The sequence below is a fragment of the Phasianus colchicus genome, chromosome 1 (genome assembly GCF_987193195.1).
Source record: "Phasianus colchicus chromosome 1, bPhaCol1.hap1.1, whole genome shotgun sequence".
Classification (NCBI taxonomy): Eukaryota; Metazoa; Chordata; class Aves; order Galliformes; family Phasianidae; genus Phasianus; species Phasianus colchicus.
Window position 1 is genome coordinate 187,661,854 of NC_143436.1, and position 576,716 is coordinate 188,238,569.

General features: G+C 42.0%; 2 protein-coding genes and 2 long non-coding RNA genes across 7 annotated transcripts; 1 reads left to right on the forward strand and 3 right to left on the reverse strand.

Moving 5' to 3' along the window:
• Window positions 1–21,988: 21,988 nt before the first annotated feature.
• LOC149920321 (uncharacterized) lies at window positions 21,989–31,508 on the reverse strand. Its single transcript, XR_016463433.1, has 4 exons — window positions 30,296–31,508; window positions 24,750–24,922; window positions 23,500–23,556; window positions 21,989–22,743 (listed from the first exon to the last, which is right to left on the reverse strand). It is a non-coding gene; the product is annotated as an uncharacterized LOC149920321 (long non-coding RNA).
• Window positions 31,509–33,474: 1,966 nt separating this feature from the next.
• FAT3 (FAT atypical cadherin 3) lies at window positions 33,475–435,177 on the reverse strand. Of its 4 annotated transcripts, XM_090134044.1 has the most exons (29): window positions 435,004–435,177; window positions 434,626–434,728; window positions 368,200–371,511; window positions 258,890–259,204; window positions 165,276–165,337; window positions 138,837–139,151; window positions 136,315–136,525; window positions 126,712–126,851; window positions 116,164–116,439; window positions 114,619–114,829; window positions 107,284–111,357; window positions 98,757–98,953; window positions 97,709–97,862; window positions 96,591–96,824; window positions 84,485–84,874; window positions 81,974–82,188; window positions 81,261–81,398; window positions 78,555–78,698; window positions 77,827–78,024; window positions 74,591–75,389; window positions 66,303–66,437; window positions 65,141–65,298; window positions 55,853–56,321; window positions 45,553–45,706; window positions 43,786–44,441; window positions 41,667–41,780; window positions 38,261–38,320; window positions 35,853–35,888; window positions 33,475–35,228 (listed from the first exon to the last, which is right to left on the reverse strand). In XM_090134044.1, the coding sequence occupies exons 3-29, from the start codon at window positions 371,492–371,494 to the stop codon at window positions 34,609–34,611; spliced, it is 13,770 nt and encodes a 4,589-aa protein (XP_089990170.1). In that variant the 5' UTR covers window positions 371,495–371,511; window positions 434,626–434,728; window positions 435,004–435,177; the 3' UTR covers window positions 33,475–34,608. The 4 variants fall into 4 exon arrangements, with proteins under 4 accessions (XP_089990170.1, XP_089990172.1, XP_089990171.1 ...); XM_090134046.1 differs by lacking the exons at window positions 35,853–35,888; window positions 38,261–38,320 and adding an exon at window positions 135,822–135,890 and having other exon boundaries at window positions 41,667–41,738; XM_090134045.1 differs by lacking the exons at window positions 35,853–35,888; window positions 38,261–38,320 and adding an exon at window positions 135,822–135,890.
• On the forward strand, window positions 96,055–98,741 carry LOC149920322 (uncharacterized). Its single transcript, XR_016463434.1, has 3 exons — window positions 96,055–96,530; window positions 98,405–98,473; window positions 98,629–98,741. It is a non-coding gene; the product is annotated as an uncharacterized LOC149920322 (long non-coding RNA).
• LOC149920323 (uncharacterized) lies at window positions 241,997–246,677 on the reverse strand. The gene is made up of 2 exons (XM_090134049.1): window positions 242,844–246,677; window positions 241,997–242,515 (listed from the first exon to the last, which is right to left on the reverse strand). The coding sequence occupies exon 1, from the start codon at window positions 244,740–244,742 to the stop codon at window positions 242,859–242,861; it is 1,884 nt and encodes a 627-aa protein (XP_089990175.1). The 5' UTR covers window positions 244,743–246,677; the 3' UTR covers window positions 241,997–242,515; window positions 242,844–242,858.
• Window positions 435,178–576,716: the final 141,539 nt, after the last annotated feature.

Genomic DNA, 576,716 nt, shown 5'->3' on the forward strand with positions numbered 1-576,716 from the left:
CTTTCACCACAACATACGAACCATTGCCAAAGAATTCTATTTACAGAGTTCCATCGTGTCTGGTGACTGGAGAGACTTTACCAAATTCCTGCCTTTTGCAGTGAGATCGTTCCATCCCTCAGTGATCCCATTTCTAAGTACTTTTCAAGGAAAACAGAATCTCATATGATTGTAGTGGATTTTCTTTTTAGACTATATGGCTTTTATACATCCCTGTTGTTTGTTTTGTTTTGTTTTTTAATTGCAAAGGGTCCTTCTATATATAGCAAATTTAAAATAATATGAATTAAAAGCATGAACTAGCTGCAGAAACATCTATGTTTAGTTACAGATGACTGTAGGTTGAAAATTTAGGATACCCAATTTTCTATCAATTTTTTCCCTCTACTCTTAAACACTGTCATTGTATTGCATGATCCCCAGTCTGAAAATACCGGGTGTTGCAGCTGAGTGGAACATCCATAAACAGATATTCCTTGCCCTTCTCTCAAACAAGAAAAGATAGTGAGTTCACCACTGAGTCACTGAAGTGAGCAGCTGTTATTTGATCTCTGAAGTCTCCACTCAACTCAGCACGGTAATACCTGAAGATAGCTCTTCCTGCACACAGAGCCTGAGCTGTGCACAAAGAAGCATGAAGAAGCCCAATAAGGGGAGTGTGGGCTCCTACCAGCAGACATTTACCTGGGATTTTAGGGGCATGCTAAACCTAGTTGGACAGTCTCATGTTGTACTCAGAGTGCTAATTTCTTCAGTTTGACTGTTCTTTCTCTCCAGTTCTCATTGAGGCACATCAGTCTGCCCTGTCCATACTGCTTGCCTCTTCACGAGTGCCTCGGGTAGTGAATTAATTCAAGATATAAAATGAGAGCAACAGTCATCCAACTTGACAGTCACGTGAATGATTACTCATAGTGCCAAATGGGATATAAATTAACTTGCTTTTCTGGAGTGTTTTGAGCTGCTTGAACTGCAAACCTAACCTTCTCATAAAATACAGAGCTGAAGTGCTGGCAGGGTACAACAGAGCTTCCACTTGTGGGAAGTTTCTGTTTTTCAAGGTGGAGCTGACAAGCAAGTACTTACAGTGCCTTTTGGAAAAGATAATGAGTTTAACTTAAGTCTCTGAGGTGATAAATGCAATTCTGATAATAGCTGATAATGAATCATCACACAAACAACCATTTTGTAGTTTGTCATATTGTTGAGCTGAGGGGTATTTTGCTGTCCCAAGTAAGAATCTTGCAGATCTCTTTCCTGCAGCAGTACCCAGGACTGGATGAGTCCTGGGCATGCTGAATACGAAATTTGAATGATCCTATTGTGTGTTAATCCTTTCAGCAAATACATTTCCACGTGTAATACTGCCCAGACTTAGACATACACCAGAATTCAGTAAAGTTCTCCATCACTAATCACTAGAGAGCAGAGCTCAGCGCTGCCCTCTGCTCCCTGTGAGGAGCTGCAGCCGCCATGAGGCCTCCCTTCAGCCTGCCCTGCTCTGGGCTGAACACACCACAGACCTCAGCCACTCCTCACACTCCATCCCCTCCAGACTCTCTACAGTCTTCCTGGCCTTCCACTGGACACTGTCTAATATATATGTCCTTCTTATGTTGTGGCACCTAGCACAGTGCAGGAGGTGAGGCTGCACGGTGCAGAGCAGAGGGGACAAGCCCCTTTCCTCAACTGCAGTGCTGGGCCTGATGCACCCCAGGGAACGGTTGGCCCTTTGGGCTGTCAGGGCACACTGCTTACACAGATTCAACTTGCTGTCAGCCAGAATTTTTAGTTTGCAGCATACGTGCCATGATTGCAGTGCACTGATTCAGACAGGACATGGGCTTCTCTCTGCTGACTCCAAAGCAGGCTGTAAGCACCAGCAGAAAGGTGGAGCAGGCAGCTGGAGTTATCAGCACTCCACACAGGGTACCCCACACAGCAAGATTTACCTAAAGCTGGATGAAAGCCTTAGACTATGTGAATATAAGATCTGGGGCTAATTTTGGTTTGAAGACATCTCTGCACGTCTTCTGCTCAAAGATCACCAGCATCAAGTATGGCTTTCCATAGCTGTCTTGAACACCTCCACAAATGGTGAATTTTCAGTACTGGACATATCATTTAGTTGGCATTGAACAAGAAAAATTCAATGATTTTCTGAAATTCTCGTCTGTTTTCATGAACTCAGGTCTCTATTTTCTCTAGAATTGCTCATCTCAATTGCATTGGTAGAGAGGGTGGAGTAACCGGGTAAAACACTGGCTAGTCTAACTTCCCCATCAGCATTTAAGGGTTACAAAATACTGGATACTTTGGCTTAATCCCAGTTTGCAATGTAATTTCTCCACAGTGCTGAGGATGAATGCAGTAGCCTTAAGTTCTGTAAATTCATTGAGGTTTATAGTCAAACCTCTATTGTATGTATGTGTAGCATCATGTCCAAAGGTACTTTACTCTCTAGTAAAGTGTCTTGAAGCAGAATTCTGATTATAAAAGGTAATAATTCATAATTAATTAAAGGAAAGGAATGCAGAAATGTGGAAGTTGCAGCTAGGGGATCTCTCTCTTGCTCTGTTACACCATTAGAAATAATTATCTGCAGTGCATATTTTTCAAGTGACAAAATCTAGAAGCATTCAGATAAAGAAACCCAAATAGTTAAGTGTAAGTTTTATATCTCCTCTGTTGAATGCTGGTGCCTTGCAAAACTCATTGATGCCTTGGGAGTTTCTGAAGGAGAGCTAATATCTTCTAAATGAAAAAGCTTTCATGCAAAAAGTGTTTTTTCTAGGACAGAAATGTTCACAAAATGCTTGAACTTGTTTTGAAACTGCCATGCTTTCTATACAGGAGTTAATCAGAGGGCAGTCTGTACCTTCATATTTTTCCAACTGCACAACAAATCCAACCAGCCTACAGTTACTGCACCAACATCGGTTAGCTGACTGCAGGTGAGTCAGTGCAAATGTTGTGCATTCACAACTGTGTAGGGCTAGGTAGTCACATGGGAATAGATGTTTCAGCATAACTTTCCTGAATAACTCTCTGCGTAATGTTTACTTGGGAATAAGTATTCAGGCATGAAATAGCTACTGTCCTTTGCCTTCATAGCATATATTAATCTGACTTAACTGCTAGATGTAGGTGTATGAATTACAGAAATCTCATTTCTCATTCAGAGGTTGAATATAAGGTAGAGAGACAGGAAAGGATTTAGTCAGAAAATCAAAGCTGTTCCTTAAACCAAGCTGAAGCATCAGGTATATCCAGTGGCTTATCCTTAGGTCAAATATAGGATGGTAGGTAAGCCTTTGATGTCCTTGCAGTCTTGCCTCTGTATTTAGGCAGTGTAAGTGTCCGGTCATTTCTGCTTTGACATATCTAGTGATCTGGCCAACAATATCCTCCATTCTGTGTTTTGTGCTGCAGTCATAGGGGAGTGCTCCAAAGCATTTTTACCCAGCTCCAGAGTTCCCAAGGAAAGAGTATTTTTCCTTGCTTTGTTTTAATCTCACATGAGACCATACCATATCCGGGCTGTTCCCTTCGTAAGTTGGCTGGCACAACAGGGAATGAAAGGGAATTTTGTTTGTTCTGGATACATCATGAATGAGAGGGGGTTCAAAATTAGTAGAAACACTTAATTTAGCACCTTAAATCTTTAAAAATCTTTCTTCAAGGAATTTCCTTGTTTCTTAGACTGCAGCTGCTGCAGAAGCATATGGATCATTGCTTTTTAGCTCAAGAAATGAAATGGGCAACATTAATAGAAACCAGGATTAATTTTAGTAGATTGTTATTCAAGAACATTAGAAAATATTAATGTATTTCAGTAGTGTTAGTTTTTTTATATGCTTTTTATTTTATGTAATAAGGATCATTACCATCAGTAGAACAGCTCTGTTTCCTTATACATACTTCAAATGAGTTATAATATTTCAGGTATATTGCATAGAATACACTGAAATGAAAAAACAACTCCACTTTTGAAAGCTTACAGTACCCTCATCGTTATAAATGTCAAAATTTTGATATTCTTGCAATAAATACAAGTATATTATTCTGGAAGCTGCACCATTAAGAAGAATGGAGTAGTTTACATAGTGAAGTACTACTTAACAATCATAAGGATAGCTGCACTGATCCCTGTATGTAGGTGATAAAATAAAATAGAATAAAATAGGATAGTAATATTAATAGGCCTATACTGAAACAACAGAATGTGCTAGCAGATATCTCCCTCATGGGAGATATGTTTGCTTTCAACTTTTTCATTCAGTTGTTAACATCATCTTCTGGGACAAACACATCTGTCCTCACGTTTTCTTGCATTTACTAGGAAGAGGTCGCACTCCATTGTACTGCTCACTGGAGCAAGAGTGGTAGAAATCAGCCTAGTATTTAGGGCTATGATGGGATCTAAACAGAGATAAGTGGACACTATGAGCAGAGACATCCTGCTCTAGGTACACACATACCTTCCTGTCACTGGTGTTTGCTCATAAAAGACCCAAAGCTGGCAGAACTAATGTTTTCCATTTTGTCTTCAACTTCAGAGAAACTAATTTCCTAACACAATGATGTGACAGACCTTTGTGCTCAGGTGAGGATGAAGCACTCCAGAGGCCAGGAACTCAAGGGAGAGAATTGTCCCTCTCCTTATGTTTTTCAAACATGCTGAAACCACGTGTGTATTATCGCAGTACTTTTGTTCCCTCCCCACCACTGACTTCTTTCCACACTGCCTGCAAGTTCATCCCAGCCATGCAGCAACTCTCTGCACTGCATGTCATCACCAGGAGACCCACCTTCCATTTGGAAAAGGCTGTGCATATTAGTAAACACTCAAAGAACAAGGTATTTTGTTTTTACTTTTGTTTGAATAGTACCCTAGGAACCTGTGAAGAGATATGTGGGTGGTTCTCAAACTTCAGAAAAACAGGAAACAGGAGGTTAAAGATCAACATTAATGGGGCAGACAGTCTCTCTGTGAAAATAGGAGTGGTCAGAAAGGAACTGCAGTGAGAAATCTGAGCTGATAGCATAGATAACTCTTAGCCCTTACTTTAGCCAAGACAAAAACTAATGCTTGATTCACCATGTGAATTATGAATAAGAGCTTTTCCCCCCTGATTCAATATCTCAGTTGAATTCAACATTGGAAGCTTAAACCCTATAGTTTCTCATCATTCCTTCCCTATTCCTGCTCAGTGCAATTGTCTCACTTGGGTAGTCCCAGCCCAGCAAGCATAGAAGCCCAGTACCCAATATGTATGATGTGTGCAATTGGAAAAATTGCAGGGAAAAATTCCCTGTTTAGAAGTTCTGATTTGTTCTGAAGTCCTCTAATAACGTTCCTGATATCTTTAAGTGCAAGTGTGTGCACAGTTGCCTCTTTTAATTTAAATGAGTTGGTATTCACCCAGAGTCAGGATGTTACTTGACCTTTGATAAAGAAATGTGAGTGCTTTGTTTACCATTGGGTCACAGAGAGACACAGTCTCTCTTTAGTTGGTATTATGCTTAATTTCACTCTGGCCATTGGTACATAAAATGGATTTGATTGATTTGCTTGAGCCTTCTTTTCAAACAGAGCTCTACAATGTAGATAAGCATTAAAACAAACATAACCCATATTTTTTTCTATTTGCTATTGTTATATATACCTCCATGTCAGCATTATCCCCACTGCCAAACTCCAGAGTTGCTAAGACATTATCAATCCATATAGAAGCAGGCATCAGATCCAGGCTTTCATTCATCACTACCTTATAGCTTCTTGATACCACCAGCAGATTCCCATGGTTTACTACTTTTGCATCACAGTTCTTTTAAGCACTGGAAACAACAGCAGCTTCTGCATATTGAAGAAATCAACAAACTTTCTAAGATTTTGATAAATATTTCCCTTGCAAAAAACATGCAAACACCCAAACAAAAATCTGGGCAATGTTTTGGAGATGACAGTGGTCCTTTTCAGAAAAGAGCACAGAATTCAGGCCATGCTGTGGACTGGATGCCAGAAGGGACTCTGAGAAGTCACAGAATTATAGAACTATTTAGGTTGGAAAAAACCCCTCAGATCATAAAGTCCAACTATCAACATAACACTACCAAGTCCACCACTAAATCATGTCCCTAAGTGCCATAGCCACACAGCTCTTCAAGGGTGAAGCAACCACTTCCTTGGGCAGTCTTTTCCAATGCCTAACTCTTTTTGTAAAGAAATTCTCCCTAATATGCAACCTACACCACTCCTGGTACAACTTGAGGCCATTCCCTCTTGTCCTTGTTGGGAAGTGCAGTACAGACTATACAAACCCCAGGACAGCCTGTCAAGCACCCCAGGTGCAGAACATTCTATATTGCTGTTGGATACCTCCAAATCTTAGGCCCAAAATGTAACAGACGCTCAGGGAGAACAGAGGGATAGCAGTCAGTGTGAAAGAAGGAGGCAAAGAAAGTAGAGGGTTGAACACAAAAAGAAGAGAAAAAATGCCACCCTTGAAAAGAAAGGATAGCGTAGAGAAAAGGAAGACAGTCATGTCCCCTTCTTCCTCCATTTCTTCCATCCTATACCCTCCTCTTTCCAACCTTTTGGCTCTTGAAAATGTGCTCAAAAGCTCTAGTTAGGAGATTAGCAAAACATTGTGAATCCATGAGTTCATGCCAGGTTTTCTCTGTACCTTTTTCACACTATTTTATATCAAAAGAAAACTTGTTCCAGTGGACAGGAGTCCTAGTTTAAGATGACAGACAAAGGAGTTCCTGCTGGAAAATAACAGTTGATAAGGGATTGATGCTCGAATAAGTTGGTGAGCTGCTGACAACAGTATTGCTCTGGCACTTCAACAAAGCATGAACTGTCCACAGCAGACAAGCTATTAGCAGATAAAATCCACTCTTGCCAGATGAGCTGGGCATTACAAATCTAATCCAGAAAGACAGGCTGCTAAGACTCTGCAATTAAAGGTTACTGTAATTATTCGCTTCTCAAATGACTATGGAAATGGAAATAAATAAAGCAGGACAAAGCAAAATTCAGAATTTATTCTTTGCTCTAGAGACTATAGTTTTCTGCCCCCAAATGTGGTGCTTTTAGAAGTCTGCTCACAAATGCACATTGGGATGTTGACTTCAAGCCATTTTTGGAAGCTCTTTGTAGTGCCACTGCCTTTATCAGAAATAAATGCTAAGGAACATGATGTTTCTACTCTGAGGTCCTCACAGCACCTGTCTCTTGGCCAAGGGAAGCAGCTTAGCTGCTCTATCCTGTTTAGAGTTCCCTCAGTGGGGATCCTTGTGCTTCGGAGCTCAGCCTTGGAGCTGGCAGGATTTCTTTCTTACTTCTTCATTCAAATGATACAAGGCTGATGCAAAAATATGCCAGCCTTACAAAACCTATCATTTAGCTCTTCACACTGGGAGATCTTCTGGTAGCTACAAGCTCTGGATGTCTCTAATTCTCCCATGTCCTACTGGGGAGCCCTCGGCCTCTGCTGTAACTCAAAACAACAGCTCTATCCTGTGACATGAATGAGGATCTAGCTGTCCATATGAAAATCACATCCTTTATATAGAATTCAAGATGGAAAACAAACGTATAAAGGACCTCATGATGACTAATTCATTTGCCTGTCCCAGATCAGACTCATCATTATGACGCTATCTGCCATGTGTTTACACAGATTGTTTTGGCAAAGATTGCAGTGATGGAGATCCACTGCTTGCTGTCCTTTCTCTGCTGAAGGGTTTTTTTAATATTTAACTCAAAATCTTTTGCAAACTCTAAATCTATGAGTCTTGTTTAGGATATAGGCTTATCTATCTATGACCACACACTGGTGGAAAAAGAGGTATATTACTGTAGGCAAAGCAAAAATATACAAATTAAGATACAAAATCTGAAGCACAGAGCACTATGATTGGTAGGAGCCTCCAGGCTCTGTGTCATAAGTGATGTAGTTTTCTTTTTTGAGGTGGAACGAGTAAAGTTTTCATTGTTTTACATTCCCCAAAGAAAGAAGAAAGACTAATGGCATTTATAACAAGAGTCAGAACTTCATACAGTATCCAACTAAATGTTGGGTTTTTTTTGAGAAGTCATTTCATCCCAGCAAAGTCTCTAAGCTGTTTTTCTGAGAGATCTTTTGTTTGTCAGTCATAATCAGCATTAAACTACACAAGTCTATGCCTTTCTGTCTGCTTTGAGTACTCCTGGCATTATGCACATCAGTGTAGTGTTATATCTTGAACTAAACGCCATTTTGAAGGTCCCTGGAGGAAGATTTTTTCTATTCAAGAATGCCATTGTGTCACTGCTGTAAATTTATTTTGTCTTCCACTATGTTCTCTAATAGATCTTCAGCAGTTCGAACAGCCAAGATTTACCATTTGACTGACCATGCTCCGGTAAAGATGAGATGTGGCTAAATGTCCATTTCCAAGGAAAATGCACAAAGTCATTCCAAACAAATTGAAATCTTCTCTCTGAAAATGGCACAGCTGGAGATACTGTGCTTGCTGAAACACTTTGCTGCCTTCTCTGCAGCGACCATTTAGATAGCCTACAGTAATTTCTGACTCCCATGACAATGAATATTGGTGCACAAACAAGATTTGTGCACTTTGTTGTGAAAATAAGGTCTAGTTTTCTTTTTCCTCTAGACCTACTGGAAATGCCAGTTCCCTGACAGGGCTATATTTACAATGGAGGTAACACAAGTGTTTTTGACCTTATCTTAGATGCTTTTAACAGGTCTAGACATGATTTCTGTCCCCATTTCTAAGGGAATGGAAGCTTGTATTCCTATTGCAACGACATCTCAATAGTACCATCTGTACTAGGTTAATGTCATCACTTCCCTGCAATGTAAAGTTGTTACGTGAGATAAAGTAATGGTGTGTGTCCTGCTTCCTCAGCTTGCCATTCTTGGGTTTATTTTCATAGAATCATAGAATTATTTGAATTGGAAGGGACACTTAAAGATCATATAGTCTACCTTCCCAGCAATGAACAGCTAGATCAGGTTGCTCAGAGCCAGGTCCAGCCTTTTATAAGTATCCAAGTGAATTTATTGGGGTTAGAGATGTGAATCCTCTGCCTTGCTTTTCCCTGGAAAACAGGTGAGATCACAGATCCCAGGAGAAAAGTTCACTGTTTCAGTGCTAGAATATAGGAATGCTTTGTGGTTCAGGAACTGGAAGCCCATCTCATCATTTAAGATTGAAACTAACTCACTATTGAACATTTTTCATTGGGAGTCCTTATTTTTTAAAAATGAGCAATTGCTGAACCTGATCAATTTCTGATCAGAGGAGGGTGAAGTAAGTCAAGAAACTCCATACAAATTTCTCATAAACAATCTTGAAAAAGAAATATTCTTTTCTTTTCTTTCGTTTTAAAACAAGCAAGATCCACTCACTGACACAAACTCTTCAAGTATTCTTGCATTTCAAAATACAGTGTACTGCCAAGAGAAAAAAAAAATCAAAGTGTACCTCTGCCTCCAGATACTCCCTTCATCTAATGAGTCATCTAGCCAAATGTCAAAGCAAATGCATGAAATCAGACTGCGGTTGAATGCAGAGGAGTGGCCTTCTTGACCATTCACCATTGTCACAGCGACTTAATACTGCACTTGTAGAGTCTAAACTCCCTTTAATTTAGTACAAAACAGCCAGGCATTGTTGAACGAAGTTCATTTTTTGTCTTTTCTGTCACCTGATCCATTCTCTTACTTCTTTCAATGTGGAATGTAAGGGACTTCTTAAAGAAGCAGCGTCATGCTACAACTTAAGTCATAAGCTTCCTGAAATGACATCACAAGTTAATTTTTTGATGTGTTGAACACACATTTTTAGGACAAGTTTAAAGTGAGATTATAGAAATCTGGCCCCATAAGTCATTGTTTTGTGGGTTTTTTTTAATTCATTTATTTTTAAGAAAGCTTCATGTTTATAGTAAATCTCTTTTCTTCCTGTTTCAAGGCTCTAGGAATTTGGTACTGCTGTCACATATATGAGATGTAAGACACAAATGTGAGGCTGCAATTCAGTTTTATCCTCTCAGCAGTAACATGGTTCTCCATAAATAACACTTATTTGGCTGTGTAATGAAAATTATCAGGAGAGCTCATTATGGAGCATAAACTTTTTAAGCAAATTGTAATGTTTTCCATCAAAACTTTTGTTATTTGAGATGAAAAAAAGCTTTTACTCACCATTACAAGTGGTTGAAGGCAAGAGATAGGAAATGTCTCAATATTTTAGGTGGTGAGCTAATGGAAATGAGCTTGTTCTCACTGGAAATAAAATAACATTGAAAACACTGATATTATCCTATGTCCAAGTTAAAGTAGCTCTTACTTTTCTAAAGCTTGAAGTGTTTCTATTTTGAAATTAAAGTTTTGTGTTGATGCTGGAACAGACTTTATCAAATGAGGCTCTCACTGCAGCTGTCAAGTCAACTCATTTCATACACTTCTCTGCATACCTAAAGTAAAATGCAAAAGAAAGTGTTGTAGTAGAAATGTCCATGGGCTTTACGATACTGTGATTAAAGAAGTTCTCAGGAAACAAATGACTTGATTCTAGCCATTCCCTGAAGGACTCATGCCATAAGCCTTCTATGAAGGGAATCGAACCTGGAGGATACTAAAATTCCAGGGATTTCACCTCAGCCAATGTTGGTCAGGCTTAAGCCCACTGAGATTCCTACAGTCCCTGCTCAGTAGATGCAGCTGCTGAGATACTGGCACTCATAGAAAAATAAACTTTACTGACATAAACATGGACAACAGAGATGGCCTGATCCTCTTTCTCCCTCTGACTACTGAGGGTATGCAGTTGGTAATGGTCTATCTCTCTCATAAACACACACCCATCCCTCCCTTCAGGAACTGTCACTAGTCACTCACCTTATTCAGTGGCTGCCCCTGTGCAAGCCTTGCAGTTGCTGGACTCCAGAACTGTATGACGTATGATTTGTGGTCTTATTTTCAGTTGCTGGACCTTAGACCTCTAATCCTGCTTACAGAATAGTCTACCTTAAAGTTCATAAGTAGCTACATATTCCTACACACATTCAGAGACTACAGAGTGGTCTCATACAGAAAATAAAGTCATAAATAGGGTTTAGCACGAAGAGAAAACCTGCAGATCTTGACCAAATAGGCATAAATACCAGCAGCCTTCTTTATGCCTCCTCCTTTCAGTTCTCCTGTAATTGCTCATTTCTGAGCCAGCTTTAACTCTCCCTTTCTCCTTCTTTGTCCCTTCCCTTGAATGTTCTATAATACATCTTGCACATTCCCACAGTCCCATTAAAACATTCCGTAATTAATTTTACATAACCCCACAGTTATATATAACCCCACAAGCTCCTCAGATATCCTCCTCGGATAGGACGTTTGGTTTTACAAATGAGACCCATGCTAATCTTATTCCTCCCACTCTTTCTTATCTATCCTGGTTGAACCACCTCAAGGCATGCCTTGAGCAGTTCCTTCAAGAACCCATAAATGAGGGATCTGAGGGTTCAGATCTGTGAGATTGTCTGTTATCTATACCTTTACATGGCTTGTGTAGTTAGATTTTTAAGTTATTACTTTTTTTGTTGTTGTTGTCTTTGACTCCTATCTTAAGTTGCAATTTAGCAGATATTCTTGCACCCAGATGAGAGAATGTGTTTTTGATATATTTCATGTGTCCTCACATTCATTCATGCACCCATGCACCAGTATATGCTAGAGGCCACTCAGATGGAAGGTAGTTTGGCAAAAAAGGGCCTATGAGTCCTGGTGAACCACAAGTTGAACAGAAGCCAGCAGTATGCCCTTGCAATATAAGAAGCTAGTGGTGTCCTGGGCTTTATTAGACAAACTGTTACCAACAGATCAAAAGAGTTAAATCTTCCTATCTACTCAGCACTGATGAGGCTGCACTTGGAGTGCTGTGCTCAGTTCTGGCTTCTCCAGTGCAAGAGAGACCTGGACATACTGTAGACAGCGCAATGAAGGGCCACAAAGATGCTTAAGAGACAGGAGTGTCTCCCATGCAGGGAACCTGAGAGACTGGGAGTCTTCAATCTAGAGAAGAGGGGAAGATCTTATCAATGTGATAAATACCTAAGGGTGGGCAGCAAAGAGGACAGAGTCAAGCTCTTTCCTCTGGTGCCCAAGACAAGTGGCAATGGTCATAAGCTGGGAAACAGGAAGTTCTTTACGTACAATAGAAATCAGTTTTTTACTGTGTAGGTGGCAGAATATTGGAACAAGTTGTCCAGAGAGGCTGTGAAATCTCAGTTCTTGCAGGTCTTCCAAAGCTTCTGGCTGTGACCCTGGGCACCCCACTCTGGATGTACTGATGGAGCGGGAATTGGACCAGATGACCTTCAGAGGTCCCTGCCAGCCTCTACCATTCTGTGATTTTGTGATAAAGCAGACATGCTGGGAAATGGGATTATGTCTACCTAAATGTATTTTTTTTGTTTCCACGTGAAGGTTAAGGATAACTGTCTTAGTAGATAAAACATCTGTGTCTGAAACAACAAGTATTTGGACAGGAATATATAGTATATATCAGTAATATATGTCCCCTTTAACAGTGAAATTAAAGACTTAGCAGATGATTTTTAGCACTTGAAAACTAAAGGACGTTCTTGCTTCCTCTTATGTAAAGCCTACAGGAAAGAGAATTTCACTGTTGTTTAGAAATATCTACATTGTATTTGAGATCCTCATTGCCAATAAATGATTCCATCAGCACAAAAATCCACAAGTTATTGTCCCAGCTTTAGTGAAAAGAATTTGGTCAAATCAGTGTTAACAGGCAATAGCACCCTGCTTTTGTGAGCCCCTGAGCTTCCTACTCTCTGTGGAAAATTCTTCCTGCTCTTCTTTGTAGGAGCTGCACATCTACATCTGCTCCAGTAAATAAAACAATTCTTCAGAACTATGGGTATGTGGCATAGCACAATTTGACTTCTGAGAAAAGTCCCTGGCTTGTGCTCTTCCTGTACCTCAGTATTGTTTGGTGAAATGGTGATTGGCATGGGCAAAATCATGATGCTTCATTGCAATAGCTCCTTGATGCCATGCTGAGGTTCTCTGGAGGGGTAAAATTGCCAGAGAAGGCAGAAAGGTCCTTTCAGTGACTGAACTTTATTTGTATCTGTGTATTTCATGTCCAGATATCATCCTGATAACTAGTCATTAGTATGTGTTCCTCTATGTACCTTCAAAAAGGTACCTGGTTGTCAACAGCTCCTGGTACTTTTACCAGCATTTCCTGTCTATGAAGCACAAAGCTCCCACTCCACATAGAAGTTCTTAGAAATTGAGAGTGCCACTCACAGCATAAAGGCTAGAATCACCATATTCCCAGTTTTTCTTTTCTTTTCTTTTTTTTTTTTTTTTTGTCACTGCTATGAATTATAAATATATGTTATTTATGGCCTCCAGACTAGTATGCTAACAAGCAAGCGCAATTTCACTCATTCATTTGCTGTAGGTGTTACTATAGAAAGACCTTTTTACACATTTAGCTACAAATACAGAGCTTAATAAGTAGAAAGCTTTAAAGTTCCTTACTATGTTCTAAGTGCTATTATGATGGCTTCAGTTTCAAAGAGAGTGATCATGCTGACCCTGTTTAGGTTGCCTCACTGTAAGTCCAATTTTTTCAGTTCTCAGCATGGGCTGAAAGCCTCTGTAATCACTCTGTGTCTCAGATAAAGCTTCAAAAAGCATGAAGACCACACACATTTACCTTTTTCCAGCTATACAAATGGGTGATGACAGCATACAACTCATCTGCTCAGCCACTAAGCTTGGCCTTTTGCATTGATGCTTCTTGCGTTTCATTTTAAAGAGTCTGTTCTCTAAAAGAATATGCAATTCCAAATCCAGATCTGTGCATGCATGTCTATGTGTGTAGGTGTAGATAGCACCTCCAGGCCATGTTCAAGGTAAGAATCCTATTTTGCTACCTGTTACAAAAATTATTACAGGGAGTGTTTTTCTTTCAATTTACTGCATAGGACAAAGATTTTGGAGTAAAAAAGTGCAAGCTGTTGAATATCTAAATATTTTGCCTGGAACACTCTCCTGATCCTTCACAGCTTGTTCTGTTCTCAACTAAAGTGGTTGCAGTGCTGTAAAACATTCCTATTGTCTTCGGTGACAGCAGCAGGGCCCAAGAGAATGGAGTTGTGTTGGGGAGGGTAAGGTGAGGGTTAAGGAAGGGTTCTTCACCAGAGGGCTGTGGGCATGGAGCAGGCTGCCCAGTGCAATGGGTATGGCCCCAAACCCCAAAGAGTTCAAGGAATGTTTGGACAATGCTATCAGACACCAAATATTGTCTGAACCTTGTTTGAACATTGTCCCTGTGTGGAGCCAGGAGTTGGGCTTGGTGATTCTTGTGGGTCCCTTCCAACTTGGGATGCTGTTCTTCTTACTTTTGAGAGCCTCCTGACTGATTCTTTCCTCCTTACATTGTCCCCTCTCCCCTCTGCTAGATGCTTCATTTTGCCACAGAATGTCACGCATACTTCTGCATGATTCACAAGGGGAAAACGGGCCTTCTGGGTGATTGAGGGGATGTATCTGCAACTGAATTTAAAACATTTTAGAAATAGTTGCACTTACGTTAATTAAACTTCCTCTGCCAATCTTGTTCAGTACTGTGATCATGTGGATCAGAAGACTGATCAGGTTACCACCTTGCTTGCTCACATTTGTGATGTACTGAGGAGTTACACTACTGTGGCAGACTCGGGGAATGGGACAACAGTTTTATTAAATACAGTCTAGAATGAATTAGTCCACACTAACAGAATAAAAAGTTGGGAAAAGACTTGAAGAGACAAGGTAATACAAATTTATGGATGTGGTTTATCATATCCAAATGAAGACGTCTAAAATATTTTGGATGCTTTTATGCCCTCAATGTGCTTATTTCTCTCTTCTCAATTAAAAAGGGGAAATTGACTTATCTAACTTAGATGGAAAAATACATTTACATGATATTCTTAAAGAGAAATTAATAGAAATTAGGTTAATAGTGCCAACTCACATTATAAGAGATCACTGGATTTTGTGCTCCATAGCATGTTAAAATATGAACACAGAATCAAACTAACAACCCACATGTCCTATGTACACTGATGACTAGTACAGGATGCTTTGATAAAGAATATAAAAATCAGGATAAGTCCCAGTATATAGTGATTCTTACTACAGGGGAGAGCTGAGGAAGTCTCTTCGGAAATCATAATCAATATCCAAAGTAGAGTTTTCATTCAAACAATTTCATGTAATAACCATCAGGGGATTCATGAAACGTTCCTTTTTTAAGTATCATTAGATTTTGTTCCTATTTTAAGTTTTGGACTTCATAACTATTATGGAAAAGAGTTTCACAAGTTAAATATGTCTAAAAAAATTAATGCCTTCATTTTGATTCAAACCCATTTCCTAATAATTTCACTGGGTTCCTTTGATTCTGTGTGAAGAAGTCTGAATTATAATTTCCTAGGCTTGCTGTCTATAAACACATTCAATATATTTCAGATATTTGTGAATCTTTATCATAGAATCTTTTAGTATTTCTTTATAAAACGGATTATCTTAAAGTACAGTATCTTACTGTGTGGAAAAATATCATTATTGATGTTCACTCCTGCAACTTCTACAGTTCAGCTATGTCCAATGTGAGATGGAATACCAACAATACACAGAAATAGAGATAAGGATGCATTGTGAATTTTGATTGAAGTAAAAATTATGTTTTTGCTTGTATTCTTAATTGCTTTCCTTATAATTCCTAACAAGTTTTCTTTTGAACAACTTCTAAGTATTAAGTTAAGTTTTCACAATGATTCCTCTATGGCTTTTCTCAATAAAATTACATAATTAGATATAGTTACAGCTATTTTCTGTGATGTGCAGCACCTGACATTTATCAACATAAAACTTCATCTGACATTTTACCATGCAGCTATCCAGAATTTTGACAACCTTCTTCAGCTGTTTGCTATCAGCTTCAATTTTGTCTACCCTGAGAATTTTCATATTATTTGCAAACTTAGGAACAACACCTCTGTGAATAATTTATGAATATGCAGAACTGCTCAAATTCTAGTACAGATTGTTGGGAAATTGTTTTCGTATCTTCTCTGTAATATTAAAACTCATTATCTTTTCTGGACTTTTTTTTTTTTTTTTTTTTTCTGATGTTTCAATCATTTTTCCCCAGATGGGTTTCCATCTTTACTTACCAGCTTAATTTCACTGAGGGAACTTCTGTTGAATGATCAAATTGAAAGCTTCTTAAATGCCCAGGTAAAGTATATTGACCAGACACTCAACACAGCATCCTTACTGATGTCTTCAAAGAACTTAAGTAGACTTGTGGTGATTACTTTTCTCCAACATATTAATGCTAGCTATCTTCTGATATGTTTATTTATGTGTGGACTAATTCTGTTCTCTGTTATACGTCTGACTTAATGCAGTGGTCAGTCTTATTAGCCTGTGGTCTCCTGGGGCTAATTAGGAAAGTAGGCTTCACAGTTGCTGCCTTTCATTCCCCTGGCACAATAATTAACTACAGCAGTAAGCTTATCTGTTAGAAATGCAAAGTTTTTTTTATCTTTTATAACTCTTGGCTAAGTCACTGCAATATTGTCTAACATATTGAATATTCAATAATAGCTGGGATGTGGGGGGGTTAGGGAAGTAAGAAAAAAGAATGCTTGAATTCTATTTTATTTTAGCATGTTTTATAGTACTAGACTTGTCAGTGCTGGATTCTGTTCCCAGTTTAACTACAGATTTCTACTGTAACTGAGTTCCTAAATTCCTGCTGTAAAAGATTGTTTTGGTTCATTGAGAGTTAAGTATTTCCATACCAAACAGAATTCTAATTATCCCTTATACTGTAAGCACCCAGTTTATTTTGGGAGACAATAGTATGTAGCAGCAAAAGGGCAGCAAAATTATTGCAATATTAATAAAAATGCATCACAACAGTCATGGAATAAACTACAGGACTTTAAATCAGAGAAGTAATTACAGGCCTATTATCCAATATGGCAACAGCTGCTCTGTGTATTTATACACAAAATTGCTTTCACGTACACACCGGGAGGATTAGAATGAAATAAAACCCATGAAAGTAAGTATTTATCCAGGGAGTTAGAGCAGAAGCAAAGATTTCCTTTCTGCACCAAGTAAAACACAGCCAAGCAGCTGCTCAGTTATTTTGGATTCTTTTCTTGCTTGATGATGATTAAAAAATGTTAAGAGCACCAAAATGACACATTGAGATAATAAATGAGGTTTTCTTTGTGATCAGCATCTGTCATCAGAATTTCTATTTGTCTCAGCAGTATTTGGCAACATATAAAAAATTTCTCCTTCCAATAAAGATTACACTGTATTTACTATTTAAAATGCTATCTTTTTTTTTTTTTTTTCCCTGAATATTAATGTATTTTTCATCTTAAAACTCTAGTGACCCAATGAGAGAAATTAGGAAGTCAGTTGCTAATAAGGGATCTCACTAATTGTAACAGAGAAAATATAAAGCCTATCTTGGCAAAAAGTTCATGAGTTTTGGGCTAGGGGAAATCACTAATGGTACGGCTATAATGTTCATTGAGATCTGGCATCCAGTTTCTTTATTTTTTCTGTTATGACCATTTCTCTTATGACCATCACAAATACTTCTATCACGCTTCTTTTCTCAAATGTGGTGCTTAGTTCCATTCTGACCTAATTCACAAATTACATTTCTGAATGCTGCCTATTTACTGATAGCAACGCACTTAAGAATAATAGAATCATTTCAGTTGGATGGAACCCTTAGCAGCCATCTAGTCCAAATCCCCTGCAATGAACAGGGTCTCCTACAGCTAGATAAGGGTGCTCAGAGCCCAGTATGGTGTAGTTTTTTGTGGGCACAGAAGAGTATTTTATAGCCTCTAATCTGCTTTCAGAGAAAGAAAAAACACACAAAAAATAGCTTCTTAGAGGACCAAAGTTTTTATGTTGTAGTCAGGAACTGAGAGAGGGCAAAAGATGAAAAGATGAAATGACGAGATTTAGAGGCAGTTTCGTAACTAAGTCCATTATAGAGCTACCTAGATTTTGCTTGCACTGTGTATGCAGGACAAATGATGCATTACCAACATGTGCTTCAAGAATCAATGAAATACATACGCCCAAAATAACAAACCATACAATCTCCTCAGATGGAAAGAGCACAGGGAGGAGGAATACCTCTTCTTATCACAGCCACTGCATGCATGCTGTCTCCTGACAGCACCATCTTATCACGTCCAGAGCAGCGGCTCTCAGGGAATTGGCTCCTTTCTGTCCTAAGCAATCAAAGAAGCTTGGCTTTGAAAGCAGTTTGCAGGACAAAAGCAAGTGTCCTGGGATCCTGCTGTAATTGTCACTATGAGCCCAGTCTGAGCACAAGGAGAACAACCAGGGTGTGAGGAGCAGAAATGATAAGCAATGGGGAGTGAAGGTGGGGAGGAGGTTGGTTACTTATAGGGGATAAAGCTGCACAGATGTGTGTATGGGAGGGAGCCAGGCACTGAATGTGAAGGAAAGGGCACTTGCAGGCAGTTGGCTGGTGAGCCTTCTCACATCTGTGCACTGGGACCACACCAGTGCCATCATCACTGCTGTGGTTTACACATAGTGGTTCACCTGATGACTCACCTGATAGTGACCATCTGAATAAGCTGCTGTAGAGCTCCTTCAGCTTACTGTCATTTCCTCCTTAAACTTTGTTTTTGTTATAATGATAGAATAAGGGGGAATGGTTATAAACTAAAAAAAAAAAAAAAAAAAAAAAGAGGAGATTTAAATTAGATGTTAGGCAGAAATTCCTTACTCAGAGGGTGGAGAGATTCTGGCATAGGTTGCCCAGAGAGCTGTTATGTCCCATCCCTGGAGGTGCTCAAGGTCAGAATCACAGAATGGCCAGGGTTGGAAGGGACCTCAAGGATCATAAATCTCCAACCCCCCTGCCACATGCAGGGCCACCAACCTCCACATTTAATACTAGACCAGGCTGCTCAGGGCCCCATCCAACCTGGCCTTGAACCTCCAGGGACGGAGCATCCACAACCTCTCTGGGCAGCCTGTTCAGCACCTCACCACTGTCTCTGTAAAGAATTTCCCCCAGTGTCCAACCTAAATCTCCCCTCCCTCAACTTAAAACCATTTCCCCTCGTCCTGCAATCAACCCTTTCAAAGAGTTGATTCCCATTCTGTTTGTAGGCTCCCTTTAGGTACTGAAAGGCTGCAATGAGGTCACCCCGCAGCCTTCTTTTCTCCAGGCTGAACAAGCCCAGCTCCCTCAGCCTGTCCTCATAGGGGAGGTGCTCCAGTCCCCTGATCATCTTCGTGGCCCTCCTCTGGACCCTCTCCAACAGCTCCATGACAGGTAGGATGGGCCCTGAGCAGCCTGAGCTGGTGTGTGGCAACCAGCCCGTGGTTGCATGAACCTTGAAGTCCTTTCCAATCCAAGCCGTTCTATGGTTTTATTATATGATTTGATAATGATTAAGACTGCCTTTTAATTTAGTTTCAATACAGTTTTCCTGGGATATTCTCTCCCTTCATCTCATTTTGTTTGTATGTTCTCTGCTTCTTCAACCAGACATGAAAGCAAAGGTTAGAAAGAGGACAAGAATTCAAGTAGGGCCTGATCCAAAGTCCAACCTTTCAGTTTAAAGGAGAAACATGTACTGAGATGGGAACAAACAAAAGACCCAGGTAAGCACGAAGATGTCTTGGTTCTGGACAGAACTGACAGTTTTTGCCTTGCTGCTTGCAGACTAGTGAAGGCTTGCTGTTTGCCTGTCAGATCATTCAGTGCCTTGGGCAGGAGGGCAGAAAACATGGCAGAGAAAAACATAAGCACAACTCAACGATTTGCAGCTTTCCTGGCAAATCAAGGAAAAAGGTCGAGGAGTATAGTTTCTTTGTCTTCAGCCTTTGACATGATTCCAAGATGTGAGGGAGAACTTAGAACAGCCCTAAATCAACAGGAGGAAACTCCATCACTGTTGGATCTTGCTGATAGAATAGAGCTTTGTGGGAGACATTGTTGGGCTTACGTAATCTTTGAGATGAGTAAATCAATGTAAATTATTTCAGTGCTGTCTATCACATACTAGGTTTGCAACTGCACATTCACAAGAGTTTTAAATTAGTGTGCATTATTTCACAGGGGGCTGCTGACAGCACGCTTACAGACAGGTCAGCAGGGACACGATAACTTTATAAGGCACTTTGACTTGGTTAAAGTCAATTATGCTGCCATAACATAAAATGGACAGTGTGGGTTTTGTAAAATTTCTCTAGGGTAATCATGGAACCTGAATGAGTAACTCTGCATTGCTTATCTGCAAGCCTTTAAGTGCTTACCATCCCATGCCTGCTGAATGGGAAGTTGATCTTCTCCCAGATCCTGAAAACCTGTGTTAACAGTGAGTTTTTCAACGGGGCCTAGCCATGAAATTCAGTGAGAAATATGCATTTGACTTGATTCAAAGCTGTGAACAAAACGCAGTAACTGGATCCTGCTGTTGAGGAAGATGAGACTGTGGCAGTCTTTGCGAGCGCTTACACAGCAGGTAGCACAGTAGTTCTGTGGGAGGCAGCAGTAACACCTGACACAACAGTTTCCCCTATAATAAATCTTGAGATGCCATTTGTCCTATCGCTCTGACACATATTCTAACTTGAGGACCTAGCTGAAAGCTCCTGTGCTGTCATCTTCTGTACTGCCAAGAGTGTAGCTGTTATCTTTGCTTACCTATCCATGTGTGGGAACACTACAGAGCATTTTTCTTACCTAAAGCATTCAAAGTCAGAGCTTCTATTGAGTGATTTGGACAATTTGAAGTTTTTTGTTCTTCCTTAGCTCCTGTAAGTGATGAGTAATTCTCCCCCACATGATAAACCCTCTTGCCCCCTGAAATTAATCTTCTGTGAAGAAACCACGTCAAAGCACTGATCTAATGTCAAAAACATCTCCAGCTCAAAATCCAGCACAAACAGGAGAGAGAAAAAAAAAAAGAAAAAAAATCACCTTCTCTGGCAACTTAGAGGAAAATTTATTTCTTCCTGAGGAGTACGTGATGAGTAATTTGTTTGCAGATGCTAAATCCCCTCAGAAAGTGTTCTGGAGTAATGCTGAAGTCTTTTGATTTCCATATTGCAGTCAGTATGATCAAACATCCCTTATGGGTAAAAATATGATTTTAGGAAGAAAAAAAAAAATAGGAAAGGGGTGGGAGGGGGGGGGGGGGCCTGTGAAATAGGAAAGAAATACTGCAAGTGATAAATTAGTGCTAATAAAGCAACTCACGCCCCCTCAATGGCTGCTGGCAAAGCCCAGGGCAGGAGGGCTTCAGTGGGGCCTACCAGGGCTACAGGCCCCAGGGCTCCTTGTGCAGGCACTGGGTGGGTTTGGGGTTTAATATCTGACAGACTTTTCATTTCCTCCCTATATGAACTAATTTTTTTTTTTTTTTAATTTTAATTTCCTTTTAATAATAGTGGGAGGAATTGATTTTGACCACACCGACTGCATCTTCTCTCCTATCAGAGAGGAGATCTTGTTCAAGATCAGACAGACTGAAGATCAGGGTGATCTAAAGATGTCCACGTAGATATTTTTTGGTTTTGTTTTCTGTGATAATTTTTAGCAATCTTTCGGTTGCTAAATAAATACATCTCCCATTGTCATTTGGTTCTTCCAGCCTTGTAGTGCCAAAGATTGCTTTTCAGACATGGATCAAATTCCTAGTGTCACACTTAAATAACTTATTCAATAATTATCTACTACACTATTTCTGAGTTCTATTTACTGGGATGCAGAGCTGTAACAGTTCCTAAACTCTGTGAAAGATGTGTATGTTTGTTCTTCAGCATTTATGACTGCAGGTATTGTAAAAACTGCATCCTTCTCAAATGGTCCTCTGTATAATCAACCGTTTCCATAATTATTTACCATTTAAACAATAGTTCTGTGTCACTGCACCATTAATTACACAAGCAAATTCTTTTATACATTTCTAGATTGTTCTTATGGGTAAGATTGGTCCTGGAATTGAATGCTGTTATGAAAACTTGTGTACAGAACGATGATTCACAGTTGTTTTGCTTAACACTACCAGTCTGGTATTTTAGCACTTAAGGTTACCTGAGTGTCTTCTTTTCCTTGTAACGATAATACTTTTGCACCAAGTTACATCAGCCATTGTGATTTGATTCTGTTCCAATACTGTACGTGTCTGCCCTACTCTGGCTTTTTGTTGAGACCTCAGCCAAGCTGTGTTCCACCTTTGCTTATGTTAGCTGCTGTACAGTCATTCAACTCCAAGTAAGCCTGATACACAGCAGCTATACGTTCAAAAATAATCGTACTAAGGAGCATCACAGCAACTGTACACAGGTCAAAAAATGTCAGACTCTGTGTGCTGTAAGGTTTGGAGCTCAGCCACATGACTGAACGAACAATCACTTCTTCCTGGTTGGACAAAGATTAATTCCTGAGTTTATGTGAATTATGGAAATTGCAGAGAAGATGGAAAGCAAAAAGATGATTGTGGTCTTCGATTCCATGCCCCTGCAACTGCAGCTCAGCAGCACTTCCATTTAAACAGTGACTATCATTCAATTTCTCTTCAAGGAGAGCAGTAGGAGGGATCTGGGAAAGAAGAATTTTCATGGAGTTAGGCTGGATCTATTACTTAAATACAGGAACTGAGCTTGCACTCTTCTAAGTCTAAGACAAATGTATGGGAGTGGCAAATTGTAGATGTCTGCCCTTCTACAACAGAGACCGGGTGGGATAACTGCCATCTGAGGCACCATTGTAGTGATATATGCAAGCAGTTAAATCCCACCATTCTATTAACATCATTGTTGGCTGTGGGTCAGTCAGGTGTCTAATCTTTCACTACAGTTAGTGGTGATTTAGTCAGGTCAATGACTCTAGACAAAGAATGAACCTGCCAGTTCTTCAGGCCAAAATAGTCAGAGCATTGAGTGAGTTCACTTCTCTTCCTTTTAGTTGAAACATGCAGTGCAACCCTAGTTATAGTCAGTAAAACTGCACAGGTCTGTAGTCTACTCTATGAAAGACTATGCATTCTGCAAGTTCCTTCTACTATCTTCTCAATAGAATGACTAATAAGAATTCAATATAGCATCTTCTGGGTTGGAATAAATCTACAGAGCTATTGAGGTTGTAATTCTCATGGAAGAGATATGTAGAGTACTAGCCAAGAAAACAATAAAAAGCAATTTCCTTTAAGGATTTACCAGGTAAATATGGAAGACAGTGTGACTTGGCAGAGTCCAGTGCAACCTGACAACACCAACCACAGCAGCTCAGATTGCGTTTCACTTAGCCTAGCCTGAAGGAAAGAAATGCTGGCATCAGAGGTACTAGTTTACTTACCAGAGCAGTGCATCTTCAGAAATGTTGTTCAGAGCAGCAAAGCACTCTTCAGGGCTGCTAAAGTTGATTCAGTGTTAGCCTTACCCAGGTATTTAAGGCAATACATAATGTGATTTTTGCAGAAGGTAGTGGGAAGCTTTCTTATCATGATAGAAAGTAGAATAAAACAGGATTTCAGGAGGAGGAGAAAGAGGAGCTGCTAAGGATTCATCCTGCAACTAAGAGATACTAAATAGATACTAAACTAGTATCTAAGGGAGCAAGAGGGTATGCAAGGAAATTAGATCACTCAGTTGGTCATAAATTGCAGGGTTCTGGTGGCATGGAGCTTTGGGGGTGATCTGTGTTTGAGAAGGTCAGGGACTGCCCCGTGCTGCTCACAGCCATTCCATTCAGCCCCAAAAATGCTACAAACCGCCTACGGGCTGCCAAAACATTGGGTTCAAACATATTGAAGGAAAAACTTTAGCTGCAAGGGTTAAGCAACATGTGAAGAGACACATGAGGAAATGTGGACATTGTTGGGAATATGGCTGACGATGCTCCTAGAAAGACACACTGTTCCAGAGAAGATCCTCTGAAGGAACTGCAGCTGTGGGTGTACTCTGAGTATAGAAACCCCTGAGGGACTGCAGCCCACACTGTGGCAAGGACATGCCTGCGGGTCTGCAGCATGGGAGAGGAGTTTCCCTGGCTTTATGTGTAATTGGCTGTGGTTTTCTCCCCCCTTTTTTTTCCCTTGCTACTCAAGCAATTAATCAAAATTTTCTGTTAATTAGCAGTGAATTAAGTGAAATGCTTTAAGAGGAGACTGTATTGCATATGACAGCCTCTTTCGTATCATCATCTGAAGCAATGCAGATCTTTGTGCTCTCCAGACTCTCATTTGCTCACCTAGCCTAGGGCAGTGTGAAGGAATAACCTGAGGAGGCTGCAGTGCAGTCACAAAGTTTCCTTTGAAGCAGACCAGACTGTATAATCCAACGCTCAGTGAGTGGTGTTGGAAGCAAAAACACCTTTGGGTACTTTTAAAGGTGAATGATTATGTTCCCCTGAATTTGTTTCAGTTTGCTATTACTCACAAGTTTTTTTTTTTTTTTTTTTTTTTTTCCATAAATGTTTATAATTAATTATCAACTGTTGATACTCAAAGAAATTTTACCATTCTTACATCTGGCCTGGGATGAGAGGTTTTTATAGCACAGATGAAGCCTGGCATTTGGCAATATTACAAAAATTATTGTATTTACCTGATATCCTACAACACTCCTGATACCTCCAGATGTGGTCCTGCTGTATTCTGAAGAAATTCTTCATCTTTGGAAAGGCAGAATAAGCTCACATCTTCTAGCCATGTCAAACTCATTCATTTTAGCTAGCATATGATCACAGGAAGGATAAAGAACATGGCCTCTACCTTGTCCTGAAAAAAAAAACCACACTTGGATGCCTCCAGCTGTATTTACTTATTTATTTGTAATTACATTCTTCACAAGTTAGAATCTATTGTATTGACCTAGGGCCTCCTGATCCAGGATCTCTGCTCCTTCTTATGTGAGTAGCACCAATAGCTCTGTGAGTATGTAAGCATCCCATTCCTTGCAGTTATATCAGCTGAGGTTTGTGCAGACATCCTTCCTCACAGAACGTTTGTTTTTTGCTCTAGGAATATAGATTTTTCTCATACAGTAATGTGATTTTGAAGTTTGTATTAATTACTACTATTAGAACTGAACAGTAAGCAGAGATAACACAATTTTTTCCAAGGACCTAATAAGTAAGATTTAGATTTACTGCAATTCATAAAAGGCATTTTATATTGTATATTATATAAAACTTTTATCTTTATGAATTCATAAAATCTTTTGTACATGGCAATGGATAATGGATGGATTTCAATAGAACAGAAAACACTTTGTTTTACGGCAGAAAGCACAGAAACAGGATCACAAAACCCAGTAAGTTGGCTTCCCTAAATCCTCCCCATGTGCCATGTACTCCAATTCTTGGACATCTTAATGGCTGTCCTGCCTTCTCTCTATTTTGCTAATCTCTCTCACTCCTATGAGTAAAGATGCTTAAAACAATTACATAAAACAATAATTTCCAGTAGCAAAACATACTGAAAGTGGAATACATAGGATTCAAGATTCATGGCTGAGATCAAGAAACGAAGGTTATCAGGAGTACTCAGCATGGGTTCACCAAAGAGAAGATACGCTTGACCAATCTGGTAGCCTTCCATGATGTCTTGACTGAGTAGATAGATGAGGGGAGAGCAATGAATGTTATGCACCTTAACTTCAGCGAGGTTTTTGACACTGTCTCCTGTAACATCCTCATAGATAAGCTTAGAAAGAGTGGGGTACAGGAATGGACAGCGAAGTGGGTTAAGAACTGACTGACTGACAGAACTCAGAGGCTTGTGATCAGTGGCACAGACTCTGGCTGGAGGTCTGTAACTAGAAGTATTCCCTTGGGGTCAGTGCTGGGTCCAGTCTTGTTCAACATCTTCATCAGTAACCTGGGTGAAGGAAGAGAATCCATCCTCAGCAAGTGATGATACAAAAGTGGGAAGGGTGGCTGACACACCAAAAGGCTGTGCTGCCATTCAGTGGCAACTGGACAGGCTAGATAGTTGGGCAGGGAGGAACCTGATGAGCTTTAACAAGTGCAAGTGCAGAGTTCTGCACCTGGAGAGGAATAACTGCATGCCTCAGTACAGGTTAGGGCTGACCTTCTGGAGAGGAGCTGTGAGGAGAAGGACCTGGGTGTCCTGTGGACCACAGGTTGGCCATGAGCCAGCAGTGTGCCCTGGTAGCCAAAAAGGCCATGGGATCCTGGGGTGCATTAAGAAGAGCGTGGCCAGCAGTTCAAGGGATGCGATCCTCCCCCTCTACTATGCCTGGTGAGGCCGCATCTGGAATATTGTGTCCAATTATGGGTTCCCCAGTTCAAGACAGAGATCTTCTACAGAGAGTCCAGTGGGGGGCCACAAAGAAGATGAGAAGCCTGGAACATACCTTGTAAAAGGAAAGGCTGAGATACTAGGGGCTGTTCATACTGGAAAATACCGAGGGGATCTGCAGACCCAGCACTGTGTGTCTTTGATCAAAAGATGAACATAAACTGTTAGCCCTGATTTGCTCAAAGTGGGATGGGGAATTGCAGGTATTTTGTCTCCTTGGAGCTTCTGAGTTCACACATAACTCAAAGAAGCCTGTTTAGGTTTCCCTAATAAACAATTTCACGGAGAAATTCTTCCTGGGTTGCAAAGATCCCATTCTCAGGGAGACCCAGCAGAGTCACAGGCATATTGAAGACAAGCTGAGAGATGTGGTGGGCTTAGTGAAAGCTGCACATCACTATTTAATGTATTGGGGCTGAATTACTAGCGCTGCCTTAATGCTCCCGTTTTTTGTTGTTCGTGTTTTTAAAACGTGATTCCCTTATAATACTGTCTTTAATTAATGTATTTATTTTTTCTATATTTTTAAAATAAAATACATCACCTGACATAAAGAAGTGACTAAAAAACAGTTTCTGTTCCCCACTTCTATTCTTTACTGTCTGTGTAAACATTCCTGCAAACACTCTCACATAACTGATCAATAGGTTGTAGCAGACAACTGCTTTCTCTGCTTGGCCAGTTTGCAGCAGCATTTGAGAACAATTCATGACACGTCCAAGTAAGCCAAGAACCAGCCAAGTGGGACAGTGTGAATGGGATTATCTGCAGCTTCTTTGTACCTTTCCTCTTCCCTGGGCAATAGCATTGGCTCAGCTGTCTCCACGGGGCATTTACTTTAGCTTGTACCTGAGCACATCTCATGCCATGTGGGAGATGCCTGATGCTGTTCACCAGCTCGAGCAGGGGCTCAGCTAAGGTGTGTTGTAGACAGTTATTTCAAAGATATATGGATGCTAAAGCTCCTATCAAACTGGCAACTATTCACATGCCTATGAATTAAGACTCCCCTAACTGGCTTGAATTTCATTTGATAGTCCTGGATGACCTTTAAGCAATATTCCATTGACCTCTAGCAGGCTGAAGGGTTTTCCCTACCCAGACTGGTTGCCACATGTCTACACATGGTTTACCAGGTCCTGTAAGAAGCCTCCTGGTGTGACTTCTCCTCCAACCCAGAACCAGAGACATGAGGGTTTCACGTGCTGAAGGGGAAACATTTAATTACTCTTTGGAAGTCTAGAAAAGTGAGTTTTACCAGGGATATGAACTAACTATATGTACAGAAGGACTCCTGTACTGCTGGGGAGAACACACTCCTGAAAGAGTTAAACTGAAAGAAGAAAAACTACTGCTACATTTTGCTTGCCTCCTTTTGTATGAAACCACATTATGTTTCTACCACCGGGATGCTGATTTGTATTTTGGAAAAGGCATGCATACATCTTCCTTGTGGCATGCATGTGGCTGCTTGCTGAACAGAGGTAGGGGCTTCTAAATTCTTTTCTCTGAACTTGAGATAAAGTCACAGTCACTGGAGTGATTTTCCCAATTGCATGAATGGAGGCAAGTAAGATAAAAAGGGGAAGTAGAAAAGCTGTTACCAGCAGGGAAAGGTCTCTGATCTGAAAATTGAGGTGCTCAGTAAGTTCACAGATGGATAAGACTCTCTCCTTCCCGTAACTCCCAGGTGACCAATTCCTATAGTACTGTGGCAGTACTCCAGCTGCTTCAGAAGGGGTGGAAGTGCTGTAGCTGGACCATCCAGCCCTGCTTTCCGTGCTGTTTACATTACCAATGTTTCTGTGGTGATAAAAGAACAAACTGTTTGACACAACTCTAAGCCCACTGAAATCATCAGAGACATGGTTTTAATGGGAAGGAAGTTGGTTCCATGATGCTGGCCTGGATACACTGCAAGTTTGCACAACCTGTTATTATAATACAGTGAATGAAGAAATAGCTTATGGTAGGCCCAAGTGAGGAGGGCACTTCCCTTTAGACTGGACACCTGAGTTTTGACCTGTTGCTGTCTCAATCTCATCTTGTCCATCCTGAAGGAAATACTGGTGCCATTCCCTGACTCCAGCTCAGGACACTAAACAGAGGCAGGAATTTTAAGTCATTTAGTCTTGAATGTTTTCCAAAATAGCCTTACATCTTTGTTTGCTGGTCTTCTTACTACACTGGTGAGCCCTGCTGATCTGTGGTGCCACTTTCTTACTGCCAGAAAAATTTCACTGAGTTTGAGGCAAAGGCTGCTAGGAAACGTGGTAAAGCAGAAAAGCTTTTCTTTAAGTAGGGGAAGTACAAATAGTAAAACAAAGAGGGTACAGGCTTTCTTTGCATTCTAGGAAAAAAAACAATTAGTATTCTTGGGGAAGAGAGATGCTTAATGTTGACTTGGTATTTTGTTTTGACACAGTTTAAGTCTTGTTTCAAGAATGTCAAAAAAGGGTATTCGTGGATGCCCCATCCATGGAGGTGCTGAAGGCCGGGCTGGATGGTGCCCTGGGCAGCCTGCTCTGGTGTAGAACAAGCAGCCCACAGGAGGGGATTGGAACTAGAAGATAGCTATGGTCCCTTCCAACCCAAGCCATTTTATGATTCGGTGGTCTCTGAATGTAACCTCTCAGCAGGCTGAGTATTGTGCCTAATTACAGCTCTGGCTGGCATAGTGTGTATGCATCTGAGACTTCCCACCTGAATTTGCCCCAGCTGTTAGAGATGCCCATGGCAGAAAGGAAATCTGCCTTACCACCCTACTGAGAGGGCTTCTGCTTTTGTACCTCCTCTGAGCACCCACCCCTTGTATCCTGCTCAGCAGCTAACCAGAACAGCTGAGCTGTCCTCTGAAACTAGCGCCGCTGGTGGAGCTTCATGTCTAGATGGTAAGGTGATATGTGATATGCTGATACTCTGCTTCATTTAAGGTTGTGGTTTTAATTAAACAACCACATTAGTGTACACACACCAGTCAGACAACCCTTGGCAAGAGCTTTGTGGTGTGAGTAGGGGCTCCTATGAAGGAAATGCCATGTAATAAAGAAATGAATTTGCAGTCCAAAAAAATAGCATTTTCTGCAATACTGTACAGAGCGAGGTAATGAAAAACTATATTTCTTGCAGAACTGATGTCTTGTCTTGTTCCCTCCTTTGAAAATAGGAGAAAAATCAAGAAATAGTCAACACAGCTAGGCTTTTCTTTTTGTTTACTTGGAAAATTTGTTTTAACCATCAACTTAGCAAATTTTGGCAGTTACAAACCTGTACACTTTTTTTGTTTGTTTGTTTGTTTTGTTTTTATAGCAAAAGAACACAAGACAATACTGCCAACAGCAATTATGAAGGAACAATTAGTTTCTGGATGAGGGACTATACCCACTCAAAATGATAAACCTTCCCTTTTGCATAAGGTTGAATTTGCTGTCATTGGAGAAATGACATCTCTTAATACCTACTTGAAATGGCATGGAAGTAATATTTCTCGGGTATTTTTGTGCAAAACACATTTCATTTAAAAAAAGTCAATAAAAAACGTCTTCTTAAAAACAGAAAAAGTTAAACAAAAAGAGCTGAAACAAGGAGTTACAGTACGTTGTGAAATGATTAAAAAGTACCACTTTTCAAATCTAAAACTTTTTGTTTTCTCTGTTACCTCAAAAGTTTAAACCAACTTTGATGACTCTTCAAAATGATATCAAACAAACAAACAAAGGAACAAAAATTAAAGCGACCTGATTGGCATCAAATATCTACAAAAGCCTGGTAATTTGAAACCATTATATACATTATTTTATAAACTTCTTTTTAAACACCAAAACATACATCTTTTACAAACCAGCCTGCTTGCAACAGGTAAAATTTACAAGACAATCTTTTCCGATACAGTGCTTTAAAGAGAACTGCTTTCATTCATAAACATCTTTGTCACCTCCTGAAAAGTGGCAGTATGGGCTCACTGCATTGTTAAACAACAGCCATTCAGGTATTCCTATGACAGAAGAATGCTACAGTTCCGAGGGCTCTGATCTCTTTCCTAGTACAGTTCAAATGCACTCTTAACACTGGTAAAGATTACTTATGGCCTTTGTGTAATACGACACATTTGTAGTTATTGCTTTTTATTATTACAGAATAAAATGAATTTAATTTCATTTCTTCCCCACCCGCCCATCCCTTGGATGATGCAGCTGATTTACTAACTGAATGCCCCTTCTGGTAATGGAGATGTTAAATGTCAAGTTCATGAAGCATGGGTTAATGGCCATGGACAATGGGCAACACTCTCAATTGCTAAGGCTCAATTCACAGTTTGGTGTATTGATGCAAAGAGGCAAAAAGCACAGTTTTACTACATGATGAATGGTGGTAAACCACCAGAGAATGAACCTGAAAATATAACTCTCTCTTTGGAAGCCTATAAAATGTCCATTATTACTCAGTTAATAGCTCCAAAAAACACCAACAGAGCACAGATGTACATTCACTACTGGCTTTGAATAGCTGTTTTTTTCCATTATTAAGCACACTACTTTTTCAAATGAAACTTAGCAAAACTGGTCCAGGGCACCTTCAACCCTCCCATGTTTGCATTTATTAAGGGCATACTATAGCATTCCTTTAGTTTTTCTAGCCGGAACTTGATGAGGAGTAAATCATGTTTTTAACCAATTGTCCTGTCCATATTTCTCTTCATAATTAATGCTTAATTGAGCCAACAGCAACAATTTTTATGCCACATTCTTGAAGCTTACCACTTGCCTGGCTCTCAGAGCGAACAGGCTACTGCCTCTCTATTAATCAGCATTTCAGTGGCACGCATTGTTTCCCTGTGCTGCATCCAGGCTGAGTTTCTGAGGGTACAGATGCATGAAAGCCAGCACTGCTTCAGACTCCGCTAGAGAAATCATTTAAGATTATGAAATCTCTCCTCATAGCTGATCCTGAAAGAAAATAGTGTGTAGTGGAGCCATCTACAGGAACACGAACTGAAATACAGAGATAGGACCAAGGCCAATCAGATCAGCAGAGATGGCAACGGAAGCTGCAACAAAAGTAGGGAGCTGGGAATGATACAATAGCAACATAAATTTGCTGCATATAGCAGAAAAATAAATATATATTGGATGGAACAATGTGGACACTAATTCTTATATTAGGTTGGGAGGGTTGTTATCTTCCAGAAATTTAGGACTTCTCCATGTAGAGCAGTAATAAAAAGGATAATAACATGGTTTGGATTAACAAGAGAGATGTTAATGCAAAAGTCTTACTCCCTAAGAAATATTTAACCTTGATCTCTGCATTCAGGTCTTATCACCATCAAAAAAAGCCAGAACAGAACCAGACAGGCCACAGAAGCACCAATATACACAGAGGGGCATTTGTTTGAAGATAGAACAATCAGGTTGGGACTACTTCATTCGGAGGGGAGGAGATATTGAGGTATAGAAAGCATGAGCGAGATAGAGAAGGACAAATGGGTGATCCTTGGCACCTTCCCCACAGCACTTTAATAAGTAGGTGTTCAGTGAAATGCAATGGCAACAACATCAAAACAGAAAAAGTACTATACATTGTATTTATGCATATTTTACTAGTAAAATTCACTACCAACAAGATATTACTGAGGCAACAAGCTTGGTAAGAAACATTGATCTTTTCTGTATGGCAGTTGCTAAGCTTCTGTGGTGCTCTCCCTTGGGACACTTTTGATATGTCCCAGCACAGTTTTGATATCAGTGTCTTGAGCTTACTACAGAAGAATGATGACAAGAACACTTCATAACTAACTGGAGGCTGAAAGAGAACTAACTGCATGACAGACAGAAATATCTCACACCAAAACTGAGTAGGAGCAAAACCTCATGTAAGCTATAAGCAAATGTCAAAAGAGTACCAAGCTCTCAAAACATTATGCCAGCTTTAAAATTATTTGGTGGCAACTAAACTTCCAGCTTTGCTTTTTCACTCAGTTGTTCCTAACCTTGAAGAGATATCAATCTAATTCTTGCATCTGCTTTTCTGCAACACTGACTTGATGAGCAGTGCGCATCATCCTCTGTCTGCGCTTTGAGGCTTGCCAAACCACTTCATAGCTCATTGGCAAATCATAGAATCCCTCAGTTCTTTGCAATTGTGATACAAATTTCCATTATTTTTTCTTGAAAACGAGAGGGAAAGGGAGGTGAAATGTACTGTGAGCACATTCAGAATGTAACAGTGCTACAGAAATATGTTTACTTTGAGAAGACCAAGTGACATTCATAAATTCAATGGACACGAACTATTGGCAGACAAGTACTTGACAATACTTGTATGTGCAGTATGTGGTCTTTCCAAAAGCTCACTCAATTTATTCATGTACCTGTATAATGAGCTGTCTCCTAACACAGAGTTACTGCATATCATATACCTGCTTCTGAGAATTTTAGAAATCCCTTTTTATTAGATGTGTTACAAGCTGTAATTACTTCAATTGTATTCTATTAACAATTTCTTTTTGCTGGGGGTGATTTGTGAATAAAAAGTTCCTGTATGACAAGAAATGACCCACAAGTTAATTCTGTGTAAAACTCTGCTCAGTCAAGAACACATCCAAGAACACAACCGCTGAAACTACTCCATTAACATGTTTGAACAAGAGGCAGGATATGGAAAGTGGCACAAGAAATCTGTTAATGAATCTGTTCATTAATAACAATGGCGTGTATTCAACAGCTTTTCAAAATGACTGAGTGATGCCATGGCAGGAATGGATGAAAGTCCAGCAGTAATGTAGACTACAGACTCACATTCGTTGTATAATGTATAGAGATGATGTAAAAAGCAGCGGTAAAACATTTTCTTAGCACTGAGCAATGGGTATGTATACACTGAGTGCAAATCCACATTTCCATATTGCACTGGGCTGTTCAGGCCAATCATTGCAAAAGGCCATTTACTCCAAGCAGGCTGAGGGAAGCGTAAGATCACAGTAATGCCGCCGCTGTCTTCGCTCCACAGTGACATCCTGCAGTCTGCAAACTACCTTTGGAAGTTCTCAAATCCTGTGAAATCACACGCACATCCAGCAGAAAATCTACAACCAGATTCCTTGTCACAACCGTGCAGTTCCACCGACTGATCAGTTTGCAGCAGCTGAGAGCTCTTCCCATAAACGCTACGGATGAACATTTGCCAAATGATGTTAAACTAACAATCTGAGATGATAGCAACGTTTTATGCAACTTAATTGCAACTAATTTTACTGCAATAATTTCAGCATGATGACTGCTGCTGAAGAGGAGATTGCCCAAACAAGGAATTAAAAAAAACCACCAACATCCGTGTTACACAGATACCTTTCAGATCCATGTTCACATGTCATGCAGAAGTCAAGGGAAGTTCTCACCGGTGAAGTTGTACACATACATCTGACACTGTGTTGAAAAATGGCAACCAAAGTGGACTGACTTATAGTGAATATATGCTGTACATGCGTTGCTGTGTATGTGCATGGAGTAGAATGAAATTATATGTAACAAAGGAAACCATAGACAAATATTTATGGACAAATGACTATCTTTGATATGTCAATTTGTAAATGCTGTTTTTTAAGCCATCTGATGTGATGTATATAGCAGCCTCAGCGATCAATTGTTTTCACTCTTTCACTGACAGCATTTCATGCAACATTGCCTCTTGGAATCATCCATACCAGTTCTTTAATACTGTAGGAAGAACATAACACTGTAACACTTTTAATAATACAACAACAACAACAAAAAAAACCAACCCCAAACCCTGGGTGGAGGTGGGAGGGAGAAAAAGAATTTATTCAGCAATGAGATCATTTTCCCCTTCCTCATAAGTTTTACTCTTGGTAATAAATAGAAGGTACACACTCTCCAGATTGTCTGTAACAATTTTGTAATGTGTAATACTTAACACAATTGGTCTCTTCATGTCTGCACATACAATATCATTTCTGAACAAGTTAATAATGGGTTATACTGCATTTTTGCATTGCCCAATATATATAGATACACCTTCAGCAAAATTTCTTCTCAATATTTATACTATTAATTGGACCAAATGACAAAAAAAAGAAAAAAAAAAAAAAAGAGGAAGAAGAGAAAGAAGAAGGGAGCTTCCTTTTACACTTGTGTCTGATGCTGGGTCTCCACAAATGGAATGTGAACATTTTCTAGTTTGAGTTCCTCCACGCTTTCAAAGTCACTCATGGCTACTTCGGAGTCATCAAAGCCGCAGCTGGCTGAGACGTCAGAGGAGGAGGCATCTAGAGAGTTGTGCAAGGTTAAGGGCATCTTACCTGCACTAACATTTTCTGTGTTCTGACTTGGGCCAACAGCAAAAGTACTAAATTCATTCCCAGTCTGAGCCCCTGCGGTGTCTGTCTCATGGGGGAACTGGTGAGGAGGGAGGTATTGGCTGGGGTGGAAGTGCGGCCGTCGCCGGCAGTCGGGGCTGAGCGTATTTGCCATCGAGACCGGCTGCGAGGGCGGGAGGGTTTCGTACTGGTCTGGGTAGTCCTCTGGAAGAGGGGGTGGTAACTGGTCCTGGCTCAGAAACTCCTCTTCGTGAGGGGGTGGGTAGTCGCTGTCGATGTCATAGCCACCAAGGTAGTAATCCGTCTCCAGCTCTCTGGTGCTGCCGTGATGAGCTGAGCCTCCGTCCGCCGTTTCAAAATTGGGCACTTCCTCAATGTCAGATAAACGAGCACTTGGCATCCAGTCTGAGGTATCCCAATGGTACGCTGGAAGGAGAATCACAGCAGTGAGGATGGGGCCGCTAATGACCAGGGGATGTCCGGCATGCACTCGCTAAAGAGCAAACTCTTAATCCTAAATACACATTTAGGTCACAGCATGCGTCAGAGGCCATTTGCATGGGTCAGCCATGCTCTGACCCAATGGATAGGACAGAAGGACTACACGGTATGGCGATGCAATTGCAAACAAGCAAAGAAACAAACCATGGCCACTCAAAGGCAGTTCACATTATAGGATGCTACTTGGTTGCATTAGAAACTATGAAGCTGAGAAATCAAAATGACAAAAATCTCTGAAACAGTGCTTTTCAAAGTTAATTGAAGAAATACATAAAGGAAATCAGCATGCTTGTGGTATCATATCTAAGCTCTCCTTCCACCTCCAATGGCTTTGTTTCAAGAAAGTGTGTAGGCAAACAATCTGATTGACTGAGACTAAGAGCTGGATCCTGAAATAAAGAAGTGGCTGGCCAGTCTCATGCAGCATTTGCAACCCAACAGAATTCAAACAAAAGAGGACACGTGAAGCAGTAAAAGAAAAACAGACCAAGTCAGTGCCCTCCCACCCTAGCACAGTCCAACAGGCAGAAAGGGTCCCCAAAAAATCACCTCTGTTGTAGTTCTGTCCTTGATCCATGACAGACACTGCCAGATACAAAGTGAAAAGTAAAAACTGGTAACTAGGAGCTTGTTACCAGCATGGACTTACATGTGAAAATACAAAGCTCTGCATGCATATTTCTAAAGTACAGCTGGCTCACTGTTGTTTTAATAGGATTTTAAATTGTTCCTTATTTTAACATACAAGATAAGCTTGCCCAGTCAAATGCAGACATACATAAAGAAATGATTATGTCATGTGCATTATATTCCTTTTCTATCATATCTTAACTATTTACTCTCACTGAACAGATATGAAATTACATTAGAGCTGGAATTCTTAATACAAAAAGGGTTATCCACCATCTACATGGTTTATAATTGCAAAGTACATTTCTCTCTCACTTGTTCACTTTGAAACAGAAAAATAAGAATCTACCATTCTCAGGGCCGGTTCAAACAAATCTGGGCCCACCTGGGCTCAGATACCATGGTGATGGGCACGGTATAAGAACCTGAATAGAATAGAATACAAAGCCATTTAATGGGGCCATCAACTACAATGCTCCGCAACCCCATACCCACCTCCCACCTGCACTGCCATGCTAGCTGGTGGGGAGGGAGGCATTCCAGTATGGAGAGGGTGCAGGGGTTGGGGACAGAGCAGGGGAAGAGGTTCTGTGTGAGAAAAGAGCAGGGAAAAAGCTGCAGCGCTTACTAGATGGGATGGTTCTTGTTCAACCATGTTATTTGGCTTCATGCAAGAACTGACTGGACGAGGTCTCTGGACTGCGTTGCTGGAGGAGGCCTGGCCAGAAGAACTGCCCTTTGTGGCACGACAGGGTTTCCTCTCTTGGGCTCGGCCACAAATGAGGGCAGAGCAGACAATTCTCCAGGCCTCCATCTATTAACACCACTCATGCCCTTGTTTATCATCACATAAGCCATGTGATGATGGTGATTTATTTGTTAGCTCATTAGCCAGATAGTGGCATTCTACCTGCTCTGCATTAGCCTGGGCTGAGTAGGGCTCCGGCTACTGCAGCTTTAGCAGCACTGTCTGAACCGGCCCTAACCGCTCTTCTCCTTCTTTCCTCTCATTTGTCAAAGTGGATACTGCTGTCTTTCAGAATAATGACATTGCACCTGAGATGCGCCTGGTCCCTCCGAGCTGCATGAATTCAGGATCCAGGAGAACCTCACTAATGCTGACCTGCAACACGTGCAGAGCTGCGTGGGGAAGGAGCTCTGTTCCCTCCTGCGGCAGCCACTCTGCACCCACTATGCTGCACAGCTTGTGAGAATAATGACTCTCAGGGAAGGGACTGAGAAGTGGGCAAAGCACTTTGAGTGACAGCCTCTTGAAATCACTGCCAAGCTGGCTTTTTCTGACCTGTGAAGCGTGATAGGAAGCCAATGTGTTTGCTTATGTTTTCCATTAGGAAGAAGGGGCCAATTACAGTGACTGTGCTTTCTTTTCAGGGATTTTTTTTTTTTTAAATGATTAGAACTAACTTTCTGAGTTAACCTTGGGTAGTTCTTTCTATCAAGTAGCAAGTAGAATGGCCATCTTACACTTCAGAAAATCGGTAAATATACTATACACTATATTTTGGACTTGGTGGTTAATTGGACTTGAGTCAACATTTTCCCAAAGATAGGACATATGTTGTATAAACAAATAAAACAAATATTTATCTTTGTTATTTCCTCAGTGCTTTGTTGGAGAACTAAATTGTAACATTCTTGTTTGACAGGTAAGGAAATTAGTTCACTTCTAGTGAAATGGGTCTAAGATTACACAGAGGTCAATGGCAGAGCTGAATAATGGGTCCTTGGACCCAATGCCACATTCTATTGAGTACACGCATGAACCCCAAGGGAAAAGCAGTGGTGGCCAGGCTGCCTTGCTTCATGGCATCAAGGGAGCTGTGTCTGTACATCATCCATTTGATGTATTACCTGGGAGAAACAAGCTACCTGCCCACCACCACTTTGTTGCTCTCCGTATAGTCCCAATGGAGTGTGTAATCCAGTTTAATCACAGTTTGGGATCTTTACAGATACCTTTTGGCATCTTCTGCTTCACATCCTCTGCAGATAGGATAGCCTCAATGATTTGGCTCCACTGTCAACCTCATCCTATGCTCTCTGAAGGCTATGGCAATAAGCAAGCAAAATCATTGACTGGAACAAAAGATGATGATGGCCTTGATACCTTTTCTACCACTTCCAGTTACCCAAAGATATCTTGTAGTACACCACTTCCAGATTTGCTGGTGAACATGCTGATTTGCAAATCCCAATCCCCACTGCAGGTTTGCTGGTTGGTTTAGATTAGTGAGGTTCTGCTGGAATGTTTCACAATGAAAACAAGAAGCATTGTTGCATAACAAGAAAGAAAAAAAATTAAATACCTTCATTTTCTATAGTGTCAACTACATTGTTGACAAGCTGTATGACAGTCACTATGGAAGCTTGCAGGGGAGGGAAAGCAGAAAATAAAGGGAGGGGAAGGACAGCTTCAGGTTAGTATTTAAAACACATGTCATATGTTACCACAATAAATTCTCTCAAACAGACAGAACTGGCATTGAAAAAAAAAAAAGGCTGCTGACCAATGCATGATTTATGCAGTGGATTGCAGGACACTTCATTTCAGATAATCCCATACATTTTCAGAGTGGTGATAAATTCCAAACCAACATTTCCAAAAAGGCGTATGGCATGATGTGTATCACCTCATAAATTCAAACAGACTGGCCAGCTGATTCAATTAACCACAGCAGTATCTTGTCTACCTGACACTAATTTCTAATTCATTCTTGCTTAAAGGTCTCCGGGGACCGTGATATGTGCTCCAAGGAATCATCATCCTCATACCACTGCACCCTCTGAAAGGTGCTGGGCTTCATCTATTTCCTAAGAGGAATGTTTTACTTATTTACTGTTTGTGCTGTGCAATGCAATATCTCTTGGACATTAAGAAGCACTGCTATAATTAGAAGGGCACAGTCAAGTAGGTTTGGTTCAAATTTTGATTTTTGTTTGACAGAATATTTTCACAATTGCCTAGTGTGTTCTCTGCAGCTATTTTACCAAAATATACTTTTCCCCTGAAATAATCAATATTGACCAAACAATCTTTTAACACGGAATAAAACAGTGGTACAGTGTATGATCTTGTAGGTGATTTTGGATAAAGTAACACCCTTGCCTTTGACTACTTGAGATAAAACCCACTCAAAACAGAAGGAGAGCTCCCTTTACATTCAGTTGGTATTGGCTTTTCTGCTGTCTTAATTACAAGAATACTCTGACTGCTTAGGAGCAGGCTGAGAAGGCGACCAGAAATGTTGGGCAGGAAATAACATTTTTGTTTCACACAGTCAATAGTCTTAGAGGTCACAGAAAAGCACGTTAACAGTGATAGCACTTTTCACTCTATGTTTAACATTCAGAGGCCTCTTGAATTTTGGGCACAGGATCAAGAATCTCATCCAATTTCCTCAGTCCTTGTGAAAGCTTGGCAAAAAGTCTTGATGAGCCAAAGGAACCATGTTCTGTCTTTGACTATGTTGACTATGTTTATGGCATCAGTGGCACTGGTAATTGTATAAACAAAGGAGGCTCATATTGGCTAATGCATAACAAACATTATGGAAAACTAAATGGCACCATGTAAGTAGTTCCTGTGTGGGTAGAAAAAGAGGTTGAGGGTGGCTGAAAAATGCAAGAGAAGCCTCATCAGAGCTAGGGGGAACCTGTGCCTTGGCAGTGGGTCTATAGTATGCAGCCCCATACTATTCCTGGCTTCTTCACATGCTACTGGTGTGAGTGAGACATGGCAGGGAAGGGCTGGAGACAAAAAGAACCCCACCAAGAAGGTCTGTCCATCCCTCCGCTACTGAGAATGTCAGCCAGATGGGAGTGGGTAATGAGAAAAGGAAGAACGGTGCTTCTGCCAGAGATCTGGGAGTCACGGGCAACACGGAGTGGAAACATGAGGTCAGAAACAGGGCCAGTATAAGTTTTCATGGCAGATATGGCTGTCTCTGGTGAGAGCTGTGCAGAGCATTTTCACAGAAGGGAGGGAAGCATCTACCCCAAGCAGTTCAGTGCAAGAGAACACCCAAATCCAGAACTGCCAGCGGTAGAAAATTGGTATCATAATCAGTATTCCGTTGGACTACCCAGCACAATCAGCAATTCACTGGCAGTGAAATGATAACTGAAATGTCTGCTTTTGCCACATCCCTTTGTTTTGAAATTCCTTAAGATGGAAACCTGCAACTTGTCTGTGAAGTGAGTTGGCAAGTACTATATTGCTGAGAGCAGGCGACTATTTATTTTTCAATTATTTCATTTTCTTTATAATCACTAAGAATTTGGGACTTTTTGATCACAAAGAATACCATTAACTACTTTTTATGGCTTCAGGAAGGATATCCCTTATCCCCTGTGTACAAGTAGGGTTGTGTGCAAACACTTACCTATGCCTGTATTTGTATTTTAGGCTCTGCCACTGCAAACCCACCCTGCTGTTGCAGAAAAACCAGAGCGTGCAGTCTTGCATTGCCCTCTGCAGAATGACTCAGATGATTTAAGTTACTGCATTCTCCCTGAAATTATTGATTTGTTTAGACCCTGAACTAGAATTGTTCTCTTTAAAGATCATATTTTAAATGTAGCTTTCATGAAAAAGGAGTGGCCACATCCAGCTTCAGTGGATATTGTGCCAGTGACTGAAATGAGATGAGAAGCCTAATTAGAATTTGAGGGATATAAAAAGTTACCATGTGCCACACAAGAACACATGAATAATTATTACGATAACAATAATATCACAAATCAATACAACAACAACAATAACACTTTTCTTTTTTTTTTTCAAAGGGGAGCACAGAAAAGCCCTGAGAAGTGTGACAAAAATCCTCACAGTGCTTCAGTCACAGCTGAACCAAAGGCATCTGTAAGTGCCCTTCCCTTTAAGTGCATTTTCCAACATTCAGAAGTACCTAAGGGAAAGCTGTGTGACATGACTGAGAAACTGAGCCTCCTGACAGTTCATTAACTGGTGTCTGAGGAACCTAAGTGCAATTTCTTTGTGCTAATCTTTTATGCGTATCTCAGTGAGGCTTCCCTGACAACCATCATCTCTCCCTGGCAGAAACATCTTGGCTTTTCTCAGCACCACTGCTCCACATGCACAGGCCTTGGAACAAGGGTTTGATCTGACTTTGTGTGCTGCTTTCTGGCTGTGTATGGCTCTGCCCACGTCACCTACTGAGATAATGATGTAGGACAACTAACATGCACAGAGCAAGGATTTAATGGTGCTCTATTGTTCGCTGAACTGTGATTGCCAGGGAGAGGCCAAGCCGCCAGGGACTGCCTCATCTGCTCATTGTTGCATGCTGAGAGCCTGCCGAGTTTTGCTGGGACTGTGAATGAGACCTGGCAAACTGTAGAGAAATTCCCTTTGATTTGACTGATGAAACATGAAAGTCATCCTCTTTCAAAAGGGAAGAGGATAGAAAATCTACAGCTTAACTTGCTACCTATTAGTCAGCTTCTATCTTGACAACGTGAGTCTGCTGTATCCTAACTCTAATTCAGTGTAAAGCTTGGTACTGATGTAATGGCTCCATCCATCAAGATTTCAACTGTGTTCCACTAATTTAAAAAGTGGCCACAAAATGAGGGTTTCAATACAGGACTTTCAGCATCATTAAAAGGGTTTCTAGATGTCACCTAATTGTTTTTATAAAGAGAGTTAAATCCCTTTGTCCCCATTATAATAAAGATAAAATCATTTCTTACCATTATCATCACCCGAGTCAGACTGGAAGGAGCTGAGGGACTGTACTTCAGAGTTGCTGCCTTTATTACTTCCTGCAAAACAGGTCACTTCTTCAGCGTCATCAACCCCTTTACCTTCATTGACAGCAAAAACAAAGCAAAATGGTACTCTATAGGTATGCATATTTGTCTACTTGTACCACAGAGCCAACAGACAACCTTCTCTTGTTACTGTCAGAATAAAAATATTTCCTCCAGACAGAGGAAACAAGCCACTGGCGATGAAGGCAGCTAATGAGTTTTGAAGTGTTTGAAGCCCAAACAGGGTCCTGGGCAGCTGACACCATTGCTATCGAGGAATAAACACCTGTAGTCAGTATTGCCTTTTGGACCCGGTGTAGTCTCAGTGGCAAGAAAATTAATGACTTTAAAAATCTGGTATAAACATCTTACACAAGACATTACAGATACATTTGTCTTTACTGTTCATTTCCTAATTTGAGAGTCTCATTAGAGGCTCATACAAAGCCCAGTGAGGTTACTGGGCATCTTTACATCAACAGCTGTTGGATCCAACACTGATGTAGAGTGGATTTATGCATTTCATCATGGACATTCAGTCTTGTCAATTTGTCTACAGTTTAAGCATGGAACTGCAGCCTGTGGTAAAAGTTCTCATGTGCTTAAACACACAAATTCAAACATTCTGTAAGCGATAATAAGGAAAACATATCATCCATAGCAAGAATTGAGATAGATGCCTTAGTTAATTATGAATGAACAAGCTCAGGTGCTGCAAACAGTCAATCCACCTAAGTACAGCTCTCCATCTGCTATCTGTAGATATTTCTACCCAGCATGGGGCACCTGCATATAGTAACAACTGATTTAGTCCTACTGAGAAGCAGGGTACACAGTAGATGAGTAAGTGCTGCAGTAACGAAGCTGCACTGCTTCCCACTCAGTGACAGCTGAGGCCCATCCCCATGGCGTGACCTCATGCTGTGCAGAAATGCATGCAGATACCAGTGTCTGTGGTAAGAACACCCAATAAATGACAGAACACACATAGTGGCTTACATGCTGATATTTTAAATCAGAAAGACTATATTTAATGGTTAAAGGTCAACCACAATGCAACACTGAAATACATCCCAAAGGAATAATAATTAATTCCTGTTTTTCACTAGAAGACCAATGTGCTGCCTTAGCTGAAAACGTGCATGTCAGATGTGAGGCACTGTGGGGAGTTCATCTCTCTGTTGCTCTGTTCTTATTCCCTAAAACAACAGTGCTAAAAAAATTCCGGAATCATGTATTTTTGTTGATAGATTTGATCAAAGTTGTGTTGCAATGGGGTTGAACACCCATTAGAAAATGTTACCCAAAAGAGATAACATGACTAAGGAAAGAAAGAAGCCCTGTGCTCTGCTAAAGCAAATATCTCAGTCCTTATGGAGCATTCTAACTAGCAAGGATGGACAGCACAGGGCCTTAACTCTGGCTCAGCAAACTGGTGTCTTGCTATAAGAGAATACTTGAGGCTTGCTGTATCTCCAGCAACTCGTTCAGGAATAAAAGGGACACTGCATTAAGCTGTTGAGAAACCATCAGAGCAAAAACAGCATGGCTGTGAGGATAAGGAAATTTGTGATCACTCTTATACAGAATGCAGATGAGAACGCAATGAACTGAAAGGGTGATCCTCTAAGTAGGGCTTGATTTCCTGCTTCATTTCACTGACACTGGAATTAGAGAATATATAGGCGAATGTCTCCCTTGCAAAATAGAATTTCTTCTTGTAGAAAGTTTTAAAATTTTAACTCCCCTGGGAGACAAAACGCCCAGACTGAGCCAAGTTTGAGAATTCTGCCTCAATCTTTTCTTCCCCAATAGAAAGATGACTGCATTGTATCACTTGAAGAACTAGTCCTCAGAGTGCTTATTTGTGCTTTTTGAACAAGTAAACAACGTGTTCAGTCATATTTAGTGCATGTAAGGAGATGTTTTGTGTGCCTAGTGTTAATCAAAATTTCAAATGCATTAGCCTTCGAGTTAGAGCACTAAGTATAGCCGTGCCTGTTGCAGCCTGAGAGGAACCTATGCCTATGGTAAGAAGAGAGCAGCACGCAGCACTTACTTTCTGTTCCAGCATCCCATGTGCTCTTCCTGATGGAGTCACAGTCGGAGCGGCAGGGAGACACTGCGGGCAAGTTGGGAGCCACGCTGCACACCACCACACCCCGCCTGGCTGTCAGGATCCGAGGGGACTCGGGATGAAATGTTGTCATCTCCTGGTGCTCCACGCCAAGCCCATCCACTATCTTGTCCAGGTTATTCCGCGAGTCACTCTGGAAGCACGGGGTGTAGGCCATTGGCCTCACAGGGACCTGTGGAGGCCCAACCTCCTGGTAGATGTTCCTGCTATCTCCGCTGTTCCTGATGTTCTTGAACTGGATGCCGTTGCTCTTGTTCAGCAGGGCGGCAGTGGCTGGATCCTGTACCAGCGTGATGTTGTTGCGGGAATAGTTCTTCCGGAATACTTTCTTGCGAAAAATTATAAAAAGGACGATCAACACAAATATGACAAACAGAACCACAGCTATTCCTATCAACTCTTCCTTGCCAACATACGAATGCCCCGCTTGTATATTGGGAACCACCACGGGGCGAAGACCGCAGTATTGCCCCACGTAGCCAGGCGTGCAGTTGCACAGAAATGAACCAAATACATTCACGCAGGAACCACCATTTTCACATTCTTCTCTTTCGCACTCGTTGATGTCTTCTTCACACCTTAAGAGAAGAAAAGGAGAACATGGAGTTTGGAGAATGCCAAGCAAACAGCCCAGCTTCCAAGTGATGACTTCTCAAAGTGTTACAGCTACAACGAGCACCTTGCTGGTGCTTGGCCAATTATCATGTTATTATCATATTATTATCATATTAATTAATGATATTTAATTTTTTTTTGCAGGTATTCCATAGCTTTTTAAAATAATAAAATGAAAATGTCACAAAGGAAATAAAAGTTTAAAGCATTTCATAGGTAAAGGCTCCTTGATCCTAAGATGGCTCACAGAACATAACAGAAGATCTAATCACTTTTACATCATTCTTGGACCAACACGTGGGATTCAATACAATTATCAAGAGGATTCACAGAAAAAAAGGAGCGGAAAATAAGTAATAAAAAATTCATAGCTTACTACTTTGAGAGAAAAGGGGAATATACTGACTTTTAAAATTGATTTAAGGCCAGAGATAAAATGAATAAATATCAGAGAAGTGGGAAAAACATAACCACAGGAACCCTAAACAGAGAGAACAGGGAAGAAAAGCAGGTGATAAAAAAAAGTGAAACAAAACAAAAAGTGCAAGCAGACAAGGCAAATGAGAAAAAAGCAGAGGGCAAGTTTCTATGCCAAGTATCTTATCAAGGTTTGAATTTTAAAACTGAATGCAATAAGTTAGGCTTTTAAGCTAGGCCTAAATAATTGATCCATTCTCAAAAAGAAAAGATTACAGATCAGCTTCCACAGGCTTTATGGAATGACTCAGGTGTCCGTATCTCAGCAAGATCATATCTTAGTGAGATCCATATTTCATTTGGAGATCATATCTGAAACAATAACTTCAGAGCTGGATTCAGAAAGCCTTATGGATTTCTCATCTTTCATTAGCTTGGACTTGATTCCAAGTGTTGGGTTGTTTTTTGCAAGGAAATCATAGAATTGTCTCTGTTGGAAAAGACCTTTGAGATCATCAAGCCCAACCGCCAACCTGACCTACGGCGTCCCATCACTAAATCATGTCCCTTAGCTGGATACAAAGCACCCAGTCAAAAAAATAATCTCCATCACTAAATTAAAATGCTTTGATTGTCCATGCAGAAAAGTTTACTTACGTTACTCCAGTCAGGCCATTTTTGCAGTTGCAGATGAAAGCATTGCCAATGGGATCGCATGAGCCTCCATTCCGGCACGGATTTGGGAAGCAGGCTGTGATCTCCGATTCACAATTTCTTCCAGTAAACTGTGAGAGGCAATTGCAGTGGTAGCCTGGGAGGTGAAGGACACAAAGAAATGCATCAGAAGCCATCCCCTGTTACCTAGAAGCAGGGGAATCTACTTGGCTAATTTATTACAAAAGATCTACTGTCCTGTAGGGGAAGAGGGATGCTTATGCTCATTCTAGTGTGGTCTACACTAACTCCAGTGAAGCATTTGCTTATCTGGAATGTGGGGTGATTGGAGCTCATGTAATACAACGAGGGACCAGTGGAATCTCTGCAGCTCCAACTATTCCAATCACTGTGATTCAGATAAGAATAAATGTCTCCTGTGGACTTGGCTGCAGTAAATATTCCAGATCAGTGATGCATCTCCCTCTTTTTTTGAGAAGAAGGACCACATCTTCCAATAGTGGCAGCCCACACCTCATCTGGGGCTTCATCAAAGATCAAATATATCACCTGAGATCTTAATAAAAAAACACTGGACAATGATATTTAACTCTTTCATAAAGTGCATCACCCAGGCATGAACCATGGGCTTCATAACACCAGCTGAATGGGGGACTGCCACCCCCTAATCAGAGCTCATTAAATGCAGTTTCTGCTATTAGGAGACCCATTAATTACTAGCTGCAATAAATCAGACATCACACTTCTTAAGTAGGGGACTGTAGGGGACCAAAGTACTTCCATGCTCCTTGCCAGCAAAGGACAACATGAGTCAGAAACATTTCCCGAAACCACCACTTCACTCCCCCAGGTAGCAAATGACAGTCTGTTTTATTCTCTTCTTGTGATTTGCCATTAATAAATCCTTTATTTAAGGTCATAAAGAAATCCAGTGAGACAGTGCATGTCTTCATACTGTGTTAGAACTAAGTGTTGAAATCTGAGTCCTTTTTCACTTGAAAAGAACAAGGAACAACTTACAAAATCAAAATGTCCCAATAGATGTGCAGGCAAGATTCGGGCTCCACTTATGTGGTTCCCATATCAAAGCAATGTACTAAATATGGCATCTTAATCAACTAGAACAAGGAATCTTCCTGCCATTAATACAGTTGAAATACTTATATCTATACTTCTGAAATGCATATATATATACACACAGATATATATGCATTTTAAAAGACACTGTTCCACTAACTGAGGCGGGAAATTTCAAGCACAGTTATGAGAAAGAGAATTTCACAGAAACAGTGCAGTGGTGGCATGAGGCAAAAGCAATTCTGCATTAGGACTGCCATGTTTTTTATGTTCTATCTGGTTCATTTTGCCTTGTTCAGTTACCCTAATTGAATTCTTTCATGAGAATTAATGAGAGTTCTTTGCTCTAGCAAAGAAACTTGGAAACAGACTTACTGGCTCATTCAGTCAAGATTTCAGACCCATCTAACTGAAGATAAATAAAATAGATAATCAAATACCATGCTGTTTGGTTGTCCTACTACAAAAAGGGGGATAAAAACACTCTATTTTAAGGTTACAGAATTAAGAAATGATTGCACTGCATGGGTTCCTAGAAAGCTTACTTGGTCAGCACCATTTTTGCTGTCTTACACATACTCACTCAGAATGGCTTTTTAGACCTGTAGAAAGCTGGGACTGAACTACAAAACAGCGACTGCACCAGGCATCACATTTTGATGCCATTCCTACAAAATATTTATTGTTACTTGGTAAAACACCTGATCTAGAAATCCTTGAAGTAGAAATCACTGCATGAATAAGAGAGGCTGTTTCATTGCTCCATTTTATGACTGAACAGTGACATCTATGGTTGAAAAATTTACAGTAATGTTTTTGTATACTTTTATGTTCTCACTGAGTTTAAATGAAATGAAAATTTTCAAGCATTTTATTCATAAACATATATGTTGCTTTATATAATAGCAGAATAGATCTGTTTTTTTCTAACTATCCAATAACTGGCATTTAAAAACGATATAGCTTTAAAATGATTTTTAAAACAAGCTTTCTGCACCTATGTTACTAATTGGCAATCACTGGAACACCAAAGTCTTCAAATAATTGTCTTTTCACCTCTTACATTTGTTTCAGCTGCACTGAGTTAAGCTCTAGATTGTTGTTGTGTAACACATTCTGTTACATTCATTCACTGTAGACAACCTGAGAAATACTTATTTCACTAATAAAATCCTTTTTCCAGTAAATATAAAAGGAGGATGGGCTTATTCATCATTATTATAGACAAATATTTATAATCAAGATGCACTAATTTCAATCAGCATTTTATATCACAAGGAGCTAAAACTGAACACTCCAGATGGGTCCAAGGTTTGCTGGGTGATGTATAAGCAAAACCAAAATGAGAAGTTACTAATGAAAGCCAACAATTTTGACTGAATTTGACTTAATGATGGTGGTGGAGTCACTGACCCTGTTTGTGTTCAAAGAACATTTAGACATTGTGTTGAGGGACCTGGTTGAGAAAGAACTATTGGTGATGGTTGGTCTGGATGATCTTGTAGGTCTTTTCCAACACTGCTGACTCTATGATTCTATGATTCTAGAGCACAATCAGATATTAGGCAGCTAAAATATTCAGTATAGTTTCTATAGTACAGTATTCAGTATAGTTTCTAAGTCTGAGGATCAAAGTTAATAATAAAAAAGGCAAAAAAGTTAGTAAAGAAAAAGGCAATAAAACAAGTCAGTGTTAAATTACAATATTTATCTCCTACTTCTCAATAGAAGCACTGCCATACACCTTCTTACTCTAAGCCACTGGCAAAAGACACGGAACTTTCCCGTGACACACAATCAGAGCTGCAAAACATTCACTTGGGAGAACTCCAGCACAGCAAAGCATATGTCAGAATTCATGGAGTAGAGCCGACATGAAGGCTCAGTTCACAGCATCTATTGACTAGGCCAGCAGACTTGCCAGACCTTTCATTCTTTTCCAAACCTCTCAACAGAGGCTATAATGTCACCTGGTGCTGCACATTGTGGCCACATGGCTGTAGACAAAGAGCATTCCTAAAGAAACCTTTTTGCTGGGGATGCATCCTAGGTCTAACAAAGAATTTTTATTACATATTTAATTTAATATGCAGGTAACGTATCATGCATTTCTTCCCATCTGTTTAATGCAAGAGTAATACGCAAAATTCCCATGCCCAAGGACAGTACAGATGAAGTACAAGGGGCCAAGTACCCTTGCCCTCTCAGTAGGATAAGAAAATTCCTTTTTCAAACTATCTAGGGTTTGTTCCTGTTCACAATGAAGACAATGGAAGTCTTGGAAATTCTTCAGCATTTAAGATCATACAGTCCATCTGCATTCCCTTCAAGAGATATGAATATTTCATTTTGCATATTGATCCTGAAAAATGTTGATACCAACGCAGCAGATCTTGTACTGTCACCGCTGTATGGCTTCAGAAGGAACCAGTGGAAAAAGACAGGAAGGTATGATAAACACATCTGCAGTGCTGTTGGGATGGGGCCAACGCACCCTTAGTCTGCGTCACAACAGTCTGTCCCAACAAAAGGAAGACACTGAGGCCCTGGAGTGTGTTCAGAGAAGGGCAGTGAAGCTGTGAAGGGTCTGGAGCACAAGTGTTATGGGGAGAGGCTGAGGGAACTGGGATTGTTCAGTGTGGAGAAGAGGAGGCTCAGGGGAGATCTGATCACTCTTTACAACTCCCTGACGGGAGGCTGTGGTGATGGGGGGTCAGTCTTTTCTCCCAGTTAACAGCACAGGCTGCCTGGGGAGGTAATGGGGTCACCATCCTTGGAGGTGTTCCAGAACCATGGAGCTGTGGCACTGAGGGACATGGTTTAGTGGGCAATACTGGTGGCAGGTGGATGGCTGGACTAAATTATTTTAGAAGTCTTTTCCAACCTTAATGATTCTAGGATTCTAGGATTCTACAATTCTTTGAACCATAAGCAATGAGTAGTGACACTGCCCAGTTAGGCCATATGTATATTAACAAGCCCTAAGGAGCAATTGGCAGTGGGTTTGTGGAGAGAAATGGTGCTGAGGACTCAACATCCTCAGTGCAAACGTTTCAGGGTATCTACACTCCTGATGTGTGCCTTCCAGCTCAACTCCACCCAAAGAAAGCCTGGCTCTCTAATGCCTCACCACTCACACTTACATAGACACGGCCCTCTAATGTCTATACACAGTCTTGGGTGATCTGATTAATTTATTAGGTTTCTCTCATGTTCTTTCACTCAATCCTCCTACACAGCTGTGCCATATTCTCTGATTCCAGAGGATGTCCTCATGTCTTTTTGACTTGATTTGACTTGACTCTTGCTTGTCCTCTTGACTTCTTGGTTTGTTTCTGCTCAGTTATATGAAGTGACAAGAAGAAAAGGGCTTTTTCAGCCCAGACCTTACCAAAAAGCAACATGCTGAAATTGAGGACACTGCACAGGCTTCCTGTCTGTACCTATGTTTGCTTGGCACTTAATAGCAGTGACAGTGGCAAAAGACAGGCGCTGTGCCATCAGCAGATGGGATGCTGTTATGCACTGAACATCCCTTTTGGTAGAATTCCCAGCCTGAGCACCTGAATGCCTGTCTATCCTCAGGTTTACTTGGCTTTATCGAAGAGGATGCTCCTAACTGCTGCCAATTCTTTTTTTGAACGTGTGTATGCTCCTGTTTCTATCCACCACATGCAAGAGGAGCTGGCTTTTATTTGCTATGTGCTAGGCTTTTGCATTTGATCTCCCCATGTAGTTTCTTTCCCCGCTGTGCCACTAGCCCTGACAAACTTGATGTCAAGGAACAGGCCTGCCCTTGGCCCTGCTCACACATCATCTCATGTTGAGTTTAGTGATGAGAAAGCTGCAGGTGGAAACCATCTATCCCAGCACTTATGTTTTGCTCTGTTTAGAGACATACCTGGCCAGCTTTAAGAGCTGTGTGTTCTTCAGCCATATGTATTCTTGCCACTTCAGATTCAACCTATCTGTCTTCAAAGAGATGATCACTGCCTTATGCTACAAGTTGGTAGGAAACTGGTGCTTTCTACAAAAGGGCTGGTGTGTATTTGCTTTGAAAATGTGAATCTAAATCCAAATCTCGAAAAAGCGTAGCTATAAGTAAGATTAAAAAAAACCAAAAAAATTCCTGAAAAACCTTTAAAAATGAACTGATGCACATTTGCTATGCTTGAGTTACAGCATGCTGGTTTGTGTGTATTTGTTTGAAAAAAATGACACCGAGAGTACACTTAAGACCTGGTCAGTTCACAGCCATAGCAGTAATACACCTGGTTTTTCCCTGTCACTCTTTCAAACTACCTAGACCTCAGAAACACCTGTGTGTTAATGTAGCCAACATGCTTTAAAGGGTGTATTAAAATCATCATCTAAGTGCCATGTTGCTTTTTTTTTTCTCTCCCACTGGGTAAAACCTTATAAAAAATAAAAAAGAGAAAAGAAAAATGAGAGGTGAAAGCAATGACTTTCTGTCCTTACTCCCTGCCCTCAGTCCTTGACTTGCTAGATACTTTTGCTGAAATGCCTCATATTCAAATAAAATTGCCCACTTATATAAGCCATTTACTTCAATCAAAGCCAGATACATATGGGACTGATCACATTAAAAGGAAGTAACTGCACTTCTAATTGCAGGATTTACAAGCATGAGGTTTCTCTCCGTGGCTGAAAAGCTTGGCAAAAGACTCAGATTTGATTATAGTAAAGCCTTCTATTGCTGTGATTGCTCACGTTGTTATTCAAGCAGATAAACATACATTTACTATTGGCAGAATTGGTAACATCACTCTATTATTAAGGTTGTGTGACATTTCCCGTTTTAAGACCTCACATTCAGCTGCTTATAGCTTAACCACACTTTAAACACTTGGTTGAGTTTTCTTCGGAAATTTTAGTCGAAAGAGGCAAGTCATTAAAGAACATGAGGTTGTTTGTCAGGCTTCGAAATACTAACAGCTTTCTTTAAAAATAACTTTATCGACCCACACTTGAGGATAAGGACTGAAAATCTGGAAGAATGTGGTCTATATTTCAGGACTGTGGTTTCCAATGTCTCCAAGAAAATTATCCTTAAGCTGAAGTCTCTTCCTGCTAGCAGTCTCCTGAGCTGTCAGGAGCAATTCTGGTGAGTGCTCTTCCCCCTTTCTCAGGCTCTTTTAACCATGCATGAGATGTCCCCATGGGCTCCCTGGGCACACTGTGCCCTGCCTCAGCTTTATAACCACTGACAGCACTGGCCATCTACTGCTGACATGGGATTTGATTCAGACTTGTGGAAACAAATGAGTGCAACTCATGTCATGGTAACTCTCTGCTGGTCCAGAAACCAAATTATGGAAGCAGAGAAGCTCTTACATGCTCTCACTGCATGGCTGTTTTTGGCAGGGACCTCTGAGTTCATGTGTTCCAACCCCACCTCCAGCAGGGACACTCACAGCAGGCTGCTCATGGCCATGCTCAGCTGACTTCTTAATATCTCCAAGAAGAAAACTCCACAGCCTCTCAGTGATGTTTCAGAGCATCTGAACTATCTGTGCATCCTCTTGCAGGCTGAGATCGCAGTTTTGTTCTCCTGTTACAACACGTTCATGCTCCTAGTGCATACAAAGCACCACTTTAACAATTCCCCGTACAGGGCCATAATGTTACCCTATTTCCATAGCTGCACAGTAAAAAGCACTCAGAGGCAGCTTTTTATTAATGGTGAACAGTAGGCATTTCCACTGAAAGGAAGATCTCACAACAGGAATGCTATTACCGAGATTGTATTTTAGATGATCAATTTATGTAAATTGTGTGTAAATTAGACATTGGCCCTTTGATTTCTGGCATGTAGCCAGCAACTTTAATGCTATAATGTTGGGTAACCTTTGTTTGACTGTTTTCTTTTAAAGTTAGCTACAAATCCGAGCTTTCTTTTTCTCTCTCTTAATTTCCTTGTAAAGCACAGTAGGGTTTTTTAAGAGAAAGGATGTTAACCGTATATGAAATCTGCTCTGTAAAATTCAAATTAAAGGACTGATTTATTAAAAGAAATCCTGCTATTATCCCAAACACTTGCTATTTAGGAAAAGAACCATAATTCTCCAGAAACTTTAACAGAAGGAAAATATCATATCAAAGGAAGGAATCGTAGGAAGAGGGGAAATTATTTCAGACTAAAAGAGAAGAGATTTAAATTGGAGATAAGGAAGAATTTTTTTTTTTCCTGTAAGGGTGTTGAGGCACTGGCACAGGCTGCCTAGAATGGTGGTGGATGCCCCATCCCTGGAGACAGTCAAGGTCAGGCTGGATAGGGCTCTGAGCATCTGATAGGAGCTGTACGTGGCCTTGCTCATTGTAGGGAGGTTGGACTTAGATGGTCTTTAAGGATTCCTTCAAACTCAAACCATTCTATGATTCTATGATTCTGTGAAAGTATTAGTAAAGAGACCTCGATCCTTTCAAATGCCCAGGGGCTAGGGATGAAATATCTGCTGGACATTTTAAATATCTATTTTCTTCCAGAAATCTGTCATTTCCTTTTTCTAAAATAAAAAATAAAGATTGATTAAATTTATTCTTTTTAAAATAAAATCCATCTGCTATGTCATCAAACACGTCTGGCGATTCTTAAATGCACACTGCAATTTGTGGCTCTGTAACCAGCATTTGCAATGCTGTTGGGCTCTATGGAATTTAATTACAGGATCTTTTTGTGCATGCAGGACACTATCAACAGAATTGTTTCGCTTGGTGGAAACAAAACTGCCCACAACTTCTGAGGGGCTGGGCTTCAGAACTGCCAACATATAGTCAGGGCCCATTGCGCTAGAATTATGGCTTTATAACAACCTTGTATTTACATACACTGCTGAGGCAGTAAAAACAGCAAACAGATTTTGGAGCGGCAGGCAGCCGAAACATCCCTGCAGGGCACATGCCCCTCGCCAAGGCAGGAAGGCAAGGCAAGTTAAATCAGCTCTGTGACTGCATTCCAGCAGCAAATTATGTTGACATGAGAACCATGCCTGCCCATTCCAGTAATGAAATGGGTCCATTTTCAAGAGTCCGCCCAACCTTCAGGTGGTTTCCCCATCCCACGGCTCCCTCCAGCATGAACTAGCATGCAGAGGGTGCTGGGAAAAATTCAATTGCTGTGAAACTGTGAAACAGTTCCTTAGAAAGGTTTCAATTTACTCATCATGAGATCACTGAGCAATATTGTAAATAGGCTCAAACAAATTCAACACAAGGAGCTGTTCTCATGCTTCCTCGGATGATGGCTTGAGGAATGGTTATCCTCCTTTATTAAGCATGGAGTCAATCAAAGCCACACTACGCCCATATACATGGAACAGATGTATTTTCGAGCAATTTACGTAATCTTTACGTAATGTTGCCATTGAAGAAGAGGTGACTGAATCAAAGCCAAGCATCCAGAAGAGAAGTGAGCTGAGATCTCCGCATCTGAAAATCCATAGTGTTGGGCCTTACTCTATAAAGACAAAAAATGTCTCACAGTTGGTTTTGCTCAGAATCTCACAAGATTTTGGCTCTGAAAACTAAATCAAAATGTTCTGAAGTTTAAGAATTTACTTAAGTTTAAGAAAATACAGTTCTGTGAAGTGTACCTTCATAAAAATATCCCAGTTAAAAGCACTGTGTAGGTTAGGCACCCAAAATCTCAGTTTAGTTGAAGGGTTGGAAGGATCTCTGAAGACCCTGGTACCAGCACGTGGCGGCATGAGGAGGACTGGGAATACATCCTGCAACTTCCTCCAGGACCACTGGATTCAAAGACATCACAGGTAACAGCCAAACTCTCAACTAAGAGGTAGAGCTAGAGAATGAGTGAGTGCAGAAAACCACCTGCCCCTGAGGAACCAGAAGAGAAATAAGAGAACTTTGGGGGAAGTTCTTTACAGAGAGAGTGGTGAGGTGCTGGAACAGGCTGCCCAGAGAGGTTGTGGATGCCCTGTCCTTGGAAGTGTTCAAGGCCAGATTGGATGGCGCCCTGGGGAGCCTGGTCTCGTATTAAATGTGGAGGTTGGTGGTCCTGCATGCAACAGGGGTGTTGGAGCTTCGTGATCCTTGAGGTCCCTTCCAACCCTGGCCATTCTATGATTCTTTGATTCTATGAAAACTGAAAACAATTGAAAAACAAATGAGGGAACTACATGGACACAGTTAAGCAGAAAGCCCTGGATAATAATTAAAACGTATTTTCCTTATGGAAACATGACCTAAACCACCAAAAGTAAGTGAATGGAAAGGTCTGTGCTTGCAGAAGATCTCCCTGTTGAGTATGCTACGTTTTTTTTGGACTGAAAAAATGTCCTAACCAGGACATGGCGAGTGTTGGACCTTGTCAGCTCACTAAGGCTAAATTTTAGCTTGCCAGAAAAGATGAACAATGCTTTCTGCTAATACAATGTAGGAAAGGGGGTAGAAATAGAACAGCCCTACAAGAAATGTATGTCATTTGTTTTTTTCCCACTAAGATGTTCTTATGGTTGGGGTATGCTGTGCACTAGATTATTTTACTATTGGTTCTACTACATTCAATTAGTTTACTAGTTTATTACATTAGGTTACTAGGCAGTAAGTCACTAAAACCAGATTACACATGCCATCCCTGGATAAGAAACTAGTGCCTTATTGACTTTGATATTAGACCTTGAAGCACCCAGGCTTCCAAGGAAGCTGTAAGTATATTTCAAGGGGGTTTATAATGGTGTAGACTCTCTCTTCTACATGCAGACGTGGAATCAAATTACTCACTCACTAAAGGACCAAGGTGTTTGTAGACAGCTCAGTAATTATTTGTGACAGCTTCAGAAACAGAGAAGGGCAACAGTACCACTGCATCAGTGGTGGATGTTCGAAATCACCAGCTTTGTGTATAACCTTCGCTGCTGTAAATGGGTCCCGTAAAATCTAGCTGAGAATTACAGTAATTCTAATTCTGTTGGTTTCTATAGAAATAGGATTATCCTAACAGTCAATGAATCAATTTCCTTTTGGAACATTAATGCAATGAGAAGAGGCATGGTTTCACCATTATTTATAGAGCAAACAGCTTTTACACAATTTGCAATACCTATCTGAGCTTTATAGAGTTCATGAGATTTTGTCAAGCAGGCTTCTGCATGAAACCATCTCCAACAATAAATTGTAGAGGAAAACGAGAGGGAAAACCCATAAAGCAATGCAAAACATTTACCACCAGATGGCACGCTGGTACAGGTGCCGCCGTTCTGGCAGGGATGCCGTTCGCACGCGTCGGGGTACAGCACGCAGCCGAGTTTCAGCTCCGTCAAGCCAACCACTTCTGCAAAGCTGCTGCGCTTGTTCTGCAGGGGCAGCTCGTTGTTGTTTAGGACGACTGAATCCAGGCAGCCCTGGAAGCCGCTCAAGACCTGCGTGGTTCTCTTGTCGGTCAGGCTGCGGACGTTATCCACTTGGACCTGTGCTCCAAAATAGACGGAGCTATCTGTGCTGAGGGTCTGGAAATAGAGGGGGGCTTTGCGGCGCTCCACGTAGCTGTCGTCCAGGGACAAGCTTGTGAAATTGCGATTCAGCTCCAGGAAAACTGAGTGCCAGCTGCCATCGTTGACAGCCCTGCCAGAAATTCCCAGGATCCCCGGGCCAGTCCCGCAGTCCAACTGGAACCACAGTTTGCCATCAACAATCTGTGGGAGGAAAATAGAAATCAAAGTGCTTCAGATTTCTCATCATAAGCTCTCACAGAGAATGAAAACACAGGGGACTTCCGGACTCTATGCAGCGCTAAAGATGGGCTTCTACATGATGCAGAAACAACAAAATGCTGCACTTTTATCACAAGAAATAAACACAAGGTAGTATCACTACTTAGAATGTACCCAAAGCCAGTTACTATAGGCAAACTAAACATATGGAAGAAAATAAATATGGATGTGTAACACACATCTCAGCATGGTGTGCACTTGGCCCTAACTTCAGTTCCTCTGAGGATAACAATATGATACATACAGAGGAAGGGAAAACCAGGAGGAACACTGAGGTTAAGCCAAGGGACGGTACAGCACCATTTAGGTGTGGCAAGGCTAATGAGAGCATCTGTGTTGCTCCAAGGAGCACTAAGGGTTAAGAAGCACATCTGAAATGCTTGTGTATGAACATACCCAGTATGAAGAACAGATAAGGCAAACTGGAAGCTTTTCCTTTCCCAGAGTTATATCATTGATATTAATGGCATTGCATGGGATGAGTCCCACAACTGGAGTGCTGGGATAGATGAGTTATTCTAAAGGTAATGAGGGGAAATCTCTGGTTCAGCTGCTCTCATTGCTATTGGGAGACTTCAGCTTCCCTGACATAAACTGGGAATATCATGCTGCTGTGATAAGCAAGTCTAGAGCTTGGTGAAAATCACAGAATGGTTTGGGTTGCAGGGAACCTTAAAAATAATCAAACTCCAAGTCCTCTGCTGTGGGTTGGTTGCCACCCACCAGATCACATTGCCCAGTGTCCCATCCAAACCTGCCTTGAGCACCTCCAGGGATGGGGCAACCATAACTTCTCTGGGCAGCCTGTGCCAATGCCTCACCACCCTTTGCGTAAAGTATTTCTTCCTAACTTCTTAAGTACTGAATGGGTTAATGAGGAAAAGTGCCCTCCCAGATCTGTTGTTTGCGAAAAGAGAAGGCTTCTAGATGCCCCATGCCTGCAGGAGTTCACAGCGCATTTCAACAACATCCTCAATCACATGCTTTAACTTTTTGTTTGCCCTGAAGTGGTCAAGCAATTGGACTTCATGGTCTTTGTAAGTCCTTTTTTACTAATTACTTTACTAGTTTACTATTTTAGTTCTAGTTCTGGAAATGTTCCAAGTCAGGTTGGGCAGGGCTTTGAACAATCTCTTCTAGTGAAAGATATTCCTGCCCATGGCAAAAGAGAGGGAACTTGATGATCTTTAAGATCCCCTCCAACACAACTATTCTATGATATTATGATTCCGTGGCTCCATGATTTCTCACTCTCCATAATGCCACTCACTGAAGAGAGTGGTTTTCAAGAGAAAGTGGCTGAGGGATGCTAGGTAAGAGGCAAAGTGGAGCACTGAGGGGAATGAAACATTGCTGTGCTTATCATTTAATCTGTTCATGCATCAACTGTAAAACAATACAGCCCTTCTCTTCCTGATAGCGAAGGTCTATAAGTAAAATCTGTCAAGAACTGCAGTGGGGATATAGTGATGAGAGCTGATGCAAATACTTATAGACAGATTATGAAACTCAGATTCCCTCTAATCTGAAATCCTTATCCAGGGAAAATCTGTACTAGCATGCTGGGGCAGGCCAAGTGCAGAGAGAGGGAAGAGGTCTGAAGTGCTGCTCTCTTGATTAGCAGTTTATCCAAAGATTTTTAGGTTCCTCTAATAGATGGCAGATAAGTTTAAAATGGCTGTCAGGGTTAGGAGATAATTTCTTATGACATGTTAATTGGATTCAAGATCTCTGAAAGCTCTTGCAATTATTTTACCTTTATGTCATGCTCTAGGAAGTATTTATTCCTGCAAATCCCATCTTAAGACAGTTCTGTCCCATTATTTATCCCCCTGAAAAGATCAGACGCTGTGTCCTTTAGAAGCCTTCCTTGCAGCATACCCTGCACCAGTTCATTCATGACACAATCCTATTGCTCTCACCTGGCAAAGCAAAGGTGCCAAAGATGTCAATGGATCATAGGCCAAAGACACAAGAACACACCAGTTTTGGTGGCCCACTAAGCTGGCATGGCTAGTGCAGATGTGGGAATGCTGCATGCTGTCCACGTCTTTGGACATTTTGGGCTATTTTTGCCATGGTTGACTGCGTAGTCATTTAAAACTGGGATAGCTGGTGACATCCTTTGGCATGTACCTAAAGTGGAGCTCAAACTCTTCTCTTGCAGCCACTCTGATGTGGCTTGATGGTAAAAGGAATGTTATTAATCTATAGGAATAGAGGGCACGGTTTCCAGCAAGTTAAAGTTTAAAATTATACTCTTTACCCAAGGAAAACAAATATTCCTTCAACTGCAGTGTGAGTACTGTTTGCCATTTGCCAGTGCTCCAGCCTGATTCCTCCATTGAGCTTGAGTCTATATCATACATTAAAGCAAAGGTTCCTCCTTGACAGTCATATTGTCAGCCCTTAGAGGTTCACAAAACTACCTGGAGAAAAAATATGGGTACAGTCTTGAGCTCTGATGTTCCCTGGACTTTGTGTCTCTCCTTTCTAGATCTCAGTCTCATGGCCAGCTGAATTTGAACTAGGCTGTAACCTCAAGGGAAGTGACATGAGCCAGATGGGGCACTCCCACAGTGCTCAGCTGCTTCACAAATGCTTAGGTAAGGTAGAAATAGAGATGCTAAGCACACAACAAGCTTCCTGAAAACATCCACAACCTAAAATATCCTACATAGCACCAGAGGTGACTAGAATGTAAAAAGAGCTTGAAAACATAGATTAGGTTCTCCTATGGACAGCTGGTTATTTTAAAGTCTATGACCAGTAAGATGTAATGAAATTGAGAAGAAATGAGTTCTATGATTGTAATACAATATGTTTGAGGGATGGATATTGCTTGGTACTCTCTCAGCTCAATCAAAAAAGGCTAATGGACGTGTAGAAAAATGTCTGGAACATTTTTCATCTAAAATCTTTTCTTATAGGATTCAAATCTCATCTGCCAACTATTTCTGAAGATTTAAACTGGCCCTGTTAAAGCATCTGCTCAGGAGGAATCTTAGTAAACAAGATGCTTTGATAAACTGAGATAGTTTTCTCAAGAGATGAAGCAATATTCTTTTCACCCAGTGCAGCAAAACAGTTCACAAACCTTGAAGATGCTACTCAGAAGGTCTATTCCTGTCTCAACAGGAATAAAAATTATGCGGAAAAATACATGCCAAGATACTACACTTTGAAAAATAGCCATCATTGGATAAGCAGTTAACTTTCTCCTTATTCTAAAGGCTCTTTCCTATGGAAACCATACTACTTGTGTGTAGTATACATATACCTCCCCTAAGACTACTTATACCCTGAAGGGCCTACTGCCTGCATGTCTATTACCCTGACTCACAGAACATGCTTTTCCAATTATCTTTATAAATACAACACCACATATGAGCACCTGGGATAAATATTACAGCATTTATATATGGGAAATGATGATCTAAAATATCTGTAGTGCAAATATGTTTTATACATCTTTCTCATTCATTTCTCTTTACCAGCAGATGATCTGACACACATCTGAAATGCTGTGCTTCCTCCTTTTATTAAAAAAGCACTAGTAACCCCAACCTTAGCCTAGAGTGAAAGATGGGAAGGATGGTCCAGCACTTGCAGTGCTAACCTAAGACATGATAGATATGCATGGGAATCTAGACTCTGCAGTGCTCTTCCTCTGGGAGCTCAAGCAAGTCAATAGCTTCAGGTCTCCATCAGTAAAACAAGGATAACGTCATTTCCCTACCTCACACCAGTGCTTTACGGATAAGCACATTAAAGACTCTGACATGCACAGATCCCCATAGCATTGGGACCATAAAATTACTCTCATTAAATGGATGGTCATAGACCTTGCTATAGCAGGGCAGGGAGGAAATGTTTGTTCTCTGCTGGCCCTGTGCCTCTAGCAGGAGTGAGGAACCCTAAAGAGCTCCTGTCCTGCCTGCTTAGTGGCCTGGCTGGTCAGGGAAGAGAAAGGTTCTCCACTCAAAAGGGCAAAATGATGTCTCTTCTCCTAAGCATGGAGAAGTTAACCACAGATCTTCGATTCAGCAGTTAATCTCTGGTGTTTCCATGATTCTGCATAACCACTGTGATGTTGCGGCACTGCTTCATCCTCAGAGGGGAGTCTTAGCTTAATAGCCTGGATCTTGGAACCAAGAAAAGCTGAACTTTAAGTTAACTTCTGATCAAATGAGGTACAGATTTTCATATGAAAATCCCATGAGAGGCCCACCAAGCTTTCAGCTGCCCACCTCTTTCTGAGCTTAGTTACACTGTCTCTCATTACATACATTACGAAACTGAGGTTAATACCCACTTAAACACGTACGTTATTATAGACACAGAGCTCCTCACCTACACAAAATGAGTGGAGAAGTACAAAGTACAAAGAGAAGGCTCCAAAAGGTGATGCAATCTGTTACATTTCAACAGTTTCATTCAATGAGCAAAATGGAGCCAAACACATATTGTAAATTATATTAGAATATTAGCCTGGCTAAGATGTTTGGCTAACATCCATGTTTGTGTATCAACATAGGTAATAAAACGATCAAATGGTTCTTCTGAGACCACGTTAGGCTCTCACAGTCCATCTGCAGTCACACACCATGGATACAGTGCGCTGCCTACTAATCTGTCTGGGGAAATATTTCGTTAGCTGAATTGCATTTTAGGTTTGTTTGTGTAAAACAGTATATTTAATTAAAACGTTACTTGTTTCAACTCCAGCCATAGCTGGGATCATATCCAAGCTTCAGCCTTACCCAGCATAAGCCATGCAGCGGTAATGCATTAAAATGTATAATACACACTTAACTAAACCATGCAAAGTTTCATATAACTATCTGGATGGGAGAACATATGCTTGCCTTTTACTATTAAATAGCTACATTTCTGGCATGAAGATAAACTCTTCCTTTACCCATTTTTAATTCTTTAAATTCTAAAAATCAAATTGAATCTCAATGATATTCCTTTAAAAAAAAAAATTAATTGTGTAATTTTCTCCTGGAAGGGCCTCACTGTGCTTTAAATTGTTAACTCTTATTTTTCCCAGACAGAAGCTCTGACTGGGAGCATCAAATATGGACTCTGGAAATGGTTATACTGTGTTATGCACATGAAATCCTTCCAGAGAAGAAAGAAAAAGCCATCCACCTACAACTCATTTTTCTCCAATTGTCTTAAAAGCAAGAGTGAACAATGAAAAAGTGGCTAGCCTCTCAAAATCAATGGATGAGTTCCTTTATTTGAAACAGCTGAATAAATAACACCCTTATTATATTGCATCAACACAGTGTAACTGGTAGGCTTTCAGCAAGCAGTTTGCTCTACAGAATTGATAATTCGTCCAAGGACACTGTGTTATGATTATGAAATATTTCCATCCCTAGAGTTATCATAAATGTATGAGATCCCCAAATTAAGCTGGTCATTTAAACAGTGAAAACCATATTGCAGCATTAAATTTTAAATAGACTGCAATGGAGGGGACTTGCTTGAAAAAATCAATGCCACTGCATTCCCCAGCAGTGCTGTTGTTTTCTGCCTGTTCTCCCATGGGTTCGTACCACACGGTGGGTCTAAACTTCCAGCTCTACCTTTGTTTGGGCTCAGTGTTGGTGCTAGGCCCTCTGGTGCTAAACCATCAAGACACTTAAGTACATGCTTAAAATTAAGTTATGTGAGTTGTTCCAATTGCCTTCAAATACAGGAAGTTAAGCAAGTGATTAAGTGCTTTGCTGGAGTGGTGCCAGGGTGCTCAAAAGAGCACAAGATCCCATTTTTTATCCTCTATTTGGAAAGCTTCTCCTCATGTTTAATTTAATTGAAAGCAATGCTCAAATGATAACAACTTCACATTTATAGACCTCTAATTAATCTACTTAATGGTCTCATTTCTGAGTGCCTCCCTATCTTGCAACATACGTATCTGTTTAAAAGAAAAAAAAAAAAAGCTCAACCTCTGGGTTACAAATGAAAATACATGCTTGGAAAGTTTAAGGCTAACTCACTTGAAACATCTCAGTAAGAGATCCCAAAGTGCAGTTCATGAGCCAGGTGATATCCCTGAAGAGCCCTGCTATGGCTACATCCCTTGAGCACAGCACCGGCTGTCTGTCACAATGAACCTTTATAAGACCTTAGTCTGATGTTACTTTGCTAAATGAGCTTCATGAACAAAAGTACCAATTCCTGACGAAGTGAAACCACATCTCCACAAACACATCAAATGTAATGCACTTCTTTAAACCTCATGCTTAAACAATCTAAGGGCCAGACCTGGGAAAAAGGACCTACCCACTACAACAGCAAGTCCTTCCCTAACCTAAAAGATGAAAAATAAAGTGCAAGGCTTTAAGCAGGGATTTTCTTGTGTCATTCCCTGCCTGATGCATTGGAGATAGTGGCACTCTTGCATCTATAGCACTGCATAGATAATCCTGGACCTTTCCTATCAAACGTGTGAGGTGTTCAAAGATCTTTGTTAAGTGCTACGAGGTGGGTTCAGATCTGGAAATCCTTCTTAGGAAGCAAAAAAGAGGTTAACTTGTGAGACAGGAGCAGAATATCAACTGCTCTTGTCATTGCTCTTTCAATTACCTTTCTTTCTTCCCAGTATCTTTGAAAGCAAAATGATTAACTGATTGTGGGAACCATGACCAAACCCACAACATTTCTAGCCAATAACTATGAATCCAACCCAGACAACTGCAATGACTGGCTCTCATTTATTTTTATATAATAGTACCAGAGATTTATCAATTTAGAGGAAAAATTCCCAACTTCAAATGGAAATTTCATTTGGTTGCCTACAAGCCAAACATTAGGGAACTTCTCCATGAGTTGAACAGCCTGAGCTCAGTCCATTAACATCAACATATCTCCCATTTTTAGCCTGAAGCACTATCCAGGTCATATGGGAATACAGGTGGCAGGAGAGGGAAGGACAATGCCAGTACTGAATCCTAGCAACTAGGTCTATTTCCAGCATACCATCAAATAAGCTTCATGTGATGTCTGGTTTCCAAACTGATGGAAACATATCCTATAGACTTAGGTGGTTGGCTTAACTGAAGCAACTATGATTCTCAGCATGCTTTCTCTTAAAGCCTGAATTACTTGGGGGCTCAGGACTACTTCCCTGAACAAAGCCCTGATAAATTGTGTATAGAATTTTGCTGTGGAAATCCTTTTACTTTTCACCACAACAAAGGTTAGTGCTCTTACATCCATCCACTCTTTCCCTAAAATTAGGTATAGTACTAATGGTAACAAAAATTGTAATAATTTAATCACTTGAAATAAACTAAATGGAAAGGTAGATGGTATGCTTGCACTGCAGAGTCCTCTCTTTTATAATATTTGAAATAAAATGTTATCTAGAACAGGCACAATTTTTACAACATCATTGTCCTGACCTTCTTGACTTCCTAATTAACGACAGTTTTATACAGTAAACTCTAACAAACTCTCCTATATTCACTCTAACACAATTTCAGTCTGCCTATGTATCATCTCCTATTATTTTCAAGTGGTACTTTTCAGCAGGGCCATTTGTTTTTTTTTTCCCAAGAGTTTTTCAAAACTAATCTGCAATGTTCTTTACTGATGTATAGCAAGAGCACCCACAATGAAGGCTTCAAAAAAGGTCTTCAAGCTTTGCCCAGATAGGTTGTGGATGCCCCATCCCTGGAGGCATTCAAGGCCAGGCTGGATGTGGCTCTGGGCAGCCTCGTCTAGGAGTTGGTGACCCTGCACATAGCAGGGGGGCTGAAACTAAATGATCTTTGAGGTCCTTTCAACCCAGGTCATTCTATGATTCTATGATAAGCATTGTCTTGTACAAATCTCAGCACTGCTGAGAATTCTCAGAGAATGAAAGACAGTATTCCTGTGCATGAAATAATTCAGTCCTACAGCTATAAAATCATTTGTTGCCCATTAATAACTCATCTAGCAATTTTAACATTACCTAAGCATTCAGCCAAAAGAAATTTGAAGATTACAAATACAGATACAAAAGGCATTGTGCTATTTCTCCCACTGTTGAATTACAGGTCATGGATGAATTATGAAAGTTAGCATCTTTGTTTTGTACCTTAGAGACTCTAGCAGTAATACTATACACAGGCTCTTGGATGAGCCCAGCACTCCCTTTCTATCCAGAAGATATTGTCATTCTACAAAAGCCCAACAAAGAATAGAAATCTTATCAATTAAACAATGATTGGCAATCAATCTTCAGCTACTTCATGCCTCTCTTGCCAATTTTAATTCGCAGAGTGTAGAAATCTACTTATTCAGTAGGAGAGATTCTCTAAGCAGTTGGGTTCTGGAATTAATTTGACAGCAGCATGGGCATATTCTCTAACCACAGACATGGACACAGGGGAAGAGAAGCTATTTCAGCATGTGTCATTTGGACTATATGGTCATATAAATGGACAAATCTTACATCTTGTGCAGACCAGCTGCTGCATGCAAACACATATAATATTCTTAAAATGAACAGCACCCAATTGAGCATTTTCCAGGTAAAGTACCACTAACAAGCTGGGTTTTGGTTGCAGTTGCAGACACTGTTGAAATTGGTGTTTTTCCCTGTTAGTATGAAACAGATCAGACTTCATGTTCTCAATCTACAGCTGAAATGAGAACAACATTCCCCAAATCAAGAGTCAACTGAAAATATGTAATCAAGAAAAACAACTGCAGAAAAGATATGTTATTTTAATTACCTTCAGAATTATACAGGGATTCGCTCTGGTGTACATTATAATCCCATTGCTTTGCAGGGTTCGCAGACGTAGAGCCAACTTGAATTCCTCTTTCTTGCTGTTTTCAGAAACGCGGTATTTAATGTAACTATTCCCAGCAAAGCTAAGGGAAGTGTGGCCTGAAATAACCATTTTGAAAAGACACATGTTCTTTTAGTGACACACAAAATATTCCTCAGCTGTCAAACTAATTAAAGAATTTAAAGAGCTAATGAGAATTTTTAGGAAGAAACTTGTAAATAACACCCAACTGTGATGGGAAAAAAGCTTGCACCTACTACAAATATATATTGCATTTTTTAGGAAATTATTTTTCACGGGAGAGGGATAGCTCTGTTTCTCCAAACTTAAAAAAAAAAAAAAAAAGTGATTACTTCCAAGCATTCAGCATTCTTAAGGCTATCTACCCCTGAGCGCACCTATCTCTCCTCTCTTGATAACAAAGAGAGTCCAAAATGGCCAAGATTATACATCAGGCAATTGAATTATAGGTAGAAGGCCAGGTCTGAGTGGATGCCAGTCAAAGCTGTACAGTCAGTTCCCTGCAAGCACTGCCCAGAATCACAATGAAACAACATAGTATTTCCTGCGTTTTCTTGGAGATAACACCCTATGTGCTGTCATACAGCTCTGGCACCACCGATGTCAATGGAAGGCTCTGCACCACACCTCTTTATATCCCAGGGAAAAAAACAGCTGCAGAGAACTAACAAATGTCCTGCAAGTTGTTTTTTGGAATGGTGCAGTGTTTTTATTAATAAAGACTGGAATTTTGGTAATCAAAATTACAAGCAGAAGAGTTATCTACAGAGCTCTGTCCATGGCAAGACAACATCAGGCATAACAGCCTCTAGAAACATCCCTTTATTTTTCTCAGCAGCCTGTTTTACTGATCAGGGATTCAACCAAGTCTGTTTCAACAAGAAACTGCACTATGCATTAAACGTCATACAGCCTTATATATAAAAAGCCAATTGCTATGAAGAGATACACTGAGTGCCAGTGCTGAGAAAGGTTAAACAGTACGTCTTCTGTTGACTTCAGTGGCACCTCTACCTACAAAAGAAGAATGACAACATCTTTTTTCTTCAAGTACATCCCCCATTCCTGCTGTGATGTGCACCTGAGCATTCGCCAAGCTTCCCTGGCGGGCACTGGCAGATGAAAGGTCTCCGGTTAGCTTCGTACCCCACACACTGCATGTCCCCCGGGCACGGCTTCTCCAGACAGGGATCGTTAGACCCTGGGCACAGTCCTCCTGCAATAAGTTAAAGTACTGTCAGGGACACAGTGTGAAACAGGATCTTTAGCAGCACAGATGTAATAAAAGAAAGACAATTATTGATCTCGAACTTCAGTACAAGCCAAGCATGGCTTAATAATGCTAATAACAATTAAGCAAAAGTAATCAGGGAAGAGATGCTCTTCAGACAATTACTTAGCAAAACACTGTTATGATTCCTAAAAAGATGCCCTAAAATCCATAGCAAAATATTATGAGAACCAGCTGTTCTGAATAGCAACCAGTTGTTGCTATTCATCGGTGCTGTGATGCTCAGGTCAGTCATTTACTCCCAAAGCCTCCCATACAGGGAGTTTAGGGATACCAGGAAACAAATTACTTGAAGCTGTGTGTTCCTTTAGTCTCAGCACACTCATGGGAAGTAAATTTTAGGGAGTTAGAGTTCCACAGGAGACTGAATAAGAAAAAAACACATTTCATAATATGGAATCAAACCTTGCCCAAGAAAGTGTGAATTCAGAACTACTAGTAACTTTAAAAAGGATTCAGATGGAGGAACAGCTGTATACAGTATTTTAAATTTGCTTAGAATAGTGTTTTTTTAATTGCATTAAGGATATTTGAAACCTCCTAAATTTTAACACGCAACATGCTGAACACATCATGGGTTTACCTGAATCCCCATCAATGTCAAATTTCTTGGATAAAACTTCTCTACAACTTTTCAGAATGCCTAAATGTTCCAACTGTCTGATCTTAAAATGTTTGCAAACACTTTGTACTATACTGCAAAACATAATACAACTACTGACGCTCAATATAGGAATTCTCCTATGAATTTCTCAACAGTTAACATTTGTCGACTGTAATAAAGAATTTAGTACATTTGGGGTCAGCTTCTACCTCTGGATGTCTGTATGCAACTGCTATGAACGTACACTCTTTCAACCACAGGAAAAGGCATCCATGCCATTGCTTCTACTGACTTGCAGTCAGGGCTTGAACTGAGAGAGAGTCAGCTGCTGGAATTGAATTTTTGCTTATCAAAGTCATTTATTTAAAGTAGCTCATGCAGGTGGTGATTTTAATGATAGAATTTCAGCCCCTTCCTACCCATCACTTTCTGAATATTGGCCATTCTTTTTTTATTGCAGAACCTCAAATCGTGTTCAAATACTATTTTATTTTTGGAGCATATGTATTTTATTTACAATTTATACAGGAAAAAATCAACCTGTCATAAAGTACACCTCCCAAAGTAATGGAGGAAGAACCTTGTTGCTTTAACACTAGCACAAGACAAGCAGGCCTCATTCAGAGCACAGCTGAAATTAGTTGTACTATAAGTATTTTCTGGAAAAAGAAAAATCACTGCTGCAGGTACAAAATGGACACAGGGTGACTACAAACAGGGGAAGGACTGTAAATGCCTTGCTTCATGTACAGCAGTCAATTTAATCTTCAACATCCTCCTCTCCTTTGTCAAACATTTGTTTGAGAGGTCTGTGCAGTAAACCATTTACAGTACTGCCTGTAGCACTGTTAGAAAATGGCAATCTTTATTAATCAGTTTAGTAGGTAACATTAGCAGGAAAAACAGCTCCAATATACAGCCACACCTTAAGTCTTATAAAATCAAGAAAAAAATACCATTTAATAGGATTTAACAGTGCAGAATTATATTCTATTCAAATTTACTTTACGGAATTTAAGCAAGAATACAATGTTTTCTATGGCTTATTTTTTTCACTGATTCTCTGATTCAATAGCAAGTAATTATTGTTCCTGAAATTATATTGTATGGTAAATATTCCACTGGCTGGCTTGTATGCTTTGCTTGGTTCTGTAGACTCTCTTAATTTATTGTTGTGCGATGAACACACCATACTATGCTGAGTGCATGGCATCTCTCTTCTCTGAATAGGCTTCCACCTTTTGTGAGGCTGCAATTCAAGCACGTTCAAAGCAGCTGGCAGACAGTCATTGGAGGAAAGCTGTACAGCACGTCAGTGAGGAGCAGAGAGGGACAGCGAGTTTCCTCAATGAAGCTCCACAAATTTTCATAACCCTTAACCTATGACTGCATCTTTGTCGCGAAGCAATAAAGCAGTAGGTTACATTGCTATCTATCTCTGTCAGTTTTTTAGCTGATTCAAGCTCTGATTTGTACTTCAGAGTCATCTTTCCACAGTCAAAAAATACACAGAAAGGATCTAACATATTTAGGATATCTGGAAATACACTAAAGAACTGCTTATCCTGGCAGGCTGAGAATAGTTCTGCTAAGCTACAAGCAAATCAACTTTTTATTCATCATACTGCAGCAGGATTTCATAGCTGTCAACAAAGTTTTAAAATATTCAGAGCTGGGAGAAGAAATGCTTTGTGTCTGTCTGTACGGTTATAAGTACAGAAGTTACAAATCTGCATTACTGCGTTGCTCGAGCTAACACGCATTTTCAGGCTTGATTTCACAACTGTACGAAGCAAAATTGTGAAATCGTTCAAGGGTGCGTTGTCCACATCAAAGATTTACAGCCTGAGGTTTAAAAACGTTTTTTTTCTAATGTTGCATTTCCACTCTGAAGAACAGTCTATTTACCATTCCATAGAGATCCAAGAAATATGGATTTGATCACTTTTTTTTTCCTAGGCAAGTCCAGAATATCCACAGAGATCCCCTTAAACTCACATTAGTATTAATAGAGCAGCTGTCTGCAAGGTATCCCAGAAATACATGGCATAGCTTCATCCAGAGCATGGCAGGGAAGGCAGAAGTGGCCTATTTGATCTTGACAAATCACCTTCAGTTTTACCTGTCTGAGTGAAGGTACAGAGCCATGCTGGAGCTTGAAGAGCTGCAGCCTGTGGGAAGCCCATGCAGGATCAGTTTGGGAATGATGGCATCCCTTGGGATGGATGGCATCCTGTGGGAGGGAGCCACATGGAGAAGAGAAGGACCATGGAGCAGTGGCAGAGGCCAAGCGTTATGGACTGAACAGAACTCCCATTGCCCATTGTCCTGCACTGTGCAGGGGGAGGAGGTAGGATGGGGGGGAAGGAATTTGCAGTTTGCTTTTAGTTCCCATTGCTCTAGTCTAGTAAATTACATTATTTCCTTATGCTAAGACTGTTTTGCCCTTGAAGATAATTGGTGAGTGATCTCCTTGTCCTTATCTCAACTCATGAACCTTTTTTTCAACGTATTTTCTCCCTCTATTCTTTTGAGGAGGGGGCATGAAAAAGTGGCGTGGTGGACTTCAGCTGGCCATGAGTGTGGGACCACCGCAAGTGCAGAGGGAAGACAATATCTATATTCCTGTTGAGCTCCAATTCGTATGGTATACATATAAATCTATATGCCACAAACATTGTTCTACACAAGTCAGCCACATGTTTCATTAAGCTCAAGGGCACTCAGTTGCACAGTGTGTCCTAATGAATCAGAGTTTCTCACAGTTTTAGAAGAATGGACAAGTTCGACCACTATTCAGTCACAGCTTTCCTTAAGACCCAGGTGATAGATAGCAGTTTCCATTCCTCTCAATTCTACAGGCATGGTGCCACTTCATTCTTTGGCTCCCGTGTGTTTCATACAAGATGGTATGTTCTCAGAGTAGGTCTTAAAATGGGGAATATTGTCAGGGAAAAAATCTCCTACACAAGTGCAATGTTAGAAGGGCCTGAAGACAAACTAACCAAAAGTATCAAATAAATCTGCAAAGGTCTTTGTTCCCAAACCATTTCTTTACTTTTCCTTGTTACCTTGCCAGGAGAACTCAAGAGTACAAGTGAGATTCCTGGAAACAGAGAAAGCAGAGGAAGGCCTACAAGGACAGCCTGAGAGTGCTGGGGCTGCTCAGCTGGAGAAGAGAAGGCTGCTAGGTGACATGAGGGTGGCTTTTCAGTATCTAAAGCAGAGCTATAGGAAAGAAGGGGACAGACTCTTTAGCAGGGTCTGTGGTGACAGAACAAGTGGAAATGGTTTCAAGATCAAAGAGGGTAGGTTTATGTTATAGATATAAGGAAAAAATCTTTTGCTATGAGGATGGTGAGGCACTGAAACAGGCTGCTAAGAGATGTGGTTGATGCCTCATCCCTGGAGACTTTCACGGCGAGGCCCTGGGCAACCTGACCTAGCTGTGGATGCTCCCGTTCATTGCAGGGGAGTTGGACTACATGGCTCTCAGAGGACCCTTCCAACTCTAAGGATACTATGATTCTAAGTTCAGAATCCTGGTATTAGGACAGGGGTTGGATTTCTTATCTCGGTACTGCAAAATACTCTGGTCTTCAAGAGCCAGTGTGTGCTTTGAAGACATAGACCACCTCTCAAGATTAGGTTCTATATTAATACCAGATCTTATAATGCATCACAGTTTATGATTTCTTCTTGTCAGAACATTCACAAAACGCTAGAAGTGGCTTCATAAAATCTGAATTGCCTGGTTTCACGATAAAGTGGTGCAAGACTGCTATTCACTTGATTAAATAACGTGAATGTCCGCACTTTTGTTGAACACTTCTGGGTCTATTAGAAAAATTCTTTCAAACTATTAAGCCAGAACCATATTAAACACTTGAAATGGAATTCATCTCCTCTAACTTTAGGGCATGATTCATCTGACTGATTTTAGACATTTGGGGAGAGATTTATCACATCATTAAAAAAACTTCATTCTTTCCACTGTCTGGAAATGGGGCCTGGAGTGACCAGCTCACATGTATATATATACCCACATTTGTCAAGATGATTTCAATCAAGTCTTCTCCCATAAACATATTAATGGAACCTCCATTTGTAAGACTGTAACACAGAATTGCACTATAGCAAAGCAGCCACAAGAAAACCTACTTTTTCCTGCATCCTTGTCTTAACACAAAAGAATTACCTTGCCACATGAAGAAATAAAGAATTGAAATAGATTTCTGCTTCTGAAAAATGAGAATGTCACGAGAGCTATTTATTATATATATTTACTCTGGTCCTCCTGTCTTTGCTTCCCACAAACACTGACAGATGTTTTCATACCTTATGTCATGTGATGGGGGATTGGCAAGATTGGCAATTGCATAGCCCCTGTAGCTACACTGAAATCCCAGTTTGTTATAATATTTTTCATATAAACACAAGCAGAAGAGCCAGAAATCTAAGGAGACAGTCTGTTACTGGAAAAAAATTATAGTTCAATTTTATTGATTTTAAAGGCTTAGATTGATACCCCTGAACTTTCGAACTTACCCTTCCAGAACGGAGCTGCTGATCCTCACAAGTTCACACACTGCATGCTTTACAGTCTCCCTGCATTTTTATGTTAGATAACTCTGTTTGCTCACAAAGGTAATCTAGGTAAGCTATGCACAGCTGGCACGCATAAATTGTGCATATCTATGACATCTGACAGTGGGAAAATCTCTCCAAGTATGATACATATTTCAAGAATGAGTGAATTAGCTCAAACTCAAGCTTCTCTGGGTTATAATTGAATCAGACCACTGAAAACATATGGAATATTTTTAATGGGTTTGTCATATTTCAAGCTATTAATATTTACTGGACTGGATCATTAAACTATCCTAGTAACAAAGAAAGTATAATGCTTTTATTATTTGATAATATCTTGCTAATGCATTCCTGTAAAAGGAAGCACAATAGGTGTATTCCACTATTCTGTGCTCTTTTTCTTGTTTTGCCACATTTATGTCCATGTACAAAGGATCAAAAGAAGCATTTGGATTTTTCTGATCAAAGGAAGTATTTGGATTTTCCTGACTCTTTCACTGGGCCTACTCTTCACAAAAGTAGTGCCATACCCAAGTTCTCTAATTAATATATCCTCAGAAGTCCGTGTTAACCTCCTAAGTGACAAAACACAGTATGTGTCTGTATTTATCTAAAGAGCAAGGCACTTCTCCTGGCTCCTTTGATTAAAAAAATTAAAGTGCACAAAGTATTAACTAATGTTGAGAAGGGCAAATCATGTTTGTTTTTTTTTTTTAACTTCCTAACAAGGTCTCTTATCTCTGTACGAGTAACAAGCACCAAGGCTTTCATCTGCCTAGTGAGCTATGTGTTTAGATCAGCAGCTCTGGACACATTTTTGTTGGACTCAAGGTGCACTAGGTCACCTCAAAGCATCAGCATCACCCACAGGAAATGGGCACAGAGCAGCTTCAGCTCTGTGGGACCCTTCCAGCCTCCCAGCTGGACCAGGGAATGCCTGCACCAATGGCTCCCAACTGCAGGCTTTATGGCCAGGATAGATGGTCCCAAGGCTATGGACCACAGGTGGTAATTTTGGCAGCCTGAAATATTTTTTGAGGATTGATTGGTACATAATAGAAAAAAATGGGAAATCGCTGTCCCAGCTGATTTTTTTTGTGCTTTCAGTGCAAGTGTGCTGAGCAGGGAGAAAGGAGAGAGCTGCTGGATCAGAACCGTACCACTCTGTAAAGCCAATTTTGGGAGCTAGGCTAACAGATTACGAGGCACATCCACTCACTACTAGTTTCTGAAGGGAATATACATCATTATTGACTTTAATAAGTAGTGAAATGAAATTATACACAGTGCAAATCCTGGCTGCCAGAAAAACAATTTCTGACACAGCGAGGGCCATAGCCATCCCTATGGAGATGAGGATTTGTGATTTCTGGGTACATAAATGAGACAAAGCTGTGATTTAGAGAATATAAAAAGTATTTTGCAGACAATGCTGTTGCACTGGCTCCAGGACTCAGGTTGGGGATACTGCAGCACTGTCCCTTTCCAACCTGTGAAAATCCCTTTTTATTTCAGAGCCTTTCATGTGTAACAAAAAGACAAGTACTGTTATAATAGAAATATCTGTTCAGAACATAGAATGCTATTACTTAAAAACTGATCAAATAGCCTGCTCTTCAATGTACATGAAAACAGCACAGAAAGAGAATTCTGACATTTTTACAGAACTGAACTCCTATGGCATTATTATTCATGTGCTGCAGGACACAATGATTTCTGGCTCAGCTTTATGCATTAAGGCCTATTTTCATTCCCACTGAAGATGATGGTATGACATGAAGTCCTGCTGACTGCCGCAGGGACAAAGGCTGGTCACTGAGACACAGCTACTGAATTCCTGTGCAGCTGTGTGTGTGTGTATGTCTGCATGTGTGTTTAAGATGAGTGAGACTTGGATGTATTTATTGATTTTACAGCAGCTTTTTTCTCTGCTCTTAAATGAAGTGGAATGAGGAGCAAATAGCTTGGCAAACAAAAGAAACAGAACTATTATTATAACTGCCTGAAGTGTTATTCTCCAAGCACAGAGCCACATGGAAGACTGGCTGCCAAGTCTGTTTGTCATATATACCCCATGAAATCGCTGATAAAATGTGAGGCAGCCATCAGGATATGAAATTTGAGGCAGAAACCAGGACAAAACCCTGCCCTGACACCCATCAGGAATAATGCTTGGTATCAGTTACAAAATAAAATATTTCATTGTTTTTCCACTCCTCCCTGTAAATATGGCCTGTGCCTTGCACCTGTGGTATTTAGGTCATGGGTCCTTTCCTTTGGGATTCCAGTGCACCACTGCAGACCTGGTGGCTCTGCCACAACCACGTGACTGGTTAAGTGTTGGTTAAGTTCTTTACTGTGAGAATGGTGAGGTGCTGGAACAGGCTGCCCAGAGAGGTTGTGGGTGCCCTGTCCTTGGAAGTGTTCAAGGCCAGACTGGATGGCGCCCTGGGGAGCCTGGTCTCGTATTAAATGTGGAGGTTGGAGACCCTGCATGTGGCAGGGGGGTTGCAGATTCATGATCCTTGAGGTCCCTTCCAACCCAAGCCATTCTGTGATTCTTTGATTCTATGGTGGAATGGTGGTGAACTGAATGGGAAACCACAAAGCTCCCTCCTCTCCTTTCTCCTCCCTTTCCTTTCCCTCCCTTGGAAGTTTGTTGATGGCTTGGAGCCTCCAGGAAAGCAGTCTTTGTCACACAAGGCCAAAGTTCACCAACTTCCATTTACATCAGTAAACACGAACAATTCTTCCTGAGCCTGAGAAATACATCAGCCAGTCGTGCTTTAACGGGCTGAATTGAAATGCCCCTTCTAATCTGCATCAGCAGCATAAAACCGATGCTATCGCATAATGTGTGAGGGTGGAGGGGAGCAGTACTCACCATTGCACATGCAGCGCACATTCCGGTAAAAGCGGGGGCACACAAAACTAATTCTTGCCGTGCTGTAGGTCATCAGGGAATGGGAATCAATAGATAGACTTTGTTCACAGTGTTGTTCCTGACAATCCAGTCCAGAGCAATTCTTCTCCAAGATAGCAGAAATACGAATCACATTTTCCAAGTGTCTCCTGGCATTGGTAAGCTTCTGAATCAAAAAGGCAGGCTTATAGAAACCGCCGCTGTGCATCTGAACTGCAAATAGCATGTCGAGCTGATTGCTGCCTGCCACTGGCTGAATGCTGATGATGTGCAGGCTGTCTTGTTTCTGAGACAGCACCGCGTTCCGCAAGGTGCGTCTGAAGCCGTGCATGTGAAGGCCCACAAAGTCTTCTGGGGAAACGTTCTCGAAGCGGATGGTGACGGTGTTCTGCAGCATTTCCTGAAGTAATTGCTCAACGTGGACCACAACATCGATGGGGACCTGGAAACGACCATCACTGACAGACACGTTGAGGATGTACTTGCCGTTATCGAGCCCTCCTAGGGCAATGATCTTTCCATCGTGGTTGTTAACCTTGAACAAACTTTTCTGCTCTGATTTTAGTGTGTAAGTGAGGACATCATACACATCCTGATCTGTGGCGTGAATTTTTCCAATAACTCCACCTGGAAAATCATCTTCCATGGTGACAATGAAAATCTCCAGTGGAATGGCAGTTGGCTTGTGGATGCTTTCTTCGATAACCCTCACCTGAATGTAGGTGTGGGAAACCTGCTGAGGCTTCCCAGAGTCTTTTGCCTAATATAATTAAAACAACAACCAAACAACAAAATATAATATAGATATATAATGCAGCTGACAAGCAAAACTTTTTGCTGTATTCTAGACTTCTTGCTATATGATTTTCACAGCAACAGCAATTCTGAAGACCTCTCAAAGAAACTTCCCAAACGCATTTGCAAAATACATACGTAAAGAAATGTGTCATCCTTTTTTAGCAGTGAAACTTAAAAACTCTTTAGGGAAGCACAGATATCTTATCTAAGTGAATTGCAGAGAGAAATGTGTCAGCACTGTGTCTCATTACTCAATGTGAAAAGTTCCCAGAATCCCACAGCTATCACTTGTCCCCTTCACAGCAGATCCATCTGAATGTGGTATATTCTACACCAAGTGGAGTTTGGGCTCTCTTCTACCCTGGAAAATAGGCTGCAGCCAGTGCAATACCAACAGCAGTTTCTGTGTTGCTTGTCATGCTCTGAAGTGCCTCAGACCTTGCTAAACCCGTGTGGATGCGAGGGAGTTGAGAGTTTTCCTCAAGCATTCTGTGTGATTTTCTCTGAAGCGTTCAAGAATCATGCTTGAAAATAAATAAAATTTATCACCCTCCAAAAGTGAAATAGGGTGCTTGTGCTGTTACTAACGATAAAATACGAGAGAAGCACTACACTTGGACAGATGACTGCATGACCCAGAGCACATATGATAGCATCTGCACTTTTTTATAGAGAGTAAAGAGCAAGTATGACAAAAAATCCAAGGCTATCTTGACAGAAAAGTGTGCAAACTTGAATCAGTGCTCTTTCCTGCAGTAAGGAAAATGCTTCATTGAAGTCAGTATGAAGATATACTACTGCACACATTCACTTGCTTCAGAGAAGAACATATGACCAGAAAATCACAGAGGCAGCACACGTTGAAAGATGTTTGCATTTGGATATGGAGAGGAAAATTTACTAACTGAAGAAAATTAACAGGCAGGATGGCAATACCAATATGGACATTACTAGGAAAGGATTAGTAACTCTGAGACACTGAAAATCATGGCTCCTACAAGGGCTTTGTAGAGAATTTTAGAAAATATTTTACATGCATGTGCACAGATACACATACATGCAGAGATTATTTCACATTCCACTTTCAATTTTAACACTACTTTTTTAATAAACAAAACACAGAGGAGGAATCTGATGGTGGAAAGGGGTAAGCAGCACTGCGGTACATATAAATGGAAAGGAAAAAATTCGATGCTCTATACACAACAGAAAACTGCAAAATATGTTTTCACTGAAGGAATCCCTAAAGAAAATAATACTGGGAGGAATTAGGCTTTTAATCCAACTGCGTGGTTTTGTGATTGTTTTGGTGCATCTCTGGTGCTTGTGGACTGGCTAATGCTTCATTTATATGACATACTTGGAGGTATGTAGCTGAGGATGCTGCTTGAATTTAATTCCAGTTTTGGTTATATTGGAAGTTTGGCTAGTAAACAGTCCTGAAAGCAGATATTTTTGGATGAGAACATAGTAGGAATGAAAAATGATTTTATTTTTCTTTTCCTACAAGGCTCAAAAAATAAGATTGCAAGAATATTAAATAGCAAACTTGTAAGCTGCCCCTTTGATTTGAACTGCTGATTGACATTAGAACTTGTATTTTTGAATTGTAACTCAGTGAGATTGTTATTGCTACAAACATCATTAAAAGTAGGTGTAAAAGAACAGTTAGGCTCCAATTAGATTAACCCCAGCACAGCCTGTTGAGGAAGGCTGTATTTTCAGACTTAGACTGTAGGACCACATTCCATTTCAATGGAATTGCATGGACTTGCATACTTACTGAACTCTACTACATTTTCCTACGCAAGCCTGAGAAATGGGCAAATTATTCCTGGATTTATAGCTACTCTGGTTAAAAAGTTCCTGAACAATGACTCTGGAGCTAAGTTTGAGCTACGCTTCTATTTCATGTCTTCCTTTTACACTCCCTAAGAGCTAAGCTGACCTTGGAAATGTGATTTCATGAATTCTTGGTCGGCTTCCAAAAATTTCTGATTAAATTTATGACTTAAAAGGAGAAGTGATTTTCCTTCCTAGAACAATATTTTGCTGTCACTCGTTCAGTGGTATATTTATATGTACATAATGCATTTTTGCTTATTTTCTTCTCTTAGCTACAAAAAAAAAAAGATGAAAATCTTAAATCATAACGGCTACTGCTCAGAAAATCCATTTCATGCGGAGAAGATTGGAAAGGTGGCTGGCTACCTATTTATATTTACATGAAATTGGGTTTAAGGACATCAAAGGAAATATACAATATTGTGCACATGTAAAATGGAATGCATGGTATTTGCTCACAGACTAAAGTCAATTAAAACCAACCCAGACAGCAACACATGACCTGACACTATGAGCTTTTTCTTTCTGTTCAGATGCAAAAAATAAAGGCATACCTGCACGCAAAGCACATATTCGGTTGCTACCATGTGTTTGAAGATGACTGCAGATCTCAAGACACCGTTAGGGTCCAGTGTAAACTCCTCCTCTTCATTGCCAGTGAGGATGGTGAAGGTAAAAGGAGGGCCATTGTGAAAAGAGTCTTTGTCTGTCACTACCAGCTGCAAAATGCTTGTGCCCACTGGTTTATTTTCCTTTACACATATACACAGCGTATAAAGAAAAGGATTAAAATGATACATCTCATCACAATGATAAAATACCATGTTTTGCTATCAAGAATATACAAGTAAAAGCTATTTGGCCGTTTCACTGTGGCACTGCTTTCGCATCGATTGCACCCCAAACACCAGTACCAGAGCCAGAAGCACACAGTGGAGCCTGTCTGGCCAGGACTGCCTAACCACTAGGACTCACATCCCAAACAAGCCACAGACAAGTGTGAACTCATTCCAGCTCAGAATTTTTGAGGCCAGAGAGCATTTCCTGGTGCAACATGGATACAGAGTAAAATGTGTGATGGATGCCGAAGTTAAGGAGTCTCAGCAAACAGAATCTGAGCAGACAGCTAGAAAAGAAGTGTTTATACTTTCTTTTGAATAAGATCAAATAAGATCATTTGATACGTCTTTGGCAGACAAATCATCAAAAACTGCTTAATGGAAACCAAATGCTTTTGTATTTTAAAAGTCAGAGAAGTTTTTGATGTGCAAGATAAACTTACTTGAATTACAGCTGTATAATTAGCTGGAGTAAACACAGGGCTGTTATCGTTCACATCAGAAATGTCCACGTTGACCGTCACAGATGAAGACAGAGGAGGAGTTCCACTGTCTCTTGCCTGAATAACCAATGAATAACCAGATATCTGCAAAAAGGTGAAAATATTAAATCATCATGAAAGCGGTCCTAAATTTTAAATGGTGTTCTTTGCATCCAATACACCACCAACCATATTCTAAGGAAAGCTGTCTGGCCTCATTACCTTTCCTGCCCTTTGTATAACATTATCCTGTTTACTGCCAGACTGTGTCCCAAACTCTGGTTTATAAGGCTATCAATAAACCTAACAGCTTCACTATATTAAAATAACTGTAACAGCTGAAAACAAAGGGATAGACAAAAGACGAATGATGAATAATATCAAAACTCAGCCTAGGTCAACTGGGGTATGCAAACTAATTCTATTTATTTATAGCTAATTTCCAGGACTTTGGAGAGGAAGCCTCAATTTGACACACGCTGTTTCGGATAATGAAGGAGCCCCCCAAAAAAAGTTAATGGGCAGTTGGATTAAGCATACTGGAAAACATTTGAGATCACTATGAACAACATATTCCCTGTAGCAAAAGGGTATTATCTACAGTATAGTAGAAGATAAGGGATTTTTTGAGTCTTCTTGTTTGCAACAGCCACAGACAGCTCAGCATGGTGTGGGCAGCTCAGTGCATCCCACCGGCTGTGGCACCCGCAGACCCTCTATGCACATATGGGCACGTGCACAAAGTGTGAGCGTGTGTGACAATTTGGAAAAGATCTGTCTATGTGCAGCTTATGGATGACAGTGTGATTTCACAAAGTGCGTCCTTATGTTGGCCTCCTTATGTCTTACGACTGTCTTTCACTGTATAGAACTCTTGGATTCCCAGGGAGAGCTGCTGATATGTCTGCCCATGAAGCTTTCAGCGCAGGGGGAACAAAGGATGAACCACATGTCAGATAAAACACCAGGAAGAAGTAAAACGTGGCCCCACAGAGTGAAATGAAGAAAAACCTACAGAGCTTTTTAGTGCGGGAGGAAATCGAAAGGGACAGAGAAGTAAAAGCTGCTGGGGTACGAGAGAGGAAGGCAGGCTAAGTGTATGAAACAAGGAAGCTCTTCTGAGCTGTGGGACCAAGTTAAAGAAAAGGAAAGATTCTTAGGTGGGTTACAGGATCAAAGAAGTGTGTGATTTGATGGGGATGTACTGATAGTGTCAGGAGGAAGAATCCTTAACCATAGAGGATCAAGAAACTGAAGCTGAGTGAGCTGAGTGTTGATCTTTTTTTTTTTTTCACTTTCAAGCTTTAGATTTTACTGCAAGAAATCAGAGGTTTCATGGGATCTTTCTCAAATTCTGTGTGAGTTTGTTTTCATTTCCACAGATCCCAGAAAGGTAAATGGCAGCAGTCATGGTTTCTAAGTGATTAGAGCTCTGGAAATAAGCTTCCTTATGCCACTATAACCTGGGAATCAGCACTGCCTTTAGGGATCTGCAGCAGATGAGGCATCATGTATCATTTCTGCTGAAGAGAACATTTGTGTCTAGGAAATGTGCAAAGGAATCAAAATAAAAGACAACACTACAGCTTACTTTATCTGAAGGAAACTTAGGAGAATGCAGATCTAGGAACTGGCCTTAAATGTACAATGACAGTGAGGGTAAAAGCATGTGTCTGAAAGCAGACGTATATATCTCAGCTAAATCAAATGGAGACACTAAATAAAATCATATTAATAAAGTAAGTCTACACCATGTACGAAATACAGCAAATCTGTCACATGTATAGCCTATTACATCCTTGTTCTGCGGGACAAGGAAGGTCCTTCTGCCACCAATCACTAGCAATTTAATCCTGCCTGTGTGATAATACAGAAAGGATTTTTGCCTGTTTTAAGCAGTAGCTCTGCTTCCAGCAGGGAGCTTTTCCAGCTGAGTCCATTTTCTGGGGATAGCAATCAGCTTTCCCAGCTTTGCAGATGCATTGCATGAGTGAAGGACCCTTGGGTCTTGCATGTGTTGCAGGACTTCTGAAGTCATGCAGCACATTCCTGCCCTGCTCGTAGCACAGGCAACTGTATTTGTTTCTTTTTCTCCAAAAGCTGCTAATTGCTAGCTATAGCAAAATGGTGATAAATCACCCTGAATCTAGGGAGCAAACAAAGCAGCAGCATCAGATTAATGAAGCACTCTTTCTTTTTTGGTACAGCCTGGCTACTCCATAACATCAGTTCCCTTGTGACATGTTTTGCAGAGTGCTAATTAATGGCTGAAGTCTCAGTTCTGTACTTGGTGCCACAATTCGCAGTTTGCTGTGGTCCCTCTGTTGCATACAATGCTGCAAGCTTGTGCTTGCAGGCACAGGAGAGAGGTAGCTCATTAATGCAACAACAGCTGCCACAGGAAAAATCCAGGGTTGCTTCTTTCCCCAATTTGGCCTTAGTAGTTGTGTTGGTGCAGAGTGAGAATGCTACTGTGATAGCTGGCCTGAAAATATGACTAGGGAAAAGTCTGAGGTGGGAAAAAGGGGAAGAATATTAGAAAGAGCTGTTGGAGTATCTTAGGCTGATTGCTGCAGAGTGAAAAGCAGCTTCACAACTGGCTAGCAGCAGAGTTGAAATTAACACACATCTGTAAGCCATTGTAAGTCAAGAAATCTCACACCTTACCCTTTCTCTATCCAATTTCTTTTTAACCTTCACGAGTCCTGAACCAGGATCGACTGAAAATTCATTGTCTTGATCACCACTCACTATGGAAAAATGCATTTGGCCGTTGGAAGGACTGTCCAGATCTTCCGCTATCAACTTTTTTGAGAGAAAAGTGAAAATTAGCAAAACAAATGTTAAACCATCAGTATGCTCCATTAATCACTCAACACCCCACAGAGTAAGCCTTCATATTCTATCAGGCTAGTCACATCTGAGCTGCACATCACTTGGCTTCTCTTTGTAGGAGGCTCTCCTTGGATCTGTTCAAAATTCTAGCCTTAAAACACATAAAATATTTTAATCTTATTATTTTATATAAGAAACAGAATATAATACAAATATCATGTATTTCCCTGAAAAGTTGAATTTTGCCTTTCCAGAAAAACCTACTTATTTCAAGCTGACTCCCAAAATACAATGTCTTAAACATAGCATTGCTCTTTGACAGCATATTGGAGAAATTAAAAACCATTTTGGTACTAATACTTCTTTCTTTCCTGGGGAAAACTGGCAGCTGTCTGGAAAGCCGTAGCAGACACAGAGTATTGGCTAGAGAACAGTTTGGTTGATTCAAGATGTATAATTTATTATTGTTAATAAGTGCAGCAGTATCTTAATAAATGCAACAGAGGTACTCACCCTGCCTAATCACGGCACATGGCCTCACTCACCATTATAACAGAATCACCAATTGCAGCATCTTCACTGATGACTGCACTGTAGACCACCTGGCTGAATTTTGGTGCGTTGTCATTGACATCCGTCACGTTGACGTTCACAGTTGTAACAGCGCTCAGGGCTGGAGTACCTCCATCCTTTGCTTCCACAACTAAGTAGAAATCCTTACACGATTCATAATCCAAAGATTCAGAAATGGAAATGGCTCCTTTGAAGGAAGGGAGGTAATGTCAACACTGAGTGAAAAGGAAATGCTGCTGCAGATTAAGGGATTTCACTGCAGCAAACAGTACAATATGCTATTTATCACCTCAGCACAAACACAAAATATGTTGTTCTAAACTTACTTAGTCCAATAAAAATATTTGGTCAGTTTTCTACCACTGTCATTTAATTAAAGAGAGATGACAATTGCACTTGGATTGTCTCTATGGAGAGATATGAAGCTATTAATGGTTTCTCACAGAAATTACTGTGGAAATATCAATACTACAGACAGAGAAGCGAAGGCCACATCCGTTCATTTGCCTGGGCTTGTGTACAGAGCCTGTGGGAGAACCAGATGCCAACTCTGGAAATCGACACTGACAAATCAACAGAAATTCACTCCTATGTAATTAACTTCTCATGAATTAAATACTAACAAATGGGGTATGAATACCTCTGAGAAATTAGTTTTCTACCATCTATGTGACTACACAGGGGGCTTCCAGAGTAAACTAGGTTTAAAAGTTTTTGGTTCTCACATCACATAATAAAAATTAAGATTATTTGTAACTTGACTCACTCTCTCTCAGATCGCTTCTAGGACAGAAATAGTTTTTATGCACGTTCTCTACTTGTCTCACATGTACCTATAACCTTATCAAGGAGAGGGGAGTGGGTTGCACACAGATTACCAGTGATGTCTTGAAGGAGGTGATGCTGGACATGGCAGGAAAAGCTTAAAAGCAAATCCCTAACCTTGGCAAGGCAAATCCTCTTTAGTATGAACTCATCAAGAGCTGGGATGATTGGAGCTTAGAGGTCATACAGTCCAACTGTTGCCCAGCGCAGGTCACTTAAACACAATCTTACTTGAAGCTACTCACTTCTAATGTCCTTAAAAAACCTCTAGACACATTACTTTCCTGTCCTTAGGAAATGTATTTGTGTACTTAATAATTACTACAGCAAGGAATTTCTTCCTGTCATTTAACTGAAATAATCCAAATGCAATTTAAGCTAATTCAAAACTTCTCTCATGAGTAGACACAAAGAATAGTTTATTCCCCCCTCTTCACAGGTACTTTACAAGCTTGAATATTATCAGCATGTCTTCTTTTTTCTAGTTTAAATAGCCTCATTTCCTTCAGTCTTTCCTCCTAAGCCTCATTTTGTAGACCTAAGATCATTCTTCTTAATCTTGTCTGGGCTCTCTTCAAATGAATCCTACCTTTCAGCATGACTTGCTGAAAGCAGGAGCCCTGAAGAGAAGCTTCCAAGTGGCTAGCAGGGAGTCCCCACTGATAAATGCTGTGATGAGCATTATTTCTCAAGCCCTGATCAGGCATGCTACATCAGCACCCGGCTGTCTGGATCTCAGCTCCTGCCTCTAAACCGATAATAATGGAGCTGTCACACATTAATGAATAATAAATAGTTTTGTTTTTTTTTTTTTCTTTCTTCCCTGTGTGATTAAGCTCCATTATAGGTTTTTATTGATTTATCTCCTTGGCTTCATTGTCAAATGCAAAGTTAAGTATTGCTGTCTAGGCATATTTATGTTTAAATTTTGTTAGCAGTAATCAACATTATGAAGATTGAAGACAACATACAATTATGCTATTTTAGGTCCTTTACATGTGAGGCAGTGGCCTTCACAAGGAGTGGAGAAAGATTTTTGCACACGGTAGTATAAATGACACAATGCATCATTCTGAGATTTTCCAGGTTACTGGTTATTACGGCTGCACTCAAACAAGTGTTAACTTCAGCTTTCAAAACCAAGACTGTTCTGCTCTGAAGCTCTGGTGGCAGATTTGTACCATCATCCTGAATGCTTGAAGAATAAGGGAATCCACTGCAGGAATCACAGAAGATTCATAGCTTACTATCTTCGTAGATTAAAGCCAAGCAAAGCAGAAGTTTCCTGCAGCCCAGTAGAGCCCACGATGGAGCAGGCTGTCCCACCACAGCCCATGGGCACTATGTGGAGCAGATCTCCATGTGCAGCCATAGAGGAGCCCATGGTGCAGCAGTGGATGTGCCCATTACACATCTACACTGACTTCAGTGGACATGCTAATGGAGAAAGGCATTCTCCACTCGAGTCAAGGCAGCTGAACGGTACCATAGTTTAGACCAAACTTCAGTATAACATTTGTTTTACTCTGTGCAACAGGACTGACAAGCTCTGAGTCTCTCTTCTTGGAACTTATGTGGTCCAAATGTTTTCCCCAAAGCATTCACATTTTTTTCTGAAACTTTCATTTAGTATTACAAGTAAGAACTAATTTACGAACCAGTTTTTGAGTTAATGTTGAACTTCCCCTTCTCGTTCCCAGATCTGATGAGATAGGTGATCTCAGCATTAGTGCCAATGTCCTGGCTTGTAGCAAAAACAGAGAGGACTTCAGTGCCAGGTGAAGTGTCTTCAGGTACTGTAACAAGATAATCTCTCCTTTCAAACACAGGGGGATTGTCATTAATATCTAGCACTGTAATGGTAACAGTAGCAAATGAGGACAAGGTCAGCACAATACTCTGATCTGAGGCCTTTACACTGATGTTATAGGAAGACTGAAGCTCTCTATCAAGTGGATGCTCCAAAATAATGATTCCCGATGACCGGTCAACTGAGAAGTAACCATCTGCAGAGTCTGCGAGGGAATAGGTAACTTTTCTGTTCACGCCTGAAAGAGAAGCAAAAAGATAAAGTGAATTTAAAAAAAGAGATACAAACCAACTCCCCCCTTTTCACCTAATAGAAACTCTAAGCAAAATCTGCTACTGCACTCATTTCTGACTGATGGGAGCACATGGAGGTAAGAGCACTGAAAGGAACAGAACTGCTGAAGGTCTGGGAAACCAGGATATGCTATTCTCACATGTCAGATCTCCATGGATAATTGAGTTCCCTCTCTCATCATGATAACTTTTAAAAAGATTTCTTTGCAGAATTGCTGCGGAATGGAACTTGAAAGCAGAATCCATGTATAGATCCTGCCCAGAAAAGCTTATAATTGAATGGAAAATTCTCAGTGCACATCTCGAAGGAATAGAAATGTACTTAAGGGAAAATAAACCCATAAAAACACATCAGGTGGCACAGAACGTACTTGCTCCCAGTGCTGCTTTGTTTCTTCTGTTGAGAAGCAAAATAAAATCATAAGACAGTAACTTAGACAAAAGCTTCATCAAACAACTTCTGCAAGAACGTGGACATCTTAGAAAGGGAAGTACCCTCCTTCACTTTGAGAGCAAAAATTGAACTATGCAAAGATCTCTCATGTTTTCAAATCCTGCTTGTATTTCCCAATATATATCACCTATCCACCTGGCTGCTGACTATGCAGATCTATGCTAAAGCTGTTAATAATGAGGGCTGAGGGGAAGTTACTAACTTGGTTGTTTGCTGCACTACAGAGGGATAGTCATTTCATATCTAATTAAATGTGAACACAGTTGAAAACTCACTCAAGTTCCCTTGATGCTCCTTGACTTTGTGCTTTGGTCCTGGGTGCTGTGCTAAGAGATTATAACACAAAGATCCACTAAATTGGAGTTTCTATGTTTTTAACATCTCTCAGATGAGCATTTGCTGTCCTTTTTACTGGAGAACAGATTTTACAAGCCTGACATTAATCAGATGAACAAGAGCTACCAATCCCTTCTAGGCATATTTTGTTAATTTAAAATTTGTGACAGTATTATTCTGCTTTCCAGCAGCAAAGCATTGCAGAAATGACTGATCAAAAGCAGCACAAATCACATTTGTTTTCTGCTTGACGTAGCAGGAGTAGAGCATCCACACGAGGGGGAGCTGGGAGACTCTTTTCTTCAGTCATGCTCACATAAAAGGTAGAGCAACTATAAAGTTCCAGACCCTAATGGGATAGCACTATGAGTTACCATTTGACCTCATCAGGGAATAAAATTTTTATGCAGTGCTTGAGACACCACATCTATTTCAAATGTCTTTAAAATAAAGAGAAGTTTAAATGCCAATATTGTAATGAACCAATTGTTTGTTTGTATTAATCACAGAACAACCTCTCTATTCAACACTGCATAACAAAAGGAAAAAGCACAGAAAAGCTCTTCTTCAGCAGAACATGCAAGGCAGACAAGGAGGTTGTTCCTGTCTTACACACAAGGAACAGAGAGCAGCCCAGGAGTTAGTCAGAAACTGTACTGTGTGTTGAAGCACCTAGACTCTGAACACCTTACAGCCTGCTGGAAACCATGCTCTGCTTTTCACTTAGCCTCTTAAATGTGTTCAAAGACTCTGTTACCTGACGGTCAACTAAGGGACCAGACTGAAGGAATAAAGCCCTCTGGGAATGTTTAAAGGGTCTGAATGGCTGGAGATATATCTACATTTCTGGTAAGATCTCCTGCCTGAAATCTTCCCCTAACCTCCACAAGACCACAACAGTTAATGAGCTATTAATTAGAGTAGATATCTGGGTATGTTGAAAAAACAGAGGAACACTCAACCTACACAGAAATTTCAACAGTAAAGCTACTCAGTGTTCTGTACTGGGATCTCCTGGTATCAGCCAGTCTCTGTATAGAATTGCATACATCCCTGAAGCTGGGACCCTAACTCACGTATTCCATGCCTATGTGTCTGTGACTACATGAGAGATGTGGTTTGGTCTGGGCTTGCTGTGACACAAAGACCCTGCTTCAAACTCACCACAGCATATGTGAGCATAACAGAATCAGGAAGCATGCTCCTTAATATAAAAAAGATGGCCTATCCATGACTTGTGTCTTAAATACCTCAAAACTGCAGCCAGATCTTACATGGGTTAAGCATGGAGAAATTTTGGTGCATAAGACACCACATGGGGTGACTTCACATTCAAGTGGTAACTCTACTGACTGCAATCTGATCGACATAAAATTAGACTACACTCCTGTATTGCCTCAAGGTAATAACAGTTAAATAATACAATATGAATAGTGTTTATTGATAAGTGATTGCTTTTGATCTCACAAAAGAGCTCTTTCAACTTCACATTACAGTGTTGTGATTGCTATCTTTTAAAGAAGGAATTTTTAGGCAGAAATGGAAAGAGTTACTTTTTGAAGATAGCGTTCTTCCTTTCTTGGAAAATAAGAGTGGAATACAGAAATTCCTGGAGTTGTAGGTTACTGCATACCGATCTATTCACATTAACAGGCTGATGATCAAAACTGTCTTATTTTGCCCAGAGGACCTGGAATAAAGTCTCTTACAGGTGAAACTGCCATTTTAAGCACAGGGAGACAGAAGATCAGGGCAGAGAATATATGCTGGGACACTCACAAGTTCGATTCCTGACAGTTTCCAGCCTGAACACAGAAGCAGAACACATGGAGAAATAAAGATCTCAGCTTCTTGCTACCCTTCTATAGTGCTTTATGGGGAAATCAGTTTAACTTTTGTTTTTTGGAAGGACAAATAATTCAACAAAAAGCACAGAAAATTCAACAAAAAGAAACAGCACTCTGAAGGAAGTGCTGTGTTACAGCAGTAGTGTTCTCCCCTCACCTTCTCAGTACGTGACAGGAAAGAGAACAAGCAGGAGATGGAAAGATGAAGTAGGGAGTTATTTCTACTCAAATCCAAAATACTGGAGTGCTTGGGGCTGCCATCCACAAAGAAAGAAGTGTCCACCAGTTTGTGTCAGTGGCAGCCCTGCAATGCAGATGACGGTAGGCCGCTGTAATACAGCAGATTTTCTGTGGAAAGGAAACAACTGCTCCAGCACCGTGGTTCCTGGATTGGTAAGGAAAGCAATCCTCCGAAACGGATTGCCCACAGCTGTAGGGGGATTAATGTTTGCAAACTGTGTTTTGTCTATTCACTTATTTACTTATACTTCTCAGATTTCTAAGGTGCCAATCACAACCATAAGCTACATGAACATGAAAAGCTTTGCAGGAATTATTGTTCCTCTAAGAGGATTGTAGTATATTTTTTTTAAATAAAGGTATAAGCTAGCACATTTTATATTCAGATCTGTATTAGCATACGATAGAAGACTGCACTTTGCCAGATCTCTGGTGTGAAAAGTTTGTACAACAAACAGCCATCTAGTACCTCAAATGTCATCCTTCACTAGGGATTTTTTTTCTTCTGTACAAAGGAGCATGTACTGAATGTCACAATGACATCTATGTCATTACTACTTCAAATAACACCAGGGAAATAAAACACTTTTCTTTATAATTAAGGAATATTAAAATTCTCCTTGTGTACGTCAATTGAAAATGGTGGAGGTACAACACAGAATGGGCCAAGCATTAATATAACAGACACAATTCCCATATGACAGTGAGATTCTGCAGTGAGCATTACCTGCTGACTGCACCACACGCAAATTTAAATTTATTTAAATTTACAGATATTAAAGACCTTACACAGTGTGTTTCTCCCCTCTGTTTTAATCTGTCACCTGGACTCATTATTTAATGTATTTCCCCAAGTATAGTTAGCCCACTCATTGTTAATCTGTGGAAAGCAGTACTTAACTTTGTCTTCTGCTCATTTTTATTTTGAAAACCTTGGGGAAAAAAAAAAAAGGCAAGCATTAAAAATAATCAATCAAAAAGTAAAATGGTAAAATGTCCAGAAAGACGGATGTAAAATAGTTTTTGCTTATCAATTTCAGATACTTGATTAGTGTGCTGCCTCTTTCCTCTGTCATGGTGTGATAACATAAACACTGGCATCTTTGGTGTTTGGTGATTAACTAAATATTAACTACGCCATCAATTACTGCTAGTTAAAAGTTCACAACTTCATTAACAGCAAACAAACAAAAAACAAATACGAAACCAGATTTTATAATTTCTACTCCATCATGTTGAGATGAAAGAGAGAGGTCTTGCTAGAATTACCTTGCTGAACTGTATAAAAATATATACCTCTATACAGTATGATATTTCAAGTGATTTTTACAACTTAAGCAGAAAAACTTGCCAAGTTCAATCCATAACACTGCTACCAAGGCATGCTTTCATTGTGTTGTCCCTTCTCTCTGGAGAAACAATAGCCTTAACCCCAAAACACCTTTACTCACATAAGTGCTTTGACAGAGTCATAGAACCATGGGACTGATGCAAGGCCACAGAAGACACAGATGAAGAGACCAGCCCCTTACTGAAGGAAAATACTGGACAGAAATATCAAACAAGATTTCAGTATATAGTATCTTCCACTGGCCCATTTTCTTGCTCATTGAGGTGAGTGTTTTCTTTGGTGGGAAGGTGAGGTATGGACGGCTGGCTCACTCTCCCTTTCTTTTCTAGCTGGGATTTACATAGCCCATGGTGTTGACACTGCATGAGTTGCTTTCACAAGTACTTGGGAGTGCTTGATTATTTCATGGATAAGCTTGATGCTTTTTTGAAGTGCAGGGAGGCTATGCAGGAATCACAGGTGTAAACACCATTTGTATACATTTACTTTATAGATTCACTGGCTGTATTAACACTGAATCTGTCAATACTGGGCAACACTGCTATACTAAAACAGGGGTCTGTTGCAAGGGAATGTGTATATATATATATATGAATGTAAGTATATATATATATATGTTTCAGTGTATGTATGTTTCAGTGACACAATTTAAATACAGGTTTTATCCAATCAAGATAATCCAGGAGATATAATTCTCCTTATTTGACATATTTCTAGTTCTCAGCTTCCATATTGTTAACAGCGTCTTAGAAATCTCAAAAATGAAATGGCAGTGTGTAAGGACAGCAGGAATATTACAAGATTATCTCATTTATCCCTGAACAAAGAAAGAAGGCATTAGATTTACCACTGAAGACAGGACTGTTCTTTGATTAGGAACTTGTATAACCTCGTTGGATATCACAACACAGTGTCTCACTTTCCTTACAACTATTATGTTCTTACTTTCTGCTGAGAAAAATAATGAAAGATGAGGTAAAGCTAGAACAAAAGTTGATATTCTTCACCAGAGCTACTTGACTCATATCTGATGCTTGCTACACTTTATCATCTTAACTCTGTTTTTCCATGGTACCCTCTTTATCCTCTTTCAACTATTTTAATACTGCCCATTAGCACATATTTTCCAGGCCTGTGACCAAGCTCCAGGTAGCCCATATCTCTCTAGAAGTAGTGTTTCTGAAACTAGACACAACCTTTCAAATCAGGGTTTTCCACCACCAAGTTAAACAGAAAAGATTACTTCTTTGCTTTCCAACATTACTCTTGTTTACCCAGCTGATTAAACTGTTTGCCTTTTCATACCACAATGGCAGTGTAAGCATACATTAACTTTGTGATTTGCTATAGTACACCTGCATCTCTGCAGGTCTGCTGCCCAGTCAGTCATTATCAAGGCAATAATGGTACCCTTGGCTATTCTTATCTAAACACAGGACTTCACATTTATCTCATGACTTGCATTGTATTTTTCCATACCACTCTTCCACCTGTTAAATCCCCCAGCTAAGACTTAGACACTGTCTAGGGTACTTACATCCCCATTCTGATTTCTGACACAAACCTTATGCCTACTTATTCAGGAATGAAAATAAGAATACTGCACTCAGTACCTTAACTTATTCCTCCAGTGTAAGAGCTCTTATATCACAAACTTGTCTGATAACAACTTCATGTAGACCATGCTTCTCCCAGTTTTCTTGTAAAAATGTCACATGGATATACATTCATGTTTCCTTCCTTTCTGTCTCTTTCTCTTAGGAAGTTACAGAAGGATATCCGAATGGTTTTGTCTTCTGCTTGCTGAACAGAGACTAGCTCTGAGTAATTTCAATATGCAAGTTGGGTGCTTAAGTTCCCCTGACGATCTATTTGAAGTTTGAAAAATCTGGCCCTTTGAACAATTCAACAATAGGGCCATACAGACTGACTGCTAACAGGATTAGGTCTCCTAAGCATCAAGACATGGGAAGCAAAACATGGAATATGAAGTAGGGCTTATTTAGGCAGAAACTGAAGTTTCTATCATAATCCCCAAACACCTTGTTTGTTTACTTCCTAACACTAAAGAAGTGTTAACTCCACTGCATCTATTATTTTTATTTGACAGTTTTTCAGGGGCCCAAAGTGCATTTCTAGAAGTGCTTTTGTTTTTATCAAAAAGCAAAAGCTAGGTTTTCTCCTTAACAGCTACAGTTGGACCTGTAGCTATCCTCAGGACTGGCTAGCCCACACTAAAAGTTTTGGGTTCTTTGTGTAATGCAAGAATAGCTAAAACTTTGTGTTTGTTGTGTTTCACTTTAGCTGGGGTCATGGGTTTTGATCTCCAATTCTCCTTGTAAGAAAATTCTAATGGTTGAGATACCTTATAGGAAGGAGGAGCAGTAGGGTACATTGCTACAGGCTATTACTTTTCACTGAATAAGCCCTGGGGAATGGAATCCAGAACCCAGTCACCCATCAGGCTACAGAGCAATGCTCACTCACGTTTATCTGATTCCTGAATCCTTTTTCAAAACAGCTTCAGTGATGGTGGAAAGTACCCCCTACTCCAACTGTAACCTGAGTCTGTATAACCACTAACTTGTACAATGTTGTTTTGAATAGCTGTAGAAAGAGGAATCAATAATTCAGGTATTACATATCCTGCATTAGTGTACTAACCTCTGACTATTTTATAAGGCAGTGAAGAAAAGATGAGAGTAAAGATGTAGGAGGCTTCATGTAAATTTAAAAAAAAAAAATGAAACACCCTTGTCATATTTTTATAAACACTCAGAAAACATCCAGAAATATCATCTAGTTAAGGCTGGCTTCACTGTCGAAACTATCTACCTAGCAGATGGGTTTTAGCAACTCTTCAGTCCTATTTCTGTGTTATTCTTCTTATGTATGTTTCAGTTCTCATTATCTTCTTTTTCAGATCTTGACTGCTTCAAAAATTTCTAGACTCATTTTAAGGGACCTGCCTAACATAAACAAACCATACATGAAGCAGAAGTTTGCTGTATGTGGCTTTGCCAGCAAACATCAAAATCAATGTCTCCTTCATCATTTTCAAGTGTTACTTGCCATTGTGCACAATACAGAAAATTCAATATGAATCAGGTTGTGGCCACCTTGTACTCCTCTCTGGCATCTCTGCAATCTTACCTGGTAGCACATAACTCTTCACCAGGCCTGGCTGTGTGGCCCAACAGGCTAGTTCCCCTAATTCCTTCAAGAGCTGGTATTGCTGAAATTTTGACTCACTGATTACATGCACATGCTGCTGGAAGCAGTCAATCAGTGAACCACCTAATGGAGCAATTTCTTCCTGTGCTGCGCTCACCAGCACTTTGATGCCACTTTCTGCAGGCAAGCGTTTTGTTTGATATACCCCAGATTGCTGCCTCTTAGTCATTACTTTGACAGATATTTCATTTTTATTCTTTTAATTGATTCTTCAGCTTCCTTGTTGACCCAAGGAAAGTAAAAGAAAAAATGGAAGATAAAACGTTCTTGCCTCACCACTCTCTTGGGAATAGATACACTTCAGACTGGACTGAAGTTTAAAGGAGAGTTTATATTACCATTCTTCCCTAGAAAAGACATTTCTTATTTCCTGTCCACCTGCTTTATGAATGTACATGGTAAGGGATTGTATTTTATTTTTTGTCAAACCTAGTCTTTATTGAAACATCAAAACTCATTGGGGTCAAACACTGCTGGGAAAAGTTTTGTAAGGGATTTCTTTCAAATCCAAGATAAAACTTTCCACCATGATGAGAAAACAAATGACACTCCTTCCCCCAGCTCACCCAATTCCACCCAGCTCAGCAAGCAGACAGTTTGCTCCCCTGCACTTCATGGAGGAGGTCAGGGTTAGAAAGCAGAGGTCTCACAGCATGAGGCCAAATGGATTCCCCACAAAGGCCACGTCCCCTCTGCCACTCTGCGTGAAGAGCTGAATAATTAGTTTCCCCAGAGCCAGGCTGATTAGAGACTTGATTGATTAAAACTCTCCACATTAAAGGCATTAATCAGAGGACCACTGAATTTGTCTCATAAATCTCGGCCCATATAGTCTTTAACTATACACAACTCTTAAGAACAACAGACAAACTCAACTACAATTGACCTGCATAACCTGGCTGCATAAACTTATCTGTGGGAGTCTCAAGAGCCACAAGCCTTATCGTGCTTCTCTGAATCAGGATTTCAACACCCATTTTCTCCCTCACATCCTAAGCGCTGCAGCTTCAAAAGCTGTTTCTGACCATTTGTGAAAACAAACAAACAAACAAACAAAAAAAACAAACAAAAAACCAAAATAAACCCACACCCACATAACTGCTTTTCCTTTATCTATTAAAAAGATACGGTAATTTTTGTTTTTGGCTTAACCTTTCTCCTTTCCTTAAGCCTGCCGAGTCCCTTGATACTTGTGCTACATCCTGAAGGCCTTCAGTTGCTCAGACGGCCAACATGGCCCCATGTGTCCTGGTCGCTGTACCCAGGTCCTTCATGTGAATTCTCAGTTGTCCAAACATAAAACTTTGCCCAGAAAACACTGCAACTTTTTTGCTTCCTGCTAGCACCACGATCTGCTTTAATTACAGCCCATGGAGAAATATCCATTGGCCATACAAAAGAAAGAAAAGCTTCAGCAATACAGCTTTAGGCTGAGGGGAGGCCTGATGGCGGCTGCAGCTCCTCACAGGGAGCGGAGGGCAGCGCTGAGCTCTGCTCTGTGTGACAGCGACAGGGCCGAGGGAACGGCATGGAGCTGTGTCAGGGGAGGGCAGCTGGGGGTGAGGGAAAGGGTCTGCACCACGGGGCGGTGGGCATGGAACAGCCTGCACAGGGCAGTGGGCACGGCCCAGAGCTGCTGGAGTTCAAGGAGCGTTTGGACAGTGCTCTCAGACATTGGGTTTGAATGTTGAGTGGTGCTGTGTGGAACCAGAAGTTGGACTCGATGACCCTTGTGAGTCCATTCCAACATGGGATTTTCTGTGATTCTATGAAATCCTCACCTCATATCAGGCTTCAACCCTGTATATATACATAAAACATGCATGAGACTGCAAATGACTATGAAGCTGCAGCTCAGATAGCAAACTAGGCTCCAGGTTTAGTTCTTTTTGTGTCCTAATCTGAACAAAATTGAGTAATTTGGCACTTTGATTTGAAGACAGTGGGAGATGGAAAATCCACCTGATCCCTGTGAACTCTTCTAACAAACTGTAAAATTAACATTTGTCCTTCCTTTCTTAGTCTGCACACATGCAAACCCTTTGGTGGTGAGCTAGTAGGAATAATTATCTCCTGGATATATTAAGATTTTCCAATAGAATGAAGATGGAAGAAAGAACTGCTTTATAACAATGTTTGTAACATTTTTTTTAGCAAAGGGATGTGTGTATATTCTTTCTCCTCCAAGCAATCATTAAAGATACCTTGCTACATGGAGAAGTTATGTGAAACAAACTTTTATGCCTCTGAGTTAAATGCTTAATAGCTCAACTCATTTCCTTTACTGAGTATTGTGAAGAAAAATCATATCTCTCCTTCAGTGCACCTGGCTGGTACAGGTTGTTCTGAGCATGTAACCAAATTACAAATATATATACATACATAAAGGATGTTCCTGTACTGAAGACTTCCAGAATGAGTTCAGGAGTTTCAAGAGACATCAAAAGCATACAGCAGATACAACGCTATTCACTCTTTATCTACAAATTGCCTTAATTATCCAGCAGTGTCTGACAATATTTTCAATTTTACATTAAATTATTTTTAGTGACTTCTCTCAAGTTTTATCTCAACAGCCTCTTTGTCCATATTCCTACCCTTACAGTACCTACTTCTTCAAATCCCAATGCAGAAGAATGGGAAAATTTTAAGACTGATTATAAAATAAATGTTCTTAATGCCAAAAATTGATTACTATGATGATTCTAGGCTGCACTCGTTTTCAGGAAAACTCTGCATAAAACTCTATAGGAATTTCATAGCTCATCAAGAATATCAATAATACATTTTTTCTCTGTGTCAGGAACATTACACTACCCGAATTTATTCATTATGTAGCAGCAGGAAATCGGTGATTTTAGTATTAGATTTAAATTTTAGTATGGACTAATAGAACAGTAATTAATATAAAGTCCTATTTTAGAGACTATAGTCACTTTCATACGATCTTGTTTGATTTCAGGTCTAATCATTAAACTCCATACCCCCTTCTCATTTATCACATACATCTCTCCCTTTAACTTGTTTCAGAAAGGAGATGTAGCAATTAGCTCATGTTTTTTTCAAAGCTAACCATCCTATTATGTAAAGTTGGTGCTAACAAGAACTTTTATTGACAACTTTCAATTTTAATCCCCTGTGTCTCCCTGCTCCTTGAAAGTCATCTCACCTATGAGAAAAATGGTAATTAAGACAACAGTGGAAAACAACACTTGGTGTTCAGACTGTTCAGTAGTTTACTACCAGTAATTGGCTCTTCACTGCAGGATGGTGTCATAAATTTTAATTGTGATTTTTCAACCAAGCGTATAATGCAGCTCTTCATAGATACTTTAATGAATGCTTGCTGCTCCTTTGCTGATTGCTGTATATTTACACTACTAACATCAGTAACAGAGAGTTCCGGCATGAACTATACTTAAAAAATATTTAAACTTAAATTTTTATCACTCAATGCAGGGCTTTTTATGTGAAGTTTTTATAAAGCACCTCCAAAACCACAAGAAGAAAAAGATAAACTGTGGTATTTATTTATTCCAAATAAAGTGAATGAGCTCAAAATAAAATATGATGTTTAGCAGGTTTAACCACCGTGCTACGCAAAATAAATAAAATCTTCAAATATTTATAATTGGGCCTCAATTTCAGTGTTAAGTTCCTCATGTTATAAACTATTCCACTTGAAAAGGACCTATGGTTCAACAGCCAGAACATTTACAATGTACATTCACAACATACAACAATAGTTTTATGCTAAGGTAACCAGCTGGAACAAATGGGAGTTATAGCAGTATAAAACTCTAGCAAAGCTGTGATTAAACACATATAGGTCCCTATGGCATGTAACTATAGTAGTTGCTAAAGTAAAGACATAAGGGTTCAAAACCAGAGCTCAAGAAAGGAGGTGAGGCCAGTGGAGAAAGAAAGCTGGAATTTACCCCCACTGATCAGAAGAGTGAAAGACTACATACCTCTTCAGCTGCTGTACTGCTTTTTCTGTTCGCAGCACTATCACACCAAGCTCAGCCATCAGTATTTGCAAGTTAGGAAACAGAAGACAGAAAAATGGGGAGGATGAAGAAACAAAAGGAGGAAAGAATGAAGAAAGGCAGCTATCGAAAAATCCAACAGTATTGAAGGTGCCCTAACCTAAAGAGTTTTCTTGAACGCTAGTTCTTGTTCACTTTTTAGTCACTTACCAACATCAGGATCAGTAGCTTGGACTCTTGTTAGCAATGCTTTAGTGGCTGTATTCTCATAGACACATGCAGTGTAGTGATCAGATGAAAACACTGGTGGATTATCATTAACATCTTCTAAAATAAGATGGATTTCTGACTGGCAAAACCTGCCACCACCATCTGTAGCTCGAGCAACCAAGTTGTACACAGGGATTTTCTCTCGGTCCAGTGGGGCCAAGGATTTCAGCTCACCTAAAATTGATTGAAAGCAGCAGTCACCATTACAGTTGTAGCAACATCACTAATTTCTGTTAGTGGGCATATCCCAAATACACATATTTCACTGGAATTTAAAAGAGGAAGAAACAGCCTTGCTTATTCCAATCAACAGATTAAAAACTCCCAGCTGTCTCACTTCTGCCTCCTCTCCACTCAACTAAATAGGCTGGCATTAATAGTGGGTGCAGGAATAAATAGTGGGTGCAGGAAGGGCAAGCCCTCATACTAGCCTTTGAAGGCATACAGAGTAACACGGTATGGTTTTCCCAGTCTGTTTTCATTACTCTCAAGATTAAAAGACTTCAAGATAAAGAGAAACACCCTAAATCTACTGATGACAGTAGCCATAATGAACTGCAAAGTTTTCTAATGCTACTGTTCAAAATAAAGCCAATAATGCCCTCTCTTTTCCACACATTTTAACCTCCAACCACCTCTGAATTTCTGATATCCTTTCTCTCACAAAATTTAGGTATAAAAAGAATGTTTTTCTCACATGCTATAAAAACCAAAAAGTCCAGACCAATGTGGAAGAAGTAAACTCTAAAAGCGAAGAAGGACTGTGCTGGCAGCTTCCCTTCTTCTGCACCAAAAGAGCCCCACACATCTCTGACCAAACTGTGCCTGGCTGGGAAACAGAAGGATCAGCCTCTATGACCCTGAATACAACATTCAACCTGGCCAACAGACACAGTCCTCCTGCTAGCAATCTAGCACTTCTGCTTCAGAAGTGCTCTTCCATGCCTTCCAAAACAGGAACAACTGACTGATAAATAAACATATCCTGACTCTGGCAAAGCAAACTGTTGCTGCTGGCATTGAGGGGATTATGTTAAAATATTTACTTGTCACCTTACCATTTTCTGGATCTAAGAAAAATTTATTGTTCCCAGGACCGTAAAGAGAGTAGCGAATTTCACCGTTAGACCCAATGTCAGCATCTTTAGCACTGATTTTTAGAATGACTTTGTTTGATGGAATGTCTTCAGGAAAAAGTGCTGTGTATGCAACCTAGAGATAAAAACAGAAGTGTAAATTATGCAATAACAGTATTTTATAGCCTCTGCAAACTTTGTTTTCTTTTTTTTAACTATCTGGTGTGCATTTTTCTGTAAAGGAAACAATTTTCCTTTTTGTAACATGTCCCTAGAAATTCAAATCAGTGTTAAGCTTCTAGGTGTCACAAAAACAGTGCCAAATTATGACTTTTAACAGGGTGAATGTTAGGCATAAAATACAGTCACATTTTCCGTCTTCCATTTCTTTCATTGACACCTGTGAAATGGAAACATCGTTAAGCGTGCTAATGAAGACAGCTGTTTTTATCACACCATCCAGCAATACTGAGAGAGAGAAAGACTAATTCTTCTGAGCGGTACTTGCAATGACAACGGTCCACTGATGATAATGTAATGATGATAATTACATACAGATATATATAAATAAGATTTTGTGAGCAGTACCATTAAGGAAATAGGGTTTTCATAGTGTCTTTTCTTTTGCACACACCTTTCTATTGCATTAATATTAGTTCTCACATTGTCTTTCCACAGAATAAGAGAAGGATGATGCTGTGAAAGCAGTGGTCAGGCCACACTGCCTGCATGACTGACAATGTGAAGGTAAGTTACATTCTTCTATCTCTTCTACTAGGTCTGGCTGCTAGCCACTTGGTATGATCAGAAAGGCTGGATTTAGCTTAGATTCTACTGCCTTTGTGAGGCCGTCATCCTTTCACCTTGGCTTCATCAGGCCCTTTCATCCTGCTTCTCTCTAGGATGCTCTAGATCCTTCACCTAAGACCTTCAGGCTGAAAATGGACACCTGCAAATCCAACTGTGGCATTCACTGGGAATCCATCACTTTCAGCACAGTATTCAATTGCAGTGGGTGTTGCTAACTCACCTGTTCACAAACTGGAGTGTTATCATTAACGTCAGTGACAGTCACTTCCACTGCAGCTTGGGTTACAAAGAGGCCATCTGTGGCAGTGATGTTCAGATAATAAACGTCTTGTTCTTCCCGATCTAGTGGCCTTTTTACGTAAACCTTCCACTCATTCTGAACCAGTCCCAGAGCAAACTTCCCTTTGGGATTCCCTCCTGCAATAAGACAATAAACATGCAACAGTCAAGGACATCCCTTCAAAGCTCCCATTTGATTTAAACAAAAACACAGATTCATCTTCGAGGATGTGGAATACACAGTCGTCATTTGTTTCACAGGGATAGGTGCATTTCAACTTGCAGACTCGAGAAGTCTGTAATGAGATTATGCTCTCAGTGTTTATTGCCCCCTGAACGCCGTGTATGAAAGTGAACCAATAACTTTCCACAGAAACAAAATCCATTTAGCAGAGCTGAAGATGATCTCTTGTTTAGTTCCCCTTAAGGGCAATCAAATTCAAACTGTGAACAATCAATAGTCCTCTCAGGCTGGTACAATTGTCTTTCCACTTAGTCTCGGGAGAGGATGTAATACACCACGGCTCTTGTTACCAAGACAATTTCATTAGCTGTTGATTATGCAATCAAGGACTGGAAGTAGGTTCTATTAAGGAATCCTCTAATGAAAGCTTTATCATACAGCTGTGCCATTCTTCTGCTCATTAAAATTCTAGTTTTAAAAAAAGTTTACATGACACAGGAAGACACATTAGTATTAAAATAGTCCTAACAAGAGGTCATTTGAGGAGCAGTCGGAAGATAAGCACTACAATTACATCAAATGTATCAGAGGGTGAGAGCACAGAGAGCCAGCAAGGACTGCAGCAATCGAAGCAGAACAGCTTTTTATTGTGCTGTACCACTGACACTGAGCCTTGCAGGGTTGCTCTTCCAAATCATTAAATTGCATGGGGACAACAACAGGCTGGAAGAAGGAACTATTGTGTCCTCATCATCCTCAGGAAGGAAGGATGGACATCTCACACACAGAAAGACATGGGGAATAAAAGCAGGCACAATTCTTTGTTAATGTTTCTGAGTATTTCCACTTATTTTTGAAATGGCACAGTCCTCTGCCTGCTCTGTGAATTAAAAACCACTGTCATTTTTGGCTGGATGGTTGCACTCAGAGAATCGCGATCAATGGCTCAATGTCCAAGTAGAAACCGGACAGGGATTGGTGTTGGGACCAGTGCTATTTAACATCTCAGGTGACACAGACAGTGGGATCAAGTGCTCCCTCAGCAAGTTTGCAGAAGACACCAAGCTGAGTGGTGCAGCTGATACACTAGAGGGAAGGGATGCTCTCCAGAGGGACCTGGACAGGCTTGAGAGGTGGGCCCATTCCAACCTCATGAAGTTCAAGGCCAAATACAAGGTCCTGAAACTGGGTTGGGGCAATCTCAAGTACAGATAGAGCTTGGGTGGAGAACGGCTTGAGAGCAGCCCTGAGGAGAAGGATTTGGGAGTGTTGATTGATGAAAGATTCAACATGAGCTGGCAATGTGTGTTTGCAGCCCAGAAGGCCAACTGTATCCTGGGTTGCATCAAGAAAAGCCCAACCAGCAGATCAAGAGAGGTGATTCTGCCCCGCTGCTCTGTTCTCATGAGACCCCACCTGGAGTACTGTGTCCAGTTCTGGGACCCCCAACGTAAGAATAGCATGGAGCTGTTGGAGAGGTAAGAGGAGGGCCATAAAGATGATCAGAGGGCTGGAGCACTTCTCCTATGAGAACACGCTAAGGGTGCTGGGGCTCTTCAGCCTGGAGAAGGCTGGTCTGGGGGGACCTTATAGTGGCCTTCCAGTACCTGAAGAGAACCTACAGGAGAGCTGGGGAGGGACATTTTATAAGGGCAGGTAGTGACAGGACCAGGAGAAATGGTTTTAAACTGGAAGAGGGCAGATGTAGACTGGATATTAGGAAAAAATTCTTTACTGTGAGGATGGTGAGACACTGGAACAGGTTGCCCAAAGAGGCTGAGGATGACCCATCCTAGAGGCATTCAAGGCCAGGTTGGACGGGGCTGTGAGCAACCTGGTCTAGCAACCTAGAGAGAGGTGTCCCTGCCTATAGCAGGGGGCTGGAACTAGATGATCTTCAAGGTCCCTTCCAACCCAAACCATTCTATGATTCTATGAATCACCGCTCTGTGAGCTTGTTCTCACCACCCCTGTCAGACAGGACAGGCAATCTTTTAAGCCAACCAGCCAGTCCTCTGTAAACAGAATCTAACCTAAGTCTGTAATGTAATTTATAACACAATGTAGCTTGTAACATATCTGTAAAAGTAGACCTGCACATTTAACAATTAGGACAGGGCACAAAATAATGATAGCAAACTCATTCGCTAGAGGAATTGCCTGTAAGAAAGAGACAGACTCTTTAGGAGGGTCCACTATGATAGGACAAGGGGAAATGTTTTCCAACTAAAATAGGAGAGATTTAGATTGGATATAAGGAAAATGTTTTTTACACTAAGGGTGGTGAGGCACTGGCACAGGTGACCAGAGAGGTGGTGAATGCCCATCCATGGAGACACTCAAGGTCTGGCTGGATGGGGCTCTGAGCACCTGGTGGAGCTGTAGGTGTCCCTGTTCATTGCAAAGTGGTTGGGCCTTTAAGGGTCCCATCCAACTCAAATGATTCTATGATGATTATATGATAAAAAACTATCATGAGTCTCCATTGGCTAACTTTAACTTCAGGTAACCCAATACTGTTTCCTCACAATATTAAGCCTTTTTTTTCTGTACAAAAATGCCATTTCATAACTATTTTCCATGTTTCTCACATATAAAAGTGGTATAGAAATATTAAGGACACGACACTTATTCTTTCTTGTGGCAGGATCAAGTATGTCAAACATGCCATGTTTGGTTTTGCTCACAAGTTATTCAAGGTCCTGACATGTGTCAGTGGATCTGTCCAAACTTAATGGCAAGATGAGGTTTTTAAACCTTCCTCTCTAGTGCTTATGTTCAATATTTGAGTAGGTAAGTATTAAAAAGAAAACACAAATCCAACATAGAAAAATGCATTTGGGGGGCTGAATTTATTTGAGCTGCCTCTGCTGTCAAGTGATTAGCTGTCACTGCTGCTGCTTCTGGTGTCACAATTCTGTCAGCTCCCTGGGATCTTCTTAGCAAAAATAAGAGAAGATCTGAACTTAAAACTGAGCTTAAAATGGAGCAAGAAAGTGTAATGCACGTTTCTTGCCTTCTTTGTACATCAAAAAGCAGAAAAGAGGTCACAGGCTGTAATCTGTGCCTTTTTCATTAGCTACCAATGACAAGATAGACTGGTTTCTGTTTGATATGAAAGCTGTTAAGTTGAGACAGGCTGAGCAAATCTTCCCTGTTAAGCATCGCCATTTGCACCAATTGCAATTGTGCAAAAAAACCAATGTTGTAATGAATAAGATTTCCAGAAAATTAGTCAGATACGCATTATAATTATAAAAGGCCCTGTAGTCATAAAAAGCACAAAACCAATTCATCAACCATGGATAACACGGATATTTTCTGTTGATAGAAAATCACCTTTTTAGGTCACAAAGCCAAGCACATTTCAATTTTCCCACTAATTTCTATGACAGTGTGGAATAATCATCATAGAACTTGGATAGACCTTGTTTAACCTGTTGTGTGGTACAAACCAATTTCTCCTAAAAAGGGTTACACAGTATGTTGATGTGCACTGATGGCCAGAGCTGAATGCAACCCAAGGCAATGAGAATCTGTCCACTGGCTTGTGTCTTAATGTGACTGTCTAAGAAGGTAGACCCCTGCTGATTAACATTAAATTCCCTCTATTCAGTTCAGCAGCAGCACAAAAAAGCGTAACTCTCCTTTAGAAAAGGCTGTAATCTTGTCACAGTGAGTTTTATGTTGTAAACCATTAATAAAAATGGCCTGAAGCACTCCTATTTAGCTTCATGATATCAATCAGTGCTTTCCTGCATATTATTTCTTTTGTAAAACGAAATGATTAACTGTCCTGAGCTACTGTGAAGCTCTATGCTCCAGGTACGGCTATCCCATGGCTAAGTAAGGAGGAAAGGTAAAATCTAATTAAAATCAGCTTGTGGCTTTATGGCTGGCATTTGCAATAGCTTGGAGCAATTTTAAAATCACTGTTGCTTTGTTGTTAATGAAATACTTTTAGAACCACACATAGGAATTTTGGGAATATGTATTAAAAAATGGCCCCTGAGATCCCTTTCTTTCCCTGTTTACTCTACTAGAAGAGTATTGCTCGGAATGAACTGTGCAACACACAGTACACATGCAAAACAGTTTATTTGCATGCTTTTTCACTGATGCTACCTTCATTTTTCGGTTCTCTGGACTGGTTATATAGTTTCTTGATAGGAGACAAAGGAAGCTGTACTATACAGGTAACAGAATTAACAAGCTGGAAAGACTAAAATAATGCCAAGGCAATATTCAAAAAACAGGAAAGGCAAAAAAATCCCCACTGTGGCTCAGGGAACCATTTCCCAATACTTCTGTGAGAGTACATATGTCTTGATGCAGATCTCATTCTGCAGTGATTAATTAACTTTTTCACTAATATATGTAAGCAGATTCAGTATCCTAGGGGTGTTCTAATTAATTAGTTTTTCGCTCTGAATAATGTAGCTTTTCTAAAGGGGAGCCTCCTGACTGCATGTATTAATGGATTCTTTAAAATCTGTTGGCAGTTTTCTTATGTTCTGCTTTGAATGTCACAACAGTGAAGTGCTAGCTACAAAAAACACTCCAGTAACTTTCCAGAATGGCTTTGAGGCTAAAAGAATCAGCATTATCTTTTATCTTTTGTTACATGAAGTTTAAATAATACTCTCCCTCCCTCCCTAGTCAGCAAATAGTACAAAGCCAAATCAAGCTCAAGTTTGGGAAAAGAAAGAAAACAGCTAGATACAAATGATATGCAGAGACACAGTGATCCAAAATAAACAGATCCTGACACACATCATTACTAAAGCACACACAGAGAGAATTATAACAGCCAAAAGGGAACTGAACACTAGAAGCCAACAGTGTCAGTTTTCACGATATCCTGATCTGGAAGGGAGAACTGAATATTTACTAACTTATTTATTTAGATTCTCTCTTACGTTCATGCATCTGTTTAGATACTTTCAAATCCTAATTAGAACTCCAGGCATTTGTGCAACAGAAAATCAATAGTTTTAACTTTAAGATGTTGCTGTCAAAATGACAAACTCAGTCCTCACATTTTACTGTGAAGTTGTGCACGTTGTTCTTCAGTCTGCAGTACAAGTCTTCCCCAAACCTTTAAGCACACGTTTCTCCAGAACGCCAGGATTTCAAATATCAAATTAACAAACAAACAAACAAACAAAACAAGTCTGTTTGCTCACAGTGGGCAACTGACCCAGCAAGGTAATTACTGCACATAACACTAGACCTTTCTCCTCCCCGAAGTAACAAATGCACTAAATTCTTTCTGTTTAGTTGAACCAATACAAACACTTGTCTCTTCTTACATTTACATGTCTGACAGCACCGAAATAAAAGCACTGGGGAACGTGAAACACTTTATAGGGTGAGAGTCCTAGCAACTGATGTTCTTCTGGTGGCTTTTCCTAGTTTAGAATCACAGAATCATGGAATCATTAAAGTTGAAAAGAACCACTAAGATCAACTAGTCCACCCATCAACCCATGCCTGTGACCGCTCTAGACCATCTCACTCACTGTGACATCTGCCCTTCCCTTCAACACCTCCAGGGATGGTGACTCCACCACCCCCTGGGCAGCCTGTGCCAGTGCCTCACCACTCTTTCTGAGAAGTAATTTTTCATATTATCCAATCACATCTCAGCCTCAGTAATATGAAGCAGGTTTTAGGATGGCTCAATATCCTACCTAAACATTGGCACAGCCCTGGTGCTTGTCAAACTGCCTCAAGTTACACAGGCAGTGAGTTCAAATGGGCCTTCAAAAGAAAAGTACTGTTCTCCCTAAACGCACTTGTATCACTTAAGCTTTCTGTTGATTTTAAGATTTTATTACACTTTTCCTTTGTGAAATCTCCACTTACTACGGAACCTCAAATAACAAACGGTAACTACAGAAATTTTTTCCACCATCAAATGCCGATGAAACTTGGTTTGAAAATGGCAAATTCCTGCTAGTAATTGTGGAAACCAATCCTACAAAGGAATTCAAAACAGAATAGTTATATCCACCAGAATGTATCTTCTTTTCAAAGCTGATCAGAAAGATGCAGTAAGGGTTTGTGATTCTTAAAAAAAGCACAAAGTGCTTGTTAATAATCACATCTGACCCAGAATGTCACTTTCTTTCATCCCCTACATCTTTCTTTTCCATCTCTTTTCTGTGCATTACTTTCCAAGCGATGCATTTGCACAAAGCTGGTTTTGATGGATCCAAATGTCATTCTCATAATTTGTCTTCTTTCCCCTTTTTGTCAGTGTCCTCTTTTACCTCAGTTTGTTTATTGTATTCATGGAAATTACAAGAGCCCCAAATGTCTCCAAAAGGACACCATTTGAATAATCACACAGTTAATCTGACTCCATGAAATATTCAAGTGCAGTTCCCAAGGTTCACTTGGAGTGAAGTGTGAATAGACTCATTAATTAAACTGCACTTAAATATGTTTTAATATTTTAATTAAGAAAAACTCTAATTTCTCTAAGTGCATCTTCTGAATTCAAAGGATGTATTCAGACAGAGGAGATTCTGAGCTTTAGAAATTGTGCAATGGGCACTGCAGAAAGTTTGGGGCTTTGCCATCAAATGTTTTCAAACAAAACCCAACAAAAACCCAAAATATCTGGCATTTTTAAGTGTGGTACCAATTAAGATACAGAAGGATATAGAACTGTAAATCATATGTTACTGTTACTATTCAGAAGTCCAATTTCTGCATAGGAATCTGAAGAAAACAGGTTAATACATAATTAAAAGCATCATTAATTAAAAGAGATGACTAAAAGTCTTTAGAACAAAGAGAAAAGAGTACCTTCAGCTACTTATCAGGATATAGTAAAATATTTTTGTTATAAATACGAAGGATTTGCATTTCCTGTAGCACCTCCTGTCTTGTCATCTCAAAATTCCTTCAAATATTACAAAATGACTAGAATGAAGCATTGCTTATTTAATTTTAGTTAAATGGAAACCAAGACACTGCCAGCTAACGCACCTTGTTCAGAGCCTCCAGATCCTGTGCTTAACACACAAGTCTGCTCTTTGCTTCTCCTTCTAATATCCTACCACACACTGCACCACAAACACAACAACCCTTAGGAAACTTAAAACTGAATCCAGGCTCTTAAATAGTCAGAATGGATTTCTGGCTGCACTGAGAATGAGACTACATGAGATGTGTAACAGGCACTCTACAGCTAACTGGAAGATCCCACCTGTCTCTACAAACCATCCCACTGTGATTTCCAGTTTGATAGCCAACACAGAAGCAGAAGTCTTATCCTCCAGAAAAAAATATACAAACTGTTATCCTGTGAGTTGTCAACCTTGTAATTTTTGCCCACTGCCTTCTATCCATATGTTGTCTTGCGTGATTCTAGTCCTATGAGGTGTGCTAAATGTGAATCTGGCCAATAATATGGTTATTACTGTGTAATTAGAAATAGCTCTTGGACAGTGAAGTTTAGGGGGAATGACAAAGTGGTTCCCTAAAAAAATCTATTGGACAATGCAAGCTGCAGGCAGAAAAATAACCGTAGCACCTCATCACTCATAATATGCTCACATAAAATCCAGCCTGAATCTAGGAGAAAAGAAAGATAATAAATACAGCACAATAGGAAAGAGCAGTGTTGCCACACTTTGAAAAATATGTTAGTAATGTAATTGAAATTGCCTCACGCTGTATATAACAATGCGTGGCAGCTAACCAGTATTTCAGAGTGGATTACCATTTCCCTAGCCAGAAATCTGTGCTGATAAGAAATGGTATTCCCTGCTTGCTCCAACGTGCACTGCATTTTTTTTAAATAAATAATATAATTTCAAAATGATTCGTATAGCACTTTCCTACCTTAAAAATAAAAATGCTATTTAAAAACATGTAGATGTTTGAAAGTGCAAATATTTTCTCCTTGCGAATTAAAATTTCTTCTCTTTGTCTGAAACCTTGTAACTTACAAGCTGGTACAGCAATTATGATGGGTTGACTGCACTGCAGCAAATCATGAAGAATTATTCTTGGAAATCAGAATCATCCGAACAAACACAGAAACACACAGATGCAAACACACATCCCCTTTTGCTATTTTCCCTTTCTAGTTTTACTAGTTGCTGCAAAAGTCTGTACAAATTAAGGATACAGAGGTTGAAGAGAGATGTGTCAGATTTACCTTGATAATTTAGCTGAAACCCTTCTAATCTTTCTCTGGAAACTGGACAAACACACAGTTCTTCAATAAAGCTGTTTGTGGGAAGAAAGCATGCTTGTTGTTTCTTACCTGTAATATGGTAGCTGACCTGCCGGTTGACATCAGATGTGTCTTCATCCCACGTGCTAAGGACAGCCACCACCTCCCCGGGGGGGTCACTCTCCTTCACAGACCCTCTGTACACCTCATGCTCAAAGACAGGTGCATTATCATTAATGTCCGTCACAGCAACTGAGACCAAGGTGGTTGATGACAGAGATAATGTTTCCCCCAGATCTGAGGCCACCACTGCAAAAGTGAAAGTGGGATCTTTCTCGTGGTCCAGATCCTTCAATGTGCTGATCCAGCCACTGTTGCTATCAATGGTGAAAGCTTCTGTGATCTTTTCCAGCTCTGATTCCACTGCAAGTGTATAGGTGACCTGCCCGTTTGCACTTGAGTCTACATCGACTGCTTTAACTTGCATAAGTTTTGTTCCTATAGGCATCCCTTCCATTATTATGGCATCATAGCTAGCTGTTTCAAACATAGGCTTGTTATCATTTACATCCAACACCTTAACCTCCACATCCACAGTCAGGACAATGTCTACTTTGTCTAACTGAATGGTGGCTGCAACTTTGAAGTGAAAAGCAGAATTTGTCTCATGGTCAAGTCTCTTATCCAGTTTTATTAGCCCTGTATCTTGTTCAATGATGAATATGCCATCTTTGTTGTTTTCCGTCAGCTCCCCATTAACTGTGCTATACAAAGCCCCCTGATTAGGCACAATATGCACAATGTCAATGGTGCTGCCTATGAGGGTGTCTTCTGCTAAGGTGAAGGAATACTGAGGTTGAGAAAAGGAAGGCAAAATAGTTTCTGGAGGTAAAACATGGATGTAGACAGGGATGAGAGAATGCTTCACAGGAATGCCACCATCAACTGCTTTGACAAAGAATGACAGAACTGTGTTTTTTAGTTGGTTAAAGCTACCCTTGGTGACCATCCATCCATTGTCTGGATCTATTTCAAGCAGATCAGCTACTGAAACTGAGGCCTCACTATACAGAGAATAGGTAATTCTAGAATTGGCTCCATCATCTGGATCTACTGCTTGCACTTGGGTCACCAAGTAACCCTTCCCAACATCTGCTTTGACACTTGCTCGGTATTCAACTGTCATAAATTGGGGAGCATTGTCATTCTCATCCACTACTATCACTCTCACAGTGCAAAACGTAGTCCTGCCACCTCCATCAAGTGCTCTCAGAAATATCCCGATATCACTTTCTAGCAAGTTCTCTCGGTCTAAGCGTTCAGTTGTCAGGATCTGCCCATTGCTATCAATCAAAAATCGGTCCTTGGCAAAGTCATTTATTATGGAGTAGCTTATCTGGCCATATACACCTGAATCTCCATCTGTGGCCTTCACATGGAGCACTTTAGTTCCAGGAGCTGCATTTTCTCTGACCTCTGCAACATAAACACTCTGTGAAAACACAGGGCTGTAGAGGTTGGCGCCAAGGATCTGAATATGCACCTGAGCTGTGCTGGTGAACAACCCATCTGAGACAGAGACATTTAGGCTGTACATAGGCTCCATCCTCTGCTTCCGATGGTTGGAAAGGGTGATTACACCACTTTTGCTATCCATAATGAAACTGGTCCGATCATTTCCTGATAGAATACTGTACTCCAATCTGTCAAAATCAGAGCTGTCAGCATCAGAGGCTTGGACACAAGTCACAAAGTGACCCCGAGGTGCCAGCTCGCTCACATACGATTCATATATCAGCTGGTTAAAAACAGGAGGGTTGTCATTCATATCTGTTATTGAAATACTAACAAGAACCTCACTGCTAAGTGGTGGGAATCCATTATCAGTTGCCCTGACTTTCAAGCTGCACTGCTGTATGAGTTCATGATCCAACATACGTGCTGTCAGAATTAGGCCACTTGTGCTGTCTATATGGAAATAATCCGTGCTGTTAAAGGTGTCTTGGACTATCTGATACTGCACAATTTTGTTATTGTCAGAGTCAGCATCAGTAGCAACAACCTGCAATACAGGAGTCCCAATCAAAGACGCTTCAGACAGAGTAGCATTGTAAGCTGACTGATCAAAAACTGGAGGATTATCGTTGACGTCATTAATGACCAAGTCCACAGTGACTTCAGCTCGAGCACCAGTGAGGGCATCGCTAGCTCGCACCATCAGCTTGAAAAGAGAATTTATTTCATAGTCCAATGGGCTGATGACACTCAGAACCCCAGTATCAAAATCAATATTAAACTGGTTATAAGGATCTCCTTCAACAATGATATAAATGATACCCTGGCCTTCTGGACTGGTTGCATTTATGCTTAAAATTGGTGTGTGGATTTCTACATCTTCATTCACGGAGGCTGTGTAGAAGGGCTTGTCAAACACAGGCATAGCTTTGTTAACAATAGTAATGGGGAGCTCCACTGAAGCAGATAGTGATGGGTTGCCACCATCTTTTGCAAGAATGACAACCAAATACTCTATATTAGACAAGTCAGAATTGAAAGCTTCTTTTAGAGTGACGCTACCAGTTCCCCTATCTATTTCAAAATGTCCGTAGTCTTCCTTCAGAAGATACGACACGTCACCATTTTCATCCTTATCTTTATCAATAGCCGTCACTCGATATATCAGGGTACCAGGCTCAGCATCGACTTGCACAGCAGCGTAGTATGGAAGCCCTACAAACACCGGTGCATTGTCATTTATATCCTCAATGTAAACTCTCACTACCACTCGAGCAACACGAAGGTGGTCCAGTTCACGGCTTGCTTCCACCACCAATTCATACAGCTCTTGTTCCTCTCGATCAAAGGATATACCAGTTGTCTCAATGACTCCTGATGTGGATTTGATTTTAAATTTGTTGCCTGGGTTCAATATGCTGTACTTCAAAGGCTCATTAAGACGGTTACCAACAGCATTTACCACAGCGATCTTTGTGATGTTGGTGGTGTTTTCTGAGATAGAAGTAGAATAAAAACTCTGTGTGAAATGTAGCCCGCTATCCATGGCTTCTTTCACCATTATTGTCACCATAGCAGTGCTATAAAATTTCCCGTCAGATACTCTTACTATAAGCATATAATGGTCTTTGGAGAGGCTACTGTTCTTAATGGTGAGTACGCCTGTGTTTGAATCAATCAAAAAATGATCCATATTGCCTTCAATTAGACTATATGTGAGTTCAGGAGGGATCTCTGAATCTGGGTCTGTAGCCTTGACTTTGAGAACCTCAACACCAACATATGTGGGCAGAAGCAAGACAGTCTCAAACATTGCTTGACTGAAGACTGGTGGGTTGTCATTGACATCAGTTACCTCAATGGTAACTTCGACAGGACTCTCTGCAGTAAGCTGGGGATTTCCACTGTCTCTAACATGCACATGGAAGTGAAAGTGAGCTATTGTTTCATGATCTAAATTTGCAATTGTTCTGATTGCACCCGTGCTGGAATCTACAGTGAAATACTTCTTTGCAGTAGATTCAACAATCTGGTAGACAAGCAAGGCATTCTGGTTACTGTCAGCATCAGTGGCACGAATCACAAGGGGACTGTTATTTGCACTCCGGACAATGCTGTTTATGGGAGCAGCTTCACTTATGCTGCCTGAGTATTGAGAGAAGATAAAAACTGGAGGGTTATCATTTTCATCAACGATCTGAATGTTCAGTGTGGCATTTGATGCCATACCTGCCATATTCGTTGCCTGTACAATGAGTTGATAGAAGGAAGCACGTTCATAATCAAGGGCCTTTTGACTGGTGATGACTCCAGAATATGGATTTATAGCAAAGATTCCATCCACATTCCCATCTTTAATCTCATAAACTAATGTGGACTGACTGATTGCAGAAAGAGAGATGACAGAAGTACCAATATCCACATTTTCATTAACCTCAGCTTGGTATTCTTTTAGGGTGAACTTAGGGTGGGAGTTATCTGCCATTGTCACAGATATCCGTACAATTGCTGTTGCAGACAGTGGTGGAGAACCCTGATCAGCCACTTTAACCGACAGAACAAACTGTCCCATTGTAGTTAGGTCTGGCTCCTTCAGTAATGTAATGATCCCTAAAACTGGTTCAATCTTGAATGTGTTTCCTGTATTTCCTAAAACATAAACATTGCAAGCAAGTTAGAAATGAAATACAATACACTCAAATGATAATTCTTACAGAGTGATTAGTGGCAATTTCTCAGACAGTTATTCTAAAAAAAGAACAACACACAACCAGTGTAAAATAATTCCAAAGGACATTCCAGTCTTCCTTTCTCAAAATCAGGCCACTTCAGTAACATTACAGATGCTCAAGTATTCAGAAAGTCGAGTGCTGGTATTTATTATTTTGATGCTGAGCTTTGCATCAGAGTATCTGGTGGATGTACACTACTCCCTCCAAACAAGGAAAAAGCATCTATAAATTACAGGAGTTAGTCATCTACATGTACACCTAAGGCAATGAAATTAGATCAGAGGCCAGCAAGCCAATTACATGACAAATGGATAACAACTCAGTCTCTTAATTGAAGGGGATATTAAGCAACCGTAGAGAAGATTACAGTAGTCAAGACTCAAAGAACTACATATAAAAAGGTTAAAGTGGCATTTAGAAAAATAAAATTGAACAAATAGCAAAGAAAAGAGATTAAAGTATCCAGTGGCACAAAGGTTTACTGTATGATCCCCGAGGAGGATGAATCTAGATGAATGAGACTTAGCAGAAAATGTCATGAAATGTCTGTTATAACATACAAGCACAGACACCACTGATTGCATAAAGGTGAAAAGAGTGAGATTGGACAGGGATCTTCTAAGAGCCTTTTTTTCACTTTTTACATAGCCATACTGCCTGCCTCTTCTTTAGCAAGGCAAAACTATTGCTATGATCTCTACCTGTTATTACAGACTGCTTTTATTAGACAACTGGTATTTTGTTGGCTCCTTGAGTGCCTGCTTAAAGGATAGGATGCTGTGTGTGCAGATGGCATGGATAGGCATTCAGACTCTTTTTCTGAATTTGATTCTAAAAGCAAACTGAGTTTGTACTGAGTTACAGTGATTCCAGTCATTATAACACATCCCTGCTGTTGTAATAATTTACACTTTAATATAGAGAATTGTTTGCAATCCATGAGGTGGAGAGGATCATGTTTCAGGTAACTGGTGATAAATACAGATTTGTTTCAGTGGTGATTGCTACAGGTGCTGTGCACAAAGAAATAAATATGAGGATTGTAGCTGAAATACCAAATATATAGAATCCTAAATAAAGATATTTAATCTGTATTATTTTAAATATGTGATTCACTATCTGTTGTAAATTTTGGTACTTGGAGGCTAATTTAAGCTACATACTACAGCACGTAGTTCAATGCTAGCAGTAGCTTTCTATTTATATCCATCCTTTCAGTTCTGTAAAGTTTACTTTGCTAGATAAAATAAAAATTGTGCTATTCACTGAGGAGCTGAGATTCTGCGAGAGCTACAAATTCTCATAAAGATCACAGTATTTGTCTCATTTGCAGATTGTCTCATTGCTACAAAAGCTGCTGTTGTTATTTTATCAGACTAGCAAACGCAAAAGATTTGTAGCCACTGATTGTCTTATGTAAGGCCAGAGCTGGTTCTTCTCCCTTAGGAATTTGTTTTGAAATTTCACAGAAATTACTTTCTTTACCAATTGCTCTCTTCACACATAAGTGATACAAGTAATTCACTGGAATGAAAGGGCTGTATACAATTTGAATGCTGCAGTTCAAATCAGTATCTTTAACTGCACTGATTTTATGGATCACACAGCAGCAAAAGGCTGAATTTGATGCATGTGGGATTTGAACATCTGGGGATAATGAATCTGTGGGAGGGCACGGCTTATAGCAAATGAAAGTTTGACATTGCAGAGAGAGCTCGTGATGAAACAGAAACAGGTTGTAGTAGGAGAGCTTCTAGCAAAGAGAAAAACAATGCAGACTGAAAAAGAACCATCTAATAGTGAAAGCATCCCTTCTGATCTTTGTATTTTTGTCTGCATTATGTATTCTCTATCTAGTGTAATACAGCCACAGTTTTAGCTTTTTATGGCTTTTTATGTTACGTTGGCACATAAGGTGATAGCATTGGAGCCCATCAGAATAAGGCACTCAGAAAAAACTGGGAGGAGTCTTGAGATACGTTGCCCCACAGAGCTGATCTGGTCTACTCAGGATTTGTTCTGTAGGGTACAGTGTTGTGCTGCCTGGGCATGTGTAAAATTTTCAAGACAACTGGAGAATACTGCAAAATCACTACTAAGACCAAAGCGCATCAAGGAAATATTAAGAGTTGGAATGCTAAGGTCTTTGTAGAATCACAAAGGTCTCAGTTCAGCACCTTTAGCTACAAAAAACGTCACCCTCTGATTTGCTTAAAGGACTCTGTTTCCGCAGAGCTACAGGATAATGACAGAAAGACTCCTTGGTTCTTCTCTGAGCTTAGGTTTATATCAGCTGAATTTACGGTTTGAGCTCAAACCATGTAAAGTTATATCAGCAAGAGATGCTGTAAATATTCTTATTTCAGTACATGTCTTTTGACCTGTTCCTAATTGACTCAAGCCATCCTAGTTAGTGAAAAGCTTTTGTAATAAGATCAGGATAAACAATGATTCTGGAGGATCAAAGTCAATGATGGGAAAGGCATGAAGTCTGATTAAAATGGGGACAACCTGCAGCATATGAAACCTCTGCTCAGGGCAATGTAGGCAAGTTTTCATAGCATCATAATGGGAAGATTCGTATTACCAAAAAGCATAAAATGGAAATGCAACACTAAAAACCCCAAAGGTTACAAATTTCCATTTCCTTGTCTATTTTACCCAGGCACCTCACTTGCATATATGCTAATTATTTAACTTAGAGATAATGCCTAACTTCAGATCCATGTAAACCAGAGAAAGTTACATTTGCTTGCATGAGTAACAGACATAATGCAAATTCCCCATTGCCTTTCTGTTACACCAGCAGGGACGATTTTGCTGTTTCAGTTTACATGATAAAGTATATAGATTAACAATGAAAGTAATTTCATTCTGATATCACTGTGGCCTCTCCTAGGTTTTTATAGACAGACATTCAAGAGCCATCATGTCACTAAATTACTATGGCTTTGATACCAATTTATAGTCTCCACGCTCCTCTTATCCAAATACTGGAAAAGATGGTGGATTGTACAAGCTGTTGAGTCAGTTGTTTGTGGAGGATCCACTGTGGACTACACTCAAGCCAGAAGCTTTCAATAACTATTTTCTGTGATGGCTTTGAATGAGTGACTTAAAGGTAAAAGGATCATGGAGTGAATGTCAATGAGATTCTGTGCCGACGCTCTGTCCTAACCTGCTTCAATAGTGTAGACAAGCTCTGCATTTTCTCCTTTGTCTTTGTCTAAAGCTGTGACCTGTAAGACCGCTGATCCCACAGCTGCTGATTCATATACTGAGGCTTCATACAGTGGGCTGGTGAAGTATGGGCTGTGGTCATTGGAGTCTTCCACGTTTATGATGACTCTGGCCAGGTTTCTTCTATAAGGGAATTCTTGATCTCGGACCTACAGAAAAAGTATGTAATGTACATCCCGGTATCCATTCATTAAAGCTTCACTAATATTAGTTATCTGAGTGCCCTGAGGTCTATTTAATACAAAGCAATGTAATTACATTTGTCCAAAGGAACTTGCAGTTTAAAACACAATCACACAAAAGAGACATATCAAAATTCAAGGAGTTCAGAGATTTTTCTTTTCATTTGTAAAAAATTCATGGTAACTAATTACTGTGATACGTTTTTGGATGACATCTTAAATTTAGTTTTAGGCTTCTTTTTTTGTAATACATGCTATACGATCATGCCCTTACCCTAACACTCCTTGTTTCACAGACAAACAAACCTTGCACATTGTTCCTTCTTTCAAAAAGCTACAGTGTGTAGAATTGTCTAGATATCAGTCTGACATGTGGATTTTCCAGTGGACTTTTTCAACACCATATACATACATACATACTTTTTTGAAGATGATATTTACAGTAATCAGAGTAGAAATAACTTTAAGAAGTGCCAAGTACTCCCAACATAAGTATCATTGAGAGAAAAGTCCCTCTTTCAACCTGATACTAAAAATCTCAGCAACTCCTGATTCCTGGGCTACCCACTCAAAGTTGGCCCGGTGCCTCATATGTTGTGAACTGTTCCTTTACAGAACTGTTTTCTGCAGGGCTCCTAAGTACTTAAATGAATAGTAATCTGCAATGTTTAAAGGAAGGCAGATATTTTGTTATTAACTCCCACTTCATAATATACAACACTCACTTGAAAAAGAGAGAATTAAATCCTGTAATCTATGCACACTAAGCAAAAAATGGTAGTAATTTTTTTTCTGTATATTCAAACTCTTGGAAAGAGAAGCTGAAAACTATTTTGTGTATCAACTGATTATCTACTAAAGTATGTCTGTAAGCAAACTATAAACGAGGTCTGTATCCAGAGGGGCTGTAGCATTCTGTATGGCAAAAAAAAATCATAGACTCATAGAAGAAAACAACACAGTTATCTCCCTGTGAGTAACTTCTCAAATAACTTTCAGCCTCACTACAGAAACACTGAAAATTACCTGGTGTGAGAAGACCAGATGCCAAGAGATTAAATAATTTCCTGCTTGCTCTCCTCTGAGATGGTAAATCATTTTGTATGAGGTGCAATGAATTCACAGTAAGTTTCACAGAAGTCCAAATAAAAAAGGTAAAATAAATACACAGCAGGGCAGGCAATATGAAATTAATGGCTACTTACTGCAGTGAAAGTACTTTACTCAAGCAAAGACCAAGGCATGTTTGCACTGAAACAGCAGTGGTTGCGTCCTGAGCCAAGTGAATATTGCATTCTTACCATGACATTAAGGATGTGCTTATCTTGAGCTTCATGGTCTAATCTCTCTGCAGTATAGAGCACCCCAGCACTGGGATCAATTCTGAATTTTCTCATGCTGATTGCATCGATGCTGCTGTGTATAGTGTAGCTCAGTTTATGTTTTTCATCTCTGTCTATAGCTTCAATCTGCAGAATTTCAGTATCGGGTAGGATATCCTCTGAGATGGTGACATCATAACTTGGCTGAGAAAATTCTGGGCCATTATCATTGTTATCCAACACTTTGATAAAGACCTACAGTTAATGAAAGAAAAAAACATTTGAAGTTACTGAAGTCTAGTCAGACTCCTGAACAGACACCTGAAGAAATGTAATTGACTTAAGACAGCTGACTTTATGTTGTTGTATAGTGGGACTAAGAAACATAATTTAATATTAAATAGCTCAGATCTAAAGAAACTGTAAGGACTTTGGTGGCAAGATGTTCTAATTACTGAACCTACTTGAACTCTAACAAAGAAGTGTACAGGAGAGTTTCAGTATTTGTAGGTTGGCAAATATTTCTGCAATGATAAACAGCATTGGTTCTGTTGTCCCTTACAGCTGTGCTGGTTACAAGGGCATTCTGCAGCTATTAAGGAATTTCCTTTTCCCCTCACTGTTAGTAAGGCTATGAAAGAATCCTTATCAAGTTACTTAAACCCTTCTTTTATATGATCAAATTACAAATCCTAAGAGTATAAATCTTACACTGTTTTCTGCTCCGAATGTTGTGTTGCAATCTACTAGCAATGTCAAATCATGCAAGTTGCTGCCACATCTCAGGCTATGAGGACAGTTCAGGAGACATGCTGACATGACAGTGCCAGCCATTCCCAGCTGGATCAGTACACACCAGCCAGACAGGTAACCTCCAGGCACTGGTGCCAAAAAGGACTACTTGTATGGCTTTGCTTGTCCTTCATCCGTGATGTTTGGCTTTATAGCTTACAAATTTTCCCTTGAACATTGACTTGCCTCCCTTTTCTTGCAGTTTATGAATGGTGAGGCCACTGCTAAAAATGTGAATGAAAGCTACACCATTTGCATCAAGTCTGTCTTTGACATTTGGATACCAAACCTTCAAGACCCGTGGAGAGGGAGAGGTCAGACAGAGTAACAAACTATGTGAGAAATGTTGTGCCCAGGACTGTTCCCTAAGACTAGAGGACTTGACTCATCCCTCATAATATTTTCTCGGTTGCTCTGGGAAGTACCTGGCCCTTTCTTAAGAAAGTACTTTATTACTTCACTTGATCAAACCTCATAAACCCATATATTCTTAACAGAATAAAAATACAGTTATGCTTTTACTACAGTATTGCAGAAACAGATGTTGGCCTCAGAGAGAAATGAAACTTTAGATTTCTCTGATCTTCGAAGAGCTTGCAGAATGCATTACCAGAAGGAATACGAGCAATTGTAAGCAGCAGTCATAATGAACTAGCCTGGGAACTGTTTAAAAGACAGCTGAAATAAAATACTTTGTAAGTTAAATGGCATAGGGCTTCAACTGCGCATTCCATGCTATTTAATTTTCAGCAGATTATGATACGCCAGAGTGAAGCAGGGAGAAGCCTTTATTAAGTTATGCTTCAGTCCTGGACAGATAGCAATAAAATTGGGGTGAAAACATACGTTGCTGGGGCTATAATAATGATGAAATGTTACAACACTTACATTCTTGCTGTAGCTATACAATATATCAAGGCATATTTCTGACCTGACTGAGGAAGAAACAAACAATCACAAGGATCTTCTGAAGAAGATGCAAATATATGTTTTTTAATATAGGAAAGAAATCCTGAGGAAAAAAAATAAGACTATCCTTACTCTTAATGGGACAGAGGCAACTTTTGCAAGTGTAAGGAAGAGACAATGAAACAATCTGAACTGAGGACAATATGATTACTGGTGTTTAGTATTTAAAAGCATCTTCTTGAGCTATTTTGATTCTCATAGAATCACAGAATCATAGAATGGCCTGGGTTGAAAAGGACCACAATGATCACCTAGTTTCAACCCCCCTGCTATGTGCAGGGTCACCAACCACCAGACCAGGCGGCCCAGAGCCTCATCCAGCCTGGCCTTGAGTGCCTCCAGGGATGGGGCATCCACAGCCTCTTTGGGCAGCCTGTTCCAGTGTGTCACCACCCTCTGTGTGAAAAACTTTCTCCTACTGTCTAACCTAAATGTCTCCCGTCTTAGTTTAAAACCATTCCCCCTTGTCCTATCACTATCCACCCTTGTGAAAAGTTGTTCTCTGTCCTGTTAATATGCTCACTTCAACTATTGGAAGGCCACAATGAGGTCTCTCTGGAGCCTTCTCCAAGATAAACAAGCCCAGTTCCCTCAACCTTTCCTCACAGCAGAGGTGCTCCAGCCCTCTGATCATCTTAGTGCCCTCCTCTGGACCTACTCCAAGAGCTCCATGTCCTTCCTGCACTGGGGGCCCCAGGCCTGGACGCAGTGCTGCAGATGGGGCCTCACAAGAACCAAGTAGAGGAGGACAATCACCTCCCTCTCCCTGCTGGCCACTCCTCTTTTAGTGGATCCCAGAACATAAATGGCCTTCTGGTCTGCAAGCGCTGGGTTCCACTGTAACATGGCTTTTTAACAAGGATTATTTTACTCCTGCATTGCAAACAGAGACAACAAAAAAACAACGTTTCATTTTACTTATAGCTGGTGGCCAGAAACTCTGTTCTAAATTGTTTTAGGTAGTCCAACAGAAAAGGAAAACCTTTTCAAGTGCATTTGCTGGAGAACACCAAGAGTATTTGGTTCAGCAGATGCTGAATCTCGGCCTACTTTGAGCAGGTAAGCTGCCATCTGGGGGTCAGCTCCTATGTGGGAGTGTGGTTTTAACACTGCTGTGTGAAGGCTCAAGCTGTTCTGTAAAAAAAAAAAAGAAAAAAAAAGGTAGAGATACACAGCAAAGTGTTGTAGAGCTACTGCCAGAGCAGAAACGTGCTGTATTGTGTGCAACCACACAGCAGTGGGGTTCCCTCCTACTATACCTAGTGCTTTTTGGGCTCATTCTGGCAAATTGAGAAAGTAGAGGAAGCCATAACACTTTAACCATCACAAAGCTTGCACTGTGACCGTGCAAGCTGAGGCTGTATGATTTATGCCTTCACCAGACTGCATAAGCAAACCAGGGCAGGGTGAGGTTAGGCACAGGGTAGGCTGTGCTGCCATTCAGCAAGACCTGGACAGGCTGGAGAGCTGGGCAGTAAGAAACCAGATGAGGTTTAACAAAAGCAAGTGTAGAATCTTGCACCTAGGGAGGAATAATTGCATGCACTGGTACAGGTTGGGGGATGACCTGCTGGAGAAGAGCTCTGCAGAGAGGGACCTGGGTGTCCTGGTGGACGACAGGTTGGCCATGAGCCAGCAGTGTGCCCTTGTGGCCAAAAAGGCCAATGGCATTCTGGGGTGCATTAAAAAGAGCGTGGCCAGCAGGTCGAGGGAGGTGATCCTCCCCCTTTACTCTGCCCTGGTAAGGCCTCATCTGGAGTACTGTGTCCAGTTCTGGGCTCCTCAGTACAAAAAAGACAGGGATCTCTTGGAAAGAGTCCAGTGGAGAGCCACAAAGATGGTGAAGGGCCTGGAGCATCTCCCCTATGAAGAAAGGCTAAGTGATCTGGGTCTGTTTAGCCTTGAGAAGAGAAGACTGAGAGGGGACCTGATCCAGGTCTATAAATATCTAAGATGTGGGGGGCAAAGTGGCGAGGCCAGACAGTTTTCAGCAGTGTGTGGAGACAGGACAAGGGGAAATGGCCAGAAGCTGGAGCATAGGAAGTTCCGCACCAATGTGCGCAAGAACTTCTTTACGGTGAGGGTGACGGAGCACTGGAACAGGCTGCCCAGGGAGGTGGTGGAGTCTCCTTCTCTGGAGATATTCAAGACCCGCCTGGACACCTACTTGTGCGACCTGGTGTAGGGAGCCTGTTTTGGCAGGGGGTTGGACTCGATGATCTCTGGAGGTCCCTTCCAACCCCTACGATTCTGTGATTCTGTGATTCTGTGAGACCAGCATCAGAAACCAGGCATAAGCCTTGAGGCTATGGGAAACATAGGATGGCTTTACAAAACATTTCTTCCAATTGAAAAAGACAAAAGGTAGTACCTTTTGTGACAGTGCTTGGAGAGCGAGAAGGATGGAAAAGGGAAAGTAAATACTGAGGCCACCAAACTGTGGTTGGCAAGCTCATGGGGAACTAGGCACAATATTATTTCAAGATAGAACTTCTATTTTTTCCTTTCTCCTACCTATTGTAAAACCAATTGAGTGCCTGTTTACATGGTAGGAATTTTATTACCTGGAGATGACAGCATTCTAGTGATTTATCAAATGATCCACACTGAAATATGCATTATTTACAATGTATTCTGTGTTTCAATAGCCACTTCCATCTGCAGGGGAAGACAATGGGCTAGTGATGTTAATGAATAAAGAAGTCATTACTGATTCATCATTTCTTATACCAGAGTTAGAGTAATTCTCATTTTTGTCAGCTGTCCCTCAAAATCCCCAAGGGTCATCTATGATTTTAAGGTTACAGTGTTTCCTCTTCTGGGGCAGGGAAGGGGCAAATTCTCCTTATCACAAAAGGAAATCAGAATATAAAGGAATACTGATTATACAGTCAAACCACTAAACTATGGAAAAATTGTAGCCTTATGTTCCTCAAAACCTAACCATTTTAGGAGTTACGGGAAACCAAATAATGTAAAATTATTTTACATTAACTTATGGAACTTAAGTGTCATTTGGAATAGATATAACTCCAGTCCTTATAACATTTCAGAGAAGCAAGTGACAGTTATCCTCATCCTCTGTACAGGAAGATACTGCCTGGCAGCACAGTGAAGTGACTTACCAAAGCAACATGAGAAGTAAAATGGGAAAGAAGTTCAGGACTACATTCGTAGGCTTATTTTTGAGCCATCTCCTTATTCAGTTGTCTTAAAATCCTACTTTCCTATGCAGAGATTTCCTGCTACAGCAGGATGACTTCTAGTAAGGTGATATTTAATAAGAGGGGAAAATATTTTCCTTTATTTAAAGGACAAACGTTACACTGACATGAACACTAGGCTCATAGAAAGTCTGATCCTACAAACATATGTGAAGCCAAGCAAGTGGAATTCCACCAGATTGTTAATATAAGGAAAGGTTACTCAAATTCATTTAATCGTTGCCAAGCTTGGGCATAACATCTTGGCACTACTGGCAAACTTCCCACTGACTTCACAAGGGCCACTGCTGCTCCTGGAAGCTTTAAGCAATAGTCACCCTGAAACAAGTCTTTCAAAAAAACACCTAAAACTGCATGTTACCCTACTGAAGGCACTCAGGTACTTGTGGTGTGCGTACTTTCACACTTAGTTCAGATTTACTTCCAAGTGGAAGATTCAACAAGAACGCGCCGTGTTGCACAAATATTGTTTATTATTCTACGAGTGCCCAAGTGCCCATTGTAAGCTAAAAAATAGGTTATAACAGGCTTCCAACACATCTCCAAAAAGTGATACACAGAAGTGGTTACTACTTGCTTTTAAAGCAGTGATTGCTCTATGCTGTGGACCATGCAAGATTACTGACTAAAACGCTTTCCAGGACAAACATGAGCTGCAAGTCCCTTTTTCCATGCTCATAAAGCAAACCAGCAGCAAAGCAGCCTCTGCCCAGCTCTCCTTGGAAGCTCGGAAACTTTCCAGCCCATCGTGGGCTCCAGGCTTGCTGTTGCTGCTCCCATTGTGAGGTGCCTTATTTGCAGTCTGATCAAGCGCCTCTCTATAAAAGATTTGCTTCTCCCTGCTCACTTCCTATTTCCCACAGTTAAAGCAAGTTTCAAATAAAGGATTCACAGGCCTCCAAGCTTACAAATTAGGCAAAGTAACACTCAGAGCATTTGCAAAGACTTTGTATTTAAAATGGCAAGTGAAAGGCCTAGAGAAATACAATCAAATCAAGGCAGAACAAAACCTAATGCAGGAAGTCTTCCCAAAGCTGTTTTTAATGTTGCCCATCACAAATACCTTTGGTTTAGGCACAAATATACTTGAGTGAAGACTGGATTTGTGCCAGAAGCTGCTTTACAGACATTTGAAGCTGGAGGAATCTGTTCGGTTAATTGCTTGGTCTGGGCACAGTGTTGTAATACAACCTATTAAGTGCCTGAATTGCTTAAACTCAGGTTATGCTTTTGTATGTTTTTTGAAAACCTATTTTGTTTTAATATTGCTTTCAGAAGAGTTAGCACACAGCTTTATTTGCTACTTCCTGACAAGTTTTTCTCCCCCCAAACCTTAACCTTAACATAAAAATGCAAACAGTTTATCTGCAAACTTCAATGGCCTGTTATTTATACTTCACCATGTTCCTTTATATTATGTTAAAAGAGGGGAAGAAGTCTTTGTTTCACAGGCAAAGCAGTGCTGAGATGGCTGGAAAGGGCAGAAAAAAAAGCACAGTATTGAGTCACAGAATCCACCACCTTTTTGGGCAACCTATTCCAGAGCCTCACCACATCTTACAAAGAAAACTTTCTCCAGCAGGTAAAACAGTGGGATGGCTTCAGAGTAAGTGCAGCTAACGCACTTTTTTCCTGCAAGCTTTGAAGCGTTAGGCTTCATGCTTTAAAGCATCTTTTTATGGCAGTTAGAATGATGAGAAACAAGGAGGAGGGAAGAAAATAAGTAAGAAAAAAAAAGCCTTTTTTTATATAATGCTATGACTCCAGGAGTTTGTTCTTCAAAAAATAATTGCCTGCTTGTACAAAATTATCCATTAAAGTGAAAAACATCATCACTTAGATGATTGTTTCCTGGTGTACTTCTGTAGGTAGTTTAGCAGTATACATTATAAAGAAATAAACATTACTACAATGCTGAGCTTGAAAGTAAAGGACTTGAGCTTCATTGAGTTCAGTGAATTAAAAAAAAAAAAAAAGATTTTGGTACAAACCTAAGCTATGACCCAGGGAATATCTGATGCTACCTAAAGTCAGACAATAGTCTGGCTGAGTTAGTCAATCTCATGGCTGCTCCAAGAGATGCTGTCCCCATTTTTACCAGTGCCTGGGAGAAGCCCCATCCCTTCCCCATGGCCAGCAGCTCGCCTGGCAGCTGTGGGAATCATGTATCTAAGGAATTTAAAGCCAACGTATGCATTCAGACTTTCATAAATAACCACGCAGCCTTGAGCAATGATGAATTAAGCTAAGGGGGAATAAAAACAAAAGCTCTCCTGGGCTTATTCCTGACTTAATTTATAATACATCTATATGTAAATATGTATAAATATGCTAATACTTAGATATAAAAATATGTATGTAAATCGTTACATATATAAATAATACAGAAATCAAGTGAGGCAACATTTCTGCCTGTTTTGCTCTCCATCCCTCCCTATCACTGCTGTGTTCCATTGGGCATGGTGAGTGGCAATGGCTCAGCACATCCTGGTGCTATGATTCTCACTTAGGAGTTCGCAATTCTACAATGCTCATCACTTCCAAACCAAAACCACCTTCAGTTACAAACGAAGTTTAGGATTTTTTTTCAAACATTCCTTATGTTCTTTTCACCTCTTTTCACAACAGCGAACTGTTAATACAACAGATGTAGCTTTTAAATCAAAATGATTTCCTTCCTCTAACGGCAGAGCAGCAAACCATGTGTGCAGTAAGGCATGAAGGAAGCCAACAGTTTATCAGGATTCGAGGCGTGCAGGAGCATTGCTGCAGAAACTTATGTGAGGCCGTGCCAGGGATCGTGTTACCCAAGCAAAAATCTTTGGCATTTTTACGCTGTATTTTACCACCTCCAACTGTGTACCAGACAAAAGGCCAGAAAGAGATAAAGGGGAACAGGTGGGGTGGAATAATAAGCAAGACTGTTCCGCTTGGCACACTGCTGATCGACTGTTTCACAATGAACCACATCACTTTGGAGGGACTTTTTATTATTTTATGGTTGTACAAGTGGATGAATTCACCCATTTGCCTTCATCTCCCTTCCTCTTCTATCACATTCATCAGGCGGGATGGGGCTCTGAGCACCTGCTCTAGCTGTAGGTGTCCCTGTTCATTGCAGGAGAGTTGGATTAGATGACCTTTAAGGATCACTTCTGACTCAATTCTCTGATTCTATATCTTTTTGCAGCTATAGTTCAAAATGCAGGTACTACTGCAAACAAGACAAAACACTTCCAATGTCATCTTACCAGAACTCAGCACAAGGCCACCAAAAGCCATGAGCAGATGCTTTTTATACACTTTCTACGACATTTATTACTTTTCAGTTTTTTATTATTGTTCTGAAATGAAATGAAGATGAACAAAGTCACCAAAGGCTCTGAAGAACAGTTAGAAGTAAAGTAGGAAAATTTAGTAGTGTGGAGAGATAATTAGGCAGGCCGTCATTCTGGCAGGCTTGAGATATTGACTGCTTTTGAAATCTCTGTTGTGAACAGCAAAAGAAACACGTTCTCAGATGTTGCTTGGGCCACAATTAAATCCACAAACAGTATCTACATAGAGAGAAGAAAATGGGGAGAAGGGTTTGGACCCATCACTGATAATCAAATGCTATGATACTGCAATCTTAAATCATTATCTTAAAGCTTTTAAGTAGGTCACATCACTGTTATGAAGAATGCTTAGGCTTCTTTTAGAATACAACAGCTTTACTAAAATATGTTTTTACCATATGTTTTAATTAAAAACAATGGGTTTTCATCAAAATAGGTTTTGAAGACTGTCACAGGGGTCATTTTATTAAATCATAAGCAACTAAAACAAGAAACATAATACCCATGCAAATACAAATCGTCTGCATCCAGCATGTTTGAAAGTCCTCCTGCTTTGTAACATTTGTTTGGCAGAAACGTTTGCACGAAGTGATGTTAGGGATTCAACGCCCCACTTCTGAAATGCGGACTGAGAATGTCGCCAAGATTGAAATAAACAAAGCAAAACAAAAGGTTACTCGGGGGCTGAAGAAAATGCCTTATGGAAAGAGAACGTAAGGAGGTCAGTCATTCTCCTTTGCCTGTCTGCCAGAAGACTGGGAGGTGAATTGACTGCTCTGAGTAAGTGCCTTCCCAGGGAGAAAATACGGGTTTTTAAAGAGCTCTTTAATCGAGTAGAGAAAGGCATAACAGGGAATACAGGTCAGATATAATCAAGTTAAAAAATAAGGAATGTTTTCAGTTGAGAGGCAATTAATTACTTAAACTAGCAGGGAAAATAGTAGATTTCCCACCACTTAACTTACCATCAACTGATGTTTCTTATCAAGAGTGGATTATCAAGAAAAGTTATAGGATAGAGATAATTAGATAGAGATTTTAAGTCTGGTTACAAACAAGAATTTGGATTCAGAAAGCAGTCAGTGATTTACCAGTCTCTTAGGAATGTTAGTGTTGTGATTCAGTGAATGCAGATTTATATCCAAACTGTTGAGCAAAAAGGCAAGGTAAAAAGAAGAATTCACGTGTGTATATATATATCTATATACAAAAATAAAAAACATTCAGGCCTTCCTTCTGCATTATCATGAAACAAGTAACATCACAAATCTATTCTTTTACTTCCTCTATAGGCCATATTTAATCTGGGATTTGATGCTGCACACAGGTGTCCTGTGCATTACTAAGTGTGCATTTTTTTCTGCGACAAATAATATTCAGGTTATAGCACACTTTACACTTGGACACTAATTTTGGTGTAGGATTGCAGGATCTAACCCCTGCTCCACAACTCACCGTGCATGGGTTCCATCACCCTCAACAGGTCCAGTGGGGCAAAATGAGCAAATGTGCCAACTACCTCCCCTAGATTGTTTCCCACCATACAGACACCCAGACTGTGCATCACGATCTCCCCAGCAGTGATGTGAAGAGCCAGTGTTACTCCAGCCCTTCATACTTACCTGATCAATCATATCAGTTCCTGAAAGGAACTGAACCTGATCAGCAAGTTTGGTTTGAAAGGGTTGACTGTGGCTGTCCCCAGAAAGACAATGTAATCACAGGCAGTGACACTAAAGGGATATCCTTCAAATTTTAAGTGTCCTCTCTGAGCAATTCTGTCTCTGAACAATTGATCTTGTGTCCCACATTTGGGTCTTGGGAGGATGAGAGGCATAAACTCCATTTAATACAATCAATAGCAATATTCCCCAACATCACAGAAGTACCGTTGTATTTTGGACAATTATGGGGTGATACAATTGTCAAAATCTATCAGTGCCGACAGAGATAGGGACTCCCTCAGCTGGAGAAAGGCAAATTACTTTCATGTGAACACGAAGAGGACAAAAGGAGAAATACCGCTTTGAAGCATTCACCAGCCCATTCTTTACAACCAGATGGAAAGGCTCTGAAAAATATCCCTCCATTAGTTAACAGTGGTCTCAAAGGATGAGGTTTTAGCTCAGTAGCAAAATTATTAATAGCATATATATTTCACTAACAAATGAAAAACTTGTCAGAAAAGGAAGGTGATATTCTACCTGGGTCGTGGCAACGTTTGTTCCATCGGTGACCTCCACAGTCATATTATATATTGACCGCTGCTCTGCATCCAAGGGCTTTGCAATGACAATAGTGCCCACTCCCTTCTCCGCGTCGAAAGAACTATCGTAATTCCCTCCTAATTGTTGCACAAAAATACAATTAAATTAGCCATCTCTGGAAAATTTCCATTGCAAATGTTCCTAAAAGTGGGCATATATATGTTTACTGGCATCCATCTTAATGGCTTGCCTTAGCATACACAATACATCTACTGATACGTCTTTGTTTGTAACTCATTTATATTTCAAAGCACAGTTTGTACATTGGAAAGCAGATATCATTAAAATGCACTGCAAGAAAAAAAAAAATCTAGCAGTATATTTAAGTGAACCATAACTGAGTCTATAAAAAGAATGCAATGGCTATAAGCCCATAAGATGTTGCCCTTGCAGTCTGTGTAATGAACAAGCACAATAATCTTTTTGAATAAAAACCATTTTAAGAGAGTTCTATTCCACAAATTTTATTTCCAGGGAATTCTCACTGATGCTCGTGGATATGAAGACTGAGCCTTTAAATATTACAATAAATTTACAAAATGCAAATAGAGATTTGTTATGTTAATTTCAAGGACAACGAAAATTACTGGCAGCAAAGGTCACATTCTACTGGTCTTTTAGGAATTATTTAAATAGATCTGACAGGATACACATCACGAATTCCTCTCCATTAAAAAAAAACCATCACAAAGCACTGTTCTGAAACTAATATCCCCTTATGCTGTCACACACTGACTGATGCAGCAATGAAAAAACCCTCCTGAGTCTTAGGTAAAAAATAAAAAAATAAAAAAATAAAGAAGAAAAAAAATCTATTAAAAAGTAAGACAGAGCCATAAGAAATTTGAGATTAAAGGGTTACAAGATTTCTCAGTCACAGCTATAGTTTACAGATTAGAACTGCTCATTATGTTCAGAAGTAAGGATCACGCACCCTACTGCTAAGCTGCTTCCTACCCACTCCACTCCAAAGTGGAATTTATTGTGAGTTTGAAATTTTGGGGGACTGGGGACAGGGAGAGGTGGAACGTAACACTGCTGACAAATGAACTCTTCAGGTGTATTCATCACATAGCAGTGCAGTGCTGAAAGCTACGGACTGACAGCTCAGTTCTGCAAAGTGCTTTCAGATCCCTGGCTAAGATCTTGTGTAGGAGCTGCTCGGATCTCGTGGCATTAGATCCACAGGTAGAAAGACATCCATTCCACTGACATAATCCTTCGACAGCATTTATATATATAAATAAATAAATACAATCTGTTCCTATATTATGACAAAATAGCTCTCATTTTAAGGCTGGAGACAAAGAAGCAGAGGGGATAGTTTTCCTTCCTCTGCCATCAAGTCCTGCACCTGCATGATGTGCTGATCCACAGCCAGAACATGCATGACACAGACACAGTCATGCATTTAGTGAGGGAAGAAAGGCGTGGGCTTTCCAAGAAGCTGCAGATATAGGGGGATCACTGCAGGTGAACAGGATGAATTCACCCTGAATTCCATAGCACAGAGAAATTCTCATTCCTCTTTCCCTCTGGCACAAGTTACTGCATAGAAAGTGCAAGATGGAAGCACTGTTTTGTCCTGGACTGCCTGGGAATGCACCCAAGGAAGGCAAGAAGAAAGAGGGAGAAGAAATATGAGAGCAAGTGATCTATGCAAAGGAAAGGAAGAACTGTTGAACTTCTGCCCTTTGAAAAAAATCTAAACATGATAATTTCAGACTCGACATCAGGCTTCCCTGTGCTGAATATATGTGCATGCATATTTATAGCTCTGAGCCTAACAGATGCTGTTGTGGTTCTCCAGGAAAACACTGACACTGGATCTGCTGTGATTTATGGGAGATAGAAACATTGCTTATTCCCTAACCTCCTCCTGCAAGCCCAAATTGCATTTTTTTTTTCAATTGATATATATGCTTAACACTATTTGACACTAGAAAGAAAATGTAATTGTTCTTGACATTTAAGCAATACCAAGGTATTTGGACATTGATCATACGTTCAGGTTTTCTTTCTTCTTCTTCTTTTTTTTTTTTTTAAGTTTGCAAGAAAAGGATGCCAGCTCCCAAGAAAAGTTTTAAATTGATTTACTTGAGAAAAACAGAACCATGAAAACCATCTCTGAAAAAAGCTTTCTTTGAAGAAGTGAATTTCAGATTCTTGCGAGGAAATCTCTGCTGAAACGAAGCTAGCCTTGGGACAGTAGGCACTTTACAAAGAGAATGTTTCATACTGATAACCATGAAAACAAAATGAAAGCCTTTACTTCAAGATGCTTAATAATCATCTTAATGAGCAGTCAAAAATTATATGCTATCAACTGGCATACACATCCAAAGAAACCCTGCCTTTAGAAATTCCAAGAAGTAAAAGAGAAGGATTAATAATCAATGTTATAAATTCCCTTCCTCTGCTGGCTTACTGCAGGTTGTGCAGGGCAGCACACATTTGTGTTGCAAATAACCCAACTTCTTCAAGATATTTTCACTAAATGCAGAATACTCTTCCCATAAATTATGAATTGAATACAGCATAAGAGCTTTTTATATGGCATAGACATCTCCCAGATCAGTCTAATGACAAGCAAATAAATCTTGGTCACAAGCCATACCACTCTGGACTATACTTGTAACAAACTAGCCTATGCACTTTAATTCATATTGATTCATCTTCTATTAAGTAATGCAGAAACTGCATCAAACACTGAGACAGAGAAGAGGCAAAGAACTCATCTGAGAGATTTGTGACTATGCTCTCTTCTGGAGTGAAATCCTGATTTATTCTTGATTTACCTGGTACATTTCAATGGACCGTGGTTAGCTGTTGACAATGAAGAAGTCAGTGCTTGAATTTCTGGGAATAAGTTCTCATGTTCCCTGGGATATTGGTTCTGATCCTTATCCTACTAAATGTGATCTGAAAATACTCTGTACTGCTTCTCAGCCTTCATATGCCCTCACAACAGCACCTCAGATAATGAATGCCTCTGAAGCACTGAGGAATAGTTACTGAATTTGGTATAAGTTTAGGCATATAGGCTAAAAGAAAAGATATGTAAAGCCTACATCAAGCCTGTCACCAAGTCCCCAACAGAGTTATCTTTGAAAGATGGGTGCTGGAAGGGTACAGAGGGAGAAGAGTCGTACAAAAACAAACAGGACTTTTCTGTTAAAAACTTGTGCAGCTGAACTGATCTGGGAATTCCACTTGAAGCGACTTCCTTCTAAGGGTGCTCACATGGAGAATGGAGGGCTGAGTCTGGAGCTAGTGAGAGCACTGCTACTACTGCTACTACTCAAGCAGTATTGGTTTCAATAACATTACTGCAGGCCATTTCACATTTTCTTTGATCACAGTCTTGGGATGGAAGCGAGCTAAGGATGACAAAATTTTGTTGATCTGTTCAGTACTATTAATGTGATTTTGTATTACTTATTCCATTTTGTAGTACATGATACATGCTTTCCTTTCCACTGTCTTGCAAAACCTGCTTTTGGATACAAGATATGTATAAGATGTCTTTGCTAATGTGCTCGCAATTGCATTAGGAAAGAAATAATTCAAATGAAGACGAAGTACTATAAGTTCCTCAGACACTTTGGGAAAGTCAGCGATAAAGAAGGCAAGTTAACTGAAATGGCAAAGTGGTATTGAGGTTGATCTGAGAAAGCATTTTGACACTGAATGACCTAAGAACAATATGAATTAGCTGTTGTTTGCAGTTGTTTGCCAGCTAAGATGTAATGTTGGTACATTATATTAAAGACTTCCCTTACAATACCCTGAAAAACTGAAACTCTCAGAGTGGGAGAAGTCCCCATATAGTTCCAGTGTCACCTTTGGTGAGAATACACGTTGTGTTTGGATGGCATAAATTAATCCGGAAAGTGTTCTGTCTCTCTAATTGACTGTTAAGATTCCCAAAGAGAGCTAGTGCAGATATTTATGTCTTCACTTTGGACATCTAAAGTGAAATGAAATGATTTCCACCCTTACTTTCTTGAGATTGGTCTTTATGCTCTTCAATAAACCGTGAAAGCATTAAATTTCCATAACCAGGAGATTTTTATGCTATCTGAAAGCATGCTGTCACTTATATAGCATTATCCAATATAACTCCAGCCAATTCCAGATGTTGTCAAACTTGGGATGGACGCAGAAACAGCCCCTGGTACAAAAGACCTATTTGTTGACCCTTGCTAAAGCTTCATTATTTTCACATCCCTGATTCTCAGTCTGGGAGATGCCACAGTGTGGGCAAAGAGGTGGTCTCAAGAAATGGAATCTGGACACTTCTGATTCAATAATCTATAGGTTGTGCTCTTAGTACAGAGTAGCATTGATTAGATTTTCTGAATGTGAAATGCCACCTTGGTTCTTAGCTCATTTCTTAGCTTCATAGTCACCATGAACTTTTCTTCTGAAAAAAAAAAATACTGAAAGATAGAAATAATTAATTTTCCTTTTATAAAAGGAGACGGCTAAGAAAAAAATGGTATAAAATCTTACATGACTAGCAAGAGAGGATCTGCTGATGTAAAGCCTACCACACATCTGGTGTAATGGCCAGGCCAAGAATAGCTTTCTGAGCTGTTGAAAAAGAGATTTCTTGACATCAACTGGCAAATCTGCCTACGGCAAGATACGGTGCAGATACATTTCTATCCTTTCTGAATTCCAGAATATGTTTAATTTTCATGCACAGTCTGCTTGTATTTTGATTATTGTATTTGCTGCAAGCAACAATGTTTTCTTGCAGTACTCTTCCTAGATGGAGTTCATTTCTGGTAGGACGCTGAGCCCATTTCTGTTCCTACTAGCTGCTGATATGCAGTTTTAGATAGCATTATCCTGCTGGGAGAAACCATTTTCTCCTCTGAGATGAAAACATATCCGCAAATCTGGAGGACTCGCAGGCACATGAGTCCCATTTAAAGGCCTTTTCCCCTCATTTCCAGCGGAATGATTCAGAAGAGTGGGATTGAATATACACCTAAGGAATGTCAGATGTCTGTGAACGTTCAGAATTGTTGGGTCGCAGATGCCAGGACTAATCAGACTGAATTCTGCAGGACATCTTGAAACCCAGACTCTTCCTTCACTGACAGATAGTAAAGAACATGGAAGCCATGTGTCCAAACTTAAAAAAGTCAGGATATATTGTGATCTTCACACAAGTGTCATTTGGCTTTCCATGATGGAAGAGTGGAGGCAAAGAGAGATACAGGAGACAATGTAATTTAGAGAACAATGATCCAGAACAGATTTTCTCAAAGCAGAACGAATTCTTACTTGTCTTGCCCCATAGTAAACTAACGTCACCAAGAATGGTGATGATAAACTGGACCAATTGCTACAATTCTTCTTTGCTGAGAGCAGAGAATCAGAGGAAAATACAGAAGGCAAATTCGTTCTGATTCTCAAGAATGTTTGAAGTACATTAAGGATTTCCAGGAAAGGAAACAAGGGTCAGATTTCAAATGTTTCTGTTTGCTAAAATACCAAACAAACTTATTGGTTGCCTCAAGAAATATTAATTCAACTACAGACTTTTCTAAATCATGGCATAATACATATTAGTAACATTACATGCAAGGATTTATTCTTTTATATAATGCATCACGCTCAGAAGAACAAAATACTGCAGAGTGCAAATTTTCAGAAAGATAAAGCTATTGCAAGGAGAGTCAAAGCTTTGGATTTGCTGCTAAGAAGCTGAAGGTACGGGCAAAAAAAAGCAGAAAAGAAATCAGAAGGTATTTTAGTTAGTTCTCAGACGATATAATTCAAAGGAGGCTAAGGACATACACAGCTTTGATATCAGTGAACATTTGCAGAACTGTGAATTATATGGACAATTAATTAAAATTATTAGCTCTTAAAATTATTGCCATTTAAGCACCCTTGATAAAAAAGTCTGGATTTATTTTTAACGTTTGGCTGGGGAAGAAAGAACAATAGAGGGAGGTGTTTTTGGAGAATCAGAAAGATGTTGTGCAACATGCTATGTAAGCAAAAACTAGCACCATGCAGCTTAGCTCCAATGGTCAAAGTAATCATCACACCATTCCCACCACTAACAAAGGAAGGAAAAGACAGAGGGCTCAATTTACCTGCGAGAAATAAATATCTTGTGACTTATATTTGGAGCTTCTTTTATCATTTTTTTATCTATCTCATAAATGAATGAATAAATTTAACACAATTGAAACAACCTGCTTTCATGTCTTCCACATTGTGTGATCTGCATGAACTGAGAATGGCGTTGAATGCATTCTGAAAACAGAAACCAAGTGTGACATCTCAACCATTCCCAATTAAACAAATAACAACTAGATCTCCATCCTCTCTAATCTATGGAGGGAAGATGATCTCTCTGCATGCAAGGCACTTTTCTCTATCTTAGATTAGCTCAGGAGCTGAAGCAGTTATTTTAGGCGCACACACTTTAGGTGCAACATGCTGAAGTTAGGCAGACAGCATCCTAGAAAGTCTTATCTTTGGGCTCCCTTTACACTTGAGCTCAAAGAAAGTGTATATTATGCATTAAAAAAAAGGTCCTCTCAAATTCCAATGCCCATTTAGTTTGAAAAGGTCATAAAAATAAAGGTCAACCTGCAAACTCTATATTAAACCATGCCTCTAGATAAGCCTTCATGGCTTCTGTTGACATTACTGTGAACTGTGCACTGAGGTCCAAAATCACAAAACACCAGATGTAGCAGGATCAAGTCTAGGTTTGACAGCAGCACTAAAATCCTCTGTTGCATCAGCAGTCCTGAATAGCTTTCCATTTTCTACAACTATCTTTTACTCCTAACCTACATCTTTCATGGGACTTTTTGGCACTAGACATCAGTATTACAATCAAAGAATCACAGAATGGTTTGGGTTGGAAGAGACCTCCAAGTCCATCCAGTTCCAACCCGCTGTCTTAGGCAGGGACACCACTTACCAGCTCAGGCTGCTCAGGGCCCCCTCCAACCTGGCCTTGGACACCTGCAGGGATGGGGCACCACAGCTCTCTGAGCAGCTGTGCCACGGCCTCACTGCCCTCACTGTGACAAATTCCTCATGTTCCCCCAAAAGGAAAGTATCAATATCTCTTTTCCTATACACTGATATTGAAGAACAAGAAGTGTTCTTAAAACTGACACTGATTGAAGGTAGCAAACATAACCTAAACATGCATCACTGTCTATAATCCTCTCAGGATGGACTTTGTCTTTGCAGCCTGTATGCCGAGTGCCTGAATAACAGTCTCCTGCATACCTGGCTGTTCCTATTGCAGAAATAGGAACTGTTGCTAATGCTGCTGGTAATAACAGCAGTGATATTTAATGACAACATCCATATGGTAACAGCACTGAACTGGATGGCTGGGGTCATCAACCTCTCATTAAGTCTAAAGGAGCAATGTCTCCTTGACGCTGTAAAGAAACCATTAGGATTGTCTGAGTAGCCAAAATCTTCTAGACCATTATGAACTATTTTCGCCATAAAGGTTACATTCAGTGACAAAATTAAAAGTCTTAAGTTAAGAATGTCCTCCCCATCATCTCTGTTTAGGAGGCAAACATGAAATGTTATTATAAGGTGTTGCTAGATTGCAAATGAGACTAACAACGTAAAAGAAGGCAGCTGAAGAATGGGGGCTTCTCCCGGTGCTTAACACAGGCAGCATTTTAATGAGAGTTGGTGAATTCACTGAGGAAAAGACCAAAAGGCTGTAGAGGGCAGCAAAAGGTTCAAATGGGAAAAAAATTGTCAATAATGTCAATAAACACAGACTTCTCCTGGGAGGAAAGCTGGGGTCAGCAAGGAAGAAAAAGGGAATGTAAACATTAGCTAATAAATTGCACGTAGCATACTGAAATAGCCAAGGGAGTGGAAGGGAAACAGTAGGAAACATATGCTGTCCTTCCCCAGAGGCTAGCAGGAACCCCGGAACATGGTAATAGCTTTGGGTTTAATTTTAATGCGGTTGGCACCTGAAACCTTGATACAAATTCAAAGAGGAAATGCAGCTGCTTCTGCCTTTCATCTGCACAAATTGGCAATAAAAGGTGGATGAAAATGACTCTGACAGAGCCTTTCTCTTGCGGCCCCTGCCCTTCCTGTTGGCTAAACCCATCCGCAAATAGCTTGCAGAAATGGAAGCTGGGCTCAATCCCTGTAAACAGAGACTGCTGATGCACCCTTTCCACTAAGTCTGTGGCAAAGGCTTTTGTCTCTCTAATCTTTCATACAGTGTTTGCTTTATAACCCTTCATTTAAATAACACCACTTTGAGCAGATGCAGTGTTTGACGTCCAAAGGCTCACAAACATTACCTACAAGTATCAGCAAATACTGAAATAGCGCAGCAACTTTGCAGGGCTGTTGTGCTGCTGGGGAAAACCTCAGTTTGGAGATGTCGAATGAGTTATTTTAAATGACATAACTGAACTAGCAGAAGTAGGGAAGCAATGTTTAGGATTATCGATTCCTGTTTCCCCGCTGCAACCAAGCGAGAACTTCTATTCCATGTTTTTGTGGCAGCTACATCCTTAACTGCGTTTCCCTGTGATTTTAATAACACTGCTTCTGTGGCTTCTCCTCCTCTTTGCTAAGTGTATTTCTCCCTCCCTGTTTCTGTAAGCAATTTTACGTGAGGCAATTTTGTGGTTGAAATCTCACATCAAAACACATTTCTCTTTTTCAGCTCGCATTCAAGACAAACTTTTGGTGGCTCCATTTGTAACCCATATGTCGATGCATCCCATTCTGTTTCACAGTTAAATGGATGGCACTGGACTGTGAAAAGTTGGAATTAATTATTTGTGATAAACTGCGGAAAATCCGTGAATAAGAATGATAATAATTGGACACAAATACGGTAAAAGCTGTCATAGAAAGAAACACAGCACATCCATGTGTCGCATTGCATCCTGTCACAGGCACTTATGAAAGATGTAATATAAATCGTCTCAAAGAACTTGCAAAAATAAAAGGCAGCCTGGATAGTTGTATTTTAGCAAATGTGTTTGCACTAAGGGTACCTTCTGTTGAACAGTTCTGCCCACAAGCTGTCTGTAGAATATAGAACATCTCTCGAGCATGCTTGCCACCTTGAAGCAGGGCAGTCGGAAGCAGAAAAAAAAGAACAGAATGCAGAAAAAAAGGTGAAGAAAGAGAGAAATGAGGGACAGCAAGTCTAAGTACCATAAATACATTTAGAAATGAGATTAGCAAAGTATGACAATAGAATTTAAATGACAGACAACATTAAGATTGCAGTAAATAACATACATTGAAAAAAAACAATTCAGCCATACAGCGCTTTTTTCAGCTTAGCTAAGGAGTCATAACAAAAGCAGGAATATTATTATTATTGTTATCACCATGTATAAATAGCATTTTCATATCAGCATTACAAAAGTGGTTTTAATTGGGGGGGGGACAGTTCACGGTTAGTCGTCTCACTCTCAACACCTCACATCCACACGCATTGCTTCTCAAGCTTCTCCCCTACACCACCGGTCCCCCACTTACCCACAATGTCAAACCAGAGAGGGATGTTGGATGGCTGCACAGAGACCACCCCAACGATTTCTGTCACTTTGTCGCTTTCCATGACGGTGAAGTTGTAGAAGGGTTCATCAAAAGTCAGGGGCACGGGTGAGGGCGTGGGCTTTTTGATCCACTCGATATGGAGGCGTGCAGTCGAAGATTTTTGGGGCCGGCCATTGTCCACTGCTTTTATCTGATGGGTGTAGAGAAAATAGGACTCAGACTGAGCATTCCAGCTTGGTATTTCAGACCTAATTCTATCACAAGAAGATGCCTAAAATGGCCTTTCCAATCCTTTATGTAAAACTCAGGTAAGAAAGAGGGAGAGAAATGCTTATTTCACAGTTCTCAAGTTTTTTCAATTACTTTTTGACTTTTCATTGAAAAGTCTTATTTCAAACTTCAATATTTTGACTTAGAACTGCTGATGTGAGGCCTTTGGGAGATGCACTCCATACAGAGATCCTCCCCTCCAAGATGACATCTTCCAACCAGTTTCCTCTTGCAGCGAATGAAGCCCTTGTGTTTTAAGCCATGTATTTAATGACACATGCTCACTCAGACCACGTTTGAATGCTTTAAGTGGTGTCTGTATTGCAGATCAGAGTCATAGAATCACAGAATCCTTAGAGTTGGAAGAGACCATCTAATCCAATTCCCCTGCAGTGCACAGGGACACCACAGCTAGATCAGGTTGCCCAAAGCCTGATCCAGCCTCATCTTGAAAGTCTCTAGTGATGGGGCATCAACCACATCTCTAGGCAACCTGTTCCATTGCCTCACCACCCCTACTGTAAAAGATTTTTTCCTAATATCTAACCTAAATCTACCCTCTTTGAGCGTGAAGCTATTTCCTCTTGTTCTATTTTAATAGACTCTGCTAAAGAGTCTGTCCCCTTCTTTCCTGTAACTCCCCTTTAGATACTGAAAGGCTGCTATCAAGTCACCTTGCTGCCTTCTCAACAGCCCCAACTCTCTCAACCTGTCCTCATAGGAGAGGTGTTCCATCCCTTGGACCATTTTGTGGCCCTCCTCTGGATGTGCTCCATCAGGTGTATGTCTATTCCTTTTCTTACTTTCATCAGTATTTTCCATACTCAGTCAAATATGCTCCAGATCCTTTCGTCCATTTTTCAAAACAAATATATAGTTTTGCTGTATCTATTGTCCTTGCTTTCTCTTCTCAGTTGTGTTTGCAAACATTGCCCAGCTTGGTTCTAATTCTTTATATTCCAGTGTATGCTAGAGAGATGGATAGAGAGACGTATTTGCCTGACATGCTTTATGGTTTCAAGCACAGAGACGACATGATGACCAGTGACAAACTGAGGGATAAGACAAGGCTGAAAGTAGGTTACAAAATGGGTGCTTCAGTGAATAACATCAATGCCCTAAGAGTGTGAAAGATTTTTCTTTTAAAACTAAAGTAAATGCTTCTGGCTATATGGGACCACTGGTGTATAAAAATGCTGTTACTACGCCTGTTAAAAATGGGAAATATTTTCCTGAAATACCATAGCCTATTTCTTTCTGTGGAAATGTGTTAAGTGGGCTTGGTGCTAATGCTTATCACCCTGCTTGCTCAGGAATGCCCTCAGGGGAAAGAAGCTGACCTGTGAGGTAGAAGATCTGCAGCTGTTACATTACAAAGAGGTCCACAACCCACACATCCAGCTCTGCACAGTGAAGCACTCATCCGATGGGTGCTGACCTCTGAGTATCTGAATATCCCTCAATATCTTGATACCTATGCCTTTATTTTCCTATCATAGTTTCCACCCCTATGAAGGTCCCCCGACAGACACCAGTGAATGACATTGTTTCCTTCACAATGGGTCTGACTGTGAACCTCTGACAACTTTCTGTCCCCTGTTTTCTACAGTTTTCATGGACTCTTTATATACCACTTCAGCTTACTTCTGTAGACAAAGAGTACACATGCAAGGCTGGTACTTCTTTATATTATCAACTTCATCTTCTTATTGTCTTTGACCTTGTCTACATAGTTTGAGAATTACTTTGAGTGCTGTTTCTTTTAAGTGAAATTGTTCTCACACTTAAACCCCAATGCACTATTTCATACAGAAGTCAGTACTCCTCCTCCCTGAAACTTCCAGACATGAACAATGTAAGGATCCTTGAGGACAAGCAGTTGGGTCTACACAAAAGCTGAATATCCAGTTGTAGCTTTATCAGCCCAGTTCAACATATCAGCACACAAGCTTTTGGTCTTCAGCTTAGTGTATCTGAGGGAATGACTCCGGCCAACAATCTGCAAGCTAATTCTGAACAGTCTGAGAATAATTCAGTGTGTGCAAGCGCCTGAACAATCTCAGAATCTACTTTTTGTCTGTAGTTTTACATGAATAAGAGATTTTGTAATACATTCAGATCTTACACATAAGTCACAGATTAAACACAGTCATGTATCACTCTACATACAACAACAGCTGTTTTTAAAGTCAGTCACATATGGATTTGCATGTTGATGGAAGCACACTTACCGTTAAGATGTCATAGCTCCCTGCTGTGAACTGCTTTCTGGAAGACACCATCCCTGTTTTGGGATCAATAAAAAATTTCCCATCATCATTTCCATCCACGATGCTGTATGAGATTTCTGCATTAGGGCCTTCATCTTTGTCAAAAGCAAAAGCTCTGTAGATTGGCTCCCCTCTTTTCTTACGGTCCCTCTCTGGCAACTTGATCTGGTAGACTTTTTCTGGAAACTGGGGTTTGTTGTCATTCTCATCCAGAACCTGGACCACCACCCAAACCGAGGACTGCTTGGGAGACGTGCCTCCATCTGAGACGGTCACCTGTAAAACAGCAGCAGCAAAGGCATTGCTCTGAGAAGGTAAAGCAGAACATTGTCAGCTGGTGCAGCAAAACTTAAGGAAACAGTCCTCCCTCTCCAAACCTACCTGTAGTTCACAAGGTCTTCTGTGTGATAAATAACATTCAACACATATCAGCTATAGGCATGCTGAGTGCAGAATTATAATGTGCCCGTAATGGAATGGTGAAAGTTTTTCCTTTTGAGATGAATGCAGAACATGAATGTTGTGGATGAGGAACCTATTCCAAGAGACTGTTGAGGTGCTGGAACAGGCTGCCCAGAGAGGTTGTGGATGCCCCGTCCCTGGAGGTGTTCAAGGCCAGGTTGGATGGGGTCCTGGGCAGCCTGGTCTAGCATTAAATGGGGAGGTTGGTGGCCCTGCCTGTGGAGGGGGTTGGAGCTTCATGATCCTTGAGGTCCTTTCCAACCCAAGTCCAAATGATTCCCCAAAAATGGAAATCCGTTAATTGCAAATCATGTACCTCAGAGGAAGACTGAACTGGAATTAAGCAACTAAGCGATATCCCTGCTTTTTTTGCAGACATATTTTAAAGTTTCTTCAGTCACACAATTAAGAATTTATTCTTAAATTATAGAAGAACTTCTGTCACTTCTTCCCATTAATTATTTGGGATTTCTTAAACAATGACAGGATTTTGTGCTGGTTCTTTTCATTCATTACCTGAGATTTGACAGCTCATTAATTCTAAAACTCCTTTGTATGGTTTTAAGGGGCATAGAGAGGCATGTGGTTAAAAAAAAAATAAATTGCTGCATTGTTAAAAAGTGCACTGTGCTGGTACAAATACACAAATAAAATCTCTGAGAGAAAAGTTAATTAGTAATTTAGCTGCAATGTAAACAGAATTACTAATAATTTTCAGTTGGAAACACTGAAAAAGAAAGGATCCAAGACCAGCAAGTGCTCAAGAGCTTCAATAATATGCCTTCAAAATGCAAGCAATTTCAAACTTCTCTCTAAAAAGTTTGATTGTACTTCTTAAAGAAATAAGGCAGAAAGTTATTTCTGTTTACACAAAAGAAGTTCAGATTTCACTTCCAGCTATGTATGTTAATGAGAAATCCCACAGTAGCCATTTTCTATGACAGCAAGCCAAGGTGTCCCATCCAGTTGCTTGGCTTGTATCTATCCCCACACACTGGGTGCGTTGCTGGTTAACTGCCCTGTGCCTTATTCCTCCTTAAATGTTAATGTGTAAAAAGCACAGTCCTGATGCCCAATCCTAAGGCAAAGTAAACATTTTCTGGGAATCCTGGCCCATGCTGTTGTTCTTGCCTTGGAACAAGAAATCTAAACTTAAGGTAACCCTGATTTAGTACTAACATCAGCAGAGAAACACACAACATCTTCTAAGAGAAAAGCAAAAGATTTTTGCAATTTCCTCTTTTTAACTATACTTGCCAAAACTGCTGCCTTGGGAGTGGTGGACTGACAGCCTTAGGGACTTAAATCCCTTATTTACAGAAAAATAAGTGGTATGACATGATGGAGTAGAAACATAAAATCCCCAAATCAGCCCATAACTCATTTGCAGAGCGCAGCCTGTTCTCCCATCACTGCGTAACGGCCTCTGGCCTCCGTCCCCTGAGATGCCGTCGGGGCTGGCAATTAGCAGCCCTTGGGATGGTGATGGTAAGGCTGTCTGCTGTCAGGGACCAGCCCCATGCCATGTGCCACCAGCACACCATCTGCCTGCAGTGGGCATGGGCACGTGGAGAGCCCCTGCAGTGCTGCCTGCTCTCAGCCATCCGTCCCCACTCGCTGTGCTCCCCAGTGCAGACATCTTCCATCGTTATGGGGCTACACACAGTGCTGCAGATCTGCCTTCCCCTGATGAGCTGGGAGCTCAGCCCCTCTGCCCCACCTCTCCCAGATATTCCCCCCTCCTATTAAATACTCTTGCCCCGCTTTTGAAGCTGATCCTCTCTGTTTTTGGTCTGCTGTGGCAGAATTGCCTGAGCCTGTAGCAGAAGTGCAGGTTAACAAAGAAAACCCTCATTCAGGATTTCTGCTGACTCCACAGATGAAATAACCCATGGTGCCCGGAGTACAGGAAGGCTGCAGTGCACAGAAACAAATGTAGACACATTTATTTAAATACTGGAAAAAAACACCCCCAAAAGCACCCAAAAGGGTTCTTACTGCATAAAAAAGAAAATCATGAATCAAGACGCTTTTGTCGTCTGAACAAAACAGGAGTAAACCTTTAAGAAAAAAAAACATTTCCTCAGGATATACAAAAAAAAAAAAAAAGGTGAAAAAGTTTACAAAAAGTAACAATAATAAAATCCCTGAAAAGCACAGTGGTATAAGCAGCCAAGCAACTGTGGCGAAAAACATGCTTAGCCCAAGATGCTGCTCAAGAAGCTAAGCCATCCTCCTGCCTTCACTGCACACAGTCTCACAGTTTGCTTGGTTACTGCTGAAAGTGTGACTACAGTGGTGTGGCAGCAAATAGGTGCAGGCAATGGGTTGTTCCTGCAAGCTGAAACTTGTGGGAAATCCTTTCTGCAGCAGAAAAATTGCACTGAAAATTGTTGCTGGTAGCTAATTGAAAATAGAATTACAGAATCATAGAATTGTTTGTGTTGATGGCCCTTTAAGGGCCATCGAGTCCAACTGCCCTGCAGAGAACAGGGAGACACACAGTTCGATCAGGTGCTCAGAGCCCTGCCAGCCTGACCTTGAGTGTCTCCAGGGATGGAGAATCCACCACTGGGCAACTTGTGCCAATGCCTCACCACCCTCAGTGTACAAACTTCTTTCTCCCCATTAGATACTGATATGCTGCTCTCAGGTCTCTCCAGAGCCTGTCCTAATAAAAAGACAAAATGTTGTCTGTTCAGAATTGTTCTGAGACAACGCAGCATAGTGCAAAACCAAACCGTAAGGGAATGGGGGAAGTGGAGCAGTTGCCTAACCAACTGCTGTGCCTCCATCAAGACATCACACAGCACTTCAGGGCCCTTCTAACCAACAAAATATCAATTCAAACACAGCTGGAGATCTCAGAAAATCCTTGAACAGCTGGAAATCATGGTGAAAAGCAACCAGGGAGGGAAGGGAGGTTGGGACGTTTATAGGACAAAGACACAAAAGCTAATTCACAGCTGTTATCTCTGGAAATGGGAAAGGCAGACGTGCAAGGCATCTGCTTGCCAGGAGAGAAACTGTAACTCAGGGCCAGTGAGGTTTCATTTAGAAACCTGCAGATGGCAGGGTGGGGAAAAAAAAACAAAAAAAAACAGGAAAAGAAAGGTGATACACACGAATGACAGAAAAGTCAGTCCCAGTGTACACTTATAGAGCATCACAAACCCCATAAAATACAATCCTCAGAGCAGTCGGGATGGGGAAACAGCAAGGACCAACACGACAGTTTTCCTGAAGGAGAGGAGGAACTGCTGCTCGGTCTGGATGTGCTTTGCTAAATGCTGAACACTTCAAGCCATGCTGATTGATAGACATTGGGGTGCAGACGTTTTGCTTCTGGCACAGGTACAACCTGAGATGAGGTTGATCAGCTGCACCCTCTGCTTTTCTGATTTGATACTACTACTACTAATGCCTTGTCAACACAGCCCAAAAGAAGATATCACCTCCCTGAGCTGGAACACAGCTGTGAGAGCAGCTGAGGTTTAACTCCCTGACCTATCACGTGAAGGGCTGGTCCATTTACCAAGGGTGAAATATCTTAAAAGGAGTATGGCAACATGTTTTAATGGGGTCTGACAGCCTCAGACAGCAAGAACATGAACTTTGTTTATCACTTTCACAGTGAACTCTTAAACATCACCGCTGTTCTCCCGTAGCCTAGACAGCTCTTCATGAAATTTTCTTCATAAAATGAGCAGTTTTTTTGGGAATCTGCATTCCCCCATTGGCTTTAATGTTTACACCTTTACTGAACTATGTCAACCAATACACATACAGGTTTTGGTTATCTGGAAATTTTGTGGCAGAGCAACAATAATGTAACTTCAACTTTCAGGACAAAACACAAAAGATGTCATCATGCAGATTCAATACAATAACAGAACCTTCAAAATCCAAGTAAGATAATTTCTATCTCTTCTGCTGGATACATTTCAGTATGTTTGGTATGTAGCCCTTAAAAGTACCCAAAATAAGTTTATATAAAATTATGTTTATGTTAAAGGCCACAGATCAACCACAAAGAGACTTCCATAGCAGTGGACGTTCACAGTGAAAATCAAGGTCAACAGTGGTAACATGAAATGGTTGGAATGTTAGATATGGAAACTCCTTATTTTTATGACCATGAGGAATGCATGGAGGAAACATCTCAAATTCAGCCAAATTACTGGCTAAAACGCAGCACAAGTCTAGCAGGCCTCAACACTGGTGACATTAACCATGTTATTTTGAGACAGTCGCTCCTCCTAGGAATTGGAGTGTCACACTTAATTGAAGAAGGAGTAGCCCTTAAATTTTCTCAGAATACATGTGCAACTGTGAGGACCACCTTCCTGACTTTAAAAGTACAGTATCGAATCTCATTAACAAAAGCTCATGACTTCCAAGGTAATTACTAACTCAGCCAGGGAGAGTAGCTAGCAGGGATTTTCCTTTAACAAGTCTAACAAGACAATCAGCAGGTGTTTAATACAAGTTATCAAGCTTCGAAATGAACAAGAATCTTCTTCCACATCACTCCTTGGCAGGAGGAAATACACAACCTACCCAATTTTTGAGTCAAGAGGAACTGTCACATTAGTATCATTAGCATTGCAAAATACTGAAGATGACATACTTGCTTGTTTATTTTCCTCGCGTTGATACTACTTAATGCAAAAAGGTTGAGCTGGGATGCCTGTATCTTGTCTGTGGCTTCCAGGTAAAAAGCTCTCCCTTCCCCCAGCCAGCAAGGCCAATTTTGCTTCATAAAACTTTAGAAAAGAGAATCTGGTTGAGTTATTCAGACAGAAAAAAATGATCAAAGGGAGCCTGAGAGCGGAGGCATACCCCCGCTGTTAGTGACTAATGGGTTTGTTTCTTCTGCCAATGCGAAAACGAGCTGCAATACCTATTGTAAGAGCCTCTGGAATTCAGCCCAAGTAACAGAAATAAAAGATTATGAAGCAGAGCTCCTTGAAGGATGAATGGAACTTTAAAGTCAAATACACTGAATTACTATCTATGCCTACTTCAGAGACAGACTAAGTTTGCAGCTAAATTCACACAAGGAATGTTTTATTGAAATACATTACATTACTGAACTACATGTTGGATCATTGGTACAAAGTGAAGGCGGCCTGGCTCAAAGACGTACAGAATAGGGAAGAAAAAAATACAAGTTACGCAAGAATCTGTTTTAGTCCAATGCATAAACAAGATTTAGATGTAGCAAACGATGTTGTTCTTCTTTAATTCTTTATTTGGCAGCTTTGGAAAAGAAGCAGATAGCTGTTTATTTCACTTACCCTCACAGAACTTAGTGCTGTCCCAAAAGACAAATTACTTAAACACTTCTTGTAGGAAAGAGTGTCAGTCATATTGATATGATCCATCCTTCTTGATTTCCTTTACAATGTGTTAATAAAGGGAATTCTCATTTTCGATCATAAAAAATTAATAGATTCACTCTGGCCAAGTAGGAGAAATAAATAATTTAGAGTACTTCTGAAATACAGATTATTACTGACACAAGCACTCTAGGTGGCTGATTAGAAAAGTCAATGGCTCCCAGCCACATCCAAGCTAGAAAACGATGCATAATGGTCTGTTACACCATCTGAGAACTAACAATGACATCAGGTAATTTCAACGTGGTATTGCCAAAAGTCAGGAAGGAAGGAAGGCTGGCTTTTTCATCTGGAGTTAAATGCTCCCTGCAGTATCTGCAAACCTAAATATTAGAGAACAGCACTGGCAGAAATCTTACAGGCTTCAAATAGTAACTTTTGTCAGACTCATTTACTGTTACCAGTAGGCAGTAAACAAATGGAAAGCAATGACCTGGCAGTACAAAATATCTGAATGAGTGATTCAGAAGTCCTGAAATACTCCTAATTAAAAAGAAGGGTCCCTTATTTTGTGCCAAACTTTATCCTATGAGCTTTTTGAAAATTTAGAAAATAAAAGAGCTATCAGCTCTGAAAACAAACTGAAGGCTTGTATTTTAGCTTTAGTTGTAGCAGAGGAAGGATCTGCATAGCTCTCAACAGTGGCTCTCAGAAAGAAAAATAGTCTTTTTCCATAGGCATTGCTTTTAAAGTTTGTTACACTGGCAACCTTAGTGCATGAAGCCATATTTAAGGTACTCTTGAATTGATGGGTGCCAGGGTAAGTGCAGAACCAGACATTGCTCCATTCAATTTCCACAATAGAAATTCTGCTCTATGTCAAAAGAAACTCCTTCAAGCAATCACAGAATAGGATTCTGCTCTTCTCCTTTTCACTAACTACTGCTCTCAGAAATACCAATCTCATCTAATTTTGTTTATGACAAACTACAGATAAAATGTTGCCTGGAAGTGACTCAAAGCCAACTGCTTCCCAAAACGTGCCTCCTCCTTCCACACGTGGGGTTAAATGATCTCCACCTCTCCTGCATAGCAGCAGTGTGTAGTCAGTTATGGTAAGAAAAGGCATTGCTCAACTAGGATTCTTCCTGACCTTGTAGGCTATATCACAACCAACTGAAGTGATGCTTGGAACTGCATGGATAATATCACATGAAGCAGTTTGCAAAGTTTGTAAATATGGGACTGGCAATTTTGAGATGGTGGCAGGAGAAACATCCACCTCTGTCTCACAACTGTAAAAGCCTTTTGAGTGCATAAAAAATTTCTTTGTTGAAAAGGCTACAGTAACACAGCATACAATAAGAAAGACCTGGAAAGCAGAAAAAAAACCATTAAAAATAGTCCTCTTATAATATCTGGACACATGAATGTTTAACCAGCTTCAAACTGACACTTTACAAACAAGATAAAGAACAATATGTGATTTCTTAAGAGCATTTTTAAGGGATTTGGAACGTCTTTCGAATTACCTATTAGTAAATAGAAGCATAACTACCCTCAGCCTCTGAGCAAGAGGGAAGATAAAAGTTGTGTATTGATCTTCACAGCAAACTTTGAAGAAGGTGTTTAGCTCCTGCTGATAGCAAAGATTAGAATCAAAGACTTTTGTGAACAGAAAATGATGAGTAGTCAAATCTGAGAATATTTCATTTCAAGCAGCTTTAAATAAAGTCAAGCTTGAAAATTAAGATACTTAGGCAGTTCAATGTTAGGAATAATCTCTATGTCGATTCTAATTCCCTTAATACCTGAATATCTACTTCAGCCATTTGTGGATTTTGCTTCTCTCATGATAAGAAACACTTGCGATCAAATATTGATATGTGAGACTGTTCACCCATACCATATTTACCTCTACAGATAATGCCCTTCTCCAAAAATCTTATCTCAGCACTCGGGTAATGCAATAGTTCTCCGTTTCTGTGCTTCAGAAGAGGTACGGATCAACTTCGAAGCTCACTGCACTCCCTTCTTCTCAAATATTCAACTACTTACTATTTTCCATCCACAGAACTCACTTGATTCTAATCTCTACTATAAGCAGGAGCTGAACTCCTACTTCAAGGTTGCCATGAAATTATGAAGATTGCTGCACATCTCCAGTTCTCCCTTATTCATACTAGACCAGTCAGTATGAATAATCATATACTAGAAAGAAAACAATTTTGGATATTAATAAAGACACAAGATTTTAGCAATGCTTCCAAGAATTTTTCCTACAACTAATATTAGTCATTTATTTTCTGTTTCAACTATGAGCGGAAAGGCTATATGCAAAAATACATGCTAATATATTTCTAGAATCTAATCAAGCTATAGTCATTGTGGAGTTTATTAATCAGGCAGCAAAACAAATTATACTTTACATCCCTGCTCTGGTGTGCTGTTGCACTGGTTTATAGTATAGGTCCCCAGATATTCAAAGTGATGAGAAATTAAAGTTGAGCAACTCTTTTAGTAGAAACACTCAAATACAGTGCAGTGATTGATTTCGTGGCAATACCCCTCTGTCTATTTTGCAATAAATCAGTAGCCTCACGCTAACATGATACATGATACACATTGTTCAATTTACTCCAAGACATGAGGGGAGGTTTAGGTTAGATACCAGGAGGAAGTTTTTCACACAGAGGGTGGTGACACACTGGAACAGGTTGCCCAAGGAGGCTGTGGATGCCCCATCCCTGGAGGCACTCAAGGCCAGGCTGGATGTGGCTCTGGGCAGCCTGGTCTGCTGGTTGGTGACCCTGCCTATGGCAGGGGGTTGAAGCTAGATGATCATTATGATCCTTTTCAACTCAGGCCATTCTATGAACTTTGTAACTATGAATTATGACATAGTATGAAGGAGCTTTCCCTGCTCTTGCTAAAATGTCTTTAGAGAGATTACATGGCATACAGTTCCTGGTACAACAAAGTAGAAACTTCAAAGAAAACTTTCCATATGCAAAGGAAATATTGCCTTCTATTCTGAACTATATTATCCAAACATACTTATAAACAATTTTAGGCATGCCAACAGCCAGTGCCTTCTGATGTTGGATGAAACCCTCTTAGGTAAGGCTCCGTGACAGTCTTGAAATGGTATTGCTATTATTTAGTAGGCAGTACATGTATTCAGCCACAAATTAGATGATAGATGTGTGCTGTAATTCCTTAATGTACTTTATAGGTACAAGGCATCCAAATTCGATGTCGCTGTATGAAGCAGAACCATGTATTTTTGAAGGAAAGATAACAGGTTTTTTTTTTTTGCTTTTTTTTTTTTTTTTTTAATTGCTCTAACAAACAGCCTTTGGTCGTGTTCCCAGAGGATGACATCGCCTTGTCCCTGTCAGAAAGGCAGATGAAGATCCATCCAGCCCCATCTCCAGCTCCTCCTCCAACCATTTGCTCTTCCCTTGTCAATGATCTGTAGCCACCTTTACCCGTCAATGCACTGTTTGTGCATCTGTGCTACAAACAGGATTACTGAAAATAATCAGGGCTTAAAATGCACTGCTGAAAGCAAACAAAATCCCCCCAAAGGCAGATGGTTAACTAGTGTTGGGGTGGCAGCAAGGGAGCAGAGCGAGGCGATGAATGGCAGGAGGGGGGAAATTTCAGAGAATGTTTTGGCCACTGAAGAAAAATGCAATGTGCAGCTATAGTTTTGGTGATGAATTCTGCTATTTCAGTACACCTAACCTCTTACTCACCTCCCCATTCCAAACCTCACTACAAAATTCATTGCTTATCAACACGCCTTTGATCAATATCAAAGTAGTCAAGGCCAGAACCAGGCGCTGCATCCCATCAGTAATTGCAGAACACATTCAATTTCCAGCTCAGCCTAGTTTTCCACAACAAGCAAGAAATAATGAATGCTCTCAATCCATACGCATATGCCGGGAAAATCCTGCACAGAATACCTCAAAGACAGTTTTATAGCCGATAGCATGATGAGCAGTCTCTGACTTTTATATGCATTTTATATTTTTCCATGCAGAAAGGAAGCTTCTAAAGTTTTATGTTCAAAATAAAACTTATCAGTAAAAGAACTGATTAATAAAAAATGGTTTTCTTACCCAGATAGAAAGTATTTAATATTAGACCCTCAAGGGGTATAGTTCATTTCCAATTTTTGATTCTGGGGAGACATTTTGAACTTGTAAAAGGCAAAATGAACTTTTTATACCTCAGAAATTTCAGTGGCTTTAGTAAACTGTCACCGAGAAGAGTGTTGTGACCTTGTTCATTGATCTAAACGGGAAAAAATTAAAGGTTTTTTTTTGTTGATATTCAAGTTAATTGCTATAAGTTTCTTTGCTTAGCAATGAAGTACGAAAGAAAGTTTTAATCAATTTAGATGACAGTTTATTAATGACAGTTTCATCTTGTTTTTGTCAGATCGGGTTAAAGTAAACTAATATTTTAGCAATAAAAATTCTACTTGACTTCTCGACGTCTACTTCACGACTTTCTGTGACGAATTCATTTTAGACAGATAATAAGCATTAATTGGGCCATATTTAATCACAGTTTCATCTAATACAAAACAAAGACAAGCCTTATTATCTTAATCTCCACTTGTCTCCAAAGTGTCTATAAATATCTACTATCCAGTTTATGTTGATGGAGGGTCAATTCTGCAAGCTGGTTGAGAATGATCATGGCACTGTGTGCAGGGGAGAAATTCAGACACCGACTTTGGAGCAAAACTTGTATTGATGGAGTACCTTTTTACTCCTATCATGTTTAGTTTCCTACTTTAAAAACTCAGCCTGGAAAACAGGTTCAGTAACGATACTCAGAGACAGAAGATGTGAAACTGAAATTCATTTAACCGTTCCACTGATAAAGATGGGAATCATCAGCATCTTCCTTGATGGGTACATTAGGTCTCTGAATTTCATCTAAATCTCCCTTCCTTTAGTTTAAAACCATTTCTCCTTGTCCTGTCAGTGTCTACCCATGTAAAAAGTTGATTCCCTCCTGCTTATAATCTCCCTTTAAATACTGGAAGGCCGTAATGAGGTCTGTTCAGAGCCTTCTCTTCTTCAGAATCATAGATGCCTGCTATACCTGTTTGGTAAAGGACCAATCCAGCTGTGGAATCCCCTGCCTTGAAGTCAATAGGTATTTTCCCGTTGGCTTTGGTGAGAACAAGGTTTCACTTGGAGCTCAACAACCTCAGCTGAACTTGTTTTCTCATTCAGGTTTTGCCCAGCCTTTGTCTCCAGCTGCATAACAAATAAATAGCTGGAAGTTGTACGCCTTCAGCTGAAGGGTAAGAGAAGAGATGCACCACTGCAGCAGCACAACGTGCATCATAATTCACCAGGAAGAATCCTACTTTTACACCACAACAGATTTTGGTTTAAGAAACAGTGATGTAATACATCATTCTTTTAACACGATTTTTCCTGTTGGTTCCATGTATAGCTAATGATCTTGCAAAGAGCAATGTATATGAATAATTTTCAGAACATCTAGAGACAGTACTGATGACATAACTAAATAGGTGTGAGTATGGGAACAGGGTTATCTTCGGGGTTAAGATGCAACATGAAACTCTGTCTCTCAGTTTTAATATTTCAAATGCATTGCAAAAAAAAAAAAAAAAAAAAAAAAAAATTGGCCAGAAAACTGAATTTCCCTGAGTAACACTCAGAACCCATTAAGAATGTTCAGGTTATTAATATTAATTAATCAATTAATACTGTTATAATTAATTAATTATACAGTTGCCTGGAGTCCTAGAGAGGGATCTTTGTGCGTCTGAATAATAAAAAGATGACATTCTACTCCCGCAATGCAGGAGGAATTTTAAAATAACACAACTTTTAGAATGTTCTTAGTGCTTCTGTTCTTCTGCAGCATTCATCTTTAACATGCATTTGATTTTTGCAGCCACAGGATGGCATTCACTGCTGTGCAAAGGGTCAGTGGAATGTAAGCAGACCGTAGGCAGTTTATTTTCTATCTGGGAAAGGGAGATATTTAATCAAAAAAGATTAATATAAACTCACTGTTTCCTACTGGCAGCCATTTATACAAGAACTTAATATCAAGACCTTACCATGCATAGCCCTTAAGGTTCATGGTCTTACTGTGTAGATATCCAGTCCTCAAAAGATTATTTGCTTGATTTCAGTACCCTGGGATATTCTAAAGCCAAAGTAGCAATTTCAACCTGGGACTCCAGCAACTGCATGAAGCACTGTATTTTCCCTTCCATGGTCTATGGAATCACCATAACTCTTAAATTTAGACTCATAATTTACTGCTTATTTTCCCATTAAGTCTATATACAGAGTATACACATGGTGTGGTAAGGGGAAGATAGCTGAACTGAAGGGCCAAGGTGACTGATGATTGGATTGCAAATGTCAAATTGTGCAGTAGAGAAGCTGGATATATCAACCCAAACATCCTTATTCTGGTTGTGAAATTAAAGAAATTAAAGGAGCAGGCACAATCACCTACAAGAAGTTCCGATTCATAGAGGTGAGTCTGAAGGCAGTGGTAAGCAGCATGCAATTAACTTCAGTAGGTATCCAAGGCTGCTGGTAAAATGAGTGGATTTAGAGTGATGAGTAAGAATGTCAGACCAAAAGACAACCCAGTAACACTATTAACCTTTGTGAGACTGCCCTGCCAATAATGTGATCTGGGGGACAATAAAACACGGTGTGAGACAACATGCCCAAGCTGGTAATGCAAGGCCAATGATATATGGGAGAAAAACGAGAATTTTCGTTGATACATGTTATGGGCCTCCAATTAGCCGTCACGATGTGAAGGGAGAGAAAGGAGGGAAGCAGAAGGAGTCCTTCTAATGAGTTGCTTTGTTGTTTTGCAGCAGAAGAGATTGAAAAAGAAAAGTTTCAGGAGCTGCTTTGCTTTTGAGATAGTCTCAGGGGGTGTTAAATGGGCTAGGCACTTGGCTGGAAATAGCCGTGAGAAAGCTCCTGATTTATGGGAGAGCCTGAACAGCACAAGTGTATCCCGTCGGGCTCAGCACCGGAGGCGTGATACCTCAGCAAGGGGACACTGGATATATCAGAGCCAGGCACTAATCCTGATGTTGAGATGCTGGGGTCATGACATGCTCATGCTGTGGAGCCACGGCCAACGCCATCCGTACCACCGCTGCTTCCTTCAAGGAACTGTATAGTAAGTATGCAGACACAGTGCTTGTTCTCTGTAGCTCTTTCTAGTTAGAAGGGGGAGATTAAGAGAGAGTCTAATCCACAGAATACTGATCTGACAAAATATCCAGATCTTATTTACAGGGTCACTGGGGCAAAGGCAGTTTGTCAATCAAGAGAAGTTTAAGATGCAGTTCCTGTTTTGCTGCATGAGCCTGGTGAATCTGTGTGTGTGAAGAACCTTTAAAAAATAGAGCGTGAATATATAATTGATTGAGCTGCTACTGTTCAGGCACCCAAGAGGATCCAGGGGGTCTGAAGTTGAAGAGCTCAGAGGTAGATCTGAGTTCATGCTGCAGAGAGGAGCAGACGAAGGGACACAAATTAGCCCTGCAAGAACTGATGGCAGTACTGAAAACACAGCCCACAGCTCTGAGCAGGATAATTTGCTCTGTGAAGAAGCAGGGCGAATGACAGCGTCATGCTGAGCACCGTGCTGCAGCAGAGAGGGGTTTTCTGGGAGCTCAGCAGCTTGAGGAAAGTTGGGTTCTGACGGCTGCAGAAAACACAAAATCCCCTGTACTCATCAGACTCCTTCTTACTAAAAAAGCCACAGCTCTGAATTGATACCTTCGCAGGCAGCGGGATGTTAGAATTAAATGCCTGAAGAGAAGACAAACCAAATATTAAAATGCCACTCCCTGGACAAGATGCTTGAGTTACGGCTTCGGTCAGGCTTGCCAAAAAAATGCTGAAATATCCCGAACTGAAGAGGTACTTGGTAAATGCCAGCACAAAAAGGATGGGAGCTGGGCTTCAGTAGTTGAGCTTCTTGCACAGACACATATCCAAAGCTGCAGCACACAGAGGGAGTTTGGGCAGGTCCATTTCAACAAAAGGGTGAGAACAGGGCGATATGCAAGCAAACCTCCTGTGTCAATTAATATTTTTATTCCTTCAGATATATGCTGTGGATTTCTTTTAGGACTAAGGCAATTAGCCCTTTATCTTACTTATCAACACGTATCCTGTTCCCTTCTGTTTCTCACTCAGCTGAGAGGCCAAACCGCTATGACACTGTCTGATAACAAGACATGGTCTCCGTTGAGACAAAGTGGGTTGTCTACATCTCAGGGCTTTCTGGATATTTCTTTTTCAGTATTTTTTTTTAAACCGTTGTCATGGTTAAAAAACAAAACCAACCAAACTAAGCAAACAAGTGCCCACAGAAAATGACAAGTTTAAAATCTCCATGCTTTTTCTCAATTAAGTCTTTAAAGTATCCGTTTGGCCTTGGAGGTTAAGAACACATTTTTATTCGTACAATGCCTTAAACATTTTCTGGAATGGAAGTGGAAAGAAACAAGATCCATAGGGAAAAACAAATAGATGTGAGTCTATGGCAGAAAGCATTAAGATTTTTATTGGTAGCTTGATTAAAGATAACATGCTGGTTGAAGCCATAAATTGACAGACCACTATTAGTAATATTTATATCTTTTACTTTCCCAGGGAATGTGAGAAAAAATAATTCATTATTTTGATTCTGACATTTTTGCTCTCAATTATCTACGCTAGTCCTTGCTTTTGAATATTTAGAACATTCCTTGCCAAAGAAAGCATTATTTTTTGCCAAAACATAAAATACTCTAAGAGCTGCTATGATAACATTTTCAACATCTCTGTATCATGAGATTAGCAAACAGCAATATTACATTTCAGAATGAGGAGATTAATCTGTTTTCTGACAACTTAAATTTGTTAGGCTGGGAAAAGAAAATTACTACTTTTGAGGGCAGATTTCATAGCACTTGATGCTTCAGGGCCTCTGTAAATTTGTTTTTTAAATCATATCTTCATAAAAAGGAAAAGAATTGTTTGGTCTCTGATTTTTATCAAGCTGCAGTCAGATAAGAAAAGCATTAGGATTCTTGTGTTCCATGGTAATATATTTAGAGAGAAAGAAGGTGTCAAATATGCTTATTAAACTGATGCTCAACCTGATTAGATGTTTTCTTATCTCTAGCTGTCTAGTAAATACATTAATTTGTGTCACGTTACAAATTATGCTAAATACTCCAATCTTATTTCATCACGTATCACACAATAATGTACTTTTGCCATAAGAAATTATTTTTCAAAATAAAAAAAAAAGTAAATACATTCTGCATATTTTTGCATGGTATTTTTTCACCCTTTTTGTGTATCTTTTCGCTTTAGCTGAATGCTGGAGGATGATGTGGGAAAGGGAGAAAGTGGTAATCTGGGAAAACAACAGAGTTGGCGAAGTATAAAATATCAAAAGACATTACAGGCTGTGGTGAGAAGACTGTAAGGGACACGGTGAATCCCCATCCTTGGAGACACTCAAGGAGGTGGCACTGAGCACCTGACAGAGCTGTAGGTGTCCCTGTTCACCGGGGGGGAGTTGGACTGGATGGCCTTTAAAGGTCCCTTCCAACTGAAACCATTCTGATTGTGTATGACAAAACTCAAAGAAAATGGCAATGTATTCAAGATATGATAAAAAGAGGTTCTCACCAAGTGCACTTCCTGGTGGGGCAGATTTTGGGCCATGAGTACCTGTCAGGGTATCACCAACACCGGAAATTATGAGACCCTGATAAGAGCAGGGTTTTCTCCGTGATGGAGAAAAGAGGATCATGGGAATACAGTAAAATATAACAGAACTTGCAAAAGGAAAGAGATATTCTATTTTTTCCTTCATAGAACCACAGAATTGATAGAGTTGGAAGGGAGCAACTCTTGCAAGGGGCTGCCTGGAAATCAAAGGGCCCATAAGTGAAAATGATCAGATCGGGCTGAAGGCATCCTAGGAACCACCTGCAGTCAGACCCCATGGACATTGTGACAGGCTGTGATCAAAGAACATGCCCCAAAGCATGCCATTATCCAAGCATATCAAAGGAACTGGAGACTTGGTGCCAGGATCCCTACAGCCGTACCACAGGGTGGCTGGGTTTTGTGTGTGTGGAAGGTGGAAGGAAATGAAGAGTCCCTGAAAACATAGGATAGATTGGAGAGATGTGAAAATATCCCAGAATTACCTTTTTGTTGAGATAACAAGCATGAATTCTGAGCAGCTGAGTACTGATCATCTGAGAAGAAAGGATGAATAGATACAAAACTTGTGGAAGGGAACATTTCTAAATGCTAGATTAATTAAAAGATATTTAAGGATTTTCTAAGCCCAGAAGGGATTTTAGTACAGATGCAATGTATTGCTGATGGGGAAAGAAGATGCCTTCTTGCCTTAAACCCAGTACTCAGCTGTCTTAGCCTGAGAGGCAGGAAACAGAGACCTCCTCAAAACATGTGTATGCGTGCATATGTGTGTGCTCACACTTACAGACATAAATTAACAGTCTGGCAGCTGATTAGTGCTGCAAATGCTACAGAACACATGATGCAGAGCTAAAGCAGACACGCTTCGGAAAGCATAGAGATTCTGCACATCTAAAATAGACTCAAATCATGTGAAAGAGCTCCTGCTGCTCCTGCAGAAGATTAAAACATTGGTACATTCATCACACAAAGGTGAAATTTAGCAAAGCAGTGCGCCCTTCACAATGACTCTCTATGTCACAAGCACAGAGCCTGGCCGTACAGATGTCCTGAAAGGGCACATCCGACCAATTTGTAACTGGTAGGTGGGCTCCATCCTGTAAAAAGAACGCTACAGATCTTAAGAAACATACAAAGAGGAAAAATCCTGAGCTAATCTGTGAGCTAATCTATCAGCAGGAAAGCAGCATTAGAGCAAACTCCTAAGTCCTGACAGAAAAGAACTGGGTATAGATTAACCACAGAATTTGCCTACACAACCTTAGCACAAGGAATGATTTATAATATGGGAAGACCATTAATATATCCCTCTCTGTTTCAACAGCATTTAACACATGGCTGCAGACCTAATTTTCAAACCACACAATAATGTTTGCTGTTTTAATAATACTTTTCCATCCCATTTACATTGATCTAATGCTCTGCCATCTCATAGTTCTGCAAACAGAGCAGAAAGAACAGGTGTTGGGTGTATTTTAAATTGCTTTTCTCTCATGTGTTAACTCACCCATTTTCAGACAAACCTGGGGAAATGCAGCCATGGGTGCCAATGCTTAACTCCTTCATTCTGGGTACTACCAGGGATAACCTCCAGTACTTGGAGGAAGCTTAGAAGCGGGAGTGGGACTGATTTTTACATAGTCTGTTAGTGATAGGACAAGGGGGAATGGCTTTAAGCTAAAAGAGGGGAAATTTAGGTTAGATGTTAGGAAGAAATTCTTTACTGAGAGGGCAGTGAGGCCCTGGCACAGTTGCCCAGAGAGCTGTGGGTGCCCCTTCCTTGGAGATGCCCAAGGCCAGCTTGGATGGGCCCTGGGCAGCCTGAGCTGGTGGGGCAACCAGCCCATGGCAGGGGTTGGGGCTGGGTAGGCTTTCAGGTCATTTCCAACCTAAGTCATTCCATGATTCTATGAATTTCAAGAAAATTAGTGCTTCTAAGACTGGACTAAGGGCTCTACTTAGGGTGAGCAAGAGAACCCACTGAGCACCCAGGATAATAAATAAGACTTTCCCCTCCCTGCACTGACATCATAGATACCTTAACATAATACTAGTAATCCAAAAGGTCACTTTCTTGTACTATTTGGCTTCACAGCTGCATGATGCTAAGTCTGGTGAGGTTTTAATTAGGTCCAGAGGGTTCAGAAAATGCTGATGCTCAGGACCTAGAAGGGTGGCAGCCTGCAGGCTGGATTTGCTCTCTGGCACAATTCCACCTTTTCTGTAATGCTGTTGAAGGAGGTGGGGAACGCCTGATAAGGCGGCACAAGAACCCTACAGGCTGAGTATCTGCTTCCATGCATGCACGTGACGAGGGGCTTAAAGCTGAGACCTGCTGCTGGATTGCTGTGGGTCCACAGGAAATCCCAGATGAGCATTTGATGCCCTGCACAAAAAAGCTGACAGCGCTATGCTTTATGGATTTTCATTTCTTCATTTCATGACCCAACAGTTCAGGTCAGTGATTCATGAAATCTGTAAAACAAGCTACCTCCCCTCTGCCAACTCCAGATACATGCAAATCATTGCTAACTAAGGCAAAACTCTGGGCAGTCAGAAATGAGATTTTTCTAATGAGGCAAAGCACCTGTGTTAGACAGCAGTGTGAACTGAAGCACTGCCCCGCGACATCTCTGATCTCGTTATGCATCTATGAACCTGAATTAGTACGTGCAAGATCATCTATATCTTCATACTGGATTTTTTGCAGGTTGGGTTTAGGAAAAACTTCTTTTTGGAAAGAGTGATGATACACAGCACAGGCTGCCCAGGGAGGTGGTACAGTCATCATCCTGGGAGGTTTCAAGAGAAGGGCAGATGTGGCAGTGAGGGACGTGGTGAGCGGGCATGGTGGGGGTAGGTTGATGGTTGGACTGGCTTAGTGGTCTTTTCCAACATTAATGATGCTATGGATCAACCTGCAACTTTTCATCTAAATGGCTAACAGGTTTTTAAACTTGTGTGGTTAGGAAATTTGGGATTTAAGTACTTTTTTTTTTTTAAATTGAAATGTACTTTGCTTTATTATAATAGTTTCCTCCCCATTTCTAGCCAGATTTGCTGTGCAGCAGAACATTATTTTGTGGAAGATATGCCCAGGGCAGTATTCCACTGCAGATTAAAGATCTATTGACAAACTGGAGGAAAAATCAAATCTGTTCCAAGAGCTGAGGAGTGACTAAATAATAAATGAGCTGTGCTTCTTTATTTTAATAACCAAATAAGTTAATGCAAGCTTACAATACATCTATAAAAGCTCTATAAATATTTGACTCATTGCCATAACTGTCAAACATTCCTAAGATGAAACAAAGTTTTGCATATAAAGTTATGAAGACCTTTGATTTAGGAAGTTCATTGACGACAGAAAAGAAGATTGCTTTTCTTCATTACTATCAGTATCCTGAATCAATGGAATAGACAAACCAGTGTGAGATGCCATGTAAGAACTTCAGTACGGCATCAGATTATCATTAGCTGGTTTAGGCTCTCTCCAAGAAAGGCCAGAATCAGATACTTGGATATAAGTGATCAGTAATTGAACTGCCTGTGGTATGTTTATCCGTTGCATCATCCTTCTGACAGCATGTGCAGAACATTTGTAAGAGAAACAACCTAATCTTGAGAGAGCTAGAAGAGTCAGATGAACAGTATCTTAGAAAAATAAAGACTGAAATCAACCATAAGCACAAGGCCAAGAGCAAACAAAGTGTCCTCAGGAGTGACTTAAAAGTCTACAAATTGTGCGGAAATGTCACAGCCATTCTTAGCGCATCCAGCCTCTCAAGGCCATTTGTATTTCATTCAGTAACTGAGATGAGCTGAGGGTCACAGCTATTGATATATAGAGACCCATTCCTGCCCCTTGCCTTCAATATATATTATGTCATCAGATCTGTGTGCACATTTCCCATTGTCAATCTGAATTTCACATGGGAGAGATTTAAATAGATATATATATTTTTAATTCAGACTTATTTTACCCTACTGTAATAATTTTATGGAGGTTTTTCTTTTCTTATTTAATAACAAAGCAAAATTAAAATTCCACATGCATGAAGAAAAACGCAGTTTTTCCAATGCTTAGGCTTTGTCATCTGTGTTACTTCTCAAGTTGCTATCTAAAATAAAAGGACATCTGGGAGCTATTTAAATTTGCAATAGTCAAGGAAAAGAGAAGAATCTGTAAAAACGCCGTCCCTTAATTATTTTGCAGTTTAAAATTCCTGTTCATATCTCTTGTACAGAGGCCACTAAGCAAGTAACATTTTCAGTGGTGCTCTTGATGATTCTTCATCTTATTGGATCCCATTAGCTAGAGATGATAGTCTGTGCAGGGAGACCACTTATCAGTGCAGACAGATGAATCACACCAGGACTTTCCCTGTGTTTTGCTGCATAAGACTTTATGCATGAGTACACATTGGAAGCAGAGTGCAATGTCATATGCAAATCTGTCTCTGAAAGAGAGTTTTAACCTCGGGTCACCTCCTGCCTTTGGAAAGTTGTTGGCTACTTCTGAAAATAGCAACTTGACGGAAGAAAAAATATTACTAATCAGGAGGAGAGAGGAGGGGGGTGAGAGCAGTATGTGCATTTCTAGAAGGCTGGTGCACAGACAGCTCCTGAGGAACAGAGTGTGTGGGATGGGGTCAGGAGCACGGGGTAAGTGAGCCCAGACTGTGTCCTCCTGTGCTAGGAACCGGGCTGGGCCAGAACCAGCACTGCAGAGCCTGTCCTGCAGGCAGCTCCACCTCTGGGACAGCATCCTCTGCTCATAAACCTGCTGGGACGAGATGAGCTCTCCTTTGTTGTTTTTAGAACTGTTTCATTACTCCCCTTTCTTCTTCTTTTTCTTTTCTTTTTTTCTTTCTTTCTTTTTTTTTTTTTTTTTGACATCATGACACTGCTTTCACTGTCTCTTTAGAAAGAAAGTTTTCCCTTTACATCAATTGTTCCTCTACAAATCCTTTCAGACATCCTTGAAATAATAATAAAAAAGCAGTTCTCATTTCTCCCAAGCACCAACATTCTGCAAAGCTTTAACTAGCCATTTTTAAAGTGGAGCTGAATAAGAAGCTGTTTACCTACACTCTGACTTCCCTTGCATCATCTGATAAGCTTCAGTGTTAAAATGAAGAGGCATGTGCCTTTGGAGCCATTAAAAACTCAGACAAAATGTTCAATCAGACACACTGCCTCATTTTTACCCCATTACCAGCATGTCACCAAGAAAAAATGCAGCTTTCTCTGCCAAACGTGGGCAGTGTTAAAGATCCATGAAACAAATGCTCACACAGATTCGTAATCCAGAGTTTAAGCAATCAGTGTTCTGTAGAGCACTATTCAGCTACATAAACCCAATGAACTTCAGCTTTTGTAATTCTGCTGTGAAAAATACACACGAGCATATTGCCATACTGCTGCCCGTGCGCTTCGGAAAACACGCCAACTTTTCACAAAGGACTCCTTGCTTCAGGCATCACCAGCAGTGAAGGGTACAGCCTAAATGAATAGGCTGTAAAGCAAAACAAGGTTAAATATATTAAGTTCTTGCGTGGGAGATCTTGGAGAAAAAGCGGAGGATGGTAGAGAACACAGCATTGGTTCAATGCTGGGCCACCAGCGCGGTGTTTGGGGGAAGATTGGAGAGGTTACACTATTTTAGAGTGCAGTTTTTTAGTATTCTAGGTCTCCTCCCCACAGAGGCCATGGCCATAAAGGTTCCAGCAAGTCTCTCCACTGCGCTATTGCTGACCAAATTCCAAATGGAAAACAATGTCAGTCCCTCCATCTAAACACTCCCCGCAATTACAACTTCTTATTAAATGAGTGGAAATTTGAAATCGTTTTGGAAGGCTGCAATTACAGCACATTATTACTCTTTCCTGTAATTACTGCACATAAATACATGTCATCTAATAGCTTATTGCACCTTGTTACTGTACTTACAGTAAACAGAAACCAATACGCACGCTTCATTCAGCCCATGTATTTTGACACCTGCTCAGATTTACCAATTTATCTTCATTACAACCCCTTGTGCTGTTACTGTCACTCTTCTCAGAGCTATGCTAAGGCATAGAAGAAGATGGATGAGGCTCATGTACATGGACTTGCTGCTGCAGCAAGGCACTTGAGAGGCACAGTCACCCTTTCCAATCATACCAAGTTGGCTAAAAATCAGCTGCATTAAGCCCATGCTCTGCTCTCATTTCTCCTCCTCATAAATTACCTGACTTGGACCTTGGAAGGTTCTGTTATAGGAGTAGTTTGAAACCTATTGTCTCCAGTTGCTTTGTCACCGTGGCAAAGATTTGACCATGCTACTACTTTTATTCCAAAAACAGTTTCAAAATAGGTGTGTTTTCCACTATGACAGATATTAGAAGATATTTCTGAATGAATCTACAACAATAAATCTAAACCTAGTTTGGAATAACGGAGATCTGCTATGGCTACAATTGTCATAACTGGCCAAATGAGTTAAAAGCCTATGTTCTGTGAGGTCATCAAGAGGTGGCTGAAAAGCCTCAGCACTCTAAAAGCACCAATACATTATATTCCTCTATAGAGAAAATGAAGAGGTCACGTCTCACTACAGATGATTTAGCTCTCCAATCATAACATTCTGGCATTTCGAAGGACTGCACGCTGAAGGCTGTAATAGTTTTGGCTCATTCTTTTGCTAAATGCAGATCCTGCACCCCAGCAAACCAAACTGTCCAGCAGTGGGTGTGTGTCGTAAAGATTTTCCCTGTTAGAGGCTCAGGTAAGCCAGCATCTCCTGTAGTGCATTCAGAAATCACTCAGACTCTGAAAGCATACACTCTGGGCTGAATGAGTAAGTCAATGAGCTGTAGCTTGGATTAAACAATCCTCTCCTATCAAGCTGCACATGTACATTGAAAAGCAGACCAGGAATTACTCATATTCTGGACATTTCCAAATCAGCTGACATAATACAAGGCTGTAGATCCTGCATTAAATGCTTATTGGTGAGCCTCCAATGCTCTAGTAGCTGTTTGAATATAATCCCATGGAAAAATCAGTGCAGGTAAAGCTATCACACCAGCACTAGAAGACATCTACAAAAAAGTGAGAAGAAAAAAGTGGCAGCCTATTTTCTGTGTTTTTCCATAGCTCAAGCTCCACTCACATTCCCCAGTTTCAGATTCTTGTCTTTAGTAAATTGATGTAATACATAATAGAAGATAGAATCATAGAATCATGGAATGACCTGGGTTGAGAAGGCCCACAGTGATCACCCAGTTCCAACCTCCTGCTATGTGCAGGTCACCAACCACCAGACCAGGCTGCCCAGAGCCTCATCCAGCCTGGCCTTGAGTGCCTCCAGGGATGGGGCATCCACAGCCTCCTTGGGCAGCCTGTTCTGGTGTGTCACCACCCTCTGTGTGAAAAACATCCTCCTAATATCTAACCTAAACCTCCCATCTTAGCTTAAAACCATTCCCCCTTGTCCTATCACTATCCACCCTTGTAAACAGTTGTTCTCTGTCCTGTTAATACACTCGCTTCAAGTATTGGAAGGCGACAATGGGCTCTCCCCAGAGCCTTCTCTTCTCCAAGCTAAACAAGCCCAGTTCCTTCAGACAACATCTATCCAGAAAAAAGAAAGAATTGAAAGTAAGAAAAGAAGGAAGCCTATAGCCATAGTGCTGATATGTTCATTTATTGAAAAAAAAAGACGTACAGATCACTTGAAAACTGCAATTCACCTCTCCTGGAAATACATTATTGCTTTCATTTCCTTGCAAAGTGAGCAGGTAACTATAAGAATTGACTTTCTTGTTTTGGATGAGTATTTACTTTATCCCAGTTACAGACTCTTCAAGATAGTCTGTAAAAACTCTAAACAAATGCTTCTGGTTTTCTTCATGTGGGACAGAAATGTAATGAAGTGGTCATTTTCCCCTGTTTCTGACAGAAGCATTCCATTAGTAAGAATCCACTAAAGAAGAGACCATCCTGTGTAAAATCCAGCGACATCCAATCTCCACCAAAGCATAAAAATGCTTCGTGATACCAAGCACTGAATAAAACCCTTTCAACACATTACAGATGTGTCAAAAAAAATTAAGCCTTCAACTCAGAAGCTGGAAAAAAATAGTGTTGGCAATGCCACAATCAATGACAGATGTGGCAGAAGAAATACATCTTTTTTCAAAGAAGGTAATTCAGGGAGGAAGGAGGAAGAGATAGATGGATAATCTGAGTTTAAATGCACAGTGAGCCCTTGCTGAGAACTTGTGTTTCCTCTCACACAGACAGGCATAGAAGAGACACTCTAAGCCATCACCTGGAGATAGCAATGGCATGCAAAGTTAGTAAGGGTTAACATCATCCACGTTTATAGAACTGTTGAATCACACAATATCCTGAGTTGGAAGGGACTCCTTAGGACTATTGAGTCCAGCTCCTGGCTCCACTACCCAAAATCCAAACCCAGTGTCTGACAGCACTGACATGTTAGCTCATCTTGCTTTCCAGATAATTTTTGCAATGATATAAAAATACTGCTGTTAATGGAATCAACTTGGTAAACAGTGGCCAACATGAAATAGCATCCCTGTCAAATTCAGGGGGAAAAAAAGACAGCTTATTAAGAATAATTAACAAGTTATATCTAGGAAAGGTCTGTCACTGCTTCACACATGTACTGGGCACAAGAGACCAAAGACTGTCAGGTCATTCCCTATCAGAGCTTTTCAAAGGGAGCCAAATTTGCTGTCTTTTATAGCAGACAGACTACTGGGAGAAAGGTATGACATGGAGCTGGAAGGGAAATACTGCACCATGGTAAGATTGTGGTTGTCTTGGCAATGAAGCCTTCCCAGGGGGTTATTAACACAGCAAGCCAAGCATTAAGTAAAACGCTTTCTGAGGGTGTCACAAGAATGTGCACACCTTGGCATGCCCGGCTCTGGAACTCTAGCAGCTTGTTTGTTTTGATCCAGGGAATTCACCTTCCAACAGGCAGTGCTGGTCAGTGCTTCTTAGCATCTCAAGAGGTTGATTTGGCCATCGAGCCAAATCCCACTCCTGGACAGCATCCCCAGCTGGGTTTTACAACATGGTCCTGCCCCCACTTCTTCATGAGATTGTCTCAAATCTCCACATTCAGGTGCTTTTTTTCTTTACAGCCTGCCCTCCATATGGTTTCATTGCTCCCCGTTCACAGAATCATAGAATCATTAAGGATGGAAAAGACCAACCCATCACCACCATGATGCTGGGAGCACCCTGTGATACTTTTCCTAAATTGTGCTTTCAGTCTTCAGAATCTTATAGACAGTTGTTTTCACAAATGAGACAAAAACCAGAGGAAGGAATACATTAACCTATATTGAATTGATAACTAAACCCTAATTTTTACAAGCAATTATATATATTTCTTGTTCTTTTTGCTGTAAAAATTCCCCATCACTATAGGAATCCTCTGGCAAGTGTAATTTTGGCATGTTTCACTGTGATCTGTTAGGGAAGCATATGAATTTGAAAAAGACTTATAGACCTAAGATTCTCATCAATATATATATTTCAAAATCAATGCCAATTTCATTCAGTTTACGACCTTCTCTGACCGTATAAACTGGAAAGCTTGCAGTTATTTGAACACATGATTACTTAACAGTTTCCAATTTAATAAATCTTAACAAGGGCAAAATCCTTTTATTCCCTTCCATTTATTTATGGCCTGGAATGTGTGGGAATCTACAGTGAATTATCAAGAAAAAAACCCACATAAAACCATGTACAGTAGTAAATTAACCCTTCATTTCTGTGTTCTGCACTAGGCAAGAACAATTTTGGATTTCTAGCAAAAAAATCCCTCAACAAATATGGAATATAAATAAGTGTATTTTACTGCGTTTTGCTCTGAAATAGTGACTGCACTGGGAACTATTTTATTCAGACGCTTTTTAATTTGTATGCATTTGAAAATAATTTCCTAAAATATATGGTTGCAATGATTGATGATGTGGGACAATATGGCCCTATTTCACTTGTACCAACATGAATCAAGAGCTCCTTATTTCACAAACTGACACGAGAACAGTCAAGCAAAGCATTACCATGGTGTACAGCAGTGCAAAAGAGACAGTAAAACAGTACACAAATATTTCAATCTGTATCCATTATACTGAAGCTGTTTATAAACATTCCACTACAATTAGATGAAGGAAGTGGGTGGTGCACACTCTTCAGAGGGCAATTTTTTTATTTGAAAAGTGTCATTGGTGGTCCTAATGAGCAAAAATTAAGGAATTAGTCATTGATTCTGAAGATGCAATGAAAGTGAATATGGTCAAAACTTGCTTTCATCAAACAGAATACTATGAATCTCAGATTTGGGATGAAAACTCTCAATATGTTTACCTTCAAAGACAGTAAATGTGCTCATAAACTTCAAGGTTCCTCAAGGTGCAAGAAGTTCTGTCCATACAAACCTTGGCAGGGTTGTGTTGATACCACTACTTTTAGAACAAGTATTTTCCTCTGGAATATTCTACAGTTCTCTTACAAATAAAATTTAAGGGCTACCATGAAAGATTTCACTGAAGCAGATTAGAGGTGGAAAACAAACGTTGAGCACATTTGTTTCATTTTTTTCCTGTGCTTGTGAATTGCAAAATGTATTTTTCCTCCATATAATCAGGCAATTCCCATCTTTGTGTGAGTCGGTATATATGGAGAGAAGGGAGAATTCCACTCTCTTGGCATAGGAAGAAGTGATTTTAAACTACAAAAATCAGTTAACCTTTTAACATATATTTTCCACTTAATCTTACCTCCAAAAAATGCTCTGCTTGCTGTTCTCGATCCAATTTTCTTGATGTTGTTGTAATCAGACCTGTGAACAGAGAATGATATTTGACTGTCAATACCAGTTGAAAAATATATATCTCTATCGACCAGAAGACCAAATTCATTTTTCAAACGCTCAAAGGGAAAAAATTTATTTGAAGCTATATCAGCCACAGATTTCTTGACATCTGTCAAGCCTTTTCTTTTGCAGCACAGCCATTATGACTTTCTGACTAACAATGAATCTTTACAGAAAAATGCTGTGAGAAGAGTAACTGAAAAACAGTGAGCTGTGCATCTCTCCTTAGCATGCTGCATTTATTATGTTGAATAAAACACCTCACTAAAGAATCACTATTTGTCTTATGATTAAGTGCTTCATTGAATCATTTGCATTTGACTGAGATCCTTCCATAAAAAAAACCTCATTAAATATTTCAGAGTTCTTAAACAATTAATGGGATAGGATGCTGATTACCTCCATGCCAAGAATACTTGACAAAGAAGAATATTTCTGTAATAACTACTTGTATACGTAATGATTTCCAAATGTAATCATTCTAAGGTATTAAAGATTTTGTACCAAAAATTTCATCAATTTGCTCCATGATCAAATTGAGTCTTTTGAATAAAGTATCCTGTTACATGAGCATGATCAAGATATCTTTTCTTCTAAAGCAATTTTATGACATCAAGTTGGGAGGTAGTGTTGATCTGCCTGAAGGTAGGGAGGCCCTTCAGAGGGATCTAGATAAGCTGGATCGCTGGGCTGAGGTGAATGGGATGAGGTTCAACAAGGCCAAGTGTCGGGTCCTGCCTTTTGGCCACATGTAGTGCTACAGGCTTGGGGATGAGTGGCTGGATGATTGCGAAGAGGAAAGGGACCTGGGGTGTTGGTTGATGCTCAGCTGAACATGAGCCGACAGTGTGCCCAGGTGGCCAAGAGGGCCAACAGCATCCTGGCCTGCATTACAAATAGTGTGGCCAGCAGGAGCAGGGAGGTGATCATCCCCTGTACTCAGCTCTGGTGAGGCTGCACCTCGAGTACTGTGTTCAGTTTGGGCCCCTCACTACAAGAAAGACATTGAGGCCCTGGAACGTGTTCAGAGAAGGGCAACGAAACTGGTGAGGGGTCTGGAGCACAGGTCTTATGAGGAGCAGTTGAGGGAGCTGGGATTGTTCAGTCTGGAGAAGAGGAGGCTCAGGGGAGACCTCATTGCACTCTGTAACTACATGAAGGGAGGTTGTCATGGGGGGGGGGTTGGCCTCTTCTCTCAAGCAACGAACAGGACCCAAGGAAATGGCCACAAATTGTATCAGAGGAGGTTTAGATTAGACATAAGGAAGAACTTTTTCTCTCAGAGTGGTCAGGCACTGGAATGGCCTGCCAAGGAGATGGTGGAGTCGCCGTCTGGATGAGGAGCTACGAGACAAGGTTTAGAGGCTTGTGGTAGCAATGGTAATGGAGGATGGTTGGACTAGATGATCTTGTAGGTCCTTTCCAACTTTATGACTATATGATTCTATGATTCTATAATGTGCTTTCACAAATGATTAACGTCTTGTAAGATGTATACTAAGGAAAGAAAATGAAGTACTTTACAAGTTCCCTCAAGAAAAGCGATGCACGCTGCTCTATGAACACTGCTTAGTTTTTACTTTTTCTCAATAGAGATTTAAAGGTCAGATTTGAGTTTCCTCCACACAAAACATTTCTTTGGATGGAGAAATTCCTTGTTTGAATGTTGTTTGATATATTCAGATGACAGTAAAGGGACTGATTTCCCCTAGAGGTAAAGATGTTTTCGGAAACAATGCCAGTGGACAAACTAGCTCTTAAGAACTCCTCCTCTGTAAGACTATCAACAAAGACAGGAAAAAAAGGACTCCCTGTAGTACTTATAATATCTACTTATTCAATCAGATAGTCAATCACCTAAACACAAATCCACAATGACTGCAAATTCTGCAGAAAACAATTGCAACATCTTGCATTTATATAGAGCCTCTAATTCCCCAAAATTTCTACAGCTGCAACTCCTCATACTCTGTTGCCTTCTACTTAGAGGCATCACTTATCTGTTTTGGTGAGAAGCGGGGGAAGAGGACACATTGTGGATAAAGAAGGGAAAACAGTACTTGAAGTAATGGACAGGAAAGTTCAGTCTGCCTCCCATATTTCAGGCTCATTATGAGATCTACCAGACCCCAGAAGTGACACCCAAGGGAATATTGCAGGCACCAGATTGGACCATTAGAGCCATCTTGGTAATATTATTACATGGAAGAACAACCAGGTGCTGGCAAAAGGCTGAAAAAGCAAAATAACTGGTATTTCCTGCGCCAAGCAATTGTAAGTCTTCAAAACAGTTACACCATATGGGAGACTTCTACTCGCTGCATGAGTTTAAACAGACATGACAGCATGGATGACAAATTGGTGTCATTCACACAAGATCCCCCACGTCTAGGGAAGACACAAGGAAGAAGTTCTAAGTTATGAAAGAAGCGTAGCTTCAATAAATTGATAAAACAAAAAATTCAGATTTGAAATATCCTTATTTGTTCTACACACAGTCTCTATGAAAATTAATTGTGCATGACCTAACTTCAGTAAGGAATACGATCATTTTTTATACTGTCTTTCACATTTATTCTTCTTGGGGTACTATGAATTACAAAGACCTTCCTCTTAAATAATAAATGTTGAGAGTATTTACTATGCTGAAATATTAGTCAGCTCCCCCCCCCCCCATACTGGGGAATGCTCAGGCAACACCGTAAATCAGACTTCTGTCCTTATCACCTACTTCAGGCAAAAGATTTCACTTCTGCTTTGAAGACCAAGAGCTAACATCTGACACTGAGCATCACTCACAGAATTTATAGAGCCTGTCTCTCACTAGTAAAACAAAAGCAGTCCCACACAATCGCTGTTCCACTTCAGGTTTGGGATTTTTCTTTTTTTCTTTTTTCAGTGTAGAGCCTTTTGGGCTGCCATAATGGTCAGAGTGCTTGCAGAACTAAATTTACTTCTAAAGGGGGTATATGAACACATGGCAAGAATCTACAACAAAAGTGCCTATATTTTAAAATGAACAGATCTTAACAGCTTTAGTACCAAGACAGCAGCTGCTCCTGAAGAACAGGTAACCAAGCAAACAGAATCAACAACTAAGTTCGAATACTAAAACGCAGCTGCCCTTAAAGAGTGCTACGAAATACTTCTATACAGAGTTCTACAACAAGAATGTATTTAATTATGGTTATGTATTGGTACAGATATGAACCTTGTTCTTTCAGATTATAAAACTGTATTTCAGGGAACTCTGTCTTAGATCTATCATTGACAGTGAAAAAGATTCCAGTTATGTTTAAAGCTCCCTTTGGCTTTACTACACCAGCTCCTTCATGAGTTTCATGAGAATCTTGCTGTGTTCCTCTTGTATTTAGTACAAATACATGATACTAGTAATTTTTAGCAGGATGTTTAACTTCCTTTTACAGATTCAGAGCCATTGAGAGAAAGTTGGTTTTGCACAAGAGAATACATCCCAACTGCAGTTCTTCTTTAACTGTACTGTATCATCATACTGTTATGTTAGAAAGGCATTGTCGAAAGAAAATAACTTGCAGGGAAATATATGCCCAAAGCAATGATGCTGGGCTGCACTGATATAAAATCTCAGGGGGACAATGATGAAAAATGACCATTTATTTCTTTCCCATCTTCAATATGTGCCATAGCTCTTGTAGACACAACCATCTGGTCAACTGTCCGAAGCCAGCTGGGAGATATAGCAGGCATTTTTCACAAAATAGCAAAAATGCTAACAAGATTCAGAAGTCGTACCACACCTCTCAGATGGTTTATCTGAAACTTCCAGGGAAACAACACAGTCCTGCTGGGTCCAGGAGATATTTCTAAGTGTGATGATTCTTAAAGAACAGCCAGGAAAGTGAAGAGAAAAACTGGGTGTGATAGAAAAGTTATTGTGATAAAATCATCATCAGTGTTATGTAATTCTGTTCCCTGAATTTCTTACTTTTACTTGAATTTCTGACTCAAAACATCTCAATGTATATCCTGGCACCTTTGCTCCTCAGGCCATAAGCAGACGTTCTGACAAAGTCAGGAACGTTGCTTGCTCCAGTGTTCCAGGTTGGAGACAACCACGTTCTTATATAACTTACTTTTCTACAAATTCTCTTACTTTTGAAATTGGAATACTCTTCCCATCCTGAATAAATTATTTTTCTCCTCGTGTTACAGAGTTTGGAAAAGATGGAAGGTGAGCTCACCCTGTGCAGTATGTCCCACAAACCTGCTCTGAATTTTGGCTGATCCTGTTTGGAGCCAGGAGCTGGACTCAATAATCCATACGGATCTCTTCCAACTTGGGTTCCTCTATGATTCTGTGATTCTAAGCCCCAGCTTAGACACAGAACTTAGAGTTAATGCCAGGTATGTGTGTGCCCATGGAGGCGTGCAAATGTATGCGTATATATCTACGCAAGATGACATAAAGTCAGGAATAGTTATGAATTCAATGCCTGATGCTTTACAATGGGTTTTACAGAAAACTATCTTTATTAATAACAAAGCCATTAAACCTGGCAGAGGAATAGCAACTTGTTGATCCTATCATCACCTAAGTTGTACTTTGTTATTCAGAACTGGGACAATGTTCTGTCTCAAATAGAGTCTTTTGTGATGCATTGCATTTTTTGAACAGTGTTCTGCTTGAACGCTTAGACATGTGGCTATGCCAGATGAACGTACCTGAGAAATACCTCAAAATGCCCACTGCTCTCTGATGATATGCAGGTAGTAGGCCCAATCTAGAGTAATTCCACTGCAATCAAGGCAGATCCACAAGTTTATGCTAGCAAAGAACTTTGTACAGTGCCTGTAATCCTTACATTTTTATTGTCAGTAACACACGAAAGTAAATTGTTAACTTATTAATGTAAAAAAGCAAACGAATTTATATTTCATGTAATTTGAAGCCAAAATCTTTCATTTCAGTATCTATATCTGCATTTTGATATACTTCCTCAGAAGCTTGTGATACTGCCATTTATTTCTACTGTAGCTCCAAAATTTAAACTGAAGTCTAACATTTTTGCCAATCTGTATCAAAGCATGTATTGTACAGTACAGAAAATGGAAATATATTTTATATGATGGCCTAAAGCTAACACGTATACTTAAGTTTATGGTTATTTTTATTATTAACTTGCCAAGAAACGTGGAGTAACGTGCAAGCAGGTGAGTCTTGAGAAAAACAGACAGATGACTAAAGGTAAGTAGTGACTTTCCACATACCATCAGAATCATCAAATGGTTTGGGTTGGAAGGGACCACACAGTCCTAGGATGGGCTGGTTGCCCCCACCAGATCAGGGCCCATCCAACCTGGCCTTAAGTACCTCCAGAGATGGGGCACCACAGCTCTCTGGGCAGCTGTGCCCAGAATTTCCCCCAAACATCTAACCTAAGTCTCCCCTCTTTTAATTTAAAACTGTTCCCTTTGTCCAATCACTACACTGTATGACAGAATCTATTCCCACCTTTCCTACAGGTGCCTTTTAGGTACTGGAAGGTCACCATAAGGTCTTCCCAGAGCCTTCTCTTCTCTGAGCTGAACAACTCAACTCCTTCAGCATATCTCCATTGGAGAGGTGCTCTAAACCTTTGAGCATCCTCCTGGCCTCTTCTGGACCTGCTCCAACAGCTCCGTGCCCTTGTGCTGGGGGACCAGACCTGGATGCAGTACCACAGTAGGGCCTCATGAGAAACCTCCATGTGTCTTGTGAGCTTAGGTGAAGAGACAACATTATAGAAATGCATACATATGTTCTGGATATACAGTCTAGTATTTGAATATGTGTAAGGCTTTTTATATATATGCCCAATGAACGAATGTTAAAAAGTATCCTAAAATACACTAATTTAGAGAGTTATACTAGTCCTGTTGTTCACCAGTGCTTATGTATTGTTTTAAACATTTGTGTTAGAAATAGATTGCACTTAAAGAGCCATGGAAGAAAAAATCACCCAGCTCTGTTGAACATAAAGCCTATGGTGGAGGTAACTTCTAAACACTTGAACAGTGCACAGGGAAACACTGCGGCATGTGTGCTTCTTCTGATGCTTATCTTCTGTGCATCCAGATCAGCCCACAGCTGCAGGTGTGATCCTGAACTGAACTGACCTTTGACTCAGAAGAAATTCACGTATTTTTCAATAGCATAGCACTTTGGGACCAAAAATCAGTTTGCTACAGGCTATTTTCTAGCACAGATTGAATTTCCCTAATATGGCTATGAAGCCAAGGAGAGTTCAACAGCCTTCTCCTTATGAAATTAAATTATTTTCTTTCAAACTGTAGATGGATAACCTTACCTGAGCTATGTTGTGAAGTCTCACTTAAAAGATAACAAAATCTGGTAGGGAGACACAGCATATTTTACTGCTGGCTCTGGAAATACTGCAAATTTTATGGGATAAAGCATTAATTTTTTGAAAATGAAATTTTAAAGAACTCCTTTATTAATATCTCATTTCTAAACTTGATTTAGATGAGATATGAAGAGAGTACTCAACAGGTAATACAGGCTAAAGTGAAAGAAGACAAATATATTCTTCTGTTTTAAGCTGAAGAGTGAATGTTTTCATAGGCATACAAAGATGAGTAGGAAAACAGCTCCTTCCCCCTCCCCAGAAATTTAACTGAATTCAATTTACTGCATGTTTTACTGTTCATCATTAAATCACTTTTTTTTTTTTTCTTCCAGCCACGCATACTCATAAAAACAATTTAATTCTTAAAATATAAGTGTGGATGGGAGAGAACCAAGACTAAGAACTTCAGGTTATGGCTCAAAGCTTTTCTAATATCTTACAGTTGGAGGAAACTTGCTCCTCATAAACGTATTGATCTTCATCTTATCAGAAATCAATTTTGAGATGGAAGCAAGAATACAGAATTTGAGAGGCTCTTCTGCAGAGGTACTGTGTCCCATTTGATGCTCAGCCCGCAACACAACAATTCCCAAACATCTTTCTCAACCATTATAAGGAATAAGGATACTGAAAGAAAACCACAGTAGGATATCAAAGGAAACTTTGTAGAGCTACCCTTGAAAGCTCCGCTTGGGGAGAAAAATGCCTTGGGACTGTTTGCTGAGAACATGGCTCTTTTAACCCAACAAGTTAAACAGGCAAAAGAACCTCTAAAGCAAACACTGCTTTTCCAAAAACGCTCCATGAATTCAGCAACTGGTTATACACACTGCCTGCTCCTGCAGGCTGATTGTGCAGAAATTCATGTGGGAGCACACGGGTTTACTGATGAGTTTATTAGAAATCTCAAATATTTATTAACAGCTGACACAAAGGTATGAATGCAGCCTACGTATTCTGAACACAGATAAGAGTACAGAGCTGCTCAGAAATACAGCCATCAGCTGTCAGCTGTCCCACTGCACTCTGATAGCATGGAACTAAATTTGGGGCTTTCAACGGGAAGGAAAAAAGGGAGCAGCCAAAACAAACAGCATTAGGATTTCCAACCTAATTCAGGAAAGTAAAACTATCAAGTATTCCTAACCACAGAAATGCAGAAATGAATAGCAATAACCAGGGTAATTTTATTACCCACAGGCAGTGAGAGGCGTTGTAAACACTCTAACAGCACATTCATCTCCTGCAATAAATTAGAGGTAGACAAAATGAAATTGAATTTCAAAGATAAATGATAGAAAATGATGTAAATTTTACTCGGAGATGTAAACAAACATATCATTTTATATAATTACACATGTAAACCTCTAATTTAAGAAGACTGTATTTTGATCTAAATGAATGATACTTTATTGAGGAAGAGAAAAAAAAAACAGCAGGCAAGACTGTGCAATTACATGAACGAGTGCTGCCTTATTGTTTTTCCAGAGGTGACAATGAGCAGAACGACCTCTTTGAAAATAGCTAGGTATCAAAAGTGATTGCTTTTAAAAACAGCTATGTTTTCTAATGTGTGGTTATGTCTGAGGAAACAAAAAAAGTAAAGAATAAGCAGAAGAAAACTCCTTTTTTTGGTTGGCCCTTCTGTTACTTGTGAGACTTTTCTTAGCTTTTTCTTTTTCTAGAATTTTTAGAAAATTCTGCACAAAATGCAAAGTGAACATTTATTTCAGTGGAGAATTTGGATTTTGCCTCTAAAGGTAGCTTTGGCTTGTTGTTGTTGTTCTTAAACTATGTTTAAAAGGCAATATGGTGTGACAGTCTGTTCTGCCTTGTGGAATGGAGGGCTCCATGGGACTTCCCCTTGTAATAGAATGGGGTGGGTTAGAAGGGACCACAAAGCCCCCCCAGCCCCAACCCCCTGCTGTGGGCTGGTTGCATCCACCAGATAAGGCTGCCCAGGGCCCATCCAAGCTGGCCTGGGAGCAAACCTGCGCTGTAGAACCTGATCACTCACAGCTTTCTGCCTGGCTCTGTCTTCTGCTGCAACACCATGACAAATCTCCTACCAAGGGGAGGTGACTTATGCTGTGGGGACACAAGCCAGCTAATGCCACGCTGCCTACCAGAGACCCATAATAAACCCGTCAGCCTTTCTTTCGGTGAACTAAATAGACCAAGCTCCTTTGGCTTCCTTTCCTTTCCATTTTCCATTCATCTTCCTGCACTGCAGTTCCAGAGTGCCGTCATCCACCCTGAGCCTGAGGAACGGAGACTGAATGCTGTGCTCCAGTAACATCTCCACAGACCCCATAAACCAGCCCAACCACTGCCTTAGTGCACTTTGAGCAGAGATGGGCACTCCTGTTATCAGTCCTCAAATGCACTGCTTTACATCACTAGCATATCTCATTCCATTTCTTCTCCTTGAACCCTCAGGTATTCTTTTTTTTTTTTCCTCCCTGGCACCTCCTCTGTGTAAGATGACTACTATTTCTGGATCAGAACCTCCCACCTTTGAAGCTGGCATCCTTGATGGGAACACCAAACAAGATCATTTGTCTAGCCAACACTTGAAACTGTTAATGTGCGCCTTTCAGTGTGTAAATTCCTCTTTCAAGACTCATCACTTCTATTTCCTCCTCAGCCAGACCCATATGCACATATCAATTATCCTATTAATCTCCATGTCCTCATGCCTCATAAATTCTGCAGTGCAACCATACCAAATGCATTACAGAAGTCCACGCAGATTACACATACAGCATTTCTTACAACATCATTTATCTTATCAATGACATCAAGGTAGGCTGCCACAATTTACCTCTGCTAAACACATGAGCACTTTTATCCCATTTTCAATCTATTTCCATGTCTTTAATTCTACTGTCCTTCAAAAAGCATTCAAAAGCCTTGAAGATGACGGAGGTCAGACAAAAAGAAGAGTGAACACAAGGTTTATTCTTCACACTGCCCTCCATGGACATTCCATTTGTTATCTCCCACTTATATGACTCCACTCCAAGATTTGATAATACTTTTCAATAAGTAACTGCCTACAGGAGTCCAATTTAGCTTTCCTAAAACACTTTGTATGGAAATTCACAGGTTGTGGGTTATGGAGTTTTCAAAGTTCAGATCCTTTATTTAAGCTTAAATGAGTACATAAGAACAGAAAGAACATTTGTATCTCCTTTTGTTCCCATCCCTGACAGAGTGCAGCGCTGCCTAAAAACCTCATTGCTAATACGATGCCTCAGCACAGATTTTAACGTCCCCCTGCATCGCTTTCATTTTCAACGAGAAATTGCAGAATTCTATTTGGGTTATAATTAGCATGTAATTGTTACTTACAGGAATAGCTATAAATATATCTAACTGGTGGCTAGCTTAGTAACCAGCGCACATAATCATTATACAATTTTCTTTAATTTTTTTTGTGCACAAAGGCCTCATCATTCTGCAGAAGTGACAACTGCGCCTAACTAGACTCTGGTTATAATTTATGCTAATGAATTTCACTGTTTGCAGGAGAGGAGAGTTATATAACACGGGTGATGGGGTGGGTGGTGACACCTTCAGTGAAAAGGGGACGTGCAAACGCTTCGCATCCCATCCTGCTTTGTTCCATCTCTTTCTTTGGCATATTATGATGTAACAACAAAGGCAGGAAAAAGTAATAATAACAAAGTCTCCAATGTACGCTTCTGTATAACACGTACCTAGGTTGCAGCAGGCTAAGTCCTGGTATTTTCTTTTCTCAATTGTGGGGGAGATGTGGAGGTGTGTGCAGGGTACAGCTGTCAGTGTTTTCTCCTCATCTGGACACCTTCATTATCTTCTAAAGACAAATGATTTTGCATCTTTTCATATACACCCTCAATGAGTGCTGCTCTTGACAACAGTAAAACAAGTCTGCTTTTCTCCAGCTGGGCTCAGAAGACTTTCACCCTTCATTACCAGTGATTGCCTCCACCAATTAGCACCCACTGGTGCTGAGAAAGCGGTGCCTTGTGCTAACAGCAGATTCCCCAGATCAAGTGAATCTCGTCTTCATCTCCAATAAAAAATGATTCATTGGTGATGTGACCTTCCTGATGCAGACACAGAATGCAGAGCTGCAGAAAGAGGCCTCATAGAAAAGATATATGGCCTTCTTTGGTGACAAACAACCTTCAAACAGACCTATGTATACCTCAGCTGCCCTTCCCAAGGTGGTCTCCTGCCTGGGAAGCAGCACTGAGATGCTCTGTTCGGTTTTCCTGCCCACCCCCTGACTTGTTCAGTAACCCTCCATCTGACATTTGATGTCTCAGTGCTTCAGTTTCCCCTCCCATAAAAACTGGGATAATTGATATCTTTCTCTGTAAAGTGCCTTGTGATCGATAAAGGAAAAAATCACTTGTGTAAGAGAAAGGTATTATTATTAACTAACAATCTCATAAAGCTCAGCCATAACAGCACTAAGCACTTTTCCAAAATTTATGGTTATATAGGTAAAGAAAATAATTTCTTTAAAGAATAAAATTCATCCCTTTGGTTTCTAAGGTTTGCTGCTTTTTCTTTGCTCCTCCATACTGAGATTTATTTTAATTCTTAGCAATGGATAAAGTGTAGTACTGGCTCTGACCCCTGACTTCAATGGCTTTGCACATAACAAATAGCAATAATGCACAGAAAAACTGGAACATAAGCAGGAACAGTTTTTCTCTGCAGAACGAGGCCAATACCCCAGTCTTGCTGTGCAATTCTCAGAGCAGACGGTCCCACCTACAAGAAAATCTTTAGCTGAGGAAAAGCAGGAGAATCAGCTGTTGGCACAGAGCACTCACCTAGGTACCAATGGTGAGATCCTCAGACTGAGCTTTTCCCATGTGTACAGGCAGAAGGACAGCAGACCCAAGTTCTGTCTCTCAATCTGGATTCTCATCAGCACCCCAAGCACTGCACACTGCTGGCTGCTCTTTAGAAATGCACTGATTTGTTGATAAACCCCATAGTTGGAGCACATCAATCCTCTGAGAATACCCTAAGCAAGGCTTTGCTACCCGTAAGGCTGATGCCAGAGGAGCAGGCACTGCCTAAAAAATGATGGAGTGGTACTGCTGCCTGGGCTGCTTTGGGGACAAAAAATGCAGGGGGAACCAGAGGCTGCAACATGCCTTTGCTGGAGATGCTACAGTACACAGAAAAGGCACCAGCATCTGAATTTCATTTCCTCCTGCCCAAAGTCCAGATCTATTATTTTTGTCTACCACCTTCCATATACAACTTTTACTGCTTCCTTTTTTCTCCCACCTGAAATCTCCCTTCTACCCTTGGCTAGTATGCATGTCCTCATATCTCACCTCCTCACCCTCTGAAGGCCCCAGATGATGATGTTCTCCCACTTGGACGAGGGATGCCTATGACCTGACCCACTTGTGCTTCTCTACGGGTCACATCAATGGGGCCCTGAGGTCCTCCTGGCACTACTCAAAAGAACTGTGAGTCCAAGGAGCAAATGAAGATACCTCTCCCTTCCAAAAGAGTAAATCAAGTTTCTTTTTTAGCTATTAAGATGGATATATGTGAAGTAGAAATGGAAACATACATGCGTGAAAGCACCAGAAGAAGCAACAGTCAGGTTTAAGAGAATAGTATGTTGATAAACCAAGGAAATAACTAACAGTAGGCAAACTGGCAAACTGGAGAGGTGCCAGTGTCTTAAGGTCCCAGCTCTGATGACCTATTAGACCTGTGGTCTGATAATTGAAGTACAGCAAGGTTATAGGACATCACACGTAGCATCATCCCAATAGAAAGACAGATGACAACCCTAAAGATATCCAAGGCGAGATGAAAACTTTGCTTTTGTGAGACACCATCTGGAGTGCTGTGTCCAGGTCTGGAGTCCCCAGTACAAGAAAGACAGAGAGCTGTTGGAGAGGGGCCAGAGGAGCCACAAAGATGATCAGAGGGCTGGAGCACCTCCTCTATGAAGACAGGCTGAGGGAGCTGGGCTTGTTCAGCCTGGAGAAAAGAAGGCTGCGGAGTGACCTCATTGCAGCCTTTCAGTACCTAAAGGGAGCCTACAGACAGGAGGGGAATCAGTTCTTTGAAAGGGGAGATAACTTCAGGAGAAGGGGAAATGGTTTTAAGTTGAAGGAGGGAAGATTTAGGTTGGATATCAGGGGGAAGTTCTTTACAGAGAGAGTGGAGAGGTGCTGGAACAGGCTGCCCAGAGAGGTTGTGGATGCCCCATCCCTGGAGGTGTTCAAGGCCAGATTGGATGGGGCCCTGGGCAGTCTGGGCTAGTATTAAATGTGGAGGTTGGTGGTCCTGCATGTGGCAGGGGGGCTGGAGCTTCATGATCCTTGAGGTCCCTTCCAACCCAAGCCAGACTGTGATTCTGTGAAAACAACAGGCACTGTTTTGTAGGGATGGAAAGAAGCAAGTTTATGATACAAGGGTAACTGTTAATTTCTGAGTATTTTGGAAGACCTGTCCAAACTCAGTTTATTGTAAGTCAAAGGAACCCAAGAGACACGGTGAAGACTTCAGTGTTACATGCAATCTATCTTGGCCACAGCAACTAGACACACACAAACTTGAGTAGAGTAGGGAAAACCAACTTAGAGAGTAATATAAATAATTTTTAAAAAAAGTTCTTCTCTTTTTAAAAGCTCTGCACTGAGTTCTGTTCCATTTAACTGCAACACTCTTATTTCAGCTAGTTTTAATCTAGACAACTTTTCTATCAGCTTCTCCATAAAATGGATGCCACGTTTAACTATCTTGCTGACCACAAGCTGAGAACTATGAGGATAACACATGCACACATTGTGAAATCTATTCTGTGCTAACCTATCATGACACAAAAGCCAGTTGTTATTGAACTACTGGATAAAAAGGCTCTGAAGCAGAGTGGGATGCTTAGTGTGCTCATTTGCATCTCATTACCCAGCATGCTCTTCCTCCTCAGAGCTATTTTCATAGTGGTATTGTTGTCCGAGCCCTGGGAACAAGTGGAAAGATTTGGGGGCTTTGGATGCTGGCAGTTCTTTTCTACTTGCTTTGCTCCCCTTTTACAATGAAAGGCTTTGCCAAGTACTGAAAATGAACCATTTTTCAATTTTTAAAGCTGTATGGGTGGTGATGGGGGGGTTCAGTAGTTTAAGCTACCAGGAACAAATGTTGAATAACAAATAAGACTTCAGAAATATGAGCCTAATGCTCCTCTGCACAAGGTGCTCAGGCATGAAGGTTTTGATCAGAGAGGAAGAAATGAGATAGAACTTCCTTCTGATTTAAGTTTTGTTTGTACAAAGAACCTATTCCAGTAAAATGTGATTGCAAGCTCCCTGTTCAATGAAGGGCAAATATCTTCAATTGCAATCCAGTATGATCAGCAGCTTTCTGTGTGTGTTACGAGCCTCAGCAAAGAGAACTGAACATGCTGGCTTCTGTCATTGTCTACATCTAAGACTGTGATGATTTCACCCTGTCCAATTCATTTCAAAAGCTGCAGCTTCCAATTAAAAGTACAAGTTGTCAGCCAGAATAAGTGTCTATCATTTGAGCCAGAGTAGTTTTAGTTTCTGGCAGATGTACTGCATCAAAGGGTTGATTTGTAGATCAGTTACAAATTTTAATCCAACAGCTAAGGGAATGAAACTGCCACAGACACAGCACTCAGAAGAACACAAAGTTACTTAAGCTTCCCATAGTTTGTGGTATGTTTTGTAAAGCTGGAAATAAAAACAAATTCCAAAATGACTTTATGTTTTTTTCAGAGGTACTTGAAAAATAATAAAAAAGAATAAAGTCCAGGAAACTTGTTGTGGTTTAACCCAGCAGGTGGCTGAGCACCACAGCTGTCCTCTCACTCCTTCCTTTCCAGTGGGACAGGAGAGAGAATAGAAAACAAAGTAGAACTTGTGGGTTGAGTAAAACTCTTCACTAAGATAGAGAAAAGGAAAAGGATAATAATCATAAATATAAATAAATGCATATGTATATAGTAAGTGATGCACAAGCAATTGCTCACCACCCACCAACTAATGCCCAGCTAGCCCCCTGAGCAGCAGAAGAGAGCGTGATGAACTCCCACCACCTTCAAAATTCCTTCTGTATGATGATATGGTATGGAATGTCCCTTTGGCCAATTTAAGTTCGCTGTCCTTGTTCTGTCCCCTCCCAGCTCCTTGCACCCTTGGGTGCAAATAGCCTTGGCTCTGTACAACGCTGCTTAGCAGCAGCTATAAACATCAGTGTGTTATCATCATTGTTCTTCTCCTGGAACCAAAACATAGCATCATACCAGACACACTGAAGAAAACAATTCCATCTCAGCTGTAACTGAGACAAAAGTCTACGAATCTCAACTTCATATTCATTAACACCATCTATCACACAAAAAATCACATTGTACTTCATAAATGTCAATGAATTCTGCATCAGAAGCCAGCGTGAGGTTGGGAGTTAACTCCTCCACAGGTTAAACAGATTTCTCTCATTTTACAGATACAGAAACTTAGCTATAAAATTAAAAATGTGTTGAAGACTGGTGCAAACCATAGCAGGAGTGCATTTTTAACTCTTTAGTCTCTCAGGTCTGTTTTTTAAGAATGGGATCAATTTTGAGACTTCTCTTTGGGATAAAATGTGATCAGAGTGGCCAAAGTCATACAAATAAAAACTAGAAAATCTTCAGATCAGAGGAAACCACGATTGATGGGCTAGGTTTCTTAGGCTAAGGCTCAATACCACTTTAAAACATCCCTCATGTGGCAGGAGGCTGAGTGGCATTTCACAGCAGGATGGTGTGACCATGCTTCTAGTTCTGTGCTGCACAAGCCTCGATGAAACAATCAGGCATTCTCCCTCACCCAAGTTACTCATTTTATTTTAGCATTGTTTTCACAGCAGTAGCACAACCCTATGTCTAGAAACTGCTCCTGTAGGATGCAAAAGGAACAGGTTACACCTGCTATGGGTCCTTGGGGGTGTACGTGGTGAATTTAAACCCAGAGAAATCACACAAATGGATTGGATATTGAAAATATAGTAAGATGGAGGAAACAACCACCAACTTCTTTATAGTCCAAATCTAACTCTTCTACAGTACACTGCAGTCAGCTGGGGTGTCGTGGAGATCTGCACGCATTGCAAGCAGAGACTGAAGAGCACTTGGCAGCTGGGAAAAAACTCCATCAGAGCCTGGACAAGCCCATACTTAACCACAAGTACAATAAAGCACATGCTATCAGCATTCCAAAGGGCCATGATATTTAGTATCATTACCCAGACAGCTCTGGCTGCTGCCGCACAAGGTGTGGTAATGGTGCACATACAGGAATGCACCATCACTGAATGTTTCTCTGCCATTGGCAATGCTTGTCTGACTACACAGAAATAGATCCAGGAAGAATGGCAACACAGAATCACAGAATCATTACGGTTGAAAAAGACCCCTAAGATCATCCAGTCCAACCAGCAGCCCATCCCCATCATGCCCACTGACCATGGCCCTCAGTGCCACATTTTCACGTTTCTTGAACACTTCCCTGAGCAGCCTGTGCCAGTGCCTCACCACTCTTTCTGAGAAGAAATTTTTCCTCATATCCAATCTGAACCTCTGCTGGTGCAACTTGAGGTAATCACCTCTCATGCTGTTGCTGTTACTTGGGAGAAGAGGCCGACCCCCACCTCACCACAACCCCACTGTTGCAGAAAGCAATGAGGTCTCCCCTAAGCCTCCTCTTCTCCACACTGAACAATCCCAGTTCCCTCAGCCACACCCCATAAGAGACCCATCACAGCTTCACTGCCCTTCTCTGGACACGCTTCAGTGTCTTTCTTGTAGTGAGGGGCCCAAAACTGAACGCAGTACTCAAGGTATGGCCTCACCAGCGCTGAGTACAGGGGGACAATCAATCCCTATGCTTTAGGCTTCATCACTCTCCCACCACTTCTGCCTCTGCCTGGCTGGACCGCTTCTGTATCTGTGTGCAAGGAGTAGTCAGGAGGGACTGCTCCCACCCTGCAGCTCCTGCAGCTTGTACATCCTCTGGCTGCTGGAGGTCAGCAGGGACATAACACCTGTGACCCCTATTTCTGCTGCAGAGATAATTTCAACTTCCTATTCAATTTTATTTCTAGGTCAAGATAAGAATGATAGATGAAAACCAAAAATAGCAGAGCACTCTGTCTATTTGTTGTGCTGCACCTCAGACAGCCGGCTGCCTCCAACTATGCCAGTTATTGATTTTTGTACCAAAACATTTACACTGGCACAACCCCCAGTGAGTGCAATTATGTGGGCATAAAGGTGCTTTATACTAGCATAGAATATGAGATAAATAAGGTCATTTATACTGCTCTAACTGCATTCATTTCAGGGTATTTGTATGACTTTAATGATATCAGGGTAGTTAAAGCAATACAACTTGTATCTACAGACAGAACCTTAGCCTAATGGTAATTAACACAGACACTTCCAGCCAGCCTGGTCTGCAAGGCTTATGCTAGAAGCAGCAACTGACCCGTGATGATCTGCAGCCCTAACAGAAACCTCTATAAAACAAGCTCCACCTCCGCTTGCTTTGGCCACATTTGCAGGAAGGATGTTGTAGCAAGGAGGCCCTGAGAATTGAAAGTTGCCAGCAGTTGCTTTTCTCTTGAGTCTGGACAGCGGAACAAAGAAGAAATAATCAATTCACCAATGACATCTTGCTGTGAAAGGGCTGTGCCAGCACAAAAACGCTGACAGAGCAGTGGTTAACCCTGCACTGCCCTCACTGTGCTTCATTCACAAGTGAGCGGTGTGTGGGAGAGGGGACTGTTGCTGCTACCAATCCTGCAGGGCTTTTTGAGGCCATGCAGGCACCATCCATCAGTAGGGACTCTGCTGTCAGCACTCTGCAAGGCAAAGGGACCTGCTTGGTGAGAGCTCTGGGTATGCATCAGGGTTGCTTTGGATGTTGCTTTGGAGTATAGTGTCAGGTCACCCTGGAAGCTGTGCCCTGCGTGCTGTGTGATGTGATGAAGGGAGGGAAACAGCCCCTGGAAACAGGACCCCCTCTCCCATAAAGTTCCCCAAGGGTTAAACTTCAACTCCCAAACACAGAAAACCAGCTTGTACTTTAGATGGAGAGCGGATTTGCCAAGAGACTGCTGAACCAATCACTGAGATAATGAGTAAACATTTTGCTGAGCTGCATACTCCCAGTCTCTTTTATCACTTTTCCCTAAATAGTAAGAGAACAATCTCAAGGGAAACAAGAAGAAATTTCTCGTGCAGCAGCCATGAGGTTCAATAGCCACAGGACTGATGTGTGGGAATGCTGCCATGCAGAAAGGACCTGAGGCATGGAGCAGCTCAGTGACATGCTCAGTCTCAATCCCAGATGTATGCATGGCCAGGGGAAGCTCTGCAGTCCTGCAATAGGACAGGGTCTGCTCAGCCTCATGGAGTACCAAATTCCAACCACATTCCACTCTGCCAGATGTGTGAGTGGCTCATGCAGTGTCAGAATGAAGAAAGGGCTTGTATCACCTGTAAAATATATATGGCATAGATATGGCATACAGTGTGTGGAATAATGGAACCTCTCACTGCAAGCAAGGTGTTGAGGCCCTGGAGCAATGGGGGGCCAATGAAGCTGTGAGGGGTCTGGAGCACAAGTGGTATGGAGAGTGGCTGAGGGAACTGGGATTGTTCAGTCTGGAGAGCTCAGGGGAGAACTTATTGCTCTCTTCAATGGTGAGGTTATGGTGAGGTGGGGGTCAGCCTCCTCTCCCAGGTTACAGTGATAGAATAAGGGGTGACGGCCTTATGAGGGAACAGGTGAGGCTCTGGTTTGATTGGAAAAAATTATCAGAAGAAGTGTTGAGGCCCTGGCACAGGCTGCCCAGGGAGGTGGTGCAGTCACCATCCCTGGAGGTGTTCAAGAAATATGAAGATGTGGCACTGAGGGCCATGGTTAGTGGGCATGGTGGGGATAGGTCTAGTGGTTGGCAACCCTGCACATAGCAGGGGGTTTGAAACTAGATGATCACTGTGGTCCTTTTCAACCCAGGACATTCTATGATTCTAGGATTCTATGATCTTAGTGGTCTTTTCCAGCCTTACTGCCTGTGATTCTGTGGGGGGTTCTATGAATAAAGGGTATGTATCCATGTTTAAAATACATATGGCATAACTATGGAAAATTCCTAACAAAATAAACACGTGTATTAAGAACCTTTGAGTGAAATACAGATAAATTCTATTTGGAGGAGTTGGAATGCAATAAGTCTGTCAATATGAAACATCAGGTGGGATTAATTCTGAAATTAAGACATTTAAATTTTGGTATCTACATGCAAGTAAGGGGAACAACACTACATGTTCAACTCAGTTGCCTACACTCAATCAGGCTTATGCTAAGGGTCTTTTTCTCAACCCTCACTGGAAGGAGGGGACTCTTCTGTAGGTCCTGGGCTTCTGTGCCATGCTCAGGTGTTTGAGGGCTCCTCATTTAGCACCACATGCCCTGGTTAGGCAAGCCACTACGCCATCAGCTTGAGAGAGAAAAGAAAACAGTCCCTTGCCAGCTGTGTCAAGTTCCTGGCCACACAAGGACATTGGCTAGAATGGAATGCCTCCCATTGATAAATGATTTAGGATCTTAAAAGTGATATTAATTTCATTTTTCTTCTACACGGTCTCTTCTCTGCATCTTATCTAACACAGAGCTGTGCTAATTCATACCTTCTTATACTGCACGCCACCACTGATAGCCTCCCTCCCTCACAAACGGTTTTGACAAAATTGGGCATCAAATGAAGTGCTTTTCTCACTGAATCTCAGCTTTCCAACACTTCTTATTTTTTTCCTCCTGAAAAACCCCACACCTCTTCATTACACTGTTTTTAATTTCCATATTTTTCTCTAAATTTAGGAGTTTGGATTCAAGGATCCCACTGTGATGCTGAATAGTCTCGCTTCATGCTTTGATAGAGCATTATGTTCCCACAGTTCTTATGTCCTGGTGTCCCAAGAGGACAAAATTTCATGCTGAGGGGAAACCACAGCTATCCATAGGAAAGAGGCAAAAGTTTACTTTGGAGTGCATGGGAGATGTTGAGTCCCCGATCTTTCTCTGTACTGCTTCATAGGAATGATGCTTAAATCAAGTTGTTTGACAATTCTATATTAAAATATCTTTTATTGGGGAAATAGACATACTGCTCCTGTAACTTTGCAGGAGCTACACCATGGCAACACCGTGCTGTCACAGGAAGAGAATTAATATTTCAACTGATATGAAGCCAAACACTGCATAGGACGGAAGTCATCTTGTCTAATTTTAGCTAAGTAAATCTCAGTGTACTGTCTAAGGCTGCAGTTTGGCTGTCTGCTGTGAGAAGCATAGGAAATGCCGAACAGCATCAGAATTGTGGCCTTTTCTCCACTGCTTCCAGACAAGTCAACACAGAGCCTAACACTGAAACAGTAACTGAAAGCAAAGTAATCCCACCCTCACCACTACTTGGCTCTGTTCCTCTCTTTTCTTTCACATGGGCAGACTGTGCTAGGACAAGGGAGAATGGCTTTAAAGTAAAAGAGATGAGATTTAGGTTAAATGTTGGGAGGAAATTCTTTACTCAGAAGGCAGTGAGGCCCTGGCACAGCTGCCCAGAGAGCTGTGGTGCCCCATCCCTGGAGCTGCTCAAAGCCAGGTTGGATGGGCCCTGGGCATCCTGAGCTGGTAGGGGCAACCAGCCCATGGCAGGGGTTGGGGCTGGCTGGGCTTTATGGTCCCTTCCAATCAAACCGTCCTGTGATTCTGTGATTCCTCCCTGGACCTCTCAGATACATGCAGCACGTTTATGGGCAGCAGTGTCCTGGTATTTAGAAGTTTTGGTGTCTTTTGGCAATTCAGCCCTGAGGTTTAACTGTTTATACAGGCAGACTTAGTGAATGCAGTCACTTGTGTGAAAACACAAGCATCTGTGCTTGCAATTATGGCTGAATTCAGACTGCAACCTCAACTGTCAATAGCTTATTATCCTTTTTTTTTTTTTTTTCTTCCAAATCATAATAAAACTCAATTGCATGCCCTAACTACAAGTTGTTCATTTTGATAAAGGTGCTGTGCACCTCACAGTCAGGACTGTGCTTTCTGTGTGCCCTCCCTGCCACCCTCAGCATAACACCGCAGCACTAATTGGGAAATTCCCTTCGATGTCAGCTCTCAGATGGCACTTGCCACTCCTGCAGCCTGTCATCGTGCTGCCTCCTGCTCTGGTGATGGCTGCTGGCACGGGCTGTGCTCGCAGCGCACTGCATTATTAGCAAGCTGTCAGACACCAGCAGCTCACTGCCCACGTGCCAGCACAGTTATAGGGGTAAGAATGCTGTGAGTTAGGTAAAAATAACTGAACTTTTCGAGTATAAAAAAATAAAGAAATTGTAAGCCTAGTCTTTGGCTAAATGCTGTTTTGTTGCCTTTCCCGTGCCAAGCTCAGAAGTGGGTTTATGAGGTGGATGCAGGCTGATGTTGAAGAGTGGTAATTTATTTGCAAAATTCTTACTGCCCTGCTTTGATTGCTTTTTATGGACTGGGCAGTACCTGCAAACCAAGCCCTGTCCCAAGGAGAGGAGCACCAGGGCTCTGGGGTTCAGACATCAGCTCCTGAGTCCCTGCCCCACACCGCAGTGGCCAACCTGCATGGCTCCTTCCTTGGCTTCCTGCACAGTCACAAGAAAGGAGAAGCTGCCAGCACGGTCTCCCTACACCTGCCTGGGGACAGTGTATAGGACAATGACTCCACTAGGGGACAATGACTCCACCTTATGCCCACATCTGTATTTCAAGCAGCCTGGAAACGAGGTGGTGATTCGTACTCTCCTGTGCAAATACCCATCCAAAGTGAAAGTCCAGCTGTCAAACAGCTCATTCCTCTATACCATCTTTCCCTACATAAGGAGCAGCCTCTAGGTTCAGCTTTCAGACTAACACCTCATTCAGATCTCTCCTGAGGACCATAAAAATGTGTGAAGAGCAGTAAATATTTCAAGAGTAACTCCACATTACTTCCCTCCTACCAGATCCTCTGCCTTTCTTGTTTCTCTTACAAACCCAGGATATGACAGTATCCTCAATTTGCAGCACTGATAATTGTTCAAGTATTACATAGAAGCACAGAATTGTTTGTGTTGGAAGGGACCCTTAGAGGTCACCTAGCCCATCTCCCCTTCAATGAACAGGGATACCCACAGCTCAATCAGCTCTCCAGGATAATAAAACAATTTACAAGCAAATTGAAGCACTTAGCAGCTAATCTGCTTGCTGTGTCTATGAAATCAATAGCCAAAATCTTCCCTCCTACAGCTTAGGAGTTTGTTTGGTTACTGTACTTCATTCATAGTCCCTAAATCCAAATGACCAAACGCGAGATTCATTTACAGACACAGCTCAGGAAACTGGACAAAATCTCAGTGTCAGTTCCAGTAACAGCCGAGAAATGCATTTCTGGAACATTTCTCACTTGCTTACACAAATGATCAATACTGGATTTGAAAGGACCATTTTAGCAACCACCAATTTTTTAAGCTGACACTTATGAGAATGCTTTTACAAATGATTCTCCCAGTACTGAAGATCTATTTCACTGAACCAAGCAAAGGTTGGGTAGATGCTGAACTCCTGGAAGACAAATGTGAATTCCTCTTGCCAAAACACCTCTAGAAAGAAGATAGTGAGCAATATACTGGATATGTGTGAGTCAAACTTTAATTTGAATTTTGGCTCTGCCATACCGACTCACTAGCCAGTTGGCAAAAGCATAAATGAGCAATCACCTGTGCTCATTTTGTCGGATCTCATTGTGTTTCTTAGTATAGGAGTAAGGCTTGATGTGCTGATGGGGCTCCCATCTCTGGAAATCAGAGCCAAATACAAGTGATCACAGAAAGCCAGGCTTGCATCTGCTGAGCTGCACAGGGCTCCATTGCCTTCCACTGCAAGGGGCATGCCAAAAACTGGGTCAAACTATTGCCAGAAACTCTAAAATACCGTGGCCTTCAATAGTGGCAGTGAGCATGCTGACAGTGTCTGCTTCTGAGCCAGCCTGCCAAGTGAACAAATCTGCACCTGAGGGAATCAGAGGTAATTGAAGTTAATGCTCAGCAGTACAATTTGTGTTTTTATTCTCCTAGCCATAAGGTACAAAGTCATATTTCAATATTTTATTTAGTTTTTTAGATGTAATAATTTGGGGTGCTTCAAAAAGAGGTATCTTTAAAAAGTCAGGTTTTTTAGAAGACTAAAGAGAAGCATCTGTCAAAATCACATCTGTGCTCATTATTTCATTCTGGGTGCCCTTATACCAAAATAACTATTTTACTTTTCATAATCTGCCTGAATTTAGTTAATGACTTCGAATTAGCATAGATAAGACCTATATTTAAATTTAGATCCCAAGAAAAACTCTTCAGAGCCAGTCCTATCAGTTAAATTCCTCCCTTCACAATGAAGTCAGGTGCAGATTTTACCTGCTACAGCATCCCTACCATAAATCAAGAGTTTGTGCTTTCTCTTTGACACTTTCCAACCACATGGTGACATCTCTGGGTACAGATCAAAGCCATGGGGAAGGTGGCTTCAGCTGGAGGCTATCTGACACAGAAGAACAGCCTTATTTCTAGAGCCACTTCTTCACATCATAGAATCATAGAATCATTTGAGCTGGAAGGGCCATTTAAAGGCCATCAAGCCCAACTCCCCTGCAGTAAGCAGGAACACCTACAGTTCCATCAGGTGCTCAGAGCCCCATACAGCCTGACCTTGAGTCTCTCCAGGGATGAAGCAGATACCACCTCCCTGGGCAACCTGTGCCAGTGCCTCACCATCCTTAGTGTAAAGAACTTTTACCTTAAATCCAGTCTAAATATCCCTCTTTTAGCTTGAAACCTTTTCCCCTTGTTGTTTCACAACAGTTCCTGCTAAAGAGTCTGTCCCCTTCAAAGCATATGCATTGCCTGTGACTTCAGCTGGAAGAGGTCAAGCCAAGTACACCCACCTCTGCAGGCAGTGGAAAAACTGCACAAAATCCAATGCTGTTGGAAGAAGAGGGGCTGGCTACAAAAGCTAAGTGATCTCTACAGATATGAGGTAATGGAAAAATTCAGCCACTTCTGCTCTCCAGAAAAACTGGGAAGAAGGTAAAATGGGGGAGAGTGGGATAAAACAGCTGTAATTAGTGTGAGTAAAAAAGAGAAAATCTGGAAAAGAAAAATAAGAACATGACTGCACATACATATAATACAAGAAATAACAGAGCTCTAAGGCTTTGTAGGCTTTGTAGGTCTTGTGGGGAATATGTGACTTCTCTGCTGAATAAGGATGGGAAGAAAGGAAGGGAATGCAATGAGGATGAGTGGCCTCTCCACACGAGGCAGCTGATGGATCAGATAGACGTGTATGACTCTCCCATGGAGTGGAAGTTAAGAAAATACTACAACCATCTGTACCTGATACAGCTGTCAGAACATGATGGGTCCGGTTAGTCAGTGATCAGGTTGACAACTGCATCAGCTTCTCCTTCGCTTGGGTAACTCTAAGGGGCAATCAAAGCTGCTGTCAACTAGAAGCCATCATTTCAATTCGGGGAACAGGCACATCTCTTCTCAGTGGTTTCACAGGCACCCTGTTCAGTGCCTGTTTGCAAATGAGATATTTTCTCAGCATAAGTTTATCTGAGATCGACACTTCTGCTTGCCCATCTGGTCTTATGAGATAATTCTTGGACATCTTTTGTTCTCCTTATTCCTAACGCTCTCTTTGCTTGTTTAGTTAAGCTGAAGAATAACTCAATTTATTCTGCTCTCAAAAAGGAATACTAAAGAAATCTACTTGTTCCTCTGAAGATGATAAGTTATCCCTTTGAAAATGATAAGCTATTTCTTTTTTAGACAGAAATTAAAAAGGCCATGAAAAATCCCCTAGGCATTAATACGTCTTCACATTTACATAGCTAACAGTAAAATAGGAGGTCCATGTCTCTGTATGGCAGTATGAGCTTTATTGGACAATATCTTTGCCTCCCATCAGTGTATTTTCTGCTAAAGAAAGGAGTGGTCAAAGGTCTAGCTAGCTCATTGAAAGCCACTTAGGGAATCTCTACCTGATGCTGTAATTATATTTGCATTCACCTGGAGAGCAGGGAAGAAGTGAAGAGAAGCAAAAAGATTTACACAGGGAACTCCCTGAGCCAAACAGCTGCCCTGAAGGTCTTTCATACAGTTTTGAGAACCTGCAAAGGCAGCTCCTGCAACCAGAGCCAATGAGCTCTTAAGAACTCAACCCATCTTTCCAAAGGAGACAGAACTGGGGCTTAGTAGATACTACTCTCTTCCTCTCTTTGGAGATATTCTAATCCTCATATAACACAGAATACAGCACAGGTAATCATTGCTGGTTCAGGACCAAATAGGAGAGAGAAGTTTGTGAAAAGCTGTAGGTGGGGCAGCATACCTCAAGGTTGGATTCCGGGAACAGAATATAAATCTAGGAATCCACGCAAGGAAAGGTGGTTGAATGTCAAAATGTATTTCCAAAATTGTTTGGTTTTGTAGGGAAAATCCTTGGTAAGATTTGCAGTATAATAACGTAGCTGAAGACAACAGCATTCAATCTACAGTTTTTTATTAGCTTAACTCCACTGCCACCGCTTCCCATTCATGCTACTGCATCTAGGATGAGAATTAGACCTGGCATCCTAATGAAAGTTTAATTAATCATTTGGCACAAAACCACAAGAACATTTTAAAAACTGCAGAAAGCGGAAGCAAGTGCACAGACCAACTGGTTGGGAATGCTGTGGAGCTGAGACAAAGAGACACTGTGTCAAGTGTGCTTCTGAAAGGCTGAAGCAGCCCCAAAGAACACATCACTGACAGAGAAAATTACTAAACATTTATAAATAATACAGTATGCTCAAACCTATCACACTGCAAGCAAAACAGATCAGCGAGCTCTCAGGCAGCTGATGAGAGGAAGATGTGAAGTCAGCCAGCAGCCAGCCAGCTGATGCCAAGAGATGCACGTGGGGGCAGGGCAGTGGGGCTGCAGTGGGGGCTGTGGCCATGGTCATATCCCCAGATGTTCCTATCACTGCCCTATGCCTCAGCTCCCACAGCCACTGCTGAACCTTTTCCATCAGCAGTAAGTTCTGCCAGGGAATCCTGATACAGGGAGCTGGATATGGGAGTGAAAGGGAAATTCCGATGCTGGAGATTACTTTCAGCAGCCAAGTAGAAGTGGTACTGAAAGTAAGCTTCATGGATAAAAGACAAATGCAGTCGAGAAATCCTAAGTACTACTACAAGGCTCTGCAAATGGATATGTCTATTTTGAGAAATGATATAATTGGCTCTCGTGAAGTTTGAATGTCACTCATAGAGTTTAGCAAGCCAAAGAAGTAATAAATTACATCTAGAAGGAGAGTATTTTAGCAAACCATTGCTGAACCATAATGCTAGATAATGTCATAATACTGTAATTCAGTGCTCCTGTCAGACAAATAAAAGTAAACCAGGACTGTGTTATTTATAGGATTTGACCAACAGGGTCAAGTCATCACTACATAAACAAAATTGGTAATGAAACATAGTAGATTGTAGCTATATAAACTACACTAAGACATAAAACTTCTTTCCCTTCTCTTTTTTACTGATGTTCAACTGCCAGAGACAGACTGATACTTCTTAACTTACCCTTAGTTTAGACTTCTTTTCTGAGATAAGGTGATGGCATGACTGTACTGCTTGATAAAAGCCCTCTACAGTTTCTATTAGGTAATTTCAACAAAATTTGACAGAGAGGTACAAGTCTCAATGATAGCAATTTGATGCATCTTGTTATATGTTTTGGAAATAGCAGGTGTATATAGAAGAGGAACAGCTATTTACGAGAGTGGATAGTGATAGGATAAGGGGCAATGGTTTTAAACTAAGATGGGAGAGGTTTAGGTTAGATACTAGGAGGAAGTTTTTCACACAGAGGGTGGTGACACACTGGAACAGGTTGCCCAAGGAGGCTGTGGATGCCCCATCCCTGGAGGCATTCAAGGCCAGGCTGGATGTGGCTCTGGGCAGCCTGGTCTGCTGGTTGGCGACCCTGCACATAGCAGGGGCTTGAAACTAGGTGATCATTGTGGTCCTTTTCAACCCAGGCCATTCTATGATTCTATGATTCTATGAAGAGACCCAGCAAGCTCAGGATGGTGCTGGAGGACGCGCTTATGTCAAGAGGTAAAAGCCTAAGAACTAGCAGGGACCAGAAGGGCCAGTACTCAGCTCCTGATTCTGGGCAAGGAATTCTCCCCTGCTGACCTACCTCCTCAGAAAACAGCCAAACCAAATCCAGGGCATGTGTGAAATCACATGGAAATCTTGTTCTTTCTATGGGCACTGTGCCACACAAAACAAAATACCTAAAGTAACTGTCTCTGAGAGAAAGAACAAACAGGAAGACAAAACAAGGAGCACATTATGGAGAAACTCACCTTGGAAATCCCCCAGTTCTACATTGGCTATTGGCAGTTTATTAAGGAACATCAAAGCATCCTCAGCCCTAACGTACAGAGTCTGGGCCATACCCTCCCAAGCAAATGCTTGAGATACTGTGATTGAAACCCTCATTTTCTCTTTGCTCTCTCTGCAATGCTTGCTTTGCTTCCCTGCTCTCCTTCCATTACAGAAAATGATGAATTATTTTTGCACCAAGAGTAAGTATAAAAGAAAGGGTACAGCAGTTATCAGTGCAGTGCATTGTATCTCTTACACTCTGCTTTTGAGCCTTTGGGGTGAGAGAACATTGGATTTCCTTTGTAAGTGCTCTAACCACAGCACTGATCCATCAGATAGAGGCCCTCCAACCTTCCCACAGCATTCTCAAAAAATAGCATGGCAACAGCAAGGAGCAGGGAGTTCGGCCCCATCAACAGGCACTCCTTATGTGCATAGAAAGCTTCCTGCATTAAGTTTATGCAGGTTTATGTGTGAATTACTGCACAGGCTGATGAGTCCTGCTAAGAGCACAGCCATCCAGGAAAGGTATCAGGATCCCAGGGTGGGGAGGAACATGCAGCATTAACACAAATTTAAGTGAAAAGTTGAAGTGGCCTCAGGGTTGCATGCAAGTAATTACGGTTTTTGGGAGAGCAGTCTTAGATCTGAGTATCTGAGTACCTACATCCTTGGTCTTATTTTAAGCAATCAAGGCATTATCTGGATCTAGCCCCTAGTGATTAGGCCATGGAAGTACGTTCCCTGCTGCCATGTGTTAAATAATTACTTTCTTCTGGAGTAACCACTTGGGCATCCATTCACAGCCAGTGGGCCCTGGCTCCAGAACTGCTGACATTGTAGACGCTGGTTGAACAATCTCACCCCAGGTGTTCATTTCATACAGAGAAACAAAACTAAGCCACACTTTCAGCCTCAGCAGCAGTTTAACTATCAGCCTGGAGGAGCACATGCAGGTACAGAAACATAGAATCGTCAAGGTTGGAAAGACCACTAAAGTGGAAAATACCACAAATGTCTTTTCCAAACTTGGTGATTCCAAGATCACCTAGTCCAACTGCCTGTGACTACTCTAGACAATGCCCCTCAGTGCCATGTCTACCCTTTTCTTGAACACCTCCAGGGACGGTGACTCCATCACCTCTTTGGGCAGCCTATGCCAATATCTCATCACCCTTTGTGAGAATAAATTCTTCCTGATACCCAGCCTGACCTTCCCCTGGGTTTATATGAGGAGGAAGCAAGGCAGTGGATGCTTGCCAGGAGAACTGGAACAACCACAGAAGGAAGGGGATAACCAAAGGGAAGGCTTTGCCATACAGTCTGAATGCTCTGTCACAGCAAACACACAGCAAGTGCTTTGATCACCTTTGCATACAGCAGGTCCATCCATTTCATGCACATACCACCACTTCCAAGACTAATCTCAAGCAATTTCCTACAGGGAGTTATAAAACTCTAACGAACAATTCCACAAAAATTCCCAAAGCAATTTTCATAGTAAAACACTGTTACTTCTTTTCCTGAAAATCTGTATCAGGAAGCAAACTCACCCACTGTAGCTCTCTGTAGAGCTTAACCTTTCGGGTTCCACGCATGGATGCAGGGCTGCATGCAGCCTTGCTTTGTGCAGTCAGTCACATCCTCTCATGCCATTAATGTGCTGCTCCCCCACCCGCTGTTCCCAGCCACAGCCCCCAGGTGACTTCCAGGAGCAAGCATCTGCTTTGTGCTCCATGCTTTACAATGACTTTTGGTCAGGTCACAGCACAGTGAGCAGGGTTCAAAAGTCAGGAGCTCCCAGTCATGGCTTTCCATGGTGAGGAGCTGGTTCTCGCATGGAAACACTGAGATTACACCCAGTGGCATTTACTTAAGGAACACTGTCTACTTCAAATCTGTAAGAAAGGATAAAAATGAAGGTATTTTGCAGCTGCTGTATAAAGTCATCAGTGCGCCTTCCATCAGCTTGTCTCAAAGCAATTAAAAAATAATTTTAAACAACACACCCACCTAAGACATTCTACAAAACCTACTCATTTTCCAGTCATGTTCTGTCATTTAAATACAGACGTGCTACTGTGCATATAAAGATTTTCAACTACTTTTTCCAAAGCCAGCTTTCACAGCATAGATTGCACAAAAGCTCCTTCACCTCCAGGCTAGGATGGGCTGAAGGGATGGCAATGGGACAGGCAAAGTGAAGAGAGGCAGAGAATGGTGCTGCAGTGAGGGGATGCACATCATCCTTGCAGGGTGGCAGGAGACTGACGCTACACCAAGTGTATAAGCCTGGGTACCAGGTTGGAAAGGGGTACAATGGGACATAGAATCATAGAATCATTTGAGTTGGAAGAGACCTTTAAAGGTCATCTAGTCCAACTCCGCTGTAATGAACAGCGATATCTGCAGCTAGAGCTCAGTCCAGCCTCGGCAGACAAATTACATCTTCCATAAAGATAATGAGATTATCAGTATCCATATGAGCCATGCTTCTCAGGAGAAAAGACCCCGTAGACATGGAAAAAACACAGAAACAATTACATATATATATATTTATATATAATCTATGTAAGCATAAAACAGTCTTGCACTCGCTGCTTGTACCACTGTGTCCTCCCTATTCAGTGTTTTCCAAACAGAAAGACAAAAGAGATCTGAGTCTCGTTAGAGACTCTGGGTAATGATGGCTATATGATAACAGGCTGAATGAAGATTAAAGCACAAGAGATCACTGAATCATAGAATCATAGAATCATACAATGGTTTGGGTTGGAAGGGACCCTTAACATCATACAGTTCCAACCCCCCTGCTATAGGCAGGGACACCTTCCTCTACACCAAGGATGGCTGCTTCTGCAACTTGTCCCAAAGCTCAGCACCACGACTGTCTGAGAGAGATCCTGCTCAGGTTCACTGAGCTTCTCAGCACAGAGGTACTTAGAGTTCTCCCTACACTAGAGAAGGCACAAAACTTTTATCTCTGTTGTATTCAAGTTTGACTTTCACAAGGCCACAGAAGAACTTTATGTTGGACAGAGAACACAGGCAGGCTGAGGTGGCAAACTAAATCCTGAACAAGGGCATCGGAATTAGCGTCTCTATTGCTGTGAAACAGCTTAGAGACTTGAAAAGTACTTCGCTTACTGATAAATCCAACTCTACATATTCATAAATTACTTTTGAACCTCCGAAAGCCGTAAAAAACAGATGGAACAATTTAGATTAAAAAAACCCAATCACAAACTCAATTCAAACACTGACCAATTTGTAAAAGATTCAACCACAGACTGCACACCTAGAGGCAGTCAATGCCTTTAAACCCAGCAAGAAACCTCAAACTCTGCAATAGCCAAAAAAGAGGTTTTTCAGCATTTACAGGTTATTCCCTAACCATGGCTAAATGTATTGCATCATAAAATGTCAACATCAAAACAATATAGAAAAAATAATTACAGACAGTGTTAGTGTTGTAAGCTGATAAGGACCAGATGGTCTTTTGTATTTATGGTTTGCCTCGTGCATACAAATGCTTTTGGGATCTAATTAGCCTTCTACAAAACTCAAACTGGGTAATTACTATCATTATCCCCTTTTCAAATAAATCTGAAGTCTAAACTGCAATTAAGTTTTTTATCTTACAATTCATATCTGTGCATTTTAAGAATTGTTCTTTGCTATCTTTTCACAAATCTTCTTCCCATGATTGACACAAATAAAATGCAGGAGCTGATAATTAGAGAAAAAAAAAAAAAAAAAAAGAAGAAGGGATGATTTGGTACAAAGGAGACTTTTTGGTTAACACACTGAAAGCATTTCTGAGAATCGCAGCGTTCACAGTGAACAGGTTGCTGATTTCCTAAGCACTGGATTTTGCCACCCTCATAGTGCATGGATGTCCCATGTTCCCATTGATTGGGATCACTAAAAAGAAGGAATGAGGCACAACCAGTAAGAGCTGCTGACAAACACGTATATGGAGACATACAACTTCTCCTGTACAGTGATCATTTTTTATATGACATGAAGTGGCATTCTAATTAACTTTTGACTTTATCCTCATAGGCAACACACAAGTTGATGATGGGCTATGAAAGGGTAGTGGTGCAAATAATAAGCAAGAATGTCATTTTTATTGGTTTCTTGCCCTCAGGGCAGCTAATCACATGACAAAGGTAGCACACTACAGAAGAGTATGACAGCATGATAATGTACACCAGTGAATTTGGTTAATGGAGAATTAATCAAAATCTGTCCAAAAGGAGATAGCGGACAAGATTACTGTGTTATAAGCTAATCATCTTCCATCCCCATCCTAGAAAAAAAATATTATAGGTTACAGACCTGTATTGCCATGTCCTCATTTCAAATAGTTACAGTACAGTTACAGCAGTTCCATGTTTTAGTATCAGCTGATACTGAAACAAGTAACACTTCTGGAGACTAAGATAAGCATATATTAAGAAGCCGAAGTTTTGATCTCAACATCTGTTTTCCTACTGATATATTTTCTTGTGAAGACCATTACTAAACTATCAAAATCAGCACGAAAATCAGACCAAAAGCTTTTATGTTTCAGCCTGGGCACACCCTCAAACAGTAACAACAGTATTTTTTAAACTAAAATTTTGCAAACATCTTTCTGATGTCAAATGCTTTCACTGGAAGCACATTTATACCAGATTGTTTCATGAACAAGGCTTTGAGGATTCTTAGAATCCCCAGCTACACATCAGACACTCCCACCCATAGGACCACAGCGTAATTCAGAGTCCAGTTTGCTGCATTCTCCACTGAATTTCTCATCCTTGTAAGTTCTGCACTTACATGAACATTTGTACATGTTTATGGACAGAAAAGGTTCACTACTGCACTTTCCACTAACATGTTTGGAATGCAAAACCTTAAAGCTTTGAACACAGGAAAGGAATGGATGTGGAGAGACTCTCCAACCCCCTGCTAGGTTTTCTCCTATCACTGCCTGCACTCCTGAGCCCACATCTGCTGTATTCTGAAGAAACAGTTTCATGCCTGGCTGAACCTTTGATGTGACTAAAATTAGGCACCCGCCTGCCTATCACCCACTTACTGAGGAAGTGTTGGTAAGTATACATAGGGCTCATTTAGTCACAGACAAGCAAAGGCCACCGTGGCCATCTTGCCTCTCCACCTCCTCACCCAGACACCAATTCCTTCTGCTGGGATGAGTGAAATCAGAATTCAGTTCTTCCCTTCTCCTGCCTGATAAGGAGTACCCATTTGAATCCAGTTCTGAAGGCACTCACGTAGCAGCAGTTTCCTGAGACATGCCCTCTTAGTGCACCTGCTTCATTAGAGTAAGAAATAATTATAAATTCACGGGAACAGGGGCAGAAAAGCAGAGTTCTTTTTTCCCAGTTGAGTGCCTCACCTGGCTACTGAGTCACTGTCACTCTCTCTGGCCTGATTCTGCAATGATTTCCATGACAACAGAGCGATTCCCTATTTGAATATTGTGGAGTCTGAAAAAAAAAAATCTTTACACATAATAATGCAATGAAATATCGCAGATAATGCGAAAAGTTAAAGAAAAAATGGTAACTGCAGCCACCACCCAGAAAGTAATCATCATCTCTGACTTCAGCAGGCAATTTCTCTGTGTTTGCAGGCTAGCAACAGAAACTGCTTATGTGCGTCAAAAGATCTTTTCTGCCGTAGTGAGATAAATACATGCTTAGTTGCTGATTTCCTAATCTTCCATTAAGAAGTGCAGCATGTCAAAACACAGCCTTGCTTGGCTCCTCAGATATCTGTCCACTGTGTTCTTTTTAGGGGGAGGGGTTTCACTTGTATATTTGATATTTGTGGTACACAAGTCAATCTCATTTTACATGAAAAAGGCTTCTTACAATTAGGAATTTATAGATGAAAATAGCAGCTTACTTCTCAGGAACTGGAGTTCTTTGCAGTGTGCTTGCATTGCATGCACACATGCACCCTACCAAGGGAGAGGACATGCCCCACTCATTCAGCTCCTACCAACTTGTTTCTTGCCCTGTGGTTTTCACACAGGGCACATCTGTCCCATCTTGCCATATGTTGTACATCGAAGGCAGAAAGCTTCTTTGTCTCCTCCCTCCCATGGCAGACTCCAGAGTGCTGTCCCAAGAAAAGAAAGAGACACATCAAGATGCAGAATGTATAGGAACCACTGTAAAAGATCTCCTAGTAGTTCCTCAGTCTCCTCCAGATGCACAGGCTGCAGAGCAGACCCCAGCTTGCTGAAAGTGAGCCCCAAAGCTCTGAGCTGGGAGCAGAGTACCTGGGTAAATGTGCTCCCCCAGTGCCACTGCTACAACATCACGTTAGGACTTCAGGAAGACATGAGCTTTGCAGAAGTCAGGAAAAAGCAGCTTTGTGAGATATAGAGAAATACACTGACCATCTAGGGCTGTGAGAACTCCTCCTGCTATTGATGGATAGCAGGCATGGTGGTGATGATCTTAGTGGTCTTTTCCAACCTTTGTGATTTCATGATTCTACTATCTAAGATCCATGATTGCAGCTGGGTTGAGGCTGGAGATGCAGCTGCACACCCGAGTGCATGCTGAGGTCAAGAGAAGAGGTGAACTCGGGTAAAGCTAAATTCTGGGTAATATCACTGTGACTGAGATCTTTATTAAGATGCACATCTATTGTAATGTGGGGAAAGATTCTGTTCCGTGAAGGTAAATAAACAACCAATATTTTTATGTTAAGCAAATACAGCGGATTATCAGAAGTGAAATTATTGTGCAAAAAGACAGAAGGCCTTGCATCCCCTTTTCTCAAATAAGTCTTGTCCAAATCATGTGAAGGGGCTTCAAGCAATACCTTTTTTCAGCAAAGATGTGCTTAATTTGATAAAACATGCATGGCTGTGAATGGCCCTCGTCCTAAGCAATACAGAGAAAAAAAACAGCCACGCAAAAAAACAACACATCAAAAACCTTTTAGTAGAACTTCATCTCTCCCTAAATGATACAGGCAGACTGTTTTGGCATGGCTCATGTCTTTCTATCAGTCACTGAGGAATCAGAGAAGCACAGTATAATTCACGTTGTAAGGAGTTTATGGAGGACATCTAGCTGAAACCACTGACTACATCAGTGCCAAAAAGACCGGATTGCTCAAGGATGGATACTCCGGGACTCTTCTGAGCACTCGTTCCAGAAGCAGACCAACCTTATGGTGGAAAACATTTCTTCTAAAGCTGTCACCTGTAAGCCTGGTGTGAGACACTCCATCGTGGACACACAGCCTGCAGGTGCCAGGTATAGGTGAGGAGAATACTATCCGGGCTGTGTGTCCACAGGTGGTGCACATGGCATTCCTCACCAACTGTCCTAACATGTCAACAGCAGTTGTCCGGAATGTGCAGCAGGTATAATCTCAAATGTCCAACAGAGTGATTTGGCATCTTGACATCAGAAAATAACTCAGGGTTGCAGGTTTTTTTTCTCCCCAGTTTTTCTAACCTACTCCTTACCTTTAAAGCTTTACACCACTGTCCCACATGTCTTTTGACCATGGAAGCAACTAAAAGAAATGATAAATGGTGAAAAAATAAAAAGAGGACCTTGTAAAGGACTTGCCAGCATCCTGTGTGGGCATGGTATGAACGGTGGACATCCACCATCCAGTTTTTGTCCACTCTTGTTCTCCATTGGGAGAATGGGACTAACTGACCAAAGCAAATACAACCCTCAGTGCACATGGGAACTGCTATAACTTCTCCACAGGAATCATTAAAGTTGGACTTCTCTTCATGTGTTCTTTCATGCCTCCAAAGATACGCATCTGTGATGTTGACAGAGTGATGAGTCCTCATCAAAGAAAAGGGATGAATCAATCAGACAATCTGGAGATCAAATCAGAAAACTCTTGTTCTACAGCAATGGAACATAAAATCCATGCAGGAGAGAGCTTATGATGTGAAAACAACATATTGTTCGTGGTGTGATCAGCTTACAGAGTCAACATGTAAGTGGAAGGAAGGTGCACAGCCAAAAGAGTCATTTTAAGTAGGCAGATATCTCCAGATCATGAAGCAAGGAGGGTGAGCTGAGAGCAGGAGGCTTAGCCTCAGGAACCTCTCTGAGGGTTCCAATGCCCCTGCAGGAGCTGCTCAGATCTGCTGCTATCAGAGAGAGCCAGCAAAGCCCATCTTGAAGGCAGTGCCAACAGAGCAGAAACTAAGAGCAGTTTCCAAAGGAGAGTTGGAAAGACGGCAAATTCATGGCTAGCACTTCTGGACCAGCATGAAATCTAAATGGTACAACTGCAGCTGCATCATTTGTGAGCACAGTGCTTTGCAATGAAATGACACCTCCAGATGCATCGCTACTGATGGAAAAATGTGCAAAGTCTACCAGTATAAGACACTGAAGTTCACAGTGCAAGGATACAAAGCCAGCGTCAGACATGCAGTTGCTAGCTGCCAGAGGAGAAACTAAGTACTAAGTAAGTGTTTCCACACTTCCCAGGAGCTGAGCAGAGCTCTGCAGAGTGCTGGGATAGCATCTGTGGGTTGTGTGTTATGTGGAGCTGCTCATGTTGATACAGCTGGGAAGAGTTTCTCAGAGAATCCTGCAGCCAACTTGTCTCTCTGAAATCAATCCCCAGGTTTCACTATGAGTTTGTGCCCACTGAAGTTAAAGCATGCAACTCAGTCAAAAGAATCACAGAATCATAGAATCCTTAGAGTTGGAACGGACCTCTGAAGACTATCTAGTCTAATTCCCCTGCAATGAACAGGGACATCCACAGCTAGATCAGGTTGCCCAGAGCCTGATCCAGCCTTGCCCTGAAAGTCTCCAAGAATGGGGCATCAACCACAACTCTGGACAACCTATTCCAGTGCTTCACTAATCTCACCATAAAAGACTACTTCTTTATATCTGACCTCAATCTACCCTCTTTAAGGGTAGACTGCTCTATCACAACAGACTTTGCTAAAGAGTCTGCTCCTTTCTTTCCTGTAGCTCCTCTTTAGATCCTCTCAGGTCTCCCTACAGCCTTCTCTTCTCCATGCTGAACAGCCCCAGCTCTCTCAGCCTGTCCTCATCGAAGAGGTGTTCCATCCCTTGGAGCATTTTTGTGACCCTCCTCTGGATGTGCTCCAACAGCTCCATGTCTCTCGTGTACTGAAGACTCCACATCTGGACACAGTGCTCCAAGGGAGGAGTGAGGAGGCCTCACCAGCACAGAATACAGTCCTCTGCACTGGGAACATGGGCTGACTCCAATCTGCAGTCAGCTCTCAATACACCAAAAAGTGGAAAGCATACAGCTAGCACAATTCCCATGCACACTGTGGAGATGGAATCATAAAGACCTGATTCTGTTGACCTCTAGAGATCCACATTGCTGACAGAAGGATAGTTCAGGTCAGTTAAGAGACGATGGCAGCATCCTTATTTACAGCAGCTACATGGTGCCCAGTGGGAGAACATCATGTCTGAACTGAAGCTGCCCCAAGTGACCCAGCTTTGACGCTGACGTTGGGCTAGATGACCTCCAGGGTCCCTTTCAATCTAAACTTTCCTATGATTCTGTAAATGAAAACATATCAAAAGAAAAAGGGAAGGGAAAGGAATACAGAGTAACTCATTTGTAGGATGTTTGCAGAGTGTGCATGTTCCCTTGAATAACAGCAGTCAAGTGAGTTTGCAATGTCATCCAGGGCCCGTTTGCATGGGTTACTTAAAGCACCTAGATATATAGACACAGCATACAGATACACTAAGCAGGAAGCCTTGGCATTTGTGTGCTGGAGGTGTGTGGAGGTCTGCAGTGCAGTGTGCATGCAGACGGCACTCTAAAGATAACTACATTTTATTCCCCAGCATAAAACTCAATTGTCCCAATAATGGCATGGCTTGCAGCCAACAGCACTGTTGTGTTTTGCTCCAAACAATAATTGAGTTGACAGTCCATTTTTTCACTGGGGGTTGAAATATCAAATTTGATCAGATATTAGTACTGATGCTGCTGCATTTTGCCAGCTTGCCAGTTTTTCTGGATGACAGGCGGATTTGTGATCACAGCACCATGACTGAGGACCACAGCTGTGGCAGGAGATTGCCTTGGTCATGGCTTCAGCAACTTGTGCTGCAGAAGATAATGCAGTTCAGGAGTGGGAAAACAGGTCAGAAAGACAGGAGTCAGACTCACAAGAGACAGAATATGTTGCTTCCAAAGCCAGGCTGCTGTGAAGCCATGAAGTCAGTGAAAATGCTGCGGTCTGCGATGTTTTTGCTGCAATTTCTCAAACAAACTCCTGTTCCCTCTGATCTTTGTTTGAATTAGTATTGGAGCAGGAGGGAAATGCTACACGGATAAGGAACATTACAGCGTGTCTCTTCTGTAGCTTTGTTATGCTTGAAGCTGGCAACTACATTTCCAGTCACCAAATCTCAGATTTTATTTAGGCTTTTATTCAGGGAAACACACCATGCATATGGTTTAGTCTCCTTGTTTTCAAGAACATGCTTAGCTTCGAGAGTGTGCTTAGATGCCTTCTCAAGCTGCTTTGCAACATGTGCTTTCAGGCAGGCTGGCAGAGCAGCTTAGCCATGTAGCAGCTCACCCAAAAACTTCTTCCTACCCAGATGGCTCATTACACCTCTCTTCTGCAATCTCTGCTGGATGCCAAGTGGCTCTGAAGTGAAGCTTGAGGGGCAGTACTTGACCTTCTAATGCCATGTACAGTTGATATACATAGGAAGCCATCTCTCTGTCCCTTAATAAAGGCCATGCAGTCACAGCTTCCTGATGCAATGGTGGTGAACGAAGCTGCTCTGTATAAAAGCTTCATGATTTGAAAAGCATGTGAGCAGGCATGGAGTTCCTAAATGCATACAGCTTGACAGTACCTCCTCAGCTGTGCAGTGCATCTTTCCCCTTCAGAAGCTGTACCTGCTGATGCACTGCAACCCTCACACAGTCCCTGCTTCCAAAGAGCTGAAAGTTAAGTGAATACATTACATGTGCCTGTCATTCTTCCCCAATAACATCTTTTCCTCTCTTATCCAATTTCAAGCTTGATTTGACAGAAAAGAGAATTTTCTATCCAAGTTCCTATGAATTTGATGAAAACAACAGCCAACTAAAGGATGGAGGCCCACTTACTGCTTCCCTGTGCTCTAACTGTAGCACAAATTCAGATGACTTAGTGGCAACCAGAGATTCCAAGGGGAAAAAAAATGCATTAGAAATGGAAGAGTCACAGAAAGTGGGTAACTCATCAATACCAGCCAGGAAAGGAGGCAGGACTCTGTGCACTGTAGGGTTGAAAGCACTACTGCTCTGAGACAGGAGTGAGAAAGGAGGGTGGAAGAAGTGCAGAGGTTAGTTTTTGTTTGACAAAAATAGGGACGGTTCAGTTCATTCTGGAATCAATATTTTCTTTTCTTGGAAGAACGTGGTAGGGACAATCAATCGCTGCATCCTTGATGCTCTTGGGATTTTTTTAATCTTTTTTTGGACACTATTGACCAATTATGACAGACAGACAGACAGCTAGAAAAAAGAAGAGAGAAATGCCCAAGCATTTCATTCAGTTTGCTTCTAAAATCCCATCAGCTAATCTCTGCAGTTGTATAGAGCCCATGTGCCACTACTAGAATTCTCTGAGAACAAGAAGGCAGAAGAAGGGAATTTGAGACATGTACAGAGAGAGAATTATTCACTTTTCTGAATTTTAAGAGTATTTTTGGTTGTTTTTAAGTATAATTTTGATTAGTGTTTTCCATAACGTGGAAAACTTGTAACAAGCATGGCTGCAAAAAGATACCAAATTGAAAATATCTATTATTAATAAATACCATCGGTACCATCGCTCTTAAAAAACACACCTCTCTTGCAAACTGTTGTCAGCTATTTTGACTGTAATTCAGATATTTCAATTTTGGGGTAATAGTGAGGAATATCAGCAGGTGTACCAAGGATGTAAAACCATCTGTCACCTTCACCCCAGCCCAGTAAAAGAACAGGGTAATTGCACCCAGCTGGCACCAATGAAGGAGGAGAAAATAACTTCTCTCAGCAGTGGGTCTCCCCTAGACCTAGCCTTCTTTGATGAAACATCTCCCAAGAAGCAAGTCCCCAGAAGATGCTTTCAGTCTTATAACCCTTTCTGGAAACTGTATGTAAACCTGCCAGCTTGAACAGGCTCCTATCTTCTCTTCTTTCTGGTATGAGCTGAACCAACTTCTCAAGATACTCAAAGACTCCCTATGTCTTGTTCCATTGCCTTTCTCATTCAAATACAGGATGGCAGTAAGGTGTGGTGTGCAACACTCCCTCAACCTCAAAACATTAGCACTCATTGCTAAGCAAATTATTCAAATATAAGCAGAACTTTAAACTGAATTTGAACAGATGAAATAAACACATGATCCTATTCCCTTCTACCAACACTAGATGCTAATATTTTTTTTTCTCTTGGCTAAATTGCTTTCACAAGGGACGAAGTTCATTCATGTCCTACTTGTTGTTGTACTTCTTAAAAAAAAACCAAAAAAACAAAAAAAACTTGAGTTTGCATTTCAAATAATGATATATTCACAAATATCAGCCCCAAGAGATCTCTTTGGAGGAGATATGATGGTGCAATTACTACAGATAATCTTACTTCATTTGCCAGGCTGATTTTCTTCAGAGGAATGGCAGCCATAAACTCAGTGGAGTTTCCATGGGACTGTGACCTAGAGAAAACTAGATTCCAAGCAGTGCATCAAAAAGGAGCACACTGCTGACCCCAAACTGATAGTGCTGGCTTCCAAGTTGCTCGGAGAATGGCTTCTCCTTAGCAAATTAGAAATGATAAATTTAGGGCAAGCTCAAAGGGAACAGAGTATTAATACAGGAGTTAGGGCACTGCATAAGCTCTTCTACTGCTACCAAAGCGTGGCTCAGCCCACTTCTCCTGGCTTTTCTATTCACATGTCAGTCTGCCACTTGCCTATTTACTCCGGTTTCTATTGGAATTCAAAACCAGTGCTCAGGTCAGAGCTCTAATGGGCAGGTATGAATCTGTACTGCTTCAGTGAAATCTTCAATCATTCCAAATTTTAAGAGAACAGATCTACACAACTCTGATCAGAAAGGGAACAACTCTAATCCTCCTCTTCAGTCACACCCTGCTTCCTCCCAGTTGTTGCAAGCTTAACAGCATCTGCTGCCACAGATCTGAGAGTACTTTTATTTCTCTTCTCTGGTTAAACTCTGTTTTAATATTTTATGACCATTTACACCCTGTCAACAACCACCTGCATTTCAGTCTTGGACCTGGAATGGGGACTGGAAGGCAGAGCTTGTCTGTGCTTCTTCTCTCGAGCAGGGGGTGTTTCTTTAGTCAAAGCCAAGTGGAAGAAAAAGGACTGAGACTATACAAACCCCTCCAAATGTTTTCTACTAAAAACGCCTTGCAATATGCGGCCAAGTCCAGAATGTAGAAGTAACACTGTGTGCTTCAAGCATGAAGAAATAACGTGAAAAGACTGAACAAGGAATTGTTTGAGACAGAACAAGGGGCTGTCAAAGAATTTAGGTTCCTAATGGTCCTACCACTCCATAATAGTGACATCTTGAATGAATGTCTATATTCGATTAAATTATACTGTAATTGGTGGGCAACAGCTTCAAGACAATTGATCTCTGTATTTGCAAGTACTCCAAGCCAGACCATATATGACAATGGGTAGCCTGCTTCTGAAAGCATGCTATCTGCACTCCAGCCTCAAGAGCTTTGAATATGTTAAAATACCGTGGAATGTATGTTAATATATCCATGGAAAAGGGCCATCCTACTGACTATTACCCTTTCTGTTCCATTGCCAAACTCTTTCGGAGCCAAGGAAGGACATTTCTTTGAGCATTTGTTTCTTTGAGCATTTCCCTGTGCCTTCACTCCCATCAAGCCACCCGTAACACATATTGCAGCCTCCTGCAGGCTTCTTTATACCCTGAGGGGAGAGAGAGGTGTGAACTGTTCAGTTCCAAATCCTCAAATCAACATGATGCAGCCTTTTATCTCTGCTTCTGCTGTAACTCAGTTCTCAAACTCATCATCCTGCAATCGTGAGAAAAGCAGGACTTGATACACCCAACACAGGTATATCAGCCACTGCCCTGGTGTCAAATGCTTGTGCTTTTGCTGTGCCTCCATTTACAAGTGGTAATTAGTCATGAGAGCTGTGCATGCCTCCAGGACTGTTAGGTTTGTCTGGTCTTCAACCTGTTTTAGGATGATTTTTACTGTACCTTCAGAAGTCAAGAAAATGCTACTATGCTTGTTCTGCAGTCAGATGCTTGGCCCAGAAGTGCAGTAAAATTACCCTGTGATTATTTGCCTGTTGTCTGATTTCAAACTAAAAGAGGAGAGATTCAAACTTGATATAAGGAGAAGGTTCTTTACAATAAGGGTGGTGAGGCACTGGCACAGGTTGCCCAGAGAGATGAGGGATGCTCCATCCCTGGAGACACTCAAAGTCAGGCTGGAAGGGGCTGTGAGCACCTGATAGAGCACTGTTCCCCCCTGTTCAGTGCAGGGGGGTTGGACCAGATGACTTTTAAAGGTTCGTCCAACTCAAATGATTCTGTGACTCTATGACTTCTCTATGGTACTAATGATTCTTTACAGAAATTGCTATGGATTATTGCTGGAATTGTTCTAACAAGAAGCAGTTGTTGCATTTTGATTAGGCTGTTAAAACATTAGGAATAAAAGTACATTCTGATTCTTGCATTCTCATATTAGATGCGTTCTTCTGGTTGCCTCTATTTTGTATGGAAACATTTGAAATTCTGCATGCAAAAATAAGCACATGTATATACATACAAAAAGAGATTTGCAGAAGACTTATTTCACAGCAGTGCAGCCGTGGAAACTATCACAAGGTTGATTCATGAATATAAAATAAATCAGACCAAGCCAGCTGCTGAATGACATCTACACACTGGTAAGAAAAGCAATAGACAGAGTGCATGAAATATCTGTGGAAGCAGTCCTCTGAATCCCAGAATTAATACACTTTTCTAAATCGACTATCAGGAATTATATTCTTTTCATTACTGTAAAATATTTAACTATAATTTGTGCAGCCAAGAACACTTCTCCTTGTTAGGAGAGATGAACCAGCACAAATTAAAGGCAAGAGCTGCTTTCATAGCAAAAAGGGACCCGAACAAGCAGTTCTATGTTGTTCTGAGTAACACCAAGCTCTGAATTCAGTCCACTTCACCCCAAGTCCCTAAACCAAAACAATCTTTTTTCTTTGTTTTACTTATAGGAGTTGCTGCTAAAAGAGATACTGTCTAAATAAATTCTCATGCAGATTTACAGCACTGGCCCTTTCAATGCTCTTAATTTTTAGTGTCACATCAACTTTACTCTCATTGTAAGTCTTACCATCAAGCACAGATGATCACCCTTTATAAGCAGGCAGAAGAGACTTCTGAGGGTTGCCAGCAAAGAACAATTAAGGGAAAACTTTCTGAACTAATAGACTGCTTTCCTTTTCCTTCTGAAGTTAGCAGGTTATCAAATCTTCTTAAAAATAGACCACTGATAAAAGAAGCCTTGGTGAATATGGGACAAATTGCATTTGAAAAGAGGTCAATGAGTGCATTTTCAATTCATTATCAGAGTTAGGAGCAGAGAACTGGTGGTCAGCCCCCAGCTCTCACCACGTTCATCTATCACAAGGCAAAATCCAATCCTTCATTTCCCCTGCTGTTTCATGTTGCTCAGAGGGCAACGTAACAACAGTACAATCCCTGCAGATCTGTTCTAGGCCACCTTTTGCCCCAGTGAGTGATTACTAAAAATATTGCAGAGATACTCTGCTGAAGGGTTCATTCAGGCTCACTAAGTGTGCCCATTTTACCAATGCTTTAATCACCAATTAGTACACATGCTGCTGCTACTAACTCGCTTTATCTAAAGTGAATAAAAACCATCAGCTGGCTTCTGCTGTAGGAATGGCAATTGGAATGGTGAGCACAGCAGTGGCTGAGCTGAGCAGTAGCTCTGCTTTTACGAAGATAACCATGTCACAGGTTAGACAGAAAGCAGCAGGCATTCCTGGTTTTCAGGGACTGGACAAATTGCTTTAAAATGCTTCAAGGTCAAAAATCTTTTAAAATACATTCCAGACAAGCTAAAGATTTGGCATGTCTTTTATCTTGTACTGTAGACAATTATGGAGCAATGCCAAAGTAATGCTATTCGCAGACATAATGATGACCTGAAATCCTAAACCACTGCAGGTGATTTAACAATATATGTGGTTTCATTGTACATTCTTTCTTTGTGCATTGGCCAATTCCTACTTTATATATACCTTGCTCACTATTTCACCTATGTTTTCAAGCGCACCTCTGACTTTCTGCTTCCAATCATACATCATCTCTCCTTATCCATTTTTCCTTGAAGGTAGGGGAATTAGTCCTCTATTGACTATTTAATAAAACTCTGCTCCACATAGGAATGTAATGTCCTGTATAGCAATGTGTATCACCATCATCATCTTCAAATTTGCAGTTTGTCCTGAGCAACTCCAAACTGTCCCACCTTCCCTTTAACAGTGATAAGTACCATGTATTGTTGAAGAAGTTGCAAAGGAGTCATCTAAATGTGTTCCTTCTGAACTGTGGAAGTTTCTTCATACCTCCCTGCCAATTAGTGGCTGGCTCTGAAGCACGAAGGTTTGTAATTCTTGGTTTTTCTCTTTATCCTTTCTAGTACAACCACAGCTATTCTCATTAGCTGGTTTCCTATTAGTTCCATACCTTGAGGCCACAAGCAGCACAGGTTCATTATCTGGCATTACTTTTAATTCTGATTGTTCGGGGCTTGAAAAAAATGAACAGTAAAAACTTCTAAATGCCTTAATGACATGAGATTCTCTAAGGGTGTTTCTAATGGGAAGTAAACCCACCTTTTCCACATAGAATAAAGCACTGGTGGTGGAATAAAGCTTACTATGTCTAATGATTGTTCCTCACAAGTCATACACGTTTCTTTTATGTTCCTAGGTTCTTTGCTGAACATTTGTTATATGGAAGCAACTTCTCATCCTACTCTTTGCTGAAGATATTTCAAAATCATTTGAAGCTCTAACAGCTTTAGTTTCTTCTTTTTTCTGTTTTTGCAAGCAAAGCAGCATTTTAAGTCCACATAACAGACCCGACAGATTCGCATTAAAAACATGTGACTTGAAAACAAAAACAAGGAGCCTTCTGACAAGCTCACTCTACAAACTGATGAATATAGTGTACCTAACTGTGATGAAATATTTAATACTACAGGCTATTTGCAGTTCTCTTATAAAAAGCCACTGACAACTCCGAGGAAACTGTGAAAAACATGCTAAAGCATTCTGCTGATGAGATACATTTTCAAAGGGAAGAGTCATTCTTCTATTTTCATAAGCAACAAGGTTCACATTAAGAAACTGCTTATTTTAAGTTTGACAATACCCTCCTGTGGTTTCTTCTTCACCTGCCTTCAGAGCCACGCACCTGTGAATGTGCAAACCCACGTGCTGTACCAGGGACAAAGAGTCACAGATGTCTGAGCATGAAGTCACAGAACGACTGGGGCAGAGCAGCTCGGCAAAGACTGAGTTTTTCAGAAGCTCATGCCAACAAGAGTGGCTTTATTGTGTATGTATCCACACACAAAGGTTCCTCTTAGTGTTAAAGCTCCAAATTAAAGTACAAATATGGGAGGCGTAGGCAGAAAGGAAGATCTCAGGATATATGGTGTGAAGAAAGCTCTCCCTTGGATAATATCCAAAGTGAGGAAGTACTGCCAGTGCATTTTAGAAAAGTAAAGGTAGAAAGGAAGCACGAATTTGATGCAGTGCTGCAAAGGCAAGAACTAAACCCAGAAATGATTCCAGAGAGGAGTCCTCTGAACCAACGCAGTAATGGACCATACAGACCTGTACAGCTTGTGTAGCTCCCTAGGACAAATTGGTTCATTCTAAAATCAAGGTCTGAGGTAGGTTTGCTTTCACTAATCATTCAGGGAACTGCAGGAGACTAGCCCAAAAGCAAATAGTCCACTACTGCTCTTATAGGTTAGGAGACATAAATTCTGCACATGTCTTAAACAAACAGCTCAGCAGTGCAGTTGTTTGGAAAACAGATGCCTGAGAAGCTGTTGGAAGCAACATTTCCAATTAGGAGCAATTTTTAGGAAATGTCAGTGAATTCTCAAATTTTAGACACCTCATAATGTAAGTGTTTGTTAGTACATGTGATCACAACTTAATAAAAAAAAAAAAACAACCCAAAACATTGCTGGGAATCATCAAAATGTTTACGTAAAGCAGGAAAGCTTAAAGCAGAACTTTCATTTGAGAGTAAAATGAGCCTAACTGCTATCACCTTAAGCAACCAGCTGCTAAGGAGTGCAACCTGAACACAAGCCATGATCAAATGATATGCAGATTTTATCCACTACTGTTATTGACCTGGACATACAGCCTGGATATAATGATTTGACTAATGGTAATGTCAGTGCCTTCAAAACATTAATCTGATTTACTTTGTCACATGTCTCCTTCCATAGAAGCTAAACTTAGAGCTGCGTACATATTCAGAGCAAACTTGTCATTCTCGACTATAGAAGAGTTATAATAAAAGGGTGCATCAAGTTTTCTCTTTAGCCCAAATTAATTTCATACCCAAACAAAGCCAATGAGCAGATGAAGACAGAGGTAACTTCTGGAACATGGCAGAGAAGAAAGTCTGCCCAACAGGACCTGGATGAACAAGACTTGCTGTCCTGACAACAGTATCACAGAATCACAGAATGGCCAGGTTTGGAAGGGATCTCAAGGATCATGAAGCTCCAACCCCCCTCCCACATGCAGGGCCATCAACCTCTACATTTAATACCAGACCAGGCTGCCCAGGGCCCCATCCAACCTGGCCTTGAACACCTCCAGGGACGGGGCATCCACAACCTCTCTGGGCAGCCTGTTCCAGCACCTCACCACTCTCATAGTAAAGAACTTCCCCCTGATATCCAACCTAAATCTTCCCTCCTTCCCTCAACTTAAAACCATTTCACCTGTCCTGCTGTTATCTATCCTTTCAAAGAGTTGATTCCCTTCCTGTTTGTAGGCTCCTTTTAGCTACTGAAATTAGGTCACCCCGCAGCCTTCTTTTCTCCAAGCTGAACAAGCCCAGCTCCCTCAGCCTAGCAGACAGAGGATCTGTCAGCCTAGCAGTCTGCCACTAGGAATCCAAAACAATTTCCAAGGGCAGTGTCTGCAGCAGGCAGATGGACTGATCCAGCTCTCTACAAAAGGGGCCAACCCTGCAGCATGACATTATGGGATGTAGAGGCACTCAGGCTATGAGCACGCTGGTGAAGTAGGGACTTCTCAAAAGCAAGCCAAAGTGCTTTACTCTTAATCAACCCTCTTACATGGCTTGTTGTCCTTCAAGTACCTTAAAGTAGACTCTGAGTGCAGGTAACTTGTTCACAAAGGGCTAGCCATCTCTCACCAGCTTTTTAGTGATTCTGAAATTACCTTTTTTTTTGGAGGAAAAAACCCACAAGTAAATGTACATCAGTTTTTAATCAATCTATCTGTACTACAGAACATCCATCCTTACAGAAGGATGGGCAGGGAACTTCTTCAGGCATCATGTAAAATGATCTTATTTATAACAGCAGCTTCCCAGATGAAACATTAGTACTGGGGAGGAAAAGGCATACTAAAGAGATAACAGCTTTATTCATATTTATGTAATTCCACTACAACCATGCAAAAACATAAAGTAACACTGAATAATGTTAAGAACTAACATTTCTGAACAATATTAAGTTACTGAAATAACATACCTGAACTAAACTATCACACCATTCTTCAATAGGGTCTGTAAATCTTAGCCATGTGCACTTAAGTACAGGCACAGAAGCATCCCCAATTATAAAACCAGAGAGGAATTCCCAGGAATAGAAGAAAATGCAGGAATGTTTGTGGGTATTCATTTGTATCACAAATAAAACAGCAGATTTAATACTTACACAGGATCAGTTACATGACTGCTGATATCCAGCTGCTTACAAATGCTCCATGCTTGAAAATATTCATTATTTGCCTGACTAATCTCTACATTTAACAAGAGAGTTTCACTTGCTGGCTAGGAGTTATTTTCTTATACATGCTGCATTTCTGAACAGCTTAACTCCTACCCCTTACAGCAGGAAGAACAACTAAAGATGCCTTATTTCCTGGGCCTGGTGGAAATCAAGAGAACATTTTCTGGAAGCAAGAAGGTCTGCAATGAGTCTTTCTTTCAGCCTCTTTTTGAGAGAGGCTGGCAAGGCTGAATCCCTTCTCTTTTAAGTTTTATCAGCAGCCTATTGACTTTGAAATGACCATTTCTCTTTGGAATTGACTCGTGTTGTTCCCAGAGTCTATCTATTTATATTGCCTTTACAGCCTCCTCACTGTAGTAATTTTGGTCTTTGAAAAGTTACAGATCCAAACTTCTGTGCAACCAGTAAATGTGAAAGCACACACCTTTAGGCACTGCTAAGCTAATGTCTCCATCATCCTAAAAAATCCTGCTGTAACAGTAACTACAGAAAAGTAAGATTAATGAAAAACTAATCACAAGTTTAATTAGCTGTATCTGAAAAGGCACAAACAGATTTACAGTTGGTGGCTTACTTATGTTGACTTTCTAAGCATGATGCAGAATAAAGATCCTTCCACCTGCATCATAACTTGGTGCTCAATTTGGGCACTTGCAGTTCTAAGTGGGTAGTATACAGTCCTGATACCATCAATGGAAAGTCACTGCTGCCTTTAAAAACTCACCTTACTATGCCATTCTTTTTATTACACATTTCATTGCTCAGACACCCATAAGCAGGGTGAACAGTGTGTTCAGAACAACCTATTAATCAACAGATTAAATACAAGAATGTGGAAGACAAGACCAGAAGGACTTCAACAGATTTTGTCCAGCACATGGCCTCAAAGCTGCATCACCAATAGCTAAACGATTCCCAACAGATATTCTTTGTACTCCTAACTATGTGAATGCAGATGTTTGAAGACCTTCCATGTTTCATTACTTCCGTGCTTATCCATCCTTACTGTTAACGATGTTTCCGACAAAGTTTAGCCCGAATCTCTCTCATTACCATGAAACTTAGAGAATGAGCCTGACTTTTTCTTTTGATCACCAGTCCAGAGAAAAAATGTCATGTAAAAAATTGATGTAAGAAAATCCTTTGGAAGCCTCCAGCCTGAATATCAAGGGAAGGAGAAGAGCAGGAGTGCTATGAGCAGCATCACCATCTGCTGGAAGGAGTGGATTCAGCTGATGTACCAGTTGCCACCAAAGGAAGAGTGAAAAATGCCTTTGGCACGTATGTGACATAATGAGAGGAACACGGAGAAGCCGTACACTGCCCAGTTCACAAGAAGCAAAAAGTTTAATAGCTTTCGCAGACTACAGAAGAGAATAAATCTACCCAGATTAATATCTCTTTACCATCAGTTAGCTAATGAGCCCAACATTTTTTAAATCCACCTTCTTCCTGGAAAAGGCCATCTGCCGTTGTGGAGGCCTCTCCATGCCATCAGATCCGGAGGGATCAGGACAGCAGACACGTGTGTGCTTCGCAACCTGCCCATCCGTGTGGGGCGAACAGGAGCAATGGTGGTGTGAAAGGCTGACAGTCGCCTTGGGAACAGATTGGGTTCCTGCTGAACAGGAATTTAGCACTTCTCCTCAGGCACCGCCTGGTCAGATGGTGCTCCTTGCTGCAGTTCTGTGTGTGGCACAACAGCTCACTTTCACTGTGCTTTCCTCATCTTTGTTCTCTTCTTTGTGACTGCTGCAGTAGCTTCAGGGGTCTGGTTAAGGGTAAGGGGTGGCCCTGGGCCTGGCCAGACACCCTGTGGGGGAGCATGGGGAGAGGCCTCAGGGAGCGTGCTGTGGGGGCATCCTGTTCTCCAGAAGGGCTTTTGACACCGCTGAAGACTTTGAAAACAACTAAGGGAGGGAGCAGTGCCTCAGAGCACGCAGTTATTAAATTTTGCAGCAGCAGCAGCCCGGCTCTCGGTGCTCTGAGCCCTTCTGAGAGCTCAGACTGACAGCACATTGGAGGCACGTTACTGCACACCAACTTCAGTCACCTGTGGTGTCAACTGCAGTGGGGACAGCCCCAAGAAGGGCTGGGGAGGATGAACACATCAACTAATGTCACCTTTCACCATGATGAACGGTGCTGTGAGGTGCTGGAGCAGGAGAGCGTGCAGATGGAGAGAACAACACCCATCAGGTCTCCGTCACATTTGCTGGCCCCAGCATTACAGAGGCTGAGAACTGAGACTGAGAATAGGATGTGAATCACCAAAAAGTCATTTCCTTCCATTAAACCTTTCTTTACCTAAGCCCCTGCACTAAGCACCAACAAAACCCAGCCAGGAAAGCACCTATAATTTATCCCAACGCAGAAACAAAGTGGTGACAAGGCCCTTTGGCCTCCACTGAGACACAGAAGATCCCTCCTGGTTAGGTTGCTAACCAGCAGCACAGGGAGGTTGTCACCACCACAGATTTTAGAGATACCAATTACTGTGTGATAGCTCTGGGGAAAAATAAAATAATGCATCTGTCTTTGTGTCACTGGAGATGGCCCCTGGGTCTCCTTCGTGCTGCATCTCATCTCTTCCCTCATGTCCCTGGCCAGGTGCCATGATCACAGTCCCACAGAGTTCCCCATTCAGCAAAGCACCTCCACATGCTCTTCTGATAACACATTTCCTATCATAGCTGTTTTTCTGCTTCTGCCAGGAAAGCATGTGTCAATTAGTTAATTCCAGTCTTTGAGACCTAACTATAACACTGAATTTTTCTTTTCATGGTATTCAATAGAAGTATGGTATCTGACAGTAACTACCTGCAACCCACGTTTTGCAGACTGCTGAGAGCTGGCTTTGCATTACAACACCAAAGCTTCCACCAGTATCTAATGGCAAGAGTTAAGATGTTTGTTTTTTGCTGTAAGAGAAGACCAGAAGCCCACTACTTAAAGCCTTCTTGGAGCCCACAAGGCTGAACAGCAAAAGTGATTATCACCATGTGCCTGAAATTGCTATGTTTTATTAAAGCTGGCATGTCACATCCAAGAAATTTGCAGCAAGCAGGCTGCCTCGTGGATGTTATTACTGTGGAATCACAAGTGCAAGCACGGCAGTACTCTGCAAGCTGCTAGGAAGGCTGATCAGATTTCAAGTCTAATACAAGATGGGACACTGAACCCCTCAGCCTGTACTGCTAATTGCAAAAAGCACCACTCTGCAGATTACAAATGGTTTGGAAGCAAATATCTTAGTTTCCAGCCCCCAGCTTGCTACAAACAACATGAGATAAACCCCTACTTATAGAAACAATGTCATGATCACCCTGCCGTGCTCAATTATTGTCCAAAAAAATAATGGTTAAGTATGGCAAAATGTACTCTGCACTATCTACATTTTAGGTGCTAGGTCTATTCCTGTATATTCAGTCACTAATGGTGTTACTGTTCTGCACCCTGCACAGTCACAGTCTCCTGTGTCAAACTGGACCCTACAGGTGCTCTGAAAGTGGAAATGAGATTTTAGTAGTGTACCACTAACTTAACTGAGCCATGTTCCCATGGCAGCTTTTTGCATGCTGAGCAGCTACCAGCTAGCTGCAGGAGTACCAGAGGTAAGTTTCCTCAGTTTTTATATCTTGTGGCAAATTGATGATGGTGTCCAAAATGGTAGAAACCTGCAAGAAATGTCACGTTACAATATCTCAAACTCCTGTTTCGTGTGCTTCCTTCAGAGCCCATCACACAGATTCTCCAGTGTTCATAGCACATGCTTCTCTTTCTTCTTTTCCTCCTGTAATTTCATATCCTTACATCATTTGAAAGAACTTCATCATCTTCAAGATGCCTTTCTTACTGCCAAGGTTGGAACTGGTCAATGAACTAAGTACACATACATACATATATATATATCTATCAGCAGTACACTCAGTCCCAGAGACAAAGGCACAAATCAGATGATCACAGAAGAAGGCAGGCTATGACAAATCCCCGTATGGTGGAAATATATTTGATTTATACCAGCAACGGTGTCCTTCCCATCAAACCTTTCTTCAAAAAGCAGACATAACTGATTTGAGAAATGAAGAGCATAAGGATCCCTTCTAAAAGTTACCACTATATTTCTTTAATATAGAGATCTGATGTTTTCCAGAGTAACACTTTGTATTTAAGCAGTGATCTTCAGAAGGTGTTAATTCTGAAAGCAAATATAACATTACAAGAGAAGCTACTTGGGATTCACAACAGCAACAGAATTAACACCATCTTCTTTATATATTTACATTCGCAGAGTAATAGCATTGCAGAAATATCCCTAGAAGCTTTCTGTTGTTCTCCACACTAGATAGTTACTCGAAACAGTGAGAAATGGGTGTTTATCACTGCAACCCCAAGTGAAGAGCATGCTGTATACTTTGCACAAAGACATCGCTCTGTGGCAAGTCAGGCTTAAACTGGTTATGCATTTAGGACACAGAAAGCTGATGCCAGTACTCTCAGCATGTTCTTTGCTGGTGAATAGCCAAACAGACACCTATGTCTGAAAATAACATAGTTAACTATTACTGAGTAATGAATACTCAGAACTGTTCTGTTATCTAGGTATGGCATTGATCAGTGCCAAGCACCAAAACTTGTGACAGCAATAGGAATTAGAAACAGATTAAAATAAGTAATTTAAGCGATATAGAAATCCAAATTTGTGCCTCAGTGGATATGCCACTTAAGATAAGACATGCGGAGGTATTTATGTGTCTGATATTCAAATGCACTAACCCAAAATCAGCAAAACTGTGTCCTGAAGCACCTGATTAACACCTCTGAAAAATGTGATCTCAGGCTTTCCTGAAATTTTTACTCACTATCCGTTCATTCAAATGTAGTACTGGTCTCCAAAACACAGATGTCTCCTAATTACTGTACAATTAGTTTTCTAATTAATATTCTTCCCTCTTCATATGGGCTCCTGATGGTCATCTGTAAGGGTGACAGTACCTTCCAATAATTATGATGCTCTGACACACAGAGTACTATATAGACAGAGCACTGTATAGACATGTTCTACTTTAAATGATTTTCAGTATGAATCTTGTCTGGTATCACTGCCACTGTGAAGCAGCTATGTTTTGTTACCCTAATCGTACCAAGGAGCCAAATAAGTGAGTTCAGTGTTCTCATACATCTGGGAAAGAGATACCAAGAGCAGAAAAAAAAGAATTGAATGATACATCAGCTGGAGATGAGATGAAAAAAAAAAAAATACGCAGCTGTTTATACATTTAAGTAATATCAAATTTCTGCTACAGAGGAAATGTCTTTACGTGTGGTAAGACTGATCCAGATTTTCAGGTGCAGGTCCCTAGGAAGTGGATGATTGCAGCAGGGCTGGGTAGCTGATGTTCCAGGCTCTGCAACAGCCATTTATGGGCTGCTCAGTGCTGCTGAGAACTGAACCTTGTGTCTGCAGACATATAGAAGGTCCTACCAGTGGGACTATAGGTTTCCCTATCATCTTTCTTGAAAATTAATAAAAGCCCAACCCCAAAACTTTGCCCAAGGAAGAAAAAGGAAGAGATGTCAAAGAATTTGCAAATTCCTCTTATGACTTTATGAAAAAATTACAAAAGAAACTATGATGATGGCACCTACAACAGTGTCAAACTTGGAGGCAGTGCTGAGTGACCAAGACCTGCTCTTGTCAAGTGGCCATCAGCAGGGTTAGCACTCAAACAAAGCTTGCAGAGCTGGGCTTGAAATAAAGCACTCAGCACAAACCCGACATCCTTGTGGAATCAACCCCTTGAATTTTTCATCACTTTCTTGAATTCAGACATCAGAGCAGGCAACTAAGTTTGACACAGTAAATCATCCGAACATGAGCTATGTAATTGCTTCTGATTTTACATGGAAAAAAATCTTGGACAACATAGAGAGGAGTATCAGAGACATTTGAATAATCTTGTATTAAAGCAAGTCAAGCTGATGAGCAACAGAAAGCACAACACGAGGAAAATCAAATTGTCTAATAGTGTTAGGAGGAACCTCTTCACCAGAGAGCTCACTGCGTACCATTTGATTCAGAAGCCATTACCCTGCATCTGTATGTTAACGAAGCAGCTGTTCCACTGCTAATTGCTCTTCCGACAAATTGCTTTTTTCCAATTAAGATTTTATTATAGAATTTATTATCGCAAACAGAAATAGATGTATTTCAATTTTAGAAAGACAACAGAATGGTGCAATTACCCACCAGTCTTCCAGCAGGGCATAAATCAGAATCCATAGTGTCAGGGTTTTACAAGTTCCTTAGAAGTTGAGCAGATAATTCTTTGGTCAATGTCTGTCTCCACAAGGATACTCATATTAACCTTCTCATAATGCACTGCCACAAGCCACATGCTTAAGTCCAAGTCCTTATCCAGGTATTTAGCTAAGTAGCTTGATTTTCAGAGATGCTGAACGCTTACAAACCCATCCCTACTACAGTTTGGTAGTCCTACACATCTGATACCACAAAATGAATTAAAGTAGTAATTGTATTTTTCTTAAAGAATCCTCTACTATAAGACTGCCTCATGAAACAGTAAATAGACTTTTAAATGATCTGAGAATGTGTAAAATGTAACTAAGCAACACTTCAGGAATAAAGGATCTGAAGAATTGGTTCAGAAGAGTACATCTCAAGGTTTCTGCAGTGGTCCATCGTGGCTGGAAATGCAGTCCTCTGCTCCCTGTTTCTAAGTGTAATACTTACAGAAAGTAATAGACCACTGAAGTGTTAACAGAGTTAACTGAGCCCTGGGACAATGATCTCAGAAAAACAATTTGAATTTTGGGTAGTCCTGTGTGGAGCCAGGGGTTGGATTTGATGATGCTTCTTTCAAAATACTGCTACCAAAGCCCTAAAGCTTTGTGCGCTCACTGGATTGGATGCATAAACTTATTTTCCATTCAGAGGAAAGTCAAGTAATTACCACAAAAATAAACTATGAGGCTGATCTGAAAGTAATGCCTCCTATTTTATTTTGCTCACCCACAATATCAGAGGCGGAGGTTGGTGGTACAACAATAGAGGCTGAACCTTCCCACTAATATCCCATAACATTTTATTGTCATGTGACAAATGGCAGCAGAGGGTCAGTCTGACAAAATGGAGTCTGACATGAAGTGTGTACGAAGCAAAGGTGTAGGACTGAATTCCGCCAGTGGCGCCAATTGATATTCACTGATGCTTGCTAAATGTTTATGGAGACCAAACGGTGGATGTGAGCACAGTGAGTGCATTTCAGCAGTGGCAACAGCAACATGAAAGACAAGCCATGTTCTGAACGGCCATACACATTTTTATGAGCGTGGCATGAAGGCTCTTGTCCATTGCTGATTAAAATGCACAGCTAATTGTAGCGACTGTATTGAAAAGAGCATAGCTGAGCATTTGCTCTGTCAAACAGTGTTACTGTGTTCTCTGCATGTATTGTAGTTTCCATGGAAATAAATAGGAGGCACTACTTTCAGAGAAACCAATGTATTTAGCATCCTTGCAGAAAACTCTGAACACCAATTACCTGTTCTTAACTAGGGTGCGCAGACAAACAAGAAGAATTTCAAGGGCACACCTGTTCACAGAAAATGTCTCAGAGAGGCCATGCAGCAACCAGCAATAACGCCCAAAGTAAATGACTACTATTGCAGCAAGGATGGGCAGTGAGTATTATACAATGGCTGATCCTGCAAGGAACTTCTGGGTCTATCTGGTCCAACTTCTGTTTGAGCATCAAGAGCAGGGTGTCAGGTGGCTGTGGAACATCTCCAAGGGAGGGACCCCACAACCTCTCCAGGTAACCTTTGCCATTGCTTTGGCACCTGCACAGAAGTTCCCGTGTTTCAGTTCATGCCCATTGCTCTTGTTTGGTTTATGAGCATAGAGCACTTTTTTTTTTCCTTTTTTTTTTTTTTTTTTTTTTTGTTAATTTCAAAACGCTACGTTCTCTAAAAACATTTCAGTGGCTTTTTAGACAGATGGAAACAACTCTGACAGCAAATTTATAGCTGGAGAAATAACTACTTTCAACACAAACATGGCAATAACCATCCATCTATCAAGAACCAGATTAGAGTAATGGATTACAGAGAAGAGCCACTTTAGTTAATCAGGTTGGACAATGTAATATTTTTGTGTTCCATAAATAATTTCTAACAGGAGCTTTATTGATAGAGACCACTCTGAGGGAAGGGTGAAAATAAGTCCATCCTTTGCTTTGTCAGAAGGTATCAAACAAAAAGACTCACTGATGTATACCTCTGCCCTTGGAAGCAAACTATTAGAAAATCAGTCTCGTTAAAGATGACCTGTATCAGCATCAAGAAAGACCTAGCAGCTTCAAAATCATATACTGACTGTCCAAAATAACAAGGCTAAAAGGACTAAGTCAGAAGGATGCAAATGTGGTTATTTTCTCTAACTTAAAAGGAAAAACCAACCAACAAAACAAACAAACAAAAAAACACTGAAAAACATTAAAACTTTCAAGGTCTCAGAACCAATGATTTGTGAATGCAACTTTCATCAAGGAGCTGTGATGAATACTGTACTAGGGGTATGATTAAGTGGTCATGTAAGAAAAGTAAGAGTATTTTTTGTATTGGTTCTCATCAAAAGTGCCTATAACACATCATATTGAGTTGAAGTGTGTAAGACCAACAAATTTATAGAGACTTTGGAAAGTGAGTTTCCCTAGTTATGCAAATACCTGGGTTCCTAGAAACATTCTTCTAGGCTCCCCTTACATTACATTTACTATTACATTAGTCAATAATGTAATAAAATCAATAAGTGAAAATGAGTAATCCACTTATGCCAGAAGAATCTAAAAAGCTTAGAAGCATGGTACTTTCATGATGCCTTCAAGTTCCACATGCCCTTCAAGAAGTGAGCCTGTTATGATGATCAGAAACTCAATGTCACTCAATGATATATGCACTGTCAAAGCATTCCCCTGGGATGAGTACTACAGTGTTGGAGGCTGCAGGTAATTAGTAATGCAATCATGCAAGACAAAATTCAGTCTGAAGTGATTTGGCAAATTTCTACTATTACCAAAAGTGGTAATGGAATGTAATGGCCACATATATCAGATGTGGTCTCAGTCATTAAGATCTCATCTAAAGAAGAAAATACAAAGTATTGGCTAGTTTTTAATCCTCGTAACAGGAAAGGATAAACACTGAGGTGATTTGGCTAAGATTTACAACTGTTGTTCCAGGAAATCAAGGTATTTTTGACTTGATGCTGCCGGTGAACAATCAATCTTATCTGTCTCTCAGTGTATCATCTTTCATCCCGAATCATTTAAAAAATAGTACACAAATCAGGATTTCTGTTCATAGGAGCATTCACTTCTACTCTTTAAGAGCTCATAGCATGTGCAACAGAAAAGTAATGGAGGCAACTTGATATTTTATGGCCCCCATTTTCATCTATCCTTAACATTAAATAAATATGCAGACATAGAAGCTCATCCACCAACAAGTAAACACTCAGTCTGGCACATGGGCTCCTGCTTGCTTTCTCTTGCTGCGACTGCAGGCCATAATCTAAATGGAGACGCACTGATGCTAGGCATAGGGCAAAAAAGCAATCCCTGATAAAAAGCAGAGTGAACACATCCCTGTTGTTCACTGTTTCAGTATTAGCCACTGCCCTGGCAGCATGATAGCTTCTCTGACAGATCTATAAGGAATGCAGCTTTGGTTCCGTGAAAGTGTATGCTGTAAGGTTACATCTTCTAAGAATAAAAAAGGATTAAAGAAAAAAATCTCTTCCACGGAATTGGTTCCTATTTCACAAACTGTGGCTTTTGTGAATTCTGTCTGAAGCTGGACACAAGGACTGCTAAATTTCCATGGCCAAAACAAATGAGGATGTACGAGTTTTACAAGAAACAAGTCTCACCTTCCAATGTTCACACATTGTTAATACATGTAAAACCATTTTTGCCCTTCATTAATCTCTTCTCGGTTTCTTTGCTTAGTTGGATGTTATCTCCTATGTATCATTAAAAGTCTTATTTGAAAGATCTGAGTGGTTCATTGAAAATAACCTTGTATTAGACTTCCCAGAATCCCAAATGCTGGATGCTTCCTACAGAGATGCAATATACCTATAACCTGCAGAACACTAGTGCACTCCATGGAGGAAAAGTCTTTTTAACTCTATGAAAAGCATACAGTTCTTTTCTATTTCTCCTTAAACCATAAAACTCAGTATCACTTATCATTTCTGTCGTACTAAATGTAACAGTGATTATAATAAAAAACTATTTTTTTTCTCCTGATACAGTTTTCATCACCAGAATTTCTTGAACACAGATCTGGGAAGCTATAGTACTATTACCTCAGCCTAAATGAAGTCAAAACTTTCAGGAACCTAAGAGTAAACTATGGTTTTTACATTGTACTCTGTCAAGCTTATCAACTTTCCCAACATGAGGAGAAGGACTGCTGGTATTAAATACATGGATTTGGAAAATCAAGCAACTGAGGCTCACCAGGAATCACTGTTGGTAAAAAATAAAACAGAAATTCTGGCTAGCACTTCCAAATAGGTTGCTCACAAGTCTCTTTCCAGGACAACGGAAGGAGGCTCTTGGACCCAGGAAGACACATTGCTCAGCAGGTCCTACAGTGAGTCCGGGTCTGGAATTCTTTACAGTGAAGGTCGTGAGACACTGGAACAGGTTGCCCAGTGAGGTTGTGGATGTCCCCTCCCTGGAAGCATTCAAGGCCAGGTTGGATGGGGCTGCGAGCAACCTGGTCTAGAAGGAGGAGTCCCTGTCTATAGCAGGGGGTTGGAACTACATGATCTTGAAGGTCCCCTCCAACCCAAACCATTCTATGATTCTATTCTATGGTTCTGTGAAATGTATCAGTCTGTCCTGTTTGCTTATACTCTAACCAGACTGAGAGCTCTGACAAAGACTGGAAGACTGGTTTGGGTGTTTGTTTTTTTTTTTTGTTGCTGTTGTTATTGTTTGTTTTGGCTTTTTATTGTTTAAGCAGCAGAGCCATCTTTGGTAGCACTAAGTAGCAGATAAAAGGATACCAGTCATGAAGTTTTCTAAATTTTTCAGAAAGAAAAAAAAGGAGCCAAGTGAACAGCAGACCACATGTATGCCCAGTTTCTAATGCTACTGAAAGATAATTCAGCTTCCCAATTTAAATATGTCAGGAAGAATTTGCCAGACACGGATGGACTACTTGACGGTGTGTCAGTTATAAATTATCTTGAATAAAGTGGCTAGACTTTCTGTCTCATTCCAACTTCACAGTGAAGGCAGCACCTGAGACTTTCCTCCCCTCTGCTGAGTCTCCAAGTAGAAGGGAAGAACTGAGCACCTCTGAAATAGAGCGTCTCTGTGCTGCTTCCCTTTGATGAAACAGAACAATTCTTGACCATCTCTGCACTTACCCCTCAATCTGATGGCTGCTCTTCAGAGACTAAATTAAATGCTGCAGCTAATCCATCATCTCATTGCAATAGACTTTCTAAGAAGCACACACAAACCTCAGACACAATAGTTGCCTGATTACGCTTCTGAGAAAAACCTATTTCTTTTTTTCCTTTGAAGATAAAGTGCTCTGTAGGCAAACCCAACAAATCCCACTCACGGCTGCGTAGGCAGACTGAGGTAAAAGCTCTCTTCCTTTGCCAAGACATTCTTCCTATACCTCGGCTAGATCTGTTACTGACTGGACACTGAACCACTGAATTAAGCACCCAAATGCTATCAGGGAAACCATTTTGGAGAAGGTGCGTAGGAGTTCTGTACTCCCATTAGCTTCTGTGAGATTGATTTCCGTTACTTACACTGCCTTGCATGACAAATTGTTCTTGATGCAGAGGCTGATGGAAACATGAATGGCCCCAATGAGGATTCTCTTTATTAAGGATGTATGAGAGGATACATGAGTTGCTTAGCTTCAGATAAAGAATGATTCAATCCCTTCTGACACTAATGCAAAAGTTCTTTAAAGTGTAGATCAGTCCCTCAGTTATTTTACGAACCCTGGAAGCATAACATTGGTTCGTAAGGCTGAAAATCCTTGGTCGTTGTTTTTTGTTTTGTTTTCTTTCTGGAATGCCCTCCCTTTCCTTTACAAAACTCCACTAAAGGGGCTGGATCTCAGTAAAGACTTTTTTCAGGACCAAATTACAGTCATCCTGTGGAACTGCCCCACAGACTTAAAGTATGTAATACAGTTACAACCTTCTGCTTGTCCTTAATCTTGGGAATACCATTATTGCTCTTTTGTAAATTTGAAATAGAAGTCTAAAGAAGAGAGGACAGAGCAGTTTATGTTCCCCTCTGCATTCCACATCATCACATTTACTTATCAGAAGAATTATGAATGTTCCAAAAGAGAAAAAAATAACGTTGGATGTCTGACTGAACAAAATCTGTACCTTTTCCACCTCTTTAAAGTCAGACAAGGAGCTTCTCATATTCATTCTTTCAGGCTTTAGGCAACTGATATTCAGGAAACCAAAGATTTCATTATGATTTCTTGCATTTTCTGTAATGGTTTGATGGAGATTAACCTCCAGGTTACACTGAAAGCTCTCATGTCTTCTGTTCACAGTGACTAAAAGAATTATCCAGCTGCATAAGATTATTCCCTTAAATGAAACTGAAAAGGTAACACAAAACTTTTATCGTACAACACCAGACAATGCCACATACTGCCATAAAGAACCGTGAGACAGGCAGAACGACAACTATCAGAGAGGTGAAGGCAATCAAGCAAATTACCACAGTTTGAAGACTTTCTGCTGAACAGCAGCACACTGTGTGCATGCTTTAACTGTTTCAAATGCAAAGAAAAGCATGTAAAACTCAACTGTCCTAATTTTTCCACTGGAATTAGTCAAGAGTATTCAACACCCATCGCCATGCTCTGCTGATGAGAGTGATTCATTAACCATAGCAGATGCAGTGTTTACATCTGTCAATACCCTCCTCCTGCACAGTGCTGAGAAGAGCCAACAAGGAAAGCATCATTACAGTGAGGAAGGACAAATAAAAAATATTTGAGACAAAAAAAAAAAAAATAAATCAGAATCAATACACAGGGTAAATAAAGAAGCTAAAGGAAGCAGTAATTAGATAACTTGTGCTATGAATGTACTTTGTTCAAGCAGAGGGATAAAAAGAAACATCCTTGAAAAATTAGTGAAGGAAATGGGATTTGAAATGTAATTGTGGTTAACTGGAGTGCATAAAATTTATATTAAACGAAGTTAGCTGAATCCATGAAGTACTATCCACCTATCAGTTTCATTGACTGCAAATAGTTTGGAATCATGCTGCTCATCAGTGCAACATTGTGCATAAGGCATTCTATGGCATGTACACAGATTTCTTCTTGCTTGCACTTGTATCTGAGTGCAGGCGCAGCCAAGATCAAGCTCACCAACAAAGCAGGGCAAGCATGCTTCTGCATCCCATGTCAGGCTGCAGCCAAGGGATCTCCAGTCTCCTCCATCAGCATCATCCTAACAGCATCCATGCTGCAGGCATTTAAAATGCAAATGTTAATTTCACTTGATGATGCACTGTACTCCTGTTTGAATATTTATCATTTGAGTTCAGAGGACGTAGTATTTTGTGCCCCTGCCCTAAGCACTCAGCAAATACAAGCAGTGAAACATGTTATGGAGCACAAGAGGCCATGCGGTCTTGCTTAATGTGTGCTGCTGAATGAATGGGGTATAATTGCTACCACCAAAGGAATTAGCTACTCTATCATGAAAAAGTGTGCCCGTTCTCTTCCATGTGTTATCTTTATGTTGGAAGTTTTAAGTAGTTTTTCTATGTATGCATAAGGTTTTTACTGGATTATGCAACCGGCGAAGAGTTGAAGCAACTTGAAAGCCATTAACAAGAGAAGACAGAACGGTGCCTTATCTTAAGCTGCTGCAGAGAAAATGACTGACGTGAGAACAACAACATAATAACAGGATGCAATTAGCATCATGAAGGACGAATTCTGCTCTAACTCTGCATCAGTGCTGTAAAACCCAACCAAATCTAATGAAGCACCTCAAAATGAAGATTTCATATAGCTCTCCGCCTATTAACCTATTAATTAAGTGTATGCAGAACCAGTGCACAAGCAGCTGCCTTTGGGTTTTTTAAACACAATCACAGGGTGTAAGGGCTCTTCGGAAAATGCCATGCATTATGTTCATCAACGCTGCTAATTACAATACTGGAATATCATGACTGTACTCATTCTGAAAGACAGTGGTAATTGCTGCCTCTCAATCTGGAGTGGGACTAGTTGACTTTTTAAGCTGAATCGGATCTAACTTCTGGGAGGACTGATGAGCACCAGACAACAGGGAAACAGCAGCTCTGCCTCTGCATTTAGCATCTGGAGCTCCAAGTGAGTCAGAGCTGGGTAAAATTAAAAGGATTAGTCCTGATGGTTTAAAAGTCACTCTCAGGATGACACTTCTGAGTTTTAATAATGCTTAAATATTTAAGTTACATTTATCTTGAGTTATTAACTACACTTATCAACGATCTCTTCCATCTGCACATTCTATAGAACCCTTTGCATTATTAATGAAACCAAAAATTGCATTTTTAATGTAAATTACTGGCAATATTGAGCTTTTCTTTGCACAAATTCAGAATTATACATCTTTAATTCCAAAATAGCAATGACAGAACTGTATCAGACAGAAATCTTCCTAAGCGTGTGCTATTCCCAATTGTATTCGAGCATTTTCATTTTTTTTCTTTAACTTACAAAACTGTGTAATGTCTACATACATAACTGTGTAACTGTAACTGTGTAATGTCTACATACATACATAACGCAGCCTCTTTCTTTTCATTTTTCCCCACTTTTGCTATTCAGTCATTAATAATGCAAGAGACCAATTCTGCACTGACCTTCAAGCCATATGATGCTAACTGAATCAACTGAATTACTCCAATTTGCAGTCAGTGAAGAAATCAGTTTTCAGGCACTGTGCTATACTCAACTTGCATTTATTGTACACTTTTCTCTTGCAATAATGAAATCAAATTTCTGTGCTCATGAGTAAAGCTGAAGAAATTGGAAACTCTCAGAGATCAGAATATACAAATCCCTTTCACACAGAAGTGTGACTTTTTCTATTTATTGATTTTTAAGGCATTCAGAGAGTAGATGCATTAGCCTCTTCTCTTCTGCTGGCTCTTCTATCTTACAGTGAGTTCAGCTTCAGCCATAAACTGGGGTGGCTCTGAAAAAAATTATTATGATTCCAGAAAGAAAGATTACTCTGTGGATTTCTGCTTTGGTGGGAAATTGTGTATTCAACTTCAAAGAACAAATCCTCTCCTGATATGAAAGGACAGTAAAACATGGGATCCCGAGAACCTTTCTTTCAGAACTTATTTTTGTTCATCCCAGCTTTCTGCAGGTGAAAAACATAACTTATATGGCTAATAGCTAATGACATATATATATGTCTGTATATATATGTGTGTGTATATATATATTTAAAACTCCCATATTACTATGAAGATAATAGTAATTATTTCCTTTTTCCTTAAAAACTCTTAGGTCCTGAGCAGGCCTTTCCCCATTTCTGTTCCTGGAGCCCAGCTTAATGGGTGAGATGGCTGGCCTGAGGTCACAGTTAAAACTCTTCAAGGAACTGCTTTCAGTATCAATTAATGCAACAGTAGTCTGGATGAGACATTACAGACCTCAGTGTCTACATCTGAGAAGCACACATCAGACTTTGCAGAGTAAGTGAATGAGAAAAAAAAAAAAAAAAAAAAAAAAATTCAGTGAAAAAGAATTTAAATCCTCCAGGCATCCTTACTCTAAACACTACCAGAGAAAACGTAGCCTGAAATTCCACCCACCTATCCACAATTACAAAAACATTGCTGTGTTGCAGAGACCCTTTCTGTGGACAAAATAAAACCTGATACAGAACACTTCACAACTTCACACTTCTAATAAACATCAGCATAAAACTTTTTAGAAACCCTTCCAGAAACTCAATATGCTTTGTCAGCTGGGCTACACAATTCACTTACAGAACTCCAGTCTTTCTGGAGATGCTGATATCCTCTATATATGCTGCACAACAAAAGTTGTGTTGGATTCACCGGCCTGAAATTTCTGGTGGCATCTTTTCAGATGTTTCTGCAGAGTGCTGCCAAACACTCCAGGCTATGGAAAACTGAATTCTGGGTTGGGAGAAGTAGAAAAAAAATAAAGTAAAATAAGATTTTGATATTGAAACTTGCAGAAAAGATTCCAGGTATCGCAGTGGGAAAAGCTATGAACAGCACTTCTGGTTGAGACTGCCTTTGAGAGGAAATGCATTAATAAAGCTTGAAATAGTCTAATAACGGTAGCAGAGAAAAAGATGCTGTAGGTGAAAAGACCTTTCTTAAATCAAAGCTCAAAGCAAATCTAAAATAATTCTACCTTTTAGCTCTCTTGTAAAAGTACATCTGAAAGATGTTACTGTATTGCACTGATACCTTCCTTTAAAGGAAAAAAAAAATGTTTTAACCTATATGTGAAACAGAAGGAATGAATAAAGTGTCTTAACATGCAAAATACATTGTCTATCTTGTCTGGTACTACAGAAGTGACTAGAATCTCTAATGAAGCCAAGCACACCTCTCTCTTTCATATGCTCAAAATGCCCTACTTTCCTAACAGCATCGCCTGCACTAGAAACATCACCCATGCAAAACTGCTTCTTGTACTACACTGCACTCTCTTCCAAAAAAACTTATCTACAAAAACAGACTGGTTTATTCACAGGAGTGTTTTTATTCAATCCTCCTCTCCTTTATCCTCGTACAAACTTGAGTTGAGAATAATGTGCATTTGCACTCTGCTTTCGCACCAGGAGCTGTTGGTACTCTCTATGTGCTGGCACCTGGGGAATATTTTTTGAAAGCCTCAGGCAAACTGTCTCTTAGATTTAGACATTCCTTTTATATTGAAGAGCTTGTGCTCTCCTTGAACAGTTCAAATACTGCAGTATAAGGTGTGTCTTTCGGTTGCTGCCTTGTAGCAGTTAATAAAAGTCAAATCTGAGAACCTTAAAATAAAAACAGGAAAAAGGATAAAAATAATAATAAATACCAAATGGTGCACGTAGATGTTTTAAAGTTGTATGGCAAGGAATGCAGGGTACCATGGCTATTTCTCCATATAAAAATAATGCATCATTATTCTGAGGTTCGGTTGAACAATGAATTCTACAAAGCTGTTTCTCACAAAGCACAACTACAAGAAGTGCTAAAGACTTTTCCCCAGTGACCTTTTGGGACCAGATTGCCAGGTTGACTTCATTGTAAAACAACTCTTATCTTTATATGCAGCAAAATACCAGAAGTGAACAAACTGAGTCTTTCCTCCCCCTCCCCCCCGCCATTAAGTTTATATTAAGTATTAGTTTAAAAAAAGACACAAATTCCAGGCAGGATACAGTTTATGCAGTGTATCTCATCTCTATCTGTACCCTCTGTTCTTGTGAACCTATAGCACTGGAAACAAAGCACAGATGGCTCTGTAAAAGAAATGACCTATAAAGAACTTGCTCTCAAAACCCAGATAGCCACAGAGCTACAGCATACATCACAAAGGCAGAAAATACAATTAATGTATATATTGTGACATCACTGACTTTTCTGTTCAATATCACAAAATCAATGCCGTTTAAATATGGAATGCCTCATTTTATCTCATTTACAGCCAGCCCTAAGTGGTTTGTTACAGAGTACTCTGAGTGATGGAAGATTGTCCAGGGGAAAAAAAAAAACAAAAAAACCCAACTTTTTATGACAAGAACCTACAGAACTAGAAACACAGAATGAATTAGGTTGGAAAAGACCTTCAAGATCACCAAGTCCAACCAGCAACATGACCTACTGAGTCCAATCATTAAATCATGTCCCTTACTGTCGTATCCACACAATTCTTAAATACTTCTGGGAATGGGGATTCAACCACTGCCTTGGCAGCCTATTCCAAGCTCTAATCGTGCTCCCTGTGAAGAAATACTTTCTAATGTCCCATTTAAATCTTCTCGTTCTATTATGAAGAAGAAATGAGACACGATGCTTTGAGCCCCATACACTGCCTGTTCTGCAACAAAGAGCACAGACTATCTGCCTTTTATGTCTGCTAATACAAATAAGTGAGCAGATTTACAGATTTCCCAGTGGAGAAAATTCTCAAACAAAAACTTTATGCAGAACAAAACAAGGTTGGCGAGCTCTTTGTGTCATGTGTGTGCGTGACAAGGTGTCATAATGACAGACTGACGAGCAGGCTCAGCCTCTGCTAGCCTCCTTCCCCTTGTCACAGAGACATTAATCAGGCTCTGCTCTTCTGCAAGGACTTCAGGATGTTTTGGTCAATGTCAACACAGGGAAAATGAGAAGTTTGCCCTTTTATTAAACTTGCCTTGAGAGACATCTTCACCAATTATATCTAGGGGCTGTTCAGAAAAAAATCTTCAACTGTACATGATTTGTACTAAGGCACTTGACAGCATAAAAAATGACCAGTGACTCACAGAGTTCCCCTTCCTGTGTTTTACTGTCTCTTTATATCTTGTTCAAAAATACTATGCAAAGCTGTATTGTTCATCATCAATCCACCTCCTAACAGGTTACCGTGGGGCTGAGAAAAGCTACTGAGAGCTCTCTGAAGCCACTCTTCTTGTTCTTCATAATCCCAGAAGTAATTTGGCTCAACCAAAGTACAATACTGGGACTCAGGTTCAAGACATTCATTCTTGAATGTCTTGGTTCTAGTGGTTCTAATACCATGAGAGGGTTGCTTTCTGCATCCAAACGCAACAAAAGGAGGAAATCATGATGAACAACACTGCCATTTAATCAGTACTGCCAACTGAAGAATTCAGAACCTATGAAGGTGCTGTAATCAGAATGATGTTTGTAAACAAATGCTAGCAATAAGATGCATAGGGTGAGCAGGCAATTTCTCCCCTTCAAGGATTTCTGTTACATTTCCCCAAATGTAACAAAATGAGGAAGGCCAGCAGATGTTCTCCACCTCCTTTCTTCAGGGTCTTCTCCATCAGTAACTTTTCTATAACATAATGGGAATGAACTGAATCCAGGGTGCATTTGGTCCTCCTGCACTGTGTCTGATACGAGTTCATAGTACAGAACACCAGAGGCAAGTTCTACCCAGCTGCTGGTGTATCGTATAGAAGATTATAAGTTTCTCCTCCAACACACACCTTCCCCAGCACCAGGCCTCTGTATGAAGGCAGGTGAGGAGTATCTGAGTTATGTGTTGTGCTCAGCCCAGAACTGAGCAGGCTGAGGGGGGGCCTGATGGCAGCTGCAGCTCCTCTCAGGGAGCGGATGGCAACGCTGAGCTCTGCTCTGTGTGACAGCAAGAGGGAACAGCATGGAGCTGCGTCTGGGGAGGGGCAGCTGGGGGTGAGGGAAAGGGTGTGCCTGATGCCTGCACCTTGGCAGCCTTTTCAGCCACACTGCAGTGGTCCTCTGTCACTAGTTAAGCACTACTATAAAAGCCGATCGGCTTTACAATTTCTTCTCCACAAATGAGGCTGCATGTATGTGCACAGGGTTGCCGCTCCTTTACCCGCTGGCTGCTGTGAGGGCTTCCTGCACCAGCACAGCTCCCGCTGCTTCCCGGGAAGCACTTCCAAATGCAGCAAGTCAAAAACAGCACAATCCGTGAGAGACTTCACAGCCAGACTCCTGCAGAAGCCCACACAGCCTATTTATACCTCAACAGCTGCAGAGAGGCAGAACAAGCTGAACACTTGCAGACTCAGGAAAATATCATGGCCTCATTTCGGAAGATCGTTATAATACAGAAAATGTAGACCCCTTTTGTTCATCCTTAAAGGAAAAGCTGAGACTGATCAATCTGCTCTTCGTGATTATGAAAACATGCTCCTTCTTAACAGCTGCTGATCAGTAACCTTTTGCTGGAGCCCTGAGCAACTGTGAAGCACAAGTTTTGAGCCCTCCATTTAAAAAACAACTGGCGATTTTATCTGCCTCCGCACCCAAGCAGCGCATGCTTGCAGGCAATTAGTCACTGCAGGTTGCTTTTCAGCCCACATGACCACAATTTTCTGTTTGCTTGTTTTTAACTGACAGCAAGGAAAATGAGGCTAGAGTGGTGACATTAAATTCTAATTCTTGCCCAGGTGGCCAAGAAGGTCAATGGCGTCTTGGCTTGCATCAGAAAAAGTGTTGCCAGCAGGAACGTGGAAGCGACTGTCCCTTGCACTCAGCTCTGGTGAGGCCACACCTGGAGTACTGTGTCCAGTTTTGGGCCCCTCACTGAAAGAAAGACATTGAGGCCCTGGAGCGTGTCCAAAGAAGGACAACAAAGCTGGTGAGGGTTTTGTTGAAGGCTGGAGGCCTTATGAGGAGCGGCTGAAGGAGCTGGGATTGTTCAGTCTGGAGAAGAGGAGGCTCAGGGGAGACCTCATTGTTCTCTATAACTGAAGGGAGCTTGTAGTGAGCTGGAGGTTGGCCTCTTCTCTTGTCTAACTGGTGATAGCACTAGAGGGCTTCAAGCTCTACCAGGGGAGATTCAGGCTGGACGTTAGGAAATACTACTTTTCTGAAAGAGTGGTCAGGCACTGGAATGGGCTGCCCAGGGAGGTGGTGGAGTCACCGACCCTGGAGGTGTTCAAGGAACATTTGGATTTTGTGTTGAGGGGTATGATTTAGTGAGAACTATTGGTGATGGGTGGATGGTTGGACTGGATGATCTTGTAGGTCTTTTCCAACATTGGTGTTTCTGTGATTCTGTAATTTTCTGATGTCCCTACAAGTAGAAAATTGCCTGCTTACCTGTAAAACTATAACTATGTATCTTAATGCTTTTACAGCCAAACATTAATTGGTGATTAAAACAGTACTTTTAATATTATATTAGAATTTGTTTTAACCAGACAAGAACAGAAGAAAAAGTCCACCAATGCCTACCACTGTACTCCCCTCAGCTTTGATATCTAATCAGTAAGTAATGTCAGAAGAATATTCTTCCTCTGCAAACTGCCTTCTGAAAAACAATTCAAGTAACAAGCAGATTTGCTATGTAAATTAAAACTTGATAGTTTCACTCAACATCTTTTTTCTTCTTCTGTGCAACATCTTCAGAGAGATGCACACTCCGTTTTACATTTACAAATCACAGGAGGTTAAAAAGGTTAAAGATCTTTAATTGTAACTAGATGATAATCAGCCAAAAAACTGTATTCTATCAAAGATTGTCAGATTCATTCCCCCTAATTCCTCCTTTCCCTTTGGAATTTATCGTTAAGCTGCATTTATGTGTACTGAATGACACATACAGTCAGGAATCAATCTGAAAAGCCAAATCTGAAAGCTTCTTGTCATTTCCCATTTTCTGTGACCAAGTAAGGGAAAAATGTACATGCTTTCTTTGGTGGAAAAGACCAGCTTTGCCATTTTCATCATTTATGCTATGACAGCCTACAGAGGTCCCAGATGTGGACCAAAATTAATTGTTCCAGACCCAAGATAAGCAAAATATAAAAACAGGCTGGATGCCAAAATACATATAAATGTGCATAATTTCCCACCTTTTTTTCCTCTTCCTTTACTGAATATGTTGCTGAACTGGAGCACGAAAGAGTAAAGATTTTGCATATTACCTGTTCTGTGGTGCCCAGTAGTGCTGTATGACAGGGAACAGGTAAGACAGAAGAAGCAAAGTCATGGAAATTCTCACCCCGAAGCATCCTTCTACCTTCTGGTTTTCTTATCTGGAGCCACATGTTCTGCCATACTTGTAAGACTCCAGAGGGCTACATTAAGGTACTGCTACTTGCTCTTTAGGACCATCAAAGAGACATTCGTCCCCATCTAAATAAAACCATAATGGGAAGATCTGCACTCTGGAGGTTTTTCTATCTGTGCTTTACCTACAGAAGGAAACTGAAGATGTTTTTTTTTTTAGTTACTTGCTTATATAAGCTCTAATGCAGCAGGGAGTTTGAAGAGTATATTAGTTTTATTCATTATTCAGAATAAGCCTGTTTTCCTGGTGATGTTAAATGGATTGGTTAATGATTTCTTGAAAGGCATTTAGATTCTGTGATGTTTAAGCATGATGCAAAGGTCTGAATAAAACACAGCCAAATGCAATTTAATATATACCTTAGTATATACACTATTTAAGGCACCAACTTAGGCTGCAAATTATATCTTTTAATGACCTTACATTTTCCTTTGATCAAAAAGCAAGAGATAGAAAAGGCACTAGAGCACAACAGTCTTGAAAGTTGCACAGTACTTACAAGATCGTAGAACTGGATGAAAAAAGGTCATTCCACTTACAGGATATTTTGAAATTTGCACGTCTCCAAACATCTGCTCACATCTGCTCCTTCCAGACTTGAAACCTATAACACCGTGCATTGATTTTGGCTCAGACGCTAGGAATAGAGCTGGCTCTAATGGATGGCGATCACCAAGAATTAAGCCACACAGAATTTTTTGCTAGAAATCACAAAAATCTGGACATGATAGACAAACCTCCCTGCCAGGGAGACCTAAATGCAGATAAAGATCTCAGTGAAGGTGTGGAACTGGGGTGAAGCTGTGCCTTGCAGCAGTACCAAGGCCTGAAGGTCACCACGCTGCACATTGAGCAGCTGCAGACAGAGCAGCAGCAATGCCATGTGTGACTTTGCAGGTTGACTTTGGTGATAGGGAGCATTTACACTGAATGCATATTGCATTTTAGTGAAATCCAGTGCCGCAGAATATTATATCCTTCTAAACAATATTATTAAACTACCATAATAATCACCCTGCTCTTCAATCCAAGGTCTCAAAGCACATTACAGGCGGTAATGAAATAACTCACACAAGACCACAGAAAGGAAGAGAGGGATCATTACTGCTAGTGCTTGCAGTCATAAAGCTGTGCTCAACACAGTTTCATTGCAAGAAGCCAGGCACAACCAAGTGGTCACCACATACTTCACTCCCTGGAAGTCTGTGATCAGTATGGGCCCTGTCAAGCATTTATCAACCCTTTCCTGGTGCTAAGTATTTTAGCTGAAGTTCCAGGCCTTGATACTCTTGTAATTACAAGAGACTCTCAGCTTCCAATTACAAAAAAGAAAATGAAAATAATCCCCAGAAACAAACAAACAAACACACCTGTATTTGTGGAATTAAAGGTGGAAAATCTGTTCAGTCTACCCTAAGACAGAAGGCAAATGAAGACAACAAAGATGTACTTTCTTTTTGTGCTTCAGATAGTCTCATCCTCTTAGTCAGTTGCAGCATTTTCTTGGGGGCTGAGTCACGATTTCCTTCTGTCTGTGTCTGTTAGCTCTGTGCAGCTGCATGGAACAAAGTCCCAAAACTCAACACTGAGGAAGCTGCCCCAGGAGATATTTCTAAATCATGCAGGATCCTTATGGCAGAGCAGAGGAAGGGATCCAAGTCTTAATTACACCACACTTTACACTAACGCAGAACTGTTAATACGAGAATGAGTTAACTGGCAATTTGCTACAGTGCAGCATCCTGTGGTTCGGACATTTAGCTGGAGCTCAGAGGAGTCGAGTTCAAACGTGTGACCCTGTCAGAGCTTTCCATCAGAACCTACGGCAAACCTCTTACCCCAAAAGCCCTGTTTCTCAAAAGCACTACTCACACTGATTTGCTGCATTATTTTCTGTGCCAGTAGCCACTTTTTGCTTGCAGTTAACAAAGCAAGTATCCTTCTGGCCAAGCAGCGGAGTCAGTGAATTGATGGGGAAGCAAGAACCAGTAGCCTGGATGCCAATGTTGGTGTTTTGGGGGACCAATGTGTCCCTGTGACTACGCAGTTGGATCAGACCGGACTACTCCTCTTCTGCACTACTGGTTGACTGTGACTGATGAACCTCATTGGTCAGGCTTGCAATGTGTGCAAACCTGAAGGCAGAGGCAACAAAGATGAAAACAATGGGAATTTCGATGAGTTTCTGCTGCACATTTCAGAAAATACATACTGGGAAGCATACAAACCTACCAGCTGGCTAAATTTTCAACCCCCAAAATGCTTTCTATGTGCTTAGATGTAGTACCAATTTTTCCAGCTTTGGACAGTAAATGAAACATTAATTGGGGTGAGGAAAAAAAAAAAAACAAACAAAACACACGGCAAAAGACAAAATACACTTAAAAAAAAAAAAAAAAATTCATCTTTAACCATAAACATAACTCAGCAATTTGCCCTTGGGGAGGGAGGCAATATACACAGTATATGACAAATGGCTAAGCCATATGCATTTACTTCCTATCTGTACTGAAAAGAAATTAAGCAGCTATCAGTTTACCATGGAAGCCAGAGCCATGACCAATAATTTTTGTGAATGATAACCTGGAACATCTCCTCTGCTGCAATGGCAGCTGCTGCTTCTCATGTCAGTAAGGTCCTTGGAGCTCAGCATTCAGTCTGACTTTGAACGTGAAGACTTGGAGAGGAAGGACTTTGGAGGTCACTGCTGGACTGTGACCATAGCTTTTTGGGGGCAGAGCCACCTGTGTTTTCCTACATGGAAGTCAATTAAATCTAGTGCTAATTAAATCAGTGCTTCTTCTGTCTGCATTAAAGAACTAAACTATATGTAATTAATTAATAATTGCATTAATGCACCTTAGTACCTGCACAGGGAGAAATTACTAGAAAGTAATGGGCTCTTTATTGCAGCACACAAAGGTACAACCAAAGTCAGCAGCTGGAAAGAAAAGGCAAACAGATTCAAATGAAAAATAAAGCAGACATTTCAAAGAATGAGGGAGATAAGCATCAGGAAAAAAAAAGGCCTTGTAGCCTTTGAGTCAGTAACTTCCTGGAATAGAAGCTTTGGTCAAATACCAGTTAGACATGTCAGTGCAGAAGTAATTAGGTGATTTTCTACAACCTGAACTATGTGTGGGGTCAGTGCAGGTGATCTAAAAACCCCTGTGACCTTATGGTGATGAATCTTTTCATTCACTATGCTATCACACTGCAAAACCTCTGCTTTCACCTCTAAACCAGACAATGCTATAAGCAGGAAAAATAGTGGGGCTTTCATGCACTGTGCTGGAAGGTCTTGAATAAAATCACTTCTATCAGCAAACAAATGGAGCACAGTATTAAAAATGGTAGTACAATAACATTACAAAAATAATGGGATTACAACCATAGCAACAGGAATATCATCTTCAACTTAGTAATTTTTTTCCTGAAGCTAAAATAATCCTTTAAATATAGTCAACTTTTGAGGGCAAAGAATTGAACGATTTGCATTTTTTCCCCATGTTTTGTTACAGTCCCCTTAAAGTGAGGAGCCAGATACAGCAGAAAGGGTTATTCCACACTAATAACAGAATTTATGGTCATTATGCTGGAAGGCCAGGGAAATTAGCTCCAGCAGTTATCTTGGACAAGAATTTGTATCTAATAGTCTCATAGGAGCCCAACTAAATATATTTTCTCTCTTCACACTCAGATGAATACTAAGGGTTCAGTCCCACACCCATCTGCAGCAATGGCAGAAATCCCACTGACTTCACTGAGAGCAGGAAAAAACTCACGTCTTGTAGGTGTTACAGCACGGTTCTAGTCCCTTCTTTACAAGCATCTATCTAACAAAAGAGCGGCATTTTTATTTTTTTATTCCTTTTTTCAAATTAAACCAGCAGAGAAAATGAAGTTGAGCTTCTTTTACACCAGCACTGAGTTAGATATAGAACACTGGAAGTGCCAACGCACCGCATCAAGACAGCCAAACCAGGGACTTCATTATAAGCTCATATGGGCAGTGCTATTTTAAAAAGCATCTAAAATGGCTTCTCAAAAGGCACTTTTAAAAATAATTGGCTGGCATTTTTGATGAGTTTACCACATTTGCTGTGCCACCTATCTTACAAATCAATCTTGACCAGACAGAATGAAAGATTGCAACAAAATTCAAGGTGGGAAAAGGATAAACTCTAAAGTAATAAGATCAGGCTGTTACTCATTTACGGTACATTCACATCCTGACAGTTCCACTATTTCTGGGAAAGATTTATCTTGTCTTAACAAAATCATTTCTCAAATGTCAGGACTCAAGCGGCCCCTGGAAGAGGCAGGGCTGAGGTGTGAGTGGGAGCCAGGGGCAGCACCATCAGCCCGGCCGATGGCGTGGGTGCACAATGAAGAGGGATGCTTCTGCTTGGATGGTGGCAAAGTAAACCCACAGTCATCCCAAGATGACACCAGTGCCAGAATTATCACCGAGTTGGAATGCGTTTGTCTTATCTTTAAAAAACAAAATGTGTACGCTACTTGCAGTTGCAATGCATTGAATATTTTATGGCAAGGACTCACTTATGAAGGACACTTCACAGGCTCTTGTTCCTATAAAGCATTTCTAAACCACTCTGAGCTACATTTCTACATTTTTTTTTCATTTTAAAAGCAACTGAATATTCAAATGCACTTTTGTATTTTAAGTGTAATTTCTAATTACATGCACAATTGCTAATCCATCTGTTTACTACATACTGTAAATGTCTGCAGTTGTATATGCTTGAATAATTATTGAAAATTAAATATTGTAAACAGTCAAATTAATTTCTTTCAGCATACTAAATTGCAGGAAGGCTGTGTGATGATAAAATATGACTTGCCCTTAGACATGGAAGAAGTCACTCTTATACCACACCTCACTGAATGTGCTTATTGCTGTGCAGAAACTGATAGGAAACTTTTTAATCCAAAAATTTCTTACAAGAAGTTTCTGAAAAGCTCCATTACACTCTGCTATCAGTGAAAGAGTGATTTAAAAAGAATGTGGTCTGCAAATGTTTCAGCTGTGTAGGAACAAGAAAATGATGCTCTGTATGTAAGGCAAGTTGCAGTTAACAACTTTTCATTTTTGTTTTATAAGAAGCACTATAAGAATACATACAATAAAATGAGTTAAATAAGTTTTTTCTTTCATTGATTTATTTATAAAGACGCATGGTAAAAATGCTATTTGAGAAAACCAGAGCAAGAAAATACTGGAACTCACAGATATGTATTTGAATATATATTACCTATTCCCAGAACAGACATGGCCTTTCCTCCCAGCTTTCTGTGCAAAACTGCTATGGTCATTTCGGGTTTAAATTTTGTTTGTTATGCATTTAAAGGTTTTCATTGCAGGTAAGACCATCTACTTTGAGCACCTGCATAACAGCACTTGTGGACTTTCACTGCTCAGACTGCTTCATGGATTGCAACTTCAGAACAGCCCCTTTACAGCTAGTATTATCTTGAGACAGAAAAATATGATTTTTTTTTTTTTTCTGTCTGAATTAATCTCACTTTACCTTCCGCTGACTTTTATGCCTTTTATCTTTTAGATGAAAGAAAACTTTTGTCAGAAGTCCTGTCCCTGTGTAAGCACCAACAAACTGTGAAAGCATCACCTCTTGAAGTTTTCTTGACAAATTAAACAGGCTGAATTTCTTCACCTTCTTAGCGAGGCAGTGCAAATTTTAGGTTTTCAAACAGGCAACTGAGAACCTTGGCAATGTGATCCTTTCAAGTGCATGGCTTGACACAGGATGCAGACATGCTTGAAAAGAGATGAGGATCTGACAAGAGACTTCGAACTTCTTCATTTAAAAGTGAGTCCTACTGCCTACACAGCGAGGAAGAAGATTTAGGATCATAACTCTAGGACAAATGGCTACAGCTGTCACACAATTGTAATGGGACATCAGGTACTCAGACACATTCCTAAATCTCACTTTGGCCGTACACAACGTGTCTTCCTCTAAATTTTCCCTATAAAAATAATCTTGAGCTACGGTATTGGAAGAGGGAACTGAGATACTGTTAGATATTGCATTTTTTAACTCTGTTAAGAAGACAGAGAAGACAGTTTTTTTCCTGAAAATAAAGGAATTTCACCTTCCAGGAGCACAGCTGGGCACCATGTTTGAAAAGCTCAGCCTTCCTAGGTGGCTCTACATACACAGTCCAGTGAACCTGCAACCAAGCACTTTTATTCTAAGACTGCTGCTGTCTTTCTTCTCTCATGTAAAAGAATGAGGAGAGGAGGAAAAAACATAGTGCGCTATGCATGCTATGAATGGAAAAATTCAAGAAAAAGATACACTTCATATGTTTATTTTGAAAAACCTTTCCTTTTACACAAAAGCAAAACAAAACAAAACAAAACAAATATTTTGCAACTTGGGCAAAAAATTGGCAGAAATATATAGATACATATCAATTAAATATATTTCTATAGAGAGACATCTGAGAGATGGGTAGGGGGATGTCTCTGTGGATGCTGATGCAGATGTACCCACTGTCAGCTCAGATGGAGGAGCAAGGAGCTGAGGAGCTGATACCTTTGAGACAGAGCGGGGAGGAGGCCAAGAGCTGCACCCACTGTACCCCTGCAATGCACGGAAATGCCAACCACATCCTGAAGCCCATTCATACAACAAGACTTGGGGAAGCCGGTTGGAGCCTGAGGCTCCAGCCCCCATGGAGCACCATGTGGGGTGCTCAAACACCAAGCCAGAGCATCCAAAACAGTCACCTGCATGGAGGGTCAGTCAGAATTTGCTGAGAGTGGCATATGTGATGAAATCTGTCGGCCACATGCTACAACACCACTGCTTCCCTCTCCCATTCCTGTAATAATTTAGGGCAAACCCATTCCAACATCTCCTTCCTGCTCTACCTGGTGCCAGGAGACACAGCCCCAGGACAATGTTGTGGGCACACACAGGCACACCAGGGAGGTGGTGGAGTCACTATCCATGGAGATGTTCAAGAAGAGGGTAGATAACACATTGGGTGACAAGGTTTAGCAGTATGATGGTGATGGGTTGACGGTTACACTGTATGATCTTTATGGTCTTTCCAGCCTTACTGATTCTATGATTCTGTGAGTCTGTTTTCACAGTGTAGTCTCCATGAAGGATGATCAATACCACCTTGGTTTTTCTTCTGGCATCTCCATCTGCTTTTTCCCATCTGTTGTCTCAGGCTCCCTTGAGACTGCAATTTTTTGGTGCAGCAAACATTTTTTACTCCACTTACACTGCCAAGCTCAGTGGGGTGCTGCTTCATGAATGCCGCTATGAAGGTACTACAAAACTGCAAATAAATACATTAAAAAGTCATATTTTCAGCTAACCAGGAGCACAGCACAGATTTTGCTTTTCCTCATAGAATTCTACTTAGTTCTGAATTATTTTTAAATACTACAGGAAGAGTACAAATGAAAAGAACTCTCTTTTTATCATGCAGCACCCTATAAAGAAAAATTAAGGAATCCTGAAGGCACTGTGTTTTTTGTTGTGTTTTGTTTTTAGGCAAAAGCATTCTCAGTGGTAAAGGTGAGAGTTCATGACAACAAAAGCCAAATAAATACACAGTCCGGATCTTTATGAATCTCTTTTCAATGTGGACGAATTATTCTATGAGAGAATGTCTCTATACAGTCATTTCAATGAAAAATATTCTCTTATTGAGGTTTCCATTTCTTGCCTTGTGTTTGTTGATAAGCAACAAAATGTGCTCTCTCCCCTGGGGCATGGCTGTCTCTGGACACTTCCCAGCCACCCATGCCTCTTTTATCCCCGTCCCAGCACCCTTCCTCCTCCCTAGGAACACGCCCCCAGTCCCCGTACAGCAGCACTCTCCTCCACCAAGGCCTTTAGTGCTGCCACTGTCCCGGACCCACTGCCACCACAATGACACAGGATGCAGCAATGATGATGTTATTAATTTATTGAGTGCTAGAAAATGGAGGTGATGATCTGGGAGAGGTTGGTGTCCACCCAGTAGGAGATGTTGTCATTGCAGGTGCCTTCAGTGCCAACTTTGGTCACCATTTGACCCACAGGCTGTCAGGTGGAGAGAAGTGCTTCATGGAAATCACTCTCTGTTCCTGTGGAAGCTGAGGCCGTTTGTCCCGTTCCCTGGAAATGACACGGCATGAGCGCAGAGAAAGGGATGCGGGCTTGTTTTGCAGAGCATCAGCCTGCAGGGCTCTGATTCTTGCGCCGCTTTTCCAGCCTCCCAGGACAGCTCGGGGCGACCCGTGGGGCTCACCGCACCTCCGGCAGGCCCTGTTTTGCATGGGAGTGTCCGGCTAGGTGTCAGCCCTACGGCCGGGCAAGTCTGTGGGGAGAGCTGATGGGCCTCTGGAGGTCTGCTTTTCTTGGAAGCCCTCCCAGACTAGACCTTTGCGGTTCTCTGCTCTCCACCCGCAGTCCCTTCTGTGCAGTATGAATCTTGGTCGCTTACCGGTGCCTCGTGTCTTCACCATGCTCTCCAGAGCCGGTAGGCAATCCACGGCAGCCGAAATATATACCAGTCTCTCGATAAATCTATTAAGAGGCAGATGAGCAGGATTTCCATACGGAAGCCCAAGAGGTGGCGCAGGATGTCAGGCACGCCGAAGGCCTTTTGCTCGGTGCGCGGGGACTGCTGCTTTGGGCCCTCTGGAACAAGAGACTCGCTGACCCTGTACGGGACCCATTTGGGGTGTGGAGAAAGGCCAAGCCAGAAGGGCCAGTTGGAGGCACGGCGCTCAGCATTAATGGGCAGCCTCTTCTCAGGATGCACAAGTTTTTTGTCTCCATTCCGCGGACAGGAGTTTAGTCCGATCCAGCAGAGCCAGTTGGAGGTCTGGCTGTTAGTGTCAGCCGGGCTCTGCTCCTCTTGAAAGACCTTGTTTTTCTTCCCATCCTGGATCTTGGTGGAGCTGGCGGTTTGTTCAAACCAGAAGAACCAGTTGGAGGGCTGCCACTTGGACTCAACTGGACGCTGCTCCTTGGGAAGGACCTGGCCTTTCTTTGCATCATCAGTCTTGGGTGAGCAGGTGTTCAGTCCAATCCAGCAGAGCCAGTTGGAGGGCTGGCTCTTGGATTCAACCGGGCTCTGCTCCTTGTGAAGGACCTGGTCTTTCTTGGCGTCCCCGACCTTTGTGGAGCAGGTGTTTAGTCCGAACCAGCAGAGCCAGTTGGAGGGCTTCCACTTGGACTCAATGGGACGCTGGTCCTCGTGAAGGACCTGGCCTTTCTTTGCGTCCTCGGTCTTGGTGGAGCAGGTGTTTAGTCCAAACCAGCAGAGCCAGTTGGAGGGATGGCTCTTGGACTCAACAAGATGCTGCTCCTTGGGAAGGACCTGGTCTTTCTTCACGTCCTCGGTCTTGGGGGAGCAGGATGTGAGTCCTAACCAGCAGAGCCAGTTGGAGGGCTTCCACTTGGACTCAACGGGACGCTGCTCCTTGGGAAGGACCTGGTCTTTCTTCGCATCCTCGGTCTTGGGGGAGCAGGATGTGAGTCCTAACCAGCAGAGCCAGTTGGAGGGCTTCCACTTGGACTCAGTGGGACGCTGCTCCTTGGGAAGGAGCTGGCCTTTCTTCGCGTCCTCGGTCTTGGGGGAGCAGGTGTTCAGTCCGAACCAGCAGAGCCAGTTGGAGGGCTGGCTCTTGGACTCAACGGGACGCTGCTCCTTGGGAAAGACCTGGTCTTTCTTCACATCCTCGGTCTTGGGGGAGCAGGTGTTCAGTCCGAACCAGCAAAGCCAGTTGGAGGGCTGGCTCTTGGACTCGACGGGATGCTGCTCCTCGTGAAGGACCTGGTCTTTCTTCGCATCCTCCGTCTTGGGGGAGCAGGATGTAAGTCCGGACCAGCAGAGCCAGTTGGAGGGCAGGCTCTCGGACTCAACGAGACGCTGCTCCTTGGGAAGGATGTGGTCTTTCTTCATGTCCTCGGTCTTGGAGGAGCAGGTGTTCAGTCTGAACCAGCAGAGCCAGTTGGAGGGCTGGCCCTTGGTCTCAACCGGCCTCTGCTCCTCGTGAAGGACCTGGCTTTTCTTCCTGTCCTCCATCTTGGTAGAGCAGATGGTTAGGCCAAGCCAGCAGAGCCAGCTGGTGGTCTGGATCTTGCTCTCAATCCATCTGTGCTCCTTGTGAAGGACGTGGCTTTTGTTCCCATCCTCAGTCGTGAGGGGGCAGGTGGTTAGACCAAGCCAGGAGAGCCAGCTGGAGGGCTGGCACTTGGTCTCTAAGGGATGCTGCTCCTCAGGAAGGAGCAGCTTTTCGTCCCAATTCCAGTCCCAGCTGAGACAGCTGGAAAGGTCAGGAATTGGAGACACAAAAGCAAGTATGATCAGGAAGAGAGTCAGGCTGAACTTCATCCTGTTCTCTCCCAAGGACCACTCTCAACACACAAGCGGCTGTCACTCAGAGGGAGCTCCAGCAGCGACTGCCAGGACGGAGCGACCGCCCCACGTGTCTGAGCTGGGGGAGGCTTCCAGCATGACTTAATAAAGGCTGATGTCACGCCCCGCCCTGTGATGTCACAATGCCTTTCCCCGGTGTGGGTGCACCCGTGCACCCAAGCTCGGGGCTGGGGACCCTACACCCAAATCCCACCGGCGTGTTCCACCTCCCCTTTCTTCCAGTCCGTCTGCACTCTGTAATTTTCATGAGCACACGAGGTCATAGAATCATAGAGTAGCCTGGGTTGAGAAGGCCCACAATGATCACCTAGTTTCAAGCCCCTGCTATGTGCAGGGTCGCCAACCACCAGACCAGGCGGCCCAGAGCCTCATCCAGCCTGGCCTTGAGTGCCTCCAGGGATGGGGCATCCACAGCCTCCTTGGGCAGCCTGTTCTGGTGTGTCACCAGCCTCTGTGTGAAAAACTTTCTCCTACTGTCTAACCTAAACGTCTCCCGTCTTAGTTTAAAACCATTCCCCCTTGTCCTATCAGTATCCACCCTCGTAAGCAGACGTAAACAGAGGTGAGGTGATCCTCTCCCATCCTTTTGACCCCTTCAGTCCAACGACAATGAATACTGGATTAATTTCCTTTGTTTATACGTGGGAAAGAAAATAAAAGAGTATATGATAGTACAGACCAAGAGATTTGAGCCTTTGCTTTTCCATTTCCCGTAGCAGTGCCTGTATTTGTCCTCTCCTCCTCAGCAACACAGTGTTCTCCCTGACGCAGAGTCACAGAAGTGTAGGGGCTGGAAGGGCCGTCTCGATCTAGATGATCGAGGCCAACCCCTCTGCCAAAGCAGGCTGCGTAGACCAGGTTGCACAGGTAGGCGTCCAGGCAGGTCTTGAACATCTCCAGACAAGGAGACTCCGCAGCCTACCTTGGCAGGAGTTCCAGTGCCCTGTCACCCTCACCGTGAAGACGTTCCTATGCACGTTTGTGCAGAACTTCCCATTTTGGCCGTTTCCCATTGTCCTGTCACCACGCACGGCTGAAAAGAGCTTGGCCTTGTTTCTTTGCCTCCGTCACCTTAGATACAGACATTGATCAGATCCCCTCTGAGTCTTCTTTTCTCAAGGCTGAACAGACCCGGGTCGCTCGGCCTTTCCTCATAAGAGAGGTGCTCCAGGCCCTTATCATGTTCATGGCCCTCCACCGGAGTCTTTCCGGGAGATCCCGGCCTTTCTTTGTACCGGGGAGCCCAGAACCAGACGCAGTACTCCAGGTGAGGCCTGACCAGGGCAGAGTAGAGGGAGCGGATCACCTCCCTTGACCTGCTGGCCACGCTCCTTTTAATGCCCTGCAGGATCCCATTGGCCTTCTTGGCCACCGGGGCACACTGCTGGCTCACGGCCAACCTGTTGTCCACCTGGACCCCGAGGTTCACAGAATCACAATATCACAGAATGGACAGGGTTGGAAGGGACCTCAAGGATCATGAATCTGGAACCCCCCTTCCACATGCAGGGCCACCAACCATCCCACCTAATGCTAGACCAGAGCTCCTCTCCAGCAGCTTGTGTCCCAGCCTGCACTGCCACTTGCGGCTGTTCTTTTTAGATCCTCCCTGCTCAACACCAGGTAAGTGGGAGGAGAGAACAAACTAGAGAGATGGGAGCTGAGCTCATGGGAGGGTGATGGAAACACTGTATCCAGTGTCAGTCAGTGGAGGACTCTCTCCTCATCAAATCAACACAACTCAAAGAGAGGGGCTTACGAGCATAAATTCAGATCATAGGCTTACTGACTCAATGTGGCAGTTTGTCCTTGCGGACTACTTTGCAGTTAAGTTTGGTAGTGTGACTTATTTTTTTTTCCTTTAATACATAACATTCCCTTAACCAATTTCTATTACATTAAGTATTACAAGAAAAAAAAAAAAAAGAAGAGGAAAAAGAAATAGGAAAAAAAAAAAAGAGATAAATCTCATAAGAAATTATAGATTCACTGAAAAAATATCTACTGCATCACGTTCATCTAAGCCGTTAATACTATCTGTCATTTTTCCATCCCTGTACCTATTTAGGGTAATCTTTTGTGTATTTATTCTCTCTGTTTAATCAATCTAATTCACACACATTCAATTGATTAAATTCAGTAGTAATTCCCAGTGTCATTTGTAATATGTTCCCAGATTCCATGTCAAGAATTGTCTGAGGAGAAACTTCTTCCTCAGTTGTCTCTCCCAGAGGATCTCTCCGAATAATGTGAAGTCATGGGCACACAACATTTCTTCAGAGATTTAAAAAATGCCCTGTTTTCACATTAGCAGAAATGACTTGAACATTTTTCCAGCAATGACAATATCCTCTTGTAATAATATCTGCTAAAGGATAAGATAGAGAAATTCTTGGGTGGTATAAGCTGCATCACTCAGCCAAAGTTTTAGTACTATAAACACCTGTGCTTCTCTCATAAACTCTTTTTTTTTTTTTTAATACCGCACATTTTATTATTACACAGTGATTCAACTGAAGGTCAGAAAATATGAGCATATGGTGAATGGAAGCAAATTAACTATAGCCAAAATAATCTCTTGCAGAGCAGACTTACATTTATCTTTTGGGTATTGTGGCTACTTTAAAAAAGAAGTGAATGTGCATTGATATTCATACACTGCTATTAAGTCGAAGTTCAGGAATTACGCAGTTTTAAAACCAAATCCCTTAAAGATCTGAAAAGCTACTTGTTGATTGCCAGACAAATAAATCACTGTAGCACAGATTCCTTGCATGTAAACTATCTGACAAGAACATGAGATTTCTCTTAAGATGGCAGCAAACCCAAAACAGATAATGACACTGACATACTCATAGGATGCAATGAATAAAAATGTTCTTGCAAAGACAATACAAAGAAATGTACTGCTGAGAAACAAAGGGCACAGTTGTGTGGGGGCAGCCGGGGATGTGAGAGCTCCAGTTTTGCCTCATCGCCCCACGACATTAGACATGCTGACAAGCTGCTGTGCAAGCATCAGGCTGATGGTGATGGGCTTCACTTTATCTTCCCAGGGGACATGAGTCAGCTCTGTCTCTACATGCCTTGGAGGCCTCATTAGAGCCACTCAGGTCCTGCACACGGACAAACTGGAATCCTTCTTTGCCCTTGGGCATCCCAAGCTTGCCTTTGGGCAAGAGAGGAGGAGTTGAAATGCAAGGATGGGAAATGGTGGGCTAATTAGAAATAGAGTAGGAAACAGGTGCTCCTACATGACCACCCAAAGCACTGTGCACATGTAGAGCAATCTCCGCAGCTGAGAGGGAGGAGGTGTGGGATCAGCATCTGAGGTTCAGTGAGGCAGTCTGGGCCCTCACCAGAAGGGCTTTATGTTATACATAGCCAGTGGTTCTGAAGGTAAATTAAATCTATATCTTCACTATTAGCATAGCTTATTAGCAACTCTCTTTGCCTCAGTTTCTGGTTTGCACAAAAGGGGCAGCACTGCTTCTGTCTCACCACATGGCATGAAGGACTCTGCTACCAAGGGAAGAGACACCTTGCAAGTACAACAGGTGAGAAAGTGCAGATATCGTAGAAGACATGGGATGATGAATGTGAAAATATAGCTAGGAGACCAGAGTCCCTTACAAGTAAACTTTTTACATATAACTTGGGGCTCTAAGATTTCTGCAGAAAGTTTTGTATAAGATGAAAACTGTGATTAGGGGGGTCTTCCAATATTTAACCCCACATACTGCTTTATTTTTATACATATATGTCTTCTGTTAAATTAAGCTCAGTGCATCTAGACATATGGCGATGCGATCTGTACAATTATACTGATAAGGTCACATACTTAACTGGCAAGAACTGGCAACAGCGTTACTAACTTCAAAGAAGTTGTGTCAATCTTACCAGTGAGAGAAAAGCACTCTCATTAACACAGAGGGAAGGGGGAAAGTGATGGGAGAATAATTTCACAGGAAATAATTAACGTTGGTTATAACAGAGTAATTCTAATGGAGACAGAGAGTCAGAGAGGGAAGAGGAAAAATAACATTAATCTGCTATTAACCTTAGCTGTGATCAGACCAGTTCAGCTTTATTGCAAGGTGATGAAGCTTTGCAAGTTTATTAGGTGCTGATGCAACTTCCTATGATGGAAGACAAAGAAAAATTAGCACTGCAATTACTGACATCATAATGGCTTATGCAAACACACCTGTCTTTACAGTTGCCCCCTCTTCTTCCCATTTCCAAGCTATTTTTTTTTTAATACTCACATACAGCATAGGTCAATCTCATTTTCTCAGGCTCGAAATGTCTCCATCCCTGTTTTTTAAGAGCTGAAGATGGCTGTTACCCTGGGAGCAAATATTGGCTGCAGGCTGTGCTTCTAACTTCCAGACCATAAAGAGATAAGAGAAAATGCTCATACAATAATGTGTGGATACACCATTCAAGTCAGGAAAAGTGCCTGACCTAAGATGACAATACGAGCATACTCACAGTAATGAAAGAAAAGATAAAAATGTTGATCCTAGCAATATCTGCTTTGATGTGTCTGCTAGTGATATCTGTTCTGATCCCAGCATGTCTACTTTGCCAAAATCACCGGCACAATTAGTACCTCTGACTGCTGGGCAACAGCAAGATGCAAATTACTTGATTGATTAAAAAGCAGTAGCAAATCAAAAGAAATCAAAAGTCATCATCCCCCCACCCCAAGCCTTCTCCTCACCTGGCCTAACATCATAGCTTTACTTTCCTCCCTGGCAGCTCCTGGCACACCCACAGGGTTCTACATGAACACCACACTCACAGGCTCCATGTCTCAGCATCCATAACTCACAAACCTAATTTCCCTTGCCAGAGTTCAGGCTTGGGCCACAAGCAATTACTGTAACATAAGGGCATTCACTGCTATTATCGTAATAATGTGTGGCGGGATATGACAAGTATCCTTAGACTTCGCATGTGTTTAACAGGGTTGTGACTCAATATTTACAGTGCAGAGATTCACCCAATAATCTCAGTTATGCTTGTCATTAATAATAGTTATATCAAAAGTATTTGTCTACCTGCAAGTGAATGCAATGGTCCAAATTACAAACTAGTGGAGGAACAGAACAACCTATGAAAAAGATAGATGGTTTCTTGACCAGTTCTGACTGGTTAAGGCTTCTGGAAATGTACGAACAGAGAAATCAGACTGACAGACAGAAGGTGACAGCCAGAGTTATGAATATGATAGAGGTCTGCTTTCCTGATGTTTTTGAAAATAACACAACAGTTGTAACATACAACAAGATCAATTTATGGGATTAGTAGCAAAATTCCTGCTGTCCTAGAATCTGTAATGAGGCAGGGCAGGAGGGAGTTATTTTCCATCAGGGAAATGTCGAAGAGGTTCAGCATGGGACTGCGACAGGTGATGGACCGAAGCTCTTAACATCTGTGGGAGATTCCTCCCCACTGGCATGACATTAACCCAAGATCTGTGCTTCCCTGCTTTGTTCTACTATCAGGCAGTAACCTTTTCCTTGAGCAAACACAGATTCATGAGCTCACGCCATGCTACTGCCCTTCGGACATATAAGTCTCTACTGAATCAAATAGGGAGCTCAGGTTAAAAAATGTTTATTGAGTAAGTGAGGACACAATAGACCAGTCAAGTCAATGGAAATTGTCACAAAGCTTCTTAATGTGAAAGAGGGAAAAAAGGTCATCATGGAGATCTAAAGAAAGGTTAAAATTTCTATATGCCATGTTTGAATCTGCTGATTATTAAAAAAACGGCATTTATGAGCAGTATTGTGTCTGTGAATGCAATTTTAAAAGAGGCACTTGATATCAGAGCCATCCAGCAAGCTCAACTGTATTCAGCTGTTCAGGAATCAAAACTGACTGCTAGCAGAAATCAAGTCTGTTCAGCAGAGGTGATAAAGCTGGATTTATTATTTTATTAATAGCAGCATTACTGTAGTCTCAACTAAGGTGACACAGCTCACACCTTCATCCCCTCCACAGATAACACAGAGCATGGAGGAAATCACAGCCATGGAAGAGGGAAGAGATAGGTGAGCTGAGCCCAAGCTTTCTCCTTTTTTAATGGAATCAATGGTGTGGCACTAGATTATAGACTTAATCTAAAAGAGTTTTTTATTCCTCTTTAACCTATGATTTTAGAAGTGATGTTGCTCTTTCTTCTTGTTTGCCTACGAATACATGAGTGCACATGGATGTCTGTGAATGCTGAGATGCCTGAAAAATCAATAGCTTGCATTTTCAGAGTCCATTTGATCTGCAGGCTTTATATGGTGGACAAATTTTGAGAACAATTGCATGAGGTCAGAAAATATTTCCAGTTGGGAAAAAAAAAAAAAAAGAAAAAAGAAGATCAGTGAGTTTAAATGACTCATTTGAAATCAAAAGAAGAGTCAGCGTCACTGCTGAGCTGCAGGAGTTAATTGAGAATGTGCTCTGGGGAGCAAATATGCACTGACAAGCAGATGGACTTGATGATTTACATCCTTTCCTCCCTGTTATTTTTTTTTTTTTCCTAATTATTATTATTATTACTATTACTATTGTTGTTATGACAAGTTCCTTGAGGCAGCACCTTTGTCAAATATGTTGTACGGTGCCCAGTAGGTTGCTTAGGTCCCACTGACTAATATATAACTGCAACATCCCCAGACCTTTGATTTGCGAGCTGCTAACCCCAAGCTCAAACCACCGGAAATACGGTGTCAAGTAAAGAATGAGCCATCCCAAAGTAGAAATTAAAGCTTTTAAAATACTTAGAAGCTTGATTTTTAATAGTTAGCATATAATAAAGAAGTCATTAAGAGTTATACTTTAAATAATATTGAGAGGTGAAAGAAAAGAGAGTAGATCGTTTAGTATGTGTTGATATAACATAAATTACAGAAAGTGGAAGCTAGCTAATGCGCTAGGGGAATTACATTTTAAAAATCTGTGTTACTTATGGATAGTTACAGATCAGTTATGATATATTGGGCTAGACTGTGCAACTGTTAGAGAACTGACTATTTGTATAAAGCTGGATGTAAAATAAAATAAAATGAAAGCCAACCGTATCCTGGGCTGCATCCAAAGCAGTGTGGCCAGCAGGGCAAGGAAGGTGATCCTGCCCCTCTGCTCTGTGCTGTTAGGCATCACCTGGAGCACTACGTCCAGGTGTGGAGTCCTCAGTACAGGAGAGACATGGAGCAGTTAGAGCACATACAGAGGAGGGCTACAAAAATGATCCAAAGGATGGAATACCTCTCCTATAAGGACAGGCTGAGAGAGCTGTGGCTGCTCAGCCTGGAGAAGAGAAGGCTGCAGGGAGACCTGAGAGTGGCCCTCCAGTATCTAAAGGGGAGCTGCAGGAATGAAGGGGATGGGCTCTTTAGCAGGGTCTGTTGTGGTAGGACAAGGGGAAATGGTTTCAAGATCAAAGAGGATAGATTTAGGGTGAATATAAGAAAAAAAGTTTTTTACAGTGAGGGTGGTGAGGCACTGGAACAGGTTGCCCAGAGATGTGGTTGATGCCTCATCCCTAGAAATTTTCAAGGTGAGGCTGGATCAGGCCCTGGGAAATCTGATCTAGCTGTGGATATCCCTGCTCATTGCAGGAGAGTTGGACTAGGTGACCTTTATATGTCCCTTCCAACTCACATGATTCTATGATTTCATAACAGAAGGGAGAATGAAGTCTTCAAATTCACCATTAATTTAAGAGATCTACAATCAATGGTTGCTTCCATCACAAAGTTTCACATGATATTGGACAGGTCAGCTGAATTTGAGAGGGTCTGGGGATAACTGATCAGGTCTAGTATGTAGCATCCCTGCTCATGGGAAAGAGGTTGGAATGAGATGATCTTTAAGGTTCTTTCCAAGCCAAGCCTTTCTACATTTCTGTGATTCTATGGTTCTATGAATGGCAATGAACATGACACAATCTGTGCAGCTGTTGCACAACACATGGAGCTGCTGAACATGGCACTACACCAGCTGTGTGCAGGAGATACCACCAGGCACACTGCAGAAGGACCTTCCAGCAGGGAGGGAGGTGATTTCCCAATTTGATCACAATAGCACCTAATGTGTCGTGGAGGGAGATGGCAGCTTAGAATACAATTAAACAAACAAACAAACAAGCAAATAGAACAATCCCCCCTAGACACAAAACTACAACCAAGCAACCCAAAAACTACTGGCCTTCATTTACAAGATGCCTTAAGATCTCATTTCATGGGATTTTTTAAAAGAGCTTATAGCATAAACACCATCAACTGCAATCTCAGGCAGGTCCTCCAATAATGCAGAAGAACTCTAAAATTACAGAGGAAGCAGAAAGAATAGATGCTCAAGAATGAATATCAAGTTGTCTATTCTTGAAGAACAGACCTCTTTAAAAAGTAGCATGAAATGCTTCTTACACAGTAAGAAACTACATTTAGTTTGACAGTGCTGCTCCAAAGTCCCCTGGAAATGTTATCAAAAAATTATTTTGTTTCATCTTCTCAAATGGTCTGGTGTTTTATATGGAGGAAGTTTTAAATGCCCCTTGCTTTATGGAACCAATAAATATTAGTCTTTCCATTGACCGAAGGCAGCTTGAGTTTAAAACCAAAAGATCTGAACGTCTGCATGCAGCAGGGACTAAGTTGCTTCAGCTTCCATTCATTATCCATATGGTCCTTGGCATAACTCAAAGTACAGCATGAATGTCAATAATTGGACTGACTGAAATGTTCTTCCCAGAGCAAGATGTGTCCCTCTGAAATGTTATCTACCACAAAAACCCAGCAGAACTTAAAAAAAAATCTGTAATATTTAACATTTTTTCTTCCTCTGCTGGAAAAAAAAGCAACAACATGGAATCACTTGGGCCTTGGAGAGCAAGCACTTATCGCAGAGTTCCAAGAATGTTCTCCTGAGTATAGAAGACAAAAGCAGATGTAAAAATCGGGAGGTATGAAGGAGGGTGAAGTCCAGGATTTATATGGCATGGCAAATGTGGCATTCACACTCAGCAGGATCTTATGCTGTTTCAGTAAGTGCAAAAAAAGAAAAGCCTCCAGAGGGGTGTTATCTTCCTTAGCATTCATATCAATTAAAACCTGACACTCACTACTCCCAAATTAGCTTATGTAAATATTAATATTACTTCAGTCCAAAAACATCCGGTCTCTGCCAAATCTTGGTGTGACAGTTCAGAGACAGCTTCCAGAAGCTGAGAATTGCTGCTCTGAAATGATATATTGACCTCCATGCATAGTTTCTAACCCCACTAGTTGAATGTGCTTTAAAGCCTGAGCAAATACTGTTTTGGGAATGCCAGGGGTCTGTCTTTGTTAAACGTGGCCAGCAAGAGCCAAAGCCAGGTAAACAACATTCTCAGACAGACCAGCATGAATGTAGAGTAAACTCATAAACATCAACAGAATCGCTGTGTGTGAGAGCTAAGTTTGATCTGCTGGAGTGTTAGTTAAAATATCATTTAATCAACATAAGGCTGAAGAGAACTTTATTGGATTTGTCCAATATATGGGAAAAAGAATGTAGTGGTTTGAATTAAAATTCATTATTTTCTTCAGAGCACAAAAACTAATAAATCAATGCAGTAAATTATCACTGTGCTGTTCTGTGAAATTAACACCCATATACATGAAATAAAAGAAGAATTTACAGCTCTAATCAATCATTTTTTTATAACTCCATCACACGTTTTATTTACCTTCTTCCACAAGCTTCTCATCCTGAAATAACTCAGCAGGCTGGGAACTGCCGTGGCATCCCATGGGCTCAGTCCCTCTGCTTGCCTGGTCCCTGGCTGCAGCCCCAAATCCCAGCCCCCACCAGTGCTGCTCCTCCAACTGCAGGAGCGAAATGCAGAGATCAAGTCCTCCCCTGCACAAAAGTCAAGGCAAGAAGGGAAAGCCCAAGCTTTCCATCAACCCTACCAGGTGTTAGCTTGACCCTGATGACAGGCAGGCAGTGTGCCAGACAGTGAGAACTCTTCCATCACTGCTGGGCACAAGATGTCACTGAGAAACAGAAGCACAGGAATCACTACCGCCTTTCCCTGCGGTAATGTAACCAAGAGAGTCATTCTCAGTTATTTGAAAAACAGTTTAACCACCCCCTCACAAAAATATGTACGGCAGTATCCCTTGCGCAGTAAAACTAAAGAAAAATCCTGATTTGCTGAATTGGACCCTGAGCTGTAGAAGTAGGCTCCACCAGGCTGCAGAACAAGGCTCCCTTTCAGGAGCGTGGGTGATTTATGGTTTCACACGTACTCATGTGCGACATTATTCACTTAGTGCTTGTACCTATGAATATCAGGTCACAAGATAAAAGCACGCTCTGAGACGCAGAATGATGCTTGGCCGTGTGCTAGGAAAGAAAATAGAGGTGAGAAAACAAAGACCTTCCCATGAGATGACAGCAGTTAGATGCATGGCAGGGCTGTGTGCATCCCCATTCTAACTCTAACCCCATCCACGTGGCTTAGACCCCAAACAACCTCTATAAACCACAGACATGATCTAGCAGAGCCCCAAAGGCCCATCTGCACCCACAGCAGAGGTGGTGTGCTGGCCTTGCTTTCACAGCTCTGTGGCAGACTCTGGCTCCTAGGGGAGCAACTCTTTCTCTCTGCTCTATGTGGGGCAGCCTCACCTCGAGCACTGGGTGCAGTTTTGGGCACCAAAATATAAAAGAGGCATAAAGCTATTAGAGAAAGTTCAAAGGAGGGCTGCAAAGTGTCGAGAGGGTAAAAGACATATAAGGAGTGGCTGAGGTCCCCTGGTTTGTGCAACTCCAAGCAGAGCAGGCTGAGGGGAGGCCTGATGGCGACTGCAGCTCCTCACAGGCAGTGCTGAGCTCTGCTCCCTGCTCCTGAGGGAACGGCACAGAGCTGCATCAGGTAGGGATGAGGGAAAGGTTCTGCACCAGAGGGCTGTGGGCACAGCCCCGAGCAGCTGGAGTTCAAGGAGCAATTGGACAATGCTCTTTGATGTGGAGCCAGGACTCAATGATCCTTCCAACTCAGGATATTCTATGATTCCATGATTTACCAAACAGGTCCAAATGCACGCTGTTTACTTGCATTCCCTCATATTTAAAATACCCATCCAGAGTTGGGCCAGTCTGTAACTGTGGAATGGTTTGGGTTGGAAGGCACCTTTCAGATCATCTAGTTTTAACCCCCTGCTATAGGCAGAGACACCTCCCTGTAGACCAGGTTGCTCACAACCCCATCCAGCCTGGCCTTGAACGCTTCCAGGGAGAGGACATCCACAACCACTGGGCAACCTGTTCCAGGGTCTCACCCCTCTCACAGTAAAGGATTTATTCCTGAAATCTAGTCTATATCTACCCTCTTCCTGTTTAAACCCATTTCCCTTTGTTCTGTCACTATCTGTCCTTATAAAAAGTCCCTCCTCAGCTTTCGTGTAGGCCCCCTTCAGGTACTGGAAGGCTGCTATAAGGTCTCCCCAGAGCCTTCTCTTCTCCAGGCTGATGAGTCCCAGCTCTTTCAGCCTGTCCCCATAGGAGAGGTGCTCCAGCTCTCTGATCATCTTTGTGGCCCTCCTCTGGACCTGCTCCAAAAGCTCCATGCCCTTCTTGTGTTGGGGCATGTGCAGTAATAATGTAGGAAGTTATAGGTTTTCTAACTAAAAGGTTTCTTGTACCTACAGACAAAGCATACAAGGAGTACTGGAGGAGAAATAGATCTGATTGCCATAAAAGCACCCACATCCTTCAGAACTTCCTCTCTCCAGTTGAGGCTAACTTCTCCTGCATCCCAGAAAAGGATGTAAAAATTTTGTGTCAGGGCCTTCATGCTGCCTGTAGACACAGTGAGTCACAGCAGAAAGTTGTCAGTTTGCTGGCACTGTTTGAACTCTCAAACCAACAAAGAAAATAAAAGATCCTTTCTAACAAATGACTGCTCTCACTCAACCCACACTCCCCTCCATCATCACATATTTGGGTTCACATTAAACCTTTTAATCTTGATTATACAGCACATTGCCACATTTACGGCTGCTGTGCAAAGTGCTCCATGAGTTATAATGTCACCAAGTCCCAGCAAGCACGCTGAGCCGGCACACTACAAATCTCTTCTGCATGTGCAAAGTCACCGATATAAATGACCAGAGCCTAAATCATTGCATTAGTGAAGGTAATGCCCTGCAGGAAAGTCTTGGCTGGAGATTTGGGGGACGTTTTCTAGGCAAACCCATCAGCCTTTTGTTCCTGGGACGCCAGCCTCCTGTCGGGAGGAAGGCTCTAAGCTGAGGGAGGGCAGAACTCGCCATGCTTCAGTACTTCACAAGGGAAGACAACATCCTTCTGTTCAAGAGAGAGAACTCTTTTTTGGGACAAGGGACTTCAGAATGCACACACTTCATCAGCCTGATCAAAGGGAAAATAAACAAGAGAGAAGGGGCAGCCTTGGCAGCTCGCACCGCTCTGCGTTTGGCACCAAGTAGGCTGGATGGAGGGGATGATTTATCCCCTCATGCAGTCAGGCACTGGCTGGGAGCCTCACTTATTGCAATGGGGGCCGGGTTACCCAAACAGTAAAATGTTAACCACGCTGATGCCTTTTAGTTTTCAGAAAGCAATTTTCTCAGCACAAAATGAAGATGAACCATCCTCAGGATTAACTGCAATTCAAGAGGGTGATGCTCTTGGTCTGGCACAATCTGCTCCAGCATGGGAAGGACCAACTCCACACCCTGTGCCACTGGAAACAGCCAGCATCGAGCACCCACCTCTGGTATGTGACACTGAAATCCAAAGCTGTGTGGATAAGTGGAGTTGTGCTGAGCAGGATGCTGTGCACTAGGAGCTGATGGCAGGGATGTGCATGCATTAAACATGGCAGAGTCCTAACTCTGCTATTTTGTCCATATGGGATTTCTGGGGCTGGGGGAGGAAAGGGAAAAGATGCAGATGGAAGAGCCATCTTTGACCATTTCAAGTGTTAAAAATAAGTGAGATTTGTGCCTTAGGGCTCACCAGATTGAACAAAGTGAATACACATGCTCTACGATTTCTTCACCTGGGCTTGTGCCTGAATGATCCCGACCCCTTCTTATGCTACGCACTGCATTGGGCTTGCCCAGCCAAATGGTGAAAAGTTGTTTCATGAATATAATTCTCTTATACCACAGTATAAGTATTCCCTTTCAGGTGTATTCCTTTTGTTTCTCTAGCCACTTAGAAATTTGCAGCAGACGTACATATAAACTTGGAAAAAAAGAAGTCAAAACCTCAGACCAAAACCAGGAGCATGAAAACTGCATCGATCCTCTGAGCTACTTTGACACAGATCAGCCTACTCCCCTTGGTTCTTCAGCTCCATCCCACACCATTAGGTCAGACAGCCTCCCCGTATAGACCACGAGCAAGGCAGATGGTGGAATGAGGCAAATGCTGGAATAGGACTGCTGGTGGTCAAACACAGGCAGGCATCCAATGGAGCACCCATGACATTGGGTGACATCTGCATCCTCACTGGAACAGCCCAAGGGTGGCAATGAGGGCACAGCGATGCTCAGGGTTGTTCCAGCATAGTGGGGCTGGGATAGCCAACCACAGCCCCATAGGTTCTTTTTAAGGTCAAAATAATTTTTAGATCATCTGCATTGTCTTTTTATATGAAACTACCTGTTCAGTTGCATCCAGCTGCTGTAACACACAGCCTAATTACAGGTGCTTGTGCTGCCACGCACTTCAGCAGAGCCACATCGCATTACAAAGTATGAGGCTCTGCTTCACGGCATACAACAGCTTGAATCTGCCTCCCAGCACTGCTCAGCAAAGTCTCATCCCTACAGACACAGAAAAGAGGCCACAGCCAGCAGCTATACAGTGACCTACAGAAGAGTGATCATTGCAGCAGCATCAGCTGCCATGTGCTCATTTACAAGCGCACGCGAAGATGCTTTAGGCACATCATAACTAAGAAGAAAACACAGCTTAAGAAAGCAATGCAACGCCAACAGATCCTGAAGGGGAGCAAACCCATAAACAAATAAATAGCATTTCTTGACCACCATAAAGCAGCAGAATTTTGTTACCTGTTTTGGAGTTGATTACAAAGAAATTCTGGGGATTTCCACTTGTAATCCGGTAAGCCAGTTTTTCATTAGTGCTGGAGTCAGGGTCCTGGGCTTGGATCTGAATGACAGATACATCCTTCGGGGAGTTTTCCATGACGGATGGGTAATAGATGGGTTCAGAGGTGAGCGGGGCATTGTCATTCACATCCTCCACCTCGATGTAGACTTCGATGGTAGCGTAGAGTGGGACGACCCCGTGGTCAGTGGCATACACTGTCAGCCAGTAGGATTTGGTTGTCTCCCGGTCAAGGACATCTGCTGTGTAGATAACTCCTGTGAAGAAACAGCAAGCAGAGGATCTCAGGAATAGGATCAATGAAAAACCACATCTATTTTGATGTGGCTGTTTGACAGAAATGTATGCAGATTTTTTAATGCTTCAACCTTACAAAAATAAATATGTGCATATAAAGAAAGTAAATACGTGCACATAAAGAATCTCAGCCATTGCTTCCTGCTCAACATCTCAGCCGTTTGCACCGAGAAAGATGGTTCTTCGTAAGTGTCCTAATGTCATAACCAGTTCCATGCTTGGGCTGCAACTGAGTAACAGAAGCAGTGCCTCCTGCCTTTTCTGCTGGCGATGCAAGCTTGTACAAACCTTGATAGGGAAGGAACTCACCGTTGGCTATGAATTGCACAAAGAAATATGAAGGAAACCAGAGTTCTACGATCAGTGCTAGCAATGAAGGTGTCTTTTTTTGCCTTATTTATTTATTTATTTATTAAGAATCAGACTGCTCTGCAATTTTCTATGAAGTCTTAGAGAGGCTTTAGGGACCCCATAATAGGCACAGATGACCCTTCAGAACCCCCAGCCTGCAGCAGCACCCAGCAGAGAGGGCTCTGAGAGCTGCTTAACAGTGCACGGTGCGGGATGCTGGGAACCTTTCTTAATGCACTATCTGCAGTTCAGCTGTAATTCATCTGCATTATTCCTCAGCTCTTGTCCAACAACTTATGCATCAAATTTGGCTTTTTAGAAACTAGCAATTATTCCATTTATGACCCTGGATGCAGCCATGACCTTTGGTTTAAAAGCCAACTGGAAAGTCTATTATGCTTCTTGAAGAGAAGCCATGAAAATGTCTGCCCTGCACTCATGAGCCATCAGGGGATAGAATGATAAAGCTGATAAAGCTTTGGACAACTAATGATCTAAACAGCCCTGGAGAAAACTTCTCTAGACAGCAGAACCCATCCTGTGGTCGAAGTTACTAGTGAAGTTACTGTATCACTGGTACGAGGGGCAGCAGCGAGAGGCAGAAAAGGTAACTTTCATCCTTGGGGAGTACCACTCCCATCATGAGACAGAAGATCCCTGAGCAGAAGGGATGCTGTCAGCTCCTAGGAGTCAGGCTCCAGCTCCTGGTGTCCCCACTGAGATCTGCTGAACAGGAGGCAGCACAGGGCCACTGAACAGTCTACTTGTGTTCTACTTCTAAGACACACCTTTCTTTTTCCTATATATATATATTTTTTTTCAAGTTTGGTTTGTTTTTACTAAGCTTTTAACACTAGTTTGAATTGGCAGGTATGTTTCTATAGCTTTATTAACTATACAGAAAGAAAGGAAGAAGGAACAGTGCCACATATGAGCTTAGGTCTTTTTCCAAAACATCAGGTGAGAGATATATTATTCACCCAACAAAGGTGAGCAACACAGCACTGTAGGATAAAGGCAGAGTATTCTAAATATTCTTGTCAGTAGCCGGCTGTGCTACATAATGACTTTCTGTAGAAACATGGGTGAAATATGTAGTGAAGTGTGATGAAAATGCCTACAAGTCCAGAAGAGAAATTACATCGCAGGGATGAGAAGAGCCTATAATAAACAACATCTTGTGAAAATAAATAAATAAATCCACGTGGGCAAAAAGAGAGGCCAAAAGAGATGAACACTGCTGCTTCTTGAGATGTTGATTTATTCAGACGACAAGAAGAATTATTTTAGATCTTTAAACACAAATTGAAATGAGTGGGGTTTTCCCCCAGTGAGAGCAAGGAAGGTTTTAGCAGATTAACCTCTGTTTATGAAGCTGAATTGCACCAAAATTGAGATGCTAATAAATCTATCTTCTGAGTTTCTCCTTCATTTTATGACTCCTGGCAACAATTCCTTTCCGTTTGTGTATTTCAGACAGATAGGATCATGAAACAAGTGTTAGCAGCTGCCAACAGGGCTGCTTACACTGATTCTTCGTTTTACTTTTGATTTATTAAAAGGTCTCAGATATAGATTAATTCCTTTTGCTCAATATGTCTTGTCATTTCAGCTGTCAACACACAGCAGCTTGACAAATAAAGAAGAAAGTCTTCTCTCCCTTTCAGGTTCTCCAGGCGGGGATCCTGTGTCACCCTTGGGAGCACCTTTCCCTTCCACTCGAATGACCCACACAGTTTGTCCATGCTGACTTCCTGGCTATGGGGCTGTAGTTCACACCCACAAGAATGCACACAAGAGTATTTAACCCATATATATGGCTGACACCTTCCAGACAGATGTCAAATTTTATCTTCAGATGAGGGTTGAACTCTGAAGACTAATGGCAACAATTAATTATTATTACTTTTTTCTTCATCAGTTTGGCATAAAAGGAAAAATGCTGATAGCGCTGGTGTGTGAGCTGCAAAACACCGCCTGGGGCTCTCCATGGGTTGGCCTTGGGGTACCTCAGGTTAGCTGAGTGAAAGTGTAAGAAAAGATGAGAATATCTCTGGGTAAGAGCACAAAATGAAGAAGCTCAGGGGAGACCTTATTGCTCTCTACAACTCCTTGAAAGGACGTTGTGGTGAGATAGGGGTCGGCCTCTTCTCTCAGGTAACAGCAATCAGGGGGCCTAAAGTTGTGCCAGAGGAGGTTCAGGTTGGGTATTAGGAAACATTTCTTCTCAGCAAGAGTGGTGAGGCACTGGCACAGACTGCCCAGGGAGGTGGTGCAGTCACCATCCCTGGAGGTGTTCAGGAGCCATGGAAATGTTGGCACTGAGGGACGTGGTATGTGGGCACGGGGAGGTGGGCTGACAGTTGGACTAGATGACCTTAGAGGTCATTTCTAACCTTAATGATTCTATGATTCTATGGTAGTCTAAGTAAATTTAAAAAAAAAATAAAAAATCCCTGTTTTAAAGGTTTTTTATATTAATAGATAAAAAAGAGAGGCTTTTTTTTTTTTTTTTTTTTTTTTTTCCCCAAGTAAAGAAGGGCAGAAAAGAAGAGAAGCTTTGAAAGGCTTTTTATGGACTGTTTTTTGATTCACTCATCCCAGCTGCCTGTTAGTTTTAAGAGAAACATGACTAAGGCAACAAGACCTGAGCTAAACAAAGCAAGAAGTAAGAGGCATCAGCAGAGATCCTGAAAATTTCGACGTGATTAAAAAAGAAGTTCACAATTTTGCAGACGCATTCATGAACCAGGCAGAAAAAAAGATGCTGCTGTCCACCTGAACACCACATCACAGAGGCAATACTGCCATTCTACACAGGGCAGCTGAGATCCAACTAAGCAGGCTCTATGCCAGCTCTTTACATTCCCCTCGGAGAGAACTGCCTCATTTTACAGCATCCCTGAAGGACCGAAGCCAGCACTTCCTCGGGCTCCTGGCAGCCTCGGAAATAAACCAGCAATCAGTCAGGCCAGCGGTGCCGTGGGTACGCTCTCTGTCGCATTCCTCACAATCCATTTGTCCTACACAATCTGCAAAGCACCACGTGCGTTATGAGCACTGTAAGTGAAAAATAACAACAGAGAGCACTAATCTCTGATTAAAATCCTGGGCACATTTATATGTAAATGAAGTGCAGCCCTAGGGCTCAGCAAAGCGCCAGCAACGCAAAGGTTGCGTGGTTGTTTCTCTTAAATGCTTGTTTTCCCTCTTTTCTCAGGAAAATAATGGGATAATGTTTCCTTCATGGCTCCTGCAAGTGGCATGCAGTGAGAGGCTGCATTGTGATGGGCAAGGGAAAAAATAAAAAAGGCAATGAGAAGCTAGTGCCTATTCAAGTGGCCCAAAATCAGCAAACCGGACTTCCTTCCTGCCTCTACCACTGACTTGATGCCCATCTTTCAGCAGGCCACTTCAACTGACACAGGTCACACAAAATTCACCTGAAAGTTATGCATTTACTACTACTACAAGAAACACAAGAGGCTCTTAAAGCAAAAGGGGATTAGAGAAAACCATTCTTTCTTTCCTCGCTTCTTTTTGCTCCCTGCTTGTTTGCCTTACACATCTGGCATGCTCTGTGTGCAGGCTGCATGATGAATGGAGCTGCCAAAGCCCTGCAAGGGAGTGCTTACGGGGCTGTCTGTGCAGGTGTTTACATAGGTGCCCACTACCATGGCTATCTGCTCCGTAAATAAATTCTTCCCAAGAGTCACATCATCCCTCAGGAATATCCTCACTAGTACAAGCACTGAAAGGGATTGAATTCTTTTTTTCTGAAGGCAAAATTAAAAGACAACTTGGTGATCCGTAATAAGTCAGGCAGGGAAAAGACAGAGGAGAGTAACGAGGTTCTTTAATCTAGCTGAAAAAAGCAAATTAAGGTCTGATGGTTGGAAGCTGATGTCAGAAAAAGGAGAGTGTGCAAATTTGCACTGGGCACCTGGCAGCAGCACCTGCATGCTGGAGGTAGGCCAGAGACTCCCACCATTCAGCACCTTTGTATGGGACAAGACGGTATCACCTACTTTCCTGCCCACATTATTGGCCTAGATGCAAAACATATTTTAGTGTATGATTTTGCTGACTTAAGTGCCTGTATCACAGAAGTTGTAAGTGTAAGTAAGTCATAATCTCACGGTTTCAGCAAATGATGGACAAGAAAAGCTTCAGAGCTGTTAAACAGGAAGATGGGAAGTATTAGCTACTCTTCTCAAAATGTTGCTGTATATTCAGCATTCTAAGAAAATGTTGGGGACAGTGGCAATGATAATGTTAATCATTCTGCTAATCAGGAAAGCTGAGAAAGGGCTCTTCATTGGAGAGTGTAATGATAAAACCAGGGCTAACAGTTTTAAAATATAAGAGGGCAGATGTAGGTTTGATATTAGGAAGAAATTCTTTACCCAGAAGGTGGTGAGGCCCTGGCACAGCTGCCCAGAGAGCTGTGGGTGCCCCATTCCTGGAAGTGCTCAAGGTCAGACTGGATGGGCCCTGGGCAGCCTGAGCTGGTGGGGCAACCAGCCCATGGCAGGGGTTGGGGCTGGGTGGGCTATAAGGTTGCTTCCAACCCAAGTCATTCAGTGATTCTGTAACTAAGAGTGATGCTCGATTCAGCTTGTGACACCTACAAACTCATCACCCCCATGTGCAAGACCACTCTAGCTTGTGCCATGTAAAGTGCATCCAAAAGTTATTTCCAGAGCTCCAAGCATGCATCTCCTTCCTTCAGCTTCAAAACAAAAGGGATGCAAAACATCCACAAAGTTTATCCTATCCCATCCCATCCCATCCCATCCCATCCCATCCCATCCCATCCCATCCCATCCTATCCTATCCTATCCTATCCTATCCTATCCTATCCTATCCTATCCTATCCTATCCTATCCTATCCTATCCTATCCTATCCTATCCTATCCTATCCTATCCTATCCTATCCACCAATTGAAATGATGAGAATGAGTTAGGAATGAATACTGATAACAAAGTGTTCAGGACTCTGTTTCATCACTCGAATTCAAAGGAAGAAAGGCAAAATCACTGATTTTGAAATACCACTAATTATTCACAACCTTCATCAAAGACTCTGCCAGTCTTCTGGCAGTAAAACAACACCTTGTTTGTCACTGAGCCACCACCCAATGCTCCTCACTTGCATTTTCATGTTGGCAAAGAAGCAAGCAAAGAAATGGAGCTCTGAAAGAAAAAAGTTCATAATGGCATCTTTTTCAAGCTTCCCAGAGGGGGAGAATGGGTTTACTGAGGTGCTCAGGCCTGCCCAAGATGTGCAGGAGTCTTGCATCAGTCTCTGAACGCCAGGTTCCTCACACTGAGCAAATATGTCATTTCTGAAGGACACTGAACAGAAAGCTAACGTTGACAGGAAAAGTTGTAAAATTATGCAAGCCCTTAATTCATCGAACTAACAAACATAAAATCAACCCAAATAGCATGATTTGTAGGCAAAAATTACACTTTCAATTAAGAAAGAAAATTTATGATTTAAAGAAGGCTAACATTACGCCTACCGCATAAGTCTTTTATTTAGGTACTTCAAATAAAATGAGTCAGACATACATAAAAGTCAAGTGTACCTCTTTTAGCAGATACTTATTTTGTTACTTCCAATGAGGATAAATTTAAAATATAGGCTGTAAGACCGAACAGCTTTAGCGTGACGAAGATGCATGGTGGACCTGAGCACCAGTGCCAGGCAGACCGAGCATGTTAGGGCACTGGAACCAGTGGGAACATGAACAAATCCTACATTATATTCGCCTCCTTTGAAGCCATGAATTGTCAGGACCCGATATGAATATGGCCATCATATGGCGGCATCACATCAGCCACGAACCTGGCGCAGCGTGGAGGCGGCCCATCGCCATGCCACCCACTGTTCCCAGCGGGCAGCTCTGAAAGCCAGCCTCTTTACACTGGTGATTAAATGCTATTTCTGTGCCTTCATTTAAGCCCCCCCCCTCCCCCCGCTGTGCAGAGCGTGTCCTCCTGTTTTTATTTTATTGCACACATTTTGCAAGCTTTAATGCACATTAAAACGCAAACCCAGCTACTATTGAAGCTAAAGGAAATATCCCCATTGATTTGAATGGAGATTAGATCATGCCAAGGAACAACTCCAAAAGCAATATTAACTCTGTAAGGTTATACATATGGAAAACTTTCCAGTATTCTTTTGTCTGGTTCAATTAGAAAACATATATAAAAGATCACATCCATCAAACAGTGCAAGTCAGGTTACAGTCCCGTCCAGAACTTAATTGTCAATTTTGTCTTTTTTTACTGATGTTTTTAATGTACAAATCTGCTGTTACCTCAACATGCAGTTTCTGCAGTGGATATTATATCAAAGTTCCCAGGGCAGTAAAAGGGAATTAATTAAAAATGCAATCCTCAGCAATGCTATTTCAAATGTCATTGGATTAGTCGGCAAATACAGCTTTTAACAAGTTATTGTTCATTGTCATGAATATCACAACCAGCCAGGATCGTGACAAGGACATTAACACTGCTGTTAATAAGTGTAATATATCAGCACGTAGTAAACAAATAGGTAGATAATATGAAGGTTTACAACTTCTACTCTGCATGAAGTGCCATGGTGCACAGAAGTGACACTCAAGTTGAGGTCTGGCCAGTGCTTACTCAAATAAAAATGACAAGGAAAGTAATCATACTGGGGCTTAGCATACCTTTCGTACCACTACCAGCTCTGGGTTTCCCATGGGGCTGACGGGAGCTCCCCAGGTCTCACAGGGCAACTTGAAGGCAGCAGTGCTGCCTGGCTCTGGAATAAAGGCATGTCATAGAGTGGATGCCTGACCTCCACACTGCTTAGATTTGGAAGAAAGATTCTTCCTTCTTTTTTCAGCCCCACGCGACACATTTTCTTTGCTTGCTGTGTTTGGGGAGGGAGAGGGAAAAAAAAAAAAAGCTTACAGCTTCAGATCAAAGTGAGCTATCACTTAAATACAACATCTTCAAGGTCACTTACACATCAATTTCAGAGCAATTTTCCAAACATATCATCAAGACACTGAACCAGACGCTTAGACAAATAAATTCTCTATCTTCTTCCATTTATGAATTAAATGAAATAAGATGTGCCAACATTTTAACCTGACTGGGCTTTACTGTAGTTTCTGCATCTTCCTTCACAACACTAATTATTTAAAGAAATATTCCTATTCTTTTTGCTGTGATGCTTTTCTGCTTGGGAAAAACAACAACAACAAAAATAAACTTATCTGGATAAGTGAAAAATATACAGTGGGCTCCTCTGGAAGAACCAAATCGCCTTCAAAAGCACAAATACTATAAAAATCCCTCTCATTTCTGAATAATCTCTGTCAAAGCCTAACACAGTCCCATCACAGCTGAACAGTGCAATAAAGCCCTGCAGTTAAACCACACTGAGAGGAGCTGGAAAGCTCCAGTGATGGCTGAATGCTGCCACGTGCTGCTTCCAACCCCACATGGTGCAGAGAGATGGGACCATAGGATCTCAGGATCATAGAATGGCTTGAATTGGAAGGGTCCACAAAGCCCAGCCAGCCCCAACCCCTGCCATGGGCTGGGTGCTCCCACCAGCTCCGGCTGCCCAGGGCCCATCCAGCCTGGCCTTGAGCAGCTCCAGGAATGCAGCACCACAGCTCTCTGGGCAGCTGTGCCAGGACCTCACTGCCCTCATAATGAATTTCTTTCTAACATCTAACCTGAATCTACCATCTTTTGGTTTGAAGCCATTACCTTTTGTCCTGTCACTATTAGATGGTGTAAAAATCAACTGGTGTGTAAGTTCCCCTCAAGTACCAGAAGATTGCAATGAGGTCTCCCTGAAGCCCTCTCATCTCCAAGCGGAACAAGCCCAACTCCCTCCTCTTTTCTTCACAGGAGAGGTGCTCCGGGCCTCTGATAATCTTCATGGCCCTCCTCTGACCCACTTCAACAGCTTTGCATCCTTCTTGTGCTGCGGGCCCCAGGCCTGGACTCAATGTAGACCAAGTGTAAAGTGACTGTGAGAAAGCAGGACGTCCTCGAGGCTGGTGGTTTCAACCAATCTCCTTCAACCTGTATGACTGAGGGCTTCTGTACTTTTGGCTGCTTGTGAATTGCAAACTGTGAATTCCTTTCAATATTGCAGCACCTCTGTAAGTATTTCTCTCCCTGTATCTGTTTGTCTCTACAGCAAACTGAGTTCTGCTTTGTTTTCTGAGCGCTGCTCAGGTTATACAGCTCACCTCTGCGGTCGTCCTGACCAAAGGCAACCCGCAGATGGCATCAGCACAATTTCTCATTGTTAGACCAACAATGGAAGTTGTTAAGCCTCACTAATAAACTGCTTGTGCAGAGGTACTTTTTCCACAAAGGTCCTAGCTAATGCCCACAGTAACCCAGATATTCTGTATGTCCTCTTTAGTAGATTAATAAAGAGATCACAGTCCGACCTGTGTGTTCTCCGCCTTGGGGACTGGGAAACTCTTTTAAAAAAGATTTGGTCCTGGTTATTTTAGAAATGAGATCAGAAGTGGAACAAAGCCAACGAAGAAAAAGGAGACAGCGAAAAAAAGGCAAGGGATGCTAAAAAGGATGTGGATACAAGTCCTGGCCTGAGCAACAGCAGAAAGGGACTTCTGTGCAGGTTTTTCTCATTGGCACAGAGCTGCGTATCTTTTGCATGGCCTAAGGGGTGAGGGATTGCTCTGGGAACCCTTCTGCTACATCCATGCTGAGCTGCTCCAATCACTGAGCACCTATGGGGAGAGACCGAAAGGCTGAGCTCTGCAGCTAGAGGAGGCTGTCCAGCAGCCTCCACCTCCCCCAGCCCACGAGAAGGCATGATGACTTGACTTAACATAATGGGCATCACTGCTCTGATGGATTTCAACAGAGAAAGGTCAGCCTGGGATGGTTGGCCAGAGCAAATAAGGGCCAACATGGAATATTGCTGAGTTACTTGAATCTTTTATTACACTGAAAACAGAATCTTTTCTATTTTCCTCTTTTGCCACTGCTTCTTTCAGCAGCCTGTCAGACCACAGCAAATGGGTAACCCTGCGAAAAGAGTAATAACATCAACCCTGAAATATGCCTGTGTTCGTCTGTCCAAAAATAAACCCAGAGGAGTAGTCAAAAAGGAGAAAAACAGTACCTCCGAATAGGGTTTAATAGTCACGCCGTGCTTGAACACAGACACTGCAGGGAAGAGGCAAAAATGAAGCACAACATAAGCACCAAAGCACTGTTTAACCACCGCGTGGCACAGCAGCATTCCCTCTATTTGAAGATAGTGTACATGACTCTGGAGTCTGCTTCGCAGAGTACATCAAAAATTGGAGAAGATGTAAAAAAGGAAGGACTCCACAAACAGTGCGAGGAGCAGAGAGAATGATTTACAGTAAGAGAGTTTAAGACTTCGATCTGCTAAGCTTATTAAAAAGAAGATGGAGAGGAAATTTGATTATAAAATCCATGTAAAGTTCACGGGGAAATATTATGGGGAACTAAAGGGCTCTTTAATCTAACAAAATAAGGCGGAGCATCATCTCATGATTGGAAACTGAAGCCAGAAAAAATAAAATTAGCAATCAGCTTGATATCCTTCTTTATTATTTATTTTTCTAAAGTGAGTGATTAATTTCTGCAATAATTTTTCCCATTTCTAGGTATCTGCAAATGAGATCTACAGTCTGCTGAAGGAGAAAGGCTTCATGGCAAATGTACATTATGTACTAAATAAAGAGGTATAAAGGTGAATTATGGAAGGCTCAGATTTAAGGCAGATGAAAACAGGCAACCTGGTCCATTCTGGCCTTCAGCACTTGCAATCTGCAAACACTGTACCCACCGAAGGAGCCCTGAGAGGGGAGGTTCCTTCTATGGTGATGGGTAGCTCCCACATTGCCCAACTTGATTTGATTCCCCTGGTCTCCACTCTTGTTGCAGAAGTCCCTGCACTGCCATTCCCACATAGGGCAAAAAACAGCTATGGTGAAAAAAACAGCTCTTTCCCCATCTTAAAATCCTTGTCATCAAAACAGTTATGGTTGTAGAAAAATATTATGTCCACTGGAAGGAAATTTGGGATTCCAAATGGAATCGCCACTAAGCACAGAAAACCCATTGTTCCAATGCAAGCAGGCTGACTGATGGGAGCCAGCACCCAACAGCCCAGTGGACATGCACTGAGCATGAGAATGAGCCCAGCTGCACAGAACATCACTTCTCTTTTTCATAGAGTCATAGAGTATTCTGAGTTGGAAGGAACCCACAAGGACCATCGAGACCAACTCCTGGCTTCCCAGAGGACCATCACCTCACCCACAGCCACATCCGTGGTTGCAAAAAGTGAAATAACAAGAACTGATTTCCTTGCTGGATTTTTTCCAGAACACTTCGACCAATCTTGCAGTAACTTTGTAGGAAAACACTGCATGTGATCATTAAGACAGTCAGAACTTTAATTTTCTACTTTGTGTAAAGCATGGAGGAAATGGACCTGGGGTTATAACATCAAACCTTGCATAGACCCCAAACAAGCAGACGGTAATGGTGTTTCCGTTTCACTCTCCATACAGTGTGTGATAATAAACCCAAGGGTTAAAGAGTATATGAGAATATGTCAGAGTGTATTAGTGCAAAGTACTATTCTTTTAATCTTCAGGTAGCTTTAGTCTGAAATTTATCATCTTCAAAAATATTCTACAGGTAGGCTACCCTTCTTCAGATAAGAAGACGGAAGGAAGCCGAGATACACAAGGGATGTGGCAAATCAAAGCAGTACAATAAAAAGCCTTAAAGCAGACAGCCCTACGGTGGTCCTTGGGAAAGGTGCCAGATACTCAGTGGGTGCTTCCTTTTGGCTCTGAACACAGTGAATCAAATAAATGGGCTGTGGCTGCATCTCTTCGAAGTACTGTCTTTCATGTCAGACAGAAAAGTCAGATCTTATCCCACCAGCATCCCCAGAAGTCACAATGCTTTCTGCCACCTCTCTGTGCCCGTTCATCCAGGAGATGATGTGGCTCTGCCCAAGAAGCCAGGAAGCAAAGCAGGCAGCCTGGCATCCATGGGTACCAAGACACTGTCATCTGCCCAGATGCCCACTTCCCATATGGGGAAAGGCCTCAACAGAAATAAGTTCTCTATTCCCCAGCTGACGTATAAACACAGGCACATAAACTACAGCAGCTCAGTTTTAAAGTGCTTTATGACTGAGCTCCCTAAATTACTGTGGAAAGTCAACATCCTGATAAAGCAAATAATGAAATGTTGCAGCACTGATACACACTGTGTGATCCCCTGAGGGAACCACAAGCATGAACTACAATGAAATAAGGCAGAAAACAAAGGCTTTATGTGGACACAAGCCTTATGGGCCCATTATACACTGCAGTGACTTCTATCGTTTTCTGACACCTATTCACCTTGGTGAAACACTGTATATACCTACAGACATATGATATGTGTAAAAGCACATACACATTCCCTTGAACATGCAAGAGGAAGAGGGCAAAGTAAAAATGATTTATTTTCATTTCTGGAAATGGCCAGATCACAAAAGTATAGCACGCTTCTCTGTATGGCTTGCCTTACAAATCCATCTTCAGATGCAGTTTAAAGCATTCACGAGCACTTAGCACTTGCATGTGTGAATATTTTTGCTTTAAAAATGCCTTTGTATTTTACGCCGTAAGTTCTTTAACACTTGGTAATGCCAATGAGGGCTTTGCCTAGGGCTGATCTATAGTCTTCAATTAAGACAGCAAAAATCTATTTATCTATTTACGCACAGTTTTGAAATGGATATTATTTTTTTCCATTTAAAATGCATTGATTTGAGTAAATCATGACATAGGGTTGAATTATTTATTTATAATGCAACTTTGCCAACTGTGGAAGCAATAAGACCAGCCAAACAAAAACCAGGAAATTATCCCAGATCCAAGAGCAGGAGCAAGCTTGCCTCCCTCTAATTGAGTTTCCTCCACTCTTATCTTCATAGATCCCTGAGATTGGTTTCCAATTTTCATTTCCATTTCTTCCATTAAATGCCCCTAACCTATGACCTCCATTTACTGGCACCCATTTATCTTCTGTTCTTAATTGAGATGTAGCTTGTCCACTTGTCCAGCACTGAGAGCTCAAACTCTGACAGCATTCTTGATAAACACCGTCTCCCTCAGCAACACCTATTTAGGAAAGTACAATGCAAAACTCTACTTTTGAACAAGTCTACACCTCTAAAATGGAATTCACCTTAAAAACACATGGCAGTGAAGGCCAAAATCCCAGCAACAAATAGTAATCTCCTTGGTTTGATTTGCTTTTTAAAACACCAGATGGAATTAACTTTGTTTTGACCCCGGCAGGACAAGGGGTGGCAGGGTCAACGAGAAGACAACAGATATGGCAAGCTCTCAGCAGTCCTTTGGAAGGACAGCAGTGTTCAAAAAGCAGGAAAGTTAGACCCTACGCTACATCTCTGAGGGAACTCCTGACAAGCATCAGTGACCTCCCAGCAGCCAGGTGCTTTTGCACCATCACTGGGGTAAGCCCAGTGTCATGGGGCAGAAATACAACAGGAGAAGGAAGCCCCAGCTGCTAAGCAGTTATTTAATCCCGTGGAGCACTTCTGAACTAAAGCAAGAGAGAAGTGAGCAGCATTATCTTAGCCACTTGGAGCAGTACAGCAAAATTAATACAGCACCCCAGGCTGCTATTAAATTGTAAAATTTAAGAAAACATACTGTGGTCAGGCATTCAACCTCTCAAAATAAATAAATGAATCACTCTCCGCTTATTCTAAAAGGCTTCGTGTTTGCACCAGTGATACCAAGGAAAACATGACTTTGCTGTAGACCTGAAGGCAAACATCCAAGAAGAACATTTTTCATTCAAAACCACAGGGCCTGGGCTGGAAAGCACCATGGCCAAAATGTCTGAACGCAGTGCTCTCCTACTTCATACTGCAGAGGTGTGATTGCAACCGGAGTTGATGTACCCCAGACAGCTTCAAATTAAGGGTAAGGCTTGGCACTGGCAGGCTGATGGTGGCAGCCCTAAGGCCCTGAGAAGGCCTCACAAATTGCACCATGGACACTGCATGCTGTGATCACCCATCGGAGTGATTCTGCTGAATCCCCAGACACAGCCAGGGGTTCATCCAGAGAGGAAAATGGTGGCAAGGGAGGGTGGAGCACTTTGAATGAAGTCCAGTAGCAGCCAGGAACAAGGAATATATGCTGTGCTATCTCGATTTCTGAAAGAAGGTGACAGGTAAACCTGTTTTTCTTCCTGTTTTGCAGCAGCCTCCAAAGACTGAGCTAGGGAGCATTTAGCTTTATATGGGTGCCATTTACAGAGATGGTGACAGATAGTCAGGTATCAGTGTGGCTTCCTGCAGAGAATATTAAACCTTACATTGCAGACATTTATAAACAACACTATGCTCAAATTACTTTTGCTGTTTTCCTGTGTCTGGTTACCCCCAGGAATCCCATGTGAAGATCACATTACCTATTGCCTGCATGCCCAAATCAACTCCCAAAGGATTCAGTCTGGATGGCTGTTGGTATTGGAACAAGGTGGTTGGGACCTCTCGCATCTATCATTGTGGCAAGGAATGGCAGCATGGACTTTGCCTTAATCCGAGTTTGCAATTCCAAGGAGAACTGGTCCCATAGAAAATCACTGCTTGGAGAACCTCATGTATGACAAGGAAGGGTAAAGTTCTGCTGATAATGCCAGAATGGGACCCATCAATGAGCTTTATGAATACACTTTCATCACAAAACTCCCTATCCTATACACAGCCAGAATTGGGAAAGCCCAGTGGAAAATACTCCATCTGGTGAGTAATTTTTAAGCAAAGCATTAGGCCATGCAAAGCAAGATTGGATGGGATGGTCCTTGTGAGGCACAAGAAAAAGGAATGCAGAGGCTGAGAGTGAGGAGAGATTGTCACCACAAAGAGCATCACTCTGAGAGCAAAACGAGAGGGGAGGTGGAAATGGCACTGCAAGGACATTGGCATTCCTGACACGAGCCTGCATTCCCGGCACGAGCCCTTTGTAACTTGCTTACCACCAAACAAACATCTGGTGCCACCTAATTAAAGCACCAGTTCCAGGAGGTGGCATCCAGCATCATGAATCAAATGAATCAAATGAAACATCTGCTAATTCTTACAACAGTGAGACAAAACAAGCCAAAAAAATAGCAGAACAAACACACACACAGACTTTGCTAACTTTGGCACTCACATCCCTACTGAACACAAGAAGCACATAAAATTCCCACATTATTAACCAGTGCACAGTCAGTTTAACTGATCAACTGTGCATATTTGCAGCAGCACGCATTCAGTGGTTCAATGGGCAAAAATAGATCCAGTTTTACAAAGGTGGGGAATGGCTCAGCACACAGCAATGCAGCATGGAGGGGAGCCTCCCTCAAGCTGATGGCACACACTACTAATGTGGTGATTGAAGGACTAGAGAAAGCAGGAATCTCAATCTGTGCACAGCCTCTAATAGAAAAATGCATGGTGTGTTTTCCCCAGTGACAAACAGATTGTTTATTTTTTTCTGCTATAAATAATTGTTGTTGGGTTTTAATAGGTATAGATAATCAAGCGTTTACATCGTTTCCAGCAGAGAAGCAATATTAAACTATCACGTTACATCCATTCATAAGCTGAATACATTGCTGGAATTACTTTTTAGTGTCATTATTATCCAACGATGTCTACAATATGTGTTGTTACCGCAGAAGTAGAGTGATTAGATTCTGAACGTCGCTGGAAACCTGTAAGTAACACCATGGTGGTGAGCCATCAGGCATTCAAAGAGAACTTCCTGTCATCATCTGTACAAATATTACACCAGCAACATTTCATTTACTTGGCTTAAACCTGCAAATGAGCCTACAGCACAGGTGGGCAATGGCACTTCTTTAAGTGCCTTATTTGAACACATAATCTCATTAGCACTTTATTAATTCTTATGTTCTTTCTCCCTTCTGCTCTTACACACACTTCTGGCCTATCTTGCTCTGAAGCTGGCTTTTCTCTTGTTCTACTATAAGACCTTGGAAGCAGAGGCTATGCTTAACCTGAATGAACCCTCTGGAATGTAACATCCCTGCCTTGCCCTGCTACAGATTTTTAAGCAGTATTTTATATAAAAAGTACAGTCAGAAACCGAGCAAAAGGACAAAAGATATCCTACAGCTACAGATGACTAGGTCAATCTGGCAGGAGGGGTGAAGGCACTTTGGAAGTCATCCGGAGAGCACAGTGGTCCCAAAAGAACCTCATGAGGTTCAACAAAGCCAAGTCTGCACCTGCATGGTAGCAATCCCTACTATCAGTAAAAACTGGGGGATGTATGGATTAAGCACAGCCCTGCTGAAAAAGACGTGGAGGTACTGGTGGATGAGAAGATGGACATGAGCCAGCAATGTGCTCTTGCAGCCCAGAGAGCCAATCATATCCTGAGGCGCAGTCAAAGGAACATTTGCATGTCCCTGGGCAGTGCAGGGGAGTTAGACTAGAAGACCTTTAAAGTTCCTTCCAACTCTAAGGATTCTATCATTTCAAAAGAGGGGAGATTTAGACTGAATAGAAGGTTAAAAAAAAAACAAAAAAAAACAGTGTTGTAGCACTGACAGGTGGTGGATGCCCCATCCCTGGAGATACTCCAGGTCAGGCTGGACGGGGCTCTGAGCACCTGATGGAGCTGTAGGTGTCCCAGTACACTGCAGGGGATTTGGACCAGGTGACCTTTTATGGGTCACTTCCATCTCAAACAATTCTATGATTCTATAATTATATGATTCTGTGTGCTGCAGAAGGAAAATCTAACAGTAACCTTTAATGACCTTTCCATGCTAAGTCAAAGATAAGATTTCAGGAAGGGATAATACACAAGCTGATTGCAGCAACTTGCAAATAACTAGTGGGGAGTATATGGGAATAGATAGTAATTTCCTTTGCAACAGGAGTGGAAGTTTCCTTATTAAAAGGTATTATTTCTGAGCAGTCAGCACGGAAGGAGAAGCTGGTGCAATAAAACACATTAAATTTCTAAGTGATCAGGAACAGAAAGAGAGCAGGAAAGTAAAGGAGGCTGCAGCCTGGCTACATATAAGATGGGGGGATATGGAGAAGGTGCAGCTGCCAAGGCAGTCACTGAACAACACACTTCAGAGATAAGAGGCACCAGCCATTCTGCGAAGCAATCATGGCTGCCAAGAGTTACAGAGAAAAGACTGAATTGAAGGGATAGAGGGGTCAGCTGCAGTGAATACAAAAACAAGTCAAGGCCAAGGACAGGCATGATGCTTTGGGATTTGGCCAGGAGGTGATAATTTGTGAGTTTAGTTAACTGCCATCTCAGTGGAGTATAGAGGAGAGAATCTCAATGAGAAAAGAGAGTTGGCAGTGGGAAAACGAAGGCAGCCAGCATAAAAAGCAGGAAAAAGGAGCTTGAGAGTAGGAGAGAAAAGGAGAAGGGCTGCCTGGCAGTAGCAGATATGTTTGGAGAATTGTGGGTTTTTCCCAGTCTAGGGAAACAATGGAGGCTCTGAAAGTTGAAGTGATGCCAAAGGAAGAAAACGAGTTAAGTGAGGTGACAAGAAAGCAAAGACTGAAGAAGGCCATGGGGGATCCAAGAAGCAGCTCAAGAGAGTAAGTCAGGAGTGGCAAGAGTGAGATTTATCTATCATGAACAAAGAAGAATTCCCATCCCAAATCACTACTAGCTGGTATTCCTCAGCCAGGCAAAAGCCATGTCTTCCCACTGCATCCTCCTCAATCAGCACCCACTCCCCCACGAAGACTACTTGCTTGCATTTCCAGTAGGACAATCACAGTAACCTCTACGCAAATGTTCCATGAAATCATAACTTCTCTGACACCAACACTCCTATGTACTCTAAAGGAATCTGGATCTCACTCTCTGGTTTTAAAAGTTTCTTATAAGAGAAGCCATAAACAACAGAACTTTTCCATAGCATATGGACATGGTTTCTTGTATATTTCAGCCAGACAACTTTTCTTACTTGATATATGTATTACTATCTTCAGGATATAGTTACTTATACTGTTTACAGAACACAAAAACATGTCCTAAGAGTGCACAGGGGAAAAAAGAATGCTCTAAATAGACAAGGACAACAGCATTACAACCACAATGACAACAAAGCTGCGCTCATTGACCCCAGCAACAAAGGAAGAGTTGGAGGAAAAATCTGTTTAATACTTTATATCCTGAGCTAATTAAAGATCTCATTCCCTGAACAGCCAGATAGCAAACATAAGCAGTGCCTCCAGAAGAAGAATTCCTATTTTGATGGTTATTGTAATGAGCACGCTCCCAAAGGAAAGAGCCAATAAAAAGCATCTCCTATCTGGAGGATGCTGAATGAAAGCTGACTTTTCTTCATTTCAAGCAATTCCTTATTGCATCATATCAGCCTCCACCAAAGGTCTCAGTTCAATTTTTCTGTAATGAATTTGGAGACTCCAAAGAAAAATTTTGTCCCAACTTTGCTAGCTAAACTTCTCTCCTTGACTTAGGGCTGTCTATGACTATGAGTAAAACATCATTTTTTACATTGTTTTCTACAGCTTTAATTAAAGTTTATTAACTTGAGAGAAGCTATCTTCTTATCACCAGCAGACACTATAAAAATGCCTTTTATTGTATGATTAAAGTCATTTTGGACAGAACCATCTCTAGCACCCAGTGGCAAGATCTTCCTTCCTCTCCCTTTCTTTTCATGTGTACTGTGCCTCTGGAAAAAAAAGATCCCATCAGTACCTTCTGCAAAGTGTTGCACCTACAGCTTATGTCTGTGATATCTTGTAAAGCTTTCCTTACTGAATTGCCAAAGGACAAAGGAACTATACACTTGTCCAACTCTTATCATAAAAAAAATAACATTCACCATAGGCCACGTTGTGATGCACTTCCAAGATCTATGTGCACAAGTCTTTGGAGTCACTACTGTCCAGGTGGCCAAGAGGGCCAGTGGCATCCTGGACTGCATTAGAAATAGTGTGGCCAGCAGGAGCAGGGAAGTAATCATCCCTCTGTACTCAGCACTGGTGAGGCCGCACCTCGAGTACTGTGCTCAGTTTTGGGCCCCTCACTACAAGAAAGACATTGAGGCTCTGGAGCGTGTCCAGAGAAGGGCAACGAAACTGGTGAGGGGTCTGGAGCACAAGTCTTATGAGGAGTGGTTGAGGGAGCTGGGATTGTTTAGTCTGGAGAAGAGGAGGCTCAGAGGAGACCTCACTGCACTCTACAACTTCCTGAAGGGAGGCTGTGATGAGGAGGGGTTTGGCCTCTTCTCCCAGGCAACAAACAGGACCTGGGGAAATGGCCACAAGTTGTACCAGAGGAGGTTTAGATTAGACATAAGGAAGAACTTCTTCTCTCTGAGTGGTCAGGCACTGGAATGGCCTCCCAGGGAGATGGTGGAGTCTCCATCCCTGGCAGTGTTCAAGGGGCATCTGGATGAGGAGCTACGAGATATGGTTTAGTGCTTGTGGTAGCAATGGTAATGGGAGGACGGTTGGATTAGATGATCTTGTAGGTCATCTCCAACCTTGTGATTCTATGATTCTACTGAAGAAGTGATAGATGGAGCTAAGAAAGCCAGAGAGAATACATAAAAGTAAGAAGAACTTTTAAAAATATTTTTAGAAAAGTAGTCATAGAATCACAGAATATCTGGAGTTGGAAGGGACCCACAAAGATCATCAGTCCAACTTTGTGCTCTACACAGAACCACCCTACATTCAAACCCAGTGTCTGAGTGCACTGTCCAAATGCTTCTTGAACTCTGTCACCTTGGTGCTGTGTCCACTGCCCAGAGGAGCCTATTCCATGCCCTCTGGTGAATAATCTTTTCCTATCACCCAGCCTGATTCTCCTCTGACATAACTTCATGCCATTCTTCCACATTCTGTCGTTGTCACCAGAGGAGAATACTCAGAATGCCAGTAATTATGATGGTTTGAGTTAGGCAATAGGGAATAATTCAGGGAGCTTGAAGAATGATCAGTAAACCAGGAGAACTCAGTATTCCAAACTGAAAGTTGATCTTTATAGATTGGGAAGATGGTGTTTAAGATGACAGTGACCAAGAAGAGATAGGAGTGACCTTGCCAGAGAGAAGGGGAACAGGGCCCATGAACAGAGATAAATATAATATCATGAACACAAATTATTTTTTTCTTATCTAGCAAAAATGAAATAAATTTGGAATGGCATGGTGAGGGGAAGATTCTTCTCCTTGGTGGAGGGGAGACAGGAAAAAGGACAGCAAGTACAAAGGGAGAGAATCCCCATGAGGGGAAGCTCACTGGCCTGAAGTGGTTAAAGAAGGAATAGGAAGATAAACAAGAAAAGCAGAGAGAAGAATCAAATTGCTTCAGTGATAAAGGACATTCAAGGTGACAGACAATGCAGTGGAATAGGTATTTACTGGAGCAGATTGAATTGAGCGGGATCATTTACGTGGCCTTTGAAAATCAGTACAAACCCAGCAAGCAATTACACTGCAATAAATAAACCAGTAGCACATGTGCAAATGAGGAAGCCTAAAAGAGTGCACACAAGAGATGGAGCAATTGCCAGGAGACTCAGTAATTGCTCCCTAGAGCCTTACCCTGAGGGGCCCTGTGGGTGGAACAGGGATGCTGTGTCCACCACTGACAGGAGGAAGCAGGCATGGTTCTGCATAACCCTTCCCTGCCCAGGCACAAATGCCTGAACTCAGGGAAAATCAGCATGTTCTCGCTCCCCTTCCTCACCTCCCTGAAGATGATGACCTGCATTGCAACACAAATGCGGAGCTAATTCAGGTTCCCGATCCTGAAAATCATTCCACTTCAGTTTTAATGAGCTTTCGCAATTTACCATGCCCAGGTTCCAGCACATGATTTAGGCCTCCTTTCCTTCCAGCTGTCAAAACCATTGACCCCTCCCCCCCCATAACATGGCACTTGTGTGACCATTCACAGTTAGTACAGACCTTAGAAGCTCTCTGCCCTCCCCGTGGATTCCTCACTGTGCTACCAGCAATGGTAAAATTTCTAAATAAGTCTCAAATCCCTTTTTCCTTTGGTACTTTTTAAATCATGTCTCCATACAGCGGCTCCTCCTTTGGCAGCTGGAGGACCAAGGGCAGAGCTTTATGCCCAGCTGAGAAGAGACCACTTTGGATGGCTGAGTTGAAGCCATTAGTTTGCGCTCCAGATTTTTGCAGGCATTTTCCCACTAGACATGCTCTGGAGATATGCAGAAGCTTTGTTTTCCCTGCCTCCTCCCCAGCAGCATCTCCTCCTAATAAGCTGCAATTTATATTTGCACTTACCCATACAGCACTTCTAGGACTCACTCCATTCATGTTGCACTGTGACGTGTTTCTAAAAATCCCACTGCCTGGGTTAATAGCAAAAATGAGCGACTGACATTAACAGGACATCTTCTACCTACTTTATGTCTATTTATGATGAGGCTGGAGGCAATACTCCCATCTCAGACGTAGAACCTACACGCAGTCCCACTTGCTGAGCTAAAGAAAAGCCTTTGTCATCTTTCTCACAGGCATCACGACTTTGTCAAACTGCCAGTCTCAACTGAAAACAATCCCAGTATTGATTGGCACTGGGGCGCATTTTAAAGCTGGCAGGGGAAAGTACTTTCCCACTTGCAAGCTCAGTGAATTTGACAAAGAAATGTACCTGGACAGCTACAAGTCTCTTTTTACAAAGTCAGTTTTTAGAATGAAATCACCCAGTAAAGGCTTTTCCCTGACAGTCACAAATAATTCCAGCAGCAAAGTTATAAAGTGTCTAGCAGATGTTTTAACCTGTCTTGAAGAACCTGTATGACATCTATGAATGGCTGCCAGGAGAAGGACAAGGATTAAAAACACAGTGGCAATAGGAGTTGCTCTTGGAAAAGCAGGTGCACCAAAAGTTTATAGAGAAAAGAAATAGAAAAAGGAAGAGACATAAGCAACTTTTTATGGAAGAGAGAAAGAAAGAAGCCATAGCAATACAGTTCTTCAAATTTAGATTGGATATAAGTAAAAAGTGTATTACAGTAAGGGTGGTGAGGCACTGGCATAGATTGCCCAGAGAGGTGGTGGATGCCCCATCTCTGGAGACACCCACGGTCAGGCTGGATCGGGCTGTGAACACTTGATGGAGTTGTAGGTGTCCCTGTTCACTGTAGGAGGGATGGACCAGATGACCTTTAAGATGGCCCTTCCAACTCAAGCGAGTCTATGATTCTATGATTTTCTGAATACAGCTGAGGAAAACCATGCTACAGAACAAACTAAAAACCAGTCAAACAGTCATAAAAACGGCTATTTCAATCTTTGATAATCAACTCCATCACTTCTCTAACTCCAGCTCCACGTGCCTGTGCTGACCACTGCCGTGTAACCACACACAGTCCGAAACAGCAAACACAAACATACAAATCACAAACATACAGAAAGCCTGTATTTGAGCTCATTATCATAATTACTTAATCACATGTTAAACGAGCTAAGAATTAACAGTTAACCATGAAAAAATTTGGCTTTCCATCAAAAGCAATTATAATTAATTCCTAAGAAATGTATTTCTGGATGCCAAATCAGATGGAGGAATCGACTGGGGGATAGATACGCTCCTTCCATGGCTCCACTCAAAATTCTAATTAAGACCAGAAATACAAAAGTAGTTGTGATGGAAAGGTTAATAGAAGAGGAGGAAATTTCAAGGGAAACCACACCAGTTATTCAGTCCCTGCTTTTGGCTCTCTGCACTTTTTTCCTTAATGGAAAGTCCCTAGAGACAAGGACATATGCATATACATGCTCTATCATATGGATATTTCAGTAAAAATAGAATGATTGTAAATTAATGCAACCTGCCATCCTAAACCAAAGGTCTTTGGATAAAGTGGCATTGAATTTTTTGTCTCTACTGTAGACAAAAATCAGCTGTGTCAGAAAAGTTCAACTCCTAGAGCTATGGAGGCATGAGGAGAAAGCGACTGTGATGGTGAAGATTCTGCATGCAATCTGCCCCTAAGCAGCAGTGATGCTGAACAACTGAAGTTCAGAAAACAGAGTAACAGTGCAGAAGAGCTAGGGAAGCATTTCAGTTAAAATGTTCCCTTGTATTGTACAGATTCTCTTGAAATATTCATAATGTGAATAGAAGCTGTAGAAAAGAAAGGAGCTTTCTAGGTGAACCCATCTCCAGGTAGGGAGAAAAAAGAGGTGAGTATTTATGGCAGCTTTTTGTGCTGGGCTCTCCCAGTGGTGTACAGAAAGGAAGCTCAACATACAGGAAAGCTTATGAAACCTTATGGAAACCTCCAAGTCCAGTCTGGGGGGCACCAATTTGCAGTTTCTGAGTAGCTTTGCCAAAAAACACTGAATGCAGTCCTTTGATACAAAACTTATCCCCTTCATTTTACCTGCAGGTATTGCAATAAAAGGAGCAACACCTACAACACTGTCACTGGGCAAAACAAGGCCACTGGGTGAGAAAAGCCTGGCTAAGAACCTTCCCAAGGACAACACAAGGGGTTTTGAGGAAAGCTATCAGAAAATATTTTTTAAACTTTCATCCTTTATTCCATGCATCATTGCTTGAAAAGACTGGGAGGAAGTGGAGTATACCAAAAAGCCTCTCTGCCACCTCCCAAATCCTCTTGCATACACTGCATAGAGGGGAATCCTGCAGAAGGGAAAAAATAGCTTCCAAAAACTCCAAAACATTTTCTGTTGGAAGTGATTTCACAAAGTATTACAGAATGGAGCTGTTTTTTTTTTATTTCCCCTTAAGATAATTTTCTTGGAGAAATAATCTCATTTGGATCCCCCCTGGCAGTCCCTGAAATGCTCCCAATGAGACGCCATCCTACCTCCATGCATCAAGACCTCCTCCTGCATTTCACATCAGTTCAGTGAGAAATGATAAATTGTCACGATGGGGGCCCTGTGCTATAAACTGTTCTCCTACAACACCTTTTTCTTTACCATTTCACTTTCAAAGCCTTCTGTCTCAAAGTAAAGCTCCAAACATCCCTACAGTCAGAAAATAACACTGATTATAGCCATAGTTATTTCAGGAGGTGCAGGACCTCCAGGTGCTATTCTCAGACAGAGAACCACTTCCCTGTCCCAGGCATATCTGTCTGGGCCTCCTCTACCTCCTCCTCCCCTAAAGGTATGAACAGAACCAAGTTACCAATTGAATCACATTAATGTGGTAAAAAACCCCACACCTTACTTCATGTGCTTTTTTAGATTCTCCAATGGCATTCGTCTGGAAACAAGCAGAAATTCTACTGCCTGTGATTTCAATAAATATTTAGGCTGTATAACCAAAGCACAGTGCATAAAGGCATCTTCAGGATTATTCTACACCTGCCATCTTATCAGCAGAAACACTTCCCTTCTTATTATTTATCTTGCATGAAGTGAGCCATCATGAGTTGTGGGTTGTTTTTTTTTTTTAATATAATTTATTGGAAATTCTCTGTCTGCATTAAGATTAATTTAAACCCACTAAAACTGATAAACCATTGTTATTGGCCTCAATCCACACTACCTTTCAAATCTTTGGATTTTCATTCCAAAGTTCTGATGAAAGATTCATTCCAAGTGCCTAAAATAATCTCTACTTTCTACTCCCTCTTCCACACTCTGCTCTCTTCCACTATAATCCATTTTATGCTTTCAGTTATAAATACACAGCTCTGCCTACCTGGCACTTCAGATAACAGAGGCCCCGTATAGCACCATCTGCCTTGGCCATCTTTAATGTCAATCACGGGAGCATTCTTATTCCTGATTCTGGTCACTGCATCCTTGGTGTAAAGGCAGAGGGCTGAAATATTGCCAAATTCAAGCTGGAAAGATGGAAATCATGGCTGTTCCCCAGGTCTCCATATCTCAGTAAAACAGCATACATAAAACATTCCCAGTGTATCAGTTTGGGGATCTAACCTAGGAAAAACCGACATCCTGAAGAGAGCGGATAAACTTTCCTTAAGCAGAGGTTAGGTCATGCAGCATTTCTGCTATTCTTTTAATTAACTGAAATGTAAAAGACAAGTGCTATGCACGGCACTTCCTGCCACTGAGAGCTACTAATCAAAGCAGGGGCTTTCTGTAAAACTATTTTTCCAACTATAAAATTTATTTTTTATTCTTAAATTAACAATCTCAGCACCCTGGAGAATTTCTGATGCCACAAGAGATAAGAAGCTGCAAACAAAGAAGCCAATGCACATCAGTGTGATTGCACCAACACAGTTACACACAGAGAGTTTTAACTTAGGGGAACTGAATCTATAGTTGAAACCCAGCATACACAGGTACATAATTTCATGCTAAACAGGCATTAAAGCTTAGGTAATAGTCAGCAATGAAGGGCAATAAAAACAAGGGCAGAAGTGTAGAAGCTTCCTAAAACAATGTTTCTATGAATCAGCTTGATTTTTCATGACACCTTGCAAGGCATAAAATGCTTTAGTGGATTAAATAATAAATGATAGGAGAGAAATGTGGAAGTTGTAAAGACTAAATTTTCTGTCATCTGATGAAATGTGTAATGACGTGGACTCACTGAGGGAGGAAGATACAAAGAAGCTGGCCCAGATAGCGAAATCTGCAGAGGTTCTTTAGTGTTAATAGTGCCTGCTTCTTCACTTTTATCTGAAATCTCGTTTTCATTCTAAGATAATACAGTATTCACAGGCTATCTTAGGAGTAAGAGCTTTGTCAAAGGACAACATGTATTAAGTTATTATCAAATATTCCCCTATTCATGTTCTGGGATGTTTTCAGACCTTAGATTTAATTCCATGTTTTTAAGCCAGCTCCGCAGCCTCTGGTCCCTTTGACTGCAGGTCAAGGAGGAGGGCAACTCACAGCCTATATGACATGGGTGCCCAGCCCTGTGGCTTGCCTGGGCTGCATTGAGTGAAGAGGAATTGTCTTGGGCCACATACAGAATATATAGTATAGTTAAGGTATATAAGAAACAAAACTTATTTTATTTATATATTTTTTATTTTAAAAAGAGAGCAACAGAAACATCAAACTAGTGGGATATTTGAGCTTGTTTTTGTGAAACTAGTGCATCAGTCTGGATCGATGGCAGTGGTTTCAATTCTTAGTGAGTTCACAACATGTTCAGCAGAAATTTTTTGAGGAAATTCTGCTCTTTTGCTTCATCCTTGAAAATGTGCATACTGCCACAAATCAATGACGTGACTAAGGCATGACAGTGAAGTGAGAGATATCCTTCTCTGGTAAGATATGGCTTATGAAAGTCTGGTGAAGTGACACTGTCACTAAGTACCACCTTGGTCAGCAACGCTGCCTGCTCCAACCACCCAAAACCCCCCTTGACAAGGCTCTACCAACTGGTGGTCACACTCCATGGAATATTCCTGCCAGATCCACTGAATGACATTCAATAACAAAGCTTCATGGGGAAGCTTTATTAATAACAGCATGCAGCAGTACAGGTCAGAGGATGACCTGCTGGAGAGGAGCAATGTGGAGAAGGTCCTGGGGGGGATCCCAGTGGACAACAGGTTGGCCATGAGCCAGCAGCGTGCCCTTGTGGCCAAAAAGGCCAATGGTATCCTGGGGGGCATTAAAAAAAGTGTGGCCCAGCACACTGAGGGAGGTGATCCTCCCCTGCTACTTTGACCTTGTGAGGCCACATTTAGACTGTGTCCAATTCTGGACTCCCCAGTTCAAAAAAGACGGGGATCTGCTAGAAGGAGTCCAGTGGAGGGCCACAAAGATGATAACAAGCCTGGAGCATCTCCCATATGAAGAAAGTAATCCATATGAGCCTGAATAACCTGGGTCTGTTCAGCCTGGGGAAAGGAAGACTGAGAGGGGAGCGGATAAATGTTTATAAATATCTGAAGGTAGGTGGGAGGCAAATGGATGATGCCAGGCTCTTCTGGTTTTGTGAAGTTATAGGACAAGGAGTAATGGCCTAAAATTTGAACATAGGAAGTTCTGTACTAACATGTGGAAGAACTTCTTTACAGTAAGGGTGACAGAGCACTGGGACAGGTTGCCCTGAGAGGTTGTGGAGTCTCTTTCTATGGAGATATTCAAGACCTGTCTGGATGCCTACCTGTGCAACCTATTGCAGGGAACCTGCTTTAGCAGTGGGTTGGACTCCATGATCTCTTGAGGTCCCTTCCAACTCCCATAATTCTGTGATTTGTACCTACAAGAGCAATACATTTCACTCTGAGGTTTCCGCAAGATGTTACAGGACTGGGAGGCTGCCGAACACAAAGCTCACAAGGTGATAGTGCAAAAATAACAAGCATTTTCTTAAATGCATCTTTCAATTATTTAGAGATACTTGGCAAATGCGCTGCTAACAGCTGTTTTATAACAGATTTCATGGTACCGTACACCTGGTGCTAATGCTTCAGCATGTCTAAATGGTTTTCTAAAGATTACACAATCAAACACTGTAAGATAAAATCACAGTAATTAGAGCCCTCATCAACGCAGAAATTACTGTTACACTTTACAAACCACATCTATTCCTTTCCAAAGCTGAACAAAAGGTAACGATCCCATACAATAGCCATAGTGTTAGATCTCTCCTGGCCGCTCCCCACGCACAGATAGCTCATTTCTGGTCGTGATCCTTCATCAGGTATACATGGTCCTTGTGATAATCTGGAACACTACACCCATTTCTGTTATACCTTCTCAATTTTAAGCAAAATAAAGATTCCGGCAGAAAATCTACAGCAGAAAAAAAGAAAAATCAGAAATATTGTGTCACAGACCCTTTTTACTTATCTGGTGGCATCTCTAAAGTCAAAATTTATTAGTGACCTTTGAGTCATGCCTTAAAAATTGATTTCCTCAGCAGTGATACCATGTTGAAAACCTTTATTCTGATCCCTAAACACCACATAAATAAGTGGATGTTTTTTTAGATGCTGAATGTCAAACCAGTGCCAGATAACTGTTAGCTTCACCCAGGTGTTTCCAATAAAAGGAGCTGGGTAAAAGTAATACAACACAGATTTGCTGAATCTGATGATGGCTTTAGGGAATTTGCTTGTAAAACAACACACAGGAAACACAGGCATATCTCCAGGTTTATAATCTGCCTCTGATTCCACAACCGGGAAGAGAACTTTTAACTATGTTAATTTTTGTGTCTGTTTAAATGCTGTAGAATTGCAGTGACTGATTTGCAGAGAAACGGCTCTGCAGATGGCTAGGTGTGCAGCCATCCTTAGGGGCTGAGATCCTACATTTATTGAAATTCATGCTAACCTCGCATCTAACTTCAGCAGGGATTTTGAGCACAAACAGATCATGTTAGATGAAATCACGTCAGTTCATAGCAGATCAAACAACTAATTCCTATGCAATACTGGCCAATAAATGAAGTATCCTCCTCCTGGCCCCCATGGGCCATTCCACAGGGCACACTTCAGCTTACAGAAGGAACCAGCAACTTCTTTCTCAGCACAAACCTTTCTGTCCCTGCCAAGTTTAAATGCTCGCTTCACTGACAGTGTGAATGAAGCCAAATGCCCACCTACTTCTTGGAGCAGCTCAACACGACCAAGCAAGTTAACATAAAAATTACTCCTATTAACCCCCTTCTGTTGTCTTCTCCTCAGAGAGTCTCACTCCCACTCCAAAAGGCTGGAAATAAACTGTTTTTATTAAATCACATTCAATTACAACAGTATTTATTAAAACCAATAACTGCAACTGGTAAGAATCCCCCTGTGCTTGTTTCTAGGTATTTAAATTAAGTTAAATGCACAATAAACTTTGCATTGTTTCAATTTACATGACCCCAGAGTCTTTAGACATCCCGTAGGCAAAATTCACAGACTTATAAACTGCTATTAAACATGAACATATGGTGGACTCGGCATTGTGCACCGTTCATGTTCTTAAAGGAGTGTTGTGAAGTGCCTTGCCGCCACTAAATCCACTAAAGCAGCCTTGCAGCAGGCCCAAATCCCCTTCAGCCCAAGGAAAGGGGCTTTATTTCCAAACACGCCTGGTGTAAAGCAGAGACGTGCCGGGTTGCAGCTGCATCTTTCACTGCAATGATGTCCTGGTCACCAAGGCTACTACAACCAGCCCTGGATCTTGGAGCCCAGCAGAAACATGGATCTGAATGACCTCAGTGACTAGCATGGCAAAGTCTTCTTAGTGAAGAGTACTCCTCTCCTAGGAGGCGCTTCTCCTCCTCTTTCAGCATCATCTCACCACCTGCTCTGAGGAGGAAGGCACCAAGGCTTCCTCATCCACCTCAAAAACCCAACTATTTCTTGTGATCAAGCACAGATTACCTGCTCTCAGTTACCATCTTTACACTTGTGTGGAGTATTGCTTGGTTTTTCATTCAGAATAGAAACAAATTACTGTGTTTCTTTTGCCAGTTCTTGATCTCCCTGCTTTTCAGTCCTCATTGCTTGATTTACTTCAGTATCACATTCAGGCAAATAGCTACTTTCATTCCACCCCCTTAGTAAATCTGCCCATAACATTTCTTCCAGGTTCAAAGTTTCCTGAGCCCTTTCTTGTGTCTTTCATTAAGGAAGTGCCACTCAGTTTCCCCAATAAAGACAACTTTGTGTCTTATACAAAAAATTACACACAATTCAACACATCTTCCCTGTATAAGAGAAAGTTCAGACAGCATTTGCTGAGAACTCTCCAATAGAGTCATTTGTCATTTCATGAGTTAAAATCAACAGAAAATGAGTTGGTAGCAACCTCCTCCAGGCCCTTCTCTAGCCATATCTTTATCCCACAGGCACAACTTAAGAGGAAAACATCATTTAAAAGACCAATTTAATCTGTTCCAGGACTTTAAAAAGAATAAAATCCTATTATTCACTCACAATAATTATAGAGATATTACATGACCTCAGTACATAACAGTTAAGATTTTTTGAGTGAATTGACCGTGCATTTCCATTCCTTAACATGTTTGATTTTTCATACAGTTAACCTTAACTCTAGATGTACTGCATTTATTAAATTTGTTTTGGAATAATTGCAATATCCCTGTAATATGCCTAGCCCCAAAATACTTACATATACTCCATACTCTCATGCTTAACTCCTTTTTAATAAAACTTTCATTTTTTGAACATGTTTTAAATTATCCCTTTGCAGAACACAAAGAAAATTTAAGTTACTTTGACTCTGTGACTCTAAGAAAACCCTTGTTTGAAGTTGCATCACCTTTTATTGTGTCTATTAATGTCTATTTTGCTTTGTGAAGTCCCTATCTCACTTCAAAGGCTACAGAGTGTCCAAGAAAACTCATTTTTTGCTCTGAAAATCCAGTCTGCACCATTCCCTACTTCTGACATCTGTTTCCTATATGGGTTCACTCTCATCATAATATACAAAACACAAAAGTTATTCTACTTCTAGTAACAAAACTCGACACCACAATATTTATGTAATACGCTGGTGCAGAAAGTACAGTACCTTTTATTCAGTCACCTATGTGTAATACTGGAGGTCTTTTCCTCAGGTCCCTCTCAAGTGTTTGTTAAGTCACATACTGCTTATTTTTCTACCGTAGGCATTACCGAGTGCAACTCAAAGAATGAAAAGAATAATCATAGCCTATTTCAAAACAATGTTAAAATGGCCTTAACATTTATCACAAGTCTCTTTTCAAAAACCTTTATCAGACAAATCACCAAAGCCTGAATCTGCATCTGAATTAAAAATAGAAGAAAATTCCCCAAAGAAATGTGGTACAAAGCCATAACACTCAGATACTACTTATTAATTTTGACATTTTTGTCCATCTAAACAGCATCATAACCATGACCTGTGTATAACAAATGTGGATTATCCATATGTGAAATTGATAATGGCACGTAATACCAGTCCACAAGGACCACTGAATGTCCTAAACTGACCTGAGTAACACAGCCTTCTGACCAAACATAACCTGGGCTATGCAGGTTATATACTTCCTTAAGGCTGTTCCAATGGCTGCTCCCACTTGGGAATGAAATGGAGCGCTGACATACAACCTCGAGTTATCTGCCCACAACTTTTCCTTCTTTGGCACTTTCTTTTCCTCCTCTTTCTCTACTGCAGTAAAGATTCCATGTGACACAATGCTGTCGCTGGGTGAAGGTTTTTGTCTCATTCAACCATCACCACTTATTTGCCTTAATGGGATACACAAAATAAAGTAGATGATTTTCAGATTTTTCACCATAAAGCATTTTCTTCAATACTTCCACCATTATTGTTCCCTCAACACTTCTAACTCAGTTGAGGACACACATACATACCTTCCAAGCTCTCATCTCCTCAATCACATTAGAAAACACTGATTATTCTTTTTCCCTTCTTTCCTTTCAGTGTCAGTGAAAGATGGGTTATTTCATCAAGGCATCATCCAACCCAAAATTTAAGCAGTCTATCTGTGCAATGATAAACTAGACATAATACAAGTTATGTCCAGAGAAATAATAAGTGCACCTAAGTGGATGTCACAGCCAAGATGTGGACATTTCCACACACCCAGTCCCATGCTGCATGCTATCAGCCTTCACGCCCATAAACTTTACTATCTGGTTTGAGCCTTAATCACCAACCAGCCTGGCAGGCTGCAGAGTCCAGCTGCAATGAAACGCACGGGAAAGCAAAGGATAAGTGCATGCCATCAACGAATCTAACTGGTCTCAAAAAGAATAAAATATAACAGATACTCATTGTTGTGTCCTACAGTAATATATGCCAACAGGGAAGGATCATGAAAAACAATGGTAATGCAGTTAAGGCACTTTGCTTCCTTGTAAACTACAACTGTAGCAATTGTACAAGCCCCTCATTTCATACAGTCTTGACAGTCCATGACTCTCACTTTCTCATCCTTTGCTACTGAACCACTTCTTGTTTCCATCTGCTTCCAAAAGTCCATCTCCCCCATTCCCTGGACTGCAAAATAGCCTACTGTTCCCACAGGCCTTTCTTTTCAGCCACAAACTTGGAGAAAAACTCAAAAACCTGGCTAGCTCTGCCACTGAGGTGAGGAAAAACCATCTGCAAGCTTTTAAAAGCACACACACACACTGATAAAACAAAGAAACCATTTCAAAGGGGAAGCTATAATAAGAAGGGTTTGTATTAGAGTCAGAACAACTTATGGCAGGAGGCCTGGAACAACCAACAGCAAAAGAAGAGGCATCTTATCCAATTTTATTTTTCTTCTGATAACTTAAACGCAGATTTCTCAAAATAAAACCTACTGTGGTTAGCAATTGCTCTCTGATGGGAAGAACCATTAATCCAAAGGACCATGGAGATGTTTCCTCTGTCACACTTCACGGAAGAGGAATGTATCACTACTCATTGAGGTTGCAGCTGTCAAAGGGAAAGACACTCAGCGAGCTGGGCCAAAGACAGAATTGCCTTGCGGATGTAGCAGGTGATATGCAGGTTTTTACCTTTTTATTGAATGCAAAATTGAAGCAATCTGCAAACTTGATTATGTGGATAGATCCCAGATCTATGAGGTGTCACACCCTTTGACTATCAAGAACTTTTATATTAAAGTTATAGTAATTACTCATGTCTGGTGCAGTCAACATGTACTGTACACCACTAGTTTGCATTTTCACACCGATAACACGGTATAACACAGCAGGAGGGGAGACTACAATTTGTGCAGTGATGTCCCAGGATGAGCACTGTCCCTTACCTTGCACCTGGCCTAACCTGACCTCATGATTTCCCAAAATCCAGTAGGCTGCACTGCAAACATCTCCTGCTGTCCTCAACCACTGCAGTGGGTACTTTTGCCAGGTGAAAACATTCTTCAGATCTGCTCACATTTGCAGAGGTCAGCATGAGCTTTTTATTTAAAATTTCCTACTGGAAAGGTTTTCCAGGTTTGAGAGCCACTATAAAAGATGATTCTGTATAGAGGACCCAGAAGCTTGGCCATGGGTAGTTGCCAATGCCTTATTTCACGTGAGAGAAATGATTAATATTAGCCCAATTATATCTTATAAATCCTATCTTCCGCTCCTCTGCTCTGCCAAGGGAAGGCAGATGGCAACTCAGCCCTCATCTAGAACATGAAAAAGGAAAAAAAAAACCTTCAAGACAAATAAGAGCAAAGTGACCTACTTCCAAACAAGAGTTTGAAAGAGTTCTGGGTTCTAATTACAGTTATATTAAAACAAGGTCTCTTCAAAACCTTCTAATAATATTTGCCAGGAGTAATTTAAAAGCTCAGCAAAGCAGCAGATCCCAGGACTGCTGAGCTGAACCCACGCAGGAGTGCAGTTGTGCTGCTGCTTGCAGCCAGACGTAAGGCTGTGGGGACACCTCCCCAGCCAGACCTTATCAGCTTCTGGAAACCTAAAATTAGAGGTTTCCTGAGCCATAAGAAACAACTGTTCCTTTGTAAGCAATGACACATGAAAGGCTTTTATCCCTGATTCTCTTCAGCCTGTTTGGGAATCTGTTTGGTCTCTGGGCAGAACAGCCCATGGGTGTGGAGCTCTACAGTGCTCACTCAAGGGGAACACTCTCCCCCTTGCTGGCTCTCACTTTGCTGCCTGGTTATCCCATTTGAAGCCCATAGACCTTTTAGCAAGCACAGCCATGAAAAATCACTCCTTCTCTTTTAGCCACTTTGGAGCCTTCCACCCTTCATTCCCTACCCATTCTGCTGTCTTCATCCATCTGTCCCCTCTGGCATGAAGCCACTCCACACACCTGATAGTCACCATTGCTATGCCTTATCCCCGTGGCCCACTGGCAGGCATATTTTTACAGGCCTGTTTTATTTTTTCAGCCTCAATTCCTTGGCAAAAGGGCAATACCAATGACTCAGCCTTGCACAGCATACACACAGACGTATGGATTGCGCACCCGCTATACAGGAGAATGTGCACTTCAAGTCTTGTTGCTGTTAGTGCACACGCTTACAGCTGCACTTTCAGGATCCTGCTCCTCAGCATCGTGCCAAACTTCAGTGATTCAGGATTTAAACTTTCATAATGGAGCTCTGCCTGACAGCAAATTAATTATCATCACTCTTTATTTCAGGCCAAAGAAGAAATAGTGACTACTTGTATGGATCAACTATTTTGCTTTGTAAATCTAGTGAGGAAAATCTCAATTTTCATGGGATGAATAGAGATGTATTTGTGTTGGCCTCATCAGGATGCTCTTGGGGTGTGAGCTGCAGATTCAGGGCATGATGCCTCTGTAACAGTGGCTGCAGCAGCTCCCATCACTGCATTCGGTGGCAGGGGAATTTTCACATTGTATATGAAATGATAAAGGAAAGGGGAAAACTGGGAGCCACTGGGCTGTGAATGCCCCATCCCTTGAGGTGATCAAGGACAGTCTGTATGGGCCCTGGGCAGCCTGAGCTGGTGGGGGGCAACCAGCCCATGGCAGAGGATTGGAGCTGGCTGGGCTTAAAGGTCCTTTCCAACCCAAACCTTTCTGTGATTCTCTGACAGAGGTGGACTAAGACAAACAGATGACATGGGGACAATGAAGGATGAAGGTATGTGATATCCCCTTTAACTACTCCCAGGACTGGAAATCTCACCACTTCAGGTGCCTGTGGATATCTATTAGCCCCTGCTCCCACTGCTGGGACTCTCTGAGCATCTAGGGGGAACATTAAAAACAGCAATAATAATAATAATAAAAAAGAAGAATCAACAGGAAGAATGATAAAGCTGCAAAGCCAAACATTCAGACTTGGAAAATGCCAGAAGTTCTGATCATCCAAGGCTTAATTCCTCCCTGTTCCACACACACATTTCCTTGAGCAGCTTGAGTAGAGTTTTAGGCAGCAGAACAAGTATCGGCTCATAGACATGGGTCACACAGTGTGATGCCACTGACTCCCACTATAACAAACAAATGACATGGTTAGTGGGAATCGGGGAGATGGCCTGACAGTTGGACTAGACAGTCTTAGTAGTCTTTTTTAACCTTAATGATTCTGTGATGCTAGGAAACACGTTCCCAGCTGCACGCAAACTTGGTTCAGGTTATCAGCGCATTAATTCACCCTGTTTATTGCCTAGTTCACAAAGACATCCTGGCTCCTATCCCTATACAAAGGAAAAAAATAATGGGGATAACAATAGAAAGACCCCTTAAGCCCCAGCATTTTAAATAGGGCCTTTGTGAGAGAAGACACCACGCTGGTACATAGTGCTGGTGTACAAGGATGTACAGAATGGGCTAACAGGGTGCATGCACACAGCTCCAGATAAAGGCTGACCCATCTGTGGATCAGGAAAGGAGGCCCAGAAAGCAGCTCCCTACAAAACAGAACCAGCAGCAGCACACTGCTTCTGCCACAGCTTTACAATGTTGTTACTCCCAAGTTTTGATTCTTTTCGTTTTTGTTTTGAAACTGGCAAAGAGATGAGGGTCTTCCATTGCTTTTGTGTATAGCATTAGAAAACCCATCTGCACTTTAAAAATTCTGGTACCATTACTGGTTTTGCATGAACTTTGTGTTGCAAAGCAAATGGGAGTCTCTGAACACTTCAAACATTCAAATATAATTCCATTAAGTTTTCAATTAGCAGTTTGCCCACGTACATGCAAAATAAATTGATTTAGCACCTTAGTCCTGAGATACTGAAATCTAAATGGAGGGTTTTTTCTTCCTCTATTGTATCCTGTCTGCAAATATTAGTTACCATAACGGAATATCACGTAAATCAAATAACCACCTCTCTTTCATAATCACACTGGCAGCTGCAGTGCCATGTTTCAATGGCTATCCACTGGAACTCATTAAGGAAGCATTATGTATAGTAAATTAAAATGCAGGGTCTCTGATCTGCAGACAAAAGGATGACAAAGCTTATCAAATGTGTGCTGTGGACTTCTCATTAACTTGGGGCTTTAAACGGCATTGTCCTCCCTGAGCAGGTTCCTGTGCTGGAGGATATTTCTGTGTAATGAGCAGCCTGTATCTGGCCTTGTGGAAATTGCTCTGAAGGGAAAGCTGTGTTCCTTAATCAAAATAAGAAGAAATGTTGATTGGGATGAGATTGTGCCCTGAGTCAGCTCCCAGAAATTTGGTTGCTGCGAAGAGCACCAGCAATAACTTACTCTCAGCCAAGCGGAGTTGCTCAGAGACAAATGGTGCCTGTGAGGATATACGGTCACATCATTTTTGCTGCTGTGACAGAAGCTGGTCTGCCCTGAGCTCTCCAGGACGTCAGAAGGATTCTCTGCCATACTCACTGGGAAACACAAGCAGAATCCTGTTGGCAGGACTCATGTTCTTGCCATCTCCTTCCCCTTTCACAGCCCTGCATGTGTTGTGGGTAAGTTCCACATTCTTTAACAGTCTTTTGTTGTTCACTTCAATGTTGTGTCTTGGGTGACTGTTCTTTACATTATAGATGATGCACAAGGCATCTACACCACTCAACACGCTAAGCTATTGGAAAAACAACCCAAGGTCCCAACAGCTGACACAAATTTTCACAAGTTCAATGCAGGGATGCACAGAGCATTTCTCAGTGCATCTGACAGATGCATAATTAGCTCTGCCCAAAAGTTTTGCAATAATACTGCTGGACTTGCACTGAACATGACAAAGCAGACAACACCAGTGTGCTTCAGTACATCTCTGATTTCCCCAGTGACAGCTCTCTTTGAGGAACATCATTCATTCACCAGAAAATTAAAAAACACATCAACAAACTGCCCACATCCAGACAAGGGCTTAATTAACTACAGCCTCTTTAATCCAACTGGGGGTATCAACGCCTACACCCTGTGCCTCACCTCTGAAAAAAGGAACCAAATCCACCTCTCAGAGATCATTTATTAAAAACTGCCATCAAACACTGCTCTGAGTTGCACAATCCACAAGCAGAAAAGTGCAGGGAAGGAGTAAGTGCTAGGGGCAGAAAAACTAATACCTGTTCTCTAAACACCAAGTCGTGATCAAGGTTTACACCTCAATAACTGAAGAAGAAAATTTTCCATTTCCAAAGCATTTTTTAATCTATTTTCAATGCATCTTGGTAATTACTTTTTGTTACTTCCCAGTGCTCAGCACGCTGACAAGTAGTGTACGTAAAATAAAGAACACCTGCAAAAGAAATAATGCATGGCAATGTCCCATGTTAACAACACTCAGAAGTTGTCTCTGAGCAGATGCCATCATAGAGGCCTCCCACGAGAGAGAACCCAAAGAAACAACCTCCAGAGTACCAGGTTTCAGCTCTGTCAGACTTTCCAAAACCAAATTATGATACTGGCAAGACTCCTATTCCTGTGGTCGATTCCTTTCTGTGTGCTATCGCCTCCCTCCTGCAGTACCCAGACCACAGGTACATCGCTGGCAGATTAATTAAACAAGGGTCCCATGTCAGAGCAACCTCATGAGGTCTCCCTATTTTCCATCAGTTCCTCCTGCAGAGGGCTAACTTTGCCAAACGTTCCACATCGTTTCAGCCTCTGCATCTCTGCACATGGACAATCCATCACCCATAGATGAACCACTTACGCCCAGAACTTCAGAAATGCAAAAAAGCTGGTTAAGATGGGAGTGAAGTCTTGATCCATTTAAACTTCCTCCTAGTCCCACAGTGTGGCTGTTTAGCAGTGTTCAATGTAGAGGTGTCAGAGGACACCAAGCAGGTGATCCCTTGCCCGAGCTTGGGCATCACATGTGTTGCTGCGAGCACCCAACTCTCCTACACCAAAGACAAATGTGGAATTAAAATCCAGAGTCCTCCTGGAGTCCAAATTTTGGAAAATTGCTGTGTCGCAAGAGGCCATGTCTGGGTCTGACAAAGCGAATCACCCACAGGAAAGCACTCTGTGGTCAGACCGCATCAGCTTTTCAAACTCCTGAGGTCCTGTTTCAAAGTCCCACAAACACCAGCTTTCTGGTACTGCCTAAAAGCCCCAACTGTGTGATTCATCCCTTCCTTCCTCTCCCCCTCTCTCCTACTGCAAGACTCAGAAGGTCTTTGTGTTTATTCATGTGTAACGAAGATAACAGGAAAAATAAAATGAAGATTGGAGCCCCTAAGCTCTGCCAAATGAGTGAACCTTATACAAGCATTACAGTTTTCTTCACTGCACACAGATGTGACAGAGTATTTGGAATAGTTACTGTTCTTAAATAGTCATATGAGATGATGCTTTATTGACAGACAGTGGAGGCTGTAAGACCCTACAGAAGCGAAAACAGGAGATGGGACCCTGCTCTTGCAGTTCAGTGCTTGCTGAACTACTCACATGCCACATAACTTGTCCTGGTTACCTCATTCCTCAACAGAGCCAGAAGATTTGAAAGACAACAGTCACAGAGATAGCTTTGATGCCAACAATACTGGGAAAACAGGAATTTTTTGATTCTGGGAATTCTTGACAGCTTGGAACTTCTAGGTAATAAGGACCAGGAATAGAGAAGGACACAAAAAAATATGAGATAGTTTTGACTGGATGGGTAAAACAAATGTTGGGATAAACCTACTGCAGCACTTAGGATTTTATAAACATCTGCCCTACACACAGGGATGTGCTCCCACCTCCATGGCCTCTGGAAGAAACCAAAGAGATGCATCTTGCAGTAAGGGTGGGATGAAATGAGAAACACTGTGAGAACAGTGCTTTGAGGTCTTACAAGCATTTCTCAAGAATGTGTGTGTTTAAGGCTTGGGTTGGGCTCATGTCTCCCTAGGGAAGGAGCATGGGCTTCCTGTGCTGCTCGCTTAAACTACAGAATGGGGTCAGATAGGGTTAATGCTGGGTGAGGGCCCAACCTTCCTGACAGAATAAATACACAAAACACCAAAAATAGTGAGTGGTTTTAATCTGTACTGATGTCCTTGAGGAGCTCAGAAAGCCAAAGTAAACTTGGAGTGAGCCATGCCACCAGGCAGTGGGCACACAGATGAGGCATTTGATCACTCGTGACCCCAGTTATAGCAAACAGACTGTAAAAATACTCAGATGTGGGGGTTGGTTTGGTTTTTTAAACATTTTCTTTTTCTTGTGGGTGTCACTAGATGGCAGAGCCAGTCATTGGGCTTCCTAGTGACACATTCCTGCAGCTTTCAATATTTGGATTTCAATTAAGGAGTAAATTCCTGAGGTTTTCAGTGGTGATCTCAGGGGTAATTACAAAATCAATGTCCTTTAAAACAAACAAAGAAAGCTTATAGGTTAATGACATGAGCGATTGATCCACCTTAATACACTATATTTATGGGACGATGACAGAAATTTAACCTTTGCTTTAAAAATTATTCAAAATACCATGCCATCATTTAAATCACCTGGGCTAAAAAGAGGCTTTAACACTCTGCTGTTTTATTGTTAAGATGCATCTACAATATAAATAACAGGGATTCCACTTAGCCAAGAGACTGAACTGCATCCTCAGCACGCCTGGGTGCACAGGGATGCAGGAGGAACATCGCTGCCACTCTCCTCGGGCTCTTAATTCAGTCTCCAACACAGGGCCACAACTGACAGTCACCAGAGTGTAAATGTGCACACACAAAGATGTGCACACAGGTATGTGCTGAACGGGAGAGCAGCTCAGTCATCGCTATAGCTGGGAAAAACAGATTGCTCAAAACAGCAGAATCCTGCTCTCTCTGGGCTGTTCTCTGTTTCTATGCATTTTCCAGTCAATACATCATACACTATATTATAATATAACATAATGTATTGTAGGAAATTCTACATCTACTGTTTGTTACAGGTCTTGGGAAGGAAGACAGAGGCAATCGTTGCAGGAGTCTGAAGGCAGCTGAAAAATTTTGCCTTTCCCCCCAAAAATTAAATAAATAAAAGCAGGGTTTACACAGCTTGTGGAAAATTAATATCCAGGAAATTAAATCTCTGTAACACCTTCATCTTATTAGCCTACTTTCCAATTACTTCCCTCCCCGTGATTACAAGGCACTCAAAAAGCAAAGCTCGTTGGGAGAGCAACATGTGCTGCTGTACGTGATAGCCCATCATTACTCCATCTGCGACAAGCAAAAGCCCTCATGTTTCAAGAACTGTTCTGCTGTGGTTTTTTTTGTTGGTGGTTGTGGGTTGTTTTTTTTCCATAGCCACAGCCTGATGACTTGATCTCTAGAAAACTGCAGTTCCAGACTATTTACTTTAGCACTATTTGTCCCTAAGTGCTTGCTTTCATTTCATTTGTCCCAGAATTTCCTTCACTGCCTGAGGAGGAGAGGTGGCTCTGGTCCCTGAGTGCAGCCACTTATCTGCAGGAAAGAATCTGGTCTCTAATCTTTCTCCTCTTTTATTTTCCTCTTCATCTCCTTCCCAAGGCTCATCAGAAAAGCCTGCTATTGTTACACAGGCGTGTAAATCTCTTTAACTAACCAAACTAAACCAGCTCCTTGAATATGCATGATGCACATCCATAAGAGCAGCTCTGAAGGACATGACAAGTGCTGACAGTAGTTTGTACTGTGGCCACTGAAAAAGACAAAAAAAAACTGGGTGCAAGTCCATGTTCATGGTTTAGTAATGGATCAAAACCAGTCAGAATGCCAAGGAGATGGCATTTGCTCACACATAGGTTTATGTATAGAAAAGATGTTCTATGATCTCAGGTGTCCTGTTCTCTTTTTAAACCTAAATCCGAAAAAGAAGGAAGCTGCCCATGTATAAAAAAATTCCCCCAACCCTGTGTGAGCTTCCACGCTTCTTCTTCGCCCACGTTTTGCTCAGTTGCAGGGAACACAATTCACCATCACCATTTCAAACACCCCAGGGAACAAGTTTCCACGTGACCCAAAGCTTCTCTGTACAACTTTCTCCCTTCTCCAGATCAGCCTGAAGAATGAGACTCCTAGATCCTTACAACAGATTTGTTCAGCTCTCACTACTCTCCAGGGTAAAAATAGTCTTTAAGTAAAAATAATACATTTACATGGTCTTGTTTTTAGTGTGGCATCCCCAGCAAGCAACAGCCCTCTGAGTTTGGACATGAGAATAACAGTACCACAGTGACTACCAGTAAGAAGGTTTGCCCTTCCAGTGAAGAGTAAGCCCTGAGAACAGAAGAAAGCTAAAACTGCAAGCTGCCATTCAAGCAATGTCCTGACTGCTCACCTGGCACAAGCAGATTCATAACTCTCCGTGGGATTACTAAAATGCAGTATTTAAATATGGTTGGCTTTTTTTTTTTTTTTTTTTTTTTTTTTTTCCCTTCAGTTTGCTCTGCTGCTTTAGTGGTCATGCCAGAATTGAAAGGCTTCACAGCCTTTTCTATGTTAAAAATCAAAAGATTTTTTACAGGAAGTTAAAAGGGCAGCGTTAGGATCACTCAAGAAGCATATAACTGGTGCACAAGCCGGGCTAAGAAGAGCAATCACCACCTATGGCCTTAGATATCACTATTTCCAAATCATTTTCCAATATAAGCATACAAATACATGGTTACTTCAAGGATTTCTTTCTCAGCAGCAAGAGGACTGCTGAGTGATGCTGAGGTATCTTTCAGTACCTATTTCAGCCTTTCCACTTGGCATCATAGCTGCAAACCAAAGACCTCTCCTACCCCCTCCCTCCCCACCATCCCACTGTGCCCTCAAAGCTACCTGACCTTGCTTGGCAGCCAAGAAAATCACCCAGATTGGAGCCACGCAAAGATAATTCAAAACATCAAATACGCCTCATAGAAAGCAGCCTTCTTGTTTGCAGCTTCAAGCAATCTTGAAATCGACATTAAACAAGAGCAGAAATGCTGGGAAGCAGCACATAGCAGTGAGGAAGCACAGGGCATTTACGAGCAGAAATATTTGCACAAACATCTGTACAATTTGCTTTGAACTGGAGCATGTAAATGAGTGAAATATGAAATCCTGCGTTTTAAAGCAAGAACAAAAGTATCAAACCAGAGTTTTCATTTTTAATCTTTTAAATGACGGGGTTTGTTGTTATTCACAGATAGAGAATGTATAAAGCCACATGCATGCAATTATACAGTGCTTTATTCTGGCTGTTTCCTAAATTATTTTCCCTTGGGATTGGATATGTACCGTTACTATATTTGTTCTCCGGTTATTTATATTTCTTCAGATTTATTGCAAAAATCCTGCAACAGATTATAAGTTTTTGGCTAGGACTGGAATCATCTGAGAGAGATGTTTTGTTACATTTTGTTAGAAGTGTAATTACAAAAATATAAACATTCAATTTACATACAATAGATATTTAAAAAGTCAGCGTGTAACCCACTTAAAATAGTTGGCAGGATATTTATCTGAACTGTTTCAATTTAATGCAGATGTGCCCTGACAAATAAAATGTGCTTTGAAATCTGTCATCGTTCCCAGCTAGATCACCAGTTGTCCATACCCTCTGGTTGGTGAATACTTTGCACTGTAATAAACTGCTGGAGACAGTGACAGTGGCACTATTAAACATTTTATTGATCGGGAAAGATTGGGAGGGGCTCTATCAGGTACTGTATAGATAGGACAAGGGCTAATGGATTTAAACTAAAAGGAGGGAGATTTAGATTAGATATAAGGAAGAATTTCTTCATGATGAAAGCAGTGAGGCCCTGGCACTGCTGCCCAGAGAGCTGTGCTGCCCCAAACCTTCAGGTGCTTAAGCCAGGTTGGATGGGCCCTGGGCAGCCTGAGCTGGTGGATGGGAGCAGTGCCCATGGGAGGGGGCTGGAACTGGATCTGCTTTAAGGTCCTCTCCAATCCAAACCCTTCCGTGATTCTTTATCTACCTCATACTCACTCCTGTGACAACAGACTAATGATACTCAGTAAAATTGTCATGTCTCTGCTAAACTTCACAAAATTCTAACTAAAATCAAGCCAAAATAAACAGTATCAACACACACACACACACACACAAAAAAAAAAAAAAAAGTAAAAGCAAACCAATATCTCATCCCACCAGAAGATCAACAAATCTTTGAGTTTTAAATGGGATTAACAACTGGAAAGTGATTAGAAGGCCCAGGATATATGGACTAACTTCATCACTGGAAGCACATGGAAAGAAGGCAGTGGTGGGGCTCCAAGTGAGCTCCTCCGCAGCACTCTCCTGCCTGTGTGAAAAGAGAAGGAACTGTGCTGCATTTAGATAGCAGCATATGGTCCCTTCTACCATTGTTTCAGTTTTCTGTTATCTCAGAAACACTGATGCTCACACACTCACAGCAGTTGTAGAGATTTTTGTTATTTGCATTTACCAAGAGCAAACTATTAAGAAATTTTACACAGTTCAGCTGTACCAGGGGCCTGAGCACAATGTGTGTGCCATGAACATTCGCCTCAGCTGCAGTGAGTGCATTTTTACAGATCAGCAGCAAATGCGTTTCACAAATTTCAGCTACCAGCATCATCAGCCAAGGACAGCTGGGCAGAAGGAGGAGAGGTCATTTCGAGGAATGAAAAACATTCCTGTGCATTCCTTTTTCATGTTTGTATGAAGTCTTGTGATGGACAGGTAAAAATATGGCAGATGAGCAAACTGTGCTTCCAGGAAACTGAGCCTGTTATCACTGCCAGTTGGGTGAGAAAAGGGATTGTCTCCTCTGCTCCCTCAGGGTGCTGTCTCATCCTGAGCACTCGATGCACATTTGGGATATATAAGAAAGGAATAAAATTATTAGAGAGGATCCAAGAGAGGACTAGGAAGATGGTGAAGGGCTTTGGGAACAAGTTGAATGAAAAGTGGCTGAAGTCCATGGTGTGCTCAGCCCAGAGCAGAGCAGGCTGAGGGGAGACCTGATGGTGGCTGCAGCTCCTCACAGGGAGCAGAGGAGCAGCTCATCCCTGCCAGGATTCTAGCAAGTTGCAGCATCTGCGAGCACAAGCCACCCCTAGGTGTCATAAACAGGACACTTTCCCAAAACAATGGCTTTGGAAGTGACTGACTTACTGAGGGTTTCACTTCAGTCAACGGTGATTTAAGGTTGGGGAGAAATTCCATCTGGCGTTGGACATTTCAGAGCAGTGCTTTTTGTCTCTGGGTAATGATTTACACGCAATGATTACCCATTTCTCATTACAACGAAAACTGAGATTAAAATGTTTTGGAGGCAACTGCTTGTATCAATCTTCCAGAGCGGGCTGAGAATGAGGCTGTCACTACAGTGATGGTGGCACACTGCTCCGGGTGAGGAATCATTAAAAGCAAATACCTTCTCATAAAGATGGACTGGAGATAGGGAGAATTACGGTCAGCTAAAGAGTGTTGCTGAATGCTGGCCAATACACACACAAAAGCAGCCAAAATGCACTGACCATCTTCTGCTGATTTCATCTCAGAATGGAAGGAAACAAGGTGAAATCTCTAAAACCATACCAACGCTGTGTATAGGAATAGTGCATCTATTTAAACTACCTATACTTAAATTATCTCTTAGAATCATAGAACTTGAGTTTGAGTTGAAATGGACCCTTAAAGGTCATCTAGTCCAAATCCCCTGCAATGAACAAGATCATCCACAGCGAGATCAGAGCCCCATCCAGCATGACCTTGAGTGTCACCTCTCTGAACAACCAGTGCCATTGCTTTAACACCCTTACTGTAAAAAACACCTTCCATCTATCCAATCTAAATCTTCCCTCCTTTAGTTTGAAACCATTTCCCTTGTCCTATCACAACAGACCCTGCTAAAGAATCCATCCCCTTCCTTCTTCAAGTGTGGCTTGGTGACTACACCATTCAGTTCCCTCAGGACTCTGGGATACATCTCATCAGGACCCACAGACTATGGAAGTTCAGGTTCCTCATGAAGTTGCAAACCTGTGCTTCACTTACAGGAGGAGGGGCATTGCTCTCCCAGCTCCCACCTTCTGAACCATCTGCTCAAGGGCTAGGTATAGCTGGCTGCCTGTCTTGCTCACTTGGGGGATGGATACACCCTCCTGGACTTTCCTTTTTTGGTCGGTGTGTCCTTTATGAGTAATAAATTAAAGTGCAGGAAGGTGGACAACAGCGACTGGTAGAGACAGCAGCCCTGGCCATGCACACAGCCCTAATGTCACAAGCTGTGGCCAGCAGGAAGAACTCTGATACTGCTAGAGCAAAGACGCAGGAAAAAAGAAACAGGGAGAAGACTCTCTTGTTATTCAACTTCAGATTGCACCACAATGTCTACTCAGTGTGGGAGAAAATTTTTGAAAATCCACAGAACACCACCTTGTTACTATCAATGAATTTAGCAAATACTTGAACAACTGCAGTTACCGTTTTCAAGGGATTTTGCAAACACCTGAACAATGGCAGTTGCTAACAGTAGCTACATCTGAGTGCCTGATCCAGTGCAGTAAGAAACGCAGCTTACAGGGATGTTTAGCATGCTGCACATCAGAACTAAATATATCATAATTACAGACTACTTCATTCTGTCACAGGGGGAGACAAACATTGCTCTCTCTGCCTGTCTGCCCACTCCCATGCCTGACACCATTTTTTTTTTTTCCTTCTAAAAATGAAAAATAAAAACAAAAGGCTTTACTGTAATACTTTACTGCTGGGGTCAAGAACATGCTCCGGGGGTGGTGGCGGCAAAGAGGAACTACAGTGGAAATACAAACAGATACCTTCCTCCTGAAGTGCTTTGATGTGCCATTCCTATGAAGGCTGGATTTCTTCCCTTTACAGCTTTGGGCCTGTAAAGACTTTACACTTTTTTTAAATTCTTTTTTTTCTCCCAGATATCCTTTACGTAGGACCCTTTTCTGACCCTGCAGTAATAACAAACAGAAGAAAAATCCATGTGCCTTCTTATCAAAGCCATCTGCAGAATTTAAGCTTTCATTTAAAAATCAAAATTAAGCTTCTAGCCTTTAAAGGTCGTAGAGATAACCTCCTCTACGTGAACTGATCCACAGCCATCTTCTATTCCTACAGATGGATAACTCCCGTGTCAGCTTTCCTTTGGGTTCACAACTGCTCCCTCTAGTCAAACTGACGACTGGGGGAAAGCAGCTTCAGAGATAATGGTGTCTTGTCTCTCCCACGGGAAATAGCATCGGTTGCTCCCTCAGGTGTGGACCTCTATAACAATCACGCATGTCTGTATCTGAACACTTGGTGAGAAACCACTTTTGGGAGGATTCATCTAACCAATGTCCGGTGTCTGCAGACGAGAGGCAGGGGCTTCCAGGTGGAACTCCTCAGACCCATTTTAGTTACTGACCTTAAGATGAACTGCTCTCAAGATGGTTGAGGTTCAAATTCAGAATGGCTTTGGTGCATATACTTCTACTGGAGACATAGCAGATTAGGGAAGATACAGCAAAAATGACTGCCCTAGGTGATGGATGAGCCTCACTGAGGAGATGAAATTTTCCCAAGTCCTCAGTTAATCACAACAATGAAAAACCTTCTCTTCCTTCAAACAATCATCACCATGATCCTTACCACAGAAACATGACTTGTTGGCCAAATTGGTAGCAGCAAGCATTCGTCCATCATGTTCAGTCTCTTATCTTCAAATGAGGTTTCTCTCTCCCCAGAGAGTAGAGAAGAAAAACCCAAATCAAATAAAAACAGACAGAGAGAGATCTGACACATGCCCACGTAATGATGTATTGAGGGGAAAAATATTGGCAGCCCGGAAAGCAAATGGGATCCTGGGCTCCATCAGGAGAGGGGTGGTCAGCAGGGATAGGGAGGTGATTGTCCCTCTCTACTCTGCTCTTGTGAGGCCCCATCTGGAGTACTGTGTTCAGGTGTGGAGCCCTCAGTACAAAAAAGACATGGAGATTTTGGAAAGGGTCCAGAGGAGGGCCACGAAGATGATCAGGGGGCTGGAGCACCTCCCCTATGAGGACAGGCTGAGGGAGTTGGGTTTGTTCAGCCTGGAGAAGAGAAGGTTGCGGGGCGACCTCATTGCAGCCTTTCAATATCTGAAGGGAACTTACTCCCAGGAGGGGAGTAAACTCTTCATAAGGGCTGATAATAGCAGGACACGGGGAAATGGTTTTAAGTTAAAAGAGGGAAGATTTAGGTTGGATGTTAGGGGGAAGTTTTTTACTAGGAGGGTGGTTAGGTCCTGGAACAGGCTGCCCAGGGATGTTGTGGATGCCCCGTCCTTGGAGGTGTTCAAGACCAGGTTGGACGAGGCTCTGGGCAACCTGATCTAGTAAAGGTGTATGTTTGGTGGCCCTGCTAGGCAGGGGGGTTGGAACTACATGATCCTTGAGGTCCCCTCCAACCCAGGTCATTCTGTGATTCTGTGATTCTGTGATCTGTGAAAAAAAAAAACATCCATTCTGATCCTGGTAAGTAACAAGTTCAAGAAGAGAAACAAGGAACTGATTTTATTTATCAGCAGCATGGAGAATCATGACTATTAAAAATTTCCTGAAGGCAACACAGGTAATCTTCATTCTACTCAAAGGCCATCAAGGGCCAGGATGAGCAGGTGGATGTATGACTTCTAGTTTTCAAGGGCAAAAGCACGAAGCACAGCTGTCCAGTAATACATTTTTTTTTTCCAGAAATAACTAAATCATTTGAAAGTCTCCAAGCCATGGATACATTACCTGTCTCTGTAACTATTCTGATATTTAATGACAGGAGTGAAGCCACTGACCAACATCCTCATTGATAAAAGTAAATACACTGAGATCCTTGCTGCCATGTCTTTTTGCAGTGATTAAAGTCTCCTCTGAACTCTGTTCAGTGTGTGCATAGCTGGTACTTGAATATGATAATGGGCTTTTTGGTTGTACTCATTTTGAAAACAAATTTTCTTCTTTGCTTCTCCTTTTATGCCTGAGAGGATTGAATTAGCCCTTTTTGCTACAGCACTACAATGAGAGGTAGCCTCCTCACTTTCAGTACCTTCAACTATCTTTATGTCATCTGTAAAGATTTCATACCTCTGTCTAGGTTGCTGCTAAAAATACTATGCAGTATAAGCTCAAGAACTGTTTCCAGAGGCACCTACAAAGAAACAATCTCCTCACTGTTACCTTCTTCCTACAAGCTTTATCAAAAGACTTGGTGTCACCAAGTCCAGCGCTTTGGAGAAATGCAACTATACTGTAACAGCAGACTTATTATTAAGCAGGTCTCTAAATCTTGGACTGGAGGAAAATATCTTTATAGATGTAATATTTTAGTAATGGAGCGATATCAAGGGAGCTTTTACTTTATCTAACAAAGCAGTGAAGTATGAAAGGAGATGCAGAAAAAGGACTGAAAAAAAATAATAATGCCAAAAAGGAGCAAATGTTGTATTCTAGCAGAAAGCTAAAAGAATCACTGAGCAATATATCATTTCCACTATTCAGAAAGATTAAGAATAGTCCTTCAGGGTCTTAAATTTTTTGACTTGATCAGAACAAGCAACTCTATGCCTATATTAACAGCAATAAAACGCATTTGGAGCAGGTCTGTAAGTGCTGAGGATCTCAAAGTTATGCTGTCTCCATTAGGGATCCCACTGCCATCATGGCTGCAATTGGGAGACTTATCATCAAGTCTGCTCTTACAGCTGCATGCCCAAACTGCTGGATTACACCAGGTGTACCTCTTTCAGATTAATGGAATGGAAGCCAGTTTGGGCACTGTGAGACCATTCCTCAGCCTGAAGAAAAATCCACTAAGTGGGGACAAGCAGAACAGCTACCCAAATCCCTCCTGGTCCCAACAGATCCATGTATGTGCCTACAGCCGGAAGAGTTAAAAGGAAGATTAAGAAGATGTGAAAGGTAAGCAGAGCTCGCAGAAATAACCAGATCATTTTATGAGTCAGGAAAAAACGTTCTCTACTAGGGTCATATTTTCACGCCTACTCTACTGACAAAATGCAAAGCTCTTAGTAACAGACCTAAGAGAATATTGTTAATACATTTACCAGTAAAAGAAGTACCTAGAGGACACAGCGGGAACTATGTCAGGCATTGCAGAAACAGTGGGATCACAGAATCATAGAATGGCTTGGGTTGGAAGGGCCCTTAAAAATCATTTAGCTACAACTGCCTGTCATGGGCTGCCCAGGGCCCACCCAACATGGCCTTGAGCACCTTCAGGGATGAGGCACCTACATATTCTCTGGGCCTGTGCCAGGGCCTCATCACCCTCTAAGTAAAGAATTTCTTCTTAATGTCTAACCTAATGATATCAAAGTACAAATACTTTTTCCTGAGCTTGTGGGCATTATGGCTGGTTGTGCCGTGCGCATGGCTCAGCACATGCCCAAGCGCTCAGTCCCACAGCTCAGAGCTTCCTGCAGCAAACATGCAGCAGAGGAATGTGGTCTCACCACAAAGCTCTCAGTGTAGATGAAAACCAAGGCACTTGGACTATAGCTCCCATGAAATAGCACAATATTTTTAAACAATTTTTCCCCAGCTTTAAGCCTTTTTTTTTTTTTTCCTTGTATTCTTTGTCTGAAATTGTTTGAGCTTTGGCCAGTGTATTTGATTATTTCTGTTTTTAACACAAACAAAAAAGGCATTATCCGTGGAGCAGGGCACACTACTCTTTCTTCTTTGACTTTCAAAACAACCATTTTATCCATTAGATCACATTTGTTTGCTTTAGATTTCAGAAATAAATAGCAGATGACATTATGCTACAGTTACTGTACGCGTCTGCTTTATCCATTTTTGTATTTACTGCAAGGAAAATTTCCTTGGTGAACATTTCCCCAAATGCTACTCTTCCCCTGGAAATGTACTACACCCCCTGGAAATGGTGCAGCACTCCTTATCATTGGAGATAATCCCAGACTGTTCTCAAACATTACAAGGAACCTTGCACACAGCCTTTACAGTACTAAGAGGTCTTTAATTTATATATTTTTTATTTTTATTGAAATGTTGGTGAATTTGTCAGCGTTCCTCTCACCCACTGCTTCTTAAGCAACTGGAAACAAACAGGCGTGGGTAGGTATAGAACAAAACACATTTAAACAATTCTCACAGGAACGCCGTTTGAAATCAGAAGAAAACAAAAAAACCCACAAGCAAGCACAAATCAGATTTGTCCTGCCGTTAGTGCTGTTTTGCTGCTCTGTGACACAGCACACTGTAGAAATCTTCATTAAATAAATCTGAAAAAATAACCCCCAAAACCCGCCACAAAAAGCAAAAAACAGCAACAGCCTCTGCTTCACAGAGAAAGGCGCTGGGAGCAGAGCTGGCACTGCCCACCACCCAGGCACAGCTTTCTGCCACAACAGCTCTGAAGGCTTTGACCTAAAACAGTCAAAAGCATAAAAAAACCCGTGGGTTTCGACTGATGGGCAAGGCTCTGGGCAACTGCACTGCAGCCAAACACCTGATTTCTTTCAGGCCAGCCTGCTTTGTCCTACAGCATAGGGTCTGCCCAGACAAGGACACTGTGAAGAGATCTCTGTGTGTTATGAGGTGATTGTGGTGCCTTCTCCCCACTCAGAACCAGGCTCCAAATCCTCAGCAGAATGACTCATCAGCCTTCTTTCCCTCAAGGTATGCAGCTTTCCACCCATTCTGCCCCAAAGAAGCCCAAGGTAGATGCTTCTCCTCAGCCCTCATCACCAACACAAGAGATTATGGGTTAAAAAACAAGGGCATGCATGACAGCCTCCTCAGGGTCCAGTCCAAGATTGCAAATGTAATTCCTCCAGGAATACAGGCACGCATATTTAAAAACAAAAAGCAAAAGCACTACCAAGCAAAACATTTCTGTGCACACACACACTGCTCCATGCGGGGAGGGAGAGAACCACACAAGACAAATTTTGGCCATCTCACTTAATGCCCAAGCTTATTGTTATGAAAGCAAAGAGACAGCTGGGCCAGATGATCAAAGAATACATTATTAGACCATCACCACTGATGTATAAAGCAAACACAATGGGACCACATCTTAGATTTAGATTGGAGGGAAAATGCCTTTACAACTGAAAACCTAAAGACAAACAGCGGGTGACTTCCCATGGATTTGTACTCCTTGCAGTATGTGTTTGCATACTATATGGTCATACTAATTTAATCATTTAGCCATTAAACAGGCTGAGGGTTTTGTGGGGAGAAATAAATAAATAAAAGGAGTGGGAAGGGTTCCATTCATTTTTGTTGGAATCAGCATGATATAGAAACTGGATCTAAAATATTCCTTGGAATGCAAAAAGCAGATTCTTACAAAGCTTTGGATTTACACATGTGGAATAAGGCCATTACTTCTCATGCTGCCCAAACAAGTGGTATTTGGTGGAGGAAAGGCTCATGACAGCGTTCCTCTATGAGACAGCAAAGACAACTCTCTACTCTTCAAGAAAAGAATATTACTATCTCATCTGGAGCAGAAGTTCTTTTTCTCTTTAATAACCAGCTGGAAAAGCAAATAGTTCATCCTTAAAAGTTTGCTTCTCTGTGTAATGAATATGAAACAAGCTTCACAGAAAAATGTTTTTGGTGGTGGTATTGGTTTGTGTGTTTATGTTTTGTTTTTTTTTCTTTTCTTAACAAATATCCTAAAGCTGTCAATATTCATTTTCTGTTAAGTGATCAGTGATCCATTTAATGTCATCTGGCACAAGGCAAAGCAGCCTTAGGATGCACTTGTTGACAGCTGCACTTAACACAGGTTTAGAATTAGAGTCTGCACTGATTCCTTCCTCTCCTTGTCCAGCATGCCCTAGAGCAGGGTAATCGACAAGCTATTATGCGCTTACACTGTTTTTTTCTGGAGTCATGGCTTACAGTAAATATGTAAATGGCAGGAGTATTCATTAACATTTTCATACACAATCTTAAAAAAAGATTCTTAATACCAATGTTAAGTCTCAAGAGTCACACATCTGCTCTCCCACCTCGCTTACAATGCAATGTCATCCCACAGTATGACGATGTCAAAACCTTACTCTTAGCAGCACACAGAACCTCAGCCAAACAGTGCTGTCAAACCTGTCACTCGCGCCTGGGAATAGGAGAGAACTGCAAGGCAGAGCCGAGCCTCAATAGCTGAATGTTTATAAAAGTGTGTATTAACTTTGCACTTCTGCGCGGGGAAAGAGCCTTGTGGTTGCTGACGTCTGCTGCTCTCCCTTCTTCTATCTGCTGATCCATGCAATGAGAGGGGACCAATTTTGAAAACTCATCAACCTCTACCATCACGACAAAAGTATATCCAGTGTCTCTGCAAGAAAGGTTAAATTTGCAACAGTATTTCCCACAGGAACTGGTGTTTCAGTGACCCAGCCAACTAACTACAATGGAAACACCATCATGCCTCAAATGTCCTTGTACCCACAGAGGGCTCTCATCTCCCTGGCACTGGAACACCTCACACCAGCTAATGATTTGAACCAGCAAGAGATAACTTTTATCCCTGCTGACAGACTAGAAGTACGTGGTATCAAATTCCCCCCAAGATCAAGAGAATCCTCCTCCATACTTTTCAGGACCTGGACCTACATGATTTGCTGTAAGTTTTCAATGTACCACTAGTAGAGTAGGAAATTGGGTGGTTTCTGTTTACTGAACACTGAATATGCACCATGCATGCTGCACAAATCTGCCCCAAATCAGCTCATGGATCCTCTCTACCATACCCATGAGCTGGGCAAAGGAGAGAGACATAAAAGAGCAAGAAGTTTTTCTAACCACCATAAGCAGGCATGTGTTAGGTGCCACAATTGGTCTATCCATGAGGTAAGCTAGAAACTGCCTTAATTAATTAGAGAATGATGACTTCATACTCCTTCCCCATGAGGATGCTACAGGACTTCATGCTAGACTAGAGCAATGTTTCTGTGTGGAGGAGCACAGAACTGTAGAGTCAACATGAAAAGCTTGCCGTATTTCCTGACCAGCATTGCCAATACAGCACTCATATTAGCATAACTAACAGATTTAAGCAGGAAATGAATTTATGGCATCATTCTATGATTCTGTGATCTGTAGGCTGTAAACTGTTTTTCCTTTTCCTTCAGCGTCCCAGCTCTAGGCAGTTGTAAAAAAGGATGCTGTAGAAGATGACTTTGCAAAGTCTTAATGCAGAACTCTCAATCTGTTCAGCAGGTCTCTATCTTGAATAAAATGAGATTTGGAATGAAAACTAAAAATATCATGTAGCACAACTTTATCTGTTTATTCATCATAATCAAGAACTTAAGATGAAAAACAGTCCATGAATAGATACTATAGAAACATGAATAGGCCATGAATAAATACTATATATGGGTACCAAAGCACCGAAGAGTACCATAAAGCTCATATGAATCATGCTAAATGCAAGTTCTTCATAATTAATCAAAATAAATCAGAAACAAATCTAAAATTAAGGTTATTATTTCATATCAGTGGTGAATATCTCAAATGTTCTTTATCTGGAAAAGGGCTCCACAAGGAAGAAATAACTATTCACAGTGCATCTCTGTATTGTTAGACCATAGGCTTCTAGAAAATGGAAAACACCGTATACAAACAGTACGTGGGGAAGTGAAATACCATCTATCAGCCATCCTGTATGATGCCCATGTAGGACACCAACACCTGCTAAGTGATCAGTTTATACTGTTCTCAAAGTATTCACTCCCAGTTGCCACGGGAGACCTTTCAAACAAGTGCAAACAAATGGAAAGAAAAAGTACATTACTTTTTATTTTGTAAATGAAATTATATGAAGTAGAATGATTGATGGAATCATTACAAAATCAACTCCAAAGAAATATAGCTGCTGCTCTGCATGGTTGTTTGTTTTTTTTTTTTTTTCTCTAAGCAAGCTTCAATAGATCATTTAGCGGGTTTCTCCCTACACTTTTCCTTTTTCCTTCTTTTTTTTTCTTTTTTAAATCCCTTGGGGCAGAGCCAAGAATCTCAATGTGCCACAATAATCACGGTTACTTATTTCCAACTTGTATCTGTAACATCATATCATATCAGCTCAACCTGGCATCAACATGGTGCTCCTCGACGATGAGCCTACTAAGGAATCCAATCTGTTCCTCATTATGTGATGCTGGGGAGATGCGGGAGGGTAAAAAATGGAAAGGAGAGAAGGGACAGTTAACCAGGCAACAGTGAGCAGAATGGGATATCAGGAATAAGAAGGTTTTGACGGACAGCAGTGTGAAGGAGAAATATATTTCAGGGACAGAAAGAGTGAAAAATAAAAATAAGGTGAAGCAATGATGAACTGGGTTGGCTGGGAAGGAGAAAAGCACGGCAGCCTGAGTCAGTGAAAGTGGAAGTGAGAAATCCTGCTGAAAACAAACCCTCTTGGAACAGAAACCCATTCCCCCATAAAGCGTAGGCTTTCTTAATACTTCTTTCCAGAGCTTAATTTGCTGTCAGAATTAAAAATAATAATAACAATTAAAAAAAAAAAAAATCAACAGAAAAGAAAAACTTTCAAGGCAGGTGAAAAGAACTCCCACACCACCTCACTCCCAATAGGCCATGATTTTCTCTAACTGCAAGTGAATAATCAGGTTCCCCCCAGGGCAAATTGTTAGTGAAAAACCAGAATTAAGGAAGGAAGGGAACACCTGCTTAATGAGTAGATTTGCTTTTCCAAAAAAGCTGGTATGTAGGTAACATTATGCAGAGCTGCAGCAGAGTTAAGGTGTAGGCGTGAGTTTGCACAGTCAATTAAGCGTAATTTAATTACATTTAAATAATTAATAACAAAGCATTTTAATTGCAGACAATCGTATGTTGTGTCATGTTGGGCACCTCACAAAGCCCAGCATGCAAACATTGGGCAGTCAACGTGCCCAGGCTATCTGTAGCTGCCTCTGCCTGTGCTTGGGACACAAAGTGCAATTAGTTTCATCCCTATCAGTACTTCATTTGCTCCCTGCCTCTTGCAGAGCACAGAATGGGTACAGTTCCTGAGATGACTGTTAAGGTCCCTTCCATCCCAAGCTATTCTTTGATTCTATAACAAAGGAGCTGTTCAATATCCTTTACATTGTGGGCCACCTATAATATCAAGGCAGAGGAAACAAGATGACGACTATCGAAAGGAAGCAGTCGGGAAAACGCACCCACATGATACCAAAAGTCTGGTCTTATCTAAGCTATGTGTGCCTCCCTGCAGGTATAGAGGTATTTCACATGTGGACATGGCACTAAGGGAGATGGTTTACGGATAGGACATTGTAGGTCAGATTGATGGCTGGACTTGATGAATTCGAAGGTCTTTTTCAATCTAAATGATTCTATGATCTTTTAAAGAGCCATCTCCAGAGGGCTCCTTGCACAGCACATGGATTCAAAGACTATTCATTCCTCAGCCACAAGCCTCTTTCTTTTTCCTCCTTTTTTTTTGTGATACACTAAGGAAATCCAGATGCTTCATTTCAATTGCCTGCTGGAGCACTACGCATACTGTGAAGGCTTTATTTAGCTATCAGAAGAATGTAAGTATGGCTCTGGTCTCTGTGCTTTCAAGTCTCTCAAAGATTTTTAAAGCAGTCACTGACTAGGCTTGCCATGTAATTCTTGCATTGGTGTGATTAATACAAGTTTCCTTAGAACTAGCTCAGGTGAGATCTACATCTCACAGCCAATTAATCAAGAAGCAGTACAAGCTCTTTTGGGCCGGAGGATGATACACACACAAGATTTTGAGCAGACTGCAAGATAAGGGCACTGAGAGATGCCTGTGGAAGTAGGATTGCAGAAGAGCAGTTATTTAACTCCTTTTGGACAACACTGACCTTCTTATGGCAGCTGTGCCTGGATGCAGTGAGATGCCAGGTCACCTAGATGTGTAAATATGTCAAAAATCACCAAACCCAAAATTTAAAGGTCATGTGCACCAATGTGCACAATAAGCAAGCTGGAAAGAAAGGAGAAGGATGTAATGGATATCTTGGGAAGCAGTATGGATAAGCAGTTGGTGTTAAGTATTTAAGTTCAGAAAACTATCAAACTATATGGGTTGATCTGTATATATGCATCTCCTAGTCACTACTGTACAGAGGAATCTGTCATTCACTGAGCCAGCAAGACAACCAGCCTAATTTGTTTACAGAGAGAAAAATCCAGTTTCAGTGATAATTTGTTCCAATGGACTGTAACTTAAAAATGCATCTCACTTTCTACACGAATTTGCTTGTCTACTGCTTTCAGCCCCCAGTTTGTGCTCTGCCTTTCTTCCCTAGATTGAAGAGCCCTTTAGTGCTTAATGTTTTCTCTTCTAGATGGTCCTTAATGCTCACAGTGAAGAACTAGCCATTTCAGACAATTTTCCTTTCAAAGCTTGTTATTTTAAAGTAACTGCATACCAAAGTTAAAAATCACAAAAAGTGTCTAGACTAGTGAATTCCCTGTGATAATGTGCTTACCAAGCAGGATTAATGGCTAAAGCTCAACTTAGCTGGTCAGCTGTGTAATAGTGTCTTGTTTATCTAACACTGTTACCAAAGGCTTTACAAATTGCCTGTATAAAGTCTGCCCATCACTGAAATCATCCACTTCTTCACTGCAGGCTGGTGGCTGTTTAACACGGCTGAGCAGCAATATGAATGTGAACGCAGGGCTGCAGCCTGCTCACAGCGCTGGGACCTTTTCCTGGCTACCTACTGACAGCTCTGTTCTGCTTTTCAGGGCTGCTCTTTGAACAATGTCAACTGTCACAGAGGATATTATATTCCAGTATAATAGCACTCTAAAACCAAGCTGATATTTTAACCTCTCTACATATCACTTGTGCACAGGAACAGACTGTTTTGATTGCCACCTACATTAAATGCTATATGGACAACAACTGGCTGTGCTATGGAGTTGCATGCACAAATCCATGCTTGTTGGAGCAGTGGTCAGTACCATTTCCTGTTGCTATGCTTGCCCTAAAAGCCCATACACAAATACTGTTCTCAGCAGCTTACTAGCTGCTAGTCCAACTGCAGCCACTCAGACTGAGATTTTCCAGGCCAGACTGTCTGCATCACGGTGAGTCCTTTCAAAATTTTTACTGCAGGCAGTACAATCACTTTATTACAACTGCTAGTAAATCAGACCTGTCTGAAAATTTCCACTGTCCTTCAGTTTGGGAAGATGAACTTGAATTTGGCAAGGGAGAAGCCTTTGTGTCACAGATATATTTGCTTTTCTCTGTCCAAATGCTGGCTGTTTTCTCTCCCAAATTATAAGTGCTCCAAAAGCTGATGCTCATAAATGCTTGAAGCTCATTTCCTAAAAGCAATACCACTCCACCCTGGGTGAAATGAACTCCGTCTCAAATAGGATCCTCACACTACTGCCTGTATTGCCTACGTCAAGCCTAAGCACCTTGTATTTGTTGTGTGTTCAGACAGGAAGGATATCCACATTAATTTACTGCAGAAAGAAGCTTTTGGGAATGCTAATTGTCCTCTGGTATGGGACAACTAAGGATCTATATACAGACAGGGGGATGAGAGGATGGAGAGATGTCCGTGGAAAGGAATATAGGGTTCTGATTGATGGCAAGTGGAGTGTGAGTCAGCAGCATGCCCTGGGAGACCATCACAGCCACCAGTATATAGGAGGGACGGTCCCCTCTGCTCTGCAATGTGTGGCCTCGCCTCAAGCACTGGGTGCAGTTCTGGGCATGACAACAAACAAAGGACAAAGAACTTTTAAAGAATATGCAAAGAAGGGCTACAAAGATGGTGTAAGGTCTGGAGGACAAGGTATATGAGGGGCAGCTAAGGTCTGTGGTGTGCTCAACCCAGAGCAGAGCAGGCTGAGGGGAGGCCTGATGGCGGCTGCAGCTCCTCACAGGGAGCGGAGGGCAGCGCTGAGCTCTGCTCTGTGTGACAGCGACAGGGCCCAAGGGAACGGCATGGAGCTGCGACAGGGGAGGGCAGCTGGGGGTGAGGGAAAGGGTCTGCACCAGAGAGTAGTGGGCATGGAACAGCCTGCACAGGGCAGTGGGCACGGCCCGAGCTGCCGGAGCTCAGGGGGCATTCGGAGAGTGCTCTGAGACACTGGGTTTGGATTTTGGTTGGAGATGTGTGGAGGTGGGAATTAGACTGATGATCCTTGTGGGTCCCTTCCAACTTGAGATATTCTGTTATTCTATTATTCAGTTCAAAATCTGCCCTATAAACTTTGATCAAATAAAGGCCATGCTCTGAACAGCTGAAGCCAAGAACCAGCCAGAGGGAACTGCACGAGGCTACAGCTCACAGCAGCTGTGATTCCACAGGTCTTCACAGCAAGGCCACACACAGTGCAGGGTGCAGAGAGGCAGGGTGCTGCTGACAGCTGTCATGATTTTGTCATTTTTTGTTGTTGGTATTCTACATCATAACATCATGTAAATCAGTGGGGCATTTGCCTCTTGGAGGAAAGGAGGACTTCTTGCCCAGAAGAGGAAAGATGGAGCTCCTGGTAGGTCAGCAGGCTCTCTCTGTTCCCCGCAGAGAAGTATGTGGTCCCTGGCTGCTTTCACCTGCAGTGGTACAGTAAGACCTTGCTTTTGGACACTTTAGATTTGTTGATCTCAGTTCCGATTGTATTGTGTTGTATTGTATTATCTTGCATTCTGAGATCATGTTTTAGAAAATTAATACTCCTCTCAGACCATAGCCACGGTTCTTAGACTCATCTACTATCTCCCTACCTGTCCTCCTTTTCCCCTCTCCCACGGTGCAGACCCATGAGTTCTCTGCCTCATTAGTCATGGGGTTCGGCCAGACTGGCTGTAAAACTTAACACTTTTTTTTCCTCCCTCTTTTTCTTTCTTTCTTTCTTTCTTTCTTTCTTTCTTTCTTTCTTTCTTTCTTTCTTTCTTTCTTTCTTTCTTTCTTTCTTTCTTTCTTTCTTTCTTTCTTATTTATTTGGGGATGGGGGGTCTATGTCCCCTGTCACGGACACAGATAACTCCGTCACAGCAGCCTTAGTACAACACAGCTCAGCTCCAAGCACTAGCCTTCCCTAGTTAATAAACTCCTTGTCCCATAACAGTTTGCAGAGGATAAACAAAGACACCATTTGTTCTCACAGTGATAGACAATTTGGCTCTTTTGTGACTGTGACAACTTTAAAAACAAAAACCAAAACCAACAATAACTCCATATTAATGTTTTTAACTTCATCTGCCTAAACCTATAAGCAAGTTGTGCTTGCCTTTTACAACAACACATTGTTTTCTAACAAGAAGGCAGAATTATCTGATAGGAAACACAGCTAATGTAGCACAAGCAAGTTTTTAAACTGGGCACATGATGAGCAATCCCAAAAACACAATTCAAGGGGTGAACCACCACCATGCAACTGAGCATAATAACCTGCTTGCAAGGTTTTGAGACTACATGCAACATAAATAATTTTAAATCAATTTAGTTACTGTCTCTTGCCAATTTGATAGAAAGGAGAAACAGAGTAATTGGCAATCAAGTACTCCTTTGGGAGCTTCCAACCAGCCAGCTGGATTTGTAAATGAATGGTAATCTGCTGGGACAAATCCTGCAGCTGCTTTAACAGTGGTGTAAATTGCACGTAGGGTGTAAATTGCTCCAAACATGGATGTAAGCAGCAAAGCACTACCACTGTCATGTCACAGAAATGGTACTCTTGTTCCTGGATGTAAATACAAACCTGCTGCCTCTCCCCTGCCAAAACAGGGCTGAATGCAATCAAGCTCAGACCTACTCACTCTTCACTTCCTAAGCAGCAACTAAATATAGCTCTGGGATAAAGACATGACTGCATGGTTAATTAGCTGGCTTCTTTATCTAACTTCAACCTTTACACACTTATCTATTTATTAAATCAATGGGCTTATGTATAAAAGCAAGTCTGTTATCTTACGTCACTATATATAGACACATTTTCATTGCAGAAGCAAATAGTATAGGCAAAGTTCTGCAGTCAGATGGAAAAAGAGTCTGGGAAAGTGAGGGGGACACATTCTCAGCTCAAAAGGACATGTACTGCTATGGTCTTTTAAGTACTGTTTCAGGGTTTTCTTTGAAAAGAATACCAGTTCAATTGAGTTAATAATGTTTGCATTCCTGGGAATAATTCTCTTCTAGTGTTGACTGCCTTTATTTAATAAACACAAAAGTTAGCTAATGTCCCATGCCATGATGGAAGAAGAACTGGAAGTGACCATTTTTTGCTTGCCAGTCAGACTATTTGGATGAAGTCCTATTCAAAGAGTGCTTCTTGCTCATGACTCCATCTCAAAACCATCCAACCAGCTATTTTAGGTACCTGATTGAGGAGGATGGCACTGTGTCCTGAGAGCTTCTCTCTCTTCTTTCTAGCAGAAGCCCAGACAAGTTCTTAAAATTATGCACTTCTCTTTCAAACAGATAAAGTTAAGTGAAATGAATCTCATTTCATGTGGTCTCTACAGGATGCTGATTCACAGCAACTCTGACAATAGGGCAAACTTTTCAGAGAGCATCTCCAATGTGCTTCACTGTGCTTCACTTTTGTGGATTCATCAACAGATCACAGAATGGCTCGGGTTGGAAGGGACCTCAAGGATCATGAACTCCAACCCCCCTGCCACAGGCAGGGCCACCAACCTCCACATTTAATACTAGACCAGGCTGCCCTAGGCCCCATTCAACCGAACACCTCCAGGGATGAAGCATCCACAACCTCTCTGGGCAGCCTGATCCAGCACCTCACCACTCTCACAGTAAAGAACTTCCTCATGACATCCAACCTAAATCTTCCCTCCTTCAACTTTAAACCATTTTCCCTTGTCCTGCTGTTATCTACCTGTTCAGAGTTTTACCTAAAATAGCAAAGGTGACTGCTGTCTCTGTTTACCCATTAGTCTTTTCTGAGTGGTTAGATAAGGAAACAAAGAATCCTAGTCTCACCACTGCTCAGCTATTTCTTGAGAAGTGTTTGAAGTCACTCAAAAATACAGACCTTGCAGCAGTCGAGACAGGTGTACTGCAAATAAATCTCCCAAGGCAGCTAGCAGAGCCTGTAGGATACGCAGTGGCCCAGCCAGGCCAGCATCTCCAGAATGCTCTCTGGTAGTCTGATATCCATTTAACACTGCATGGGGCATAAGATTTCAGAAAGCTTGCAAGCAAACAAGGGGTCAAATATGAGCAGTTTAGGGAATGTGCCCAGCTGAAAATTACTGTAAGGCGGGTACTTCATAAGCAACATGAATGGTAAGGAGGAAAAATCCTTCTAAGGTAAATGAAGAAAAAATATAACAATTAAACTTCATTACAACAATCCTACAACAAAGATGAGGAAGTGTGAAATTCATGATTGGACAGTGAGGTGGGTTAAGATCTGGCTGACTGGCAGAGCTCAAAGGGTTCTGATCGGCAGCACAGAGTCCAGTTGGAGACCTGTATCAACCAGTGTTCCCAAAGGATTGATGTTGGATCCGGTCTTCATCAACATCTTCAACAACGACATTGATGAGGGGATAGTGTCCACCCTCAGCAAGTTCACTGATGATACGAACTTGAAAGGAATAGCAGACACAACAGAATGCTATGCTACCAATAAGCAAGACCTGGATAGACTGGAAAATTCAGCAGACAGGAACCAGAAGAGGTTTAAAAACAGAAAGCATAGAGTCTTCCAACTGGGAAGGGACAATGACATGTATCACTACACCCCGGGATATGACCTGCTAAAGAAGAGTAAAGTGACGAAGCCAAGCTCTTTTCAGCCGTGCGTGGTGACAGGACAATGGGAAACGGCCAAAATGGGAAGTTCTGCACAAACGTGCATAGGAACGTCTTCACGGTGAGGGTGACAGGGCACTGGAACTCCTGCCAAGGTAGGCTGCGGAGTCTCCTTGTCTGGAGATGTTCAAGACCTGCCTGGACGCCTACCTGTGCAACCTGGTCTACGCAGCCTGCTTTGGCAGAGGGGTTGGCCTCGATCATCTAGATCGAGACGGCCCTTCCAGCCCCTACACTTCTGTGACTCTGCGTCAGGGAGAACACTGTGTTGCTGAGGAGGAGAGGACAAATACAGGCACTGCTACGGGAAATGGAAAAGCAAAGGCTCAAATCTCTTGGTCTGTACTATCATATATTCTTTTATTTTCTTTCCCACGTATAAACAAAGGAAATTAATCCAATATTCACTGTCGTTGGACTGAAGGGGTCAAAAGGATGGGAGAGGATCACCTCACCTCTGTTTACGTCTGCTTACGAGGCTGGATACTGATAGGACAAGGGGGAATGGTTTTAAACTAAGACGGGAGACATTTAGGTTAGACAGTAGGAGAAAGTTTTTCACACAGAGGCTGGTGACACACGAGAACAGGCTGCCCAAAGAGGCTGTGGATGCCCCATCCCTGGAGGCACTCAAGGCCAGGCTGGATGAGGCTCTGGGCCGCCTGGTCTGGTGGTTGGCGGCCCTGCACACAGCAGGGGGTTGAAACTAGGTGATCATTGTGGGCCTTCTCAACCCAGGCTACTCTATGATTCTATGACCTCGTGTGCTCATGAAAATTACAGAGTGCAGACGGACTGGAAGAAAGGGGAGGTGGAACACGCCGGTGGGATTTGGGTGTAGGGTCCCCAGCCCCAAGCTGGGTGCACGGGTGCACCCACACCGGGGAAAGGCATTGTGACATCACAGGGCGGGGCGTGACATCAGCCTTTATTTAGTCATGCTGGAAGCCTCCCCCAGCTCAGACACGTGGGGCGGTCGCTCCGTCCTGGCAGTCGCTGCTGGAGCTCCCTCTGAGTGACAGCCGCTTGTGTGTTGAGAGTGGTCCTTGGGAGAGAACAGGATGAAGTTCAGCCTGACTCTCTTCCTGATCTTACTTGCTTTCATGTCTCCAATTCCTGACCTTCCCAGCTGTCTCAGCTGGGACCGGAATTGGGACAAAAAGCTGCTCCTTCCCGAGGAGCAGCATCCCTTAGAGACCGAGTGCCAGCCCTCCAGCTGGCTCTCCTGGCTTGGTCTAACCACCTGCCCCCTCAAGATTGAGTATGGGAACAAAAACCAAGTCCTTCACGAGGAGCAGCGTCCGGTTGAAACCAAGATCCAGACCACCATCTGGCTCTGCTGGCTTGGCTTAACCACCTGCTCCACCAAGACGGAGGATGGGAAAGAAAACCATGTCCTTCATGAGGACGTCAGCCCGGTTCAGACCAAGAGCCAAACCTCCAACTGGCTCTGCTCGTTTGGCCTATCCACTTGCTCCACAAAGATGGCGGATGCGAAGAAAGACCAGGTCCTCCCCGGGGAGCAGCGCCAAGTTCAGACCAAGAGCCAGACCTCCAACTGGCTCTGCTCGTTTCCCCTATCCACCTGCTCCACCAAGATGGAGGATGGCAAGAAAAACCAGGTCCTCCCCGAGGAGCAGCACCCGGTTCAGACCAGGAGCAAGGCCTCTAACTGGATTTGCTTGTTTGGCCTATCCACCTGCTCCACCAAGATGGAGGATGGCAAGAAAAAACACATCTTTCATGAGAACAAGCCTACGATTGAGGCCAAGAGCCAGACCACCAACTGGCTCTGCTGGTTTGGAGTAACTGCCTGCCCAACCAAGATCGAGGATGGGAACACCAACCAGGTCCTTCCCAAGGAGCAGCATCCAGTTGAGTCCAAGAGCCAGCCCTCCAGCTGGCTCAGCTGGTTTAGACAAAACTCCTGCTACACCAAGATCGAGGACGGGAAGAAAAACAAGGTCTTTCAAGAGGAGCAGAGCCTGGCTGACACCAACAGCCAGACCTCCAACTGGCTCTGCTGGATTGGACTAAACACCTGTCCAGGAAATGAAGACAGAAAACTTGTACGTCCCGAAAAGAGGCTGCCCATTAATACTGAGCGCCGTGCCTCCAACTGGCCCTTCTGGCTTGGCCTTTCTCCACACCCCAAATGGGTCCCGAACAGGGTCAGCAAGTCTGTTGTTCCAGAGGGCCCAAAGCAGCAGTCCCCGCGCACCAAGCAAAAGGCCTTCAGCGTGCCTGACACCCTGCGCCACCTCTGCGACTTCCTCTTGCAACACCCGGCAGCATTGATCGTTCTGGATTTATTGGTAGACTGGTTTGCATTTTGGCTACTAAGGCATGCCTACCGGCTCTGGAGAGCAAATGGCCCTGCTGGTTTGAACTAACGTCCTGCTCCACCACGACCGCGGACGCAAAGAAAGGCCAGGTCCTTCACGAGGACCAGCGTCCCATTGAGTCCAAGTGGAAGCCCTCCAACTGGCTCTGCTGGTTTGGACTAAACACCTGCTCCACAAAGGTCGGGGACGCCAAGAAAGGCCAGGTCCTTCACAAGGAGCAGAGCCCGGTTGAATCCAAGAGCCAGCCCTCCAACTGGCTCTGCTGGATTGGACTGAACACCTGCTCACCCAAGACTGAGGACGCAAAGAAAGGCCAGGTCCTTCCCAAGGAGCAGCATCCAGTTGAGTCCAAGTGGCAGCCCTCCAACTGGTTCTTCTGGTTTGAACAAACCGCCAGCTCCACCAAGATCCAGGATGGGAAGAAAAACAAGGTCTTTCAAGAGGAGCAGAGCCCGGCTGACACTAACAGCCAGACCTCCAACTGGCTCTGCTGGATCGGACTAAACTCCTGTCCGCGGAATGGAGACAAAAAACTTGTGCATCCTGAGAAGAGGCTGCCCATTAATACTGAGCGCCGTGCCTCCAACTGGCCCTTCTGGCTTGGCCTTTCTCCACACCCCAAATGGGTCCCGTACAGAGTCAGCGAGTCTCTTGTTCCAGAGGGCCCAAAGCAGCAGTCCCCACGCACCGAGCAAAAGGCCTTCAGCGTGCCTGACATCCTGCGCCACCTCTGGGGCTTCCGTATGCAAATCCTGCTCATCTGCCTCTTAATAGATTTATCGAGAGACTGGTATATATTTCGGCTGCCGTGGATTGCCTACCGGCTCTGGAGAGCATGGTGAAGACATTAGGCACAGGTAAGCAACCGAGATTCATACTGCACAGAAGGGATTGTGGGTGGGGAGCAGGGAACCGCAAAGGTCTAGTCTGGGAGGGCTTCCAAGAAAAGCAGACCTCCAGAGGCCCATCAGCTCTCCCCACAGACTTGCCCGGCCGTAGGGCTGACACCTAGCCGGACACTCCCATGCAAAACAGGGCCTGCCGGAGGTGCGGTGAGCCCCACGGGTCGCCCCGAGCTGTCCTGGGAGGCTGGAAAAGCGGCGCAAGAATCAGAGCCCTGCAGGCTGACGCTTTGCAAAATGAGCCTGCGTCCCTTTCTCTGCGCTAATGCCGTGTCATTTCCAGGGAACGGGACAAACGGCCTCAGCTTCCACAGGAACAGAGAGTGATTTCCATGAAGCACTTCTCTCCACCTGACAGCCTGTGGGTCAAATGGTGACAGTCAGTCGGTGCGGCGGGACACGCCTCAACCCACCAAAGGTTGCTGCACTGAAGGCACCTGAGATGACAACAACATCTCCTACTGGGTGGACACCAACCTCTCCCAGATCATCACCTCCATTTTCTAGCACTCAATAAATTAATAACATCATCATTGCTGCATCCTGTGTCATTGTGGTGGCAGTGGGTCCGGGACAGTAGCAGCACTAAAGGCCTTGGTGCAGGAGAGTGCTGCTGTACGGGGACTGGGGGCGTGTTCCTAGGGAGGAGGAAGGGTGCTGGGACGGGGATAAAAGAGGCATGGGTGGCTGGGAAGTGTCCAGAGACAGCCATGCCCCAGGGGAGAGAGCACATTTTGAGCGGGAACCTACGTCCCAGGGAGGTAACGCAGCGTCCCCCCTGCAGAATACATGGGGAGGGCCTGTGAGTCCTGCAGCACGCTGGGAAGCATCCAGAGCACACTGGGAATCCTCAGCTGGGCCCGTTCTGAAAAGATCCCGTGCGCAGCACCTTCGTAGAGGAGGCTCGCACCAGCAGAGCCTTCCCAGAAAGAGAAAACGGCGGCAAAACACCACAGCAAGATCTGCTGGGGAAGGGAGGGAGGCCCTGACGTACGGCGGCTCAGACTCCCTGGTCTGTTTCGTCCCTCTCATTATTACTGCTGCCTGGTAGTTCAGGCCAGCAGCCATGAAGTCGCTGAGAGAAGCCTGTGGGCTGTCAAACGGGACTTTGGGCACTGGCGTGGTGTCACGGCTCCAGCCCGGTGCAGCCCGGTGCTGTGACTAATGGGGTGGAGGGACAAACGAGCCCATGAGCCAGGAAAGGGGGAAGAGAGGTAGTGAAAAGGTAGGGAGATGGGCCTAACGACAAAACAGCGGCAACGAGTAAGGGAGATAAAAATAATAATTTTCTGAGTATGCTAGCGGAATGCAAGATGAAGAAAACAGATGAGGTTTTCCAAAAGCAAGTGTAGAGTCTTGCACCTTGGAAGGAATAGCCTCAAGGCCAGGCTGGATGAGGCTCTGGGCCGCCTGGTCTGGTGGTTGGCGGCCCTGCACACAGCAGGGGGTTGAAACTAGGTGATCATTGTGGGCCTTCTCAACCCAGGCTACTCTATGATTCTATGACCTCGTGTGCTCATGAAAATTACAGAGTGCAGACGGACTGGAAGAAAGGGGAGGTGGAACACGCCGGTGGGATTTGGGTGTAGGGTCCCCAGCCCCAAGCTGGGTGCACGGGTGCACCCACACCGGGGAAAGGCATTGTGACATCACAGGGCGGGGCGTGACATCAGCCTTTATTTAGTCATGCTGGAAGCCTCCCCCAGCTCAGACACGTGGGGCGGTCGCTCCGTCCTGGCAGTCGCTGCTGGAGCTCCCTCTGAGTGACAGCCGCTTGTGTGTTGAGAGTGGTCCTTGGGAGAGAACAGGATGAAGTTCAGCCTGACTCTCTTCCTGATCTTACTTGCTTTCATGTCTCCAATTCCTGACCTTCCCAGCTGTCTCAGCTGGGACCGGAATTGACAAAAAGCTGCTCTTTCCCGAGGAGCAGCATCCCTTAGAGACCGAGTGCCAGCCCTCCAGCTGGCTCTCCTGGCTTGGTCTAACCACCTGCCCCCTCAAGATCGAAGATGGGAACAAAAGCCACGTCCTTCATGAGGAGCACAGATGGATTGAGACCAAGATCCAGACCATCAACTGGCTCTGCTGGCTTGGCCTAACCATCTGCTCCACCAAGATGGAGGACAGGAAGAAAAGCCAGGTCTTTCACGAGGAGCAGAGGCCAGTTGAGACCAAGGGCCAGCCCTCCAACTGGCTCTGCTGGTTCGGACTGAACACCTGCTCTACCAAGATGGAGGACGGGAAGAAAAGCCAGGTCTTTCACGAGGAGCAGAAGCCGGTTGAGACCAAGGGCCAGCCCTCCAACTGGCTCTGCTGGTTCGGACTGAACACCTGCTCTACCAAGATGGAGGACGGGAACAAAAGCCAGGTCCTTCACGAGGATCAGAGGCCAGGTGAGACTAAGGGCCAGCCCTCCAACTGGCTCTGCTGGCTCCGACTGAACCCCTGCTCCACCAAGACCAAGGACATGAAGAAAGACTACGTCCTTCACAAGGAGCAGCGTCCCGTTCAGTCCAAGAGCCAGCCCTCCAACTGGCTCTGCTGGTTTCGACTAACGTCCTGCTCCCCCACGACCGAGGACGCGAAGAAAGGCCAGCTCCTTCCCAAGGAGCAGCGTCCCATGGAGTCCAAGTGGCAGCCCTCCAACTGGCTCTGCTGGTTTGGACTCACATCCTGCTCCCCCAAGACCGGGGATGCGAAGAAAGACCACGTCCTTCCCAAGGAGCAGCGTCCCGTTGAGTCCAAGAGCCATCCCACCAACTGGCCCTGCTGGTTTGGACTAAACACCTGCTCCACCAAGACCGAGGACGCAAAGAAAGGCCAGCTCCTTCCCGAGGAGCAGCATCTCGTTGGGTCCAAGAGCCAGCCCTCCAACTGGCTCTGCTGGTTTCGACTAACGTCCTGCTCCCCCACGACCGAGGACGCGAAGAAAGGCCAGCTCCTTCCCAAGGAGCAGCATCTCGTTGGGTCCAAGAGCCAGCCCTCCAACTGGCTCTGCTGGTTTGGACTCACGTCCTGCTCCCCCACGACCGAGGACGCAAAGAAAGACCAGGTCCTTCACAAGGAGCAGCGTCCCGTTGAGTCCAAGAGCCAGCCCTCCAACTGGCCCTGCTGGTTTGGACTAAACACCTGCTCCACCAAGACTGAGAACGCAAAGAAAGGCCAGGTCCTTCACGAGGACCAGCGTCCCATTGAGTCCAAGTGGAAGCCCTCCAACTGGCTCTGCTGGTTTGGACTAAACACCTGCTCCACAAAGGTCGGGGACGCCAAGAAAGGCCAGGTCCTTCACAAGGAGCAGAGCCCGGTTGAATCCAAGAGCCAGCCCTCCAACTGGCTCTGCTGGATTGGACTGAACACCTGCTCACCCAAGACTGAGGACGCAAAGAAAGGCCAGGTCCTTCCCAAGGAGCAGCATCCAGTTGAGTCCAAGTGGCAGCCCTCCAACTGGTTCTTCTGGTTTGAACAAACCGCCAGCTCCACCAAGATCCAGGATGGGAAGAAAAACAAGGTCTTTCAAGAGGAGCAGAGCCCGGCTGACACTAACAGCCAGACCTCCAACTGGCTCTGCTGGATCGGACTAAACTCCTGTCCGCGGAATGGAGACAAAAAACTTGTGCATCCTGAGAAGAGGCTGCCCATTAATACTGAGCGCCGTGCCTCCAACTGGCCCTTCTGGCTTGGCCTTTCTCCACACCCCAAATGGGTCCCGTACAGAGTCAGCGAGTCTCTTGTTCCAGAGGGCCCAAAGCAGCAGTCCCCACGCACCGAGCAAAAGGCCTTCAGCGTGCCTGACATCCTGCGCCACCTCTGGGGCTTCCGTATGCAAATCCTGCTCATCTGCCTCTTAATAGATTTATCGAGAGACTGGTATATATTTCGGCTGCCGTGGATTGCCTACCGGCTCTGGAGAGCATGGTGAAGACATTAGGCACAGGTAAGCAACCGAGATTCATACTGCACAGAAGGGATTGTGGGTGGGGAGCAGGGAACCACAAAGGTCTAGTCTGGGAGGACTTCCAAGAAAAGCAGACCTCCAGAGGCCCATCAGCTCTCCCCACAGACTTGCCCGGCCGTAGGGCTGACACCTAGCCGGACACTCCCATGCAAAACAGGGCCTGCCGGAGGTGCGGTGAGCCCCACGGGTCGCCCCGAGCTGTCCTGGGAGGCTGGAAAAGCGGCGCAAGAATCAGAGCCCTGCAGGCTGACGCTTTGCAAAATGAGCCTGCGTCCCTTTCTCTGCGCTAATGCCGTGTCATTTCCAGGGAACGGGACAAACGGCCTCAGCTTCCACAGGAACAGAGAGTGATTTCCATGAAGCACTTCTCTCCACCTGACAGCCTGTGGGTCAAACGGTGACAGTCAGTCGGTGCGGCGGGACACGCCTCAACCCACCAAAGGTTGCTGCACTGAAGGCACCTGCGATGACAACAACATCTCCTACTGGGTGGACACCAACCTCTCCCAGATCATCACCTCCATTTTCCAGCACTCAATAAATTAATAACATCATCATTGCTGCATCCTGTGTCATTGTGGTGGCAGTGGGTCCGGGACAGTAGCAGCACTAAAGGCCTTGGTGCAGGAGAGTGCTGCTGTACGGGGACTGGGGGCGTGTTCCTAGGGAGGAGGAAGGGTGCTGGGACGGGGATAAAAGAGGCATGGGTGGCTGGGAAGTGTCCAGAGACAGCCATGCCCCAGGGGAGAGAGCACATTTTGAGCGGGAACCTACGTCCCAGGGAGGTAACGCAGCGTCCCCCCTGCAGAATACATGGGGAGGGCCTGTGAGTCCTGCAGCACGCTGGGAAGCATCCAGAGCACACTGGGAATCCTCAGCTGGGCCCGTTCTGAAAAGATCCCGTGCGCAGCACCTTCGTAGAGGAGGCTCGCACCAGCAGAGCCTTCCCAGAAAGAGAAAACGGCGGCAAAACACCACAGCAAGATCTGCTGGGGAAGGGAGGGAGGCCCTGACGTACGGCGGCTCAGACTCCCTGGTCTGTTTCGTCCCTCTCATTATTACTGCTGCCTGGTAGTTCAGGCCGGCAGCCATGAAGTCGCTGAGAGAAGCCTGTGGGCTGTCAAACGGGACTTTGGGCACTGGCGTGGTGTCACGGCTCCAGCCCGGTGCAGCCCGGTGCTGTGACTAATGGGGTGGAGGGACAAACGAGCCCATGAGCCAGGAAAGGGGGAAGAGAGGTAGTGAAAAGGTAGGGAGATGGGCCTAACAACAAAACAGCGGCAACGAGTAAGGGAGATAAAAATACTAATTTTCTGAGTATGCTAGCGGAATGCAAGATGAAGAAAACAGATGAGGTTTTCCAAAAGCAAGTGTAGAGTCTTGCACCTTGGAAGGAATAGCCGCAAGTGGCAGTGCAGGTTGGGACACGAGCTGCTGGAGAGGAGCTCTGCGGTGAGGAACCCGGGGGTCCAGGTGGACAACAGGTTGGCCGTGAGCCAGCAGTGTGCCCCGGTGGCCAAGAAGGCCAATGGGATCCTGCAGGGCATTAAAAGGAGCGTGGCCAGCAGGTCAAGGGAGGTGATCCGCTCCCTCTACTCTGCCCTGGTCAGGCCTCACCTGGAGTACTGCGTCTGGTTCTGGGCTCCCCGGTACAAAGAAAGGCCGGGATCTCCCGGAAAGACTCCGGTGGAGGGCCATGAACATGATAAGGGCCTGGAGCACCTCTCTTATGAGGAAAGGCCGAGCGACCCGGGTCTGTTCAGCCTTGAGAAAAGAAGACTCAGAGGGGATCTGATCAATGTCTGCATCTAAGGTGACGGAGGCAAAGAAACAAGGCCAAGCTCTTTTCAGCCGTGCGTGGTGATTGGACAATGGGAAACGGCCAAAATGGGAAGTTCTGCACAAACGTGCATAGGAACGTCTTCACGGTGAGGGTGACAGGGCACTGGAACTCCTGCCAAGGTAGGCTGCGGAGTCTCCTTGTCTGGAGATGTTCAAGACCTGCCTGGACGCCTACCTGTGCAACCTGGTCTACGCAGCCTGCTTTGGCATCATCTAGATCGAGACGGCCCTTCCAGCCCCTACACTTCTGTGACTCTGCGTCAGGGAGAACACTGTGTTGCTGAGGAGGAGAGGACAAATACAGGCACTGCTACGGGAAATGGAAAAGCAAAGGCTCAAATCTCTTGGTCTGTACTATCATATATTCTTTTATTTTCTTTCCCACGTATAAACAAAGGAAATTAATCCAATATTCACTGTCATTGGACTGAAGGGGTCAAAAGGATGGGAGAGGATCACCTCACCTCTGTTTACGTCTGCTTACGAGGCTGGATACTGATAGGACAAGGGGGAATGGTTTTAAACTAAGACGGGAGACATTTAGGTTAGACAGTAGGAGAAAGTTTTTCACACAGAGGCTGGTGACACACGAGAACAGGCTGCCCAAAGAGGCTGTGGATGCCCCATCCCTGGAGGCACTCAAGGCCAGGCTGGATGAGGCTCTGGGCCGCCTGGTCTGGTGGTTGGCGGCCCTGCACACAGCAGGGGGTTGAAACTAGGTGATCATTGTGGGCCTTCTCAACCCAGGCTACTCTATGATTCTATGACCTCGTGTGCTCATGAAAATTACAGAGTGCAGACGGACTGGAAGAAAGGGGAGGTGGAACACGCCGGTGGGATTTGGGTGTAGGGTCCCCAGCCCCGAGCTTGGGTGCACGGGTGCACCCACACCGGGGAAAGGCATTGTGACATCACAGGGCGGGGCGTGACATCAGCCTTTATTAAGTCACGCTGGAAGCCTCCCCCAGCTCAGACACGTGGGGCGGTCGCTCCGTCCTGGCAGTCGCTGCTGGAGCTCCCTCTGAGTGACAGCCGCTTGTGTGTTGAGAGTGGTCCTTGGGAGAGAACAGGATGAAGTTCAGCCTGACTCTCTTCCTGATCTTACTTGCTTTCATGTCTCCAATTCCTGACCTTTCCAGCTGTCTCAGCTGGGACCAGAATTGGGACAAAAAGCTGCTCTTTCCCGAGGAGCAGCATCCCTTAGAGACCGAGTGCCAGCCCTCCAGCTGGCTCTCCTGGCTTGGTCTAACCACCTGCCCCCTCAAGATCGAAGATGGGAACAAAAGCCACGTCCTTCATGAGGAGCACAGATGGATTGAGACCAAGATCCAGACCATCAACTGGCTCTGCTGGCTTGGCCTAACCATCTGCTCCACCAAGATGGAGGACAGGAAGAAAAGCCAGGTCTTTCACGAGGAGCAGAGGCCGGTTGAGACCAAGGGCCAGCCCTCCAACTGGCTCTGCTGGTTCGGACTGAACACCTGCTCTACCAAGATGGAGGACGGGAACAAAAGCCAGGTCTTTCACGAGGAGCAGAGGCCGGTTGAGACCAAGGGCCAGCCCTCCAACTGGCTCTGCTGGTTCGGACTGAACACCTGCTCTACCAAGATGGAGGACGGGAACAAAAGCCAGGTCCTTCACGAGGATCAGAGGCCAGGTGAGACTAAGGGCCAGCCCTCCAACTGGCTCTGCTGGCTCCGACTGAACCCCTGCTCCACCAAGACCAAGGACATGAAGAAAGACTACGTCCTTCACAAGGAGCAGCGTCCCGTTCAGTCCAAGAGCCAGCCCTCCAACTGGCTCTGCTGGTTTCGACTAACGTCCTGCTCCCCCACGACCGAGGACGCGAAGAAAGGCCAGCTCCTTCCCAAGGAGCAGCGTCCCATGGAGTCCAAGTGGCAGCCCTCCAACTGGCTCTGCTGGTTTGGACTCACATCCTGCTCCCCCAAGACCGGGGATGCGAAGAAAGACCACGTCCTTCCCAAGGAGCAGCGTCCCGTTGAGTCCAAGAGCCATCCCACCAACTGGCCCTGCTGGTTTGGACTAAACACCTGCTCCACCAAGACCGAGGACGCAAAGAAAGGCCAGCTCCTTCCCGAGGAGCAGCATCTCGTTGGGTCCAAGAGCCAGCCCTCCAACTGGCTCTGCTGGTTTCGACTAACGTCCTGCTCCCCCACGACCGAGGACGCGAAGAAAGGCCAGCTCCTTCCCAAGGAGCAGCATCTCGTTGGGTCCAAGAGCCAGCCCTCCAACTGGCTCTGCTGGTTTGGACTCACGTCCTGCTCCCCCACGACCGAGGACGCAAAGAAAGACCAGGTCCTTCACAAGGAGCAGCGTCCCGTTGAGTCCAAGAGCCAGCCCTCCAACTGGCCCTGCTGGTTTGGACTAAACACCTGCTCCACCAAGACTGAGAACGCAAAGAAAGGCCAGGTCCTTCACGAGGACCAGCGTCCCATTGAGTCCAAGTGGAAGCCCTCCAACTGGCTCTGCTGGTTTGGACTAAACACCTGCTCCACAAAGGTCGGGGACGCCAAGAAAGGCCAGGTCCTTCACAAGGAGCAGAGCCCGGTTGAATCCAAGAGCCAGCCCTCCAACTGGCTCTGCTGGATTGGACTGAACACCTGCTCACCCAAGACTGAGGACGCAAAGAAAGGCCAGGTCCTTCCCAAGGAGCAGCATCCAGTTGAGTCCAAGTGGCAGCCCTCCAACTGGTTCTTCTGGTTTGAACAAACCGCCAGCTCCACCAAGATCCAGGATGGGAAGAAAAACAAGGTCTTTCAAGAGGAGCAGAGCCCGGCTGACACTAACAGCCAGACCTCCAACTGGCTCTGCTGGATCGGACTAAACTCCTGTCCGCGGAATGGAGACAAAAAACTTGTGCATCCTGAGAAGAGGCTGCCCATTAATACTGAGCGCCGTGCCTCCAACTGGCCCTTCTGGCTTGGCCTTTCTCCACACCCCAAATGGGTCCCGTACAGAGTCAGCGAGTCTCTTGTTCCAGAGGGCCCAAAGCAGCAGTCCCCACGCACCGAGCAAAAGGCCTTCAGCGTGCCTGACATCCTGCGCCACCTCTGGGGCTTCCGTATGCAAATCCTGCTCATCTGCCTCTTAATAGATTTATCGAGAGACTGGTATATATTTCGGCTGCCGTGGATTGCCTACCGGCTCTGGAGAGCATGGTGAAGACATTAGGCACAGGTAAGCAACCGAGATTCATACTGCACAGAAGGGATTGTGGGTGGGGAGCAGGGAACCACAAAGGTCTAGTCTGGGAGGACTTCCAAGAAAAGCAGACCTCCAGAGGCCCATCAGCTCACCCCACAGACTTGCCCGGCCGTAGGGCTGACACCTAGCCGGACACTCCCATGCAAAACAGGGCCTGCCGGAGGTGCGGTGAGCCCCACGGGTCGCCCCGAGCTGTCCTGGGAGGCTGGAAAAGCGGCGCAAGAATCAGAGCCCTGCAGGCTGACGCTTTGCAAAATGAGCCTGCGTCCCTTTCTCTGCGCTAATGCCGTGTCATTTCCAGGGAACGGGACAAACGGCCTCAGCTTCCACAGGAACAGAGAGTGATTTCCATGAAGCACTTCTCTCCACCTGACAGCCTGTGGGTCAAACGGTGACAGTCAGTCGGTGCGGCGGGACATGCCTCAACCCACCAAAGGTTGCTGCACTGAAGGCACCTGCGATGACAACAACATCTCCTACTGGGTGGACACCAACCTCTCCCAGATCATCACCTCCATTTTCCAGCACTCAATAAATTAATAACATCATCATTGCTGCATCCTGTGTCATTGTGGTGGCAGTGGGTCCGGGACAGTAGCAGCACTAAAGGCCTTGGTGCAGGAGAGTGCTGCTGTACGGGGACTGGGGGCGTGTTCCTAGGGAGGAGGAAGGGTGCTGGGACGGGGATAAAAGAGGCATGGGTGGCTGGGAAGTGTCCAGAGACAGCCATGCCCCAGGGGAGAGAGCACATTTTGAGCGGGAACCTACGTCCCAGGGAGGTAACGCAGCGTCCCCCCTGCAGAATACATGGGGAGGGCCTGTGAGTCCTGCAGCACGCTGGGAAGCATCCAGAGCACACTGGGAATCCTCAGCTGGGCCCGTTCTGAAAAGATCCCGTGCGCAGCACCTTCGTAGAGGAGGTCGCACCAGCAGAGCCTTCCCAGAAAGAGAAAACGGCGGCAAAACACCACAGCAAGATCTGCTGGGGAAGGGAGGGAGGCCCTGACGTACGGCGGCTCAGACTCCCTGGTCTGTTTCGTCCCTCTCATTATTACTGCTGCCTGGTAGTTCAGGCCGGCAGCCATGAAGTCGCTGAGAGAAGCCTGTGGGCTGTCAAACGGGACTTTGGGCACTGGCGTGGTGTCACGGCTCCAGCCCGGTGCAGCCCGGTGCTGTGACTAATGGGGTGGAGGGACAAACGAGCCCATGAGCCAGGAAAGGGGGAAGAGAGGTAGTGAAAAGGTAGGGAGATGGGCCTAACAACAAAACAGCGGCAACGAGTAAGGGAGATAAAAATACTAATTTTCTGAGTATGCTAGCGGAATGCAAGATGAAGAAAACAGATGAGGTTTTCCAAAAGCAAGTGTAGAGTCTTGCACCTTGGAAGGAATAGCCGCAAGTGGCAGTGCAGGTTGGGACACGAGCTGCTGGAGAGGAGCTCTGCGGTGAGGAACCCGGGGGTCCAGGTGGACAACAGGTTGGCCGTGAGCCAGCAGTGTGCCCCGGTGGCCAAGAAGGCCAATGGGATCCTGCAGGGCATTAAAAGGAGCGTGGCCAGCAGGTCAAGGGAGGTGATCCGCTCCCTCTACTCTGCCCTGGTCAGGCCTCACCTGGAGTACTGCGTCTGGTTCTGGGCTCCCCGGTACAAAGAAAGGCCGGGATCTCCCGGAAAGACTCCGGTGGAGGGCCATGAACATGATAAGGGCCTGGAGCACCTCTCTTATGAGGAAAGGCCGAGCGACCCGGGTCTGTTCAGCCTTGAGAAAAGAAGACTCAGAGGGGATCTGATCAATGTCTGCATCTAAGGTGACGGAGGCAAAGAAACAAGGCCAAGCTCTTTTCAGCCGTGCGTGGTGATTGGACAATGGGAAACGGCCAAAATGGGAAGTTCTGCACAAACGTGCATAGGAACGTCTTCACGGTGAGGGTGACAGGGCACTGGAACTCCTGCCAAGGTAGGCTGCGGAGTCTCCTTGTCTGGAGATGTTCAAGACCTGCCTGGACGCCTACCTGTGCAACCTGGTCTACGCAGCCTGCTTTGGCATCATCTAGATCGAGACGGCCCTTCCAGCCCCTACACTTCTGTGACTCTGCGTCAGGGAGAACACTGTGTTGCTGAGGAGGAGAGGACAAATACAGGCACTGCTACGGGAAATGGAAAAGCAAAGGCTCAAATCTCTTGGTCTGTACTATCATATATTCTTTTATTTTCTTTCCCACGTATAAACAAAGGAAATTAATCCAATATTCACTGTCGTTGGACTGAAGGGGTCAAAAGGATGGGAGAGGATCACCTCACCTCTGTTTACGTCTGCTTACGAGGCTGGATACTGATAGGACAAGGGGGAATGGTTTTAAACTAAGACGGGAGACATTTAGGTTAGACAGTAGGAGAAAGTTTTTCACACAGAGGCTGGTGACACACGAGAACAGGCTGCCCAAAGAGGCTGTGGATGCCCCATCCCTGGAGGCACTCAAGGCCAGGCTGGATGAGGCTCTGGGCCGCCTGGTCTGGTGGTTGGCGGCCCTGCACACAGCAGGGGGTTGAAACTAGGTGATCATTGTGGGCCTTCTCAACCCAGGCTACTCTATGATTCTATGACCTCGTGTGCTCATGAAAATTACAGAGTGCAGACGGACTGGAAGAAAGGGGAGGTGGAACACGCCGGTGGGATTTGGGTGTAGGGTCCCCAGCCCCGAGCTGGGTGCACGGGTGCACCCACACCGGGGAAAGGCATTGTGACATCACAGGGCGGGGCGTGACATCAGCCTTTATTAAGTCACGCTGGAAGCCTCCCCCAGCTCAGACACGTGGGGCGGTCGCTCCGTCCTGGCAGTCGCTGCTGGAGCTCCCTCTGAGTGACAGCCGCTTGTGTGTTGAGAGTGGTCCTTGGGAGAGAACAGGATGAAGTTCAGCCTGACTCTCTTCCTGATCTTACTTGCTTTCATGTCTCCAATTCCTGACCTTTCCAGCTGTCTCAGCTGGGACCAGAATTGGGACAAAAAGCTGCTCTTTCCCGAGGAGCAGCATCCCTTAGAGACCGAGTGCCAGCCCTCCAGCTGGCTCTCCTGGCTTGGTCTAACCACCTGCCCCCTCAAGATCGAAGATGGGAACAAAAGCCACGTCCTTCATGAGGAGCACAGATGGATTGAGACCAAGATCCAGACCATCAACTGGCTCTGCTGGCTTGGCCTAACCATCTGCTCCACCAAGATGGAGGACAGGAAGAAAAGCCAGGTCTTTCACGAGGAGCAGAGGCCGGTTGAGACCAAGGGCCAGCCCTCCAACTGGCTCTGCTGGTTCGGACTGAACACCTGCTCTACCAAGATGGAGGACGGGAACAAAAGCCAGGTCCTTCACGAGGAGCAGAAGCCGGTTGAGACCAAGGGCCAGCCCTCCAACTGGCTCTGCTGGTTCGGACTGAACACCTGCTCTACCAAGATGGAGGACGGGAACAAAAGCCAGGTCCTTCACGAGGATCAGAGGCCAGGTGAGACTAAGGGCCAGCCCTCCAACTGGCTCTGCTGGCTCCGACTGAACCCCTGCTCCACCAAGACCAAGGACATGAAGAAAGACTACGTCCTTCACAAGGAGCAGCGTCCCGTTCAGTCCAAGAGCCAGCCCTCCAACTGGCTCTGCTGGTTTCGACTAACGTCCTGCTCCCCCAAGACCGAGGACGCGAAGAAAGGCCAGCTCCTTCCCAAGGAGCAGCGTCCCATGGAGTCCAAGTGGCAGCCCTCCAACTGGCTCTGCTGGTTTGGACTCACATCCTGCTCCCCCAAGACCGGGGATGCGAAGAAAGACCACGTCCTTCCCAAGGAGCAGCGTCCCGTTGAGTCCAAGAGCCATCCCACCAACTGGCCCTGCTGGTTTGGACTAAACACCTGCTCCACCAAGACCGAGGACGCAAAGAAAGGCCAGCTCCTTCCCGAGGAGCAGCATCTCGTTGGGTCCAAGAGCCAGCCCTCCAACTGGCTCTGCTGGTTTCGACTAACGTCCTGCTCCCCCACGACCGAGGACGCGAAGAAAGGCCAGCTCCTTCCCAAGGAGCAGCATCTCGTTGGGTCCAAGAGCCAGCCCTCCAACTGGCTCTGCTGGTTTGGACTCACGTCCTGCTCCCCCACGACCGAGGACGCAAAGAAAGACCAGGTCCTTCACAAGGAGCAGCGTCCCGTTGAGTCCAAGAGCCAGCCCTCCAACTGGCCCTGCTGGTTTGGACTAAACACCTGCTCCACCAAGACTGAGAACGCAAAGAAAGGCCAGGTCCTTCACGAGGACCAGCGTCCCATTGAGTCCAAGTGGAAGCCCTCCAACTGGCTCTGCTGGTTTGGACTAAACACCTGCTCCACAAAGGTCGGGGGCGCCAAGAAAGGCCAGGTCCTTCACAAGGAGCAGAGCCCAGTTGAATCCAAGAGCCAGCCCTCCAACTGGCTCTGCTGGATTGGACTGAACACCTGCTCACCCAAGACTGAGGACGCAAAGAAAGGCCAGGTCCTTCCCAAGGAGCAGCATCCAGTTGAGTCCAAGTGGCAGCCCTCCAACTGGTTCTTCTGGTTTGAACAAACCGCCAGCTCCACCAAGATCCAGGATGGGAAGAAAAACAAGGTCTTTCAAGAGGAGCAGAGCCCGGCTGACACTAACAGCCAGACCTCCAACTGGCTCTGCTGGATCGGACTAAACTCCTGTCCGCGGAATGGAGACAAAAAACTTGTGCATCCTGAGAAGAGGCTGCCCATTAATACTGAGCGCCGTGCCTCCAACTGGCCCTTCTGGCTTGGCCTTTCTCCACACCCCAAATGGGTCCCGTACAGAGTCAGCGAGTCTCTTGTTCCAGAGGGCCCAAAGCAGCAGTCCCCACGCACCGAGCAAAAGGCCTTCAGCGTGCCTGACATCCTGCGCCACCTCTGGGGCTTCCGTATGCAAATCCTGCTCATCTGCCTCTTAATAGATTTATCGAGAGACTGGTATATATTTCGGCTGCCGTGGATTGCCTACCGGCTCTGGAGAGCATGGTGAAGACATTAGGCACAGGTAAGCAACCGAGATTCATACTGCACAGAAGGGATTGTGGGTGGGGAGCAGGGAACCGCAAAGGTCTAGTCTGGGAGGGCTTCCAAGAAAAGCAGACCTCCAGAGGCCCATCAGCTCTCCCCACAGACTTGCCCGGCCGTAGGGCTGACACCTAGCCGGACACTCCCATGCAAAACAGGGCCTGCCGGAGGTGCGGTGAGCCCCACGGGTCGCCCCGAGCTGTCCTGGGAGGCTGGAAAAGCGGCGCAAGAATCAGAGCCCTGCAGGCTGACGCTTTGCAAAATGAGCCTGCGTCCCTTTCTCTGCGCTAATGCCGTGTCATTTCCAGGGAACGGGACAAACGGCCTCAGCTTCCACAGGAACAGAGAGTGATTTCCATGAAGCACTTCTCTCCACCTGACAGCCTGTGGGTCAAATGGTGACAGTCAGTCGGTGCGGCGGGACACGCCTCAACCCACCAAAGGTTGCTGCACTGAAGGCACCTGAGATGACAACAACATCTCCTACTGGGTGGACACCAACCTCTCCCAGATCATCACCTCCATTTTCTAGCACTCAATAAATTAATAACATCATCATTGCTGCATCCTGTGTCATTGTGGTGGCAGTGGGTCCGGGACAGTAGCAGCACTAAAGGCCTTGGTGCAGGAGAGTGCTGCTGTACGGGGACTGGGGGCGTGTTCCTAGGGAGGAGGAAGGGTGCTGGGACGGGGATAAAAGAGGCATGGGTGGCTGGGAAGTGTCCAGAGACAGCCATGCCCCAGGGGAGAGAGCACATTTTGAGCGGGAACCTACGTCCCAGGGAGGTAACGCAGCGTCCCCCCTGCAGAATACATGGGGAGGGCCTGTGAGTCCTGCAGCACGCTGGGAAGCATCCAGAGCACACTGGGAATCCTCAGCTGGGCCCGTTCTGAAAAGATCCCGTGCGCAGCACCTTCGTAGAGGAGGCTCGCACCAGCAGAGCCTTCCCAGAAAGGGAAAACGGCGGCAAAACACCACAGCAAGATCTGCTGGGGAAGGGAGGGAGGCCCTGACGTACGGCGGCTCAGACTCCCTGGTCTGTTTCGTCCCTCTCATTATTACTGCTGCCTGGTAGTTCAGGCCGGCAGCCATGAAGTCGCTGAGAGAAGCCTGTGGGCTGTCAAACGGGACTTTGGGCACTGGCGTGGTGTCACGGCTCCAGCCCGGTGCAGCCCGGTGCTGTGACTAATGGGGTGGAGGGACAAACGAGCCCATGAGCCAGGAAAGGGGGAAGAGAGGTAGTGAAAAGGTAGGGAGATGGGCCTAACAACAAAACAGCGGCAACGAGTAAGGGAGATAAAAATAATAATTTTCTGAGTATGCTAGCGGAATGCAAGATGAAGAAAACAGATGAGGTTTTCCAAAAGCAAGTGTAGAGTCTTGCACCTTGGAAGGAATAGCCGCAAGTGGCAGTGCAGGTTGGGACACGAGCTGCTGGAGAGGAGCTCTGCGGTGAGGAACCCGGGGGTCCAGGTGGACAACAGGTTGGCCGTGAGCCAGCAGTGTGCCCCGGTGGCCAAGAAGGCCAATGGGATCCTGCAGGGCATTAAAAGGAGCGTGGCCAGCAGGTCAAGGGAGGTGATCCGCTCCCTCTACTCTGCCCTGGTCAGGCCTCACCTGGAGTACTGCGTCTGGTTCTGGGCTCCCCGGTACAAAGAAAGGCCGGGATCTCCCGGAAAGACTCCGGCGGAGGGCCATGAACATGATAAGGGCCTGGAGCACCTCTCTTATGAGGAAAGGCCGAGCGACCCGGGTCTGTTCAGCCTTGAGAAAAGAAGACTCAGAGGGGATGTGATCAATGTCTGTTTCTAAGCTGTATTGTGTCCAGTTTAGGGTCCCCTGTACAAATAAGGATAGCTGTTCATTTTTTCAACTGTAACAAGGATTGATACTTTTCTAGATATTATTCCAGTGTTCCTCCATGAAGTAAGCTCTGGCATGGGCCAGCTGCACACAAACAGCAACCCAGGAGTCCTCTGAGGTAGGGAGCGAGGAAATTGTAGCCTCTGAAGACCTTGGAGGATAAGGGAGGGGGACAAGACACTTTATTTTTGTCTATGACTAATACAGACTCCAGAGTGCTTCACACCCAACTTGGAAGAGAATAAGAAAAAATAAATAAAGGATTCATCTGTCTCTATTATCAACCATTAATATAGTACTTAAGCCTTCTCTCTGACTAATGCTTCTATTAAAAGGTATATAAAAAGAGCTGTGTTTTCACATTTGAACCTGAACTGTAGGGATTGAAATTGTCAGCTGTTTAATGATTAAGAAGTCTACTGTAAGGTTACCATTTCAGTTCCTATTATATTTAGAAACAGACCTTTTATGTGTATCTTCAAAACAACTTCTTAACTTACAACATTAAAATGCTGTTCAGTGTTTCTGCTGACTTCAGAGGTGATAGGACGAACATTCCAGGACTCTCTGTATGGTGGTTATTTTCTAACCAGAGAATGTACGACATTTACTGGTAGGAAACGCATCAAGTGGAGAAACAAAGATTAATTTGGGATTTTTCTCCAAAACATGTTTTATGGTTTGATGTGTCTTATCTGTGTCACAGAGTTAACTAGATCAATCTATGCCCGTGACAGGGGGGCAGTAGGGCCCTACCCCTCACGCTCCCAGCACCACAAAATGGGAAGGAAGGAAGGAAGGGAGAGAAAAAAAACAGCGTCAACAATCTACGGAGGAGAACTTATGTTACTAACTATGTTATCAGAATGCAAGATAACACAATATAATACAATCTAATTGAAATTGAGACTAATAAATAAGATAGGAGAGAGAGAGTTCCTGAGACCGAATCAAACCTGAAAAGCTTGGAACAGCTAGGAAAGCACCCTCCAGCACCCACTGCCAGGCAGTAAGAGACCGCCCCACCTGGGAGGGTCAGAGCCCATGACTTCCGTAATGTATAGGGATAGGTACCTGGAATTGGAGCATTAACACTTTAACTCCCAGTACACTACATGATGTTATGATGCGGAAAACTGAAAACCAAAAAACATAAAACCATGACACTCTGTTTCCTTCCTCTCTTCCTTCTTTCCATTTTCTTTAACTAAAACTGCAACTTATGCAACAAATTTAGAGTTGGGAAGACAAAAAAAAAAAAAAAAAAAAAAAAAAAAAAAAAAAAACCAAGATTTTCCCATTTTACCAGTTTTAGAATGAAAAATCCAGTCTCTAAGGCCAGATGAAAAGTTCAGCTTAAAATGTAATTTCACCTTTCAACACACACACACAGAACAAAACAAAACAAAACAAAACAGAACAAAAAAAAAATTGAACTGAAATGCTCTACTTAACCATCCTCCAGATTTTCTGGATTCTTTCCTTATGAGAAGGCTCAGTTCTGTTTTTTTGGATCAATTCAAGAAAGAAAAACCCACAAAATACTAAAGATAGTACCTGACAAAACCAGTTCGTACCTTGAACATATTTCTGTGGATCCTAGCTGCTAAATATCTGAGGCTAGATTAAACATGGCCAACTAACATTCTTGTTAATCGGCTGCCTTTCAACTTCTAGAAACTTCAGTAGAGGGATAAAATAATAATTAAAAAATAAACTAGCAGAGGTCCCTTCTTGTCTGAGAGGATGAACCTGAACAATCTCTGAATTCAGTCTTTCATTGCACAATGCCAAATGGACTGTGAAACTGTTTACCTTAATGGACAGCACTAGTCTCTTTTAGAAAGAGAATGAAATTTATTGGGTAATCTAAACCAAAATCACTGGGTGTGATTCATTTTTAGTGAAATTTCTTTTGTCATTTTTTTTCTTCTCATGGGTGATAATTCACTAGGGAAAGGGAATCTTTAGTAAGCACACCTGCACCTCTGTGCAAGTCCCTACAGACATATATGGAGTAATCTCTTAAAAAAGGAACTGCATCTCGACAGTAGCAGTTACACTTTGGTCTGACCCAGAGCCTACAGACCACAAAGAGGGCTATGGCAGTGACAAATGGGGTTACAGGTCATCCAAAATTCAATCTCATTTGATTTTATTAAAGTAATATCGGGCCATAATAGAAAATGATTCAGAAACTACTGGACAAAATTCTAAAGCACAAGAACCAATATCCCTTCCGAAATTGTTAACATCAAAAATGATAAATCTTTGTAGTCTTAGAAATCCCCTTTAACATACAGGATACCATCAAATCGCTTCCTGCAAGTTATCAAGCTGATATCAGACGGCAACATTATCAGCCCAGGGCTATAAATGAAAAAGTCTGCTTCCACAAACAATGCCATAAGCCCTCATACATTTCTTCAGATCTTTCTTTGGAAAACACTGCCAGAATCAATCATGCAATACACGACAAGTACACAGCACGCGGGGAGAAATCCTCCTCCAGAAAACCCAGGCACTTCCCTCAAACGTCTAAAACAGACAGTTGCAGCATTTGGGTTCTTCTTTATTTTATTTTTTGAGGGAACATAAGAGGAAAAGAAACTTGAGATTACCAAAACTGCTATAAATACCAGATGGAGAAAATAAGGCGCATTGTAAAAGATACAGGGAAAAGACAGAAAACAGGAAAAACTCCAGGATAAATGACTGCCTCATTCTCCACCCATCCTGACTGTCCCACAGCATCACAATATGGGAACCCAGGAATCTCACAGTGTGAGGAAAAATGAAATAAGAGATCACTTGATTTGTAGTATTACACAAATGCCACAAACAATATTCTCCAACTCCTAAATAAACAAATCAAATCCAAGGAAAATTAGATGGGAAGTATTAATGCTCTCTGCTATTTATTCACACATAATTTATGCAAACAATTCATAGAAAATATCCGAGACGCTCTACAAGCTTTGCTTTTAAATCCATTTTCCTTTCAAATTAAAAGGAAATAACATAGTTTGACTTCAAATGCATCTATATTAGGGTCTTAATCTGAAATCCACTGCAGAAAAAAAATCAAGCCATGATCTTGAAATCTACTGTAATAGAATCTTCTTTTGCAGCTTATAGAATTCAGATACAATTCTGGGTGGGAAATGAGGAGAGAAAGAAGATCCCCCTTCTCCCATCCCAAGAGACAAAGCCATAGAACAAAGCTTTTTTTTTTTCAACAAAAGCACCGAAGTTCCTACAAAAGAGAGTAAAATTATCTGGATATCATTAAACTTCTCTGTACCAAAATTATCTTTTTTTATAATCTTAGAAGTATTAAACCACTGCCACATCTTACTGAGGCTAAAATAGTACAAAGAGTCAGTCCCAAATGCACTGAAATTCATGGCAAGCAGAAAATGAAAAAGTGAAAAAGAAGAGGTAAGGTCCATTCAGACCAGACAGGAGCAGATCGAGTAGCAGAATGGGAAAGCCTAATGGACCTAAGCATGGAGCTTGTGAAAAAAAGAGTTGTTCCTTGACAGCTCAGGGTCCCTACATCTCACCACATGTATCCATAAGGTTAAGAAATTTATGGATGTTGTTTCCATCATGTTGCCAACGCATGGGCTCCTCTGGTTGCCCTCATCCTGCCTCCATTCCGGAGCCCAGCTATGTTCCCTCTACAGACACGCTGTGTTTCCCCTGGTCAATGTGACTTCGGCATACTACAATGAAAAGAGATTAAGACTGCAGACAACAGAAAAGCCTCAAAGCACAAATCAAAAGGTTTCCTGGCCCAGCTTCCTAATGCAAGAGGCAAATGTTAAGAATGAAAATCAGTGACATTTTTTTGAAATTCTGGAAGTCAGTTTGAATTTGATACAAGGTTATGATTTCTCTCCAACTACCCCACGCATCTAAAATTTCAGTGTCTAGCCCAATCTGGTTTGATAGACTTGCTTTGCAGCCAGTATAAAGAGACAGCCACTTCCAGAGGGCAAATCACCTGCAGCACCTCAGCGGGGCCCATTACATAGGACATCAAAATGACTCGATGAGACACAGCACATCATTTCTACACCACCAATGTCAAGTGTGTGCTGCACCATCTGACAGGCAAAACACATCGCAAGGAAGTGTATCAAATGCACAGCACTGACTAGGCTGCAAATAGACCTTTTCTTGAAGCATTCTTCCTCACAAAGCCAGAATGAGTTTTGGTCCTTCCAGTTCCCTGGAGTTAGCCTACTCCAGCTCATAGTCAGAGAGAGAAATGTGTAAGAGAAATAAATACGAAGTGTGCTGACACTTATCCCCATAATACTGTGAAGAAATATTCTAGTGAATATGACAATTATTTCAGAGTAACTTCTAATAAACAGTAGTCCAGCTGCTAAATAACATACGCTGATTAACATTAGAACTATCATTATAGGCACCACATTTTCAGTTCAACTTTATAACTGTTTCTGCAGGTATGGAGACAACCCCATGTCTTTATAGGCCATGAGAGCTTGCTCCAATCTGCAGCTGCACAGTCTGGAGCCTGCTGCAGGAGTCAGATTAATCTTGTGTACCCTGTATTCAGAAAGCGAGCAAATTGGGCTCTGGAAGCAAAAAAACAAGAAAAAAATACTGTGAGATGACTAAACATGCTCAAGTAGGGCTTTCCACTCCACCAAGAGCACCACTGAGAGCCTGAGGTGCAGGACCAGCATGGAGATAACATGTGGAGCATCTACGATAGACTGTCCTGGGTAAAAAAGAGGTGGATGGAGCTCTCTTTCAACTGGAAGAAAGTTGCAGACGTTGATTGTGGTACTCATGGTGGATTTATCACAGCCAAACCAAAGCTTTACAGCAAAAAAAAATCTTGCTGGAGGTAAGTGAAAGCTCGCAGCCATAAGACTGGTGAGATGCCACACCAATTCCAACAGTGCTGAACTAACAATGAGTTTGGATCAGGTTGGAGTAAGAGGATAGACAAGAAGACATTCCAATCTGACAGTTTCTACAATTTTACAATGTTCTTTGAAATACAGACTGCTGTATTCCTTGAAAAATTAGACCTTAAAATTGCTGCATATTTTCTGTCTTCATATCTTTGGGCCCATGCTCCCCATCTACAATGTGGTAATAACATTAACATCAAGTACAAAATTCAACTTCAGTCCAACTCAGATTCCTATCGATTCAGGATATTCTCAAGGGACTGACAGATATGACAGAAATTGTGCACGGACCAATACTCCTGCGCAGCTGAAGCAGGACACCAGTTTTAGGCTATGCTAGGGCATATTAAATGAACTTTTGGGAAAGTTCAAGTGGGTTCAGCTGATCAAACACGAGTTCACATCCAGCAACGTGTCTATACTTTCAAGTCTGAACCTGGGGCTGATTCCTAACCATAATTTCCACATCCAATTAGAGTTGTGATGAAAAAAATTTAAGAGACAGTGAGGAGTGAAGAGCACCAAACGAATTCCAGTAAGCATAATGGAATTCATCCTGTTAGAGAAGACTCAAGAGTGTTAAAATATGGAGAACTGAGGTACAATAAATGAATGTTAAGGAAAAATGAACAGTCTCCAAGAAACTGTGCTTTGAATGAGCAAAGTGATGCAAAAATAACCCTACTACAACTAATGATGATAAAATTAATGAGTGTTTGATAACGCAGACACAGAATGGGCAGACTAGATTTGAGAAGGCATTTCAGCTCTGCTGAGTGCTTTAGCTTTGCCAACTTGATCACAATCTTTTTGTGCACTCTCAGTGTGCAGTATTCCAGGTACATGAATACTAAAATGTGAAGTTTTCAAAGGCACTCACCATTGGATTAACATTTCTCTCCCTGAAGACCAGGGTGATTTCTTTATGCTCCTTCTTACATCTTCCTACCCCTCCAGCCCGAGATTTATAATGTCATTTTATACAGCCTTACTTTTTCTTCTTGAAATAATTCCTGTAGCTTTATGAATTACGTCCATAACATCATGTTCTGAATACCTATTTTAAGGTGTTTCTTTTGTCCTACTGGTTCCAACGGAAAATCAGCTGAAGTTGGAAAAACTCCAGTAAAATCCATATACAGTTTCTCCATTAAGGCAAAAGGCTTTTGCATATGCACTACCCTACAATATAAACTAGCACATACATGTGAAATACTGTCATTATTTTACAGCACTGTCTGATTTCCCCTTAAATGCCCTAAAATGAAGGGTTTCTTCTACGTACAAAATGCAAGGACTGGAACTTAAAAATGATAATTCAGCGGCACTCAGGTCTTTTTATTATTATTATTTTATCTCCTATCATTTTAAATAACACAAACTGACAACAGCTCTACGTGTTGAACGAATCCAGATGCATTCGCTGACTGTAAAGAATCAGAGAGATGGAAAGTGGCAAGAGACTGGTATTGTGCTCATTAGATCACTAAGCAGCTGCTTTTATAAACAGAATATTTAACAAGGCTCTACAAAGATATTCAAATCTAGCTGCTAGAATGCACTTTGAAATTTTCCACCTAATACAAAAATGCAAGAGATGAGAAATTATCTCCCTTTAAAGTAAAGAGTTCAAGGTGAATGTTACCTGATTAACTCACTTTGTTATTAATTAAATTCAATAAAAATCCCAAATACGGCATGCCATCCTTTATTAGCATTTCTGCAGATATAAGAACCACGCTTACCATTCAGCGAACAAAATTTAGTTGGAATATATGAAAAATCAAAGAATAATAACATAGCAGAGAAAGGAGTTAAGTTCAAATCATGAGACTAAAGTGAAAAAAGAACTATCTCCTAGTGAGGTTTATTAAGACCCAGGAAAAAGTCATTATTATGTATTTTGAATGTATTTATCTACACATTTATGAAATGTGTATATATATTATATTATATACTATTACTCCTCTATATGCCTTTCATATTATTGAAATAGTCATTTATTTGAAGGTTAAGATATTTTGAGTGGAAAATGTTCATCTACAAGTGAGAACACATCAGAAAAGCAGTTCCCTCCCCTCCCCACCTCTCATCTGGACTTTTTCTGATTCGGTTATGTGGTTCTTATCTCTTACTATACGGTGCTAGTTTCATTTAGCTGTAATTTCGAATTGCCAAGAAATGGTCTGGACAGTATTTGTCTGTGATCTTGTTCCTGTCTCAGCATTCACATTAGCCACCTACTACCTTTTCAGTAGAGAAGAGAGATGAGTGGATATGCAAACTGAGCAGTACTGCCCTGCTAATTATGCATGTTATTGCTGAAGTGTTCTTATGAGCCCTGGGAACATCATTGCTATGCTTCTTCCCTAACTTCTGGGGTATAAGCAGACAACTGCAGTCTTTTAAATGTCTTCTTTGGGCAAAACAGACATGAGCATTATAAATATGTATACTCCATATAAATCTGTATTTCTACAGAAATGGAAAATTAAGTTCACTGAAAATCAAGACAGTTCCCAAGAAGATACATTTCTAGCAAAAGGAACTTTCTGTGGTACAGTCTGTTCCAGCACCAGGACAGAGAAGGATCTCTCCAGGTATTTGTGTAGGTGGGACAAGTAATACAGAAGACTCCTTTCACAATTCAGCAAGAATTAATGCCCATTTAATATAAAAGCATCGCCAAATATGTGACTTAACAGAAAGCTGTAACAGGTATTAATTGATGTCATCTGTACACAAGAAAGAATCCATTTGTGACCTAAGTGTCATGAAAATCAGCATAATTGCTCACTTTATCATTCGGGTGATTTTTTCATTAAATTAGGAGCTCAGAGTGTGACTACAGCTTCATTATTTGATTACCTTTATCTCATGGCTTGCATTTCCTTCTAGCTAAATCTGGAGCACGACTCCGAGCATTAAATACACATGTGCACACTATGAGACATATAAAGGACATTAAAACCTGAAATGCTCCATATTTCAAGTTTAGGAACTGATAGTCAACAGGAAAATACCAGGAAGTTGCCAAATTTCACCACATTGGTGAAATATAAGAAATAAGCAGCTCCAATGGAGAGAATGGCACCATCTCTACCAAGGAGACCATTAGGAGTAAGTCTAAGAAGCTCCACCCAATCTTTCCTTAAGGAATGAGACAGTGACTGCCTCTAAAAAAAAGAGAAACCTCCAAAAAATGTGAGATTTGATTCAAAACATAAATATGCCTCAAGCTAAAGGGTTATGAAGAATGTTCCCAGTGAATTTATCCGTGAGACAAATCCATCATTCCCATACAGCAAGAAACAGATTGTATTGAGGAGACAGAGAACTGCATTCCCTTATGGCACAAGCAATTTGGGAGGCACCATGGTATTTATTTAGGGAATGACTAATTAGGTATGAAGCCAAGGGAAAAAAAAAAAAAAGGACGGAGAGAGGCTCTAATGTGCTAAAAATATAATTATTAAGAAAATACATGAACTACAGCTAAAAACATGCTTTTAGGGAGAGCCCAGGGACACGTCAGGATTAAGCTTCAGCTCTCTGAACTAGCGACGCATGAAAGAGTTTATTTGTCACCATGCCAGACACCTGGACATCACTGAAGAAATGATGAGGCTCAGAAAGGAGAGACCTGAGGGGCAAATAGGAAATTCTCATTAATTATAGATTAGAATTGGTTCAGTATGTGCTGTGGGAAGGAGGGAAAGGTATGAGGACACAAAGTCACCCCAGACAGCTGCTGAGAAGGGAGAAGGAGACGGGTGTCTGCAATGGGGAGGGCGGGAGAACTCTGCACTCTGAATGAGCATCCAGAAGTATTTATACCATAGAACCACAGAATAGATTGGGCTTAAAGACCATCCATTTCTGACCCACTGCCACTCGCAGAGTTGCACCCACCAGCTCAGGCTGCCCAGGGCCCATCCAAGCTGGCCTTGATCTCCTCCAGGGATGGGGCACCACAGCTTTCTGGGCAGCTGTGCCAGTGCCTCACTGCCTTCTGAGTAAAGAATTTCCGCCTAGTACCTAACATAAATTTTCCCTCTTTTCACTTAAAACAATTCCCGCTTGTCCTATCATTATTAAACCATGTAAAAAAGAAGACTGCATATCTGTATGTCTAAAGGGGTAAGTATGAAGAATTTTTAGACCCCTCTAGAGCAGGGATATAACAGGGATCATTATATTCAAAAGTATAAAATTAAACTTCTTTTTTTTTTTAATGTAAGTGTATTGTGGGTTTTCACCACCTGCCCAAACAAAGCCACACGTCCCTATCCTAGTAAAAGTCTTGCATGGTGAAAGGAAGAAGTTCCCCACATTTGGAATGCTTAAAATGAAGGTCTGAGGAAATAATGCAGTGGATCAGCAAGTGCATAAAATAACCTGCAAGGTCATAAGAATTCCAATCACTGATTTTATGACTTTATCAGGTACTTTAAAAAGTCAAAGACTGATTTATTACTATTTAAAAAAAGAAAAGACATTCAACTGACTTATATACACCCACATATGCACTTATCCAATGTATTAGTCATGTACCACTACCAAAACAGAATTAAAATATATTTAACAAATCCTGCAGAAAGTCAAAATATTAATTCCTTGCAGACACGTTAGACAAAAAACCTTCTCTTGCATTCAGCTTAGGCTGTCAGAATCTCTTATGGACATCTATGACACAGATCTGCCAAATCGATAATTCACTTTTTGACAATAAGTAATAAATACACAATGCAGACACACATTTGTTCTTTTCAAGATTCAGCTGAAATCCATTTCCCTATAAAGAGCATGACCTGTTCAAGCTACCTTCCAAAATTTAGCAAATCTCTCTCTACTTAGGCATGCACTGATGCAGGATATCTTCATGTCCTGTCTACTACTTGGAAAAGAAGAGCTGTCCACATCCATGCATTTGACATGGAAATAGCAATTTGTTTCTGCTGTGCATGCCAATGACATCAAGAAATGCCATCCCTAAAGCAGAGCCTCGTGGCAGAGCTCCCTGTACAGACAGAACTGGAGAGCACAGGATTCATAATGAAAACATTCACAAGGAAAATGCTCAGTAGCCTTCTCCTGTGCTCAGGAAGTGCTTTATTTTAGGATCTTTAACCTTAGATTATGTATATTAGCCTGCAGGATGGAGGGTTAAACTAATAGTGAACTTTGCATTTTGCTAACAGTTGCACTTATATTGTCTCCTTAAATATGCTTTTAAAAAGTGAGGCTGATGTTGAGACAGAAATTCACATTTAAGTAAATGCCTTGCTCCTCATTGCTTAGAAATGTCAGCATTGCCTTTTCAGGGCTAATGCAGATAGAAAGGGATTTGCACTCTGTAACACTTACAAAACCTCCCGGATAGCAGCCCTGTTGATCAGTGCTTCCATTTCGTAGTCAAATGGAGGTCACTGCAGTAGATGTTTTTCAGAGGAAATGATTAGGATGGCGAAGGATGTAGGGAGGATTTGCAAGAGATGAAAACAAATGACACTGGCCTTGTAATAAAAATTCAGAGTGCAGCAAGGAGGGGAAGATGTATCATCATTAGCTCATTTACTGGTTGTGAACTACTGAGGACTCACAGCCATGAATCTTTCCATGCCGCATGCACATTTGTAAGAAGGCAGCGATCTCTAACACACATCCTTAAGATCAGACTCGATGATCACTAATAACGTGCACTCAGACTAGAAAACAAAAGAGTGGAGGTTTTCTAGGTGGAGCACTTCAGAGCCTGGGCACTTCAAATACTGCAGGAACCGGGGCCAGAATCTTCAAAAAACAAATCACAGTGGAACTCCTCAGCTTACAAGGGGAAAGCCCATTCTAGTCACTGCTTTGCAACACCAGGACTAAGCTTACCAAAACAGCAAGCCCTAGGAAATTTGAGCATTAACCTTCATCCATGAATGTGAAAAACTAGGCATGCAGGAAACAATGAGACACTGGAATTCTTCTGGATTACCACCTGTACAGAAACATGTCTGGTTTACAACATACCAAAAAAATTAGGGAATCTGACTTTCAATGACACTTATGCTGCTTTGCTGCATGGAGAAGAGGAGTACAATAAGGCTGATGGTGATAAAAGGAATTTAATACTCTGGTATATACAAGGTGAGACCTTTTCATGGGGAGCCACCATCCCATCTGCCACCCCTGCAAAGAAAAGCCAGCAGTCATTAGGAGAAGCAAGAAAGAGATCACTTCAAGAGCCAATTCAAGGGTCTGGCAGTAATTCAACATGAAGATTTATTGGTCTTGTTTTGTGAATAAAGGCAGAAGATGTCCTCATTCCACATAACTGACCCCCCCTATACAAGTAAAGACTTAAGGATCATGTAAATCAAAGAGAAGAAACAATCAGCAGCTGTGAAAGCAGGAGGAGATGACACAGGAAAGAGAAATCATCGTCATTTTCTTATCAAGTGATATAAATTAAAGCACTGAACCACAGAATCATAGAATCATTAAGGTTGGAAAAGACTTCCAAGATCATCTAGTCCAAACACCAGCCCATCCCCACTAACCACGTCCTTCCATGTACATGGCTCTTGAACACCTCCAGGGACAGTGACTGCACCCCCTTCCTGGCAGTGCCTCACCACTTTTTCAGAAAAGAAATGTCTCCCAATATCCAACCTGCCCTGAAGCAATTTAAGGCCTAAGCCACAGTGGTAGAAGGTTCTTAAATTTTCAGTGATCGCAAGATGACTCCAAGCAAATCTTCCTTCCCAGTGGTATCTTTTCCCTGGGCCTCAGCTTTCTATCTACACAACAGAGGCAACTATGCACTGCTCCACTTGGAGACTGAAACGTTAAATTCTCACAGGGCTGAGTTCAGAAAAGGGTGATGCTAATACCATTCCAAGGCATTCAGAGAGACACTGAAATCCCACTGGCTTCATTGGGTTAAAAGCACTTAGCTGAATCAGGCCCCAGTCTGGTGGCAGGGACAATAAGACAATCTGAGACAGATGGGCAGGTGGAGAGGATGCACACTGGGATATGTCTGAATTTGCTAGAGAAGGCTTTGGAAGGCAACAAGAGAATTAAAAGTGGGAGAAAGCTTTTTAGTTAATTGAAGATTAAGAAGTAGAAATAGAAAGTGTAACACAGCTGAAGGTATGAGAGGTTCACAGCAGAAGGCAGATTACTCAATATTCTTACACAATAAAATTAATTCCTTTTAATCTTTTTATACACATTGTAAACAAGATCTCTCTATCCTATGAAAATTACCTTCTAAAGGCTGGGTAAATACATTAACTAATCCTAAAATCCCAGAAATCCCAATTTATTTATTTATTTATTTTTAAAGACAGAAGCCAAGTAGGAAAGAGCTCTGTAAACAGTTTTGACCTTCAGAGAACTCAGCATTCTGTTTATTTATTCCTAAAATGAAATGCCACTAACAGGAGGGGAAAAAAAAAATCATTTAAATGGAAATGGCTACACCTCATTTTCAGTAACCAAGAGGATGAACTCCAAACATTTGCAATATTACAGAAAACCCACAGAGCAGATAACAGGTACCAGCAGCCAGGAGTGAAGTAGAAGATAAATCTCTCAGTTCTCTTTTTGTAGAACATTTTAAAAATCAGCTCAGAACCATGCAGCAGGATATGGCAAAGGAAGGAATCTTGACAATAGCTCTGAGTTTACTACTGAAATGACTTAATTGTTACTACCAATCATTTTTCCATTGGCAGATCATTTTAATTCTCGCTGTTACTGAGGCACACTCACAGCTGTGCACATTTTGGACAGAGGAACCCAGACTACACTCCAGGTCCAGCAATGTCACAGCCTGACCCCATGCTGCCATGCATGCAACCACATCGCTTCCCAACCACCACCACAGTGCAGCCCTCCGTACTGTCTCATCTTCCTGCACAGAATGTTCCTTCAGGGAGAAATACCTCAGTGAATAATAGGAATACATTTCCATTTCTCTGTAAATGTAATCAAGCAGTTGAAGGGAGAACTAAAACACGGCCACAGTGTAGTAATCTAATTCTGCACAACCACATCATGCACAGAAAAACAGAAAGAGAAATGAAGAGCCTGGAAGAAGTTTTATAGTTCTTTTTCCAAGTCTTAGTAAGTGGGGAGAATAAACATCAAGATAGCCAGTGTTAGATTTAAAAATATGGACAATATCATCGTGCAAAAAATATATAACATAATACAAAGGATACTGTACATGTTTCACTTTTGTCTAAACATGTAGACAAATGTGTATGTCTGTATAAAATGAGCAGGAACATTGCTTACGGCCCAAATAATTCCTGCTCCACCTTATCAGTGAGATCAGTCCCATCACACCCAGCAAAACACAAATCTAAATGAACACCAAAACAGAACCACAGAATCACAGAATCATTATGATTGATTTCTGATTATGATTGAAAAGACTTCTAAGACCATCTAGTCCAACCATCCCCCCGACCGCCAATGCTGCCCACTAAACCACGTCCCTAAGAAATGGCAATTTATCTGGGAGCTGCTTCCTGAGAGCAGCTACCAGCCCACTACTTGCTGTCCAGCTCTCATTCAAGAGAGAAAGCATTTAAATAAAGGGCTAAACATGGACATATTGATGTCTCCCAGGGTGAGCAGCTCTGAAGGCCAATCGCAGAACATCACAAGGCACAGATACTGCTGATGACAAGAAGCGTGGTTTGGAGTATTCAGAATTCAAGTTTCAAGACAAGAAAACTCAAGCTCAGCAGCTGCTGCCATAGTACAACAACTGGCAAGGCAGTCTTTCTTTTTTTTCTTCTATTTTTAGTTCTTCTGTGATACTGTACATACTGCTGCCATGACAACTAAACGTTTTTTGCCCATCTGTATGGTGACACAATAGATATATACATCTATTCGTGAATCTTCCTTTTAAAAGACAGATAATATTTTCCCAACTTTTGTATGTTTTTAAACTTCCCTTTCAAAGGAGGCAGAATATTGCAGCTTCTCGAAAACAGCGGCCCATAAATCACACCACACAGGCCGTGCATTGCCCAGGAGACACTCCAGCATTGCTTATCACTAACACAAATGAAAAAGTCAAACTGGAAGCTAGTGACAAAGACTGAGGAATGTATTCCCTCTCCTTGCTGCCTATGCTTATCACTGTTAGCAGTGTAACCACTGTCTGATTAGAAACACAAAGACATATTCACAGAAAAACAACACAGTATGAAGGATTAGGGACAGGGAAAGCTATTTTACTGCAAAGTAGTTTAATAACTCTTAAAAATATTTGTAAGGCTTTCCATTTCAAGGCTCCCACATCTTTAAAATACTGAATTAAATAAATAAATAAACTTTAGAGACATCAAGCAACTCAATTGAGGCTGCAGCATCACTAATCTATGGATTTGCCTTGTCCCAGGGCATTTCTATTCTCTTCCACACTACCAAGACCTGGTTCTACAGCCAGGCCAAGCTGTGGCATGAGGACATGGGATAACTTCCAACCATGATATGCAACACACTCCTGAAATCTTGAAAAAGATGCCCAGCCCTGTGCTTTAATTCCAAAGGAGGAATGAAAAAATGACTACGGATTGAAGCACTGCATCCTGAAGACAACAGGATTTTTTTCTATGGGGAATAATTTGACATTTAGATTGGCACTGAGAGGAGATTCTCACATACACTGATGTAAAGCAAAGAGAAGAAAACTGCAGCAAAACTAAAACTAAAACTATAAATAAATAAACTTAAAAAAAAAACCAGAGAAAGTCAAGTATCGCATGTAAGAAAGGAGCCATCTGCAGCTCTACCTGCAGAGCACATAGTGGACATCTCTGCCCTCGTTTCCACTCCTTGTGTGACCAAAGTCGATACAGTTATGAAAATTAAAAAAAAAAAAGAAAAAAAAAAAGGAGAAATATGAAGCATCCTTCCTTGAAAGAACTACTACTGTCTTTTAAGCCACATAACACAAGAAAGATTTTGGCAAGCCCCTGAAACTATGCTTGATTCATTCTTTCAGCACATTCTCGAGCCAAAACATTCCATGCTGCAGGCACTGCTGAAGTGCTCCCCTTTCGTGCTGCCTTGCATCGCCTGGCCCAAAGCCCAGCCACGGGAATGAGTTGCTCAGGTTAATTCCTGTCACCTCTCTGGTGAGCCTTGTGCTGTATTTAAAACAAGGACACCAAGGGTTTCTCACTGACATGGTAATCATTCCAAAAATGCAACACCAAAGGTTAGCTGGGAGCTGCCAAAACTATTTATCAAAGTAAATCAAGAGAGAAGTGGAGCTCCCAGTGTGCATTGCCCTCACCACTGCTTTCCCATGTGGCAACACTCATATTGCACACTTAAACCAAAGCATAGGGCAGAGGCTGCTCATTTTGGGGTGTTCATCTGCCGCCCCATAGAATCACAGAATCAACCACAGAATCATTAAGGTTGGAAAAAACCTCCAAGATCCTCTAGAACCACCAACCCGTCTCCACCCTGCCCACTATGACCCTCAGTGCCACATCTACACAGTTCTTGAACACCTCCAGGGATGATAACTCCACTACCCCCCTGGGCAGCCTGTGCCAGTGCCTCACCAGTCTCTTGGAAAAGAAATTTCTCCAATATCCAACCTGAACCGTCCTTGGAAGAACTTAAGGCCACTCCCTCTCATTCTGTCACTGCTATCTGCAAGAGAAGGCTGACCCCCACCTCCCCACAACCTCCTTTCAGGCAGTTGTAGAGAACAATAAGGTTTCTCCTGAGCTTCCTCTTCTCCAGATTGAACAACCCCAAGTTCAGACTTGTGCTCCAGACCTTTCACAGCTTTGATGCCCCAGGCTGGTGTCCAGGTTTCCTGGTTCCCCTCCGTCTGGAGACAGAATTCATCTTGAACCTTCTCCTTCTGCCAGAAGTGAAGCAGTGAAACCAGATCTCGATAGTTCGTCTATCACATCACAATAAGCACGACCTCTCAGTAACAGAAGCAACAACAGAAGCACTGCAGCCACAGCAGGCAGGGAACAAAAGCAAGGATTCATCTCACTTGATACTGAAATTAATCTTCCATTTTGTTTTCACTGTGCATTGAATCGAGCCATGTTTTGGAGTATTATTCAAGCCCAGAAGGCTGAATTGGGCAGCCTGACTGTGGGGCTGTTGGCTATGCCCAGTGCAGTCCATGGAACATTTCTACAATTAATTATTTGGAATAAATGTACGAGCTTAAGTAGGTCACTGAGATACTACAGTTTTTCTTGGAGTTTAGAATGGGAAAGATGTGAATCCTGAAGGGGCTTCTCCTTTAACATCCTTCAACTTCAAATAGCAAGTCACTGTATTTATGCAGTGCTCTTTGCTGTGTGTTTCCATCAAAATCACTTGTAGCATGTTAAAGCCATTAATCATGCAAACATCATAACTAGCACACAAATGCCTTTGACAACGTGATGGTCATTAGACTTATTGTACAGACAGGTAAAGTGAGGCATGAAAAGGTTAGCCGCGCCGCCAGAGGGATTTTGTATCTTCTGTAACATACAGTAAGCAGCTTTAGCCATCTGATAGCTGCTCTTACTCGTGTTATCAGCTCCAGGCTAAGGGGCCCAGACCATAACTACAGTGGAGCAAACAGCCACCTTAATCAGCTAACACACCAAATCCCATCTTAGCACACATCTTGCTAGCTCATTCACTACTGCTACTTCCACACCAAAGCCTGGACAAAGAAGCTCTGACCATGTATTATTTTCATTCTATTCCTCCAACCTGCTTGAATTCATTACTTGTTTATCTGAAAAACTTTCCACTGAACAACATCTGGAGAATAAACTATAAATTTCCTATATGGACAAAATGTGATTATATTTATCTTGGAATGAATTTCAACAGTGAGAGTTATTGCCTTGTAGCTACTTGCATGGATGCACTCAAACCCACAGGTCTCAGTCATGTTAATCCACCATAAGACCATCAACAGCCATCAAAAAAGCAACCCAACACTGAGCTCTGTAGCTGAGCTTTGTACATGCCAGGTTAAAGGGAGCTGGGAATCACAGCTTCAATTTACTGCAAAAATGGGATTCTTCAACTATAATAATGTTAAATATTAAATAATTGCTTTTTCTGTTTAGATGTTTCCTTCAGGAACCACAGTGGAGACAATGGCACCTTCCAGGAGTTGGACTCAATGATCCTTATGAAGCCCTTCCAAGTGGGGACATTCTGTTACTCTACGATTCCCAGATCCAGCTGAGCAGAGAAAGGGAATCATGGCTCCCTTGTCAAAGGTTCCCATTACCTCTGGGGACTCTCCAGGGAAACATGAATCTTCTCATCAAAGTGGACTGGATCACACCTGGCAGAGCAGAGCAGCACAGTTCTCCTCGCTGCAACCACCCAGTTAATTCTGGCCACACTCAGTGTCTAGATAGAGCTCTTAACCAGCATCAGAGTGGTTTTAATTTGTGGGTATGGACAAAGAGAAGCAGATTTTCTGAGAATTAGATGGATTTTATCTTTGCCGGTGACAGATTAATGTTCATTATGAAAGATTAAGCAATTAAAGGAAATCCCCACGAAATAGCTGTGCTATTAACAATATAGCAGTTCAGCACTTAGCCTTCCAGAATCAACTAATTCAAACTTTCTAGAATCAGAGAATCATAGAATCACTTGAGTTGGATGGGACCCTTAAAAGCCTTCTAGTCCAACCCTCCTGCAATGAACAGAGAAACATGGTTGCTCAGAGCCCCATCCAGCCTGATTCTGAATGTCTACAGGTACAGAGCACCCACAACTTCTCTGGACAACCTGTTCCAGTGCTTCACTAAACTCTTCATACAGCTTGTAATTCAGATATTGCCTTCCATATTTAGCGAGAAGCAGAACTGCTTTTTGACAAGTAATAAATGGTGAAGGGCAAATTCTACTGTCAGCAGTCCTAAAATCATTAGGTCTCAATTAAACAGACTTTGTCATTTACCCCTTGGACAGCACAGCTCAATGCCAGTTCTTTTCCATCCCCATTAACAGTCCTGATCTCCTCTCTAATCACAGAGTCATAAAACATACTTAATCGGAAGGGCCCCAGAAGGATCACTGAGTCCAACCTTAAGCCCGAATGTTCCTGTGGGTGCTCTCTCCCCTTCTGATCATTTTCCCTTCTCCAGAAGGACGCTCTGCACATCAGGAGTTGCTTGCTGCCCATGCCAAACCACACACTGTTCAAATGACGGTCTCTTGATAAAGGCAAACACACTCCAGATCTCATAAGCAAATGGCTGACCCGGCCATAGGTCTCACTCTGTGCTCTATGCCCAGGGCTCCTGTCGCCCTCTGACTGCATCTGGTTGCTGGTGCTCGTAGCTATAAGTGCTTTCCCTCACAGCAAAACGTAGGCTTATGGTCCCAGAGGGAACTGCCTTAATCATGGACTTGGACTGTGATCTGTCATCACCTCGGAGTTACTGCCTAATGATAATTAAGCAAGGTTAAAAAACAAACACTAAGAGAGGCAATTAGAAGTAACAGTGCAAATCAGTTTGTCCTTGCAGAGCATCTCAAGAAGAAACAAAAAAATCCTCTCCTTTTAACACCAGCTCCGGGATCCTGTGTAGCATTAGATGGGTGGCCTTCTATGGCAAGACACAATGGGAGTCAGAAAAATCCACCTCACTGTACGCTGTGGTAAAGTGCTGCCCTGTAACAGAGATGCTGAACACCCCAAGTTCCTGTTATTGTTTTGCATTTCTACACTGCCATTCCCAACCCCCTCAAAGAATCAAACTATTAACTTATCTGCACCTCTCACAACCTATCACTAAAATGGGAAACTACATAAACATTGCACATCAAAGAGCTTCCTTCATTAAAATGTGAAAAATAATTTGTGTACTTTAGATGAAAGGTATTTGGGGACTGTGAAGTATCCCGGCAAATTTAATTAAACCCCATAGTTATTCTCTCATAAAAAAATAAAGCTTTTGGGGAAAAAAAGTTATTAAAAATTTAACTGATTCATAGTGAGGGTTTGGTTTGTTCTTTTTTGCAAAATCTCACCTTATAAACTGAAGCAGTGGTGAGAAGCAAAACTATTTTTAACAATCTGTGTGCAGAGTCACATTTCCAGAACACTAATGATCAGCACAACTTTCAAATGAAATAAGAGGAAAAATGCCCAAATAAATAGGCAAATAAGTCATTTTGGGCTGCAATGATCTGCAAATCAGAAACAAATCTGCTATGCATATTTTGATAAAACGGAAAAAAAAAACTAGAACACTTTGATTGTGAAAAAAGGACCAATCTAGCCCTCACATTGTAGAAACAGATGGCTGTTTAAAACCACATACATTCAGATTACTTTTGGGCCAAGGTAAACACTTCTTAATAATTAGTCTTCTCATAAATTAGAGCAGGAAAGCTTAATTTTGTTCCTTACAGTTGCTAGGATGATTATCCATCAGTGTTAATGGCCACATGCATGCAGACACCCACATTTTGCCTTGGATAGAATTTACATTTCTGGCTCTAACTGAAAAATCTCATTAATTCACCTCAATTTCTCACCAGCCGCCCATCGGGCTGCATCTGGCATTGCTGCCATGTGCTGCTGGTGCTGCAGGCTCCCCTCCCAAGCCCAGTGCACAGCTCCTTTTGCCCCTGTTTGGCTTGGGCTGGTGACTGGGACTCTTCCAGTGTCCACAAACCTGTGCTTCTCAATAAGACAATTTTCTGTATGGGAAGTTCAGGTTGATAACCAAAATCTGTTATTTTCACTGCAATAAGCAGCCACCCAACTCAATCTCTAGACACAAATATCTGTATCTCTTGAGCCCAGAGCTAAATATAGAATCATGGAACGATTTGGGTTTGAAGGGACCCTTAAGATCATGTTCCTTACAGTTACATCCAACCCCTCTGCTATAGGCAGGGGACACCTCCCACTAGACCAGGTTACCAATACGTCTCAAGTCTGTCATTTCAGTGCACTTGTCAATCACACCTGCAACATGAGAACATTTTGCTCAACTACAAGAAAACGCCATCAAAGTAACTGAAAAGCATTATCTACAAGAAGAAATCTTAGGGATTGCATCCTACAGAGCATGCAGCTGCCTACCCCACACTCTGCCCCGTATGCAGCAGAACACTGGCAGCATGGATCCTGCAGAGGTGACCTCAAAACAACCACAGAAAAAGTAAAGGATGTGACAATCTGCTCGCTGCACGTGAACGGACTAGGCATTTTTTTCATACGAGGCGTGCAGAAAATGATCAGGTCAATGTCAGTGGACAACTCAAGTTTGAGAAACACAAAAACTTGTTAGTCTAAATGCCTAATGAAAACCAACTGTAATGAAATCTCCCCACCCACATGCACAGTTTGGCTTTCTCTCAGTTATTTCTTACTGGCAACACTTCAGTGCTAATAAGACACCATAAGTGTATAAAATGTAATAAAGATGTTTACATTAAACAGCAGACTACAAATCAAAAGAATCTGCTCTGTGAGCTGTAGAAACTCAACTCTGCTCATCCATTTTCAGGTAGGCCTGTATGTACAAAGAGAACTATCCAACAGAGGAAGGACTGTTTGAAAAAGTTTACCTTATTGACAAAGACCTAACAAGCTCCAAGACTTGAATGCTGAAATTAGCCAAACTAAGTCTTGAAATGTAATATAATTTTTAATTGTGAGAGCAGTGAAAAAGTGGAAGAGCTTTCCAATCCAGTGCCTAGTTCACCACTACGTGCAGTCTTTGGAGAAAGAACAACTTTGTACAAAGCATAATTTAAGCCAACTTCCAGGGTAAATTCTTGACACTGTGTATGTACTGAAGCAGGAGAAGAAATGTACAGACTTAGATTTTTTATCAATCCAGTGTTACCACCTCTCTGTACCACCAAACAAGTCCCAGAAATTCCTGACCTCCTCTGTCCAATTTTATTGCTTCCTAAAAAGCCTCACAACCTGCCGCACGGGTCAGATGGGAAGTGTGTCCTCAATATTATTGGTCACCAGGGAATCCTTTTTCTTGGACACATTTCAGAAGAGGATTAGGCAGTGCTGTGAAGTGGTTCCATGTAATCTCAGACAGTGCCTTAACATCCATTTTCCTCTTCCTCAGTACATCCCAGGAGGACTGGACTGCTTGCATTGCCCACAACACAATAAACATGCACTTTCGCATTGACAACATCACTTCTCCCAGCTATGGACTTCCATTGGTGCCTTGGAAGATTTAAAATGGATTTTCCTTCCCCAAAGCTTTCCTTTTTCTCTCAATTACCATGAATCACTCATATGTGAAGGTAGATCAGGGTCGGAAGTGATGCCAGGATAAAGCTGGTGCTCAGATGCTCAGACCAAATGGTAGACACAGGAAGGAAATTTTGTGTCTAAGAGGAGAGCGGGTGGCTTGGTCCCATGGCTTTATGCAGGAGCACCTGGGTGTAACTTAAGGGATTGTGATGCACAGGACAATGTAAGGATCACTTCAAAGCAAAAAAAAAGCTAAGGGAAAGAATAACAGAAAATAACGGTACAAAATACTCTTGTAAGCAAATCTCAAGGAGGATGAAGGTAAAGGAGGAAACAAAAACTGTATTTCTTTATTAATAAATAAATTGGTCTAAAGGGAGTTACCATGCCTACAGCAGGGGGGTTGCAACTCGATGATCCTAAAGGTTCCTTCCAATCTAAACCATTCTATGATTCTAATTTATTCAGAGAATAAGAAGTGTCCTATTATCAGGAGCATCCTTAATAATAAAGGAGTTTCTCCAAACACTTTCCAAAGAAGGAAAACCATGCAAATAACAGCTAGCTATGCAAGCTGTACATCATGAGCTGTTTCATGGGGTAGAAAGCCAAGAGGGCTGAACAGCTTGAATGGAACAAGTCTGCATGGCTGGTCTCACTTAGGAAACTTTCAAAATATGTCAAAATGATATAAAGGACTCTTTAAAGTAAATATTTTTGTAAGCTGAGGCATTATTTTAGGGTTTGTATTGTTAAATAAAAACTTAAACAAATTCACTCCAGTGAAACCAAGAATGGCCTTGTTCCTTTCCCAATTTATAGCTACAAGTGACAGGGAAATTATAAATACACAAAGCCAGAATTTATTAAAAAAAAAAAAAAAAAAAAAACTAACAACTTTCTTCTCTACCACAACTAATTTTAAAGAAAAAGAGAAGTGTTAACAATTACTTTCCTAAAGTTGGATATCATAAATGATGGGAAGATTGCCCTATTAAAAGTTGCCAGAGATAACTCAGAGAGTAACAGTAACACATTACAGCAGACTCCAAAATAGCTGCTGCTAGGAATGCTTTACTCATGCCTGACACAGACAGAGGCCGACAGATCAACTTTTGGCTAGAGTTGCAACCAGCATTCTCCTTCCCATAGAGAACTATGAAGGAGAGCTGGCTCAGCCCCAACCAGCGCCAGCCCTAGGGGACAGCTGCAACGAATCTTGCAAGCATCCGCACCCTCCCTTCCTGAGCCAGCACACAGCAGCACCCACTGGTTCTTCTCTTAACCTAAAGTTACTCTTAAAACTGCTTTTAGAAGCCTCTCCTAATTAAGTGGCTCAGAAACGCTTGCCCTCAGCAGTTAATTTTGCCTACACTCACCAGGAAAATGAACAACGTCTGTAACACTGATACCTCAATACTCCACGTTGAGTTCAAGTCTATGAGTGAGTCTTCACAGATTTAGTCACCGGCTCTTACATGCTTTGCTAAACAAGTCAGGAAAAAAGGAAGCGCGTATCACAAACCATTTTCATTTTTACTTGATTCTGTTTCAAGGAAACACTGGTAACGGTCCCACATAAATATTTATCAGACCACTCAGATTGTAATAAATGGAAGTATCCTTTAACTTGCACACACAATAACTGAAAACTGTTTTAGAAGACAGAATAATATGCAAGGAGTCTGAAGAAATACATTTATCCCCTTCTGCCAGACAGATGTAACAGAGCCGGCAGGTCTGTTTTATTGTAAACTATATAGTCTAGCATTTCTTGTTTCCATTATTACTCGTTTGAAGCCATGATTAGGGTTTTCCAACACTAACTGGCTTCTTTTTGGACTCCAGAAACAGTTTGTCAGGAATTTCAATCACTCCTGAGGCACCTTAAGAGGTCTCAAAATACATCAGACTGCTACACTTGGCAATGTAAATCCATGGAATTTATAATAATTTCAAATCCACTTCCATTTAACATTATCTTTAAGATTTCTATGCTGTGAAAGACAGACTTGGCTTACTCATTTGGAATTGTCAGGGCTGAAAACACCTAAGGATAGGAAGTTATCGGGGTCATCCTCCAGCTTGCCTTCTTATTAATGGGGGCTGTGCAAGCGTGGATATGACTGCCATCTAATGCCAAAATTTCAAGTCCCAGTAAAAATCAGGGTACTCAACCTGCTGGATAATCTCAGAAAATAGCACTATGAAGTTTTGAAAGTGTTGTTTAAATCCATGGTTATGGGCTTGGCTTTGCAATACAATTAAATATCCCAGAAGTATTTCTTTAACACCATTATTTTTTTCCCTACATGTTAAATTTCAGTACAATTTGAGATGTTACAGTGCTTTCCTGATTGGCAGCAGAAGATGGTGGCTTCAGTTTAACTGTCCATCAATGGGGTTAGTCATTACCTGAATCCTATGGTGCTGTAATGCCATACCGAAGGCTCAGCGGCAGAAAATGCTGAGTGTGCCTCATCTCTCTGCTCCTCTAGAACTCAGCTCATTCCCTTTCTATTGCTAGTACAACCACAAGTAAAGTAGGGGTAAATACAGAAACTCTTCTAATACAAGGCTGGTACATCAACTGTGCAAAGAGCAGGAACACATGCCAGACTAAAAAGTGGAGCTGGAGTACAAAATGTTGTTTAGCTGCACCACAAATGATGAAAAAATGAGGAGGATGTCATCATTTAGGCTAAAAGTGATCTCATCTAACACAACTTCTTGAAAAGTCAGGCAATCTCGATAGTTGTCAAAGTCCCTGCTCAGCTAGGACAGAAATGCTGTTGGCTTCCACCAAGGCAAGTGGCATCAAATGCCCATTCATATTTGCTAGAGTCCCCACGAGCTCCCGAGACAGCAAAAACGTACCACTTTGCTGTGGCATTAGCAGTGCAAATGTATATGTATGAGAGTGGAGAAAATCCAGCAATTTAAGATGGCAATAGAGGATTTCTGACAGAGATCACTTCTGAACATCAAATTGCATCCATCAGAGCCATCATTAGAATGAAATCTCAGAACATGCTGCCATCCCAAAAAACCTTTAACAGATCTATTAACAAATAATTTAGAATGAATATAAGGATTTTTTTATTACTATTTTTTACAATAAGGAGAGTAAAGCACTAGCAGAGAGGTGGTAAATACCTGTCCCTGGAGACACTCAAGGTCAGGCTGGTGGGGTTCCAAGCACTGGACTGAGCTTGTAGGTGTCCCTGTTCCTTGCAGGGGGATTGGATCAGATGACCTTTAAAGGTTTCTTTTAACTTCAACAATTCTATAATTATATGATCTCTGGTCATTTCATGTTACAGCACTCTGGAAATATGAGGATTTTTACACAATTCTTTTCTAAGGAACCAAAATTACAAGGCTGGTGGGTAGTGCAGAGAAATACACCCAGTGAGGAGTGGTATCAGGGATGAAGAAAAGCCTCAAGGTCCTCCATGGCCATGAGATACATATGGAAAAAGTTGTACTGAGAGACACGGCTTAGTGGGAAATATCAGTGATAGGTGGATGGTTAGACTGGATGATCCTAGAGGTCTTTTCCAACCTTGGTGGTTCTATGATTTTATGATATTCACCCACATTTGACAGTAAGAACAAAGAATGAGATTTTGTTCCCTTTCTATAGATGAAAAAAGAGGGTGGGATGCTCCTGTCCAGAGAATTCTTAGAGCATGACTCAACAAATTTATTTCATATTTTTACTTTGAATGTAGTAAATTACATTTCTCAGTCAACTGTTTTTCTCTGTTGCCCATAAGGAAAGCCTAGCTCTGTCTGCAGATGATCACATTTCATTATGTACATTACATCTCAAGTCCAAGAAAAAAGAGATGTAAAGAAAAATGATCCTGAAAGGAACACAGAAGGAAAAAGAGAATCCAAAAGTGGCGAGATCACATTGCACACCTCTCTGTATAGGTATTTTCAATGGCAAGCTTGTGACATTTATCCAAAAGCTGATGAATAGGCAGATGAAGACAGAAAATCAATGAGTTTGAACTGTACACCTAGGCTGGCAACAAACTGAATTCCTTTCTTTTTTTCCCTCTTTTTTTGCTGTGACTCATGAGCTGTTTTGTAAATCCAGCAATCATCATCACCCACTGCTGGCTAAGGGACGAGTGGGAAACTGAGGTTAGAGTTGGAGGAGGTCAGGAATTGCTGCCTTCTACAGATGGAGAGTTTCTGTTGATATAGAGATTTGTAATGGCTTCACCCCCTGGTAAGGGAAATTAGAATAAATCCAGAGAAACAAAGTGGGAAGTTACTCATGAGGTTGTGAGACCAAACACATGTAAAATTTTGCTTATGAACTGAAGTATTTAACAGCAAATGCTATAATGCAACAGCAACAATCCTCAAATCTGGTTCTCCACAACACAAGATGAAGAACCATAGTGAGTGAAGGCAAGCATCACAGTGGCCCATATCCTACAAAACAGCAACAATATCAGAATTTGCACATGTATCCTTTGCAGAATGACCCATATTGGCCTATGGACGGTTGGACTTGATGATCTTGGAAGTCTTTTCCAGCCTTGATGATTCTGTGGTTCTATGGTTCTATGTGGGCTAATCCCAAGCCTGCTCACCATGAACCACAGGCTCAGACCTGAAAGTAGAACTGCCAATAGAAATAACTGCCCCAGCATCCAGGTCAAACTCAGCTGGAGTTAAATGCACCCATATGTACTGTATCCATCTAGAGAGGATCAAGAACAAATCCATCCTGCCAAAAAGCACATGGCAGCATGGCTTGGTGAGGATCCACCATACATTAAAACTCATTCGTCTTCAGGCTCCTCCACAGCCTCTCTGGGTACCAGCACACCCCAGGGAATACAGGCACAGCTAACACCACTACACTGGAATATTGCAGAAGAATAAAAATAATGCATTCGAGCAGAATTCTGCTGAAAGCACAGACTTGCTTGGAGTCCAGCCTGCACATTTCAGGATGAATTTGGCCCAGTTTATATCCTAATGATTATAATGGATACTGCAGTCTTCTTTTCATTAAGGCATTAGCCAAAAATATTGATTTGTTGTACTTCACGCTCCTGCTTACCTTCACGAATTTCAAGAGGCCGGTGCATAAGCCAATTGAGTTGGTCAGTTTTAAAGTGACAAATTAACTGCACTGAAAGTAAATAAACAGCTATCTCTTTGCAAATTAATTCAATATGTGACTTGAGCTCTTTTCTACATCTAGGAAGCTGATTCATCACTCAGCAGCATTTAAGTTGCCACCAGTTTAAGAGCAGAGTGTTAATGTTTTGTCCTGTTTGACACAGAAGGTTGAATTCTGCACTCAAGTTACAAAAGCGTGACTTGGAGTAGCTCCTGAATCCCCCAAACTTGCTCCCACGCACCCAAGCTGCAGTCATGCATACAAGTGCTCTTTGAGTTGCTTTCAAGATGGCTTACTGAACACTGAACAACTGGGGAAAAACAGATACAAAAAGGATCCAAAAGAGAACTGTGAACTATTGTGGTATGGAATACCTTCTGGAATGGCTGATGGGGTTGGCTCTTTTTCATGAAAATACTCAGGAAAGACAAGGATTTCCAACTTATAAAGGTATTTTTTGTTGAGATTTTTTTTTTTTTTTTTTTTTTTTTTTTTTGCATTTCTGTTGTTGTTGTTTGTTTTTTGCTTTTTATTTTCACAAACCAGATTTCTAACTGAAGGGATGTTATACTGAGGTGGGGTCAGGTAACTAGTGATAGGATTTTAGTGAATTGTGTCAAGTTGTGCTGTGGGAGATTCAGGTTGGACATTAGGAAAAATTTCTTCTCAGAAACAGTGGTCAGGCACTAGAACGGGCTGCCCAGGGAAGTGATGGAGTCACTGACACTGGAGATGTTCAAGAAACGTTTAGATGTTGTACTGGGGGATGTGGTTTAGTGGGAAATATTGGTGACAGGTGGAGGTTGCACTGAATGACCTTAGAGGTCTTTTCCAACCTATGATTCTATGATTTCAATTCTAGGAATAAACTAATCCTGTTTCTGTCATCTCAACACGTAATTCATGTCTTAGTGAACAAGGGCCCTAACTCAGTTCTGGGTATTGCCTTGCTAATAAATTAACTCGGGTTAATTTATTAACAAAGAATACATGCTAACTTATCCTCCTGGAAGCCTATTTTCTAACAATCCTTTTCAGTTCAACAAATGTTGAACCCTGGGATTCAACAAGATAGAACAAAGCTAGAGCATTCAGACCAATATCTTATTGCTGAGCTTCATGCTACTCAAACATTTTCAAACAAAGGGGCTTAAGACTAAAATTCATGTTCAACTGCCTAAATAACATCACCCACGCATGTTCAACTTCTGTTAACACCGTCGCATATGTGAGTTCTTAAAATTTCTGGTAATTAGACGAGGTGTCCTCTGACTTCCGACATTCAACTTTAATGTTTCTTTGACTATCATCTGTGCACAGTTGCAGCTCAGAGGTTACAGCACAAATAGAATAAAAATATTTTTCACTGCTTATGTTCAGACAAGATCCATTTGCATTTGTAATGTCATCTGTTTTTCATAACGTTCAGTTTAGAAAGTTGTCATTCGATTAAACAGTTTGAATTTGTCAAAACATACATGTTAATCTTATGCTTTAATACAACATTCACAAGTAAAAGCTTCAGCAAAATAAGACATACAAAGTCTGCTTAAACCACAGTAAGCCCACAGACTCAACATATCTAATATAATTTTTGAAACTGTTGGCTAAAATTTTCTAATATTACTTCTTCTAGTATCACAGCTGCACCGTTGCTCTCAACAGCTATCAAACATTTAAACAGCCAGCTTGTTAGCTATGTTTTATTGGGTGGTCTTTTAAATCTTAAAATCTTCTTAAAAATCTTCGCTCTGTCAATGATACTGACACCAAGGAAAAGCTACCACAGGCTGAGCATATCTTACCCTGTATTTCTGCCTTTACACAAGCATGCCTACACTGACGAGGACCATGTGCTACAGTACAGTACATGATGCAGAATGGCATCTCATTCCAGTCTACTGAGTCCCATAAAAAATTACCCTCACCAAAAACAAGTCAATGAAGCCAGTCTTATTTCTTGCCTCTTCCTTCCTTCCACTGGATTTAACACTACATTCAAGGTCATGAGTGTTGTGACTCTGTTGAGGTGACCTGAGCACCTAAGAATGATCAACAGGTAATACCGTGTTGCAAAAAAGACCTTATGGAACTATCACTGTTTTTTAAATGGAGTCATTACACAGCTACTGAAAAGCAATGTACATTATTTCACACCCGCAGAATGATGAATGTAAGCAGATAATTAAATCATGTCATTGCTGTGCCTGGAATATTCTTATTTATAACTTTATCTTTCCTATTAAGAAGACATGAATTTCTTGTTCTGAGTAGAAAATAATTATGCCTAAGCTTTCCTTTTGCAAAAATCTCTATAAAGGGAAAATGATATTAGAAACAAAACTTACCAGTCTCTTCATCTATGCTGAATCTCCCCAGTCCACTGCCATCCCTGATGGAATACTGGATCTCCCCATCCCTTCCAGAGTCCTCATCTCGAGCAACAACTTGCAAAACACTTGTACCAATGCGGGAGTTTTCCTTTACAGATCCAGTGACAGCAAAGTCAGGAAAATAGGGAGCATAGAGATTTTCATTAACATCCACCACTTCCACTTCCACGAAAGAAACTGAAGAGAGAGAAACTGGGCGTCCCTTGTCCTTGGCGCGCACAGTCAGGTTGTAGAACTGCTGCTTTTCATAATCCAGCTCTTTGCTCAAGCGGATAGCTCCGCTGGCTTTGTCTATCTCAAAACGCCCGTTGTAATCATTCACCAGTGAGTATCGGACCTGACCTCCCAAGCCGAGATCTGGATCGTGGGTTTCCAACCAAGCTATGACAGTGCCAACTGGCAGGTCCTCAAGCACCTTCACATTGTAACTGGACGGGATGAAGGCTGGAGAACAATCATTCACGTCATCCAAAAACACCTTCAGAGGCACAACAGAAAACTGCTGATGGCCGCTCTCTGCTTTATCCCTAGCCTCAATTTTTAGGGTGTAGTTTGCTTTTGTTTCCCGATCTAGTTGATCAGCCACATACACCACTCCCGTAGAACTGTTGATGGCAAACTGCTGGGTGTCCGTCAGAACTGAGTAAGTCACTTCCCCGTTGGACCCAAGGTCTTTGTCTCTGGCTTCTACTTGTATAATTTCTGTACTAATACTTGTACTTTCTAAAATGTTAACTGAGTAACTGTCCTGTAAAAAAATAGGCTTGTTATCATTTGCATCCCCTACAGTGACAGTCAACAGCCTCCACGCTGATTTCTGTGGGTTACCTAAATCATAAACTGTAATGTTAAGGATATAGAGATCTGTTTTTTCACGGTCCAGCGGCATAAGAACTTTTAGTACCCCTGTCTCTATGTCAATGTTGAAACAACTATCTGCATTACCATCAGAAATTGTATAAACTACCCTTCCATTAAAGCCTGAGTCTGCATCATAGGCTTTTATCCTCAGGATGGTGGCACCAACTGGCAGATCCTCTGAAACCATCACATCAGTTGGGAAGGTTTTGTCAAAATGTGGTGCCTGCCTGTTCACCGAATAATAATCGAGAAAACCGTCTTCTAAATTCAACTTCACGTTTGCTTTTGCCTTTTTGAGCAATTTTTCTGCTAGCCTTTGTGCAACTCTTGTCTCTCTACAGCTAAATGTCTTTGATGATACTTTCCCGTGAACTACTGAAATATTAACAAACATTGCATCAGCAAAGTTCTCTCCATCAGTGGCTGTTATCTTAAGGCCAAAGTTGCTGTTCTTTATGCCAGAACTAATAAGCGATTTTTTAAGTTGCAGGACACCAGAATCAGGATTTAAATAAAAAATGCCAAGCTCATTTCCAGAGATTATTTTGTACTTTACAAGCTCTAACTCATCTATGTCTATAGCAGAAACAGCAGTAATGTGACCACCGACAGGGAAGTCAGATGAAATCACTCCCTGGCACGCCACTTTTTCAAAGAGGGGTTTGTTATCATTGACATTGCCTATGTATATGGTAACATTCACCTCGCTTTCATGCCGGTAGGGAGAACCCCAGTCGGAAGCCCTCACAATGAACCTGTAGCTTTCTGGTGAGGACTCAAAATCCAGTTCTTCAGATGTGCTGATGACACCTGTAAACTGATTTATAATAAATGGCAGTGAGTTCAGACTGGCAATGCTGTATGTTATGTATCCATTTTCTCCCCTGTCTTTATCGACTGCTGAAACTGCCAAAACACTAAACCCCACGGGGACACTTTCATTGACGAATGAGCTGTACGAAGGCTGCTGGAATTCCGGTGTGTGATCATTGGCATCTTCTAGCCTGATGGTAACCTGTGCTTTTAAATCATCCCCTTTGTTGGTATACACTTCTAACTCATAGAGGTCCTTCTCAATGATTTTTAAAGAACGAGCAGTAGTAATGAGGCCTGTGATGGGATTGATCTTAAAATTCTCAGCACCCTCACTAGGAGATATTCTATATTCCACACCCAGGGGCTCAGGCATCAGCTTAACAACTGCAACCACCACACCTGGAGGTGAAAATTCACTGATTGAAACATCATATGCTTCCTTTTCAAACTTCAAGGGGATACTTTCTTTCTTGGGACTAGCAATGTGGACCAGTTTGACTGCAGAAAATTTCTGAGGAGATCCTTTGTCTTTTGCTTGGAGAGTCAGATTGTAACCATAGGGGAAGCTGTCCCAGTCAATAGGCTTTCTTTCTTTGATTTTGTACTCATTCATCCATTTGCCTTCTTTAATCAGAAAGAACTGCTCTAGCGGATCTCCAGCCACAATTGAAACAGATTCAATTTCTCCATTGGCTCCTTCATCTAGATCATCAATGTTAATGACTGCATAGGTAGGCTCCTTGTCTGATGGGAAGGGAATATGCGTTACTACACTTATTGTTGGAGCGTGTTCATTTATACGTTCAATGTGAACATAAAGCTTAGCTGTACTGCTTACACCGTTATTTCCATAAAGCTTCATCCCACGGTCTACAGCCAAAATCTCAAGATCGTACCTGTTTTTTTCATCATAGTTTAACCGGCCACTTAAGGAGATAACACCACTCGTAGGATGTACCGAGAAGAGATCAACTTTGCTTTTGAAATAATAATAAAATTCACCATTGGACCCAATATCCGCATCTGTTGCAGTCACCTGTGCAATGCTAGTCCTCAATGGAGTGCTTTCTGCTATTGTGACAGAGTATGTGGTTGGTGAAAACAAAGGTCTTAAGTCATTCATATCCAAAACCTGGATGTTCACTTTTGTCCATGCTTCCAAGTCCTCCCCTCTGACAGATCCTTTCACTAGCAATAAATAGTTGTCCTGGATTTCTCTGTTTAATATAGCAGAATTTCCACCTTTAGTCCTTATTCTCAGGAAGCAAAAGTCAGCAATGACAACTTCCTCTGCTTTAAAAAAACCCTCATCATCACCAGACACTATCCTGTACTTGATATCCCAAGAAAGGTCGGACAGGGTAATGCCCATTCTCGTTTGACTGTTGACGTAGGTCCTGGCTGCCGAATTCTCATACACAGTTGCATTGTAAGTGGAATGTGTGAAGTGAAAGCCAAGCGGGGTGGCTCCATGTGCTACCTGGAAGAGAGAGGCCAGGAGCTTGGCAAGCAGAAGGGCAAGGCAAGGTGGAGGGGGCCGTGTGCCTGACCAGTGGCCCATGTTCATCTCCATCACATCATCCTTTCACACTGTAACAGAGAGAGAAAAAGGAAGGTGAGTGACTGAGAGGTAAAAACTGTACTGAAAAAAGAACTAGTTACCACAAATTTAACAAAACAGAAAGGGAGAACACTATACGCACACAAAAGCAACAATTTTTCATTATATTTTTTGTCTGTATATATGCATGTATATGCATGCACACATACATATACATATACATATACATATACATGTATATGTATATGTATATGTATATGTATATGTATATGTATATGTACACACTTTTTTAAGATAAAAAATCCCTATGTAATCCAACCACATCTGTATGTAGATGTAGACAATATAAAAGCCACAGTGGAAAAAGAATAAAATCAGACACACATTTGAATAAGTTCATATAAGATGATGAATCACATTCTGAAATTATTGTTTATATTTACCAATAGTTTCAATTAAATCTAAACTTGATTGCTTTTATAGCACATTGATAGACTTCTTTTTAGCCCCAAACTTTGGAAGGAACAGGATTCTCATTGTCTATGTAGCACCGAGATAGTCAAGGCTATCAGGTTTTATATGGGCAGCTAAACATCACATAATGAGATCTGAGAAATCAAGAAAAAGTAGTACATAAAAATAAGAGCCAACCATTACTGACACCTACAAAACTAACAAAAATCAAAATTAAGGAAAAACTGTGGCTATTTAAATGTAATTGAATACATATATGCACATGCATACCCAGATACTGAGAACAGGCAAAACACAGTGAAGAAAATATAACTGTTCAACAAAGTTTCCAGGTAGAGACTCAGGTCAATAAATGTCACAGCCAGATAGCACACCAGATTTAAGTCCACTCTTGCTTATGTACTACAAGGTATTTGTAATTACCATCACTACTATCCACCCAGTACATGTGGTAATGTGCAGAAAATGAAGAAAGGGCAGAACAGTTTTCAACTGGTGAATGCTGAATGCATTCCATAAACGCTCCATTAGTTATTTATTCCAGCCTCATCCCAACCTAGGAAAAAGGTTCTCCAATCTACTGTCTGTCCTGCTGCGAACTGAGCCTGAAGACATCCTTGCTCAGAGTGAATTCCTGCCTGCACCCATTTCACTCTGTAAGCTCTGTAAGCTCCAGGCAGAATTTTGCCACAAATCAGAAGTGGTTTCATTGCCAACAGCCTGTCTTAATCCACACATGGTCCAATTTCACCACCTCAAAGCAGCAAGAGCCCTTCCACTGCTTTCAAAAGGTGAATCATAAGCCAAAGTATAGCACTGCAGTCAAAGGCAGATATTTGAGGAAGATTTGGACATATAATCCAATTGCGTATTAGTCACAGTGCCTCACTTGGGTTATCTGTTTTTTACACAGAGGCTGGTGACACACCAGAACAGGCTGCCCAAGGAGGCTGTGGATGCCCCATCCCTGAAGGCATTCAAGGCCAGGCTGGATGTGGCTCTGGGCAGCCTGGTGGTTGGTGACCCTGCACATAGCAGGGGGGTTGAAACTAGGTGATCACTGTGGTTCTTTTCAACCCAGGCCATTCTATCATTCTATGATTTCCAGGCTATACAGAGATAGGGGAAGCAGAGACTGGCGGAGATTGCTGCAGATCTGAATGAGGTTCCCGCTGATGGCTTTCCACTGAAAGAAAGGGAAAGGAGCCTGAGGAGACCTGTCAGATGCTTAAAGTGAGGCAGTGTGAATAAGCTCCCTTGTTACAAAGTACTGTCACTCATGAAAATCACAGAAATCAATTGCAAAAGGCAATTATTAAAAGACCCACTGCACACATGCATGGTTCTCAGTGTTATTTAAAAGCTGCTTGAAAATACAGTTTTCTCCAAGCTAGAATATAGAGTGGAAAAGGATAGGAAAAGTTGTCAATAATGACAGGAGTTAAATTTCCAACATGATTTCTGCATCCCTTAGGAGATTAATAAATTGCAGGCAAGTTTTGGAGTAAGAATTTGTGTTAGTTATCACTTCCAATATAACTGAATGACTATTGCATTTTTAAGTACTAATGACAATCAGTTTATTGCACTGATGTTCAGACGTTCACACAAAACACTTAACTTCCTGATCCCACAGTCTATATCCCATTTCTTAGCATATTAATCAGTTTGATAGCTTTCCCAAATGTTTGTCAAGGCACACATCTTTCAACACACTTATTTGCACATGCAGCTCCCCCTGCCCTTGTTTCCTTTTTATTTTCTATTTTAAAAACCACAAGTAAAGAACTCTTCATCAAGAAAATAAACATCTAAGATTCTATCACCACTTGAACTTGCATTCCCAGCTAACAAGGCAAAACCCCATAGAAGCACAAGTGACACTTCCCTGTCTGAATACACCCAGAGTGTAATTGACTACGACTCAGCAGTTTCTCAGAAACAGGTCAATTTGGGGTACAGAAAGGTATAGTATTCCATTTGTATATCATTCAGTGGTATAGTTCTTCTGTCGACACCACAGCTCAGCCCAAGTTGGCTTCTTTTTTTCCTCTCACAGCAATCAACATCAGGTTTCCAGATTCTCTGTAATCCAAAATCATCTTTCCTGAAAAATACCACAAGCAAAAGAAAACTGCCACAAATAACTCTACCTTCAGATACAGACTCTGCAGTGGCAGACAGGCACCAGAATAGACATTTACAAAGCTACGCGTTATGAGAAAGCTGTGTTTATTCCAGGCAATATAATGGGACAACCTTATGCTCATTGCATTTATCTATTTCTTTTTAGAGAAAGCCAGGGCCAAAACCTAATCTCAAATGCACAACTGTAAATCCACTTATGTCAGCAGTCTGTAAGGTTTTAGTGGTTCAGTATAACCAAGATCCAGAAGCAGTAAGTTCCACATAGAAACAACATATGATACAAACAGACCTATGTATATGTGTATGTACACAGAGCGTGTGTGTTTGTGAATGTGTTTCAGTTCTGTACACATGTATGCAGAAACAGTTTGTATATTTTTAGGTATAACTTCAGGGTTGGCACTGGAAGAATTGGATTTTCCCATCAGGCAGCATTTTCAGAGTCTGATTTCCCTTCAGATGCAGTATGCAGTGTTGTTACAAGCTCCTCACTGAAGTTATTCATCTATCCATACATTTACATGGTCATCATTATTGTATTATTTGAAAGTCCCAACAGACAAGCTATTAAACTTCCACTTGGGCTACCCAAGAATGTTTTATTCATTTACTGAATTCCTTTCTTCTGGGGTATTTGTTTTTAAGAGCTCATAACACATACATACTTAACGCACAGGAAATGTAATGTGATAGGTTATAGAAACAAAGTACAAAGCAGCCCACCGTAAATTAAGAGGCATTTCTTTAAAGGCACCTCTTGTCAAAAAAATGTTATGGTTTTGACTGAAGAGAAAGGCTGTGATTACTTGTGCTTGATTTTGAAATGCTTGGGCAGGAGCTACTAAAAAAAAAAAAAAAGTCCCCCAATAGTGCAAAGCTGCAAGAAAAGAAACAGCTTTTTTTACAAGAACGGAGACTAAAACACAAAACTTTCTGAATACCCAAGGAGGCAACAAGATGACATAGAGTATGAGTCCAGCAACCTTCCGCTCCAGCTCACATTAAATTATCTGGTCTTGAAGTGGAAATAAAGGAATGGAGACACAGAAGGTGTGGTTTCATTTTTAATCTTGTAAAAAATGAATTTAACAGTGATAGAGAACTATGACTTCAAGTTTAGTTCTCCACTCAGCTGCTTGTCCTTCGCCTCTTGAACAAGGCATAACTATATAACTCAGCCCTTGCAGGGTAGCTCCAGGATCTGTGGGCGGATGGTGCACCTTAGAGGAACTATCAGAGGTATGAGACTCAATCCTTTTTTTTCTTCTTGGCTTTGACAGTCTGCAGCCTACCAGACTGGGAACAACTTCAGTCCCAAGAACTGCCAAGACTCCCACACACCAGAACTGTGGGTCTAATCTAATGTGCAGATGCTAAACAAGTGCTGTATGATCCTCCTTTTGGTTCTCTCTCCCAAGACTAATTCCTCCAATCCCAAAGATCTCCATACTGAAAAATACATTAAAGAGAAAACAATATATATACTCTTGGGTAAACTGTGACAATACTGAACAAGTGCCAAAAGAACTTTTAGAAAACATGAGGAATACAGCAGGTAAACTTCTTCAGCAGGCAAAAGGAATAAGCTTTTCACAATACACAATGGGGAAAAGAAAAATATTTTCCTTTCCCCCTGTTTATCCCCCATGTCCAAATATATCCTATAGGAGTATTTGCAGCTGACCATCAGATAAATCATAGAATCATAGAATGGTTTGGGTTGGAAGGGACCCTTAAAGTCATGTAGTTCCAACCCCCTGCTATAGGCAGAGACACTTCCCTCTAGACCAGGTTGCTCACAGCCCCATCCAGCCTGGCCTTGAATGCTTCCAGGGGGCATCCACAACCTCACTGGGCAGCCTGTTCCAGTGTCTCACCATTTTCACAGTAAAGAATTTCTTCCTAATATCTAATCTAAATCTATCCCCTTCCAGTTTACAACCATTTTCCCTCATCCTGTCACTACGTGCCCTTATAAAAAGTCCCTCCCCAGTTCTGTAGGCCCCCTTCATGTACTGGAAGGCCACTATAAGGTTCCCCTAGAGCCTTCTCTTCTCCGTGCTGAAAAGCCCCAGCTCCCTCAGCCTGTCTGTATAGGAGAGGTGCTCCAGCCCTCTGATCATCTTCATGGCCCCCCTCTGGACCTGCTCCAACAGTCAATGTCCTTCTTGTGCTGGGGGCTCCAGAACTGGGTGTGGTACACCTGGTGGGGTCTCATGAGAGCAGAGTAAAGGGGTAGAATCATCTTCCTCAACCTTCTAGTCATGCATTTCTAGAAAGATACGGCTGGCCTTCTGGGCTGCAAGTGCAAATGAACATAGAGAATGTCAGCATCTAATACTATGCAAATTTTTGAAGAATTTCTACAGGTCCTTTTGAAGAGAAGGGAAAATAAACCAATTTCACAGAATCATGTAATCTTAAGAATTGGAAGGGACCTTGAAAGATCATCTAGACCAACTCCCCTGCAACAAACAGGGACATACAGAATTTGCCCTTGGTGAAGATATTCTGGTTTTCCCATATCACCTCCCTGTCATTTTTTGGATTCCACCTCCCAACTTCACCACAAAGACTCACTGAAGCTCCTATCTAAAAGGCCTTCTGGACAGCAGCATGATGCAAGGAGAAAAAAAACAGCTTTTTAACTTGAGAAGACAATTTTATGAGAATCAAGGTATTTATGAACCTTTGTCCAAGAAGGAAAAGAAGAACATGAAAACAAGGTTTGGTCTTGCCTGGAAGTTTTTATCATTATTTTTATTATTCCCGTAGAACTTGTGAAAGTCAGGATGTCTCATCAGACAGAACAGATGTGATGAGTTCAAGGCGTGGAAAATACTGCAATTGGGAAATAGTAACCCCTTCTCAGAAAGGGTGTCATAATTCTCAGTCAAACAATACTGCTGTGGTTTGGTGATTTTTTTTTTGTCAGCATTCCACATCAGAACATCAAGTGGACGAGTGGGAGTTAACGAGTTAATGTTCTGGTTCCGCTTACTGCCTTTTGTGGACTCTTTGAGCATCCTGATGGGAAGGGGGAGGGGCGGCATCCCCGGAGGAGCTGGCGGGTAGAGGCAGTGGGGTGGAGCTGCGGACGGGACCCGGAGCGGCCGCTTCTCTCCGTCTGGCCCGGCTCAGCCGGCTCAGCTCGCCGCTGACTCCCATTTTTTGATACCCTCGTCTCTCTCGTTTTGTTTGATTTAGTGAAATTCAGTAAATTACCCTTCCTCCTCAGATCGTTGCCACTGTGTTTTCTCTTCGTTAAAACTACCGGCTAGCTCCCTGCCCTTCCCCCTCGCCCGGAGCGCAGGTGGCCCAGGGCCGGCGGGGTTGCGGCAAAGTTCGTACCCCCTTTTTTTTTTTTTAATCTTCTTCCCGGGGCCTGTGCCCCCCTGTCACGGACTTCTATCTAAGGATAACCCCGTGACAAATAGCTATTTACATTCTATTAAATAAGCAGCTTTACAGCAAGAAGGTAATATTTGAAAATGCGAAGGACTTTTTTTAGAAGGCAGGAAAACATCACTCGCACATGACATCTAAATAGTAGGTTGCAAAATGACGCAACTGCAGCAGGAACAGAAGGAGGTTTTGTTGGAAGTGACGTCTTGTCTTCCAAGTAATTCCTTCCTTTCACTCAAACAAGATCAACATCGGCAGTAGCCTTCTTTTAAAACTTAGCGCGTAGTCATGCAGGAAACTCTGCCTTGCATTTGTTACCTATTTAAGTCTTACATCAAGCTGCAACACTGATAGGAAAAACTGATTTTCACCAAGTCAATCATTTTGCAGTCAGGAGGTGGGACCCATGTACGTCACTGCCTTCTCCTGGAAAGAACCTCTTCCATAGTTCAGAGCTCCGGAAAACTCTTCAAAGCTCATAGAAATCCATATTTAAGGCATGTAGAAAACAGTCATCTAGGAGTATGAAGACAAGGATGTCTGTCTGCCAACATACTTTACACACGGTCTAGAGATAGCCATGGATTTTATACTCTGTACTCAATATGCAGGCACTATTATTGGCATTGTCAAATGAGAATACTCTGAAAAAAATAACATTTAAATGACACTTTTCTCTAATCAGGCATCTAAACTGTACCCAAACATACTCCAGCATAATTTACCCAGCTAGGAAATGCTTAGAATTTACTGACCAGGGAAAGAAATTAGAATCTACAATAAGAACTGAGAGTTAGCGCCATATGAAATGGATTGAAATGGAAATGAATTAGAAATGCACGTTCAACTCTAGGCAAGGGGGAAAAATCGCTCAACTGACACTGATAGTAGATTTATGGCAGAGAATATATTCATAGGGCTACCAGCTCTCTGATGAGTACAAAGATATGATTTTCCATATAGATTACTGTATCACGATGTGTTTATTCTAGAAAGAGAAGGTGAAGAGAAACCAACCATTCCCTTGCAACAGACAGTGCAATAAATCCCAGTCTTCCTTAGAGCTGCAAATCCTCCTGCTGCCAGCATATAATTCTGCACAGGAGAAAGGCCGCTCAGCATGCAGCAAGTGTAATTCCAGGCTGTCCCTAGGAAGTGAAGATTTAGCCACCCAGCCTTATGTTATGAATAACTTTGGCTTGCTAGCAGGTGCTGGGGATTTTTCCATGCAACACCAAATTTGCCCAGTATTAGTTCATCAGCAAAGACTTCCACTTGCAAGCAGGAGCGGGTGTTGTCTGTCTCCTTGGGGAGCTGCTGCAAAGCATCTTTGAAGCTCTCCCTCCCCTCAAAGGATGAAACATGGCCTGGAGAAAGGGCAGTGGGGGAGAGGGGAGGAATAATTTGCCGCCATGTGAGATTTGTCAAAAGGGAGTTCCAGGGAGCTATCTTACAAGGGATTTCAGCTTGTCCCTTGGTGGTCTGTCCCAGAGGAAACAAAGACCAATACCCAGTTTTTATGTTTTATCTCCAATCCCCCCAGGCTCCTGCTTCTTAATCACTGTAAAATGAGAAAGCTTTAGGGCAGTTTCAAAATGAGCAAGCTATCTTCATCGGGGCTGCATGCTTCCCCATGACACACACTCAGAGATGCAACTTTTAGCTTGTTCAGCTTTTCTGAAAGGAGCAGTTGGCTCATTGCAGACCTGCACTCTCAGCATCTGTCCCTGCAGGCAGCGGGCGAGGACAGGCAGCAGAACCACACTGCACCATGCAGCACTTCTACCCAGTGCTAAAACTGGGGCTTCAGTGACATTCAGGCAGAGGGACTCAACTGGGCTCCTTGGAGCAGTTATCCTTTATTATAAAGCAAATAAACTATTAACAATACACGAGCTCCAATCCACCAAGAGCTGTGGCACAGTGCTGATGCAAAAGTTCCTCTTCCAAAGATGAAAAAGCATCTCCCACCCTTCTCACGTAAGGTTCATTCCCACCCTATGAACATTATTGCATGGCAATTTTCTTTCAGATCCATTCCTGCCCTGCTGAGCTCTGCAGCTGCTCTGCTCTCTGTTTGGGATCCTGCACATGCTCCTCATGACAGCTTGTATGGTCTTGTATACACTATTTGGCTACAGTTTATAGCAAGAAAGAAAGCTGTGAGATTTACAACTACTGTTTCCAGGGCCATAATAGGTATGTAGGTATAAGGACTACAGTAGTTGTTACTCTCAAAGAGAAAAAATAACTATCTTCCTCAGCCTCTCCGCATGTTCAGGCCAAGCAACTCAAATGCTCCAAATCTTTGTAAAAAGGCAAAAGCCAGCTACTAGAAAGAGAGATGAATATACAAAAGTTCTTGCCAGTTGACAGCCATACATATAAAGAAACACAACATAAAATGGAGAGCATGGAAAAAGATAACAACATTGCAAGTCAAAATAATAGCACTCCAGTGAGGGTTATACAAACAGCTCTGTGAAATACGGGGATGGAATTGGATGATCTTTCCTCAACTCAAATGATTCTATTCTATTCTCAGATTCGATATTATGAAAAATTTCTACTGTCAGGCTCTGGAACGGGCTGAACAAGGAGGTGGTGGCATCACTGTCCCTGGACATGTTCAAAAAAAGTTTAGATGTTCTATATGGCTTAGTGGGAGAATATCAGGGGGACGCAGACAGTTGGACGAGATGATCTTGGAAGTCTTTCCCAAACTTAGTGATTCTATAACTCTAAGATAATCTGAGGGAAAATGGTTTCAAAATAACGGAGAGGAGATTTCAAAGGAAATAGGGAACAAAAGTTTTCACATTATGGATAGGGAGGCACAGGCAAAGAGAAGTGGCAAATGCCCCGTCCCTAGAGACAATCCGAGGTCAAGATGGACAGGGCTCTGAGCAACCAAATTGACTTGTAGGTGTCCCTATTCACTGCAGGACATTTGGACCAGAAAACATGAACAGACAATTTTCAACTCAAATGATCCTTTGATTCTATCAGTTCATAAAAACAAGAAAGGCAGGCAGGAGAGAGATGCATCCCAGTCCAGATAAGGGAAAAAAAAAAAAAAAAAAAAAAAAAGTAGTTAAATGTTATGGATGTTAAGGAGGAAAAAAAAATTCATTCTTAAGCCTAGAAGCAAAAAAAAACAAGTATAGAGTTTTGCAGGTTGGAAGGAATACCTGCAAGTAACATACAGACTGGGACATGACCTGCACAAATTCTACACAAACATGCATAAGAAAGTCCTCACACTGAGGATGACAGGGCACTGGAACTCCTGCCAAGGCAGGCTGTGGAGTCTCCTTGTCTGGAGATGTTCACAACCCTCCTGGACACAATGTGAGCAACCTGGTATAAGGAGCCTGCTTTGGCAGGGGGGTTGGACTCAATAATCTCAAGAGACCCCTTCCAGCCCCTGCAATTCTGTGATTCTGCGTCAGGGAGAACATTGTGTTCCTGAGGAGGAGAAGACAAATACTGACACTGCTATGGGAGGGGACACGATAGGGGCAGGGGAAAAGAGGCATTGGTGGTTGTGAAGTGTCCAGAGACAGCTGTGTCTCAGGGGGAGAGGGGACATTTTGAGCAGGAACCCACGTACCACTGAGGTAATGCAGTGTCCCCCAGAGTAGGTCAGATGATGACCAAAGGTGAAGCTGAAGGCACCTGCAGTGACAACAATGTCTTATACTGGCTGGACACCAACCTCTCCCAGACATCACCTCCATTTTCTAGCAGCCATAAAATTAATAAAATGGTTGCCCAAGAGGTTGTGGATGCCCCATCCCTGGAGGCACTCAAGGCCAGGCTGGATGAGGCTCTGGGCCGCCTGGTCTGGTGGTTGGTGACCCTGCACGTAGCAGGGGGTTGAAACTAGGTGATCGTTGTGGGCCTTCTCAACCCAGGCCTCTCTATGATTCTATGACCTCGTGTGCTCATGAATATTACAGAGTGCAGACGGACTGGAAGAAAGGGGAGGTGGAACACGCCGGTGGGATTTGGGTGTAGGGTCCCCAGCCCCGAGCTGGGCGCACGGGTCGCTCCGTCCTGGCAGTCACTGCTGGAGCTCCCTCTGAGTGACAGCCACTTGTGTGTTGAGAGTAGTCCTTGGGAGAGAACAGGATGAAGTTCAGCCTGACTCTCTTCCTGATCTTACTTGCTTTCATGTCTCCAATTCCTGACCTTTCCAGCTGTCTCAGCTGGAACCAGAATTGGGACAAAAAGCTGCTCCTTCCCGAGGAGCAGCATCCCTTAGAGACCGAGTGCCAGCCCTCCAGCTGGCTCTCCTGGCTTGGTCTAACCACTTGCCCCCTCAAGATCGAGGATGAGAAGAAAGACCAGGTCCTTCCCAAGGAGCAATGTCCCATTGAGTCCAAGAGGAAGCCCTCCAACTGGCTCTGCTGGTTTGGACTAAACACCTGCTCCACCAAGACTGAGGACGCAAAGAAAGGCCAGGTCCTTCCCAAGGAGCAGCATCCCATTGAGTCTAAGAGCAAGCCCTCCACCTGGCTCTGTTGGTTTGGACTGAGCACCTGCTCCACCAAGACCGAGGGTGGGAAGAAAAGACTGAGAGGGGATCTTATTAATGTATATAATTAGCTTAAGTGTGGTAGTCAAAGGAATGTGGTCACGCTCTCTTCTGCGGTCTGTGGGGGCAGGATAAGGGGAAATGGACATAATCATAGTAAGTCCCATACCAATATTCAAAGGAATTTCTTCACAGCGAAGGTGATGGAGCATTGGCACAAACTGCCCAGGGAGGTTGTGGATTTTCCTTGTCTGGAGATATTCAAGACCCACCTGTGCAGCCTGCTGTATGGGGCCTGCTTTGTAGGGGAATTGGACTCGATGATCTCTAGAGGTTCCTTCCAACCCCTACAATTACGCGTTTCTTGGATTCTGGGATAGCTGTGTCATACAGCAAAAAGAAATCATGCTCCAAACACAGGAATCAAAAATTTTGATTGGGATTCTCAGCAAGTTTGGGATTTGAGAACAAAACCTAGATTGAGCAGTGTTCTTTTTCCTTTCAGTATGGCAAGTATCTGCAGGGTACCGGCTCATGCCACAGATGTGCAGACATGACTCAAATCTGCCTCCATTTCTGGAGGTGTCTAAAGCCATCTCAAGATGCTTATACAGAGTTGAGGCAATGTTGAGCAACCATTCTGAAACACAACCTCTCAAAACTGCCTCCCATAAATCGGCCTCTGACAATTTGGAGCCAGTCTTCACCATCAGATGTTCACATAAAACAAACAGAAACAACCACTAATGCAAACAGTCACTAATTTCTGCATCTTCCTGCACACAAAAAAATCAAACAGGAAGCATTTAGAGAAAGGGCTGAAGCCATCACTTTTCAAAATTACACAGTTCAGATCATGCAAATTGATTAACGTGCCTAAGTAAGAAACAAAACATGGATACACTGGGTCAAAGACAACACAGTTTCTCTCAGATAAATGGAATCCACACTGCAGACTGAAATAGAAAATTGATGGGTGCGCCTTAAACTGAACAAAGCTAGCACAAAAACTCACTAATTCCCTTTCCAGGCTATGTGTTAAGGCCAAAGCACCACAAGGAACACAACTTTCCTTCAAAGCCCACCTTGGAATGATACCTGCATGAAAAATATCTGAATCCATGGAAGGTGTGGACTCCAGTTATTTTCAATGGGATACTGTAACATGCTGTTTCTGACACACAAGGAAGTGCATTTGCACAGACCTGCATTTGCAGCACAGGGGAATCACAGAATCACAGAATGGCCAGGGTTGGAAGGGACCCCAAGGATCATGAATCTCCAACCCCCCTGCCACATGCAGGGCCTCCAACTTCCACATTTAATACTAGACCAGGCTGCCCAGGGCCCCATCCAACCTGGCCTTGAACCTCCAGGGACGGGGCATCCACAACCTCTCTGGGCAGCCTAATCCAGAACCTCACCACTCTCTCTGTAAAGAACTTATCTATGGTACCATCAGCCATCAAAGGACAGGCAAAGCACTGAAAGTATTCTGCATGCTGAAATCCAAGCAAGTTCCCTATACTGAAATCACGCATGCTTCTATCCCGCTCCAGTCCTCCATCGGCCATTTCATGCACAGATATTTGAGATGATAATATTTTACCTAAAAAAACATTAACTCAAACCACTTCAGTTTCCCAACTTATCTGAGTCCAGTCACCACAGCAGGGATTCAGTGCCTGCTATATGTTTGGGAACGTCCCAGTTCCAAGCTCCAAAGAGCAGAGATCCCTATTCAGTGCCAAACTGTTTGCTTTTGTTTATTTATAGCAAAACCATTAACTGTCAATCGTTTATTTGTTTTCTGGAAAACTAACACTCCAGAATAAACACGAGTTGAAAGACCTTTCCCAGAACACTGAATGGTATCAGGCACAGTGCTAAGAATGTAAATCTGAAACATCAAAACACATAAGGAACAAACAATCCATTATTTTTGAGACAGAAAAGAGGTTACCCATAAGCTGCCAGCTAGCTGCATGGTTACCTACAATCCAGAAGTTATTTATGTCCTGGAGGGTGACACACACCTCGTACAGTATTTGAAAATATCTTCATGGCAATCAACATGTGCCCAGTTAAATGAGATATCTCTTAACTCAGAGTTTTGATAATCATCATGGAAAAGTGCCTTTAAAAAATATGGCATTACAGACAGACCCTAATAAAGAGTAATACTGTATTTATGAGCCCAAATCATATACCAAAATCATAACAAAAAGAAAAGAAAAAAAAAGCAATTTAAATTTTTAGTCCTCTTCACCTTGGGAGAAGGGTGATGTTTCTTCTAAAAGAAACAGGATTCCTGCATGGAAAGTGACTGAGACCAGCTTATAGAGCTAGGGTCCATCCCTTCCCCAAGAAAGGTGTTTAAAACAAGTGGGGCACTATGGGGTGCATGGGAAGCCCCACACATAGGCACATGGGGAAGTATGTGTAACTGCTCCAAAGCTGAATGCTATCCCCCTCCTGACATCATGACAGATCCAGGATTTTCCTAAAGCATTCACAGTGACTGTCAGTAAAGCTTCACTTCCCAAGTGTCTGTATCTACTTCAAAAATGCTCCCACTGAACTCCATGATTTTCACGTACATCTGACAGACAGATCAGTGCAGTGCATACACTCATCCCATTTCCAGTTCAGGAAACAGGCACTGATGTTGCAAGCCTCCTGCTCCAACCCACATAGGAAAATCCCAAACACACTCCTGCTGCTGGCCCTCACAGCCTGCCTGCGCTGCCCATTGTACCTGCATGAGTCTGGGAAGGAAGGTTTCCTTACAAAGCAGCACTCACCAGCATTACATGGCTACATTTTCAAAACCAGAGGTCAAATAATTATTCCTCTAGTCCTGTTGCTGTGGCATAGCTCTGCAAATCCATGATTTATTCACAGCTGAGCAGTCTGGCTTTAGTTTGACAAATCATACTTAAATCTTCAAAAGTTAACTAGAGACATTATAAAATGGAAACAAGTAATATTAAAAATAAATAACAAGAAGAATAACAATATCATAACTCCATCATGACTGTGAGTCCATGACTCCATTATGCTGCTAAAACTGGTCACCACTAGGAATCATACAATTATAGAATCACTTAGGTTGAAAAAGACCACTAAGACCATTTGGTTCAACCATCAGCCTCACCATGCCAACACACCACTGCTGTGTCCCTCAGTGCCACATCTCCATGGTTCCTGAACACCTCCAGGGACAGTGACTGGACCACCTCCCTGGCAGCCTGTGCCAGTGCCTCGCCACTCTTTCTGAGAAGATATTCTGCCTGACATCCAACCTGAACCTCCCCTGGTGCAATTAGAGGTTATTACGTCCCACAGAAGAAGGTCATGAAGAAGAGGATCGTCTCCTAATGCCTTACCCTACTTCATTTGCTCTCCCAGAGCCAGAATCATCTGCAACCTGAAGTCAAGCTGTGATGCCTGTACTCAAATCCTGAAACTCCACGCGTGCCACAGGCACACTGGGCACTGGTTAGGGTAAATCACCCTAACACATGCAGCAGGGTCAGGCTTGGTCCCTCTGCCCTTGCCTTCCTCATGCCTCCCCCTTTAACCTCAGCATGCTGTCAGTTTGCTGGAGCACGTCACTCATCTCAAAGTGCCCAAAATGAAAGGATTCCAGCCTAAATTATAGCTGTTAGCTCACGTCCAGTGAGACTCTTTGCTGTTGAATTTAGAACCTCAACTGACAATGAAGTTTTGCTTATCAAGGTACTTAATGCATATAGCTCATCCTCATCCTGCTCCGTGCACTGATTGGAAGTCAGCTGCCATTTCAATCTGATGCCTGAAAATCTCCAGAAAGGTAAAAAAAAAAAATCTTTGTCACACAGCTTCAGGTCACAAATCAAAGTCATCAGGAATGATTTAGAATGAGTTGAGACTGCACTATCTGTTTCCTCTGTACTTTTAAGATGAAAGTAAAGAACAAAAAAGTAAAAGTTATAAAACAGCAATGTAGCTGCTTGCTAAAACAAATCTAGCAATATCACAAATCCATACAGAAAGGAAAAAAATAGAATGCATGTCACACTTGTGAAACTAACTATTATGAATAAAGAGAAAATGTGTTTGGATATAATAAAAGAAGACTCTCAATAGCTCTTGGCATATGAAAGTCACTATGAGGACTACAATAAAACTGAGAATACTGTAAAAGAGCCATCTCACATACGTCCCTAGAATTTATGTTCCAATGCTAGTGTATTAAATTCTGTAATCTTTGGCTTTGGGAAAACATGATTTTATTTTATAAAATGAACTACCATATATACTGTTTCTCTGAGAAAAAGTATTGGTAGGAACATAAAGTAGCTTTTTTAACACTAAAAATAACTGGCTCAAACTTTCAAAGTGCTTTCAGAAAGTGAGCACACTTGCAATATAAGCAGGGCTATGCACACACATCGAGCCCATCTCACCATGCCCAGCTGCCCTTGTTTTCCATTAACTACCCATCCTGAGACTCATTTGCTGTTATCGTTGCAGTTGTGCCCAGGAGATGTTCTAATGCCAGCTACCACAGCCTGACGCCTGCCAACTCCTTCACAAGAATTGCAGGCACAGCTGAACTTGAGACTTGTTATACTTAGGCATCCACATCCATTGCTTCGTGCTACAGCTTGGAAACCACAGCAGGATAAGCCACCATCACCACCGAAGCAGCTTCCAGATTCACCTCTTTCTTCCCTTTTTCCATTTTTTTTTTTTCCTGCTGTTGGGTTTGTTTTGCTTTGCTTTTATAGATTTTCTCTTCCCTGAGCTCCCCGATCACAAACACAGCCACAAAGGGAGACAGAGCAGGTCCTGGGGCATCCTCCTCCTCATGTCTGTGGCAGCCCAAACTGTTTGTCAATAACAGCCGGAATTAAAGCAACCAAGGTGGTGTGTACAAAGAAGAAAGTACCTTCAGGAAACATACTGAACACTATCGAAATATCAGAGTCTGAAATAGACACATGAAGTATTTAAATGCTTTCACGCTCAAAACAAATTATGCTTACTACCCAGTATTTGAACAGCTTTTCTTTGCTATTGTAAGATTGTTCCCAAACAGTCTGAATTTGATGCTGTACTGAATAGTAGCACTTTGACTCCTATTTGAAGTCCATTCAGCAACACAACTCCACAAATAACATTTGTAGGATTTCCACACTTTATGAAAAAAAAAACATTTTTGGCTCAAAAGAAGTTGTGCAAATTAGCTGACAAAATCATTCCCTTCTGTTTTCTCTCCTTAACATAAAAACTTAAAGGAAAAGGAGGACCATTAATCAAGAAATAGAAAAAACTTTATTAAAAGCATGACAGCCACCAAGCATTGTTAATGTCACTGTCGTAATGACATGCACAACGCTCAGTATCCAGGGAAACGGCACCGTAATGAAGTTGGAGACTACTGTATAAATGCACCTTCTAAATCACCCCCGAGAATGTAGATTGCTCAGGGACTGGCCAGTTTATTAGTGTGACACCCTGATAGCTTTGACATGCTGCAGCTTCAAAACAAAAAGCTAACAAGCTACTTTGGCATAAAGAGCCCTTTTGTCCTCAGTGCACAGACAGACCCTTCTTAGCATCTGCATATGGAGTTGATGCGTGGAGGTTTCTCTAAGCTTCCAAGCCATTCATCTTCATGAGACTTATTCAAAAATCTGTAATGATGGGCATTAATTAAATGGCATAACCAGCAACGAACAGAGCAGAGATGTTGTCATTCCTTCCCACTTCTCAATGAACCGAAACGTGCAACAAGAGAAATACCACAACCTTCCACACTTCTCAGGAGCCCAGTGGCCTGAAACCCACTCCAACAAGCATTCATTTATTCTTCTGATTTCTGTGGCAGCTTATTTCACCCAACAAACAATTGAATATAAAGCAGTTCTGGTCAGGTTCAACCACTCCATCACTATGTGGCTGAACTTTGGTATTCTTCCCTTCCAGTACATGTCAGGGTTTTATAAAGGCACACACTTTAACATGCCCCTGTAAGCCTTCTCCCTAACCTTTTCCCCCTGACAGAACTGAATTCCCTTCGGTTCACACTTTTCCACAACTGTAACACCCTTTATGAGAACAAAGTACATAACCTAACCTATCTACAGTATTTCCAACTGTGCCCCCAGGAACAGAAGCCAAGTGTTAAGTAACCCAACTCCCAGCTGCTACTCCAAGGCACGCACAGAGTCACACAACTCCATGCTCTATTTGATGCTGTCAAGCGTTAAGCTGTATCACAAAAAAAAGGTTCCATCATCCTTGTGCTGCTACTTCTTTAGAGCTCTGTCTCTTTGGTTTTCAGAATCTGTTCTCCTTCTCTGTTGCAATCCCCACTGCCTCTGTACTCAGACCTGAAGACAACTTGTTTACCTCTCTCTTTTCTACCCACGCTGCTTTGGGGATGGTCTCATATCATTCTAGAGATGTTTACATCCCCAATAAGTTCTGCTGCCTTTCTCACACCTCCCCTCTCGTAGACCTTGGTGGGGCTGAACCTCATTCTTCACCTCCACAAACAGCCCCATCTCATGAGCTGCCTCATAGCAGTCTGATGCTTCTTCATCCTCTCAAGCTCTGAAGCTCATTTACAAATACCACACAAAATGATCTTGCCCAATTAATCTTTATAGCTGGTTCTATTGCCTAAGACATCTTCTTAAATGGCCATATAAATTAGGGCTGTAGCTTTCTCTCACTACTCATTTTTGACACAAGGAATGGAACAGCTCCCCTTCAAGGACAGGCTCAGAAAGTAGGGCTTGTTCAGCCTGGAGAAGAGAAGGCTGCGGGATGACTGCACTGCAGCCTTGCAGTACCTCAAGGGAGACTACAAACAGGAGGGGAGTCAACTCTTCGAAAGGGTAGATAATGGCAGGACAAGGAGAAATGGTTTTAAGTTCAGGGAGGAAAGATTTTGGTTGGATAACAGGGGGAAGTTCCTTACTACGAGAGTGTGAGGTGCTGGAACAGGCTGCCCAGAGAGGCTGTAGGTGCCCTATCCCTGGAAGTGTTCAAGGCCAAGCTGGATGGGGCCCTTCCAAAATGAAGCTACTTGTGCTGATTCACCAAGAACTCACTAGCAAGAAGAGTTTAAGTAAGGAGATTTGAACTCTTTTGCATCTCTGAAAGGCAGGTGCTAGATGCAGGACTGCAAATTTAACTGCTTCCATTAAGCTTGTCTCCAAAGCAACCTCACTTCCAGCGTACAAGGCACCTATAGCTCCTCTTCATTCAGTGGGAATATCACTGGTCTCTATCATGAGAAAGTTGAGCTCTTCACCACACTGCATCTTAGCTTGTTTACTTGTCGTTCACGCTTATCTGCCTGCAGTGAATGCTGTAAGGTTTAATTAGTTTTGGTCTGTAAAACACACCAAGATCCCCCGGAAAAGCTCTCTATACGCTCACAGTACAATGTCTGCAGAACCATTTTCTTGGCACCCCTGGAGTAATGAGCAGGAGCAGCTAGAGCACAACTCCAAAGATGAGGCACTGTAAGCACAAAGCTGTCTGCAATCCCCATCTGTATCTGGAAGATCAAAAGTTTTGGGGGCAGCATTTTCCCTCAACATGTGCTGAAACTGATCTGGGAGTTAACAGAGGTTTTACAGTACAGCACTGGCAGGAAAAAAAAAAAAATCTCATCAGCATCTTTCAGCAAAAATAAAGAAGGTTTTAAAAAAACAACAGCATGCACACCTGGAATAAAATAGAGATCTACAACACTAACGAAAGCACCATATGTTTTTTTTTTTTAATATCCCAAACAGCTTCAAGTTGCCCAGGCTTCAGCATTCATTAATTGCTCAGGACACAGATTTATTTATCTATGGCTCAGAAAAGAATTCCCAGCTCAGAGGCTTTCCAAAGAACAACCCTCCCCAGTTCTGCATGGCCACCTCGGCCAGCTCACCCCGCCGTTTCTCATTCTGATGCTAATGCAGTTCAAACAACCCAGCCTTGCATTTTTTATGTATGCAATAAGCCTATCTTTAGGTCACTTAGTTGTGTCAGTTTAAATCACAACATTCCCATAGAGAAAAATCTGATCGTTTTATTTATTTCTGGAGAAAGAGAAGGGAGAAGAAAAAAAAAAAAAGTTCATTACAAAAATGCTGTTTCTGTTTGTGGTGCCTTCAAGTCCCACTGAAATCTGCATGAATTAACAGTGGTTGAACCCACGAGAAACAACGCATTCTAATTAAGATTTGCATAGCTGCCCTCAAGTCAGGATACCCTGAAAATATCTGTCCAGGCATAGGTATATCATATTATGTAATTTCACATGTTATTAGGTCTTACCCAGAGACTGCTGGAATACAGGCTGAGATCCCATTGGTCTCAGTGGGCCTCAGATCTCTCTCCTTTGTAAATAACCTTGGATTCTATCACTCCGGCTCTCACAAGCATCCACACGGGGATATTCTCAGGGCTTCTCACGAGAGGAAGAAAAGATGAAGTTGAAGCCATCCATGAAAGGTACTGGATTTTTTCCAGATGTGGAGCTGTTTTTAATTAATTTGGAAACATCTGAGGTATTTGTTCATTAAATATGCTTTGCATTTCACACATATACAGAAGAGAGTAAAGAAATCCAAAACTGAAGCCAAAATCATAACATCTTTCTTAAAAAGACTCTTGACATCACTTTTAGCAAAATTAGGCTTACAAGAAAATTGCAGTGAGAGCTCTGCTGTAGCACAACATAGTGGTATTCAAGGCATGTGCTTCCCAACCCTAGGAAAGCTCACCTTGACCTGGAGGACCTACTGATGCAGAGTTCTCCCACCCTACTCAGCCCTGCAGTTCTGAGTGCAGGATACATCCTGCTGTGCCCACCATAAAGTCATAGAATCATAGAATCATTAAGGGTTGGAAAAGACCACTAAGATCACCAAGTCCAACTGTCAGCCCACCCCCACCATGCCCACTCACCATGGCCCTCAGTGCCACATCTCCACAGTTTCTGAACACCTCCAGGGACAGTTGAACTAGATGATCTTCCAACCTTAATGATCTTATGACAGTGTCTCCTCCACCTCCTGCGGCAGCCCGTGCCAATGCCTCACCACTATTTTTGAGAAGAGATTTTCCTAATATCCAACTCGAACCTCCCCTGGCACAACTTGAAGCCAGTTCCTCTTGCCTTATCACTGTAATAGGAGAGAAAATGCCTATCCTCCCCTCAGCACAACTTCCTGTCAGGCAGTTGCAGAGAGCAATAAGGTCTCCCCTGAGCCTCCTCTTCTCCAAACTGAACAATCCCAGCTCCCTCAGCCACTCTCCATAAGATTTGTGCTCCAGACCCTTCACTTCTTTGTTGCCCTTCTCTGGACACGCTCCAGGCCTCGATGTCTTTCTTGTACTGTTGCTCATTCCACTGTACAACTGTAATAAGTAAAAAATTATTTCTTCCCAGAAACTACCTTCTCTGACATACAATCCGATGGCAATGCTTTAAGTTACAGACTGAAAGGGATGAAACTTACAGCAAATTGTGACCTGGTAGGAGTTCTGAAGTATGAGCATACAGAAAGTTCAAACAGATAAGAAGGGAAAGAGAGGCATTTCCAAGATTTCAAGCCAATGCCTATGGACCACTCACTGCCAGTCAACCTCTGTTAGAGCAACCAGGAATGTACCATCTAGAGATGCAAGACGCAAAGAAAAAACTCCCAAACTTCTGCTTTTTGCCACATTCATAGCAAGAAGTTCCACCACCAAACTCAAAGGTGAATCTGCACTCCCACCCAACCCAGGCAGGAGGAGGTTGCATGCAGCAGCACCCAGGCAGCTCCCAACATAGAAAACCAAGGGACTTTCAGCACAAAGAGTAGACGTATTTCTGCAATATCTAACTTTGTAACAGATGTCATTTACCCCAGAAGCACGGAGATCCTCGAAGAAGGGCTGCACCAGCCCATACGCCTCTCATTGCCATCGCTGACTGCTCCCAGCATCTGGAGCATCCAAGTTAGCTCAGCCGTTCGGCGCTGCAAAGCTCTCTGTAGGCATCACCCTCCCGACGCTGACACACTCCGCATTACCACAGCGCAGCTCTCGCCTCCCCTCTAGCGGCGGAGCCATCCGCTGCGCGCTGCCGTCGGAGCGGTCCCCGGGCAGAGGCAGCCAAATCCCGGCCCCACGGCACGCTGAGATCAGCCGGCAGCAGCACGGCCCTCCTGCCGCCCGGGGAGCTCCCAGCCGGGCCGGGAGATGAGCAGAACCTGCAGTCAGCGCGGGGAACCGCGGCTGAGTTCGGAACGAAATTACTGGCTTCTCAGAGACCTGAAAGATTCGGATATTTTGTGGCAAAGATACGCTCCAACTTTTCCTGACCAAAGGCAAAGTTATGTATCTGATAGCTCTGGCTGAGGGTCAAAATCAATCTAGTGATCACCAGGCAAGCCAATGTCTCAATGATCTGTAATCAATTTCACCACGAGCTGCGCTGCATGTGATGCTCTCTCCCATTCCGACAACAGCACACAAAGATAAAAACCTAAAAAACTTCACGTTTCTTCACAAGCACTCAAGTTTCCTTCCTTTGGTTGCCAGTGCTAAAATATGCTAACAGTATTAAGGCAAAGGGACGACTTGCAGAGCTTGCAATCTGTATTCAGCATAATTAGCAGATGCCAATTTAACTTATTACTGCTTCTTCCTTTCCATATTATAAAAAGGATGTCAATGAAAACGTGTTATCTAAATGAGTGTTTTCTCAGTGCTGATATAAAGCAACAATCATGGGAAAATACAGTCCCAGAGTATGTGTTAGGAAATAGCTGACTTGGAAATGACATTATAAACAGCTACAGTAAAGACAGAAATTAATGCCTTCAGACAGGACTTCTCTCTCCTCCTTCATACTTTGGATTTTTGGACTGTTTTTAAGCCAAACTAGTTACATGTCTGGTGGCATTCCTGGTGAGTTGATAAGCAATACAGCACTCAAGGTAAGGCAGTGTTAGCAAAGGAGGCTGCTCAGCCGTCTCCACCGCTGTTCATTTTAAAGTACGAGAAACAAACACCCTTAAAACGCATTTCCTCAGCACAGAACCAGCAGCCAGCAAGTCAGACAGAAGGCAAACACCTAAGAAAGAAACCAAAGTCTTCCAAATGAGCCTCTCCCAAAATGGTCAGTAATGCACCGTGTCACAGCTGAGGGGACAGTTACAGAGTGCGCTTCCCCTGCCTACCAGCCTAAAACACATTTCATAAAACAAAGCCCTCTTGAACCAAGAGGCTGCAGCATACACACATGCAGAAAAGCAGCGCACACCAACGTTAGGGATGACACATAAAAGATATAAAGATGCAGTCTAGGCAACGTTTGCAGCTACTTCTGGGTGAAGATGCCCTCCCACCAACATTTCTGCATATTACAGTGCAGTGCAAAAAAAATATTTCAGTCAACTCTCTCCTGACTCTTGGGGCTGAGTTGAAGAGCCTTGTAAGGCTATGCTCCTCTGCAGCTTTACTCCATTTCTGCTCTAACTTCATTTGTTATGCTGAGCAGAAAGTGTAAACTTCACTCCTTGCAAGAAGTAAGGAAAAAAATACTATTTCAGGCTGTGTGTAAAGCACAGAACAGAACCGCAGCACACATACCCCCAATTAAACTGGTCTCTGTGGAAACTAATAACTTTCCACAGTGTGCACTGTAATCCAAGTAATAATTTTAAACAGGCATAAGCTGCAGCGTGCTGAACTAAGGCATTCTTACCTTGCAAAGAGTGCTTGAAGACGTTTAGTTACAGTAAAGGAGAAGAATGTGCACGCTGCCAGGCATTCCCATGTATGAGGGGACATGCCTTGCCCCACACATGCGCACGCACACCAGCGCCTTGTGTGCTTCTAGGTGGGGAAAGGAGCAGTGAAGATGAGCAGCAGTGATAATGTCCCAGCTTTATAGCTCTATTAGGGACAGTCAACCGGAAAGAAGCGTTTCAGGTGAAAAAAGAAAAAAAAAATCCCCCCCCAAAACCGATTTTTTTTTTTCCTCTGGATGTCAGGAGCTCTACAGCTCTTGGATAAACCGTATGTAATACCTTAACGCAGAAATCCTCCTAGCCCGCCTCCCTCACCAGCCAATTAGTTGCACATGTCAAATGACACTGCACAAACAATGCACAAAGACTTAGCAAGAAAAACCAAAATATTAAAGAATCCCTTACCTTTTAGTCAGAATAAGTGACAGATAACAGGCACGAGAAACTCAGTTGGCACAGTTGCTGTACATATTTCTCTGCGGACTGCTCCTTAGTGGTCCCAAAAGCACTGAACATAAAAAAACTCCAGCCTGCCTGCTTCATTCTTCAGCAACAGAGATACATGCTGTCACGGTAACAAGAAAAAGCAAAAAGAACTACAGATCTTAGGGTTTAAAAGCCTTTGTGCTTACAGGGAAGAAAAAGAGGGAGCAAGGGAAAGAAGGAACAGAGCAAACACTTTCTGTAAGAGAAATCTGGTCCTGGCTACAGAACTAACCACAGCACAGGATCGTGCAGTTTGAATTTCCCTGTTTGCAAGCTCCTTGGGAAAAAAAAAATCAGTCTTTAGGAGGAAAAAAAAATTCAAATGCATGGATTGGGGGAAGGGAGAGAGGAGGAGGACGAGGAGGAGGGTACTGCTCCTATGTGACATACATATGGAATGAGCATTAGAACAATGCTGACAGGACAGCTAAGCAACTGCACTCTGGGGCAGCAGTTTTCAAAGCAGAGCTTTTGCAGCTTTGCAGAAAGGAGAAGAAAAACAATAAAATATTTTTTTTAAAAAAAGCTCTGCAAAGGGGAAAAAAAAAAAAGAAAGAAAAAAGAAGAAAAATAATGGGAAAGAGCTGTTAATTCCAAATGAACTGCCCGACGGGGGAAAAAAAGAATAGAAATGAAATGAGTTGCCTAATTTCTGAGAAGGGGGCGGGTGGGAAATGCCGCGACTGCTTTGCAGCGCAGGCAGCAGAAGCCCTGTGTCTGTGCACTCACATCTCATGCGGTGCGCAGCGGGTCCCCTCCTCCCCACGCCTCCCTCCGCCTCCTGCCTAGGAAGCTCTTGGTCCCATGGGCTGGGATTCCAGTGGACCCAATTAACACCGTACTTTGCAGGCTCCTCGGTATGATCGATATTAAATAAGCTGAGTTTTAGCAGCACTGAGAAAGAAAGCTGCCGTGTAATTGGTGGCTGATGGAGGCAGCGGGATTGGGTGGGTTTTTTTCCTACTTCCCTACTCCCCAGCTCTCAAAACGATCCAAGGTAGGGAGGGGGGAAATAAAGCGAGTACGTGCGAGCGCCAGTGCCACAAGCTGCATCAGATATTTGTTTGAAACTTGATAGAAGCAGAACATCAGTTGCTCATTTCACTAGCTTCGCCAGTACTTTATTAAAGTGGATTTACAAATCAATGGAAGGAATCCAAAGGTTCACAAATGCGCTCTTTCATCAGGCCGGCCGCCTGGCCCTACAGGAAGTTTGTTGAAGGGGTCTGGGGGCTGTTTTGCCAGCACACTTGTTTTAAATGGGTCCCAACAACACGACTGGTTTGGTTTGGTGAAAGAAATACAGTAAGAGGTTTGCTGCTGGAAGGGAATGCAGCCTAGTGTGTTTACTGCTTCATTGCCACAGCACGTGCTGCAGGCACCCTACAAATTGCAAATTATTTTAATCTGAAGGGGAAAGTGGTTGGGAGGCAGTAACCTTCTTTGGTCATGTTTTCCCTGATCTATCAATCACAGATTGCCACGTAAAAACAATCTACTACAGGCTCTCTCTATAGAGGAAACGCAATTACTAGCATTAACTCTTGCCACTGCAAATTAATACAATACAGTCCACAATTGATAGAGCCTGCCTGCAAGCCATTAATCTAAGAATGAATGGCTTGTTTGCTTAAATCCAACCTGTCTGAAATTCTCAGGTCAAAATGTCCATTTCCAGATTTCTACTTGTTTGGGAGAGGAAAAGAAAAGCTTTTCCTTTTTTTTTTTTTTTTTTTTTTTTGTACTGGGGCAAGGACAAATTCAACCTAACAACACCCAGCAGTGAACCTGCTTACAAATACAACATTTCTCTACCAGCAGTCGCTTTTGCATTTTTTTGTTTCTAGGGTGGCCATAATCCTCAACCCAAACCTAATAAATAGCACTGAGCAACACCCTTGAGTGAGCAGCTGGGTTGACCAGTGACTTGTATCCATCTTCTTAAATTAAAGCGAGATTGCATTTCCATACGAGTAAGATCAATTAAAAATACTCATAAAACCATACTACTGAAGGCAGTGAAGAGTTAAATTAATTAACCCACAAAGCTTCCAATTAAATAATGTTAAGGTTATTGCTTCTAGCTGAGGGAGAAAAAAAAAACAACAAAAAACAAGAGAAGGACAAAATCCTGATAGTTAGTGACTACTGGTAGCCACACCATGTGCCGCACTGTTTGTCACAAATTCTTTATGATTCTTAGTAAGATGTTCCTCACAGGGAGCGGAGGGCAGTGCTGAGCTCTGCTCTGTGTGACAGCGACAGGCCCGAGGGAACGGCATGGAGCTGTGACAGGGGAGGGCAGCTGGGGGTGAGGGAAAGGGTCTGCACCAGAGGGCGGTGGGCATGGAACAGCCTGCACAGGGCAGTGGGCACGGCCCAGAGCTGCCGGAGCTCAGGGGACATTTAGACACAGCTCTCAGACATTGGGTTTGATTTTGGATGGTACTGTGTGGAGCCAGGAGTTGGACTTGATGATCCTTGTGAGTCCCTTCCAACTCAGGATATTCTGTGATTCTGTGATCCCACCAGGCAAGGAGAAGACCCAAAAGAGAGCCAGTAAATTGCTTATGTACACTGTCAGTGCTTTTTGAGCTACAGTAACTCTAGGCTTCTGTACACTTGAGGAAGATGCTATATTTTACATTTATTGACTTCACAAGTTTAATCTAGCTGACATAGGGATTCTGGTGCAAGAAGGGTAAGGAAGGAAATATCCCCAGGTAACACAGCACTAAGCAGGGCAGTGCTGGGTCAGAATCTGAAGGAGGGGAAAACACAGAAACATCCACAGGACATCACAGAAAATGCTGCAGGTACTCTCCACAGTTGATATTGATCCAACACTACAGCACAGCAAACATGGTCCACAAGATGATGGATTTGAAATGATCACTGGTAACACCAACCTGACTGTCCAGAGTCTGCACAACTACATTTGCCTTCAGTCCCCTACTCTAAATTAGGAGACAGTGTGAAATGGTTCTGAGTGATCCCAAAGCAACTTCATTCAGCCTTGTGTAGAATGCCTCCCATCACAACAGGACCAAAGGTAGGGGAAGCTCATCCCAGCAAATTATTTTCACAGAAGAACAGTGCAATAAGAGTATAATCACTCAGTACATCCAGGCTGAAGACATCCAGTGGGTAGCTGCATTTTGGGAAGGGCTGATGTTTACAGCTGCAGAGGGGATCGTAAGTGCTTTTGGAACCCATAAGCGATCCATCAGTCGATCTGTCATCTCAACACTCCTCGGCACCAGGAAAGTCTTATTATCCCCATTTAAGAGATGATGATTTGAACACTGAAAGCCTAAACTGCCTCCCCAAGGAGATGCAAGAAGTGCTGGAGAATAGCAAGGAACTGATTCCAGGCTTTTCAAGTCCTTTAACTGCAAAGACAGTTCTTGTTTCAAACACAAGCAACTAAATTTGACATATTTTGAAAGTCAAACAATTTGTTCCCTAAAAAAATCACTGTCATCCTAGTCTACTCTAACACATAAGCCAAAGCACAGTCTATGGTATTTAAGGAGTTCCTATTTAAAAAATACACATGTGTGTATGCTGACAGGTTTTATTACAAACAAAAAAAATCACAATCCACATTACTAGAAAATAAGTCAAATATCATTCCATGATTAGAATCACGGTCCCATTTTGGTAGGATGTTTCAAGCCAGTGGAGAATTGCACAGAAGGATAACTTACAGGTGTGAAGTAAACCCAACAGGAAACATTTCTCTTATTTTTACTTCTCAAAATAAGCATTAGACCACATTATTGGCTAAGATGTGGTAAAGATAAGACTTGTGAGTATACCACAGTGCAGGCCCCAGCTCCCTGCTCCCAGCAGAGGAGGCCATGCTGGTGCTGCTGGCGTTACTGGAGGTGGGAGTAGGCCATGAGCATCTCTCAGCACACAGCCTCACCACAGCTGCCATCCAGTGGCCTCCAATGACAGCAAAACGATGAGCCACGGGGCAGCTCAATGGAATTTGGAGGAAGAATGTGTCTCTTTCCTAGAATTTGTTTCTATCCACAGGAAAGCCAATGCTACAGAAGGTGCAAAGAGCACTTAACAGAAATCCAAGCCAAAAAGATCTAGCAAAGAAAAAGAGCCATTACCAGAAGAGAAAGAAGTCAGTATTTACTGCTCAAGGGCAGGAACTAATGACTGTTAATGGGGCTGTACCATAGGACCCAGAGCAAAAGCAATAGAGATTTTCCTCTTTTCTCTATCAAAATCTATACGAAGTGTCAGCATTGACAACACTCTTTGGAGAAGTACAGTCTAGCCGGATGCTGCTCAAGAACCTGTGACAGAAATTGCAAACATGAGAGATTAGCTATGTAAAGATACATGGTGTAAAACAATTTGTAACAGCTTATCCACTTTATTACAAGTATCGTCAACTCTGTCCATTATCCAGACCTTCTAATTCAACTGCTCATGCTCTCAAAGACTACAGCCTTTGGCAATATTTAAAGTTGCTTAGGTTTTCTTTTTCATATACTCATCTGGATTATTAAAAAGCAAATAAATTGGTAGGCTTCTCTTTCTTCCTTTAATATTGGTTTTCGTACAGAATGACAAACACTAAAAATTAAAAAAGAAAAAAAAAAGTAACTAAATAAACCACAGCTTCAAAACATTGGTACTCAGAAACAATAGTGAATACACAGCGATGTGGTCTTTGTCCAGCAATGTGAAAAAATGTCAGTGGATATTTTAAATATTTACCAAATGACTGGGAGATGTATCAGGTTGCAGAGATTGGATTACACACACTTTCAAGAGATGATGATTCATTTTAATCTACATCAGCAGGCTTCAAGGTTTGCTTTGTTCTTTTTAATTTCTAATTACATTTTACAACTGGAATAAACAGTGAACACAAAAATGTAGAAAAAAAATAAAGGACAAACAACCATTTAAGGCATTTAACATCAGAGAACGTTAGTCAGATAATTAGGATTTACAACTATACAATAAACCATGGTGAGGTTCAGCTGACTAATACTCTGCACTATTATGTAGTGAATACCAGTGATAAAAGGGCAATTTCCCATCTGAAAACAGGGTTTCAGTGACTTGCAGCTGTTAGGTAGAAGGGCCTGGTTAGTGCCTTCTCAATGGCATTCATCACAGAGGCCCAGCACTCCTGAATGGAGTCATGGCACCCGTTCCACCTGCTCCTGCAGGGAACCCAACAGGGAGCCCAGGCCATGCACCATCCCAGAGGCCTCCAGGATGACCACATTACCACCCAGGCAAGCTTGGTTAAAGCTAGTGGGACACTCACACTGTAAATGCAGGGGAGGAAGGAGCTCCTTCCTTTTAGAATGAACTGAAAGAAAAGAAGAAATGCTGGAAGAAATTCCTACTCCTAGCTTTAAGTGTCCGGCTGTGGTTCTCAGAGCAGGCAGTGCAGAGCTCCTGCATGTCCAGCCCTGGATAATTCCATGGTCAGCAGGACGTAGTCCATTCCACTGCATGTTTATGGTTACATGACACAGATTTCATTCACGATACTGCTTAAAGATGCAGGGTAATGTTCGTGGGAAGCAATAACAGATCTCCTTAAACTGTTTTTCTACACACCTTTCCCTGTAAAGAGTTACTGAGCTTCAGTTCCTCCTCTGCAGCAAGGAAACCTTTCCCCACTGTTCTGGCAATAGGGCAGCTTTGGGATGAAGCTCAGATGTAGACAGAAGGGCATCCTAACACACAGCCAAAAGGGCCCTTACTTGGTCAGGACACATCAGCACCTCCCTGCTGAAAAACCACCAACATGGGTCCAGATACTGGAGTGGGAAAATAAGTATGAATAAAAGCATTATAAGTACCTAAGTAAATTGCTATGTAGTGGTCTGTTATTCCACAGGAAAAAAAAAAAAAAAAAAAAAAAAAAACAGAAAAGAAAAGAAAAGAAAACCTAACATACGATGATATGGCTCCACAGCTAATTTTGGTTACTGATCCATCAGATCTTTCTATAAGATGCCGACATATAACATGGAATGTATTTTAAGTGTCACTTTGCTTGAATATATACCTCCAACACATGCTAATAACAGTTTATATGTAAAACCTTGCCACGTCACAGCTGCTCACATCTATTACTTCTGAAGACAGAAAGTAACTGCTAAGCATCATTCTTCAGAAATGGAGAGAGAATGTGGGAAAAGAGATGGATGGATTTGGCAAGAGATCGCAAATGCCTAGGATTTCTGTCTCCTGCTCACGGCAAGCCTGCATACTTTTTCCTTCTCCAGTTTTATTTTAGCACCAACTTTTCTGAGTGCCTTTTGCAAGCCAGCTCAGCCCAGCATGAAGCGTGCTGGCACATTCCACCACCACAACCCCGTCACTGTGGTCAAGCAGTCAAAATCCTCATCAGCTCCCATTTTCAGTTTTTATGTTCCACAAGAGTAGTTGAAAGCTTTCCTGCTATATGTATATGCCTCCTTGAGAGCCTTCACATGGATAGTACAGCTTGCAGGAGGACTCCGAGCACACCGAAGTTGAGGGCTTCCCATACCACCAAGCTCAGCTCCTAAATTTCAAGGGGCATCTCTGTGGGTCACTGGTCAACCTGTAGCTCAAATGTATTGGTTGCAGACTGAATAGGCAAAATGACAAATCTCTCTTCTGAAGCCTTATTTTCCACTGTTCTGGCATCAACTTTCTCATTACATTCTTTTTTTTTTTTTTCCTTCCAGACAAATACTTCATCTATGATTTGCCTATAGACGCCTCAGTTACCTCTTACAGAGTATGGCTGAGAAAATATATATACACTTCTTTAAAAGACTGCCCCTTTCTAGCAGGTTTCCAGCATGGCCAGACTGAGGGTCCTTTTACTGGGAGAAGGTAGATTAGCATAACTGCCTTATAGTTTCGACAGTTTCTGTCATCTCCAGAAAAGATGTTCTCCAAGTTCTGCCTTATTTGCTAAATGGTATCAAGTGACAATTCACACCCACTTTGTGGAGGGCTCCTGAAGTCAACTGTATGGATGTTTAAAGAGACTTGTGCTTAGGACTATGCTTCAGTTGCCATGACTGCTCAAGGCTAAACCTTCAGGGCTGATGTCTTCATCTGGGCCCTGAAGGCTGAGGATCATCCACAAACAGACATCAAGGCTGGAGGTCAGGGCACAGGGAGCTGGAAAGGAGCAGGTGATAAACTGCAGTACCCAATTATTAAATGGTAACTGGGATGTTCTCATCACGGTGCAGTGGTGGGAGGAAGGAACTGCCCAGTAACAGGAGGAGAAAACAAAGATTCAAGCATTTTCCTTCAAATGGATTTCAATGGAGACAGCTCCAAGTTTGGCACAACAGCAGACAAGTATCTCCATCAAAGGCATGAAACCAAAAGCCACGAGGATCCGTTATCATTAGACAATCCCACTTATATTTTTATGACATCATTCTAAGAAGAGATGGAAAACTATGGCTTAATACATTTCCTTAGCACTACTTTACCTCCCTAAACTGTCACAAGGAAGCGTGGATGAGAGAAAGGAGGATGATAAATATATGTTGCACTCGCTGTTCCTTAGAAAAGACTGTTGCTGTTGTCATAAGCCATTGTGAACCCATCGTTTGTCAGCAAGCAGGACGCCAGGGTTAAGCCAGGCACTACAAGACAGCTCCAAGGAGCTGCTCCATCTCCACCATGTGTGGCATGTCTTGAGTGTGTCTGGACTCAATGGGCTCTTCTCCACTATTCAGGTTTGGACTGCTTTTACAGCACAAAGCAAGACCTTATGGTTTCTTAGCACCATACTGCTCTTTTTCCCCAGAAGAAAAACTTCACAGAGCAAAAAGCACCCAGGCCACTAATTGTACCTGCAGTCAGCTTACATCTCATCTGAAGACCTAGTGGAAATATAGCAATAAGAAGAACTGCTGCAGACTGTATGTAGCACTACACAAACACAAACACATGAGCAGACTCACCTTATAGAAAGCACAGAACTCATTTTGTTTTTCCCTTGTGTGCTACGTGAGTAATTTGGTCTATGGATGTTCCTAGAAGAGGCAGTGGGGAAGCCATCCTCTCAGGGTAGCTAAGTGCTTGACTTCTGTGTATTTTTATGCGTTTGTCAAACACTTAGACACCACATGCACTTAGGATGCTTTAAATAAATGAAGTGCATCGGGGTTGTTTAGTGCAAAAGGCACTGTACCAATGTACCTTAGCCACCTCCAGTGGAAATTATAACAGGATATGAGCATAGTAAGTGCAATCAAAAAAAAAGCCTAATAAAAATAGGGCAGCAGGGTGAGAGAGGAAGAAATTTAAGACTGGCAGCATTGCTGCCTGAAAGAAATCAGGACAGTAGATCTGAGAATAGCTCAGATCATAAGATAGAAAGGGAGCAAAAGCACCTCCCGTTTTACAACGACTGAGCCTGCTTACATTTCATTACAGGCAATCCAGGATAGGCAATTGTGTAATCAAGAGCCAGACGGCTTTACTCATTTATAATTAATTCAGAGTACTTTGAAAGTGAGCTTAGAAAACAGCCAAGTGTTTCCCTTTAAGGGAACCTCTCATAATGCTTCTGCAGGGCACCGCAAGCAGAGCAGTTGTTCAGCTGAAGACAAAAGGTTTTCTCCTGACATAAATGAATAAAATGTTACCACAGGCAGTGAAACAGAGAGCATGGCCCATCTTGAAGGGAGGCTCTAATCCAAACACTGGAGTTTTACAGTGAGAAACACCATTCTGGACATTTTTACACCATTTTAAGGGTCGAGAGAAGTCTCAGTACATTATAGACTGAGATGGAAACAACTCATCGTCCAACTCACGGTTGGACTACATGATCTTGTAGGTCCTTTCCAACCTTGTGATTCCATGATTCTATGATTCATTCTTCTATTTATTGTGTATAGACATCTGCTCCCTTAAAAGCACTGATGCTAGAGCAAGCACAGTTCTTGGCTACAAAACCACAACATCCCTTTGCATCTACTCACTACACTTGCCAGGAGAGTAAGTGTTAAAATTTTTTATGGTTGCATTGGCCCCATACAGTCGCCATTCTCCCGAGCCATCCCACTGTGAATTGCCTCAACAGCATTGCCCTGCATCCCATAACTGCTTGTTTGTTCAGATCCTCAGGTATTCATTAGCTGTCCTATGCCCACACAAGTAATTCGGAACATTAAATGCTGCCTTCCGTTTTGCGTGGTTGCTAATTTATCTACACTTTGCTTTTCGTCTGTAATTCACATTGACATTAATGGATAGACAAATATGTGCGAACAGAGGCAGACCAAAATAAATGAGAAAAAATGTGGTCACCAGAAACCAATTATACATTCAAAACTGCATAGTGGAAACCACCAGAGTGTTGAAATCAAGCGAAGAGGAAAATGTACCAAAAACATACTTGGGCTGGGGGAAGAAGGAGGGTGCAGAGATTCAATCAGTCTCAGCCTCATGGAAAATAATATAAATGTTTAGACATGAACAAATCTCTTAAAATACAGTTGCAGTTTGCTGGCAGATGGACAAACATACAATAAGCTCACCAATGTGGAGACATATCAGGTAAGTCAGACATGAAATTGGCAGGCAACACGTGCAAGATGTGTCTTGTAAGGGCAAAATGTATTCCCACCAAATACAAAGATGAATTCTCCAAAATAATCTGAAGTTGTTCTGTAAGAGAAGTAAACATAAAATATTTAAAGCTGCTCGCCTAAATGCTATCACTTGAAGCACATGGTGGTTTTGTTTCCATCGGCATTCTTCTCACTACAACAAAAACCTAAGTCTTTAAGGAGAAATACTCCAATAGTCTTGCTACTTTGAAAGCTGAACATCTGCCCAGATGGCCCTGAAAGAGTTAAGTGCTTCAGAGCTCAGATATTCTCCTTCCTATGTCTCACCATAAGCACCAGAAGATTTATGTGCAATGTATTTCCAATTACAGATCTCCACCAGCTGGGCTGTCAATCAACCTGCCTATCCATTGCATGTCTTCACCTTCCTATGTTCTTACTGCACTTCGAGGCTCCCTCTCTCCCCCTACAAGCACACAGAAAAGCATGACATCCCCACATTCCTATCAACAGGAGTAGGTGAAATGTTGCTTTAGATTTGTTTCTCCAGTTCAAGACAGACATTACTGTCTCGCCACAGCATCCAGGAGAACTACTGCAGCGATTAATCTGATACAGCAAACCTATTTTAAAAGCAGAATGACATTTCCTCCAAGGCTTTTCCCATTAGCAGCCGTTGGCAAGGAATGCAGAGTATGAAGGAAATCTGGGAGGAAAGCCCTTGGATTAGGACACAAAATCCTCCCACACTGGTACCAAAAGTCCAGATGCGAGGTTTAAAGAGGAAAGAAAATCCACTGCCCTATCAAAGTCATTCATTATGTTTTTGCCAGGTGAAAAAAGTGTGCAGATATGGCAACTCTGAGATCTTCAGAAAGCTCCTCAGATTCGCCTGAAAGAGGTTTATCTCCACAGTAATTGTGAAGCCACGTCCTGAGTCTCAACTACTTTCTGCTCAGCAGACATAAAGAGTTCATGGAAACAGGTGCTCTGCTCAGGGTCACCATCCATCCCATTTTAATGGATTATCTTTTATTTCTTCAATGCTCCGACTCGCTCTGAGCACCACACATCCTTTACTCAATTTCTCAGCCATGTGACTAAGGGAAATGCTGAATCAATAAACCTTTGCAGAGCAACACTAAACAATATAACCAGTGATTAAATCTTGTTTTCAGCATGGAATTCAACCAGGAGAAACATAATTTAGAAAAGCTAACCACAAAGCTCTGAAAAAATATTTTCCTCTCCTGTTTGCTAAGATCTCCCTAAGCCATAGTCCTGAATTGGAAAAAAAACAGCCAACAGACATGGCATCATCCTTGAGACTTCACCTGTTACAACACGATATAACCCCAGGCTGTTGTTTTTGCACCTGCATCTCACTTCCTAATCTCAGTTACAGAGAGGATGATTCTTGAAAGGTTAATTAGCAGCTATGTAAATAGAAAATCCTTGCTGCGTATTGGAGTGAACGTGTTCTACTGTAAGGGCTGAGCACTGTGCAAAGGCCAGGGCTTAGAGATACAGTTACCAAGCCAGGTGCTCTAGCAGGACCCATAAGGTGTTGTTTTTTTTTTTTCCTTCAGAGGCCTTATCAGAGCTCTCTGGAAATTTTCACCCAGCCTCGACTGCCTATAAATAGCGAAGTGCAGCCCCCGGGGCCGCATGGCTCTGTGCTGCTGGTTGCTCCGAGTTGCTAAGGAGATGGCAGAGCAAAGGCTTGCAAACCATGTGGGGAAAGCGGCACTGCGCTGGGATTAGGCCCCAAGCCAGGTAGGTGTCCTCCAGATCAGAAACCTCCCTCGGAAAATAAAAAATGAACATTTGGATGGAGATTCCCTTCAGTTTACAGAAAGACTGAAAAATGAGCCTGAGAGAGGCCAGGAGCAGGGAATGTCAGGACAGACATCCCCACCAACAGACTCTTGGATAATTGTTACAAACCACCAACCATCTGCGTTCTTGCAGCGTCCCTGTTTCCTGAATGCAGACCTGGGTTCTTTATCGCAGAGGAAAGTAATTATAGTTTATACTACACAGCACCATCCCAAAGCAAAAGGAATTTCTGAATCCTTTTAAGTCACTTCTGTGCAGACTTTATAAACATGACTGATATGCAAAAAGTCAAGCTTTGAACTGCAGCGCTGGAATAAACTCCCTAAAGGAACCGAGACTAGGATGATCGCTTCTGTGCAATCTTTTTCACATCTGAGCATGCACCCAATTCATTTATCTCAGGCTAGATGCTGCCTGAATGGAGACAGTCTGCTCAAGACAGGGAAGAAAAACAAGGGTCATCATGAATTAAGGTTATATGTAGATGTGGCTGTCTACCTCCTATGGTCAAATTACGTCCCTAAATAGATGATGACTCACAATGGCTGTGATGGTAGCAAACATCAGCCAGATTGAGAGCACAGTCTGACAAGAGGAGGTTCCGCATTTCCAGGATGAATGGAGATGTGATTTTACAGGGATATATAAGGCTTGTTTAAAGTTTATGCGGGAGCAACTTCGCAATTGCTCCTGGTGGACTGGAAAACAGCCTGAAGATAAACACATCTATAAAGCAATGAAATTCTGCAGTACTTTCTAAGAACAAAACCCACAGGAAAACAACAACAAAAAGGTGTAGGAATCCCTCAAAGAAAGATGCAAATAGAAAAAAGCCAAGGTAGTTCCTACAGACAGAAGCAGAAAGGCAGTTCCTATGAGCAGAATGGCCTGTGCTCTTATCCAGTTTCTCACCCAGATTACTTTCTTGCGGTAGAAAATTAAATGCTTTTGTTTTCCAAGACTCAATCACAACTAAAATGATACATCTTAGCAGAACAAAGGCAGTCCCTCCTGACAGCATTGTATTAGCTCATCTCTCATTGAAAAACAAAGGAGCAGAAAAAGGTGCATTTTTCTCTGTGGCCAACAATGTTCCAAGCCACAGAAGTATCAAAGCATATCCATAGCTGACAGGTACTTAGTGTTACACAGGTGAAAGAGAAAACAACTTTTTTTTCTGTTCCCCAAGACAGCAATGAAACCACATTAGGAATATTTGAGACAAAAAAGCACAAAGAACAAGTGAGTGATCTGAACGTTCTGCCTTCCATCTTCCATAGATGATAACGCTCACATGAACTCACTGGCGACAAATCAACAAAAAAAGAAAGCATATGATCACAGCTTATCTCTCAACGCATATATTTCTTAATATAGGAAAGTGTATGACGGATCTGCCACCATCTGATCTTGATTGTTGTAAAACCAGTCATTCTCCCTTCATTTGCCAGAAGAGTGTTGGAGTGATGGGGGGGTATTTCTGGCAGCCTTACGGAGTGCTGAGGCATATTCCCAGAGGACAGCTGAAAGTTTCTTAGTGATTTCCATCTATTAGATGCCACTTCTGCACATTACTTGAGGATTTTCCAGTGTGATTTTGAGTTAATTAAGGATGATGAGGATGGGAAAAGAGTCCTCAGGTCTTATGGCTGCTACTGCATTTCATTTTTCTCCACAGCAGTTTTTTTTATGATGGTCTTAAAAACTCAGAGATCTGATCTTGTAGCTACTGAATTTTATGACATAACACATTCACTGAAGATCTGATAAAATATTCTTTAGTCATAAATACAAATCTTAACTGGAAAAAAAAAATCAGAAAAAAAACAACCACTCCCTTGCATATTAAGCAGAAGAAAAAAAAGGTAAGAGTTCTTATTCAGTGCTATAGTGACAGACTCTTTAGCAGGGTCTATTGTGATAGGACTAGGGGACATGGTTTCAGACTACAAGGGGAGATTTAGATAGATATAAGGAAAAGTTTTTTACAATGAGAGTGGTGAGGCACTGAACAGATTGCCCAGAGAGGTGCTGGATGTTCCTGGAGACACTCCAGGTCAGGCTGGACAGGGCTCTGAGCTGATCTGATGGAGCTATCAGTGTCCCTGCTCACTGCAGGGCAGTTGGACTCTATGGCTTTTAAAGGTCCCTTCCAACTCAAACGATTCTATGACTCTGTAACCTTATATACTACTTTGTAAAGCCCCAGTCTCTCACTGAGATTTCTGCAAACAAAATTATTTCTAACTTGATTCAGCCACTTTCCATTTGGAAAACACCTTAATTTTTCAAGAAATTACAAGCACTGTGGAACCAATGTAATTTGACAAGAGGTTGAATACAAATTATTCTTACGAGAATAATTATTCTTATGAGAATATGACAGCCATGAGGCAATGGGCATAAACTGAAATATAGGAAATTATCTTTGAATATTAAAAATATATATATTTTCCACCATGAGAGTGGTCAGGCACTGGAAGAGTTTGTTCAGTGGGTTTGTGAAGTCTTTATCCTCAGAGATAGCCAAAGCCTGACTAGACATGGCCTTGAGCAACCTGCATGTGCTGCCCTTGCTCTGAGCTGAGGCTTGGGCCACTCTCCAGCCACTCTCTCACTCCAAGTATTAATCACAAAAATTCAAACATAACAGTTTGTTAAGGCTGAAACTCTGCTCATAAGATGCATTGAAATATGTATCATATAAAATGCACTGAAATTTTAATGGATGGTATTCCATATTTGTGAGCAAGAAGAATACAACTAAAAGAAAAATAGCTTTTTTTTTTTTTAATATAACATATTTTGTATCTCCAATAAATTAAGTGCTTTGTCAAGCAATACTCCTTTTCCATCGGAGAAACAGGTCTTCAATGCAGATCCTGGTTTTCTGTCCTCACATTGCTATTCACTTGATGGCTAGGACTACATTTCTCGTCAATCTTCATTTCCCTATGTCATGCAATTGACTATCACATTTCCCATATTTCCCCATATATTTCCTCTATGTCTTAAGCTGGAGAAACTACCGTGATTCTGTGATTTAAAGTTACTAAAAAATAACACAGTGAAACAAATAAATGATGCAGCCCTTTATAGGTGTGGGAGTGCTGGCTATGGAAGCCTCTTCAGCTCCAGCTGAGTTTGAAAATGCCTCTCATTACTGTGTGATACACGGTCCAGCACTGACTGTGCAATTCTACAGCTCTTACTTAGCCATCACTGCTAATGAAGAAGGGAGTTAGAACTGAGCAGCATTATTAGCAGCTTTGTCATCAGTGGCATCTATTCAGAACAGATCTGTAAGTGTCTTGGACAGGTCGAAGACGTGCAGGGAAGACTGCACAAGCTCAGCTTCTGCCATGAGCACAGGGCTGAAGCACAGACAGGCAACCAGAATGTGAAAAACTCCAAACTATGCTGAACAACAGCAGCTGAATAAGCAGTATCTGAGCACACACAAACCTGGAAGATAAGAGCACATGCAGCAAGTACAATGGTGCAAGTCACCAGAGTGCAAAGTCAGAGAAGTCAAGCATTTGAGGGCCAGCAAATTCAATTCATAATCCTCTGAATTCAGCTATTTCCACAACATGAAGTAAAGAAACCTTTCAGACAACAGGCAGTTTTCCTTTAATACACATGTTAAAAATAGTTTTTAAAAAGTGAGGGAAAAATTAAAAACGAATCAAGCATATGAATCAATATATTCCAGATAATAGCATCCCTACATATTCTGTATGAATGATTTTCACACTCCTCATGCTGATTTACTTCACATATTTATCAACCAGGATATTGGCAGACTCATTGCAACTCTCAGATTTGCATGCATTAGAATTGTTGTGATTTCCAACCTGCTGAGGAGCAAAGGTTTGTTTCTGTGCTGAAACTAAACCTTTCCCTGGGTGAAAAGAGAACAAAATTTCAGTAAGTGTGAGGATTCATGCAGACATGTTTGTGAAACACTCTGCACTGAGAACTCTGTGCTCCTCTTGAGCATCCACAGAAGTTCAAGTCCTCAGCACTGCCTTGCCAAAGACACTGGGAAAAGCATGCTCAGCAAACACCATAGTGCTGAAAATGAGCTCAAAACATCAAGAGGTTTGCTGCTGAGACTGCAAAGAGTTAAACACCAGAAGGCATTGCTCTGATCTCGCACATCAGTGAAAGACCAGCGGCAAATCTACCCAAAGCAATGCTACAAAATAAACACGGAGCTCAATCAGACCTGAAAACTCCTACAGAGAACAGTGAGCTAGATATGGATACACATTTCCAAGGTGAATTCCGTTTGTACCAGTGCAACCTCTAAATATTATCATTTAACCTTACTCAGGAGTTAGGCTTGATTTCCAACTGACAGCAGCCGTTCAGATCAGCCGTGCAAAGTAAACCAAGAGAGATTCCAGGATCCAAAAAGGGAAGGGAGCATCCACTTGAAACACTTCGCCAAACATCAGCTGGGCTGAAAAATACAGCAACTGTTTGCAAAGTGGGACCCACTTTAACTATGTCCTTAATAAGATCAAGTGATCCATTTGCCACCTGAAGCTGAGTTCCTAAGAAACTAAATGATGAGACCCTAAAGGCAAATTTTCCCCTGTATGCAGTGACAGCCTTTCTATTCAAGGTATGGATAGAATTCTTATGCTCTCTCAGCATTATCACTGTCCATATGCAGTCCATACAGGGTTAACATTTTAAAATCCAACTCTGGAGTTTTTTGCCACTGTGACCAGCTGTAAAAGCTTAGGCGTATCATCAGGAATTCAGTGACACAGCAAAGGTCTGAATGTACACATACATTTCTGACTCCCAGGACGCAGAAGGCAGACCAAAAAACTGTGCCCGTGACTAACACGTCCCATAATGCCTCATAAGCCTCTTCAGTATAAACTGATTCGGGAATGTAACAGTGGTCATAAACATTGCATGCATGGAGAACTTTTTTTCCGAGGGGCTTTAATCCATGGGGCTTGTAAGAGGGCACGGTGAGGCCTGGCCATGGCGGCAAGGAAGCCTTACAGGAGCTGACAGGAGATCCTTGCGGAAACGGGCCAGGCCCAGATGCTGTCCCACAACTGACAAACAAAATCGGGTTTTGCACGTGAAAAGTGGGTCACGGCTATGGAGAGGAGGCCGAACCGAACGCCAGCAGGGACCCTCGGGCCTCTATTAGCGGTGCTATTATGCAAATGTAGCAGTGTCCATCAGCATGTCAGTCCTGCAGCGGGAGCTGCCCTAGGTGAATCTCATTAAAAGCCCCTTCCCCAGCCTACACTTGTTCATAATGCTGTAACCCTCTAAGCCCTGCTGAGCTGCCCGTCTTGCCCCTTTGCTGATCCCTTGCGGGCCATCTTTTCCTCCCATTAAGATCCATGTGCAGTGCAACATCCCCATACATCCCAGCACAGTTTGGGATGGAGACACCAAGACAGCCTTTGCTTGCCCCCAACCACCTCTACCCTCCACTTTTCTTGCAAAGCCAAGTGATGGTCACACACTGAAAAGCCCAGAATCTTTTTTAAACATTCACATCTTTGCCCCCAAAGTCTGAGCCCCTACAGGCATGGGGCTCCCAAGGAGAGGACATGACCCAGTGCACACCTGGGACACATGCAAGAAAGACAGAAGCACCAAAAGCCCGCTGTCCCACACACAGCAACCTCGGCCAAATCCTGAGCTTTCCCAGTCATCCCCTTGGCAATCATTATTATCATCTTCGCACAAAAAAACTGGACTTTTTAAACAGTGCTTAAATGATTCTCTCCCCCAAAGAATTAAATTACCATTTATAGTCTATTCTTCCTATTAAAAATTTATCAATTTATTCATCGCTTCTAGGACTGAGACCTTTCATTTGTTTTACAATGAAGAAACCTTTGATCCACAATTCTCCAAGGCTACCATTTTTTATTCTTTAGTTCTTCTCATTAAAAATAAAATACCTCTATTCTCCAAAACGCCTTGATGGCACACTCAAAATGCACACTGTAACAACGAGAAACTTATTTTAGCCTTACCTTGTGATAGGGACTTCAGAAGTTTAAAAGGGTTTGGGGGTGGGTTTTTTGTTGATTGTTTTTCCTTTTCAGTACAGGACTGTTATGATTTAATAAAACCAAAGGAGTTCTACATGCAAGAATCATCTGGTTAGGAGACTGCAACCAGATAATATTTACAAAGTGAGCCAGAAGAACGCCTTACTCGCAAAGACACAAATGCAAACAGCAGAAATAGCGTTTCCCAGAACTTCCCTCCCTGCATGCTGAATCAGGTCGACCTGAAGTGTGTGCGCTCCCTGACAATCCCCAAGTCACCCCTTAAATACCCCCCACCCAGGCTGCTTTTGAGGAGCAGCTCTTCAGCTGAGCCCAAACCAGTCCATGCGCTAAGGCTCACAGAAACAACTTGCAAAACATTTGGAAACCACATTTCAGCAATTCCTCCCCCCCATCCCCAGTATCTCCTGTTCTCAACAGCTGGACACACAAAGACCCCTCTCAGCAAAACAACCCTTTGCATCTGGGTGTGACAATGACCACAGAAAGCAGATTTGCCCCCACTCAAACTACTAAACGTGCCTTTCACACCAGCAGCTTTGGGCTGCTCCTACAAAGAAGACAAAATGTCCAACTGGATTTACCACTCTGTGTTCCTGGTACAAGTCACATCTCACGCACTGTGAGGACTTTTGCGCTAGTTTGCTCTGTACGATCTTCTCCATTTATATTATTATAGGCACATGTGCTACACCTTACCCATTAACAGAAAGAACTGAGGGCATTTGCTTTAGTTTACTCTATGATGTTCTCCTTAGAGGCACACATGCTTCTCCTTCCCCATCAATAACAGCTATGGATCATTTGCCCAATCTCAGGTTACATGGTACAGCCTGGCCACATCCACCTACCTTGGACCCATATGAAGCACTAGGGCATAAACATTACCTGTCACATTTCCAGAAGTTTGAGGAGAGCTGAGGGCTGTCACCATCGCTTAGCAGAGTGGCACCTTCGTGGCCTGCTGCAGGAAAGCACCGGGGCGCAAAGTCAGCAGAAGAGATTCTGCCATGATGCTGACACCCCATCACCTATGGGTCAGATAGCATGCTAACACACCTACAACCTTGTTCTCCCCAACATGAGGAGGAAATACAGTGAGAAATGACATTTATTTGCTGCTGATCCAGTGTAAGGTCACTATGTGTGGCATCAAGTGATTCTCCAGCACAAGAGCATCTCGTGGGCTTGTGCTGCACACACAGCTGTGCATCAGCAGGGCTTCTTCTGAGCAAAGGTTTCTGATCTTTCAGTACATCTTGCTAAAAATTTTCCTTTAAATTCATTTTTATCCCAAATACACATTTCCCCCTGTTTTGATCTCCACAGAAACTCTGATGTCTGTCAAAGAGAATTCTGCCTGAAGAGCAGAATGTGCTCTTTGCAGTTCTGTTTTTTAAGACAGAAACATTTTCTATGCACTGAAATGTTACTTTCTACTCACCTCTGTCACAGAAAGCTGAGAAACAAACTAAAACTGAACTCTGAAAAGTGACCAGACCCTGTTCAAAGCCTGAATTCAGCTCAATGCTGTGCTTAATCACACCACAGTCATTTTGTGAGAGGTCAAGGAAAAAAAAAAAATCTAAGCCACCCAATTCCCAACGCTTACATTCAGCAACACCAAAGCAGACAAATGACCACATAACTTGGTAAAGAAACAATATTCTCCACTACCGGAGCAAGAGCGTATCAGAGGACCAAAAACCACTTTGTGTCCAAGCCTCTATTTAGTGCAAAGTAAGCCCTCCAGCTGCTACAGGGAGGAGAACAGAAAACCTTTGCCAGGAGACACAGTTGTGCAGGAGCCCCCGCTATGACCAACAAACATTACCAAAGGTACCTGCGGTCCCTCCTCACCCTCAGCAGTCAGCAGCTACAAGCAGCAGGAGGAGTACAGTCAGCAGAAAGCACAGGAATCCAAAACGCAGCTCCGTAAGATAGCACGTGGCTAAGTGTAGCTAATTACACTTTTGTCACCAAATACAAGATGGACTGAAAATATTACTGCCTTGTAAGTTGCTTGCCCTTGCCAGAATATTTCCACTCTGTATAAATGGATTCCTTTCAAATATTGTGAAAATGAATTCATCCCACAGAAACACAACAGGCCTAACGGCATGTCACCAGATGTCACCCAGGCTATGATACAGCCACTTGAGTATGCTCTTCACCAGCATCGCAGAGGAGCCGCGAATGTCTGATGAGCCCCAGGAACACAGGCTTGCCAAGCACTTGTCAATCTCCAGTGCATGTTATTCCTCTTCAGCAATCTCACATCGGCATCTTGTTCCTGTGTATATAAAAGCTTGCTCAGCATGTTCAAATTGCTATAATTCTGACAGCCTAATCATTTGGCGAAATGCTGCCATATTAGCAGATAGCAGCTTGGCCCCTCTGCTAACAGGAGGCTTCTAGTCTGCATCACTCATTCCAGGAGCAGGATGGACGAAGGGCCTTCACCTCCTGCTCCTGTTGGCTTGGTAATACTAATGATAGTTAAATGCCCGCTGCCCCCACAGCAGTGCTGCCACACATAATGGGGGCTGGCTTACTTAGGCAAGACAAAGCACACAGACAGAAAAGAGGCACTATTCCCATTTTACAGTGCTTCGTGGAGACAGAAAAGAACTTTCTGTGATAAAGGAAATACGTGGGCTCAAAAGGCAAACTATATTCATCCCACCCAGTCTTAGTCCAAATAACCACAATATTATTGAATTTGTGCTCCGCTTAAAATGAGTGGAGATCAGAGGTTCTCCAAGTGTGGTTTGTAGTTAACCTTTGCTCCATGAGTCACAGGAATGACTGACAGAGGTCAGGCCAAAGGTTTCCCTAGCCCAGTATCCTGCCTGATAGTGGCCCACAACAGATGCATATGGAGAAGGAAAAAAACAACTGGCAAAATAAATTGTAATAACTCTACACCATCATCTAATTATCTGCAGCTTCCACATTTCAAGAATCAGAGAGGATTTCTTTCTTCTTAAGAGCATTTGATGGATTTCTCTTCCAGGAATGAGTACAGATGCTGTCTGTTGGCATGCAAACTTCTGGCATCAGCAAGGTCCAGTGGCAGTGAATTGCATGGATTCACTACAGACTTCCATCAGGTCATTGCAAGTTCCATGTCTCAGACTTGAAACAGCTGGGAAGCCTGGTTATGTGACAGAATAACTAATCCTTCCCTTTCCAGTCAAGCAGTTTTTCCTTAGTGGTACCAGCTATTTTAGATACCATTACCATGCACATAAGGTTATACTTTGCACTACTTCAAGTCTGTCCTGCAGACAACACTAGGTCCTTGTCAAAAAATGCAGTGAAGTATGAAGACAAATAATATATTTAAATTTTGCAGCATGCCCTCCCAGTACAGTAACAGCAAGTAAAGTCCTTGACTTTTAGGCCAATGCTTCCCAAATGCTCTTCTATAGAATATGAACTACCTTCATCCAATAGTGCATTTTTATATATAAACTCCTTCCACCCTCTCTTCCATAAACAGCGGATCAAGTTACTATTAACTCTGTCTTCTTGTTTCTTTTTGCTTTTTCTCCACAACTTTGATAATCATGTTAATGCTCACAATATTGTTGTCAAGTCCTAGTTTAGACATGAGATGTAGAAATATCTGGCATTTTCAAAACTTAGAAGTCCAACACAGACTTCTCTCAAAGAGACCAGTAAAGGGAATACCTTCACTGTATCAACAATTCATTGATCAACGTACAAGCTCGTTTGTACAGGAAATAAACAACCTCCATCCTGATCAAAGGTCCTGAACATGTTGCTTGACAGACTATAAGGAAGTGTTTTAAACACTGCAGGGCACTATGTTTGCATTTAATCTTTTCTTTTTTTATTACTTTGTTGTTTTTTTTTTTAAACATTTTTCCCCAACCTGTCAGTGTTTGCTTTCCAAGATTTGTTTATGCTATATAAGCTATAGGTTATTTCTGTTAGAGACCCTAATTTCCTCCTCTGCTGGGACTATGGCGATAGCCCCAAGGAAGTTTACACTGAAAGAGAAGAGCATGACAGGCAGTGAATTAAGTGGTTTAGAAAGAGATTCAATTAGCTTTCTTGGTGGTGGAAAATGAAGATTTTTTTAAAAAAGGAAATTCTTGGCTGTTCCACTCTCCTGTCAAATGGACACCAGTGAACAGTCAAAGAAAATAATAATCAAAATATGAAATCTAATAAGAAGTTATTTATCAGTGCAAGAAAAGCACCAAAATCTGTCTTTGTTTTTCTTCAGGTATCATGTAAGATGAAAAATGTCTCTAATACCTCCCACTGAGTATCCCAGGACAACTATAGCAATGAATCTGCAGGAGCTGACTGCCAGCACTCCCCCATGGATGTCACAATTTTCAGTATGAAGCACATCCCTCACCTTTCCCAGCCCTCCTGTGGTGAGGACCACTGCCAGGTACAGAGAGGAAGGAACCATGAATAGATACAACACAGAAAATAAAAAAAGAAAATGTAGTGGGAAAACAGCCAGTTACCTGCAAATGAAGTTATACACTTGCTGTCATCACCAGACCCACCATATGGCTGGAGCAGCCTATGGCAGACCCATTAGAGGCAGCAAAACTCCTGGGTCCCTGCAGCACCTGGCATTCCTCCTGCCCTGAGTCTCCAGTAGCCATCCTGTGGGCAGGAGCTTTCCACCATTCAGAATCTTCTTACACAAAGCACTGAGTTCTCCTGACAGTCCTTGGCCTTTCTCCCATCCTGCAAAAAACGTCTTTAAATCCCAGTTCTTTCCTTGGCAGCTCTCTAAAAAGACAAAAGTGTAAGGGAGGCGCTTTCCACCCTCCACACACACCCTATTTTTTATTTGGTAGCCTATTCACCGGCTGGCTGAGTTCAATTCATTTGTTTCTACTGGATGTTTGCTTTTTGGGCTGCTGTAAAATTAAATGGCAAGAAGCCTAGAGCTCCTGCACAGGCATCTTCCTTACCGTCTCCTAAGCCGCGAAACACAGAGATGGTGCATTCACTCCAGTGAAGAAAGGCCGGCCAAATTCTCCCCAAGCCTTAAAAATGCTTTGAAACCCAGTGTTGAAATGTCTCAGGACCGATCAGAACTCACGTCCTTTTGGAGAAGTCCCAGCTGAACGAAATAATAATGCCAGAACTGAGAGAAGCCAGACCCTGAGAGGTGTTGGACTTCTAAGTTTTGAAAATGCCAGATATTTCTACATCTCATGTCTAAACTACTAAGCTGTTCCACCGTACGCTAGTGGAAGTATTTATTATTTTTAATGCATGCCTGCAGGCATAGGCAAACAAAGTAGAAGAGAAAGATAACTGCCCTTTCAAAGGCATTGCCAGCTGAAACAAGAAAGCAGCATGTATAGTTTATTAGACTTTGTACTTTTGAATGTATGTACACCTACAAAAGAAGACAAAGCATTACAATCATAACATTCCTAACTCCAACCACTTCTTTGCATTTAAAAATACATTATTCTTTAATGGCACACTTTGGTCAACAGAACCAAAGGCAGGAAAATGAAAGACCTGGTTTCCTACTGAAAACTAAAGGCTTCTCATTAAAAGTTTTAAAAAAGAAAAGTGCAATAGTAAGAAGATGGTGTCTACTTTTAACTCCTTTCTCTTGTCCCTCCCCAGCTGTGTTCCGGGCCATGAAGAGTAAGAACGTATTAAGAAAGAATGTTTAAGGAAACTTAAAGAAAGGTGGCCTTTTCTTAAGAGCAGATTGTAATAACTGTAAGAGAAGCCTAATCTGATTAAAATAACAATGACATTTTCCAAACCAGAAACCTGGTATTTAATAAGGAAGTCTACATACATAACAATAATTTTCACATTTTTGTGAACAGAAGACTATTTTATGATATACTATAAAAGGCAATGTTCAGCTGTCTTTGGGATTTACAAGATGCTAATAACTGGTCTCCTGTACATTGTTTACCACACCAGAAATACATTTAGATAAATGTCACTGTGGTGGATGACTGACATTACCCCACATGGATGCCAAGTACCCTTGAGTCAACACACAACCTCTTCACAGTCTTCCCTGGTAATCACAGAAGAATAATTTATGATGGAAATGACCTTTAATGGTCATCTAGACCAAGTCTCTTGCAATCAATAGAGACACCTACAGCTCAATCAGGTACTCAGAGCCCCTTCCAGTCTGACCTGGAGTGTCTCCAGGGACCGGCATCTACCACATCTCTAGGCAACCTGTGCCAGTACTTCACAACCCTCATAGCAAAAAGTCTCTTCCTTATATCCAGTCTAAATCCCTCCTCTTTTAATCTGAAACCATTTCCCCTTGTTCTGTCATGACAGACCCTGCTGAAGAGTCTGTCCCCTTCTTTCCTGTATCCACTTAAGATATTTATGTCTTATCTGAAATAAGACTGACGCAAAAGTCAAATTATGTTAGTAACCACCAAGGACATGATACACGGTCCAACAGTTCATGAAGGCTAATCCTCGGAGAGACAGAAAATTGCTCCCTAGTCAACCTGTTTTGTGCACCACAGAATCTTACACAAGCAAAGCTGGTAGTACACAGCAAAACCTCCAACAACTCAGTGATGGCAAAGGCTGGACCTCTGCAGCATCTGAGGGATTCTGCAAAAGGCATCAGCTCTTAGCTTCCACTCAATTTCTACTGGTACATGTAACCTCTAATTTAGGAAAAAAAGGTTACAGGATGGCATATCCTTTTTGAATAAGTGCCAACACTTGCTTTACAGTAGCCCTTTTAAATTCTAGGATCTCTTCCAGCCAGTTTCGTCTAACTTCCATTTCATTTCATTTCTACAGTCTACAGCCTCTTCACTCACATACCTTTTAAGTCATTATTTCCAGAAGTGAAAGATAATGTACTGTTATTATCCTATATCTTAAGAAAACGGGATACAATACTAGATCAATATCCCAGCCTACTATTAAATGGCTACACAGCCAGCCCAAATCTTCCTGTCCTTATCATCAAATAATGAAATACCTAAGGTTCTTCTCTCCTACAAAAAGCTCTTGAATTATCCTATTTTCCACTTAACAGCTTTATTTCTTCTTAAAGTCAGTTGCACATATTCTAATGATGCATTTCCTCTATTAGTTTTCCATCTGCAACTTATGCATTTGAATGAATCTAACTCCAGTGAACAATAAATTCAGACGCAGAAGAAAGAGACAGCAAGCAGTCATCATACAAGCTTCTTCAAATTCATCTGCTTTAGTTCTGGTACAAGAGCAATCAAACATCTAGTGTTCAGCAGGGAACCATCCTCTATTTCAGCTGACATATCACAAAGTCTCTGACAAGGCCAAAGAGAATAAAATGCGCATCCTTCTTGTAAGAAAAGCACCTTGAACCTTTGTCCGCTCCACACATTTCATGTGGGCCAGAACAGCCATCCTATGGTATAATAACCTTGACCCAGTACTCTTCTCAGTAAGATTTGAACTAGCCGCCAAGGAGTGAGCTACCCTATACAGGTGGCTTCATTAAACACGAAATCACAAACTGGCTGGGGAAACACCTAAGTCATGTCCCTCCTTTTATATATAGCTTGCTTTGAGAATGCAGCTCCTTCAGAGAAGAAAGGAATGGAGGGTATTTCCTATTATAATGCTATTATAAGAAATGTCATAAATATTAAAAACAGTGGGTATGAGGGATGACTGCTTTCCAAGTCAACAACAAACTAATCTCTGTCACTCATTAAAAACAATTCCTCTAGAAAAACTGTTTTTTGTTGCTGTTGCTGCTGCTGCTATCTTAGTTAAAAATAAAGAAAACAAAAGAAAACAAAGCAAAAAACAAACAAACAAAAACAACCACTTTGACTTCCAAACACATTCATTTCAACATTAGAAGAGTTTGTCCAGTCCTGGTCTTATATTTCTTTCCTTCATTTTTGTTTGGCATTTGACAAAATGGTAGAAACACAGAGGAGGGCTAGCAAAGAATAAAAGTGGCAATTCAAGAACTCAGTTTACAGACATTCCCACTACACAGTCCTAGCAAAATATCCTAGCACGTTTCTAGCAAGCCTTCCTGATTTCTTTATGGCCAACAACGGACAACTACTCATAAAGAGTTTATAGCCAAAAAATGAAAAGAGGAAAAAAACAACACACTACAATTAGACAAAATTATAAGATTTCTAGGAGAATTGCACTATGTTCTTAAATGTGAAAAAAAATCAAGAAACCCCTTATGGAGGAGCAGATGGAGGGACCACAGCTGGGGACCCAGCCCCAAAATGCCAAGTTAGCATCCATATCTCTGCAGCACTTTCAGATGCGTCAAGAGGAAGGGTTCCAGCTATGCTTACTGTTAATATGCAGGAAATGCTCTGAGGCTCCTCTCAGTCTGCAGGATTGTGTGTGGGATCCTATTGTCAAGGTCAGACAGGGCTTAGGGAAGAGGAAAGGAGAACAAGAGATTTCCATTCCTGGCTGATGGGTGTCCATCATGTAGAGGAGAACTCATACCACCACCATGTTTGCTCCCTTCAGCAAGGCTGGGTTTGCAGGGAGCCCTCTGCCAACTTCCTTGCTCCAAGCAAAACAACAAAACCTCAACTTGTACCTCAGAGAAACATCACTGTTCTGCATTAATTTGTTCTAGTCCGTGTCCCCTGTCATTCAGAAAGTAGGGTGGGATGACAAGTCTCAGGGAGCAGACCAGGCGGGGCCCACACTGCCAACATGGCTGCCACAGCCCCAGTCATGCCCCCCTGGCCTGGTAAACGCCAATATTTTTGTTTCCTCACCCAGGAGCATCCATGTGGGCACCAAAGGGTGGTGAGGAGGTCTGCAGTCCTCCAACTCTCTGCTCCCAGCCATCTCTCAGCAAGCCAGGCACCGCCAGCAACAGAGCACGAAAACGGCACTGTCCCAGACAGAAAACCTTCAATTTGGTTTCAATTAGGAGAAACTATTTTGAAGACAACTCAGTTCCAGTTCCAGGCACTGCAATTTTCCAGCTCCCCGTTTTAGAAAACTCCTTTCCAAATACCACTAGTCCTTGGCCACTGTACAAGTTGTGCTCTTTTTAGGCTGCGGACGTTAATCAAACTGCTCTTGATTTTTAGATTTTCTTCATACGACTCTATGCCACAAACTCTATTAATGTTATGTCTTGGAACATCAAAGTTATTCACAGATCAATCAAATTGACAGAAAACGTTCCTCTTGCTTTGGAAGAACTGAACTCAGCTGGCTTTTTAATAGGAGAATCTGACAGTGAAAAAAAATAAATAAATAAAAATAAATCTAAAAAATACCCCACACACTATAAATCAATGGATCAGATATACTGACTGTGAATGAAATTTCTCCGAGGAGGTGGGGAGGGAGCTGAGTAGCAGTTTTTCCCCACAAGTGCCTCTATGCATAGGTCTCCTCCATCAAGGAGGATTAAAAGAAACTGAATATAAAAAATAAAATTACTTCAAATCCTGTCTTTTCTGTTTACTGTACTGGAGCCTGCTGAAAATAGCTCCAATCCCTCACGCACATCGGGAATGAGACCTGGAGCCCTGCAGTGAAGCTTCAGCTTCTGTCACCATCAGTCAGCTGCTGCAGTACCATTGGAGGTGTGAGAAGGGAGATGTGCAGGGAGGTGTGAGCAGCTCAGAACAAGCAACACAAAAGTAGGATGGCAGTAAGGAGATGTCTTCCCCCTCTCCTCCTTCAAACCAAAAATCTGATGCTCGCTGACTATTTGGGCTATCCAAATCTCTCTGTTTCACAATTAGGTTAGTCTTAAGATTGCAAAAATGTAAATGGCAACTTACTGAAAAAGCTGTAAACTCTGGGAATAATTCTGTCAGCAGCCAAAGCAAGGTGATATTCCTCAACACTTCTCCATCCTCATGCTTAAAATGAAGGGGATCATCCTCAAATTTGTAAGTATGAACAACTTGAAATCTGCAGCCCATAAAAATGCATTTCTATTTGAAAGGTGCTACAGCAGATTTTTGAGTTATGCTCTAACTCAGGGAAACAAAGCAAAAAGCACTGGACAGGGCTCTGAGCATCTGAGCTGTAGTTGCTCCTGTTCATTGCAGGGGATTCGGATTAGATGACCTTTAAGGGTTCCTTCCAACTCAAACTACTCAATGTTTCTATGGTTTTATGGTTCCATATTCACAGGGTGCTCTTAGCAAAACCCCAGGTGAGCACAAGCTGCCCCAGGCTCTGTAGAGACCAGCCTAGCCAGATGAATGGCAGCATCCTGCACACAAACCAGCATCACAGCGCTCAGCGATGCCACACACCTGGATCCCAGGCATAGCATCTCATTTCAGTTCCCATCATCCACAAAGCAAAGGTGGTGTGTTGGTTGGCAGATATGGAACTTCTACTGACAAAACACCACAGCTACAGATGGGATGGAGAGAAAAAAAAGTCTAACTAAAGGTGGGCTTATGATTTAAGGACTAGAGGAAGCAAGTTTAATCTGTGAATGTTTTCTGCCCCGTTACCAGTCAAGAATTACTGGTTCTGCCATGTCAAAGCACACAGGGCTTTTGTTAACCTTTTCTGAAATGTTATATTTACACACCGTGGCTATATTTTTTCTGGCTGCTGCTCAGATGCTTAAGGAATGATAAGGATTCCTTACCGCATTAAAGGGGTTTAAAATGCAATGCACAGCCAAGCAATTTGGGAAGCAATCGCTATGTTTCTAAAGTGAACTTTAATCTAGAATTGCTCATAAAAATCATATTATGGCATACAGAAACAATAATGTTAATTAAATAATTTGCATTTACATAGCAATCGGTCCCAAGGGCCAAGCATATACTAACACAATTCACATGAAGTACACCGTGTGCTCAGCAGCAACAGATCTACAAGGTTTAACCTGAAGAAACCTAAAACCCGTGTACCTTCAGCCTTCTGCCTGTATGTCCAAAGGCACTTTTAGGCCACCTCACATAACGGAGCAGGATTTTTATTCTTAGTTATTAGCTGAGTGAGAAGCAGCCACACTTCCGGTACATTTTATTTTCCATTTTAGTAAGCTGTACCCAAGGAACAGCAGGATCTTCGTGCAGCAAGGAGATGCTTCACCCAAGCACAAGTCCCCTGCTGAGACTTCCTGGGTGCAGTCCTCTCAAGGAAAATGAAGCATGCTGGAGTGTCCATCCTTGAGCCTCTTTTCATTTGTTTGGTACAAGCAAAGATAACTGTGAAGATAATTAACACCCACAACCCAGCTCTAATTCAGTATTCTTGGTCAGACAGGATTTGTGCATGACAGAAATAGAACTAACCGCATTACAGGAGGAATGAACTCTTTCCAAGTTCCTGCCCATTTTAAGAGCAGTGCCAAGCTCCTTATATTTATGTAGGTCTCTTGACAATTTACTAAAGAATTAGTAGTGGCAAGAACCAGAAACACTAAAAGCACACTATTGTTTTTTAAATGAGGACACTGTCTCTTTCTATATACATGTATATAGATATATATATATACAAACAAAGACGCTTAAAAGTATAGACAACCCCATCTTCATTTGTGTTTTTTTGTTAGATTTTCTGCCCCATTTATTAGCTTTGTTGGGGAAGCAGCAGTAGCTAATTTCATATTTGTTCTCAGCCAATTTGACTTTCTGGCTCCCTTCCTATGCCCTAACAGAGTTGCTCTGTTTCCAAAGAAGGGAAAGCTACCATTGCCTTGCTGGAGATGGGGCAGTCTTCCTAAGTCTGCTCTGGATCCATGGCATCTCATCAGCAGCAGACATTGCCACCTCCAATGCCACCACCAGGAGGAAGGAGAGCAGGCGATACTACAGGACAGCTTGCTGGTGAGTTGGAGCTGTTGGATGAGCAAAGCCCTCAGACCTTCCCCTAAGACTTCAGCTAAACACCCAATTCAACATAATTAGATCAAAAGTATGTTTCAAGTAACACAGATCTTCATAAGCTTGGAGATCGCAATCTTTTCGTAAAACACTGATTTATCTTTCTTTCTGGGGAAAAAAAAAAGAGCCCCCAAATCTCAAAAGCAAAATAAAGAGTAAAGAATTAATAAAAGGTAGGTCTAATCTAAGTCCCATCAGTTTCAAAAGGATTTGCATATGGCCCGGTGCTGCCATGGCATTTTTCACATCTGTGGGGCATTAAAGGAAATAACCAAATCTTGAAATTAAAGTTAGATGTCTCTTGTGGCAGTGCAGAGGAACTAAGCCTTTTTCCTTGCTCCTTCATTTTCTTTTCATCTTCAGTTTTGTTTGCCACTGCTAACTTAATATACAGGAGTTAATTTCTTTCTTGACTTCAGGTATCTCTAGGGGAATATTGGGTGTTACTGTGGCAGCTGGAAGTCATTACATCTATATAAAAATTAACCTGTGGCACTACTCTTAATCTTTTTTTTTTTTCTTTCTTCTTTTATAATTTATACAAAAGCACCTGCCTTATTAATACTAAAGTTGAAGCAATTGCCAATGCAAATAACTGCCATCCTAACTACATTAAATATGCAAATATAAATCACTAAGCATTTCCCTCAGTCAATACAAATATGATCCCAGTCCTTGAGCTGCAGAAATACAAGGTATCCTGAAGCCATACAGCATGCACCAAGCAGAGATCAGTTTTCCATCCCACTCACCTTCACGATAAACCTTTTGTACGAAATCAGCCCTCCTATTTTAGCCAATTTCACAAGCGAAAAGAGATACTAATATTTATATTTCAAGAACAGATTTGAGAATAAGGCCTTAAGGAAACAAGTAAATCAGACTGCAAAAGAAGAAACAGTAGACAGAAAACAACCGGAGCTGTTGAACACCTTGAATATCATGGTTATATAAATTCAGACATTCAAACCACTAATCCTTAAACTCATTTCTAAAATGGACTCTTCCAAGCTGAAATACTTACCAGGTCTAAATTTAGGGAGGGGAATCACCATATCTCCAAAGCTAACTAATTGGGATGTTTGAATGTGTAACCTTCTTCTTCCAGAAGTATTCTGAGCATGTCTATACCATTTTCCTGGTTGTTCAGTGCACACAAGCAGCAGAGAAAATTAACCTGTGTCGAGCTCCATGTTGCTATCACTAGATTGCAGCTGGTACCCAACGTATCATTTAAGGCAAGTTTGGGCTGTCTGTAAACTGCAGTACATTTTCAGGAGTACTACAGTCATACGTATGAGAGGTAAGCCAGTAATGAAACAAAACTTTCAGGCTTATGCTCATCCTAGAAATGTGTAAAAATCTATCCAGTCCTTGTCCATTTGAAACCACTTCATTCAGTCTAGGGACATAAGAAAACACATTTTTTAAGATTTAATACACAGACAAGACCATACCGTGAAGCCCAGCATGAACTGATGCTGTGCATTTCCACCTTCCCTGATAGAATAAAAATGTAATGAAAATGCCAGAGCATGGACAGCAAAAGTATAACAGGAGAAATCCAGAAATCCTTCAAACGCTGAAAACAAAACATGTTCGATAGGTTAATAAGTTATAAATTGTACCAACCCAAAGGACTACAGCAAATGTTTCCATATATGGCAGACCACAGTTTCCACAAAAGTGCATTCCCACCCATGCCAAGGAACTGAAGAGTTTTTAGTCAGAAAGGGAGATCAGTCTCACTTAAAACTGACCCATCTGAAGACGACTCATAGAAACATATAATAGAACTATAGAATGGCCTGGGTTGAACAGGACCTCAAAGACCATCTAGTTTCAACCCCTCTGCTGTGGTCCTGGGTAAGTCTCCCACTTTTGTCAGTGCAAAGCAACCAGCACCTTATCAAGGCAAGGTGCCCCATCCCAGAAGAGGTGCCTCAAAAGACAGGTACCCACTGCTGGGTGCCGACCTTCTCTCTTCACACTCGCAACACTCCTAGCTAATAAATATGGACACTCAGCATGAGGAACCCTTCCTCCTAGTGGACACTGCACTCGCTCCACCGGCACCATGATGGTAGCACTCCCCATAGGGCTACTATTGACTCATGCTAGAAAAATTGAGTTCTGGGTCGCCTGGGGGCACCCAAATGTTTTCCAAAAATGGAGCAATTAGGAGACTGGCTGTACAAGAATGTGAGATAAGCAAAGGTGGGAAATTACAGTGTATTTCTGACTGCTTTTGTGCATTTTGCTACACTGAGATTAAAGGGCATGCCAGGTCTCAGAGAGAGGGATGTGTATTTACCAAGATGCTTATGCAGAACAAGTTACAGCTGGGAATGTAATGCACTACCAGTCACCACCTTGGTTTACCCTCTGACAATCTGAAAAGTTACCTGACACTCAGAAACTACAATGCACATTTGGCAATCCCTTTTGCATCCCTCCTTAACTGTGCTCTCTGCTACGGACTCATACTCCATCTGAGAACTGCACACATCCCTTCACTTAGAGAGCAATGGGACTAACACAACCCCTAAACAAAATGTTAAGTGTAACCCAAAGCACATCTTCACACCAGACCTGCAGAGAGATAGGAGACAGCATTCCAAGACTGCAGGACAGTCCTCACAGCTCCTCATGAAAGCGAAGCAGAAATGCTTCTGATGCCCCTGCATTTAGGTCAGGACTACAAACCATGCTTCAGACCCAGTCCACCTCCCAGTTTGGAATTTAGGTAACAGGGAGCTTGCTGCAGCTAGAAGCCTGCAAGCCAACATGTTGTCTAAAATGTATCCTTGCTGTTCTCCTCTAACACAGTAGTGTTATTATTGTTATCATCCATTAATGAAAACCATCAAGCAGCAGTTCAATACTATAGATTTTTTATACATATAATATCACCGGACCAAGATTTTACATATTCTATTTCAGCCAAAGCTCTGACTCATCCTCTGTCCCAGGCATCTGCACAGCAGCAGATGAGAAATCAAACACAGCAGCACCTAAGCACCTTGAGGCTAAAGGCTGAACTTGAACCCAGCTCCTTTCTTCTCCTAAAACCATTTCCAAAGCAGCTTAACAAATGGGAACCTTTTAATGTATTTAATTTTTGCATCCTTCTCGACTAAACCTCCCTTCAGAAATATGATCCTTTACAGAAACCTCCAGGGATCCCATCTTTTGATTTATTGGAATAATATTCTAGTGCAAAAGTACAGTGCCAGAGTTTGGGGATATGAAAAATGATACAACTTCTGTTCCACTGACTCTCCCTTTCCTGTAATAAACTACTACTGCACTACGCAAGAATAATAGGACAATTTTTCTCCTGCTACTGTAACTGTTTAGTATCCACCAAAAAAACCCAAACTGAATGACACACCTCTTTTTGCTATTGTTGCTTGACATCTTTCACACTAGCATAAAACCTGATTAATTCCAAAGCATTTTAATGAGATTTAGGTTTCATTGTTCAAGGTGATGTACATATGGTTATGATCATTCCTTTGTAATTTTTTTTGTAAGATAGGATCCAGTCATTGCGCTCATTATAGTCTAAGCAGCAAGGCTGCTACTAAGCAGGAGGGAAATCAACTTTTTACAAAGGTAGATAATGATAGGACAAGGGGAAATGGTTTTAAAATAAAAGAGGGGAGATTTAGGTTAGAAGTTAGGAGGAAATTCTTTACTCAAAGTGGTGAGGCCCTGGCACTGCTGCCCAGAGAGCTGTGGTGCCCCATCCCTGGAGCTGCTCAAAGCCAGGTTGAATGAGCCCTGGGCAGCCTGATCTAGGTGTGGTGTCCCTGTTTGTTGTATGGCAGTTGGACACAATGGCCTACAGAGGTCCCTTCCAACTCTAAGTATTCTGTGATTCCATGACTCAGTGACAGTTTTGATTTATTACCTGACAGCACTACGTTTGCTTAGGGACGATGTTTAACCAGCTTACACTCATAACCCTAATTTTCAAAAATACAGAAATTCAACTTCTGTGCAACCTGTGGTTCTTTTCATCAAGTCTACTAAAAACAGCGGTATTTGCATTCACCCCTTTCTCAGTGTAAAAAGTTGCAAAACAGGAAAAAATCACAGAATGGCTTGGGTTGCAAGGGACCCCAAGGATCATCAAGTTCCAACCCTCTGCCGCATGCAGGGCCACCAAGCTCCAGATCTGGTACTAGATCAGGCTGCCCAGAGCCCCATCCAACCTGGTCTTGAACACTTCCAGAGACAGGGAATCCACAGCCTCTTTGGACAGCCTGTTCCATTTTACAAAATAAAATAAAATAAGACACAGCAGATTGCCCTTCTTTTTTCACTCACAAAGCTGTGGGCTCCGGAGACAACAGGCAGTGCAGCCAGCTAAGGTGCTCCTGGCCCATGGTACACATGGGATGTGATGCTCCTTCTGCAAGAGAAAGCCAACCTAAGCAGTACCTGGGGTAGGAGAGAAGGAGAGCCATGCTGCTCACAAGGTGCTGTGCAAAGGGCAGGGAAGGCTGGGATCCTGGCTTTGTTTCCCTGCAGACACAGGAAGCTTTTATCATGTTAACACTGAAGTTTTACAAAGGAATCAACTGGAAAACAGTGACAGCTTCAAAATTAGAGACCTCACAGTCTACATTTCAGATCTAATCCCACAGACCCTATCAGCACAAAATTACTACTGGCTTTGACAAGTCATGCATAAACTGCAGGAGCGGGCGGTGGGAACAGAAAGCACTGTGCTCAAAGCAGAGATCTTGGGAGATCGTCACCCAGCGGTTTACGCTCCTCTCTTTTGTTGGGTGATTTTGGCTCCAAACATTACTTCTGTGGGGAAAGGTCATTGCCAAGCGGTAGCTAAGCAACAGCTGAAGAGTTGTGGCAGTCAGAAAAAGCCACAGTGTTTTGTTTTGTTTAAGTTAACTTTTTAAAAAGTGATGGACAGTCCTCCAAGCAGCCAGCGGAGGCCCCCACAGGAAGCCACTTAAGGTGATTTTCTTTTTATTTCTTAAGTAGTTCGCATATAGTTTCTTAAGGAGCCAAATGAAGCTAGGAACTAATCTGGAAAAAAATACTGTATAAACACAGAAAAGCTGTTTGAATTTCTGCCTGGTCATGTTTTGTGCCACACCAAAACTCCAGCTTGCAAAAGATAATGCTGAGAGGATACCGGTGGGAGGACTCGCTGGGGATCATCCTCCCTGCTCATCTCCATCTGCTGATGCACAGATGCAGACCACAAACCCAGCTGCATGTTCAGGGAACCTAAGGGTCTGCCAAATATCCCTCCAATTATCTGGTTAACAGCTGCACCAACCCAGGGACTTCAGATATGCAAAAGCTTCAAGCTGTACTTGTTGGTAATGCTGCCATGTGCTTTCTTAATCATTTTCATTCCTTTTTACCCCCTCTTTCAATGAACACCTGAAATCTCTGTGCAACAGGATTGAGTTCCCAATGTCTGTTTTCACCATACCCCAATGATTTCTGGCTACAGCAACTTTAAAAGTAGGATCAAATTGGAGTGTAGGTCCATACTAAAATCAAAGCACTACTGAAATGCAGGTGCTGCAGGGCTAGAAGGCCTTAAGTCTGTGTACTGAAGTGCCTTCTGCAATTCAAGCAGATACTCATTCAGCACACATTTCAGCAGCCAAAAACTTAAGCACTCCTTTGCCTCATCTGTGCTTTGATTCATCTACCTGAAGTATTTAATAGTGAAGAGAGCAAGGAAGTCAAAAAAGCCTTCCAGCATCTCATTCCCAGTCAACTCCTAACTCAGAAACAGGGACACTAAGCAAAGGGGTGAGCAATGCGTTCTGACTGGCTGGATCCTTGGTACCTTCAGCTCTCAACACACCCCTTATAAGCACACAAATGCGAGCAGGGCCAGACTGTGACCTATTTTCATTCCTTTGCACCCTTCCCTTTACACAGAGCATGGTGCCATTGTGAAACTGCCACTGAATTTCAGTTTCATAACAATGACTAGAGGATTGCAAGTGGCCACACACTGCGCGACTAATGGTGCAACCCTAAGTTGCTTCTCCCTCTCCATCCCATCATGATCTGCCTTGACAGCTATCCCTAAGTGACTGCACAGAAGTTTATTCCACATCCTCTCTGCCTTTGAAGATCTTTACACTACCAGGACCTTTCCAGCTGCCTGGCACAGATGCACCACAGCCAGGCAGAGTCCAACAGTGGCCATTGGTTTGTGCTGGTGACAACAGCAACCCTTGCACCAGGCATAAGCTCAGATGTAAATGACTACTTGAGTAATTTAATATACATTGGAAAGGCTGGAGCTTACCTGTTAGGTAACTTTAACTATTTTTCAAATGATGGACTATTATGTCAACTGCAAAGCAAGCCTCACCAACTGCTTCTATGTAATACTAAATGGCAGGAAAATAGGGATAGAAGTCCTCTCAGTATTATTGCAAGAATAGACTGATTCCCAGCTATTTCTCATCACCATCCTATGAGGAGAGAGTAAGCCTTAACTCCTACCAAACTCTGCATCTAAGTCCTGGTCCAGAAACACTGAAAGCTGTTTCAGTGTTTTGATGGTTTGATACCCACTGGGGCTAGCATAGCTCCCCAGAGCACTCCTTCTTTTGTTGCAAAGAAGCTTGTTGTGCAATACCAGGCCGGTATTGCACAGTCCTAAAAAACACTTTGCTATTAACCTAATTAAATCTTTTCAGCCCCGTTTAGCATTAAGTAAGCACCTGGATGCAGAATGCTTTCTCCTGAAACTAAGTGCAATTCAAGTGTTTATCTAGCACATTAACACAAGGGATACCACTAATGGTCCAACTGGCTGTCAAGACAAATCAAAAAATAATGCTGGGCACACTGGGGACAAGCAGGTCATGAGAAACACATCACAACAAAACACATAAAACTCATCCTTTCACAAATATCTGAATGAGACAAATATTTTTCTCCTTAGAATGAGACAATTACCATTTTCTTAACTACAGAAGAACTTTAAAGGAATAAATTGATAATCCACACACAAGAGTGATTCACACAAGAGTCTCACAGAATTTCAGGCCAGTGCTTGACCCAACAGCTTAGTTCTCCCATACAGCCACATATTTCCCCAAATATCTGCTGGATAGAGTCTACCATTTCATGAACCTCAGCACATCTTCCAGAGAAGCCCTGGACTGTGAAGGGAGGCTATAGTCAGGCACTATGTTTCTGGCTTCCCTACAGCTAATTGACCCCACTGTGAAAAGAAAAACTCAAGTGTGCCTTCCTTCTTGTAGTACCACTTTCCAGAACACTGGGGCTCATAACACCTCCACCTGATAGACTGAAGTATCACCTCATCTTAGCAATCTTCTCCCTATGCAGGTACAAACAGATTATGATCAAATGCCTTTTTCATTACTACTTTCACTTCCATCTGAGTGTGGGCTGCGGGGCTTTTTGGTTTCTCTGAGAAACAACGCCTACTTTCCAGCTTGTAAAATTACAGGGTTTGGTCATCAGGTGAAATTTCCTTAAGCTCCCATTTTTTATTCACGTTGCCTCCTCCAAAGCTTTTGTTTTCAAATCACTTGCTTATAAATAGTGTAAAATACATGAGATGCCATGATCCTCCTCCCATTTTCCTTGCATCACAGACAATAGGGACATGCACAGTGACCCAAAAGATATGGTACAGCACACAAACAAGTGAGCAATGCCTGTTTCTCAGCTTTTTAATAAAATGCTGTTTTACTTTGTGTCCTCAGAGAGGTGAAACCTGTTACCTCCACTTAAAGACTGGCCATGGCACTGAGTTGCCAGAGTTCAAGGAGTGTCTGGACAATGCTCTCAGACATCAGATCTGATTTTGGGGTAGTCCTGTGTGGAGCCAGGAGTTGGACTCCATGATTCCCGTGGATTCCTTCCAACTCAAGATATTCTGTGCATCTATAAAATCAGTACTGAAGATGAGGCCTTGCTGCTTTAAAACTTTAAAGCTTTAAAACTTACTGTCAAACCATTAAAATAAATAAATAAGCCACAAGAACATAGACAGAGAAAGCTTTCGTGTTCATTTTGCAAACTTAGAATCATGCAGAAATGCTTAGGTTGGAAAAGACCTTAAAGATCATCAAGTCCAACCACAACCTAACCATACTACCCTAACTAACAATCCTTCACTAAATCATGTCCCTGAGCACCACATCCAAATGGTTTTTAAACACATCTAGGGATGGTGACTCAACCACCTCCCTGGGGAGCGTATTCCAGTGCTTAACAAACCTTTCTGTAAAGGAGTTTTTCCTGATATCCAACCTAAACTTCCCTGGCATAATTTGTGGCCATTTCCCCTATCCTGCCACCTATCACCAATGAGAAGAGATCAGCCCTGCTCTCGCTGCAATCACCTTTCAGGTATTGGAAGAGACCAATAAGGTCCCTCCTCAGCCTCCTCGTCCCCAGACTAAACAGCCCCAGTTCCTTCAGTCACTCCTCATAGGGGATATTCTTCAAGACCTTCACCAGTCTTCTTGCCCTTCTTTGGACTTGCTCCAGCACCTCAATGTCCTTTCTGTATTGAGGTGCCCAAAAACTGAACACAGTACTCGAGATGAGACCTCACCAGTGTCAAGTATAGGGGCAGGATTACTTCCTACTCCTGCTCACCACACCATTCCTGATACAAGCCAGGATGCTATTGGCTTTCTTGGCCACCTGGGCACACTGCTGGCTCATATTCACCTGACTGTCCCTCAGTACACCAAGGTCCCTTTCCATCAGGCTGCTTTTGAACCACTCCTTCCCAAGCCTACAGGGTTGCCTGGAGTCATTATGACCAAAATGCAGGGTCCAACACTTGGCTCTATTGAAATTCACAGTTTACCGTGGCCCATCAATCCAGTCTATCCAGGTCCCTCTGTAGTGCCTTTCTCCCCTCTGGCAGACCAACACTCCCTCCCAGTTTGGTGTCATCTGCAAACTTACTGAGGGTACACTCAATCCCCTCGTCAAGGTCATTAATAAAGATGTCAAATAGAAACGGCCCCAGTCCTGAGCCCTGGGAGACACCACTCATGACTGGACGCCAACTGGATTTAATTCCATTGACCACAATGCTTTGGGCCCGACCATCCAGCCAGTGCTTCACCCAGCAGAGCATACACCCATCCAAATTGTGGGAAGCCAGCTTCTCCATGAGAATGTTGTGGGGGACAGTGTCAAAGGCTTTACTGACGTCTAGGTAGACCACACTGACAGCCTTACCTTCATCCGCTAAGCGGGTCACCTTGTCACAGAATCAAATCAGGTTTGTCAAACAGGATCTACCACACATAAACCCATGCTGACTGGGCCTGATCCACTGGTTGACCTTTAACTGCTCCATGATGGCTTCCAAGATTATCTGTTCCATAATGTTCCCCAACACCAAAATGACACTGATAGGTCTGTAGCTACCAGGATCATCTTTCCAGCCCTTTTTGAAGATAGGCATCACATTTGTCAGTCTCCAGTCCACTGGGACATCCCCAGTGAGCCAGGACTGCCAAAGGATGATGGAGAATGGCTTGGAAACCACACCCACCAACTCCCTCAGCACTCTGGGGTGCAATCCATCTGGCCCCATGCACTTCCAAGCATGAGCTTCCAGGTTTTGGATCTGCTCCAAAAGCATCTCATCGTGGATTATACAGGGTCTATTCTGTTCCCCATCCCTATCTACCAGCACAAAGGGCTGTGTGCTCAGAGAGTAACAAGTCTTACTATTGAAGACTGAGGCAAAGAAGGCATTAAGTACTTATTCTGACCCATAAGTTCTCAACCCTACCATCACCATCATTAATTTCCATACGTTCACAGTCTTTCTTAACATTCTTTCTACACAACGACCTTTCCTGCCTTGCCTATCCCTTCTAAAAAGTAAAGAGCCATCCATCACAGCACCCCAATTGCATGAGCCATTCCACCACACTTCTGTGATGGTGACTATATCATAGCTTTCTGACCGCACAACAGCCTCCAGCTCCTCCAGTTTATTATTCATGCTGCGTGCATTAATGTAAAAGCACCTGAGCTGGGCCTCCTTTTGAGTGGGAGTAGCCTTAATACCCTCTTGACCATACTCAGGTATTTCTGTAGCACCAACCTCACATCAACCCCTGTATTCTTCCTACAAAAAGGCGAGTCGTCCTCTTCCTTCACCAAGACACAAGACTGTGGGATCTTACCAGCACATCCCTCTCCCACAAGCACTGTCATGTTACATACAGGCTCTGACCCCAGTTACACCCCCACCCAAATCCATACCTAGTTTAAAGCTCTATCAATGAACCTTCCCAACTCCCATTGTAAGACCCCTTCCCATCAGTGGGATAAGCTATTCCTATTGGTTGCCAGCAGGCCTGGTCTCGTGTAAATCAAGCAGAGGTCAAAAAACCCAAACCTCTGCTGGGCACACCAGGCTCAGAACCCAGTATTAATCCACGGGCCCATCATATTTACTTCCTTATCATTCCCTATAAGTGGAGGCATGGAGGAGAACATGCCTTGTGCTCCCAAACCCTTGACCTGTCTCCCCAAGGCTCTGAAGTCCTTTTTCATAGGCTTTAGGGAAGTTCTTCATACATCATCACTGCCTACCTGAAACAACGATAGGGGATAGTAATCTGAGGGCCAAACAATGGAAGTAAGTTTCTTCCTTACATCTTTAACCCGGGCCCCCAGGAGTCAACAGATCTCCCTGTGAGAGGGTCTGGTCTACATATTGGTCCTTCTGCTCCCTCCAGCAGACACCAATGACAATGGCCCTTTGTTTTTTCTTTGCTGAGGAGGTTCTAATGCTAAGCGTGGTCTGGCTAGACTTCAGTGACACCTGCAAGTGGGGAGAACCATCATCATCACCACCACTGTCCAGTTGTCCCTGCAGAGCACTGTACCTGTTCCGCAGGGGCAGCTGGGAAGGCAGGGGAATCTCTGGGCGGACATGCTGAGCAGGGGCCTTTTGCCATTGCCCCACAGCCTTCTTCTTCACCGTTGTTCCTGGAGGGAGGAGAGGACAGGGGGTCACTGCAGCAGGAACACTGCCTGCCGGTTCCCCTCTATCACCTGTTTGCAAGGCAGCAGGGGGTGAGGTGCTCCATGTGGAGCCTCAGCTGGCTGCCTAGATCTCAGGGCTGATAGGGACTAATGCTCCTCAGCCTCTCCACCTCCTCTTTCAAGTCAACCACGAGGCTGAGTGAGTCATTTAGCTGGTTACATCTCACAAGTGCTGCCTTCATCGCCCAGCACTGCAAAGGCCAGGCTCTGGCACTCACCACAGCCAGAGATCCACGCACTAGCACGTTGTTTCAGGACATCTGTCTGGGTCTCCCCATTTTTCCTGCAGTAGCCTTCTGTCAGAGCGCAGCTACACATCACTGCCCTCCCCGAGGCTTTTACTGGGCAGGGAGTGCGGATGCAGAGCCGTTGCCCCGGCAACGCCCACTTCACGTCAGCAGCTCTCGCGAGAGCTGCTGGGCTGCTGTGTTTTGTTACCTCGGGGTTCCCTGGTCGAAGTCGCCGAGCGAAACCTCCCCGTACCTCAGACCAGTCGCTGCAGTTCTGGCCGGGGCAGCTCCGAAGCAGAGAACCTCGGCGATCAACTTCATTAAGAAAGGACAGCTGAAGGCGATTACTAAAGGTAGTTAGTACACTACCACTCTTCTATTCTCCACTCCTGGGTGATGCAGCAATTATGATTTTGACAATGATGTCAGAATGGCTCTTGTAACTTTAAAACAAGCTGGCTTTCCACTTATAAAGGGCTCTTAACAAAAGACTTAACAAAATGTTTCAGAGGGAAAAGCGCATCTTGCATTCCTTTTTGCTTCCACCAAGCCTCAAGGAACAAGATGAAGTGGACATTAAGTACCCTGCCTCCATGACAAGGCACCACACAACATCCAGAGCCTTTCCCCAGGCACTCAGAACACAACATTGTCAAGTACCAGCATTACATTGAGCTTGTGCAATTAGTTCAGCTACACAGTAACAGGCCAGTAACCAGGTCTTCAGAACAGAATTTCCCTGTCATTCATATGGAGAAGAAAAATAACAATTTTATTATTGCACATACAAAGTAGCACACGCCATAACCAAGCAAAGATTTGGCTCCCCACTTCCAGCACTTCACACAAAACAAACACAATTCACATTCTCCATCTTGTCTCCTGCTTTTGTTGTTAAGTTTCAGCAAAATCCCTCCAGGCACATTACAATGTTGCAAGGGCATAATTAAACCCTCAACGACCCTGAAGGATATCACCTTTCCCAACAAGAATGGGAAAGAAAACTCCTATCCTCCTCTAAGGACCAGATCTGCTAAGTGTAACACTTAGCAGCCCCTGACTTAAGCCTTCTTAACTTATGTGTGTAAGTAATAGTGATTAATACTAAACATCCGAGATATAACAGAAACCTTCATATGCTTGTAACTCTAGGATAACAGCGATCCCAAAAGGATCACCAAGGTGTGCTACCATGCATATATTCCTCCCATTTTCCCTGTAGAAATTGCCCTAGGTTGGCCAAAGTTCCCTACCCTTCTCCCGTGCTGTGAAATGCTCAAAGATGCTACCACAATCTAGGCGTTTTGGTGAGTGCAGTTAGCACACAGCTAGGCAAGTGCACAACATAACAGGTGAGCAATTGTCTGAAGGATCAGGCTCCGAGGGTTACAGTAAATGAAACTATATCAACCTAGTGAGGTTCCACATTTTGAAGTCAGCCCTCTTCAGTGTTTTTGTAAATGGTCTCAACACACGACTCAAAGGTATGCTAGGTGAGTTTATGGGTAACATTAAATTAGAAGGAGATGCTGACTCCCTAGATAGTGAGGAGAGGCCTTGAAGAGAGAACTAGGCAAATTAGAGGGCTTGGTAGTTATCACAAACATGAAACTTTACAGGAGCCAGGTGCTAGATTCAGCAGCTGGCACTAGGCAATCCTAGCTTTTATAGACAGACTGGAGAACAAGTAGCTTCAACTAGGACAGAATCACAGAATCATAGAATCATTAATGTTGGAAAGGATCTTTAAAAGCGATAGAGTCCAAATCCCCTACAGTGAACAGGGACACCTACAGCTCCATCAAGTGCTCAGAGCCCCGTCCAGCCTGACCTGGAGTATCTCCAGGGATGGGGCATCCACCACCCCTGGGCAACCAGTGCCAGTGCCTCACCACCCTGTGAATAAAATTAGGAGGCTAAGGTGGCAACTTTTAGAAATATTTAATCACCACAGTTCAGCTGGCTGGTGGCTTACACTAGAGTATTTCAGACTCTGAAGGCACATGTGCTCTGCAGAAGGAACCCCAAATACCAGCCCACCAGCAGTTGGCTGTGCGTGGTGCGGGGCAGATATTGGGCAGATGTGTCCCTGCCTCTCCTCTGAGCACATACTTTTATCATCTCTGAGGTGAGGCAAGGAGGGATTCAGAGCAGCAGATGCTGCTCACCTTCACTTGAACAGAGGCATTCAGCCTCGCTGCACACACACCAAAGCATGTTGTAAGTTCAGCCATTTCTGACGGCACGCCAGTACACGTCAGGACTCAGATATGCACACAAGCTGTCCAATAAAACTGATCTAAAAAACTGCAGTATCTTTTGTCTGTAAAGACAATTGCCAAATGTGGAAAAAAAAAAAAAGAAAAAAAAAAAAAGAAAGTCTCGATCTTAAAAAAGAAACATAATCTTGCTTGGAAATGTTTTTAACACAGCATTTAGAAGAACGTGCATTCTTGTTGAAGGGAGAAATGTGTAGGTTCTACAAGCTGCAAGACTTCAGTGCAACTCAGGAAAACATATTCATAAAAATAATTAGACTTTTCTTCTCTCACATTGGGTATGCAGGATGAATAGTGAAAACAAGTTACTTCTTTATTGCCCTACCCCACCTGTTCAGAAGGATCTGTTCATGTAGGGCCAGATGCAAACTGCCTGCTTGTATTGGTTTTACATGACAAGGCGTCAGTAGTGGGGGCTGAGAGGTGTCCTCTGTGAGCAGCGCCCAGCAGTGCCCCATTTAAGAGCAGAGCAGCTCCAGCTGCTCCCACAGGGACCCACTGCTGGGCAGAGCTGAGCTGTGAGCAACACTGGGTGTGCATCTGGGAAAGCAGATTGAAGGGAGGAAGCAGTAGAGTGCAACTGCAGCTCAAAGAGAGGGGTGAGAGGAGCTCTAGTCAGTTATCAGTAGGGAATAAATTGCATTAATCTCCTTTATGCTGTGTCTGTTTCACCCGTGACAGTAACTGGTGAGTGATCTCTCTGTTCCTATCTCATTCCAAGAGTTTTTTGTTTCTTTCCCCCCTCCCTATTTTCTCCCCCTGCCTTTTCAACGGGGTGAAATGAGACAGTGGTACGGTGGGGTTGAGCCACTCATCAGTTGTTAAACCACCCCACTGACACAGTGCTGGATTAAGATAGGGAAGAAACTTAGAAGCTTGGATTCTTCTTCTCTCTCATTTACTGCTACATCTCCTTTCATTTATTTTCCTGGCTTCCTTTTGCTAAGATTTATTTTAACAATATCCAGTTATTAAATGTACCAGATAGCATGAAACTAGAGATAAGTTTGCAATACATGACAGCAAAACAAATTAAAATAATGGAAAATGTCAATGTTCACCTAACTCCTCCTGTGTAATGCCAAACTCCTGTCTTGCAGCAGCAGTACTCTACTGAACAGTTAGATATAGGCTCACCTCAACAGATTTATCACAGCGAACTTGTTTTAATACATTGCTACCTTCCAACTCATCTGTATTGCACTTTCCTCACCCCCAAAAAAGAAAATTCCAACTTCCTGAACAAGGACTGTATTGAATTAGAATAAACAGATAGTATCAAATACACTTCTGTTTTGCCAGGAAATAAAAAAAATTCAAAGTGCCACACCACAATAAGATACAGACTGATTTTCCTCCTTGCATAGCAAGCTACCACCTAATTAACAAACACACAACAAGAGTTTCATGTGCCCAAGGATGGGGTCATGTTGACATTTCAAATGCATCCTGGAAGCTCTACAAGATCCATGCCCTTCTGCAACAACAATGATACTGCTACAATTATTACCTTACAGTTCTGAACACGTCCATAGATATCTGTGTTTAGGCAACCCAATTCCAGACTTCATGCCTATTTAAGCATTGCAACGGTCAGTGAGCATTGCACCAGTTGGCTTTAGGCCTTTGTCATTTGCGTGCTCTCCAAAAGGAACCTGTGAACACTGCCAGGACAATGGGAACCAGTCAGATGCTTTTAAAAAGGAGTTGAGATGGAAGAGGAATACAGACTACATCTCTCAAAAAGACAGACAGCTGATCAGATAATTCCTTAACCCAAAGGAAAACAAAACACTCATGAATTTTCATACTGCATAAAGTTATTACAAAGAACAAGGTTAGGAGTATGTGCCAGCTTGGGCGTACTGTTTGGGACTCTGTATTTGGCATCATCTACTGCAGCCATCAGTTGTCTTCTAGGAAGAGATTAAAAGCTGAAGCACAGAGGAGAGGCTTTCACTAAATTAGCTCACAAACTTCTATTTTGCTTGCGGATCACATCCGTTCAGCACAGGGCAAAGAGGGCCAGAAATGCACCAGATTGGGATGTACCTGAGCCAAGGGAATGCCCCTGCACCACTGAATTCAAAGGAACTGGGATGACAAAATGTGCTGCAGCTGAAGAAGGCACTGGTAACTGCAGTACCCTAACAGTGATCTCATGGAAAGGTGGGAGAAGGGGGAGTGCAAGCCTGCCACAGCCAAGGCAGATTGCAACCCCTACAAGTAACTGAAAGCATGACTGCATTTCTGTGGGCAGCTCAGGTAAGAACATGTGGGACTAACCCAGCCATGCAAAGCTGCCAATCACAGAATTGCAAGGGCTGGAAGGAACCTCAAGAGATCATCAAGTCCAATCCCCTGCTAAAGCAGGTTTCCTGTAATAGGTCACACAGGTAGGTGTCCAGACAGGTATTGAATATCTCCACAGAAGGAGACTCCACAACCTCTCTGGGCAACCTGTTCCCATGCTCTGTCATCCTTGTCATAAAGAAGTTCTTTTGCATGTTTGTATGGAATTTCCTATGATCAAGTTTTAGGCCATTACTCCTTGTCCTATCACTGCATACCACTGAGAAGAACCTTGCCTCATCCATTTTGCCTTCCACCTCCTTTCAGATATTTATAAATATTTACCAGATCAGTCTTTACTGAGTCTTCTTTTCCCCAGGCTGAACAGACCCAGGTCTCTCAGCCTTTCCTCATACAGGAGATGCTCCAAGCTCTTTATCATCTTTGTGGTCTTCCACTGGACTCCTTCTAGGAGATCCCTGTCTTTTTTTAACTGGGGAGCACAGAACTGGACAGTGTATTCCATGTGTGGCCTCACCAGGGCCAGTAGAGGACAGTGATCACCTCCCTCAACCTGCTGGCCACACTCTTTTTGATGTACCCCAGGATACCATTGGCCTTCTTGGCCACAAGGGCATACTGCTGGCTCATGGCCAGCTTGCTGTCCACTAGGACCACTAGGTCCTTCTCTGCAGAATTCATCTCCAGCAGGTCATCCCCTAACCTGTATTGCACAGTTATGTCTCCCAAAGAGCAAGACTATACTCTCGCTCTTGTTAAACCTCATCAGGTTCCTCCCTGCCCAACTCTCCAGTCTGTCTAGGTCTTGCTGAATGGAAACACAGCCTTCCACTGTGTCAGCCACTCCTCCCAATAGTCATATTGCCCATATGTCTATATAACCCTCTTAAGCATCCCTTGCTTTTTACAGTCCCCAAATGAGCAATCACAAGAACTTCTTCATTGCTGGGTCAAGCTCTTCTCTGGTTCTTTGCCAGCAAATTAGGGACTTCATCCATCCCTTAAGCTACCTGAGTAAAAATGCAGGAAAGCTTTGGATTGCTTATCAGTACTGCCAGAAGAAATATGAACGCTGCAGCACAGCATGTTTGCAACAATGCTGCATCACAGCACCGATTATGGAGAAGCTTAGTCAGTACAAGCAGCAATGCTGTGTGGACAGCTACAGCCTGAGCTCACATTTCAGGACTCTACCTCAAAGCCAGAAAATCCAATTCCAGCCCATCTGTGCAGCCGTAACAGCTTAATCACAGCAGCCCTCACCTGCAGGAAAGTAATAAATCAGCACAGGTAACATATCAGCAACACTCATCATCAGAAAGCCACTGGCAGGAGACCACCACCATCAGCCTGTGCTGTCTGTTCATAGGCAGATCCTCAAGTAAAGTACCATTTAAATCTCATTTAAAGAATGAAAACAACAAGAAGCATTTTTTTCCCTTTATTTTTTTGTCTCTGTAAGATATCAGGCCAATATGAGGTCTCCCCAGCCTGCTTTCTCACCTCCAGTGATATTCCAGTGATATTAGGCACTGGAATGGGCTGCCCTGGGAGGTGGTGGAGTCACTGACTTTGGAGGTGTTCAAGGAACATTTGAATTTTGTGTTGAGGGATATGGTTTAATGAGAACTATTGGTGATGGGTGGATGGTTGGACTTGGTGATCTTGTAGATCTTTTCCAACCTTGGTGTTTCTGTGATTCTGTGATTCTCTCAGGTGGTGGTAATCCTGCTTAAGAGCGAGGAATTAGGGTCACAGTGCCAATGTATAATGCTTTGGCAGCAGACCAAGCACTGTAGCAGACAATGCATAACATGAAATGAAGAAAAGACTTTCTTTTTGCATTACATTTTCTCTGATTTAAAAATCTGAGGCTTTATTCTTAACAGGTCCATGAGCAAAGCGATTTGTCTCCACGGTCTGTGTATGGCATCCCTTTGCATGGGGGCTCCCAGCATGCTGCTGCTCTGCTCCATTACCCAGAATGCTCCAAAATAAAGAAATATTTCTGAAATAAGAACTATCAGCAAAGTCATACAGAGAGTATGTTCACAATAATGGGGAGGAGAGGAAAATGTATCACAGCACACTTTCAGAGTTCGCATTCCTCCAAAACCCATCTCCTGTCAATCCAAGCGCAGTGATAACCCAGCTGCTCTCTGTATCTCAGTAGTTCCAGAACTGCGTGTTTTAACTACACGTCACACATGGACTAACAAAGTTCAAGTGGATCTGGTACTTTAGTGTGCCTCACACAAAAAGGAGCAAGCGCTTAACCATGTAAAGGCAATACACCACAAAAGTATTCATTTGTCTTTGGCAAAGACAAAATTCATCCCGTCCCTATCTGCTACAGTCTTCTCTGCTGCCCTCAGATTCTCTCACAGAAAAGCAACAGTTAACTCTCTTGCATGCGTTCCTGACCAGCATTCTGCAATACATTCTGCCACTACACACAACAGCCAACCTCTCCTCATCTCATTAAGGCCATACTGATGAACAACATGGGCACAAAACACAACGGCACTCCTGAGTCTTGCCTTATTTTCATTCAGCACTATGCCAAGCTCCAATTTAAGAAGGGCACCAAGCTTTCTCCTGCATAAACAGAAGTGAAGAATAACTTAAAAACAAATTACAAACCCAAAACGTTATTGCACTTTCCTTCTCTCGAGTCTAGCACTGTGCAGTTCAAAAAAAAAAAAAAAGTCTGGAACATTTCCACAATGAAAATATGTAAATTAATTACTCTCTTATGTTGATTGATGAAAGTTATTTTGGTTGAGAACAATGCAAGTCACCCGCAGTTTACAAAACAATATGTCAATAAAATGAGTTAGACCTGCTGAAGAAAATATTTGTTGTAGCCTACAGCTATTTTTGCACATGCATAACCTTGAATTACAGTTCTTAGGAAAAAAAATACCACTTCCACATTCAGATTAGCAACTAGTAAGTTGAGACTTGCATTTCCTCGAGTACTAAGGAATCTATTAACGTAGCAGACAAAAATATACCAAAGAAGGTTAGAGAGCATATTATCATCCTTCATGATCCCAGCAAACGAGAAGTGACAAAACTTAAAAATTTACAGCAAAGGCTTTTTATCATGAAAATAAAAATGCTTCAAGGCGTTAAGTGTTACTCTCTCAGCGTGTATTCCTCCCCTACCCCTCCTCACAACCCGGGAAGATTTGCATAAAGAAAAGAAAAAAAACCAAAACAGTACAAAGTATCACTACAAATAGCATCTCAACCTTCACAACACTTGCAGGATTTTCTGCTAGGGCTAACAGTAACTACTGCTCCATGACCAAAAATCAGGATTACAAGTCAAGACAGGGAGAGCAAAGGGCCCCTCAAACAAGCTTATACAAAAGGGACTGACAGGTTGGGGACCATCACAGAGAAGTGGATCAAGTTCCTTCACAACATTTTAGGTGTGACATCTCCATAATTATCCACAGGATGCCAAGTGAGACCTCACAGTTACAACAGCCCCAAGATGTGGAGAAAATCAGTTGGACCTTCACATTGGTGAGGCCCTGGCACAGGATGCCCAGAGAGCTGTGGTGCCCCATCACTGGAGGTGCTCAAGGCCAGGTTGGATGGGCCCTCGGCTGCCTGAGCTGGTGGGGGGCAGCCCTGTTACATGGCAAAGGGTTGGGACTGGGTGGCTTTGAGACCCCTTCCAACCCAAGCCATTCTGTGATTCTGTGACTGAGGAGCTCAGCTTGGGGCATACAGGTCTTGAACCCAAGGTTCCCATAAAAATTAAAGGGCTTGCTTGTTTGCTCTTTTTCAGACTTGAGCAAACTAAAATGAGTCACAAGTATCAGAAAGCTTAAAATATGCAAATATGCACAGCAAAGAATCAAAACATTTACCCGACACCTGCTTGCTGGAGGATTCGATTCCTTCAACAAAATTCTCGGGTAACTCCCGGCTGAGCACCCAGCTTCTTGTCACCATCTCGGCTTCTGGGAATGAAGGTTCTGGGATTTCTGTCAGAAAACTGTCTCCAAGGCCTATCTATTTCTTGTGTTAACTTTCAAGAGCGAGATGGTAGAAAACTGTGAAGTTTCACATTCCTCTCCAATCCAAGTTACTGCAGAAAGCTCACTTTCTCACTTCCTCCCCCCCCTTTCTAAGCTTTTCCCTGAGATGGTGATGGTGATATAGGAAATCAGTCTGTGCTCTCCAAAACCTGCAGCATCCCGTGTTACAGCCTCTCTGGAGGACAACCCTGCATCACTCTGCACTGCTACCAAGGGGAGCAGGGGGACATGTGCCAGCTCCCAGCCACAAAGCTCCCAGCATCAGCTGCAGAACAGACCGCGGGTCTTGCTAACTTCACTCTGCAGCTGCTAGGAAAAGTATTTCAGCTGCTGATCTGCATTACATTAAGTTGTTTCCCTAGAAACATAAGTGATATTATAAATTCGAGTCTGAAAAAAAAAAAAATAAATTACATTTTGCAAAAGAAACTTAGCACCTTTCTCTATGCCTTCCCCCCTTCCACAACTTCTTAAAAAGCTTAAAACCCAATAACTGCAAAAAGAACCACAGAAACAGCCTTCCAATTATACACAAGCAGCAATTTCCAAGCACTAACAATACCTGTATCATATTGGACATCATACTGAGACCTAGCAAACTAACGCAGATTTTGAAATGAGGCTATATTATTCAGGTCCAATTAACAGTAGATGCAAAACTGAAATGAGATAAACACCACTTTATGCTAGCAGTCTTACTGAGCCTGTGACATTACCAAAGATCAAAAGAAGCATCTTAAGCAAGCTATTCTCGCCACAAAATAAATAAATACATTTTAATGAGAAGGAAAATATCCTGTGTGTCAAGACTTTGCAACCTGAATGTGGAGCAAGTCTGCCTGCCTGTAATGGAAAGGACACCTTAAAAACATGACATTACTTAGAAATTTGCAACAATAGCATCTTAAAACTGGAGATGCAGGAAGAAAAGTAAACTAATATATATTCCGTTTCTGCAGGATACATATTTTTCTTACTCATCTCCTCAAAGACGGATATTACTTTAGCATAGGTGTATTATCTCTCCGTATTTCTATTTCCAGACAGGAATATTAAAAAATTGTATTAATCCAAGTCTGACTCAGAAACAGGAAAAAAGGGTTCCGAAAGTCACCTCCCTCTCCTCCAAACTTAGACCAAGGCAGTATTTACTTGCTGCACTGTCAGAATGAGGACACCAAATCAGAAGATCCAATATTTTTAAATGGCACATGTGATGTGATGGTTTTTTTTCATGGCTTTTATAAAGATAAGGAAAGCACAGAGAAAAACTGTCAATCTCTTAAAAAAATGATAATAAAATAAAAACTTGGAAAGCTTACTCCAAAAATGAGTAAGACCACAACTTATGACATACATTTCTACTATACAGAAACTAGGACAGAAAAACAACCAAACTGTATTTCAGAGTTCACTCTGCACGCTGACTCGTTGAAGCCGCAAAAGACAAAACCAGGAATGTGTGTTTGTGAACTACCACCTAAAGCCTATGCTTTTGCACAAACACATTTCCATGCTTACAACAGTGAAAATAAAAGAATAATTTAAAAAAAAAAAAAGAAACTGATACAGGAGTATCCAGCCTGAAGAAGTTAATGCTGTGTGAGAGCAGTGATGGCTAATGCCCTACCCCAGGCTGAAAACATAGCATTGATGAAAAGATGGAGGAAAAAGAAAAAGGAAGAGGCACATCCTTCTTACTGTGAATTAATTTCAACCAACCAAGCCAGTAAGACACAAAAATAAGAGACTTAAAAACATCAAGTTTATTTTGAGAGTCAGCTGTGCAGAATTAGAACCCAGCGGTAAATAAGCCATATCTACTCCTCTACTCATTTCTGTAATTTACAACTTGTATTAATTTATCTTACCACTCCTATGAATTCACTTAGTAACTTAAAGAACGCTGAACTTGTCTTTTAGTCCTAGTCATGTGCTGGCCTAACTGTGATTATCCCTACACAGAATCACAGAATCATTAACATTGGAAAAGACCACTGAGATCACCCAGTCCTACCATCAGCCCATCCCCACCATGCCCACTCACCATGGCCCTCAATGCCACATCTACACGTTCCTCAAACACCTCCATGGACAGTAGGTGACTCCACCACCTCTCTGGGCAGCCTGAGCAGGTATCTGGTCACTCTTTTGGAGAAGAAATCTTTCCTAGCACTCAACCTGAGCCTCCCCTGATGCAACTTAAGGCCATCCCCTCTTGTCCTATCGCTGTTACCTGGGAGAAGAGGCCAACCCCCACCTCACCACAGCTTCCTCTGAGGGCACTGTAGAGAGTATTAAGGTCTCCCCTGAGCCTTCTCTTCTAAAGACTGAAAATCCCAGTTCCCTCAGCCGCTCCCCCTGAGACTTGTGCTCCAAATCCTTCACAGCTTCATCGTACTTCTCTGGACACGTTCCAGCACCTCAATGCCTTTCTTGTAGTGCAGCTGATTCCACCATACAACTGTAATAAATGAAAAATGATTTCTTACCTCAAACGATCTGCTCCAAAAACATAATCTTGTAATGCAATAAGAAAATATTTTACTATGCCACTTTATTTCTGCATCACTATTTTTACATTCCTCTAGAAGACTCTAGAAATTGTTTGCTTAACTTAGTTAGCCCAGGAAATAACAGGTGTCTCAGTTAATTTATTTAGAGTTCTTGTAATTTGGCATCTGAGCCCACAGAGACATTACTTTGTTGTCATCCTCATTCACTTTCCGCTTTGTTAGCATCTAAAGAAATCAACGCCATGCAGCACTTCATTTTTATAACTTCATCTTCTTTCAACCTAGATCTTCCTAAATGTAGAAACTGAACAGGCACATAGGTTGCTGTCTCCCTAGGCTTTAATTATATTTATAAATAAACAAACTCATGAGGATGCTTGTTAATTCAGTGCATGAATACAAACCTTATTAAAGTATCCCATTCAAGTTTATCAAAGTTTTTTTAAGCTTTATGAACAGCTGCAGGTTTTGATGAGCAGACTACTCTCTCCTTGTTATTCCTTCTCCATTTTGTGCCCTAAAGAATAGGAAAAAATGTCCAAAGGAGTTGGAAAATGGAAGAATTGCACTCTCCATTTTTTACATGGTTGTGCTTAGGATTTTCACCAAAGCAACCAAACAAAAATAAGTAAAACCTTAGTGCTTCCACAGCATTTTCAAAACAACAGCTGGCTCAGGTTTTCTCAAGCAGTGCTGCTCAGACTCTCCAGGATGCTGCAGCTTTGCAGCCAACATGTATCTCATCCTGAGCTGTGCTTCCTGCAGCATCCCGCCCTCTTGCAATAGCAGCCCAGTTTCATGGTATTTCCCCAGGTTGAAATATTACTGTTTTAATTCCTCACTTAACAGCAGTCTGCATAAAGATAAGTTTAAAAAAATTCTTCCTGTAAAAGGACTGTTAACACTAATAGATTTGATTATTTTTTCATATTGACATGTCCATATTCTGAACCATGCATTGTTTTCCTCTTCCATTATCCCAGGATGTTCCCAGAAAAGCTTGGCTATGCAGTTACTCCCCCAGAAATCTTTCTGACAATACCCTGCATGATCCCCAGACACCCCATGATGATCACTGACTCCTTTCAAGTCCTTAAAACCTCATGAGCCAGAACTTCGCTCATAACCACGTAACCAAATAATGAGGTTCTCCTTGCAAAACAGAAGCATGAGAATGCTCCCATTCCACCCTGCCAAACTCCAGCCTCTTTCAGCGACCTCCTCATTACGTGCAAAATAATTGGACTCCAACCCTTGTGTTCACAGGAGAAAGGCAATGGGTGCTTTACTCGCCCAGCACACAGATGGCTTTCTGAGAGTGGGGCACCCAAGTGCCTGCCCTGGGACCACAGCTCCCACCAAACACACAGCAGCACCCTGGATCTACACGGAACACACACACAGATGCTGTCTTGTGCCAAGGTCAGCAATCACATGCACTACACAGAGCAATCGTGTACGGCCTCAATTCATCTGCTCTAGCTCCTCCATCCATGAAACCCAAAGACAACAGGTTTGGCAAGCTCTGCGTGGGAATGCAGGACTGACACCAGCTCAAAATCAGAGTGTAAGATGCTTTCTGCAGTTTTGATTATGTATCCACATGAGCAGCTCCTGACTGAATCACTGCCTGTGCTTCAGCATCTTTGCAGCGTCACTGGGTGAGAACTACAAGTCTGTCTGTGGTCTCTCTCAGCTCACTGACCTACTTACTACTACAAAGGCAGACATTAAGGGACTTCTCTTTTAACTTCCACTAATTCTTCCTTTCTAACCACTGCTTCCCAAATACAGACCACCTGGAAGTTAAATGTGCTTAGCACTGTCAAGATCTTTGGTCCAAAAACTACTTTCCCAAAAAACTACCCAATAACAGATACCTTCAGCAAGGTGCATTAGCAGCTACTGACCACCTGTGAATTGTATCTCTCCAGATCAGGCCTGAAGTTCACAGAGGATTCCAGACTACCTTAGAGTCTAAACCAAGTTTCTATTTTCTCTGTAGAAAGAATGGGAGGGAAATCTTGAGTTAAATCAGCACGTGCACTTTGCTAACCAGCATGATCTTCATTTTACTACTGTGATGGAGCTGGGCCTGGATTGCACGAAGCACAGCTGAGGACAGAGCTAAGGCACACCCCATGTAGGGACTCAGGAGCTACAAGGCAATAAACTGAGATTTCTTCTTCTTTTCCATCTTCCTTTACACATTCCTTTTTTCCCTTATGTATTCCCTGCTACACACCCTGCACAATGAAAAGACAGAGCTGAACAAATAGCATATAGCACTGGAACAGGTTGCCTAAGTGGATGCCCTATCGCTGGAGACGCTCAAGGTCAGGCTGGATGGGACTCTGAGCCCCTGACCAAGTTGTAGGTGTCCCTGTAGGTGTGCACCCTGCAGGGGAGTTGGACAAGATGACCCTTAGTGGTCCCTTCCAACTCAAATGATTCTCTGATTCTATGAAATATATAAAAAAGACAAGAGGAAGAAGAAACACAAAAGGCTGAAATCACAGAGATGGCAGCTAATTCTCAATTCCAGCAGAGCTGGGTTGGCAGAAGAAAATGGTGGCAGCAGAAAAAAAGGGAGCCAAAAATATCCATCACCTATCCCTAAGCCCTTCTTATCCTATGCAAAACCAATGAGCATGTTAGACGTTGGTAAGCGTGTTATATAAGGAAGTGGTACATCAATTATTTTACATTTACTAAAATGGGAGCATATGAAGATATTGTTCTTCATTTTTTCTTTGGATGCGAAACCATGAACCTGATTTTAATATCACATATTTGATCAAATGCCATGCCACAGGCAGCTCTGGTTCTAGAAGGCTGTTTTGATAGACCTACAGATGAATATTACTGCAGAAAAAACTACTCTAAAATCCAGAAATCAGCTGCCACTCCTGTTACAATCAGAAGCGTAGAACAACAGAGGCCTTAAATTACAGCCCAGACTTACATTTTTATATATTTGTTATAGTTACCCCTGGATACTTTGCTGTGAAACTTGATCAGTGTGTTGATATATGCAGAGATTAAGTCATCCAGTCTCCACTGGCAGAGAAACGTGCACTCACAAGAAGAAGTCACTATTCCTTTTGTCCAAAATCCAAAGAACTCTAATCTCAGCTTTACTGCGGTGGATTGAAAACGACTCCACGAATGCCAAGAACAACTTAGCTGAGAGGACAGTACAGACCGGGACTTCTGCTAACCTCCAGCAACACGTGTCAATACAATAAAAACAGCCCACGCACCAAATGCACCCTGAAGGTGGCCAGCCCTGTTACGGATAACTTTACAATCACGTAAGAGCAGCATTATTTGAATTCTGCAAGGATACACTACAAGAACAGCCACAATCCTCAGCACACACACGCTGCAAATGAACTCCCACTCCACACAGAGTAATGATCTACATAATTTCTGTTTAATGATTCCTAGTAAAGCCAGTGCATGTCTCCATAGAGCCCCTGAAAGGCATTTACAAGAGCAGTTGTGAGCATAGCGAGCATAGCATGCTTCATGGCCGTGGCAAGAGCCATGCATGTCCTGTCTTCTGCACATAGTGAGCCCCCAGCTGCCCCAGGGGACCAGCAACCAACAAATATATTCAAGTTCACAAGCTCCTCATTCAGTGGAGGGCTGACCTCTGCCTGATAGATGGCAGTTTTTGTCCTGATGGCAGCGTCAGAGCAACCCTGAAGATGCAGGTTTGACATACACAGCAGAGCTACTCAAATGAGTAATGCTCCTAAGACTCCAAGCAAAGCAACGGTCAGGTGACAAACAACTTCTCCTGTAAAAGGCTTTTCTACACCCCCACGTAGATGGGGAAAGCCTCACTGTAGCTGGGCACTGGGAGAAAAGAACATATAGGAGATGAAAAGCAACAGAAGTGAAAAAGGTGAATAACACACACAAGAGGTGATCATCCCAGGATTCTTCAGATTCCCCCTCTCCTGCCAGTGACCATCTCCACGCAGGTGTGACCCAAGCCTGCACACTGGGCAGCCTAACACCTTGCAGGGTGTACACTGCGAGCTGACTGAGATAGATCTGTTACATCTGCAGGGTGAAGGAACGCCACATTCACTCCATAAACACTTTGGCTAAAAAATATTTACACAACAGAGAAATTATGAAGCCAAAAGGATATATCTTAACAGAGTTACTGTGAGAAGTGATGTGAATTTCTGCAATAAACATGCTCCTTTGGCCTTTGTCTGCCTATCACAATAATACTTATTCAAAGCTTCTGGGAATAGGCAGTAAAATTCCTTTTATTGTTATTATTACCCTCTTCATTTCTGCAGAGAAAACAATAAAACAGTAACACAAAGGAAGAGACGTGCACAAAGTTACTGACACTTTTATAAAAGTGAGAAATTAAAATCTGGTTTGCTCTCAGCAAGGTCCTTTGCACATCACTGTTTCCCAGAATCTCTGTGCAGACAGTTTCTGCTTGCATATACAGTCAGCTGATGAAAAGCTAAGTATGAAAGCACACTAAGGACTTCCCTCCTAAGCACAGCAAATAAAACCATTTACTATGTCATTTTAGCCATGCTAAAAATGTCAAGTATTTAAGAGAGCTTAAAAATAAATAAATACATCTTTAAAGACTTATAGGGGCAAAACTCTTTCTGCATCTTCCCCTCTCTCACCATTCACCATCCAGTTACCTGGTGAGGCACTGGCACAGGCTGCCCAGAGAGGTGGTGGATGGCCCATCCTTGGAATCGCTCAGGGTCAGACAGAACAAGGCTCCGAGCACCTTTTGAAGCTTTAGGTGTCCCTGTTCATTACAGTGGGGTTGGACTAGATGGCTTTCAAGAGTCCCTTCCAAATAAAACAATTCTAAGATTCTATACATAGCATAGTCTAAGATCCCAAAAATTCCAGGTTCCTTTCCTCAGTCACTACCACCAGGAACCAGCATCCTCCCACCACCCCTCTGCTCAGCCTTTGCACCTTAAAGCTTTTAACCCATGCCAGGGGACATGGAAGTACCATCTATGCAGTCCTTATTCAACTTGAAATCCTCTCTCCCCCTTCCACTTTCTCCCTTGTCTTCCCACACCCCCATCACACTTGAAAAAGTAAACATTGGGACAACCGATACTTGGTGATGCTCAAGAACCATTTTAGCTGTCACCAGTCAGCTCCAAACTGAGGGGAACAGCATAGGAAAAGATGTCTGTAGATGAAGACTGTGAGATATCTGAGGAATAAGACAGAAAGGGAAAAACTGCACATCCTGGTGTCTTAAGATAGACTGCAGGCCTTTCCTGGTGTAAACTGGCTCAAAGACAAACCACAGCCAAAAGCACACATTGGAGAGAGCCACCCCAAGGCCCTTCAGCAGCATTTATCCCCAATCTCATAATACGTCTGCAAAAAGCATGCAGGGTATTTGCTCATACTCCTAACAATCTGTGTCATAATGCTTCTTAGTAACACAATAAACCACACCAAAGGAGCCTTGTGGGCATCTTTAAATATTCCCTGCACCACTCATGTGAGGTAACAGTCTCCCAGCCAGACGTGGATGTGGGCCAGCAGACATCCATGAGGCAGCACCGTCCCAAGCACCAGAGGTGATCCAAAGCTCACACATCATTTGGAGAGAGTTTTATCTCCACATCACAGGTCAAGAGCAAGATTTTAGAACAGGCTTGCTCCATGAAAATTCACATGACACTAGTGTCCAAAAACACCAAAAGAATCCCAAAGCCAGGTCCATCTGAAAAGGACAGCAGGACCCTGCACAAGTTGCAAATGAGAGCAGAAACTAAAATGCTAGAAATCCCTCTCTCTGTGTACAGAGCAACAGCTAAACCTTGCCGAAATCCAGGATCCTCGATCCAAAACCAGCCTTCAGGATCTGTGATGCCTTTGTAGCTGCTCCTCATCTCCACTTTATGCCAATTACACTGAAGCCAGGCTGGATGTGGCTCTGGGCAGCCTGGTCTGGTGACCCTGCACATGGCAAGGGGGTTGAAAATAGATGATCACTGTGGTCCATTACAACCCAGGCCATTCTATGATTCTATGATTCCATGATTAAGCCTCTTGGCCACTGTGAAGTAGCAGCTGCTTTTTCACTCCGTTTGCATCCAGGCCCTGAAAACCTCCAGCTTAAGATAATAATAGTAATAATTATTGTTTTCTTTCCCATCTTGTTGTTCTGTCCTGGCTTCTCTGCCAGAGGAACATTTCCTTCTGGGTGGCACGCACACTTTATCTAGACCAGAGCACTACAATACTATGGACACCCACCACCAAGGGCAAAGCAAGAACAGAAAGTGACGTTTTATCCAAGGAACAAAGGAAAAGGCTGGACTTTTCCAAAAGAAACCAGCAATTAGGTACCCCAGAAGATGCTAACTGTGAAAAGTGATGCTTGAATTTTGGCTAAAAAAATATCATAGCAAGCCTCAGGGAAAAAAAAAACAAGCCCATGTAAACTTTCGGCTCTGGATTTATTGACTGCAAGCATATCCGTCATATGCATTGCACTGCAGTGAAAATCCATAAAGATAGGTCATCCCAATGAAACACATGCTTGCAATCCCACACTGCATTTGATCACACCACAGTGATGCATCAATGCAAGTGGTCACTTAACTCATCTGACCACTGCATGAGCTGCTGCTACTTAATGCCACTTGGAGGATACAAGCAGAATTTTAAACACCATATTTCTAAAAATATAAACACAACAACAACACCCCAGACATGTAAATGTCAAAATTATTAACCAATTATTTAAGAATGAAGTCAACAAATGACTTCAGCCTGTGGCAGAACATAAAGGCATCCTCTTAAGACTCCCGGATGCCATGATTTGTTTAAGCAATATGGGACATAATCACTTCTAATACTGAAAAGAACGTAACGTGTCTGATAGCAAAACTGACATTTATACCGTCATTATATGCACTTGTCACTAAATTTAAACTGCATTATCATGTGAAGTGCTCAGATGGTTTGAAGGCAGAAGAGTGATGTATGATCAATGTTATTTAGGAATATTAATAAGCTCCTTTATTTTAAAAGGGGAAACATTAATAGTTGTTCTGAAGAGGGCTCACTTTTAACCTTCAACAACACTCAAGTGGTTGCAATTTTTATCAGACTGCTTGGATTTTGATTTAGTTCAAGTCCTGAAGCCACAATTAAACTTGCAGCTACCTTCTCTCACTAGGCTTCCTCCAACAGCTGGAATAAGCTTTGAAGTCTGCAGAGACACAAGAGAAATGTTATTTACAGCCCATATGCACAGTACAAGCAGAGACAAGTCATGTTGTGCACTTCCGAGGCTGGTGACAGACCATTTCTCACTAGCTCTACAGGAAGTCACTGAAACTATTTTCCCCTGCTCAGAAGCTCCACAGGCTTAAAAGGTGAAAATGCTGCAAGGCTGAATCTTAAGAAGCATCCAGAATGTCCAAAAAAACAATTCTCATCATCAGCATTTAACCCACCACTGGCTCCTCTTGAGATAGAAGTGATCCAGCTCCATCTGTTGAAATCCAACAGCCTGGAAAGCCTGATGTATATCCAGATAAGACACAAAACCTATCTAATAAATAAATAAATCATCTCAAAGATGCACTTTCAATAAGAGGGAAACTCCCTCTGACACCCAGGAAGAGAGGGAGGAGGACTGCGGCCCACAGGAGATGGGGACATGACTTACTTAGGGATATGGTTTAGTGGGCAACATTGGTGATAGGTGGATGGTTGGACTTGATGATCTTAGAGGTCTATTCCAACCTTAATGATTCTGTGACTCTATGAGATAGACCACATGATGTCACTCCTCTGCAGGCAGCTCTCCAGTCAAGGGATGCTGCTGTGGTCTCCAAAGAAGCACACAATGACCAAGGCAACACTCCGTGATGTCAAAGGGAGTCATGCTCACGGACTGACAGCCAAACAATTAGTATAGGCGGCATCTGGAGGAAAGAAATAAAATACTGTGTTCTCCCAGGCGAAGCCACTGGTGTTTTCTGTTTGTGTTAACTTGCTGTCAGTGCCTGCGGGGTCTGAACTTTGATTAACTGTGGATGACTGGTAGTGCAGACACAGACATGTTTAGGTAGAATTATCGTAGTAACCAGGCTCATACACCAAGAATGACAGAAAAATCAACAACAGCTCAATAAGACAACAGAGAATTTTCCAACACAAACCGCTACACCATTCACACCAAGGTCTGCTCTTGGTGCAGGGAAAGACCAGTGTTAATGTTGCTACAAACACCTTTTCAACCAAAATGACTCTTTATTTGACCAGTTTAGTGTGCAGTGAAACAAAAGTCAAGCTAAGGACACTGCATCTCTCAAACCACCACACAATGCATCTGCTGGCCCAGGGCTCAGCCAGCCCTGCCTCCAGCTCCCAGCTCAGCCCTGCAGACCGAGCACTGCACAGAATACGGTCCTTACAGCTTAGACAACATGAAGGGGAAAGGATATTAGTGGTTATGTTCAAGTCTTTGATCTGCACTTAAAAAAAAATCACAAAGCAGCCCAGCAGAGTTCTTCTGTTCCTTTTTCACAGCACTGTCCTCTTTTGCATCCTGACAGTCCCAACTGTGCCCAAACCTAATAGCTCATCCGCATTTCAGCACTACTGGGTCTGATTTGATGCCCATTACAGTATCAATACAACTATCTGAAAGGTTGTAGCAAGGTGGGGATCGGCCTCTTCTCCCAGGTAGCAGCAATAGGATAAGAGGGAATGGCCTCAAGTTGCACCATGGGAGGTTCAGGTTGCGTATGAGGAAAAATTTCTTCTCAGAAAGAGTGTTGAGGCATTGGCACGGGCTGCCCAGGGAGGTGGTGCAGTCACCGTCCCTGGAGATGTTCAAGAACTCTGGAGATGTGGCACTGAAGGATGTGGTGAGTGGGCATGGTGGGGATGGACTGATGGTTGGACATGGCGATCTTAGTGGTCTTTTCCAACCTTAATGATTCTACGATTCTAAATGTGCTCATCTAAATGAAATGAGAATTGGGAGTGTTTTAGTTAAGATCTGTAAATTCTCAAAGAAAACAAGCTGAGAGACACTAATGAGCTGTACTTTATAACTGTTCAATATATCCTCTTTACGTAAGTCTCTTTCACTAAGGACAAAGATGCATATGGAACACAAGCTTCTTGTTGTCATGTTTGTTTATTATTGTTATATTTTATTTTATTTTGTCATCCTACATGAACAAAACGCCTGTAAGTCTGGGGATGAATGCATGGTTGAAGATGGCAAAGCCCCCCAAAATCATCCACACTGGAACTATGGACACCAAAGTGTCTCACAGTAAACTATTTTGTTTGAAAAATAAATAAATAAAGACAGATCCAAGTACCCCCATCCGAGTCAATATCTTTGTTGTACATCATCAAATCTGTATGCCACTGAAAATAATGAACTGAAAGAACGCATTCTGTTTGATTCAGTTGTTCTGTTCCTGCTGAAAAAAACATTTTTACCACACAGACCCAACACTTTCAGCCAACACTGATTAAACACAAACTCTGATATGCTGCACCACACGTCTTCCACGTAGTGAAAGAAGTATCAAACACCTCTCATTTGTCACTGTCATTTAATACAAAACATTGATCTGGATGCAGGGTATACGAAGTGTCTCAGAATAGCTCTCCACCTGCACAGAAAAAGCTCCATCTGCATGGGCTAAGTAGGGTTGAATTAATGATTGCACCGCTGCTGCACAGACTGAATGCCCATCACTAAGCTGATGATTTGCAGATGCAGAAGTGAGAATGCTCCAAATGCAACCACCGCTGCTCTCCCTGCATAGTCCTATCAACTGGATCTTGCTGGGTTCTGACTGCAACCTGGGTCATAGGCAAAGGGACAGTCAATGTGTGTCAATGTTTACTTCCACTCCTATTTGCTCAAAAACACCATGCTTGTGCAAGGCACAGAGTGACACTTGAAGAGACTGACACCACCACACAAACAGCAACAGGCTGAGAGACAATCAAAAGGCAAAAGCTTCCCTAGAGCACTCCAGGATTTCCAAGGAGAAGAGAGGACTGCTTCTGGATGGAAGTTCTGCCCATTTTCATCTATGGCAAAATTCCCACAGAAGCCGACATAGACAGGATTCCACCTCTCCACAGCAGTGCTGACTCCCTGCCCTGGAACGCCCAACCAGAACTGTCAGAGTGGCACCAGTGCCAGCAGCTTTCGTGCTAGGAGCACCAGGAGCAATCATGGCACATGAGAAATCGTGGAACCCTTGGAACCCTTCATATAAGCAACCAAAGGCTTCACCAGGCAGTGGGAACCTAAGGGCATTCCCAAACCACACAAGATTCCAACCTGCAGCCAGAAGTAGGACATTAAGCAATGGCATATCTTGTTAAAAGAAGTAGGTCCTGGTGCTTCACAGGCTGGGTGAATTGGGTAGCTGTGGAATGGGTTGATTTGGTCTAGTACACATACATGACAATCCCTGGTTGGGTATTTTCTGGAGGTAGAATGGCCAATATGGTTTGAGTGCAGGAAAACAGGAATGAGCTGCCCAGGGAGGTGATGGGGTCACTGTCTCTGAAGGTGTTCAAGAACCATAGAGATGTGGCACTGAGAGATGTGGTGAGTGGGTATGGTGGGGATGGGCTGATGACTCGATGATCTTAACGGTCTTTTCAAACCTTAATGACTCTATGACTTCCTATGATACTAAAACAAACCTTCTCCATACCAGCTTTCTGTCCTTCAGAACCTTACAGTAAACACAAACATTATGAGTGCAGCTGGCATGTGTCAGAAGGCATTCAAGAATTCAGCACAGAAATACATCTGTAAGGGAACAGCAGTTATAAACTGCTCTGAACAAGCGGCTGCTGAAAACCCCAACTCAGTCCTAATTGCTCACTTTATTGTTTTGGACAGAATCCATCAGCCAGGATACATCAGGTCAGCAAAGAACAACTTCATAACTTCATGGTAACAGCATAACCTGATGCCTTCATGTCAGGCACTGCAGGAAGCAGGGAGAATGGGGTTAACACCATATAGAGATCCATGCATGATAACCACCAGGTAACATTGCATGCAGTTCACAGAGCATCCCATGTACTGCCAACACACAGTTATGGGGTGCATTCATTACAAGCAAACAAGATGCTGCATTAAGAATCAACCTTAAAAAGAAGAAAAAAAAACCAAAAGGGCAGAAGTGAGGAAGCAAAGAACGAGCATGACTGCTGCACTGCCAACTGCACAACAACGTGCATTTTCTACAGCACGAGCACCACCCAAGGACCAGGCAGAGGATGTCCCCGCTCCCAGCCCTGCAATGCCTGCTCCTACCTGGCTCTCAGTGGGACTCCGGAGTTTTCTGGGTGCAGAGCTCACAGCCGTGAGCCCTTTCCCAGGCAGGCTGACTCCAGAGGGATCGTTCCTCCTCTCCCCGTGTTTGCCACCAAGTCCTTTCCAAGCCACAAAAGTAACTTTTCATTCAGCTGGAGGATGAGCTCTCTGTGTGTCAGCAGGAAAGGAGGGAAAGAGCAGCCGGGACCTGGCCAGGCTGTTTGCCAGGCTCTGCTCTCCCAGATAACCCTCTGCACAACAGCTCCAGACCAGGAGCAAGCACTCAGCACAGGAGCCTGCATCGGTGGTTAGGGAACAGTGTGCTACTCCATATCGCTCACATCGCCCTCTCTTGCTTCCTTTGCTGAGAACTCAGAGCAGATTTCCTTAAGAAAAGCATCTGCTACACAAGTGACAAGTTAAAACACCTCTATGTGGGAAAAGGATGGGTTTTACTTTCTGTCTGCTGGACAGAGATTGGTTAAGGACTCACAATCCAAACTGCACACCTCTCTCAGCCTGTCAGAGGAGATCACCAGTCAGAGGAGAGCATCCATCCCCATCAGACCCTTCTTTGAACCAACACCAATGCTGTGGTGCCTCTGCCGGGATGCCAGCGCCGACTTTCCATTATGTCCCATTTACTGGCGTTTATTTTAATTGGATCTGGGACTACGGACACTCGGCAACCCTTAATCCTCCCAACCACAACACAAGGGCACGAACAATAACACCACACAAACACACAATCGCACACACAATAAAAAGGAATGAGACGATAAGACGCTCACTGACACATTTCTCAGGGCAGCGCGGCTCTCTTTTTTCCTCCCGCAAATAATCCGGTGGGGTTCCAGAAGTGACCGAGGAGCGGAGTTCCTTCCATAGAACAACTCAAGCGCGAGAGACGCGTTCAGCCCATCCCCGGCAGCAGCCCGGTCCTCCCCGGCTGTCCCCACACACCCACACTCGCTGAGTGTCCCCGAGCTGCTCCCGGGACGGGGACGCTCCCGGCTCTGCCCCGCACAGCCGAGGGCACGGAGAGCTGAGAGCCCTCGGGGAGGAACGATGCGAGCAAAACGCGAGCGGGGGAACATCCCTCTCCTTCCCCAACCCCAGCAGCAGCTGCCACAATCCCCCGGGCTCGGCCGGGAGCAACTGCAGCTGAAGAGCAGCGACAGGCACACACGCACACACAAATCTATCTATCTAAATAAATAAACCAAGCAGAAAGAAGGTAAAAATTAAAAAGCGACGACGGGGGAAAGAAAAAAAAAAAAAAAAAAGTAATACAATTACATTAACACACATTAATATCTTCATCATAACACGGAAAAATTTAAAATAATAATAATAAAAGAAGTCCCGCCCGCACGGAAGCAAAGCGCGGGGGCAGCGGCCGCACCTTACGAGCGGAGCGGGGCCGCAGCCGCCCCTCCCCGCGGCCGGACCTCCCCCGCTCCGCGGCCCCGCGCCCGCTGCCCCCGCGCCGAAAGTTTGGCCGCGCTCCGCCCGCCGCTCCCGCAGCCCCGCGCTACGCACCGTGCGGCTCAGCTGCCCCGCGGCGTGCCGCTGCCGGGATCCATGCGAGAGGCTGCAGCGGCAACTCCGTGCCGGAGGGTTGCGGCGGGAGGAAGAAGACGACGACGACGAGGAGGAGGTGGTGGAGGAGGAGGAGGAGGGGGCCGAGCCCGACCGGGCGCGGCGTGGTTCACAGCGCAGCGCTGCCTGCCGGGAGCGCAGCCCGGCCCGCGGGGAGGGACTGTGCCCACCTCCGCCCGCCCATCCATCCACCCACCCGTGGAGCCGACGGGTCTCCCCCCCTTCCCCGAGGGATGGGAGCGCGGTGTTTCCCCCCCCCCTTCCCGGTGCTCCCACCCGGGGCACGGCTGCAACTTGCCTGCGAGTCCCGGTGCCTGAGTGGTGCGTGTGCTGCTGGAGGTGCACCTGTCCGAAGGGCTGCTCGCTTCGCTTTCCCAACGAGGCAATACAACGACTGTCTTCTTGTGTCGAAGTTACAGTTCTTCCTCTCTTATCAGAATGTTGTGATAAGCGCCTGTGTCATCACCAGCTCTTTCCTTCTGGAGTCCAGACTCCGGTTTACAGGAGCTTCACTGAGGAGAGAAATACAGACAGTGCAGCTGCATCCTTTCCCTTTTCCTCTTCTTCCCCCCCCTCCCCCCCACCTTCCCCCCTTTTTCTCTTCTCCTTTTCCTTTCTCTTCTCCTTTTCCTTTTCCTTTTTTTCCCTCTCCCTTTCCCTCCCCATTTTCTTTTCCCTCTCCCTTTCCTTTTCCCTTTCCTTCACCCTTTCCCTTTCCTTTTCTCTTCCCTTTTTCCCTCCCTTTTCTCCTCTCACTTTTCCTCTCCCTTTACCTTTCCCTTCCTCCTCTTTTCCTTCTGCCTCCCCTTCCACAGTGGGCTCAGCTCTCCCCTCCTCTGCAAGAGCTCTGAATTGCTGCTGATTCCTTTGGCTCTCCAATCTGCTGCTCTCATGTCCATGCCTCCCACCGGGTCACAGCCATGAAACCCACGTACAGGTGAGCAGTCCTCTTGAGCAGTGCCTCATCCCTTAGCATGCCCATTTAGTGTGTAAGTTACAAAATAACTGAGCAAAAGCTGACCAACCAGCCCCCCTGTGCTCACTGCAGCAAGTAGATGATAGTCTCAGAACAGGGCATGGTCTGCACCAGAAAAAAAAAAAAAAAAAAAGAGAAAAATAACAACAAAAAAATAAATGCGAAAACCATTCATAAAATTTACCAGCTGAAATTAAAAGTGCTGATGTTCTGCAATGGAAGAGTGAGACAAATTCCAGCTTTGTCCAAAACATACAGAAGAGTTAATGATTTGACATTATTGCTCTCTACAACTCCCTGACAGGAGGTTGTGGTGAGGTGGGGGTCGGCCTCTTCTCCCAGGTAGCAGCAATAGGATGAGAGGGAATGGCCTCAAGTTGGACCAGAGGGGGTTCAGGTTGGGTATGAGGAAAAATTTCTTCTCAGAAAGAGTCTTGAGGCATTGGCACAGACTGCCCAGGAAGGTGGTGCAGTCACTGTCCCTGGAGATGTTCAAGAACTGTGGAGATGTGGCACTGAGCAACGTGGTGTGTGGGCATGGTGGAGGTGGGTTGGGGTTGAACATGGTGATCTTAGTGGTCTTTTCCAACCTTAATGATTCCATGATTCTGTGATTCTATTTTATATCCACCACTCCAGCTCATGGAAGTCTCCTTTTGGTGGGTTCCTCCCAGTTGCAGATACAAACTACCTGGAAGTTATAAGAAAGCATCAGTGCCTCATCATGTTGGCTGCTAACAGAACGCAGTAAGGAAATGTCCTGCTCCAAAAAGCTCCCAATCCACATTGGTGAGACAAATTCAGAGTGGGAGGAAAATGTATAATGCTGCAGATGGTGCTGAGAAAGAAGCTGATTTGCCCAAGGTCATGTAGGAAGTCTGTGGCAGAGCCAAGAGCTGAACACAGCTCTCCTGAATCCAGGCTAAAAATAATGCTCAGTAATTGCACACAGAGTCCAGCAAACACAGATTACACAGAGAATCATCTTTGGAGCAGTATTTTGGGGGTGTTGGGTGCTATGAATGGTCACATCCAAAATGTAAACCATGTTACTTGGAAAGCCCCCTAGCACCAATCCTTATCATCCTTATCATGGGACAAAAGGCACTCTCAGCATTAATGGTGCCTTCCTGAGGTCCTCCTCCTATCCTGATTCCCTCCAACTGTTTTTCTTACCCAGTGCAGAGATTGTTCTTGCAATACAAAACCCACACAAGCAGAAAACAACGCTAACATCACGTTGCATCCTTCAGGCACCCTTCTCTGTCACTTAGGAGCACTATTTACACATGCATTTAGTGAATGTTACGATGTGTAATTGCTAATGGGTATTAGTAGAAGTAGTTAATGCAGTTTTCCTTATTAATCAATCCTACCAGTGTGGTAATGATGTCTGTTGTTCTGCTTACGCTTCTTCCAGTAGGGAGCAAGCTCTGTTGATTAGCAAGACCATTTCACACGCGTTGCTCTGGATCAATCCCATTACCATATTTTTTCTCAAGGAGTGAGTGGTTCCCAGCTTATGCTTGAGGAATAACGGAGGCAGAAGGAATGGTGTTGGCTCCTATGCCACCATTTTGTATTTCCTTATCTGTAAGGTTCAGTGGAGTTACACCACCGTGGAGCAGGATGGCTGAGATGCCCCAAATCAGTTAACAAGTTGAGGTCAAACTTCAAAATCTGCTTTATTTTTTAAATGATAAAGAGATTTAAATGACTGTTGGAAGCATATCACTATCATGTCTGATTAATAATGCCATCATGCTCTTCAGAACCAGTCCAGGAAGCAGCTTTTAGGTTCCCACATCCTGAGTCACAAGAAGAATCTCTCCTCATTTCTACGCCAAGATGATCAGATTCAAAAGGATGTGAGTAAACCACAATGACAACGGAGTGTTTCACTTTTTCTTAACTCAGTAATTTACGTTGAAATGGTCATAAATAATTCAGTTAATGTAAATAAGAATAAATCCAAGCAGAAAGAAAAAGTTCCCCCAAAGACTCAAGGTTTAGGAGACAGGAGGGCAGGCTTTAGACCTGATGCTAACTGAACCCGTAGTGAGCTATTGAAGCTGAATCTCAGCATACTATCATAAATTATGAAACACTGACATTTCACTTTGAATTAATGCAAAGGACTATTTATACACTGTTTTAGAGTCAGTTGCCTGGGCAAATTAATGCACTTTTTCCTTCACCAGGCCAAATGTTAGCAACACTGCTATTTTTCAAGGTATCAAACTATTTGCATATTGAAAATGTTGTCCTAATGCAAGCTTTCCCCCAGGGCTGTTGTACTGTTGTTACTGAAAAGGTAATCAGCTATAACTCACTGGCTCCTTGATCCAAAACTTGATTCAAGATACTGGATGAGAGGATGCTCAGTATCTGGGAATTGCTTTCTTCTCATAGGGCTACAACTATCAACAAGGAACAACTGTTCTATGGGCTATGATTGCTGTTCTGGTCCTGCCACCAGCAAAAGCTCTGGGTAGCAAAAGAAGTCCTCTTGGGAGTGAAAGAACTACATGTGAGCACGTCATAGAAATATTCACTGCGCTGAACTGAAATTTGAACTTTGGATGTGACTGTTTATTGAAATAATCAAAAGGAGGGGGAAAAGAGAACCTTCCAAAGTGACTTTTTGTGAAACTACTCTTCACGGACTGATGTTTTACATATCATTTCAGCAAAGCACTGGTGATGAAATACTGAATGTTAGCCTTAGAAATGTGCTTAACTGCTTCACTGAACTGTGTTTTACCATAATTAAAATAATTATTCGAAATGTCATCCCAGTGGTATAAAAATAAGTTACTTTTAGCAAACTCCATGGTCTGCAGGTCCGTCATTAGGAACAAGATACCGTGGTGTCTCTTGCTCGGAGTCCTTAGTTTATCTCAGAGAAGGAATCTCCCAAATCAGAAGTGCCTCTGGGCTGATGTGAACACAAACACAGTCAGGAACCTATCTTGTGTACTGCAGATGGGTTTTTATCTGATTATCTGATTCTCCTGGTCATACCAAGGGCTTCTGTACAAATTCCTTGCATCATTTTTTCTCTTCTTATGTCCCGTGGTTGTGAATAACGCTGGCGCAGACCTAAGGAAGATAACAGGTTGTGACAGTGCTTATGCACTTCTGCAGAAACGTGATGTGGCAGCGCATGAAGGCTTGGTGGTGACAAAGCCAGAAATTTGCTTGGAGGCCATTCCTCATGTTTCCTCAATTCCTACACAAATGTTATTCAAGGGCGTTGCATGGCCCAGCTCTGCAGGAGGATCTGTAGTCCTGAGCGAGGAGGATGGGTATGGCATACAGCTCAGCTCTAGCTGGTGATGCTGCTCAACAGGACCTCCTGTTTGTGCAGAAAACATCACAGTTAGCTGTTACAGGGTCTCTCCATCTCATTCAGAGACTGCAGTGAGATCACACATCACCAAATCTATGTTGACAGGTTGTGCTGAAGCATTTCTCTCCTATTATGCCAGATGATGCCTTACAGCATCACACTATTAGCACTTCCAGCAGATGCATGTTAGAGTTTTGACTCAAGCCCACACAAGTGAGGTCATTCCGCATAGTGGGAAGCAGCTGAGCTGCACTGCCTACAGTCCCTCCCATCTCAAGGATGCAATGAGTTTGTGGAGGTTGAGCTCAGATTGTGGTAGTAACTTTCATTATTAAGAGCAAGATTTTGTGGTTTATTTATTTATTTATTTTTTATCTGAGAGACTGCCTTAATATCAGCCAGAAGTTTCACGTTCCTTTCACTGCTCTGCCACTGAGCTTCCAGGTGATCTGCACCTTAGAATGTAATGCAGAATGCACCCCCTAGAATGTAATTTCACATTTTGAAAAACTAGATTTAGAGATAGTTGTTAGGGAACATAAGAAATTATTTTTTTTCATCGAGTTATTGGCTGAATTGTAGTTTAATTCCTTATTCTGCCATCTGTATCTTGTGAGACTATTGAAATCACGAGTAAATCATCTGTGATACAAAAAACAGAAATACTTTTGGCCTGTCTCCTGCCTTTAGACAAATAAAAATACATATTGTTATATATTTTACGTTAAATTACATTGTAAGTATTTGGCTGAGATCCTATATTTTTAATAACAAGATGAGCTAAATAGCTGTGAGGCTCCTCCTTGGAACCTCTGAGGTAAGTGGGAAGATGCGGCAGAAACATACTATAGAAGCAGAATCATTAAGGTTGGAGAAGACCTTCAAAATCATCTGGTCCAACCATCAGCCCATCCTCACCATGCCCACACACTACATCCCTCAGTGCCACATCTCCATGGCTCTTGAACACCTCCATGGATGGTGATTCCACCACCTCCCCGGGCAGCCTGTGCCAGTGCCTCACCACTCTTCTGAGAAGAAATTTTTCCTAATATCCAACCTCAACCTCCCCTGATGCAACTTGAGGCCATTTCCTCTTGTGCTATAGCTGTTACCTGATGGAAGAGGCCAACCCCCACCTCACAGCCTCCTGTCAGGCAATTGCAGAGATTGATAAGGTCTCCCCTGAGCCTCCTCTTCTCCAGACTGAACAATCCCAGTTCTCTCAGCCACTCCCCATAAGACTTGTGCTCCAGATCCCTTACAGCCTTGTTGCCCTTCTCTGGACACAGTCCAGTGCCTCAACAGTGTAGTGATGGGCCCAAAATTGAACACAGTGCTCAAAGTGCTCTTACTTTATACACAAGGAAGAATAAAATGAAAGCAACTTGATGGTATAAAAATCTTGAACAGTCCTTCAAACATACAATGGAGATCCCTGAGGATTCAAGATATTGTACAACATAAGGAAAGGACTGATCATACCCACAACAGTTTTACATAGCTTTTTCTATTTGTTGTACCAAGCACTGGCTCCAAGAAACATTTAAGCACATGCTTAACTTGATAGACATGAGGGGCTTTTCATTTAATGCACATCTAAGCTGAGGCATGGCTGTTTGTGGGATGGGGATTTAGCCCGGGATTCCCTGCTCCTTTACACCACATGATTTCATTAGGTGTTGTCTGTTTCTGTAGCACTGCCGTAGGGCATGAGCCAAGCCCAGCTGAAGTCAGTGGGAATCTCTACAGATTTGATGGCAGTTGGATTGGACCCTTTATAGGAAACAAAAACAGATCTTGTGGAACATGAAAGCCAAAAAAAAAATCCTCTTACATTTATGGGGATGAAATACTAATTTCCTGTTTTAGGATGAGAGACTTTATAAATCAAGTTTCTATCCAGAGAAAAATTTTACCAGCTGTACAATAAGCCACGGAAAATAGGGGGAAAGCATAATACTCTTAGCAACCCCTGAATTTTAGCCGAGTGGAAGGCATTGCTTGGCTGCACGTAACAGTGCAGCAGGAAGGAATGATCATGTTTATTTGAGGTTGCAGGTTCCTCTGCTGTTGTATGCTTTCATGGCAACTGGTTTTCAAAAACAAACAAATAAATAAATAAATAAATTTGTGAATGCTTACATGTCTGTGGTTTCATGCCATAGCTGTCATCTTACACGAGGTGAGATGATTTTCAGTTGCCATGCCAAGCCATTCTAGCTCAACTTTTATCACAGCTCCACTTTCTGCTGTTGGCATCAGCTCTGAATTTTGTTGCAGGATTAAAAGCTTGTCATTTCTGAAAGACTTCTTGGGAATAAACAGTTTGAGACACAAAGTTGGGTCCGATTTGATAGCACTGTTATTTCTCCTCTTTAATGAAGGCCACATTAATGACAGGTTGGCAGCTGCTGATTCTGCTGTTGGCTTTGCATGCTGTGTGCTCTGCTTCCAGCTGAGTTTTTCCCAAACCACAATCCCTGGTACTTCCACTCAATGAGATGAAGTAACAAATAGCAGTGTTGGAAAGTGAGAATCACAGAATCATGGAATCCTTAAGGTTGGAAAGGATGTCTGTGATCAAACTCTGATCAAATAAAAATCTCCAGTGTGCCAGTGGTGATTGGCTTCAGTAAAGACAGATGAGAATGATCAACTATCTAATGGGACAAAGATGGGGGTACAAAAGACCATGCAGGATGAAAGGACAAAAAATGACGAAAGTCTAAGATGATTGTACTGAATCTGGACATTGGTGGCCCTGCCTGTGGCAAGAGGCTGGAACTTAATGATCCTCAGGGTCCCTTCCAACCCAAGCTATTCTATGGTTCTATGATTCGTTCTAAGATACTTACAGCTCAGTCAGATTGGTGTGTCACTGTGCTGTGAGTTGTGTACCTGTTGTGTGCCTGCTGCCTTGTAGCTCCTCAGTGCACCAGATGGACCCGAGAAATCAAAAGGTCCAGGTTTAGAAAGCATATATTTATTGCTACCCTTTCTGCATTTTCCTGGAGATAGCTACAAATGTTACCATCTTTGCCAATTACATACCCAGATTAGTCTCTGTGTAGGGGCTAAAGGGAGATTCAAGGAACAACAGGGGCAGAGGATGTTGATAAATGCCTATTTACAGATGGTGCAAGCTTTGCGGGGGCAATTTGCAACAACTAGGGAAAGATCTGATTAATTTTTGTCTGTTCTATACCAACTGAAAATCAAGAAGCTGTATCATTTCCTTCCATCTGTGCAACTAAGCCTCAGTTACAGCACTTATCCTGGGGCCACAAGAGCAGAAATGGGTTCTCTAGTTTCTATTAAGATGCAAATTGTGATGTTTTCCATTTTAGAGAAGTGATAGTATCTCTTTGTAGACTGAATTTCATTGGTAACTAGTAGTTTCATAGAATCATAACAGAATCGTTTGAGTTGAAAGGGACCATTAAAAGCCATCTATTCCATCTCCCCTGCAAAGAACAGGGACACCTACATCTCCATCAGGTGCTCAGAGACCCATCCAACCTGACCTTGAGTGTCTCCAAAGACAGGGCATCCACCATATATTTTTAAGTCTTATAGGAATTTAACATCTTTGAGATCCCTGGACTTCTGAACAGAGATTCGAAAGTTTTGAAACCAGGCTGACTGACAGAGACTCACATGCAGTGTGACTGAACAAGTCATTTCCTTAGCAAACCAAGCTGCAAACTTGGAGGGAGCACTGCATTAAAACCCAGAGACTCTCAGTAGGTTGATGTGCATGATTTAAACCTAGTGAAAGATAGGCTGAAAAGGTTTTGCTTTCACACCTACCCTAGTAGTCTCCAGTGGGATCAATCTTTTGTCTCTGAATTCCCTTGGAAAATAATCTTCACCCGAACATACATCAAAAGCAAGATCACAAGATGATCTGTATCACAAACCACTCAAAGCAAAAGCTCTTTTTTTTCCATACCTAAATATACCTCAACCACACAACCTCCAACACACACATAACTCATCCCTCTAGAGACATCACAAATCAAGGCTCTTTCACTCCATCCAGCAGAGACACCAGCTCTTCTCTCACCAGCCCCTTCTCAGACAGGAAGGTGTTTCAGTATCCAAATGGGAACTGTAAGAAAGAAGAGGACATACGCTTTAGCAGCATCTGCTGTGAAAGGACAAGGGAAAATGATTTCAAATTAAAAGAGGGGAGATTTAGATTGGATATAAGGAAAACATTTTTTACACTAAGGGTGGTGAGGCAGTGGAACGGGTGACCCAGAGAGGTGGTGGATGCCCCAGCCATGGAGACACTCAAGGTTAGGTTGGATGGGGCTCTGAACAACCTGCTCTAGTTGTAGGTGTTCATGTTCATTGCAGGGGGATTGGACTAGATGGTCCTAAAGGGTTCCTTCCAACTCAAATGTCTCTATGATTCTATTATTCGGTTTGAGCAGACTGTGAAGAGATCGTGGCTATTGTTGACTGGTGAAAGGGGCAGCAACCCATGGCAAAGACATTCCCTGAAAGTAGAAGTGGTTTCTGTGTTATGTCCAAGAGGCCACTTCACAAAGTGAAATGAAAGGCTTAGTGAAAGACTTCATTCTAAGGCAAAATGCAATTATTTTCCTAGTAGCAAAATTTCAAGCCTTTTTAAGGCTTTTCTTACATTCCACTGTTGCTCTATAAATTCCACAGGGTTTCTGGGGACACAAGGGTGTGATATAAATGCAATAAGGTTGACAAATTATGCTTGTTTCATATACATCAATTAACTTCATTAGGGTGAAATAGCAAGGGCAAGCGGAAAGAACCAACTAAAAGCAAGCTTAAGAAAACAGGAGAACAAGTGTAGAGATGCAGGAGCTGAGATTTAAGAGGCATGCTTAAGAGAGCTGGAGAAAGTAAGAGCTTGAGGAACTCAGGTTAGGGACTGCCTGGGGAATGATGCTTCTGCGAGGGACTAGAAGAAAGTAAAACCAGAGAAGAGTGGTAGTTGAGGCACACACTGCAAGAGGAGACCTCAGTGGGTTGTTAGAAAAACTGAAGGCTATTTGAAGGAATGTGTGCCTCCCAAAGATGAGAACTGCAATAATGTGATACAAGGAAGAACAAGGAATACCCAACAGGTTTTATTAGACTCCCAAGGCAAAATATGAGACTGTAACTCTCTACATGACTGGACTCATACTGGGATTAAATTTTTTATAGTGAGGGTGATGAGACACTAGAACAAGTTCCCCAGAGGAATTATGGATGCCCCATCATTGGAAGTGTTCAAAGTCATGTTGGAATAGAACTTTAGGCAATCTGGTCTAGGGAGACATATCCCTCCCCATGGCAGAAGGTTGTATGAGAATGATTTTAAGGTCCTCTCCAACAAAAAACATTCTGTGATTCTGCAATTCATCACACTGTCAGGGTCCTCCTCACCATCTGAGAAACAGGAGCTTGTTGCTATCGCATTTTGCAACTTGAAAGATTTGGGTATAGCAAGGAAATAACTTGAACTAAACTCATTCAATGTTAAAAAAAAAAAAAAAAGAAATCTGTAGAGTTGTTTTGGTAAGCATAAATTTTGTGGAAAAATCCCTGGATTGATCTTCATTGGAGATCAATTATTTGATCTAGCAAAGTGTCACACATCATTTATTCAGTGCAATAGGAACAGAGGAATTGCTAGACTTTGACCCAACCGGACACCAGTGGGATGCATCAGCCTGGACTGGAGCATGAGCTTCTTCATATTTTGCAGAGAAAAGCAAGAAATGCCCTAGTACATGATAAGGGAATAACTTGTGAACAGAAAGTTTCTTCTGGATAATTCCACACAGTCATTGATTGGCTTCTGCCCTGAGGCATTACAGTTTATATCCCCATTATCTTTTTATATTGCCTAATAAAACTGTTGGCTGTTGCCATTACATGGGTAATGGACATTTATATAAAACTCTTTATGAGCTGTAGATGGAGATCATCCTCTTCTCCACACACATGGAGCCACCTCTGAAGTAAAATGCAACAGCTGCTTAATAGCCAGGCTTTATTAATAAACCCCAGTAATACTGGAGAGGAAACACGACTCCACATCAAGTGGAGATTGAATGGGAAATTTGGAAAAAAACAGATTTCCCTTCTAACAGAAGAAATTACCCCTTTCTGTCCTTGCTGGAATTCACTGACTCCAGGCAGTTCAGGTTTCACTTATGTATTGCCTTTTGAAAGAGAGAAAATCATGGCACTTCCAGTGCACCACAGCATGGGTAACGGGTTGATTTAGGAAACAGTCTCTTGGCCCCTCAGGCTGTTTCAGTTTGGAGGAGCTCCTCTCTGAGGGCCACCTGCTGCTGTCTGGGAGGGACAAGAGATTCCAACACTTAGATTCCAGTGAATTGCTCCAAATAGGTTTCTTCGGTGAGATTTGATGTAGAGAAACTTCTCTATTTGAACACTTTTCCTTTTTTGTCATTTATTGCTTTGTGCTCTTCATCACCTGTAACCATTTTCTTTGTTTTCCTTTTAATTCTGTTTCTGCAGATGGCAAGAAATTATTCCTTTGGGAATGAAGAAAAGTCATCACTGAAACTCAAAGTGATAACCGATTACCACTTCCTTTCACAGCAGCATTGTTCAAGAGACAGAGTGAAAAATGACTCCTGGACTTATGAAGTCCTTGGTCCTGTCAAGGGAAAGGACTGTCTAAAACAGACGAAAATGTTTGTTTTTCTTTTTAAAGTACAAGCAGTGTTTGCAAGTCTACATTGCATTTCAAGACCGAGAGAGAATAATTATTTATAATTTCTGTTTGTTTTATATAGCATTTGATGCAATAATCTGTTTCAAAAATAAACTGATTTTTTTTCCACTCTTTTTTGCTTTTGTATACTTAATAATATCCAGCACTCGTGTAAAGATTTCTATCTTCAAAAGATGAGAATTAGTTAAAAGCATTAACGGATTAATCTCCATAATCTCCCAAGGATAAACATTCCCTTCATCTGGCATTTGGGGAAACTGAGAACAGATCTTAAGTGGATTGCAGACGGTTTCATGTACCTGAGCCTGAATTACCACAGTGGAGCCCTTGTTTCCCAGATTTTCCTCCTAAAAATGCAGAGGGAGGTGGTACCCACCCCATCCATTTCCCTGTCTTTCTTAAATACATGCCGTCATTATCACATATCTCACCCACTCGAGTTAATCGGATATAAAACATTAACTTTTGCAGAGGTATTACAGCTTCACAAAGGTGCACTCACAGATATTACAGAGAAACATCAAATTTAACTTGGAAGAAACATAGTCCTGTGGTTTAGATGCCTTCAGCAAAGGATTAAGGTTTTCCTGTCACCACTCACGCACTGCCTTACATGCACCCTGCTTATCACGTTCCCTCTTCTTACTGGGCTTTTTTAACATAAATGCATTGTGGGAATCTGTCCTTCAGCCCCTGATGGTTTCATCATTCAGTCAAATAAATAAAAACACATAAATAAATAAATAAATAAATAAATAAACAAGGAGAAAAAAAAACAACAAGAATGTGCTGGTGTTCTTATCAATGTGTGGCTTATGCTTTCCTATAGATATTACCTGTAACATCCCAATGTCTTAACATTTGTGAAGCTTCTCCTCCTCAGGGCAAAGACTGAAAATAAATGCTGATATGAGAAGGATTACTGGATGGGAAAGGCAGCATTCGTTAATACATCCCAATCATACCTGATGAGAAGGCTTTGCATATCGATGTTGTGGATTAGCAGTGAAATAGGATAAAGCAAACATTTTCCTGCTGGTAGAAGCGATAGGGCTGTGAAGGTTGAGGACATTTTTGCTTGTAGCAAATAACTCCCTCTCTTCTTGTGATGTACCAAAGGAAAGGAAAGTTTTCCCCTGGCAGATTACAAGAGATAAAGTAAGTGGAGGTGAATTTCAAATGTACCCATCAGCACATTTCAACCAGAGTGGCAATCAACACAAGCTTGTGCATCCATGCCCCATTAGATACCAGAACATGCAGTTTTTAAATCCTTGCAGGTGACCTTTTCTGTGATATACTGATATAGTTTGCCTGCCCATTTCAATAACCCACTGCTAGGTCTCCCTTTTTAAGCAACACTGCTTGTGTGGTGAGTTTATGATGCGAAAGAAAGATGCATCTCTTGCTGATGGGAAGAAGTGAAAATGAAGTGAGCATGAGAAGGAAGGGTGCCCTGGGCTGGAATTCAAGAGCTCTTTTTGTTCAGAGGGGCTCCAGGCAGCCTGACCTAGTGGTTGTCAACCCTGCCCATGGCAGGAGGTTGGAGCTCAATGACCTTTAAGGTTCCTCCCAACTTAAGCCATTCTATGAGTCTATGATTCAGAGGGACTCAGGGTACACGCTAAGGCTCTCACTAAGGAGAGAGAATCAACAGCCTCTTGGTGTTTCTTTCTCCTGGGAACACTTTAGATTAGATCACTGTAGGTATAGAGTTAGTAAATGGAGATGACAAGTATATCAGAGATATGTAGAGACTGAATTAGGACAAGTAATAGGGATGATGCAGTCAGAAGAACAGTTCTACATGGCAGAAGAGATGAGATAGAGGCATCATGGAAGGAAGGGAGGTTGTCAGGGAATGGCTGCAGGAAGGCTGGAGCCTACCTCAGGCAGAAACTAACCATATAGAATAAGAAGGGAGGTCTAGCTTGCCAGGACAGTCATATTTGTGAGGAGTCTCATCACCTGATTGAACTGGATATCATCTACACCTACAAATATCTCTTGCCATTTAGACATTTGAATTTTAAACTGAATTTGATCCACCATGTTCCTGAGCTCAGAGCAGGAGCACAGGGCTGTTAGATGAAGAGGGAAGATTTCCTCTCTTCCAGAAAGGGAAATTCACATGGTGGATGGTCTAAACTGGTGGTTCTCAGTGATGAGGCAAACGCACATCTCTGAACCTCACGTAGTCTCAGCCACACAGGGAGTGAACAAAGTGGCTCCATGCCATGGCTGGAGCAGTTTGCTGTAGTTGGGAATATGCCTTTGGCAACTGGGAAGAGGCCTGGAGTTTGGATCTAACTATTGGTGAGGTGCGAGGAGAGGGGAAACAGACTGGGAAGAAGATGCTGTGTCAGAGCTTGGAGAGTTTGTGCTGTCCTCTCTTCCAAAATTCTCCCTCCTTTGAAACAAAATGTGTGTAGAAGTTGGAGTCCTTTTTCCAATAAAGCCCTGGTGTTGTTGCCAGTGTTGAGGCTGATGGATCAGGCTATTGGCTTGTCCCAGAATATGAAATTGCAGATTGCTAATGCTATAAATGACTTGGGGCTACGGGACACTCAAAGAGTGCTCAGCACATAGCTAGGGTTCCTTCCAGGATACACTTTGGCATAGTCTGGGATATCCAGCAGGACCTGTGGTCTTCTTGGGGGAGCTCTAAAGATCAATGAAACAGAAGAGCAAGGGGCTGTATGTGAATACCTCTTCCCATTCCTCCTCCCACAGTCTTGCCCCATGCTGCACAGATTCTCTCCAAGGCAGTTGTACTCCTTTTGCTGTGCAGCTGGCATCGATGGGTGCTGCAGAAATACCTCTCCATCTCCATGTGGGTATTCTGTCAGCTTGAGATGTCTCCATGCTGCTAAACCCTTTTTTTTTTTTTTTTTTTTTATCCTTATAAAACTGGGAGGCTGCTGCCAAGCTGCCTCTTGGCCTTTAGTCCATGCTAACATCTGCTCCACAGCTGAGAAAAGGGACTTGGCCTGGGATGAGTGATGTCAGGGACTCCCAACCAGTCAGCAGTGTAGAGGACTGATTTCCAGCTCTTGGGAATATTCCTGGCGCTGTTTGTAAGCAGAAGTGTATATAAGTTTATAAGCATATGTGTAAGCATACTCTCTAACTACTGTTTCCCCACAAACCCTGTCATCTTTCAATGATCCTTCATTTATTCGATCCAGATAGAAGCTGGTTCCTCCAATTTACATTTTTTACACTCTTTCATGCTTCTGCATATTTTAAATCTGGAAGGAGTGTTTGTGATCTCCCAGTCTGATTGCCCACGTAGCACTGCATTTCCCCATCAGTCGACAAAACTGAGAGCTAAATGGTTAAGGCGTTCCCTTCATAAGCAAACAACCTGTTCTTTTGGCGCTGATTGGTGCACTTGGAAATGCTCACTGGTAGATTTAAATTAGCAGGATACCACTCTGAATGCAACTACACCAGCTTTCAGCCTGCTTTCAGTTTGAAACAAGGCTTCTGGGCTCGTACTCTATGTGCATCTATCTATCTGTCACTCTCTCCCCCAGGGTTTTTTGACTCGTGCAGCTTCAATCACATTTAGCAGTGGCCCCAAGGAGATTATTTTTTGACAAATTCCAATAGAGCAGAGGGTGGATTGATGAGAGAGACACTTATCCCTGGGATAAGGGCACAAAAGAGAGCACACTGCAAGCTGTAGATCCATAGGAGACCGGGCTTCCTCAGTTAACGCTGCTGATGTCCATGTTGTACTGTGTCCATATTTACCAATTTTTATATGTCATTGGGATTTTCTTCAGTTTCATTTTCAAATTGGTTCCCATTGGAAGTCCTGGGTCAATGAGCTCCCCGCTGAATCATAGAATCACGGAATCACTAGGGTTAGAAAAAATGTCTAAGATCATCTCGTCCAACTGTCCACCTACTGCCAATAATAACCACTACACCATGTCCCTAAATACTACATCTCCATGTTTCTCAAAGTCCTCCAGGGACACTGACTCCATATCCTCCCTGGGCAGCCTGTGCCAATGTCTCACCACTCATTCTGAGCAATTTTTCCTAGTACCCAACCTGAACCTCCCCTGGTGCAAACTGAGACTTTTCCTTCTCAACCTATGAAGATATTCCTGGATTAGATCTCAAGTGACCATTTGCTTTGAGAAATGACTGCTACCATAATATAAGTCAGGAAAGCTCAGCACTTGGTTTGTCATGAAAATGAATAAGAATCTTTTGATATTTTTCAGCTTGAATATGTATTCTGTTTATGAATCACAGCAGAGGGAAAAGAGGGGAGTAAAAACTTATTTTTGGAGTTGAATTAGAAATGGAAAAGCTGTCACCTCTGTATCAGTGTTGGTCTCTAGTGCCTCCTGACTTGCTATTGGGATTTGAAACAAAGGTTGCCAACTGGAAAAAAATGAAGCAGGTTGGGATCCCATTCTACAGCATCTCTGCACTGAACAGTTTTCTTCCATAGCAAGTGGTAGAATACGCAGCAGCTGGTAGTACAGAAAAAAAAAAAAAAAAAGGCAGGAAAAAATCTAGCAAGAAAGAAGAAGGAATTAAAAAATCTCATGCAAACACTAGTGACTCATTTCCACAGGCTTTCAGCTTGCCCAGCATGCTATCTGGGCACCAAGACTTGGGAAAATCACACCACTTCATTAAGGTAAGCTGCTTTCCAAAGGCCAGCCTGGTATCTGCATGCTGTGACCGAGGGAGGCTGTCACAGTCCTAGCCCAGCACAGAAAGGTCCAGATGATGGCTTGAGATTATTTCAGATGAATGAGCCCCAGCATGCAGGCAAGCCTTCTTCCCCAGATCTGTGTTTTCACTGTATAAATGTGCAACAGATACTATGCAATTTCATCCAGGTAATGGTTCACTTCCACCTGTAGCCACGAGTTCCATTGTTGGCACACAGTTGCACTTGTGGACTTCTGAGTGCTATTTCATCCCTTTTGTGGATGAGAAGAAGAAAAGGGTTCGTCTAATAGAAGAAAATAGGGTGGAATCCCTTGCCATAGGGCTGCTTTGGAAGCTATGGGTGATGATACCTAAATCAACTGCATTTCTGTGCTGTGCCAATGTCGAAACACTGGCACAGTTTGCCCAGAAAGGCTGTAGGATCTTCTTGGAGATCTTCCAAAGCTGCCTGGACATGGCCCTAGGCACCCTGCTATGGGGTGTACCTTCTGGAGCAAGGGTTGGAGCAGATGGACCCACAGTGTTCCTGCCAACATCAGCCAGTCTGTGATTCCTCATCTGGCCAGTGCTGGGATCAGCATTGCTTGTTTAAAATCAAGAATAATTAATAATTTTGACTCAAGTGCCAACTGTGGGAGCTTTGGTGAAACATTCATTGGGTCGGCGCAGGCTGGGACAAGTAACACTTATCTGGCATATAGAAGAGAGGGGTTGCATTACCACTCTTCAGAGCTATTTCGTGTAAGAGGAAGTACAAAGCCTGGTTAAGCATTGACTTAGAAAGACACTCCTTTTTTGAAAGGCATCATAGCTAGTTAAAAATGTTCTGCCTGTGCTGCTTGTAAGGATTGTTTATGCTGCTTGCACGCAACCATGATTGCTGCAGAGTTCAAGCGTATCAAGATTCCCCATGCAGAATAAATGCTGAGAAAATTAAGTTCACATTTTGGGACACCCAGCATCAACAAAGCCTATTCCAGGCACCAGAAACAAGTCCTGATGAGGACTGCTGATACACTAAAGTGAGCAGAGGGTGAAAGAAATAGCTCTCCCTTTGATACCACTGCAGTCTTTCAGTAAATAGATTCTCTCTTTCTGGAAATCAGTAGCTAATTATCCTGAAAAATCATGATCCTTTAAGAGTATAAATATATCTAAACACCAATTAAAAAATCATTATAACCCAAAAGCAATCAACAAATTTGAGAAAAATAAAGTTATCCTGGCTGGTAGAATACATGCTGTAGCTCAAGGAAAAAATTCTGTTTCAGATTTTTTTGTTTTCGTACCAATTTTACCTGCTGCTATTTGTTGCCTCTTCACTGCCTGACCCTTGGCCATAGTTGTATCCCGACCTTTGGAGTATGGTAGGAAACACATCCCACTTTCTGGGATTCACACCCCTATTTTGGTCACAGCCACTCCAGCAGGTTTTGTCTATGTCATTGCTTTTCAGGGAAGTTGTGGTTCTTTTGAAAAAAGCATGGTTTTTTTTTTCTGCCTGTCAGATTTACTGTAGTATTTTTTTAAGAGCTAGACAAGCTTGAAATTAAAGCAACAAGCAATGTGTTAGCAGGATTAACTGCTTAATTATGAAATTGGAAGCAAGAAAAAGAAGCCTGTGGAAAGAGGTCCTTGTTTAAACTAAAACCCACACTCTTCCTTAGCTCTTCTAATACCTCAACTGCTGAATGAAGCTGCAACAGCACTGAGTTGTGCCCACTATTGGTATGGCTTGGCTTAGAAAACTGAAACTCCATTGGATTCCTTAAGGAAAGATTCTTCTTTGCTTCTGTTACTTGCAGCATTTCTCCACCTATTTCTTTTATTATTGGATTTTTTTTTTTTTTGTAAGTGTGGTTATTTTTTTACTCAACCTCATAGTGAAAGCATACATGAAGAGCAAGGAGGAGCCAAGCACTGCAGAGAACTGAGATGAATTATATTTTATTCTTTAAGAGTCTTGACAATGGCTGCTGTCCTCTTTCTCACAAGCTGGAGGTGAAAGAGTTTTCACGAGGCACTTGAGATCCTTTCTAGCTCTATTTCCTACAATTTCTATAATCTTATTAATCTTGTTCTATAATCTTGTTATAATTTCTCACTTTACCCTTAGTTTTTCCTTGAAAAGATATATGCTCTATTAATAATATAGATGGCAGATAAAGTATTTTGAATAGTTTGATTTCTAAGTTTTCTCCTTTCTATGACAAGCACCTTCTGTCAGATTTGAGGTCCTGCCATATAAGCTACATCCTTCAAACAAGACAAAAAGAATTGGCACCAGTTTTAACCATGAGTCCCCTAAAAATATCTCTGAAGCCCAGATTGTAGATCTCTGATGCCAAATTTGCTTTTGTGTCTGCTTTAGTTCAGGCTCTGAGGTTCATCAGTATGGGCTAGGTTTGGCCCTAACATCTCTGTTTAGAGGAGAGATGGGTTCATTTGGTTAAGCTGTTGGGTACTGAGCAGGTAAAAGGTAACCTGATTAAGTAAAATGCAGAGAGTGCCTGCTGAGCCCTCAGGTAGGTTGGAGCAAAGCAGTTCTGACAGCAGGCAAGGACCAAGATTTTCCAAATGACTGGGAAAGGACATGAACCTGAACACTGATGTGAAAATAAAAAAATGTGTGTAGCAACAGCAGAAAACAAGAAGACCCGAGTGAAAGAAAGCAGTGCATCAAAAGGGACTGATGAGAAAGCCTAGAGACAATAGAATAAGGCCCAAAGACAGCTCTGTATGGATGAAAGATTCTTACGTCAGGATGAAGCACAGCAGGCTGATTTCATCATCACAGCTCACTGAGGAAAGCTTTGGCATAGAAGAGTGACTTTATTTTGGTCATTGTGTTGGTCAACCAATGTGCTGACCCTACTGGATTTGCCTTAATGCCAGATTTGCCATTTAGAGCTGTACTGCTTCTTGCATTGGAGGAGCTTCACTGAGTTTAACATCAGCATCCTAATCAGGGTACTCTGCCTTTCACAAAAAAGAATGGTAAAGTGCTGGCACAGGTTGCCCCATCCCTGTAGGTTTTCAAGGCCAGTTTGGATGGGGCCTGATCTGGTGCTTGATCTAGCAGTTGACAACCCTGGATTGGAACTATGTATCTTTGAGGTCTCTTTCAATTCAAGCCATTCTATGAGCAGAGAGGCTTAAAAACCTTAGAATCATGGGATTATGTGAGTTGGAAGGGACCACTAAAAATCATTTCATCCAACTCTGCTGCAATGAACAGAGACACCTATAGCTTGATCAGATCACTCAGAGCCCCATTCAGCCTTACCTTGAGTGTCTACAGGGAAGAAATTCAATGAGAGCATCTGGTGTGTAGAGGAATCTCTATCCAAGGGAATCTTGTGCTTCTGAAGAAAATTCGATGGCTCAGGATGATGCTGAAAGTGTGCTCTAGAATGGACCTAGAGCCTGTGAAGTTGGCCTATTTTATGCTCTATTTTATGTTGAAAAGAGGTAACACAATACAACATGGAAAATCACATTTCTGTAGACTGTACATTCATGTGTGCATACACAAAGGCAAGAAAGAACAGGATACATTTCACCATGGTGTTGGCCCTTAGTTATGAACAGCTAAACGCAGAGAGCCGAAGGGAAGAAGGGACCTATAAATCACCAAACTTCCTGTACATAACAGCATATTGCATTTCATTCACTTACCCTGCACTGAGCCCAAACCCTGTGTTTTTCTGAGGCAGTTTCCAGAAAGGTGCAGTGTGGCTCTGAAGGCACTGAATGATGGGTAATTCACCACTTCCTTGGGTAGTTTATTTAGGAGGTTAAGCACTCTCAGAGTACTCAAAACATTTGTTTTACTATGTTTTTAATTTGTATTTCTTCTCTTTAGTTTCCATGGGTTCATGTTTTGCCTGTTTCCATAGGGGTGAAGAGTTTTTTCTGGCTCATTTGGGTATCCTTGCAGAGGTGGACTGCCTTTGGGTCACTTTCCAGTTCTTCTTTCTGATTAGCAGATTCAACTCTGCCAATCTTTTTCCACCAGGCATTTTCTCTGTTCCTCACATAGTTTTGTGTGTCCCTTTCCAATTCACAGCATCATTTTGATTCCTGAGCACTTGACCAAGCTGCCAGTGTTGCCTTACTGATGCAGTAGATGGGAAGAAAAATGTCTCATCGCATCTCCTGTGTTTATGTATATCAAGACTGTTAGATGGATTCCCTGTGGCACAGAAGCATGGGGTATAGAGTGATACGTGTGTACTCAATTCAGTGCTATGCCATCTAGAGAGGCCACATTCTTTCTTCATAATGGTTGGTCTGGGTCTTGACTCTTGACATTTTTTTGTTATTCTCCTGACTACACTGTAGAGAAATTGGATGAAAAAATAAAGAGTTAACAACTTTATTATAAAGAAGTAAGAAGTATTTAAAAAAAATAGTGGTGGAGCAAACTTGGTTTAAAGTCAGATTAGATCACCCGTATCTGATTATCAGGAACTTATAAAATAAGATATAAAAAATATTAAGCTTTGCTGCAAGAAAAGTCAAAGTGATAAAAAAAAGGCATTTGCCCTCAAGTTCTAATTTTTGTAAAATTAAAAGTATGGTATCTTTGTGGCTTTTATATAGATTTTGGTCTGACTAGTAGTAGCTTAGCTCCATCTTGCCTAGAGGCAACTCATCATAAGTATTAATCTTTTCAGATACTGCCTTCTCTGTGTTAAAAGTTAACTTTTCTCTAAGCTTCTGCCATTGCAATATCAGATCATAATAGCTGCTGATGCAAGAGAGTGGGCTATCTCTCTTGTTGCTGCTTTTTGGGAATAGTTGTAGCCCAATTTTCCTATTCTTTCACTGTATTAGAAAGACCTATACCACTGACAGTGGTAGAGGATGGGGATGTTTAACAGAGAACCTCACAAATAAACGAAAAAATGAGTGAATCGCACTGAAAACAAAGCAGATACCACCCAGCCTCTTTTTTGGCCAAATGCCTCTATATCTTTGGGTGTGGTAGACTCCATTTTCATGTAATGAAAGAGAGATTGACCTCATGAAGATCCAGAGCTTGTAGCAGGGCCATCGACCAGGGCTTTTACGGAGATCATCAATCACGCAGCTGCAATACCAAGTTGTCTCAGTCTATAGCCTGGATGCTGAGAAGCAGTTTAGCCACCAGTGTGCAGATTTGGGATGAAGTTTTCAGTGCTGCTTTGCTGTGGATGTGTAAAGATGCTGTGCTGATGTATCTGAGCTGCTTCTGGAAGTGGTTCAGGTGTTTCCATCCAATTTAGCTTCATCCCATGGCAAAACATCTGGATTACCACCAGTATATACACTGGAAAACCAAACTGTTTCTTTGCACAGTCTTCTGGGCATCTCTGAAGGATGATGCAAAAGAGAAAGACACTCAGCACCAAGCTCATGTGTTTCCTGATATGTTTTGATGGGCCATGAACAGTTAACAGTGTTAGCATTCAAGCATCTCAGTTAGTATCTTTGCTGTGACGAGTAAAGCAGTTTATATTTCTTGGAGCAATTGTTTCAGGCTCCTCTTCTGCTACAAGCCCACACTGCTGCTTTAGAGAAGCTCAGCTTGGGATTTCTTCACAGTTGTGACAGCCAGACACATCTAAAAATACAGAGCTGAGATTCCTCCAAACAGTTGTGACTTCCATCTCTGCTCTCTCCCCACCTATTCCTTCTGTTTCCCTGAGGAAAAAAAAGTTGTTTAATTTTTTTTTTTTTTTTTTTTTTTTGGGGGGGGGGGGAAGGGAGGAGATAGGGAAGGGGTCAATTTCAAACTTTTGTTTGTTATATTCTTTTTTTTTTTTTGAGGTGGGGGGTATCATAAGGGGTGCTTTTAAGTTAAGGCACAAAGTGAAGCAAATCAAGGTACTGGTGGATGCACCATCTATAAATACACGGCAAATGCATCAACAGTTTTGGATTTGCATTAATATGTTGTGTTGATGTGACGTATAATACATAAATGCACAGCAATAAATCAGAAAGTGCATGCTAAAATTTTACAGGTTCAATATATTCTCTACTTAGGAGAGAAAAGAGGCAGTTTTTCTTCTGAGCAATCCCTGCTTCCAGAGCTGTAATGGCTTCCTGGGCATGGAAAGATTTTTCTTCCAATTCTGTACACACCTTTTTTTTTTTTTTTCTTTTCTTTTTTTTTTCTGGGAACTGCATTACCATAAGCTGTGAGCTTTGGTTTGCTGCTTGAGAACGGCATATGGTTCCTTCCTTCAAGGAATGTCATGAGCATATCACTTGATCTTTCACGTTTAGTAGGAACTCAGGAAACAAAAGAGATGCCAAAGATGCTAGTTTGTAAGAGGCCCTATCACTGAAACGTTGCCGTTAGTTTATAACCAGTTTTACCATGTAAATTGCTCCTGAGGGAAAAGCAGAAGGGAAACAGGGGCACCACATCAGCAAAAAGCACTGCCCAGGTGGGCAGGGGGAGGTAAGTGTGTCCCCACAGTGCTTTGTCCAAGCACACTGATGTTCCTGTTCTGTCATCATCCCTTAATGTTAATTTTCTTACTTCTTTAGTGCAATTGTTACTTTATACATTACTGAGCTAGAAGAAGAGACATGCTTTTAAAAATGCCCACCTCCAAGCAAAAAATGAGCACTTGTTTGCATTTAATAATCACTGAAAACTTGAAATTCTAAATTGGATTAATTGTGTCTATTATAAATTGAAGGGGGAATAGCTATGCATTAGCCCTGAATTCTGATTACCTGAGAGGTTCCACTTTGGTATAATTAAGAGCAACTTCATAATAGTGGTAGGTGTATGATTGAATAATACATGCATCCCCTGCTGATGAAATTCAAGGCAAAGTGTTCGCGAAGAACGAAAGCTTTTCTTTCTCTTGTTCCTGCTCTTAAAATATCGAAAGATTATTGCAATTACAGCCCATGTTTACACTATTAGCAGAGACATGCCTAAGCCCTAGATGCAAACACCTTCAGACCTAAGAGGGCTTGGTGAAAGAATCTGAATCTTGTGGCTCAGCCCTTGTTCTGCATAGTGTCATGTTCCCAGGTGCCTGTGGTGGCTGCTTTAATTAGGAACATAGCTCAGACCATGGAAGAGGCATGTTACAGCATTACAGGGGACACCACTTTGTTGATGGCTCTTTGCTTAATGCATATGCCCACTAGATGGCTGTAATTGGCGTGGTCATTTTTTACTTACAAGATATTGTGCTCATTCCAGCTTTTGAGGCCTTGTTTAGTCCTGTCCTTTGGTGGCTTCTTATGCTTTTCGATCTTGCTGCATTAAACCCAACCGAACAAAAAAAACAAAAAAAAAAAACAAAAAAAACCCCAAACCACAAAACAACATCTTAAAACACACACACACACAAAATTAAACAAACAAACAAACAAAAAAAACCCTGCTAGTTTCCAGCCACTTATCAGATTCTGCCTGAATATTTGCAGGCTGCAAGGCTGGAGGGGCCCCACAGATGCTGCAGTCTGACCTCTTCTTCAGCACGACGTTTCACAGCCCTGTACACACAAAGAGATGTGCCTGATTCCACTCCTCTGAGGAAAGATGCAGCCCAGCCACATGTGCACTACACTTGTGGGGACCAAATAACATCATGCTCAGTGAAATTGCTCCTTGAAATTTCCCAAGCTAGACATTATGGAGTCACAGACTCATTAAGGTTGGAAAAGAGCACTAAGAGCTCCTAGTCCAACTGTTGACCCACCCCCACCATGCCCATACACCACGTCCCTCAATGCCACATCTGCCCTCCTCATGAGCTCCTCCAGGGTTGGTGCCTTCACCTCCTCCTGGGCAGCCTGTGCCAGTGCCTCACCACTCTTTCTGAAAAGAAATGTTTCCTAATATCAAACCTGAACCTCCCCTAGGGCAATGTAAAAGCCATTCCCTCACATCCTAAAGAAGTAAGCAGAGATGAAGGGATTCAGTAGCAGGGTCCTGAAAGGATGGTAGAGGGGAAAACTCGGCAATGAGACACACACATAAATGTGCAATGGCACCCAAAAGCTGTGCCTATGGTACACCCAAAACACTGGACTCTTTCCCTCCATGCCATGCCCCAGGCAGTGATTCCAGCTCTCCCTTTGCTGCTGCTCTGCCCGATAGATGTTTAATTCTGAAATGATGCATTTATCATCCTTGTCAGCACAAAGGCTAGCCGCTTAGCTAATCTCTTCATTCATCATATATCATTGTGGTGAAGGGCTTATCATTAGTGTGAAGGCACATCTAATCATGTTTTGCTGATATCAAAGTGGGGGGAGCTGGAGTAATGCTTAGCAGTTTGAAGCCTTGCTGACGAATTCCAGATGGCACACCATGGATATGATCCCTTCATGTTGCCACTTCAACTTCTAGTCTTGTTGCTAGTACCTGTGTCTGGCACTGATGCTGCAGGATATTGTGGTGATTTACGAATTCCAAACCTGTGGTTTGGTGACCCAAGGAAAATGATTCACTCATAGTTTTGGCCATCATTTTGAGTAGGGTTTTCCACCATGCCTTCAGCTGGAAGCTGAATATAATGGGATATATTACCTCTAAGAGCTTTGAAGCACAGCTGGCCTAGAAAGTTTTAGAACCACCACCAGTGTTTATAAATATATATTTTCAAAAGCAAGGTATGACAAGTGATCACACAAGTCCACTCAGATATTAGTGAATGCAATAGGCAGAAATTTTACTCTTAAGCCACCACATGTACAGTTTAAAGCAGTGCTATCACCTAAACTTTCTGGCATTTGGTAGTGCTGCAGTCCTGTCCACACTGCCATGTAAATAGTCTCGAGGTACAACACTGATGAGGCTATACCACCAAGTACCTACACATCCAGTCCCCAGTCCCACTGCAAACTAACAACCACAGTTTAATACAGGGTACTGCTATTTTCTTTAGTGTGGGTAAGGGAATATCTCAGAAGACTCTGATCAGTACGCAAGCACTGACTGACCCTGCTGAAGACAGCACACTTCTATTTCAGAGGGGATTGGTTGTATGATCTTTGCTCCTTCAGCACCTTTTGCAGAGCAGCATCAAGAAATGCCAGACTTTCTGATGCACTCTTCTCAGACACACCTCTGCTTAGTCTCTGCAGGCTAAAAGTTTAGTTGAACTGATGGCCTCAGCTCTAACACTCACCCTGGGCTCAACCATGACCACAGTTCCTAATTTTTTTTTCTGTACACAATGTCTATTTTTCAAAGGTATCATTTTCATTGTAAAATTTGTACAATTTTATCTAAAAGCTCCAAGTGAGATGTGCCAAGATGTTACCTTTTAACTACTTATCCCTTACTTTGCTGGCCATTATTTCACATGCACAATTAATAGAAAATAAACTAGAAACAAAACCCTCTAATTTGAAACATTTCCAGAGGCTAATTATATTATGGCAAAAGCTTTCACTTTGTTTTAATGGGCGTTAGAATTTATTCCTTATTATTTCCTTTTTTTTTTTTTTTTTTGGCTGAAAACGTGTAATGTGCCTATCATGGATACTGTGACAGAAAGAGCCAGCCAGCACATTTTCTTCAAACTGACTAGTTCATAACCCAAAGTTACATCTTCAGTGTTTTTGTCTGAGCAGTGAAAGTTGAAATTTGCAAACAAGACTCTTTATATCTTCAGCTTATGAGGATGGGAAACAGTAGAACAAGTCAACAGCAAATTGTCTGTGAGAGACAACATGCCATCAAAAAGTGCTTACCGTCTGTTTGCCTGCAAAATGTTGCTTTGTCTTTACAATCTTTTCTGCTACAATAGTGGTGTATCGTGCACTGAAAATGTGGTCTTAGTTTTCTAGTGTGAAGGAATAGTGTCTGTTCCAAAGATGTGATTAAAAAGAAGCGATAACTTTTTCTTAGACATGAAAGAAATTAAGTCCAAACTGATTGTTTTGCTTACCTTTACAGAAGAAAACATGCACAAAAAGTTGGAATTATATATCTTAAGCAGTAACCACAATTTTGGTCCTGGTTCTCCTACCTTGCATAGCACCTGTGCATTGCTCTCCTGCTCTATGAGGGGAAGCTTTGTATCACCACTTGACTGGGATCTCTTTAGAAACACAGTGAAATCTCACCCGTTCCATAGCCAGAACTCTGTCCTCCTTCTCTGAAAAAAAATGGTTTTTCCAGACCAGCCTAGGTTCACTTCATTTTGACCCAATACATACTATATTTCATAGCCAAAACCATATTTTCTTGTTTTCCTTATAAGCTTGATTGGAAGCTGGTTGTTTGATTGTGGACAGCCAACTGTGCAGAGTTCAGGGATCCTGTTTGTTGTATTGAACTGGTGCATCTTCTGCAACTTTTTTCCCTAACAATTTCTTATAGCAGTATTACTGTCAAAGTTTTTCCTTATCCCTAAAGTGGGAAGCCTCAAGCAAACTCCTTCTTGCAGCATCTGCTATGGCCAAGGCAATGGAGACTGCAGGTGGGATCACAATTCCCCAAGAGTCATTTGTTTGATCTGGGGGCAACACCCTGACATTTAACATATTCCTGTCCACTTCAAGTATACCACTACATACGGAAAGGATTCACCTCATGGTAAGGCAGAGGGACAAAAAGGGAGGATTGCTTCTTCCTAAACACAGCTGATCTGTTTAGAGTACATGTACCTTGGTCTGTTTTCCATTCTCCAACTTCAGTGCTGCAGAAAGACTGCACAGCTATTTCTTTTCTTTAAACCATATGCTCAGTTTTTGACCAAGCTAGGAAAAGGCCATGGAGCAGTCCTCTGTCAATTAGTGCCATTCTGCAAATACAAAATCTGGCATTCATAGAGCCCTCCAAATGAACGAGATAAAAAGCATAAGACTGTCAGAAAACTGAAAACCCAGTTAATTCATCCTCCCACCTTCCACAGTATTCTTGGCTTCCTTTTTTTATTTGTCTTCATATTTTTCAAGCTTCAAGCTTTCTTCTTCAACCATGAAAAGATAGAAAGATTCTTGAGAAATGAAAATAAAACTGATGTATAGTCACCAGACTCGGGGAACTGTGACTTTAAGGAAATAAGTAAATATCACAAGCCTCAATAAAACAGAAAAGTTGGCAGCCCTGGAGCACTGACTATGCAACCTTATTTATTTTCTGTTATTTCTTTTCTATGCAAGTCTCCAGAAAACAGTACAGCATACTAGAAACACTGAAAAATTCTTGTTTCTCCACCACTCTTAGTGTGACCCACTGTAACCCCATTTTCTTAATATGTGTATGGAGAGAGAACCACGTCATTGACTAGGTCAAAAGCTCAGCAGTTGGGGTACCTGAGTTAGAAAGAGAGCCCTATTAAGCTTCTGCTGCCATCAGCAGTGAAGTAGGACCATTTCTCAAAAGTGGTTCAGAACTTAGGTGGTGAAAGCTGGAGCTTTATTTTTCCTGTTTCTTGTACAGAGACATTGCCTTTAAGCAGAATATATTTACTGCCTTGTTTACCATAGTTTTTACATACAACGTTCCCAATTTCACTTCTCTGGACACCCACTTGGGGGGGCTCAAATCACCATACTTTGTAGGATCTACAGATTGACAGCCCTTCTTCTTATTCTAAATGTGACACAAGTGCATGGAGAAGTTACGACATCAGCTTCTTAGTGATATTTAAGATGAAATGATTTTCATACAGATCAGGTCAAGGCATTCATTTGGACCAGCAAAATACAGATGTATGTTTTCTTTGCTCTGTCTCCATGATGCTTCCACACAGTGTTGGATATCAGATTTCAAAGCATATGCTTTTCTTTTTTTCTTTCTTTCTTTTTTTCTTTTTTCTTTTTTTTTTCTCTCTAGCACGGACAGAGTTGAAGACAGTTTTGTATTCATAGTTCTTCCCGAACTTGTGCATAAGCATTCAATTCCTCTGGGAGAGGGAAAATATCAGAAGCTACTTTAATACTCTCTCTGCTTTGGAGACATGAGGATTTTCAAAGTTGCACATGCCAAAAGGTGATGTATCGATGTTAGAAAATGTTGCATCCCTTGACATTTGAATAAGCTAATGGTAGTTTCCCTTGGGCTGTCTAGTGTTGGAAAAACCCCAGGTATTCTGACATTCAACTTGCTAGATGTGAAAATACAGATGGTCACTGAACTCATTTCAGGGAGAATGAAAATTGAGGGCAGAGGTTAAGAAGGAGGCTGGCACAGCAGCCCCGTATTTCCTAGTGATAAAATGGAAGTCAGATCTGAATGCTGTTAAATATAGAAGTCTCATACAGTGTGGAGTGGAATAGTCTTCCTACTCTTTCCCCCAAAATATATTAAGGTAGAGTGATTTTGGAGGTAAAGAGAACAGGTAAAGGGATATATTTTTATGACAGAAAAAAAAACAACCACCAAAAAAAAGGGATAATTTCTTGCTAAACAGGGACAGCTGGACTGTGCTGTACCATATTTAAAGGATAAGGACCCAGTCAGGCTTTCTTCTGGGGAAAAAATACCGGTTTATTTGAGGATACTGCCAAACTTCAATGGAATAGATTGAAGTAATCAAAAATACAGTTCCTAATTGTTTATATAAATCTTGCTGCAGTTTCCTTCCCTGGGGTACCCAAATAGAATCATATAAACTGATGACTCTGATTGCAAGTTGAACTGTATAGTTCCATTCTTGAGGGATTCATTTTATTTCCTTCAATTTCTACAAATCATCCCTGACCTTCAACCTCTAATGCATGCCTCTGTGAGAAAAAAAAAAAAAAAAAAAAAAAAGATGAAAAAACAGACATTTGCTCTAAAACGGCTTGTTATAAAAATGTTTATATCACTTTGTAAAGTTTGGGGAAATTGTACTAGGTAAAACATCCATTTCCCATTGTCTCCTGAAAGATGTGCTAACTTCTGCAGTTAGTTGGTCCAGTATTAAATTAGGAGGTTGGTGGCCCTGTATGTGGCAGAGGGGTTGGAGATTCATGATCATTGAGGTCCCTTCCAACCCTGGTCATTCTGTGATTCTGCAGTTCTGAAAGTAGTAGGATGATCTTGGCAGCCATGCTGGCCCTTCTACATCTTGGGCAATAGGCACTGATTCATAGTGCAAAATCTGTTTCTGATAATGTCACTGGGTTCTGTGGGGTTGAGAAGATGCCTCAGATGGTGTTGCTCTGCAATGTGCAGAGCATGTTGGCCCTGATCCAGCACAGCACGTGAAAACCATGTTTCTATAAATACAAGTTTAATCCCCATTTTCAGTGGAGCTGTAAAGCCCTCATCTCTCAGCATTGAAATTTGAGGGAACAATCCCATTGTTGTTAAGGACAGTAGCAAAATGAAAGAGAACTAATGGTGAGAAAATGGTCCAGGGTCTAACCTTGTTATCTAGAACATAACCTCAGATGTCGTCAGCATGAAATAGTATAACTTTCAGTTAAGAACTTTGCATGAGTCTGTTCTTTGCATGAGTTTGTTCTTGTAGCACAAGGCCTATGAGGAGCAGCTGGGGGAACTGGAACTGTTCAGTCTGGAGAAGAGGAGGCTCAGGGGAGGCCTCATCGCTCTCTATAACACCCTGAAAGGAGATTGCGGTGAGATGGGCATGGATCCCTCCTCCCAGGTAACAACAACAGGAATAGAGCATAGTTGTCAACATTTTAGCTTGGCTGCGTTGAGCAAACAGGAATTGTCATGGGCTGCATATAAAATAAACAATAAACTTAATGTATATAAGTAACAAAGATAACTTTAAATGTATTTTTATTAAAGTATAAAACAACGGAGTAAAAAAACCCATAAAAGTAGTGGGATGTTTGACCTTGTTTTTGTGAATCTAATACACCAGGCTGGTTTGATGGCAGTGGTTGCCATTCCTAGTGAGTTCTCAAAGTATCCGTCAGAGATTTTTATGAAATATTACTTTTCCTGTGCTTCATCCTTGACAATAATTATTCACAAATGTATGTACTGCCAAAAAGTGATGACAAGAATAAGACATGACTGTGAAGCAAGGGATATTTTTCTCTAGTAAGATAGAGCTTATGGAAGTCTGGTAAAGAGACACAATCAATTTTTCCTTTGAGCTGAATGTTTGATTGTAACTCCGTACGTTCCATGTGAAAATTTGCAAGTAATGATTTTATGTTGACTGAAAGTGGAATCATAGAATCACCAAGGTTGGAAAAGACCCACAGGATCACCAAGTCCAGCCATCCACCCATCACCAATAGTTCTCACTAAACCATATCCCTCAACACAAAATCCAAACGTTCCTTGAACACCTTCAAGGTCGGTGACTCCACCACCTCCCTGGGCAGCCCATTCCAGTGCCTGACCACTCTTTCAGAAAAGTAGTATTTCCTAATGTCCAGCCTGAATCTCCCTTGGTGCAGCTTGAAGCCGTTCCCTCTGGTCCTATCACCAGTTACACGAGAGAAGAGGCCGACCCCCAGCTCGCTACAACCTCCCTTCAGGTAGTTATAGAGAGCAATAAGGTCTCCCCTGAGCCTCCTCTTCTCCACACTGAACAATCCCAGCTCCTTCAGCTGCTCCTCATAAGGCCTGTGCTCCAGACTCCTCACCAGCTTTCTTGCCCTTCTTTGAACAAGTCACAAGTATACAAAAAAAGATTATTTCTTTGGACGTCTTGAAATCTATTCTCATATTTCTTTATCAAAATTGAAAGCACAACTGCATGTTTTTCACTGTTCACAGAGCTGCATTTAGCCAATGTATCAAAATGCATGAAATTATTTGCCATAACTTGAGCTTGCCATAATTTAGGTTTAATTGCTTGAAACATAGCACAGATAAGGTGATTTTCACATTGAAGATGCATGTGTAACTCATTTCAATGAGCGGTCAAATCCACCAAAACTGCTAAATCTGTGAGCCATTCTTAATCTTCATGTTCTAGCACAAATTTTCCTTTTGATTCCATGAAGGACTTGATTTCACTTTGCTAAGTCTTTTTAGCATTTCACCCTCACTTAGCCACCACCCTTCAGAAAAGTAAATGATGACACCATAACCAACATCCAGACTTTTAATAATTGGTGATGATTCAGGCCCTTGGAATTTATGAAATTCATAGCGGTGATGACAATTTAAATGACATTATCCATTTTTAAAACTTTTGCACATAAATTTCCTTGATGTCTGATGCAAAGATAACTGGTGGTAACTGCATCATCTTCTATTAATTTATAAGGCTCTGTTTTTAACCAGTCATCACTGGGGTGCCATAGGTAGCTATACCAGATATGTCGACAATGGTTAAAGAAAATAATGTGGTTTTTTTTTATCACTTCATACCAATCAAGAGATTTAGTTGTGTCTTTCAATGGTACCAAAAAAGCCATTTCTTCAGTGAAATTTCTTCATATTACATTTGTTATTAATATCTCTAATAAAAATGTCAAGTTGAGCCATATCTGTAGCATCATTATTTTCATCTACTGTAAAAGCTTAAAATATGAAATTAGCAGCTTTATTCTCCAAATTATTTTTGATACATTTTCCTATTTCTTCAGTTCACCTGACTATAGTCGGGTGAGACAAACTAATTTTAGAAAAATCTGGTGGTTGTTTTTTTTTTTAATCAAGACACATTTGATCTGTCATACTTTCCACACATTGCTTAAAAAACTCACCATGAGGAAATGATTTTGATCAGATTTGCTATCAAATAACTAACCGTTATAATAGGGTCCATTTAAGTTTTAACTATTTAAAATATTTTGTTGAGGTGAACAGACTTTTTTCAGTTCCTCTGTTTTGTCTTTACGAGGCATTCCTTGGTATGCATCAAAATTGGCAGCATGTTTCGGCATATTGTATCTTCTCAGATAGTAATCTTTGAAAACCAACATGATTTCCTTGCAAATTAAGCATAGTGCCATATAATACATCAGCACTGCACTGTGCCCCAGGGCTGGGTTGGAACACTCGATGAGGCAGAGCTGCTGCTGCCATGATGGCACAGCAGCAGGGCACACTGTGAGCTGAGTTGCACCACATGCAGACTGCAGGCCTTGGATTGGACATGCCTTCACTAAAGGGAATGGCCTCAAGTTGCACCAGGGGAGATTCAGGTTGGAAATTCCTTTGAAAGAGCGGTGAGGTATTGGAACAAGCAGCTCAGGGAGGTGATGGGAGTCACTGGCTCTGGAGGCATTCAAGAAACATGGAGATGTGGCACTAAGGGACATGAGTGAGTGAGCAATATGTAGATAGGTGGATGGTTCTTTTCCAGTCTTGATGATTTTATGATTGTTTCCAGTATTTATCTAGAAGAGGTTTATACTTTCCTATTTAATCCAGAGATACCATGGGTACATTATGCTGTAAGGACTCTTCTTATATACATGGAAGGTAACTGCAGATAATTTGGTACTTTTTTTTTTTTTTTTTCCCAGTGGGCGCTTTTCTTTCTGATGCCCTCACCATATCTTCCTGATATCTGTGGCACTGGGGAAACTTCATCTGGTTAGAGCACGTCCAGATGTGAGCTTTGTTTTGCACTGCCAAGTCACTCTACAATCATTAGTTTAAAGTCCAAGAAGAGAAAACAAGTTGGACCTCCTTTGAATTACATGTTAGTTTTAATCTCAGGGTAAATGTGAATTGTGTGTGTGGGCTGTGTAATTGATATCTCTTGAGTGAAGAACTCGTATTGTAGACAGGAACGATCATTTTGTGGTGAAATGAATGGGTAAATTCTCTGGAGACTTGCTGTCTATTCTTGCTTCAACAGCAGATGTCAAGAATGGTTTGAGATATGTTACTTAATATCTCTCACCAGTCTGTAATATCTGAAATCCAAGATGGTGGTGAAAGTTTTTGAAGAGCAGTGATTATTTAAATTGCTTGTGTCAAGTGCGTTAGATGTGCAAAGGGGTGTTACTATTACTGAATTTATTTTGATACCTTGCTCTAGAGTAAGCTTGTGCAGAAGGAAACGACGTCATAAACTGAAAAGAAGATATGGACATTTCCTTTTCTTAGTTACCAAATATCTGCCATGTTAGGTTCAAGCTACAAATCTTCAATGTAAATGTTATTTCTAACAGTGTATGAATGATAGCTGGGTATTCATAAAAGTTACAACTTATGCCTAAATGCCTTTGAAAGCTGCAGAAAAATATTAGGTAGCAAATGAATTTATAAAGATATTGAGATTCATCAAAGAGATCATTGACCTCTTTATTTTTAAGGTTATCCCCCAAAAAACTGGAACACATTAAAAGTGAATCCAGAATCTCTGCTGTGGGAGCAATGCCTTTGCACAGCTGAGAAACAGTAAAAATGTTGCAGAACCAAATTTGAGCCCTTCAGGAGAGGAATATAACAACAGGGGTGACTTGCAAGAAGCATCTTAGAAATGACTGGTTTGACAGTATTTCTGTCCCTTGCAAACAGACTCTTAGTGAAATGCTTCTGGGCATGAGAAATCTCCTTTCCCTCCTCACCCTCCCATAGCTAATCCTATGTCCTCCATTTATCTTTCTGCATATCAGGTGCCAGCAGCTTCTTCCAGCTTCTACCACAGGCCTGATGTCTCTTCTTCTGGGTGTTAGCAAAAATGTTCAAAGAACTTGGGTGTATTTATTGCTATGAATCACCTCTTTTGTTCACCATTTTCACACTTCTGTAAACAATACCTGTCAGGCAGAAATTTAGAATCATAGCATCATTAAGGTTAGAAAACACCTCCAAGATCATCTAATCCAACTAATATTGCCCATTATCATCAATATTGCCCACTAAACCATGTCCCTAAGTACCATATCTTCATGCTTCTTGAGCACTTCCAAAAACAGTGACCCCACCATTTCCCTGGGCAGCCTGTTCCAGTACCTGACCACTTCTTTGGAGAGGAAGTTTTACTCTGGAAAAATAAGTTGTGATGGTCTTACTGAATCCAACTGGAGCCATGCAGTGACCTAAGTAAAACCATTTTTTTTTTCACCCATAAGTAGGAAGACACAGTGGCATTTAAAACATGCTTTAGCATATGTCATATATTCATGAAATCTGATATAAAAAGGAACCTGTGTAATAATCTCTTCTGACATCCTTACAAGACAAATCACAGATTTTCTCTGACATAATTCGTGTTGAAACCAGAGGAGATATTTCAAAAATCAGAAAATCACCAGTGGGAGAGAGCCACAGCTAAGCCATATAAGCAAGAAATTATCCTTAGTAACACAAAGACATGCTCCTGTGTTTGAATTCGTCTACCTTTAATTTTCAGCCAGTGGTGTTCATTGCATCACTGTCTATGGATCTGAGAACTTGTTAACAGTGTGTTGTGCAGGTATATATAAACTGTGACAACTCACTGCCTGGTCTTCTGTCACACTACGGTGAGTAGAGACAGTCCAAGTTTCCTTTCATTAGAATCATCAGCTAACAGCTTGAAAAAACTATTTTCAGATACAGCAAAATTATCAATCTGATCACTTGACAGATTAGTCACTTATTTTCTGCTTCAGTCAAGTTTTTTCACCAATTTTTATAGTAGCATTTCTTAACCGTAAGGTACTGAACCTCAGTATCAGAAGAATCTTATGATTTAGTAAGTATTTTTTTAATCTTTTATTTTTAATAAATTATACAGTTCTGGTGCCATTTGCAGTGAGTTATGTCTGAAAATGACTGAAAGTTTCATGTTAGGAAAAACTTTACAGGAAATCAGCTTTTAACTAAGTAGATGTTTTTATGAGTGCTATCTGCTTCCCATAAAAATCATGCATTCGTACCAGCACTGAACACTTGAAGACAAGCTCTGAAAAACCGAGAATCTCATTGCCTCTGCAGTTCAGACATCTCCTGATCTCCTATTATGTGTGTGCCGTGCTCCTGGGCTGGACTTCATTCTCCAGTATCCAAAAGAGTCACTTTGTTCTTAGTCAGATACTATACCATTTGAAAAAGATAATGATGTTATGAGGTGAGAGACATTTTCTGAGCAGCTCAGAGGAGCATGGGGAGGTGAGGGAGGTGGACAAAACCATGCAAAGTGCCTCCAGGGTTTGATTATCAAAGCACTGCTTTGCACCCAAATGCAACATGAGGTCAATGGGGTGTGACCAACTCTCCTCCGTGCTTCTGTCTTCCTATCTTGTTCTACAAAGCAACTGGTGGCTGACTTCATTTTCTCCCCGGTCCAACAGGATGATGTCTCAGATGATTTTTATTTGAACTGAAGTAAACAAACAGATGAACAAAAATCTAGACTTGTCTTCAAAGCTACCAATGGGAGGAACTCAGCCACCCCCTGCAAATTATCTGATAAAATCATAGAATCACAGAATGGTTTGGGTTGGAAGGGACCTTTAAGATCATCCAGTTCCAACCCCCTGCTATAGACAGGGACTCCTCCATCCAGACCAGCTTGCTCTAAGCCCCATACAGCCACTTCCTTCACCCATGAAAATTTACATCTTGCTTTTAACTTTAATTAATCAGCGTTCAATATTCATTCAGTGATGGCCAGTTTGTGGCACTACGTATCTGTCACATAGTCTGTATTCCGTCAGGACTTGTTTATAAGTGTCATTTCCCTCCTTTCTCTGTTGAAAGCAGCTCTGGCGACCCAGCCACTTAAAGCACCATGGAAGAAAGATTTCAGCCACAGCACTGGCAATTGGACCAAGGCTGTTCCCAGAAGTTGTTATGTGAATGAGCTGCAGAAATTTGAAGCTCCAGCATAAGACAATCCAAGTGACAGTGCAGCTTGGTCACTCAGTGGTATTCAGGTGAGATGGAGAAAGCGTAGTGAGTTCTTCGGAAAACTGGAGCTGTGACATTATAAGGGAAGCAGTTATCTTAGGGGAGTGGAGAAAAGAAATGTTGCAGAACTATTATTAGCTCATTTCAAATCCGAGAATGAGAAAAGAACAGCAAAGGCACACACCTAGTACAGATAATTGTTAAATTCATTTAAGTGGAATTCCTTGCTCAAAGCATAGTTATGTGGGAAATGCACTTGCAGACAGAAGTGGAGAATACCCAGATAAAAACAAAGGGAAGTATTGGAGTGTGACATAAAAGGACAACTGAGGTCTTTGATTCATTCTGGCAATTAAACACCTTCCTAACCATGACCAACCATATGAAGACAGTGAGACTACTCATGCATTTGAAAACAGCAGTCAGCTGGAGGTTAAACCCCAAGCCAGTCAAGAGAAATGGTGGTATATTACATGTATTAAATATAGGATTTTCTATACATGACATATGCATTTTCTGCTTCTCATTCCAGTATGAGATTTCCTTCATCCTGTGATTGTTCATGTCTCCAAATCTAACATCTGGTTTGTAGTAAAACATAGATTTTCTCTCTTTTGGACACCTTTCCCCCTGTAGCAATACTCTGGTTTTGAATGGCTTTGGATTGAACTCTGTTGTCATCTGTTACTCTCATGCTTCCCTTTGGCTCATTAATTCCCTTGTTGTGTTTTGTATTCTGCAGTTCCAGTTTGTATCGTGTCTTAAATCACTTCTCACAAAACTAGAAAACAGAATTTAAGATTTTTTTTCCTCCCCATTATTTAAAGAGTGTAGTAAATAAACAAGTAGATAAAAAGGTTTTTTTTTAAGTGCTTTGGAATCAAACTCAGCCTCCTTCATATTTTCCTGCCTAACCTTTTTCAGCGTGAAGAGGAAAGTGCACTTGTGGCTCTTTTCTGTGTGTTTAGTGCTTTGTGCAGGCAGTTTTTGATACAGCAAGAACCAGAAAGTTCCCCTGAAATATTCATTAGACATTAACCTCACAAGAAGAACTTTTCTGCGTACATACTTGAAGCTGAAAGGCTACAATGGCTATTGCAGCCCTTTTGTATGTTTTTAACTGGGGTAGTGACAGTTAATACGTTTCTGTATTGAACTGGGGTGGGAAATGTACTCCCTTGTTTGCCTTGGAGGAGTGATAGATTTCTTTCCTAATGGTATTTCTTGCTATGTTTCTGCTATGTTTGCAGAGATTAGGGGATTTCTTGAGTTGATTTTCGGAATGGTAGTCCCAGTCTTCTTCCCAGTGAAAGCCAATCACTGGAAAAAAAAGCTCAGTGTACAACTGGATGTAACTTGATGTACAGTGTTTATTATTTTTAAGCCCTTTGCAAAAGGAAGGTATAGTATATCCTTACGTACATTTCTTACACGTTTTCTAGATTGGAATTGTGTTTTTTTTCTGTATAAACTGTCCTATCTTGTTTGGTCTATGCTGTTTGCATGCAGTTATTATAGTTCGATGTTGAAGGAGGCTAAAGATAAAATATTCCATACTTGTTTCAGTGAAATTCTTTTTTTTTCTTCTTTTCTTCTTTTTATCTTTTTTTTTTTTTTTTTTCCCAGGAACAGGAAGAACAGAAGATATATTCCAATTAACACAAGGTTTCCATTTTGAGCTCAGAGGTAAAATGTACATTTCATGCATAATACAGAGTTGAAAAAGAAAACATTAACTATCAGTCACAAAATAAATGAAACACTCCCTTATAGTATGCAACATTCTTTATATTAAGTGACCCCCTGCTTTCTGACAGGGATATCTATATTGTACGTGTGGTCTCCTAACACTAAAATGAATCTGTCTCTAAGGGAGAGCTTCTTAAATATTTACTAACAGGATCTAAGACACTCACAGAATGATGTTTTAAATATGAAATACAATTGGTTGAGAATGTGATAGAACATCAAGATGAAGGCTTCATTCTTAGGTAGAGCATCTGAGTATTTTCAGTGATATTTGCCAGAGATATAATTTTATTTTATATATGAAGAATTGGATGTTTCACATAAATGTCTTATTTTGTGCTCTCCTGGTTATTTCAAGTTTACTTTAGAAATGCAAAGAAAATCAATTCACACAAAACTTCACAGCTGATAAAGGAAAGCCACAAAGCTTGTCCTGCTTTATGCCCATTTATCTTATAGCTTCATTTACACTTGTGCAGGACAATTGCACCTAACCCCATTGTTCTGATATAAAGTTTGCATTGAGACACTTTGTGGTTGCGTGGACAAGATGCAGGGCAGAGGAAACAGAGCTTTTCTCTTCCAAGACCACCCAGATCTCTGGAGAAGTCAATTTAGAGCACAAACAGCCCATTTCTCTGGTCTGTGAGATCAGGTGCCCTGCATCCTTCCATCCTTCTGGGAGATTCAGATGTCTAAAAACCCACACAGTCTTATCTGGGGCAAGTGGCAATTTCAGCTGATGTAACCTGGCAGCTAATATAAATAAGTAAGAAAGAACAAACTATTCTCCATATTTGAGATTCTCCTTCAAAGTCCCAGATAACCTCAGGAGATATGTAGCGTAAGTGCAAATCAGAGTCTTAATGTGATTTCCCAGTCCTCTATGCAGATATGTAAGTGCAAAGGAGTAAAGGAGAAAGTTAATCTGATAAAAAATTCAGGAGTCCCTGAGCATTTAGACATTTCCCTTTTGGGAAGAGAGAAAGAAGCTGTGTGCCTCTCAGAGCTGCAGCGAGAGTCCTTGTCCATACATGAAAGACAGCCACAAAGAAGATGAGCAGAGGAAACCCAGAGCTCAGAGAAGGTGTTAGTTTCTATTTGCTGTAGGTAATGAGGAGACAATGGGAATGAAGAGTTTTTTGTTGTGGCTTGAATGAAACTTATTTTTTGATTAGAAGAGAGATTTCCTTCCTTCTTTTCCCCCCAAATATCTGTGGATGTGACTCACAGGGGTGTGGGTGATTTATGGATCCCGTCTCATGACTGATCTCTGTCTCAAGAGCAGCTCAAACTCATCTCTCAGATCATAGAAGCCACTGTGCTGCATGCATGCATGGCTATGCATATGTGCAGTGTGAAATCCAAATTTAAATCCAAGTTCATCCCATCTGTGGTTTTAACTTATTTGGATGCTGTTCAAACCCTACAGAAATGAAAGTTTCAAGTAGCTGTAGGATTGGCTCTGCCCCAATCTGAGCAAATCACTTCCAGAGTTTCAGCCCTGTGGATCACCATCATCCCAGAACAGGAGAAGTACAACAGTACCAGCACCTCTAGCTATCTGGTAGAGCTTCTACAGCTGGCTAATGATACCTACACAGAAGAAGAATTTGTCCACAGCACACTTTTTCAAAGCATGCTGCATCTGCTGTCAGGGTACTGTTCAGTGATCCCTCTGGGTCTCCCTCTAAGTCACGCTTCCCAGCCCAAACATGCACAGTGCTTTACTTGTAAGAAGGACAGAACAGCTGGTGTTTTCACTTGGATCACTTAATTTCAAAATAAGATAGATTTTTTCCCCTTTCATCACAGATGAACAAGAGCTTCAAACAAGAATGTTATCTGTGGGACATGCAGAGCTCTCAAGTGAAGTGACCTTTATCTCAGTATGTGAAGAACTTCACTTGAATCAAGTGACTGAGCTGTACATCTATGGATGAAATGGAGTGTAGGTGGTACCCTTTCTTCAAGGGCTGCTATGAAGATGGAGATGTTCTCTGGGAGGGTTTTTCTGCCAGCTTCTGCAATGTGATCATCAAGAGTAGTACTTGGTGACAATTATTCTGTTTCCATAAAATAATAGAATATCTCAAGCTAGAAGGAGCCACACGGATCATGGAGTCCAATTTCTGACTCCATACAGCACTACTGTGCATTCAAACCATACATTCAAGCTTGCTATCAATCAACCACCCAAGATTTTACTCTGCAGGATTGCACTTGAACCACTTGTGTCCCAGTCCATTCAAACATCCAGGATGACAAGGTCAGAGGTGCGTAATCTGTCATTTACTCTTATTAAATTTTGTATGGTTGGTGACTGTTCAGCACTCAAATCTATCAAGACTTCTCTGTGAGGCCTCTCTGTCCTCATGGGAACAAATGGCTCCAGTCAATTTAGTAGCAAATCTACTTAGCATGGACTCAAGTCCTGCACCCAGGTCTCTGACAGAAACAGTGAAGGGAGCTGGCTATAAAACTGATCCCTGGAACAACACTAGTAACTAGCAATCATTGTGATATTAGTCCATTTACTACTGAACCTGACCCTTTAAACTGTTCACTCATTGTACTGTGTGTGTGCACAGCTGTGTGTTCTGAGTCCTGTAGACTTATAGGTACAAAGATGCAGTAGCAAATCCCACACAAGTCTAGTGTCAGCTGAAAACTTATGCGTCCCCCCTTTGCAGTCCTCCAACACAGGGTTCCAAGAATTACAGACTCACTTCTGGTTCTAAAGACGAAAGCAAAAAAGTCATTAAATATCTCTGCTTTATCTTCATTTTTAAATCAAGTAAAGGCCTAATGTTTTCATTTGACTAACTTTTGCTGTTAACAGGTAAAAAGAAATCCCTTGTAATTCACCATAACACAGAAATGCTTCAACTCAAACAAGCGTTCAGATTTCCTCTATACAATGGTGAACACCACCTCTAAAATCTAATTTGAGAGTTAAGAGCGTCTGAGACGTCTTGATAGAGCAGACCAGTGCAAGGTGCATTTGTACCAGGTCTACATTACTCTAGTGTAACAGCTCCAGGTCAAAACTTGAAGTGACACTGCAGAGCTTGTCTTCAGCATGAAGTGAGTCAACTGTTCACAGATGAATAAAAATATATTGGAATTTGGGATACCCTAGCATCAGCCAATCCTCATGGGCTTGAGGTGTTTGTTTAATCTGCAAACACTGCACTTCAGAAAATCGCCAGAGTTCAAGCTATTAATGCAAAGGCATTAACAGAATGGGCCTACCATCATCTCCTGGCAATCAGCCAGGTCATGGAGGGGACATGGAAGGGAGGCAGGGGTGACTGTGATGCAACAGATTATGCATCATACTATCCTATACTGCTCAGATAGAGAGATGTCCCACAACCTACAAGTAAATAGATACAAAGATAAGTAACCAAACAAACTTCAGGCTGGCAGTATTTTGGGCATCAGTTGCAAGCAACTGCTTTGGTGATGCAGTGAATACGTCACAACAGAAAGAATGCGGACAGTTCCATGAGCCAAAAAGGCATTGGCAAACAGGCTGGCCTACAGTGATCAGAAGAGATGTACCTCTCTCATAGCCCAGAGGAGAGGAGAGCAAGATGGAAAGAAGATACTGTGGTGAGATGGCAGGAAAGAGGAAACAAAAGGGAAGAGATTGGTACTAGGTAAGGAGGTAGGGGTGGCTGCCCTCCTACCGGGTCTGTGAGGGCCATAGACATACAGGAATATATGAAATGAACATGGAAGCCTCCTCTCTATGCTGCTCAGATTTGGACAGGAGTTCCACCTTGTACAGGGACATCATTACCATGACAAAAAATGAAATTAACATCAGGCTGGCTGTGATGTGGGCATGAGCTGATTGCAGGTTGTTTTATGATGCCCTGGCCATGCCAAGGCAGGCATAACATTGGCAGTTCCCTGCGTCACACAGACTTTGGCATCGTGGTGGGCATAAGGCCCAGCCCAGGCCAGAGGAGATAAGGTGGGTGAGCAAAGGTGGGGGATTGATGGCCAGAGGAGAGAAGGTGGGTGAGCAGGGGAAGGGGTTTGAGGACATGGATGGGAAGGGCTGGGTCTCAGGCATGGAGGCCGGAGTGGCTGTGGTATGACAGAACGTGTATCCTCCTCCTTTGCCTTTGAGAGCCGCAGGCCAGAGGAGGATATGACCAGAGCTTGGAACCCTCCTGTCCTCTGTAGCTCAGTTTTGTAGCGAAGTTCCACCTTGCACATGGACATCGATACTGAGATAAGTAATGAAATGAACACCGGGCTGGCTGTGATGTGGGCATGAGCTGATTGCAGGTTGTTTTGTGATGCCCTGGGCATGCCAAAGCAGGCATAACATTGGCAGTTCCCTGTGTCACACAGGCTTTGGCATCGTGCTGGGCATAAGGCGATAATAAGAAGAGCTCCTGTGGTCAGCCATCCCAGTCCAGAGGAGAGAAGGTGGGTGAGCACAGGCGGGTGTTTGAGGGCCAGAGGAGAGAAGGTGGGTGAGCAGGGGAAGGGGTTTGAGGACATGGATGGGAAGGGCTCGGTCTCAGGCATGGAGGTCAGAGTGGCTGTGGTATGACAGAACGTGTATCCTCCTCCTTTGCCTTTGAGAGCCGCAGGCCAGAGGAGGATATGACCAGAGCATGGAACCCTCCCGTCCTCTGTTGCCAGTTTTGGACAGGAGTTCTACTTTGCACATGGACATCGATACTGAGATAAGTAATGAAATGAACACCAGGCTGGCTGTTATGTGGGGATGAGCTGATTGCAGGTTGTTTTGTGATGCCCTGGGCATGCCAAAGCAGGCATAACATTGGCAGTTCCCTGTGTCACACAGGCTTTGGCATCGTGCTGGGCTTATGGTGAATACAAGAAGAGGTCCTGTGGTCAGCCATTCCAGTCCAGAGGAGAGAAGGTGGGTGTGCAGAGGAGGAAGTTGGAGGGAAAGACAGAGGACATGGTTGGGAAGGGCTGGGTCTCAGGCATGGGGGCAGGAGTGGCTGTGATATAACAGAACGTGTATCCTCCTCCTTTGCCTTTGAGAGCTGCAGGGCACAGGAGGATATGACCAGAGCTTGGAACCCTCCTGTCCTCATCTGCTCAGTTTTGGACAGGAGTTCCACCTTGCACAAGGACATCGATACCAAGATAAGTAATGAAATTAACACCATGATGGCTGTGATGAGGGCATAAGCTGATTGCAGGTTGTTTTATGATGCCCTGGGCATGCCAAAGCAGGCATAACATTGGCAGTTCTCTGTGTCACACAGGCTTTGGCATTGTGGTGGGCATAAGGCCCTGCCCAGGCAAGAGGAAATAAGGTGGGTGAGCACAGGCGGGTGTTTGAGGGCCAGAGGAGAGAAGGTGGGTGAGTAGAGGAATGGGTTTGAGGACATGGATGGGAAGGGCTGGGTCTCAGGCACGGAGGCCGGAGTGGCTATGGTATGACAGAACGTGTATCCTCCTCCTTTGCCTTTGAGAGCCGCAGGCCAGAGGAGGATATGACCAGAGCTTGGAACCCTCCTGTCCTCTGTAGCTCAGTTTTGTAGCGAAGTTCCACCTTGCACATGGACATCGATACTGAGATAAGTAATGAAATGAACACCGGGCTGGCTGTGATGTGGGCATGAGCTGATTGCAGGTTGTTTTGTGATGCCCTGGGCATGCCAAAGCAGGCATAACATTGGCAGTTCCCTGTGTCACACAGGCTTTGGCATCGTGCTGGGCATAAGGCGATAATAAGAAGAGCTCCTGTGGTCAGCCATCCCAGTCCAGAGGAGAGAAGGTGGGTGAGCACAGGCGGGTGTTTGAGGGCCAGAGGAGAGAAGGTGGGTGAGCAGGGGAAGCGGTTTGAGGACATGAATGGGAAGGGCTCGGTCTCAGGCATGGAGGCCGGAGTGGCTGTGGTATGACAGAACGTGTATCCTCCTCCTTTGCCTTTGAGAGCCGCAGGCCAGAGGAGGATATGACCAGAGCATGGAACCCTCCCGTCCTCTGTTGCCAGTTTTGGACAGGAGTTCTACTTTGCACATGGACATCAATACCAAGATAAGTAATGAAATTAACACCATGATGGCTGTGATGAGGGCATAAGCTGATTGCAGGTTGTTTTATGCTGCCCTGGGCATGCCAAAGCAGGCATAACATTGGCAGTTCCCTGTGTCACAGAGGCTTTGGCATTGTGCTGGGCATAAGGCGATAATAAGAAGAGCTCCTGTGGTCAGCTATCCCAGTCCAGAGGAGAGAAGGTGGGTGAGCACAGGCGGGTGTTTGAGGGCCAGAGGAGAGAAGGTGGGTGAGCAGGGGAAGGGGTTTGAGGACATGGATGGGAAGGGCTCGGTCTCAGGCATGGAGGTCAGAGTGGCTGTGGTATGACAGAACGTGTATCCTCCTCCTTTGCCTTTGAGAGCCGCAGGCCAGAGGAGGATATGACCAGAGCATGGAACCCTCCCGTCCTCTGTTGCCAGTTTTGGACAGGAGTTCTACTTTGCACATGGACATCGATACTGAGATAAGTAATGAAATGAACACCAGGCTGGCTGTTATGTGGGGATGAGCTGATTGCAGGTTGTTTTGTGATGCCCTGGGCATGCCAAAGCAGGCATAACATTGGCAGTTCCCTGTGTCACACAGGCTTTGGCATCGTGCTGGGCTTATGGTGAATACAAGAAGAGGTCCTGTGGTCAGCCATTCCAGTCCAGAGGAGAGAAGGTGGGTGTGCAGAGGAGGAAGTTGGAGGGAAAGACAGAGGACATGGTTGGGAAGGGCTGGGTCTCAGGCATGGGGGCAGGAGTGGCTGTGATATAACAGAACGTGTATCCTCCTCCTTTGCCTTTGAGAGCTGCAGGGCACAGGAGGATATGACCAGAGCTTGGAACCCTCCTGTCCTCATCTGCTCAGTTTTGGACAGGAGTTCCACCTTGCACAAGGACATCGATACCAAGATAAGTAATGAAATTAACACCATGATGGCTGTGATGAGGGCATAAGCTGATTGCAGGTTGTTTTATGATGCCCTGGGCATGCCAAAGCAGGCATAACATTGGCAGTTCTCTGTGTCACACAGGCTTTGGCATTGTGGTGGGCATAAGGCCCTGCCCAGGCAAGAGGAAATAAGGTGGGTGAGCACAGGCGGGTGTTTGAGGGCCAGAGGAGAGAAGGTGGGTGAGTAGAGGAATGGGTTTGAGGACATGGATGGGAAGGGCTGGGTCTCAGGCACGGAGGCCGGAGTGGCTATGGTATGACAGAACGTGTATCCTCCTCCTTTGCCTTTGAGAGCCGCAGGCCAGAGGAGGATATGACCAGAGCTTGGAACCCTCCTGTCCTCTGTAGCTCAGTTTTGTAGCGAAGTTCCACCTTGCACATGGACATCGATACTGAGATAAGTAATGAAATGAACACCGGGCTGGCTGTGATGTGGGCATGAGCTGATTGCAGGTTGTTTTGTGATGCCCTGGGCATGCCAAAGCAGGCATAACATTGGCAGTTCCCTGTGTCACACAGGCTTTGGCATCGTGCTGGGCATAAGGCGATAATAAGAAGAGCTCCTGTGGTCAGCCATCCCAGTCCAGAGGAGAGAAGGTGGGTGAGCACAGGCGGGTGTTTGAGGGCCAGAGGAGAGAAGGTGGGTGAGCAGGGGAAGCGGTTTGAGGACATGAATGGGAAGGGCTCGGTCTCAGGCATGGAGGCCGGAGTGGCTGTGGTATGACAGAACGTGTATCCTCCTCCTTTGCCTTTGAGAGCCGCAGGCCAGAGGAGGATATGACCAGAGCATGGAACCCTCCCGTCCTCTGTTGCCAGTTTTGGACAGGAGTTCTACTTTGCACATGGACATCAATACCAAGATAAGTAATGAAATTAACACCATGATGGCTGTGATGAGGGCATAAGCTGATTGCAGGTTGTTTTATGCTGCCCTGGGCATGCCAAAGCAGGCATAACATTGGCAGTTCCCTGTGTCACAGAGGCTTTGGCATTGTGCTGGGCATAAGGCGATAATAAGAAGAGCTCCTGTGGTCAGCTATCCCAGTCCAGAGGAGAGAAGGTGGGTGAGCACAGGCGGGTGTTTGAGGGCCAGAGGAGAGAAGGTGGGTGAGCAGGGGAAGGGGTTTGAGGACATGGATGGGAAGGGCTCGGTCTCAGGCATGGAGGTCAGAGTGGCTGTGGTATGACAGAACGTGTATCCTCCTCCTTTGCCTTTGAGAGCCGCAGGCCAGAGGAGGATATGACCAGAGCATGGAACCCTCCCGTCCTCTGTTGCCAGTTTTGGACAGGAGTTCTACTTTGCACATGGACATCGATACTGAGATAAGTAATGAAATGAACACCAGGCTGGCTGTTATGTGGGGATGAGCTGATTGCAGGTTGTTTTGTGATGCCCTGGGCATGCCAAAGCAGGCATAACATTGGCAGTTCCCTGTGTCACACAGGCTTTGGCATCGTGCTGGGCTTATGGTGAATACAAGAAGAGGTCCTGTGGTCAGCCATTCCAGTCCAGAGGAGAGAAGGTGGGTGTGCAGAGGAGGAAGTTGGAGGGAAAGACAGAGGACATGGTTGGGAAGGGCTGGGTCTCAGGCATGGGGGCAGGAGTGGCTGTGATATAACAGAACGTGTATCCTCCTCCTTTGCCTTTGAGAGCTGCAGGGCACAGGAGGATATGACCAGAGCTTGGAACCCTCCTGTCCTCATCTGCTCAGTTTTGGACAGGAGTTCCACCTTGCACAAGGACATCGATACCAAGATAAGTAATGAAATTAACACCATGATGGCTGTGATGAGGGCATAAGCTGATTGCAGGTTGTTTTATGATGCCCTGGGCATGCCAAAGCAGGCATAACATTGGCAGTTCTCTGTGTCACACAGGCTTTGGCATTGTGGTGGGCATAAGGCCCTGCCCAGGCAAGAGGAAATAAGGTGGGTGAGCACAGGCGGGTGTTTGAGGGCCAGAGGAGAGAAGGTGGGTGAGTAGAGGAATGGGTTTGAGGACATGGATGGGAAGGGCTGGGTCTCAGGCACGGAGGCCGGAGTGGCTATGGTATGACAGAACGTGTATCCTCCTCCTTTGCCTTTGAGAGCCGCAGGCCAGAGGAGGATATGACCAGAGCTTGGAACCCTCCTGTCCTCTGTAGCTCAGTTTTGTAGCGAAGTTCCACCTTGCACATGGACATCGATACTGAGATAAGTAATGAAATGAACACCGGGCTGGCTGTGATGTGGGCATGAGCTGATTGCAGGTTGTTTTGTGATGCCCTGGGCATGCCAAAGCAGGCATAACATTGGCAGTTCCCTGTGTCACACAGGCTTTGGCATCGTGCTGGGCATAAGGCGATAATAAGAAGAGCTCCTGTGGTCAGCTATCCCAGTCCAGAGGAGAGAAGGTGGGTGAGCACAGGCGGGTGTTTGAGGGCCAGAGGAGAGAAGGTGGGTGAGCAGGGGAAGGGGTTTGAGGACATGGATGGGAAGGGCTCGGTCTCAGGCATGGAGGTCAGAGTGGCTGTGGTATGACAGAACGTGTATCCTCCTCCTTTGCCTTTGAGAGCCGCAGGCCAGAGGAGGATATGACCAGAGCATGGAACCCTCCCGTCCTCTGTTGCTCAGTTTTGTAGCGAAGTTCCACCTTACACATGGACATCGATACCGAGATAAGTAATGAAATGAACACCACGCTGGCTGTGATGTGGGCATGAGCTGATTGCAGGTTGTTTTGTGATGCCCTGGCCATGCCAAAGCAGGCATAACGTTGGCAGTTCCCTGTGTCACACAGGCTTTGGCATTGTGGTGGGCATAAGGCCCAGCCCAGGCAAGAGGAAATAAGGTGGGTGAGCACAGGCGGGTGTCTGAGGGCCAGAGGAGAGAAGGTGGGTGAGCAGGGGAAGGGGTTTGAGGACATGGATGGGAAGGGCTGGGTCTCAGGCATGGAGGCCGGAGTGGCTGTGGTATGACAGAACGTGTATCCTCCTCCTTTGCCTTTGAGAGCCGCAGGCCAGAGGAGGATATGACCAGAGCTTGGAACCCTCCCATTCTCATCTGCTCGGTTTTGGACAGGAGTTCCACCTTGCACATGGACATCGATACTGAGATAAGTAATGAAATGAACACCAGGCTGGCTGTGATGTGGGCATGAGCTGATTGCAGGTTGTTTTGTGATGCCCTGGGCATGCCAAAGCAGGCATAACATTGGCAGTTCCCTGTGTCACACAGGCTTTGGCATCGTGCTGGGCATAAGGGGATAATAAGAAGGGCTCCTGTGGTCAGCCATCCCAGTCCAGAGGAGAGAAGGTGGGTGTGCAGAGGTGGAGGTTTGAGGGAAAGACAGAGGACATGGATGGGAAGGGCTGGGTCTCAGGCATGGGGGCAGGAGTGGCTGTGATATTAAGAACGTTTGCTCTCCTCCTCTGTCTTTGAGAGCATGATGGCCGGAGGAGGATATGTCCAGAAAATGGCACCGTCCTGTCCTCTGCTCCTGTGCTTTGGTTATGTTCCACTTTCCACGGAGATTTTGCTTCCCTGTTTCAGAATGAAATTTATGCCTGCCTTGCTGTAATTTGTGCGTGATCTGATTGTTGCCTTTGAGTATCTCTTTATTTTCTTTTCTCGTCTGCATATGTAAATGGAATAGTTTTATGGATTATTGTGCTTTCCTTATCTGCTGAATCTGCTTGCTTTTTGTTCTGCTTTTTGCACTGGTTTGTGGAATGTGTCTTTATTCTGTTCCAAGAGTCCTATCCCGGATGCTCGCTCTGTCATCACTGAGGAGGAATCAAAGCATTATACCAAAACAATTCCTTTTCACCAAATTTGTTCCATGGAGACCCAAATGCTGGACGTCTTGACACTGTTGATTCCCTTCTTCGGACCCTGTTATTGGTTTTATATCCCTCTTCCATTGTGTTGCCCAATATTGCATATTGTAGTGTATGTGATGCAACACTGGAGTAGAGTGGGACAACCACTTCCTTCAACCAGCTGGCCGTACAGATGTGATCTGTCATTATGTACAGACCATTATGTTCAGGTCACACAGTGGATGTAAGGCCCTATAAACATACCCCTGCTCCATAAATAGGAATGAAGAATTAGAATAAAGGTGTAAAAAAGAGGAATAAAGGGGGAAATAAAGAATGACTCTGTTCTTCAACCAAGCTTTGGCATTACTTCCCATGTCTATGCTTTGTGTTTGCAACTGCATGTGTCTGCAAGGATTTGCTGTCTGCCAGATAGAAGTCACCTCCTTCTAATAAATATCTGACTCTAACTTTGAAGCCAAATATATATATTTTTCCCTTTGCATGTTGCATTTTATATGATGCCACTACCAATGCCAGATGACAATGTTCCCTTCTGCAATCGTGGAATGAAATGAAGCAGAAAATGTGAAGACAAAAGGAAAAATTGTTTTGATCTGAGAGCATTTGTTTATGATTCTCCCATTGGTTCCAGGTTGAGTTGGTTTTCTTATTTCACTGCTTTGCGTTTATCTAGGTGTGGAGAAACCATATCAGGCAGGTCACAATAATCTGACAAGACAACATTCCATAGGTACCATTAGTATTCATGATTATCAAAGAGACAGTGGAAGAAGAAATTGTCCTACTCTTGTCATGTGAATATATCTATTTCATTTTTTTTTTTGAAGGCAGATACGAGGCAATCAGTTCTGAGGCTGGATTTTTAAGTTACACTGCCACTTTGCCCTATTTTTCTCTGTTGCTTGAGACTTCGCCAGAAAAAATCAAAAGAATGAATGCAAGATGAAAAAAACATTGTTCATCACTGCAGAAATGGCCCCATATCGAAGTGTCAGTGGGGATGTTGCATCACTGATAAATTCTGCATTTTACATATTCAGGGTTGCTTGCCCTGGGGAGGTGGAGGATAGAACAGGTTATTTCACCTGATACTATCAGCTGGTGATTTAAGGCCTACTATCTTTTCTCTGACATTTATCTAGAGTTTTCATTGTTCATAACCGTACAAAATGCCTATCAGGCTTCTCTTGCTCTTCTGTGGGTGCAGCAGAATTTTAAATACGAGCACAATTAAATGGAAGGCTGAATCCTTGCCAGCAGGATGTTCACAATAATCCACTACATTAGGGCGCTAGGCAGTATTGATCTTCTGATGTTTCAGTTGGAGATGACTTAAAGCCAACTTTCATTATAAAGGTGGGTGTTTTTTTTATTGAAACTTCCTTTTTATTTTAATGGTGAGGTGTGCCAGCAACAGAAATAATTAGTTCTGATGCGAAACAGAAATTTGTGATTAAAAAAAAAAATCTGCCTTGATTGTTGTTCAACTTCGTTAAAGACTGCTCTGTTTTCTGAGACAATTTCCAATTGTTCGTCACCATTTTAAAAAAGAAAAAATATACCTAAAGCAAGAGTACGGCCCCCTGCAACCCAGAAACAATTACAGGCTACAGAGATAAACAGAGATAGGAAATAATGCATGCAAAGATGTATAAGAGTAGACAGTTTCACAAACAACATTTTTTCCACCTCATAACTGAGAAACTGCCAAGAAATAAATTGGCTGATGCAAACCAAGTTAACTTGTCTATATAAAGGCACTAAACTCACATATGCAGATATTAGAATTTGCACATTTTCTAGATTTATTCCTAAAATGTTGGCACACCCAATAAAGGAAGGAAAATACTGCATATCATTCAGTATAAATCACACCTGGGGCACAAACATTGCTTTTTCATTATAATAAACAAAAGGGGCAAGGTATAATCCTTTATTTTTCATCCTTTGAGGTACAGGTCTGGAGATGAGTGTGCATAAAAAGATTCCCTTTTCTTTACAGAGAAGTGATGTGTAAACTGAGTTGCACCAATTATTTGTGGAAGTGGCAAGGCAAGGTGGCAAACAATCCCTCTGTTTGGATTTAGACTTCTCCAAAGGAGATGTTTGTGTGAGAAACAGTCAATCTTGAATCCTACCTAATAAAAGGAGTTAAGCAAGAACCTCCAGGGTGTGATTCATCTCTTTCTCAGGTGGATGTCTAAAATAGATGAACTGAAACATGCCTTGGCAAGAGGCAATTTCTCTCCAATTTCCAAAGGGCTCTTGATGTGTGACCACAGACTCATCCATCCATCCAGCATATCCTTCAGTATGCAACTATATGACTTCAGCATAAGGTAAGTGCCTATGAGCCAGATGTCAGATGAACATAATGAGAACAAAAACTACAGCAGGGATCTTCCAGGTCTAGCCTGGAAGTGGAAACCTAAACAGCAGAGGCTGAGCCAGGGAGACAAATGTATTTATGTGCTTTCAAATAAAGGAGCCATCTTCAACCTTATTTCTAGTAGGTGCAATTCCAGTGAATCATGATGGAGACAGAGCTGAAGTTGGATTTCTATTTCAAAAGTATTTTATGACTATTTTTTTTTCCCTTGAATTAGTTTAAAAATAAATAAATAAAATAAAATTAATTAATGACAGTACCTGACCTTGTTCTGTTCCCCAGTGCTGCTGGAATAGAAAATCATTTATGTTCTCTCCATGCTGAGAGTACACTGAAGACTTTAAATTACTGATGTTGCCTAAGACTTAAGGAGCTGAAGAATGTTCATCTAAAGATTCCAGAAAGAGAGTAGGGGATAGGATCCTAGATCTTTTTATTTCAAAGACACCAAAAGAAAAAAATGAGGGAGAATTCAGAAATAGACAATAGCCATATCAGCGAGATCCCCACAATTTCAACTGTACACAGAATACAGTGTTTTCACTGGCAAGATAAAAACAGTGCTAGTGCATCCCATTATATAAGATCTAACCACTCAAATGCCCAAACTTACAGTTCTGCTGGATACTCCTGCTTCTGCCTTGTTGCCGATAGAGATCAGCAGTACCTGATGTCCAGCTGCAACTCCCAGGCTCACTTAGGTTCCTCAGATGTCCAGGTATCTTGAGACTGAAAAGCAGAATAAGTGTCTGCCAGTTGGTTTCTTCAAGGAAAAGGCCATTGACCTGCACACTTGGATAGACTATGGATTGAGAAATCCACAGATTATCTTCCATCTTCCTTGAAGACAGAATAAGTCTCTTCTTTGGTTTCCAGGTCTTTTGTAGAGTTCTGTTTCCCCTGGTGCAGTTTGTGATTGTTCTTGGCTGTCAGTGTGTGCTCCAATAGGTAAAGTTACCTTAGCCTTGTGGTACCAAATTGTCTGGCAGAAAAGAATCATGCATAAATTCCATTGGCACCATTTGAGCTCAGAGTATGATGGAGCTGTTCGCACATGACTGGAATTGGAGACAGGTGTTTTTTGTCACATGAATACACAGAAAAAGTGAAAAAAAAGATTGAACACATGAAAATATACTATCTTGACCAAATACTTACACATTCAATTAAGAATTGGCCAGATGTGTGTCAATCATAACCAGATGAGACCTACAGCACTGATAGAATCCTCAGACAAACTTATTTTGCGTGATCCAACATCCACTATATGAAATAACTAGTCACTGAGTCAGATATTCATTGGTACATCAGAGTTAGGGAAAAATCTTCTTCAGTAGTTTGAAGTAAGACGTATATACAAGAAATAGCTACCTTACAAGCCCAAAAATACATCTTGAGCTTTTTCTTTCCCTCATTTTCCCTATTTTAGCCTGAAGCAATGGGTGAGTGTATTAAAAAACTGTTAGAGGCTTAGTTTGATTCATGTCTTCTTCAGTTTGACAAGTTCCTTTATGTGGGCTGTGTTTCCTGGTGTTTAAGATCAGAGAAACAGCCAGTTCATCATCTACCTGATGGTGATGATACCTATCTGTATTTATCCCAGGACAGTGCACTTCTCCTGGTTTCCATCTCACAGTCCCAGTAACTTGGCTTAGACTAAAGGAGTTATTTCTGGCCTGGAGGTGAATGGCAGGGGAGTAAAACTGTGTAGAATGAGGATTTTTTGTTTTGCAAGTAACTATGTGAAGCTGACATATTTCCACTCCAAAATGGAATGAAAACAATGTGCTTGTTAAAACAATGTCTATAAACCCTTTTTAAGAAACAATCCCAAGCTTCAAGGAAAACATTTCAAACAAAGAGAATTGTAAGACTATTTTGATAACAAGACATAAAGCATTCCATTTAAAAACAAAACAAAACAAACAAACAAAAAAAACCCAAACAACTTTCTTTATTTCAAATGTTTAATGTAAAAGATAAATATGGAAAAAAATGTCCAAGAGGTCTACGTGTTCTGCTCCATTTTTTAAAAAGTTTTATCTTGCTGAAATTAACATGAAACATTTAGATTTAGATGACAAGAACAGTGAAATGAAATATTTAACTGTAGGCACATGAGATAACTGGCTGGCCTCCTGCTGACCATTTTGTAGTTTGTAGGCTAGAGCAGATGAGTCAGTGATTAGGGGAATTTGCCTTTCTATACATTCTATTTCAAGTTCTAGAGGAAAATATGTAAATAACTTGTTCCAAAAAAATCTGGGTTCTATGATTACTTCCATATGGTGCTTTTGGAGGTAACCAATTCTTAGGGAGTTTCCTTATCAGTCTGTCTCATGAACTAGGTCTCAGAAGAGCAAGAGCCTTTGGTCATTTGGCATAGAAACCAAGTAGGTGGCAAGCCTCCACTGAGTTCAATTGTGTGACACCTTTCCTTGCTCTTCCCAATAAACACGACTTCCTCATAGGCCAAAAGAATGAATCATTTGGTGGTTAATGGTGGTGATGATACAAATACATTGAACACATCACCATACAGTCTGTGTCTTAGACTTCTCCCTTCCTTAACTTGTTGGCTCAGCCCAAACAGTGAGAATGTATCTTAGTGCCAAGAAACACAAGGATTAGAGTATGTATTCAAGGTGAGTCTCAGTGGCAGACACCTTCCATGATAAACTGCAGATTATTAGCAATAAATGTCACACACCAAGACTGCATTTCCCAAATTATATGATGAGAATGCAGTGTTACATGGTTCTAGAGGTGTGCAAGTGCTTCCAAGAAGGATATGCTTTTTAAGAAGTTATATATTACTAGAAAAATGGGTCCATACTTCAGTATGTACATTTTGCCAGGTAAACCACAACAATAGCAGCAACCAGACAATAAGAGTCATCACGAGGAAGAGATTTCTTGCAGTTCGTCTCCCTTGCAAGTTGTTCTAAGATATGTCTTGTATGGGGAAATCACTCTGAAATGGTGAAGTTCTTCTGCTTTGTTTCTTGTAGGAACTGGAATTTATACAGTTTGGACATTTCATCTCCCCCCAGAAATCTGCATTTAATATTCTGCATTAAATAAAATTCAGTTCTGAATGCAAAGCAACTTAGTCCTGAACAGTGTCTGAAGGTGCCAGATGCAAAGTATGTTTCGTGTGAAACTACTGTAGACAATCCAATGACTTTCAAATAATTAAACATAACACTCTGACTGATTATAAGTGTTGGTCAATATAGAAGGTCAGTGTTTTACTGACAGCCCTCAGAAATGAACAGTAAAAGGCAATTTTAATAAAGTGGGTCTGTATTGTATTCTAGAGAACATCTGTGCTCTGCGCTTAAGTTGTGAGATAGTTATTTTAATCTATAAAGAAGAACAACAAATGCTCTTGGAGAATATCCCTTTCACACATCTGTCTCTGCTGCTGCTGCTGCTACTGCTGCTGCTGCTCTTTGTTTTGGAGTCTTATCCAGAGCTCAGCTGTTGACTGCAAATTGGAAACAAAGCACCATGAACACTGACCTGGGCAAATTTGGGGACAGCAGTCATGACCTACTCCCTGGTGTTCTCTGTGTGTGTTTTTGATCATTTATTAGCCAGGCAAATGGTTTTTCCCACTGTGTGGTGACTCAAGTCCATGACCAGGGTAATGATGGGTGAGATAGGACCTGCTTTCCTGCCAGCCCCAGCTGCTCTCCTCACCATGGGGAAACCTAAACATAAAGTAGCATTTAAGGTTGGTGTTTGAATGGAGGAGAGTGAAGCTCCATTTAGAGGTGTCTGTCCCTCCACAGGAGCTAAATGAGGAGTACAGGCTATGTAGCTAAACGTTACATTTGTGAATGCATGGGTTAGAAAAGGGCCTTGAATTCTAGAGATCTGTAGTACCTGATAACCAACGTTCTCTGGCTCTTACACCCCGATCCTCTCAATATCTTTGTTCAGGAAGCAACATATGATGAGATGGATGAATACCATTATGCTATTTGCTGGTACAATTTTATTTTCTAATTGAATTGAGCTCAATGAATTCCTTCTGATGTGACATGGCATCACTCTTCTGGATGCATCCATACATTTTCAGCATGTTAATTTGACATGAAGAGTTCCTGTCTGAAGTAAATGTAAAATAAATTCTTCTATGTGAAGGAAATCCATCCCTCTCCAGGAGTTCCGCACAAGACCTATTCACTTCTTGCTTCTCATTTTATGGTAACTTTTTCTTTTTTTCTTATTTTTGAAGCTTGTCATATATAGGTCACAGAATAATTTATGAGTGAGAATATAATTTTCCCTTGTAGAAGTGTAAAGCACCAGTACAGGGTTTTAACATCTCAGAAATACTGACTCAAGTGCTCTCATTCTGAATTTTAATACAAAAACCTCGTCTACTATATGAAGCAGTATCTCAGGTGGTGCATGTTGATATATGAACCATTTATTGATCTTCTGTACAGGGACAAATTTTGCTTATTGGAATTGGTGAAGAGCAGTCCAAGTTTTAACATAGTGCCTCATCTGTGCACTTAATTTTAATTTCATTATTACCAGCAGTTTGGAGTCAGATTTGTTTTGATATCATCAACAAGTATTTGTACAGTAGTCTTCCTAATTAAACTGAAATGTCAACTTTATGCCTGCATGCAATTTTATTTTCTAATTTAAGGATCTGTTCTGTAGAAAATGCTTTAATTTAAATAAGTATCTTCGGGGAAATTTATTTCTTTGTGGCTTTCGAGTAAATTATTATATTTGAAGTAAACAAGCCATGCAGTAGAACTGTTGTCTAACATTTATGATGTAAAAGCAGGACTGTTGCAGAACTAGACAAGGGGTGTCTTGAGTCCTGACCAAAGAGCAGACTTCCAGATGGGCTGCTGTAGAATCATGGACTCCATCTTTCCCATCTTTCCACAGGATTTTAGGACCTCCTGGATTTGCTGCAGAGATTTGCCCTCCAGGGATGCTGAGGAGGGGGACTTTTTGATCTGGGAGGTGATACTCAGCCTTCACAGCCATTCAGCCATGCTAGTTCAGATGTAGTGCTGTTGGCTGGAAGAGGCTTCTGACATGGAGATCTGTGCATTAACCATTAGTTCTTCTTTTTTTCTTTTTTTTTTTTCTTTTTCTTTTTCTTTTTCTTTTTTTTTTTTTTTTCCCACCAGGGGATGTGCTAATGTTCCCAGTGGTCCTGCAATAAAACAGAATAAATAGATGAAATGCAGGCCCAGACAGGTTAATGGCAAAATTCCCAGCGACTTTACTGGAGCCAAGAATTCACCAAGACAAGGTATTTGTAACAGCAATGCATTTATGTTGTATCTGAAGCTTGTTTACAGCCTTCTGGAGTACTTACCTCTGACAAATAATCTTTATAGAGCATCTGAGCGCCTAACTGCCTTGAAGCAGAGACATCTGCAAGTGGACACTGAGAAGTGTATTTAAAAAAGAAACTATGGGACCATACGCAAAAGCAACTCTATTTACAGAGATAAGAAATGCACACGATATTCAGAAATTACAAACTTTTCCTCATGTGTCTTTACGTAGGTAGGTTAGGAAACCTGAAAAATGATCCAAATATAATAATGACAGCAAGTTGTTAATGTTAAATCATAGTAAACGTGGAGATGGATATATTTTAAATAATTGTTTTGAAAAGATTATTCTTTGGTTTTTCTTTTTTTTTTTTTTTCTTTCTTCAAATTCCTTGCCCAGGACTATGATGCCACTATCTGCACTATCTATTTCTCAGAAAAATGCTGTGCTATATATCAGCGTATCTTCACTGGTGAGATTAGCTGAGTTTTGAAACTGAAGGTTTAGAGATGCAGACTTTACATACATATTATCATCAATATGGTGTAAGATCCTGTCTTGATTGTGAGCCTCCTTTGCATTTCAGATTTTCAGGATTTTAAGCTGAGATGCTAAATACATGTTGAGAGCTGAAAATCTATTCTGCCTCACTCCTACTAGAAACATATAACCCAAGCATAACCCAGCCATACTCTACACAGAAAATGAACGTGAATAATTTTGTAGATAATTCTGCAAAGAGGATTCTTATTTCTAGAGGAATAGAATTAACTTTATTTTCAATTCTTTCCATTTTTGACAGTTTAATAAATGAACGAATGAATGAATGAATGAATGCACGAATGAATGAATAAATAAATAAATAAATAAGGGAATATTTAAGAACAATATACATTAAAATAAGTGTTAAAGCTCTATTCCACCTTGGACCAGGCAAAAGGTGGATCTTGGAACCAGTGCAGGTCTTATTACAATATTTTTTGCTTGCTTCAGCCCAGTGACATCAGCTGTAGCATTTAGAGCATCTGGTGTGTACCATGAGATGTCCCTCAATGCAAGGGCAACCTGCTCTCTTGTCCAGAGAACTCCTCTAGCCTGAGTACAGCAGACAAGGTGCTTTGTCTCTGGTAGCCTTCTCTGTCATTACAGGAACAATAAGAGGCTGAATCACCTCCTCAAGCAAAACCAGACTCCTTTTGTTTCACATCCAGACATGCCATATTTAGAAAGTTTCTAATTAATTTAGCTGTTTGCACCATGTTCATGGAAAGAATACTGTATTAAAAAATGTTTAGCATTTCCTTTAGTGCCTGCCACATCTCCTCAAGATTTGCTCGTAACACTTGCTTGTAATGGAGAGACTCCAGATGCAATCTCTTTGATAGATATTTTCTTGAGCAAGATATTGAACATCCATAGCAATGCTTCACGGTTATTAGATTTAGCCATTTCCAAAGAACAAAACAGTGGATTAAGTTCCCAGTTAATTTGTCTTCTCTTTAATAGCTCCTAAGATATTTTTCCATTTCAAGTAAAAAAAAAAAAAAGCCACCATCTTTTCTAAGTTATATTTGTAATGTTGCTCCTTACAAGGAGTGACAATGCCAGCAGTTGTTCCTTGGCTGTGTTCCCAGCAAGTATAATCTAACAGGTGAGAAATAAAGTATGCGAGTGAGATAACAGTGTGATACTCTAAATTTAGCTGATACTCAGGACTTTTTGTAAATTCTAACTATTCTTTCTGAGTTGTTTTTTTTTGTTTGTTTGCTTTTTTTTTGTTTGTGGTGTTTGTTTTTTTTTTTTTTTCTCAGAAGCATGGTGAGCCTTAGTGCTGTCTTTACTGAAAAGAAAGAAGGTTCTGGAGTTATTTATTGTTTCACAGCCTTCCTATAAATAAACAGCTCTTCTGGAGCTAACGTTAAAAAAATTAGTAGCCAGGAGCCAGTGTTATTGTAAATTATGCTGATAGATGGTATTTGATTAAATTTCCATTTCAGCTGGCTGAAGAGCTCATTTCTGTTCTGCAAGGAGTTTGTGGAGCTTTTTCCCTTGACTACTTGTTTGGAAAGAACCACTCAGGCTGGGTTTTCTATTAAGTTCTAAAAAAACCTTGCTATCTAAACACATTTTATTTTCTTAATGTGTTTTGATGAAGTGACTGAATGTGTTCTGTGATTCTGAGCTTTCTTGGTTTTCCGAAGCCCTGATTAATAGTGTTTTGTAAACAGGAACCTGGATTTGAATCAATGAGGAAGAATATCTTCTGTTCTGATTCCCTATTTGATAAACGGGCAGCAAGTACCTGCTTGGTAGGTTTCCACAGGGGGGCACACTGAGGTTATGGTAGTAGTGAGAAATATTTTTTTGGGTGGTTCTGTCACAAAGTGATCCTGGAAGTTCAGACCACTTTCCATGAAAAGAAAAGGTTCTTCTAACTTGAAAAAACACTTTTTAGTCACAGCAAAAGGCTGATGTAGCTAAGCAGTATTGATAAATGTAGATTTAGTTCTGATGAATTTAGGATTTTGATCTTATATTCCTAAAAATGGAACAAGGCTACTTATCATCAGAGCAAAACTTAATGTCAAGACATGGTGTGTTATACTACTACATTTTGTAGACATTTTTGTAAGTCTTGTGCATTGTGTCTATGAACATGAGTATAATTCTGCAGATAATCACATCAACTTTTTACATTAGATTTTTCCATATGATTACAGTCTGTTTGTAGGGATACTTATTGTTTTTTAAGACTGCCAGCTCAATCTGATGTTCTGAACATATCTGACAAATGCTGTCATTGCTTTAGAGAGGAAGTTCTGTCCTCTCCAATATTCTACATCAGCATCCCAGTTTTACCACAGAGTTCTACCATGTCAGTTATATGTTGTTGATCTTTGTGAGGCTTATTTGTTCATTTCAAAGGCCTTTGGTTTCAGAACAAGGAAATAAAAGGTGTCCCTAAAGGATATCTGCCTAAACTTGTTTTAATGTGTCTACATTTTGTTAATTTATTTCGAAGTGAATTTTTAAAGCCAAATGTTATTATACTATAATGTGCAATATTGAGCTTCTTTGATTCAGGATCTGTTATTACTTCGAGCCTATTAAATAAAAATTAGTATCTCAACATTACAATTTGAATTGAAATATGTAATAATTCATGTATTCTCTGTTCTGATTAGCTTGTTAATCAATATGAATTTCAATATTCTCAAATTTTAATAACTACTTTTCTTACCTTTTGTTAGTGTTTGTCATTTTAATGATCTCTATAGATGTCTTAAAACCTGAGCGCCTTCTGCAAGCATTGTATTAGGAATATAATAATAAAACTCAACCAATAGGAAGTCATAAAAATTATATTCATGTTTTCTTTCCAGTTTAATGAGTCACAGTTTGATATTCTTCTTTAAACAAAATGTCTTTACTTCAGAAATGATTCCAGTGGTTTTAATGAGAATATTCAGAGAACAGGTTATTGTTCAACATCAATAAAATGACATAATATTTCAGAATGCAGTAAATATTCCCAGTTTTAAGTATTCTTGGTTTGGGATTCTTTAAAAACAGGGAGAGGGGAAAAAAGTATAGAGAAAAAATCTTCCCTTTATGTTCATGGAGCAGCTAATGGATTGCATAGAAGTTATTCACTAAGCCAATGTTTTCAGTACAGTCATCATTTATCTTAAATAGAAAGAAATAGCCATTTTAATTTCAGTCTCAGAACTCTTCTTCATATGATCATTGCCCACTGAGTTTAGAATATCAATTACTATACAGTTAGATAATTCATCACAGTTACTGAAATTAAATCCAAGTAAATTTAAGTGACTTAGCTTTTCAGAACCCTTTTGCTGAGTTTATAGTTCAGTATAGTTCTTTATAGACAAAGATTGATTGTATCTCAAACTTAGAGGAGGCTGGAGCAGGGCTAAACTAATGTGTGGCTTTCTTGGCATTGCTTCTCTATTGCCTTCAATCCTAAAACAATCACTTTTAGAAATTTTATTGTTTTCTGAATGCAACTGAAGTCAAGAAAGACAAAAGACCTGAAGTTTTGAAAATAGATAGACACCACACTACTCTGGACTTTGACTGTGATGACAAATGTCAGAGATAATGAGGTGTACTCATGTCACACCAATTACTTTTGCCCATGGCAGAAATCTGGGCTGTAAGCAGTGTGATCAGTCTTTGCTTCTGGTCGCTGCTGCTTTCTATAGGAAGTTACACTTTTTGACTGGCAGGACAACAGGGGATTTATTTGGGAAGGAGCATGGAAGACTAGTCTGTCTTTTGAGGCTACACAGTATAATCTAGGAGGAAAGCAGAATGTAATAACATCTCCTCTTCAGTCCTGGCAGTAAGAGGTTGAGATCTGTGCTCCATGGGATATGGCTGTGAGAAGACAGTGAGATGGTATATTGAATTTCCTGCCTATTTTGATGAGCGATCTTGTTGTATTGTAGATTTCTAAGTTCTGTGTCTGGGACCCCAACAGGAAAGGTGTGGAGTATTTGGAGAGGGTCGAGAGGAGGGCTACAAAGATGATCTGTGGGCTGGAGCACCTCTCCTATGGGCTTGTTCAGTCTGGAACAGAAAAGGCTGCAGGGAGACCTCATTGTGGCTTTCCAATATTTAAAGGTAGATTATAAACATGGGGGAAATCAACTTTACAAAGATTGATAGTGATAGAAGAAGGGGGAATGGTTTTAAACTAAAGGAAGGGAGATTTAGATTGGATGTTAGGGGAAAGTTTTTTGCTGAGAGAGTGGTGAGGAGCTGGAATATGTTGCCCAGGGGGTCTGTGGATACTTTGTCGGTGTTTAATGCCAGGTTGAATGGCTCTGGGCAACCTGATCTAGTTACTGATCTACTGGTTTCCATCCTTGTCCGTGCAAGGGGATTGGAAGTTGATGATCTTTGAGGTCCCTTCCAACCCAAGCCATTCTATGACTCTATGATTCTATGTCTACATAATCCTATGATAGCCAGAGTTTGCGCTTGATCATGCAAGTCAGAATCACGCTACCATTACATACGCCACATGCCTTGTCTGTAATTTGTATTTGATTTCTTGCCAACCAAGAAAATTCATCTAGCCTATGGCCTGCCTGCCTCTGAGTATCTTGTGAAGGTCTCCCAAAAATGGGAAGGTCTGTAGTTTTGTGCTTGTGTATTCAGTGATTTTGTGGAAAATGAGTGATCAGTCTGCATGTATGCACTCAGATGACTCATCATGGCAGGAAATCAGGATTAACTGTGTGCCATGGCAAGGAATTTGGGCACTGTTGGCCTTGCACCAGGTAGATGAGGCCTCCTGGCTCCATCGCAGTTCAAATATTTAACATCACCCCAGATGTGAGCTGGGAAAGTAAATAATTCATAGAGCTTGCCACAGAGAGAGCCAGACAGTCAGAGAAAACATTAAACAGAACTTTACTCAAAATTGCAAACATCAGTATAATAAAAGGTGCCAAAATAATGCAATATAAAATGTAAGAAAGTCTGCTGTAGAGAGAAATATACAATCTACTGGCAGCAAACAAGAGTGAGAAAACAAACATTTAGTACGAAAAAGACTGAAGATAATTCCTCAGGTAAGTTGGCTGGTTTATTAGTTGAAGACACAATGATTTCAGGAACTGTGTTTCAAAAAAGATCTTGAAGCACATATAGATGGGAATTTCTGAGTTGATTTAAAGCAGAATGCTACATCAAGCTGTTAACTTTAACTAGTTATTTATGTGCAAGTTTTTTCTCCTCATCTTAGAATTGGAAGATGTAAGCTTATTTCTCACTCTTCACATTTCTGTTCTGATGTTTTCCTGTCATTTTATCTCACATCAGCCTGACTAAACTCGCTGCCAGCATGAGGCCTTCACAACACTTGTGCTCCTCTTCTCCTTGGGATGTGTTTATCGCACCTGCAATCCGTTCTACATCAGTTTGATTCTATCTGATATTATGTGTACTGAACAGAAAGCAAAAAAAAGGACAAATTGAGAGACACTGCAGTAGCAATATGGCTTCTCAGGACACGTTGGTCCAGCCAAAGAACCAGTGCAAAATGGAGCAGTTGGAGTCACTCCAATATCACCCTCTAGGCCCTGACCATCTCACAAATGCCAGTTGAGAAACGTGACGATCCATGGGAATTTGAACTCCAGCTATCTGCTTTGTGCAGCTCCACAAAATGGCCAGCCCTTTGTTCATGCCTGTCCAGGAGCTGGACATCGTGTACCTGTTCCTCAGACATACAGCCAAAGGCATTGCTTCCAGCGTTGTTTCCCCAATGGAAACCAAAGTGAAGCTGACAGGTGCTGCTAGGCTGGAAAAGCTAATAGATTTCATGCCACTTGCTGTGAAGAGAGAAGGAGGAAGTCGTGGGAACATTTTTAAAGAGTCAGTTTTAAGAGATAAAGAAACATTAAAAATAAGTGATTTCATTGGCAATCTCTAGACTGATTTTCAAGTGTGTGAATAGAGCTTACTGACCTTGCTGTGTTTCAAATCTGGGACAATTCAAACAGGGGGTCTAAAAACAGCATATATACTGCTTATCTATATGGGATATATAATATTTATATTATCTAACCAGATATATAATCTTGGAGGATGTTGTTAAGGGACAGAGGAAATACGGTGGCTGCAACACACCTCCATTTTTCTCCTTGTTGCAGAGTGGAGAAGCAGCTGAAGGGCTGGCCCTGGCCCAGCTGTGCTTGCTGAAGATGGAAGGTGGCGCACAGGAATTTTCCTAAGTATTCCAATTACTCCAAGATTTAGAGAACATCTCCACTTCAGCACTTCCATCATCTTCACAGTGTTCTTCTGTTAAAGTAAACAAACCAGAAGTTTGTATATAAAAAAAGGGGCATCATCTGCAGTTAGCAAGGTCTTCTGCACCACTGGTTACAATCACAAGCAATTTCTTTGCAATGAGAGGAATGTCTGAGAAAGGTATTTGTCATCTGTTGGGTAAATTTGTAACAGTTTATTTTAGTATTATAGATATGAAAGACATATTGAGTATGGTAGTACTAAATGGAGTCATAAAACAGACAGAAACCTCAACCAGAAGGCTGGCAGCAATGACTCAAACCCAAATCTATCAGAGGGCACAACGGACAGGCAGACAGTTAGCAAATCTAAAGGCAAACCAGCCATCCATCTCCTCTGGACACTGTGCTCACATGTCCCTTTGCTAGCAGAGCTTGTGAGCCAGGGACCATCCACAATGCTGCCAGAAGTAAATATCAGCTCCTTGCCCTCATGCATGACAAAATTCTCCTCATGACCCCTGAACATCTGCCCTCTTGCAGCGGAGGCAGACTTCTGCATAAGACCCCATGCTTTCTCCATACTTCATTCAGCTTCATGGATATTTCCATGATATATTTGCCTGATGTCCTCTGCTCTTCTGACAATCCACAGGCAAACTTTCATAGAATTATAGAATGGCTTAGGTTGGAAGGGATGTCAAAAATCATCCAGTTCCAACCCCTGCCATGTGCATGGTTGTGAACTGCTAGATCAAGCATGACATCAGGTTACCCAGGGCACCATTCAACCTGGCCTTGTGTGATGCAGAAAGCTGTGCACCAGTCTCAGTGCTCTTATTTCATCTATGCTTTTTCTTCTTTTTGTAGACTGATAAGTCTGTGAGTAACAAATGCTTCTGAAAATATAGTTTGTATAGGCCATCCTAAGGCCTTGGAAGTGGATGAGGTCTTCAGGAAAAACAGAAAAATAACTTTTTTTTCCAAATGCAACAACAACAACAAAACACAAACACTTTTGTTAAGGTGACTGATCTTCATAGTTGAGAAATAAACGTTTGGGAAGCCAGCATTCCTCCTTTGGGAGAGCCATTACTAACTGTCAATAAGTAACACCTGTAAGCAACAGGCTGTTAGTTTTCTATCAAAAAAGAAAACAATCAGCACGAGCTTTGCACAGAGCTGCCTTGCACTGTTCAGGGGAAACCAGGGAAGTTATAGACGGAATGCTGCAGTGAAGCATATGATTGGGACCAGGATACAATTTCCTTTTGGCAAAACCTGGTGTTGAGGGTGGGAGCTGGGAGTAGGGATGAGCCATACTGTGTTGCACATTGCGTACTCTGCCTCCTGCAGTGTAAGGACAACACGAAGCCAATGGCTGGCTTCAGAAGCTGACTACTTTCTGTGTGCAATAGGAGCAGTTCATAAAGCTGTGGAAAATGGGGAATGTCACTGAGAAGCTCAGTTTCTTTTGCTGGAATCTATCACCAACTGCTGTGGTTCTTGGCTTCAGTTTGGCTACTATCCATGAACTTTGAAAGTGCTTATCAGGTTGTACTCTTCATACTTGTCTTCATCTGACCTCTTCAACAGCTCCAGCTGGTTTACTTCAAAAGAGCAGATAGGAAACCATGACTTAAGTGTTATTTTTTGAAGAAAATTCCTCCCTTCCCAATTAAAACTGATAACCTATGACAGATTTATTATTCCTTGTGAAGAGTGCTCAAAAATGACACTTACTTTAGATATTCATGCAAAATGTTATAGTTTATTTCATCCAGGCACCTTACAGACATCATTCTTATTTCTGTCTTATCTTTTCAGTTTTCATGACCTTCATGTGATGATTAGATCAGGATTGGCAAACTTTCACAGTAATTTCAAGTGGAAGATGGGATCTGAAGGACTGTGCAGACTTGTGTTGCTACAGAATCAGAATCATTAGAAAGCAAATTTTTTGTTTGTTTGCTCATTTGTTTAAAATTTGTCCTAATGTTTTATTTTATGTGCCTGTATTTATTATGATTTTTTTTTTTTTCATAGTGAATGTGTCTAAATAGAATGCACTTAGGGAGAAACACTTGGACAATGCTGTAGTCAAAAAGAGAAGATACACATCTGAACTCCTTGCAGCTTTCTCTTCTGTTCTAGAATTTGTGTACAGACATGGTTTATTCAAGGTTGCTGTAAAGCTGGAAATGCTTTAGACAGTCAGCTAGCACACTTTCCAGAGCACAGGAGAGAAGATAAAAATGCATTTTCTCCATCAGAACAAGGAAAAGTTGGAAATTTGGGAAGTCATCTTTGACTGAGTGTCATAAATGACTTGGAAGAAGGGGGAAGAAGGAAAGAAAGTGTCCCTCATTGCTCTGATTCTGAAGGAGAAATCTTTCCTTAAGTTCCTCTGATATTCTCTTGTGACCACGGAATCAGTGGAAGAAACTGGTGACAATGAAATAGACTGGCAGTAATCACTTTTAATAAGCAGAATAGTTGCAATGACATCTCTTTTCCCTTGGACTGCATTTAATGGAGTCTTTTTGTACAGATACAATGGAAAGAAATGTCTTGTAGATGAAATATCAAAAGCATATATATAATGGCAGTCCTCAAACATAGCCCTGAAGGGCAGATTTTGTGGGAGAAAAAGAAAAAACAACACAAAAAGCTTTTCTTTTTTTATTGCTATTTAATATTTCAACTGTGAAATTCATGCTTGCATCAAGAGGAAATGTTACACAGTGTGGTTTAAAAAACAAAAGCCAGAATTCACAAAGCTGAGTTTCACCAAAAAACACTAACCTACATGATTAATAAAACACTACTGTAAGTAATAATAAGTCAGCAGCAGTTTTACAGGAACTCCTTTGAAACTAGTTGAAAATATCCTGTCTTCGTTTCATCACTCAAAACATTTGTGTTGTGTTTCTCTTGCAGCTAAAAACTGTTTGCTTTCTCAAGATACATTGTTGTACTTACCAGAACATGCTCTCTGTTTGCTGGGAGCAAATGGTCCAGGGGAATGAGTTCTCAATGTGATGGGCAACATATGGGATTGAGTGAGACATCCAATGAATGTGGATGCAGTAAAAGCTGTTCTTTTGCTCAGAGTGAATGTTAATGATGTTTCCACGGTTCATGAATAAACTCACTCAGAACATGAAGTTCTTGGGGAAAAAAACAACCTCTGTTATTTAAGAAATATGCTTGTGTTGCTATTGAATCAGAAGCCAGCAGTAGCAACAACAGTTGCTGACAGTATTAAAAAATATTTTTTTGTGCAGTCAGCTCAAAATACTAAAGATACCAGTGCAAAAACAGTCCAGCTCTATATACTCACAGCATGTGGTCTTGGAGCATCGGTTCAGGTTTTCAGCCAATGCTTTATCTCTGGCTGTGTCAAGGCTTGTTGACTTACCTGGAACAAGATCAGGGTTTTCCTGGCCTCACTGTGGGTCCTGAATGCCCAGATTTTCATCCAGGGGACAGTGGGGCAATGAGAAGGAGAGAAATGAAATGTGCTCAGCTGTATCATGCCAATATGCAGGCTCTGCAGCAAAGCTGGACGATGCTGGCCTCTGCCATCTAAACTCTGCTTTCTCCCCAGCCTGACCACTGTAACACATTGTTTATGAAGGTTTCCCATAAAGGCACCCTTGACTTGCTCATCTCTTCACTTTTTTTTTTTAATATCAAAATAAAGAATTAACTCTTTTCTCTGGACCTCAGCAAGGGGCCCTCACACAAAGGTTTATCAATGTGTGTACAGCTTGAAGAAAATTGATTGCATGCAGACTTTGGATTTTGGTGGAAAACAATTGGAATCTGAAGCATCATAGAACCATTTGAGTTGGAAGGGAGCTTTAAAGGCCATCTAGTCCAACTACTCTGCAATGAACAGGGACATCTGCAGCTACATCAGGTGCTCAGAGTCCCATCCAGCCTGACCTTGAGTGTCTCCAGGGATGAGACATTCACCACATCTCTGGGCAACCTGTGCCAGTGCTTCACTACCCTTATAGTAAAAAATATTATCCTTACATCCAGTCTAAATCTCCTTCTTTTAGTTTGAAACCATTTCCCTTTGTTCTATTACTACAGACCCTAGTAAAGTACCTGTCCCATTCTTTCTTACATTTCCCCCCTGAAAGGCCGCTCTCAGGTCTCCTCGCCGCCTTCTCTTCTCCAGGCTAAACAACCTGAGCTCTCTCAGCCTGTCCTTATAGGAGAGGTGTTCCATCCCTTGGAGCATTTTTGTGGCCCTCCTCTGGACATGCTCCAATGGCTCCATGCCTCTGCTGTACTGAGGTCTCCACATCTGGACGCAGTGCTCCAGCTGAGGCCTCACCAGTGCAGAGAAATGGGGCAGGTTCACCTCCTTTGCCCTGGCTGTGCTACTTTGGATGCACCCCAGGATATAGTTGGTCTTCTGGGCTGTGAGGGCACATTGCTGGCTCATATCCAGCTTCCTATCCTTCCTCAAGTCCTTTTTGGCAGGGCTGTACTCAGCCCTAAGCAGAGCTCACAGAGCTTTGATCAGTGATAGGATCACACAGACATTGTGAAAATCTCTCTAGAGATCACAGCCATGGTCCTAACAATAGTTATTATAGTATGCTGCTAGCACTAGGAAGTATCTCCATCAAATAAGCAAATACATGTCCTTTAAAGAAACGAAATAGAAGGTTTCTCCATATATTTCAATATTGATGCAAGTACGAGAAAAACAGGAACGTGGCTTTCATTCATAAAAAAAAAAAAGCAAACAAACCAACAACGCAGAGACAGCCCTGGAGAAGCTGCAAGAGCCCAAGTGGAACAACACCAACACTGTGGAACACAGCCTCTGGCCCTGCTGTACTTCCATTTGCCTCTTGCTATCACATGCTTGGGGCTCCACAGGCTGATTTGTTTTCATATCAAACAGTAAAATAGGTAAGTTTGCTTAAGATGGAACATCTTGTTGTTATCTCTTAAAATGATATGCACTGACTGATGCTAGATTTTGGGTGAAGGCTGTTGCCCTCTTGACTTCTGGGTGTAAAGGTTATTAGTCATGATTGAAAATAAGGTCTGAAATCTGCCTTCAGAGAGACACTGAAGTCCTGCAATCTGAAGCTGTAAAGTGCAAATTAGTATGCCTAAAAGAAATCCTGAGTTATCAGTTCATATCCACTGTGATAAAAGTACATATATATATGAATTCTGCTATGTATAGACTCATTATGATGGACGCCAGCCTTGTTTTCTTCCTCTGTAGAGGAACTGTTTCAGTAAGGAAGGATCCAGTAAGAATGAGCTTTCACAGTGAGAATTTACGAGAAAAGCATGCCTCCTGATGAACAGGAGATAACAAATGCCTTTAACAGCTTATAGCCTAAATAGACAGACAGTGTTTCCAGAGACAGTCTCAGTCATTCAATAAAGGACCAGTAAAAGCTTTTTATTGAGTGTGGATTTGATTTTACTCAGTATATCTTAAGGTTACCAAGCCTTCCTCATGTGCATTTTTTTTTTTTTTTTTTTGTCCTGGTCTGGATTATACAGCATGGTAAGGTTTCCTAAATGGGCTGCCTCCATCCAGACATTCCAACCAAAATTCTCAGTGCAAGGTCCTGCAAAAGGCTGCAGGTAATTATACTGAACACATCTTTTACCGTTTTTAAAACAAAGCATCAGATAGGACCAGAAACAACACAGGGCACTACAGTGACGTTTTTATTAGATGGAAAGAAAATATATAGCTAATTCTTACTTGAAGGAATTGCTCACAGTTATGTAGTTAACTTCTAATTTATAGCCAGAATTTATTTGCTGCTAGGTGACATTGACTCTGGTGACCAATGCCTTGGATTATTTTTTAAGGAACAATTTTATAGCTGAAAAAACCACATATTACAGAACCATTTATAAAGTTTAAATGTCTTAAGCTAACAATATGTGATTGCACAGCCAAAAGTGAAAACATTATGGCTTGCTCGGAGAATTCATAACTCTAATACATGGTTATGAAATTGGGCTTACGACAATGAAAACACAGCTTATGTCAGCACACTTCCTCTAATGAGGCTGCAATTGTAATAGAAATCTCTGTGCTTCATCTTACCAAGGCGCTCAGTTTATGCCCATTCCCTGATTGTTCTGATTTCATGCAGTCACACTATGAAGCTTTTGTATGAATATTTAACACTGTGATTTGCATTACATTGGTGCCTCATTGTGTAGGAGACTGTACAAGCCACATAGTGAGAGCCAGTCTTGCTGCTAAGAGTTTAAATTTGACCAGAAGACAAGAAGAGTGGGAGAGGAAATAAAAGTGTATAGAAGGAAAGAGGTGCACCTAGAGACTCTCTGCAAAATGGGAGCAGAAAAGGCATTTCTGGGCTCTGTGTCCTACTCCCTCTCTAGGAAGTTTCTTACATATCTAGATTGCAATAACAGTATTAATCACTCAGGATAATTTACATTTTTACTCATTAAATGGTTACTAGCTCCTTCAAAGTGAATATGTCTCTGTGGTCTGAAGTACATCTCATCACTGACACAAGCAATACAAACATTTCATTGCTCAAACAAACACTAATTACCTATTTATGGAGGTGAAGAACTACCACTTCTTCCCAAGTTCTGGATGCTTGTTCTTGCTCTAACTTAAATCACCTCCAGTTTTGCCTTATTTTCTTCTTAACTATCAGTACACGGTGACACCTGCAATTTCAGAGCAGGGCTATGAAGCCACTTAAAAATTTAACACTTTTTATTTGGATGAGACATAATGACGCCAGTGGTTTCTATGTGAAAGTGATAATCTTTTCTTCACTCCTTTTTAATCAGCATCATTCATCTATGTCACTGTGAATGCTAAATCTATGTTCAAGAGCAAATTTATTTTGGGGACTGGGTACAGAAATTTGTAATTTGCTACTCTCACCCCATATTTTATTAATGGTTTTGATGTTGCCAGTTATTACTTCAATAACCTTCTATTCAAGCAGTTAAAACGCAGATGATATATTTGTCTCCTAATAGTTCTTCATCAATTGGTTGGCAAGGCTGGAGATACACTGAGCCAAATGATAGCCACATGCTCTAATGAGCTGGGACAGAGAATGAAAATGCAAGAGAGCAGTACTAGGTTGTTGTTGTGATATGCCTGAGAGAAAGTTAATTGGAAGCTGTCTTTGTGAACAACGAAAAACTACATTAGGATTGAACTTCACAGTGATGCAAACACAGTGGTTTGTATACTATTTAACTTCTTTCCATGTATCTGAGTGTTTATATTGTGTATTCAGACTGAAGGTAAACCCAGGAGTTTCACTGGCTGTCTAAAGTTGTATGTCCTTGCAGAAAGGGCATACATTTTTGTTTGGATGGATGGATGGAGCTGTCTAGCAATCTACACCTCGATCCACTTGATCATTTTAAGGCTGTCACTTTCCCTAAAGGCCATAAACATTTATAACTTCACACCAATCATAAAGGGAGAGCTTAATCCATGTCTGTGTAGGTAGATCTAATTCCTCCTACTAGATAGCAGCAAAACACATGCTTTGTATTGCTATTTAAACATACTGCTGTTACATATATATATATATAAATATATATAACATCTATGCATGAACAAAATGAAGTGCAGCAGGAGGTCATTCAAAGCAATCCAATCTAGGAATCATAGAATCATACAATGGCTTGGGTTGGAAGAGACCTCAAAGATCATGAAGCTCCAGCCCCCCTGCCACATGCAGGACCACCAACCTCCTCATTTAATGCTAGACCGGGCTGCCCAGGGCCCCATCCAATCTGGCCTTGAACACCTCCAGGGACGGGGCATCCACAACTTCTCTAAGTAGCCGATTCCAGCACCTCACCACTCTCATAGTAAAGAATTTCCCCCTTTTATCCAACCAAAATCTTCCCTCCTTCAACTTAAAACCATTCCCCTCTGTGCTGCCACTATCTACCCTTTCAAAGAGTTGATTCCCCTCCTGTTTGTAGGCTCCCTTTAGGTCTTGAAATGCCGCAATGAGGTCACCCCGCAGCCTTCTTTTCTCCAAGCTGAACAGGCCCAGCTCCCTCAGCCTGTCTTCATAGGGGAGGTGCTCCAGCCCTCTGATCATCTTTGTGGCCCTCCTCTGGACCCTCTCTAAAAGCTAACAGGGATGGAAGTTGACTCTCATTAGGGAAACAAAGAAATGTGTTTACCTTATATGCAGGCAAACTGAGCTTACAAGTTCTAGGATCCAGCCCTGTGGTTCATTTCTCTTTGCCATGTAGCTTCTAGAAAGATGTTATTTGCACTTTTCAATATGAACTTTTTAACCATACCTTTAAAATGAACAGGAAGGAAAGTTGTGCTGTTTTAAACTAAATTCCTACCAGATACTCAGTTCCAAAGCATCACACATGAATACATACAGATGACTGTTTTGTAACAACAAGAAATCATATGTAGTGAGGTAGAAGAGGAAATACAGGAATTTGTGCTCTTCATCTGTAGAAATGTAAAATCTGTAATATAAGACATATACTCTTCTAGGAGATGCCTGAATTGTTAGTCTATGCTTGTCTTTCATATATGTCATTGTAACTGCTTCTGCATAGGAATTGAACAGTATTATCATCTCCAGGAGAAAAAAAAATAAAGGAAAAAAGGAAGTCTAACAACAACAGGCATTTCTTAATCATTTTGCTTGAAGAGAGATGCTAGCTGTGAGCCATTAGTGTGTGTAGAGAGAGATAATTAGAAGAAAAGCAGAGATTAAACAAAAAAATTTAATTTATGTGTGAAAAAGCAAATGCTCTAAGATAAATGTTTAATCCAGAATATTTAACTATTTCGTTGTTCACCCTCAGCCTGCTTGTTGAAATGGAATTTGATGTAAAGAAACAGAATCTCATGGTATCTTTGTGATTTCTTAACTGAATCTACTTGTCTCTCATCTTGCTTTTGAATGATGAACTCTGAAAAGGAAGGCTCATTTTTCCCCTCTCTGTGTGGGTCTCTTGAATATACAACTGCATGTGCATATTTATAAAGTTGCAAGGTAACTGCCCTTTGTGACAGTGCAACAAATTAAAGGCACACTGAGCAGCAAATGAGTTCTTCCATAATGGAAAGCCAGTCAGAGGAGGGCCTTGGAGAGTGCAATACCAACGCCAGGAGGTTTTGGAGAGACAAATGGTCCCCTAAGCCCAACTCCTTCCCTACTGAACTCACTGATTGCTCTTGATCTTGCACATTTTTTGTCTTTAGGAAGAATGTTACTTCAGATCTTTCAGGAAAACTGAAGAACTGACTGCATTGTAAAATTAATGCTGTTTTCTGGATATAGTGGGAAATTATGGAAACTCTTCAGCCACACTGCTGCCATGCTGGTTGCTGTTTTAAGATCATCCAATGTGGTGCTTTTTTCACTTTCATCTGCCAGATGGACAATAACAACCTGGTAGCTCCTGACTGCAGAAAATGATCCAGGGAGAGAGAGATTTTGACTGTGAGCTAAGTGACTCTTTCCTGTATCAACTCCACTGCCAAAGAATGAAAAAGAATAAATGAAAAGTGTCAAATTCATTCTGAAATATATCTCTACAATACAGTAACAACACAGTGTCTTGGCAGTACATATCTTATCTTTTCTCTTATCCTGACTGGGGGCTGATTCTTAATCTGCTATATCAAGTCTTCTTTATACTGTTCTGTCAAAATATAGGATTATTTTATAGTCAAAAAGCATACAAATGTGACTCAGATACACTAAAAGTATAAAAATCCTTGCAAAAAAAAAAAAAAAAAAAAAAAAAAAGGAAAGAAAGAAAAGAAAAAAAAAGATAAAGAAAAGATTTGAGAATATTTAGGGTGCATGAGGCCTTTAGTTTTGGGATGTGAAGCTCATCCAGCTCATATATCCACTCTGTTATTTTTTTGGTCTGCACTGCTCCTGTGTGACTGTATTGACCAGGCTGTGATTTATAGCGGTGCAACCAAACTGAAAATCCAGACCACACCAAGATGAAGGCACAGAGGACTCTGACTAGCTCTCAATCTCAGCACAGCTTCACTGTCAGTTTCTCTGAATATTTACTGGGAGAGAGTACACATTAATTAAAAACATAATTTTGGATCATAATAGGTGTGAATTTGAAGTCTGCCTGGAAGAGAAATATCACAGTTCTCCTGTCTGGTCTTGCTAACTAATGAGATAAAAAGCATCGAATGCATGGGTTTTCTGTTGTTGACTCTTCTTACTTTCATTGAATAAATCTTTATCGAAGGCCTATTTAAATAAATGTCACACTGAAACACTGGAAACTGCCAGGCAATGCAATATGATGAAGATACACTCCTTCTGCCCCATCAGGGTGACCAGCTCAGTGGCAGAAGCCACGTGTAGGGGTCTGCCCTTGGCCAGAGGTCTCCCTGAGATGTCAGGTGGATCTGAGGGCAGCTGCTCCTGGGTGTGGGAACAGCTTTAGGGATTTCCTGTGGTGTCAGTGCATTGAAAATGAAAAATGCGGATTCACACCTTAGCGGGGCTGTGAGAGGCAGTGAGGGGAGACTGACAGGAACATGCTGCTACATGTGTTAACAATTAGCTTCACTCATAACTTCAGGTACAGCATGAGCAGGCAAACAGGCAAGCACTGCTCATGTCAGTTGTGATTCCAGTTTCCAGGTAGATGACAGAGAGAACTTCTTCTAAAACCTGATGTGTAAAATCTGCTATCGTAGCAAAAATCTGCTCTAATATATACCTGGATAAAGTGGCAGTGAGGCTAAAGGAAAGGGTGTGTACAGACCACGAAAGCTGTTCTGAAATGCAGAAGTTGTGAATTTGTCTCAGCCAACTTTCAGTGCTCTCAGCACAGTTCAGATAGCAGCATACCGGAGCCTGGGGAACAGTTCTCATCAGCATCTCATCACACAGTAGATATCTATTTTTGATCAAGGTCACCACTGTAAGCTCTACTAACTGCATTGACTTCATCTCCTTCTATAGATCTCTGTTAATAATGGAAGCCAAGATACCATATTTAGCCATTGACAAGGATAGAATATCTATCTTCGTTGATAATATAGCCTTTCTTTAGCAAAGAGCACTTTGTCTGCCTTCTTATTGGAAGGAAATGCATGAAATAGGTATGGATTTGGTTTTTTTTTTTGTTGTTTTTGTTTTTTGTTTTTTGTTTTTTTTTTTTTTTTTCTCTACAAGTTAGATATTTAAATCCAGTACTCCAAATATGCTGTCACCATGCCACAGAATAACTGTCTATCAGAATATCTGCCAGCCTTTTAGCATACCCATGAGTATATGTGTACATGTGTATGCATAAGGCAAAACTCAGCCTAGTTTATTCAGGTGCAATACATGGTGTGATTCTAAGATTATATGAGAAAAAGGAGGCTGCAGTGGGCCACATGGCAATAGAGCAGCCCAGAACTAAGCTTAAGGAAAATGTGCCGTGTTAGGGCAAGAGGTTTGTGGCCCCTCCTGCTTTGTAACACCGTGTCTTCTCTGCTGCTCCAGTAATTCATGCACCCAACACAGCAATCTGTAAATAGGTTGTGAATTCTGTGAGCTACCAGGTATTCTGCAAGGTGCAATAGGGAAACTGTATGGGAACACACTGGTTGCTAGCTCAACAGTGATGAGGCTTGAGGTCACACCTGTCTGGAGAGGTGCAGACACCTGTGCATGCATCTTCTCCACCTGTTCTTCTGGACTCAAGTCAGTTTTGACATGGAAGCCATACAAATAAAGAGCAAAGGTTGAGCCCTATGCATCTAAAGGGGTTTCTCCTTGAAGGACATGATTTACAAGTCTGAGTGAATAGAAATTGTGACATGTGTTTACCGTGAGATTGGATGAGCTAAGAACATTATGAAAATCCTAGGGGAAAAGCCAGAGCAGTGAGCTGCCTCCTCCAAAAGCTGACAGCAGCCTGGTTCACCAGATATGTTAATAATCATGCCTTCTTAAGGCTCTGCAAAAATTTGCCTCTCTTCCACTTATCCCCTATAATCTTTAACATGGAATCTGGAGGAGGAAGGAATTAACATGTGCCCCTCAATACAAGGGGGGCATTGGATATATTGAGGCATTAGAGCATGTCTAGAGAAGAGCAACAAAGATGTGAAGGATCTGGAGCACAAGTCTTATGTGGAGTGGCTGAAGGGAGTGGGGTTGTTCAGTCTGGAGAAGAGGAGGCTTGGGAGACCTTATCTCCTAAAGGAGGTTGTGGTGAGGTGCAGGTCAGCCTCTTCTCATGGCTAACAATGATAGAATGAAAGGTAATGGCCTTCAGTTGCACCAGGAGAGGTTCAGGTTGCATATTAAGAAAAATTTATTCTCTGAATGAATAGTAATGCATTAGCACAAGCTGCCCAGGGAAGTGGTAAAGTCACTGTCCCTGGAGGTGTTCAAGAAACATGGAGATGTGGTACAGAGGAGCATGGTTATTGGGCATGGTGGGGGTGGGTTGGAGTTGGGTTGGATGATCCTAATGGCCTTTTCCAATCTTACTGATTCTATGATTCTATTTTTAATCTTCATTTTCCCCATTCAAGTCTAAAGGACAGGCCATGCTTTTCCTTTAGCAGAAAGGAAGGTTTCTTGTTAGAGATCTTATTTGAAGGCTTGCAATATTAAATTCATGAAGTGACTTTCCCATCTAGATGTTTTCCATTTGGTAACACCAAGTCAGTGGTTTAAATATACCTTGTTAGTATTATCATTATCCCTTACAATGTACTTCTTAGCTTATAAGAAGTATTAGAAGATGCTATTATCTGGTACTGCTAAGAACCAGAACGTGGGGCGATTGCCTAGCTGTGTCCCTGGACTCAGTTCTGCATGTTTCTCACATCGCTAAATGTTACCTCAGGAGCACTCTATTTCTGACTCACTGAATTCTGGAGCATTGTAAGTTGTTACCCATGACAAAGTCAGTCTTTCAGCTGGGCCTTTTATGATGAGGAACTTGTCTGCCTAAAGACTTTATTTGAGGTTTGCTTTTGCAAGATGTCTGCCACATCCTATTGAGAACCTAGCTCCTAATTATTATTCATAGGAGGAACAGTCCATCTGTCATCAAGATTTATTTGGGGATAAATATTAAAATTCTATTCTCATCTGAGAGGATAGTATCTGTCTGGTGTATATTCCCTAAGGAAGGCAATCTGGATAGATGTCAGTGTGGTCAAGGGAACCCATTTCAGAGAAAGAGCAGAAGGAGATGGACACATACACACATAAATATATGTATGTCTGTGCATGTGTGTATATTTGCACAGGCAAATATATTTGGATTTATTTTTATATACTTAGAAGTACATATGAATATAGAATCAAAATCAGCTTCCTCTCAGTCCTGTATGATCTGAATGCATGAGAGGTGAAAATGTTTGAGATTGTCCTTGCTCAAAACTAGAAGAACTACCCATATAGTTTCAGGAAAATAGATACATCTTCTAAAGAAACAGTAAGGTAGAACACAGCCTTAGATGTGAGTCATGAGTTAATATAAAATACCTTAATTAATAGAGTTTTTTGATTCCTACAACAATTTATAGTTGATCTACTACCTTTTAGTCTTACGTTATTTTATCTTATATTAAACAGCAAAAAATTCTAAAACAGTCTTTTTTTTGCTATTAGTGAAAGATGCGTTTTTAAAAGAGTTTATCACGCTGTTGAAGCATCACAAAATGAATCTACTAACATCATCATAGAGAAATACGACCTTTTACTGCTTAAAAAATCTTAAAATAATTAGGTCAAAGTTTTCTTTGTGGATATTTGTGCTACAGTAATTCATGGCTGATAATTTAATTGAATTTTCATATGTATGAAGCAGATGTTATAAGTTCTCTGCTGCATCACTATGGCAGTGTTAGTCATGCAGATTTATAATAAAGCAATCCCTTATTGTTCATTCCCACATTTATCTACATTTTGTGCCGCAGCTGATTTTGCAATTGTCTCATTTAATTATGAACATTGACATCATTTACAGGATTTATGCATCTAATTAAGGGGGCTCTAATAGAGAAGTTTCAGAAATAAAGCCAAGAGACTAATATGTTTGCGAGTGGTAACATTGGTTTCTATTGTTTCTCTTAAGCAAGAGTGAGAAAAAAAATGAAATCTTTGTTCCCTGCTATCAGGAGAAGTCTTAAAACATTTTCAATCTTCTCAGTCATATTATTTATGAAGGAATATTTTAAAGTGTTAAATTGACTGTTAACAGTAAACATGGTACAAAAGCAATGGAACAGAATACAAAAGCAGAAATGGTGATGGAGCTGAGAAGCCATGTTTCTAGCCAGTTTGTTGATCAAGGTGATTTTATAGCAACTTATTAAAGTGCACACTTATTCACTGACTGTATTAACTACATGTGTGTGACATTAATGCAAAATGTGAAGCTTTTCATTTTCCAGGTAAATGTTAAATGAAAGAGGTTTGTTGATTAATGATCCTCTGAACTGGTGGAGTGGCTCAGCGAGGTCAGAATCAGAAAAAAAATCCATTAGTTCATTAGTCAGCAAGTTTTGCTCTGCATGCTTCTGTTGCTCAAGTGTTCTTATTCATTGTTCAAGACAGGTGAAATGGACAGGAAAAAGGCCAACTAGGGTTACAGTCCAGCTTTGTAAAAAACAGATAAATCTTTCTGCTCTTCAGGAATTTCCACTTTTGCTTTTCTTCCAGCCACCAAGTGTTGGTGATGACACAATTTGATGAAAACCACAATTGATATTTGTTATTCTCACCTCTGTTGTAAACAGGACAATAACTATGATCATTAATTTCCATGAATTTGTTTGCATTTGATAGTCCCTCATGTTTTAAAACTTTCCAGTGAAGTGAGAATCTATTGTGTCCTTAGATGCTTTGTCTGGTGGTTTATTCAGGACAGCACTCATTATTGTGAGCCCTTTCTTGATAAATATGACAGTGAGTTTGTTCGGGTACTAGTGGTAAGGGTGGAGATGTTCAGAGTAATCTCTATATAATAAATGCTTCCTGTCTCGTAATATCTCCTATCTGAATAAGCATTAGGTAGACAGTGGGCTTTCAAAAAGATTTAAACTTCAAGTAAATCATAGCTAATGAAAAACGATGTTTGGTGAATCATGGAACGGCACAGTTCAGAGTTACTTAGCCCATCCTGCTGCCCCAGCCCTTATCCCTGTTTGCCTGAAATACCTTTCCTCTTCTCCCTACTCATTCAGGAATATTCAGCAGTCTCTCCAGGAAATCTGCATGTTTATGGGAAACAGTTGGGAAATTCAATGGCCGGGAGATGCTGTGAATTTAAAATAATTCTCTTTTGTGTTGATTGAATCCTATAATCTTGTGTGTCCATTTTCAGAAAACATAAAAAACAATTCAGTGCTTTCTTTTTACATGTTTAAAGGTTTGTATGTGTTCTTTCCATCTTCTGTAAGTTGAAGAATTTTTTTTTTTTTCAAGTAGGGTATGTAAAGATGTATTTAATACCTATGAATTGAATACCTATGGTACTCTTAATTATGCAGCTGTCATCTACATCCACCAGCTTTTCAGCATATTTGTAATGAACATTATGTCTTTCCCTTCTGATCTTTTCATCAAAATCTCGTTATGTTTTCTGTTTTCCTTAAAGTCAAGTCTCCAGGAGTCATGGGCTTATTTGAAATCCAACTTTTCTTAGAACAACTTTTCAGGAGAAAGAAGAAAAAAAAGAATATGCCCTGGGATATGGATGCACATTCTTCTTTTCCCTCTTTAGCTATTTAACATATTTTTTCTCTCTTTAAAAGAGCGAATCAGCAGAAACTTTTCTTTTGCTTATTTTAGAAATTCAGTTGGAAGCAGGTTCACTAACACTGTGTTGGCCAGCAGAACATGCAACAGCTGTGAAAGCCTCCCAGCACCTATGATCAGTGTGGAAATGGCTACTGTACTAGTTGACAATCTGCAGTGTTTTTGAGAAATTCATTACTTCCAGGAGAGCTGTGATATCATTCTCAGAACACAGAGAAATCTGATGGCTGAACTATGGTATTTTTCATCCATGTGCCTTCAGTTTGAATAAAAAACAGATGTAGAGGTAGTAGCTTTCTTTCCTCATAATATTGTCACTCTTATCAGCAACCTGAACTGATAATATGTTGAAAAACTGTGCTTGGGTGGCCATTACTTTTCATCTTACAGCAGTTTCTTTTGCCCTGTTGTTTCTCACTGTTATGGAGATTACCTTGCAAATACCCCACAGTTTATCCACTACCACAGAGCAAGTATTTCCAGTGGAGTTATTCTGCGCTCCCATGGAAAGCAGATCAGCCTAGCTGTAAATTCAGAAATGAATCAGGTTGGGTGAGACCCACAAGGTGACTTTACAATAAGAGCTCTATCAAAGGAGGAGGGGTGTGACTGGAATTAAGTAGAAGACAGCTGTGGCAGCGATGTGCCAAATGACAGAATGGTGTCTTTTATCTGAAATGTTGGCCACTTAAGCATATACCAGTACTTGAATAGGAAATTTATTAGAAAGTTGGAGTATTGCTCTCCGTGTTTATGTTCTTCTGCATATTAGAAGAAGAGGTATGTTTCATCTTAATATGCTGAATGTGTTTCTCCTCTGTCCGCAATCCACAGTTAAGTGATTTAATTTTCATGTCTGGCTTCTATTTCTTCCAGAGACACAAATGTTACATCTGTAATGGTCTGATGCAAATTCTTTCAGTAGTCAGTGAAAAGTCTTCAGCTGACATTAATAGACTCTAAATCAGACTTCAAATCAAAGTTTTAAGTGAAGAATGCCATTGGTAGCGTCTGTTTTTCTACGGATTAGCTTATTGATAACATTGGGCTATATTTTTAAGAAGCAGAGTTTGCATTACCAAAAGTACATGCAAATCAGACAATTGCTCTTCTGTGTGCAGTGTCTGAAAGTGAGCATACTTCTTTGCATTAGCACAACAGAATTTTTCTTCTTAATGTAGCTCCATCATGTTAAATCAAAAGGAAAATTAAATCATTTTATTGCTATAAGCTATTCATATTGTTATAATTTGTGTATCTGTCAACCTTGGATATTCTTGAAGGGGAGAGAGTGGGGAGTGAGCTCATCTGAGCACAGCAGGAAATTAAGGAGGTACTCGCAAAATAAAATGGCATACAAATAGAAATGCATGCAAGGAGGTAAATAGAATTAATGGAGGAAGTGTCTGGAAGTAAAGGAGAAAAAGTTTATTGGTCCTGAGCTGAGTTTGTATGCACAAAATAAGGAAGAGAGAGGATAATGGGATGAGAGGACTCTGTTCTTTGCATTCTTCTGGGATCTAACAATGGCTGATCAGCTAGGGATTGCATGAGGCTTTCTGCGTGCTCCCATGTGCTCTGGGTGTGGGAGTGAGTGAATGACTGGAAACTGCTGATCTAGCAGAGGATTTGGCACTCCCTTTTTCTGTCTTTTGTGAATATCTATGAATCTGAGGACTTCTGTTCTTTCGCAGTTTTTGTCTTGTCTCTTTGTACAGGGAATAGAAGGAGAAAAAAAAAAGGTGCTGGAAATATGCTTTAAAGGCATAGATAGATGGATAGATGAGCTGAGGACAGGTACCTCTGACGTACATCACAGCATCTAGTTTTAGTGGTGCTATGCAGTTGTGACAGCAAAGACAGCAGCTCACAGCTGTTGGGACTCCCCTTTCCCATCTGTATTTATATCCACAGATATTTTCACTCTGTTAATTAAGGAGTTGATTTCCATACCTGTAATTACTGCTCGTTGTTACCACCTTGGAACAGAAGTGCTAACGTGAGAACATAGACTACACTTGTGATTTTTTTCAGTGGTCTAGTGAATGTCTTGAAAACATTTCCAAACATATTTATAGCTTCCCAAACATGTCTGCAATATATACAACAGACAGCAGAACATTATGGAATAAGATTGTATCCTTATTTTATCCAAATGAAGTAGTGTTTCCCTGCAAAGCTAGCTGTGAGAAAACGAGTGTTGATTGCTATCTTATCTGAGAAACATTTCATCTTCCTGAAATAGATTGCAGTGTGAATATAGAATCATAGAATGGCCTGGGTTGAAAAGGACCACAATGATCATCTGGTTTCAACCCCCCTGCTATGTGCAGGGTTGCCAACCACCAGACCAGGCTGCCCAGAGCCACATCTAGCCTGGCCTTTTTCTCCAATAGAAGCATTTAGACAAGGTGAAAAACAAGCTACCAGGGGAAGAAAACAGCCCACTGGAAACAGAGGGGCAGAACTTGAGCAGACCTGTACTGCCTGGGGTGCCTCATGTCTTCCTGCAGTGTTGAGTCCACTCATCTCCAATCTGTAGAAGCACATAGAGGCAAGGAGAACATCCACAATTCTGTAATCTCCAGGTGATATTATATGTCTTTACTACACATACATGCTCCCTGTCCTTGAAATGAATGAAGCAGGAAATGCCTGCTGTAAAATAGTTTCCATGCTCCTCTGAAAAGGCAACACATCTGCTAACATTTATGATTCTTCCATTTCCTTCTGCAGCCCCCCTCACCCTCTGCACATAGTGCCATCTAACACTGCTCTTTCATTTACCCAGGATCAAACCTACAGATTTCACTCATCTCACATTTAATGGACAATAATCCCCAAGACAAAAAGAGAAATTATGCTAAGCCTCTGGCACAGTCTGTTCAGCTCAGTGCTGAAATGAGGCACTGCAGTCTCTTCTGAGGTACATATGCATCTCTTTCTTTCTTCATGAATGTAGAGAATGCCTGAAACACTTCACATCACAATCACAGCTCTCCTGATTTCTCCATATAATCCTCAGCCTGTCAGGACTCTTGCAATTAATAAACTAGAAATGGTTAAACTATTGGCAGGTGTTCGCTCACTCCATCTTATCATGTAAGTAATGGTCAGAAGAATTAAAGTTGTTTCAATAAATAGCACGTGTGAATGGTTTATCTAAGCTACTTCCTGGTTTTCAGAGCTCTGAATTTTAGGAGAGCAGTTGCAGAAATTATTGCTAGAAGCTGCAAATAGCTTTGGGCTTTTGGGGAGTATTATACATCATGGTGAGTCTGAGTATTTTCACAAGAACAAGAAACGTCTCCCCAAGTGTACAGCCTGAATTACTGTGCTGGGCATAATTTGGGCTCCTATGACAAGATGTGAAGGTATTTTCCTTCCAAATTACAGCTGAAATCTGCCCAAGGTGCAACCTGATACTTGTGTAAGGTTCTTGTCTTGCAAATATTTATTCAAAGAGTGAACCTATCTTTGAGTTCTCACCTTTCAAACATTGGTCATAGGTATCACGTTCTCACATTACAGACCCGTAGAGTCCCTTCTACAGAATGCTGAACATTTGTTTCAACATCTGAGCACGCTCTGAGTTCCCATTTATTTTAGTGGACATTGGGAGCCTTGGCAGTTTCCAGAAGTGCCTGCAACAGCACTGCCCACTGTTGGGATTTCCCATCGTAGAGGATGCCCAGGAGGAGCGTTGCTTCTGGAGGTGCTACAGACTGCTTTGGCACAAAGTCACTCATGACAATACTTGTGGTCTCAACAGGCAGCCTCCTTCTTTGTCACAAAGAGGAAGGTGTTTCCTTATATGACTACAGTCACGTTGATCACTTCAGAGAAGAGGGACTATCTTTAAGTAGCTTTAATAGGTAGCTAATTTTATGTTAGTTTAACATGAGTTATCTTAGTTTAACAGAAATCAGCTAAGAATTTTGGGCTTCTCTTCTTAAACCACGTGGAAATCCCATAAATCTAAGGTAATATAAGACACCATGTAAAACAATATCCCTGTGAACCTTCTCTTTTGGTGAAGAGAAGTTTTTGATCAAGAGATATGTTTAATCTGTGATTAGAGAGTCCTTGATAGAGCTATACCAAACAGCAGCCAGGAGCTGGATATCTTGGTATAATCTCTCCAAATCCAGAGTATATCTATACTGGTTATGTTATGTCCAAGTCTGATCTCCCATTCACTCAAGAAACACATATTTTTCTGTGAAGAATGGATGACCTCTGTACTAGGATGAAATGCTACCAGTGAGGTTGTGGATGTCCCTCCCTGGAAGCATTCAAGGCCAGGATGGATGGGGCTGAGAGCAATGTGGTCTAGAGGGAGGTGTCCCTGCCTATAGCAGGGAGTTGGAACTAGGTGATCTTAAAGGTTCCTTCCAACTCAAATCATTCGATTTTTCTATTAATCTGTGATTTTTAAAGCCAGGAAGACAGGCTACCTCAGACCCCTGAAACACTTAAAGATGGTTCTGTGAGCAGCAATGATTTACAAATCATCATAGGACCAGTTAAAGCTAGTTGCTGTGCTGCACAGACATTGTTAAAAAAAGTTAACAGTTGGAAAATATTCCCTTCTGGTCTTCTCTACCTTACAAGAAAATTCTGTAGCAAAATGATCCTATGCACGCTGTCAGAAACAACAGCGAAGATATTGTTTTTGTCTTTTCTAGTAGAGAGATGGGTTTTTTCTTTTCCTTCTGTGAAGGCAATCATAAAGGGTTGGACAATAAAAATCAGTCAACAAAATTTTTTCCTGTCAAAAATATGAGGAAGTAAAGATACAAGTGGAGCTATTTCACACACTGAATGGTTCCAACATGTATTATTAGGAAAAAACAGAGGTGTACCCACAGAGAAAACTTTTTGCAGAAAATCTTAGCTATATAGAAATACACTCTATTCTCCTTTACATGAACCAGCCTTGCTCAGTCTTTTGAACTGAAGGTGGAGGTGAAGTTGATAGGTTCATAGAAACATTTGAATTGGAAGGGACCTATAAGGGTCATCAAGTCTCACCTGCCTGCAATGAACAGGGACACCTACAGCTCGATCAGGTGCTCAGAGCCCTATCCAGCCTGATCTTGAGTGTCTCCAGGGACAGAGCATTTTCCACCTCTTTGCGCAAGCTGTGCCAGTGCTTCACTACCTTTATCATAGAAATTTTTTCCCTTATATCCAACCTAAATCTACCCTCTTTAATCTTGAAGCCATTTCCCCTTGTTCTGTCACCACAGACCCTACTAAAGAGTCTGTCCTCTGCTTTCCTGTAGCTCCCTTTCAGGTACTGAAAGGCCGCTCTCAGGTCTCCCTGCAGCCTTCTCTTCTCCAGGCTGAACAGCCCCAGCTCTCTCAGCCTGTCCCTGTAGAAGTGTTCCATCCCTTGGAGCATTTCTCTGGCCCTCTTCTGAACGCACTCCAACAGGTCTATGTCTCTCACTTCAAATGCCTGACTTCCACGTAGTCCTTTATTCCCAGGTGTCACTGATGTGATGGCTGTCTAAAGAAATAGGATGACCTAATTCTTCAGTTAATAGAAATTTTCCTATGGACTTAGCTGGTGCAGGAATGTTTTGTGGGGAAATGAATTATGCCAATAAAAGCTGAGTCCTGTCAGTAACGTTCATTTAGTCCATATGGAGCAAAACCATAATGGCCTCACTTTCTAACAGTAGCCACCAAGACTGGATTTTGCTATGGCTCTGTTGGATAACTTTTCCAGTCCCTTTTACTGATCATTCATGCTCGTGTCCTGTGTGCTTGCAAAGCACCGCTGCAGTTAATTTCATGTGAGTGATAATTCCCATGATTCCCATCTCACCCCTACACTTCTGCAATTACTCTTGTTCCTCCACTACAGAGAATTAGTCTCACATTTTTATATTATTTTTGAAACATTTCTCACACAGAGCTCTGCTTATGTCTGCAAATTTAATACCTGTTCCAGCATGCTGTACTTGTCCTGTCCTTGATTTACTATTTGAAATAATAAATGCAGAGCATTTGTGTAACACTTTGCCTACAGAGACTCCACGGTGCAGAACAAAGAAGGTAGGTAACCCTAACCCTGCTTTACAAGTAGTAAAACATGACATAATGGTAGTTTCGGCCATTTCAGGCACTCCTAAAATTAGGGTTGGAATTCAGTGGAGTTATACCAGCATTAGACCAGTGCAAAGCAGCATTAAATCAAGTATTTATAGAACACCAGCCCTGCGATATCTCATTTCACTGGTATGAGGCTGAAGAACAGCAGTATTGAGATGGAGAGAGACAAAGTGCCAAAACAAGCACCTATGTTGAAGTGGTCCAGGAATGAGCCATGTGTTTCAGCCAACCCTGTTCCACAAACAGTAAAGAGGAAAAAACCTTTTTTGTTTCTATTTATCTATCTTTTCTCTTAAATAATAATAATAATAATAATAGTGTAAGAATGTGTAATTTCTTGCAGCCAAGTTGATCCACCAAGGACTGGTGGGAAATGAGGCGGGCTTTCTCCAGGACTGCTGCAGACACGTGTTTCACATACCTTCACACTGCCCTTTGACACCTCTGGTATGTCTATTGAGATGCTTAGCTGTCCTAACACAGCATAGCTCCATGTGAGCCAACAGAACGATTCTGCTCAAAGCCAGCTGACAGCCTCAGTCATCAACATCCCGAGCCCCTCCACAAAGAGACAGATTTGCTTTTTAAGATGCAGATGGGATATTGATTGAAAAGTAGATGAAGACCACCAAGGGTAATTTTGTGTCTGATGTAAGCATCAGTTTTTTTCATACATTAAAAGCAGTTTGTCCATGCAGTGGCTCCATTTCTCTCATCATTTGTTTTAATCAGTACTGACTCATTGTTTTGCTTGCAGTTACTTGGCTGTGACAACAGTGATTAATAAGGATAATTCAGAAAAATATGCTGATGAAGAAAGTGGGAATTAATATCCAGGTGACAAGTGTGTAACTTATCTTTTAAAGAGAGAGGCATCAAATTAAATCACAGTATAGAAAATACTGTTGATGCTGTAAGCCATGCTGTGCTTTTACGTGAAGAATGCATTGTAACCCAGCCATGATAACTAATTACTATACAGTTATATATCTAAATCAGATGAAGAAAGTGGGATACTGTATTAAAAATGTGCAAGAGTTCCATTTTTGTTAATCTTAGGCTGTTTTGAAGATTAAAGTGTATCAGCAGCAAATGACCATACAGCAATTCCTTGTGTGATTCCTATAGAAACCACTTTCAACTTGGAAATGAGGCATAAACAGAGGATTTTAAAAGGAATTAACAAAAGTCATGCACTGAAATCCAAAAATCCTTTTCATGTTTCAGATACCACCTGATGTGGCACAGAATAGCCATAATCTGTTTCTTATTTCAAGAAATAGAAGCAAACAACAAATTACAAAAGCTCTGCTGTATTTAATTCCAGAACTTATTATCTCGCTGCTTGAGACTGTGTAGACACTGCCTTTAGCAGCTAAGGTTCAAATATACTTCATATGCCACACATAGACAAAGTTTCAGCAGCATTCAACTTCTGCTAGTGCAAACACGTCAGCCTAGTGTTTTGTTTGCAAACGGATGTTTGCATTTTCCAGAGGGATTATGGGAATAATCCATACAATATTAAAAACTGACATACAGAGCTTGGTCAAAAATTCCATATCTAACATCTGACTTCTAAAACTCTACACAAACAAGATGAGATTAATGTTCAAAAACACTAGAAACCCACCACTGTCATTGACCTTAATGGAAGTTGGAAAATGGTACCACTTTTATTTAGCTGCCTACATAGGAATCTTGGACCTTAATGTAGATGCTCAGTTGATGGTAGCACAAGTTTAGCAAGACAGGGAAAGCTGCTGGGCATGGAGGTCATTTACCCTGGCATAGCTTGCATCTGTATCAGTTAGATGCTTCAGACATGAAGGGAAGCAGTAAATGAAAACTGCCTCTTAGAAATGGCCCCAAGGCAGTTTAACTACCAGCACAAGTCTGGGATTTCACTGAAGAAGCTGGTGTGAAAACCATACGTGTGCCAGCGAACAGTCTAATGGTTTATTAGCGGAGATGACCTTGCTTTAGGGTGCAGGAATATTCTTGCACACATTTCAGTTCATTACTGTAGGTGAAATGTTTTGTCTCAAAATTTAGCCTGGATATTTTATGAGAATTAGGTTTAAAATAATGTACTGGGGTAATCCTGTAGTTGTTACTCGGTTGAGAGCTGCAGCTTGCCAAGAAGAAAACTTTTAGAAACTTAAACCCACATAGGCATCTTAACATACTTAGCTACCTCTTGGTCTGCACCTTGAGCATCACTGTGAAGGATCTTACTTTGCTCCATGACATACACAGCAGGAATAAACACCCAGGAATAAATGATGAGTGGTGAGCAGGCTGTAGCTGAATCCAGAAGCAGCATAGCAAAATGTATGTTTTATGATGGATGGAATATCAGTGATACTTCCCATCCTACCCCAGCAACTAGTAGGCATCTCATTGTCTTATCTCCTCCTCCCATGCCAACGCACACATCAGCTCTGATGATGGGGCCTTGCTGGCTTGTGCTCTCACACTTTACTGAGTGCTCCACTGTGAGTAATGGGCTGGCAGTGAGTTTGGGAATCAATTTATTGTGTATCTTTACCAAAAGGGGTAAATTGTGGTGCAGGACCACTTATTTGGAAAGCCCATGTTTTTTGTACTCTCTTTTTTGAGGCTGACATCAAAGCTTATGACACAAACATCTAATCATACGGCACAAGTATTGGAGGTGCAAGCCAAGACCCCAAACTGTTCCCAGTCCCTCATGCTGCAGTACAGTATCAGAGTTGGAATGTGAAAACCATCCAGTCCACAAGGATGTTTGCATAATTGTAGCAAGCAGCAGTCATTGCTGTCTCTGTCCGTGAGTTCAGACCCTGCTCCCTAAGGTTTTAATTCCTAAAACATGTTGCATTTCTCCATCTCTTTGCCTCTTTCTTACTGATATATGAATTTACCACACTTTGATATCTAGCTGGAAAAATGCCCATAATGCTGGAGAGCTGTTTGGCACCTGCTCATCCAGTGGCCATCTGAGAAAGAGCACAGTAAAACACATCCCACAGTGTTCCAGATTGGGAAAGCACACTTATCTAAAGTGAATCAGGGGAACACACACATCTATACTACTTGTTCTCTTAAATTAACAGACACTTTGACAGCACAAAAACTTGTATTCACAAGATGCAACTGAATAGAAAGCTGACTTTAGATTTACTGAAAACCTCTCTAATGAGAAATTAAAGCTACTGAATGATCTTATCGGAAAGGATTCTGAATACTGTCCTTGGACTGAGAAACAAAATCTCTGAATACCCTTTTGTGCTCAGAGCCACAGAACATTATATGCTTCTTTAAGGAACTTCTTTAGCTGGCTATTAAATAAGATTGGAACCAATCAGTCAATCTCTTGCTGTTGATTTCTGGAGCAAAACATGAAAAGAAACAGAGAATTTGATCTCTCATTTCCTCTTCTGCTCCTTTCATTCTGTTTAGCTCTGTTCCCTTTTCTTGTTGACTGATTAAACAGCATTTGAATGTCACCGAAGGGAAGCAAGGTGGGATGTGTTTTGAAGGTCTTAGCCAAAACCAAAGTTAATTAAGTTTGTTTGCAAAAACAGCTTGAGACCTCAGTGGGTATCTTTGTATGTTTAGTTCCTTGGGGAAAAAAAAGAAAGAGAGGAAGAGAATGAAGAGAATGAAGAGAATAAAGAGAGAAAGGAAGGAAGGAAGGAAGGAAGGAAGGAAGGAAGGAAGGAAGGAAGGAAGGAAGGAAGGAAGGAAGGAAGGAAGGAAGGAAGGAAGGAAGGAAGGAAGGAAGGAAGGAAGGAAGGAAGGAAGGAAGGAAGGAAGGAAGGAAAAGAGAGGAGAGGAGAGGAGAGGAGAGGAGAGGAGAGGAGAGGAGAGGAGAGGAGAGGAGAGGAGAGGAGAGGAGAGGAGAGGAGAGGAGAGGAGAGGAGAGGAGAGGAGAGGAGAGGAGAGGAGAGGAGAGGAGAGGAGAGGAGAGGAGAGGAGAGGAGAGGAGAGGAGAGGAGAGGAGAGGAGAGGAGAGGAGAAGAGAAGAGAAGAGAAGAAAAGAGAAGAAAAGAAAAGAAAAGAAAAGAAAAGAAAAGAAAAGAAAAGAAAAGAAAAGAAAAGAAAAGAAAAGAAAAGAAAAGAAAAGAAAAGAAAAGAAAAGAAAAGAAAAGAAAAGAAAAGAAAAGAAAAGAAAAGAAAAGAAAAGAAAAGAAGGGAGGGAGGAAGGAAAGAAAGGAAAGAAAGGAAGGAAGGAAGAAATAAATATTTATCAGAAAAAAAATTTGGTTCCAAATATGAATCAAGTAAGAAAATTCTTAAGAGCACATAGAAATACTGTCTTCCACTTAGAGAAGAATTTCTGAAGTGGCAAAACAGTGCAGTAAGAGCAGTATGAAATGTCCACAGACTGAGGGCTAACAGACCAGGCTAGAAGGAACACATCAAGGAAAAGAAGCCAGAATTTGGACCTGTGGAGACCGCCACAAGCTCAATCAGGACTGAAATTCATCTGGCCTCTAAAATGATGAGTGGTGTTAGTGAAAAGCCTATGAATTCTGAACTGTAGATTTTTTCCCAGCTTTGTAACACTCAAGAGGTATTTCTTCAGGCTAAGCAGATGACTTGCAGACCTCTTAGAAGTACCATAAAAATGATTATTAGGAAATAATATGCTCCACACACTATGATGTTGGCTTTGTGTAACACATAGCATAATGTGTTCCCGTGTAGCGCATTTTTCTTTGTTGTGTGAACTACTCACAAACATCTTCAGAGAGAGATAATTTTTGTAGTGTGGCATCAGCTGTGTAATCAATGTTTTATTGGCCAACAAGATTGAAATGCTGCTCGCTCAATATTATTACATGATTGAAGTCAGAAATCCCTCCCCCACCCCCAAAATAAAGCATTTGGTAATCTCTATTTAACATCCTAGTGGTATCTCATTTCAACTGGACGCTTATCACTAATACAGAAAAAAATATTTCAGTATTCTTAGAGGTCAGTACAGTGGAACTGCAGACATATTTAATTCCTTATAATCCTGATGATCAGCTGTGTTGGTTTACTAAATGCAGGTGGGATGAGGCTTGGAATGGAAGAGATCTGATGAGAGGGAAGAATTTTGTACAGTTTCCACTTCCTCACATCTATGAGATCCTGAGAAAAATTAGTAAGATCACTCTGTTTATCATTAAGTTCAAACCTGAAACCACTTCAGTTTCACTTGGGTTTGCACAGCTACATGACCTAAAAATCCTTCCCCTAAACCTAAAGCATTGGATCACTTCATATCAATTTGGATGCTTTCTCTGAATAAATCTGTCTGAGCTATTCACCATCAGCTCTGTGTAGTCAGTAGAAATAATTTGGCACTTAAGGACACAAATTAACTCTATGATTTTAGATGTGCACTAGAGGACCAAAAAAAGTGCATTTCATTACCTATTTCTCTTCAAAATCTACACGGCAAGGTAGCAGACTGCCTTGTATTCTAAAGTCTGTGTTGAAGAAATGTAGTCAGTGAAACCCTGCTTAATAAAAATCCAAACCAAATACCATAAAGATCTTTATAGCTACAAAGATTATTAGCAAGGATTAAAAACATCATCTTATAATAAAGACCAACAAGTAAAATACTTGCTTACCAGTCAAAATGGCTATTACACATTATTATGCATGCTTTCTGCTTTACTGAGAGATTTTGAAGTAAGAATGGTAGGAGAGAAAGAAAGAGATGAAGAAAATACAGTGATAAAAATCACTGCAATATTACTCTCAATAATGTTCTACAGAAAGATTTTTTTCCCCAAAAGACTATAGAAAGAGATCTTTGTAAGATGCTATATGTAGAAATAAACAGATGATAGAGCAAACACTCATTGAAGATACTTTCAGTGTAAAATAATTCACAAACAGAAACACTTTTCAGGTTGTAAAACATCTTATCTTGCATCTTGAGGCATATTCATGTGACAAGTTACAAGATGAAGCAATTTGGCAGGTATATATTAGGACTAGTATTTATATTGAACGTAAATACTTCACTGATTTTAATAGAATTTAACTTTCTAATGTTCTAGAATGCTTTCGGGAAGCCCACTTGGACCTGCTGATGAAATGTGGGCACAAATGGTGATACTGTTCCTGCAAATGAATCTAAGTTAGACATGATGAAACTCAATCAAGCCTTGGAAACTCAAAATCTACCACTCATCATCTGAGCCCCTAGCACTGATTATTTGCACCTTTTTGGCATACAGTCAGTAATGATGGAGTCACAGTGGTGTAAGGAAGCATTTCCCGGCAGCTGGATGCTAATCACTGACTCTTTGTGTTTTTCCCCACCACTGGGGAAATGCATTTTACGTCATCAAATGTTCTGACTCATTATTGGATTAAGCCAGGAGGCACAACTGGACAGCTGTGGTGGCTCAGCTGCATGGTGGCAATTTGTCCACCTGCCTGTTTAGATTGTGTGATCACACCTGCTGTGCTACAGACCCCAGACCTGGCTCTTTGAAAGTGGGTTATAAAACATAGAAATTAGGAAAAGTATACCCCTTATGCACAGAATTTTTAATTACAGTCTAACCATCACAGAGATGCCAATGTCACCAAACAAAAGTAGTTCAATCCATCAGTCAGCTCAGTCTTCTGTCCATTTATTCTCAAGATTTGATTTGGAAATTGTAGTCTTTTCTGTTGGTAAAGTGTCATTAAAATTAAGGAAGAGCAAAAGTTTTAAATTGCACTGATGTTAACCCGTAATGAAGTCTAGATGTAACCTTTGTTTCAGAAACATCCATATACATAAAAGAAGGATCGGAATGCTGTTTTCCTACTTTATTACCCCCAGGAGAATATATTGATATGGAAAATCAGACTGTCCCTGCATTTATTCACAGAAGCACAGTATTAAACTCATGCTCTGAAATAACCTCAAACCTTAGAAGCTGTCTTCAATCTGTTTCCTTGTGCATCTTCTGTTTCAGTAAGCATCAGCAGCAGATTCCTTCTGAAAGTCTCAGGGACACCAGAGGTCAAATAATTCCTTAAGGTAGTCCTTTGGGACACATCACCGATAAAACAGAGAACAGTGTAAACTGCAGAGAATGTTTTTTATAAAATACATAATAGGGCCCATTCTCATTTTAGACAACTTTAGCAGAAAGCAGACTTTGTCCTTCCATAAAATAGAGGAAGAAAGGGAAATGTTTCCCTTTTAATCAACAGCTTAGTATCAAGGCAACTTTTCCATGACTGAGACACGGGAGCTCAGTTCATTTCTTTGTTTAGGACAAGGAGAGCTTGCATCTTCTGTGGATGTCTCCCTAACTAGTTAACCTGCTGATGGAATTTTTGAGTGGATTGAGTTGTCCAGCTGTATAGAGTCAGGTGAAAGATCACATCACCATCGAAAGCTGAGGGAATGCTTTTCCTCCACTGCATGCTGAGATGTCTGCCTCCTCAGTGGTGGTGCTTCCGTTTCCAGAAGTATGGCCTGACTGCAGGCTAAATGCATATATAGAAGGAAAATAATTACATTCAACCAGACCCAACTCTATCTCCAGGCTTCCTGCTTAGCTGCCCAAGTGCTGGTATCAGTGCAGAGTGAAGTGTGGCTGCACTTTTGGAGCTGGAGATAGGGGATGCAGCCCCAGGTTTCAGCTGTCTGTGGGCCAAGACCCAGGTTTGTGAAGTAGTGTGATCTGATCTCAGCCTTAGTGAAATACATTGGTGCTGAGCTCTGAGCAAAAGGAAGACAAAGCTTTGTAAAAAATGGTATAAAACTCCAAGAAATATAATAGGAGCAGCTCAGTGAGGTCAAGGTTGAGTCATTTCCAGCAAAGAGGCTGATGCTTCTACATCTGACTGATGGCTGCCTGGCCCCAGGGGTATAAGTGTGCTATGCTGAGCCTGGTGGCAACCCTGGCTGCCTGCTGTGTGTGTGAACTGATTAATAATTGCTGTGATCTCATAAAATGTTTAAGCTCATGCTTGCAGCATCTCTGCAACAGGAAGGCTGCAAGGCTGTTCACACTCCTTTTCTTAGCTTTTTCTGGTTTGCTAAATGCACCCCTACAATCTCCACACTGGAAGCAACACCCACAACAGAAGTTGAAAGTTGCTCACCACGTCATCTCATGTGACGGGACATCACATCACCCTGTGTGGTGGGACAACACATCAACTTGTGTGATGGAACATCATATCATCCTGTGTAATGGGACAGTTGGGCTGTGATGAGACTCAGACTCTCTCCAGCAGAGCTAGGAGCCAAGCCTGGGCCAAAGCCCCAACCACTGTGCCATGGATAGATATGGGTGATCATCAAACTGCACGTAGTTAATTCACTGCACATCACTGCGGCCCAGCGTGAGTTCCAGTATGCTGTGTCCTCTGCTGTTCCAAATTAGCACATGGTCCACCACCAGCAGAGTCAGACATCATACTGCTTATAATTGACATGCGTGGACCTGCGCCAATCAACACCAGCTGAGAGTCTGGCTTAGGTACAGCTTGCATCGGATTTATTGGCAGCTCAGTTTGTTCACATAGGCTTTGTTTTTGATGCAGATGAGGGTGTTTCTGAAAGATCTACAGCTATTTTGCTGTAATGTACCAGCAGAAACGGGATGTTGGTACGTTTGCTGCAAATAAGTAGTCAGAACTGATTGGAGGTGAGGATTGTTGGGCTGAGTTCATGTAGTTGAGAAGTGGCCTTGTCACTGGGAGTTTGCAGTATGAGTGATCTCTGTGCTGTAGGAGCCATCTCTGGAGCAAAGACAAGTTACCACTGACACCAAAACCTCTGTGATGCATCGTGTCTTCCCCACAGAAAGAGCGCATGCTGAGATGAAGACAAAAAATCCTCTAATACATACTATTTGGTTTAGTAAGAAGACACATTACATCTCTTTTGTGCATTATAAACCTCAGCTAAATTGATCCTGAAAACGTAGTGGTCCGTACAAGTGGGAAAGCTGTAATAGTTTGTACATAATAGTCCCATCCGTGCTGGGAGCTAGTGGTAGGTTATGGGTAGTTGAGTATCGACATGCCTAATTGCTTCACCTGGGTAATCGGTGACAAAATGCAGGGCATGGAATGGGGGAAGGAGCAGAGGTGGCCATCATGCAAGCTCATGTATTATTCAGCTATTTCTTCTCACAAAGCTTCATTTCCTAACTAGTCATCCTCACTGTAACTCCTATCCTCTTTTTCATTTGCCTCATTAGACCCACTGGACTCATTTCCACCTGTTCAGATGAGTTCACTTTCAGAGACGATAAATGAAGGGGGAAATGAAAAAATTGCCTGCTCCCCAGGGGTATTTTCCTACTAACCCATTCATTACTGTTTGACTAACGTCCTGAAGCATGAGATTTTATAACTTTACGCAGTTTTATTCTGTTTTATGTAACCAGCTGATATTATCCCTATGTCTAATTAAGATTCCCAGTCCTTAATTCTGAAATAGAAGAGAATTACAGCTGTATTTTCTCACATACAGCTATTTTATGAGCTGGCAAAGTGATCTTTGTTCACAACCTGTAAAACTCTTTGCGCTTCTTGGGAATGAAAAATGTTAGCAGAGTTTTCTGGAATATGAGCATAGAAAGGGTTATGTTGGCATTTAGAGGCTTTCTGGTATTTGTAAATTCAAATCACACACAGAATCACACAGAATGGACAGGGTTGGAAGGGACCTCAAGGATCACGGATCTCCAACTCCCCATTTAATGCTAGACTAGGCTGCCCAGGGCCCCATCCAATCCGGCCTTGAACACCTCCAGGGACGGGGCATCCACAACCTCTCTGGGCAGCCTGTTCCAGCACCTCACCACTCCCTCTGTAAAGAACTTCCCCCTGACGTCCAAGCTAAATCTCCCCTCCCTCAACTTAAAACCATTTCCCCTTGTCCTGCTGTTATCTATCCTTTCAAAGAGTTGATTCCCCTCCTCTTTGTAGGCTCCCTTTAGGTCTTGAAATGCTGCAATGAGGTCACCCCGCAGCCTTCTTTTCTCCAGTCTGAACAAGTCCAGCTCCCTCAGCCTGTCTTCATAGGGGAGGTGCTCCAGTCCCCTGATCAACTTCGTGGCTCCTCTGGACCCTTTCCAACAGCTCCCTGTCTTTTTTGTACTGGGGGCTCCACACTTGGACGCAGTATTCCAGATGGGGCCTCACAAGAGCAGAGTAGAGGGGAACAATCACCTCCCTGTCCCTGCTGGCCTCCCCTCTTCTGATGGAGCCCAGGATACCATTTGCCATCTGAGCCGCAAGGGCACACTGCTGGCTCATGTTAAGTTTTTCATCTATCAAGACCCCCAGGTCCTTCTCCACAGGGCTGCTCTCAAGGACCGCTCCTTCCAGTCTGTAGGGATGCCTGGGATTCCTCCGGCCCAAGTGCAAAACTCTGCACTTTGCCGTGTTGAACCTCATCAGGTTCACCCGGGCCCACCTTTCTAGCCTCTCGAGGTCCCTCTGAATGGCATTCCTTCCTTCAACCGTGTCGACCGCACCACTCAGCTTGGTGTCGTCAGCAAACTTGCTGAGGGTGCACTCGATTCCATCATCGATGTCATTGATAAAGATGTTAAAGAGCACCGGTCCCAAGACACCCCTGGGGGACGCCGCTCGTTACCAGCCTCCACCTGGACATGGAGCCATTGATGACCACCCTCTGTCTGTGGCCTTTCAACCAGTTTCTTATCCATCAAGTGGTCCATCCATCAAATCCACATCCCTCCAGTTTGGAGATAAGGATGTGGTGGGGGACCATGTCAAAGGCCTTGCTCAAGTCCAGGTAAATGACATCGGTAGCCTTTCCCTTGTCCACCGATGCCGTCACTCCATCATAGAAGGCCACCAGATTGGTCAAGCATGACCTTCCTCTGGTGAAGCTGTGCTGGCTGTCTCGGATCACACGCCCATTCCTCATGTGATCAAGCATGTCATCCAGGATGATCTGTTCCATGATCTTCCCAGGCACAGAGGTGAGACTCACTGGGGTCCTCCTTTCTTGTAAATGGGAGTGACGTGACCCTTCCTCCAGTAATCCAGGACCTCACCTGACAGCCACAACTTCTCAAATATGATGGAGAGCGGCTCGGCAACCACCTCAGCCAGCTCCTTCAGAACCCTGGGATGCACGCCATCCGGCCCCATAGACTTGTACACATTCAGTCTCATGAGGCGGTCTCAGACCTGCTCTGTCCTCACAGCAGGGGGGGATTTACCACCCCGGTCCCCACCCAGAGGTGTAGGGATGCAGGGCTCAGGGATGTGAGAAGTACTGGAATCCTGGCCGACACTGAAGACCGAGGCAAAGAACTCATTCAGTACCTCAGCCTTCTCTCCGTTCGTTGAAGCCAGTTCTCCTTTTACATTTACCAAAGGAGGTACACTCGCTTTGGCTTGTCTCTTCTGGCCAATGTACCTGTAGAAAGTCTTCCTGTTGTTTTTCACATCCCTCGCCAAGTTCAGTTCCGCCTGCGCCTTTGCTTTCCTGATTCCACATCTGCAAGTCTGGACGGCAACCCTGTACTCTTCCCAGGCGACACATCCTTGTTTCCAGAACTTGTACGCACCTTTCTTCGCCCTCAGCATGCCCAGCAGGTCTTTACCGAGCCACGCCGGCTTCCTACCAGCTCTGCCCGCTTTCTTGCGCTTGAGGGATGGAGAGTTCTTGCGCTCTCAGGAAGGCATCCTTGAAGAGTAACCAGCTCTCCTCAACATTTTTGTTTTTAAAGACAGCAAATGAATGGATTGAAATCAGTCAGTTGTTTAGGACTTATAGGGCAGATAAATGAATCTACTAGCTCTTGTTTTATTATTGTTGTTGTTATTATTTTTGTTAAGGGGAGGTATTCACAACAAGAAATAACCAACAAAATTCTGTGATTCTGTGAAAACTGGTAATGAGCAAATGAGCCAGGTAACATGGTCACTGAGTTAAACTCCTGAAGGCACATGGCTCTAAGGCTGAAAGCTTTACCTTATGGCTCTTTTAAAAAAAAGTATTCCATCTTCTTTAATGAGCTCTTTTAAGTTAACATTATTTTCCACTGCTCCCGTGGTTTCAAAATGCAAAGAAAATTTGAGTGAACCCTTTTTAAACTTTTTCAAAATTAACACTATTTTTGCTTGCATGTTCAGAGAGAAGTCTGCACTGCTCACACAATGTCTTCTAAAGGCTTCCCAGAAATTTATCTTGAAGTTTCCTGCTGCAAATTTTGCACTTATTAGAATTTTCACAGAGAAAGTTTTTTTCCTTGTCTATGTTTGGTGCTGCTTCATTTCAATATTACAATAAATGGAGAATTTTGCTGTTATGGAGAACCAGCTGGAAAGCAGTACAAGCTTTGAGAAAGAAAACTGATAATTTTTATTGCTATAATTTTAGGATTCTGTTGCCAGTTTTCTGTCCCAGGTCTCTCTGTTGCTGCTGTAGTGTGCAGCTCACTAGAGTTTCCCAATGTGCTTTCCGTTATAAGTGTGTTTAGTCTACAAAAATACAGATGCTCAGTTTCCTACTCTTTCATTTGGTTTTTATTTTTAATTTGTACAGACTTATACAGTCCCAGAATATATCTTTTATCTTTGTAGGCTCTAACTAACACTAAAATGATAGATATTAAGCTTTTTCTTTGTGTGTCTGGGTTCTCCAGAATCTCCATTAGCAATTTTTTTGAAAGCGGCTCCTGTATAATTTACAGAGCATACAAGATATGCTAATTAACTGTTGAATGTATCAACAACATTTGCAAAATTAAGAAGTGAAACTGAGTCTCAAAATGAACCCTTTGAATTTAACTTAAATTCACAAGTGCAAACATATATATTTCTGTTGCTGTCTTTAGTGAAAGTGCATTTTCTTCTGTTTACAATATGAAATTTTTATTTTACTAACAGGAATTTATCAAATAATTGTTTAGTTTTTTACATCATTTTGTCTGAGGATGTATTCTAATGAGAAGACAGGGAATGTCTGAAGACGTATTTCCATCACTCCATCTTCTGCTCGACGAATGTCAGTGAGCCCAAGTTCTTGCCAAGAGTAAGACTAATGGAGTGCCTTCAACTTCAGACTCCAAAAGCAAACAATTAATTTGCGGGGAAAAAACAACAACAACAAAAAAGAAACCAGGAGATGTATTTAATGAGCAGCTAGCACAACAAGGACAAAGATAAAGGTTTTGTATCTCAGTACCAAGCTGAAGACCTCAGTCTCTTGAACCCTTTTCTCCCATACTGGCTCCCATCACAGAGGGAAACCCCAGGTTGGAGCCCTGGACAAGAGAAGCAGGGGGATATTTGCTATTTATTTTCCCTCCATCTGGCCCTAGTGACATTTCTATGGCCAAAGAAAGTACTAATGAAATCTCTTATAGCAATAGCTTTTTCCACACTGGATCAGTTGTGGAAGAGATCAAACAGCAATGCATGGCTTTATCAACACAGTTATTGTCTGTATCCTTACTCTGTCTGATACTGATAATAATTTGCAAAAAGCTGGTTCTGGTTTTCAATTCTTTTTCTTGATCTTTTTCAAATGACCATCTATCTTTTATACTGCAGAGTTTTCTATAGCATCCATCACTATACAATCTACACACTTCCCTCCTAAGTCAATTCTATGCTGTGAAGTCCCCACAGGACTCTGTGGCTGTTTCTGCTCAAGTCTGCAGTCTGCTTGGGGAATACTTTGTTTTAAATCATCATAATTCCCAAAACCTTTTAAATGGTGCCAAAGTACAACTGTCTTTCTAGTATGGACAAAAAAGGGCTCAGGACTGTGTGTTTGGAGGGATGTGAGATAATTTAAGAGATGTGGTTTTGGTCAAAGTGCCAAGATCTTTTTTTTGAAATCAATTTATAGGGAAACAATTCTCTCTAAGCTATGTATATTGAATCTTCATTGCCTTGTGTGGAATTCTTCACTACTTCAACAGGAGTATATTCAAGGAAATGAGGGAAATGAAATAAGAGAGAGAGATGTTGGCTAAAGGATATGTTTGGTCTTGATCTGGAAAACAAATTCTGAAATGAAAATGCTTGTTGATTTGTATCCAGTGGGAAAAATTCTGCTGTCTGTTGCAAACTCAGTTAAGTTGTAAGGGAATAATAGAATCATAGAATGGTTTGGGTTGGAAGGGACCTTTAATTTCATGTAGTTCCAATCCCTCTGCTATAGGCAGGGACACCTCCTCTAGAACAGGTTGCTCACAGCCCCATCCAGCCTGGCCTAGAATACTTCCAGGGAGGGGACATCCACAACATTCTCTGGGCAACCTGTTCCAGTGTCTCATGACTCTCACAGTAAAGAATTTCTTCCCAATATCTAGTCTACATCTACCCTCTTCCAGTTTAAAATCATTTCCCCTCATCCTGTTGCTACATGCCCTTATAAAAAGTTCCTCCCCAGCTTTCCTTTAGGCCCCCATCTGGTACTGGAAGGCCACTATGAGGTCTCTTTGCAGCCTTCTCCAGGCTGAAGAGCCCCAGCTCTCTCAGCCTGTACTCATAGAGGGGATATGTTCCATCCCTCTGATCATTTTCATGGCCCTCCTCCGAACCTGCTCCAACAGCTCCATGTCCTTCTTATGTTGGGGGCTCCAAAACTGGATGCAGTACTCCAGGGAGGGCAGAGTAGAGGGGCAGAATCACCTCCCCCAACCTGCTGGTCACATTTTGCTTGTTGCAACCCAGGATGTCATGTGAAACAGTGTCAAATGCTTTGCACAAGTCCAGGTAGATGACGCCAGTTGCTCTTTCTTTACCCACTGATGCTGAATAAATACATAAAAACAAATGACAAAAAATGCTTTAGACCCAGCACAGTGATATCATAGAGTTTTGCCACATTTGTTGGGTAGTACAAGCATCAACATTGGAAGCCATATGGCTGGCTGTATTTATGTGTGGTGAGTGGCCTGAACATACTGCACTACTTGTGTTTCTGGATGTGGTAACATGACTACAGGACAGTGTGGCTGTGTCATTTAACCATGGGCTGGCTTATAGTGAAATAGTGGAACTGGGCCAAGAAAGTTACCCTGTGGGCAGAATTTCAACACTGCCAATGCTCTAGTATTCAGTGATGCTCAGTTGCCCAGGACTTTGTATCTGTGCACATCTTGTTTACACAAACTTGCAGTTTTAGTTCCCTAACTTTCTTTTCTTCCTTTTCATTCTGGTCTGTTTCACTATCAACTCATGTTCAAGTTGGCTCTGATTCTTTGCAATTGTGGAGGAGAAAACTGCTGTCTCTGCACAGAGCTCCTCTTGTAATCAATAGTGAGCTTGCACAGGCTGTGGCTTAATGCCAGTGGCCAGGACCTACCTTGAACTTAAAAGCTTTTGGAGTCTGCATTGTTGTTCGTTTGCTGTAAACAGGGGTAAAACAAATGGAGCTCCAATCCTGGACAGGCCTTCAGGGCTGCGTCGGCTGAGAGACGCCAAGGAGAACCCCAGAATCAATGAAAAACAACTTGAAACTTCAGGCAAATAATGTAGAACTAGCTTTAGTGAGCATTTTGAGATCTCTGACTCAAGTTTAAAAAAAAAAAAAAGAAGGACTTCCAGCAAATTTCAATTAATGGAAAGTAGGTTTAAGAAGTACAGAATCAAAGAATGACTGAAGTTGAATGGGGCCTTTTGAGATCAATCTGTTTGCTCAAACAGGTTTCCTAGAGCATGTTTCCCAGGGTTGTGTCCAGATGTCTTTTGAATATCTCCAAAGCATACTCCGTAGCCTCTTTGGGGAGCCTGTGCTCAGTCACTCTCACAATAAAGAAGCTTTTCCTCATGTTCAGTTGGAACTTCCCGTGTTTCAGTTTGTGCCCATTGTCTTTCAAAACTGGGTGCCGATGAGAAGATTCTGTCCCTATCCTCAAGACACATTTTGTTCAGATACTTATATACATTCATCAAATCCCTTGAGTCTTTTCCTTTCCAGGCCGAACAGGCCCAAATCCCTCAACCTTCTCTCACATGAAAGATGCTCCAATTCCTTTATCATTTTTGTAAGCCCTTCATTGGACTCTCTCCAGTAAATCCATGTCTCTCTCATACTGGGCGGCCCAGCACTGGACACAGGACTCCATGTGAGGCCTCACCAGGGCAGAGTAGAGGGGTAGAATAACCTCCCCTGCTCTGCTAGCAATGTTCTTCCTAATGTCTCCCAGGATGCCATTGGACTTTTTGACCACCAGATCACATTGCTGGCTCATGGCACTTTAAGATCTCCCGAATTAATAATATTGATATAAAATTATAATCTGACGGTTCAGGTAGCTGTTTCCCATTGTTGGACACAAGCTTTCACTTCATTCATTTCTAAGAAGTGAACATTTTGCACTCCCTGCCAAGTTCATTGTCTCTGGTTATCTTTTCTACCACGGAGGATACATGTTCATGAAATGGCCAGTGGTTGTGCCAGAAAAAATCTCGGCCCTGAAAACAAAGATTGTATAGAAGAAACACAACCACATGAGTATGTTCAGGGCTGTTCAAGAGTTCAGAGAGTGTACCATCAGGCACAGATTCAGTGCTACATGCCTGGAGGCTGAATGGAACAGTGCAGGACAGTGCTTGGAGGCTACGGTCCAACACATGAAACAGGATTGTTCCCCCCATTAATTTCCTTTCCTATCTCATCTTTGCACGTGTTGTCTCATTTTCCCACCAAATCTGGCCAATCCTTTCTTCAGCACAATTTCTGTAAGGGATGAGGCTTCTTATTGCTACTTCCCTGCTTGATGTGCAGTCTAACCAGACCATGCTTTTTGCCTCTGGGCTGTTAATTTCTCCTGCAGTAGGAATGAGGAGCAGTAATTGAGGAGAGAGATCAAGAGCAAAGCCCGGGCTCTGGGATGTGAACTTGCTGCATATTGAGCAGTTTGTAATCACAATGACTTGCTCTTTCTTTGAGATAAATGTTTCTGACGTAAGAAATGAGAGGTCCTGACTCCTTTAATGTTGATGCTTAGAGAAGCTTGTATATGAAGTCAGATGAATGCAAGTTTGTAAGAACATCACAGACCAACTTATATTCTACTTAACAAGTTCACAGTCAAAATTATCCACAGGAACCTGTTTATATATCCCTGCTCCTAAAAAACATTACTTTACAGCTCTCTTGATTTCTGGTATGTCTTTCGGGCATTCCCAGTTAAGTATTTTTCTCCTGCTGAGAGCCAGAATTGCATTCTCATTAGTGACTGAGTGGTATGTTTGAATTACAGAGAAACAAATATTTACAGCTCATAGAGTTAGACAACAGAAAACATTAAGGAATAAGACATGGCTATTGAAGATTATTATAATTATTTGCTCCAAATTCATATGTCCCAAATGCATGTTGCCACATTTAGGCATTCTTGTGAATGAGTTCCTGCATTTAGAATGGGAAATAACACGAAAACAGTATTTGTTGAAAGAAAGAAAGAAAGAAAGAAAGAAAGAAAGAAAGAAAGAAAGAAAGAAAGAAAGAAAGAAAGAAAGAAAGAAAGAAAGAAAGAAAGAAAGAAAGAGAGGAAGGGAAGGAGGGAGGAAGGGAGGGAGGGAGGGAAGGAGGGAGGGAGGGAGGGAGGGAGGGAGGAAGGAAGGAAGGAAGGAAGGAAGGAAGGAAGGAAGGAAGGAAGGAAGGAAGGAAGGAAGGAAGGAAGGAAGGAAGGAAGGAAGGAAGGAAGGAAGGAAGGAAGGAAGGAAGGAAGGAAGGAAGGAAGGAAGGAAGGAAGGAAGGAAAGTTTTTAATTCTTTTGTATTTTTCACAGATCCCCAGAGGGTATGAAATATCTCCTTAAGGAATATCTCCAGCTGGGTATCAAATCACATAATCAATCTGAATATATAAAATAGGCCAATAATTTACTCTATGCTGAATGATACTGTGCTGTATTTTGAATAAATTTGGAAGACAGTATTAAATAAGTAAACAAGACCAATATTCAAAGAGAATGTTGGAAACCTTCGGATTAAGTAATCTTCCTGATTTTTGGTGAACTCACATGTTGGTTTTTGTTTTGTTTTGTTTTTCCTGGAGAATTAATTTAGATAATACCCAGAAAAAAAAGAAATAAAAAGCTTTAGGACTTTCTTGGTTAACCAGAATGATCTCTCTTAACAAAACAGAAATATTCTGTTAAAATGTTAACTTCTAGGAAAATATTTTCCTCCAGTAAATGTATCATATGAGGTTCTTTTCCTTTTATCAGCATGGAGTCTGTGCTTATTCTCCAATGCAGATGGCTTTCCATCCACGAACTGGCAAATTTTTAGATGCCCTATGATTAGCTTTCATAGTACAGGGTCTGAAAGAGAGGACAAAAGGGTGTAAAAGGCTCAATCATTCAGTTCACTTAAAAAGATATTTGTGACAAAGTCAAGGAGCAAACAAAGCTTACTACATCTATAACAAAAACAGACGAAGTCTCATTTAATAGAGATAAAAATTGTGGGGGGAAAAAAAAAGCAAACAAGCCAGAAAAAAACTAGAGTGGAAACAAACTAAGTATAAATTTTGGTTATGTATAATGTACACTTTGATTGTATACTTACTACTTTCATCCAATTATTCACACTACATGTTATACGTAAGTCTCTAGAAGATTGTTTTGAAAGCAAGTTTTGTTTTTCCTTTTACTTGTAGGTGAATATTGATCAGTTTACTCTGCTTGCAGTGGAGCTTGAAATGAATATTTTTGATACTTTCCTTGCTTGTGCACCAGCACTATCAATAACGCTGGCAAAACATTAGTAAGAGGAAGTGAAACCGGGCCCCTGCCCCTTGATTTGCTTGATATAACTGCAATGATATAAGTAGGATGTTTACCAGTGTAAACATGGTGTTTCTTTGTCTGACTGTAATCTATAAGATCCAGGAACTACTCTTTCTAATGCTGGTAACAAAACTGTTAGTAATACCAACTTGTGCTGGTCTGGATATTTTTTGTAATATTCTTTGCTTTAAGGAACTGTATTTTATTTATAATGGACTGTAATGCAACCAGCAGGGCAAGAAAAGGGATTTTTCTCTTGTTTGCAGTGCTGGTGAGACCACAGTTCATGTCCTGTGTTGAGTTCTGGGCACCTCACTACAAGAAGGATCTGAGGTTTGTGGAATGCATTTCAAATGCCGTAGCAAAGGTGACTAGAAAATAAGAGTTATGAGAGTGACTGGGGGAAGTGAAGTTGTTTGTCTGGAGAAAAGGAGGATGAGGGGATGAGGGGGGACCTCATCACTTTCTACAGCTACCTGAAAGGAAGTTCAAGTAAGAGGGATATCTGTCTCTTTATTCAGGTGACAAGAGATAGGACACGAATAAGATTGTCCTGTCTGTCCCACTCTTCAAGCTCCATGAGAGCTATCTCTGCTGCCTCATGTTCTTCTTTCCAGGATTTCCCTAAGGCTGTGCTGAGCTGCATGTGCAGCATGGAGTCATAGCAGTGCTATTTAAACTGACTTGGGTCACAGCTTCTCAATTTCAGTAATTCCAGTGGTTTCAATATCATGGGGTTTAAATTACTTAACAAACGTATACATAATTACATTTTGATTTGAACTGGAAAAAAAGTTACAATAGACGTGAGATTCTGCATTTCATGCTGGTGACAAGAGGAAAAAGGAAGATGGCTATGTGCATATGAGAAGCAAAATAATTATTTTGCTCTTGCTAGAATTGCCAAGATTATAATTGGAACACACCAGTCTATTATAAGCAAAGATAACACCGAAAAATTACAGAGAATTCATTGGAAGGGTAAAAAATACTGAGATTTATGAAACTTCTCTAGGTTTTTCAGAGAAGGTCAAGACAAAAAAAGCTCTTTTGCATAAGAGTAAAGTCTAATGGGAGACAGACTTAACTAGCTATAAACACAAAGAATTATAATTCAAGCAGCAGCATTATGCCCTTCTGCAGCACCTTGGTATTGTTTTTAGCTCATCAGGCTTTCATGGCTGGTGCCAGCCTTGCATGGGAGATCAGCCAGGATGGTCCTAATGGGTCCTACAGCCTTTGCCACCCACCTACTTTGTTATGAGCTGCACAAGTGCAAAATGAAGCCTGGCAACAGCAAAGAGCTCATAATTTTCCTCCCATGGATCTCTGTGTGTTTACATACACATAGCCATAGAAAAAGCACTTTTACTTGCAATTCTTTTTCTGTGCAGTGGTTTAAAAAAAAAACAAACAAAAAACCATAAAAGTACCATGGAAAGACAATTTCTTTCAGCACTGCCCAAATAATCTATAATACATCTATAACAAGAAAAAGAAATTTATTTGTAAATACTCATCTGTCTTTGCACTTCTCAATCAACACTTTCTCTAAAGCCTTCCTAAGCTCTGTAATTACCTGTTGAAAAAAAATAAATCCTTCTTATATTTTATTGGCTTGGCATCAAGCTATGTTAAGTGAATTTTCATATAGAACAGCTGTATCAAACACTACTGAAACAGTATTGACTAAACAGTTGTATATCTGGACCTACTCTGTATCTAATTAGTTAGAGATGAAAATATGGCTGCAGTGAAATCTCTTTTATTATTATTTTGACTCACTTTCAAATTTTTTTTTTTTCAAAGAATCCAATCTTTCCCAGTAGAAACTCTTCAAAATAATTTTAACTTGTGCCTGATTTTATGCCACAAAAGGCACCCGGTTGATGGTTGAACAGAAATTACACAAGTGGGAGTCTCCACTAGCTGGGCAGAGGCTCCCAGGGCAAACATCCTGGCCCCCATGGAGCTATATGCATACTTAGCCCAGAGGAAATCACTCCTAATTTTCCCATCATCCAAACAGCAGATTTGGCAAGTCAAACACCACATTTAAGTGCTTCACTAGCTGAATATGCAGAGGTTTAACCAGCATATGTTGCTTTATTCTGCTTGGCAAATACTGTCTGGTACTTCTGAGTTACTCTCCAGGCAGAGAGGAGAGATTTTCATTAACATCTTCTGGTCCATGCCCTTCCCATTCCTTACGTTTGTGTGTGTGATCCAAAGTCATCCAAATGCAAATATGGATTTATTAACATCATGAACACAGGAGGTACCTCTTCCTGCCTTCCTGAGCTGTTCCATCACATTTCATCACACCATAGTCACATTTCTCATTTTGTTTTTGGTTTCTTTTCTACAGCAAAAGTCTACCCACCTATTTCAAAGGTTGAGAGGTGCAATAACCGACAGATCCTTTCCTCCCTCCTCTCCCCCCTTCTCCCCTCCCTTCCTCTCCTTGCCACCCTGCCTTCCTGCCTAAAAAGCTGAAGTTTCACATTATCTCATCCAGCATCAGTTCACTCTACGTGAGAAAATGAAGAGAACAGCCATTTCTAGCCTTAATACCCACCACTGCCCATTACACTAAACAGCAGCCCCACCACTACGATGTCCATCCAAAGCTACAGCTCTTCTTGAAGATTCCAGTCCTCGCCTAATGGTCTCTTAGAGGAATACAACTACTAAAATCTGAATACACTGACCCATTCCTTGCTCAAAAAATAACAGTACAAGACCAGCACAGCACTGTATCTCTGAATATCGTAATTACTTACTTTATAACTTTGGAAATTAAAACACTTCTATCTCAAAGGTGACCTCTCAGCAAAGAGAACACTTAGGGCAATGAAAAAAAGTCTTATTTTTCCAAATCTGGATTATCTCAATCTGAAAGGAAAGAAAGCTTCTTTATTTTTCTTCCTAATTATATTTCACAGATGTCCCAGAACAAGCCATTTCTGCAAAGCCCCTTGAAAGTGCATGAGGTGAAGTGAAATATGGTGTGCTTTCCCAGAAGAGCTATTGGAGTGCCCTTTCTTTAGTAATACACAAAGTACATACTTGAGCACTCAAGGGACAAGTGCTTCTCTTCAAATGCTTCCCAGCTGAAAGGGAGGCACTGAAAGAAAAATTGCTTTCTGTGAGCTTTGACATGTTGTGTAAGGCAAAGAATGATCCCAAAGAGACTTACTGGTCTGAGGTACAGAGTAGCTCACCTCATTTCATCCTGGAGGCTTTCAGTAATGACCTTAGGTGCAGCCCACAACTTAACCACTGTTGAAGAGAGTTCAGTGCTGCCTGCAGCCCAGCAGTCTCAGAAGGGGTGCTTTGGAGTGAGATTTTGTACATCTGGATGCATACATATCCCCTTTGCTTTTGGGAGGAGAGCAGCTTCCACTTGTAACCTCAGAAATGCCATGATGGGAAGAACAACTCTTCCCAAATGATCAGTGACAGAAAGTGAGACATCCAACCTCACCATGTGGCATCTGTGAATGCTCAGAGAAAGGTACTTCTACCAGTAGCTAATCTCAACCCATCTGAGCCCGTTCATTTGAGCTTGCAACATCATGAGGTTGAGACGCTCACTTTGTGAACTGCTATGATTAAAGGAAATGAATCTGACCTTCAGCAACTTTGCAGAGCAGGTGACAGCTCCCACAGCCTTCCTTTTGTCAGAAGTATTGGGGACAAAATATCTTCTTTTTATCTGTGCTTTGGAAATCTAATCTTAGTAAGGCCATCTACAGCTTTCAAAATTTGAAGTGGGAACCAAGTTTATGCTCTGTATTATATCTACAGGAAGATTACTATCCTTTACTTTGTCTTCTGGGAACTACTGCAATAAAATAGGTGCAGATGGACACAACAGTTAAAATATGATGTCTTGCACTGTAACTCTTAATTTCTTTAGTTTAAATTATAAAGTTATAAATTATAAATTTATAAGTTTTTATAAGTTATAAATTGAAGCATATTTGTCATGATAAAATAAAACAATATATATTTATAATAAACAGATTCATAAAGGTAAAGTTGGTGATACTTCTGATCTGTGGAATTACCAGAATTATCTCACCACTTTCATCATCTGGAACTAGATTTTATGCAACCTTTCATTTAGGAAGCAAGCCAGAAAGTCAAGCTCAGAGGTTCAAAACTGGACAATCCACAGGTAAAGATAAACATCCTATATATGGAACTTCACTTTCAGGTTTCTTAGGACCTCCTTTTATTTTTAAAGTTAGGTGCAAAACTCCTCTGAAATTTGGCCCAATTTTGTTTAAATTCTTAAGCGTGGACTTTGATAGTTTGGTTCAAGCACTGAAACAAGTAGGGAACAAATCTCTTCACAGCCACTACAGTTTTCCTTTTGCAAAGCATGCTGATATAGTCAAAAGCAGTACTTGCACTGATTTCCAAATGCACAGGTAGATGCCATAAGGCCTTCTCCAGATGATGAGAAGAAGGGTTCATTTGCTTGGCTGTCATGCTTAATTTGCCACCACAATAAGTAGCTGCACTAGCTATCAAGAACTGCACACCTGTGCATTTGCCCTCCCTAATTACTCCTTAATTTTCATTTTAGCACTCATTTTGTGAGAATGTAAGTGAAATTAAACAATAATTAGGGGATCAAAATACACAACCAAGTAATTCTTTGGTCCTGCTGAAGATTGCAGATCCCGAATAAAAATGCCAAAGGAAGCAGAGTGCTTCACCAGTTTTGTGCTTCTATTTCAGGCCTTGGGAAATGTATTAAAATATAACTGCTTTGCTGATCTTCCTCTTCATCTGTTCCATTTTGTTTGTGTGTGTGTAGATGCAGAGCCCTTAGATAAGAAGCAGATATATTAATTTTCTTGCTAACGGAGAACTTCCAGAGTAACATAATGTATTAATTTTTTCTGGACAGTGAACACTTAAAATATGAAAAGCCATGAGACTTACAGGGTGTGATAGTTTCTGATACAGGGCTTTTGAAAATAAATACCTTTTAGGCTTAAAACATATGTTTGATCCATAAAAGCTTTAATCCCAACTGGTCTAAAATGTACACAATAAATCACACTGTGCTTGAAGATAACCAAGATTTTGTTGATAAGATATAATAGAATATTCACTTGGCAACGAAAGGAAATGAGCAGAAAAACCTCTCTGAAGAACAAGCCAAAAGAACTGTTCATTTTTTAATTTCTGCCCTGCACTCTCTGCAGCCCCAGGTTAAACCCATCACAAGGAATGCTCCCAGAAAACAGACTGATAGGTAAACCCCATTAACAGAAGATTAAAATGACTTCAAACTGTCCTTGTTCAAGGAGGAAACATATGGGGAATCCCAAGTGGAAGAAGAAAGTACTTAATATTCCATTGAAGGCAGCTGAAAATGCTTCCTTTTGACTTCATGTACATGCATTCCAATACACGTAACCTTGGATATTTCTGTCCTTTGCAGTACACAATTAACATTGTCCAGACTGATAATTTGCTAGTCATTTTTAACTGCGCAGAAATAGTGGTATTTGCACTGAAAATGGGATATCATTGAATCATCATAAAATCTATAGTAATTAAATGCCTTTTCCTTTCTAGCACTTAGGGTTGTGCAGTAACCTGTTGCAGTTTCCCACATTTATTTTAATATATAACTACACGTGCTCTGCAGGCACAGATTTGAGCTCTGTTGTGATTACTGGGAAGGGAGGGAAGAGGAAAGTGGGTGGGTGGGTAAGAAATAGTCATAACAAAGGTTTTATTTCATCCTGCAGGTGACATTGAAGACATATTGCCATCTGGCATGGCAAACATTATAATACATCAGTGCTTGTTTGCCAGATGTTGCTAGACACAGATAGACATTGGTTCAGATACATGGGGATGATTTAGCAAAATGAATCTTGCTAAATTGGAGTATCTGAGTTGTCACGTTGCCTCTTGCTCCTACCAGCTAGGTATGTAAATCAGGAAGGGAACGGAGTTACTAAGAATTAAGCAAATTGTATGGTAAAGACAATCTTCTACTGCAAATCAAAAATGTCTCTCTGTAGTTCAAATTGATACTGTTGTTGAAATTGGCAAACACATGACAGTGTGCCCTGCCAACACTTCATACATTCATGCAAGCATTTTTCAAAACTATATTGCAAGGTGAGTAAATTCTTCTATCCATATTTCTCATTTTTCCAAACCAGAACTTCCATTCTGAACTTGTGTCCATACCTGGGTCCCTACTGTCAGGGACTAATGCTGGGGCCTTTTTTTTTCATTCCCTAACTGAGCCAAGAATGTCATAAATATCAGCATGCCTTGCACGTAGAAAATCTGACATTTTTTCTATTCTGAGTTCCATACACATTTAATAAAGCCAAAGTGGTAGCGAAATCTGGACCCTGTGAAAACTGAAGGTGAGCATCAACAGGCACTGCAGAGAATGGAAAGAAATTTGAGTGGCAAGAATTCTGCATTTCACTGATGATACCCTGTTATTTTCATCTGCATTACAGTTATACCAAGAATCAAGGCAAGTTTTTTCTTAAAAAAGAAAGGAAAATTTTCTCACTAGATCAGTCCCATGAGCAGTCTGTAAGTAAAACAAACAAAAACAACAAAGAGCAATGAAATGATACTCTTTTCTGCCATATATTTTCTTTTTTTCTTTCTTCTTCTTCTTCTTTTTTTTTAAAATTATTTTCCCCTAGAAATATCCTGTTTATTCAAAATAGCAGATGGGGGATAAAAACTAGGAAATAGTCCACTGTGATATAGCATTTATCTAGGTCTAGGCCGCTGCTTTGACATCTCAGCAGTACTGAAGCTGTAGACCAGGCTGATGGATTATGCCAGGAGAATATGAGAGAAGAATAATTAAAGCATTGCTATAGAGATGCCCTCGTGGCAGGGCTTGTGTCACATTAATTCATCTCTTAAGAAAATTTGAGATGATCTGCTGGGTTACACCACTCTTCTACATAAGCCAGGCTTCTGACTCTGACAGTGGCAGAAAGGAAGGCCATTAAAGGAAAAAACATTGGCCAGCTTCCACGGTATGCTTTCTGCTCCTCTGTATACCCCCAGTCCACATGGCTGCAGTGAATAACATCCTAATGTCTGCTAATACATTTCTTGTCTCTACCTATGCTCCTTTTGAATCCACTAACAGAAACTCCAAAACTTCTTGTGGAGGAAGCCTTCCTACTGGCTACATGAGGAACTACTTCCTTTCAATGATCTTAGAGTGACCTCCTATCAACTTTACTCAGAGTTCCAAGACCTAAAGCTGTGAGATTTGCTGAACCAACAGTTCTGCATCCAGATTATCTACTGACTTCATGATTTTTCAAATTTCAGATGTATCTTCACAATCTTCTCTCCCAGCTGAAGAGCAGAGATATTTCTAATCTTTCCAGATAAGATAGCTCCATCCTTACCACAATTTTCTTCTCTCTATCTTCCCAGTCTCCTCAAAGTCCTCCTGGAAGTGTGGTGATAATAACTGCACAGTACTCAGGATGTGAGTATGCCAAAGTTTTATATAGTTGCAACAGCTCTTTTGTTTTCAGAACCCTTATGGTACCTATTATTTTTCAGTCCCAGAGCTGAACCTTTAAGAACTTGTTTCCTCCTTTTTCTCCACTCAGCAAAAAGACCATTGAGCACTACTTTCTGCTTTCCAGTCTTTAAACTTCTTCTTGTCCAAAAAAAGAGCTTTTACATCAACCTCCCAACACTTTTTCTTTGGTTAGGAAACTTTGTTTCATTTTCTTTTTGTATTATAGCACATATTTTACCTGAGCTCCTAACACAATATATTTCAGAAGCCTTGGGATACTCACAGACTTCTTATTTTTGGACTACTCTTTCAGTTCATGTTTTTTGCTTGCCTCATTTTTCTGCAGTATCCTTTCTTTTGTGGTTTATGTATGAGGAACTCATTCTTTTAAGAAGTTAATGGGGAAAGCGGGTCCTTGTTGGAGGTCTGGATGGATAAGAACCAGCCAGGGGCTTGAAGCCACTCATAGAAATAGAGCAGACTTTGTTACTATTGGTATCCTTTTCATTGTTTTTGGATCAGCTGATAGCTAATTTTTTAATGCTCCTCTTTCCCCTTGGGTTGCGTTACGTTCATTCAGCCATTCTCTAAACAGATTTTATCTTTAATATATGTTTTATGTTTTTTTAAACAATGATTATCCTTCTTGGAATGTTTCTTTTTTTGGAATTCATGGAAAATTAAGATTGTCTTCTTTTAAAGAAAAGATTTTGGGGAAGAATATTTTCATGAAAATTTATTTTTTCTTGAACTTATTAATTTTCATGATTTTGGTTTTTGATCCTTTCCATTTTTTGAAATGTTATTGTGCTGTTTAATACAAAAATACAGAATGGGCCTAGACTGTTTACTCAACCAAACCTTTTTGCTTCTCATTCATTTTTTGTTTTTCTACATCTCCCCTAATTCAAACTCCCTAGCTCTAAGGAAAATTCTGAGCACCAATAGGAAAGAAAAAAAAAAGCAGTGAAAAACAGAGTAAAGCCTTCATGTACCCCAAGCAAGATGGACAATTTATTCTGCATTCTAATTGACAGAGAGAGAAAATAGGTGCGAAGAGATCTTTGCAGTGCAACAATATTTCAGTAGTAACTTCCAACTTACTTTCTTGAGCAGTTGTTTGTGGGATTTTTGTTAGGTTGTTTGTTTTTTTTTAAAATTATGCTGTCTATATATAATGTGTATATGAGTGTGTGTGTACATACATATGTATATCTTTCATTTGTTGTTTTTTTTAGAATCATAGAATCATAGAATCACTCAGGTTGGAAAAGACGTTAAAGATAACAGAGTCCAACCACAATCTAACCATATTACCCTAACTAACAACCCTCCACTAAATCATGTCCATGAGCAAATCTTCAAAATATCTTCAAAGCTGGCCCACACATTCCTCTTGTTTCATCTTGTGTGATAACAACATTGCAAAATGCCATCTCATAGACAATGAGTATAATAGCTTTGGATGCATTGACATATCCAGAACTAGGAATAACGTGATTCACCAACAAAGAAAAGAAAGCATTTCAGGTGAACAATGGTTGCTACAGTTTTCCTTCTAATGACAAAATTTACTTTTTTCTTTATTCTTAAAATACCTGCTCGTCATAGTAGTACTCTTCAACCAGTCATAGAATCATTAAGGTTGGAAAAAAACAATAAGATCATCTGGTCCAACCATCAGCCCATTCCCACCATGCCCACTGACTACGTCCCTCAGTGCCACATCTCCATGGTTCCTGAACACCTCCAGGGACAGTGACTGCACCACCTCCCTGGGCAGCCTGTGCCAGCGCCTCACCACTCTTTCTGAGAAATATCTCCTAATGTCCAACCTATTTTTCATCCACAGGGAAAATCTAAGATGAGAGTCATTGACTTTTCCCTTAAGGGAATCTGTTCATTAGCGTATATATTGGCAGATATGTTTCAGAAATCACAATTCATTTGAGAAAATGTTATTTCTCTTTACATGATACAAAGAGGAATTAAAAAAATAAACAAAAACAAAAACAAAAACAATATGAAGAAGGGACTGGAACAGCCAGTGAAAGATTAAAGAATTAAAGGATTGCCACATCTACAAAGAATTAGAAAGCTCAGCATATGCTGTTGGCTTGTATTTGTGTATGGAGATCTTCTGTATGTGTTCTGGTATCACTGCCTGGAAGACCTTTGGTTTGTCTTGTCTACTGTGGGCTTCTTTGTAGTTACCACGAATAGACAAGGTGCACTGAGACAGCAAGATAAAAAAGATAATAGTGAGGATATACTAACCAGCACAGGACAGGACAGTCCGTCTTCCAGAAAGACCTAAAGAAAGGCAGCTGTGAAGGCAGATGCAGACTATTCAAACTTACTTAACTAACAGGCTCCTGCAGAACTGACCTTGGTTGCTTTGTTTCTTTGTAGTGGTGAACTGCTCATCATGGATTTCTGGGAGGTATGTTATGGCCATGCAATTTGGTTTTAGAAGATCTCAGGTAGTTTTTACAATCTCTGTTCTGAATTCTAGTCTGCATGTTTGTATTTCACTATTGGCAAATATGACCAAGGGTGCTTTGTTTAAAACTTGCGTGCTCACAGAAAGAGCTATCTTTCTTTCCTATGGGAAAAAAAAACTGCAACAACATAAGCTGGGAACTATAGTCGTGGTTTTTTTTTGTTTTCTTTTTTCCTAGGTACAGCAATTACTTTGGTTGTTCCCTTTGTGTTTTGTATTTTGGAAAGGACTATCAGGCTTCAGATATTCTTTAGACAGAGCATCTGAGAGAAATTCAGGCTGAAATTTTTCATAATGGACTAAGTTTTCTTAATAAGATCATGTGCTAACATCTAACATCTATAACAAATGAATTGATTTTCACCAACACTCAGCAATTTGAAAAAACTAAGGAAAGCTAAAAGTTTATGACAGATGAAAAAATGTTTCTTTAGTTTTAAGACAGATTTAGTGCATATGGATTGTAGCAAGTCATCTTAAACCAACAGCAGAAGCAGAATCCGGGGAAGAATTGTCAGATCCTGCTGAGTGACCTCTGGTCACATTCGCTACATGAACAGGCTCCTTTTCAAGTCATGTACAGGGGAAGCTATTGACAGCATCATCTTGTTTTGCTATATAGCCATGAAGAACCTTTATGATCCAACCGTTTGTCTTATTCCTCAAAATACCTCTTGTCTACAGTTAGGTCTAAGTGTCTCCCTTCAGCAGACTTACTTGAGGATTCATTTTTTATTCATTACATGCATTATCTCTTAAAAGAGAATTTTATGTAGTTGAATCCAATTGCCTTACTTTTTTTCAGCTTGGTAGGTCTGATTTCCTGTCCTAGCCATTCAAACAATACTAAAAGACTTTTGGGAACAGAATTATGAAATTAAGTTGTGAAAAAAATTGGGGGGGGGGGGAGTTGGTTTTCTTACTATCCATATGAAAAATAAAAATAGGAATTATTATTATTTCACTAAGACACAGACACACATATTTTCTGTCACTGTAATGCAGCTGATAGATCAGTTTTTTTTTTTTGTTTTTTTTTTTTGCCATAAATCACAGATACTGAGCTTGGGTGATAGATATGATACCCTGGAAAGGAGTATCAGCATGTGTTGTACCTATGCAGATAAGATGAGCAGCAAATAAGCATTGTTAGTTGATGTTAAACAGCTTTTTCAGTTCTTTCTAACACTGGAGAAGTAGTAACTGTTAGCAGCTCTTCTCTGTAGAGGCACTGCAACATCAGTGGAAGAATGTTTTAAGTATAACCAGTATAAACACTTGGATTCCTTATAGGAAAGGAAAAGAAATGGACAGAATAATGATCAAATTAGAAACAGCACAGAATCATAGAAGCACCAAGGTTGGAAAAGACTCCAGGATCTTTCAGTCCATCTGTCCACCCACCACCAGTATTTCCCCACTAAACCATGTCCCTCAGTACAACATCTAAACATTTCTTGAGTACCTCCAGGGAAGGTGACTCCACCACCTCCCTTGGCAGCTGGTTCCAGCACCTGACTACTCTTACAGAGAAGGAATTTTCACTAATATACAACCTTAGATATACAGAAGCTGAATGTAACTTGTGCAAGGAAAGGTTTTGGGTTAAAACTCTGATTAATGATAATGAGTCCTGTACTGACTGATAACGGCACTTAAAAGTTAGAACAGTTGTGGTACAATGGAGATATTGGAGGAAAGGATGGTGCTGAAACAAAGGCTATGCTTGTAGGAGATATGTAATAATTGTTGTTCAGCTTGGAATTGAAGTGAAACTATGGGCTTTAGCATAGGAATCATGGAGGGGTTTCTCCCAAATATCGATTCCTACAAGCCCTAAAGGAATGTGGGCAAGATGAAAGGCACGTTACAGTGTCTGCAAAACACTATTTTTTGTAGCATCTCAGGTTTTGGAGGGAGGATTTCAGAGGGTGTCTGTACCAGTCTGAGACCCAGGACTTCTTTTTCACTGTGTTAGAAGAGTTTGAGGTGGTGGCTGATGGAGGTAATAAAGTTCCCTCTGATCTCCCCATTGAATTGCTATCTAGTTCTAAGTAGCTTTCAAGGGTCCTAATAGAACAAACTAAGAGACCTCCACAAGTCTAAAATAAAATATGTGCTTAACAATTTTAACATACATTTAAACACTCTGTTGGACTCAGACTTCTTTGGACTCACTATTGTAAGCACTTCATATTGCATTGTTCCTCCTACAGGGTTGTGTGGCTTTTATTTAAAAAAAAAAGCCAAAAAACAATATGAGATATGAGAGACGTTTTTTATTGCAGCCTGAAGTAGACTCCTGTTGTGTACCAGTTGAGAGACCCCTGAAAAAGTTGAATGACTTTTCAAGAACTAGAAAATAACTAATCATTTTCCTGGAACCTTAATGTGAATGTGTCTAGAAAACAGATTTTTCCATTTTATTTTGTTTTGTAATAACACTTTCACGGATCATCTGCATTCTGTGAAATGCTGAGAATCTGGGTGAAGTCAAAGGAATTGGTAGCATTTGTTATGACACTGAGTTGGGCTTTTGGGTTGAGGCCAAAATTGATTTTTGATTGTTTGCAGCTGGGGGTGTTATAATGAACTGCTTGACCAGAATTGTTCCAGAATAAATGCTTTCTAGGGGAAAAAGGGAGATAATAAGCACTAATATCAAGTCCTTCATAGAATGAATTCAAGCTCTTTTAATGTTTGAAAATTGTTAATGAGCAGTCTGTGATTCTAGTTGAACTTCTAAATTAATTAAATTCATTTTGTGAATACTTTTGATAAACAGTTTTCTTTTTGTGGATTGTTTATAAACAACTAATTGCAAGTATCCCTCAAAATTTCAATGACGTTCATTAAATTATATCACAAGCAGTGATTTGTGTGAGAGCTAGGCACTGAAGTACTTTTGTTACTATTTTACTATTGTTTACTGTAATACTATTTATATTATTTTGCTTATGATTTAAGAACAAAGCACTATCACCTCATGAAGCTAGACATTCGGAATTTTCTCACAAAAGAAACAAGGTCCCAAACAGTACCTAAATAGTATCCAAGTGGACTGTATAATTCATAAATGGGACATGGCTTTGCTGTTTTTAAGTTAAAGACAGTCACTGGGGATGTTGGATTCTCTTGACATGTCTGTCTTTTATTTTGACCTAGAATCTTGGACCCAGTGAATGTTTCTTGATGAACAATTTATTGCCACCAGGAAATCTAGTCGGGAAAAAAACCACACAAGCAAACAAAAAAACCCCAACACGTTGTTAAAGCAAATAGTATTTCCAAAGGAAAGCAGTTTTGTTGAAAAATTCTCCACTAGTACTAATTATAACTCACCTTTTAAAATACAAATAGTACAGACTTATCAAAATGGGATGAAAGAAGAATAATCTGTTTGCACCTTCGTTCAATCTTCAGAGAATAATCCATCTCATCCATTGGGCACTGGAAAACAAAACCAACCAGCCATTCAAACCCATTTCATGGTAAATGATGCCATATTTGCCTCAATCAATAACTTTTTGCTTTGTGTGTAAGGTAGGTGAAGTGGGATTCATCTGTTCAGATAGCATTATCTAAGACTAAGTGATTCAGTGAAGTACCTTCTAAAGGACATTATTTGTTTTAAGGTAGATGTCTAGGATAGGTATACTGTAGATGGCATGGCAGTATTTTGAATCAGAAACCGCTAGTATTATCTGAAATAATAATTTATATGTCTTTTGCATTAGTGGATAAGCTCTTAAGAGTCTTTTTTTTTTTTTCTTCCCCATAATAAATGTTCTCATTTGCAAGTCCCTTAATCTCATGGTCTGTGAATTCTTTTAATACCCATTTGGAATGAAATATTTATTTGAACGTCTCTTCCAGCCAATTTCATCTCTAAATGACTCGTGGAAAGAAGAGAGGATGCTATGTGTTTGATGTTGGAATGGATCTTGGGCTGGCTAAAGCCTTTGAGATGGAACAACTTCTAACCTTTAAGACATTCATGCCAAGAGGCACAAAGTATTTCTAATCTCTACAGCTTTTATGTCATTAGAACACAAAAAGACAAGCAACCACTTGTAACTCCTGACACAGAGGATAGTTGGAGTGAGGCAGATCACATGAATGGCCTAACAGAAATCTCTCTTATTCCCCTTAGCAGTCTGCCTTTGCAAAGTAGGTCTGTCCTTTCTTGCAGTCCTACATGTCTGTAAGGAAACTACACAGCATTCTCAGGATCACTAGGAAAGTCTCCTCTACATCACTTATTTAACACGACTTCATGTACGGTTTGTGCTCATAAGTTTCCTATCCT

What these genes read in the sequence shown, in the direction of transcription:
- LOC149920323 (XM_090134049.1), bottom strand. Translation starts at nt 244,742, where the DNA reads ATGAAGTTCAGCCTGACTCTCTTCCTGATCATACTTGCTTTTGTGTCT.
- FAT3 (XM_090134044.1), bottom strand. Translation starts at nt 371,494, where the DNA reads ATGGAGATGAACATGGGCCACTGGTCAGGCACACGGCCCCCTCCACCT. An exon ending in AGAAATTGGATAGAGAAAGG is followed by an intron (nt 78,699 to 81,260) that starts GTAAGGTGTGAG and finishes ACCTTTTTGCAG; the next exon opens with ATATCTGGTTATTCATTGGT. An exon ending in ATTATACAGCTGTAATTCAA is followed by an intron (nt 78,025 to 78,554) that starts GTAAGTTTATCT and finishes ATATGTGTAAAG; the next exon opens with GAAAATAAACCAGTGGGCAC.